Source organism: Pinus tabuliformis, chromosome 3_1 (genome assembly GCF_031772625.1).
Source record: "Pinus tabuliformis cultivar Carrire ecotype Pingquan chromosome 3_1, CPIR1, whole genome shotgun sequence".
Taxonomy (NCBI): domain Eukaryota; kingdom Viridiplantae; phylum Streptophyta; class Pinopsida; order Pinales; family Pinaceae; genus Pinus; species Pinus tabuliformis.
The window spans coordinates 877752549-878329264 of record NC_142301.1 but is presented as its reverse complement, the minus strand read 5'-3'; the positions used below and the strand labels follow the sequence as shown (position 1 = coordinate 878329264).

Below are 576716 nucleotides of genomic sequence, written 5' to 3'. Positions count from 1 at the left end.
TTGATGGCCATGTTAGAAACACAACATCAAAATATGGATGAGAGCAAGCTCATAGATGGAAATATATCTGAGGAATTCCAAGGGGGGGCCTCCAAGGCCACATGCAATGATAATATTGTGGCACAACAATTAAACACACATGGGTCTAAAGTAATTATTTATTAATCACATTCTTTCAATTAGATGGTTGTATTTCCATTATCATTTTTTGAAATTATGTCTCACCAGTGTTATTTGCCTACAGATATAAGGAAGGGAACAAAATGTTGGTCTATGCAATGGGGTTAGGGTTTCTCATGGAGCTTTCATAACTAGGGTTTCCTTTCAGCAAGCTAGATGCTCCCTTCCAAGTTCCAAGAACCTTTCAATAAACTCGAAGGCACATCACTAGAAGATTGATGAATGTGAGTGAAGCATAATGGCAAGAAAATAGGTCGGTTCCAGGACCAAGCATCCACATCATTGTGACATATGGGAAACAAGAATGCTATGGTTTCCAATAACCCTCTACATCTGTCCCTCTCTCTAATTCATCATAATGAAAATATCGCCCACCATTATATCATCGACTATGTTAGGACTAATGTGCGCATGTAACAATCATTTTAGCTTGAGAAAGAAGCGGGTAATCTCAAGAGTCATGGGGGTAGCCGAAAGGGCATGAGGGAAGGCCAAGGGTCACAATAGGTGAACAATCACCTCATCTCTATAAATGTTCCCTCATGCCTCATCATCAAGAGACTTTAGCACTTGAGTTGAAGCTAGGAATAACTAGTTGATTTATGCTTGAGAGCTAGAGCCACTCAACTCTTGATAGCTAGTAAAGTGGATTTGCAGTGGGGCTAGGGTTTTGGAATTGGGTAATGATATGAGAAACCAATGTTCCACTATTGGGTTTTGACCAATTGAAATATATGTACTTGAAGTTGTAGCAACATTAATAAGATGTTCTCTCTATTTAACGTTGATTCCCATGCTTACTCATTGTGGTTGTATTAGTTGTTTGATACTTCACTATAGCTATATGTGCACTTTCATATACACAACATGTTATGGACTGGTACATAGTGGTTGCATGTATGTTTTTCTTTTAAATCTGTGTTTACTTGTTCCTTGCCATCTCAATGACCTACTGTGAACTACTTTGTAATTAACTTCTGGCATGTTCCTGTTTATTGTATGTCTGATTGGGTTTTAGCTCACTAATCCCTCGCATGACACATCTCTTCTTATTTTTTTTTAGGCTTGGTTGTACCTATTTATGCAATTTGTCAATCTTGGGCTGATTTTGTTTCACTTCCTGAGAATTTAATTCTTGTCCCACTCTAACACCTTCTCATTTGACAACCAAGAGCGAAAACTTTCACGGTGGCAGTTAGGCCCACATACTGGATGGGGCTCATATCCCGAATGGTGTGAGGTATAATTGGGACTTCACACTAGGGAGACCCCCTTAGTTGATGGTGGCACATTTCGGCCTGTCAACATGACCCTATCTATTTGTTTGTTTTTTGGATCATCTCCCAAGTTAAAACCTTATTCCTTAGCACTAGTTAGAAGAATATTATTTCCTTCTTTAGAGCCTTGATTTTCCATACTATGGACCACCATCAATAACTCTCTTGAGATTCAAAGGCTTACATAAATTTTGCATTCCATTTTGACTATATACCTTCCCCATGTCTTGTTCTTAGCCCATACCAACTCATAAATGTCCTCTCTTAGCCTAACGTGTGATATTCTTACCTTTACCAAAAATTGGATCCATTCCCCATTCTAGTCAACTACAAGATACAAGTCTTAGACTAACATCCATCATTGATTCTAAATTAATATAGTATTTGCATCAACAAATTAGTGCAAGGTAAAGAAATCCTTATATTGCAATGCATGAATTGATTCTATAGTTAAAAATATTGCATTTTGAAATCTCATTATTTAATTTACTCCTATTCTTACCTTATATCTATTGCCTACCATCCAAACTATGCAATTTCCAATGGTTAGGAAGGTTAGATCTAGTGCTTTCCAATGATTGGACACATTTTTTATGCTTTTCTATCACTTCTTATTAAATCTAGTAGAGAGTTTGGAGTAATATATTTCTCAACAAATATTTGTTTTCCACATACTTTCCTTTACAATTAGATTCTATAGACTTTTAGCTACCAATGGTTTTCCAAATAGATGAATGTGCTTTATCCCCGACCTCTTTTCTCTTTAGGTTTGGAAAATGACTTCTAGCTTGGCCAATGGTCTCCTTTATTACCTTTTTATCCCACCCATAGAAAGTAAAATCATGTTTTCCTTATCTTTTCCAACACCCTTTGGGTGTGTACGCCATGGAGTGACAATAGATGAGGTTGGCTTCCAAGACTAATTTGACTAATGTCAACTTTCCCCCTCTTGAGATCCATCTATTACACCAAAAATTTATTCTATTTTTGTTTTTACTTACATCCAACCCCATTCTTTCTTTCCATACCCATTAGGTTTAGGTATGAAACCCAAATATTTGAAACCATTTTGCAACTAAAATGATATAAAATGGAATTAAGATTTTAGCAATTGAAAAACCTCCTATAATAACTCACTAAAATTAATAATAGATTTCCAGAAATTGATTTCCATGCCTATAGACTTATAATATAAAGATAAAATGTCATGAAACTTCCTTCCTTCAAATTTTAATATAACAAAGAAAAGAATGATGCTATCAACAAAGAGTAAGCGAATTAATTTCCCTAATTTATCTACCTTGAATCCCTGCATATATCCTTCCCTTATATTACGTAATGTTAATCTACTCAACCCCTCAACAACCAACAAAAATAGGTAGGGACATTGTCGACAGCCTTGGTTAGGGGCTTTGGTAGGTTTGAAGAAGGAAGAGACTACTCCTACGGAAGCTTCACCTTGTTAAACAATATCTTATCACATTCATTCATAAAAAGGTGTTTAAATTTGTGAAAATTAAAGCCAACATATTGTAGGTATTACAGTGGGAGTGTGGTAGGGATCATGGGTATCATGGGTTTTATAGGTATTGGGGGGAATAAAAAGGGGTATATAGTGAAAATAGGGGTTCAGTGAGGGGGGTTTCACAAAACTATTTTGGGAGGAACTTATCAATATCCAGTGCAATTATGGGTATTCTTTAATATCCATTGAATGCATGTGGAATGTCATAGGTTCAATGAGTGAATACCCAATGACTATTCCATTGACTAATACTACATAAAATAAATAAATAAATAATTGAATAAATGAATTACATGATCTAATTTACTATAGCTATAATATAACCTACATTAAGGAGAATAAGTTTGATAAATAGTTAATAAGTTCTATCATAGGGTTTTGATAAGTCAATTTTTGTTACCATTACAAACATCTTCCCAGATCTGATAGTATAAAGGCCTTCATAAGCCACCCTAGTGGCTGGATGTATTCACCCTTTTAACCTTACATCCAAGATTTTAACAAAAAATATTTAGACACAATTACTGATCTACAAATTGTCGTGGATATTCCACTGGACTATTCATCACAACAAATCAAGTAAAATATATTAGAAAAAATTGAAATCTATACTATGAGCATTAATTTATCCTTAGGTTTTGGATATATTAATTATTTTTTACTGTGTATGCATGCAAATCATAATTATGCAGAAAATAGAGAACAAATATAAAAATCACTCACAAATCGCAATAACACAAGATATGACCTAGGAAACCCTTTCAGGAGAAAACCCAGCTAGAAGGTGAGGCTGTTTCACTTTCTCTTTCTCTGAATGGATATAGAGGCAAGTACAAAGAGTGAGGCTTCTAGATTTGGGATGACACACTATATAAACCCTCTTTGTTTTATCTCTCTCTATCCACTCTTAGCTACTCTACTCCTCTATGGAACAAAATGCGCTCAAATAGAATGGAACCCATTTTCCTCCTAGTGTTATGGTTATAACATAACTCGATAGCTTACTAGTGGTTAAGTTTGACTCCTTCAACTCTTAACTATAGTTACAATATCAAATATTATAGATAATTCTTCATCATGACCATGTTCTAGCCCATTTTCTATGAATAATGGGGGCCGCCATGACATCCTCTTGAATCATGGTGGTCAAAACAGGAAGGCCAACTTCCAGGTGGCATAACTTTTGCATACAAACTTTGTTTGAGGAAATTCCTGCATCATTGGAAAGGTATCTATGTGTAAAGTAGTGCAAGGGGATGCCACACTTAAGAAACAATGTTTTACCCCAAAAAAAACCATTTGATTCATCAAACTACTTCTGGAAGGTTTCAAACCCCAATTTACCAAACTAGGACCCGTTGGTAGAAATTGTCATGTGATTTGAATCCTCCACCTCATCCGCTATAAAATCATCAATATGCATAAAAAAAAATAATATGATCCAATACATATCATATATCCCCATTTTGGGAGGATTTTGGTCTTCAAAATATTCCACTAAATGAGGTCAAGAAACTTTTCCTCCACCTTATCTTAGGTGTACCATTTTATCCATGTGTGGAATTTTTCCTTTCAACCCAATCTGCTAAAGATCATGCTATCTCATTATTATTTTTTGGACCTATTCTAAAAAAATATATCTTTTTTCAACTATACCTTAGCATCTAGTGCCAAATACTCTAAAAAAAATAAATCTTATTCCTCTTCTTGATTCAATATAGAAGGCTTATAATGCTTCATATTTTATACATTTTCCATTGATTAAATGTGCATGTATGGGGGTAGACTAAGTCTATAGTTGTTATCTCCCGCCTTTTCTAGTATCTAAAGGGAACAATATCTTAGAGCCTTGATTTTCTTACCAGGACCCTATAGCCTCTCTTTGTTCATTTGTAACCATACTTTGTCTCCTGCCTTGAATGACTTCTTTGTGCAGTTTTGAACATACTCGACCTTGTATTTTTACTATGAATTCTACAATGTCTCATGTACCTATAGATGGATTTTCCTAATCTTATCTACAATTTTTTCCGCCTTTAAGGCATCCGCTATAAGATCCTCCCTCACTCCTCCTTGTTTTCCATGCAATATCCATAGGTGAAGGTGGAAAATGTCCAAAACAAGTTTCAAATGGGTACTTACCAATAGAAGAGTGGAATAAATTTTTATAGGAGTGCTTCATATATACCAAATTTTCACTCCAAGTATTTATATGCTTCTTATTATAACCCCTCAAAATATGCACCAAAGTCTTATTGACTACTTATGTCTACCCATCTGTCTGTGGATGAATATTATAGACCTCTTTAACTTTGTGTCCATCTTCTCCCATAATATAGTCCAAAATGCACTGAGAAATATTGTGTCCCTATCTAAAATTATGCTCCTTGGTATCCAAAACATGCCTAGACCTATATAAATAACAAGTTCACTACATTTTTCCCACTTATGCTATTTAATAGGGCGCGCACATCTTGTTGAACCTGTCAACTACCACGAACACATAGTCATGTCCCTTCCTAGTTGTTGGTAAACTGATGAGCCTCATCATTGGGTAACTATATGGACCATAATCCACCTCCTAACTTAGTTAAATAACCTCTTCTCACAATTTATTACATATTTTGATTGTATTTCGTTTAATGAGATGAGTCAAAGTGAGATATTATGCCTAGTGGACTAATGTGCATTAATTGCAGGTTTTTGAGAGAAAATCATGGAAATTTTGGCTAATTAAAGGCTGAAACTTGAATGATACAAGGAGGAGAGATTGGAGGAGGAAAATCCTCCTCATTTACTCCTCACTCATTCGAATATTCCTCCATCAAGCACACTAGCTCGGAGTAGAAGCAACCAAGTCATGGAGTTCAAAAGGCAGTCGAGCAAGTGATAGTTAAAGAGCTAGTTTATCTCGAGTTTGGGAGCCGAGCCTCCCTAGATTTAAGGAATTCGTTGCAGACTTCAGTTTTATAAATAAAGAGGTCTAGAGCCTCATTAGGATTTGATTTTTTGTTGTAAAAACACTAGTCATTTTCGAGTTCAAGATTTGTGGGAGATATTGTTATGTAATTTTCTGATTTGATAATGAGCATTTACTTGATCCAACACTGATTTGACTCAGAGGTCTAAATCTATTGGGTTAGGGCCCAACCCTAGTAGCAAAGGCTCCTTTTCTTGTATTTGTATGTTTCGCTGATTTCATAGTTGAATTGTCTTTAGAATTATTTCATTGCAAGTAGTTGTAGATTTGATTAGTTTGCTTCCATTTGTGCTTTACTTCAAAAGTAGCTTAGAAGAGATAAAGGATCATAAAAAATCTATCATCAAGTAGTTTTGGCCTCACTCCTTCCTTCAAGGATCATGGTTTTATGAAAGAACTCCAATGCAGCCCCAAAGAGGTAGAATTCTACTTTCTCATGGAATTTAGGGTTTTTCTGTACTTAGGTCAGCATTTGATCAGTTTGCAAGAGTAGGATTTAGTTATAATTTCTTCTATCTTCAATATTACATTATATATCATCAATGTTTCATCTCATTCTCCAAGTTTTCCTCATCCATGAAGTAGGCAGCTAGCTCATGAAATTTTGTTTTCCCTAGTTAATTGAAATCCTTCTTGTTTACATGATTTTTGGGTAAATGTCAATGTTTGATGCAGTGAAGATGTTTCAGAAGTACATAGAGATTTCATGATCAGCAACCTCATTCAAACTTCATCCACCCATGATTATTGCTTTCCTTCACTAAAACCCTCACCAATTTCATCATTTCACAAGAATACTTCTCCAAGCTTGTTGAGATAATCCAGTTGTCTCACACTCTGGTTTTGAGTTATGAAGTGGTCCTAGGCACTCCCTTGCCTCATTCCATTCACCAACCACCTTCCCTAAGCCTTCCATCACCTTCAACATCCCTCCTTTTGCACTCATATGTATCCTGTAGAAATACAGGGGATCCTGTAGGTTTTCAGGACATCATGTAGAATGCATTAGGACATCCTGTAGGTTTACCTGTAGTGGCCTATTTTGAGGCCGAATTGAGGGAAAAGCCTCTAGGAAGCTAGAAGATGACCCCTAATGGTATCCCAAGCCTTGTAACCATTCACCATCATCCCTAAGCCACTTGCCACATCACCAAAAGAGATTAGCTTTCACACTTTCACATAAAAAGGGACAAAAAGAAAAACAGATTTATTTTATTCATTTACATGCACAGCAGTAGAATGTTTGATGTTTTAAATTTACATGCTTAGGGCAATAGGATTGTGTACATGTTAACTTAGCATTCTTTTGAAGCATAGCCTCTCAGTAGTTAGTTCGAAAATAGTATGTTTAAGCATTTGATTTCAGTCTTTTTCCTTACTGCAATAGACAAGATTTCTCTTAGTCTAGATTTCTCTTTTCCTCATTAGTAATCAAGCTTCTTCTAAATCCATAGAGTTCTGGTTTGAAAAACCGTAGTGGTCCATCACCAGCTTAGCAGTGACAAAGAGTAGAAAAGCAGATTATGTTGCCTAATTATGATTTTCTAGATGAATTCAAAAATGTTTGTATCAAAATCCCTTTGTTACAAGCCATTAAGGAGATTCCAATCCTAGCTAAAACAATAAAGGAGTTGAGCATAAAGAAACCAGGAAGAAAAGCAAAAGAAACAAAAATAATTCACCTGGTAGGAAAAATAGCAGATATAATGATGGGAAAAATTGCCATACAAAAATATGTAGATCCAGGAAGTCCAATTGTGAAAACACATATCAATGGAGTTGAAATTCCAAATACATTGATTGATTTAGGAGCAGCAATAAACATCATGAGCAAACAAACCATGGAACAGCTCAAGCTTCCTAATCTTCTTTACACACCTACATTACTGCAATTAGCAGACAGATCTGTAATCAAACCAAATGGTGTGTTAGAAGATATTTCAGTATCCTTAGATTCTTGGGAATATCCTGTTGATTTTATGATCTTAACCCCCAAGAACAATCTAGGAGGACATCCACTCATATTAGGAAGACCTTGGCTGGCCACAGCTAATGCTTTCATTAGTTGTAGATCTAGTGACATGTATATTTCTTATGGGAATTCAACAAAGAAATTCACTCTATATCCTCCAGCTAGAACAATCATAGAAATAGATGACAAAGAATGGATTGATGATGAAAATGACATTCAGCCTCTCTTTACTATTTCAGACATTAGTGAAGATAGTCAAATCTTGAATACAATGGAAAATTTTGAATCATCTCTAGAATATGAACATGATCAATTCCAAGAAAAATTCAATGTTTAATATTTGTCATCTTGGCAGATGTCTCTTTATTCTATGGAAGAATTTGGTAGCTCTACAATTGAAATCTTTACAGGGAGAACATTGAACATAAACAATAACTTGGAGAAATTACAACAAGAAAAGCTAATCAAGGCACTGCAACAACATTATGCTGCATATGCATGGGAATATACTGACATGAAAGGATTAGTCCTAAGACTTGTATACATCACATCTACATTGAGGAAAATTGTAGACCTATCAGACAAGCTCAAAGAAGGATGAATCCAAATCTTAGGGCAATTGTGAAAGAAGAGTTGCAAAAACTGTTGAATGTAAACTTGATTTACCCAATTTCAGACAACCAATGGGTTTCCCCTTTAGTGGTTGTGCCTAAAAGGAATGGTAAATGGAGGGTGTGCATTGATTATCGAGAATTGAATAAAGCTACCCTTAAAGATCATTTTCCTTTACCCTTTATAGATCAAGAGTTAGATACATTAGCAGGTAAGAAGTATTTCTCATTTTTGGATGGTTTTAGTGGTTATAATCAGATTCAGGTGGCACCTGAAGATCAAGATAAAACCACATTTACTTTTCCATGAGGAACCTATGCCTACCGAGTATTTCCTTTTGGATTATGTAATGCATCTACAACATTCCAAAGAGAAGTACTAGGAATTTTTTCTGATCTAATACATGATTGTGTAGAGGTATATATGGATGACTTTACAGTCTATGGGAATACATTGGAAAATTTGGAAAAAGTTCTTAAAAGATGTAAGGAAGCAAACCTTTCACTAAGCCATGAAAAATGTTTTATGATGTTTACACAAGGGATTGTTTTAGGACATCACATTTCAAGAGATGGAATTAAAGTTGAAAAATCTAACTTTGAAGCCATCTCTAAATTATCAATTCCAAATTGCTAAAAATATGTTAGAAGTTTTCTAGGATTTACAGGATACTATAGATGATTTATAGAAAATTTCACTAAAATAGCATCCCCAATCTTCAAATTACTCACCAGGGATTGTGAATTCAATTGGAATTCTGATTGCCAGTTAGCATTTGAGACTTTAAAAACAAAAATTTCTGAAGCACCTATCTTGAGAGGTCCAAATTGGAAACTACCTTTTCACATTTCAACAGATGCTTCAGATACAGCTCTGGGAGCTGTATTGGGACAAAAAGATTTGATTCCCTATGCCATCTACTATACAAGTAAGTATTTGACTCCCACTGAGTTAAATTATACTGTAACTGAAAAGGAATTTTTAGTTGTTTCTCGTGCAATCAACAAGTTCAGACATTATATGACAGGCTATGAAACCTTTGTTCATAAAGATCACTTTGCAATTAGATACTTAATGAATAAACCTATTACTAATGGCAGAGTTACAAGATGGCTATTACTCTTGCAAGAATTCAATATTATTGTGCTAGATAGACCTGGAAAACAAAACACAATTGCTGATTTCTTGTCCAGAATTCAAAATATCAAAGATGACACTCCAGTTGAAGATAAGTTTCCTGATGACTATATTTTGGCAGTGACTACTCAGACCCCTTGGTTTGCAGATATTTCCAATTACTTAGTCACAGGGAAATTGCCTTCAGATTTGTTTCCTAGAGAGAAAAGAAAAATCATTCAAATAAGTGCAAGATACTCATGGATCACTAATGAATTGTATAAAATAGGTCCAGATCTCATGATCAGAAGATGTGTGAGGGAAGATGAAATGCCTGAGATTCTTAAGGCATGTCATGATGAACCGGGTGGTGGACACTTTTCTGATAAGAGGACAACCTATAAAATCCTTTCTTTAGGATATTATTGGCCATACATCTTCAAAGATGCCAAAGAATATGTTAGGAGGTGTGACAGCTACCAAAGGATAGGAAAACCTGCTCCTTCAAATGAAATTCCACTACAAATTCAGGTACTCATTGAACCTATTATGTTCCTATACCAATAGGTGTCATAATTTTTGAATGGTTGAGGTCAAATCTATAATATGTACATACCTTTGCTTTCTACAAATGTTTTCCATATTCAAAAAAATTAAAAAAGTAAAGAGGGTATGTCCTAAAAGAAAAATCAAAGGAAAAAAAACAGTAAAAAGGTCAAAAAAGATGAAAAATGAACCCCAAGGAAAAACAAAAAGACCATGAAAGTGTGCAAGTCCAAATGCCACTGCTATTTACTTTTCTGCATAATAATGATTGTGTGCAACTTGTTATTCATGCCACAATCCATGGTAACCAAACAGTTTAATCTTGGTTATTCCATGTTTTGAATTTCATGTTATAAATAGAGAAATAAAATCTAACCAAACTGTTTAATCTTGGCAGATTAGTAGTTAGGTAGAGTAAATAAAATGAGCTCAATAGTTTAATATGAGCCCTTGGATGTAATAAGGATAGACTTAGATAGTTTTCTACTGTAAAAGAAAGAAAAATGTTTTGATAAGGGTTTGCTAGCTTAAGTGCACCCTAATAAAGAGTAGAAAAAATGGTAGGACAAGTAGATGGGTAAGTAGTTGAATGGTTGCAAAATTGTGATGAATCATTAGTTAAGATCATATCATTTACTTTCATCATCAAGTTTCTAAAGCATGGATGATAATTGAATAGTTACATAAAGTCAGGTACTTAATTTCCCCATTCATTTTACCTTCAATTTTACTAATTTCCCATAAGCAAAGTCAAGTACCTAAAACCTTAAAGTAAAGGAGCTCAAAGCATTTCTCTAACTTCTAGAGGGACTGGACCCTCGGCCCAATAACTTATAGGGTCTAAGTACTAAAAGCCCCTTATAAACGTTCACCCCCTCCCTAATTCACTCATTTCCCCTAAAAATCCATTTTCCTAAGGTAAAATCACCATTTACCTAGGGAAAATAATTACCCCCATACAAAACCCCTTTTTTCCACAAAAACCCACAAATACGCATTTAGCCTAAGTTATAATGTTTAAATGTGAAAAGCAAATAAATTCAATATACATTATACTTGGCGCATTTTCTCCGCTTTCATTCATATTGACTTCTAACATTATTTATTAAATCCCGAAGAAAAACCCCTTTCCCGTATGTTTTATTAAAAATCCCATATGTTAATATCCCGCCCCAAGGTTTGAAACATAAGCCTTACTAATAAAATAATTAAAGGGATTAATTAAGTCAATTAGTGACTAATTAATAACCATGACCCACCACCGTATAAAGAAATTAATTAATCAATCAGTGATTAATTAATAATCTTTCCCCGCCAATCAAATCACTCCCAACGTCATTAAGCCTCCCTAATCTGCAATTAATTAATCCTTTTGCTCATTAAAACCCCGTCGGGCCCCTCCATTAAACCTCACATCAAATCATCGCCTTGATCACCGTGCGATCTAACCCCTTCAAATCCAACGGTTGACACTCATATCAAGCGGCCTCCGAAGGCTGACCTTTACCCGCCCGATGTGAGTGGTTTCACTGTTCACCCTGCCGCTACATGGCGCCCGATGAATGGCATCGGGCGGCCTTCCTCCAAAACCACTTTATCCCAAAAAGTGGTGCGATGGATTCCGCTTACCACCTCCGCTACACGCCAAAATGTCACATCCCTCGTTGGCACCAACTGTCCTTTTCCCAATATACCCACCAAAGTCATTGAATTTACGAATAAAACCAAAAAACTTATAGTTTTTTTTGTTTTATCGTGAAAAAAGAACATTCTGACCTCCATGCAAGCACAGAGTACATGCAACTGTCAACCTGCTACCAACCGCCAACTTACTGAACCTGCTGAACTCCAGACCACCTTGCAGACCTGTGCGCTTCCTGCAAACAATGAACAGTTTCCATTACTCGATCCAAAATCCGAAACCAGGTATTTATCCCAATTCACTGAAAAACCTTGTTTTGTTCCGCAACCTGGACTAAAATTGCTTCCAATCCCTAAGTAAGAAATTGCCCGGTGACTCCAAAATACCTTAATTAAGCCAGTTTTTTCCCAAAATTCACTGAAAACCCTTCGCCCCCGTCCTTGAATCCACAAGAACCAAGGATGGATGCCCCAATTTCTTTGAATATCATACCCATTACGACTCCTCACAGGGATTTAGACCATCTCCCATTAGCAGACAAAGATTTCTAGATTAAAGATACCTCTGTCTCAGAATCCCCTTTGAAACTATTCTTCAGGTACAGAGACCAGTACCTGAACCATGCAAACTACATAGGGCTTTGGGAATCAGGTTTACCCAAGTATCAGTTCCCCAGAGTTCACATCTTCCTAGAGATTGTACATTACTGCCACATGAACTATGATCCCATCCAAAGGGCAATAAGGACCCCTGACCAGTCTGTATTATTTACCATCACTACTGAGTCCATTAATGAAATGCTACAATTACAACCAAGCCAAAGCTTGAATCCTATTTCTATTGGAGATATTCTGAACAGATACCCTACACTCACCTCAATCAAACTTACTGGGTTATACCAGGCCTTCACGAGAGAAAAACAATACACCCCAAAGGACTATCCCCCTTACCTGTGGACTATATTCTCTGACCTTGGCTGAGACATCATAGATATGATATCCAGTGTGCTAGGCTATACTACAAGTGAATTTACTGATGAAATCATTATTGCTTTTATGTCCATCTTCTCTCCTGGGCAACCACCAGCCATCATGTTTGACTATGCTAAGTTCATTGCTAATAAAATGCATGATCAATTCATGAGGTTGGATAATGAAAGAGTGTTTAAGTATTCTTCAGTTCTATATCATTTGTTCTTGTATTATCAAGCTGATAGATTTCCAATCACCCTCCAAAAGCTTGATACCAGAGGCAACCCTAGATCAATGATCTTCTGGACTTCATTAATCCATCCATTTGACTCTCAATATTCTTATATTGATTTCATAGATCTCTTTGTGTACCCAGTGACAACTATGCTACTAGGAAGCCCTCCCCCCAGAATCAATGCAGACATCAGGAGGGTCCTTCAGTTGTCCAAACAATATAAAGTGGGGGATTGGTACTTGTACCAAAACCACACTGAAATCAGAATCTATGGATGTGAGTTGGCTCCCTACAAACTGCCCAGATACCTCCCTATGAGATTGTTTGCCCTAGAGTACTACAGGCAAATGATCAATTCAGATGAGGTGCATTTTGTGAAAGCCAAGAAGAAAGCTCAACTTAGGATAAAGGATCAACTTGGCCCATTTATATGTAATAGTAGAGAAGCAGGAAAGGAAGCAGAGGAAATCCTCCAAAGGTTGAGACTGAAACAAAGTTTTATCTGGAATTATGATCCTTTTGACTTCATTTGCAATAGGAGACAGAAGAATAAATTATCTCCTTACATCCACCATAGAATCCCTAAAATTGAACAATATGCAAATTAGCTTGAATGGGTGGAAAACACTTTGATAGACCGGGATAGCATAGAAACTGTTGTCAATAATGTTTTGATTGATTTAGATAGAAGACTTGATGAGGATTCATTTGTACAGGTGCCAAGAGAAACTCAATCTCAAAGGCAATCACAGGGACACAGTGGGCAAACAGCAGAAGAAGGCCCATCAGAGCAACCAGGGCCATCAGAGCAGCCAGAGGAATCAGAACAGCCTGAGATTTCAGAGGAACTTGCTCAACTAGAACAAATCATGAGCAATCCTCCTATTTTGCAGACTCCTCTAAATGAGGAGAGGAACCTCAAGAGAGATAGAGAGGAGGCCACTCCTTCCAGTAGACCTGTTGCCCAAACCTATGCTAAGAGGCAAAGGTTGAACCCATTTTCAGAACAGGAGTATACTGAGGAGACAGTAGGAACTACAGGTGCAGAAAGAACAGAAAGCATGCATACCACTCCTTCAGGAGGTACACAAGAACCTTCCACCTCACAGGCTCAAATGCTAGAAAGACAACAGAGCGTGGAAGTATCCTCCTTCAGGGCTCCTACTAGCCAAAGCCAAGATATCAAAGAGAAATATAAAGAAATCAAGGCAAGAAATGAAATATTAAAGGCCCAAAGTTATGCACACTACCTGAAAATGGCTCCAACAAATCAAACAAGGCTAATGTCAGCCTTTGACATAAAGGAAGGTAGGATGCAGATGAGCTTTTTGAAACCAACTACACAGCAACCCAAATCAATGGTAGATTATTTGAAAACATACTTTGAAGTATTGGCAAAGGATATTCATCCTATTGACCAAATAGAACTACACAAGCAGACTGGTGAAATGGTTTACTCCACCTTGACCAGCAAGGCAATTGCAGCCCACCAACTCTAGAATTCGCTGAATAATATATCAGCACAATTCCAGTTGGAGAAGGCCTCTTCACAAGCCAAGGACACCAGAATAAAGTCCTTAGAGGACTTGGTCATAGAACTGGGACATGATCCCAAGGATGTGAAAGCTGCAGAAAAGCTTATCAAGAAGAAAAACGATGACATAGTTGCACTGAAGAAGCAACTTAAAATTCCTCCTCTACATCATCCTCAGACAGCTGAAGTGTTGGAAACACAGAAGGAGGAAGAGCTTATGGACCTAGTCCTTAAGCTGAATGAACAATTAAAAGAGACAGAAAAGGAGCTGGATAACTTGATATAGTCTAAGCAGAGTGAGTTGGCCACCACTCCTCAGACTATAATTCCTACAGTCTCTACAACAGTACCCTCCACCTTGGTTGTTGCCTTAGCACCCACACTTCCACCAGCTATAGCTTTGCCAGTAATAGGTACATCAACAGGCACAGGGGCATCTACAAGTGCAGGTACTTCCACAGAAAAAACAGCTGAATTAGTAAAGGCCATGGAGGAAATGAGTATCCAGGCCACTGAGCTTAAGAAACTTAGAGAACAAGTGTCAAGTTTAGAAACTAATTGTAAACTTGCACAAATACAGCAAAAAGAAGAAGCTCATAAGAACCAAAGGATGGTAGAAAGAATAAAAGTCCTTGAAAAGGACTTGACATTGCAAGAGCCACTAGGAGACATGAAATAAATTCTTTGGACCAACATTATTGATTCCATCAATGATATTTGGCCTTTTATTCAAGTTATTTTTGAACAGAATGAATTAGTCAAAGTAGCCACAGAAGCAATCCACAAGATAGTGGAAGAATTGGGAGATAAACCTGAAGAAGCAAATCAATTGATCACATTTTTGAATAGCAGAAACAGGTACCAACTTGATGAACTATAAATTGATGATAGAACGACAACCATCATTGAAAAAAAGAAGTTTCTTACCAAGAGGAACCTGATGCTCAATCTAGAGAAAAGATGTCAAAGCATCCAAGCAGACATTGATAATTTTATGACAAAGTATGGCATCTTAAGAGAAGAAGGACTTCCCATTCCTATGGTAATACATGACAAGTTCATGACTCAAGAGGATTATATTGAAAGATTAAACAAGCTGGCCAAAAACCAAGCTAGTACTTCAGGGGTAAAATCTTTGCTCACTAGGGAGGTACTATATGATGGCCTTGAAAATCTATTTTACATAGAGCATGAGGTAAAGCACTTGTTTACCAGCAGACAAAATTTTGCTAAGTATACAGAAGCTAACGAAATATATAGAAAGATGATAAGAATGAAGTTACCTAATAGTGAATGGTGGAAAAAACCTATAGATTTACTATAAAGTTACTGCAGTGAATCTAAATGGTAAAACATGGCTACCAGGTAAAACAGGTAAGACAGAGTCAAAGCAGAACAAGTAAAGAGTATCAGTAGGTAGAAGATAGAAAGTGATTCCAGCACACAACTACAAAGCAACTGAAAGAGCCAAATCCGAATTACAACAGCCAACACAGTCACAATAAAAGGGACAGCAAGAAGACAGTTCTCCATCTGTCTCTATCTTCGTGTTGAAGATATTTTTATTTCCTAGAATAATTCTCATATTGTTATGAGATATTTTGTACCAATTTTTGTATAAATACTTCACAAATTGAAGTAATTAGTGTGGATTAAAATACATTTCTGTAGACATTTTATTTTGAGCTAAGGAGCTATTGTACTCAAGACTGGACTGGTTTTGCTGGATATGAAATAAAGCTGAGGACATTTCACTGGATTCTTGTGCACAGTTGGAACAAATAAGTATTATCTCTTCATGTTTAAATATTGTTTTCTCTTCATGTTATAAATATTCATATGTGTCTCTTACGAAATATTAAAAGCAAACAAGGAATGATATCATCAGAATTAGCTTAAGTGCTCTCTATTTTAATTGTTTGTTTTCTTTATGTTTTCTACTAAACTGTCTTGGTCTGGGAATTCTTAATTGCTCCCTTACTTCCATAGTTTACCCCCCCTTTGGTCCATAGTAAAGGATTCTTCATTGCCCTTTGCTACTGATCATCCTTCCTTTCTTCATCTTGATCCCGGTTAAGGATTCGTCATTGCCCTTTGCCTTGGTTAAGACTACTTCATCCATTTGAGCCTGCACATTTGCTTTTGTTGTGCTAGCTTGCCCTGTGAACTCTTACCTTAGTGATTGATCAGATCCATTTCAGCCACTCTTGATTGACTCCATAGCCCAATGGCCTGAATACTTGCTCTGCCCATCTGTTTCTTTAATTCCACCACCCAATCAAAACAAAACAATCATGAACACTAAGAACTAGCCTGAAATCTTATTCAAAACAAAGTTAAATTATAAAGAGAGAGCCCTTTCTGGACTTAGGTTGGCTAGAACCCGAGTCTAAAAGATTAGGTTTGTGGTTACCTCAAACTATTCCTTCTTTGATAACTTCTAGGGAAGACCTCTGAGTGATAACAGAACCTTTTGAAAAATGGGCCTTGGATTTTGTTGGACCAATTAATCCCCCATCTAAGCAAAAGAAGTATATATTGGTATGCATTGATTATGTCACTAAATGGGTAGAGGCTAAAGCATTACCTTTTGCTAATGAAAAATCTATAGTTAATTTTATTTTTGAGGACATCTTCACTCGTTTTGGTGTTCCAAGAGAAATTGTGACAGATCAAGAATCTCAATTTACATCTAAAATGGTGAAGGGTCTTGTGGAAGATTACAAGATCAAACAAAGGAAATCTACTCCCTATTATCCACAAGCAAATGGTCAAGTTGAATCTACAAATAAGGTGATTGAAGGAATTCTCACTAATATTGTGCATCTACATAGAAGAGATTGGGCAGAAAGGCTTCCTGAAGCCTTATGGGCTTATAGAACTACATGGAGGAGTACAACGGGACATACACCCTATGAACTTGTTTATGGGAAACAAGTCTTATTCCCTATAGAGTTTCAAATCAAAACCTTCAAGATGGTAGTCCAATTGGGACTGGATTTATCAGAGGCACAGAAACATAGATTGGAGCAACTCAATGAGCTTGATGAAATCAAGCAAAATGCAGCTCAAAGAACCAATATAGTCCAACAACAGAGGGTTAAATGGCATGATAAATATATCAAGTATAAGAAGTTTCAAGCGGGAGATTGGGCACTGTTGTTCAATTCAAAGTTCAAAGATTTTCAAGGGAAGTTTCAAACTCATTGGCTTGGGCCATATGAGATTGAAGAAATCTTTAATAATGGAGCAGTAAGGATAAGGACAATAGATGGAAGCAAAATACCTCTTCTTGTGAATGGTCATCGGTTGAAGATATATCAGAAACCAATTTCAAGAGAGGATTTCATTAAGATTTTCCAGAATAACTCTGAAATGAAGCTAGTGAAGAAGAATTCTTCTTCTCCACTAACTTAGTCTTTATTTTTCCTAAAAAAAATTGATAACATATATATAGATATATATATATATATATATATATATATATATATATATATATATATATATATATATTGTATGAGTTTGAAAACCAATCATTGATTGGCATACTTATACAGAAAATACAGGGTGAAAATCAGAGATTTCTGACATCCTATATTTTCCATTTCCTTTCTGTAATAAGTAGTGACAAAAAGCTACATTTATTTGCAGTTTAGAGTCTACAAATTCATAGTCTCATTCCATCTCATTCTGTTTTCATCTTATTTTACATCTCATTTTATCTCACTGTCATAACCCATTTCCATTTCATTTTCACACTCATATTCCATAGCCATACATCACTTTTCCTTCTTTTCACATTCTACAGCTGATTCCATTCTGCAGCTAATCTGATTCTACAGCTACAACTTACTTATCATCTCTGGCACAATTGTACAGCTCACAAATAAATCATGAATGCAGGAAATTGAAGAATCAAGTTTTGGAGGCCAACCATGCTAAACATACCTATGGATCAACACAAAAGAAGTTATCAAGCAAAAGGTTAAGTTCTAAAGGTAAAATGAAAAATTTATTTCAAATAGCAAGTTAAAAACATAAGTCATATATAATATGAATAATCATATGTCTCCTTAACAAGTCATCATTTGATTTGACTGCCACTTCATTATACCACATCTCCGCCACATCTTCCATACTCAGTACCAAACAGTCCATAATAATTTCATCATACCACATCTCCACTACACTCTCCATACTTTGTACCTAAACGGTCCTTAATAACTCCATCTATTAACGGTCAAGACTACGATGTGACCAACGTATACACGCCTCTCCAAACCCTCACCGTCTACTTATTCCACACAAACCCGTAGTTCTTTTTCACCATACCCGCAGTAAGTCCATTTCATAAACTAGGAGAGTAATTCTAAAGGTTAAAGAAAAAATCTGCGAAACAAAAGCCATGGGACTCATTGTCAGGATAGAGCCAGTAGGAGAAAAATATATGGAGGGCTTCCCACAACTCAAGGAGATGTTATGGAAGTTTGGATGGCTCAATTTCATTGAAAATTTTGATGGCTTCCACAAAGATATCACAAAATATTTTTCTAGATCATTTGATGGTACAGAAGTGGAAATTGGAGACATTAAGTTTGCAGTAATAGAATCCTACATCGCAGAGGCTACAGAACTGCCAAGACATGGTGAGAGATGGTTCAAAAACAAGGAATTCCACTGTGAATCATGGAAAGTGATCCTCAGGAATCCAGGTATGGATGTCTCTGTGTTTAGAAAAGGAATTCCTATTTCAACACTTAAAAATAAATGGAGAAGCATGCTTTTGATATTACAAAAATTCATTACCTGTGAGGGGAGATTCGGGTGCATGTATGTCTATCATATACATTTATTGATGAACTTTCTAGAAAATGGAGACATCAACCTCCATTTCTTCCTACTAAACAGTTTAAGAAGAATGGCTTCAAATGTACATAAGAAAATAGAATCCCTAGACACAACCATGTACCATCATGGGTTGGTAAAAATATTGGTTGAGTTTCATTTGAAAAGAATAGGAGATACTTGGGAAAATTTCCTGATAAGAAACTATTTCCAAGAGGAACCAGAATCACCTAAAGAGGGTAATGTCAGAAGGAGTAGGAGGAAGAATACCGGTATAACTAGTCAAAGAAAACCTGAGTCCTCCACACAGAAAAAATAATGAAGAGCTAGTCTCTAAAAAATTGACAAATATCAGGGAGCAGATCAAGCAAAAAGGGAAGATGAAAAAGAAAGCTGGTGGAATTATTGGAAACAAACCTGAATCTTCATTACAACAAGATGATGAACAATTAATCTTTGAAAATTTGATAGAGATTAGGAAACAAATCAAGAAAAAGGAAAAGATAGGGAAGGATAAAAAGGGTACAAAGGAGGAGAACATAAGCCCTCTACAACTTAAAAGGAGCTCTAGACTCTGAGGTATGGTAAAGAAGGTATCATCAAAGGGAACAGAGTTCATAAATCTAGAAGAAGAAACCCCAGTACCATCTCCTAATAATGTTCCATTTACACACAGTCCTCAAAACTCTCCTAAATAGTATTTCGAAGGCAGCCCCAGCAGAGGATCTCCAGGCATAGACCCAGTGCAGCAACAAATTTATGATTATATAGAATCATTGGAGAAGAAAAGTGCCTCAATGGATCCAGAATCCTCAGCTAATCTAGAACTCTCTGTCAATCCACAAGAACCTCTAACTAACTCTCTCAAACAAGAAATCTATGAGTTAGAGATATTGAACAGACACATCAAGAAAGAAAATGAAACCCTGAGGGAACAAAGTAAATTGGATAAAGCTATTCATTATAATACAATACTACACCTGGGACTATGGTACAAGAAGAATAGGAAGTTGAAGAGGAAGAATAGAAGCTTTAACAAAATAGTCATCAACCTTAAATACAAGCTTCTTATGAAGAAACCTAGGATGGTAGTCACTTCAAAGAGGAGCAAAAGAAGAAAACTAGATGTATTAGCAGAAGTGTCTGAACAAATGCAATAGGAAAGAAGAATTCACATTTTTGACAAATTGCATGGGGACATGCAATGATTTTGCAGTGGGGGTATGTTGAACCTCAAAATTATCCTCTCCTTGACAACTTTTCTCACTTCTTTTCCTTGCTTTTCCATAAGATTACAGATCCCCGTCAATGGTAAATGATAGATTTTGTCTTAAGGAGAGCATTAAATGATTGACATGTTATATTTTATGTTTTTTCTATTTGAATAAGTTTTTGCAAATTAGCTACAGAACACAACCTATTCTGCAGCTAACTGTGTATTCCGTAGCTATTTCCATGGTCTGGCAGGTTCCAGGTGTCAAACGAAGAAACCGGCCACATGGGCATCTCTGGAATCGACTCCACATGAATCCTATCCTAGTCACTCAGCCCAGATCGATAAGAAAGCCAGCTCAAGACCATAGTCAAAGGTGGAGTCAAACATATGAAACCCAGAAGCAATAGGACTCTTTGTCTACTCTTTCGTGGTTAATTAATAAATCCAACAGTTCTGTTGCAGCATTAACTCGAATCAGCCACCTGTGTTAACGGTTCTGTGCAACCATCTTGCTTGAATTCAAGTCACATGTAGCTAATCAAACATTTACATAGTCCTGTTGTGATACATGTAGACCACCTGTAGCTAATTTTCCTCAAAGACAGTTATGAATATTTTCTTTTAAATACTAGTTGTACAGAACTGAGAGGGGTTCGAAGTTTTTGATGTATTAAGCTTAGACTTGCAGCTCTGTAATTTTGAACTTTTGTTCCTGTTTATAATATAAAGTTGTGTGTTGACCAATGATCGTTTGAAAGAGTATTTTCAACTAGTTAGCAGCTCAACCCAGTGAGTTGCAAAGGGCCCCTGCACTGAAGGAGGTTTTCTTTTCATTTGTTTTCTGTTCAGTTTTAATTTCATCATTTGCTTATATCAGTGTTTCTAACTTAGGTTGATTTCTTGTAGTTTGATTTCTTTTAGTCTTGATCAATAGCATAATGTTAGAATTCAATTGTGCAGTCTTGTTTCTCCAATCCATTTCATAAAGGAAACAACTTTGTTTCTAAACAGAGTAAGGTTGAAGGTAATGAGAATGCATTGTTGACTAGTTTACTCACTGTTTTTGTTATTTATTTTCTAGTTCAGATTGTCAATGCACTGTGTTAACGAATGTTTTTTATCACCATTTCAAGCTGATACCCATCCTAAACTAAATGGTTAACATTCACTTTACACAATGGTTGAAACCAATCAGTTACCTTCTGCATGTTTTTATTTAGTTCTATAGATCATGAAGTACAGAAAGTTGTTTGTATTCCATCTCAAGAAGGTTATCTTTCAAAATTGAAGGTTAGAATAACTAGAAGTACTTCAGTTAATTTCATTCTCTGTATTTATTTCAGCATGCCTCACAACTTCACCTCTTAATTCTAAAAATTAGATTCATGACTTAGGATTAATGACAAGATAGGACAGATGCTCTGTTTTCCTTCTTTTAACTTAGATTTTGACTAGTTTTAAGCTCTTGGTTCACCTTTAGGAAGTTTAGATCTAGTTTCTCATAATTCAGTTTGTACATCATTAGGAATCAAAGAACAGAAACCCCCAAAACAATATAAAAATACAAAACAACGAAGTAGGAAGGGTTAACTAAGCACATATAGTGCACTACACTTCATCAGCTTACAAACCTCGGTTGATAATTCATGCAAGCAATTTAGGACACTAAATTGACTAAACATTTTGGCACCATTGCCGGGGAAGTGTAATTAGGTAAGCTTATCTCTTACATTGAAAAAAAGAAATGATATGCATAGTGAAAGAGACTCTAGGGGTAGATTTATAGCTAGAGGCAGGAGTTCAATTCCTACAACACCACCTACTCCACTAAGAACAAGAAGAGATACACCTCCATCTCAAGCTCATACTCCTAGCCATAGAACTCCTAAAGTTCTAAGGTCAGAAATCCAATCAAAAGGATCTCCTATTTCATCTATTGAGGCAATCCTAGAGGAGAAAAATCTTGGGTCTCCAATAGAAGGAGTAGCCTTTTTCACCTCCACAAGGGAGCACATTTTAGTTGAAGAATTAGGAATACCTAGTGAGAAAGAAGAAGTAGAACCTCTCTCCCACATACCATTAATAGAGGAACCAGAGGAAGAGAAAGTAACCTTGCAGTATGAACCTTATACTGACTCTGAAGAAACTATAATGGCAGAAGAAGGAGAGGATGGAGAATTCACACTGTTTGGAGGAGGGGGTAGAGGAAGATGTAGAGGAAATAATGGAGGAGGCAGGGGAAATAGGGAAATAGATAATTCTTTTGGATTCCCTATAGTGGATGAAGAATCAAATGCCGCAATGAAAAATATCTCACCTTCTGTGCTGCCAAATTTCCATGGGTTAAAAAGTGAGGATCCTGAAACATTTTTATTTGAGTTTGAATTCTTGTGCAGAACCTATGATTACTTATAAGACTCTCAAAAACTTAAGTTGTTTCCTTCAACATTGAAAGGAGCTACTTTGAAGTGGTTCATGGGGTTAGTCACTCAGTCCATTAGAACATGGAATGACATGAAGAAAGCGTTTTTGGATAGGTATTTGGATTATTTCATGCCTACCAATCACAAGGATGAAGTGTTCAAAATGATACAAAGAGAGGATGAAAATTTGGAGGATTTAATTGAAAGATTCAACTATAACTTGAAAAGAGCAAAGATGGACAATTTAGATGAAGATACCTTAAAAGCTCTTTTACTAAAAGCTATTAGAGATGAGTGGATAGATATCCTTAACATGATGGGGAAGGGAGATATCTCTCAACTCCCATTAAGTGACATAGGAGAATTATGTGTTCATCTCTCAAGAGGGAAATCAAAAACTGGGAAAGGTCCAAGAGATCCTTCTCTTGTTAGAGTGAATAAGTCTGCAACTGGATCAATGAGTAGGGTAGAAATTGGGAATATGCTTGATGAATTCAAAACAGATATTCTAGGGAGCCTTCGTGAGCAAATAGACACCCTTAAGTTGTGAAACAAGCAGAAAACCGAGGCTGATGAAATAGTTATTTTCTATCCCAAATGTAGAAAAAAAACATGCTTTAGGAGTATTTCCTTTGGATGCAAAAATTATGGAGACTTGTATGATTTGTTCAGAAAACCATGAGACCAAGGGGTGTCCTTCAATTCTAAGTCTTAAGGCTCTTTTTGAAGAAGAAACAGTTCCAAATTCAGTAGAATCTCTTTGCTTTGTCTCTAGAAGACCTTGGCAGGGGCCACAAAATCAAGGATTTAACAATCAAATGTATCTTCAACCCCCACCAAATTGGAATTCTTGGCAGCAACCTTGGCCTCAACCTCAATCTCAATCTCAACCTTGGGCTCAAGGAGTACAAAATCCTTATGGGAGATTTTCTCAATATTATCAATATCCTCCATCATATCAAAATTATCCTTCCCCACACATTCCACAACAAAATCAGCAGCCACAACTTCAAAATCATAACCCTCAACTTTCACTACCATTTCCACAACAAAACCAAAATCATCAACTCTTACTCCCATTTTAGCAGAGACCAAATCAGCTACCTGCCCAACCATTACCAAACCCAAAGAATAAAAATCCTCAGAATAATTACATGGTGGAAGGACAACAATTTCAAACTTATATGATCACTCCTCTAGATCTCAATGATGTTCAACTAAGATCTGGTAGGATATTAGAAAATGAAAGGCCTTCTGTAGTTATTCAAGAACAAGACAATTCTAAGGAAGATTCTCTACAGCCCAATAAAAGTTTTGAAGGAACATCTCTCCAAAACCAAAATACTAAAAATGAAAAACAGAAAGAACCAATGAACTCAACTCCTATCATTGAGCAACCAGTATCTACTTCTGCACCTCCTTTTCCTGAAAGGTTACAAGTTGATAAAGGAGTAGAAAAACAGATTATGTTGCCTAATTATGATTTTCTATATGAATTGAAAAATGTCTGTATCAAAATCCCTTTGTTACAAGCCATTAAGGAGATTCCAATCCTAGCTAAAACAATAAAGGAGTTGAGCATAAAGAAACCAAGAAGAAAAGCAAAATAAACAAAAAGAATTCACCTAGTAGGAAAAATAGCAGATATAATGATGAGAAAAATTGCCATACAAAAATATGTAGATCTAGGAAGTCCAATTGTGAAAACACATATCAATGGAGTTGAAATTCCAAATACGTTGATTTATTTAGGAGTAGCAATAAACATCATGAGCAAACAAACCATGGAACGGCTCAAGCTTCCTAATCTTCTTTACACACCTACATTACTGCAATTAGCAGACAGATCTATAATCAAACCAGATGGTGCGTTAGAAGATACTTCAGTATCCTTAGATTCTTAGGAATATCCTGTTGATTTTATGATCTTAACCCCCAAGAACAATCTAGGAGGACATCCACTCATATTAGGAAGACCTTGACTGGCCACAGTTGATGCTTTCATTAGTTGTAGATCTAGTGACATGTATATTTCTGATGGGAATTCAACAAAGAAATTCACTCTATATCCTCCAGCTAGAACAATCATAGAAATAGATGCAAAGAATGGATTGATGATGAAAATGACATTCAACCTCTCTTTACTATTTCAGACATTAGTGAAGATAGTCAAATCTTGAATACAATGCAAAATTTTGAATCATCTCTAGAATATGAACATGATCAATTCCAAGAAAAATCCAATATTCAATATTTGTCATCTAGGAAGATGTCTCTTTATTCTATGGAAGAATTTGGTAGCTCTACAATTGAAATATTTCCAGGGAGAACATTGAACATAAATAATAACTTGGAGAAATTACAATAGGAAAAGCTAATCAAGGCATTAAAACAACATTCTGTTGCATATGCATGGGAATATACTGACATGAAAGGAATTAGTCCTAAGACTTGTATACATCACATCTACATTGAGGAAAATTGTAGACCTATCAGACAAGCTCAAAGAAGGATGAATCCAAATCTTAGGGAAATTGTGAAAGAAGAGCTGCAAAAACTGTTGAATGTAAACTTTATTTACCCAATCTCAGACAGCCAATGGATTTCCCCTTCAGTGATTGTGCCTAAAAAGAATGGTAAATGGAGGGTGTGCATTGATTATCGAGAATTGAATAAAGCTACCCTTAAAGATCATTTTCCTTTACCCTTTATAGATCAAGTGTTAGATACATTAGCAGGTAAGAAGTATTTCTCATTTTTGGATGGTTTTAGTGGTTATAATCAGATTCAGGTGGCACCTGAAGATCAATATAAAACCACATTTACTTTTCCATGGGGAACCTATGCCTATCGAGTACTTCCTTTTGGATTATGTAATGCACCTACAACATTCCAAAGAGCAGTACTAGGAATTTTTTCTGATCTAATACATGATTGTGTAGAGGTATATATGGATGACTTTACAGTCTATGGGAATACATTTGAAGAAGCTTTGGAAAATTTGGAAAAAGTTCTTAAAAGATGTAAGGAAGCAAACCTTTCACTAAGCCATGAAAAATGTTTTATGATGTTTACAGAAGGGATTGTTTTAGGACATCACATTTCAGGAGATGGAATTAAAGTTGATAAATCTAAAGTTGAAGTCATCTCTAAATTATCAATTCCAAATTGCCAAAAGGATGTTAGAAGTTTTCTAGGATTTACAGGATACTATAGACGATTTATAGAAAATTTCACTAAAATAGCATCCCCACTCTTCAAATTACTCACCAAGGATTGTGAATTCAATTGGAATCCTGATTGCGAGTTAGCATTTGAGACTTTAGAAAAAAAATCTGAAGCACCCATCTTGAGAGGTCCAAATTGGAAACTACATTTTCACATTTCAGCAGATGCTTCAGATACAGCTCTGGGAGATGTATTGGGACAAAAAGATTTGATTCCCTATGCCATTTACTATACAAATAAGAATTTGACTCCCACTGAGTTAAATTATACTGTAACTGAAAAGGAATTTTTAGTTGTTGCTCATGCAATCAACAAGTTCAGACATTATATAACAGGCTATGAAACCTTTTTTTATAAATATCACTCTGCAATTAGATACTTAATGAATAAACCTATTACTAATGCCAGAGTTACAAGATGGTTATTACTCTTGCAATAATTCAATATTACTGTGCTAGATAGACCTGGAAAACAAAACACAGTTGCTGATTTCTTGTCCAGAATTCAAAATATCAAAGATGACACTCTGGTTGAAGATAAGTTTCCTTATGAATATATTTTTTCAGTGACTACTCAGACCCCTTGGTTTGCAGATATTGCCAATTACTTAGTCACAGGGAAATTGCCTTCACATTTGTTTCCTAGAGAGAAAAGAAAAATCATTCAAATAAGTGCAAGATACTCATGGATCATTAACGAATTGTATAAAACAGGTCTAGATCTCATGATCAGAAGATGTGTGAGGGAAGATGAAATGCCTGAGATTCTTAAGGCATTTCATGATGAACCGTGTGGGGGACACTTTGCTAACAAGAGGACAACATATAAAATCATTTCTTTAGGATATTATTGGCCATCCATCTTCAAATATGCCAAATAATATGTCAAGAGGTGTGACAGTTGCCAAAGGGTAGGAAACGTTGCTCCTTCAAATGAAATGCCACTACAAATTCAAGTACTCATTGAACCTTTTGAAAAATGGGCCTTGGATTTTGTTGGACCAATTAATCCCCCATCTAAGCAAAAGAAGTATATATTGGTATGATTGATTATGTCACTAAATGGGTAGAGGCTAAAGCACTACCTTTTGCTAATGAAAAATCTATAGTTAATTTTATTTTTTAGGACATCTTCACTCGTTTTGGTGTTCCAAGAGAAATTGTGACAGATCAGGGATCTCAATTTACATCTAAAATGGTGAAGGGTCTTATGGAATATTACAAGATCAAACATAGGAAATCTACTCCCTATCATCCACAAGCAAATGGTCAAGTTGAATATACAAATAAGGTGATTGAAGGAATTCTCACCAAGACTATGCATCTACATAGAAGAGATTGGGCAGAAAAGGCTTCCTGAAGCCTTATGGGCTTATAGAACTAAATGGAGGAACACAACAGGACATACACCCTATGAACTTGTTTATGGGAAACAAGTCTTGTTCCCTATAGAGTTTCAAATCAAAACCTTCAAGATACCAGTCCAATTAGGACTGGATTTATCAGAGGCACATAAACATAGATTAGAGCAACTCAATGAGCTTGATGAAATCAGGAAAGATGCAGTTCAAAGACCCAGTATAGTCCAACAACAGAGGGCTAAATGGCATGATAAATATATCAAAGAGAAGAAGTTTCAAGCAGGAGATTGGGCACTGTTGTTCAATTCAAAGTTCAAAGATTTTCAAGGGAAGTTTCAAACTCATTGGCTTGGGCCATATGATATTGAAGAAATATTTAATAACAGAGCAGTAAGGATAAGGACAATCGATGGAAGCAAAATACCTCTTCTTATGAATGGTCATCGGTTGAAGATATATCAGAAACCAATTTCAAGAGAGGAGTTCATTAAGATTTTCTAGAATAACTCTGAAATGAAGCTAGTGAAGAAGAATTCTTCTTCTCCACTAACTTAGTCTTTATTTTTCCTATAAAAAAAATGATATATATATATATATATATATAATAAATTGTATGAGTTTGAAAACCAATCATTGATTGGCATACTTATACAGAAAATACAGGGTGAAAATCAGAGATTTCTGACATCCTATATTTTCCATTTCCTTTCTATAATAAGTAGTGACAAAAAGCTACATTTATTTACAGTTTAGAGTCTGCAAATTCATAGTCTCATTCCATCTCATTCTGTTTTCATTTTATTTTACATCTCATTCCATTTCATTGTCATAACCCATTTCCATTTCATTTTCACACTCATATTCCATAGCCATACTTCACTTTTCCTTCTTTTCACATTTTGCAGTTGATTCCATTCTGCAGCTAATCTGATTTTGCAGCTACAACTTACTTATCAGCTCTGGCACAATTGTACAACTCACAAATAAATCATGAATGCAGGAAATTGAAGAATCAAGTTTTGGAGACCAACCATGCTAAAAGTACCTACAGATCAACACAAAAGGAGTTATCAAGCAAAAGGTTAATTTCTAAAGGTAAAATGCAAAATTGATTTCAAATAGAAAGTTAAAAACATAGGTCATATATAATATGAATAATCGTATGTCTCCTTAACAAGTCATCATTTGATTTGACTGCCACTTCATTATACCACATCTCTACCACATCTTCCATACTCGGTACCAAACGGTCCATAATAATTTCATCATACCACATCTCCGCTACACTCTCCATACTCTGTACCTAAATGGTCCCTAATAACTCCATCTGTTAACGGTCAAGACTACGATGTGACCAATGTATACACGCCTCTCCAAAACCTCACCGTCTACTTATTCGACACAAACCTGTAGTTCTTTTTCACCATACCCGCAGTCAGTCCATTTCATAAACTAGGAGAGTAATTATGAAGGTTAAAAAAAAAATCTGCGAAACAGAAGCCATGGGACTCATTATCAGGATAGAGCCAGTAGGAGAAAAATATACGAAGGGATTCCCACAACTCAAGGAGATGCTACGGAAGGCTGGATGGCTCATTTTCATTGAAAATTTTGATGGCTTCCACAAAGAGATCACAAAATATTTTGCTAGATCATTCGATGGTACAGAAGTGGAAATTGGAGACATTATATTTGCAGTAACAGAATCCTACATCGCAGAGGCTACAAAACTGCCAAGACATGGTGAGAGATGGTTCAAAAACAAGGAATTCCACTATGAATCATGGAAAGTGATCCTCAGGAATCCAGGTATGGATGTCAATGTGTTTAGAAAAGGAATTCCTATTTCAACAGTTAAAAATAAATGGAGAAGCATGCTTTTGATATTACAAAAATTCATTACCTGTGAGGGGAGATTCGGGTGTATGTATTTCAGGGAGGAGGAAGTCTTTGACATCCTTCTGACCTATCATGATGGGCCTTGTGGAGGTCATTTTGCAACCAAGTGGACAACATTCAAGGTGTTACAAGTTAGTTATTATTGGCCCACTCTTCATCAGGATGTGAGAAGGTATACTCGTCAGTGTGATCAGTGCCAAAGGATGGGAAAGCCTACTCCAAGGGATGAAATGCCTCTGCAACCTCAAGTGAATTTCGAGCCATTTGACAAGTGGGGCATGGATTTCATTGGACTGATTGACCCTCCATCCAAGCAAAAGCAGTACATCATTGTGTGCACTGACTATTTGACCAAGTGGGCTGAAACCAAGGCAATCAAGGCAGAAACATAGGAGAAGGTGGCCAACTTATTAAGGGAAAATGTATTTTACAAGTTTGGGTACCCTAGAGAACTGGTCACTGATCAAGGCAGCTAATTTACATCCAACATGATTGAAGACTTGTTAAGCCAGCACAAGATCAAGCATAGAACATCCACTCCTTATCACCCACAAGCTAATGGGCAAGTGGAGGTGACCAACAGGGTGCTGGAGGGCATTCTGACTATAGTCGTTAGCAGCAATAGAAAAGATTGGGCAGATAGATTAGTTGAGTCCAACTGGGCATACAATACCACCTGGAAGACCACCACTGGATTCACCCCCTATGAGTTGGTTTATGGGAAGAAGGTCTTGTTTTCCATTGAATTTGAGAACAATAAATTGAGGATGGCAGCCCAACTAGATCTAGATCTCAGTAGTGCATAAAAAGAGAGATTTCTCCAGCTAGATGGGTTAGATGAGTTTAGAATGCAGGCCCTCCTGCACATAGAGGTGACTCAAATTCAGAGGAAGATCTGGCATGACAAGAACATCAAGGACAAACAATTTCAAGAAGGTGATTGGGCTTTGTTATATGATTTTAGATATAAATACGTTAAGGGAAAGTCAATGACTAGATGGTTAGGGCCTTATGTCATAGAGATATGTCATGATAATGGTTCAGTGCAAATTTGAACCATAGATGCGGAAGCTATTCCTTTACTTGTTAATGGGCACAGATTGAAGGTTTACAAGAAGCCAGTGTCAAAGCAAGAGTCCATTGATGGTATCAAAAAAACAGTGATGGTGGTGGAGCAAGTATCAGCACCTACCTCATCAAGTCACTAAATACAAAAAAAAAAAAAAAAAGAGCAGGCTCTGTTGAAAACCTCCATGAGGCACCTGATTCCCACTGTCGGGTTGAAAACCTCTTGAGGCAACCCAATGGTGTCAAAAAAAAAAAAGGAAATAAAAAGATTTCTGGGTGAAAACCTCTTTTGAGGTGCCTAGGGCAAGCAGCTAGGATGAAAATCTCTTGGAGGCAGACTAGCTTCTTTCAAAAAGAAAATAAATAAATAAATAAAAAGAGAAAAGAAAACTTTGAAAATATTGTTTGCAGGTCAGCAAGAGGAGAATCAAAGCAACAAGAGAGAATCAAAAGGGACCTATCCAACTCATCTCTTTATTTCTCCATTCATTATCCTTCATCATTCCATCATTCCCTCCATTTTTCCACTCTTTTACCTCAGTTTGAAAGGGTTTTGTGTTTTCTACAGGATTCCCTGTAAACCTACAGGATTCCATGAAAACCTACAAGATGATCTTGTAGGAATTATAGTGGCTTGGGAATCCTAAAGGAAGTAACCCTAGAGCAAGGAAATGACCTTCCCATGTCAAAAAAATAAATTTCTACTTCACCATCTCATCACCATACTTCTCTCCACCATGGTCACCCATGCATTCATCCAAAAAAAGTCAGTTTCAAAAAAATTAAATTACAGTTTTCAGAGAAAAAAATAGAGAAAAGAGGATGAAGATAGAGAACAAGGGGACAACACATGCATGCTATTTTCCTCATTCACAAATTCATAGACCCCTTCTCTACCCATGCCACCCATCCTCATGCTCCAGAAGTGGAAAATGATTAAAAATTTTGAGGGAGAAGCAGCTACAGGGCATCCTATAGGAAATCCTGTAGCAGCCTATCCTACAAAAAAAAAAATCACAGGTTGTAGTCAGCTTCAAGCACGGAGATCCAGAGGTAAAAGAAGCTCCTCCAAAGCCGAGGAGCAGAATCAGGATCATCAGCATCAACATCCAAGTCCCTGCACATCAAAGAAAATCATCAAAGGAAAAAAAAAAAAAAAAAACGGAGAAAAGCACATGCAACAAACACACAACAAAGACTTCATTCTTCAACAAACAGCATCAAGGCATCATTACCACAGATAAGTATCTCACTTCCACTCTCTCATTAGCATAATATGATCAAACATTTAAAAGTTGTGAAAGAGTTTTTTTATAAGCAAAAGGTGGCCAGTTAACTTGGCCACCTTCACTCAGTCAACGAGGAGAAGACAGTTAGTCCTTACACACATGGCAGCAATCAAGTCAAGGAAAAGAAGAGATGAGGTCGAAAGTGGTTAAGCTACGGATGCTCGAAGTGGGAGTTGATTACGAGGTGAGGAGAATGATAATGTGGTAGTGGGACAAACGGTCCAAAAATGGATACCCGTACCTTGGTTGCCATCACACAACCCCACATAAATCACCCATATGAGGAAATAAATGTTGATCCCCATGCATAGAGGCATTCACATTATCGAGGCTACACGCTAGAAAATTTTCTCTTGGCCCTCAAGCAGTCTACAGGAAAGGTAGAATTCGTTTTTTTCTAGCGCAGGACAACCTACAGGATCCTACAGGAAATCCTGCAGGATCCTACAAGAGATCCTACAAGATACAGTCTAGCACCTATAGGATTGGAAGTGAGCAGTTTTAAAAGGGAAAAACAAAGGTTGGATTCATCAAGCAGTGATAAGGAGGTAGGCTCTATATTTCCCCACAATTTCCAAGTGAAAAGAATATAAAAAAGCCTTCTATTGTGTTGAAAAAGATTGCAGTCTAGGGGAATTGTATACGCGGAATTTTCATTTGAAATTCCTCATTTATTAAATTTGGTATCAGAGATATACAACCCTCCATCCATCAAAGAAAATTATAGGGGGCTTTAATAAGAGGCAACCCATTAACACAGTGACGATTCATCAGCACCCTCCTGTGCTAGAGATATTCACAAGGCACAAGTGGATGGGTTTCTTCGAGAATTTGAGGGGGTATGATGATGAAGTGACCAGATATTTTTCTCCCTCCCTCATTCCACTGACTAGGACCCATGCCACTGTTGTGGTGAAAGGCCTCTCTGTAGAACTCACCTCTGAAATCATAGGCATAATTAACACACTTCCCTTAGGTGTGCCTTGGAGAAAGGAGGATAAGGGTAATAGCCAAACCATAAAGAAGAAACTCTTTTTAGAAGGAGAGGAGGCCATGGAAGAGAAAAATGGAGTTAGAAGAGCAATCCTACCATATCCTTGGAATGAAATTAGCTACCACCTTATAAATTATATCTCATGTGAAGGTATGTACAGTGTGGTATATGGATACCACTTTAGGCTTCTCCAAGAGTTAAGGTTTGGAGCAGATACACCTCCTCAAAACAAATTTAGCATTCCCTACTTCCTTCTTCAATCAGTGATAGATATGAGCATTAAGGTGCAGGAAGGAAACCATCAACAGCTAGCCCATCATGGGTTAATTAGAATTATCATAGAAGATTCCCTCCAAAACCTCAGAATCCATATCACATGAGCAAATTTCAGAGACATGTAGACAGAGGAAGATATAAAATCCCTTGAATATGAAAAGAGCCCCACTGCCAGTGAAAGGGATGAAGAAGAAACTGAAAAGGAGGAAGAATAAACAGATAGGATGAAGAGGAAATAGATGAGGAAGAAGAGGAAGAAAAAGAGAAGGAAAGTGGTGAAGAGATAGAAGAATATGCAAAGGAGAAAACGGATGAACATAGTGAGGAACTAGAGGGAGAAGAAGAGGAGAAAGACAAGAGTGAAAAGGAAAATGAAAAAGGGGAGGCAAAACACAAGGAGGAACCACCCAGGGTATCTCCAAAACCATTGAGAAAGAGGCAACAACTGCCCTCACTTCCCTTATTACCCCTATCAAGCAAAAAGGGAAAAGATAGAGACAAACTCCATCGTACTTTAGGACAAGAAAAAGTACAAGAATAAGGTAGGGAAAACCTCAAACTCCCACCAAGGTTCCTATTTTCATTGAAGACTCATCCAAATAGCAGGAGAAGATGGCTCCTCTTATGAAAACCCAACGAGAAGGATCATCAGGACAAGCCTCTCCCAAGTCTCCTATCACTTGTGTTAGGAGGCATGTCACTAGATCTGCCTCATCCAAAGGAAAAGGCCTCCTACATGATACATAGAAGGACCTACAGGAAGCAGAGGCAATCCTACAGGAAATTCTACTAAACCTACAGGAAACTCAGGAATTGGAAAAAGAAGAGAGTGTGTAGAAAGAAACAAAGGAGGATCCAGAGCTAATGGAACCTAGTCCTCAACCTAATCCTGACTCCTACTACAGGTTTATTGAAGGGGGTAGGGTCACTCCACAAAAATTTTCCATCCCATTATTCTTTGAGCTTGAGAAAGAAAGGGCGAGAACACATAGATGGATGTAGATTTCCAAATCCAAAGTAGTGGAGGACATAGGTCACATGGACGAAAAAGTTAAAGAGATGGGCAGAGAACTGAGCAGCCTCAGGGATAGAGAGGCAATGATGAAAACTCAATTGGAAGCAGAAAATGCATGGTTAAGATGACAGCTACAAGAAAGATAGAATCAATTGGCATCCATGGCCAGTCTATCCTTAGAGGCAATCCAGTGTAGGATGCCAGCTAAGTCCTATGCATTATACCTTAAGGAACAGTGACTATAGTTCCAAATCAAGACCCTAGCATAGAGAGGCACTATGCCATTCTAGGATTATAGACAGTTCATTGATCTTTGTGATCAAAGCACATTGGAGGATAGTGCTAAATTGTTTGAGTTCTACCTACATAACTTAACCTTCACAGATCTGAATGTATGGGACGCTAATTCAAAACTAGGGGACTTACAGTTGATGGCTTTGGTATCATGGATGAATCATGAGGAAGCAAGGGCTGCCAAAATGAATAAAATTATGGCAAGGGAAGAAACAAAACCTCTCATTATAAGAGCTGAACAGTCAAATCCAATGGTTGTCATCAGCACACATAACTTGATTGCAAATGACCCTCAACTTGCACCTAGGTACCTTGCTTCCCAATAGCAAGCAATCACACACTTTGAGGACATGTTCAAGATGTTAGGTGATGATAGCGTGCAAGCTTGCCAAAGGAGATGGAATACTTTTCCCTACAGTTTGAAAATCAGAGAGTACCATTCTTCTCAAAGAATGAGAGAAGCACTGAATAGGACACCCATGTACAAGCAAGCTCTCCAAAAACTCAAAGTCAATTGGATTGGCTTGAGACTCAGTCCACCATTGCTCTTAGGAATTTTGGAAGGAAGGAAGGAAGAGGAAGAAAGAAAGAAGTGGGAAGAGATAGAAAGGAAGGCAGGATTCTATGCACAAGAAGAGGAAACTACAGCAGAAGCATGGGATGTCAAGGAGGCCACTAGAGCAATGAAAGACATGGATATTGATTGAGTTGCTCAGAGGATTAGCAACACTTTCAGTGGGGAAGTGATGGTGACCCTCATCATTGGGTAACTATATGGACCTTATTCCACCTCCTAGCTTATTTAAATCAACTCTTCTCACAATTTATTATATATTTTGATTGTATTTTGTTTAATGAGATGAGTCAAAGTGAAATATTATGCCTAGTGGACTAATGTGCATTAATTGCATGTTTATGAGAGAAAATCACGCAAATTTTGGCTAATTAAAGGCTAAAACTCGAATGAGACAATGAGAAGAGATTGTAGGAGGTAAATCCTCCTCATTTACTCCTCACTCATTCAAATATTCCTCCATCAATCACACTAGTTCAGAGTACAAGAAGCCAAGTCATTGAGATCAAAAGGTAGCCGAGCAAGTGACAATTAAAGAGCTAGTTTATCTCGAGTTTGGGAGCCGAGCCTCCCTATATTTAAGGAAGTTGTTGGAGACTTCAGTGGTATAAATAAAGAGGCCTAGAGCCTCATTGGGATTCAATTTTTTGCTATAAAAACACTAGTCATTTTCGAGTTCAAGACTTGTGGAAGACATTGTTATGTAATTTTCTGATTTGATAATGCGAATGAGCATTTCCTTGATCCAACACTAAGTTGACTCAGAGTGTTGAAGCTCTTGGGCAAAGGCTCCTCTTCTTGTATTTGTATGTTTAGTTGATTTCATAGTTGAATTGTCTTTAGAATTATTTCATTGCAAGTAGTTGTAGATTTGATTAGTTTGCTTCCATTTGTGCTTTACTTCAGCAGTAGCTTAGAAGAGATAAAGGATCATAAAAAATCTGTCAGTAGGTGGTTTTGGCCTCACTCCTTCCTTCAAGGATCATGGTTTGAGGAAAGAACTCCTATGCAGCCCCAAAAAGACAGAATTCTACTTTCTCATGGAATTTATGGTTTTTTTTGTACTTAGGCCAGCATTTGATCAGTTTGCAAGAGTAGGATTTAGTTATAATTTCTTCTATCTTCAATATTACATTATATCTCATCAATGTTTCATCTCATTCTACAAGTTTTCCTCATCCACGAAGTAGGCAACTAGCTCATGAAATTATGTTTTCTCTAGTTAATTGAAATCCTTCTTGTTTACATGATTTTTGGGTAAATGTCAATGTTTGATGCAATGCAGGTGTTTCAGAAGTACATAGATATTCATGATCAGCAACCTCATTGGCTTCATCCACCCATGATCATTCCTTTCCTTCACTAAAACCCTCACCAATTTCCTCATTTCACAAGAATACTTCTCCAAGCTTGTTGAGCAAATCCAGCTGTCTCACACTCTGGTTTTGAGTTATGAAGTGGTCCTAGGCACTCCCTTGCCTCATTCCATCCACCAAACACCTTCCCTAAGCCTTCCATCACCTTCAACATCCCTCCTTTTTCTCTCGGTTGTATCCTGTGGAAATACAGGGGATCCTGTAGGTTTACCTGTAGTGGCCTATTTTGAGGCTTAATTGAGGAAAAATCCTATAGGAAGCTAGAAGAGGACCCCTACTAGTATCCCAAGCCTTCTGACCATTCACCATCATCCCTAAGCCACCTGCCACATCACCAAAAGAGTTTAGCTTTCACACTTTCACATAAAAAGGGACAAAAAGAAAAACAAATTTATTTTATTCATTTACATGCACAGCATTAGAATGTTTGATGTTTTGAATTTGCAATGCTTAGGACAATAGGATTGCATACATATTAACTTAGCATTCTTTTGAAGCATAGCCTCTCAGCATTTAGTTATAAAATGGTATGTTTAAGCATTTGATTTCAGTCTTTTTCCTTACTGTAGTAGACAAGATTTCTCTTAGTGTAGATTTCTCTTTTCCTGATTGGTAATCAACCTTCTTTTGAATCCATAGAAGTCTGGTTTGAAAAACCTTAGTGGTCTATTTCCATCTTAGAAGTGACAAAGAGCAAACCCATGAAATTTACTTGTGTGTACAGCACTGTTACCTCCAAGTTTGTACGAACCCCAGGTTGATAATGTAAATTTGGTAGCCCCGAGAGTTGCAACATTCTTGCTGCAATACTAGTGATCATCATAAACCTCCCACAAATTCCATGAAAATTATTTCCCAAGGGCGAGTGGGTACAGGAAAGGGATGATATAGACCCTACTTCAGGTTACTAGGCTTTTTGCTACAACAAAGAATGCATCTTCTTCATGAGGGATTCACTCAAAGAACCTCTGATATATCACATGTGTTCATGGCATACTAAACAATACCCTCATTTTGACTATAGATTGGAAAGTATCTCTAAAAATCACCTTATTTAAACCCCTACCAACATGAACTCAGTACACCTTCCCAATTTAAAAAACCCCTACTTTCACTAGATATTGTAAGTATCCATTTTTTCATTAAAATTTTTTATACCCCTTTATATATTTTCATTAAATTTGAGTTTCATTTTTTATACCTGCCAATATAAAAACCCTTTACGCCCTATTATATGCTCAATATATTATCTCATTTTTTCCTCAATATATATCCCCAAATATGAACACAGGTCATATGGTATTTCTCTCCAAGTGAAGCCCCTATGATCCCTTTATGAACCTAGCTACCTATTCTTTCATCCTATTCCAATGCACATACCTCTGCAAGTTGGCCATTGTCTTCCCTACACCAAAGTTCCCTACAAACTTGGTGGTGTAAACCTCTCTACTCAGTTGCAATCGCTTACCTTTAGAAAAACATAACTTATCCAGCCTATAAAGTAACTTGTCTTGGATATGGTAGTCAAATATGTTGTCACCATCGTGCACATGACCCTAGCTTTATGATTATCCTTTGAATATGCCTCTTTGTATGCATCATGGGTGAATGGCTTCATTTGCATCAGAGTTCCTAAGGCTATGATCTTTGATGTGAGTGGCCTTAAAAGCATGTTGGCTAATTTTTTTGTGTTTCCATTCTTGTACTTGATTACTAAATAAAACTAATGTAGAAACCCCATCTACTTGTAATGATTGGTTTGTTATAGTGTAATCTAGGCCCACAGGTACTATAGTGGTTGGTGATCAGTGTGAATTATTGTCTCCTTTCCCATTAAATATTATTTCCACTTCTTCATAAATTGCACTAGGGCATAGATCTCCTTGCCATAGGTAGGGTAGTTGATAACCGCCCCATGAAATACTTTAAAATGGTAGCATACAACCTTTCTTCCTTGCATCAAGACTACTCCCATAACATACCCACTTGCATATGTCTCCACTTTAAAGGGTTGTTTCCAGTTCAGCAATGATCGAACTATTGCTTGACTAATTTTCTTCTTTAACTCCACAAAGGACCTCTAGTGACCCTTGCCCCACTAGAAATTATTTCCACTCACTTATATGGCATGGAGTGGTGATGTTATTGTTGAAAATGAGAATATGAATTTCCTTATGTATTGTGTTGCCTCGATGAAATTCCCGACCTCGGAAACATTAGTAGGAATTGGCCACTTCATGATGGCATACATCTTGGGAGGATATATATTTAGCTCTCCCCCACCTATCACATACCCAAAATACCTCAGAGACTATTGTTAAAAATCACATTTCATGAGATTTGATCACATTTTGTGCTTCTTTAATGTCTCTAGCACCTGCATCAAATGTGAGATGTGCGCCTCCCAGGTAGCATTGTATACCAATAAATCATACACATAAAAATAACAAATGAATCTATAAAATGGTGCACTATATCATTCATTAACATTATAAATGTAGATGGTGCATTTCAAAGGCCAAATGACATGACTAACCACTCATACAAACCTTTCCTGGTTTTGAAGGAAATCTTCTAGGTATCTTCTTCTATAACCCGAACCTGGTGATATCTTGACTATAAGCCCATCTTGGTGAAGTATTTTTCTTGATGCAATTGATCTAGTAGATCATCTATCCTCAGTAAGGGGTACCTATTCTTGAGCGTAATATTTTTAACACCCTGTAATCAATACAAATCCACCAAGTCCCATCCTTCTTCGACATAATGATGATGGGGACCCACATGGGGAGGTACATGGTTGAATGACACCCTATTCTAGTAGCTAATGTCATTTATTCTTCACCTCACTTGCTTCTATAATTGACTACTTGTATAGCCCAATGTTAGGCAATGGGGATTCTTTCAATAATTGGATCTTATGCTCCACTTCCCTCTTATGTGGTAGCGCTTTAGGCTCCTTGAACACACCCTTGTATGCCTATAACAACACTTCTAATTATTATTTTTGTTTCTTATTACACCCCTTTAGGGATGAATTTACTCTCACTAACTCTCCTACAAATTTATTTTCTCTTAAAAAATAGTAAAACATACTTCTTTCTAGAACTGATCAATTTCTTGACATAGTTGGCACTTACTAGCGAAATTTTAGACTTTCCCCTAGGAACATTGATGGTGAAGGATCTTTTGTCCTTTATGAGGCGGTACTAGTTGGCTCTCTACATGAATATTGCATCCCATATGTACATATAGGGACTTCCAAACACTACCCCACATACATCAAGGGGAACTATATCTAGTTATATTTCATCAATAAAATCAACATGATAGAAAATATAATTGTGCATTATTTTCTTACCTTTATTTTTGCATCCTTATTCACCCATCCCAATGGATATGGGCTTGGATGATCATGATCTTTCAAATATGCCAATTCGTTGACTATGGGCTTGGATGATCATGATCTTTCAAATATTTCAATTCGTTGACTAGTTCTCATACAATGAGATTCTCCTATGATCCTGAGTCGGACAAAGCATCAATTTTTGTCTTCTTGACCTGTATCTTTATATGGAGGATTTTGTCCATTTCATCCTCTTCTTGTTGTTGGAGGCTACTAAAATTCACCCCATTCTACACCGATGTATAGATAATCTTCTCATCCATGTCCAAGCTTCTTTCCACTTGGTTACTCAAATTTGTGGCCATGATATTTTTCTTCTTATCATCTTTCTTTTTTTTCTTTGGGTTGAGCTCTAGATGCAACTTCCAACACTTCTCCTTTGTATTTCCATCAATGTTACATTGGTTGTTGGGATATTGACAATGGCGTGTTGTAGCTACCATCTATTTGTCTTCCCCCTTTCCACTTCTTATTCCCTTCCTTGGAAGCTTCTCGATGCTCTTTCTACTTTGACCCACTTGATTTCCATTTATTCTAGCCTATGTTCTCTAGGTACTATGCCTATACACAATCCTCATCCATCTATATAGTTTTGAACAACATCACTTGCTTTCGCAGAAGGTTGTGTAGACCCCCCAAATATTTAAGGAGTGCATCTAGGTTCCTTGGGGAAATACCCAACATGATGGCCATATTTCTAAATTATGTGGTGTACTCCTATACACTCTACCCCTATCTCTACTTGAGTTAATGCCATCAAATCCACTGGTCCTCTACATACCCAATATGGTAAAATTGTGACTTTATGAGAGTCTCAAAATCATCCCACTTAGTCACTAAAGGATACCCCTCAAACTTCATGGTTTTTGCATGTATTTCCCACCAATTCAAGGCATGACCCTTGAATTTTAGCCAAGAAAATGAAATCTTATGTTCTTCTTGTATATGATGAACACTAAAAAGACTTCTGATTGTTGTAACCAATGATTCAACTTCAAAGCATCAATATCACCTTGATCTAGCTTGATTTCAACATCCACTTCCATTTCGGAAAAGGAATGTGAATGGTTCACAACACTCAAACTAGGATGATCATTTTCATGTCCTTTCTTAAACTCCCTCTTTGGTTCTTCCCGGTCTCCCAATCTCCCCTTTGATCTAAACTATGTGTTTGAAACCCCATCTTATCTGAATATTGCAAGCTTATTGGTCAGAGCCATCATGAGGAGGCTCACATTACATTTTATATCTATGAATTGTGCTTCCATCCGCACAAACCTCTCCTCTACGAGATCTTGATGGTTATTAACATATCGTCAGTCATGGCTTGAGTTTTATGACTGTTTACTTAATTGACCTAGGTCTCCTGCAAATTCCCAGGGAATACCCAAATAAATCATCTCTAATACCAATATGATTTGTAAACTATTGTAGATATTCCACTGGACAATTCATCACAATAAATATACTAAAATATATTAGAAAAATCGAAATCTATACAATGAGGGTTAATTTCTCATAAAAAAATTGGATGTGTTAATTATTGGTTATTTTGTGTGCCTGCAAATTATAATTATGCAGAAAATAGAGAACAAATAGAATAATCACTCACAAATCACAATAACACAAGATATGACCTAGGCAACCCTTTTGGGAAAAAACCTAGCTGGAAGGTGAGGTTGCTTTGTCTCTCTTTCTCTGAATGGAAATAGATGAAAGTAAAAATGAGTGACACATGTGGTTTGTGGGTTGCTACAATGTACAAACCCTCTCTATTTGATATCCCTATCCATTCTTAGCTACATTTCTCCTCTATGTAACAAAATGCACTCAAATAGAATGGAGACCCTTTTCCTCCTAATGGCTCGGTCATAACATAGCTCAATAACCTATTAATGGTTAATTTTTACTCCTTCAACTCTTAAAGTGAGTTACAATATGAATTCTTCTAGAATCTTCTTCATCATGATAACGTAGCTAGACCATTTTCCATGAATAATGGAGGTTGATGTGGCATCCTCTCAAATCATGGTGGTTAAAACAAGAAGGTCAATTTCCAGGTGGCATAAATTTTGCATATGGACTCTGATTGAGGCGATTATTGTGTCATTGGAAAGGTATCTGTGCGTAGAATAGGATACGGGGTCTGGAAGTTAAGTGGAAAATCTTTTCCTCTAGAAAATTCCATTTGATTCCTCAAACTACTTTCGAAAGGTTTCAGACCCCAATTTTCCAAACAAGGACCTGCCAATAAATATGGTCCCATGAGCTTATTCCCTCACTTTTTCCACTATGAAAACATCAATATGGATGAAAATATATATAATTATGCAATCTGGATCAATTAGACATCATTATAGGCCTAAATTCATCAAATTACTCAATATTATCTATTTTATGAATGAATGCTATGAAAATAGAGTTGGAGGATCCTTAAAATTCACTTAAATTATCTTAAAATGTCCTCACCTCTTCAACGACCCTCAAAACATCATTAGCTAGCAAGTTGTAGAAACTAATCAAGAACTCAATTTCCTAGCCATCCAAACTTTGGTTCTTATCTTTTTGAAGGGGAACTAAAATGGTATTCATTTCCTCTTTACAAATCTCTTCAAACATACATTGGTTGTCTTCCTTTGTCACCATTTGAGGAAAGGGCATAGCCACTTTATAATCTTTGCAATATTCACAATGTCGAGATCCTTGTAAATATTACAAAAATGTGTTTAAAGCTTCTAAAACATTATCACCCTTCATTCTTCATTTCCAAGTGGTGTTTATAGTATTTCTATAATTAGTGCACTGATGGAAAAACTTGGTGTTATCATTCCTCTTGTCTATCCAAATGGCCTTATTTGTTAGTCTTCATTCTACCTCCCATTCCTCTAATAGTCTCCTCCTCATGTCATTTTTCTTTAGGCTCTCTTGGAGTAGTCAATCACTAAATGGATTTGAGTAATCAATTGCAAAATAGCCATGTTGATGGCACCTGATGCAACAAAAAATCACATTAATATAATCTAGGGTCTTAGTCAAGATTATATTTCCTACCTTTATCTCCAAAGATTTGGCTAACCTTCCTTAATGTATATCTCAACCAATACCCTAGCAACAATTCTAGTTGCACTAATTTTGTTAGCAAAGTCAATCAAAATACTTCTTCCCAAAGTATTTCCAATATCTTCTAAACATTTTTCAAACTATAATTCAATTGGTGATCCATGCAAATTTTACCCAAATGGGTATCTTGTGACCTATCTCTAACCTTGGATCAAAGCAAGGTTAGAGAAGAAACAATGTTCTTTATATAACAGGTTATATAAAGCCATGGTAAGTCAAATGTGAGAAGAAACAATATTCTTTATATAACAGGTTATATAAATCCATGGTAAAAGAGTTGAAGGGAAGTTGGTTTTAGAAGATGTCACTCGACTATCAACCATCTTGTCACTCTTGGGATCATTGTCGAGGAATGTCGCAATAGTAAAATCGATTTCTTATGTTGTTTTGTGTACTTTAGAAAAGATTTTGACATTATTCCTCGGGATAAGATTTGGAAAAGACTTAAAGAGATAATTTTTCCTCCTAAGTAGATGATTGTTGTGATTCGCCTTTACGAGATTGCTTTTGCTAAGTTTAAGACCAAAGAAGGGTGGTCTAATGATATTAAATGCAATATAGGGGTTAAGAAACAGTGTCCCCTATCCCCTACCCTTCTTGGAATTTACATCGATAAGCTTGAGAAGTATTTGGAAACTGCAGGTTGCAAGGGCACCAAGCTTGCTGGTATAATCATTAATCTTCTACTTTATGTGGATGCTATTGTTCTTCTCACCAGAAGCCATGATGAACTAGACAAGCAACTCAAGACTCTTCATGATTACTGCTCCAAGATGGGTATGACTGTTAATATCGACAAGACTAAAGTCATGATAATTAAATCCAAAAATATCGCCAATGGTAATTTCGTCTATGATAAAAATAACTTAAAACACATTTATTCTTATAATTATTTGGGTATTAACATTCCTCAATAGCTCAACTAGAATTATAGCATTGAGAAAAGGGTTATCGGTGTCTAGAACACTTATTTTTGAGCTAGAAAACAATTGTAAGTCCACTAATATTTGTATTTGGAATAAAAAAGGTTCCTCTTTGAGACTCTTGTCACCCCTGTTATCTTATATGGATGTGAAGGTTGGGTTGCAATATATCCAGAGAGTCGTGGAGAAAGATTGAGATGATTCAAAATAAATTCATAACCTACAACCTCAAGATCAAGGGAATTATTCCATACCCTATCCTCTTGATCAAATTTTCCCTTTCCCCCATTAAGAGCATGGTTTTGTTTAGGTATCTGATGTATAAGAAGAAGCTTTACAACATGGAATCCCAAAGGCTTCCAAAAATTGCTTCTAACTCTAGTCAAAACCCCCACCTCCGCCTCAAGCGTGGGTGGCATAAGGATGCCCAGTCTTGGCTCAACCACTGGGGGATAAAGAGGATATCATCCTAGGAAACAAGGATAGTGTCAAAGATACTATTATCTCCAAATTTAAGGATAAATTGTGGGATGATAAGGAGTTGGGGAAAAAGGAAGCTAAGATATTACAAGGATGTGATCAACCCTACCCTTGATAACCAGAATTATATCTCTATTCTGACCATCACTAAGCAAAAATAAACATCGCTAGGATAAGAACTAATTCTCACGAGCTTCGAAGTGAAATCGAGCAGTGGTCTACTCCCAAAACTCCCCGGGATGATAGAATATGTCAAATTTGCGATACTAAGAAGGTGGAAGATAAAAAATACTTCCTCTTAGATTGTTCGACTCTTACTCACATCCACTTTATTTTCCCTAACATCCGCCACACTTCCATTCTTCTTGACTTGTTAAGTCAGCCCAACTATAGTGACCTTGGAGCACTTCTTTCCCTTCTTTCTTATCATAGAAATAATATTTTGAAGAATCACAGTTTGATTCTTATTTTCTTAAGGTCTATTGCACTGGTCTTAGTGGATGTTAATCATCATCATCATCATTAATTTTGAAATTGTTAATTAATAATATTTATTATAAAATAATTAAGTTACATTTTAATTAATTAATGGTTAATAAGATTTCATAAAAAATGAAAATTGATATATGAAATAGAAAAATTAATTGTCTACTAAGGGGTAAAGACTTGTATAAATTTTGGTGGGTTGTAACCACTAAAAAGTATGCACATTTATATTTTTAAACATACTTATTAAGTCTGCACATTTACATTTTTACTCCTATTTTTTAAAGTGTTGAAGAAAACATAAATAATGGTGTGTATGTTATTTACGTGAGTATAAGCTATTTTCAATGATTTTAATTTTTGGTAAATGTATTTATTTACATCTTGTTCCTATCAATTTTTTATGCAAATACTTGCTTAAATTATGGTGGGTAGTAATTGATGGTAAGTATGTTATTTACATGAGTATACAAAAAATTATGGCGAAAAAATATGAGTGAGATATCCACATGCAATTGTGTTGTGCAAATATTTCAATAACAATCATTACATAATAATAACTGAACAAATCATATTGCACATAAATAATTTTAAATATTATTTAAAAAATAATAAAATTCAATCCATAATGTTAAACCATGGATAAGTTGCAAAACATTTTGGTCAAAACCAAAGTAATATCAGGTTAAAGAAAAAATTGAATGTGTAATACCATGCCTATTGCAAGTATAATAATACAAAATAAGCCCCTTTCCTCATCTTCAAACTATAAACCTTCAAAAAATTATCTCAAAGAACATCCTTCTCCACAATAAAGCTAACTCCAAGTTCTAGCGAGTATTTAACATCTCTTACCAAGCATTTAAGTTATAACCTACATTAGGTGTCACCACATAGAAACCCAAGCTAATAAACCTTCCAAAATTTATCTCAAAGAACATCCTTTTTCACAATAAAACTAACTCCAAGTTCTAGTGAGTATTTAACATCTCTTAACAATCATTTAAGTTATAAGCTACATTAGGTGTCACCACATAGAACCCCAAGCTAATAAAATCTTCCCTGTGTCATCATCTTCCATATTTCTAAAAAAACCTCACACCATTACAACGGATGGAAAATATCTCTAATGAATTTCACATAACCTCCCAACCTACATTGCAAGCATTCTCCAAATTTTTGTATTAAACCTTATCCAAGGTCCTCTCAGCCATATCCTTATTGACATTAGGTCTATGGCCTAGGGATACCATAAAGTGATAGGACACAAAATTTAGCAATTTTGTAATGAATTTTCAGAATCAACTAGATATAGTTCATTTTCTCTATCTAGTAAAAAAATTAAAAAATACTCCACAAACTGTCAATCACTTCATGTCTCTCTCTTGTTCATTTATTCATAAATAGATACATGACATTGTTGACACCTAATCATCAATATTGGGTGAATATAATGTAAATAAATAAATAGGTAATATGAACAGTCATCGAGAGATGAAGTGAAGAGTCTCTCCATCATGTATATAATGAAGACATACTTGAAGAAATAACACATACAAATCAATTTTGCTTGAGGAGTTACTACCTAGACTGACATGGTATCAGAGCCAGCTCCCAAAATAGTTGTAACTCCCTTCTGTCTATTGCTCTCTGTCCACTACCTACTGCTCTTTGTCCACTGCCTACTGCTCTTTGTCTCTTCCACAATTGCTGCCACTCTGTAGTTACTACCATCCGTTAAAGAACCATGCGTGAATCAGGTTCCTTGCAGCTTGAGAATTGCGCGTGCCAAATTTTTTTTGAACTATACGCTATATGTTGTTGTCAAAAAATTTTGAACCATACGTTGTACGCTAGTCCGTTGAAAGGGGGATTCAAAACCCATCAAAACAAGACAAGCCTATGGTCCAAAGGGCCACCATCGCATCAGTCTACTGGTTTTTGAGGATTCTGCAGTTGGCTACTTGGAGGCAGACCGTTTACACAAATATTTCTCGAAAGAAGAAAGAGGTAGAGCTGATTTGGAATGACAAGGAATGTTGCTCCAGTTATTGTGTCAATATATACCTCTGCTATATATTGTTTTGAATGTTGGTGGCCTTTGTTAAATGGAATATATTAAATGGTATGCATTGAATATTCAAATCCGATGAAGCGACGTCCTTGTATATTTCGATTTGAACGCTATTCATGATTGTTCATGACATATATTAGATGGTATGCGTTGAATACTGAAAGCGTTGTCTTTGTATATTCCAAGTCGAGCAGTCACCATCGAAGCCCCAACTTTCTCTATTGTATTATATGCGTTAAAACAATTATGCGTTATCTGTTGGTGTGTTGGGCCAAGTCCATGAGCAGTCTAATGGTTGAATTGAGCACTGAGTCCATGCATTTTGTGCTATATCGTTCAACCTTTGGAGGTTGGTTAATACAGTCTTTGTGCATTGAGTACATGTATTGTATTAAATATTGAGCGTGAGTTTGGATTGATTTCATTTCAATTTAACTTGCGGTGACCATCGTTTAAAGTTTGGAAAGCTCGTGCTTGTTGAATGTTGGTTGTATGGGCTATTTTCTGCATTGGATTGGTGAATACTCATGGTATTGGGTTGATATGCGTGGAAATTGAGAGTTGCATTGTTCATTGCGGTGAATTTAAGTTGGGAGTGTTGTGTGAAGGGCCACTATCACGCTGTTGGAACGCTGTTGGAACTCTGATATATACCTTGTTGTATGCGTTGTAAAGCTTTGTGTCCAGCGCTGTACAGTTTTATATATATATTTATGGTATATTTAGGCTGCCATATATATATATATATATATATATATATACAGTCACTCATATTTCGGCTGTCTCACCCATATATTATATACTTTAACGCTGTTTAGATGAATGCCAATTGACATTTGAATTTGTTGTCCCGTCTTATTTTTTTCCCATTAAGAGTAAAAGTTTTGCAGCAAAAGTTTTTTGTTACAGTATGCATTCAATCATATCCATCGTGGGAATAGTTCTCATTGGCAAAGAAACTATCCTGAGTGGTCCCGGATGATAAAACACACCCTCATTTTCAATGAGTTGTGGAAAGGAGTGTGTGTCGGAGAAGGGGACAATGAACCAAAACAGCCTACCTCAGACAAAGAGCTCGTCATTTGGGAAAACAAGAACAGCAAAGCTTATGCATTAATCACAGCATCTGTAAATGAAGAGGTGAGTCGCCATATTTCGTCATTCTCAACTGCCTTCGAAGCCTTACAAAATCTGAAAGAACTCTATGACTCACATTCTGCACTTGAAGTTGTTCAACTCATGATTAAACTCTTCATTCTTGAACTGCAAAATAATGATCCTCTTGCTCTTGCATCTGAAGTAAAGTCTATAATGCATGATATCAAATCCATTAAGGTTGAATTGGATATTCCTCTTATCGCTTTTCTCAAGGCACTTTATCCTACTTACTCCAATTATCTTAAGTCATTGCAAGCAAATGGAAATCTCAAAGATATCACCTTTGACTCTCCTGTGAAAAAGTTTGCTGAAAGAGAGAAATCTTTTGGAAAGAAGACAACCCTTGAATCTTCTGAAGGGGTTGTGTGCCTTGCTCATAAAGAAAAGCATCCTGCTTAAGATTCTTCAAGAGGAAGAGGTGGTCGAAGAGGAAGAGGAAGATATTTCAGAGGCAGGAGGGGCAGACATTCTCAAGGAGAAAAGGCAGATTTTCACTGCATACGCTGCAAAAGAAATGGATCACATGAGGCCTCTACATGCAAGCTACCATGGGACAAAATTGAGCAGTAAAGAAACCAACAGAAAGGTAAAACTGATGATACAGACAAAGGTAAAGCACCTGAATCTGCTCACTATGTTGTGGCACAATGTAATATTGGAGTAAATGAAGATCTATTTAATGCTTCACTTGCTTCTTGGAAAAATGATTGGTTGCTTGATTCAAGAGAAACCTGCCACATGACTCATAGAAAAGATTTTTTTGAAGAATTTACTGACAATGTTCATGGAGCAATATACTTTGCAGACCAATCAAAAATCAAGCCATCAGGGCTTGGCACAATTAGGCTTAAATTGCCTGGTCTTCCAGACTTTCTTCTGCATCATGTTCTATATCTCCCTCAGCTCAAGAGAAACTTGCTATCCTTGGTTCACATCTGCCAGCAAGGTCACTCCATTCATATGTTTGATGGAAATCTTGAAGTAAGAAAAGCATCTGACCACTCACTTGTCATGAGGGGAATAGAAGAAGAAAGGCTTATCAAGTTGCAAGGTACCTCTGCTCATGCACAACATCTCTCATACAATTCTCATCATGAAGAAGGTACACTTCCATCAAGTTTATTATGGCATGCTAGATTTGGACATTTGAACTATGACAGTGTTCACTTGTTGAAGAAAAATGGTGTTGCTGGTTTGCCTACAATTCCTAGGAAACTTAAGCAATGTGATGCTTGCATTCTAGGAAAGCATAGCAAACAGTCTTTTCATGATTCACATTCAAGAGCACATAGAAAACTTGAACTCATTCATTCAGATTTATGTGGTCCACTGCATGTTCCTTCTGCAAATGGAAATAAATATATCATGACATTTATTGATGACTACACCAGAATGTGTTGGGTTTATTTATTGAAGAACAAATCTGATGCTTTTCAAACATTCAAGAATTTTCATAAATGGATTGAAAATGATGCACAATCTCATATTGGGTCTATTCGCACTGATAATGGAAAAGAATACACATCAAATGAATTTGAAAACTATCTTCACCAACATGGGATCAAACATCAAATAATTGTGCCTTATAATCCCCAACAGAATGGTGTAGCTGAAAGAATGAATAGGACAATCTTAAATATGGTACAATCCATGCCCTTCTTCAAAAATGTAAAGATAATGTTTTGGGTTGATGTTGTTCTATGTGCTGCATATATAAAGAATAAATGTCCATCTAATGCTATTAGAAACAAGACTCCATATGAAATGTGGTATGGACATGTTCCTTCGGTAAGGCATCTCAGGGTCTTTGGTTCCACCTGTTATGCCTTGATACCAAAGGTACATAGAAACAAACTTGGTGCAAGAAGTCATAAGTGTATCTTCCTGGGGTATTCAAACACCTCAAAAGCATGTTGTCTCTATGATGAAGTAAATAAAAAGTTTGTTGTATCTAGAGATGTGATTTTTCTTGAATCATCCAAAACTGACAATGTTGTTGAGCGGCAACTTGATCACTTGGATAGATTCACAAAAGCAAATTCATTTCAAGAATTTGATAATCAGATTCCACATCTTGAAGGGGGGTTCCTATACTAGATCAACATGTGGAATCTTCTTCTGAAGAACACTCTCCCCTGCATGAAAAACTCCAACAATGGATGATGCTTTAAGTGATGTGATTGATAGAATTGGGAGACTCAATCTTGATTCAGTCCCAACTCAATCAACGGAGTAGCCTGGAACATCTGAGAAAGGTCCCCCAAAGTGGCTGACAAAGACACTTGAAAGTGTTCATCCTGATGAGGTTGGAAAGACAGGAACTAGAAATTCAAACTGGTAAAATAGATGTGATGTAGATGACCCTAATTCACCTGTTGATATGGATGTTTCTTATGATTGTGAATTGAACTTGTCTACAGATTTTGAACCAACTTCCTTCAAAGAAGCTACTTCTCATGATGAATGGAAAGAAGCGATGTAAAAGGAGTATGATGCCCTCATAAAGAACGGTGCTTGGAAGCTGGTTGATCCTCCATTAGGAACCAAACCAATTGGCTGTAAGTGGGTCTACAAGAACAAGTATAAAGTTGATGGCTCACTTGACAAGCACAAAGCTAGGCTTGTGGCAAAAGGTTTTGCACAGAAGGAAGGGGTTGATTATGAGGAGACTTTTTCCCCCACAACAAAATGGGCTACCATCCGGACACTCTTTGCCTTAGCAGCTCAGAACAGTTGGAAAGTCCATCAAATGGATGTAAAAACTGCTTTCTTGAATGGAGATCTAAAAGAGAATGTTTTTATGTCCCAGCCTGAAGGATTTGTTGTGAAAGGACATGAACATAAAGTATGCAAACTAGTGAAGTCCTTGTATGGCCTCAAACAAGCATGGCGAGCCTGGTATGAAAAACTAACTAAGCATCTTCTGAAACTCAATTTCAAACATTATGATCTTGATGATGCAACTTTATTTGTCAAGAAAGTTGGAAAAATAGTTGTATATCTTGTCGTATATGTAGATGATCTTTTAACGATAGGGAACAATGAAAGCTACATTGCATCCATAAAGAAGGAATTGGGGAAAAGTTTTGAAATGACTGATTTGGGCTATGTTCATTACTATCTTGGTATTGAAGTAACCCAACATCCGAAGTCCATATTTCTTTCTCAAAAGAAATACATTGGAGATCTATTGAACAGGTTTGGCATGACAGAATGCAATCCTCTTACTACTCCAATGGAACAAAACTTAAAGCTCACATCTATTGAAGGAAAAGAATTTGAGGATGCAACAAAGTATAGACAGCTTGTAGGAAGTTTCAACTACCTAACTACTACTAGACCAGACATTTCATTTGCTGTTGGAATCCTCTCCAGGTTTATGCAAAAGCCTTGTGAGGGACATTGGTCTGCTGCAAAAAGAGTTCTAAGGTACTTGAAGGGAACTCAAGACTTTGGAATCAGGTATACACAGGTGGACGACTTCAGCTTGATTGGATACTCTGATTCAGACTTCAATGGAGAAAAAGAAACTGGGGTATCTACTTCAGGATATGCTATGAGTCTTGGATCAGGAGTTGTCTCCTGAAGATCACACAAAAAATCAATTCCAGCAGATTCCACAATAGAAGCAGAATACGTGGCAGCAGCTGAAGCAACAAAAGAAATTGTGTGGCTCAGGAAAATTCTTGAAGATTTGCAGGTAAAACAAGTACAATCAACTCCACTCATGATTGACAATACCTCCGCAATAAAGTTGGCCAAGAACCCAAAGTTCCATGATCGAACGAAGCACATCAATACTAAATATCATCTGATTCGACATCATGTTGAGGCCAAAACAATCCATCTCCGTCATTATTCCACTAATGAGCAAATTCCAGACATCTTCACCAAACCGCTTGGAAGAGAAAAGCTTGAACGATTCAGAATGATGCTTGGACTCACCAACATCCCTTCAGATTAAGGGGGGAATGTTGGCACCTAATCAACAGGATTGGGTGAATATAATGTAAATAAATAAATAGGTAATATGAACAGTCATCGGGAGATGAAGTGAACAATCTCTCCCTCATGTATATAATGAAGACCTACTTGAAGAAATAACACATACGAATCAATTTTGCTTGAGGAGTTATTCTTTGGTCTAATAGACATAACATATTGTTGTTCCCTTAATTGTCTTGTTAACTATTTAAATAAGAGCCATGTGGTGACAATGTCATTGTCGTTTGTTTTTGGACAATGCCATTATGAATTTAAGGAATTTACCTAAGCATGATTCCCCGTCGTGAAGCAGGGAACAATGAAGGTCATTTTTATATAAATCTTTATATTATGGTCATAAAAGAAATGTTGAAATAGTTTCATTTTTTTATATCATTAAATAAAATTTTAAATATTAACTATCTTGTATTTTTTTAAATAAAACAACGATAAAATTGTCAAATAACAAATAATATCATATAAAAAATAACAAATAATATTATTTAAAATCTTATAACCAAAATATTATTTTCATTAATTTTAAATAGCATAATATAGAAAAAAAAATCAATAGAAGTTTAGTTTAGTTTAATCAATAGAAGTTTTGGTTTTTTTAATATTTTTTTGTGTTCATTTTTAAAGAGTAAATTTGAATGATATAACCTGGAAAATTTAGATGGTCCAAAATACCATTTAAATCTATTTTAGATTTGACAAAAAATTATATTGCCAAATTTAAACTTAAAAATCCAAAACATTTATGAAATAATATTAATTAAAATGTGACCTAAACATTAGGGGAATTTTGAGGTATAAAATGGGTCTCCTAAGGAAATTATAAAATAATAGTGGAAATAATCAAATAAGATTAGATTACATCATCAAATTTTAGAGGGAAAAAAAGAAAAAACTATTTTTTTCAACTCGTATTTTCAACTTATCTCCCTATGGGTTTACTCAAATTTTTAGCAGCAGAACTCGTTGGATGCATAATGTTATGAAACCAGCTCAAGAAAAGATAGAAAAGATAGATCAACGCCTTAGAATTCAGCCTCTTCGAGGGGGCAACCTCCTTTACATTACACAAATGAACAATTCTTGGATGATTCAAATGACAAAACCTCCTTTCTATATATAGGAGTCTATGGAGTCACAATATAATCCAGCCGACCTAACAATAATAATATAAAGCCACAAAAATAACAATAGAGGGATTCTATGGGCACATTAATAACACTATGGGGGTAATGGGGGCACAACAATATAAATAAGGGGTATAAATACAATAGTAATGGGGTAATCACTAGTATTATAGGGACCCAACATGCCCCTCTCCTTCAAAAAAGTGTTGTCCTCAACGCTTGAGTAGTTCAGGATACTTCTGCATAAAATTCTCATCCTCCCATGTGGAATCTTCAGCGGATAAGTTCTTCCACTTGATAAGGTACTCTGAAATTGATCGATTTTGTAGCTGTCGAGTTCTTGTTTCTATAACTGCTTCCGGTTCCAATATAATTTTTCCTTCCTCGTCAAGTTCTGGCAATATTGTTTGAACTGGGAGCTTGTCGCCTATAACCTTTTTTAAGCATGAAACATGGAAAACTGGGTGCAATCGAGAAGCTGCAGGAAGCTCCAATTTGTATGCCATAGTACCAATCTTTTGCAACACCTTGTACGGACCATAATACTTTGGTGATAATTTATTATCCTTCTTAGCTTGCTTGAGGGACATTTGCTTATATGGTTGTAGCCGTAGGAATACCCAATCACCTACATCAAAACTTCTTTCACTGCGATGTTGATCTGCCTGTTGTTTCATTCTATTCTGTGCCAACACGAGGTTATCCTTTAAGAGTTGGAGGACTTGTTGTTGATGTACGATGTGATGTTCCACTGCCTGAACCTTAGAATTTTCTCTTAAATATGATGTGATGGATGGTGGTTGATACCCATAAAGTGCCATAAATGGGGTCATTTTTGTTGTTGTATGAAAGGAAGTGTTATACCACCATTCAGCCAGAGGCAACCATTTGACCCATTGTGTCTGTTTATTAGATACAAAGCAACGAAGATATCCTTCCAAACATTTGTTTACTATCTCAATTTGCCCATCAGATTGAGGATGATAAGATGAGCTATGAGCTAACTGAGTACCAAGACAAGAAAATAATTGTGTCCAAAAATTTCCAGTGAAAATGGGATCTCTGTCACTTACAATAATCTTTGGGTTTCCATGTAGCTTTTGAATTGTTTCCATAAATGCAGTAGAAACTGTACTGGCTTTAAATGGATGTGATAATGCACAAAAGTGTGCATACTTAGTAAGTCTGTCAACTACCACCATTATGACACTCTTTCCCTCAGACTTGGGTAAACCTATGATAAAATCCATTGATACCTCCTCCCAACGTTGGCTTGGAATGGATAAAGGTTGTAATAGACCCGGTGTCTTAATTGTTTCAACTTTATTTTGTTGGCAAACCAAACATTCTGCCACAAACTTTTGAATATCTGATTTAAGGCCATCCCAAAAAAATTCCTTCTTAACCCTGTGGTAAGTTTTTAAAAATCCTGAGTGCCCTCCTAAGGGAGAAGTGTGCAATTCCATAAGAATCTTTTGTTTTAGCTGGGAATTCTTACAGAGGTATAAGCGATCTTTGTACCATAACGAATCATTTTTCCAGCTAAATGTATCAGACGTACTGGAATCTTGTTGTAGCTTTCGAATAAGTGCCCACACTTCTTCGTCATTCTTCCATTCCTCCCTTGCTTCATTTATCCAATCTGGTTGGATGATAGAAATGGCGCACAACAATGCTTCCACATCCTCATCCTTCCTTGAGAGTGCATCTGCCACCACATTTTGCTTCCCTTTTTTGTAGATGATTTCAAAGTCATAACCCAACATCTTTGTGACCCACTTTTGTTGCTCTTCAGAGGATAATATTTGTTCTAAAAAGTATTTAAGGCTATCATGATCCGTTTTTACCTTGAAGTGTCTTCCCATTAGGTAGGGTCGCCATTTCTTAAGTGCATGGAGTATTGCCAACATTTCCTTCTCATAAATAGCTTTGCTTAGAAACTTTCCCTTGATTGGACGACTTTCAAAAGCAATGGGTCTTTCATCTTGCATTAGAACAACACCAATTCCATTTCCTGAAGCATCACATTCCACAATAAAGGTTTTTGTGAAGTCCGGTGTAGCTAAGACTGGTGCTTGGCACATTGCCTCTTTAAGATGTTCAAAGGCCTTTGTTGCTTCCGGAGTCCATGAAAATGCATCTTTCTTCAATAATGTCGTTAGAGGTGCTGCTATTCTCCCATAATTCTTAACAAACTTGCGATAATAACCTGTCAACCCAAGAAATCTGCGCAAATGCTTTATGGATGTGGGGATTTTCCATTCCTTAATGGCTTTAATTTTGGTAGGGTCTACCTTAACTCCTTCATGAGATACAATATGACCCAAATATTCCACCTCCTGGACTCCAAAGAAACATTTGGATCTTTTGGCATATAATTGTTTCTCTTCCAATAGTTGTAGCACCATGTCAACATGTTCAACATGATCCTTCCAAGACTTGCTGTAGATAAGTATATCATCAAAAAATACTAACACAAATTTTCTAAGGAATGGTTTGAAAATTGAATTCATCAAACCTTGAAATGTTGAAGGTGCATTGGTAAGGCCAAAAGGCATGACCAAAAATTCATAATGACCCTCATGAGTTCTAAATGTCGTTTTCGGAATGTCTTCAATCTTCATTCTGATTTGATGATATCCTGAACGAAGATCCAACTTGGTGAAGTAAATTGATCCATGCAATTCATCCAGTAATTCATCAATGACAGGAATGGGGAACTTATCTTTAATAGTGAGCTTGTTGAGCTCCCTATAATCCGGACACATGCGCCATGATCCATCCTTCTTGTGCACCAATACTACTGGAGGAGAGAAAGAACTTTGACTCGGTTGAATTATACCAGCCTCTAGCATTTCTGCAACCATACGTTCAATTTCACTTTTTTGGACATAGGGATATCTGTACGGCCTGATGTTTGGAGGAACACTTCCTGGAATCAGATGAATAGCATGATCATGATCACGCATAGGTGGGAGACCTTTGGGAGTCTCAAATACCTTGGAATGATTGTCCGGGACTTTTTGGAGATCTGGAGAAATAGATGATTCTAATGTGGAAACATCTAGCGAACATAATTGTGCAATTACACCCCTTTGCTCCTTTTTTAGAAGCTTTGTCATACCATTAGAGTTGATTATATTTCCTGGTTTCCCTGCAATACCCCTTAATTCAACTTCCTTTCCTTCCACAGAAAATTTGATGAAAAGTTCTTGAAAATTAAAAGCTATTGTACCCAAGGATTGTAGCCATTGGACTCCTAGTACAACATCAGCACCTCCCATTGGAATGGAAAGCATTGGGCTAGTCAATACATATTCTCCCATGGATAGCTTGATATTATGGCACTTTCCAGAGCAATTTATTGTTCCTCCATTTGCAATCATTACTTGACACTCTGGTGCTGGATATAGGAAGCAATTCAATTATGTTGCTACCCTACAATGAATAAAATTGTGGGTGCTTCCTGAATCAATCAACACTATCACCTTTTTCTTCTTGATTTGTCCTTCTATCTTGATGGTTTGAGGAGTGGTAATTCCCGCCAATGCATTACAAGATATGGTCGGATTTATTTGTTCTTCATCTAGGCTTTTTTCCTGGAGCATATCCTGTTCTTTTGACCTTTCTTGCTCCTTTTCTTCTTCCTCTTCACAATCTATGTAGAATAATTTCTTCTCAGCACACTTATGACCTTTAGTGTATTTGCTATCACAACTATAACAAAGCCCTTTTGCTCTTTTTTCTTCCAATTGTTGTGGTGTCAACCTTATAGGTTGTGGAAGACTAGGGGCAACTTCACTTCCGTCTTTATAGTTGTGAGTGGTATGCTTCCTGGTTGCCATAATTTTGCTTTCCATTTTTCTTGCTAACCTGAATGCCTTCTCTAATGAATCAGGTTCCCAAAGTCGAACATCATGTTGGATATTATCCTTTAAAGACCCTATGAACACATCATCCTATGCTGCTCTGGAATATCTTTTACTCTTATGTTCAATTTTTGGAACTCCTCAATGTGCTCCATTATTGAACCCTTTTGTTTGAGACTTATCAATTGGCTAAAAAAAGTGTTGCTTTTTGTATCCTCATAATGTGCTATCAATTCTTCCGTAAAAATTGCCCAAGTGATAAATTGTTTACGAGAGTAAAGCCATTGATACCATACAAATTGATTTGGTTCCAAATATAAAGTTGTCATACGTACCTTTTGTGTATTTTGCACATTATTGAGATCGAAGAACTGCTCCATCTGTAATATCCATGTGGCGGGATCCTTGCCATCAAACTTCCTCATATCGATTTTTGGAATATGGTGGGTCTTCGATCCAACATTAGAGTCTATGGAATCATGATTAACATTTCTTTTGTTCACATCATGAGTTTCCTTTACAACCTTTTCACCATTAGTAAGTATTTCTTGTAGAAAATTTGTCAAATCTGTCTTCAAATCTGCCATGTCTGTCTTCAAATCTGTCTTCAAATATGCCATGTCTGTCTTCAAATCTGTCCTCAAATATGTCTTTAGATCATCCATCTTAGCTTCCATGCCCTTTATCTTAGATTCCACGCCATTTATCTTAGCATCTGTTAGCTTTTGTGAGCGTGACATTTGTTGCACTTGTTCTTGTAATTTTGATATATCATGTAGCATTTCTTCCTCTTCTTCATGAGTCATGCTAGAGCTTTCAGGTTCCTTACTAGGTGTTTGCATTTTCTTTCCTCGGGGCATCAATTACCGATAATAATGCTTTACTATGCCCTTTGAATTCCTTCAAACCAAGCTTATGCAAAAATAAAAAATAAAAACTACACACCTTTTTTTTACTTTGTATAAGCCTGATATTGAATCTGATGTATCTCTGTAATTTCGAATCATCCAGTCCTGAAATTGTGACCTGTAGTATCCTTCTATTTCCTCTTTCCAATGCCACTAGTCTGAACCAAATTGGATTCTCCAAGAAAGAGTTATGCACAATCTCCCGCAGTGACCTGATTATAGACTAGTTCAGTAGAGCGAACTTGTATGAAGTGCCACGTGTCACTGTTTCAACCTTTGACTCTGAAAAATATATAAAAGAAAACTACAATCCGTCCTCTTTCTGTACCTTCTTACGAAATTTCAATCCGATGCTCAGAAAGAAAGTTATGACGATTTTCCCTAGGTCACCTGTTTTGAGTGTAATTCAGGAGTCTGCAAAAAGACCAACTTCCTGAGATCATATCTCCGAAAATATCGCGCAAAAAGCTCTAAAATTCGGACCCAAGGTTCAGCACGATTTCTTCTCAAATGGGTTTTTCTTGCGACTTCTGAAACGTCACAGAAAAAAGTTATAGCGAAAATGCCACGATGACCTGTTTGGAGCAGCGAAACCCTAGAATCCAAAGCTCCGATACCAAATGTTATGAAACCAGCTCAAGAAAAGATAGAAAAGATAGATCAACGCCTTAGAATTCAGCCTCTTCGAGGGGGAAACCTCCTTTACATTACACAAATGAACAATTCTTGGATGATTCAAATGACAAAACCTCCTTTCTATATATAGGAGTCTATGGAGTCACAATATAATCCAGCCGACCTAACAATAATAATATAAAGCCACAAAAATAACAATAGAGGGATTCTATGGGCACATTAATAACAATATGGGGGTAATGGGGGCACAACAATATAAATAAGGGGTATAAATACAATAGTAATGGGTTAATCACTAGTATTATAGGGACCCAACACATAATTTGATTCCTGATTCAAGGAGTACCAATGTTGCATACTTTCAATGGACCCTGCTATACGAAAAACAAGAAATACATTAAAAATGTGATTACAATCATGTGTTCTCATGTATTTCTCATTTTTCGTGTAGCAGGGTCCATAGAAAGTATGCAACATGGGTACTCCTTGGATGAGGAATTAAATTTTTCATCCAACGAGTACTCTCGCTCAAAATTTGAGTAAAACCTTAGGGAGATAAGTTGAAAATACGAGTTGAAAAAATAGTTTTATTATTTTATTATTTTTTAATATTTTTACTTTTTTACTCCAAAAATGGTGAATCATCCCCCATGGTTGACATCATCATCTTTAATCCTATTGGTTCTTTTAAAGTTTATTTTAGTTGTACATTTTTCTTAGGAGGCCCAGTTTAGACCTCAAAATTTTCCTAATGAAACAAATCAGGAACCACTGCCCTGTGGTTTTTATTAGTTCAAAAATCAAAACCAATTTCTTCGATCTTAGTTCTAGTGTAATTTTTGTTTCATATGATGATAATGTAAAAATTGTGTTATCAAAACTAGTACATCGCTAATCAATCACTCTTCTCCATTAATTAATTAATTTGTGTTTGCAATCCTAAACGATGGTATTCTTTATACCATTATATAATATAAAGCTTTCAAACATTTATTTCTATAGGTTCGATGAGAAGTTCATTTGAAAATAAACCATAAAGGATATTCGTCCTTAGCTCCAGAAGCAATTTAGACATCATCCAAGTTCTGTGTTGATTGAGATTTGAAATGTGAATCAATACAAAATGTGAGCGAAGTGAACGGAACAACACTGCTGACGTATGGCCTCGGCCTTTGTAACCGTGACGGAAGCAACGGTCATGCATCAGCATAAAATAATATTAATACAAATCCCTTTAACTCTAAACTTAACTTTGTAAAGCTTAAAAAAGATCGAGATTTTTGTTGTACAACTAAACTAATTCCCAGGGTGATCACTATATGTCACTAGCAGTGACATTGGCCAATGACATAATAATTGTGTTGAACACCTAATCCTCTAAGGGTTGGTGTGGAAGTTGAACAGCCAAAGGGAGTCCAAGGGACCACTTTGAATATGAAGCCAAGGGTCACTTCTATGTATTATAAATATGTATCGTTGTGAATAAGAAATGAAACTCAATGTTTATCATTCATATTTTGCCTCCGCCATGTATGTGTTTAACATGGTATCAGAGCGGGCGTTCTCCTGCCTTGCTCAAATTTGAGCCATTGTTTTGTGGCCTTTGTAGATCTTAGCACTCCTCCTTATTGGATTTGTGCCTTTCGGAACTTTTCTAAGAGCATAGAAACGTTACCCCTCTCTGCCTAATATTGGTGCAGGTTTGTCACTCAAAGACAACTCTAACATTTCATGTTGTGTGTTTCCTACGTTGCTAGATCTTTGTCATTTTGCCTCTTCTATCAGACATCAGAGCCAACTCCAAAAATCAACATTTTTTCTATAACTCTGAGTCTGCCATCTCATATGTCGCTCAGACTTGTTCTAAATTTGGCTCTCTATGTCCTATAACTCCTTTGTCAATCCTGCTACTCTGCCTGTCTAATAACTATCCCATCTACTCAGTCGATTCTCTATTTCTATAATTTGTTATTACTGCATTACAACCAATACGGAGTCTCTGTTTCCTATGCATTGAATGATCTCACATGTTTTGGTTAATTCATCCCTCTTCCCAACAAATAAACCATTCTGACAAGTCTGTCAATTCTTTTTCTACCTCTCTACACATCTTCTTCGTTTCTGCAATAGTAACTTCGGTAACTTTGTTACGGTTACTCTCAAAGAATTTGTTCGTTATCGGTCTGCATTCTAGCACCAGCCAGTGCATCAAAATTTCACAAAGATGCTTGTTTAAAAAATCCTTGGCATTGATCTCATGCTCCCACTGAAGAAATCCATATAGTGTATAGACAATTAGCCCTGAAATTTCACCCGGAAAAGGCCATCCAGAGCGACATTTCACAGGAGGAGGCAAACGACCAATACCATGAAATCCTTTCCAGGTATGAAGCCTTATCGGATCTAGAGGAATGGTCCAAGTACGATTCTTAGCACTCATTTCAATTGCCACACATTTATGTGTATAGTGTGATAAATCGCAGAAACACAAACAAAAATTCAAGATTTAAAAGCATTCAAATGATATTGAGTCACAAAACTGGAGGGAGAGGAGGGCTTCAAATCAGGTTGAAAGGTGTGAGTCCAATACCTTCGCATGATGGGAGAATGAAACCGCCATGAACATATTTGTGCTCCATCGACAGATACAGAACTGAGTCGAAGCTGGGAACAACTGTAACGTTATAGCCTTTTTGGAGATAGTTTCATTCGAAGAGATAATGGTTTCTTTCGTCTCTGCATAGGAGTCCATGAAATCATAGCTACGTTGAATTTCTCATTCTTGAAAATTGTATGCATTGAAGATATGTTAATTGTCTTGGTCCTCTGTGTTGAATTCTTGATAATGATTGTGTATGGTGCAACGTTGAATTGAAAACCATGAAGGTTGTGTGCTTGAAGAATGGTGCATACTGCATTGAACGATGGAAAGTGTTTGATAGAGTTGGTTTAGGACCCTCTCGGAGCAAGCACCGGGCCCTAAAGAATCTACATAACCATTTGTAACCCTATCCGCAGCTCTAGTCATACCTCGCCTCCTGCGTCGGCGTTCCTTTGCAAAACCAACCTCAACACCCCCATTCTCTGCACTGCTTGCCCACGCGACCATCGAGTTTTTGTGCAATCTGAGGCCATTTTCGTACTCCATATTCTTCTACAAGCTTTGCCACCAACCTATCTTCCTCAGTGATCCATTGGCCCTTGATTACATTGGGCCTCTTCTTCGCCTTGGAAGATCGCTTGACAATGCGCCTACCTTGAACATTTCCTCGGCTTTGGGCCTGGATGCCACTATTAATGTAGGAGGAAATTCTTGATTTAAGCAATTAGCAGATATGTTAATTAAACTACCTAGATTGGAGGATGCATAACGCTGCAAATGCTTTTGATTTTGTTCAAGATGGTAATCGAGGATCTGAGACTTGAGTGCTGGAGTTAAAATGGCATGATGGTCATTGAAACCTAATTCATTTTTTAGTACTATTGTGTCGTGCAATGAATACACTGCCCAAATCACTCTTCATGCCCTTCAATGGATCCTGCATGTTGCTAAATGATTTTGTTGTTGATCAGAGGCCTTGGATTTCTACAAAATTGTTGATGTTTGGCAAGAGCAAGTCATGCTTGGAATAAAATACCACATGTTGCTTTGAAGTTGGGGTCTTGTTATTGCTGGAAAAGAACCTGTGGGCTGCAAACTTGTCTGCTGCAAGCTGGACATTTTGTTAAGGCAGCAATATCGGGCTTGATGTGTGGAAATTGAGGCACAAGACATTGTGAAGTGAGAACATGAACAAACATTAGCCAAATGAATGCACACCAATAATCAAAGGAAAATTGGTTATGCTTGTGACAGCTCAAAAAAAAAAAGAGATTTCGTGTACTTTGGGTAGAATTTGTGAGCAAGAGGACGATGAATTTGAACATGGAAATGAGCAGACTCTATGGATTTGGATTTCAGTCCATTTTGAAGGTGTGGTAGATAAAAATAAAAAAAAAAGTTGCCTTGATTCCTGTTGAAAAGTTGGCAAATTAATTTTCTAAAACCATTATTGTTTCTACAACTACATTTTTGGTCATTTGTTGACTTGATTGTTTAAATAATGGAGAAAATTCATGGATTATTAGAGTTATTAAGCACTCTAATCTTATCTACTGCTAAAAACACAGTTAAAATTAGCAAAGCCTCTCTTTCATACATTCACACTTGTCTGCAAAATGCACAAGACAAAATTGATTTTTTGCAACTTGAATCACAACTACAACAACAGGAATTGCAGAAGTATAGTCATGGTTCTGAACTTGTCTTTCTTCAGGACAATTCTTTGTCTGAGACACACTCTTGATGGGATCATTGATCCCCTCTAAGGAGCAGTTGTACATGCAGATATAGAAATTTAGTTTGCACTTCCCAAGTTGGTCATCAAACCTCGAGAATAGCTTGTCTATAACAAGCACAGAACCAATCTTGGATATGAAAAAGAGGTTCCTTTTCATATTCCAAATTACTCAAAGCCCATCTAGTTTCAGAGTGTTCGATTTATTCATGACAATTCATCTTCAGTTGTTCTAGATTCTACTCCTCTTCCACAGCAACAACAACAAATTGTGAAATGCCAACACTGCAAAAGAGTTGGCCATGTGAAAGATCATTATTTTGATCTTCATCCATGTAAGCACTATCATAAAACCAATCATTCTTCAAATAGATGCTTCAAAAACAAGCCTCCTGCAAGAACAAAGATTCATCTTGGATGGATCGCTTCATGGCAATGGGCATCAACAACCAAGAAGATATTTCAGTCATATGTCAGAACTTGTTCTAGAGTATTGAACAATCTTGCAGTTGAGTTCTCTCCATCATCTCACCTTGTATCTGACAGGGGGGGAAGTGATGGTCATCTACAAGATTCAAAGCCACATCAAGCGAGCCTGAGCCACAACCTGCCATATCATATTCAGAAACAAAGATGACTCTAAGCATGCCTTCAGTTAGTGATGCCTCTTCAAAGAATTGGGGACACTTCCTCTAGCATAAGACTTCATCTTCTTGCCAGTTTTAGAAGAGTTCCAGGAATTGCATTAAGCATTCCAGAGTTGGTGGTAATCCTGAAACCATCACAAGTTAAGACCTCCCTTTTCAGGTTGAGGTTCTCCATTTTTATGTGGGGTGAGACCTCCCTTTCAAGGTTGAAGGTTTCCCTCTTCAAAACATGAGGAGCACTTCCTCTAGCAGAAGACTTTAGCTTCATGCCAGATTTGGAAGAGTTTCGAGAACTGCACTAAGTGTTCCAATGTTGGTGGTCATCCTTAAACCACCCCCTTATACCAACATTTCAGAAGCACATTCAGTCTAGTGCTTCCATGCATTTTTGCACATTTTGTATTACAACTCTCTTCTTAGACTCATACATACGCCTTCAGATTAAGGGGAAGAATGTTGGACACCTAATCCTCTAAAAGTTTGTGTGGAAGTTGAATAGCCAAAAAAAATCCAAAAAACCACTTGAAATATAAAACCAAAAATCACTTCTATATATCATAAATATGCATCATTGTAAATAAAAAATACAACTTAATATTTATCATTCATATTCTACCTCCACCATATATATATAATTTAACCAATTATTTCCATAATAATTAAATGAAACAAAACCAAACAAATATTTATTTCATGCCCAAACGTGAATTTAATTTTAACACTTCCTGCCCACGATGCCCTCGCATCAATGCAACGTCTTGAAAAATGCGAGTTGAGATTTTTAACTTTATATCATAATTTTAAATAAACAAAGAAGTCGATGAGATTAAACTGGCTGTCGGGGTGTGCTGATAATGATACAGATCCGATAGGAGATTCCCAAGAATTCCTTTTAAAGATATATACATAGTATAAGTCTCCACTCGATAAGAATTTGACAGTCCATTGAAGGGATAAGGGACATGTACATGGAAAATTTATTTCCTTAATAAAAGATAAGAAATTATTTTAATTAATTTCCTTATTATAATAAAAGATAAGAGATTATAAAAATAATTGTTTTTTTTAATTGGAATGCAGGGAGACTTTAAAGAAACCTTTTGAAAAGAATAATATATCACAACGAAGTAATCGTCAATAGTTGTTCTTGCTCTTTGGGGCCTTTTCTTATTATATGATAAGCGAAAGATTAAAATATTTTTTTGAAAGGAAGTAGAATCAAGAAAATTATTTATTTGTTAAAAAATATTATATTTTTGTGATCAAATGTGATTTATTATCTAGTTTTGATAATAAATTATATTTGTTGATTCGAAACATATTGACCAAAACAAAATTTATGTGATTTTTATCAAAAAACTTTACTTAAAACTTTATATTGTTGATGACAATGTAAACATTATATCATTCATCAAACTAATGACACACTTTTATTTTAGGGAAAGTGAAGTGATCTCGATGAGATGATCATAGATTTTATGATATGTTAGTTCTTCGTCGTCTTTATTAGAGGAAATGCATGGTTAACAAGTGGGCCCTATTTTAGTGTTTATGAACAAGTAAATCATGAATAATGCAATACATGTTTGGAAATGTGTTAATATTTTTTTACATATTTAAAAATTCAATTGGAGTACATATGTTTCTACAATGATAAGTTTGAAATGTTGCTCATAGTTATTGAAATAAACTTATTCTAAACTTATTCCAATGGAGTAATTTACTTATTCGTTATTTTATTTAGTCTTTATGGAATAACCTAAGAGCTTTTCATAAATGGATAGATTTAACTTTATATGTGATATAACGTAGATTTAGTCTCTAATTTTATTTTTATTTTTATTTTTATTTTTTTTTATTTTTTTTTTTTTCTTTTCTTTTTTTGGTAAGAAAAAAAGTTGTATTATATTCAATAGATATTTGGAATATACATCATATGGCTGATATTCGGAATATACATCATATGGCAGATAGTAGGAGATATCCCAAATAGGTCATGAAGAGAGATCATGAAAAAAAACTAAATGATCCCAAAAACATTCCAAGACATAGGGAAGATATAGATCCATATCAATTCAGAATATGACAGAGACCGTCTCTGGACATATCAAAATAATATAACGATCTACTGAATAATAGCATCTTAAATAGATGAAGATGATAGAAGATGATAGAAACATGATGAAACATAGAGGAAATGCAGAATATAACAGGATCATGTTGCGTACCATATATAAGGAACAAAATTATTGAAGAAGCAGGTTTACACAACATACCAGATATGAGAAGAGAATTACTTATGCTATGTACCGGGGAGGCGGAATTCCTGAATGTTGTGTCGAATTTCTCCAACAGTGATGGAAACCTGCCAAAATTCGTTTGGAGAGGAGAGACCTTCTTTGGACAGCGCATCTGCCTCCTTGTTGAATGACCTTCCAATGTGATGAATAGAATAATCCTTATGAGCCTTCCATATAGATGCGATTCTTTCCAGCCACCCTAAGAGATTGATATTCTAAATGAAATGAGCAGATCTCATGTGATCTATGATCACCTTGGAATCACCAAAAATGTGCAGACCTTGAATGTCTAACTTTGCTAAAGAAAATGAATTTTATTGTTTATTTTTTTTAAATTAAAGTTATTCCTTTATCTTTTTTTTAATTGTTGAAGGTTATTGTTTATTTTTTTTAAATTAAAGTTATTCCCGTGTCTTCTTCTTTTTAATTTTTGAAGGATTTTATAATCCAAAGTAAAAGGAAAAAATTAAGTTTTGAAGATATTTATAAAAGGAAATTTTAACTTTACTATAATGAAGGTTGTTTTTTTTTTGTTTTTAAAAGAAGAATATGTATATTTCAATTAGATTCTTAAAAAATAAGGCTCAAAATTATTGTAAAAGTATATTTATTATGAGTTTAATATAACAGATTGAGGAATTAAATTTAAGTGGAGAGGATAACAATATTTCTCTTAACCACACAAATACATTTAATTTATTGTTGAGAAAGTGTTGTAATTGATGCCAAGCCTAGTCATTGATGTCAAGTGAATACAAGTTCAAGGCGAGTTTGTTGAGAGTTTGGTGAGAGTTTGTAGCCTATATTTCAAGGCATTTTGTCAACATGTAAAATATTCAAAAGTACATGAAAGTTGTTTAGTTGGATAGTCTTGTAAGAGACTTTTCCAATGGTATATGGCACTTAGAAAATATCCCAAGGATCAAGGAAAAGGTCCTTTTGAAGTTATGATATCACTGAGCATTTTTTGGTTTGAAGTCATCTGGGCATATTCGGTCCAACAAGCATATCTAGCACATGTGGCTAGAGTGGACTTATCTAGGAATCTGGATTAGCAAGTTATTTAACAAACATCCAAATTTCCAGATTCATCCGGACTCTTGAGAAAATTTGAGCACATCTGAACTATTGAGAAAATCTAGGTGCATCTAGACTATTGAGAAAATATAGATTCATCTGAAATGTTGAGAATATTCGAGCCCGTCTAGAATGTTGAGAAAATCTAGTTACATCTAGATTGTTGAAAAAATTCAAGAAATTCTGGATTGTTGAGAAAATTTGGGCACATTCGAACTCTTGAGGAAATCCAGGACATTCGTACTTTTAAAAAAATATGGGATAGGTGGAGACATCCAGACATATCTAGGAAGGTCGAGAGCATATGATTCAAGGTTACTGTGTTCATGGTTCCATGAGGAGGAAGAGATATTCGGGTATCTGAGTGTTGCACAGGGAAACAACTTTAAGAATCAACTCGAATCTGGATATGAGCTTGACGTTGATGGTCACAATTCCACTGTTTTCATGGTTCCACATTAACACACTATGATCCAGATCTTTTACTTCAAGGATGCATACAGAAATGCATTTAAAAGAGCATGTAACCAAGTGACATAAACACATAAAAGAAGAAGAATTCAAAAGAAACCATGAGATCAAAGGCACAAAAACAACTTGCTAGCATCGTTCACCTAGTGTGGGCTACATCTTCAGGCCTTGCTCAATGTGGGGAGGCCTCTTTCATTAATTGGCAGCAAAAGTAAATTACAAGCAATTACAAAATGACACCTTATACCTCCACTTTTGAGAATGGCCTGAAAATGTACACCTTTGTTGAAGAAAAAAACTACACGGTTGGATTCCTGGCGAAAAATCGTGAAAAATGACTATAAAGTCGATCATGTTCTAGTTCAGTCAAAATCTAGCCCCCGAGAATCTCAAAGATTCCTTCCCGAGGGTTGACTGAAGTTTGGCTGCCTAGATGACGAAACTAACTACACCACTGCATTCCTTGCGAAAAACTGGGTAAAATGACTATAAACTCGGCCTATTTCTACTCTGGTGAATTTGAGGCTCTAAGGAATCTAAATATTCCCTACAAGATTCCTTAGAATATTCCTATAGAATATTCCTCAAAATATTCTCACCATACGAATCTTGAAACTCGTGTCGAAGATGCACGGTTTCGGTGGTGGCAGGGTTCTGCTCCTCTCTACACTTGGCGAGCTCGCTCCTCCTCCCAGCTCAATGACGAAATGTGGTTCTCATAACATGTGTCCGACATAGTTTTTAATGACCACTTGGTGGTCTATTGGTGGCACATCCCAGATTGGGGTCGGAGTAGGCCATGGGTTCAAACCTAGGGACTTACTACGCGGTGTTTATATTACATATAAAACATGTTATTGTCATTAACCGTTGGATCCACCATTGAATGGTTAATAACCATCATTGATTTTTTTCATTAAAAAACAATAACCATTGTCCGACCACCGACGATAATTCTGGCGCTCGTTGGGGGTCACCGACCTTTTTAATGAGGCGACAAATTTTCCACCACTGGTGGCCATATTCTAGTGACTGTTTCTAGTCCAATTTTTCGCCTACTTGATCGACTGCCAACTAGGCACCACGTGGTGGCTCCTCGTTGGCTCTTCATACGTTGACGTCATCTGCCACTTGTCATAGACGAGTTGGTCCATGTCACCCTACTGACGTCATGCTGCCATGTGTCACTCTATAATTGGTTTGTATTGCCATGTCATCTTGCTAACATCATCATCCATACGGCTGATGTCAAGCATCCGTACTGCTAATGTCAACATGCCAAGTGTCCATGCCTGCAAAAATTTTATTTGTTTCTAAAAACTTCAGCAGGCCATAACTTCTTCATATGATATTGGTTTGATGTGTCATTCATGATGTTGGATTCAGAATGATGAGCTCTTCGATTTGACACTGGTTTCACTACATTTTGAGGAATTTGGAAATTTTTCCCTTTAAGATCCTCCTAGATCATTCCTCCCCACTAATGACCTTTTGGTCCGCCAAAAGATTTATCATTCAATTGGAAAGTGAGGGAATTGCCGTCATTTTCTCCTTTTCAATCCAACGGGCCTTACTTGGATGCATTCCCTTGAGACCAATACGAAGGTACTCCACGTCTCCTTGTCGTGAAGTCCTAGCTCTCATGTCAAGAATGATATCCTCGGGTAGCTTGTCCAAGTATTCTGGTGTAAATTCATCCACTATAGGAACCTCTTCAACCTCTTCGGTGTCCATGATCAAAGGAGGCTCATAAAGCTTCAAGTTTTCAACGTTCACCACTGATTACATCTGCATGTATGTTGGAAAATCGAGACGAAAAGCATTGTCTCCAATCTTCTCTAATATGGTGAAAGGACCATATTGGATTGGTCTCAATTTATTTCCTTCCCCTTTCATTATGTCCTTGCTAATGTGGAGCCACACCCTATCTCCAACCTAGAATTGGTGATCAACTCGGTGCTTGTCATGTCAAGCCTTGTATTGAGCTTGACTTTTCTCCAACTGCTCTTGCACTGCCTGGTGAATCATCTAAATTTGTTGAATGAACCTTCGTGATTTGTCCTTATCATCTTTCTCATTGGAATCTTCATCTCTCCCAAAGACCATTTCTAAGGGATCCTTTGGAAAATATCCAAAGCATGTCTTGAATGGTGAGCTCTCAGTGGATGAATGCACTACCATGTTGTATGCATGTTGTACATAAGGAAGCTGCTAGTTCCACAACTTAGGATGCATGCCACAATAGCCTCAGAGTAAATGTATCACTGTGTGGTTGACAAACTCTATTTTTTCGTCATTCTACGAATGAAATGTTGTGCTCCTCTTCAGCTTGGTGTCCATCATTCTCCACAAACTCGTCCAAAACTCTCCAAGGAAACGAGAGTCTCGATCAGACACAATGGATGTGGGCAACCCAAAGTGGACCCATACAAATTGGAAGAAAAGATGAGAAATCTGCTCTACATTGATCTTCTTTTTACAAGGCATTAAAACACACATTTTGCTAAATTGATCCAAAACGACATATAAATAGTCATGACCTCTCCTAGACAAAGGAAAACCGCCAACAAAATGCATTGGCATATTTTCCCATGGACAACTCAGAACAGGGAGTTGTGTGCAGAGCCCCAATTTTATATTAGTGTGCTTACAAACTGAACACAACACTCATCCCTTTAAATATCGAGTCACAATGTTTTTCATGTGAGGCCAAAACCTCTGCAAATGACACAAATTTTTCCCTGCACCAAAATGACCCGACACAAGAGAGGTATGTGCCTCTTTGATTACATGTATTCTTTCATTGGTGGGGATACAAAGTTTTCCAAGATGGTACAACAATTTTCCTTGTAAACGATAATTGCCTACCTGTGATCCATGAGTCTACTTTGCATAAATCTCCTTAAAATTGTCATCATCAACATACTATTCAATATAACTTTCAAAAGATAAAGAATCATTTTTCAAAACTATATATGAAGAAATAGGAGGGTGAGAAATCATATATGCCACTCTGTTGCTAGTGCCCTTCTTGTATTTTATTACCAAGTGAAACTGCTAAAGGAACCCCATCACCTGAAATTACGTGCATGTTGAAGCTTGGTTTGCAACTAGAGGTACTGCAAGGGCTGGTGATTTGTGTGAATGATGGTCTCCTTGCCAATCAAATAGTGCTTCCACTTCTTCACGCTTTGGATCAAGGCATACAACTCCTTGTCATATGTGGGATAGTTCGCAATAGCTTGGGAGAATGTTTCTGAATGGTAACATATAGGTTTCCTTTGGTGCATCAACACTGCTCCCATGGTGTACCCATTGGCATCTATCTTGATCTCAAAAGGTCGTTGGAGGTAAAGAAAGGCCAAAACTGGTGTGGTATTGATCTTCTCTTTCAGTGTATCAAATGATTTCTATTGCTTTCCTCCCCACTGAAAGGTTTTCTTCACACTTGTCAATGCATGTAAGGGGGATGCAAGGTTTTTGTTGATTCTTCTTCATTAAGGTCACCTAGGAGGTTGAATCCCATTATAGTAGCCTTTCATCGCATATTTATCCTAGTTGGTCGGTTACTTGGGTAGATGTGGGATGAGGGTGTTACAATTGAGTGCTTCTATAACATAATTACCTTGATGGTTAATGATTGGAGCGAAGAGACATAACAAAAAAATGATGCTTAGACAAATTGGTTTTGGATTCATTGACCCATTCTCAAGGCACACCTTAGAGAAGTAAGGCATTCCTGCTAATAGATAGGGTGCACCTCAAATAAGTCAAGTGCCCCTGCTAATATATAGGGTGCATATCAACACATACATAACACCATATATAATCTGGCATTCTAGTGTATGTAATTTCACAATTGAGTCACTAAGTAAATTTGTGGACCTTTTTGCCTGATGTTCTTCTCTCATAAATCTTCAAAATTGCATTATATTTGTTGTGTTTAATAAATTTGCATCGACAAAATTTGTTTTGTGTTGCATAGATTTATTCCTCACATCCAAGTAAGAAACTTTTCTTGCAAAAAAACTAGATCAGTTGAATTTCAATCAAAGTGAAGAAAAAGAATGCAATTGAGATTCTCTACTTCCTCGTGTTGCTTCGAAAATATTTTAACATTTGAAAAATACAAATAAAGTGAGGTCAATTGTTTGATTGATCTACTCCTGTTAATCAAATTTCAATATATTCTCTAATTCTTCAAGAAATCAATATTAGGTCTAACATTCAATGTTCTTAGAGTGTTTTTTAGATATTTATGCTTCAATTAATTCATGGCAAGAAGTTTTTCCCAAATCTTCTATTCCTTTGGTGTATCTTTGCACCTTTAAAAACAATTGCTAATACATACGAGTCTTCCAAAAACATTAAATATAAGAGAATAAAATACTTCATACACATGAAAGAAATAAAAAAAATAAACAGTGACTTTTGTCCTTTTTTTTTAACCATACAATGTGTTTCTCGTTTCTTAAATATTTATCCTACGAAGGGAAGTGTGTTTTTCAATTCTAACTATCATGTGATGTATTGTTTTGGAAGTACGGTAGGGTGTTCTCCGTTCATACATTCAAGTTTTCTAAGGATAAGATGTTAGGGAACTTTAGAATGGCTACCATGTCAAGAATACACTTAAATAAAGCTATGGCTAGTGCGAACATTTATGACTCAATTATGCGTCTATTTTGTTTAGTGATGTTGTGTCATGGATTTTTTTTTAAGAAATTAAACGTAATTTTTATTTTATTAATTTTAAAATATAAATTTTATTGAATATGTGGTGTTAAAATATGATTGTATTGAATATGTGGTATTAATTTACGCAGGGAGGGTGGTATATTAGTTTTACTAAATACGTAATGAATATATAATGTCATTTTGTAGATATTTATTAGATTTTTTTATGTGGTTGTTTTAAAACATGGGGAAGGATGTGGAATGTTGTTTAAGAGGTTGGTATCAAGAGGAGAAAATGTTTGATGAAAAATGGATTTTTTTCGGTATTCATTGAGGTGAGTAATCATATAATGAGATCAAAGGTGATAGGGAAGTTTTAGTGAAATACATAAACCTTGTCAATAAATGGAAATTCAAACTGCTTCTTAAATTGGATATTAATTTTGCATTTAACGGAAATTTATATCACATTGCTCCATTTTTTACACATGGGATGGGATTCTTTTCCATTAACATTGTACTTGTTAATTATTTTAGATAAGTGGAATTGATAGAGTATGTCACACCACTCTATAAATATTGACATTGTTTTTAACTTTGATGCATTAGTTATGAAACATGGAGATACATGTTTTTTATGCAAATTATAACTAAATTAAATAAAATAAAGAAAATGAAGGAAGATTTGTATATAGATAAGGAAGTCCAACAGCGTATGTAAATTTCATGAGGTTTACAAATAGTTCATGCCTAACCACTACAAGTAAGTCTCCCATTGCATGTTTGCATTGTGCAATAAAAATTGGATTATAGTTTATGGAGCAAACATACAATTTATTGGAGATGTATCATATTTTTTGCATGTAGATTTGACATTCATGTGCATGGTGTTAGCTATAGCATTTGGATTGTTCACTCATCCATTGGCATATTTTTTTGCTTTCTTAACCCACCATAGTCTAATCCTAGCTAAGGGATTAAGGTTATAATATAATCCTAGCTAAGGGATTAGGGTTTTAATCTAATCCAAGTTAACATATTAGAGTTTTAGATGATGTGAAATACGTAAATGTTGCATCATGAATGGTTAAGTAAATACACCAAAAATTATGGAGGTGTATCTTAGTTAAGTTGGTTTTCTTGGTTAAGGGTTTCTAGGGTAAATATCTTTCTATGTGTGTGTGTCATTGTTAGAATTTATATTTTTCTTAGGAATGTATATGATATGCCTTAGTTGCAAACATTTAACTTAAATTTGGTATCAAATTGAGGTTATTGGCTTCATGGGGATGCCATTATTGCTAGAGTTTAGCTTATTCTTAATAAACAAGTTTGTTTTGGCATGATAAACCTAGATTTAGTGGGAGATCTATGATATAGACACTTCTGTGAAAGAGAATGGTGAGAAATTATAGAATTGAGATTGAAAATTTTAACAATAATAGATTTAAATTATGTAAGCTCAAGATGGAGTACCTTCTTATACATAAAGAACAAAGAGTTATTGTAGATCTATTACTATACCTACAAGTTTGGTGGTGAGAAATTGGATGGAGTTGGATATGAAGGATGAATAATTTAATATCTATAAATAATGAAACAATTTCAATAGTATAATAATAATGCACACTAGCTCAATCATATTCATCGTCAAGAAATATATTTATATATGAATTTGAGTTATCTTGTGAAAGAATTGGTTCTTACAATCTCTCAACAAACACACAATGATTATATTATCAAAGTATCTCTACAAGATATAAGCATACTATTAACTTTAACAAAATATTCTTAATTAGTTTATATATAACACAAACAAAACATTTCCCATCTAAAAAATGATTTTTTTATCCATCTAGATATCACTCTGATTATCACAAATCATTCTTGTGGGTTGTTCTTGCTACTCCTGTAGATCCTACAATACTCTTCTTAACTAAACTACTTCACATGATATTGTAGTTATTACTTTTTTACTCTGGTTTTATTGCGGAGACAAAAATTATATGTTGCTTTTTAGTACTCCAAAAAACTATTGTTGAACCCATGATGAATGTATAACCTAAAGTACATTTTCTCTCATTGGCATACAACCATCCCACTCTAAATCTATATAATGAACCAACTTGAGATTTTTTGTAGACTTGTATAAAAAACCTTAACCAATTGTACCATGCAAACACCTTAAAATTTCGTTGTTAACCAATGTATTCCAAAGGGATCCAACATAAATCTTAAAACCATGATAACTACAAATTTTATATCTTGTCAAGTTGTAGTTAGGTAGATCAAAATTCCAACTATTGACAACATTAAGTACTATCAACTAGATTTAATTGTCATTTATGTATAATATCAACCTAATTTCAAAGGAGATGGAGATGGCATGCGACTCATCATGTTGAATTTCTTTAAAATATCCAAGTACACTTGTTCGATGACATAAATATGTTATCTTCTTTCTACCATACTTCAATGCCTAAGATATATTGAAATTTACTAAGATTTGTCATCTCAATTTCAACAACCATGCCATGGCTTAAAATTATAAAACAATTTAGATTGTTTCATATGTAAATCAAGTCGTCACTATCCAGGATGACTCTAATGCTAGATAATTTTTTCCTAATTTTTATTTCACTCTATTGAATTTACTATGTAAAGCTTTATTATGTAAACCTAAATATTCATTTCCTAGTTTTGGACACTCAAAACTCAAAGCTCTCTATTTAGGATTGGAAAATTATTATAAGAAGTTTTTCCTTTTGTAACTTGGCTGCTTATTGTAGCCACGGATCTTACTTAATATAAAACTTTTAGTTTCTATCTAAACAAACAAGAAGAAAATTCCTTACCTCTAAGTGTTTGCACAAGCTCCCGATTATTGCATAAACCTCATATTATCGTCTTTCTCCTATAGACAACTCTAGTTATGAGAACCACCTTTCTCCTATAGACAAATCCATTCATGAGAACCACCTTTGTACTACAGAAACATAAGCACCAAGCATTAATTAAATCAAGATAATTTTCATTATATTTTTGGATTTTTCAAGCTCTAATATCATTACATTTTTAGCTTTTTCAAGCATTAATTTCATTGAATTTTTAATTGAAACAATTTGCTAATATAATTCTATTAACATCTCTCACCTTTGAGTTTTCATTCAAGCCTCCAGACTCTGCATAGAGCTCAAATTGTGGTATTTTTCTTTCTCTTATAGGAAAAATGACTAACAATGACTATTTTTGTCCCACATAATACTATATTGATGTCTTGTTTAAATGAAAATTGCAGTAATTAATAGGTCATACTATTAAACAAATGAAAAATAATGAATTTAATGGTGAATCACTCAATATAGATTAAACAATCTTCAATAAATGAGATTAATGAATGTTATTGGTATGTGAAAATAAACTCGTCACTAACTTCCTATCCAAAATTAACATTTACATATATTATAGCACTAAATCCAATCAAAATCTACATGATCAATCTCATGCACTAGGCTAAAATGTTGAAACAAATCCTTCATCTCTCACCCCTCTAATACTAATTTATTTGTCTACGAACTTTTAGCTTAATAACAATTTAGCCCAAAAACACCTAAATCATGTTCACCACATCATATGCACCATTATCATTATAACTATGTACTAATACTTCATAAACCATAAAAGATATGTATATTAAATCAACACTTTCATGTAATAAGACAAATAAATTAATATCTACGATTTTATTTTTTAAACATTTTTTCCCTTTCATAATTTCACATTTAATTATGAATAATTTATCTTTTTATTATTTTCAACCTATTATAAAATAAAATCAATTACTCTCTAAAACTGTAAAAAATATTTTTATTTTTAAAAAAATAAATTTAATACATAAAAATTATTAGACATTTTAAAATATTACAAATATTAATTATTGGTCGATAATTAATGTTTATATTCCTTAATGTTTAATAAAATGAGTTTTAATATATTATGACAAATATGATTTCTATATTCCTACTCAATGCGGTGAGTACTAAGTGTGCAAGGCTCTCATAAATCCAATGGTCATAAATAATGAAATCACATTAATATACTTTCAAATAATATCTTGAACTATATTCACTGGCGTGAGTAATATATTAAACTATATTTATTAATGTGGAGGAATTGTGTAGGATAAGAAGGGTTATTTTCTATATATATATTAAAGTACAAAGGAGAACATAAGAGAGGCTTAGTGACCGCAAAACTACAAGCAATATCCACTCCATTATTGTAGTAAATCATTATTTATATCCACTCAATTATTATAGTAAAGCATTATTTATATTAATAATGAGATAGATGTGGAACAATAAGTCTGTGCTCAAGGGCATGACAAGATGCCAAGACTTGTGTAAATTTGAAATTTCTTTTAGTCTTAGATTAAATAACTAATGCAAATGGATAGATTTGCCATTTCCTTTCGTGCAAATGGATAGATGTGCCATTTCCTTTAGCTTTGGATTAAATGGCTTGTGCAAATGACTAGATGTTCCTTAATGTTTGACTTAGGTTGGTTATGATGACTTGTGCAAATGACTAGATGTTCCTCAATGTTTGATTTAGGTTAGTTATTATGATTTGTGCAAATAACTAGATGTTCCTTAATGTTTGACTAAGGTTAGTTATCATGGGATGTTTTTTAAATGATTTTATAATAAAAAATTTGTTTAAGTTAATTCCAAGATTAGGAGGATGTTGACTTTGTTAATTAGGAGTACAAAAGAGGCTTAAAAAACATTTAAAATTGTTTAATCATAAAAGATTTTGAGACTATAGATTTTGAAATATCTAAAATATTGATATACACAAGTAAAGTTAAATATGAGATTATAGATTTTGAAATATTATAAAATATCGATACACAGAAATAAAGTTAAATAATTGATTTTACTTTTGTATTTAGGAATATTTCATATTTGAAAACATACAAATTAGACAAAGAATTAGACAAAGACGACTGCGTTCGCCTGAGCTTTCTTCTGGAGTGAAAACATAAGATCAAGAAGTGCCTGAGGCATATGTTTTATCAGCGCTTTGTTGTTATTTAGAAGTGGTCAATCACAGTTATCCCTCAGTGACCCCATTCGATAATACCCAAGGTAAATACATTAAAACTCAATTTAGAGAATTGTCCACCAAAGCAGTTTCTAAGACATGCTGAGATACATTGCCAACCAAAAGGTTTCGAGAGGCCTAAATTGTTTCACTCTCTATTTTCTGAGCTCCAAAATGATGACTCTTTTCATTAAAACGAGGACCCTGTACTCTCTCATTTGCAAATGGTGTCCCCTGAAATTTTCATCAAAACGAGGACCGTGTACTCTCTCATTTGCAAATGGTGTCCCCTGAAAACAGAAAATTAAACGTTATCTTATTGTTTAAATAATACATCAAATTAACCATAGCAACTGTCTTACTTTTTTATTTGAGAAATATACAATTTCTATGCCAAGAATATCTTCTTTAAATAGTGATGGTGCAATGCTTTGGGATAAGAATCAATGGACCTCTCAAATTCGATAAGTATCAATGGACCTTACAAATTCCAGCGCATTCGCAATATACATATTGTTCAAACTTCAAACCCAACACAGAAGATAGATGTATGGAACGAGGCAATCTAAAAACGCAGCATGGGCAACATTTATTTGATTCACTAGTTCGCATCTACTTACATGGGCACCAGCATCAACAAAAGGCAAGATCTCTGATGACAACATGGGTTCAGGCTAGCAATAGCCATGATCTGCTACAACATTTTTTTTTATCTCTCGAGGTATTGGACGGTGAACCAGAAGAAATGATGACTTTCTGCTAGAACTATGAATTGTTCGGTTATAACAATGTTGTATATAAGTTATAGTCTCATCCCAAGTCTTAGGATGGCTTTTGTTGAAAGGTCAATAGTAAGGTTGTTTTCCATCGTATTGAAGACACTAGTACAGTTGTACCTTCTTGTTTTAAGTGTCGTTAAAGTCTATTTTAGATCTTAAATTTATGCCGCCACCTCAAAACCAGAGCAAGGTGAAACCCCATAGGGGAATTGAACATGTAGATACTATATTAGAAACATCACATAGCCATTAGCCCACGTCATTATTGTGAAGTTGTATGCCTATGGATTCGGGTATCCAGTGAGGAAAAATAGGCACGGAAATTTTGCTTATTGCAGAAAAATATCGGTATATAGTGGTTTCCCATCCCATGGAACAGTAAGGAGACTCTATTCGTTCTATCTATTTATCCTTCCTTGGGCTTGGCTTGGGCCTCGCCCTCGATAATACCTCCAGAGGGCTATCAGTTCAAGAAAAAATGCAAGTTATTATAATTATAATTTATTTATTTTTATTATAATTTAAATTATTCTAATATCATACTCTTAAACTAGTCTATATTTATTTAATTTTTATAAATAATTATTAATTTAAAATTAATCTAGTTTATAATTGATTTATTTTAATATTTATTTATAAATAAGTGTATGAAACAGCGCTTTGACTTATATTTTAATAAGAATATAACTAGCTATTTATATATTGCTCTAATATTTATGTATTTAATAACTTTTATAACTAAGTGTCTATGTCACTTGGTAAACTAACTATTTATTTAAATGAATTTATGTTATAATTTTATTTTTTAATATATATTTATAATTGTTAGTGTATAAAAAGGGTCCATTTACTTTTACTTTAATAAGAATATAACTAACCGTGGTAACTTATTTAATTAAATTATGGTTATAATCCTGTCCTAACTAACTGGTCAAATCTAGTTGTTGTCAATATTGTCGTTACCTGGTCAAGGAATATAGCCGTTGGAGGTTCTGCTCTATCAATTTAACATGCAAAGCATGATCTGTTCATTCAACTTGTCCTGACGATGAACCACACTAGTTGGTTCGAAACACGTCGACAAATGAAATATCATGTAATTTACGCCGAAAAATCTCTCATAAACTTGATATGGATCACATAAGCCTCAATTCAACAATATATAATCATAAAATATTAATAAGGATATTCATACTTATTAAAGTTTATTTAATTAAAAAAAAATAGATCTAACGAATTATATCACAATGAATTTTGATTTAATGAGTTGTGTGATGACAAACAATTTTGATACAATGATTATGATTTTTGATAAATGGATTGTGATCACAAATAATTTAGGTTTGACCAATTATATCACAAAAAATTAGATATAAAAAGTTAAATCACAACAAATTTTTATCAAGTTATGATCACAAAGAATTTTCATCAGAACAAGGAATTTTCATCACAAATTCACCTTCAAAATCATTGTGATAAAAATTAGATATAGGAAGTCAAATCACAACAAAATTTTATAAGTTATGATCACAGGGAATTTTCATCGCAACTTCACCTTCAAAATCATTGTGATGACTTTGAATTAACAAAAGGTCCATGAAGGTGTAAAGCTACTAAAACAATTATTGTAAAAAACTCTTAGCACAAAAGAGCATTGAAATTGAAGCCAAAAGACCATTAAAGTCATTTGCAAGTAATATTTGTCTCAAATGAAGAAGTATTAGTAGAAGAAGACCAGTTTGACTCTGGTTGAACATGAATGTAATGGTATTTTATATGTTTTTAGTAGGAATTAGAAATTGTGTGCTCTCTTCTATTAAATGAATGAAATATCATTATCGTTATAATATTAGAAATGGTCAAATTTTTAAAACTACTTCTTTTTCTTCTTTTGATCATGTGGAATTTTAGAATATTTTTTAGAATAGCAATTTTTTTATTGTGTCAATTTTTTTATTTATATAATCACAACAAAAATCCTACATGTGTGTAATAGAAAAATGGACATGACTAGTTTACTTTTTCCTATTTTCTCATGAATTTTGGGAAGACTCCCTTATATTCTTTCGAAAAAAAATACATTTTCATGTGTTTTATGATATTTAGGGAAAATTTCCCTAGATTCTCTATCTTTGTCATTTTACTCACAAATTTGTCAATATATTTACAATTGAATGTTATCATTGTATTGTAGCGGCTACAACCACCCTCCAAAATTTTGCCTTAGCTTTGTTTTGGAGCCTCCCTACCAACCTTCACAACAGCATGTCTTGCTTCGTCAAGTACACAAGATCTAGTGATTTTCTTGTAGAGAGACAGTTGTCGATCAAACCTTGATGCATTCCCCTCACAGGTTGTTCATCCGGACTTGGTCTAGTAGCAGGCTGAGCAGCTCCTTCAAGAATGTGCTCAAATCTGGAGGGCAACCAGTCTTCCCTCCAGAAATTGTGCAATCCTGACTAGTAGCCTACTGGGCCCCAGAATTGCGCAATTCTGCTGAGCAAGCTTCACCCATAAAATTGCACGATCCTTCCCAGTTGGGCTGCTCAACCCAGAAGTTGCGCAAATCTGGGCAGCAGTCAGCTGCTCTGCTCAGAAATTGCACAAATATTTTGAGCAGTTGGCCCAACTCCCGGCCAGAAATGCACATTTTCTCCCAGCATTTGAACAACCTCTTGCATGTGCAGCTGAGTTGACCAGTTCCCTTCGAGACCGAGCAAAACAAACTTGCATGCATGGGTTGCTTCTCCCAAGGTAGCATGCAAAGGCATCCCTTGCTTCAAGGATCTATTTTTGGCAGTTGGAGGTTACATGCAAGGATCATTTCAGAAACTTACCACTAAGTGTCGCTTTCCCTAGATCTATGGCATGCGCATCACAACCTCGATTTTATCAAAACTCATCAATCAGACACTGCAGAGCTCATTCCTCACATCAACCTTGCAGCTCTGACATCCCACATCGCATCTAGGAGTTGTCGGCACATTCAACTTAGTTGTTTTGGGGTAAACCCGCTTTCCATGTCTTGTGTTGCATTTCTGGCGCTTTTTGTGTTTCGCTTCATATGAACGTTGTTTGTTTGATTTCAGTGAGCGCTTATTGTCGTTTTGATACATACTAGCTTGTGCTAGCACCGTTTCAGTTTTTATTAACATCTCACTGCTGTCACATGCATGAAATTGTTTTTCACGAACAGTCGTCGATTCGGCAACTCGCCTCATTGACATGCATGTTGTTTCATTTTGTGAATCTGTCATTCACCGTTTGCATGCATGATCATTCACTTATTCTTACACTCAACATCGCCATGCATCCACATTCACTTTCGCTTTCAATTGCCCGTCGGCGAGTCTGGGCAGCCTTGGCCCAGACTCCACCTCACCAAGATAGAATTGCGCAATCCTGAGAGGGAAAGCTTTGTCTTCCTCTCAGGAAATGAGCATTTATGCCCAGTGATTGTCCTCCAACCTTGCATAGTGCAATTCTGAGGGATAGTGACTGTTGGCCCAGAAAATTGTGCAATGAAGTCAATGGGCCTGCAGCCATTGCTAGCTGAGATTGTGCATTGCGCAATTCCAACAATCAGCAACCAGAATGGACTATGCATTACACAATTCCAGCAGTCAATTAGCCTCCCAGCAGCCCAGACTGTGCCTTGCGCAGTCTTGGCAGTTAGTCTCCCGACCTCCCGGTGAAAATTGTGCAACCTTCATAATCAGTCACACAGGTATGTTGCAAGTCAGTTCTCAAGTTCATTTTGGTTTTCGATTGACAGATTGCTTGCCATGAGTGTTGCCATGTCTCCAGGTATCGTAGGTGTTCATCTGCCTCTCAGCAGCACAGGTACAATGGTTTCTAGGAGAGCAGAGTCGAAGACACCGTTCAGAGCACACTTGGGGATGTAGTCGATCAAGTGTCTATGAGCTTGCCTACTCATGAAGAGATCAAGTTGTTCATAGACAAGGACATCGAGATATGACGACAGCAGCATCATGAACAGCAGTTGAAGGCAGCATACCAGATGCAATGAATACAAGAGGAAGGTTGTTGACAACACGGAGGCAGAACAAAGTTGCAAGCTCAAGCAGATCCAATGATGATGAAAGCAACTTTGGAGACTTAGGCTATGAGGTGATAGTGCGATTGTGCGAAGACAGAGAATGGAACAAAGAAGGAGTTGCATGTACTAAAGTAGCAACTCAAGGAAGAACATGAGTTGCACATATAAGCAAATGAGTTGTAGCAGGAACAGGGACAGCAAGGGGCACAACATGCACTCACGGATGAAACTGTGCCCGTGCAAGTTATAGATCCATCCTAACAGTTGGCACGGAGCAGACATGGTGAGTAGTGTTTTTGATCGTATGAAAGGGATTCAGCAGCATGCATGTCATTGTGTGCATGCATGCGATTCAACTCATTCATCACACTCACTAAGGCAAAGACAAGAAGCAAGTCCGAATGGAGTTGAGCATGTAGTTGACAGTTGATGTGCATAAGCACCAGCACACACTGGAAAACCAGCACAGACACTATGCATCAGTGTGTTTCTGGTTCGGTTGCACCAAGAAGACCATGTGCATGCTAGCAGACGAGTTGGATGAAGGAGTCGCAACAATGCACTCAGATGCAACGGAGGCAAGAGTTCGGTTCAACAAGATGTCACCATGGGGTGCATGCACACCATCACAGACGACCAAGCTTGGCATTAGCTCACCACCTTCACCATCACAAGCATGTCAAAGAGTTGGTCTCACCATAACGGACCGAGTGTCAGTGATGTCTTGCATGGCTTGCTCAAGCCATTTTTTCTCACATGAGCACATGTGCATTGTAATGTAATGTCGTGTCAAGTGGAAGTTCAAGTGTCAATAGTTGGATGTAACAGTCATAGAGTAGATGAAGAGTCATGAGGGTAGATGAATTGTCATAAAGGGGAATGTCAAGGGTCACCCCACCCTTTGCTATAAATAGAACCTCATAACTCATTGTAAAGGCTTTTGGTCAGCCAAGCTTCCGATAAGACTATCTTGGAGAGAGCTTGGACAGTATTGTAACGAGCCTTGGCTTCTCCATTGTGTAGAGCTAGTACATCTCTTTGGAGGAGCAGGCGGATGTGGCTGTAACGTTCCACTATTGGAACTAGTGGTTGGACATGGATGTATTGTATGACTGGAACTTACACTTCTTTATATAATAAGAGCCAGCACGTTTCATGCATATGTTGTATTGTATTCTATGTTATCTGGTTTACTCTAAATGATGTATGTATTGTTTGCTTATGCATGTATGTATGGACTATTCTATATAAGTATGTATGAATCTTTCTAAAATGTGTTGTTGGTTTAACCATCACTTTGGATTACTCGCTAACTCGCTTTCCAGCTTGTGATGCATCTCCGCTCATGTGTTCCCTTCCAAGCTGAGTACTATTACAGGTTTCTAAGGGGTGCACTCATCTCAACCCCCGTGTGTTAGAACCTCTCATGCACCTTCCTTGACTCACTGCAGCTGTCACACCCTTGCTACCAACAGAGTTATCTTACTTGTCTTAAGAGAAATACAAGACTAGACATGATAAACACGGGGTTGAGAAGAGAAAACCTCATTCCACCTTAATAGGGTAGGGCTATAGGGACTATATAATAAAATCAAAGTCCTCATATGTGGACCTTTCAAAATATGGAAGAAAGTGGGCAATAGTTATTAAAGACTCTATATTCCACCTTACATACAAAGTTACATTGTACTAAATGTAGAGAACCTAAAACTCTATGAGCTTTGCATACTCAGTGAATATGAAGAGGAGTAAGTCTTATTTTTTTTTTAATATTTGGCACCATATGCATGCGTAAAATTACTAGAGGACACAATTCTGCAAAAGAAGACCAAAATGGCTAGAAGGGGTCAATCAAAAATTTTGTATGTGGTATTGAAGGGTCATTGACTAGCCATGGCTAAATCATAGTCCAGGGAGAAAGCTAAGGAATTGTTTGCTCATCTCCTTCAAAAGTATAACTTTTGGAGGCTAAAATATTCCCTAGATGTGGAGGGGCGAATCCAAAATGGATCTACACAGGTACCATTTGAATCTATGATGCTCCAGACATGGGATTTTAGAATTTGAGACATTTTATCGATAGCATTGATTTTGTTGAAATTTGACTCATTAATTTTTTCCCATTTTTAGGTCCCTAAATAGAAATTTCCATGGCTAAGATTGTTTATCTCATTTATATAATTTAATTGAGCTAGTGTGCACCTAAAATCAAGGCCACATGCAAAAGTTATGGCCTCAACAAGGTAGAAGTCTAAAATTTTCTCACATATCCAAGTGGTAGCCATGTCAAAAATATAGCATAATATTGATAATTAGTAATGTGTGGGAATCTCATAAATATTTATACAATCATCATGGAAGTTATAAAAGGGTTTCAAAACCCTAAATCTAACCCTAATTCTGAATATCAAAAACCTAGCAAAATAGGGGAGAGGGTTCAATTTTCACTAGTTGTCTGTTGTTACATATTATGAGAAGAAATGTAGAGGAGATAATATTGGTGTGGAAGGAAGTAAGAATATTATAGGGGGTTATAGAAATCCATAGTGTCACATATCTTTGCAGTATTTATTTATTTATTTTATTTTTTTGTCATTAGTGGAATCAGTAACTCGGGTGTACTCTTGCGAAACGAGGTTGATTTTGTCCTCTACCAATAACGACTAGGTTCGTCACACATGCTCCTAACGTGAACATAGGTTAATTAGGGGTATTGAACCAAGGACCTCATAATATTATACAAACTTGTTTACATGTTTTTCCAAGTGAGTTACCTCCTTGTGATAGCCCTTTTGGCTACCCCTCTTGTAATTATCACCGTGAATTTGTAACTCATGTAAATATTATGGAAATTAAAACACAATGATGTGTTGAGAGGAGGGGACATGGATTCAAATTTTGGGGAGGAGTTGCTTGGGAATTGGTTAACTCGGGCTATTCATTCAATGTTTGTCATTTTTTCTAACTGGTTTTAATGCTTGCATGGCTGGCAAGGAGGTTGAGTATGGGCCTCCTGAGTGGAGGAAAATCCCATACCACCTTTGTTTCCTTGCAGGTTGTGATGTGTGGTAAACACATAGGGGTAGCGAGGGGGTCAGTGGGAAAAAGAATATTTTATGGGAAAGAATGGGAGGAGGATTCAAATTGGCATTGAGACAATGCATGAAAAATGCGCAAGAGAGAACTGTGCACAGGGAAGGTGTGGTTGATATTGGTAAGGATCACAGAGATGGGATTGTGTGATATGGGTGTTTGTATGTCCGATTAGGCAAATGGGGGTTGTGAGTGAACTCATGGGACATAAGAAGAATGTTTGGAACAAGCGTTGTTGTTGAAGCAGGAGCATGTTGGGGAGCATGTTTTAAGAGAAGAAGCAAGTGGAGACACTATGCATTTTGGAGTCCTTCAAGGTGGAGCAGGTGGAACACAGTGTACTCTAGAGTCCTGCTAAGTAGAGGGGAAAATCTATGTATTCATGACATACCTACATGATAGCAGGTGGAAAGCTATTGTGTACTCTAGATCCCTGTCAAAATAAGTAGAGACACTATGACTATGACTTCCCATAGCATTTCGCAGGTGGAGACACTTTTCATTTTGGAGTCCTGTGAGGTGGAGCATGTGGAACACACTTTCCTTTCGATTGCTATATGAACTGATTGATTTGCATCGGTGTGAATTCCCTTGAGCACTTAATTCCTCAAACTCTGAATCTAGGTTGGGGTGCTTAGTTGTAAGAAAATTTGCAGTGCAATTAGCCTACAGTCGAGTTGAGAGTGGAAGTCCCTCCCTCAGTTTTCATTCATTAAGCTATACGTATAAGTGTATTCACTTGTATTTATATGGAATATTGAATGATTTTGTTACAAACTATAACGATGGTTGTATCATCATTGCCTATGTAGGAATTGTGTTATTTCTAGTTATCTTTAATGAGATGTATATGTGGTTGTTCTCATGGTTTGAGGGTCTTGGAGACCCTTGGGTTTGTTGATACTTTTCTAGTTACATAACTAAATTATAATGTGTGGATATCATTGTTGGCATAGACAAGGTTATTCGCTGGTCTAGATCCATTGAATTATTTTAGGATGCATTGTATGTTTTATCATCGGCTTTGATGGTTTTGTGTTGCACCCATTTTGAGGTGTGTTATGTTTTTGTTGTGCTTAATATGCAGAGTAGTGTTATCCAGTGTTTGGCTTGTCTAGTGCCTAGTAAATGGCATGTTTATAAGCTTTATTGGACAGGATTATGTCTGTGGTAATGTGTGAATGTCGGTATGGGAATGGAGGACTCATTTTTGCAAGGAGCGGTGTTATGAGCAATATTGGGCTCCAAAGAAGCTTGGGAAGGCCTTTGGAACCCTTAATTTCTAGCCTTGTGTGTCGCATGGCAATAGGCTTGTGATTGGGTTGAATGAGCCCGATAAAACGATAAGGGAAATCGAGAAATTTTCAAGGGAACAGACTTAATGGGAGTGCAGGATAGGAAAGTCCTTGTTACCTATCATGGATTATTCATGCCATTCTGCACCAAGATCTCGGTGTGGTATACTGGGAGGATGGTGTTATTGATGGGAGGTGCAAGGCACACCGAGAAATATTTCCCATAAGTAAGTGGGAACATATGCATCCCAGGAAACGGTCATGCGTACATCTCGGGGGACAGGAAAAAGTACATCCTAGGGGATGGGAAAAAATATGCCTTGGGGAATAGGAAAAAATATGATTGGGGGAACGGATGGGGACGTCTAGATTAATGTGGAAAGGTCATCAATTGACAATAAACCTTATAATGTGAATTTGTTGATTTATAGGAAGGGTCGGGACTCAATGGGACACTTGATTTAAGGTGAGGTGGTAGATGCCACATGGGACTTGGATGACGTGTACCCATGACATGGTAGAGTTTCTAACATGGCACATTGATGGTGTGACATGTGGTAAGCAGGAATGGCCTTTTTGGATTGCCAAGTGGTTGATTTATAAGTGACATGTGGCATTGTAAAATGATGCCACATGGTAGGATGATGTCATTATGATGTCATCGGGTTGATAAAAGTGGATGACATGAAATCCTATGCTAATGTGGCACCTAGGTGACATGTGGAGGTGGTTAGTGGTGCCACCTGGCATGGGGTTACTACATGGCGTTGACAAGGAGATGGAGTGGCCTGGAGCCATGTCACCATGAAGTCAGGGTCCTCGGAGAGGATTTGAAATGCATTTCATAAGTAGGGTGTGGTTGGCATATGCCACAAAGAAGATGGAAGTCATGGGATGGAGAATCAATCCCATCACTTAATGTTGAAGTGTTTGTCATGTCGTAGAATTCTGGGAGAAAAATGCTCCTAATAGTTGGATGTGGCATGATGGTGTGGTGGAATTGTGGTTCTATGATGTGGCAGGTGCCATGTTGGACCTCATGAGAGGTGGTAGTGTCATATGGGTACCACGTGGTAGGTGACTTGTTGTTGTGGCAAGGGGTTTGAGAGGGTCAACTTCAAATGACCATAATTTTTGACCTGGGAGTCAGGTTAGGGTAAAATTTATATTCTTGGAAATCTCTTGATGATCTATATGTGGTGGTGTTATCTGAAGTTGATTCCGTCAACTTTGGGAAGAAAATAAATTTTTGTAACCCTGTTCCCATGATGAAACTATGGAGGTTGGGTTAGTTGAAAATAACACCTCCCACTATACTTGGGAAGTCCAAGGGGGTGGGAGGGAGTATTACACCCCTAGTGGATAGCTTTGTAATAATATTGTGCATCATTGAAATTCATATTATCTCCATAGTATAATGAGATAGAAGACAGAATCCTTCAATGGAAGTTGGTTTCTTATACTAGTTTCAAGGGTAAATATTTTTGTTGAGTAAAAGCATGTTAATGTGTCTCATTATATGGCAAAAGCAAAAAAGAATTCAAATGAAAAAAGATTAAAAAAAAATGAATATAAAAATATCAATTAAATGAGTTGAGTTTCATACTTGTTAATTATAAAAAATAAATGCTAAATTTGTAACAAAGCTAACTAAAAATAAATTTTGGTAAAAGCTATAGTGAACCTATTTAATGGGTTCAGAAAATATAAATAATGTTATAAAAAGCAAATACTAAATTTGTAAATAAGTCAACTCATAGTAAATATTGGTAAAAGCTATGTTTAATCATTCACAAAATATAAATAACTTTTTTAAATATGCAGGTTTAAATATGTAAAGTTAAATGAAATGCTAAAACTCTTTAAAAATATATATAAAAATAGAATTAGAATTTCTAGACAAATAATTTTATATATTATTATTTTGAATAATATAAAATATGTTATTATAAAAAATTTAAAATATATTTTAAAAATTTTCAAAAAATAATATTAACATTTTGTTATATGTTATTTTCAAATTTCTATTAAAAAAAATTGATTTTATAAACTTGAAAGGATAGTTTCTTGGGTCGCGGTTTTGTATATACAAAACAATTATCATTTTTACTAGTATTTTAATAATAATTAAAAAATAAGCTTACTTTTTATTTTTAAATTTGTTTAGCAATCTTTAGAATGTTTACAACACATCTCTTAAAGAAATTGGAATTAAAAAGCATAAATCAATAGAGAAATGGGGGTCGCAGTTTTGTCACTACCTAAAAATTTATGTAAAATATTAATGAATATCTTTTAAAGAAAATGAATAAAGTAGATAAAAAATATATATTAAATTTTAGAAAAAATATGACATGAAATTGAATTTAAATTGACATGTTTTGTCTTCTTTTACCACCACCTAATTCTTAATGATTTTGTAAATTTAAGAGTAAACATTCCAACTCCATTAACATTGCCATAAAAAGGGAAAAAGTGATACACGTTAACATGCTTTTACCCTGTTCCATTATATGACTCTTCTATTATACTATATTTCATCTGTTATAATACTTAAAGAATCCAAATGTTATGTTTTTATTTTTGTTAAAGATTTAAAATACAAAATGATAGTGGCACAATTGAGCATAGGCTCAATGTCATAATTTTAAGTTTGTATCTATTTTGGGAAGTTGCTCATTAGATTATCCAAGATGGGGTGCAGATAAGAAAAGGTGCCATTTTTTCTAGAGAGCTTAACTTCATTAACCTCATTGTTCACACTCAAGCCCAACTTCATGTTAGGGTTAGGGTTCTTTCATCTTGAGGTTATTGCTTCTTATGATTTTTGACATGGTTACAAGTTATAGTTTCAACTTCTTGTTATGGATATTTTGTGAATGAGTGTAGTTGTCACAAATCCTCTTATAGATAATAAACCACCTTTATAGATGATGTGTGTAATTATATATATTGAAATAATTTACTATTTATCATTAATTCAATTCAATTTTCACTATAATATTATGCTTCCAATATTGCATATTAAGTTTTTTTCTACAATATTATGTGTTCATTTATTTTGTTCTCAATCTAGTTATAATCAGACATATCTTTCTTGATCAATGGAATTCGACTTACAATGGGATTACAAATAATTTATTCAAATCTAATACCTTTTGTTTCCAATTCAAGTTACAATTAACTTTAATTTGAAAATTCTTTACAATTATCCATTCCCTCATTTTTGGATCTTTCTATATTTTTCTAACAATATCAATTATTTGGAATTACCAAGAAAATGTCATGGGTTAAACGATACCTAACATATGGATAAGAAACTTGGGATATATTCAAAGGTGGAATTTAAGCTTGTCATCCATCCCCATGAGGGATAGGGTAAATTTCAATTTTGTCTTTCCTAGTGTTTCTCTCTATACATCAATGAGTAAGGTACTACCTTACAAATTGTTTGCAAGCAAAAAAATATAAACATAATACATTTTAAAATGCCGAATTAACTTGTTGTGAACCAAATGCTTAAAATACCATTATAAACTAGAGTACATACTATCTACATCAAAACTAAGCATGAATTACAACTCCAAGATAGATAGGATAGATGAATTACACGATAACTCCTTAAGGAATAGGAAAACCTCCTCCAAATACCCCACTACATTCATGCATCCCATATCACATTTTTTCTCAATAACGACTACATGATACCTATATATGTGTGTGTGTGTGTGTAAACACGCACACACACACACACACATATATACACAAGTATTCAAAAACTATTCATGTGGCCTCTTTATTAGGCTGACCACTATTACATATGCATTTTCTCCAGTATAGACACATTTAACCTCGTATATGCTCCCTTTGGGGTCATATTGTATATATTTAACTGCATATACACCTCCCTTGGGGTTATATAATACACATCTAACCCTACATATGCCCCTCTTGAGGTCATATCATAGTACCCTCCAACAACAACAAAAATCCCCAAAGCTTTGCATTTAAAGGCCCTATATATGACGAAACCAAGTAATATTATTTTCTTGTGTTCCTACTTTATTTTTTCTATTCATGAGGATTCGTCCATCCAAACTCAATTATTTTCAATATTAATCCTTGATGGTTGGTTGACACATAATTTTATTTCCTTTCATTCCATGTATTTTTGTTGCAACTTCTCTATTTTTAGTAGTTGTTGCTCTATAATAATATCCTATTGAATAATGGATTTGTGATGCCTAGTTCCATAAAGATTAATGAGTATTACATCTTATTCCTTTATAATGTTAATATAAATATTCTTATCTTTCTTGAAATCTTTCTCAATAATGAAGGTGTTGATATGGTTTTACATTTGATGGTTTTCCTTTACTTTGCACACCCATTTTGTCTCTCTTCTTTTCATAGACAATGGCATGTTCTATCCTCTTTGCTTGGTATTTGATTATTCTAGACTTAGAGATAATACCATCATATTTGACATGAACATACTCTCTATGGGGTTCAACTTTTAAAGTATCTTCTTGTGAGCATGAATATTGACTTCTTTGTCCTTTTGAAGCTACAATGTGACCCCAACTATCAAATTCTTATATCCTTTTTTGATTCTATATTGCACTTATTATTGTATTTCATATGTATTTAAGGATTCCTCAACCTTCTTGCAAAATTTACTCTTCACGTTTTTTTATAGTATCCTCTTCAATGTAATATATTCATCCTTATTATTTAATTTAGACTCTTATAAACTCATTTTCACCTCCTAATATCATTAGAAGTTCCTTGTTATACTTTCAAAACTATTTTTCTTCTTCATATTTCTTTTTCAATTCTTCCCTTGACTCGTCCTTTTCCAAATTTCCTTTTCTACCCATTTTTTCTTAACCTCCTTAATGAGTTATTCATTAAGGGATTGTATCTTGGCACATTTATCAGCTTTCTTTATAATATATTCTCTTAGATATTCATTATCCTTTTGTAATTTGGAAGCCTTTTCATTTGATTCCTTTAATTCAACTTGAATTTTATACATCTCCTCCATTTTTATCCTTGATCCATTTATTTGAGAAGAGTTTTTCAAATACTTCCAAAGTGATATTTTGTCTATGATCAATACTCATCGAGTAATTCCAAGCTTCATCCCAAGAATAATTACTTTCTTCTTAAGGAGTTTTTCCATTTTCCTTTATCATTCTCATTAATTCCATAGAATTGATTTCATCCTTATCTTCATTACCATGAAAGTTGGGTATTTCAATTGATTCTTAATTGAGGTCTAACCAAAACCCTCAACTCCCTAACCTAATTATACTATAAATAATGATCCAATATAGTTATTGTCTGTTGGACACCTGATCTGTTAGGGTTATAGTCTGGAAGGTGAACCATCACCAGGAGTCTAAGAGACATTGGAAAATTAATACATTGGTCATGAACATTGAATTTATATTCCCATTATCTTAATGAAAAGGAAATACACACTTATCTTTAATTTTTGTTGCTCATTCCAATAGTGGTATCAGAGCAGGTCAGGCCTAGGTGTTTTCCAGAGCCTGTCAACTCTGCATCCTTCCTAAAGCCCGTCAAAAATATATTTATCCTTTCCCTACTCAGTATTTTTTTATTCTTCCTTTGTCATCTTGATCTCATCATAGCTATGTTTAAATGCAGGTCAGTGTAACTCCTTTCTTTTCCATTCCCTCAGCTTTATCGTCCAAACTCTATCAACCGAGTTGTGGCCTGAAAAAAATGTTCCCTGCAATCCCATGCAAATCATCATTGGTTATGAAGACATGTAATCTAATGCTTCATTTTGCAATGCAAGGAAGTGGGGATGGAAATAAATACATGGGTGTGTTGGATATAAAATTTGTGTGTTTCAGAGGGATTGATGTTATGGAGGCAAAAGAAGTTCTGCATACAACGTTAAAATCAAATTTACCTATTTTCTCCTTACGAAGTTAAAATTCCATCATCTGAGAAAAAACCATCTCTTATCATCAAGACGTAAGGATTCTATCAATGGAAACCTCCTCTTCTTTGGTAAATAAACATGGATGGCCATGTGGTTCATCATCATCCACATTCTCAACTAGTGAATTGAGGGTGTTCGCTAAATCTATTTCATGCCTTCAACCTCTTCCCAGTCACCTCCATAGCATGAGGTGCACATTGACCAATCGTTTTGATTCTTTTAATGGAAAAGCATTCACCCATGTTGGAGAATCTAATTCCAACCACCTTCTAGGTATTAAATTGTCCATCTAGATGTCCTAGTTCAATTTCAGTTATTCCAGTTTAGATCAGTCTCACTCAGTCATTTATTGTTGGTTTGTAATATTGAGAATAGAAATACTTTGCTCCATGGTTTTCAATTTTTTTCATGGCATTTCTTTTTTAAAGGAAGCTATGAACAAAGCCTTTAAAAAAAAACAATAGACATTCAAATTGGTTGTAAAAAGGTTTTTGAAGAGAGGTTTGTGAAAGCATTGCATTTATAAAGAATTTTTAGAACCATCTATTTTGTGGGAAGCTAAGCAGCATAGAAGCCACTACAAAGGCACAACAACAGGAAAATGCTATGTCTTCAAATTCATTTTCTTGTTGAGACACAACAAATGGGAAAAACTAAGAGGCTGAGAAGGTCAAAGCAACAACAGGAAATGTTCGAGATATTTTTAGATTTGGAAGTGAAGAGACAAAAGGATGCCTTCACATTAAAATGCATAAAAGAATCTGTAGATGGAAACATTCTTCCCCTAATTTCAAATGCCAAGACAGCCAAGGAGGCTTGGGACACCCTTGAGAGGTGTTTTGGTGCAAGGGGGAGCATTGAAAATTTTGTTGAATCCCACTGTGCTCAGCCACAAGTGGATGATGTCTATGAAAAATTTGCAAAATAAGCAGAGAATGAGAAAATAGATGCTCGTGAATCCCACTATGCACAGCTACAAGTGGATGACAATTTGATGAATCTAGCAACACAACTTACTAATGACAATTTGATGAATCCAACAACAGAGCTTATTGATGAAGATTTGGTGAATCCAGAAACAGAGTTTGCTGATGACAATGAAGTTGCCATTGGAGTAGTCATTATTATGGTAAATCCAAAAATTAATATTGTTTATGTAAACTTTGATGAATATTTATTGACCAAAGATGAGTGGTTGCAGATGATGCAACAAAAACATCATATTGAGATTATGTTATTTGGTAAGATAATCCCACTTGAATATGAAAACCAAGTTGAAGACAACCTGTCTATAGCAGCATAGGTTAGTATAGAAGTGGAAAAGATAGAGTCAGAAATAGAGACAAAGATAGAGGCAGAGGCAAAGAAGGAAGCCCACAAAGAGAAAACATAGATAGAGGTAGAAGCAGAGCTGGAAATACTACAAGAGAAAGCTCTCATTACAGAGCAAAAGGAACAGAACCAATGTGGTTCTGCAAATATTTTTAATTCTAACATTGATTTCCAGTGTGAAGGTACACAGAATGATTATGAAGAAGAGTTAAATTACCTCTAAGCATGGATTGCGACACCATGCCTTGATGAAGTCTGCATAGAAGTTTCAGAAACGAATGTTGAAGACAACATCGATGATGAACAAATCATTGAAATTTTCAGGTTTGGAGTCCTGAAGAGATATTTTTTATTATAATCTTATGTTGCAGTAGATTGATGGTGAAAAGACCACAACAAAATATGACATTTGGCAGCAGTCCACATACAAGCTAAGTTTTGAAGATGTCCAAGACATGCTTAGAAAACCTGGAACAATGGAATACTTGCACCAGCAAATGAAGAAACTAAGACTTGAAGAATACAACAAGAAGAAAAAGTTGAAACAATTTATAGGCTATAGGATCTGGAAGAAGAGAAGAAGAAAAGTAAATGTAGTTGAGGTCAATTTTTTAAATTGTAAGCCTAGCTGAGACATAGACTAGTAGGCATATTAGTTTAAATTTTTATGTGGTTGTAATTAAGGGGAGTGTTGGAGAATCTAATACGAACCACATGCTAGGTGTCAAAACTATCCATCCAGGTGTCCTAGTTTAGTTTCAGTCAATCCAATTTAGTTCAGTCTCACGACAGTCATTTATTGTTGATTTGTAATATTGAGAAGATAAATCCTATGCTCCACAGTTTTCAATTTTTGTCAATTCGTGTACTTAAAAATCAGGATTTGACTGGCTCACTTGGTTCTAGTTATCCACAATACATGGTTCAAAGAGACTTGTGGCATGATACAAGACTAGAAATTTTCTTAAGCTCAGCAAATCCTTCTCTTTCATAGGAAATTGCATGTTACTTGGGCCAAGATCTTAGTAAAATTATAATAAAAATGTTTGATGATGAAGAAATATGTGTTCAACTCCAAGAAAGGGTGAGAGGTTGTGATGTGTTCCTGGTGCAACAAACCACCACCTACAAATTAGAATTTGATGGAACTTCTTATAATTATTAATGTTTTCCATAGAGCACCTACCAAAAACATTAAAGTTGTTATTCCATACTTGGGATATGCTAGAGAAGACTAAAAGACAAATGGACATGAATATGTTGTAGCAAAACTTGTTGCAAACTTAATAACAAAAGCAGGTGCAAACTGAGTTCTTGCATGAGATCTTCACTCTAGATAGTACATGGGGTATGTTGATATTCCTAAGGATCATGTCTATGGTCTACCTATAATTCTAGATTACTTGGTTATTGCATTGAATGATTTTTTAGTTGTATGACCTAATGTTGGTGGTGTTGCTCGTTCACTATAGTATCAAGTTGATGCATAAATACAACCCAGAATATATCCACTGGTTTGTAACAGATATTTTGTGGAGAAAAAAACCTCAAGTTTCAGACGACATGGAAAGGATAGAATATGAACATCCCAAAGGTAATTGTTGCATTGCGAGAGTTTGGACCCAAGTCTTCTAACTTGATTTTGATTTCAACAAGAGAAATGAATGGATTGGTAGACATTATTTTAATGTGTATATGAACAAGCTATTTCAATAATTGTACATACTTTGTCTCCTTCAATGTTGGACAATCTAATACCATGTTATGAGTTTGGTGATGCTACTACACATGATGTTGATGTCTTCAATTTTTATGGAAACAAACGACCCTACAAATCCCTATAAGGAGATTGTTCCACAACTAATATTAGTTGGTATGCAGAGTTCAAATGGATGTTGTTGTAGACTTGTGCTTATGGATTTATAAGGCAACAATTGGCTTGGGAAAAAATAACATAATAATGGTAACTTGCAAATGGTGTTTTTTGTAAGTTTTATGGTGAAATTGTGTTATAAAAGGGTGCATTTTCGGTTGAAACCAACACCATTCTTGAGTTTCTTGCATGGAGGATCATGGTTTTTTATTTTAATCCATTTGAACACTCTAGAAACATATTCATCCTCTCACTTTTGTATGGGATAAGAGGGTAATGACAATGAGGCTTCTATTTTTGAAGCCCTATCAATCAAGCATGTACAAGCGAGCCTAAGCAATAGTAGTATCATCTTCCCACCTTGTATTTGATAGGGGTAAATGATTATCATCTACCAGTTTTAAAGAGCCTGAGAAACGGCCAAAACCAAAGCCTCAAGCTTGAACCAAAATCAAAGTTGCATCTAGAGTCAAAATCATGAGCATGATTCTGTTTGCGGTCATCTTCAAACTGATATAAGGGAGGAGTTTCACTCACAGAAGACTTCATATTCTTGCCAAATTTGGAATTGTTCCAAGAACTAAATCAATCATTCTAGAGTTGGTGCTCAGCATTAAACCACCATCGTTTGAGCCCTCAACGGTATCCCACATTTTCAAAGCATCAGAGCACATCCACTAGTAAAAGACTTCAGCTTCTAGCCAGTGTCAAAAATTTTCCAAGAACTACATCAAGCATTATAGAGTTGGTGGTCATCCTTAAACCACAATGATTGAGACCTCAATGGTCTCCCACCTTGTGAAAGCATCAGGGAGCACTTCCACTAGCAGAAGGCTTCATCTTCTAACCAGTTTCAAAATTGTTCTAGGAACTCCATCAAGTGTTGTAGAGTTGGTGGTCAGCCTTAAACCACCATTGATTGAGACATCGAGTTCTCTCACCTTGTACCATAATTTTAGAGAGTACATTCAGTCATTAGTGGCCATGCATCTTTGCAATTTTATATTTCAACTCTCTTCTTGGACTCATATACACCCCTTTGGATTAAGGGGGGGAATGTTAGACACTTAATACATCAAGTTTATGGTGTGGAAGGTGAACCATCATGGGGAATCCAAGAGACCTTGAAAGAAGAATCTAATGGTCATGAACATTTTATTTATATTCCAATTATCTTGATGAAAAGGTAGTCATGATTATCTTTAATTATGGTTGCTTATTCCAACATTTTCCTTTTTCCAATATAATATATCATGTTTTCTCTTTCAAATGCATTTTGAATCACCTCAACTGGACATCCCACTAGAAATTTATGATAATTTTAAGCTAATATACATTTTAGAACCTAAATTGGAGATTGTCTTACTGGTCGACCTTTCTCTTGATGTAGCTCTGAAAAATTTAGCCCTTTCAATTCTAAAATTTTAGCATTTATTATTCTAATAGTTTTCTTTGGAATGACATAAGTTTTACCTAAATTTGATGTGCCAAGTGAAATTTGTGTTAACTTTCCAAAACTTGTTGATATTTAGCCCTTTCAAGAGAGTAAACTTGTAAGACGTGTCTTGTATCAAATTTTTATGATATACTTTTTCAAGTTTGACCTAAAACACTATGGTCTATCCTATTTTTGATTAAACTAGTTGCATTCAAATTTCGAGAATCAAATAAGACTATATTGTTCATAACACTTATTTGCAACTAGTTGTAGGACTAGTCAAAAGCCTTGTTAGACACTTAGCCCCCTCAAGGCATTTTAAGTGAACAAGGTATCTAGACCCAATCTCCTAAGTCACCTTAAGGAAGTGGGTTTGTCATATTTCTACTTCCTTTAGCCATACTAAACATTTTTTCTTGGACCAATATCATCTTATGCTCATCAAGAGATTTCAACTGATATTAATTTCATCCAATTTTGAACTTTGAACACAACTTATGCCCATTTGAAAATATGCCCTCCAAGTGCCACATTAGCATCTATATCATTTCTGTGTGGAAGACACATGGTATTCCTTAAATCCACATTTCACCACCACATAGGGCCATGTCTACATTCTAAACAAATTATGTTGCACTACTCACATATAGATCTAGTGTTTTCAAAACTTCCATATTAAATAACAAGATTGGTTCTAATAGTTACTCAACATTATTAGGTTTTATTCATATCAGGAAGAAAACCTAATAGCTATTGTCTCAGCCTCTAAATATATGGAATTTTATGCCATCCACATTGCCTTCACATCGCTTTCTACCTAGCTTCCACCTTAGTGCTAATGTTCACTTTAGTCCATGTCACCCCATTCCATGACATCTCACCACATCGACATGTCACATTGGCAACACATCAGCATGCCACATCACCCAATACTTTCCTTCATGTCAGCATGCCACATCGTCCTACAATATCGAATTCCATCATTATTGGGAAGAAAACCCAATAAATAGCATCCCAACCTCCCGACACCAAATCACTCGATAACCAGATACCTAATGTCCCAACACTCGATATCCCGAAATTTGGTAATGAGAGGTCCCAATAGCCAATATCTTGATCACCCAATAGGTCGATAAACTATAGTTACTTGAAGGGAAATTCTTCATTACTTAACTTACCTTTTCGTTAAATACATCACCGGGCCAGTAGGGATAGACTAAAAGAGTCTGATACCACTCTTTCCCAATGCAATAACAAATAATCAACTTCCACAACTTCACTTTTCCATCAACAATAATTCTATCCACTGGGATACCATCCCATCAAAATCAATAATAACTCCACCCATGACTCTCACTTGTTTTGATAATGAACATCAATCATTGGGAAATTCCTCAGTAACTGTGTTCATTAGCTAACAAATGTTCAAGATCTGTCAATATTGGGGGTTTGCATTTGAAGGTTGTTTTTTGTGTTACTGGCACCTGATAGCTCGATACCCTAATAGGCCAACATCCCATCCTTTAGGACTTAAGCACCTTCTAGTTAAGCTCTTGGTCACGACCCCCGATTGGATCATATGACCAAGGGATGGGGCCAAAGCCTCAAATCCCCAAATTTGTTAAATTCGAGCTTCCTCTAGGCCATCGAAAGCCAGTTTTTTAGGGATAAATTTGAGTATGACAAGGAAAATATTGTGCCCAAAATATTTTAAGGCCTCAAAATCTTCATTCCACGGCCATTTAACAAGGTTTTCTTCCAAGAAGTCAATAGAGGCCATTGTTCATAGTTTTCCTCATATAAAGCCTTTAAAACTTCTCATCCCATATGGAAACCTTACAATTGATCAACAACTCAATAAGGCATACATCATGGCAATGCAATTCGTCAACTAGCTTAGTAAAGGCCAAACACATTCACTTAAATGCCACATAAGCCACCTTCGTCCCTTCAATAGACTTCCAACTAGCTTCAAAGTTCTTTGGTGAAATATCTAACACTTGACATTAAATGTTTTGACGAGACATCTTCCATTTTATACCTCACCTTATAGTCCAAGATGTTGCTCCGATTTCTAGGTCCATATTAACACTAATAGGACTTTTGATCATGAACAACAAGATTCCAATCTTCTCCAGACTATCTAAAGCAAGCCAAGCTCCCTGATTTGAGAATCACTATGAGCCTTTCACAACCAACCAACCATCATGACCATCCAAGAGGTTAAGGGGCGGACAATATCCCCTGTCTTCTCAACCATAACATCTTACTTGATAAAATCCCATAACAACCATAAAAATTAACAATAACCAGGACTAAAAATCCATTAGTCCCGTGCTTTGATTATGAATAACACATCATAAAGGGCACATTAATATCCACAATAGGTGTATGAAAATTTCATGGTCATCATAATCAAGTTTGCCACTTCATATTATATATAAGCATGTCATTGACCATAATGTTCATTCAATTTGCTAGCACATAAAAATGCTCAGTTTATCAATCACCATTTATATTTCAATGATTATGACTTACATCATATATTTAATCCTATAGGGGCACTTATTTTATTAAGACTAAATGTTTCTTGTAATTGATGAAGGCCCTGAACCATGTTCCACTCAACCATAAGCTCAATTTTTTGTTTTATCCTTTGTAGTTGGCCACCCCCAAGCTAGACCAAGAAGCCATGAGGGAATTTCTCACTCAACAAATCAAGGTGGAGTTAAGAAGGTCATTCTACTTCATCAAATCAAGCTCATTGGTTCTCTCATAAAGTTATATTCTTTGTTTCTCTTGCACTTCCACCACTAGTGTCCATCTCTTTTCTCTCTACCTGTCTTCACGAATTTCTTCCTTCATGGTTTTCAATTAGATCTACCCATCGTGGTCAGATCAAAAGCTTCTAGTTGGACTCTATAAGTATTTGAGTGTTACTCTACTCATACCTTGAATAAGATAGTAAGGGTACAACCCAACTACTTTCATAACTATGAAAGTTACTACCAAATCCTTTCCATTTGACATTTGGAATAGTTGACAGTCTAGATCTTATGAATATTTGAGTCAGCCAAATAATTTATTGGCAAGGATTAATTCCCTAAATACATTTTGTTGGCTTCCCTTTACGTTTAAAATATATTTGGGGGATTAAATACTAGGGTTGTTACAATCCCCTCCCCCTTAAAATAACATCATCCTTGGAATTCACACAAATTTAGGTGTCATCTGTAGCAACATTAGACCATTTTAGGTGCCCTTTTAGGAACACACCATTCTAGGTGTCTTTTGTTCATTTTAATAATTTGTGGATTGCTTCTTTTCAGCTATACCAACATTACTACTATTGCAATATCAACATCATCTTTCATTTCCTTTATCTTTCCCATTGCTTTAGTAGTGGAATTTGTCTTCACCATTTGGCCACTTCCAAACTGATCGTATTCCATCTAGTACCTACATCAGTTTAAACTTTCATTTCTTTAAATGCATGTTGCTTTGTGGAAATTAACATCTCCTATGGAAAATTTATTGGTTGTATATGAAAATGGTCATAACATAAATTTGTTCACTTCCAAACTTATTGAATTCCATCTAGTACCTACATTGGAAAACCAATAGAACATTTATGTTATGAACATTTTCATATACAACCACTAAATTTTCCATAGGAGATGTTAATTTCCACAAATAAACATGCATTTCAAGAAATGGAATTTCAAATCAATGCTTATATGTATGGTTATCCTTCATTTCATCAAGCTTCCACATGTAACAAGTTCAGCTCAATGTTTGGATTAGACACACCCATTCACACTCATGATCTTAGTGAACATATGAGACAAGATTTTCAAAACTAGTTTATTCAAGTCTCCTCTTCTTTGCAGTCACTCGCCCTTTTTAGGTCCATTCAATCCCCTTCTTTACTCCTTGATCCTTCAAGCAATCTACCCGATCGAGGCTTTCTTGCATAGGAAGACCTAAGAGACTGTCAGAGTCTTATAGCCAAAGCATCACTCTGGCTTGCTTTATAATAGTTGGCATGTCATGACTCATGGCGATTAGGGTATGTCATAGGGTCCCAATGTCATAACAATGGCCTCGATCATGGGCTTTAGCCATCATCCATCCTTCAAGGACAAACACATCATCTCACTATGAGACTCTTCTCATAACTTTTATCTCTTTGCAGGGTATTAACTCTTCTCATAACTTCTGGCTCTTTGTAGGTCATAATACCCAACCTTCTTATGGCCTTATATTCTAGGTCATATTCCAAGGTCATTCTATCTACAATATGCACTTTCACTCGACCAAACAATCATTAGTTTCTCATACATATAATCCTTTCAATATATCCTTTACAGCAACCACTAAAATTGACTTCAAGTCATCTCAAATTCAACCATTCAATCAATTAATTAAACAATACCTTCATTAAAAGGAAACCATCATTACATTACATATTTAATTATTTCTTTCACATTAATTCTTGATCATTTATAATGCTTCCAAACTTCTATTCCAACAAACCAAAAATATCTTAAGGCTAATATTTAACTATTCACACTCTCTACTAATATACCCATCTCAAAACTTTTGTGCCATTAGTTTTCATTTCACTTTTGTACAGTTAAATATTCACACCCTCCACTCCGACATACATTCATTGCTTAAAAGTATTCATAATCATTTCCTTTCATGACATTCAATCATGTCAAAGCTTACCTCACACAGACATGCATTCATTTAGTGCACCAAGCATGTGTGTGTGTGTGTGTGCCAATAGAATCTTGAGTTTGTCATACCCCAGCGGGTATTTAATGACATTCAATCATTCACATCAATAATATACATGCACATTCATGTCAACTAAGGACATTCACAATTTATGATCACCTCTTTTACCAACACTCTTAACATCATCCATCTCCTTAACTATTTACATCAACCAAGAACAATTCAAGCATTCACACCTATGATGCCATTTATAACATTAATTACTATGTGATGAAAATCATTTACTTTATTACGAGAAGCTCTTGGTCCATTTCCCATGGCCTCATGCATACAAATGCAATTATGGCATTATTTGCATACATCATACGGTTCCATGAATTCCTAATGCATCATTAATCATAATTCATACCATCAAAGATGCGACTTAATCCTGAAGAAATTCTTACCCATTCCTTAAAATTACCCACTGTTATGGCATGGCCAATCCATACCTACATAGTTTCATTAATTATTCTTTATGTTACATGAACTAGTTTCTTCTCCTTGGAAGCTTACATGTTCCCATTTTGTCATATTTTCGATACACATCCTTTTCCCTTGTATTATGTATGAGGAAAATGTATCATCATATTCAGTCATTCCTAATCACATAGCAAAGTCACATTTACATCAACTCATCAAGACAATAAAAAGCACATGCCTCATCACATTTTCATCCACTCTCCTAATCATTCTCTTAATGTGGTTATGAATGTAGTTCTCATATTCAATTACTTTTCCTTCAAATTTTCATTAATATCCTCATGCTTATATCATTTATACTTTACAATTATTCCATCCCTAACAAAACATTATCAAGGAAAGGAGTCAAGGGTTTTTCCCCTATAATTTATTTGTGCAGCCTATAATTTGAAGGAACTTTACACCATTTCCTTTGAGTATATACTTTCAACTGAGCTTGTCATTTCCTCCTAGATTTATCTCATCATTATAACAACACAGGCACTTCATGAGACCATATTAGTATACAACGTACCATTCTTATGCACCCATATTTTTAGCAAGTAGATCAAATATAATCTAATAGTATTACAATAATTAGCTATTATCTTCATCATTCATCATCTACTTCCTTAGTTAGATATTTCTTGTAGTCCCTTCATATGTGACTTCATAAACATGCAACTCTCCCTTGTTGCAATATTCAGCAACACCCGAGATGATCTCAGTTTCATGATTTAGTACCAACTCTATCATTTCAGTTGCTTACCTTTCCATTTCAAGTGAATATTCATAAACATGCATTCAAAAAATTCCTTAATCATGCACACTAACATGATTTTTCACTACCTACATTTATTTTTCTCATCATATAGGTTGATATATTAAATGAAATATTATCCTTACTTACGAGAAATTGTATTCATTCGAATTGTTAGAAATTAAATAATAGAGCAATGGAAAAAAATATTGGAAACACATAAAAGCATAAAACAAGAGAGACATGGATATATGTGGTTCACCCAATTTGGGCTACGTCCATGGAGAAAAATTTGGTCCTTCCTTTTATATTATCCAACAAACTGAAGGGATACAACCTACAACAAATATGTTGTAACTTCCTTTTCGCTCTCATATAGTCTCCTTTCTTTTTCTCACACAGAATGATACACCGACACTATACAATTCCCTCATATCAATTGAGGTTTTACTTCTAGGGAAAATACCCTAAATTAACATAACTTCTATCGTCATATATTCTCCCTAGTGAATGACCCAGATTGACTACGAAATTACAATATTTTACAAGGAATTTTTTCTAAAAATTTTGCTTTCAGGGGCGCTACCCCCAAACCCCTGCCGGGGGGGGCTAAAAGGGTGTTGTCACCCCCCCCCCCCCCAGCAGCACTAGTGGGTGGAAAATCCCCCCAAACCACCCCATCAAGGACTAGGATCCAAACGAGCTGAAACAAGACCTTTGAATCAGGAAGATAATTAGGCTCCACACCCAACAATCTCCCACTTGGAGACTGATTATATCAACTCCATCATTGTTCCACTTGTTGGACAATGATTCCACTTGGACCTAGTTGTTTCTCATATTTAGCATCATACTTGAAGACCAATTGAAACTAAGCAAAAACTCAGTTTCTCCCTAGTTAATACCTTTGTTAATATATTTGCAGGAATATGGCTAGTGTGTATCTTTTCTAGCTTCAATTTTCCATCTTCCAAAAATGACTGTATGAAATGGTACTTGAGTTGTATATGTTTAGTCTTAGAATGAAATGTTGAGTTCTTTGCAAGATGAATGGCACTATGGTTTTCACTGTATAACCTTCCAATCTCTTGCTTCTTTCCCAATTTATCCATAAACCTTTGTAACCACATCATTTCTTTACTAGCTCGACAATAAAACATCCTTGCTTGGTCGAAGTGGGGACAACACTATCTTCAGTTAGGCTAGCCAAGAGAAAGTCTATAGTAGCAACATAATCCACTTCCATTGTTGAAAGTGCATCAATGCTTTTCATTTTAGAAACCCAAATGACAATTTTTCTAGCTACAATAAACACATACCCTGTGGTGCTCCTCATGTTACCTCTATCACATGCCATATCTAAATCGACATATCCCTGTAGAATAGTGTTTGAACCTCAAAAACATAATGCTTTATTATTGGTACCTCTCAAATACCTGAGAATCCACTTTACTGCCATCTAATGCTCTTTTCCTAGATTGTTCACATACCTGCTCACAAATCCCACTACATGTGCAATATCAAGCCTGGTGCATACCATTGCATACATTAACCTTCCAACTACTGATGCATATGGAATTTTAGACATAGAATTTATGTCTTATTAAGTGACATTGGGACACATCTCCTTAGTTAGTTTGAAATGGCTAGCCAAAGGTGTACTAATTGGTTTTTCATTCTTCATATTAAATCTTTCCAACACCTTTTCTATGTACTCACCCTGAGACAATGTTGATTTGAAATTTTTTATGTCTCTAATTACTCTCATACTAAGGATTTGCTTTGCAACACCCAAATCCTTCATTGCAAATGAATTATCCAATTTTCCTTTGAGCACATTTCTTTCATGCATGTTAGACCCTGGAACAACCATGTCATCTACATACAATAGCAATATAATATAGTTGCCATCATTTTTTTCTTAAGATAAACACAGTGGTTAGAATGACAACTAGTATAACCTTGTTAAGACATAAACTTGTCAAATTTTAGATACCACTGCCTTGGATCTTTTTTTAAGCCATACAAGCTCTTGTTTAAGTTGCACACTAATGTATTGTTCTCTTTGACCTCATACCCTTGTGGTTGTTTCATATATATCTCGACCTCCAAATCCCGATGGAGAAAGGTTGTCTTTACATCTAACTGTTCAAGATGCAAATATTTTTTTACCACTAGATTTAAAATATTTCTGATTGAAGTCATTTTAACAACAGGAGAAAATATTTCATCAAAGTCTATACCTTCCTTTCGTGCAAACCCCTTCACAACAAGTCTATCCGTGTACCTCTTTTTACTTCCATATTCTTCCTTCAACCCGTAAACCCATTTATTCTGCAATGTTGTTTTACCTGTAGGGAACTTGACTAAGTCCCAAGTTTGTTTATGTAAAAACGAGTCCATCTCTTCTTTCATGGCTTTCTCCCACTTATTTCTGGTTTCCACCCGCATTTCTTCTTCATATCCTTTTGGTTCACCATAATCAGTCAACAATATATAATATAATGAAGGAGAATATCATTCAGGGGCTCTACTTAACCTGGTAGATCTTCTAATAACAATAGCAAGAGTTTTAGGTGCTTGTTGTCGTTGTTGTTGTTGATCATTATGGTTTTCTAGACACCTTTGAATTTTATTTTATGTGATCTCATCAAACACTGTCTATTCAATGTTTTCTTTTTTATGTTTCTTTCTCTACAATTGATCTTTGTACAAGGCCCTTTCATTGAATACCACATCTCTACTCCTCGTGATTTTATGGTTTTCATAATCATATAAGAAATAACCAAAATCATTAACGCCATATCCGATAAAGGTACACTTCTTTGATTTTGCCTCAAACTTTCTTCTGTTTTCTTTATTAAAGTGGACAAATGCTTCACAACCAAAAGTATTTAGAAATGAGTAGTTTACATTCTTTTTTTTTAATAAGTTTAATCTATTAGTATACAAAAAGATTACATGGAGGCATGGGCCTCAGAAGTTCTGGCCCGTGGTATGGGCATTCTAAAACAGCAGACATAATCAACATGTATCAGGTGATTCAACAAGAGAGTGTCGCCCTCATAAGGGAAACTGGCCATGAAGCTCCAATAGTTTATCAACCCACAATAACTAAGAGAAGTTATGCATACAAAATTGTTCCCAGTCAAAAAACACAGCCGCCCACAAAGGGGAAACCGGCGACTTGACAAGCTGTAAATCTAAAGGTAACCAAGTTGTGGCAGCGAGCGAGGAACAGTGACTAACCTGTACTGTCGTCCATCCAAAAACATGCAAAAATGGAGATTAGCCATTTAAGTACCTTGAGAGGAAGGGGGAGATTCGACAACGTGACATGCATAGGCGTAAGGGTCGTCCTCATCCTACATATCATCTTTAGCACTGGAACAGCCTCGCTTGGTGTCGTCCTCATCCTACTTATCATCTATAGCACTGGAGCAGCCTCGCTTGGTGTCGCCCGAACCGGCTTCAACTCTGAGATCCTGCGAGGTGCTGCACTCGACCGCTTTCCTTTTCTGACCACCTCTGGAGGGAGAGCTAGGCCTTTCAGCCTCCTTTTGCACCAGATTAGTTCTCGGAAGCTCAGTACTCATTTCAGTGGGCTCCTCTTTAAAATCAATGGTAACAGTGGCTGTTATAGTCGGCATGTTGAGAAAACATGGGAAAAGGAACTGGGCAGTATGCTGCTGACCGGGGATGAGACTGGAGATGCCTCTTGCAGGCTGAGAAATCCCGTGACCAGCTCGGAAGCCATGACCACTTCTTGTCTCAGGGTAACGACCCAACGGGGAGTCTGAGGGAGGAGACGAGGAGCTCGAAGAGGTGGAGGGAGCGTGGCGGGGAGGACAGCCACGGCTCAAGTCGCGACGACACCGCATCCTCTGGCACAGATGAGGAATTGGATACAATTGAGAATGACTGAGCAAGACAAAGCAAGAAGCAGAGGGCGGGGAATGAACAGGTGGACCAATGAAAAGCTCAGAAAGCAGAGAAAGGGTGCATGGATCAGGGAAAGAGTCAGAGTGAAACCAGAATCCCCGAGAGCAATGGGAGCTATGCGTAACATGAAAGCCCGGAATGAGGTCAATGCAAAAGAAAATTGAACATCTGCACCCAATGTTGGTTCTGGAGCTGTGCTCTAAGACAGCCAAGGAGCAGCAAGAGCGTAGAGGCCACAAAGCAGGCGTGAAGCTTCCGATAGAAGCCATATTGCTGAAGAACAGACGCGAGCATGGGCAACTATGCTACATAAATGCATTGGGGCGGTTGGCAGGCTCGTCGTTAATGCAGTTAACGAGGACGAGGACAAGAGGAAGGGTGGCGGTGGTAGAATCCCACGCACATGCCCAAATACTCTACCACATATCATTCCTTTTGATCACCCACATCCGGGGCTTGAAGATCATGGTGCACCAAGGAAATGCAATCTTGGATGAGTTGTGCATCATTAGAGTTGAGGAGAGGGCCCTCGTAGAAAGGAATAATCTGAGTGGCACCTTGATTAGCCAATCGATCAGCAACGTTTTTAGCCGTGCATCTAATATGCTTAAAGGTGATGGCTCTGGGCACCTTGAGCCATTTTTCAATTTGTTCCAGTCTGCTCAGTAACCGCCAACTCGAGGCCACTTTAGTTGCTGTAGAGCCAGAGTGGAGACGAATTGCAACCTCAATTAGGATCTGAGAGTCCCCTTCAACTTCCAAAGGGAAGAAGTTCTCTTTATCAGATATGCATAACCCATGCCATAGGCCTTCGAGTTCAGCTGCATTGTTAGAGTCGCGACCAAGAGAGCCGAAGAAGATGTAGGAGATAGTGCCCTCATGATTCCTGAAGATGCCTCCATAGCCTGCTAAGCCTGGATTTCCTTTTGCCGCACCATCAAAGTTCATTTTGAAAGCCTGAGTCATGGGAGGAGACCAGGAGATAGGCGACTCAAAATGCTTCGAGGAATTCTGAACGTTCCCCCCAGGGTGTTTGAGATCGAGGTTCCATCTTTTCAAAATGAGACATTCAGCCGGCGAAGAAGGCATATCCGAATCTTGCCAGTGAACAAGAGCTAAAGTTTCTTGTAGGTTGCGCTTGAGATTGGACCAAAGGATTTCAACTGGTGTGGATGTGTCCTTGAATGTCCTGTAATTGCGTTCTTTCCAAGCGGACCAATATATGAAGCCAGGGAACAAGTTCCAGATGGCATTGAGCAATTGAATTTGGAATGGCTGCGAAGGCCACCATCTGATGGTATTATTGATATCACCAACCTGTCTACCAGTTCTTCTAAAGCAGAAGGTGAATTGGTCCCAAAGATGAGTAACTAAAGTGCAAGAAACAAGGAGGTGTTGTATGGTTTCCGCTTGAGAATTATAGTTGGGGCACCTTGAAGGGCCGATAAAACCTTGTTTTAGAAGATTGTCCCATGTGAGTATTTTTCCTTTGCTGAGGAGCCAGAGGAAAGAGGAGATTTTAGGCCAGGTTCTGGGAAGCCAGACTTGAACCCATATGCGATCCTGTTGATTCTGCTGGGGGAAATAAAGTAACCTGTAAGCTTCTTGGGTAGAAAAGTTACCCCGTGGAGTGTATCCCCGCCTCATCCTATCTGCGAGGGCCGAGACTTTGATCCTTCTTAAGCTGAGCTCCTGTTCAATGTCGCCATAAGTCTCCCCTGCCAGTCCTCTTGCCAGGTGAGAGCTGGTTTCCACAACTAATGACCATGAGAGGTAGGGGTGATTTTAGGGGCGAATGTTCACCCTTTGGCGAAATTAAGGGGTTTTAAATTTTTAGTGGGCGAATATTTTGTATCATAGTACATTTTTACAAATCACCTCAAATAGCCCACCTTATTTTAAGGAGAGGGTAAAAAAGATAAATTTAGCCCCTGAAATTAGGAGTTACAACCTTCCATTCGCCCATTTTCAAGAATAGGTTTTATTTAAGTGAATCGTATGGGCCAAAGGCCCAAATACCATATTTATAAAAGAGGTATGGTAAATTAATAAAAATATAAATAAATGAGAGGTATGGTAAATAAATAAAAATATAAATAAACTAGACGCATGGTAAATAAATAAAACCTCTTTTTATATTTAGTCCATAACCCTCATTCTATTTATGAAGGCTCAAAAAAGAGGTTTTATTTAAGTGAATCCTATGGGCCAAATACCATATTTGTAAAAGAGGTACGGTAAATTAATAAAAATATAAATAAACGAGAGGTATGGTAAACAAATAAAACATTTTTTATATTTACTCCATAAGTCACCTTATATTTACAAACACTCAAAAAATGGGTTATATTTAGGTGAAACCTATGGGCAAAATACTATGGGACAAATACCATGGACTAGATTGTTATTAATACCATGCAAAAAACATTATTAACCCTAATATTAGCATTAATAAAAATAAAAATAGCACATGGTATTGACCCGTGCTATTCACCAAAATGGCACATGGTATTGACCCATGGTATTCACCTGGAATGTAGCCTATTTAAATGGGGGAATTAAACCAGCATAGATCCATCTTTACTCTGGATCTACTAACCCCTGAGAGGTATCAAATATCGTGATATGAAAACTAGCATAGAGTGAAAAAATATTTGATCCGATCAAGAGTAAAACTGGATGTTGTAATTTAATGTATGTTAAACATTTTAGCTTGGTTAAAATAAAAATCAACTATTAATTTTATTAATTTTTATAAATTACTAATAATAATTTTTAAGCTCCAGGTTTATGATAACCCATGGTATTGACCCATGGTAATACCATGGTATTCATGTGAGCATAGACTATTTAAAGGGGAAATTCGATCATCTTAGATCCATCTTAATTTTGGGTCTACCAAGTGCTCCCCTAAGAGTGGTAGATGTGGAGTTAAGATGGATATAGGTTGGTTTTTATGATAATGAAGATATTAAATAGAATTAGGAAATTATATTGTAAAAACATCTTAAGGTGAATGGTTAAACCATAGACATTGGACAAGTATATTTGTATACTTCTGTTTTAAACTGAAACAAATCCAGGGCTAAAAGGAATGGATTGATTGCACTAATCATCCTTCTATAACTTTCCAACATATGCTGGAGTAAACAGATTGTAATTTGGATAATTTTTCTAATTGCAAACAAGAACATACTTGTGCATTGGCAGGGTGGTTACGAGGTCCCTAGAAGTGATGAATTTGAATTTTTCTTGGTTTTATATATAGTATTAGGTTTTTTCTCATGCTTTCTATGAATGGCACGGGTGAATTTTATCCTACACCTACTAGGTTATCGATATGTAATTTCGGTAATTTTGATTACAAAAGATATTTTAAAGAAATGCAATGATTTCATTTGTGTATTCAATAAACACAAGATTTTATAATTGAGTAAAATATTTGCCATGCCTGGTGAGGGATTCGCCAAAAAATTATATATACATATCATATTATTGATAAAATCGCCTTCCATTTTTCCTATATACCATGGAGATTCGCCCAGTTATTATACATGTAACTTTAGGGGGGGGGCTCTTAAAATTTTCCCTGATGAGAGGAGAGGGGTTTCCAGAACTGATTGACTTGATTGGGGATGGTGTTCTGAAGAAAGCTTTGCCACAATGGTTTATGGAAAAGTGAGGATAGTTTTGGCATTTGTTGCCAAGAGTCTTCCTAGAATCTAGCTTTGTCTCCTGACTGGATCTCCCAAAAATTGTGAGCTTGGATGAAAGCACTATGTTGTTTTGTTGCATTCCAAATCATCAAACCAGGGGCATCTGTGATGATGTGGATGAGATCCTCCTGGGGTCTACCTAGAGCATATTTGACCTGCCAAAGACGAGCCCAAGGGATGTTTGGTTTAGAGATCCAATTCCACCAGATACAGGCTCCCATGGTATGGTTGCTATGAAGTGGATCTCTCAAACCCAGCCCCCCAGCATTTTTTGGTGTGCAAACCTCTGTCCATTTGACAAGGTACCATTTTCTGTTGAGGCCCAAAGATCCCCAGATAAAATTCCTCTGTAAGTTGCGAATTTGCTTCAGAACCCATTTTGGAGCAGCCATGATGGAAAAGAGATAAAGAGGCATAGCTTGGAGTACCGATTTGATTAAGATGATTCTGTTGGCCATATTAAGAGAGCGGTACGTCCAAGAGGAGAGTTTGGCTTCCAGCTTATTAAGGAGGGCTCTCCAAGAGGCATGCTTGATGACCGAGTCTACTGGGGGAGCCCAAAGATACTTGGAAGGAAGAACATGAATGGAGAAGCCCAAGATTCTAGCGATATTGCGTTGAGAGATGGAGGGGGTATTGAAAAAGAAAATTTGGGATTTGTCTGAATTAATGGTAGTTCCAGAAGCATCCGAGAAGGTGTTAAGCAGGGATTTGAAGGCTCGGGCTTCTTGAACAGATGGATGGCCAAAAAGCAAGTTGTCATCAATGAATTGTTGATGAGTGATAGGGGAGTTGTCATGCAGAGAGATCCCTTTAATAGAGTCGGAGGAGGCAGCATGATGAATGAGGCGACTAAGGCCTTCTGCCATGAGAACGAAAAGGAAGGGGGACAGGGATCCCCCTGACGGATGCCTCTAGAAGACCGAAACGGAAGTGAGGGAGAGCCATTAACAAGGATTGAGAAGCTGGGGGACGACAGAAGGCTCATGACCCACCGAGTCCAAGGGGCATTGAAACCAAAATCCAAGAGCATTTGTTTGATATAATTCCAACTTAATTTGTCGAATGCTTTAGATAAGTCTAGTTTGAGAAGCATACCTGGTTTCTTAAGGAGCTTGAGTGAATGAATCACTTTATGCGAGAGGATTATGCCATCCAGGATTTTTCGCCCTTCCACATATCCGGTTTGCTCTTGCGAGATAAGGAGAGGTAGGAGGGGCTTAAGCCTGTTCGCAATGACTTTAGAAATCAGCTTGTATATGACATTACAGAGCGCAATGGGCCTGTATTTGTCCGGAGTGCTTGAATTCTCCTCCTTGGGGACGAGATCAAGGAAGGTTGAGTTTAGTGAAGGAATAATCTAGTGCATGGAGCGGGATTCCTCCACTAAAGCCCAAACCTCCATCTTGATATGCTCCCAAAATGAGTGGAAGAAGTTGGCCGTGAAGCCATCCGGGCCTGGCGCTTTACCATCTTTGAGTTGAGCTATGGCTTGCTCTACTTCATGAAGAGTGACTGGCTGGAGCAGCATCGCATTTTGATCCCCAATAATGATTTTAGGAATAAGTTGTGTGACGGATCGAATAGCGTGATCTCGATTGCCTTCAAGTTCCTGCAGCATATCTTGGAAGTACTCTCTGAGCTCTTTTTCAATGTCCTCGTGCGCCTCTAAACGAACTCCATGATTGTTATTGAGAAAAGCACTATTATTATGCATCCTTCTTTGAATAGTGGACCTATGGAAAAACTTTGTGTTTTTCTTCCCTTCTTGAAGCCATCTGACCCTAGATTTCTGTTGCCAAAAAGTCTCCTCCTGTTGCCTACTCTTGTCAATTTTTGGAGGAGATCAGTTTCCTTACTGTCATAGTCCTCTGTTCTGCCTTCAGTGATGATTTTCTATTGTAGAAGGCTCATTTGAAGCTCTAGCTCTTTCTGGTTGTCGAAGATGTTACCGAACTGAGATTTATTCCAGTGTTTGAGCGTGTGCTTGAGATTCATAAGCTTTTGTTGGAATTGAAACATTTTTGAGCCCTCAGGTGGTACATAGGAATGACAAGTTCTTTAAAACCGTTGTGGGTGAACCAGAACAATTCGAATCGAAAAGGTCGGTTGCAGCACGAACCCGGACAAGCCCATTGAAGGAGGATGGGCCAATGATCCAATCTAGCAAGAGGCAATATGGATGAATGGAAGTCACCCCCAAGATGAAGAGCATTGTTTGACATGAGAAATCGATCAAGGTGGGAGGCAATGTGCTGCGGCCCTCTGCGTTTGTTGGTCCAGGTGTACGTATCATTGGATGTCTGTAGATCCCGAGCTGGTTGCTTAGAATGAAGTCTTTGAAACCTAAGCAGTCCCCATCTAGCCTGTGCCTTCCACCAGATTTTTTCTCCAAGGAGTTAGTCATGTTAAAATCCCCCCCACAGATCTAGAGAGGGAAATGCCTCAAGGAGTTCAGATCTGTTAAAGTAAGGAGCAAATATAATTTCTTTTGGATTTCTTGCGGGAAATAGACATTGGTTAGGTGACCGTGTATGTTGGTACCTACCAGATGGAAGGTCGTTTGAATGAAATAGTGCGATACATGGAAGTCATAGAGAGAAAGAACTTGAGGATCCCAAATGATTTCCAGCCCTCTTGAGGCACCCGAAGCATCCACCGTCACTGAGCGGCAGTTTGCCCAAACTTTGGCCATAATGTGTTCAAGTGCTTTGCTATTACAGTTCGTCTCATGAAGATAAAGAATCGAAGGTTTGTATTGTTGTATCATATTTTTAAGCATTTTGTGTTTTGAGGGGCTATTAAGCCCTCTCATGAGGAAGAGCCTTGTAGAACTTTGTCAACTTGGGAAATCTACCTGATTCCATAAGTATTTTGCCTATAATAATAGTTCTCTGTAAGTCTGTCTTCCTTCCTCTTTTTTTGTTTCTTTCATAATTTTCCTTCCATCCCATAGGCTTCCTGCTTGAATTCCCAGTGAGTTTCTCTGTTGTGCGCGGGAAAGGATCACTTCCAAATTGTCTATCTGTCGAGGGTGAATGTTGTTATATTCTTTCTGATGGCATGCTTCTTCCAGAGCAAGAATGTCTAGCTCCCCCATATCAATGCTTTTAGGTTCTTCATCCATGAGGGTGGGGGCATTCTGATCCGTGACATCCAGACCAAGAGGGAGGACCATAGCTTGGGAGCAGTCCACTTCCATGAGCGTAGTGGTGGGAATAGCGGGCTTGGTTTGGACCTCAGCAGAAGTGGAGGCAGGAGAGACAGTTGAAGTTGTGTCAGCATTTTGGGGTTTGAGAGTAGAGGCGAAAGAGTCGGGATGAGGGTTAGAGGCAAAGGGTTGGGCTAGGTGAACCCCCGGAGGGTCTTGAGAGGCAAGAACTTCAAAGCTGTTGCTAGTGTCAGGATGTTTGGGGTTGGTAGAGATGATGGGGGATTTCTTGGAATGCTTCTTCCTAGAGGAAACCTTGGTGAAGCCTTCCGCATCTTTTCCAACTTCAGGGGGGAGGTATTAGGCTTCTGGGTCAGAGGGAAATCTCTAAATAGGTGGCCATGCTCATGACATTTTCTGCAGCGGAATGGAACATGCTCATAGTCAATAGTCTGAATCCATTCAAAGTCATCATGAAATAAGCTTACCGAGTCCGTAAGAGGCTTAGCAAGGTGCATGTGGACACAGATTCTGGTGTAGGAAGTGTAGCGTCTGAGTTTTGTTTCCTCAACAAACTTTATGAACTCTCCCAAACCATTGTTAATGTCCTGCAATGTCTCTTCATCCCAGTATTCCAGAGGCAGGGAATACATGTGAATCCAAACTGGAGCCCAACAGAAGTCTTCCTTGTCTGGATGAAATCTTTCAATCTAGTCACGCAGATACAGACTCGCTGAGTTGAATAAGTAAGGGCCTCCTTCAAAGATGCGGGTCTTGTCCTCTAGGCAGTGGAAGATAGCAGTGAAAAATCCTTTGGGACCAAGCTGCAGAGTCACTTGTCCCTTAGGCTTCCATTTGGTCATTATCCATCCTTGCAAAGCCTTCTTAGTTGGCCAGAGTCCAATGAACTTTCCAATGAGGGCATGATCTTTCATATACTGAATGTGACCATTGATACGGTGACTAGGGAGGTTGATTTTGACCTGATCTGTCGCTTTAGGGATGCATGTGGCAGATGAAACTTTTGGCTGAGCCTCAGAAGCTATCTGTTTGATGCTCTCATTCCTAGGGACATCAGAGCTTGTATTTACATCACTTATATTGTTTGTAGTGGGGGTCCGGTCAGAATCTGCCTGCAACCTTGGCGCAGAGCTTCCTGGCAAGTCTGGCGTCGCCGCAGGGCTAGAATTTGGTGGAGGGGGGGTATTACCCGCCCCTCCAAAGGGGGAAGACATATAGAACCGTCAGTAGAAGAGCCCGTAGAATCTGCAACCTCACGAGAAGAGGATCAAACACGCAGGCATGAAAGGATCCACAGGGAAGGGTTCACGGAAACCCTAGAACTAGAAAGCCGCTCAGATCTCGCCAATCCTTAATTCTTACTAGTAGTTTACCTTCTTACTTGTCCATTCCTCCTCTATATTACCACCATCCAAGGAACTTGAGGGACCTCTTCTTAATAGGTTAACAATAATATCTATAGTACTTGCCCAAAATTGTAAGGGTAATCCTACATGTAATCTCATACACCTTGCACGCTCCATTATAGTCTTATTCATCCTATTTGACACACCATTTTCTTATGGTGCTCCTGGAACTGTATTCTCTCTACATATTCCATGGTTTGAACAGTAATTATCAAACTCATTGTTGTAGTATTTGCCTCCATTATCTAATATGATACGCTTCAAATTCGTTCTTGTCTCATTCTCAACCAAAGATTTACATTTCTTAAAAGTATCAACAACATCAGATCTATTTTGAATACAATAAATCAAAGTTTTCATAGTTGCATCATCAATAAAAGTAACATAATAATGTGAGCCACCGAGAGATAATACATGAGTCAGTCCCCATACATCTATATGCACAAGATTTAATTTTGCACTCTTATTTTCTTTCCCAACTTTGAGAAATATGAATCTCATATGTTTTCCATAAACATATTATCACATAAATCCAAATCAACATGCTTCAAACTTGGCAACAAATTTATTGAGTGAATAATTTGCATCCCCTTCTCACTCATGTGCCCAAGCATATGATGTCACTGTGTTGTATCTTCTTCTGTGGAGGTTAAAGCATTAGCAGAATAAGAAATTTTGTTGCAAAAATACATTGTACCAACCTTCTCTTCTTTTGTTATTACCAAGGCTCCTTTAGTGACCTTCCAGGCTTTTTTAGTAAATGTAGTCACAAAACCTTCACTTCCCAACTTCCTTATTGAAATTAGATTTTTCTTTAGATCTAGAACATTACTGACCTCATTTAACATCCATTGGTTTCCATTTTGTTTTTTTATAAGTATCTTACTCATTCCAATCATTTTACATGGTTTATCACCACCCACACGAAGCTGTCCAAATTATCCATGAAAATAGTCATGAAAATGTTCCCTATGGGTTGTGGCATGGAATGAAGCCCCTAAATCTACCACCCAGGCATCAATAATATTTTCTAATGAAAGAATCAAAGCATATTGCAACACATCACTTGTTACATTCACTTCCTAATTGTTCTCTTGTTATTCATCTCCTTCTTTTCCTTTTTGAGATTTACAGTATTTCTTTAATTGTCCTTTCTTCCCACATTTCCAACACACTATCCCTAATCTATATTTGGATCTACCTTTCCTTGACTTATTACGATATCCTAGGCTCTTTCCTATCTTTATTTTTCTTCCCCCTAGTCTCTGTAGTCAAAGCGTTACCTGATGTCTCACCTAATATTTTTTGTCACATTTCCTCGCTAAGGATAGCACCAACAATGTCATCAAACTTTGAAGTACTAGAAAAAAGGACATAATTACTAATAGCCATTTTAACAGTGAGTATAGAAACAACAAAGCCCTAACTTCATTGTCAAAATTTACCCCTACATAACTTAACTGATTGGTAATTGTGTTAAATTCATTTAAATGGTTAGCAACAGATCCAGCTTCTGAAATCTTCATATTAAATAAATGCTTAATAATAAATACTCTATTTGAGGCTGAGGGATTTTCATATATTTTGGCCAATGCCTTCATTAGATCTTCCATTGTCATTTCCTTTGAAATTTTGAAGGCCACCGACACTGCCAAGCACAACTGTATTGTTCCTAGTGCCTTTATGTCAATAATATTCCATTATTCATCTATCATACTCGTAACTTCTTTGATTTTCTACTCAATGGTATATACAAATAATCCTCCATGTGCATTGTCCATAGCTCGTAATTTTGGTCATTGGATTTCTCAACCCTAAACCTATCATCTTTTTCCATTGCTCCTACTCGAACTAGGAACCCTTCTTTCCTGTGAGTTTATCAACGAAATAGACCTTCAGGTTTGATACTAGTTGTTAGAAATTAAATAACAGAGCAATGGAACAAAAATATTGGAAACACAGAAAAGCATAAAACAAGAGAGACACATATATACATGGTTCACCCAAAGTAGGCTACGTCCACGGAGAAACAACTAGTCCTTCCTTTTATATTATCCAACAAACTGAAAGGATATAACCTACAACAAATACAATGTAACTTCCTCTTCGCTCTCTCACAGTCTCTTCTCTTTTTTCACATAGAATGATACACAGTTGCAATACAATTCCCTCATATAAACCAAGGGTTTCCTTGTAGGTAAAAAAACCCTAAATTAACATAACTTCTACCGTCATATAGTGGACATCACCTAGACCATATTAAGTACTAGCCCCCATTTTATTTTCCATTCATGCATTCGTATCATTGCTAATATCACAATTTTCATGAAGGGGATTGTTAGCTAATTCCCCCTCAATATTATGAGCATACCAAAACCATACCTACTTGGTTCTTAACAATCATTGGGTACTATATGATCATTTGGTATCTTAGGTATGGTTCTTTCATTCCCCTTTACCAACCTCTCGATCAACACTTTATTGTCCATAGCCATAATCCACATTTCTCCAACCATACCATCAACTTGTACCTGGTTATATGTTCATCATTAATCCTAGTTAACCATCATAATCGTCTTATAACAATAGACTACTATGAGTATTCATTTATCTTATACATATGCTCACTGAATATTGTATGCACTTAACATCTATATATTCACTTACTTATCATTGAACTAATGCCTATCAGTGCATATGTGTTTTTTGTTATTCAATATATTGCAATTATATCATGCCTATGTTCCTTATTTATTATCATATAACAACCCTATAAAAAATGAGGGAAACATTCAAAACGACAAGGCATAAGTTGAGAGATTCCTCCTCATAATTATGATTGCATCACTTGGCCATGTGCTTCTACAACTATCATTTTATTGACCTATTTAGGGGAAATCTAGTCAGCATCTTAGTTATATACTTCATAACTTTGGAAATCAACATTCCACTGAATTTCTTCATTTGTTGCGTCTTCAATTTCCTTGTCTCAATATATTTAAATATCTATTACACATGTCACAAACCTTGTGACACTCTTTTTCCAAAAATATTGGGTATATACAATCATTATGTTGTATTTAGAAATCTTGGTTCCCATGCCATGTAGCCTCACTATATTACTCTTCTCGATGGAAACTTTGATTTGGGATTTACCTATGATCCATGTTAGCTCAATTCATGATCCATGTCCCTGTCAATTATGGCTCTGTGGTCTATCTATGACCCCTCCAAGTTTATTTTTTTAACCATATCCTTAATAATCTACCTTCTTGTTCTATATGTGGGTTGTCCAATTCTAGCATTTGAACTTTGATCTCATACCACTCTATAACACACCCAACTTGCTCAAGGCTTTTTAAGGGAATGGGCATCCAAACCTAAACTCCTATGTCACCTTAAGGAAGTGGGTTGTCAAATTTTTTCTTCCTTTAATCATATTAAACCTCTTTTCTAATACCACCATCTTATTCTGCTCATCAAAATCTTTCTAATGATATAAATTTCATCAAATTTCAAGTTTTAGACACAAATTTATGCCCATTTGAAAATTTTCACTCCAAGTGACACATCAACATGTGTATCATTAACACGTGGTAGTCCTTTTGTCCACATGTCACCATCACATAAGGCCATGCCTGCAACTAAGCCAAATTGTGTTGCACTGCTCACATCCAAACGCAGGATTTCAAATATTTCATGTTAAATAATGAGATTTCCTCTAACAGTTGCAAGAATGTTATTAAATTTTGTCTGTATCAAGTGGAAAACTTGATAGCCAGTGTCCCAACCTCCCAATATCTAGAAATCTAATATCCCAACCTTCTAATATTTAGAATTTTATTCCATCCACGTTGCCTCCACATCATATGCCACATACCTTCCATCTCAACATTGTTGCACACTTTAATCCATGTCTCCATGTTGGCATTACATGTCAGCATGCCATGTCACCTAAGACTTGCCTTCATGCCACATCAACATGCCACATTGATCTAACATGCCAACATGCCAATTTTACCTACCATGCCAGCATGCCACACCAAATTAGTATTTGGTTCCATTAGTATCGAGAGGAAAACTCAATAGCTTATGTCCTAAATTCCCAACACCTAATCACCCAGTAACACAATAGATGATGTCCCGACACCCGACATCCTAAAGTTCGATAATGAAAGGTCTTAATTGTTGAAATCCCAATCACCTAATACCTGAACATTTGTTAGGCCAATAAATTATATTTACTTGATGGGAAATTATCCATTAGTCAATATAAATTCCCATTAACCAGGTCATTAGGCCATCGATAATAGATTAAAAGTGTTTAATACCAATCTCACACAATATAATAATGAATTGTCAATTGCCACAACTCCACTTTTTTGTCAATTGGCATTCTTTCCATTGGCTTATTGGACCATTGAACAAAAGTGAGAACTTCACCCATGACTCTTACTCTATTTGATAATAGATGTCAACTAATGGTAACTTCTCCACTAATTATCTCCATTAGTCAAAAAAAAAATTGGGATCTATTATTATAAGGGGTTTGCATGTGAAGTTTATTCTTTGTGTTACCAACACCTGATAGCCCAATACTCCTACATCATAACATCCTATCCTCCAAGGCTTAAGCACCTTCCAACTAAGTTCTTGGTCATGGGCCCCTGTCGGACCATATGAATAGGGGCTAAGGCCAAAGCCTTCAATGCCCAAATTTTTGAAAGTTAGGCTTATGATAGGCCATTTCAATCTAGTTTATGAGGGATGGAATTGGCTCCAATAGGGAAAATGTTGAGCCCAAACTATTCTAAGGCACCCAAACCTTCATTCCCATCCATTTAACAATATTTTCTTACAAGGATTCAAAAGAGGCCATTATTCACAGTCAGCCCCATCTAACTATTTAATACCTTCCCATCCCAAACAAGGAAACCTTACAATTGATCAATAGTCCAAGCAAGTATACATCATGGCAGTTCAATTCCTTAGCTGGCCTAGTAAAGGCTAAATACATTCACTTAAAGGCCACACAAACCCACCTCTAGCCTTTAGTACTTCCAACTAACTACACAGTTCTTTAGTGAACTTTATAACACTTGAAATTAGATGTTCTGTGAATACATATTTCATTTGAGTCCTCACCTTGTACTCTAGGTTGTTTCTCTTGTTTCTAGGTCAATAACACTGACAAGGCCTTCTGATCATGAACAATAGGATTGGGAGTTTCTTTAGTCTATTTAAAGAAAAAAAACTTCCTAAATTGAGACTCACTAAGGACCTTTCACAACCAACCAACCATCATGGTCGTATAATTGGTTGAGGAGCAAACATCCCTGTATTTTCAGCCATAACATCTTACTTGATAAAGGCCTATAGAAACCATAAACATTAACAATAAACAATCTTAAAACTTATCAGTCTCATTCTTTGATTATGAATAACAGATCATAAGAGCACATTAAGATCCATAACAAGCGCATGAACATTTCATGGCTATCATAGTCAAATTTACAATTTCATATCATAGATAGGCATCACATACACCATAATGTCCATTCAATGGGAAAGCACATAAATACTCCCATTTTATCAATCATCATTTATATGTTAATGATTATGACTTACATCATAGATTTAAAGTCAACAAGGGCACTTATCTTATCAATATCAAATGCTACCTATAAATAATGAAGGGTGAGCCATGTTCCACCCCACCATAGGCTCAATTGTCTATTCTATGATTTGTAGTCGGTGACCCTTGAGCTAGACCAAGAATCCATGAGGAAGGTTCTCACTTAGCATTACAGGATGGGTTCATGAAGTTTATTCTCCTCCATCGAATCAATATCATTAATTCTCTTACACACTTCTCTTCTCTATCTCTCTTCCACTTTCGCCACCAATTCTTTTATCTCTTCTCTCTATCTTCCTTCATGGATTTATTCCTTGATGGGTTTCTTATTAGATCTACCCATCATATTTGGATCATAAGTTTTTTAATAGACTCAATAAGCCTTTTAGTGGTATTGTTCCCATATCTTGGATAATACAGTTGGTGTACAAACCAACTACTTCCATAAATATGGAAGTTACTACCACATCATTCCCATTATATATTTTCTTGGAACCGTTCCATTAACTAGGGCTACAATTGTTTCACTTTTTGACATGAGCCCTAACAAGATTTGGTACTCTATAGAAAGTTTAGGATTGTGTCAATTATAGGAGACTAACTCATGCCTAATTTCAAAACATGATCTACAATAGTGTCAATCCATGTTAACCTCAATTATATCAAGCCAACAGAGATCCATGTTAACCTTAGATCTATCAAGCACCAAAAGGGATCAAGTATTTGAGGTGTTTGTATTTATTATTTAGGATGGATTTAGCATGATTATAGTCTCACTCAATGAATTGAAACTCAAAATTTTAAAATTACACAATTTTGATATTTATATTTCCATTGTTACAATATTTCTATGTAAATTTCATATCTATAATATTTCTATTTATGTTTAAACATGGTATCTCTCTCTCTCTCTCTCTCCTTCCTTTATATGGGAGATATCTATATTTAGCTAACATATAGTAGTATTATTTTTATTTTTTTATGTATTATATTTTTTGGAAGTCAATATATATGACATAAGAATCATCCATGTGATAACATCTCTATCATGTTGAGTTATATAAATAGCACCTTTCAATACAATCAAAAATTGGTTTTCTCATAGTATATTTTTTTCTTCCACATGTAATTTGTAGTTTCCAGTCAAACCTCTTTTGGTAGTCTCATTTCCAAATTTTTACATAGTCAAATTGTTTATTGCAAGCATATTATAACTTTGACCTAAGTAATTTCCACTTCCCATAGACTTTTTCACCACTTTTCACCATTTTACCTGGATGATTGTGTATCAGATAACATCTTAACCTTTTCTCTAGGTAAAATATCCAATTACACCTACATTTCACTTCACTCTATCTTCTTGATGACCCATGATACCTTTTGTCTATAATTCCATATATCCTAAACCATATTAAACCTCAAATCTCATATTTCCACTTTTTCTAGTGCTAACACACACCTAAATGGCTCAAGACATTTTTATTAAAATTTAAAATTGAACCTTAGGTTGAGTGCGTAATATTGGGATATTAATACTTTATTGTTCTAATTTTTTATCGAGGGCTTACCTAACTTAGTTTTTCTTGCTAATTTGTCGCTATGGGTTATAACTTAATTCCATGTGGTACATATGAGACTGGGAACTACCCCTTTGGCACACATGAAAGGGAAAAAAAGAACATGACAAAAACCCAGTTCATCCTCACCTTATCCTATGCCTTGTTCACACATTCCAAGTCACTCATGCTTTTCTCTTATCCTTTGGCACAATATTTTAGGAGTTAGTTAAGCCTTAATTTGACTAGGGAAACTAACTATTGATGCACCTTAGGGTTTTTACCCTCCACCTCATCCCTCCAACTCATCCACCCTATCCACCCATACACACATACCTAGGTGTCGTGCTTCACTAAGTGGACAAATTCACCTCACTTGTGAAGAAACTAATGAAAGGTTGACTTGGTCAAACTAGACACAATTACACATTATTCAAGGGTGCATGTATGGATATTGAAAATCTATAAGGTTTCAAAGTGGACAAAATCATTCTTACCTAAGGTGCTCTTACCTGAGTGGTTTTTCACAGTGTATGAGGGTGCCCCTTGTATTTGCACATGATTTTGATGGGAACACTAGTTGGAGCTTTTTTCCACCGATGTTTTTGAGGACACCCATTAGTTCTACCCATGGTTTTGTGAGGATCTTCATCTACATAAAAAGATATCCTTTTCATTTGTACTTGGGAATTGATTGAATGGAAGAAGCTTGTGTCACAATTCACCTAAGAATTGGAACAAGGTAATTGCGTTGTAAGTTATGGATTTTTTATTTTTATATAATCTCTTATTTATGTCATATGTTTTAGGTTCATATCTAGTAGTTTTTTATTACAAGTTAAAGTGTAAAGGATAAGGCTAGGAAAAATGGTGCAACTAGACTTGACTTTTGTCCACCTTAATTGAACCTCCCTTCTCTTTGTGGACTACATCCTCAAATTTCCATCACTTGTCATTATTCTTTATTATCTTATAATTTGTTTCTTCTTTTTTTGTTAATTGGTCACTAAGTCACCAACAATCTTCACTCTTGCTTTCTTTTTCTCTTTTGTCCAATATAGTCGACAAGAATTGATTAATGGGAATTTGTATGTAAACTATTGTTCTATTAATCATGCACTAAACCACAAGGTCGTCATGTGAATGAATATTTGTACCGTTTCACCTAAACTATTGTAATTGAAAAAAAGTTAACTAATGGACCACAAATCTGTTTATTATCATATGGTAATCAAGCACTGAGCCAACGATCCATTGGGGCAGTGAAAAACAGAAAGGTTATAAGACTTATTCTAATCTGGTTGATGGAAATTTATAATGGAAACTTTAAAAACCCAGTCAATTGAAGTTTTTGTTAACTAGGGTTTGAATCCATCGGGATGCAATGCCACCAATATTTTTAGAAATCCTTATTTTAGGATAAGGTTGGTTCGATTGAATGAAAACTTGCTAAAAATATAAATTCCCCTAACTTTAGTGTGTAAAGGGTTCTATTAAGAATTAACTTCTTTAGATTACCATGATTCAATCCTTCTACCAAATCATTTCTATCATACAAACATTCAATTTTGCTATAAACCATAATGAACAAAATAATCTAAATATGCAAAGGAAGGATATAAGAGTATTTGGAGAATCGAGTTGGGAGACAATATCATTCATTCAATGGATAAACCAGGTTTAACAGTACAATAGTTCTTATTTTTCATTCAGTTTTTTCTCTATATTCTCACTCCTTCCACTACTACATTTTCACTCCTTGGGAATTTATTAATACATAGAAAATTTCAAACCAAATAGATATACACTTGTCTCCTCTAAACTTAGGAAGATTTCAAACAAACTTCCAACTACCTTAAATTGTCTAACTCCTCCAAATTCCTACCTAAATACATGACAAATATTATCTTCTTGTAAGCAAACTTAGAAACCTTCTAGGACTATAACAAAGTTAAGGAAATAATTAAAAATTAAAATCTTTCATGACAATGATGAAACCAACTTTTTGTCATAAATTTTTAAGACCTTCTAGAGGTTAGTTACATATTTGAATTTTGATAGATGCTCTTATATTAGACTCCCAGGGAATAAAAATTGGTTCATGGGCTCTATTCCATGAGTTATTCTATATTTTTGCCATACTTATATATTTTTGTTGTTTTTATCCATGTATCTTCCTCAAGTTGTAGATTCTTATACATGATCAAATTTTACAAATATTTGTTATCTCTAATATTTCTCACTACCCATTTATCCAGAATTTCTTCAATATCTTTCTATGTTACCTTAGGTGGTTGATTTTCCTATTCAATGATATGAACTTCATAAATTTTAGGTGCATGAGTTGAAATTATATCCCCTCCTTTGTAGGGGTACAAATATGAAACATTGAAAATTGGTGAGATTCCAATGTTGTGTGGAAGCTTAAGTTCAGAAGCATTTGAGCAAATTTCTTCAAAATTTTACATGGTCCAATTTTCTTTAGTTTTAATATGTTGTATTATCCTTTGGGGAATCTTTTCTTTCATAGATGTGCCATGACCAAATTGCGAACTTCACAATTCACTTCACTTTTCATTAAGTTTGTTTTTTGCGTACTTGGTGTTGTTGTCCTATACTCATTGCTTAACTCTGTCATGTAATTCTTGCATAGTCATTGAAAAATCCCCACCATATTCACTCTTCATTTCTTATTTTCCCATATTTCTTAATTCATACATCCCTCTTGGATGCGTGTTATACATATTATCTAAAAAGTAATAATTCATGTGCTTCTAATAAGTAATTAATTATATGCAAACTCTAGCTAAGCAAATGCATTATCTTGTTTCCTAGTATGTTTACTTACCAAACTCCTTGAGATGTTTACCAAACTCTCGTTCACCACCTATGTACATCCATGAATCTATGGGTGGTAAGTTGAGGTGAAACTAAGATTGGCCCCTAATTTCCTCCATAAAATTCTCCAAAATGGCCTAAAAATTTTGTATCTTTGTCAAAGACAATACCTTTTAACAATCCATGCAACTTAACAATCTACTTGAAAATTGAATTAGCAATAGAGTTGCATCAATTATCTTTCTACGGACTATGAAATGTCTCATTTCTTAAAATATATCAACAACAATATAAATGGAATTATTGCCTCTACGAGTTTTGGCAATCCTAATACAACATCCATACTTACAGAGTCCCAAAAGTATACATGGAATTAGAAATTGTTGATATAGTCCTATATTTTGGATCTCCCCTTTTTCATGTTGACATATTCTAGCACTTTTCCACAAATCATTTTACATTGATTCTCATACTTGGCTAAAAATAAAATGAATTCAATGGAGAAAAAACTTAGTCTTGTCGAAAGTGTCTTGTAATCCACCACTATGCTTTTCTTTCAATAAATACTCTCTCATTGAGCACATTGGAATACACAATTACTTCCTTTTGAATAAAAATTCTCCCTGTATCATGTAATCTAACCATGGACTTCTGACTTTGATTACTAGATCTTGACACGTTTCATAAGCCTCTTTAAAACATGAAACTTCAACATCCATTTCTTTTAAAGTTTCAAATCCATTCACTTTAATTTCATACAAAATTAAACTTACCTTGCTCAATGCATCTACCACTTTGTTGGACTTCTCACTTGTATACTTATTAACAAAGTAAAGCTTTGCAAAAACTCTACCCCTTCGACATGTCTTTGCTTCAATTTTTCTTTATTGTTAATGAACTGCAAAGTATGGTTATTAATATAAAAAAACATAATTCGTTGACATTAAATAATGTCTCTACTTCCTTAAGGCTTGAACTATACCATAAAATTCCTTATCACATGAAGAACATTTTCATTTTGCCTCATATAATTTTTCACTAAAGGAAGCGACATTTTTTTCTTCTTAACTTAGAACTACGCTTATAGCTATCCCAATCACATCACATTCAACCTAAAAATTTTAATTAAATTTTGGCAGCGTTAAAATCAATTATTCTATAATCTTATACTATCATTTCAAACCATTGTGATGGTTGTGTTCTTACTTTAATTGTCTCCACTATTGGAGCACAAATTCCACTAAATTTCCTTATGAAATTGCTATAAAAACTAACCAAACCATGAAAACTTCTTACCTCAAAAAGACTCTTCGATGTAGGCCACTCTATGATAGTCTTGATCTTTTCTTGATCCATCTTCAAACTATCTATGGATATCATAAATCCTAGATGTGCTAAATATTCTTTCATAGAACTACACTTTGTCAAATTTATTGGCAATTTCTCTTTCTATAGTTTGTCCAATATTATTTTAAGATGTCTAAATCGTTCTTCTTTGATTGGTTATAATTTAGGATATCATCTAGGTAAACCATCAAAAATTTACCTGTAAAATTTTTAAGTATGTTTGCAAGAAATTTCCCTAGGGCTAAGGTTGGAAGCCCCAGAAAAGAAGAACATAGAATTCAACAAACAAACTCAAACACGCATGCATACAACTTGAATTGAAAAAGTAGGTCTGATGTACATACCTGTAGGTCCTATGGTTGATGATGTTCTTGTAGGGTTCAAACTATAGCTTCTCCTCCTGAAGTTGCAATCCCAAACCAATGAGGAAAATACTCATAACTAGGTTCTTTGTTCAAGGGCGACACAACTGACTCTATTGCCAATTTAACAAAATAAACTCTTCTAGTCCCCTTTTTTTTAATATTTGATTTTTTTTGTCTTTTTCATATTATAAAAATCCTGAAAAGGAATAAAATAATTCTTATAGTACAATGGAGGGAACAAGTGTTGCAGACAAGTAGACTACTTCCAGTGCTTGGAACATTCATATGCTTAATACAAGGTAAAATGTATAGGGTATGGATGCTCAGGGGATGTTCCCTCTAGGTATAAGGGTGTAAAGTCACAAAGTAAATAAATGCAGGGCTTATACGAGAGTGAGTTGGAGTCAGCATGAGGCCAAAAGCTTAATCGGACAATGTGTAACGCAATAGTAAAAATCATCATGTGGGAGCCTCTAAGGCATAAATTCATAAATAGGAGCAAGGAAGAATAATGTCACTTCAACGCACAATCGGGATAGGACTAAAGAGGATTCTTAAGCCTATAGAAAATTTGCAGCATGGCAACAAACTGCTAGTGAGTTGCTAGCTAAGAAGCCCATGTGAAGAAGGATTTACCACTATGTGACGACATGTAAACAACAAGTTATAGGTTAATGGTCACAACAAAGTGGGATTGACCCTATGTCTAGGTACCGCAAAGTTCAAAATGCAATATGCAATGGAAAATTTCTAACCTATATGCCAATTTCGAAAACAATACCTTCCACGATGGGTCAACAATCGTTGTAATGTAGCAGCAGAAATAACACTAAGTGAAAAAAGTTTGTCATTAACCTCGTAAAAAAAAAAATTGTCAAGGCACTAAAAGATAAGTTAAACATCAAAATATTACTTAAAAATGAATGAGCTATAGAAAAGTGGGTAAAAAAAGTATATAAATATGTCAAAATGAATGTTTTAACTCACCATTTGTGCTTTTTACCAATCATAGTGACTCGGAGCTTATTTTACCCCCAAACTTCAGCAATCGATTCTCAGAGTTCTAGCTAACCAAATCGAATTCCACAACTTACAGTTAATTCTACACTTGATGTTGTCTAATTTGATTCAATTTTTTAATGAATTTGATTAGGATTCGACATTCCTAAATTTAATTTAGAAACAAGGTTGTGCATACACAACTTTTGTTCTACATATATTAAGTATATAAAGGAGGAGTCATCAAAATAACCCAAGAGGAGATCATTAGGTTCAAGCCCAACCAATACCTAGAGAAGGAATCAGAAAGAAAACTCATATCTAAGGTGAGTATACCCATGCTCAGAGGAAGGAAAGCATGGTCACTGATCAAGTACATTGTGGATATAAGATGAAGTTTATATAAGTATGATAATGATCATGAGAATACACAATGGATTAACAGATCATAGTCATGAACGAAAAATAGTGGAGCTATGTCTCAGTAACATATAGGAGGATATTTTTACAAAGTATGATGTAGAACTGATCCCCCATTGAAGTACCAGAGTCATATATAAAGTAGTGGTATTGTACAAAACTCAAGTGCCAACATATAAGATGTTGTTGAAATTGAGGGCAACATATAAGAGTGGATGTCACTGGAAAAAATCTAGAGGAATTGTCAATTGATCATGAATTCTGAGACAACCCAAGGTCTTTAAGCCAACTATCGATAGTACATTTTTACACTATGGGAATAATTGAGCTGAAGTCGACCATCTGTAAAATCATTTGATTACCTATTATTGATGTATATTGTTAATAAATGGGATACAACTCAATAATAATGATAATGGGTGTGAAGGTTCCCAGTACAATCTCACAGGTGTCAATAAATGAGTTGAAGTCGAACACTTGAAAGAATCTATTGAGAAGGGGATATTAATGTATTCCCACTGTGAATAGTGTGTGAATCTGCCACTAATGACTACAAACTCCAAGGTACTGAAAAAGGACTCTTGACCTTATTCCCAGATTAATGAATTAAAGTCGATGGGAAAATATCCATTAGAAGGAAGGCATTAGGCATCCCACATCAACTAGCATGAGTGTAACCCATGGACCAATAATTTGGAAGAACTCAAAATAATAAGACTGAAGAAACCACCACAATGTACATATCTCCCATAGACCAGATGGAATAGCGCATGGAAGAGACCCTCTAAACCAACCAATAATGAAAGTTAATAGAAAAGGTGAGCATTCCACCAATAGGGTCAAATGGAAACCAAGGTACTACACAAATCCCAATGTTTGATAATGTAAGATGACGTCGAACACAAGGTAAACTGCCTAGTCAAAGTCCAATGATAAAAATCAATGTTAGGCATAATTTTACCTACCAATGATGGAAATAGGGCCAAGGTGAAACTCTAGGTCTACTCTCAGAGCCATTTGTAGGAGTTGATAAGAGCATACTCGACAGCAAGAAGTCAATGGGAACCTTCTATACTAGCACAAGTATATGATTGAGATGATGATTTGATAACGAGAGTAACTTGAAGAACTAGGATGACCAACAAAATGAGTTAAGAGACAATGCAGAATGGTTGACATAGAGTTTTACTTGCCTTGAACAAAAGCACAACACATTTTGTGACTTAGGCAACATGGACCAAGATGAAATTTGTATAAGTATGATATGTAGGAGGAATCAAGAGACTCTCCATATGATTGGAAGAGTAACCAACCATAGGAGTATTAACTCTATAACAATTTTTAGCTTCTTAAGGCCATACTAAATCCCAACCCAATGAGGAAAAGACTCATAACTAGGTGCTTTGTTCAAGGGTGACACAATTGACTCTGCTGCCAAGTTAACGAAAGAAACTCTTCTCGTCCCCTCTTTTTTTTAATATTTGATTTTTTTGTTTTTTTTCATATTATAAAAGGCCTAGAAAAAAAAAAGAATAAAAGAATGCTTATAGTACAATAGAGGCAACAATTGTTGCAGGCAAGCAGACTAATTCCGGTGCTTGGAACATTCTTATGCTCAATTCAAGGTAAAGCGTGTAGGATATGGACACTGAAGGGATGTTCCCTCCATGGATAAGGGTGTAAAGTCACAAAGGAAATAAATGCAAGTATTACACTTTCATAAATGGCATAGATAAAAGTGGCTTATACGAGAGCAAGTTGGAGCCAGAATAAGGCCAAAAGTGCAAGCAGTCAATGTGTTATGCAATAGTACAATTCAACATGTGGGAGACTCTGAGGCATAAAATCATAAATAGGATCGAGGAAGAAGAATGTCACTTCAATGCATAGTCATGACAGTACTAAAGAGGATTCCCAAGCCTATATAAAATTCGCAGCATGGGCAACAAATTGCTAGTGAGGTGCTAACTAAGAAGCCCACGTGAAGAATGATCTACCACTATGTTACGACATATAAACAACGAGTGAGAGGTTAACCATCACAACAAAGTGGGATTGACCCTATGGCTAGGTACCACACATATAAACAACGAGTGAGAGGTTAACCATCACAACAAAGTGGGATTGACCCTATGGCTAGGTACCACAAAAGGAGGTCAAAACGAAATATGCAATGAAAAAATTCTAACCTATATGTCAGTTTAAAAAAACAATACACGCCACAATGGGTTAGCAATCGTCGCAACTTAGTGGAAGAAATAACACTAAGTGACAGAAGTTTGTCATTAACATGAAAAAGTATTGTCAAGGCACTAAAAGATAGATTAAAAATCAAAATATTACTTGTAAAATTGATGAACTATAGCAAAGTGGGTAAAAAAATTATATAAATATGTTAAAAAAAATTAACTCACCATTTGTGTATTTTACCAACCATGGTGACTTAGAGCTTCTTTTACCCCCAAACTTCAGCAACTGATTCTGAAAGTTCTAGCTAACCAAATCAAATTCCACAAGTTACAGGTAATTATACACTCGATGTTGTCTAATTTGATTCATTTTTTAAAGAATTTGATTAGGATTTTCCATTGCTAAATTCAATTTAGAAACAAGGTTGTGCATACACAACTTTTGTTCTATCAGGTTATGTATGGAAAGCCCTACATGCACTTTGCTAAAGAAAAATTCCTATATACGCGACTACCTAGATACATGTGAATTTAGATTTTGCAACTTTAATTTAGATTCAATTTGATAAATTTTTGCAAGATGCTCATTGTTTGAAGAGAATGAGAACACGTGGAAGTTGATAACTTGGTTCTAACCAACCAAGAAGAAATGGATGGATACTTCACAATTAGCTCAATGTGTTTGTAAAATTAAGTGGAAGATATGTATTTCATAATAGGTTTGTCCCAAAGAGGGGAGGCAATGAATCTAAAAGGAAAAGCAAGCGAAGGACTCAACATTAATGACTACATATCCATTTATTGCACTCCTGAGACACAAAAAGTGGGTTCATAGATACCCATATGCAGCATTACCAACTTGGCAATCAAAATTTTTCTTTTTACAATTGCTAAAGTCTTTGGATCTATGTCCTTGCATCAGGATTCCAGAACACAGATGTTCTTGTTGGTGGAATTCCTAAGACCAGAAGTGTATGACTAGTGCATTGCATTGTTATCCAACATGAACGCTCAATTGACAACATGCAAATAGGGATGAATGAAGAATTTTGTCTATGGGAGTATTTTATGCTCGTTCTTTTTTGAAAGAATTATTATTTTATGACCATGTGTAGTACCTTTCATCAGACATACAAGAGTGCCCCAAATGGTGAGATGGGTATACTCAGAAGAGGCCGAGTTACCCAAGCGAATTTTGACGATGACTTCTTCCACTAGTGGGAGAAACAAGTCATAGCTATCGAGGATTAACCCCATGTAGTACTAGAATTTTGGTTAGATCTGAATTTAGTTCTTCCTAAGGACACTACATGGGGTGACATAGGTAAAATTTTAAGATTTTGTAGAGATGTTTAATTTATTTTTTTAATGATTAGAAATTCCCAACAAGTTAAAATCATTTTTTTATGAAACAAAAGTACTAAAAAAATATGATGATATTACAAATGTTGTACCAATGAGACTTGAGGGTCTATTGAGGCACAAGCATCAAGGAAAAGATGCCTAAGGGGTAACAACGGAATCCAAGAGAGTTCTCTGAGTAGTTCAAAGGAACCTAGAGAGTTTGACTCATCAGGTTCCTATGGAACCAGTAAAGGACCTTCTAGAGGCTATACAGAGACACATGGTAGGAGTTCAAAGTGAGTGGGTCCGACTATTTCGATGAGTGGCAAATGCTATCATCCACTGCCATGACACACATCCAAGGAAGGGCCCTTAGACTTAGATGTTTTGTATGGCAGAATAATCATATTATGAGATCATCGGGCATAAGCCCTAATTTTGTTAGACATTTTTCCACATTTTGTAATATTTTGAACACTCTTATATACATACATACATACATACATACATACATGCATATATATATATATATACATACATATATATATATATAGATATATATATATATATATATATATATATATATATATATATATATATATAATGACTCCATGATTATTTGGCCATATGTTTATTTGACTAATGTCATTTTGATTATTTTTTTAATGTGATGAATCATTAATATGCCAATATAATACATAATTTGCAATAGAATAGGCAACATAATTCATTGATCGTGGAATGTGAACATAAGTGATGAAATTAAATGATCATTCAATCAATCTCATTGTCCAAAAATTGTCGAAATAATGTAGGATCCATCACATGATAAACATTATTAAGCTGAGACACCACCAGCTGAGAATCCAAATAAACTACTAGCAATCAAATACCATAAGATGTTTTCTTTGTAAGTATTTCATAACAACAATGTATCCGGCTGTATTATTATAAGAAATACCTAAACATGTGCCACTGGAAACAAACAACTCCGAGATGGATAATAAATTACCCAAGTTGCGGAAGCTAAGTTTCGAGTGTGCTAACTAGCTCTATCTGTGAATCCTACGTACAACAAATCACCCATTGCCACCTGTCAAAGCATATCAAAGACATAATCAGACACATCACCATTGAATATAAACATAGTAAAGAAAATTACCATATACACTAATTAAAAAACAAAGCAAATGCTCGAGCACAGGCTCAAGCATAAAATTTCTTGAGATAGAGCCCATTCCTAGGCTTAGGTAATATGTTTCCTTCAAAATTGATTGATTCATATGCACCCTTCTTCAAGACACGTTTAAAAATATAAGGATTGTACCACATAGGTTTGAACTCGCCTTCCCGTAGGGTTTCCTTGTCTTGGTCATAGACCAACACTAGGTCCCCTTTAGAGAAAACCCTAGGGTGTACGAACTTATGATATTGAGCCTTTACACATTTTTTATGGGCCTCATTCGTTGTAGCGGCATCTTGACGCTGCTCATCAAGATGTTCTAAGTGAATAAAATTTTATTTTGAGCTAGTTATTTCTGGAAGAAGTTAGACTGCAAACTTAAGGGATGGAATCTGACACTCGATAAGGAGAATCAATTCCATGCCATGAACCAATTGAAAAGGACTAAAACCAGTAGTAGTATTGACTGACGTACGATATGCCCATAGAGTTGGATATAGCATGATATGCTAATTGGACTTAGGCTCATTAATAGTTGATTTCAAAATAGTCTTTCAATATTTATTAATAGCTTCGACTTGGGAAGAAGGCTCTTGTTTAAGCCCCAACTTAGAAAGAAATTCAGACATCATCTTCTTCTGAAATTGACTACCATGGTCAATGACATTCTCTTTAGGGATACCAAAACATGAACTGATATGATTAAAATGGAATAGCACAACAGTCTCACCATCATTACTATAGGTTGGCATGGCTTCGTCTGACTTAGTAAAGTAGTCGACTACCATAATAATATACTTGTGCCCCTAGGTGAACTCAGGAGACAAGTCATAAACTCCACTCCCCACTTAGTAAATGAACCAACAATAAGAATGGGGAAAAGTGTAGCTATATGAGCACACATTTTTCTAGTATATACATGACATAGATGTCATCTCTCTATTGCCTTGATAAAACCTTTCAAAATCGCGGGCCAGAAATATCCTACATGCAAGATCTTTTTTGTTGTTTCCAGCCCAGAAAAAATGGTCGTCACAAGATCCACTTTGACAATCATTTAGATTTCTCATCCTCTTATATGGATAAACATCATAATATAATTGATTCAACCCCAAGTTGGTAACATATCATCGATAATAGTGTAATTCTTAGCTAGTTGACTTAACCGTCGGCGATCGTCCCATAAAAGGACTAAGGAAACCTCAAAATATAGAGATATGCTAAGACGTATCCATACTAAGGATCTTGTGAAGAGATCAAGAAAAGGTGTTTTCCTAGAAAATATTCGTCATAATTAAGATCAACTTCACAAGGAAACTCTCAGATTAATTTGGAGAAAAAAGAAAAAAAAAAATTAGACTTTGCAGACATGAACTTAAGGTTAAATTATTGCAAGATCACAATCCATTTATTGAATTTTCCCCCAATCACTCACCTATTGAGGATGTATTAAAACAGATTGATTTCAAGAACTACAATCGCTTTCCAAAGCAAGATGTAATGATGGGGTCTTTATACAATATGCATCGTTGCTAATGCCAAATTCTCAACATGAGAAAATTGAAGTTCAGGACATCACAAGCGATGACTAAGGCAATAGATAACATGTTCTTTGAGAACATCATCTTCCTAAACCAAAATCATAAGTATATTTTTCCATTGTGAGATATAAAAAGAAGTCTCTATTATAATTAGGTGGACTAAGCAAAGTAGCAAAGGTTAATTCTTTTTTCAAAGCATCAAATGAGTTTTGAGAATATTCATACCAAATGAATGGAACACCTTTCTTTAACAAAAACATAAATCTTTTAGTGATCTCGGTGTAATTTAGGATAAATCTTCGTAAAAATTTGGCTTTTCCTTACAGACTCTGAAGTTGGTAGATGTTGGATGGGGGAGGAAACTGAAGTATTACCTCAACCTTGAAAGGGTCAATGTTGATCCCTTAATTGGACACAATGAATCCCAGCAATCGATGTGATGTCACTGGAAATGCACACTTATGAGGATTCATATAATAAAGACATCGTTCAAAAATTTGGTGAAGATGACATGGATGATCCACTCTCTTTCGAAAGAAAACAACTAAGTAATCCAAATAATCTTATAATATATCCTTGATGTCATGGAAAGAGTAATATATAGCCTGCTGGAAGGTAGCCCCAACATTTTTTAGGTTGACAGGCATTTTCTAGTATGCAAAAGTACCTCAAAGACAAATAGAAGTTGTCTTACGTTGATCTTTGGGATGGAATTGTATTTGATTATATCCAAAGAATCCATCGATGAAGGAGAAAATTTAATTTCCCGCACACTCATTAATAATCTGATCAATAAAAGTTCTGTGAAAAATTTCTTTCAAATAGGCCTTATTAAAGTCCCTAAATTCAGTGCACACACGAATCGTTCCTTGCTCCTTTTATCTACAAGAATGGGTTTCGAAAGCCATTGGATTAGAGGAACGAGGTAAATAAAGCCTGACTTAAGTAGTTTTTCTACTTCATCCTTAATAGTTGTCGCCTTCCTAGGGTTAACTGGTCAGAGCTTCTGGCACACAAGTTTCACTTTTTCGTAGGTCTTAATCTCATATTGCACTATGTTTGGATCAATTCCAGACAATTCTTCATAAGACCGTGTGAATACATTGTGAAACTCCTTAAACAGATCAATGTATATATTTACCTCTTCATGAGTACAATTTGCTCCTATAAACACATTTTTTATGACATTATGGTTCTTAGAAATGTTCACTAGAAAATTTTGTGAGATATTTGTTAGTTTTTGTAGCATCAGATGGTGTTCTAGTCTTGATAGTTGTCAAAGTGGCTAAGAAACACTAGGACTCCATAACCCAAAAAAAGGTTTCAGGAAATTCAACCTATAGTTGTCTTAATTAAGTTAATTAATCATAAATTGATTTTTTTCCTAAGTATAACTTAAGAAAAATGATTAATTAACAAGAATTAATTGAGGAAGGTAAGATTTCTCTAGAAAATCACACGAATCAACTAGGAAATAATCTCAACCATTGATTAAGTTTTAATATTGGTTTTTGGGGTCCCAAAGTGAGATTATAAGAACAATTTGATGGGTATATGGACGAACACACTTGAGATCAATTTCCTTGGATAGTTCGATTTTCCAGAGAGCAGTAGTAGTTTGCAGGAAGATTTCAAACCAGAGAAGGGAAGCAAAGACAAAGAGGGCAGAGACAGTGAGTCCGGAGGAATTCTTCCAAATGCAGAGAGTCAGTAGCAGAAGGTTCGTATTTCCTAGAGAAGTTTCATAGAGGTAGTGCATATAGCTTCAGAGGGAGATCGATTTTGCTGAAGGGAAGGGAAATTTAGTTGAAATTGGTCCAAAAATTATCTAGAAGGCCAAGTGAATTCCTTCTAGAGGCAGAGTTATCCAAGGCGTCTTTTTTCCAACAGTTCCAAGGTTTAGCAAGTTGATATCTGCGCAAGCACTACGCAGAGGTTGTACGACTGGCTAGTTTTGCTAGTTGTCAAAGCAGGATTAGGCGTGGTGTTGAGGTATTCCCCTCATGTATATTTTGGTAATTTTACTTTTCTGATTGGATTTCCATTTGGGAATCCATAGATTGTACTCAAAATTTCTCACTATTTCTTAGTAATAAAAACCCTTAGTTGTTGCACCGATTTTTCCAAGTTGGGTTTTTCAGAGGACTTTAGTCCAAAATAATGGTGCCATAATTTTTTTTTGTGCCAATATTTTCTCAGTTTCCAGTTAATCTTTCACAATATTTTTATTTGTGAATATTGCATTGTCATAAATTCATTGTTGTTGTAGGAACAAACTACGTAATTCATTTATATTTAGAAGAATTAATTCCAATTTCTACAATAGAATTTAAGTAGTGAAATTTTCACATGGTATCAGAGTGATTTTGATTAGACGAGGACTCTCAAAAGCGAAAGAAGAAATTCGTTGTTCAGAGGGCGTAGCAGGACGAATTTTTGGGGGTTGTGCAATGCCTAGCTAGGCAGTGCGAATTGTTGGGTAGTTCATTTTTTCAATGCAGGTTGGCAGAAAAAAAATTGGATTTCCTGAGTGATTCCAACAAGTAGAGGGGGCAACAACTCAGTAATTTTTGCTAGGCAAATTCCTTGTTTGGGCGCAGAATGTTTTGCAGCAGTTTCTAGAGCAGAATTAGCATCAGGTGGATGAGGAAGTGCACACATTGAGGGAAATTTTTCTCAGAGGGTTTCTATCCTAGAAAACCAAATTTCTAGTTGCAATCAACAGTAGCTACAAGCAGATTGTCTCACTCTAGAAGGAAGTTCGAATAGCAGATTCAGTAACCAAGCAGGTGAAAGAGGGAAGTTTTCGTTCCACTCTCAGAGATGGCCACAACTAGGTTTAGAGATCATGATAGGTTGGAGGGAGCCTCCAACTATGTCATCTGGAAGACTAGGATGTCCTTCCTGCTAGATGAATTTGGCCTGAAGACCTATGCATATAATGTTGTGGCAGTATTGAACGATGCAAATTAGCTAAATGAATATAGGAAAGAGATGGAAAAGATGAAGCGAATAATCTTAGATGGAGTCTGGGACCATATAATATTGCATATATTGGCCAAGAATATGACCAAGGAGTTTTGGGATGCTCTCACTCAGTTATATCAGAATCCTTATGAGCAATGGAAGATGTTCCTGCAAGAGAAGCTGAGAAACATCAAGATACAGAAGGGTGAAGGCATAGATCCTTTCCTCACCAAAATTCAATAAATATGGGATCAAATTTCAACGATTGGAGAGGCACCTCAACCTACAGAGGTTATGAGTTTGGCACTAAATAGTGTCTCATAGGAATGGCAATTCTTTGTCCAAATCATCTTGTGATGAGACGCATTATCAAGGTGGGACAGGATGTGGTCAAATCTATAGAAGGAGGAGATGAGGTGAGCTCTAGTAAAGAGCTCCATTAGTGAAGTAGCAGTGAGAGTTCGAAGGGTGAGAAGGAAGAGGAGAATGTAGACCTTGCATCAAAGGGTCCCAATCAAGGACAATGGGAGAAGAAGAAGAAGAAGGACCTATGTAATGTCAAGTGCTTCAAGTGTGGTGAGTTTGTCCATTGCAATACTCAATGTCCTCTCAAGAAGAAGGACAAGCAGGAGAAGCAGGACAAGATGGCACCATCCCCAAAGATAGACAAATTGTCCTACAGGTTGGAGGAAGACTTCGTCATGTTTGCAGTTGTACCTCCACGAGTGAGATGGGGCAATATGGAGTTATAGTCAGAGAGTTGCACAGAGGATTGGGCAGGGTTAATTGAGGAATCCTTCTCATGGATAATTATCTTGGTATGGGGGCTCACAGTATTTAGTAGCAAGATGGATCAGTGTCAATTGATGCAATCAGATTCCCGAGTGATAATTGCAGACTAGTCGCATTAAGGTGATGAGGATCGCAGATGCAATGTTGACAACATAGCAGGTGTATCAGTACATATTTAGAAATAGCGTATATTCTTTAGTGGATAGTGTAGAGGCTAATAGTAGTCAGATGTTCATGAGACAGATGTAGCATAGAGACACGGTTGATTCAATATTACGGATGCTTCTCAATTGCAGCAGTCATAGTAGAAATAACAAACAAATGAGAGGGAGTTGCAGTGCAGATGTAACACGCCTCCTCTCATACCTACCCACTTTCACCATATGTACCAGGGTAAACATGAGCTAAGGGACTACTATGACATGAATCAACCTCCTATATAACCTTAAGAAAATAGAACTTACATAACAAGACCTTACTGACTTCCCTCAGGTGCTACAGGACCCCCAGGAACTAACTAACCATTCCAGGTGTCCAACTCCTGAGATTAAAAAAAAAAAAAAAAACCAATTAGCTAGACCCATATTCACTCCCATGACAAGGCCTCCAAGCGACTGTAACCATATAGTCGCTCCCACAGGTTTGCTTCCCAGCAACTGAAGTCTCTTTCAGGCAGTTCTGTGCCAATGACTGCAAGATTTAAGCCACTTTTTCAGGGCTGGGATCCAGACCTTTCCCCAGAACTTGATGGAACTTCCAAAAATGATAAATAACATGGAGAAAAATCCTCTAACACAAAACTTACTCGAGGACTTGAATTAACTCGATCTAACCATGACAGTCATTCTGTCAAACACATGATAAACATGCAACCTATAGGTCATGAATGCATATCTGAACATAAAGATCTGAAACTTATTTGAGGTTTACCAAGAAGGACTAATGCCCTCTCACAATAGCTTCCATAAGATCTATTAGGTCATGTATTCAGTAACCATTCATTCATCAACCAAACATGATAAGATCCACAACTTGGATCTGTCATAAAACCATGCTTATAACCAGCATATAACCAGATAAATAATAATGGTAGAAAAACCATTAAAGCCACATAATAACAAGTATATTTACTCATAAAATACAAGAGGAACTTATCTCTTATTAACCATAGGCAAAGCCAACTAAGTTAGGGACTTCCACGTACCACTAGACCATAGATTGGGCTGAACCAACAGTCAATCACCCCTGTGCCATATTCTAAGCATGAATGTGGGATCTCATGGGATAAACCAATCCATAAACAACCAAGGGAATCCAAAGGTTAAACCACCTCCACCCTCACAATACCGTGATCTCTCCTAAACCATTCTTGAGATCACAAAACCAAATCAAGCTTGGATGCCTAAAAATTCCTTCACCATCCCTTGAGGAACTTCCTTGTCTCCACCCACCTGTTGAGGGCTTCTCGGAGAAAACCTTCTCCACCCCCAACCCTTGGGATTTTCCTAAGACCACCTCACCCGGATCCAAAACCTTCTGGCAATCCAAAGCTCAACCAATAATGAATCCCATCACACCATGGCTATCCGGAAACGGCAAGGCAAGGCTAAAACTATTTTGTCAAAACCTGGAAAAATCCATGCCATCGACAACAAATAACCAAATATACACATGCATATGCCATGCATGCAAAAACCAGCTAGGAAATCATACTTTCAACCTGTTACCTACAAGTATTCATGTTGAAGCTACTTGATCCAACCTTTCCTCACTTGATCCTTACTTTCATTTCCTTTACTTTCCTTGTTTTCCTTGTCCTTCCTTCACTTTCCTTGTCCTTCCTTTGCTTGCTTGATTTCCTTCTCTTCTTGGTGCTCTTCTCCTCTCTTCGACATGCAACATGTGACCTTTCACCTCCCTTTTCTCTTATTTTCCTTTATTTTCATCAACAAAATACTAATAATACCTTATTGCCTTTTCAAATCCTTTTCCACCACCTTTGTCAATTTTCCCTTAACCGTGATAAACAACAAGTGATGCCTGCTAGGATACTTTTCCCAACATTCATCTTGGAATACGTGTCTCGTGACCTTGGTCTTATTTTTCCTTTATCAACTTTATTACATGAAACTTTAACCTGTGGTTAATATAGACCCCCCCCCTTAGGGGAACACGATATTTGGTGTTCAATGACACCTACAACCAGAAAAACCGCTGAAAAGAAAAACATACTACCCATGGAGCTTTATAACCCAGATCGTTGCAGTATTTACAATGAATAACCTTCTCAAAAGCAAAACCATCATGACACACATGACAACATGACAACCATATCGCTTATTGGAGCTTTATAACATAGCTCATTACAGTATTTACAACGATAACCATACATAAATATGTACATACAAAAACTCATTTTCGTTCACCAGAAAAATAATGAAGTATACATAGCCTACATCTGGTCATCCATCTCCCATGTAGCTTCTTCATGCCCAAATTCCTTCCACTTCACTTTAACTTGCTCGATTACTTGATTCCAAAGCATGAGCATCTTTCACTGCAATTTTCATTGAGGTTCCGACTGGAATTCTCCTTTTGGCTCCACCTACAATACAAACCAATCAATAACATGATCAACATCCTTTACATATCTTTTTAGCAATGAAACATGGAAAACATCATGGACTTTCACTCTCGGAGGCAGTGCAAGTCTGTAGGCCATTGGTCCAATCCTCTCAAGGATCTCAAAATGCCCGCAATACCTAGGTGCCAACTTGGCTCATGACCCAATCCTCAAGGAGATCTTCATGGGTTTGATGTGCAAGTACACATGCTCCCCAACCTGAAACTCCTTAAATTTCCTATGTTGGTTTGCATAAATTTTCTGTCTGTCATGTGTTTCCTTTAGATTATTCTTGATAACCTACATTTCTTGTTCCATCTCTACCAACATATCCAATCCTATAAGTACATTGTTCATTGGATCACCCCAACTGATGGGAGTATTACAACTCCGCCCATAGAGTGCCTCAAACGGACTCATCCTCAGTGGCTCCTGATAACCATTGTTGTAAGCAAACTCAACTAGTGGAAGATACTCCTCCCACTTCCATTGCTGATGCATAACACACATCCTCGGCATATCCTCCAGTGTCCTATTGACCCTCTCTATCTATCCATTTGTCTGTGGATGATAAGTTGTGCTGAAGACCAACTATGTACCCAAACGTGCAAATAACTCCTTTAAAAACCTAGAAGTGAACTTAGCATCTTTTTCTGAAAAATTCTTCTTTGGAACAATGTGCAATCTTAGTATCTCTCTAATGAATCCTTGTTCTACATCACTAGATGAATAAGTAGTCTTCACTAGAATGAAGTGAGCTACCTTGCTCAACCTGTCAACCACGACCATGATGAAATCATGGTTCTTTGATGCCCTCAAAAAACCTGTAATAAAGTCCATAGAAATAACCTCCCATTTCCACTCTGGAATCGGAATAGGCTATAACAAACTAGCTGGGTGCTTACACTCAACTTTCACCTGCTGGAAATCCAAAAATCTAGTAACAAACTCTGCCACTTCTTTCTTTAGACTCATCCAGTAGTATAACTCCTTCATTGTTGTCAATGTCTTCTGATATCCTAGGTGACCTGAATATGTCTTGACATGAAACTCCCTCATGATAAGCTTCTTGAACTTACTGCCATCCGGCACATAGATCCTATCGCTAAATCTCACCAAGCCATTTGTTGTGAGACAATAGTCCACATCCTGATCACCTATACCCTGTTGTAACGTGTTCCTAAGTTGTTGGTCTATCATCTTGTTGTCCTGCCTATAAGATTTGATCCTATAAATTTGTCCCATAAGAGCTCATAGTTTCTATGTGATTTACCTGTACTCTCCTTCTAAGAGCATATGCAACCATGTTCTCCTTTCCCTTAATGTATCAGATCTCAAAATCAAACTCACTAAGGGTGGCCAACCATCTAGCTTGCCTGGCATTCAAATTCGGTTGGTCAAATAGATACCTCGGCCCACTGTGATCACTCATCAATACAAACCTCTTGTAAGAAGATATTGTCTCCACATCTTCAATGCATGAATGAGCACTACCAACTCAAGGTCACAATTCACATATTTCTGCTCATGCTCATTCAATTTTCATGACTCATAGCACACCAATTGTCCCTCCTACATCAAGACTCCACCAACTCCTCTCTTGAAAGCATCTGCGGACACCACGAACCCTTTATCTGGATCTGCAATATTTAACTATGGAGCATTTGTAAGCAACTGCTTCAACTACTCAAAACTTGTTTCACATTCCTCCATCCATTCAAATTTATTTCCTTTCATCTACAATGATGTAATAGGATAGGAAATATGTGATAAGTTCTTGATGAACCTCCTATAGTAACCTAATAGCCCCATGAATGATATGACCTCATCCACATTCCTAGGATCTTTCCATTCCATGATAGCTCTTATCTTTTCCAGGTCCACTATTATGCCTTCCTTGGAAACAGCACGTCCCGAGTAATGTACCTTTGTCTGAATGAAGCTGCATTTTCTAAGTTTGGCATACAATTGATACTCTCTTAGCAACCTCAATATTGTTAATAAGTGTTTGAAATGCTCTTCCTCATTCTTAGAATATATCAAGATGCCATCAATGATTACAATAAAAAAATTGTCCAGATAAGGACACAACGCACTATTCATCAAGCACATAAAAGTAGTTGGAGCATTAGTTAGACCAAAAGGAACTACAACAAACTCATAATGCCCATACCTAGTCTGAAAAGCAGTCTTGTAGATGACCTCTTCTTTAATGTGTACATGTTCTTTATGGTCACCTTGTTCAGTTGCCTGTAATCAATGCACAATCTAAGAGTACAATCATTTTTCTTCACAAACAACATTGGTGCACCCCAAGGTGATACACTTGGCCTAATGTATCCCTTTTCAAGGATTTCCTTCAACTGTAAAGTCAATTCTACCAACTCTGGAGTGCTCATCATGTAAGTTGCCTTCGATGTTGGTGCTTCCCCTGGTACTGACTCAATAGAAAATTCCACTTCCCTGTGAGGAGGCAAATCTGAAACGTCTGTTGGAAACACATCTTGAAATTGCTGCAATACAAGGTACCTTTTGAATATTTATGCATCCTCAACATCCTTACCCTTATCACTGGAAATATTAACTACAAATAGTACACACCCCTTCCTATGACTATGCTTAGCTTGCACATTTGTAACCATCCTCACTAATGTAGGCTTCTTCTTTCCTTGCAAGATTCTCTTTTCTCCATTATCATCTAGGCACTCAATGGCCTTTTCATAGCAATCTACTTTTGTTCTATAGAGGTACAACCAATCCATATATAGAAGCATACTATATGATCCCAACGGAAGCATAATTATATGTGTTGATGTAGGCATACAATTTAGCTCAAATGCACAAGCTCTTACCCAATGATGAACTCTCTTCTTAGTACCTGTAGCCAACTGCACCAACCAAGCCTCTGCATGCACTTATTTTCTCAAACCACACTTATTGTTTTCCACAACTGCATAAATTCGAGGAATGTTATGACCAACATCTCCAACTGTCTGTGCCTCTTGATCATTTTAGATATGAGGCCTTCCACCTTGTCACAATGTACAATCCTTCTTGCGATGATCTTTGTCACATATCCAACACTGCAATGGTCCCCTAACATCACCTTTATTCTGTTGCTCTCTAGGCTGCAACCCATGTGCCTTCTCAACTGCGTTGAACTTCTTGTAAGGAGTAACATTTTATTTCTCACCTACATCTTGAGGTCTTCCCCGCTTCATTGGCCACTTCCCTTTAACTTTCTCACTTCCCTTCAAATCACGCTTAGGTTTAGCTTTATGCTTTGATTTGTCATAACAATGCTTCAGTTTCCTGAGGGCTTCCTCTAGTGACTATGGCTCATCAAACTCAATATGGTCTGTATATGTTCTTGGCAACCCATTGATGAATCTTTGAATCTTTGGTTTCTCATCCTTGAGGTAAGGCAAATACCTCAATAGCTCAAGTAACCTGCTAGTATATTCATCAATTGTCATAAAACTCATCTACAGCTCAGAAAACTCCTTAGCTCTGTCATCATAATATCTCTCAGATAGGCACTTCTTCATGAAGAGTCTCTCGAACTCATCCCAAATCAACGCTTCTTCTCAAATTCCCTTTACATTATTCATATATTCCCACTAGATATATGTTTTCCCTTTAAGACTAAAGGTGGCTATCTTTGCTTTCATGTTCTCTAAATAGTTATGAAATCTAAAAAAAATCTTCATCCCAAGCAACCATGCCTCTGCATCTTCTAAATTCTTCATCTCTCCATCAAATGTAGGCAGCTTGACTTTCTTTAAATCCTCAGGCAAGTACTCACTTCTCCTATAAGGATGATGGTGGTGATGATGATGTTGTCTCTTGGATGAGGAACTAGAATAAAACCCATACATACTAGTCCTCTTGTTAAGTGTATCCAATGATCTACCACCTCTTACTATATCCCCTCTATCCAACCTATATTCTGACAGAGACCTGCTATCATATGCTCCATTAGTCTTCTCTTCCTACTCTTGACTAATCCTCAATTTTCCTTGTCTCTACAAGTCTGAAAAACTCTGAAGGATGATTGCATTGACCTCTACCTATTTTTCCTAAGCCCTTGCAAGTCTTTCTTGTGCCTCAACCAACCTGTTATTATTTGCCTTGCAACTTCTGATATTTTCCCTCAAACTCCTCAATTTGTCTGCTATATCATGATAATACTCATCTCCTTTCTACCCAGCTGATCTGTAGGGAGAGTCACATCTACCATTTTTCTCATCATCTTTTATTCTCTTATTTCTGCATGTGTACCATGTGAGATCAACCAAATAGATACCATAACTAAAATCATACCTCAATGATGTTTAGGGGAGGCTTATCTCATCTTCAAAATCAAAATCCACATTATCACGATACATGTATAATCATAATCATATCAATATTTGAACATCATGCATGACAATACTAAAAACATATCATGACAACCATAACCATGAAAATGCATGCATAACCACATGCATCTAGCCCATTAGGTCCAAGTGTTTGAACCATGCTCTGGTACCACTTTGTAACATGCCTTCTCCCATATCTACCCACTTTCACCAGCTTGCCCGAGGTAAACATGATTTGAGGGGATATTATGACATGAATCAACCTCCTAGATAACCTTAAGGAAATGGAGCCTGTTATCACTCAGGTTGTTCCCCAAAGTTGTAAGAAACGGAATACGGCCGAGGTAACCATAGACCAATCTTTTAGATACAGATTCTAGCCAATCTACATCCAAAGAGGGCTCTCTCTTTATAATTTAGATTTGTTTTGAGGTATATTAGGCTAGCTATGAAGTACAAGGGTTTTGTTTTGAGTTTGGTTGGAGAAATGGAGATTCAATAGAATAGTGAGGTAAAACTTGAAGAGTTTTAGTCCATTGGGCATGATGGAGTCAAAGGAGGATAGCTTTCTGGATTAGGTTTCTGAACAGAGAAAAGTGTCACAGAGCAAGGTACTCAAACATGGAACAATTTGTAGGCTGAAATCAGATGGAATGGAGCCAATAGGTGAAGGGCAATTAAGAATCCTTCATCATGTTGACAGAGGGAAAATGGTTGAGTACTGTTAAGGAGCAGTTAAGAATTCCTTAGCAAATATTCAAGATGAAAGAATCAAGAGAAACAGAAGCAATTAAGAATCACCGTTTATTCTAATTCTGAAGAAAATATTGATAATAACAAATACTGAACACAGAGTGCAATCAAGCAAGTTCTGAGTTATTCTTTCTCTCTATTATTTAGATCATGAAACATAGATGATAAAACATAGAAACTATAAAACACAAGTTAGAAGGGACTTATTGATCCATAATATGATTCAAGAATTCTGTAAAATGGTCCTCAGCATCAATTCCTCATTCAGTAAGCCAGACAAAAATGGTTCCAACAGCAAAGTCTGAGAATGCTTCCCATCAACCAACCCCAAATACTTCGTCTGGGGGGGTATTTACACAAAAACATCAAATATCTTACAAAATATCTGAAGAAGATAATATCTGATGATGATTAATGCGTTTTATAAAGACAGAGATAGACATTCTCGAAAACAGGGGAACAATAAATTGATGCAATAAATTGATGTTGTGTTGGCTGTTCCGTCTTTATGAGATGTACTAGAGGTAGGTGCTGCAAGTCGGTTCATGACGGTCTTCTACTGATACTTTGTGTTGGTTCTTCTGCCTTGGCTGGACTTTCTTTAACTCTGATGTGATGCGCTTTGACTCGCATGACTGTGATTCATTTATGTTCTCCACATTATAGTAGATGGTCCAAAATTTTGAATTGACCAAAGATAAGTTTATAGGATCTCTAACATACTTTGCCACCACTCTGGTCCTGGTAATTAATGTCTTTGAAGCTTCCTTAAAGTTTCTTCAATCTCTGTGTATCTGAAGAAATTAGGTGGGATGGTGAACAAATGCTTCACCTCGTGCTCTATGTAGAACAAATTTTCGAGGTTGTCGTAGAGGGCTTGGCCAGAGGGAAGTGCCTTCTCTCTCGAAGTGCTTGATGATGTGTTAACTTGATTAACAGTATATGTATTCAATTTATGTACATAGTCTTTGTGTTTCATCAGACGATCATTACTTCCCAAAGGACTTGGCAAACCTTTTTGATGCAAGACTGTAAAAATTTTGTGAAAGAATTAATCTCTACCTACATGTCCTGGCATCTTCTGTCCAAATTTTGCATTAGAGTTCTCATGGTTAGAACTCTCTTGATGTCTACAATGGTGCCTGTTTCGTCTCTAATTTCCAATGCTTCCAGTTCTTCACTGGTCTTGGTGTTCAAAAAATGTATTATCTGATTAGCTTGCTCTGGCATCTGTCCCAATAAGGCTCTTGTTTTTTCAATCTCCACTTGGGCCACTCTTATCAAGTCAATCTGCTCATAAATGGTTTGGATAGACCTCCACACATCACTAAGGGATTGAGTGATGTTGGTCCACAAAATTCCCCTAATTTCTGCTATAGGTTTATGCAGAGAGAGGTCCTTCTCTAATGCTCTCACCTTGTTCTCCAATGTTTTGATCTCCCTTGTTTTCTCTGCCGCATTCATCTTGGATTTATCATAACTCTGTTCAACTTTTGCCAAAAAAAATTTTACTTGCTTTAGCTCAGACACTTGGAGTTTCAATTCCTCCATGGCTTTCATTAATTGCTCTGTGCTCATAGCTGTACTGCTGCCTGGTGCTGTTGCTATTGATGTTGCTCCTGTGATGACCTCTGTTGTTGATGCTGGGACAGTGGGAGGCAATGTTGTTATAAGTGTGGAAGGGGTAGTAGTGACTGTTGGAGCTACTTCAGGTGGCTGGGAGGTCGACTCTCCCTGTTTTTCTTGTAAAGCTTTCTCCAATGCCTACTCTGTCTCACTCAATCTTTCATTCAGTCTCATGAGCAGGTCCATCATGTCCTCTTCAGATTTTTGCTGCACAACATCTGCAGTCTGTGGATGCATAGAAGGAGGCATTTTAAGCTGTTTTCTGAGGGCAGCAATGTCCTCTTCTTTCTTCTTCATTAGTGCCTTTATGCCTTTGGCATCTTTGGGATCATGTCCCAGTTCAATGATGATGTCCTCCAAAGATTTTATCCTGTTGTCCTTTGCTAGAGAAGAAGCTTTCTCTAAATCCAACTGAGCAGAGGTATTATTCAAGGAGTTTTGCAATTTATGAGCTAACATAGCTTTGTCAGCTAGCGTGGAGTATACCATCTCTCCAGTCTGTTTATGCAGCTCAATCTGGTCGATTGGATGAATATCCTTGGCCAAGACCTCCAGATTTGTCCTGATGTAATCAGCTGCTGATTGTGGTTGCTGCACCTTGGGCTTGAAATAACTCATGATCATTTTGCCCTCTTTAATGTCATATGCTGACATTAATCTTTGCTGCTTTGTGGGGGGCATCTTAAGATATTGATTGTAAATCTACAACCTTAGTCGTTTCTAGCCTTTATCTTTGTGAATGTTCTTTTGATGTCAGAGGTATGCTTACTTGGTGGCCTAGTGGATGAAACTTCCACACTATGTTGCCTTTCTAGCTCCTGCCTGTGTGAGCTAGTTGATGTGTCTATCACTAGGGAGGTTTGTTGGCTGGTTACCCTCTCACCTCTTAGACTTTATATTGTTTCTTCAATGATTTCCTCTTCAGATAGAGGATTGAGTCTTTGCCTTTTTTCCCCTGGTTGTTCTGCAGGTCCACTAATAGGTGTGGCCTCTTCTCTGTCTCTTTTCTTGCCTTTTTCCTCATTTAGAGGAGTTTGTAATGCAGGAATCTCTGCTACTTTGGTATGGACCGGAGGAATTTTCCCCTGCTGATCAGCCATTGCTTGCTGCTCCGTGCCTGCCACTTCCTTGCCCTTAGAAGACCCTGTAACTGGTGTACTGGTTTCTTGTACAGGCTGCTGCGAAGTTCCTGCAGAGGATGTATCCACTCCGGTTTGATGAGGTAGCTTGAAAGACACTTGTCCAAAAGAGTCTAGGTCAAGGGTCTTTTCAAGATCTTTCATAGCTCTTTCCATTTTTTCTTGTTCAGTAATTTCTTCTACTAATGTACCCTCTACCCAGTCATCCTGATTAGCAAATTGTTCAATTTTAGGGATTCTATGATGTATATAAGTTGATAGTCTGTTTCTTACTTTTTTGTCACTTATAAAGCTATTTGGGTCATATGGCACCCACCAAAAACTTTTCTTCAACTTAAGGTCTTCCCCTAATATCTTATCAGCATCTTCCCATGCCTCTCTCTTATGGATGATAAAAGGGCCTAGCTGGGTTTTTATTCTCAGTTGAGCCTTTTTCTTTACATTGCAAAAGTGGGCTAAATCTGCATTGATAAGCTGCCTGAAATACTCCAATGCAAATAGCCTCATAGGCACATACCTAGGCAACTTGTAAGGGCACTAATCACAGCCATATATTCTGATTTCAGTGTGATTCTGGTAGAGGTACCAGTCACCTATCCTATATTGTTTGGATAGCTGTAAAATTTTCCTCATATCACTAGAAATTCTAGGAGGCGGAGCTCCTATCAACAGGGTGGAGGTGGGATGTACAAACAAATCAATGAATTCATAGTAGGTATAAGGGGATTCACAAACATTGTGGAAGACAGAGGTCCAAAAGATCACAGATCTCCTCTCTCTTTGGAATCCAATTTCTTGATGGGAAATGAAAAGTTGTCTGTCTGATAATATAGCAGAAGGTGGTATATGAATGAGGTGTACTTGAAGACTCCTTCTCTTTCCAGATTTATGAATTGCTCATTGATTTTATTGGCAATGAAAGAGGCATAATCATATTTGACAGCAAGGGGCTGTCCTGGAGTAAACATTGACAACATAACTAAGATGGTCTCCTCAACAAATTCACTGGTTTTGAATCCCAAGATAAAGGATATCATGTCAAAAATTAGATTTCCTGTTTCAGTAAACCAGGAATGCACATAGGGAGGTGGGCCTTGGCGCTGGCAATCCGGTTTCATAAATAATTTAGCAATCCGGGTTATTTCTGAAGTGGGCAATTGAGAGCCTTGCTCAAGCAAAAATCCCATGGAAAAAGGAGCAAGGGGATGAGTGGGATGGAATTGTAACATTTCATTGATAGATTCAGCAGTTATGTAAAAGAGAACAGTTTGGGATAGGGTCATAACTACTTTACTGATAGGGTCATAGTTGGCACAACATTGGTGAATAACATCTGGGAACACATTGACTGAGGGAAGGTAATACCTGGGGAGATTGGATTCCCATATTCCATAGATATCAGAGTTGCTCAGATGATTATTCCTAATTCGGAAAAATGCTTGGAGATGGTTCATGTCGCCAGATAACTCTTTTATTTGAAAATCTATGTCAGCCAAGGGTAACTAATCCAGGGACAGGCGCATTGAGGGGCGCAACATTAAGGGCCACGGGAGCTTTCATTTTTGGTTTTTGTATCTTTAAACTGGAGGTCGGGCTTCAGTAGGGAAAGGGGCAAAACAACAGTGGTTCTGGTGTCCTCGTATGGCAACTGTGGATTGTTTTCAGCTTGAATTTGGCTCTTTTAGGTAAAATTCACAGAGGAAAACCGAAATTGCAGGTTCGGGAAGTGAAAACGGGGTAAATACATGTATTTTAGAGGCAAACAGGGCAATTGCAGATTGACCGACGAGCTGCAGAGCAGGATGCTGGACTTTGTTTGGCCGGGTGGCAAAGTGTAAGCTCGACCAATGGACTAGATGTAATTTGCATGGAAGTAGTTCGCAAAGAGAAATGGGTGAAAATGACATTTTCTCGACTTTTTAACAAAATTTGGCTTTCGCGGGGCTTTTTGGCGCTTTTTGTCGGATGACATCATCGGGATGTGACGTCTTGTCATGACGTGGGGGTACGGGATGGTGACTCGGCAGTGACGTGGCGGTGATGTCAGTATGAGGGCCAGCGGGGGAGGCGGTAAGCGGTTTTTCCTGCACCGCTTATGAGCCGAAATGGTTTTGGGCGGGGAGGCAGCGAGCATGCCGGGAGTGCGCCACGCGTCCATGGTACGGGCACAATACCGCCGACTCCCCAGGCGGTAAACTTCGGCGGCGGAGGGGCTTGCGATACGATCATGGGTCGTTGGATGAGCGGGCCCAGATCTGATGGTCGACGGCATTGGGATATGGCAGATGGTTAATGAGCGGGGGACCATCAAATTAACGTTAGGTTAATGATATCGAGCGCAGCTTGATTGGGTGCGGGGTGATTAGATTGTTAATTAACCGGATGTTAATTAACTTTTAAAACTGCGCGCGGGGAGGGTTATTTAATAAGTTCCAGGTGAACTTATAAATTCCAAATTTTAAACAGTGATATGGTTTATATTTAAACTGGGGCGAGGAATATTAATACATAGGGTTTGTATTTTATATACATAGTACGGGAGGGGTATTAAGGATAGGGATTTATATAATAAAATTAATAGTCAATATGAGAAATGATATGAACACAAGCGCTAATTTAATAAAGTTTAATGACTTAGGCTTAGGAAAGAAAGAGTTTATATGTGATTTTGTACAATGTCCTAAGCAAAAGGGTTTTACTTAGGGTTTTATGAAATGAGATGGAGTGATTTGGGGATATTGAGCAGAGCTCAATATCTCTGGGGGGACTTAGCAAATGATTTGGAGAAAGGATGGAGGGGAGTTAGTCATGCTTCTGCCATAGTACTTGTGATAGAAGTAAGATTTAATCATTCTGAGAGACAAAATTTATCACAAGTTTCTTTCTGCAACATAAAAACTAGCTACCCAGCCTATTATACCTAACATTTTTTTCTTCCTTTTTCTTTGGGTGCATTTGAACTTGCAAACCCTCAACAATCATCTTTTCTCTGCCTATCTAAATCAACACTTGTAACTTCCAAGGGCTTAGATTTAACTGTTGATCTCCTTTGCTTCCCTACCTATCTACTTATCTGCCAAGTTTAAACAGTTTGGACAGATTTTTATTCTCTATCACTAAAACAGGAAATTCAAACATGAACTAGCCAAGATTAAGCTTTTTGGCCAGTCATTAACTGCGGAAAAAGGTTTCAACAAGCTGTATATGATGCTTTATTGACAGCATGAAACTAGTAGTGGCATTTGGACTTGCAAACTTTCCTGGTCCTTTCATTTGGGTTCATTTCTTTCATTTTTCTTTTGACCATTTATCTTTTCACCCTTTGATTTTTCTTTTAGGGTATACCCTCTTTACATTTTTTTATTTTTTTGATCTTTCACAATATGGAAACCTGTACAGCAGGGAAAGGATGAACATATTTGCAGAGCTGATCAAGTCAATCATGAAATATGGCACCTATTGGTATAGGAGCATAACACTAACTCCACTTGGGGATGGCTTTTCTTGGTGAAAAGTCAAGAACAATAGGTCAGACGGCCTTATGTACAATTCTTGCTGCATTCTAAAACCTTCTTTTGCTATGAGTAAACAAAACTGTACAAAAGGATTATGTAAAATATACACATCGCTCATGAGCTAATTCAAACAATTGCACCTCTGTTTTGGATAGTTTTTCTGAATGTTTATTCTTTTGTTTTCAGCTCCCAAGTCTTCTTCTATAACTTCTGATAAACTAAAAATGAGGCAAAACATAAAAGTGGTAAAATTCCCTGAATGTCCCTCAAAATTTTCTGCACATTCCTTCCTATTCTTATTGTTGTAATAAATTGCAGAAACTGAACTTCACTATGTACAAGTCAGAGTCCTGATATATCAACAAACTGGATCAAAATAGTGTTTCAGCATCCGACGATTAACTGGTCCTTCTTCTGCTTCTATACCATCCAGGGTTTTCAAAAAGTAGGTATTGTTTCCCTGTGAGGCCTCAATAATAAAAGGTCCCTTCCATAGGAAGTCAAACTTCCCATGTTTTCCTTTATCTTCTCTTCTGGAATCCCATTTCAAAACTCTGTTTCCTATGTAAAAATCTTTTGCCTTAGTCCTCTTATCAAATATCTTCTTGAGTTTTTCTTGTAGCACTTGAGATCTTTGATATACTTCTTCTCTAGTCTGCTGTAAATGTATAGTCTGATTTATCCTTCTTTGAATGTCATTGGACTGTACCTGAGCTTCTTGCAGTAATTTCATCATAGGTACCCCTAGAGATGAAGGAAATACAACCTCTATACCATAGACTAGCTCATAGGGACTAGTTCCAATGGATCTCTTGGTAGTTAACCTGTCTGCCCATAATGCATTGATAAGTTTCTTATGCCATTTTTTCTTGTTTTCCTACAACACTTTCTTGATGACATTGATCAAGATTTTATTGGAGGACTCAACTAGACCATTACCTTGAGGGTAATAGGCTATGGAATGGCCTAAGGTGATGTGGTACTTATGACAGAAACTTATCATCCTCTTAGATTTAAAAGCAGTAGCATTATCAGTGATAATATTTTCAGGACAGCCAAATCTGGACAAGATGTTGGTTTCTAAGAATTGTATGATCACTGAATCATTGGCTTGTCTACAAGGGATGGCTTCTATCCACTTGGTGAAATAGTCTATAGCAGTCATGATCCATTTATGCTGTCTGGAAGAGGGAGGATGAATTTCCCCAATGAAGTCTAAACCCCATTGTTGGAATGGTCTTTCAGTGGAAATTGGTTTAAGGGGTAGAGGTAAAAGTTTCCTCTTGCCTTCAAAAATTTGACATTTATGGCAAGCAGTGACAAACTTTTTGACATCAGCAAACAAGGTGGGCCAGTAAAATCCAGCCCTTAGGATTTTATCAGTAGTTGATTTCCAGTAAAGATGTCCACTATAGTCCCCTACATGAAATTCTTTGAGTACCTTGTCAGCTTCATCTTTTATCAGACAATTTAATAGAACACCTTCATGATTTTTCCAAAAAAGAGCACCATCTAAAATACAAAACTTTGAAGCTTTCATTTTTATAAACCTTTTCTTTGTTTTGGATAACCCTGGAAGAGTTTGCAGGTTTAATAATACATAACATATATCAGCATACCAAGGTGATTCTAGGAAGGCCTGGCTGATTTGTGAAGTCGCCATCTCCTGTTCATTATCCAATTCATTGATATCCAGGGCTTGGCAATTGGTTTTAGTCATGAGTTTAGTCAATCCCTGTCCTTTTATAAGTTTTGTAGGTTTTATTTCAACATCATACTCTAATATAGTAGCAATCCATTTACCTCTCTTTCCTTCAATCCCCTCTTGGGTCAGGATATCTTTGACAACAGTGCTTGGAACATAAGCTATTATATGAGAGTATAATATGTAGACTCTGAAACCTTTGATGGCTTTCACAAGTGCATAAACCTGTTTTTCCATGATTGGGTATTTTAGAGGTGCATCTCTGAGTGCTTTGCTGAAAAAGGCTATAGGTTTTTCACATCCTTGATCATCTTTCTGTAGTAAAACAGCAGCAATAGTATGTTCTGATGCAAATGAAAAGATTATGAAGTCTCTGTCAAACTTTGGGCTTGTAAGGACTGGTGTTTTGGTCAAGGCCATTTGATTTCTTCAAATGCTTGTTTAGCCTCTACTGTCCATTTAACCTTGGAATCCTTCTTCAGCATATTATTCAGCAATCTAAGTAGCTCAGCCAAATTGGATATGAATCTTCTTAAAAAGTTAATTTTCCCTAGGAAAGCTTGAAGTTCTTTGATATTTCTGGGGTGGGGTATTCGTAAAATGTCTTCTATTCTGTCAGGATCAATTTTAATGCCATCTTTGGAGATTATGTGACCTAACAGTTTGCCTTCCTCCAGACCGAATAAGGATTTCTTGGGCTTCAAGGAAATACCATACTTTCTGCATGTTACAAACACTTGTCTGAGATGATCTAAATGCTACTGATCTGATTTGGAAAATACAGTGAGATCATCTAAGTATATGACTAGAAAATCATGAATTTCTTTAGCAAAAGCTATGTCCATTGCATGTTGGAAGGTTGCCCCGGCATTCTTGAGTCCAAATGGCATTTTTACATATTTGAAAGTTCCCCATGGTGTTGTAAAAGTAGTTTTTTCCTGATCATCAGGGTGAATTAAAATCTAATTGAAGCCTGAGAAACCATCCAACAGTGAAATTCTAGAGGCACCTACTACCCTTTGTAAAATGTGGTCCATCTTAGGTAAGGGGTAGTGGTCTTTCAAGGAAACCTTATTTACATTCCTTAAATCAACACAGAATCTGATTTCTCCTATTTTCTTCCTAGTAGGCACTAGATTAGACACCCATTCCAAAAACCTGATAGGTGCAATTATCCTAGCTTCATACATTCTTTTGACTTCTTTTTCAATTAGAGGGAGTAGTACAGGGTTGACCCTTCTGAGTTTTTGCTTGAAAGGTTTCTGATTTTCTTTGAGGGGTATTGTATGTTGAATCACAGAAGTATCATAGGATTTGAGATCTTCATAGCTCCAGGCAAAAACATCCTGGAATTCCTTGAACAGTTCAACATATTTAAGCTTTTGGCCAGGAGGCAAAGTTTTAGATAGTTTTATCATCTTAGGATTTTCTTCAGTTCCTATGTTACAGTCCTCAATGTCTGCGTTTAAAGGCTGCATTTTGGGTTTCTTTGGGATGTCATTAGAATCTAAAAAGTCTTCCAAAGGAGTTAATCCTGTGGGCAAATAATTATCTTTTAAACCAATAACTTCAAATTCTCCTCCAATAGTCTCATTAATGTCTATTTCTTTAAGCTCTTGCATCTCTTTCTTGGTAAATTTTGTTGGGTGAAGTATTTGAGTTGCACTTTCTGCTGAAATGTCTATTTCAATTTTATCTATTCGATCAACTTCACAAACAGTGTCTGTGTCTATATTAATGCTGGAGAATTCTTCTTTTAGGGTCAGGAAATTGTTAATCTACGTGTCACTGTCAAACACTTGCCAATTTTTCACATTGTCTGGTATGGTTGGCCTATGTTTAATCTCAACCGTAAACTGATGATTGGGTTCAAATGGCAATTTACAAGTGCTGGCAAATGTTGCCAAACAGTGAACATGCAAATTGTGTTTTCTTGGAATTTTGGCAAGCTGTGTTTCAAGGAATGTATTAAGTATTTCAATTGCTGCTCCTCGGTAAGATATTAATCTGAGATCATTTCTGAGGAAGTTCCCTTTCATTTGTTGAATCACTAAATCAAAATTTCCCAAAATTGATACCCTGGTGGCCCCTAAGCTTTTGACCAATTTAAGTCCTAGCAATAGGACTTCATATTCAGCCGTATTATTAGTGCATCTAAAATTCAACCTGTAAGCATGTCCTTTAGCATGATCGTTTTCCAGATTATGTACCCAAATTCCTGCTCCCGCCGCTAATTTATTAACTGATCCATCAAATTCTAAGTACCAAAGGATCTCATGTTCATAGTTAGTGTCAGGAGTTTTGGAAATTTGTTTACTAGGGGAATCTAGATTTTTAGTTTCATCCAGTTCCTCTTGAGTGTCTGTTGTATCAATTATTTCAGAGATTTCTTGGGTTTGAGCCCTAGATTTTCCATTTATGCTCTTTTCTTGTTCTAATGTTAAAACCTTGACATCAATTGGGGGATAAATTTTAGCATTGTATAGGATGAAGGAGTCCATGTCAGAATGCATGGAGTAGATGGGTAAATTCTGAGGTTTCTCCTGGCTACTCACCACATATTTCATTAGAGTTTCTTGGTACAATCTCATTGGCTAGCTAGATACTGAAATGGTAGCATAGGACATATCCAACTGTAAAATCCCTGGAGCTTTGCACCCTAAGATCTAGACAACAACATGCCATATTTTGGTGGAATATCAGCTACCACTACATCCATTAAAATTGTCTTGGCAGGGTATTGAACTAATGATACACATAAATATTTGATCAATCCCAGACATCTGACCTAGCTTGAATCAAAAGAGAACAAGTCTTTGTATGGCCTGGTAATATCTAGGTCCAACTTCTCCATCACAGATTTAGGCATTAAATTATGAGAAGCACCAGAATCAAACATTGCATTATGGAGTATATTATCATGAACGTTTAGGCTTACATAGAAAGGAGGGACCCCTCCATCTACTGATTTATCATTTGCCTCAGGGCCAAAAATTAATTCTGGCTAGTCATCGAGGACATTTACTGCATCTTTGTTTTCTGCAATCTGAAGTGATCTGCTGATTTGATCTTTGTAGACATCATGCTTGGCCAATTCTGATAATGGAATTACTATCTTTAACTTGCCTATTTCAGTCTCAAGGTTGAAAGGTTTTTCTGTTTGTATTTTTGCATTTCGGGCAGTGAGATTTTCCTTTTCTACTGTATTTTCTGTGCTTTTTTCTTTTTCAGGAGTGTTGTTATGGGCTGAAGTTGCTTCTATGTCAATTTCTGGAGGTTCTTCCACATTTCCCTTGGGAGGAAAAGAAGTGGAAGGTTGTCTATCGGGTTTTTGACTGTCTGATATATATTCAATTGTTGGATTGTTTGGGTTGAGACCTGTTCTATGAGAGGTTTGTACAAGAGGATTCTTGATTTTAGCTTTGCTAGATTACTTAGTATCCTTCTGTTTATTGGTTTCAGGAACATCTATCCTTCTGCTTCTCATATTATATTGCTTGTGGACTTCATAGATGGCTGTATCATATCCCTCCCTAAAATCAAATGATTCACCTGACTGGATTTGGAATTGATTAAGAGTATGAGCCTCTTGGTCTTCTTGGGTCAAGAAAATTTGTTGTTCACTATTGAGACCCATTAAGTTAATTTGAGTATCTTCTGTTGGTTCACTGGAAGTTGAAGCTTCAACATAGTTTTCTTGGAATGGAGGTCTAATGTTTTGGTCAGGGCCAGCCTTTCCAGTATTAGAGTTCTGGTTTTTTCTGAAATTTGGATTTCTCCCAGTATTGCTTGGTTGGCCATCCCAAGGGGATTTCCTCTCAATTTTTTCTACTCTATCCCCAAGTCTATCCATTCCTTTGATTATAGCATTTAATTTCTGTTCAAATGCAAAAGGTTCTTCTTTGAACGTTGTCCTTCTTTCAGCTCTAGCTCGATCTCGTTTAGAAATTAGGTTGGCCTCAACACTGACAGCTATACTTTGCATGTCTTCTAAGCTTCGAGGAACTCTTTCTCTAAGCTGATATGCCATGTCAGAATCAAATGCATCGGGGAATTTGATCAGGGCTAGATCTGGAGGAGGCCTGAGATTTTGAGGAATAGCATTGTATACATTATTAAATCTAGTACAGTAATCTTGGACAGTTTCTTATGGGCCTCTTTACAAGTTTTCATATTCTGATAAAATGTGTAGGGGATCCTTCTTCTTTTCCCATCTGTTCAAGAAGGTCTGATAAAGAGCTTTTGGGTCAGCGATGGTATTTGCAGGGAGTGCTCTAAACCAGGTTCTAACATCTCCAGTTAAGCTTTGAACAAAAACTTTCATTCTCACATCATCATCAATCTCATAGTTTTAAAAATAGTCTGTCATCTTCTTAGTATGTTGTTGAGCTGTATAAGTGCCAGTACCATCAAAATAGGTGATTTTGCTTTGATAATCTTGAGGCATGGCCCCTGGATTTACAGGTAATTACAAGGGAGCATAACGGTTTGCCATGTTTGCAGAGATAAGTGTGATAGCTGGAAGAGCAGGGATAACAGTAGAAATATGTGTTGTAGATGGGGGAGTGGAAAGGAGGGTTTGAAGTGCTGATGGAGTACTTGAAGAAGCTACAGTAATGGTAGAAAGAATTGGTGCTTTTCCAGGAGTAGGCTCAGATTGGATAGTGTTCTGCTGATGTGTGTCAAGGTGTAAACTAACATAATGTTCTTGGCTCTCTTGGTTTCTAAGAATCCTGGGAATCTGATTGGGATTTTCAAACACAGGTAGGGGATTAGGATCAGGATTTGATCTAGTGTAACGGATCTTTTTCCTTGGAGCCAGCTTCTGAGTATGTTTTGGTTTTTCTTGAAATAGTTTAGGAATTTTTAGATGAGTAGATTATAAATTTTTCTAAAGATCTAGTGAAACAAGGGACTGATTAAGTATTTGGGACAACTTTTCAATACATAAACTAGACTAGAGATAGACTGGAGTAGCATTCATTTATTTCTGCAATTGCAAAACAAAAGCAGTTTCAAAAGCTACCTGGCCAACCTCAGGCTCCATCTGTAGCTTATGAAATAAACAGTAGTAACAAACAATTATTCAGGTCCCCACCGGAGTCGCCAATGATGTTATCACTCAGGTTGTTCCCCAAAGCTGTAAGAAAGGGAATACGGCCTAGGTAGAACAGATGCTTCACCTCGTGCTCTATGTAGAACAAATTTTTGAGGCTGTCGTAGAGGGCTTGGCCAGAGGAAAGTGCCTTCTCTCCTGAAGTACTTGATGATGTGTTAACTTGATTAACAGCATATGTATTCAATTTATGTACAAAGTCTTTGTGTTTCATCAGACAATCATTACTTCCCAAAGGACTTGGCAAAACCTTTTTGATGCAGGACTATAAACTTTTCTGTGAAAGAATTAATCTCTACCTACATGTCCTGGCATCTTCTATCCAAATTTTGCATTAGAGTTCTCATGGTTAGAACTCTTTTGATGTCTAGAATGGTGCCTGTTCTGTCTCTAATTTCCAGTGCTTCCAGTTCTTCACTGGTCTTGGTGTTCACAAAATGTATTAGTCGGTTAGCTTGCTCCGGCATCTGTCCCAATAAGGCTCTTGTTTTTTCAATCTCCACTTGGGCCACTCCTATCAAGTCAATCTGCTCATAAATGGTTTCGATAGACCTCCACACATCACTAAGGGATTGAGTGATGTTGGTCCACAAAATTCCCCTGATTTCTGCTAGAGGTTTATGCAGAGAGAGGTCATTTTCTAATGCTCTCACCTTGTTCTCCAATGTTTTGATCTCCCTTGTTTTCTCTGCCACATTCATCTTGGATTTATCATAACTTTGTTCAACTTTTGCCAATTTTTCTTTGACTTGCTTCAGCTCAGACACTTGGAGTTTCAATTCCTCCATGGCTTTTATTAATTTCTCTGTGCTCATAGTTGTACTGCTGCCTGGTGCTGTTTCTGTTGATGTTGCTCCTGTGATGACCTCTGTTGTTGATGTCGGGACAATGGGAGGCAATGCTGTTATAAGTGTGGAAGGGGCAGTAGTGACTGTTGGAGCTACTTCAGGTGGCTGGGAGGTCGACTCTCCCTATTTTTCTTGTAGAGCTTTCTCCAATTCCTACTTTGTCTCACTCAATCTTTCATTTAGTCTCATGAGCAGGTCCATCATGTCCTCTTCAGATTTCTGCTACACAACATCTGCAGTCTGTGGATGCATAAAAGGAGGCATTTTAAGTTTTTTTCTGAGGGCAGCAATGTCCTCTTCTTTCTTCTTCATTAGTGCCTTTATGCCTTTGGCATCTTTGGGATCATGTCCCAGTTCAATGATGATGTCCTCCAAAGATTTTATCCTGTTGTCCTTTGCTAGAGAAGAAGCTTTCTCTAAATCCAACTGAGCAGAGGTATTATTCTAGGAGTTTTGCAATTTATGAGCTAACATAGCTTTGTCAGCTAGCGTGGAGTATACCATCTCTCCAGTCTGTTTATGCAGCTCAATCTGGTCGATTGGATGAATATCCTTGGCCAAGACCTCCAAATTTGTCCTGATTTAATCAGCTGCTAATTGTGGTTGCTACACCTTGGGCTTGAAATAACTCATGATCATTTTGCCCTCGTTAATATCATATGCTGACATTAAACTTTGCTGCTTTGTGGGGGCCATCTTAAGATATTGATTGTAAATCTGCAGCCTTAGTGGGTCGTTTCTAGCCTTTACCTCTGTGAATGTTCTTTTGATGTCAGAGGTCTGCTTACTTGGTGGCCTAGTGGATGAAACTTCCACACTATGTTGCATTTCTAGCTCCTGCCTGTGTGAGCTAGTTGATGTGTCTATCATTGGGGAGATCTGTTGGCTGGTTACCCTCTCACCTCCTAGACTTTCTATTGTTTCTTCAATGATTTCCTCTTCAGACAGAGGATTGAGTCTTTGCCTTTTTTCCCCTGGTTGATCTGTAGGTCCACTGATAGGTGTGGCCTCTTCTCTGTCTCTTTTCTTGCCTTTTTCCTCATTTAGAGGAGTTTGTAATGCAGGAATCTCTGCTGCTTTGGTATGGACCGGAGGAATTTGCCCCTGCTGATCAGTCATTGCTTGTTGCTCCATGCCTTCCACTTCCTTGCCCTTAGAAGACCCTGTAACTGGTGTACTGGTTTCTTGTACAGGCTGCTGTGAAGTTCCAGCAGAGGATGTACCCACTTCAGTTTGCTAAGGCAGCTTGAAAGACACCTGTCCAAAAGAGTCTAGGTCAAGGGTCTTTTCAAGATCTTTCATAGCTCTTTCCATTTTTTCTTGTTCAGTCATTTCTTCTACTAATGTACCCTCTACCCAGTCATCCTGATTAGCAAATTGTTCAATTCATGGATTCTATGATGTATATAAGTCGATAACCTGTTTCTTATTTTTCTGTCACTTATAAAGCTATTTGGGTCATATGGCACCCACCAGAAACTTTTCTTCAATTTAAGGTCTTCCCCTAATATCTTATCAGCATCTTCCCATGCCTCTCTTTTATGGATGATAAAAGGGCCTAGATGGGTTTTTATTCTCAGTTGAGCCTTTTTCTTTACATTGCAAAAGTGGGTTAAATCTGCATTGATAAGCTGCCTGAAATACTCCAATGCAAATAGCCTCATAGGCACATACCTAGGCAACTTGTAAGGGCACAGTTCACAGCCATATATTCTGATTTCAGTGTGATTCTGGTAGAGGTACCAGTCACCTATCCTATATTGTTTGGACAGCTGTAAAATTTTCCTCATATCACCAGAAATTCTAGGAGGCGGAGCTCCTATCAACAGGGTGGAGGTGGGATGTACAAACAAATCAATGAATTCATAGTAGGTATAAGGGGATTCACAAACATTGTGGAAGACAGAGGTCCAAAAGATCACAAACCTCCTCTCTCCTTTAGAATCCAATTTCCTGATGGGAAATGAAAAGTTGTCTGTCTGATAATATAGCAGAAGGTGGTATATGAATGAGGTGTACTTGAAGACTCCTTCTCTTTCCAGATTTATGAATTTCTCATTGATTTTATTGGCAATGAAAGAGGCATAATCATATTTGACAGCAGGGGGCTGTCCTGGAGTAAACATTGACAACATAACTAAATGGTCTCGTCAACAAATTCATTGGTTTTGAATCCCAAGATAAAGGATATAATGTCAAGAATAAGCTTGCATGTTTCAGTAAACTAGGAATGCACATAGGGACGTGGGCCCTTGGGGCTGGAAATCCGGTTTCATAAATAATTTAGCAATCCGGGTTATTTCTAAAGTGGGAAATTGAGAGCCTTGCTCAAGCAAAAATCCCATGGAAAGAGGAGCAAGGGGCTGAGTGAGATGGAAGTGTAACATTTCATTGATAGATTCAACAGTTATGTAAAATAGAACAGTTTGGGATAGGGTCATAACTGCTTTACTGATAGGGTCATAGTTGGCACAGCATTGGTGAATAACATCTGGGAACACATTGACTGAGGGAAGGTAATACCTGGGGAGATTGGATTACCATATTCCATAGATATCAGAGTTGCTCAGATGACTATTCCTAATTTGGCAAAATGCTTGGAGATGGTTCATGTCACCAGATAACTCTTTTATTTGAAAATCTCTCTCAGCCAAGGGTAACCAATCCAGGTCTTTATGAGGCGCATTGAGGGGCGCGACATTAAGGGCCACGGGAGCTTCCATTTTTTGGTTTTTGTATCTTTAAACTAGAGGTCGGGCTTCAGTAGGGAAAGGGGCAAAACAGCAGTGGTTCTAGTGTCCTCGTATGGCAACTGTGGACTGTTTTTAGCTTGAATTTGGCTCTTTTAGGTAAAATTTACAGAGGAAAACCAAAATTACAGGTTCGGGAAGTGAAAACGGGGTAAATACCTGTATTTTAGAGGCGAACAGGGCAATTGCAGATTGACCGACAAGCTGCGGAGCAGGATGCTGGACTTTGTTTGGTCGGGTGGCGAAATATATGCTCGAGCAATGGACTGGACGTAATTTGCATGGAAGTAATTCGTAGAGAGAAATGGGCGAAAATGACATTTTCTCGACTTTTTAACAAAATTTGGCTTTCACGGGGCTTTTTGGCGCTTTTTGGTCGGATGACATCATCGGGATGTGACGTCTTTTCGTGACGTGGGGGTACGGGATGGTGACTCGGCAGTGACGTGGCGGTGATGTCAGCATGAGGGCCAGCGGGGGAGGCGGTAAGTGATTTTGGCCCGCACCGCTTATGAGCCGAAATGGTTTTGGGCAGGGAGGCAGCGAGCATGGCGGGAGTACGCCACGCGTCCATGGTACGGGCGCGATACCGCTGACTCCCCTGGCGGTAAACTGCAGCGGCGGAGGGGCTTGCAATACGATCATGGATCGTTGGATGAGCGGGCCCAGATTTGACGGTCGACTGCATTGGGATATGGCAGATGGTTAATGAGCGGGGACCCATCAAATTAATGTTAGGTTAATGATATCGGGCGCAGCTTGATTGGGTGCGGGGTGATTAGATTGTTAATTAACCGGATGTTAATTAACTTTTAAAATTGCGCGCGGGGAGGGTTATTTAATAAGTTCCAGGTGAACTTATAAATTCCAAATTTTAAACAGTGATATGGTTTATATTTAAACGGGGCGGGGAATATTAATACATGGGGTTTTTATTTTATATACATAGTACGGGAGGGGTATTAAGGTTAGGGATTTATATAATAAAATTAATAGTCAATATGAGAAACGATATGAACACAAGCGCTAAGTTAATAAAGTTTAATGACTTAGGCTTAGGAAAGAAAGAGTTTATATGTGATTTTGTATAATGTCCTAAGCAAAAGGGTTTTACTTAGGGTTTTATGAAATGAGATGGAGTGATTTGGGGATATTGAGCAGATCTCAATATCTCTGGGGGGAATTAGCAAATGATTTGGAGAAAGGACGGAGGGGAGTTAGTCATGCTTCTGCCATAGTACTTGTGATAGAAGTAAGGTTTAATCATTCTGAGAGACAAAACTTATTACAAGTTTCTTTCTGCAACATCAAAACTAACTACCCAGCCTATTATACCTAACATTTTTTTCTTCCTTTTTCTTTGGGTGCATTTGAACTGGCAAACCCTCAACAATCTTCTTTTCTCTGCCTATCTAAATCAACACTTGTAACTTCCAAGGGCTCAGATTTAACTATTGAGCTCCTTTTCTTCCCTACCTATCTACTTATCTGCCAAGTTTAAACAGTTTGGACAGATTTTTATTCTCTATCACTAAAACAGGAAATTCAAACATGAACTAGCCAAGATTAAGCTTTCTGGCCAGTCATTAACTGCGGAAAAAGGTTTCAAAAGCTTTATATGATGCTTTATTGACAGCATGAAAATAGTAGTGGCATTTGGACTTGCACACTTTCCTGGTCCTTTCATTTGGGGTTCATTTCTTTCATTTTTCTTTTGACCATTTATCTTTTCACCCTTTGATTTTTCTTTTAGGTTATACCCTCTTTATATTTTTTAATTTTTTTGATCTTTCACAATATGGAAACCTGTAGAGCAGGGAAAGGATGAACATATTTGCAGAGCTAATCAAGTCAATCATGAAATATGACACCTATTGGTATAGGAGCATAACAGCGCTGACATGACAATACCTTACTGACTTCCCTCAGGTGCTACAGGACCCCCAGGAAGTAACCAACCATTCCAAGTGTCCAACCCCTGAGATAACTTTCTTTTTCAGTGAGATAGACCCCTATTATCTCCCATGAAAATGCCTCTAAGCGATTGTAACCCTCCAGTTGAGCCCACATGCTTATTCCCCAACGACTGTAGTCTCTTTCAAACAATTTGTGCCAACAACTACGAGATTTAAGCCATTTTTTCCAGGCTAGGATCCAGACCTCTACCCATAACTTGATGGAATTTCTAGAAATGATAAATAACATAGAGACAAAGCCTCTAACACAAAACTTAGTCAAGGACTTGACCTAACCTGGTCTATCCATAACAGTCATTTCGTCAAACACATGATGAACATGCAACCTACAGGTCATGAATGCATATTTGAACATAAATATCTGAAACTTATTTGATGTTTACCAAGAATGACTAATATCCTCTCAGAATAGCTTATGTAACATATATTAGGTCATTCATTCAATAACCATTCATTCATCAACCAAACATGATAAGGTCCATAACTTGGATTTGTCATAAATCCATCCTTATAACCAACATATAACCAGATAAATAACAATGTTAGAACAGTCGTTAAAGCCACATAATAACAAGTATATTTACTCATAAAAGACAAGAGGAACTTAGCTCTTATTAATCATATGCAAAGCCAACCAAGTCAGGGACTTCCACATACCACTGGACCATAGATTAGGCTGAACCAAATCTTTCTTTCAGCCAATCACCCCTGTTCCATATTCCAAGCATGAATGTGGGATCTGATGGGATAAACCAATCCATAAACAACCAAGGGAATTCATAGGTTAGACCACATCCACCCTCACAATACCATTATCTCACGTAAACCTGTTACGAGATCACAAAACCAAATCGAGCTTGGATGGCTTAGAATTCCTTCACCATCCCTTGAGGAATTTTCCTGTCTCCACCCACCTATTGAGAGATTCCCATAGAAAACCATCTGCACCCCTAACCCTTAGCATTTTCCTGACACCACCTCACATAGATTCAAAACCTTCTGGCAATCCAAAGCTCAACCAAGAATGAATCCCATCACACCATGGTTATTCCAAAATAGCAAGGCAAGGCTAAAATCATTGTCAAAACCCAGCAAAAGCCACGCCATCGACAACAATAACAAAATATACACATGCATATACCATGCATGTCAAAACTAGCTAGGAAATTATACATGCAACCTGTTACTTGCAAGTATTCCTACTAAAGCTGCTTGATCCAACCTTTCCTTGCTTGATCCTTGCTTTATTTATATTTTCTTGATTTCCTTGTCCTTCCTTTGCTTGCTTGCTTTCCTTCTACTCTCTCAGACTAATTCCAAAAATGAACTTACAAAAGGCCCCAAATTGATGCTCTGATGTCTTCTTATTATTGGTGCCTCTAATTTCTTCATTTTTACTCTATCTTCCTTCAATTTCCTCCTCACATGCAATTTGTGACCTTTCACCTCCCTTTTCTCTTGATTTCCTTTATTTTCATAAATAAAATACCAATAATACCTTATTTCCTTTTCAAATCCTTTGTCATTACCTTTTCCAATTTCCCCTTAGCCATAATAAACAACAAATGATGCCCAATAGGATACTTTGCCCAACTTTCGGCTTGGAATACATGTTCCATGACCTTGGTCTTATTTTTCCTTGATTAACTTTATTACATGAACTTTTAACCTGGGGATTTTACAGCAGATGTAGAGTTAGCAACAGTATAGCAATATCAACGGCAACACAAATGCAGCATCAGATTTGTGTAGTGGTTTGTGGATAGTGGTACGCAGTCACAGTGGTCAGAAATCCACAACGCATATAGAGGGTGATGCAGAGACAAGGTGTTGGAGCTATTTAGCACTAGAACACCTTCCTCACTAAGAAACACTACGACTCAATAAACCATAAAAGGTTTCAAGAAAATCCACCTAGAGATGCCTTAATTAAGTTAATTAATCAGTAATTAAATTTTTTTCGTAAGTCTAACTTAGGAAAAATGATAATTAACAATAATTAATTGAGGAAGGTGAGAATTCTCTAGAAACTCACATGGATCAACTAGGAAATAATCTCATTCATCGATTAAGTTTTAATCTTGGTCATTGGATTCCCACGGTGAGATTATAAGAAGAAGTTGATGGGTAGATGGAGGAACACACTTGAGATCGATTTCCTTAAACATTTCGATTTTCCAGAGAGCAAGAGCAGTTTGCCAGAAAATTTCAAGCCAAAGAAGGCAAGTAGAGACAGAGAGGGGCAAAGATAGTGAGTCTAGAGTAAATCTTCTTGATCAGAAGAGTCAGTAGCAGAAGGGTCGTATTTCCCATTGAAGTTGTTTAGAGGCAGCACAAATAGCTTCTGAGGGGGATCAAAATTTGCTAAAGGGAAGGGAAATTCAATTGCAGTTGGTCCAGAAATTATCTAGGAGGCCAAGAAAATTCCTTCCAAAGGCACAGTCATCCAAGATGTCATTTTTCCAGCAGTTTTGGGGCTTAGAAAGTTTGGGTCTACGAAAGCACTGTTGTTATGCTCTTAACCTGCAAAATGATACCCAAATACAGAATATGCGAAGAAAAGATACCCAGAACACGGAATAGCGATGATTTTATTATTCAGAGAGTAATGTTCACTTGCCTCTTCGAGGGGCCAATTAGGGCTGCAACGACATTTCATCAGATTGACCAGGCTGACCCATCCTTTGGTAGTTATCATAAGCCTAGGAATATTTCTTAGCATCTTTAAAAATAGTGGGCCAATAATAGCCCATCTGTAGTACCTTATGCCCTATTCTACGATCTACGAAGTGCCCTCCGCAAGGCTTGTCATGGCAAGCCTTCAGGATGTCATAAATTTCATCCTCACGAATGCATCTGCGTATACACATATCAGACCCTGTATGAAAAAGGTATCCGCCAATCCAAGAAAACTGGGCACTGTGCTAGACAATATGTTTCCTTTCCCTTGCTGTCAAGTGCTTGGGCAGCTTTCCCACTGCCAGATAGTTTGCTACATCTGCATACCATGTCGTTTTGACTGCTACAACAAACAAATGCTTATCTGGAAATTGGTCATCCACTACCAATGGATCATTTATCTTTGGAACTTGAGACAGAAAATCAGCAACTGGGTTTTCCTTCCCCGGATGATCTTTGATGGTGATATCAAACTCCTACAAAAGCAACAACCAACGAGTCACTCGACCATTTGTAATAGGTTTGTTAGCTAAGTACCTAATGGCAGAATGATCAATATACATAAAAACTTGATAGCCAGTTATATAATGTCTAAATTTGTTTATGGCATAAATGACAACTAAGAATTCCTTTTTTGTTACTGTATAATTAATTTCATAAGCAGTAAGATTTTTGATGATATAATATATAGCATAAGGTTTTATGCCCTCCTCTTGGCCGAGGACAATGCCTATTGCTGCATCTGATGCGTCCGTGGAGATGTGAAATTGCAGCTCCTAGTTAGGTCCACGTAACACTGGTGTCATCAAAACTAGTTTCTTTAAATATGTAAAAGTTGTGTTAGATTTGTCAGACCATTTAAAGTCGTAATTTCTAGTTAAAGCATATAAAGGCGCAGCAATTTGTGATTTTTTTTTATAAACCTACAATAATAGCCTGCATATCCAAGGAAGCTACGTACCTCCATTTGAGTACAGGGTGTAGGTAGTAAAAGAATTACCTGTATATTTGTTGGATCTACCTGTATCCCTGCTATAGAAATGTAATGTCCCAGGATTACGCCTTCTGTCATCATCATGTGACACTTGACATTGCTTAAACACAACTTGGTAGTGATGCATCGTTCCAAAACCTTTTATAATGTTTGTAGTGCTTGATCAAAGTCATCCCCATACGGGGTAAATTCATCCATGTAAACTTCAAGTCCTTCATTTATCAGATCAGCAAAAAAGTTGAGTATAGCTCTTTGAAACGTAGTCAGGGCATTGCATAAGCCAAATGGTAACACTCTGTAAGCGAATGTACCCCACGAACAGGTGAAGGTTGTTTTGTCTTGGTCTTTAGGGGAAATTTGAATCTAATTGTAGCCACTGAAGCCGTCTAAAAAGGAAAAGAATTGCTTCCCTTCCAGAGTATCAAGGACTTGATCAATAAATGGAAGAGGGAAGTGATCTTTTTGTGTTGCCTTGTTCAATTCTCGATAATCTACACAGATACGCCACTTCCCGTTTTTCTTGGGAACAACTACCAATGGAGAGACCTAGTTGCTATCCGAAATGGGATAAATGAAATTCACATGCAGCAGCTTCTATAGCTCTTCTTTTACAATGTCCTTGAGATGCAGATTCAATCTCCGCCGAGGCTGCCAGATAGGACGAGAAACCTTTTCGGTGTAGATATGATGCGCACATAACTATGGGTTTATGCCCTTCATGTCAGGATAGTCCCAGGCAAAAGCCCCTTTGTATTTTTGTAGGACTTGAATGAGTTTTTGTTGTTGGTCACTATCCAGGCTATCATTAATGTTTAAAACCTTGCTTGGTTCAATTTCAAGAGGCTTGCTGTTATGAACAACAATTGTCTGGATATGCTGATCATCAGTATCATTTAAAGGGTCTTCCAAGGCTTCATTGTCAAGAATTGGTTTTAACATTTGACATTATTCACATTAGCTGGCTGATTGATAAAGTTGTTAATAACGTCATCTTTAGTTTGATTCTTGAATTCAAGTTCCTCTACTACTGTAAGTGGTGAACGAATGCTTTCTTCCAAGTATGCAAGTGGTTGTTTACGTATTTTTACAATGGGCAGACTTGGTTTGGCAGGAGGATATAAAACAAGATTTTTTACAACATCCCCTTTAGCAATGGTCATACTACCCTCTCGGCAGCCTATATAAGCATAAGTTGTTGCCAGCCAAGGTCGACCCAAAATTAGAGGGTCTCCATCTAATCGACTCTTTGGGTTTATGACAAGAAAATCTACTTGATACTCCCATGAATCAACAGAAACCATAATATCCTGTAAGGTTCCCTCTGGTCTTACCACTGAACAATCAGTAAGTTCTAGCAGGGTGGTGGTTGGTTCCAAAGCTGTAATACCAAGTGTGTGACAGGTTTTTGCTGTTAAGGTATTAATGGCTACACCCAGATCAACTAGCGTATTTGGAAAGGAGTGACCATATATTTGAACTGTAACTATGAGATTACTAGGATATTCATACTTTACCAGAGTTTCCCCTCCCAAGAGCAAATTAGATAAGGTCCCTACAACGTGAATGGTGGGTGAAGCCTTTTCTTTCCTCACAAGCTTCTTTACACATAGCTCTTTAATCGTTTTAGCATAAATAGGAATATCTTAGATGGCCTGGAGGAGAGGAATTTTAATACAAAGATTTTTTAGCTCCCCAACAAGATCAAAGTCTGGATAAACAATTGGTTTAGGCATTGTTAACCTTTCGGGGAACGGGGGAGAAGTAACTATGAGTTTTTCAGGGTCTTTATGCTCATCTGCATCTTCTCCTTGTTTTATTTCTGTGTCAGCCACAGTTGATGGTGAATTGATGGTCGGTCTCTATTTTCCCCAAGGGTAATGATGCATCCTGACCTCAATCTAAGTTCATTACATTCTTCTTGTTTAATCTCATAGTCTGAGCTTTCGACAATTTGCACCAGCTGAACCAGTTTGTTATTGGGATTCGGATTCGGTTGAGTTGGCAATTGAGGACGCAGAAGGCGCTGAGGATTTTGTTGTAATGCATATGAGGCTGATAATGTAGGTTGAGGTTGAGGACCCATCCCCATAGGTGTATTGGATATCCCTAAAGGTCATTGCCAATTTGGAGACTAGTTCAGATTTTGAGAAGTAGAGGTAGACCACTGGGATGGATATGGATTACCTTGCCAAACAGGAGTAAAAGGAGAATTCGACCAACCATTACTCGGAAAGGACTGAGTTGGCCAAGGTGTCATAGGGAATGGCTGGGATTGCCAATTTGAGTAAGGTGATTGGCCTTTCCATGCTACCCCGAGGTTCTGTTGTTGATTAAATGATGAAGAAGGAAAGAACTGGGATGTGTCTTGTGACATACCTGTGGGTTTGGCCTGCCACTGTCGACGCTGGTTCATTAAGTATACTAGCTCTGTCTCTTCTTCTGCTTCTTTGAAAACTGCTTTCAGCCCTGGAAGTGATGGACATTGTTCAGTGGTGTGATCCTTGGTGCAGATGGTGCATGTCTGGACCATGTCCAATGGACACTCTCGTTGGCTGTGCTTCTTCCGGCAGCGTGGGCAGAAAATGGCCAAGTTCTGTTCTACTAAGGCTTGTTTCTGTTTAGACTATAGGATGTCTAGTTGCGTTGTAAGAGTGCCCAAGATGTCTGTCTTGAAGTCTTCCAGGAGATTATCGATTTCCATTCTGGTTACGCCTCCACTGTGTGGTTTTCTTCCTTTGGTCATAGGATCTCAGCTTCCTGACCCAGTGCGTGTGCTACCTCACGAACACCTGATACACAAGCGAACGATTTCATCATAATCTTCTTGAGAAATATCTCATTTCCCCATCAAATTTAGAGTTTCTATCCATTCTTCTTTCATTCCCTTAATTAAGATAGCTCTCATGACTTCTTTTGGTAAAGTGGTCTGGGGGGGTCTTTGCATATTATAGTGAAACCATTCGACATATTCTTCTAGAGTTTCATTATCCTTTGGAGCCATCTTAAAGATTTCATATTTTAATTCCCTAGTCTTGCAGAAGTCTTGGTACCTTGTGAGGAAATAAGTTTTCATGTCATCCTAAGAGTTAATAGTGCCTCCACCTAAACCCATGAACCACCTCAAAGTTTCTCCTTTTAGAGTAGAAGGTGTTAGTGTCGGTCTTGAAAGCCCTCCATCAGTGATCAAAGCTCTTTGCATTTGCATTGGTAGGTGTCTCATCAGTGTCAAAGTTTGCATCCCGTTAGGCATGCCATAACCCTGATGGAGGAGCTGGTCTATTCATACCCCTCTTGGCTTTGCTGGATCAGGTCATATCAGGTCATTGAGTTTGTCAAGCTGCTCTTATTTGGTCTTAATGTCAAAATTCCAGGTCTAGGGTTTTGGTCAGTTGTCTTAGCAAGGTCATGTTTCTGAGAGTCCTTGAGTGACCAGCAAGCCAGAGGAAGGATGGTAAACATGTTCCTTTGAAATTTTCATCATGTATAGTTCATTTTTAACCTTGGGTTTAAAAACCCTGTTTTTGAAGCCAAGGTCATGATAATTTTTGTAAAGAGAATAAATTTCCAAATTTTCTTCAGAAAGGCAGCAACAACCCTGGTCCCCTTGCCACAGTCCTTCAGATGATCTCCCTGCAAAAAGAATCAGGTCAAAGCACTCAACAGGTCAACTTCAGGATAAAAGAAACCAAGAAAATCAGTGTTTTTTAAAAGTGACAAAATAGACTTTATAAAGTGGGTTTTTGAATGAAATTTTTTCAAAGTGAGATTATAAAAGGTAATTCTCCCTCCTTTCACTCTCATTGTGCATTTCGAGCTTCCAAGAGAGATTGTGAGAGAGTGAAAGGCGAAGGAGGCGAAAATACAAGCGTTTCGGGCAGTTTGCAGGTGCGCGACCCGTCCAGGCTCGTGCGCGACCTGTTGGGCGGTGCGCGACCCGTCCAGCAGTCTCCGGCAGTGCAAAAACATAACGGGCGCGACCCGTTGGGCTGTGCGCGACCCGTCCAGGGCTGTGCGCGACCCGTTCATCTGCCTGCTATCAAAACTTCAAAACAATTCCTTCATTCCTCTTCAAACTTGCTTGATCGGTCGAGGTAGGCTCCTAATCCATGGTTGATGGTATGGGTGATGAAAATAATGATGTATGCTATGGTTTTATCTTTTAAATTTGCAAATGAATGGATTAATGTGGCTGTTGCTAATGTTTGTAAAATGCTAGGGTTTTGTGACTGTTTCAAGTGTTTTTTGTCCCATTGATCCCTTCCTTTTTCCCTCTTTCATTCATAGTCATGCTTGCATCTTTGTCCCATTTCATTTGCACATAAAATGTTGCCTTTTTCCCCCATCCCTAAGTTATAAACCCTACCCCTCTCACAAGCACTCAAAACCCTAATTCCCTCTACCATACACATGCAAAAATAAAATAAAAAGAAAAGATACATTTGAAAATAAAGAAAAGAGTCATGTGAATTAAATGTTGCTGTATACCTAAAAGCATGTACATAACCCCTATATACCCTTGACATCCCCTTGTACATGAACACTTTCCCTTTATGTGAAAATAATGTGTATGTACTCCTTAATGTGCATGTACTCCTTAAAAAACAAAAAGAGAAAAATTTGCCTTATGACACACATGAACTCATACAAGCAAATTTGGTGTATGGTGTCCCTATGCCCCTATTGATATATGTATCCCCTTACATGTTCATTATCATACATGTTTTGTCCCATATGAGATGTTCTTTGCAAATGATTTCCCAATGTTAAAATTGCTCCTATATGCATGACAATTTGTAAAGTTTCCCTTGAAAATTCCCTGTTATTTTCATATATTCCCATTCCTTGTTAAGAAGTTCCCTCCCCTAACATTCCCCTCATGTTTTCCCCCTTGAAACAGCATAGAGTTCAGTACTTTTTCAGGCAGAGGCAGCAGTTCAATTTGTCCTTCAGTTTGCCCACCTTGCTCCAAAACCATGTCAGATACCGAGACTTATGAGCAAGGTGATGACCATTCATCATCTACAGAGATTGAGGAACAGAGGAGGCCTCGTAGAGGGGGTAAGGGAGGTCACCATAAGAGGGAGGAGCCTACTTCATTGGCAGAGTTACAGGCTTGTCCTTTGGCACTGAGTTGTTTCCAGTACATGTCATGCTATCAGTTTTGTGAGAGGCTCTCTCAGATTCAGCATCATAGAGAGTTGGCCCGCTTGTTTGTCTTACACCTCCATGATGGACATGTCACTCTTGCAGGGGTGAATTTCATATTGACACCCGAGGTGATCTCAGAGGCTACAGGTATACCGAATGTGGGTGAGGTGTGGTCTAAGCGCAGACTACTTGATTTTGTTCACTTTGAGCCCTATGTCCGACCATCATTTGTGAAACTGTTGACAGGTGTTTTCCCATTCAGATTTCTTCGGAGTGAGTATGCCCCCCTCATGAGACTCATCATGCATTACTTCACATGTGAGGGCAGATTTTCACAGGTGTATTCATATCACATTCGCCTGTTGATGCATTTCACCCGGGTGAGGATGATGAACCTCCCAGTCTTCCTGTTTCAGAACATTCAGAGGATGGTACCCATGTTGCAGAGGAAGACCCCGGCCCAGCAGTACAGGAGTCTTTGTCACTATGGTTTGATTCAGCTCATTGTTTTGCATCAGTTGACACAGCAGGGCATCTCATGGGAGGAGTTCATCTCCCGTGAGTTTTTCACAGTGCCACCTCAGCCACATCAGGAGGCTATTCATGAGGAGGGAGGACCATCTCAGCAGCCTGATGCTCCCATCACCCGACATGTCAGCTCCACTCCTATGGTCACCTATCAGAAAGGCCCAAGGGCCTTATTTGCAGCAGCTAGGCAAGTACTATCTCCACAGCAGGTGGAAGGGGTCTCGCCTTCATCTTCAGAGCACCGAGTGTTATCTCCACAGCAGGTGGAAGGGGCCTTGCTTTCTTCACCAGCAGAGGTATTGCAGAGGGGCAAAGAGCCCATGGTTCATGAGGATCCAGTGATCGATCTTGAGGTCAGTTCTCCTAGCCAAGAGGCAAAGGAGATCATTCAGCAGCTCCGGGCCGAGAATGATGTTTTGCAGCGGAGACTTGAGGGTGCCCAATGGACCATCACATATCTAGAGCAGCGGAACACACAGCTGGAGGAGGAGAAGGCACTTGATGAGATTTGGAGGATTCGTAGTGACCGAGTCCTAAACCGTAGGAGGCCCGGTGACCCATTGCCTGTTGACCGGGAGTCATTACTTATTCAGGAGAATGCCCACTTGGAGAGGCTGTTGGCTAAGGCCAACCAAGACAAAAGGCTGCTAAGGAACATGAAAAACCACTATTGGGCTAGGATGCACGTTTGTAAAGCAAAGATGAAAGTGTTCCAAAGAAGGTTGACCGAGGCACTTAAGAGGAAAAAGAAGGCCAACCCACTCCGCATCTTGGTCGAGGCTTCTCTCACTCATCATGACACTCACTAGCCTCTTCACAGCACCAAGTACAAAAAAAATTTGGAAGTTTTGGCTCATTTTGGCATTTTTGGGCAATTTACAGGTTTTGGCTTCTCAACGGGTCTCACCCCCGGTGAGACCCTTTGTCATCGTAGCTTCGTTTTGCGAAAACTCAGCATTGATGGATTTTTCATGCAAAGTTACATATGCCCATCCATTACCTTGAGTTTTCATGGAGTTTTGGGCCTCCAAAAGGTCAAAATACAGTCAAATTTTGACTTTCTGCCCCTTTTTTGAGCTGCAGAAGTAGTCTTGGGCGAATTGACTTTTGACTGGGAAAATGACCTCCAAATCCAAAAATTCCGGTTGGGTTGGAAAGTAGACTCAGATACCTTTCCAACGCGCTATCCTGCACCTGATTCTGACACCGGGAAGGCCTCCAAACAGGGCTCCAAAGTGCGTGACCCGTTGAGCTGGATGTGCGCGACCCGTTGAGGGAACTTTGCCAGATTTGACCAGTTCAGCCCAGAATTTGCAGTTTAGCTCCAGTTTGACTTGTTGAGCTCGATGGTGGTCCTTTTGACTGTACTTGTGGCACATTTTGGGTACTTTTACTCTTGTTTTACTCTTCTAGAAGTTTCTCTCATGTAAAAGGGTAAATTTGACTGTATGAACTGGTTTCCAAGTTTTTAGAGGCAAGTTGTTTTGACTGCCTATTTTGTAGTGCTTAGTTTAGGAGTTGTTCAAACAGCTCCTAGGATAGTGAGCTCGACCCCTAGAGGTGGGGAAGAGGTTAGATCATCTATATTATGTACTTTCATGCTCATTTTCATGGTTGTACTCTTGAGGGAGGAACTATCATTGTATATTTTGCTTGTATCTCTGCAATTTTTGGCTAAGGAAGACCAGGGTTTTGCAGTCATCATTGGGATTCTTGTGGACTCATTGTGTTGATGGTGTGTCTCTTCATGTTATTGTAAGCTTTGTTATGTGATTCATTTCCTTTCTATACTGCTGCATATTAAACAAATGAAGTGATAAAGTTAGAATTCATGTTTGCATGCTCTGCTTTCAAATTTGTTTAATTTCTATGTTTTCTACTGTCTAAAGAGAATTCAAATCCATTGTTTGCTCTCTTTAGCCTTCTTTTCTTTCTTCCTAATCATCCACTTCAGCTAAAGACATCAATACAGGTTCCTACCTTGCCCCAAACACCCCCCTGCAGAAACTGTGTCCAATCCCCGCACCCTAAATTGCAGTTCCTCAATTTGCCACCAAAAAACCCCAAAAACCCCCCAAATCAATCTTTCAAATCAGTTTACTAGCCTAATATCAGTGTTACCTTGATTGGTCATCTCTTCCCATTGAAAATTTACCGAGATTGACTGGAGAGAGCCTTCTCCTGCCCCGTAGGGCTAGCTACGAGGCTGAATGGTTTGATGTAGCTTTGAGATTTGCCTTTTCAGCCTGAGGTGAAATTTCAAACGCTAACAGAAGGGAACAATTTTAATTTTTGAGGGTCGATGGTAGAGTCATACCCTCTGCAGAGGGCATCAAACTCGAATAAGAAGGCATCCAGATCCTCTGAGATCACCCCACGAAAAGTTGGGATGCTTTGCAAGGGAATAGCTTTCATCGGGCCATTGGCCACTTGGTCAACTATGGGGTATTCCAATGTCGAGGTCTGACCTTGAGGTGGTATATTTGCCATTTGGTAAAAAATGTGCCAATATCCTTCAGGGATTCCAGGGGGTGCTATTTAAGTAAGTGGAGGATTCCCAATCCGAGTTGGTTTTGCAGCACTGCCTAGATCTGGGATCACAAGAGATCCTTGTTCAGACAACTGTGGTCCTGCCTTAGTAGTTCCATTAGTTTCTCCCTCTCATTCTCTTAAGTTGCACGATTTTCCCTCTTGTAGAGGATCAGGATGTAATTTTTTTGTAACCTGAAAACTCTGTTCAGATCCTCCAATTTGGCTATGAATCTCAGCGTAAGTTGCAGATGGTGAGCCTGTTGCCTGAGGGATTACAGTAGGGCTTTTCCCAGATACAGTCCGAAATTCTACTGACACTTGAGACTCTGCTTTTCTTATGATTTCGTCTATAAAAGTTGTTCTCCCAAGGCTCACCGATCCCTTGGGTTTTGTAGATTTAGGTGGGGGGTTCTGATCTGTTTCTATCTTTTTATACCTAGTCATTCATAAAAATCTATTTCTATTTAGACTTTATGCAATTGCTAAAAAGCGGGCTAAGGAGCAAGCACTTTACTTGCCGGTTACGCAGGTTATTACCTCTCGTTTTTAAAGCCTGGTTCTTTTACAGCAAGCTAAAAGAAATCACTTTGAAAAACTCTCCCCGGCAATGACGCCAAAATGTTGGTGCACTATGATGTCTTATTACAAGCAATCTTAATACCTACATTAATCATCAAACCAGGGCAAGTCTTTTTATTTCAAGGGTGTCAGCACTGTATATGTAGTGAGTTCAGAGGTCATTTCATAATGAAAGAAGTTGGAATCATTGCAATTGCTAATGTATATCTCTCTAAATTCAATTCAAACAATTCTGAAATAAATTCATAACACACTTTCAAAGCTACTTAATCTATTCTGCAAGCAACTGAATCAGAATGCAAATAGAAAGAACCACTCTCAGCAATCTCACTGGTGTTGAAATCAAATCATTTATCATGAAGAAATCTATAACAATTGAACAAGAAAAAACCATACAAACGTTTCATGGAAAGCAATCAACTCTAGCTTTGAAATCTATGATAGCGTTACTTTAGAATGAACAACGATCTAATACTGAAATTAACATATCCAATTCAATAAAGAGCATCACGCATATATAACACACAGCTAAATCTAGAATCTTGACTGAAAAACTAACGTAAATCAGAATCATTAATCCTCACAGTAATCAGAAAGATGCTAACTTTACAACCTAATGATAATAAACAATTATGGGAATAAACAGAAATAATTATAACACAATTGAAGCAGAAGATCTCCTATTGACTGGGCCCAAAGTCTCCAGAAGTCTCCATTGTTAGATATTAGAATACGATTATGGATGAAACGAAGTCTTCTTCATTAAAATTAATAACATAGTTACAGCATCACTGTGATGAAAGTATTATACGTCCAAAAAAAATGGTTACAATCTACGAATTCCTAACTAGTTGTTCAGTTCACTGTTTGGTCAATTTAGTGTGTTCTAAATTGTTATTTAAAATGTCAATCCGGGATTCGTAAACTGACGAAGTGAAGTGTACTATATGTACAAGATAACCATTTCCTTAGTCTTTTGTCGTTTTTGAGTTTTTTTTGTTTGTTTTTGGATTTATCTTTCCCTAATGTGTGATGGCGAAAATGAAAGTTAAGTATGGATGGTAATGGTGATTTCTACAGTGATTTTCCCAAACTTAAAAATGTTCAAAAAGAAAGCTTTAAAACAACTGTAATGAAATCAATTCTTAAGAGGAAGCAAATGTATCAAACAGTGAACTAATGGCAATGGCCTAGTATCCTTGCTGTTGTATGAAAAAAGAAAGTAAAAACTGAACTTAAAGCAACTCAAAAACTAAAAGCAAAGCAACTAATTCACACTACTTCAACTCTTCTGATCCTTTACCCTTCAGCTCAATCTACCTTGTGGGAAGCAATCATGAACAAGTTAAGCAATATGATATCTAAATGGCAAGAAATTAAATTGCATAAAGGAAACTAATCACACTACTTCAACTCTTCTGATCCTTTACCCTTCAGCTCAATCTACCTTATGGGAAGCAATCATGAACAAGTCAAGCAATATGATATCTAAATTGCAAGAAATGAAATTGCATAAAGGAAACTAATCACACTACTTCAACTCTTCTGATCCTTTACCCTTCAGTTCAATCTACCTTATGGGAAGCAATCATGAATAAGTTAAGCAATATGATAACTAAATCACACTACAATAAGTAATATTCTGATTCCTTACTAATAGAGTCACTTGACTATAGAAAGAAACCATAAACAGATGAGTAGTATGATGTCTAAGTAGTAGAAAAATAAATAAGAAAAACACAATTTGAAAAAGGACAGTGCTGGAATTAAACTTCAGAAAATGAAAATTAGCAGGAAGGACAAGATGATCTCATATGTCAATAGTTATCAAAAAGATGAAAATTTGCCCGGGCTGCCTAAGAAAACCTGTAGAAAAGCATTGATCAACTGACAGCTATAAGAAAACAGAAATGAAAATGTAAACAGCAGTGAATTAAAAACCTCAAAACAGCATGTTATACACAAGCTAATGATTATGAAAACAGAAACATAATAAAATCAAATGAAAACTATACAGGGCTTTAGTGCGCAGGGGCCCTTTGCCACCTCAGCCAGTCAACGAACAGTCACAAAAACGAGCTCAGGAAAGTAGTCTTCTCATGTATTAAAGCAGCAGCAAAATATGTAAAACAGAGTGCAGTGGGGTGATAATAACAACAGTTCAAAAATTACATCTCCAAAAGCTTCTACACAACGTTTATCAACGCGTTATTTATAATGAAAAAGTGCTGTAACTAACTAACTAAATCCTATGCTGTCAACTGCGTTGCCAGAGACACGTAGATCTCCTCAGCCCAAGATCTAGCGTAACGGTCATCATGTCCATTAAATCTTCGGAGTGGTAGCTGTTGGATTCAGGTTACGGGGTTGATCTCCAGGTGTGCCGATGTCTTCGTGAGCTGAGGACTGTGCCACGTAAACTTTCACGTGCTCAAAACAGAGACGTGCCACCGCTAAATTCCTTAGTTGGCTTTGCCTTTGACCCTTGTTGACCGTGACCTTTTATAGATGATTTGGCTAATCTGAAAGGACACGTTCCATGTACCCGTCACCTGTAGCTTTCCCATGTGGCTCGTTTCTTCATAGGACACCTGTAGCATAGCCTTTAACAAAATGACTGCGGATACCTGTGCTGGCTGCAGAAACCTGTGCTGGCTGCGGAAACTGACAAGTTTCCGCAGCTGCCTGAACAAAAATCTAAACCAAACAACAGTCATAAGCATAGTTAGAAAACCATGTTAGAAGCTCTTTTTAGACTATAATGCAGTGATTTAACAGCTTGATGGATGAAGTAAGTGGGAAAAGAAGGCTGAGAGGGTGTATAGGAAGGTGCAGGTTTGAGGCTCAACATACCCCCACTGTGAAGGTGTTGCATGTCCTCATGCAACCAAAATTTAATCATTTCCCTCTAATCCATATGTTCTGAGGCTTCTGCTAGGACATCTAGCCCTCTTTTCTTCTTCTTTGGTGCTAACATCATCCTGGGTTTCCTGACTAGACATTTGAACTTGAGATTAATCAATGCTCTGCTTAACTTTTTGCACTTTTTCTTCAGTTTCCTGTTTTTCTTTTTCCACAGTCCTAAATGGAGCATAGTGTTATCATGGATAATCTTATCTACCTTGCTCTGCTCTTTGAGTGCTTCATTTTCTTGCTTGATATGCCTATTTAGGACTTCTAATTCAAATACCTCCTGTTTCAAGGACTGAACTTGTGCATCTAGTGGCAGAGTGGTACTCGGTCCTGCAGCTGATTGTTCTAAGGATTACAGGTAGTTATATACCTCTTGCTGATTAGGATCTACCTCAGGTGTCTTTCTCGGACTAGGCTCAAAATCTGGTGGAGGAGGACTGCTCTCTCTTTCCGGCTGAAAAGGGCTTTCATCATGTGGAGGACTTGGTTCAATGCTTGGCTGAGCTTGAGATTTCTCAAGTGTCTCTTCACCTAAATCGATAAAGTGAGGCTGTTTTTCTTGGGTTTTACTCACCTTTCCTCTTATCCTAGTGCTCCTCCTTAAGTATGGATTAGTACTCTTTTCTTGTGTACTCTGTTTTCCTTTTTGCTTTTTCTTTGCTATAGCAGCAGCCTGAAGATGTACTAATCTTTCTGACAGTGGTTGATAATCCTATTCTATGGATTGCTCAGGGGATGGATAGACTTCTTGGATGGTTCTTTTGCCTTTTTCTTTTTTTTGTTTCTTATTTTTAGCTCTATCTTCTTCTTCTTTTTGGACAGTTTCTTGAGTTTCTATAGTAGGGGAGTCTTGGACTGTAGTGTTCTTTTCTCTCCTCCTACTTTTCCTTGGAATCTTTGGTGGACTACTTCCAGAGGCCTCAGATGGCTCTTGGAAGTAGTTTCTTGTCAAGAATTGCTCCCAAGTATCTTTAGTTTTCTTCAGCTGATCCTCAATAAGAATTTTTATGAACCCATGATGGTAGAGATGAGATTCAATGTTGCCTATGTGTTTTTGAACTGTAAAACTCATCTTTTTCAAACTCAATAGTAGAAAATGAGGCAAATTAAGAGTGTGACCCTCTAGGAAATTCATCACCAGTCTAGCATGATACATATACATAGAACCAAAACGACCTTCACACGTGATAAATTTTTGGATAACTAACAGTAGACTAGACCATTCCTCTTTTAGTGCATGAACATGGATGCCTCTTGTAAATACGGTGGTATCCATACCTTGGTTTTGTAGCATGATTCTCCATATCTGATCGTCCACACTTCTATTTTTAAACCACCTTTCACCTTCTTGAGGTAGGCCTGTGGCAGCTGCTACTGTGGCCTCAGTCACTGTGAACTTCAAGTCTCCAATCTCCACTATTTGTCCATCAAAAGACCATGCAAAAGCTTTGGTCACCTCCTTGTTATGGACTTTAAACTTTTGGTTAAATCGTAACCATCTGGCTTTCTTCAGCAATTCCTTAGTTTGAGGATAACCTTCCAAGTATTTCGGTCCTTCTGGCTCTTCTCTCAGTAATTTTCCCATCCTCTGTTTTAAATTCCAACTGAGAGTTCTTCTGCGTGTGAGGGTTCAGAAAAAAATGGCTCGGTTACAGGGTTTAGGATAGACTGTAGTGGCTGCAATCGGGGTTTAGAACAAACTGTAGTGGCTGTAGTCGGGGTTTAGGATAACTGTAGTGACTGCAATCGGGGTTTAGAACAAACTGTAGTGGCTGCAGTTGAAAATGGAGAACAGGGAATGGAAGTACCTAAATTACCAGAGGAACAGAGGGTGAGCAGCAGTAAACAAGTTCAAAATAAAATGCGGATGCATGCGAGGAGTATGGTATTAGTGGAGTGGTAAACGAATGGAGTAACGTCGGGATTCTTTTGAATCGGATGACTGTCTATGAAAATTTTACACGTCTCAATAGACGGTTGCAAAAATTACGGCTAAGAAGAATCGTAACACAATAGGTCACGTCTCAAGAGTACGAGTAATAAATGGAAGTGCAGTCAGTCTTGAGTTTAAACTCGGAATAATCATGAGACCGTTGGAGAAATGAATGCAAGGTGTGTGGAGTGATATCATGGAATAGGAGTGGTAATGGAGCTATCGTATCAAATCATTGCACATAGTAGAACTTGTTATGGTTTGATAACTATGCGTAATTATGACTTGAATTGTTATTTGATAAAAAAAATTGATCATACCTTTGGAAACTTTGTCATTTCTTGCTCAAGGCTTCTAACCAGTTGCTCTTCCTTGATGTCTTGGAGATGCCCCATGTCTTTAGCTCAATTACACCTGAATTTCATGATTATTGCACTAACAGTTGACTGTAAATTTGAAAACAGAGTAATGTTCGCTGCGGAAATCGTTTCTGGCTGCGGAAACTGCTCCTGGCTGCGGAAACGGCTTCCAGCTGCGGAAACTGAGACAGCACCCCCTTAACTGAACAAAGATAGTTAGAGAAGAACTAACTGAATGAAAATAGCCCCGAAAGGGACTTTTATTGAAGAAATGAAAATGAAGTGGAGTGAAGTGAAATGGAAATGAGAATGAGATGGAGGTGAAGTGAAATGGCAAATGAGATGGAGTGAAGATGGAAAGAGAAGGAGAGGAGATTTTTTTTTTTTTTTTTTTTGGAAAATATAGAGTGTCAGGTGTCCTTGATTTTAACTCTACATTTTCTGTATAAGACCGCCAATCTATGATTGGTTTTTAGGCTTATACGAATTTTTTTTTTCTTTCTTTTTTTCACTGAAAGAAACAAAGGCTAGGCTGATGGGGGAGAAGGATTCTTCTCCACCAGCCTTATTGCAGAATTCTCTTGGAACATTTTGACAAATTCCTCTTTTGAGAGTGGCTTATGATAAATTTTCAATCGGTGGCCATTCACAATGAGAGGAGTTTGAAATTCATCAATGGTCTTGATTCTTACCGCTCCATTGTTAAAGACTTTGTCAATCTCATATGGCCCAAGCCAATGAGTCTGAAATTTTCCTTTGAAGTCTTTAAACTTGGAATCAAACAGTAACGCCCAATCTCCCTCTTGAAACTTTCTCTCTTTGATGTATCTGTCATGCCACTTAGCTCTTTGATGTTGAACTAGATCAGTCCTTAAAATTGCATCTTGTCTGATCTCATCTAGCTCATTCAGCTGCTCCATTCTGTGCTTTTGGGCTTCTGATAGATTCATCCCCAACTGGACTGCCATCTTGAAAGTCTTGACTTGAAACTCAATGGGGAGCAGGACCTCTTTCCCATAAACAAGTTCATAGGGAGAATGTCATGTTGTATTCCTCCATGTAGTTCTGTAGGCCCATAAGGCTTCAGGAAGCCTTTCTGCCCAATCTCTTCAGTGTAGCTGAACAGTTTTGGTGATGATGTTCTCAAGAACTTTGTTTGTAGATTCCACTTGGCCATTTGCTTGCGGATGGTAAGGAGTAGATTTTCTGTGCTTGATTTTGTATTCTTCCATCAGCTTCTCCATCAAATTAGATGTAAATTGACTTCCCTGATCTGTCACAATTTCTCTTGGGACACCAAAACAAGTAAAAATATCCTCAAAAAGAAATTGAACAACTGAATTTTTAGTGGCGGAAGGCAATGCTTTGGCTTCTACCCATTTAGTGACATAATCAGTGCATACCAATATATACTTCTTTTGTTTAGATGGTGGATTAATGGGTCCAATGAAATCTAAAACCCATTTTTCAAAGGGTTCAATGAGTACCTGTGGTTGTAATGGCATTTCATTTGAAAGAGTCGGTCTCCCAACTCTTTGGCAGCTGTCACACCTTCTGACATATTGTTTTGCATCTTTGAAAAGCGAAGGCCAATAATATCCTAAAGAAAGGATTTTATAGGCCGTCCTTTTGTCAGCAAAGTGTCCACCGCATGGTTCATCATGACATGCCTTGAGGATGTCAGGCATTTCATCTTCCCGAACACATCTTCTGATCACACAATCTAGCCCTGTTTTAAACAATTCATTAGAAATCCATGAATAACTTGAACTCTCCTGAATAATTTTTCTTTTTTCACCAGGAAATAGGTGTGGAGGTAGCTTCCCTGTAACCAAATAGTTAGCAATATCTGCATACCAAGGAGTCTTAGTAGTTACTGCAAACAAATATTCATCTGGAAACTTATCCTCTACAGGAGAATCTTCGTTAGTATTTTGGATTCTAGACAAGAAATCAGCTACTGTATTTTGTTTCCCTGGTCTATCCAACACAGTAATATTGAATTCTTGTAAAAGTAAGAGCCATCTTGTAACTCTGCCATTAGTAACAGGTTTATTCATGAGATATCTAATTGCAGAATGATCAGTATGGACAAAAGTTTCATAGCCAGTTATATAGTGTCTAAACTTATTGATTGCATGAACAACAGCTAAGAACTCTTTCTCAGTCACAGTATAGTTTAACTCAGTGGGAGTCAAATTTTTATTGGTGTAGTAAATGGCATAAGGAACTAAATCCTTTTGTCCCAACATAGCTCCTAGAGTTGTATCTGAAGCATCTGTGGAAATATGGAAAGGAAGTTTCCAATTCGGACCTCTCAAAATGGGTGCTTCAGATATTCTTGTTTTCAAAGTTTCAAATGCAGATTGAAAATCAGGATCCCATTTGAATTCACAGTCTTTTGTAAGTAATTTGAAGAGTGGAGATGCTATTTTGGTGAAGTTTTCAATAAATCTTCTATAGTATCCAGTAAATCCAAGAAAACTTCTAACATCTTTTTGACAATTTGGAATAGGCAACTTGGAGATGACTTCAACTTTTGATCTATCAACTTTAATCCCATCTCCTGAAATATGATGTCCTAAAACAATCCCTTCAGTAAACATCATAAAGCATTTTTCATGACTTAATGATAGGTTTGTTTCTTTACATCTTATAAGGACTTTTTCCAAATTCTTTAATGCCTCTTCAAACGAATTACCATAAACTGTAAAATCATCCATATAAACCTCTACACAATCATGGATTAGATCGGAAAAGATTCCTAGTACTGCCCTTTGAAATGTTGCGGGTGCATTACATAATCCAAAAGGAAGTACTCGATAAGCAAAAGTTCCCCATGGACAGGTAAATGTGGTCTTGTCCTGATCTTCAGGTGCTACCTGAATCTGATTGTAACCACTAAAACCATCCAAAAATGAAAAATACTTTTTGCCTGCTAAAGTATCTAATACCTGATCGATAAAGGGTAAAGGAAAGTGATCCTTCAAAGTTGCTTTGTTCAATTCCCTGTAATCAATGCATACCCTCCATTTACCATTCTTTTTAGGTACTATAACCAAAGGAGAAACCCATCGGCTATCTGAAATTGGATAAATGAAGTTTACATTAAGTAACTTTTGGAGCTCTTCTTTCACTATCTCCCTAAGGCTTGGATTCATCCTTCTCTGAGGTTGTCTGATTGGTCTACTGTTTTCCTCAATGTAGATGTGACGAATGCAAGTCTTAGGGTCAATACCTTTCATATCAGTATATTCCCATGCAAATGCAGTAGAATGTTTTTGCAAGATTTTGGTTAGTTCTTCATGTTGTGATATTTCCAAATTTTTGTTGATATTCAATGTTTTTCCTGGAAAGATCTCAATGGCGGAACTACCAAATTCTTCCATAGAGAAAAGAGACATTTGTCTAGATGATAAATACTCAATGTCAGAATCTAACTGAAATTGTGTGTGGTCATATTCTGAAGATGTTTCAAAATTTTCTAACGTGTTCAGAATTTGACTATCTTCACTAACTTCAGAAATGGTAAAGACATGTTGTATAGTATCTTCATCATCAATCCATTCATTATCTCCTATTTCTGTAATTGCTTTTGCTGGAGGATACAGATTGAATTTCTTTGTCGAATTACCATCAGAAATATACATATCCCCAGACCTACAAATGATCAAAGCATCGGCTGTGGCTAGCCAAGGTCTTCCTAAGATGAGAGGATGTCCTCCTAAATTACTCTTGGGAGTTAAAATCATGAAATCCATTGGATATTCCCAAGAGTCTAAGGAGACTGAAATGTCTTCTAATACACCATCTGGTTTAATAATTGATCGATCTGCCAGTTGCAGTAAAGTAGGTGTAAAGAGAAGGTAAGGAAGTTTCAGTTGTTCCATAGTCTGTCTACTCATAATGTTGATAGCAGCCCCTAAATCAATCAAATTATTTGGAATTTCTACCCCATTGATATGTGTTTTGACAATTGGATTACCGGGATCTACATACTTCTGCATAGTAATTTTTCCCATCATGATGTCTGCAATTTTCCCTACCAGATGGATTCTTCTTGTGTCTCTAGGTTTCCTTCCTGGTCTTTTAAGACTCAACTCCTTTATTGTTTTTGCTAGAATAGGAATCTCTTTAATGGCTTGTAACAAGGGAATCTTGATACAGACATTCTTCAATTCATCTAGAAAATCATAGTCAGACAACAAGATTTGTTTTTCCACCCCTTTGTCAATTTGTAATCTTTCAGGAAAAGGAGGTGTGGATGAAGATGCAGGTTGCTCAACTATAGGAGTTGTGGGGGTTAGCTCTTTTTCTTTTTCTTTCTAAGTGTTTGGATTTTGAAGAGATGCTTCAGAACCCTTATTGGCTTCAAGAGATTCTTCCTCAGAAATGCTTTGATTTTGGGCATCTATAGAAGGTTTATCTAGAACTCTACTAGATCTGAGTTGTACATCATTGAGAGGAACAATCATATAGGCAGGAAATTGTTGACCTTCTATCATGTAAGAATTTTGAGGGTTTTTATTATTGGGGTTTGGCAATGGCTGAGAAGGAAGTTGATTTGACTTCTGTTGGAATGGAAGCAAGAGGTGAGAATTTGGGTTTTGTTGAGAGGGTTGTTGTTGTTGAAATGGCAATGATAGTTGTGGGTTTTGATTTGGAAGTTGTGGAGCCTGTTGGTTTTGAAAAGATGGAGGATATTGATAAAATTGAGCAAATCTCCCATAAGGATTTTGCATACTTGTACCCATGATTGAAAAGGATTTTGAGGTTGGGACCAAGGTTGTTGCCAAGGATTCCAATTTGGTGGGGGTTAAAAGTTCATAGAGTTGTTAAACCCTTGATTTTGTTGCCCCTGCCAAGGTCTCCTTGCAACAAAACAGAGAGACTCAATTGTATTTGGATCTTCTTAAAAGACAGCTTTGAGCCCAGGAATTGAAGGACAATCCTTGGTCTCATGATTCTCTGAACAGATCGCACATGTTTCTACAACTTTTGCATCCAAGGGACATTCCCTGAGAGCATGTTTTTTTCTACATTTTGGGCAAAAGATGGCTAAAGCTTCAGCTTCTGCTTTCTGCTTATTGTGGATCTTAAGAGTGTCTAGTTGCTCACTAAGACTCCCTAAGATATCAGTTTTGAATTCATCAAGCATATTTCCAATCTCAGCCCTACTTACTGATCCAGTTGCAGATTTGTTTGCTCTGATGAGAGAAGGATCTAGGCCCTTTTCCAGTTTTAGATTTTCCTCTTGAGAGATGGACACACAGTTCTGCTATGTCATGAAGTGGAAGTTGAGATATGTCTCATTTTCCCATCATGTTCAAAATATCTACCCATTCATCTCTAATGGCTTTTAATAGAAGGGCTTTCAAGGTCTCCTCATCTAAGTTACTCATTTTTGCTCTTTTCAGATTGTATTGGAATCTTTCAAGTAAATCCTCCAAGTTTTCATCTTCTCTTTGTACCATTTTAAATACTCCATCCTTGTGGTTGGTAGGCATACAATAATCCATGTATCTATCCAAAAATGTTTGTTTCATATCATTCCAAGTCCTAATGGATTGAGTGAGTAATCCCATGAACCATTTCAAAGCAGCTCCTTTCAATGTTGAAGGAAACAGTTTGAGTTTTTGAGAGTCTTCCAGATAATCATAGGTTCGACACACGACCTCAAACTCAAATAGAAATGTTTCAGGATCTTGATTTCTTAACCCATGAAAGTTTGGGAGGACAGATGGTGAAATATTTTTCATTGTTGCTCGAGAATCCTCATCGACTATAGGAAATCAAAATGAGTTATCTCCATCCCTATTTCCCCCATTGTTACCTCTACCTCCTCCATTATTTCCTCCTCCCCCTCCTCTACCTCTACCTCTACCAAATCCGTTAACTCCCTCTTCTGTCATGGTAGTTTTCTCAGAGATTTCAGAGTCCTCTGGTTCCTCTACTAATAGCGAACGAGGAGGAATTTCTCCCTCTTCTTCCTCAGATGATTCTACTTCTTCAATTACAATGTGTCTCCCTGTAGAAGAAAAGAAAGGATCTTTTCCTAATTCAGATTCGATGGATGGTGAGGAAGAGTCTCCTAACTCAACTACTGTCTCTTGAATTCCAGGAATCCTAGGGCTAGGAGTGTAGGTTGGAGATGATGGAGGTGTCTCTTGTCTATCCCTTGAGGTAGAAGGAGTTGTAAAAATCGAACTCTTGGCTCTAGCTAAAAACCTTCCCCTAGAATCTCTTGCTCTAAGCATGTCATTTTTTATTTTTCTTCAAGTCGGGCTAATAATTCTCTTTCTGATCTTCCAGGTCACTCTAGGTGCAAGAAGAGAGCATACTCAAGAAACTATTAAACCAATAACTTTTTCTTATCTGATCCTCCAGATCACACTAAGTGCAAGAGGAGAGCATACTTTGAGAGGTTATCAATTTTCCTTCCTTGAAATTTTCTTGTTTTTTTTTTTTTTAAGAAATTGGCTACCTAATTTCACTTCCCCGGCAATGACGCCAAAATGTTTGGTCAATTTAGTGTGTTCTAAATTGCTATTTAAAATGTCAATCCGGGATTCGTAAACTGACGAAGTGAAGTGTACTATATGTACAAGATAACCATTTCCTTAGTCTTTTGTCGTTTTTGAGTTTTTTTAGTTTGTTTTTGGATTTATCTTTCCCTAATGTGTGATGGCGAAAATGAAAGTTAAGTATGGATGGTAATGGTGATTTCTACAGTGATTTTCCCAAACTTAAAAATGTTCAAAAAGAAAGCTTTAAAACAACTGTAATGAAATCAATTCTTAAGAGGAAGCAAATGTATCAAACAGTGAACTAATGGCAATGGCCCAGTATCCTTGCTGCTGTATAAAAAAAGAAAGTAAAAATTGAACTTAAAGCAACTCAAAAACTAAAAGCAAAGCAACTAATTCACACTACTTCAACTCTTCTGATCCTTTACCCTTCAGCTCAATCTACCTTGTGGGAAGCAATCATGAACAAGTTAAGCAATATGATATCTAAATGGCAAGAAATTAAATTGCATAAATGAAACTAATCACACTACTTCAACTCTTCTGATCCTTTACCCTTCAGCTCAATCTACCTTATGGGAAGCAATCATGAACAAGTCAAGCAATATGATATCTAAATTGCAAGAAATGAAATTGCGTAAAGGAAACTAATCACACTACTTCAACTCTTCTGATCCTTTACCCTTCAGCTCAATCTACCTTATGGGAAGCAATCATGAATAAGTTAAGCAATATGATAACTAAATCACACTACAATAAGTAATATTATGATTCCTTACTAATAGAGTCACTTGACTATAGAAAGAAACCATAAACAGATGAGTAGTATGATGTCTAAGTAGCAGAAAAATAAATAAGCAAAACACAATTTGAAAAAGGACAGTGCTGGAATTAAACTTCAGAAAATGAAAATTAGAAGGAAGGAAAAAATGATCTCATATGTCAACAGTTATCAAAAAGATGAAAATTTGCCCGGGCTGCCTAAGAAAACCTGTAGAAAAGCATTGATCAGCTGAGAGCTATAAGAAAACAGAAATGAGGATGTAAACAGCAGTGAATTAAAAACATCAAAACAGCATGTTATATACAAGCTAATGATTATGAAAACAGAAACATAATAAAATCAAATGAAAACTATACAGGGCTTTAGTGCGCAAGGACCCTCTGCCACCTCAGCCAGTCAACGAACAGTCACAAAAACGAGCTCAGGAAAGTAGTCTTCTCATGTATTAAAGCAGCAGCAAAATATGTAAAACAGAGTGCAGTGGGGTGATAATAACAACAGTTCAAAAATTACATCTCCAAAAGCTTCTACACAGCGTTTATCAACGCGTTATTTATAATGAAAAAGTGTTGTAACTAACTAACTAAATCCTATGCTGTCAACTGCGTTGCCAGAGACACGTAGATCTCCTCAGCCCGAGATCTAGCATAACAGTCATCATGTTCATTAAATCTTTGGAGTGGTAGCTGTTGGATTCAGGTTACGGGGTTGATCTCCAGGTTTGCCGATGTCTTCGTGAGCTGAGGACTATGCCACGTAAACTTTCACGTGCTCAAAACAGAGATGTGCCACCGCTAAATTCCTTGGTTGGCTTTGCCTTTGACCCTTGTTGACCGTGACCTTTTATGGATGATTTGGCTGATCTGAAGGGACACGTTCCATGTACCCATCACCTGTAGCTTGCCCATGTGGCTCGTTTCTTCATAGGACACCTGTAGCATAGCCTTTAACAAAATGGCTGCGGAACCCTGTGCAAAATCTAATCCAAACAACAGTCATAAGCATAGTTAGAAAACCATGTCAGAAGCTCTTTTTAGACTATAATGCAGTGATTTAACAGCTTGATGGATGAAGTAAGTGGGAAAAGAAGGCTGAGAGGGTGTATAGGAAGGTGCAGGTTTGAGGCTCAACATTCACCTCACGACTTTATATAACATTTGGAAAAGTAAATGGATAGAAGTGAATCCTCAGGATCAGGGGATCCTGAGGATTTCGTAACACTCGATCTAATTTCATCATAGAATAGCATGGGTACTCCTGGTCTTATGTTGTCCTCCATCCTCAAGATGATGTCTTTTTCCTTTACTGGCTGCTGTTGTTCTATCAATTCAACAACAATCGTCCAATCCACGTCCTTGCATATAAAGATAGTGAAAGTCAGTTTTTCGTGCCCATATTTATCTAATTTGTTACTAATCGATTTCACCCAACTTCAGCTGTTGTTTCCTCTATTTTTATTCATAAAACAAAGATAAACATGTGATGATAAATTCTTAATTAAGCTATTTACGAGGAGAAAACATACCTTTTTCTCGGCCCAACAGGTGCCACAGAAGTTCCAGAGGGGTGACAAAGTTTCGCTACATTTGCAGAAGAAGCGCCTCACTAGGCCCCACCGCAAGCTTAGTCCGCTCTAATATGGGCCTTACACCATCACTAAGGTTGTAGGGGATAATGCTTTCGAGCTCAGCATTCCACCATTCCTTGGCCTTCACCCAGTGTTCAATGTGGACCGCCTTCGACCATACTTTCCACCATTACTGGACACATCAAACATTACAGAACATCTCACACCAATAAAGTTAAACCCAGACTACATGGAACAAGCCATAAATAATTGGATCATGGACACGCAGATCAAGAACACTCACCAATAGAAGATCCAACTATATCGGGTTGTCAAAGCTGGCCAACTCTTGCACCAAGGCGAGTGGCTTACTAGGGACCAAGTTCAACAGAAGTTTCCCCATCTAGTGGAGGCACTCAACGCAATGGGGACCATTGCTTCCTAAGGGCAGAGGACTAATCCAGGTGGATATTGGTGACCAACCACCTATTCTACTTGGACTCCCAATGTTCTTTCTTTTCAGTTTCCTTAATTATAGCACAACATACTATTTTTGGCAGTTTTTCGGGTCCTAAATTGCGAGAGTCATTTTGAGGGACTAAAAGACGTTTTCTTAGGGAAAACGGAGAGACTAAAAAAGTCCCAAATCAGTTTTTCTATTTTTTTTAGCCTCCTCTTTGATATCTTCGAAATGAGGTATTATGATAGCCAAATGGAGATCGTATGCCAAAGATAAGACCCTAGGAAGTTGATGTACCAATTTACCCAAACGGGGCCCACAATTTTGGTACTTCATCTCCTAGGGTTAAGCTTTTGGATGTTTATGGTTTTCCATTGTTTCTCAATAATAAATAGGCCTTTGAGCATCAGTGTAACACAGTTCATATGCATGTAGCCACCACATCTCATCTCAGATATAAGCTACCATCGCCTGAGCTAGTTTATTTTTATTTCTATATGTAAGCATATTTCACTTCTTTGATATTGGTGAAATGGAGTTTTATTTATGTTGCATCTCTCTACATATGGGTATTTCTATATTTTGTTGCATACTTGCATAATTCTAGATCGCTATTATTGAAGGAAGTCTCATCTCTATCAGGTTCTCTATGGATTTTTGTCTTTATTTTATTAAGTAGAAAGTAGAGTAGCATGCATTATTACTCTAGAAGAGTCTTGGTTTTGTAAAAATCATGGCATCATAGATAGAAGCACATGATAGTAGAAAGATTAGAATCTACTTGTTTAATTTGCTTTGGGAAATATCATCTAGTTTAAAGAGAATGAGAAGTTTGGAACCATATTGCATATTATAGTTCATCCAAGCATTTTCTAACATCATGTTAGAGGTAGTCATTTTGCAAAGAAGGATCCTCAAGATCCTATAAGAATCATCATTATGGAATATTCTTGGAAGCAACATTATGACTGGTATATATTCCATCTAGTTTGGAAACAATATTTCTAAAGGATGAAGGAATGTTATTGCTCAAGTTATAGCATGAAAGACATAATGAAAGTCTTTATTTTCTTGGAAAAGGAAACTTATAATAAGAAAGCCCATTCAAAGGATGGCTAGATGATTATATGAAATCAAAGTTATGCATATTTTAAGTTATTCTTCCCTAGAACATGGTTATATCCACAAGACTCATGAAGGAAGAGTTAGTTATGAATGTTCTTTGTAAATCTTCCATATGGTTGCATGATGCTCGAAACAAGAAATTTGACATACTTTGGAATGAGTGGAGATCAAGATTCTCTCACAAAAATGCATGGAATATGACAATGTTGATCAACATCAAGTATAATCTCCATAAGAAAGAAAGGGAGTTAAATAACAACTCTAAGGAAGATATTGTAGCTTGGTAATTAAGCTTTGATCCATGGGCACTCTCATTAAAAACAAATTTAAGAAAGGATTCTTATATAATGTGGAGATGGATTATATGAAAGGATGTTGATCTCAAAGGACTCAATCATGCAAATATTTTGATGAAAGGGGCCATCATGATAAAATAAGTTTGATATTTATATTTTGATATTAGCTATCTGGTTAACATAATTGTTTTGCTACTTGGAAGGATACTGCAAGAATACACGATGACAATTAAGGTAAGTTCAACTAGTGGTGATTAGCTCAACTCAAAGGACATATGAATTGAGTAAATGGTTTTGACAATCCTTGGAATTTCATGTATTCAAGGTGTTTACATCATCACCATGAGATTGAAAGATAGCAGTGTAAGAAAATAACCTGATGCTCATGTTCCTACATCAACAAAGATCACTTTAATAAGGGAGCTATGACTAGCTTGAAATTTGACAAGGATTGACATAATGCCTTCATTGATGATGATTGGAGGAAAGTGATATGCAAAGTTGATGGCCCAAACCTTGTCACAAGATTAAAGGAAGAAAATGGCTCCATAATGTTTAGGAAGGAAGGAGCTCGATATGATGAGATACAAATGGGAAAGAGGGATCCTTGCAACTATTTGCATGAAGAACTGATAGTTGATACATTTATGAAGACAAGATAAAGAGCTTGTGACTATGACTTACCAATTGAAAGGAAGTCAATAATATCCTTTATATTTTAGAGGAAGTAAAGGATTATCCTTGAAAAGGAGCAAGGATCTATTCCCTAATATAGAGGGAATGGGGATCTACTCTCTGATTGAAAGGGAGTGATGACAAATATCACGATTGTATTATCTTCTTCATGTGTCATGCACTTGACCAGGACTAACAACTGTAAGTCTAAGTGAAGGCCATGGAAAGAGAATGATGGATGGAGGATTGGATAAGCATCTGTGATTTCCTTGAGGATAGAAAAATCCAAGATAGGAAATGGACCGACACTCTTTGAGGATTGGATAGGTATCCAAGACAAGAGTGGTTGAAGAGGACCAATATTCTTTGAGGATTGGAAATCCAAGATAAGAATAGTCCTAAAAGGACATACCTAGTGAACATCTGGATGGGGTATGTGCCTTGTAGAGGTAGTGTGGTATCTCGCGTAAAACCTCATAGCATTATGCTCTTATATATGAAAGAGCTTGTCAAAGTTAAGGCCTTACTATGTTGAAAATGTTGGTCATGATGTTGATGCTTAAATATGACTTACCAATCCAACTCTTCTTATGAGAACTCTTCAATTTGAGAATAACAGTGTACCAGGGTGTACAATTATGAATACCTCAGTTAAGAGGGAGTGTTGAAAATGTATCTAGTTTACGTCTTCATAATTTTCATTATACTCATGTCAATATGTATATCTTATGTAATAAGCAAAACAAGAAAGAAATTTTTTGATTTTAAAGCATGGGTTTCATGCTTCTTTTGATTGGTCTTCTAAGTAAAGCATGTTCTTCATGCTTCTAGGGTTTTCATGTAATAAGATTTATTATCATGAGTCAAGAGAGTCAATGTCATGTATATAATACCCATTTGGGCAAGTTGTACCATGAAAAAAAAAATTGAGTCAAGACAGTTAACATAAGCCTCCTAGCACAAGTCAGCCCTGCTAGAGACAAGTTGGCCCAAAGAGGGTTATTCGACCTCCACATATGAGTATAAATAGAAGTTGTTAAACCTCATTTGGCAAGAATTTCGATTAAAGAAGCTTGATATGAAGTGTGAATCTCAAGACGAATATCAAGAAAGGCAACGAAGGAGGAATCATAAGCTAGAAGAAAGAAAAATCGAAGTTTTTCCTAGTTCTCTCTCACATGAAAATTATATGTGTTGTTACAGGTGCAGAAGTTGCAAAACTACTACAAGTTTGAGATCTTGAAGCTAAGGGGTAAAATTCTGAGTTTGGTGTTGATTTGAAAGGATTTGTCTCTTGTTGACTTGGTTTGACTTTGACTTAATTGGAAGGTCTTCTTGGAGGGATGACTTGGTGTTGGAGAAGGCTTTGGTATTGAGGTGTGGGTCATGGTTTTCTCATTTGAAGCAAATTCTATACGAAGAGAAGATATTTTTTGGTTTTTCCCCTTGGAGGGGTTTTTCCCTGGCTTGGAGCCTAATTTATGTGTTCATTGTCTTTATTTTTTTTCGACATGATAATTGTTTGATGAAGAATATCTGATAAAGAAACACAAGAATATAAATAAATTTCACAAGCAATTATTAAGATTAAGGATAACCTGAATTAATAGTTTCCATATTACATTCTCCAACACCCCTGAGGGAAAGGGTTGTTAGCTTAGCCTAAGAACTAGAAGGACCCTGTTGTGCTAGCAAGTGTCGCTCATCTTAAATTTTCAGGCAAATATGATTAAGATGATATACCTTACATAAGTTGCAAGGGAACTTTAATTTCTTCTTCTACTCTTTCTTTCCCTCACCAGTATCAACATTGGGTATAGTCACACTCTCCTTATCTTCCTTATTCTTCTTCATACCACGCCCTTTATTTTTTCCCTACAGATTGTTGGTTTCCTTTGGGAGTCGAAGACTAAAATGCATAAACCACAGAATTTTGTGGAGGAGAGACATATGGCATAGATTGCCTGGAAAAAGCAGATTGCAAAGTCATCTAATGCAATTGGTTCACTAACAAACTAGTTGTATTTGAATCAAGCGATCCTACCACCCCATCAACATGGGGCCCTAATTTCAGTTTAGCAAATTTCGTCTGAGGTCTTGATGTATCATGAATTTTTTCATAAATGACACCAAACTAAGAATAAATGAGGTCCAATTGTTAGACCCTAAAGATAGTTCGTTCTTTTGTGAACACCCCAGAAAGGGAAACATCCTTCGAGATGGTTGGATATAATGAATTCAAAATCCACTCAAGAAAAAATACATTAGGTATTTCTACTTTAATCATTCTCTTTCTTCTCTGCCATTCTTGGATGTAGTTAGAGATATGAGTGGCTTCGTCTTGCTTAAAATTGGTTAGGAGTTCAATCCTAGTGTCATATCAGACATGAAATTGAAAGTGGTTAAGAAACACCATATCCAAATCATTAACATTTGTAAATGATCCCCCTTCAGTTCAATATACCACTTCGTAACATTCCTAGTCAGGGTGCATTGAAAAAGCCTCAACCTAATCAAATCATTGTTGGAAAAATTGTCATTGATGTCAAAGGGTGAATGTGCCAGCAATTGTTTGATGTTTTGCATGCACAAATGAAGAAAATTTTGGAACAAGAACCCTCTAAATTTATAGCCCTTATCAAACCATTTCATTTGATAGGTAGCACATCTTGTGTGTCCTCTTGGTTGGAGAGATATTAATTTTTTAATTCTAATGCCCCAAAGATTGGTTTCGCACTAGCACATTTGTCCCCAAGGTTTTTGGCCTTAACATTCATTTCTACCCTAAAAGGAAGGTCAAATTGTATAAATTAAGCAGCCTAAAATTCATCGGTTGACATTTGAATTGAGAAGAGATCATAAGAAAGTAAAAAATGATTCTGAAGTTTCCTAAATCCTCCTTGTATGGGTCGTCTTGATAAGAGTTTAGGTCGACTCTAAGAGCAATCATGTCCATTCATAAGTTGGCTCAGTTTGTGTGACTAACCAAGTATAAATATACGATCTCTCTCCCCCATTTGAACTCCAACTTATCCAAGAAAGCAACAAAGATAATTTCAGTGGTCTGAAGAAGAAGATTAAACATTTCATATCTCATGAATCTTTGTGGCATAGTAAAGAAGAAAGAACATGGTATTTGGGTATGGTTTCTTTGGCTTTTGCGAAAGGTTATTTGGTGGGATACTGATCGTATTCTTGGATATCTTTGAAGCAATTATATGTTGTTATTCGAACTCATTTTGTATCATAATATCAACCCTTTCTGAAGGATAAATATTTCCTAGACTTGGGCTGAGTTTGCTACAGAATTTAGCCTCCTTATACCTCAGACTCGGCCCTGCAATTCGCATCTGAAATTTTTGGCCCTTTTATCTTAGACTCAACCCTACAATTTGCATTTGAACTTATTTTTGGCCCTATACCTCAGCCTTAACCTTGCAGCTAGGCCTATTCACTCCTAAGATTCTTGGCCCTATACCTCAGTTTATTGCAGATATGCTTGGAGCTATATTGAAGTTGTTTTCATCAATCTTGAAGAGCATTTTTGAAGCTAAGTTTGGGAGTTATTCGAGAATATTGTTGAAGACATTTTGAAACAGAATTGGAGTTGGTTTTTGATATGTTTTAAATTATTTTTTAGGAGTAGCCTTGAAGTCTTCTTGACCAAACCTTGAAGCATCCTTGAATAAGTTTCTAAAGTGTCCTTGGAGTGACTCTATAGCAATCTTTTTGGAGTACTCTTGAAGACACTTAGGAGAAACTTTTGGTGACTCTCTAGAACTAGACATTGAAGTGAATTTAGAGTAGGTTTTTTTGACCCTTTTTGGAGCAACTCTTGAAGCCTTATTTATAGTAGATTTTGGATCAACACTTGAATAAGTCTATGAAGTATTAAGAGAATACATCTTTGAGAAGACTTGTCAAGAGGAGAAAGTTGTTGAAGACAAGTAAGGGTATTGGTAATCTAAGGTATGAAGTTTCCTTTATAATTTGGGTGTTTTTGTAATTGGGTCATTGACCCTAGTACGAGAGCTCAAGAGTTATATTTTATCTTTTATTCTATTGGGTGGCAGAGTGGTGCTAGGGAAGGAAGTTGTAGCTTCCTTCAGGAGGTTGTTGTGCCCCTTCCAATGGGAGCTGGTAAATCTTGGGGTTGCAGCTGGTAAACTAGAAATTGTAGCTTCTGTTGTAATATAAAAATATTGTACACATACACACACACACACACACACACACACACGTCTTTATTTCATTTGATGTGATGTTATTGGTTAATAATTTTTATACTTACACCATAGGTGAAAGGTTGGTATATGATTTGGTGGATCCTCACCCGAATTTCCTTCGAACTTAGGGATGTCTAAGGGAAGTTTAAGACGGATTGGGGACCAACTCATATCATACTAAAGTAAGTCATTAGTTAACTTTGAAATCTCTGGAAAATTAAACATTTCGAAGAACAATAACTGTGATTGATCTATGGGATTCCACCCTCCAGAAAGAAAACTTCCAGAAGGACCATAGTTTATAAAATAATACACTAAATTTTGACTAGCACCAAGTTGCCAAGGATTACTCATAGGAACTCTTGGATTATAGTAAACCCCTTGTTGTCTAGGAATGTACATAGGATACCCTTCACTCATAGAAAAACTATGAGTTGAAGAGGAATTTCTTCTTGTCATTATGTTATATGAAGGAGAAACCCCTTTGTAAGAGTTCCAAGCCCCTTTGTAATGGTTCCAAACATTATTAAAGGGTGAAAATCCCACCAGCATACTACTAGTAGGAAAGGTACCACTCCCCTATTGATCAAACATTTGATAAGGGGCATCTAACATTAGCGTGATCACAGATGAATATAACATAGATTCCCCCCTTGTCCTGGTAAAGGATTAACATACTAAGAAAAACTAGGAAACTAAACAGACCTACCTCCTAGGGAGGGACTAGAAGGAGGAGCATGCCCACTTACAAAAGCAAAGCCTTGTAAATGGGTTGAACTGCTTGCCATAGAAGGCATGGTAGAAAGAATGATAGACAACAAAGAAGAAAGGATTAAGAAAATCCCAACTGATAGCATCCCAAATGAAAAAACACCAATGAAAGAAGCAACATGTTGTGTTCTCCCACTCAGGCTAGGAGCAGAGGTAGAGCCAAAAACCTTTGTGTTGGGTGCAGAATCAGATGCAGTAGGGAAAGAAAAAATTCCTCCACCAACTACAAAATAATGTGTATGTACACTAGTAATATGAGTAGTTGTACTAATGCCACTAACATTGGCCATACCGAAAGAAGGAGAGTTCAAAGGAATGCTTTGAATTGAGGTATCCACATAAAATAAAATGTAAGGAAAACTCCCTAGAAGAGGATCTAAATAATTCCCATAAGAATATGGGATATCTTATATCTCAACCTGATTAGGGAAAATTTTAGGGGCAAAATTTTTCCAATTGGCTATTTTTTGGACATTTTCCAAAAAAAATTCTCCCATATGGTTAAAAAATCACATATTTTTTACATATGTATGATTAAATGGATGATATTCACTAAAAATTTACTAATTTTGATAGTAAATTCCATGTTTTTTTTAATTGAATATTCACCTATATTCTATAAGTATGACTTTTCAAACCATAATAGTCACCTATAATACTATACTTAAGAATAATATTTGAATCCTTAAAAAATACCCTGAACCTGATCTTCCAAAGAACCTAACCGAAAAAGTACTCTAGTAGGGAACATAATTGTTTTGTCTAGATCATGAACAAAACCCTACTCTTCAAGCTCTTCCTCTGGAGAAGATCCTCTTGGGGGAGGATTTATCTTCATTGTGTTAGATTGAACTGATTCAAAAGAACCAACAAAGTCTTGCCTACACCTATGAGGTGAAGGATCAACACTCATAGGTGAAATCCCATGAAACCTCCTAAATCGACGAACAAGCTAATGAACCACCTTTTACAAATAAAATATATATAAATGACAAAATATCTTAAGTAAGGCTAGGAACACAATGCACTCACTATAAAATTCCTAAATATACAAACAAGAAAACAACCTTAAGATATTTCCGCTTTGGTTAATTAGGACCAGACACAAGAATACAAGAAAGTAGATAAAGGGCCTTACGAAGGTAAGCTTGGATGATGAGAGCCTAATTCCTACCAGTGAAGGTAACATAAATAGTTACATTGACCCCATGACAATAGCCTTAACCAATGCAATTATCCTCACTTTGTGGAGCACCCTTCAGAAGCACTATGACAATGATGCAATGTTTGTCTTAGGTACCACAAGTATTCCCCCCTGTAGTCACCTAGGAAGTATGATGCAGGAGCATCCAACACCCCTCATTAAAGGAAGAATCCAAAGCGGAAAAAGGAGGAAGACGTGGACCAGGGAGAAAAACAGGGACTTTTCTGTTTTAAAACAAAGAAAAAGATGGATAAAAGTCTCGAGGAGACTTATCTACCATGCATGCATTATGGAGCAGTTTGATCGGATCCTTCATAGTGATCCGATCAATGTATCTTAGAGATTGATGAACCTGCGTGTTCTATAAATATATGTAATAAGACAGATAGAGGGACATAGAGAAATAGATAGAGATTGTGTAATCAATGCATAGAATGATGTAGTCGGGAGGAAGACCCGAGCTAAGGCTGAAATGACTTAGAATTATACTTGTGCTATGTATAATAAATATGTGGTTGCGGTTTCCCTGCGTGTCTGTGTATTAAGTCTTTTCGGTTCTGATGTATTTATGCTGAATAAAAGCAATGTTGCATGTATGATTATATAACCGGCCCGTGGAGGCCCTGAAGTCTTGTTTTTCTCTGTATGTGGAGGATTTAGGTGTTGGCTCTGTGTTTCCATAATTAACAGTAGAGATCCCGCAGCTAAGGAAAATTTGGTGTAGTTTGGGGCCGCAAGCGGAAAACCCAATTACACAAAGAAACTGCACGAAAACACAGTCAATTCTGAGGATCCGAACTTGAAAGTTTATTAAGAGTGGCTTTTACCCTTATCGGGTCTAGAAGGCATATCGGATCAGCGTTTAAAGTGGAAGGGGTCCAACCGTCGAGCGGTGTGACTACGATAATCTGATGGATCCTAGACCATCGAATCAAGAGTCCCGATCGACGATCCAGATGCGATCGGCGATCACATATTGGAGAGTTAAGGGACAAGCGATAGCGGATAATGGTATTGCGATTGCGATGGGCCGATACTCCGACGGGAGATTAAGCGATATGGCGATACGCCGATTGGCGATCAGATCCAATCACTGATCGGAGATTGGAGGTTTCAAAGATTGGAGTGCTGTTAGAGGTATTGAAGGATCGAACCGCCGATATTTATAGAGGCAGGGCTATAAACTTTGAGGTCTGGCTAAGCGCAGCGGAGCGGGGTTTTCCTTCGTAAACCCTTCGTTCCCGTATATCTCTGTTAGTTAAATGGCCGGGGTTTTAAAGACTTAAAAGCATATCTAAATGCTCCCGATAGTGGAAAAAGGTTCCAATATGTTATGTGGTCCAATTTTAAAGGGCTAAGGCCTAAAGAAGGCTTCCGATAGACTTGTGGGCTCATAACCCACAGGTTCAGGATTGATATTTTTAAAGGAAAAGGGATTTTGGTTTAACCCCCCAAATCTCATTTCCATCATTTGGTATTAGAGCAGAAGAAGATTCTTCGTGCAAGAGAAGGGAAAGGATTTCCAGAGAAAAAAAAAAGGAGCAGGAGGTACAATGGTTTAAGTATGGAGAGTTATGGTCTTACTGTTGCACAGAGAACGACAACAGAAGGTGAGAAGATTGCAGCAAACATAGAGCATGGAGTGCTCATATGGTTCCAGAGGAGAGAACCAGAAGGATGCCAAAAGACCGAGTGAGGAGGGCTTGGTGAGGTATCATATAACGGAGGAAGACTGTTACTGCAGAGGTTTAGTTGCAGCTCAGAAAGATCATAAAAGCAGTTCCACTGAAGAAGTGAAGTATCAGTGGGTAGAATTGCTAAAGACAAGGAAAAGCATATGACAAGAAGGTCATAAATTTCTGTGCCTCGGGAGTTTGATGCAGGAGCACCCAGCACCCCTCATTAAAGGAGGAATCCGAAGCGGAAAAAGGAGGAAGACGTGGACCAGGGAGCAAAACAACGACTTTTCTGTTTTAAAACAAAGAAAGAGATGGATAAAAGTCTTGAGGAGACTTATCTGCCATGCATGCATTATGGAGCAGTTTGATTGGATCCTTCATAGTGATCCGATCCAATGTATCTTAGAGATTGATGAACTTGCGTGTTCTATAAATATATGTAATAAGACAAATAGAGGGACACAGAGAAATAGATAGAGATTGTGTAATCAATGCATAGAATGATGTAGTCGGGAGGAAGACCCGAGCTAAGGCTGAAATGCCTTAGAATTATACCTGTGCTATGTATAATAAATATGTGGTTGTGGTTTCCCTGTGTGTCTGTGTATTAAGTCTTTTCGGTTCTGATGTATTTGTGCTGAATAAAACCAGAGTTGCATGTATGATTATATAATCGGCCCGTGGAGGCCCTAAAGGCTTGCTTTTCTCTGTATGTGGAGGATTTAGGCGTTGGCTCTGTGTTTCCATAATTAACAATAGAGATCCCACAACTAAGGCAAATCTGGTGTAGTTTGGGTCTGCAAGCGGAAAACCCAATTACACAAAGAAACTGCACGAAAACACAGTGGGACTCGAGGATCCAGACTTTAAAGTTTATTAAGAGTGGCTTTTACCCTTATCGGGTCTAGAAGGCATATCAGATTGGTGTTTAAAGTGGAAGGGGTCCAACCATTGAGTAGTGCGACTACGATAATTCGATGGATCCTGGACCATTGGATCAAGAGTCCCGATCGACGGTCCAGATGCGATCGACAATCGCATATCGAAGATTCAAGGGACAAGCGATAGCGGATAATGGTATTACGATTGCGTTGGGCCGATACTCCAACGGGCGATTAAGCGATATGGCGATACACCGATCGACGATCAGAGCCAATCGTTGATCGGAGATTGGAGGTTACAAAGATCGAAGCGTTGTTAGACGTATTGAAGGACCGAATCGCCAATATTTGTAGAGTCAGGCCTATAAACCTTGAGGTCCGGCTAAGCGCAGCGGAGCGGGGTTTTCCTTTGTAAACCCTTTGTTCCCGTATATCTCTGATAGTTAAATGGTTGGGGTTTTAAAGACTTAAAAACATATCTAAATGCTCCTGATAGTGGAAAAAGGCTCCATTATGTTATGTGGCCCAATTTTAAAGGGATAAGGCCTAAAAAAGGCTTCCAATAGACTTGTGGGCTCATAACCCACAGGTTCAGGATCGATATTTTTAAAGGAAAAGGGATTTTGGTTTAACCCCCCAAATCTCATTTCCATCAAAGTACCTAGGAAAGGAAACTAAGGTTACCATTTCATAATCAGAAGCCCAAGGGGACAGTCGTGGGTGGTTGCTCTAATAAGTAGCAGAGGGGGTATCACTCTTTCATTCTCGTTGCATGGCATAGTGCTTAACTCCTGTGTGAGAGAAGCTTCCTCAACAACTTATACGACACTAGATTTCCACTCTTTATTCAACTTCTACGTTTTATCTTAGTGGCCTTAGAGAGTTTACTCTCCACACACCTATTCCAAGGCCCTAAAATACCTAAACTTCTTGGTGTTCTATGACAGAAATAAAAAGTCTAGTGTATTTTATTAAATGTTAATTTTTTTGTCTATTGATTAGGTCAAAAAAATAAAAGTAAAATTGATGATATTCTGAAACAAAGAATTCAAATAAGAAAACCTAGCTACATGGGATGCAACTCTTTTTATTCAATGAGGGGGTTATTAACGAGATTCTACTAAACACAACTTTTTATTTTCCTTTTATAAATAAGCACTCACAATTTCAAACTCAATAAAACAATCATTGTATGATCTAGTGCAACTAACCCTAATTTAACTAGTATGCAATGCAGGATGCTACAATATATTAATAAGTCTTAAGTTAAACAACAACAAACATGACAAGTGAATAAGTGCAATAATGAACTAATGAAAATCACAACCTTTGAAGCAACAAGAATACTTCAAAACCCCAACAATGTACCAAAGTTACAAGCACCAAAAGACTCTTGTTCAGATCATCAAGCGAATGCAATGGGAAAGAACAACATAAAAAGGAAAAACATAAGAATTTTTTCTTTTTATTTTAAATATGAAATTGAAAACTTCAAATATGATGAAAACTAAGAACCTCAAAGAAAAAGGAAATCTAAGAAATTCAAAACCTTTAAGCCAAATAAAACCAAGAACTTAAACAAAGAGAAATTCAAGACCTTCAAACAAGTAAGATTAAATGATTCCAAAATAATTTGAAACAAAGAGATTCAAGAGTTTAAAAAATATGACATTCAAGAACTTCAAATAAATGATATTCCAAAATCTCAAATGAAATAAACTCAAACTCTTTAGACCATTGAAAGGAACCAAGAAAAGAACAACCTTCAGGAAAACAAGAAGCAAAAGCAGAGAGAAGGGGTATAATTCAATCAAAAAGACTAAAAGAAAGGTTTCTTCAAAGACCTAAAATAGTTCAAGGCCTTGGTCTGAGGACTAAGAACCCAACTCAACACCCAAACCTCTTGGAAACCAAGAAACCCTCGATTGATACAAAAACACTCTCAAATAAATATTGAAGTACAAAAGAAAAAAGATCTCAAAATCAAGATTTTTAACTGTAAATAGGCATAAGGCAACAACAAACGAGTAACTCAGCTAAGTGAAAAAACTTTCACTTTCAGAAATACGCATGATTGCACAAAAGACACTTTGCATATGTACGCAAATTTTATAAAATTAAAGTGAGCATACGCAAGTTATATGAGAGCGATTTGCATATATACGTGACTATTAAATAAATAAATAAAATAAAAAATCCCTAAATCCAAAATATCAGGCTAGACGATTTGGTCCACCTAGATACCAGAGGACTTAAAAAAATGACCAGACATTGCCAAACCACCTAGATCAAGCCAGACAACCCTTAAGGAAAATACTTCAAAGTATTTTCCCTAATGGAGTCGCCAATTCTGTTTGTGGGAAAGTTTTCTAGGGATAGGGTTGGAAGCCCCAACGGAGCAAAATATAGAATTCAATAAACATTCTCAAACAGGGATGCATATAACTTGAATTAACAAAGTAGGTATGATGTACACACCCATAGGTCCTACGGTTGATGATGTTCCCCCAGGGTCCAAACCCTAACTTCTTCTCTTGAAGTTGCAAACCTGCAGGATGAACAAGAAACTAGACACATATCACAACATTCAAATTATATATGCATATAAACAAGTTAATCCATAAAGATATCCATTATACATTCACATTCATAAGAAATAGACAATGCAAATGGGAATTAAATATGAGTCTTTTTATTGAAATAACAATGGAAAAGAGGGATTCATGATACAACCTGATCCAATTTGTCGGTCCCAATGGAACCTTCCTTCGTATCCTTCCTATGCTTGCCAACAAAGACCTTTCTCAAATAGAAGCAATGAGTTGCGAAATAAGGGGGCTCAACCTCAATGCAAGGAAACTAGGGATTCTTGGAGATACGGAAGTGTAAAGAGCACAAGATAACACAAACCTGATCTAGGGGGAATTTGGAAGAGTAGAATTCTAATCATTAAGATGCATTTGACGCCAACCCATAGGGTGTATCTATATCACCAAAAACCAGTTGAGTTAGTCATGCCACAGGCTCGTGTAGGTGGTTTTTTGTTCTAACCCATAAACTCGGCCCATAAATAGTTAAATTATATATTTTTTCAAAATTTAAAAGTTGTACGTGGGAAGTTTTCAGAGGAACCACACGCATATGAATTTTTATAGTGGGAAAACTGCGTAAAGATTTTTTTAAATGCTTTATTAAGATAAGGACGAAGCTCCAAGGGAAAAGGAATTTTCCCAAGCCAATCATTAGCATATGATGAAAAAGAGTGGAAAAATATGTTATAACAATTCACTTCATTCACCAATCTCATGAAAGTGCATGGAGTATTTGTTAAACCAAATGGAATCACCAACCATTCATACAATCCATTATTTGTTTTAAATGCAATCTTCCACTCATATCCTCCTCTTATCCTTATCTGATGACATCCACTCTTTAAATGTATCTTATAAAAGTATTTGGCTCCACTTAAACAATACATTAATTGATCCATATGAGGTAAAGGAAATATGTACCTGATGGTGATTTCATTTATATCTCTAGAATTAATACACATTATCCATGCTCCATCCTTATTTGGACATGGTATTGTAGGAACAACGCACAGGCTCAAGATTTCTTTTTTAAGTCCTTTATTCAACAAACCTCGAACCTAACTTTTAATCTCTTCATTTTTTATTGGATTCATTCTATATGTTGATTTATTAGGTAAGTTAGATCCTGGAATCAAATATATATGATGGCTAATACTTCTTACAGGAGGTAACTCATTAGGAAATCATCTACATTAATATTAGCAAATTCCTCTAATAATTTATGAAATACCTCAAGCAAATTAGCCAAATTTGTATGAGTAATAATTACCTTTGTTTTACTAATTAGAGAAAAAATTACCTCTTCCTTATTTATTTGTTGTATAAATTATTTTCCAATCACCACTAGTGCTTTTGGATTGATTTCCTTTTCTACACCTTCATATTCTAATGGTATTAGTGTATGCTTTATTGTCACATTTCTAAGGTCTTTCTGACAAAATATGATAGAATTCCATGGGCTCTCTATCACATAATAACCTGATCTTTATAGTTGTTAATATAGAATTCCAAATTACACTACTCGCTAACCAAAATATAATGTCCCTTTTGCAACCAAGATACTTTGTATGGAGTAAGATGTACCACTTTCTTCAACCCAAAATTCCCCATTTCTATAGATGCGAAATTATCAATACTAGCACTATTAATAACTTATTCACAACACTTACGCTTTGATTTACGTATAGTCTTTGAATAAATTATTTCTCTAGGTAGGTTCTTTAATCTCCATAGCCAACTTGAGTAGAAATTTATCGATAATGATTATCCAGTCTATGGTGTATCTTCATGTGGAGGAGAATTTACACTTTCTTCGTCACCTTGTACTATGTGTGCACTTCTTTCAATTGCAGGATTTTATAGACATTCAAATCATACATGTCCAAGTTTGTTGTATTTGTAACTATTGGGTTGATAATATCTGCTTCTTACTCTACTAGAATAATTTCTTCTTCCTCTAGAATTACCTCCTTTGAATGATTAATTATGTTTTGAACTACTTCCTTCTTATTTTCAGGGTCTCATTTTTGTACTATGATGTCCTATACTTTTACTGAACTTCTTCCTCTTCCTCTTTGACTATGATACCTTGCTAATTATTCTTTTGCCTTGAGGGCAATTTGGTGTTCCTCTTAAACTATTTTTGGGGATAAAATGCTAATCTCATCTTTGATTTCATATCTTAATCCATTTATATATCTATCTACTTATTCTATGTCTTCCTATACATGTTTATCCCTAATATTTATCTTGTAAAACTCTTAAGTATATTCTTTGACTAACATTAATTTCTTCTTAAGATTCTACATTTGTTTGAAAAATTTTAACAGATAGCCTTTGGGCATGAATTCACCTTTAATTTAGTGACCATTCTATCCCAACTTATAGTCCTTTTTTTCTCTTTGTTCTTCCAATCCGCTTGCATACCATCCCACCATAATGATGCATGGCCCTTCAATATAGTCACAACATATTTGACTTTCCTCTCTTCAACTATACTTTCATAGTCAGATTTCTTATCCATTGCATTGATCTAGTTGATCAATTATTCAAGATTTAGGTTGTCATCATACATTGGCACCTCCATTTTTGGTTTGGCACTAACTCTTGTAATCATCCTTAGCACTTTTTCCTTTGTGGTTTCTTCTTCTTCTTCTTTCTCGTTGACATATCCTATGTCAACACCCCTTCTTTGGGTGGTCTCCATGAATTCTAGCCTAGTTCAGATAAACCTCATCTCTTATAGCAAAACTGGATTTACTACAAGTCTTTCTTCTCTTATTCATACTCCCCTTGCTCGATGTGCCATCTTCATTTATTTTTAAGTAGTACTCCTAATTTGATACCAAAAATGGTATAACTAGACTCAACTTTAGTCCACCTTACTCAAATTTCCCTTCTCTATCTTGATGGGCCATGTCCTAAAATTTCCATCACTTATCATTGTTCTTTACTATCTTAGAATTCTTGTCTTCTTTTCCCACCAGTTGGTCACCAAGCCATCAATGATCTTCTCCCTTGATTTCTTTTTCTTCTTAAACTAGTTATATTGAAAAAAATAGGTTAACAATAAATTTTCTATTAATTGTTGTTGTTTAGGTGATCATGATTCAATCCTTCTGCTAAATTCTTTCTATCATACAAACCCTTAATTTCATTATGAACTGGAAGGAACACAATGATCTAAATATGTAAATGTATGATGTAACAATATTCAAAGAATCGATTTGAGAGACAATAACATTCATTCAATGTATAAACTAGGTTTAACAATACAATGGTTCTTCTTTTTCAAACTAATCTCTCTATTCTCGCCATTGTCAGTGCTATGTTTTCACTCTCAAGGGATTTATTTATACATAGAGATTTCAAACTAGATAAATACACTTGTATCCTCTAACCTTGGGAAGATTTTAAACAAACTTCCAAGTCCATTAAATTTTCTAACTCCTCCAAATTCCTTCATAAATATATAGTAAATATTCTCTTATCATAAACAAACATAGAACCCTTCTAGAACTATAACAAAATTAATGAAATAATTAAAAAATATAAGTTTTCTTGATGATGAGGAAACCAACTTCCTCTCATACAATTTTAATACCTTCTAGAGATCACCCACTCGGTTGAATTTTGACAAATGTTCATACATCAAAAAACCTTGTTTCTTAGAAAGGAGGTAAAGTATTGAAACTCTGGTTGTGAGTGCATGTTTTTGCCCTCCCAAGAGAAAAGGGGTTTAAATCTCTAGACCTCTTGTTGTGAGTGAAGTATTAACCAATTCCCAAGCTAGTTTGTTTTGGAGCTCCTACTATGAGTTTCTTCCCTTCATACCTGTAGACTCATGTTTACTAAACTTTAGTAGAATGCCCTCTTAGATTACATCCATATCCCAATGAGAAATTTCCTAGTTCTTTTTTCATCCATCATCTCCAACATTCATATCTTTTCCATCCTATATGTTATGTTTGCTAAGCTCTCTCATGTTACCCTTTATACCACAAAAATTGACCCTAGCAAGCCAACAAGGAATCCCTCCTTGACTCAGGTCCACCTTTGAAGTGAGGAGGAGGGATGGTGAGGTGATGATGGCCATCCTCCTAATTGATCTTGTCTCCAAATGGATGTTAGGACTTTTCACTTTTGTGTGAGAGATCATGTGTAAATAGGTAGTAATATGCCTTTTTGTTAGTTTATAAGCAACATAATAAAACTTACCATGTTGTTCTTGATTTCTTTAGAGAAGCTAGTGATCATAATTGAAGGGGTATATTGGGAATATTGCACATGCATATCCATTCAATTCACTCATGCTCAATCATATTGTACAATAAGGTGATTATTCCAAATATTTTCATGGAAAGTCCACTCTATTATCACAACAAATACATTATGGAAGTATTCAAGATGCTTTACTTTTTATTATAAAACATTATTTTTTGTATATCCAACTAGTCATCACAAAAATTGAAAATTGTATTCTTACATAAGCCACATTCATCATACAAGTTTCCATAACTTATTTAATTTTCATGGTAAATTTGATTTTTAAAGTAACTTCTAAAAGAAAATTATCAACATACATTTTGTATAAATTCAAAAGAAGCTTACATCTATAACAATAAACTTGTTGACCATTATATTGGTAAAATAGTTAAAATGATTTGATATTTTTGAGACAGATTTCTAAATACGTAAATGAGAGTTATTTTTAAGTGTTCCTATTGCAAGTTATTTTGAACAAAAAAATCAATAACTTTATTGAAAACGACATTTTCTCTAACCAAATTATATGATTTTATATCTAAAAATATATATATTTTTAAACAAAACGGAGTATTATTAGAAGCAATTTTGTGTTGGTCGCAACAAATACATGGGGAGTACATCATCTTAGTTTTAGAGTTGCCTCGGTGTTGAAAATGTAACTAGTATCGGTCTTCATAATTGTTGTTTAGCTCATGACATGATGTAATTCTTATGTATTTGTCAAAAGAAAAGAAAAAGAAAATTATTGTAAAAAAAATCAAAGAGAAATTATTTTATAAGCATGGGTTTCATGCTCATTTAATTATGTTTCTAGGGCTAAGCACCCATTGTGTGCTTCTAGGGTTGAGTCATGAGTCATTGTCACGGTTAGCATGTCCTAGACCCTTATTGGGCTTTTTGTATCAAAGAAGAAAAAATATTTTTTATGAAAATTGGTCATGTAAACATCCTCCACCAAGTTGACCTCAAAGAGTCATCAATTCAGCCTCATAAGTGAGCTTCAACCATTATATATAAGTTGTGACTTTGACCTGTTGTGGCATAAATCAAGTGAGGTGTGATCTGCAATCACAAGGAAGTGTGAAAGGAAATAAAAGGAGGTGAAAAAACTTGACGAAAGAAGATAAACCCTAGAAAAGGAAGGTTGAACCCAAGTGAAGAAGAAGATCTTTTTTTTTTTTTTTTCTTTTGTTTTTCATACACATGTGTGAATTGATGGGGTAGATAGGGTTATTGCAGGTCTGAATTGTTTTCGGCAAGAAGATAAAGTCTAAAAGGCTTAAAGAAGGAAGAATAACCCTAGTGAAGGAAATAAGACTATTTTATCTTATTTCTAGTCCACACACGTGAGAATTCTAAGTTGTAGGAGGGTCGAAAGTTGCAGGTCTGCAGTGGAGGCTGAAATTTTGTTGTAGGAAGCCAAGATCTGAATTTTGATTGAATTTGAAGAAGGTTGACTGGGGTTGAATTTTGGAGATCTTGACTAGAGTTTGACTAGCTCTCTTGGGAGGCTGACTTGGTGGATTGGAGGAGGTCTTATTGCTGGTCTAAGGGTCTTGGTTGTCTCATTTGATTTGGTTATTGAAGACGAGAAAATATTTTTTGGGTTTTCCCCTAGAAGAGGGGTTTTACCCTAGCTAAGAGCCTACATACTATGTCACTTGTTGTATTGATATTCATGTTTTTGGTTTTTTTATAGTTGCTTGATGATAAGAAGATAAAAGAAGACATAAAAGAAGCTAATAATAATTCAAACACATCTAAAGTAATTATCAAGATGAGAAAATATTTTTTCCTTTCTGATTTTCTATCATGGTATTAGAGCTAAGGTGAAGAAAGGAAAAAGGCATCTTGAAGATCATTTGATTTCTTGGGGTTCAAGAAGAAAGAAATTACTCTTAAGAGTTTTGGGACCTCCCTTGAAAAAGGTATTGGAATAATAAATAGCCTTTTGGAAGATCAATAAAATACCTCATCAAAAGTAACATTATCAAATATATCTATGGCATCATTAATGAAATCTGAGAATAAGCTTCAAGGAGCTTCTAATTTTAGAGCATGGAAGACAAGGATGGACCTCATCCTTCCAAGAAATAAAGTATTGGACTTAGTACAAGGAAAAATCAAAGAACCAATTAATGATGTTGGAAAGGAGAAGTACAAGGAAAATGATATTAGAGCCATCAACGTAATTTTCGATGGAGTTAAAGACAACTTGATCCCCTACATATCCACACTAGATACTTCAAAGAAAATGTATGATGCTCTCTCCAAGTTATTTACAATCAAGAATATTGGACAAGTGGCAAGTCTAAAGAATGAAATTCAAACTGTCCAAACGACCAAAGATGATGCAATATCTTCTTACTTTGTAAGGATTTCCCGTATAAGAGATGAACTATAAGCATCGAATGAAATAATCCCAGATAAGGAACTTGTGATTGCTGCTCTATAAGGATTACCAAATTATTAGAATGCCTTTGCAACATGAATAAGTAGTTGGTAAAATTCTCCCTCTTTTGAGGAAATGTGGTCTTCTTGTGCTCAAGAAGAAGCTCGTCTTATCTTGATAGGATTTAAGCAAGAAGATGAAGAGAATACCACCTCAAATTCCTATTCTACCCATTTCAAGAATATTAGGAGGAAATAAGAAATTTAAAGGATCAAAGAAAAATCATGGGAATATTGACCTTTCTAAAATAGAATGTTATCATTATCACAAAATGGGATGCTATAAGAACCAATGTCCTGATAATCCTAAGAACAAGAAGAGAGAAAGAGACTAAGCTACAATTTCCACTGATGATAATCCTCCAAAGAAGACCAAAATAGAGGATTCTAAAGTCAAATAAGTCTTAAGGGATGTTATCCCTTGTATATCATTTATTTATAGTATTGATCATTGTTTTTACATTTTTCTCTTTCTTTTGATTCCTAAGTTTTGTATATATAACATGCTTTGATAGGAAATTCTCGAGTTTTTGAGATAAATTGAAGAAATCCCTCACAATTTCTGGGTCGATGCAAAATCATGAGGGAGCTTCTACTTTTCTCAAAAGATAAGTATTCTTCATTTCTTTCATTACTGTGTTAATTCCCTTGATATATTTAGCTTTGTTTTTATTGCTTGATTATAATTCTTTCCTTGTGTTTTCTTTGAAAGAAGGTTTACAAGAATATTCTAAAGAAAGGATTGTGGTCAAATTTAGAGGAAACCCCCAAAAGGAAAACTTGAGTCTTGTAAGAAGCCTCACTGCAGAGGGAGCCTTTCAAGGTTTGTAGAAGAAGCAACTCAAGGTATGTTTAAGATTATAATATTTGTAGAAAGTCTTCATCATAAAATAAGATACAATCATTTGTGTGTAAATTTATTCATGTTAATGACTCTCTCATATATAGGGTTTTTTAAGATTCATATGTTATTTGGGAGTTTGATCTCTAGATTAAGTCAACCCTTGAAGTATTATCTTTGGCTATTTGTTCACTATGGTAAAACCCTAACTTTTTAGGGTTTGATGATAATATCTAGGGTTTATGGAACAACCCTAATAAAGGTTGATATAAGATCCTAGGGCATGAAAGTAAAACCCTAGGTGTAAATATGGTTGAAACCCTAACATGGTTTAGTTGTTGGATATATAAGGTTTAATATTAAAAGTTTCGATAACCCTAGATGCTCTCATTGTGATGGCATAATAACCTTAGATTGATAAAGTTAACTCCAAACTCTTGTTCATATATATTTGTGCTTGGTTGTACTTGATGAGATTTGCAGGTACATAGTTTTCAAGAGGTTGTAAAGTTGTATGCCTACCTCATACTTGATGATGAATTTATGATGAGGTTGAGCATGATGGAAGAGGGAGCTGTAGGAACCCTAATGACACTGAAGTTTACACTGATGATTAATGACCTTGTTTCCATATGAAGAAAAATAATGATGTTCCTGAAGGTCGAAGTTCTCCGATGATATGATGATGCAAAAGAAATAACCTCTGTAGTTGGAAGAATAAAGTTATTTATGGGCTTATCTCCCTAATTGAGAGGGAGCTTGGATGCATTTATTTTATGAAGGAAAGTGTATATCCTCCATAGTTGAGAGGGAGGACATGATTATCTGCTTCATGTGACATGAAGTCATACGTCTAGTGAGGGACTTGAGGAAAGAATGATATTGGAGAATGGCTAAAGAACTACTGATGGTTATTCATGTTTGATGAGTCATGAACAAGACTCGATTGTTTTGAGAAGTGTTGAGGTTGAATTTGGTGTTGCTTGAGAAGTTGGAAAATGAAGCTTCCATCAAGGTTTGGTTGGATATTGTGATGACATAAGTAGTATAAGAATGGTTGAAGACCCCAGATTTTATGCTGGAATATTGATAGTAAGAACCAATATAATGGAAGTTTGATACTAGTTGGGGTCGTGGAGCTACAATATGTTTTGATGGATGAACAAGTAGTTGATGTGTTGGTCTCTCCTTGAGAAGTTTGAACATTTGATAAGCATGCTTGGATTGATGGATATCTCTGATTTGGTTGAGATGGAGAGATGAGTACCTTAGTCCGTGTTTCCGTATGATGGTACTTTGGAGGACATCTTGGCTTGGTTGGTATTAAGATCTCAGTTATAGTTTGGCCTTGATGATGTCTAGATCCCTGTGTGGGAGGTTATCTTAGTCTTGATGATATGGAGCTTCGTTTTAGTGTTGATAGCTTGACCTTGACGATACCTAGATCCCTGTGAGGGTAGGTGTCTTGGCATGGAAGCCTAGATGGTATCTATATCTAGTTATATTGATACCAGGGTTGTAGCCTAATGGTACCTATAATGGAAAGTTTCCTTGATGACACCTTGGTCCCTATTAAGTTGGTGTCTTGGCAGGTAGCCTTGATGACACCATGATTGATACCTTGGAAGTTTTTGACCTCCACCAAGTCGGCCTCAAAGAGCCATCAAGTCGGCCTCATAAGGAAGCTTCAACCAATATATATAAGTTGTGACTTTGACCTATTGTGGCATCAATCAAGTTAAGCTTGAGCTGCAATCACAAGGAAGTGCAAAAGGCAAGAAAAGGAGGTTAAAAGACTTGAAGAAAGAAGATAAACACTAGCAAAGGAAGGAGGAGCCCAAGCGAAGAATAAGAAGTTGTTTTTCTCTAATTTTTGGCACACACGTATGAGGTTTTGGGGTAGCTAGGGTTACCACAGGTCCGAATTGTTGCAAGAAAGAAAAGAAAGTGTAAAGGGCTTAAAGAAGGAAGGATAACCCTAGTGAAAGAATGAGAAACTGTAGCGAAGGAAAGACGACCATTTTCTCTTGTTTCTAGTCCACACGTGTGAGAATTCGAAGTTGCAAGAGGGTCGAAAGTTGCAAGTTTGAAGTAGAGGCTGAAATTTTGTTGAAGGAGGCCGAGATTTGAAGTTCGACTGAATTTAAAGAAGGTTGACTTGGGTTGTCTTTTGGAGATCTTGGCTAGAGTTTGACTAGCTTTCCTGGGAGGTTGACTTGGTGGATTGGAGGAGGTCTTATTGCTGGTCTAAGGGTCTTGGTTATCTAATTTGATTTGGTTCTTGAAGAAGAGAAGATTTTTTTTGGGTTTCCCCCTAGAAGAGGGGTTTTGCCTTGGCTGAGAGCCTACATACTGTGTCACTTGTTGTCTTGATCTTGTTGCTGTTAGTTTTTGATAGTTGCTTGATGATAAAAAGATAAAAGAAGACATAAAAGAAGCTAATAAGAATTCCAATACATCACAAGTAATTATCAAGATAAGAAAATATATCTTCCTTTCTGATTTTCTAACACTCATAACTAATAGGCTACCAACCCATTACATAAGACTGCATGACAACCTATTGACATATTAAAAATACATTGATCGATTAACATAGAGTTCATTACCGTGTTTGCTACTGAAAGTGACAAACCCAAAATTTACAAAATTTGAGATCTCTGCAAAAGCAATGCTTACTGAAATTACAACTCAAGAACCCACAAAAAGTGTAACCCAACAAACGACCTCGTGAATATCATTATAATTCTAAAGTTGGTTGATTGAGGTCTATATCTGGATTAGCTAGAACCTCTGAAGGCTAGTCTTGAAGAGTTGGAGAAGGTATGTTGAGCTTAAGATGTGTGAGGATCCCTCTAAGAGCATTGACCTTGTCTCCCAACCTGGCAATTTATTGCTTTAGAGCCAGAACGTGTTCTTTTTGTTCAATCTACGCATGGAACAACTTCTAAAACTTCACCTAAAGATCAATTCTACCCTCTGCAAAGTTTCTATTTCATAAATTCAATTAGAACACGGATGAACATCAAAGAAGACATCAAAATTGGTGCTAGAATCCATTGAAATAGAGTGCTTGTTGTGCCAGAGCGAGCTTGCCCAACCCAAGTTGATAAAGAAGAGAGATATCGTGTTGTGAGCTAATGGGGTGAAATTTGGGATTCTAAAGGTAGGGTCATGATAACTCGAGCTTGAAACCCAACAATTTCCCAAAAACCCAACCCAATCACCATGCCACGGTTGAATTACTAAATTCCCCTATGTCCAAGGCTCCCACAGGGCAACAAAGAGGATTTGAAACAAAGTATTTTCCTAGACAAATACAATGAAGTCGAGTCTTGAGGGATTCTCTTTCCTATATTGAAACTGGGAAATTTCCAAAACAAACAGAGGGGGCACAAATTTACCTTTGAACTAATTAAAATGTGTAGGGTTATTGTTCCATGGAGCAATGCATCTAGGATCAACAGAAGAACACTGCAAGCTAGAGAGACTGTTGTGCCAAATGACCCACAAACAAAAGTGATGATCCTCGGACTTCCCTGCTGCAAGATGAAGTGTCAGGGTCTTTTCTGGAGGGTCTTCATAGAGAAAACCAGAGGAAGCCTAATTGGATACCACAACTAGATACAAAGACCAAACCTTTGTCTAATTCCTCAACCACGAGCAAGAACATAGAGTTGTTGCATTTATGGGTGGAGGCTGGGCCAAAATTAGATCCATTTTATATTCAGATCACCTGTCTTGTCACATGATTGACATCATTACTTCATTAATTTCGCTCGGATGCCCATAATCAAAATTCTTTAGAAATCTAGCCATAGGGTGATTCCAATAATGTAACCATAGAAATTCGAAAGTGCAAGCATGCAGAGAGGGTAGATCAACCTCTGCATGGCGGTGGATATCACATGAAGCCACGTCAAGGATATAATAGGGAAAGGACATCTTAACTAACACAATAATGGTGAAAGGACAAATAAGACACTTGAGGGACCTCAAAATGGAAAGGGATGAAACAGAGTGGGAGAAAGGGAAGAGAAGGGAGGGGATAAGGGGGATAGGAGCAGGGTGGGGAAATGAGATGATGGAGAAGGAGTTAGGAGATAGGAGGAAGAAGAGGGGACATAAAAGGGGAAAGTAAAGGGACGTAAATCCTGGAAGGAGAGAGAGAAGAAATAAAGAAATACCTTTATTTCAAACTTAAATTTTAAAATTAAGAGAAAGTCGAACAAGATGCTAGAAATTGAATTCTTTAGACCTTAGGGAATGATAATGAGACTGAAATTACCATTGATTTCAAGCATGGCTTCTCCTAATGCACAAGCTTTGTTTGCTTCCAAATTTGATTTGACATTGTTACCTTTAAGGATATGATAAAATTATTTAGAGTGAAATAAATTTGCCAAGCTTTTGATGCAAAATAAAATCTGGGAGAGGGAATTGTCCTTTGGGCTTCCAGGTTTAGTAAGATATAGGATTGTGATAAGTGAGTCACCCAAAATGGTGATGTCTCAATATATTTATCTTTTGTAATATTAAGGCCTTGACAAAGTCTATACAATTCAACTTGATTGTTAGTCTTCCTACCCAATCCCCATGCATATCTTATTTCAGCTATTCTAGCAAGATTAGATAAAATTCCTCCCCCTCCTGCCACCCCTAGGTTTTTCTTAGAAGCCCCATCAAAGTGAAAAATCCATTTTTGTTGGTGGCATTTCCATTTTTTTAGTGCCTCAGGAGACATATGAAGTTTCCATCTTGAATGAGGGGCCATTGGGGAAATGATAGAAGGGGGTTGGAGAGAGAGATAACCCACCCACTGACCTACCAAATTGTCAAGACTCGGGTTCGATTGGAGAGGGTTCAACTCACAACAAAAGGATAGAGCCTTGAGGGAAAAAGTCTTGGTTAAAAAGTGGACAGAGTTGAAAATGACTGAGTTTCGGGAGAGCCAAATCTTCCAACAAATGTATTTGGGAAGGGAAAACCAAGGGATTTGAAATGGGATTTGGATTGATGGGATCTTGAATAATGCTTATGCCATGAAGAAAACTAGCATTGGATTGTGTCAGGCCAATGAAGTCTAGGGAAAACAGGACCAAGGGAAATTGACCAAACCGTCTTAATATAAGAACATTCCAAAAAAATGTGTTGGATAGATTCTTTTTGTTTATCAATTAGAGGGCATTTCAACGGTCTAAAAATGACCTTCTTCTTAACATTTTATGAAGTCAAAATCTTTTATGAAGAAGTAGCCAACAAAACATATTAACTTTGGGGAGAGCATTTGAAGTCTAGACTTTGTTCCAAATGGAAGATTTGGGGGGGATTTGAGAGCGAAATAACATAACTGAGTAGCCCTGATTGACCGAGTAAGAAGAGTCTTTCCAACCCAACTTATCCTGTTGATTTTGATTGGTAGGAGCCTTCCTAGCCAAATTTATTAACAAACCTTCACCCAAATGTTTTAGATGGTCCGGGAGGTTTCCCAGATTCTAGCCCTTCCATAGACCGTCCGCGTACCATGTAGAGATGTGCGCTAGAGTATTAATGCCCTGAACACTCAGATAATATTTTAAAGGATGAAGATCCTCTTCTTGATCTAACGAAGGGAGGTGAAGGATTGAATCTTCCCATAATCGGATGCTTTCACTGTTCCTAGGAATCCAACATATGTGAGAATTGATTAAAAAGGAGGCAACTGAGATAAGCTTCCATATGGGAGAGCATCGATGAGAGTGATGGTTGGCATTAGGTTTTTGGAGGTATTTTTCCTTTAAGATTTGAACCCACCAAGCATTTGGTTGTGTCTTCATTTTCCATTATAATTTTGCTCAATAGCCATGTTCATTGGCTCAAGATCTCTGATATCAAGCCCACCATGGAGCTTTGGAGCTCTAATCGTGGCCCATTTTATAAGGTGGAACTTTTTGGAGGAAGATTTCCCTCCTTCCGAAAGGAACTTTCTCAGATGAGTTCCCAACTTGTTTAAAATGCTTTTTGGAGCCAAAAGAGCATAAAATTGGAACAAAGGGATGAAAAACAATATCACTTTGGTTATGACAGTTCTACCAACGAAGTTCAACCATCTAGCACCCCAATTCTCCATTATGATCTTGATCTTATCTAAAACTCCTTTCCAAGACTTCGCAGAAGGCTTCTTCAAGCAAATAAGCATTCCCAGATATTTGAAATCTGCCCATTCCCTTACTACTTTAAATCCAAGAGCTTCCTCATTTTTATTTAGACGAGCAGAGCTCATGTTCCATGTATAAATTTGAGATTTGGCCTCATTGATTGACCCCCTTGAGGTCGTAAGAAAATTATCCAAAAATTTCTTATATCTTTTATCTATTGTCAATGAGGCACTACCCAGAAGGATCGTATCATCCACAAACTACCCATGATTGATGCTTTTAACACCCTCAAAAAAGTGGATTCTTGAAAGACAACCCAAACTTGTTTCAAACTCTAATCTCTTGCTCAGAGAATCTGCCAATAAAATATAAAAAATGGAGATAGGGGGTAGCCCTGCCTAAGACCATTGGATGCTTTAAAGAATTGAGTACCTCTTCCATTGATCAAAGGGGTGATCCACGATAAGCCAATACATAGAGCTATACATTGTATGAAACTTTCATGGAATCCCATTTTCTTCATAACTCAGAAGAGAAATTTATGCCTAGCCTTGTCAAACGCGTTTTCCATGTCAAGCTTTATGATCATGCCTTTATCTTCTCCCTGCAAACTAGAGTCTAATGCTTCTTGAATCATGATCACATTACCAAAAAAATTCTTTCCTAGAACAAATCCTCCTTGATTTTCACTTATGATATTAGGAAGAAACTTCTTAAGTCTGAGGGCCAAAATTTTTGCGATGATTTTGTATAAGACATTGCAAAGGGATATTAACTTGAATCTAGCAAAGGAAGATGAGTTATTTTCTTTAGGGATAAGAGCAAGAAAAGAGTATTGATTCCTCCCCCCATGAAAAGATTATTGAGCAAATATTCGATCATTCTTACCAAATATTTGTGGATAGTGTCCCAAAAATGTTGAAAAAAGAGCCTCGGGAAACCATCAGGCCCGGGGGCCTTGTCCGAGTGGAAGGAAAAGACTGCCTGCTTGATTTATTCACTAGAAAGAGGCATAATGAAGGTCACATTCATTTATTCAGTTACAGATCCAGAAACATGCTCCAACATATACTAATTGTCCTCATATGGCTGGTGATTCGGGGCTTGGTATACGTTGCTAAAGTGGGAAATTTTTGCTTCTTGAATGAGTTTGAAATCTTTGATTTTTTGTCTTTGATAGTGAATTTCGGCTATATTATTCTTTTGCTCCCCATTCTTAGCTTGATTGTGGAAGAACTTTGTATTTCTATCTCTCGATTTTAACCATATACTCTAATATTTTAGTCTCCAATGTTATTATTCTTGATGGAGGAGAGTATGATATGAATGGAAGGTATTGGATTCGTGGTACACGAGTTCCTCTATTACAAAGCCAATTTCCAATTGGGATTGAATCTGCCCCACTTGATTTTCCAAATATATAAGTGAGGATTGGCTTGTTGCTTCCCTATTCTTCAACCATTGTTTAATATCCTACTTGAGCCTTTTAACTTTTGTCTCCCATATACCAATTGGGCTACCATCTACCCATAGATTCCAAGAGGTAACAACTACCTCAGGGAAATCTAGATATTGGAGCCAAAGAGTAGAAAATATGAATGGTATAGGCTCGTAGTTTTGAGTCATGCTCATTCTAAGCATGATGGGTATGTGATCCAACCCACTCCAAGGAAGAATAGAGGATTGGAGCTTGAGATTCAGAGGAAGGAGGTTGTCTGAAACCAAGATTTTGTCCAATCGAGTTGTTATGTATTTGTGTCCCGTCCTTTTATTGTTCCATGTGTATATCAACTTTGAGGGCTTAATATTAATTAGATTGAGAGCACTAATCAAATCCTCCATAGCCTTTTGATGAGGGTTTCTGACTAGTGACCCACTCCATTTTTCATTTTGACGAAGGGTTGTATTGAAGTCCCCCCCAATGATATAATTTTTACCAAAAGCAGAGTCTTTGAGATCCATTCATGATTTCCAATAATCTTGCTTTTCATGAAAGAGAATAGGCATATACAAATTTATTATGATGCATACCTGGTTAAAGGCCAAAATGTTGAAAGAAGTTGCAATCCAATGCTGGTTTTTCTTGTTGTCTATGAGTTTCAGCTGGTTTGGATACCATAGAGTACCGAGGCCCCCTGATGCACCCCGAGAACTGACCTCAAGGTGGTTGCTTTTATTCCATATTTTGTTGTGCTTTGAAACGAAATCATTTTCATCTTTAGTCTCTTGGAAAAGGGCTACTGTAGACTTTTCTTTCAAAAACAAGGATTTTGCTTCCATAATACTTTTATTTGATCCCAAGCCCATGCAATTCCAGGATAGAATATTCATTATTTACTTTTTAATTGAGATGCTCCCTTCATGGGGCCTACTGTTACTCCTTTTTTCCCTTATTTTCTACCGAGATCAAGCAGTTGGCGAGGTACAATATTTTGAAATCCAAACTCCTTATCTTTCTATGTTTAGGTTGCGCAAATTTCCTTATTGGTTTTCATTTCTGTTCGTCGAGTTCTTCTTTCCATATCTTTGGCTTTCTCAGCTTCTATTTTTTCATCTGTTGAACTAGCTACTCTAGATGGGCTAGTGGCTTCCTTTGGTGATAGGTAATTCTCCTCTTCGTCTTGTGACAGGTCTATAGAAGCATTATGAGATGAGTCAAAGTTTCACTTTTCTTCTTCCATGGCTTTCTCTGGCTCGGGGGGAGGGGTTGTTTGGGGGATTTGGCTTTGAATATGTTTGGGACGTTCCTTCTTCCTCATTCAGATCTGCCAGTGCTTGATATTTATTTTGATTTCCGGAGCCTCCACCCAAATGACTTGTGCCTTCCTTAATATTATTGGGCATGTTAGGCTTTGCAACATCTTTGGGTTGTTGGGCATTCCTCCCTTGTTGATGAGGTTGTTTCCTATTAGGGCATCTTCTTCTTTTGATTTGTTGCCATTTCTCCCCCCGCTCTCCCTGATTCTCTTGGTTGGATGCAATTTTGGAACAATTCTTGGCGAAGTGGCCATATTTATGGCATGGTCGACACTTGAATGACAATTGGTCATAATCAACTTCCAGTATGTGTGTCCAGTCATCCATACACAACTTTATTGTGCTTGGAAGACCTTTTTCTAGATCCACTTCAACACATATTATTGCACAGGCGAATAGCCCTTCCTTGGGCTCGACACAATCAATATATTTTCCAAGAGAGTTCTCGATGAGCCTGAATATAGCATTGTTCCAACAATGCAAAAGTAAGTAGGGAAGTTTAACCCATACTGTAATTGTCGTGGGAATATTACAAACTGGGTTGAAATTAGGGTTCCATCGGTCCAAATACAACCCCTGAGGCCTCATGAAATATGACCCACTTTTGAAAATAAGATCCCCATCTTCTTTGTGTTCAAAGAAGAAGCTGAAGAAGCCTTTTCTGATAAAGGAAGAGACTACTTCCCCTTTCATTTTTGGTTTCCAGTTGTTCTCGATCCATGATCTGATTGATCTTGCAGAGGGCCACCAACTAGTAAACTAACCTATCAGCCCCTGATCCGCCAGCTAAAGGGCCCTTGACCTTGCTTGAGGAGCATAAATAATGACTTTAGGGATACCATATACTTTCTTAACAAACTTGGAGGAGGAGGATTTTTGGGATTTGGGGCCATTGGCAACCAAGATATTGAAGGCCAAAACCTCCTACACTAATTGGGAGTACTGGGTCACACTAGCCATGATGTGTCGCTCGACCAAGATTGAAAACCCAAGTGACCAAAACACAACAAATCTTACCTCAGGATGCGAAAGAAGAAGAACCCGATCATGCTGGTTACAAAGTCATCTCAATGATAAGTCCAAGTCGCTCAACCACAATCTAGATCTTCACGCCATATTTAAAAAAATAATTGTACTATCAATCCATTTTCGCATTGCAAGAATTCAAAATAATAACACACACACACACATATTGTTACTTATATTTTTAAAAGTAGCGTCGCTATAACACCAAGAATATATCCAACAGCTTGCCACTATAACATCAACAATATATCTAATAACCCGTAAACATATACCATAAATTTATGATTTAGCAAAATTCAAAAGTCCACGAGGGTGGGGGAGCTACTCCTTAGCCTTATCACAATGGACCAAAGATATCCCCTATAAAATTTGAAACCAAGTAAAAAAAAATAACATCTTCATTATGCTAACCACCTGATTGTGCCACGAATTTTTTCTACAACCATAACAACGAAACTCTGCGCACATTTCTCTCCACCAATTTTTCATAGGTTTTGGGTGCCTCGTATATGTACCTCATTGTATATATATATATATATATATATATTTTAACAAGAAAGACCCAATGGCTAAACAAGCGCTGAAATGTCCCATATTAACGACAGACAGAGTGAAAACTCTCTAGAGCCACCTACTCCTTGAGCCTAATCACCCAATGACTATGCAAGCGCTGAAATGTCCCGTATTAACCACAGATGGAGAGAAAACTCCCTAGAGCCGCCTACTCCTTGAGCCTAATCAATACAGGCTAAAACATGCCTTCAAAAACTTGAACCTAGATGATCAAGGTGGCAAGCCACAATTCCAACCACTCAAGTTAAGAATCATTTGCGTCCCTTAGTATATATAACTATATAGTTAAATTCTTATTAAGGACGCACTTAATTAGACATTTGCAATACATACGGTTCTTGAGGCCATTCTTCAAATCGAGTAGAAATTGAGAAAAATCTTTTAGACGGGTGGTCATGGAGGGAGAGGACGTGGAAAAGATTTTGCAATACTTTTATGATTGTAGGGATCATCCTTCAACTCGAGCGGAGGTTGCGAAAAATCTTTCGACCGGTGGTCATGGATGAAGGGTGTGTGGACAATGATATTGAAACTCATGGATATGGATATATATTTAAATTTTGTTGATGTGAAATTGAATCGGATGCCATATCCAACATTTGGCAGCATTTATTAATTCACTTTGACAACATTTAGCAGCATTTATTAATTCACTTTGACAGTATATTCATATTCATCTATAATATAAACACTCATCTATAATATTTTCAGTGCCGAGAAACTGTGTAAGTTATCCTCAAGGTCCTGAATATTTATGGTGTTCATACTTGGCATAACGAAAAATTCTTAGAGCAGATGGATATAGTTCTACGGTCCACTCCTCGACACATACACTCAACTCCTTTACACAGACACAAATCGAGGTAAGCCCCGGCTAAAATTATCTAGAAAATTAGACCAAAAGAGCAAGGGAACATCGAATTGTTTGTGAAATTACGGGTTTAAATGACATGGGGGCATATCTGAGAAATTATTAGATGCTTCATTCAAATTATTTGTGGGAAGTTCAAGTTATAGGAGATTAGCAGCGAAACAATTAAGGGTAGTTGAAATTATTAGTGGGAATTGGGTATAATTATTTCCATGGATTGAAGACGTTTCTGATTATTTTCCTTTCAGTGGGAAGAGCTCACTTGCTCTATATAAACGATTGCATTCATCGGTGGTTGCCAAGAGGAAAACATGGTTTCCAAGAGTGGGTTTTGCGTTGAATATCATGAAAGAAGATAATGAGCCCTTCAAAAACTCCAGCTCAGAAGATGATATTATTATACCAATTGGAGTTCATGCTGATAAAAAGGGGAATTCTGCAGGATTTCACACAGTTTCGGCAGAAATAACACCTGTTACTGATGAGTTTTTTGTCAGTGACACCGAGGGGGACCCAGATTGCCCCTCCGAAGGTTTTTCTTCTATTGAGCAAGCACTTAATGCAATTCGTCAAGGCAAGGTTAGTTTACTGTCCATGTTTGTTTAACGATTTCAATGGAAAGCACGATTCTGAGTGTTTTACACAATTTACGAGCACAAATAGGAGGTAGTCCTCGAAATTTTGCAAAGCACTGATCATAAAAAGCACAAAAACCTTTATAAACTTGTGCGGCTTTGAAACATTCCAGAATATATTTGGATGCACAATTGGAAATCGGACACCTAAAATACACTGATGAATAGCTTCCCCACACTTAAAATGCAGGAAGACAAGAACTTGGTTTTACAGAGTCAGTGTGAAGACATACCTATTACCTACTGAAGTGATAAGGATATATGATGATCAAGTCGAATATTGTCTAGGCAATTTGTGGTCATTCCTTGAGGGAGACACTATATGGGATAAACCTCAAATAGAGACCCGCTTCCAGTCGTTAGTGCGACATGGTCGTAGTAAATCACTCGACAATGACCATAGGAATGCCTTGCACGTGACTCCACCAACTCCTCCCTTCCTAGCTGGATTTCCCATTACCTTGACATGTATTTGGCACAGGTAATGAAACATAAGTTGATCCTAGGAAGTAGACAAAGATTCACAAGTCTAGCCAGCTAGGTGTCATGTGACTAGCATGGTCATCAGTGGGACCAAAGCTGTTAAATGCATGGAGACAGCAACGAGAAAACACTCACACAAGAAGGAAAATTCAAGGGAAGAATTGCAGCAACTCTAGTCTCTCTCTCTCCCTGGAGTACGAAAATTGGTGGGTTCAAATTTCAGAGTATTTATGGTGAGTTAGACGAGGCATTTAAAATTGGTAGGAGAGATGGTGGGGTGATAGGTGAGATGTACAAGTGCCCCTAAAGTCGGACACACACACACATACTAGAGCCCCAAGGGTTAGCTCAAGCAGTTGAAATACTCGACATAGGTCATAGTGCTCACTGTCAAAGAGGTTGTAGGATCTATGGATCCTTTGGGGTTATGGTTGGTTATCCAGTTGGCAGTTAATCTGTTTGCCATCCATAAATTCCAGGGAAACACGATGGATTTTTGTGAAGTATTCTTTGGAAAAAGTCAATGTTCCACCAAGTTTTTGGGGCAAGACAGTGGGGATGAAGCACCCCTCAAATTCTATGGAACATCATACATGGGGGACCTCCCAAAATACTGAAAAAGTAAAATTAAATTATTTGAAAATTGAAACATAATTCATTGAAATCTTATACATAACAATGAGCCAATAATATACATCATGGCATATAGCACAACGAATCATAATGATGCATGCAAGGATATAACCTAGCATATAATCACGATTCATAGATTATCTATTGTTGAGAAATCTAGGGGCAGCTAGATTATGTGATTTCTCTTACTTTGATAACTGCGTGTGATGCATTTTTACTTAACCTTATTAGCTTCTTCTTTCACTTGATTATTATTAGTATTCTCTTCATCAAACAGCTACCAAACCATAAAGAACAATCAAACAAGGACACAAGATATAGGCATTCAGCTAGGGTCAAAACCTCCCCAACTGAGAGGAAAACCCGCAAGAAATTTTCTCTTCTTATAGACTTTTCAATTGACGAATTCCAAGACCTATGACCCTTGACCAAGACCCTCCAAGACCAAGTCAAACCTTTCTTCCTTGACGAGCTTTCCTTCCAGCCACTTCTGCAATTTCGACCTCCCAACAGAGTCTTCTGCAACTTCAACAAACCCAACAAATTCTTCTGCAACTTCGACCTGTCCAGCAGATGCACAATTTTGACCTTTCACAACTTCGACCTAGCTGCAGCTTTACAACATCGATGTAGCTTCACAGCGTCGATGCAGCTTCACAACTTTGATGTAGCTTCACAGTTTTGATGCAACTTTAGAATTTGTTCTTGCCCAATAACTGTAGAAACCCTAACAAGAGAGAGAGAGAGAGGCCCAAAACTTCGATCTAGTTCTTCTTCTTCTTCTTCGTCCTTTTCTAGCTTCTATCTTGAGGAAATCGAACTTGCTTGAGTGTGTGTCCAAATGAGGTCGAGTTCCTTCTTATTTATAGGGTTTTGAGGGGTACGAATTACTATCTTTAGGCCAACTTGTCCCTTCATCTAGGCTGATTTGATCTTTGCACCATGACGAGGCCTTGGAGGGTCTTTTGACTTTCTTTTGATTCAAATAAATTTTCTTTACAATACGTAACATGCCCGAAAGGGTCTTTCATACCATACAATGACTCAATTGACTTATAGACTCAATGACAAGCCCTAGAAGCACTCAATGGGTGCTTGACCTAAAAATAAATTTCCCTTGAGCATGAAACCCATGCCTCAAGAATAACAATAATAAATTTATTTTTTTCTTTTCATTAAATACATAAAATCATGATTACATATGTCATTATGAAGATCGAACCTAGTTACATATTTCAACACTCTTAACTAGGGAGGTATTCATAATCCATACAAGGTACTTGGATATTCTCAATATGTAGAATTCATAAGAAGAGTTAGATTGGTAATCCATCTGTTTAACATCATATCATCCAACATTGTCACATAGCAAGGCCTTGACTAACAACTCTATCTGTCCACAAGATCAGAGCACAACGCTGGCAAGACCAATGACTTGTAGACACTGTTACCGCTCAAACTAGTAGGGGACCTAAAGGGTATCCTAAAGGCAAATGCTAGACTAAGGGCAACAGATGGAGGCTTAGCCCATTGTCACCTCAACCAAGGCTCCCTTCCATTTATAGACTTTCACCAATGGGAGGAGACCCAGTATATTATGGAGTCACCGATGAATCATAAATCAATGAAAGGATGTGGAGTGACCCAAATAAACCCCTTCCCAGAAGAGTTAGAAAGATAGAGCTTGCTTGCTTTCTAAGCAAGGTACAATGTTTTCTAGGGAAAGGAAGGGAGGATTTGAGGGTTAGGTTTATGGGATATTACTAATGAAGGAGTTTCCCAATCCCTAAAATCCTTATTGAAATTGGTATCTCGGATGGTTGTTGAAGAATTATCTTTCAAAAGAACAGGACCACACGGGACCAAGTAGACCCAGTCTAGGGTAGGAGGAAAGAGTATGGCAACCAATGATATTCTTACCCTAGACAAGGTGGGGGAAAGGATCAAATAAATTTTTTTCACTTAAAGGTGTTGAATTGATCCTATGAGGCAGTAGCCTTGGGGATGCTAGGGCAAAGTTTGATCTCAAAGCTAGGGCTTGGATTTTCTCACAACTCCACCGTTGGAATGGCCTCAAATTTGGAGGAGGTTTTGAGGAGACACTAGCGTAGGAGAGGCTAGGAGATCAAACTTTTTGGAGGGATAGTTTGCGGGGAAAATGATGCCCCAGGTGACCCAAAAAGGCTAGATCTAAGAGAAGGTGAAAAAGGTATGATTTTAGGTGATCACCTCTTGGTAGATCAATGCCTTAGTCTTGGGAGAATGGAGTTTATGATGAGTATGGGTGAGGACGTTGTGAAAATTTCTGAATCTACACATCAGAAATCCTACTGCAATCACTGGTTTATCATCTCCTACTTGTTTTTACATTCAACAAGTTATTTAATTATTTAAATAGCGATGAAAACACTGTTGCAGACTACAAATACATATAGATCATGAACTGAAATAGAACGAGACAAATACACAAGGGACATCGTTATTTTTGGACAATCGTCCCCAGAAAAACCCAATGCAGGAAAATCGGTGCAGCATATAGAGGGTTTGTATTATACAAGTAGATTTCTGAATACAACTAGGGTGCCAAATCTGGCTCACCCAACAGAGAATAAACCTAGCAAAAGTACCTTGAACAAACCCCACAGGTGACTGCGCTGTTCCTAGTGCTGGGTAGCAATGGCTGCTCCAAGCGCTGCGCTGGAACTACGTCACCTCCTCTAGGAGCTGCATCACTGTGTCACTACGACACTGCGTCAGAGCTCTCCCTTTGCGATGTTTGCGGCACTACGACATTGCATTAGAGCTCTCCCTCTGCATCACTACGTCAGAGCTCTCCCTCTGCGACACAGCGTCATTGCGCCAGAGCTCTCCCTCTGCGTCACTGCGTTAGAGCTCTTCTGGTGCTTCTCTGCCTCTCTGCTATGTATTCTCGGCCTTGGACTGAAGTCCCTCTGCCGAATTGCTCCTCTCACTGCAACAAATCACTTATTCGATTTTCTTAGCAAACCTCGCCCCAAAAAAATTGAACTGACTGATCTCTCAAGTGTATCTCCAATTGACCCTCAAGCCTCCTCTTATACTTTTCCTGTTGATGAATCAACGACCAAGATTAAGTCCCTAATCAACGGCTAAGATTAAAATAGATTTGATCCTCGTCACTTAGAAGTTTCACCCTCTTATTAATACCCATATTAACCTTATTAATACCTATTGCAGTGCCTTAACAGCGCACCCATTCACCGTCAATCCAATTTTTATTTTCCTAAGTTTAGACTTAGGAACCCATTAAAAATATTAATTATTTTAATAACTCCTCATCCAGGTGGAATTTCTCCAAACGATTTCTGGGTTCTGGAGATCTTATGTATTCTAGCCCTTCCAAAAAATTTCGGAGCTAGAGCACATCCGATGCTACCCAAAATCAACACTCCCTCTTAGCGAGGAATGTGCTCTAGTAACACTTCTCAACAGAAGTACTACACTGATCCACTGCATCGGTCCTCTGTGCTGCTGATGCTTGGCCTGATGCCCTTCACCCACTGCACTGCTGCTTCCTATATTGCTGCCCATGACTTTGCCACTTCCACTGCTACATCTATACTACAACCCCCTCTCAATATGTTGTATCATGCTGCCCATAGCACTGCCACTGCTAACTGCTGCACTGCAACTCAGTTGCTGAGAAGTAAGCAATTGAAACTTCACCCAAAAACTGACATGCTGGTCAGTATGGATGCCTTGTGATGTTGAAGCTACCTCTGTTGCTAATCTTTGCTCACCCTTTGCTGCTACTGCACTGCTCTGTGCCTTTCGCAATGCTACAACATCCACTTCGCTGCCTCAGACTTTGGCACTTTAGCTTTGCCATTGTCGCTCCATCACACCTCGCTCCAACCGACACCCGTCATTTTGCTACTGTTGTTAAGGGCTCCTGTAGCCGTATGTGATCCAAGAGTTTGGGCACCTCAAGGATCCTGTCCCTACTATGCAGTCCTATCGACTACAACTCCATGTCGCCCCACCTCTTCTCCAGAGGTGCATGAGCACTCATGGCATAATCGTCATCCTCGCCTTCCCTATCAGTTTTCGCTGGAGCAGCCTTTGATTCAGAAGCTTCCTCCTTGCCCTTCTTTCGGGGGCACTAAGTGGCATAATGTCCAAGTTCCCCACACTTGAAGCATCTGACCTTGGAAATATCCTTCTTCTTCCGCTTCTGCTGCCCTTGTTGTCCCGATGATGCTAGAGCTGCATCCTCCTCCTCCTCCTTCTTGACCTGGGCTCCTTTGTGCTACCCCCTGCCTTGGTCAACCTCCTGATCTCTTCTTGTCGAAGCGCTGCCCACATCTCCTCCCAACTGGGGAGAGTCGCTCTACCCAAGATACTTTGGAAAAATGTCTCCCAATCCTCGGTGACTGCATTTAGGGTAGTCCTGACCATGAACTCAGGATCTGGTGTAGACCCCACGGAAGTCAACTGGTCGCGAATCCCTTGTAACCTGAAGAGGAAGGGATCAATCTCCTCTCCCTTTTGCATCTGGTACTGCTTCAACTGATTTTCTAATAGCATCTTCCATTGGATGGAAGTGCCCTCATACAAGGTGGTCCGCGTCTCCCACATCTCCCTTGCTGTGTCTTTCTCAGCAATGTGTGGTACTACATGATCTTTGACCCCATCTCAGATCACGCACTTCACCTTTGCCTGGGCCTCCTCATACTTCTTTAACGGATTAACGTCAACTGAAACAACAACTACGTTCAAGGTATAGTCCTTGATGCGATATTTCTCTAGGATTGCTAGGATCCTAGCCTTCCAGATGACAAAATTGGATGCTCCATCCAATCTGTCATGATCCCTCAATCCATTGACCGCCATCTCTGCTCAAAACAATATAGGACAAGTTTTCTTCTCCCTCTCCTGCTGCTAATCCAGCAAGACTTGGATCTGGATTTCTTTGGCGCAATAAACTCTCTAAGGAACAAGCTCCTCTAAACTCCCCCTGAGTTCCGATTTCCTTCACGGAAATCCTCCGACCAAATGTCGAATCACTCCTCTCCAATCCTCCTTTGCTGCTGCAACTCAGATCTAGATTTATTTGGCTAGAAATCTGTCAAGGTAGTGATTCCCTCTACCTCGGTTCTGTCTCCACAAAAACTGTTCTGCACCAACAACAACAGCGCCCCACCATGTAATATTCCTAATTAGTCATGGCTAATTGGAATATTCGATTTTGCTTATTTTTGACTTCTATAGTTATTTATGAATAAAAAGGTGAGGGAAAGGGGACATGACTCACTTTTAGAATAAAAGTCACTTCCTAGTAGCACAACGTTATGACTTAAAGGGGAGCCAAGGGGGCCAAAGGGGGACGCAAAAATGGAGCCCATGCTGACACTTGGAGGGACTGCGCAGAAGGGAAGAAACACGTGGCAAGAGAGGAATTACGTTGGAGAAGGTGGGCCTTGGGATTGAGAGAGGCAAAGGCTATAAAGGAGAGAGGAGCTTCCTCATTTTGGCATTCGATCATGTGCGTTTGAGCTAGTCACTTCGACTTAGAACACGTTGGCTGTTTAGCTAGTCTGCAGCACTGTTTAGTGCATTGAGTGTCTCCGTTCGGAGATCTCACCCTTAGGCTCGGGGGACTTCGAGTGCCTGCTCGGGCAAGGTATTTCTATCAGTATTTTTGGCAGGAGGATTGAGCATCTTGGAGGACTGCGCAACACTGAGAGGGATGACGCAGTTCTTTCTGGCAGGAGTTCTGGATTGAGGGTTTGCAATAGGATTTGTGCTGGGAGATTGAGCAGGGGATCAACCCTTGCATATTGGAGGGTTTTGGCAGAGGTTTCAGGCAGATTACTGGAGAGTTTCATTCAGTGGTAGCGCAGAGCATTGAGGGACTGCGCAGAACCCCAAGGGGGTGATTTTCGGGGGTCGACCATTTCAGAAAAGCTTCCTAGGTTTTTCTGAGTTTCTTGAGGAGAGTCCGATTCCAGAGTTTCAACCTTTTCTGAGGAGGGGAACAGCTCCAAATCCTCATTTGATTTCCAGCAGCAGCAACAGCACGACAATTCTCCAGCAGCTGGGACGCAGATCAGAGAGAGGCAATTCCTTTGCTATTCTGAGTGTATTTCTTCACTTGCCTTGTGAAAGTCGAGGTGCCATCTTTCTGATCACCTCCTGTACTCATTCTATTGCTCAGTATAATAAAATGGCTTAGCATTTCTCTCTACATTTATTGAGTATCTGCTTACATTTCACGTTTATATTATTATGTATGGCACCACTGTTATTTTTATCATTTTGAGCTTCCCGGTTATTATATCATTTGTACGTATTTGGTTGGAGTTACTAGGGTTTTGGAGAATATCTCTGAAACGGGATATTACAGTGGTATCAGAGCATAGATCTGGCTCAGCCTGTGGAGCTAGCAATCTATGACACCGGGGGAAAAACCCTATATCTGTTACAGAGGTAGGAGATATAGAGACACTGGGTGTAGGTTGGAGAACACCTACGGAGAGGGAGATTGTGTTCCGGTGGTGGACGCAGAATAGGAGGAGCCTGTGGTGGACGCAGAACAGAAGGAGCCTGTGGTGGATGCAGAACAAAAGGATCAGATGGCAGACGAGGATGGGAAGAGATTTGCAGATATGCTCCTCAAATCAGTGCAGGAACTGTCAAGGCAGATTGAGGTGAAGGGGCAGAGATTCACAGCAGTAGAGGCTAGACAGTGTGAGAGCCCACGGGTTTTCCAGGTTGGTGAGGGATCAGGTGCATCCCACCATTTGCCAGAGCAGCGTGATACTATGTAGCAGGTGGCCTCGCATGCCCCTACACGCTCTACCATGCCCACTTTCTTAGGAGCAGACACGGGGGCCGGAGCCCAGCAGGAGGCAGAGCCTGGTCATATGGGAGATTATTTTGCAGAGTACCAGGCCTATGGGCAGGAGTTTAGGGAAGCCCTCTCATTCAGAGACTTTGTCCAGCTCTAGCAGGATAGTAGACCCCGCGACCATCACAGAGGATACCGACATTATCATGATGGTGACACCCACCGTGCAGCTAGTAGATTTCACTTGGCTACGTTTGATGGTTCGTCAAACAGTTCGGCAAAGTCTTGGGTGGAGAAGCTGGACGTTTATTTCCAGCTTAACTAGACGTCGGAGACAGAGGCCATCAAGGTGGCAACATTGCATTTGGATGGTGAGGCTCAGGATTGGTGGTTTCATGGGATGGTTACACTCGGACACTCCACAGTGACGACATATGCCGAGTTCACTAGGAGATTGATGGAGTGATTTGATTGGAGGGATCCAGAGCAGCGTTTTGTCGAGCTGACGAGGTTGAAACAGACAGGGAGCCCAGAGACCTACATTGCAGATTTCTTGAGGGTCTCAGTGATGGTGTCAGATCTATCCACGGCATGGAGGATCTATATGTATGTTGAGGGGTTAGCAGAGCCACTTCGGGGTTTAGTCCGATCCACTAGACCAGCCACACTCCAGGACGCTATTAGCAGGACCCGGGACTTACAGGATGTCTTACCCAGGACTCGGACACCCTACCCCAGAGACAGACTTTCCAGTCTAAGGGGAAGGATGTGACGATTTCACCTCCAAATGGGAATCCAAGACGAGCACAGATTGACAATGATGCCAGGAGGGAGCAGAAGAAGAAGCGGTTGTGCTTCAACTGTCAGGAGCCGTGGGCACCAGGACATAGATGTGCTGCTAGCAAAGCACATTTTATTGAGGTCTTCTCCGAGAGCAGTGGGGAAGAGGATGATGAGGATGATGTGGAGGCAGGAGATAGTCATGCCGTGCAGGGACCTTTGCCACCTCCACCGCCAGCAGCAGGTGGTGCATCTTTTGCACCTATCGGAGGGGCCCTTGTAGCATTGTGAGGAGTTCCCAAGTATTTGACGCTACGCGTACGGGGGACAGTACGTGGCCAGCGAGTATCAGTTTTGGTTGACAGTGGGGCAACCCACAACTTCATCGATGCACAGATGGTTGAGTGGAGAGGTATACAGACAGAGAGCTTCGATGGGTTTTTAGTTTTGGTCCCAGGAGATCAGACCATGATGTGTGCTCGTTATGTTCCAGAGCTATCAGTGACGATGGGCACTTACACATTGACTGACCACTTTTTCGTGGTTGATATTCCGGACACCAATGTGATACTGGGTGTTTAGTGGCTTATCACTCTAGGGAAGGTCACAATAGATTGGAAGACCCTATAGATGGAGTGGGATGATGAGAGGACAGGGAGGCATGAGAAGATACGGGGACAACACACATATCTGCCTCAGACTGTTTCGGCTCATTAGATGGAGGCGGTCTTCCGGAAGGGAGACAGAGTGGGCAGTGGAGCTGCGTGCATCAGAGGCAGGGACTACAGGGAAGACGGTACATCCAGAGATACAGTCCATCCTTGACCGGTATGCCATAGTGTTTGGGGAGATTCCGCCAGGACAGCCACCGGACCGGGGATTTGAGCACACCATTGAGCTTGAGCAGGGTATATAGGCAGTGATTACTACCCCCTACAGGCATCCTAAGGCCTATCGGGATGAGATTGAGCGGGCCATTCAGGAGTTGCTGGCTCTTAGGCACATTCGGTCGAGCACGAGTCCTTTTGCTTCTTCCGTGGTGTTGGTGAAGAAGAAGGACGACACATTGAGGATGTGCATTGACTACAGGGCCTTGAACAAGAAGACACTGAAGAACAGGTACCCCATACCCAAGATCGACGAGTTGATGGATGAGTTGAGAGGAGCACGGTTCTTCTCAAAGATTGATTTGAGATTTGGGTACCATCAGATTTGCGTGAGGGAGCAGGACATTCCCAAGACCGCCTTCAGGTGTCACTATGGGCACTTTGAGTTCTTGGTGATGCCCTTTGGGCTAACCAACACCCCCGCCACATTTCAGTGCTGCATGAATCACATCTTCTGCAATCACTTGAGGAAGTTTGTGTTGGTATTCTTTGATGACATTCTCATTTACAGCAGGACTTGGGAGGAGCATCTCCAACACATTGAGACAGTGTTGCGTATCTTGCAGGAGCAGTAGTTCTATGCCAAACTCTCCAAGTGTGAGTTTGGGTTGACGGAGATGTTGTATTTGGGACACATCATAGGGGTGGACGGAGTGAGAGTCCACGAGGAGAAGATCAGGGCCATTAGAGAGTGGCCGGAGTCGAGGAACGTGACAGAACTTCGGGGATTCATTGGCATTTGTACTTACTACTGGAAGTTCGTCAAGTGTTTCTCATAGCTTGCTGCACCCCTGACAGATTTGACGAGGAAGGGGGCTTTCAGTTGGTCAGATACAGCGCAAAAGGAGGTTATGAGTAGCTGCCCAGTGCTTGCATTGCCAGATTTCACACAGCCATTTGTTTTGGAGTGTGACGCGTCGGGAGAGGGGATTGGCGCAGTATTGATGCAGGGAGGTCACCCTATAGCCTATGAGAGCCGGAAGCTCCTTCCGCACAAGAGGTTGTATTCTATATACGACAAGGAGATGCTGGCCATCATGCATGCATTGGCCAAGTTCCGGCAGTATTTAGTGGGTAACAGGTTTAGGGTGAGGACTGATCACAACAGCCTCAGATTCTTTTTGGAGCAGAAGCAGCTACAGGAGAGGCAACAGAAGTGGATCAGCAAGATCCAAGCATATGACTTTGACATTGAGTATGTCAAGGGTAAGAACAACATGGTAGCAGATTCTCTTTCACGTAGACCAGCCACGTTGTCTCTTATGAGCTTGGACACAGACTGGAGGGCTCGACTCTTAGTAGAGTACTCCAAGGACAGGTTTGCATGTGAGGTTTTGGATGGGCAGGTGGCGAATGACAGGTATAGGGTGGTCGATGAGATCATCTACTACAGGGATCAGATCTTCTTGACTGAGGGATCTCAGCTCAAGAAGAAGATACCCCAGGCATCACATGATTCACCATTGGCCGACCATCAGGGGTTTACCAAAACCTATAGGGCCATCAGAGAGAGGTTCTCATGGAAGGGCCTCAAGGAGGACGTACTCCGACATATTCGGTAGTGCGAAGTTTGCCAGAGGAACAAGGGGGAGATGAGCCATCCTGCGGGTTTATTGCAACCTCTTCCCATTTGGAAGGGGAAATGGGAGAGTATTTCGATGGACTTCATCACAAGGTTGCCCATGGTACAGGGCAAGGATTATATCTTTGTTGTTGTTGACCGACTGACGAAGTACGCACATTTCTTTGCCATATCCGCACACTACACAACAGCATAGGTGGCCGAGCTGTTCTTCAGAGTCTTCAGGCTACATGGTCTTCCTAAGACCATCGTCAGTGACAGGGACAGCCGTTTCATGGGCGGGTTTTGGCAGGAGCTTTTTCGGCTAGTGGAGACGGAGTTGACACGAGCACCAGTTATCACCCACAGATAGACAGATAGATAGAGATAGTTAACAAGTGGCTGGAGGGCTACTTGCGTAACTATGTCAGTGGGCAGCAGAGAGCATGGCAGAAGTGGCTGCATCTAGGGGAGTATTGCTACAACACTACACATCACATGTCCATTGGTATGTCACCATTCTATGCTTTGTATGGGTATCATCCTTTATCTTTTGTTGACATGATGTTTGGTGATAGCAAGGCTCCGAGAGCCAAGATTTCGATCCAAGAGAGTCAGAATATCCTCCGAGCTCTCAAGGATAACATGGCTACAGCGCAGAACTAGCAGAAGCTGTATGCTGACAGGGGTCGGGTGGAGAGACAGTTTGAGGTAGGAGACATGGTCTACCTACGATTACAGCCATACTGACAGTCGTCACTGAAGCAGAAGGGGGCTGAGAAGCTCAAGCCCTGCTTTTATGGGCCATATAGGGTGATACATAGGACTGGACAGGTTGCATATGAGTTGGAGCTGCCCCAAGGCAACAAGATTCATAACATTTTTCATGTATTATGCCTGAAGAAGGCATTGGGGCAGCAGGTGACAGTGACAGATGAGCTACCACCCATGGATGATGAGGGGCATTTGGTGTTGCAGCCAGAGGCTATTATTGATACCAGGGAGAGGCAACTGCGGAGCAGGACGGTCCGGGAATTCTTGGTGAGGTGGAAGAATTTGCTGGATGAGGATGCCACTTGGGAGAGTGAGAAAATCTTGCAGCATCCATCACTTTAGTTGCTTGAGGACAAGCAACATTTTGCCGGGGGAGACTGTAATATTCCTAATTAGCCATGGCTAATTGGAATATTCGATTTTGCTTATTTTTGCCTTCTATAGTTATTTATGAATAAAAAGGTGAGGGAAAGGGGACATGACTCACTTTTAGAATAAAAGTCACTTCCTAGTAGCACAATGTTGTGACTTAAAGGGGAGTTAAGGGGGCCAAAGGGGACGCAGAGATGGAGCCCAAGCTGACACTTGAAGGGACTGCGCAAAAGGGAAGAAACACTTGGCAAGAGAGGAATTATGCTGGAGAAGGTGGGCCTTGGGATTGAGAGAGGCAAAGGCTATAAAGGAGAGAGGAGCTTCCTCATTTTGGCATTCGATCATGTGCATTTGAGCTAGTCACTTCGACTTAGAGCACGCTGGCTGTTTAGCTAGTCTGTAGCACTGTTTAGTGCATTGAGTGTTTCCGTTCGGAGATCTCACCCTTAGCCCCGGGGGACTTCGAGTGCTTGCTCGGGCAAGGTATTTCTATCATCATTTTTGGCAGTATTTTCATTAGCATTTTTGGCAAGAGGATTGAGCATCTTGGAGGACTGCGTAGCACTGAGAGGGATGACGCAGTTCTTTCTGGCAGGAGTTCTGGATTGAGGGTTTGCAGTAGGATTTGTGCTGGGAGATTGAATAGGGGATCAACCCTTGCATATTGGAGGGTTTTGGCGGAGGTTTCAGGCAAATTACTGGAGAGTTTCATTCAGTGGCAGCGCAGAGCATTGAGGGACTGCACAGAACCCCAAGGGGGTGATTTTCGGGGGTCGGCCATTTCAGAAAAGCTTTCTGGGTTTTTCTGGGTTTCTTGAGTAGAGTCCGATTCCAGAGTTTCAGCCTTTTCTGAGGAGGGGAACAGCCCCAAATCCTCATTTGATTTCCAGTAGCAGCAGCAACACGGCAGTTCTCCAGCAGCTGGGACGCAGATCAGAGAGAGGCCATTCCTTTGCTATTCTGAGTGTATTTCTTCACTTGCCTTGTGCAAGTCGAGGTGCCATCTTTCTGATCACCTCCTGTACTCATTCTATTGCTCAGTATAATAAAATGGCTTAGCATTTCTCTCTGCATTTCTTGAGTATTTGCTTATATTTCACGTTTATATTATTATATATGGCGCCACTGTTATTTTTATCATTTTGAGCTTCCTGGTTATTATATCATTTGTACGTATTTGGTTGGAGTTATTGGGGTTTTGGAGAATATCTCTGAAACGAGATATTACACCAACTCCTCAAATCGAATCTGCTTTGCTCCCCCAACCCCGACAACTGAAGAATATGAGCTCCTTTGGCTCTGCGCAATCACTGCGTGAGCTAGATCAGCTCCTCCTGGCCACTGTGTCACTCCTTCCTAGTCCAGAAAGATGACGTGGCTCTGTGTGAGCCTGATTTGCCCCTCTCTGCTTCTGCGCTGGCCTAGACAGCTGATGCAGTTACTGTGTGGGCTCCTTCGAGCTACTGCGTCACCCTCACCTGGCTTAGAATGCGACACAGGCACTGTGTGAGCCTTTGCGTCACCTCTTTTTCACTGCATCACTCTCCCTCTGCGTCTCTGGCTCTGGAACAATGCTGTCACTCGGGACAGCTGCCTTTCTGTAGCAAATTCTCTGGATCTCCCAGCTGGTGTCTTCAGTCTCCTATGATTTGCAATGCTCTGATACCATGTGAAAATTTCTGAATCTACACATCAAAAATCCTACTGCAATCACTGGTTTATCATCTCCTACTTGTTTTTACATTCAACAAGCTATTTAATTATTTAAATAGCGATGAAAACACTATTGTAGACTACACATACATACAGATCATGAACTGAAACAGAGGGAGACAAATACACAAGGGACACTGTTATTTTTGGACAATCTTCCTCGGAAAAACCCAATGCAGGAAAACCGGTGCAGCATATAGAGGGTTTGTATTATTAAGCAAATTTATAAATACAACTACGGTGCCAAATCTGGCTCATCCAACAGAGAATAAACCTGGCAGAAGTACCTTGAACAAACCCCACAGGTGACTGCGTTGTTCCTAGTGCTGGGCAACGATGGCTGCTCCAAGCTCTGTGCTGGAGTTGCGTCACCTCCTTTAGGAGTTGCGTCACTGCGTCACTGTGACACTGAGTCACTGCTCTCCCTCTGCGTTAGAGCTCTCCCTTTGCGACACTGCGACATTGCGTCACTGCGTCAGAGCTCTCCCTCTGCATCACTGCGACAAAGCTCTCCTGGTGCTTCTCTGCCTCTCTGCTATGTATTCTTGGCCTTGGACTGAAGTCCCTCTGCCGAACTGCCCCTCTCACTGCAACAGATCACTTATTCGATTTTCTCAGCAAACCTCACCCTAGAAAAATCGAACTGATTGATCTCTCAAGTGTATCTCCAATTGACTCTCAAGCCCCCTCTTATACTTTTCCTGTTGATGAATCAATGACTGAGATTAAGTCCCTAATCAACGACTAAGATTAAAACAGACTTGATCCTCGTCACTTAGAAGTTTCTCACCCATATTCTTAATAATATCCATTAATATTTTTATTTTCTTAAGTTTAGACTTAGGAACCCATTAAAAATATTAATTATTTTAATAACTCCTCATCCGGGTGAAATTTCTCCAAACGATTTCTGGGTTCTGGAGATCTCATGTATTCTGGCCCCTCCACAAAATTTTGGAGCTAGAGCACATCCGATGCTACCCAAAATCAACAGACCTTTGGTTCTTGGTCAAGAGGCCTCAAGACTACTTCGCTAGACTTCTAGGTCAAAGGAAAGCAATCTTGCAGCTTTTATACTTCGATGTGCAAAGGAGATATGCACCTATTTATCATGAGAAAATAAAATATGCAGATATGCACCTATTTATCATGAGAAATATCATATGATGTTATTTCTAATGTGGAAATCAGCATGCAATGCATCCTACTCTACCATGTTGATTTGTGTAGCTTGGGAGGTACTCCAAGCTCTAGGTTTCAAGGTTTGGGTTTGGAGGGAAAGCACCACAAGGGTCACTTGTGGGCTTGGAACCCAAGTATTGGGTTTTGCACCCAATTGTGTTTGAGGTAATTTCGGAAGCACATTTCTACATGTGATGGCATGAGACGATAGAGAGCGGAAAGGAGAATCCAACGCTTCGAGAATCGTCGAATTCCGAGTTGTAGAATTGGAGAAATGAATAATTGAAATTGACAATTAATTATTGGTTTTCAAGTCATGTAGGCTTGATGTAAATTAGTCCAATAGATGTGTCTCTTCATCTATTCGTTGGAGCCCCTCTTTAGGCTATAAAAAGAGGGTGATGGCATGTTGTTTTAATCATTCAAGTGTGCAATAATCCTCCTAGACAGTACTCGGTGGAGAGAGGAAGCCTAGCCGCAGCAAAGGGTCTTGAACAACGTGGGAGAGGTCTGCTATAGGAGGCCGAGGAGCTGAGAGTACGGATCTGTTTGGGTGACTATCTTAGGGCTAAGCCAAGATTTGAGGAGCTGTTCAAGGGCTGAGAGTGCAGGGAAGATAGCTCGAGGAGTAAAGGGACATTATGCTACTATCTAGGTGACTGTTTGGGCACATTTGTGGAGACCGTTTACTACAACAAGCTATTGTGCTAGGCCGTAGGCCATAACACACAGCTGGAGGCTGCGTTAAGGGCTGCCAAGGGTGGACAACACCTTTTGGAGGCATCGTAGGTGTAGAGGAGCGTCTCCAAGGTGGACCGCAACCCTTGAAGGGCTTGTTTGCTGACTGTAGGATGAAACTAGGGCTGCAGTACATGCCCTAACCAGGAGTGCAGCAAACAATAGTGCAAACAGTGTTGCAACAGTGTTTTGTGGAGGATTGTTGGGTCAAAGGAGTTGACTAGGTCGGATCAGTTTGATAGTGCAGCCTGTGGAAGCCAATTTGGAGGCGAGATTGGGTGATCACGCGTCTTCATCGGTGTAGATTTTGCATTGGTTGGCTTGGGTGCCATTGATTTGATTGGAGGGCAGTGTGTTGGCTACTCAAAATAGCACTGGAGCAACATACAAGAAGGATGTTGTTTGGTGCGTGATTGGGTGAAGTTTGCAGCCTAATGAGTAGCTCTTTGATGGACGAAAGAGGCTACTAGAACACAGATTAGAGCTCAGGAATTAGGCCTACCCAGAGAGCAGATTTATGAGCCCGTGTACATGCAACAGAAGTGACATGCAACATTTTTAGGTGGCAACCCTCCTGGAGTCTCGATGTGTAGTGGCCTTGATGGACTAAGGCACTACTAGTGAGGAATACGAAAGTGAAGAACTGACATGACAAGATACGACATAGAAGCTGCAACGAAGTTTGTCATTGTATCTTGTATACCATAGACTATTGTATTATTAAGATTGGTTTAATATAGCGAAGATTGGTGATTGTACAATTTTGTTAAAAGATGTATATATTTGTGCATATTTGATTTATTGCTTTATATTTCCATTGTGCAAAGTAGTTTATGGTTGAGATTCTTGGTTTGGTAGCGTCAGTGATTTTAAGACTCTAACCTAGACTCAAGGTCGTGGAAATTCAACATGGTATCAGAGTGTGTCTGAGCTACTTTGGAAGTAAGTAAATCAGAGTTGTGTGCAGTGAATAGTGTTTTAAGATTCAGCCGGCTCGGAACCGATTCGGCCGAGTTGGTCCGAGTGAAGGCCTCACCAGGTCGACTCGGCCAGTGAATCGGTTCGGCCGGCCGGGTTATTACCAAGCTGACCGAGTTGTTTAACAACTCGGTCGACTTGGTAATAACCCGGCCGGCTTGGCCGAGTCCGAGCCTACTCAGTCGGGTTGGATGACAGCGGCCCGTGAATTAAAAAACATCGATTCTTTTTAATTTTTTTACTTTTGGGGGACTCCAAGGTTTTCACAATGATACTTAAATGTTTTTTTGTCCCTAAATAAGTTTATCTCGCTTGATCTTGAGAGGTTTGTTTAGGTGGTATCACATATGTAGTAGAGATTCCTTAAGGGATAGCTTTCATTCTTCTTCAAAACCTTCCAATAGGTTCTTTGCCCTTTTCTTAAAGCAAATCTAACTTTGTGGCCCCAACCTTGGCCCTCCAAAGATGAGCATCGAGCCTTGAGTTGATTCCACGTGATGCTACACCCCTTGATGAGCCTCCAAATGCTAAAACACTATACTTAAAAGCTTGGACGTTGAACTATTTGATGATATGCCCAAATGGACTGAAGATGCCCCCTGGCTGGCCTTGACCCTATTTTGGTGGATGGTGCCTTCTTCCAGAGCACAGATGAGGATGGTTATCATTGAGATGACTTAGGAGGGCTAGCACATCCCTCTTTGATGCCAATGCATACCCTTAGGGGTGCCATGTCACTCACATGCTTGAAAAGGGCGGCATAGGGTCTCTCCTAGATGACATCATGGTGGAGGACACACCTTTTGAAGATGTACATATGCACTCTGGGACTTTCTTGGAGTGAGGAACACTCTTGGACCCTTGTATTAGTTCCTTGATGACTTACAATCTATTTTGGAGGATAACGCCATTTCTAGCCTCCTTGGTTATGTGTTTTTGTTTTGATCTCTATATCATCATCATGTATGTATTGGACAGTGCACTGGGTGCCATTTTGATATAATGGATATATTCATGAGCCTACTTTGATCATATGTTGTCTTCTATCTATTTTCTAACGCTGTGTTTGGAAACCTGAATGAAAATCTTTAAAATTATGTTTTTTATTTATTTATTTATTTATAAAAAAATAATATTTAATGTATTTTTTACAACGACCGAGTCATTGAAATCGAGCCGACCGAGTCGATACCGAGTCGGAGTCGACCGTCGGCCGAGTTGGAGTCGGAGTCAGAGTTTTAAAACACTGGCTGTGAAGTACAACGTTAGAGGGAGTTGGTCACATTGTAAGTGAAGGGCTCACTACAATGTTGATGTTGCAGGTAGGTCTTCGGTATGAGGACAGGTTGGGGGGGTTGTCCAACTATAGTCCTTGGAAGTAAAGGATCAAGTTGGTCTTACAGGTCAACAGGCTCTGGGAGTTCGCTGAGAAAGAGATCAAGAAGTCAACCGACACTAGGGAGCTGGAAATATATGAAGATTTGGATGCGAGGGCGAGATTGATCATCTTAGATGGTGTGAAGGATGCCTTAATACCTCATTTGTCTGGGAAGAACAATGCACATGAGATGTGGATGGCTCTTCAGAATAAGAACGAGAACCAGGTACTAGTATTGGAGGATAAGTTGAAGTCCACCAAGATGATAAAGGGTGAAAGCGTGACCTTGTATCTGACGAGATTGTCTCAGGTCAAAGATGAGCTTGTTGCCATCGGTGTGTCTACCTCAGATTGAGATATGGGAAGCATTGCCTTGAATGGGTTCACCGAGGATTGGAAGCCCTTCATCAAAGGGATCGTTGCCAGGGAGAAGCTGCCAGATTGGGATTAGCTGTGGGATGACTTCATTCAGGAAGAATTGCGAGACGAGGATCTTCATTTGAAGAGGGCTTCAGATGATGACATGGCAATTGCAGCACGAATGAAGGATAAGAAAAAGAAGGAATTGAGTAAAGTCAAGAGTTTCAGTTGTGGCGAGATGGGTCATTATTCATCGAGATGTTCGATGAAGAAGAAGGGAGATGATGAGAAGAGGAAAGGAAAGCAGGCCATCGGTGTTGCCACTTCAGCTGAGATAGATGTTCTGTCCAGGAGATTGGAAGAGGAGGACTTTGCTATGATTTCTCATTCCTCGCAGGGTACTGTCAATGAGGATTGATGGTACGTGGACAGTGGTGCGGTGAAGCATATGACAGGGTCACAGGGGGTTTTTGAGACTCTAACTGAATGGGACTCAAAGTTGCACATGGTGTTGGGCGACAAGAGTCAGTTGGAGATCTGAGGATCGGGAGTTGTGCCATTCAAGATGGAGATAGGACGTGTGATGTGGGTCCAGGATGTACTGTTTGTACTAGGACTCAGATATAGCGTGATTTCTGTCTTGATGATCGAGAGGAAGGGGTTTAAGGTCTTGTTCCAGGATGGGAAGGCAAGACTCAGACCCAGAGGCTCTAAGTCTAATGGGATTGTACTCGAAGTTAGAGAGCATGGTCTCTACAGGTTGACGGGCAAGCCTGTGGATCATGGAAAGGAGTAGGTGCGGGTTCCAGAGAAGCAGGAGCAGGTGCAGGTGCAGGTACAGGTTCCCGAGAAGAAGGTACACCTTCCCAAGAAGGTCTAGGTTCCAGAGACTCAGAGGGAGTCAAATTTGAGAGGGAGCTTGCAGATTCAAAGGTTGACTCTGCAGTCTAAGAAGAGCGCGTGGTCAGTGGGGAGAAAGGGTTTTCCTACAACTACCAAGAAGGAATCATGGAGAGAGTGGAGGACGTTATAGGATAAGAAGAAGAAGCAGGGTGCTTCTAGCAGTGACATCTACACTTTCGAGAAGGGCGTAGTTCACTGCATAGGGATTGCTGCGATTGTGAGCACCAAGAGTTGGGCAAGTGTTGCGAGCAGTGATGATGATGACGAAGAACTTCCTAGTCTTCGAAGTACCTCCCTCGCTAAGAGGGAGTGTTGATTTATGTAGCTTGGGAGGTACTCCAAGCCCTAGGGTTCATGGTTTGGAGGGCAAAGCACCAAAAGAGTCACTTGTGGGCTTGGAACCCAAGTATGGGGTTTTGCACCCAATTGTGTTTGGGGCAATTCTGGAAGCAAATTTCTATGTGTGATGGCATGAGACAATAGAGGGCGGAAAGGAGAATCCAACACTTCGAGAATCGTCGAATTCCGAGTTGTAGAAGTGGAGAAATGAATTTTTGAAGTTGACAATTAATTATTGGTTTTCAAGTCATGTAGGCTTGATGTAAATTAGTCCAATAGATGTGTCTCTTCATCTATTCGTTGGAGCCCCTCTTTAGGTTATAAAAAGAGGGTGATGACATGTTGTTTTAATCATCCAAGTGTGCAACAATCCTCCTAGACAAAACTTGGTGGAGAGAGGAAGCCTAGCCGCAACAAAGGGTCTTGAACAATGTGGGAGAGGTCTGCTACAGGAGGCCGAGGAGTTGAGGAGTACGGATCTGTTTGGGTGACTGTCTTAGGGTTAAGACAAGATCCGAGGAGCTGTTCAAGGGCCGAGAGTGCAGGGTAGATAGGCTGAGGAGTAAAGGAACATTACACTGCTGTCTAGGTCACTGTTTGGGCACATTTGTGGAGGCCATTTACTACAGCAAGCTGTTGTGCTAGGTCGCATGCCATAGCACACAACTGGAGGCTGCGTTAAGGGTGGAGAATACCTTTAGGAGGCAGCGTGGATACAGAGGAGGGTCTCCAAGGTGGACTGCAACCCTTGAAGGGCTTGTTTGCTAACTATATGATGAAACTAGGGTTGCAGTACGTGCCCTAACCGGGAGTGCAGCGAACAATAGTTCAAACAGTGTTGCAATAGTGTTTTGTGGAGGATTGTTGGGTCAAAGGAGTTGACTAGGTTGGATCAGTTTTATAGTGCAGCCTGTGGGAGCCCATTTGGAGGCGAGATTAGGTGATTGCGTGTCTTCATCGTTGCAGATTCCGTAGTGGTTGGCTTGGGTGCCATTGATCTGATTGGAGGGTAGTGTGTTGGCTACCCGAAGTAGCCCTAGAGTAGCATACAAGAAGGACGTTGTTTGGTGCGTGATTGGGTGAAGTTTGCAGCCTCTTGAGTAGCTCTTTGATGGATGAAAGAGGCTACTAGAAGGCATATTAGAGCTCGGGAATTAGGCCTACCTAGAAAGCAGATTTATGAGCTCGTGTACATGCAACAGAAGTGACATGCAACATTATTAGTTGGCAGCCCTCCTAGAGTTTCAATGTGTAGTGGCCTTGATGGACTAAGGCACTAGTAGTGAGTAGTACGGAAGCAAAGGATTGATAGGACAAGATACGACATAGAAGCTGTAGCAAAATTTGTCATTGTATCTTGTATACCATATTACCATAGACTATTGTATTATTAAGTTTGGTTTAATATAACGAAGATTGGTGATTTTACAATATTGTACAATTTTGTTAAAAGATGTGTATATTTGTGCATATGTGATTTACTGCTTTATACTTCCACTGTGCAAAGTAGTTTATGGTTGAGATTCTTGGTTTGGTAGCGTCAATGACTTTAAGACTCTAACCTAGACCCAAGGTCGTGGAAATTCTACATACCATGCATATGATACAATGTCAAGTCTCAAGGAAGGAGGTGATACGACTTAATTTGACCGGTTTAGGCCAAAGTTCGTCGTTAAGTTTGGCAATGTAGTAATAGTCATCTCCAACCCTTCCATGAATCCTGACAGGTATGGGATCTTTATCAACCAAGACTAAATCCCCAACTTTATATTCTTTCTTAGGCTTCCACTTTTTGCTTGTTTGAGAGATTGGCTGCTTGAGGATTCAGACTTCCTGAGTAGGGAGAATAGGGGAAGGTTTCTCGATCTCGCATGTCTCATAGTATGGTCTAAGCTTGATCACATGAGGTAAGTAAGTAGGTTCCCTATAAAGGATAAAAGGGGTGCCATCAGATTGCAGGATGGTTGCATATGATAGGTCCATTTGAACATGCCCCCCAACGGTAGCTCCCCATTTCCTAGATAATAACATCCCCCACACGTCAGGAATATCAATAACAATAACATCCATGAGGAGGGATATATTGGGATTCCTAGCTAAAGAAACCTTAAGGTCTTTGATGATACTTTCCACTTCCACAGGTTTGGAATTAAAACCACACACCTTTTACGGTCGAGTGATGCTGAGACCCAATTGCTTCATAAAAATCAAAGGCATGATATTTGCAGAAGCCCTCGAGTCTAACATACAATTGTGTAAGAAGAGGTCATTGATAGCCAAAGTAAGCAAAAAAGGTTCGTGCTTAGGGTTTCGATCAGGAATATGAATGTTTTGCAATTCTTCAGGTAGTTCTTCTTCTTGAATCCCCAGGGACTTCTTAAGTTGTTGTTGTTGCTCAGGAAGCTTAGCAATCTCCTTTAGAGGAACATGTATAGTCATCTTTCCTATGGCAACCCCTATGTCGATGTCAAGTTTAATTTCTTTCCCCTTTTCCTTCTTCTTGATGTATTCTTTCCTTGGAGGATCCTTTTTTGGATTGGCTTTTGTTGGGGGATCCTTCTTGGGAGGAATTTTGGGGATGGATTCTATGAGAGGAGCTTGCTTAGGTGATGGATCTTCCTTAGGTGTTTCTTTAGGAGGTGAAGAGTCTTTGCCCTTTTCCTTTCGGGAATATTGGACCCCTTTGGATCTTCCCTGGCTATCAGAGTTAGGAATGGATTTTTCATTTTCTTCTTTAAGGGTGACCTCACTAATGGGCAGATGTGTGTATGACCCCCCCAACAAAATGTTGAATATGTCAGATTCCATAAGATTGGCTTGCTCATCAATTTGTTCATCCTCACTTTCCTCCCCTTCACTTTCTTCATCCTCAGATGAAGAGTCTGGCTCAACGACATTAGTTGGAGGCAAAGTGTTTGGGATTTGAGAAGAGTTTGGCCTATCTTCTTCACTTTTCTTTTGGGAAAAGGCTTTCCTTTAGGGATATAACTTGATTTTTGGGCCCTTTCTAAGGCGGTGATTTTGTTCATGATAACCCTGTCACGTGCATTGGCTTCTTTAGTGAACTTTTCCATCCTTTTGAGAATGGCAAGGAGAGTTTCCTCATGTTGATCTTTGGACTTCTCCTTCTTGATTTCAACTTTAGCTCTAGGGTGGTCATTGATATCAACCTTTGAGATTCATATGTTTTCTTCAACTTCCATTGCCATTTCTTTAGCCTCGGCCAAAGTGGAAGGTTTCTTATCCCTCAACACATAGGTGAGGTGGCCACCCACTGCCTTTATGAATTTATCAAGGATGTTGGCTTCAAATGATCAAGTATATCTTTGACTACCCTATCAAACTTTTGAATGAACTCTCGCACATCTTCCCTTCCCTTGGTTATTTGGTAGAATTTTTCAATGTTGAAGGTCCCTTGGGCATTGCATGACCACCTTTTCATGAATAGGTCTTCAAATTCATTAAAGTCTTTTATGCATGCAGGGGGAAGGCTAAGGTACCAATCTCTTGCTTGTCCCTCAAGTGATAAGGCAAAAAGCATCATGAGCCTATCTTCATCAAATATCATTCTAGGGGACATTTGCCAGTAAAATTCTTCAATAAAACCATGGGCAGTCCAAGTAGCATCCCCCTTGAATTTGGGTAACCATCGGTTATATTTTTCAGGTAGTGGCTTGGGATCATTACTCAACTTCAAAGGGGCAAAGACACTAACCAAGTGTCTTTCACTCTTGGTCATCTTGGGTTGATCCTTTTCGGAGTCAGTGCTTGAACTAGATGGCATCTTTGGTGATGGATCATTGACCTTGTCAAATTCAGGGATAACAGTTCCAACAAGCGATGGAGTTCTCTCTCCCCTTTTTGCAGCAGCCTTAGTTAAAGGAGGAATGTTGTCGCCTTCAAGTAAACTAGGGGATTGGATAATGAGTGGAGTTGCCAGAGGAATATTTTCTTATTTTCGTTAATGAATCAATTCCTCAATGATTCACTAGGGAGGTAGACCTACTTCCTCCTCGACAACGACGTCAAAATGTTACCGCTCAAACTAGCAGGGGACCTAAAGGGGATCTCTAAAGGCAAAAGCTAGACCAAGGGCAATAGATGGAGACTTAGCCCACTGTCACCTCAGCTAAGGCTCCCTTCTATTTATGGAATTTCACCAATGGGAGGAGACTCGGTATATTATGGAGTCACCGATGAAGGATAAATCAATGAAAGGATGTGGAGTGACCCAAATAATCCCCTTCCCAGAAGAGTTAGAAAGATAGAGCTTGCTTGCTTTCTAAGCAAGGTACAATGTCTTCTAGGGAGAGGAAGGGAGGATTTGAGGGTTAGGTTTATGGGATATGACTTGTGAAGGAGTTTCCCAATCCCTAAAATCCTTATTGAAATTGGTATCTCGGATGGTTGTTGAAGAATTGTCTTTCAAAGGAATAGGACCACGGGACCAAGTGGACCTAGTCTAGGGTAGGAGGAAAGAGTATGGAAACCAATGATGTTCTTACCCTAGACAAGGTGGGGGAAAGGATCAAAGAAAGAATTTTCACTTAAAGGTGTTGAATTGATCCTATGAGGCACTAGCCTTGGGGATGCTAGGGCAAAGTTTGATCTCAAAGCTAGGCTTGGCTTTTCTCACAACTACACCGTCGGAATGGCCTCAAATTTAGAGGAGGTCTTGATTAAACACCAGAGTAGGAGAGGCTAGGAGATCAAACTTTTTGGAGGGATAGTTTGCCGGGAAAATGATGCCCTAGGTGACCCAATTTGGCTAGACCTAGGAGAAGGTGAAAAATGTATGATTTTAGGTGACCACCTCTTGGTAGATCAGTGCCTTAGTCTTGGGAGAATGGAGTCTATGATGAATATGAGTGAGGACCTTTGGTTCTTGGTCAAGGAGGCCTCAAGACTACTTCACTAGCCTTCTAGGTCAAAGGGAAGCAATCTTGCAGCTTTTATACTTCGATGTGCAAAGGAGATGGCTTATCAAGGTCAATTCGTTAATGGAATTACCCCTAGGAGATTTCATTCACATTACATGGCCCATACATTGAGAGATGCTATAATAGAGACAAAATTCCACAATTTAAAGCAGTAAATGCATGCAACAATTAGCCCTAAAAATAGCGAAAATCCCAGTCCAATGTATATGACAAAGTAAAACAAGAATAACATTAAAAGAATGTACTTACATGTAACATAATATATCCAACCATCCACAATTGACAAGAGAGAAGCTCCAAGATAAGATAGACCAATATCCACACATCAAAATTCATCCATAAAGCTCCAATTCATCCTCTAGAAAAAGTGCGAAATTCTCAAGAGAGAGAAAAGATCCAATCCAAAGTGATGATGAACAAATGAACTCATCTCACTTGTATTTATACACTAATGAGGAGTTCGAATTAGCCTCGTTGGCCTACATAAGCCCCCAAAATAAAATAATGTTCTAATAATCCAACTTTTGGTGACAAGCCCACCAAACTAGCTCATAAATGAAAGAATAAGCCTCTCAAGAGGTCAAATAATAATTTATGCATGTCGTAGGGCCCTCTAAGAGGCCTAATGAGGTCCATGGGTGCCATAATGAAGAGTGTGATCCTCAAAATTAGTGGACAAGGGGTTGGCCCCTTGTAATAACTTGTGGTGCTCCAAATGACATGTGGGGGCACACAAGTGTCCTCATGGGTCTCCAAACAAATCAAAGATGCCTGTAGATCGCTTGCAAGGGCTAAGATGATGGTGTAGGTGATGCCACATTATCATGCAAGTCCTGGATCATCTGCCAAGTGTATGGTGCAAATCTGGGGCCAGCTGGGCATGATGGATCAGGTGCATCTTCCTCGTCCAATAAGTGAACCACAAGCAATCTCTGAATGGATGTGGGGATCCATGGAGTGCTATCTGTTGCTGTGGAGGTCCATGGCTCTCAAAGCACACCCTACATGTACCAATGTAGCCCTCTAGAGGATTATGACCCCGTATAGGGAGTCCAAACCCAAGATGGAGACCATCTGCAATCCTGCATAAGATCCAATCTGTCCCCTAGCCTTCCAGTACAACAAGTCATTAGAGAAATCGAGTAAATGAGTTTAACAATCATGGACTACAGGTAGGGACTTCATAATGGCCTGCCCTTCCATAGTGGGTTTCAGGATGTGCCAATGTCTCCTAAACTCCAACTGGGGTTAACCAAGAATCCTATTAGGTGGTTTCTACTTCTAAAGGGGATAATATATTCAAGGTACATCCTTCAAAAGGTGGTGTCATGTGACAGATAGGTGAATGAAGTAGGGGACGAGAAGGGGCAACCCTGGGTCACATGCTAGGGTACAAGGGTAGCTAATAAGAGGGAAGCCCACACTTGGGTTTATAATGTATAGGAGGGAGCAATAGTGGTAAATGAGGTGCCCCGAACTTGATTTTTCCACCCTTCTTTATATGGATTTTGCCTTTTTTTGATTAACTGCTCGGGGCTCAAGGGGTAAGAGCATAATGTATAAGATATAATAGTGAATACCCCCTTTTAAGGTAGGGCAGTTCATTGCCCCCCAGGGGTTGGGACAATCATGGGTTCCTATATGATGAAGGAGGTTCATAGAACCTGTAGGAACCAAGGTGATGTCCATGATGATGGGGTAGAGCTCATGTATTGGCTTTTGCCCACGTGCTAAATGTGTTTGTCCCGACCATCTTTTGCATTTTGTGGTACATTTTCCTGTTTAATGTGGCCAAATATGCTTTCATATTTCTTTTTAGCTGCATCAACCTCCGGACATCATTCTAGACCATGACCCAAGGTGCGGGCAAAGGGAAGGGGCAAGCTAACCCTATGTGGAACTAGTGGAGGAATGTGGACCCAGGTGGGAGAAATGATGAATGGGGTAATAATGAGTGGAAAGAGGGTAATATAAGCGGATAAGGGAGCGAGACCATACAACCAAAATCGGGGTTTCCCATGAAATACCATCCCTAGATCCAAATGGTCAGTAAAAGGGATCCATTGGGACTAGAATGCAAGGTTAATATCCAAAAGGGGTCTAGGGGAGAAGAGCACAAATCTAACCCATTCTTTCCGCCGAATCCCCCCATTAATCCATGCCCAGAAGTGTCCATGATAAGCAAACTACAACACTCAATTACCAGATGACTAGTCATGCCTTTAGGTTTGGGAGGCCCACCTTCAAACATATGATCATGGCAGGTGGGCGAGGGAGCACATGGTTGGCTTAGGTGGCGGAGAAATGGCACAATGAGCAAGCTGGTGGCTGCCAGCGGAGGACCATCTTGGAGAAATTTTTTTTTCTCCTAGGGATATTAACCACAAAATGGTGGGTAACAGATACCATCATCATTGTTTCTCAAGGTACATACCCCACCTGGCTGTTCACAGAGTATGTCCTTTCCAATGTTTTAAAAACCGGAACTGGTGACCGGACCGGTCCACCTAATGAACTGGGTTTCGAACCGGAACCGGGACTAGTCAGGTCCAAACGAATTGGTTTTAAAAAAATACATTAAATAATTAATTTTTAATGAAAAAAACTATTTTTAAGATTTAAAACCATGATTCCAAGGCAATAGAGACAAAATATGCAAAGATTGCTCATTTATATACCATGTAAAGGTGAATATATCAAAATGGCACCCAGTGCAATACATATCATCGACAAAATACATAAGCAATGAGGCTCTAAATGGCTTCTAGAGTGCAAAAACAAAGCCTACAAACTATGGGGCTAGTGGCCTACTACAAGAATAAAGTCTACATATATGATAATAGTGATCAACATTATTACTTGAAACTTCTCATTAGTCATCATGATCAAACTCAGTTGGTTGAGTCTCGACTCCCAAACTTTGCAGTCACAAACTTCTCTATTGGTTCAGTGACTTTAGTCTCAAACTTCTGAAGGTATTCTGCCCTAATATGCCTTATTACTTTATTTGGTGCTCCACATGGCTTTACATGGCTTCCTATCCCAACCAAGTGTTGCTTGAAACTGTTAACACCCCCTCCTTCAATGGATTTTTGGCAATATTTGCAAATCATTTTGCCATCAATCATATCACAATGAGCCCATGCAACATCTTTGGCTTTTGGAGGCATGATGATTACTACTTAGCTTAAACTCTCTGCGGTTCCACTACTTCAGCAAAAATTCAACACTCTCCAAGCTCCCAATCAAACTCACAAATACTCCAAATGAGATGTGTGAGACAAATGAGAGGGAGAAGGGCCTTTTAAAGGCTTGGAGAGGGTGTTTTTGGAGGGAAAGAACCCTTACTTTCCCTCCAAAACACCCTAAAAATTTGGAAAACAGTGTTGTGTGGGTCCTCCGCGGCTGTGGCAGCTAACCGGCCGGTTTAGGAGGGAACAGGCTGGTTAGGGCAAAAAAAAAGGTGAAATGAGGAGGTAAACCAGGTTTTTACGCCGGTTTGACCCGGTGGGCTTGCTAACCGGCCAGTTTGACCGGTTACCGGTTCAGACCGGCCAGTTTTTAAAACACTGGTCCTTCCAGGACTATTCTTAACTTGGATTCCCATTTCTCAAAGAATATCAGTCCTCTTCGACTACTCTTATCTTGGATGCCCTACCTCATCCTCAAAGAGCATCGGATGCCAGATGCTTACCCAATCTTCCATTCTTTCTTCCTAAAGTGAAGACAAGAATGATGTGTCTATCTCTCTCTTTCAACCAGGGAGGCTTTTTTCCCAAAAGAAAAATCATAATTTTATTCATATTGAGCAAAATTACATGTTGTAGATGCTACATTAGCATATGCTGTATAAACTTGTCCTGATGCACAGGATCTAAAAAAAACAATAAATTATGAACTATCTATGCTTTCCTACCTTTCTTTTTTCCACTTTCCGCCAACCTCCAGTGTTGGGAGTGGATGTTACAATGGACATTTCTGCCTCTTTGGTAGTAGTTGGGGTTTCTTTGTCAGAATATGAACTTTCTGTTGAGTGTATTCGCTTGTTGCCACCGATTTCCTTCCCTGGGATGAGTTGCTCATTTTTCTGCCATGGGTTGTTGGAGCTAAAGCGGTGCAGTTATGGTTCTCATCATTTTGTGAGTTAAGTTGGGTGCCTTGTTCATTGAACGCTGAGATATTTCCTAGGTGTTCTGCTTCTCAGTGTTCTACTTCTTGGAATGTGGTGTTGGTGGTATTTTCTGCATTTTCTTCCTCTTCTATATCATCTACCGGAGAGGCTGAAAACTACCATCCTTTAGGCTTTGGTGGTTGTCTTCTTTTCCTATCTTTTTTTTATTTTGTGGGCAAGCACTTTGTAGATGACCAGTTTGATGACAAATGCGACATCTAAAGGCAGTGTTTTCATAATCAAGAGACTGGGACCATTGCTTTTCGTTGTGGAATAAGAGGATGCGGTCTGGTAATCCTTGATTGAGATCAACCTCCACACAGATTCTAGCGAATGTGTAGATATCCTTGGTACGCTCACTGTCTACTTTTAAAAATTTCCCAAGAGCATTGCCAATTCCTGCTAATACTTTGATGTGCCAAAAATGCAGAGGTAGGTTATATAGTTTTACCCACATAGGCATTTTGGAGACCACCATGGTGTTTGGATCAAATTCTGGAAACCATGATGTCAAGAAAAGGCCAGCATTACCCCAGAACCATGGTCCCTCATTCAATGCATATTCCTTGTCATTGACTGTGTAGAATTTGACAATGAAGAAACCTTTTGAGCATAGGTGTATATCACAGTTTTCTGTCCATATGGAGTAAATCCATTGACTTAGGGCTTCTGGTTTGGGCCAAAACCCGTTAAATCTGCATATCACTGCTTTTGATAAATAATCATCATGTATTTCATTTACCTCAGGTATAGCAATCGATAGAGCAGGATTCTGAGTTGTTTGCTCGACGATGTAGGCACCAGGAGTCGTGGCTTGCTGTTCTGATTGCATTTGAGGCCCCATTTTCCCTTTTACTGCATCTTTGAAAGAAACAGGTCCTTTGGAGCTTGTACCAGAGCAGCCACCACGGAGTCTTGTATTGAGGTAGATAGTTGAGTCTCTGCCTATGTTGTATTGTTTTAGCTTGTATTCCTCCTGCAATACTTTTCCTGCATGGGTCAAGAGTTGTTTGCAAGGTGGAATGCCCATCCTTTCTTGTATCCTCTGTTTGAGGGTTTTGATCTTCTCCCAGCTCCCTATTTTTAAGCATACTATGTTTCCTTCTATGGATCTGATGAAAAGGGTAATTTGTTTACCTTCGAGCGGCTCTGCTACCGAAGCTTCAAGATCCAGTGGAGAGCTGATCGTCGCTTCCTGTGGTTCATGTTCAATCGCCAATGCTTGTTGTGGATCTGGACCGATTTGTTTGCAGGCTCGCGGTACCCACCAGTATTCGCCATATGCATGCCAGAGGTAAGCCATATCCCGTGGCTTTATATGCCTTTCTGCCCTCAAACAATATTTTCGGCAGGCTTGCAGTTCGTGATCAGAGGCAGCTCCCTCTTCCAGCCTGTTGTGGCTGCTACGAGATTCCTCCCTTCTGCCTTTATTGTGTGCCAGATCTCTGGGGAGAATAAAAGCTCCGTCGCAAGCACTAAGTACAGAAACCCTCGTCATCCCTTCGGTGAAGATGGTAATGCAGGAGTTCGCCTCTAATGATGTCGCCAAATTTTTGGGGCTTCTGTTACCCATATACGGATCTGAAGAGCTTGGCTCCATGGTGTTAAAATTGGCAACTAGGGCCAAACTCCATGTGGGTCAGCTTATTTATGGCAGCTGATATTTTTATTGGATCCCTCTCGTCGAGAAGTGTAGGATTGATCTAAAGATCATCCGATTCTGATAAGTATTTATGGAGATATGAATTTATTTTGATTATGGAATTATTATCAAGCCGACCAGCAACTTGTGTAGGCTCAAAAGCCCAATAGTCATGCCTATTCATCATCTACGTTTTAGTATAAATTGGCAAGGACTTGAATTCATTTAAGACACATTCTTGAGGTGATCTCCTCCTCTCCACGTCTTGGGTTTTTGGAGTAGGAGAGAGACACCATGAGAATATGCGCTGGCCTATGATGCCCTAGTTCTAAATTACAGCTATGGAGCAGCCCTAGAAACTGTCATGGAGAAGACTAATACATAGCTAGAAGAAGGCTCATACAATCAAAGAAAAAGATCTCATAACGTAGTCCAAGAAGAAACCTACGTTGCTAAGTTGCACGAAAGGGGGAAACGGGTACGAGTTTCCGAAACGGGCACGGGTACGAAACGTGACCTCCCCAAATTTTGGAAACGGGGAAACACAATAATATATATATATATATATATTAGGACATTTAAGAAATGTGTAATCATAAAGCATATATGATACATTCTAATTTATTACATTATGATTAAATTGTCAATTGTCAATGCATAAACTATAAGTCTCTAAATTTACATCACATTTACTCATGAATGATCACATAATGAAAATAGCAATATCAAAAATCAGCCACGAGAAATTTCTAATTTCTTGTCTCGTGCTTGATTGGGAATCTCCTCCTACATAGTCGAACAACCTTAGTGCTCTTGATTAAATACAAGTTCCATACCCTAGTACCCTATGTGCTCTTGATTATTGGGAGTCTCCCCTGCATAGAGGGCTTGGTTCTTTTGATTAAATACAAGTTCCATACCCTAGTACATGACAAAATCCAATGGAAACATTGTAATCCCCCTAATCCTGAAATCCTGAAAAACATGTAAGTCTGCTGGATTTTGAGTGAGATCTGAAATTCTACTTTGTCCATATGAAATCCAATGAGGGCGAAACCACTCTCAAACATCCTGAGTCATTTCATGGTAATGTTAAAAATTTAAGTAAAAGGATGAAAATGAATGTCACTTTTACTTTAAGAATTTAACATTACCATGAAATGCATATCAACACTAGGGCCATAGGTTTGAACTTTAGGCTGCCCCACTCAGAAAATCATTTTTTTTATAACTTGAGAGGCATCTAGAAGCATCCAAAAGATATTTTAGTCGCCCAATAAAAAATTAGAAGCGAAAACATAAAAAAAAATACAAGAAAAAGTCAAGTTAGAAGAGGAAACTCCATTGTACGGCCTGGAAACGCATTTCCGGCCGTACTGGCCGCATTTCCTTCTCGAGAAACGGGCCAATACGGCCGGAAACGCATTTCCAGGCCGTACGGTATGAGTTTCCTCGTTTCTGTTTCGTTTCCGGCCGAAAACGGACCCTTCTCCAACGTTTCCTGCAACTTAGCTACGTTGGTATGGTAAAGTTCTTATGCGGTCATGGAAGACAAGTTCTACGCTATCCTAAGTATGACCTTGCCTAAATGATGCCCTAACATAGCTCTAATTTGCTGATCAAGGGAGCCTCTTCAACGCTGTCATGGAACAAGGGTCTGAATATTGTCACGCCCTTGACACAGAGAAACATAAGCTTTGGAATCATAATTGCAGCCTTACGTTGACCTACGAAGATGATTAACGCAGTCTCATAGCCGCAGTCTCCGCAGTAGGATATTGACTGCACCGTGGTGTAGTCATGGCCTCATGAAAGGATGCAACAATCGTAGTGTAGATCCGGCAATGTTCAAGTTGTGGGTGATCTGAAAGAGTGGATCTGGCAGCGTAGAGAAACAGGAAGCGTGTGATCTGGGCACTCAGGCATAAGGACATAACAATCATAGCGTAGATTAGGCAACGTTCAAGCTGTGGGTGATCTGAAAGAGTGGATTTGGCAGCGTAGAGCAACAGGCAGCGTGTGATCTAGGCACTCAGGACGCAGTCACCATTCTACGATGGCAGAAATCCTCAACAAACTTATGAGTAGAGACATACAATCTCATTGGGTAACACTGCACTCAGATTGAATATGATGTAGCCTTGACGTGCTACAAAGAACAGTAATCACAACAGCTATAGATTTTGATCTATAAATCAGCAATCTCAGTCTCGGCTTAAAGATCCCTGTAAGAGCATCGACATAATGAACTATATTGGTTAAGGTTGCTAGAATTGGCTCTACATACTATCTCTGCAGAACCATGTTGATGGAATGAGTTTCCATAATGACAGTGTATTCGGATCTGTGATCTCAATCTGAATATCAGTGCTATACACTTGCTCAGTATATTAATATGCAGTCACCATGATAGGATTATAAGCAGTAATGTTTCTGATGGTTACAGTCTCAACATAGTGAGAATGATAAAGATGGACAGCCTCAGATCTCATTGATGAAAGATGCAACATAATGGGCAACATGATGATGAAAGCAAATGAGAGCAGCTCAGTCATCAAGGTCTAGCACTGTGATGGTACAGCATGGTGCTACACGGTAAGGTGCAGCAAATGGACGATAGGTGAAGCCGTCACCTTGGAGAATCAGTTGAAGCAGAATGTATTCAACTGATCTCATGTATCATCGTTATAGGAGATGATCTATGCTCAGATCTAGATAAGTCAAAGTGTTGACTTCTATTGAAATGTATTATCTCTCTCTCTCTCTTTCTCTGCTGAACTTTGAAGAACATAAAAGAAGAATTGATCAAGGGTTTCCCCACATTGTGGGGTTTGTCCTTGGCTAGCGCCACATCTTGTGTCCTCGTCTTGGCTTGTCTTCTGCGATTTATATTTATGTTCTATCTGCAGTTTATTATAATGCTGATGTGATTGCTAACTGTGAAAATTTAAATAAATTGCTCTAGCATAGAACATACCTGAAATTAACATGGTATCAGAGCTGAGGTGAAGACAATGCCCAAGCAAGAGTGAAAGAAGCAATCACCGAAGACAGTTGGGACAGGGGGATCAATGGCTTCCTCATCCCTCTTCAAATTCACCTTGGGTGAAGTCGAAGCAAAGAATATTATCAGAATGGCGCAGCGGAAGGTTCTGATAGCCTACCTAATGATCACTTCATTGGGAAGTTTAGATCCAAGGGTGGAAGGAAAGACAAATGCCTTGGTTACAAAAAGTTCGGTCACTATGCGAAGGAGTGTCTGAATGGTAGAGACACTTCTCTTGATGAAGATAAACAAATCATTCCAGGGTCAAGGGAATGACAGGTAATACAGTTCATCAAGGAGAAATGGTCGACTCTTCAAAGAAAGCAAGGAACCCCAGGCACTTCATCGGATAGATGGGTGCACTCTCTAATTTGATAGAGATGGAAACAATCGTGGAATTATACTTGGAACCATTGCCACCTATCCTGGAAAGGGTGTAGGGAATGTTACCTCTCAAGTGAATGAGGGTATTCGATTCATTTACAGAATCTCTTTTATGTACCTAATCGCTAGAAGAACCTGATGTCCATTTCAGCAATGGAAGTCAAAGGTTACAAGGTGGCACTCATTGATGGAAAGGTACGTATTTGAAAATAGAACTTTCAAGATTTTTTTGAGTTCAGGGTTGTATTAAGTTACAAGAAGTCCACTGGGGACCATGTCCATGGACACATAGCACTGGAGGTCTGTGAGTCATATGGTGACAGGGAATGAGATGTACCAAAGGAAAATATTACAAGGGGACCATTCCCCTCATGTAGCAGGTCCACAAGTATGAAACAACCCGAGGGGTTTGAGTTTCATGATCGGGAATCTCATGTATGCATGTGGTAGAAAGCCCTCTATGGCTTGAAGCAAAACACCCCTGGCACAGTATGAGAGGATCGACAGCTATCTGATGAAGCTGAGATTCACTAGGAGTGAAATCGATCCAAACCATCTGAAGGTTGTGGATGACAGACCTCTCATACCGGCACCTATGTCTGATAGGTGCAGACCCTCTCATTTGTAGAAGATAGAGGGAGTTGGATTCCGAATGTGGAAAGATAAACTACAAGCCTGTGACTACCTCGAGGATCTTAACTTTCAGAAGTTATATGGTAGTGATGTCGGACCAGATTTGGGAAATGCCTCTGAGTTTCATAAACTCATTCGCGTTGATGTTCTTGGTGAACCTTTGTCCGGACATATGTTTTGCAGTTAGTATGGTAAGCTCATATTTGGTTGAGCTTCACTGGAGGTGCCTAGAATCTTCTGAGATATCTTTAGGGCACAATCTCTCATGGATTGAGATACACTGCCGAAATATTTCAAATGCTGAGTGGGCAGGCAGTGTGGAGGATCACTAGAGCACTTCTCAGTGCTGGTTCTCCTTGGGATCTGCTTTGATATCCTGGTTGAGCAGGAAGCAGAAGTCGGTGGCTTTGAGCACCGCTGAGGCAAAGTATATTGCTGCTAGCATGGCTACCTGAGAGGCAGTCTGGTTGTGGAAGCTCTTCAGTGAGTTGTTTGTACACATGATGAATACCATTGTGATTCTCTGTGACAACCAGAGGTGGGATTCGATTATAGAGGAATCCCGTATTCGATGATTGCTCCAGCAGATAAACATCAGATGCCGCCTTATCTGGGATATGGTAAGTCGATGAGCAAGGAGGCTCCATCGCATTGAGATTGATGTACAGGTTGCTGACATTTTGACAAAGCCCCGGGGAAAGATCAAATTTGTGATTTTCCTGTACAACTTAGAGTCGTCGAGAGACCCTTATAAAAGGGTCCTGCATGTTGCATACATTGAGCGCTGGGAGCTTCGGGGGCTTGCGATTCTTAGTGGAACAACATACGGCCACAGGGTGACTCACCCTCCCCTGGTGGTGCGCACTGCAACAAGATGATTCGCTCTCTTATGGGACAAGATGATTCACTCTCTTGTGGGACAGGATGATTCACTCTCTTGTGTAGCAGCATGATTAGTTCTCCTGTGAGGTTTGGATGATGTGTTCTCCATGACAACATTGTAGCAGGATGATTAGTTCTCCTGTGAGGACGGGATTGATTAAGTTCTCCTGTCGTGGCATCCTAACCATGCAGTCAGGGACTCATGGGAAGTACCTCTCATCTGATCAATGAGCAGGGAAATGAAGATAGGGACCATAGTAGTACCGGATGGATGCATCGCTGTATCTACCGTACTCCCTACGCTAAGATGACCTTCATTGATCTGGGATCAACGATACTGGTCTGGGACCAGTGGTAGGAGTGGTACCTACTATGACGCTGACTTCGGGTCGGTTGAGACTGGTCTGGGACCAGTGGTACATACTCTGAGACTGACCTCCAGTCAGTGTAGGACTGGTCTGGGACCAGTGAGAGTGGTACATACTATGACGCTGACTTCGGGTCGGTTGAGACTGGTCTAGGACCAGTGGTACACTCTCTGAGACTGTGATACTGGTCTGGGACTAGTGGTAGGAGTGGTACCCACTATGACATTGACTTTGGGTCGATTGAGATTGGTCTGGGACCAGTGGTACATACTCTGAGACTGACTTTGGGTCAGTGGAGAATGGTATGAGACATTCTCAATCAATTCTTCTTCTTCATAGTTCAGCAGAGCTGAGCAGAGCCAACAGAGCCAACAGAGCTGAGCAGAGCCAATAGAGCTCAGCAGAGCAGAGCAGAGTAGAGCAAAGCCAGCAAAGCTAGCAGAGTTGAGCAGAGCCAACAGAGCTGGGCAGAGCAGTGCAGGGCACTGATGGCAGAGATAGTATAGCCAGTCATATGGATCATCGGATGGAGTTCTCCCTAGTTGAGAGGGAGTGTTAAAATTGGCAACTAGGGCAAAACTCCATGTGGGTCAGCTTATTTATGGAAGCTGATATTTTTATTGGATCCCTCTTGTCGAGAGGTGTAGGATTGATCTAAAGATCATCCGATTCCGATAAGTATTTATGGAGATATGAATTTTTTTTGATTATGAAATTATTATCAAGCTGACTAGCAACTTGTGTAGGCTCAGAAGCCCAATAGTCATGCCTATTCATCATCTACGGTTTAGTATAAATTGGCAAGGACTTGAAGTCATTTAAGACACATTTTTGAGGTGATCTCCTCCTCTCCACGTCTTGGATTTTTGGAGTAGGAGAGAGACACCATGAGAATATACGCTGGCCTATGATGCCCTAGATCTAAATTACAGCTATGGAGCAGCCCTAGAAACTGTCGTGGAGAAGACTAATACACAGCGAGAAGAAGGCTCATACAATCAAAGAAAAAGATCTCATAATGCAGTCCAAGAAGAAACCTACGTTGGTATGGTAAAGTTCTTATGCGGTCATGGAAGACAAGTTCTACGCTATCCGAAGTATGACCTTGCCTAAATGATACCCTAACATAGCTCTTATTTGCTGATCAAGGGAGCCTCTTCAATGCTGTCATGGAACAAGGGTCTAAATATTGTCGCGCCCTTGACACAGAGAAACATAAGCTCTGGAAGCCTTACGTTGACCTACAAAGATGATTAACGCAGTCTCATAGCCGCAGTTAAGGGAGCCGTAGTCTCCGCAGTAGGATATTGACTGCACCATGGTGCAGTCATGGCCTCATGAAAGGATGCAACAATCGTAGCGTAGATCAGGCAACGTTCAAGCTGTGGGTGATCTGAAAGAGTGGATCTGGCAGCGTAGAGAAACAGGCAGCGTGTGATCTGGGCACTCAGGCATAAGGACACATCAATCGTAGCGTAGATCAGGCAACGTTCAAGCTGTGGGTGATCTAAAAGAGTGGATCTGGCAGCGTAGAGAAACAGGCAGTCTGTGATCTGGGCATTCAAGCATAAGGACACATCAATCGTAGCGTAGATCAGGCAACGTTCAAGCTGTGGGTGATCTGAAAGAGTGGATCTGGCAGCGTAGAGAAACAGGCAGCGTGTGATTTGGGCACTCAAGACGCAGTCACCATTTTACAATGGCAGAAATCCCAGCAAACTTATGCGTAGAGACGTACAATCTCATTGGGTAACACCGCACTCAGATTGAATATGATGTAGCCTTGACGTGCTACAAAGAACAGTAATCACAATAGCTATACACATTGACCTATAAATCAGCAATCTCAGTCTCGGCTTAAAGATCCTTGTAACAGCCTCGACATAATGAACTATATTGGTTAAGGTTGCTAGAATTGGCTCTACATACTATCTCTGCAGAACCATGTTGATGGAATGAGTTTCCATAATGACAGTGTATTCGGATCTGTGATCTCAATTTGAATATCAGTATTGTACACTTGCTTAGTATATTAATATGCAGTCACCATGACAGGATCATAAGTAGTAACGTTTCTGATGGTTACAGTCTCAACATAATGAGAATGATAAAGATGGATAGTCTTAGATCTTAATGATGGAAGATGTAGCATAATGGGCAACATGATGATGAAAGCAGATGAGAGCAGCTCAGTCATCAAGGTCTAGCACTATGATGGTACAGCATGGTGCTACACGGTAAGGTGCAACAAATGGACGATAGGTGAAGCCGTCACCTTGGAGAATCAGTTGAAGCAGAATGTCTTCAACTGATCTCATGTATCATCGTTATAGGAGATGATCTATGCTCAGATCTAGATAAGTCAAAGTGTTGACTTCTATTGTGAATGTACTATCTCTCTCTCTCTCTTTCTCTGTTGAACTTTGAAGAACATAAAAGAAGAATTGATCAAGGGTTTCCCTACATTGTGGGGTTTGTCCCTGGCTAGCGCCACATCTTGTGTCCTCTTGTCTTGGCATGTCTTCTGTGATTTATATTTATGTTCTATTTGCAGTTTACTATAATGCTGATGTGATTGCTAACTGTGAAAATTTAAATAAATTGCCCTAGCATAGAACATACCTAAAATTAACACATGGGAACCATTATACAACTTCGAGTACCAGATCCCATTTCAGATAGGTGCATTTCAAGTGTGTAGAACCAAGAGTGTATTATTCTGTCTGTTCCCTCGCCATCCAAGTATGAGTCGGATCCGTGGATAGATCTGACCGCGATATGCATCTGCGGGGAAGGATATCGAAATATGGGAAAAGAAACCTGTAGATCTCTGTCTCGGCATCTTGGATCCGTTGATAGATCAGTTTTAGGGCCCAAAAATACTTCAGCCGGAGGGTGAGAGCTGCAGATCTTCTCAACCCTAACATCCAAAGCGTAGCCAAAATTGTCATCAGTCAGAGGTTTGATACATCGAGTACCAGATTCGCGAAGAATGGTAGAGTCGTAAACCCTCGCCTCTCTGCATATGCTAGTTCTTGCCATCGCCCGTCTCCTCCCTGCCTAAGATAATTTCTTCAACCAGGGAGGATATACCCTCCCATTCCTATAAAAAGAGTGTACCCAAGCTCCCTCTTATCCAGGGACTTGTCCAAGCTCCCTCTTAACTAGGGACTTGTCCAAGCTCCCTCTTAACTAGGGACTTGCTTCCAACAACTTTCTGCTCTAGATGGAGATCATGGGACCATCAACTGCTTATGGGGTTCCTTCTTTCTATGTCCCGAAGTTCATCCTTTTCATTATGGAGCTTTCATTAGTCATAGGGCATCGACCATCCATCACTTTCCTTCACGAACCATATCAATCATGTCATCCTTTTATTCATTGGAAAGTGATCTTCTAGTCCACATCTGGCTTTTCTTCACACTGCTACCTCTTCCAAGTCATGTTAGATGGAGATCATGGGACCATCTGCTTATGGGGTTCCTTCTTTCTATGTCCCGAAGTTCATCCTTTTCATTATGGAGCTTTCATTAGACATAGGGCATCGACCATCCATCACTTTCCTTCACGAACCATATCAATCATGTCATCCTTTTATTCATTGGAAAGTGATCTTCTAGTCCACATCTGGCTTTCTTCACACTGCTACCTCTTCCAAGTCATGTTTCCTTTAGGATCTTCCATCCAACCACATGAGTGCTAGTTGTAGGTGACACTACAACCCTCTTTTAGTAGCCCTATATCAACCCATCCAAATGTTGTTCAAAAATAAAAAATGAACATTAAATCACAGTTACCTTTTGTGATGGCCTTTCAACATGACATCTTGCTCGCTTGCAACATCCTGCACATTCATAAACACATCTCCTAGACTTCATATGTCAGGGGTCTCCTTTCTTTATAGACCTCATCATGGTCTTTCCTTTTTGCAACTTCTTCTGCAACTTCGACCTGTCCAACAAATGCACAGTTTCGACCTTTTACAACTTCGACCTAGCTGCAACTTTACAGTGTCGATGCAGCATCACAGCGTCGATGCAACTTCACAATGTCGATGCAGTTTCACAACTTCGATGCAGCTTTAGAGCTTCGATGCAGCTTCAGAGCTTTGATGCAACTTCACAGCTTCGATGCAGCTTCACAGCTTCGATTCAACTTCAAAATTTTGTCTTGCCCAGTAACTATAGAAACCCTAACAAAAGAGAGAGAGAGAGGCCCAAAACTTCGATCTGGTTCTTCTTCTTCTTCTTTGACCTTTTCCAGCATCTATCTTGAGGAAATCGAACTTGCTTGAGTGTGCGTCCAAATGAAGTCGAGTTCCTTCTTATTTATAGGCTTTTGAGGGGTACGGATTGCTATCTTTAGGCCGACTTGATCTTTGCACCATGACGAGGTCTTGGAGGGTCTTTTGATGCAACTAAATTTTCTTTACACTGTAACATGCCCAAAAGGGTCTTTCATACTTGACAATGACTCAATTGACTTGTAAACTCAATGACAAGCCCTAGAAGCACTCAATGGGTGCTTGATCTAAAAATAAATTTCCTTTGAGCATGACACCCATGCCTTAAGAATAAGAATAATAAATTTATTTTTCTCTTTTCATTAAATACATAAAATCGTGATTACATATGCCATTATGAAGACTGAACCTAGTTACATATTTCAACATTTATCACCATTGTAATTCTCATTATATTTAGAACATTCAAAGGATATATATCTAAGTCTTAAAATAACTGATCTAAGACCAAATCAAATGACAATGAACATCATTGCTCAAGATAGTGTCCCACTAGTCTCTACATCTAGCTATTGCATGAGGGAATAAGGACCAACCATGGAAATGTTGCTATCTAAAGGATAATCATTTGGATTCTCCAAAATACTGAATGGCATGCCAACCAACTCGAGTATTGCCTCATCATGGCCATCCTCATCTACATGTGCGTTTTCATTTGTTTCTTTTTAGCTTGCATTTTTGTCTTTTCTTGCCCTCAAAATGACAATCATTGGTCAAAAGGGAGCATGGAGTGTCTTTTTTTTTTGAGGGGATGTTCCCTACTACATCTTGTGTCCCCCTCAAAAGGGGATGTAGGGAAATGTTCCTTTTGGAGTATCCCAATCTTGGGAATGTGGGGAGGGTGACCCTTACCCTCGAGAATGTATCCTTTTGTAACATTGAAAACAAAATATATGTACAAATACAAATATAATACATTATTTACTTTTTAGTGTTTCACGTATATTAAGTCTCACCATTTCTTTGAGAAGTTGTCCCCTATTTCTGCCTTGGATGAGTTTATCTCTTACACTTGATGTTTCTCTAGCACACTAATGACCATCTCTCGCATTGCATCTTCAGGGTTATCTTAGCTATTATTGTAGGTTTCTCTCTCTAGTGCACTTGTCCTTAGACATTTTTCTCTCTAAGGAGTGCACTTCCCTAGTATTGTTGTTTTCTTCTTTATTGCAGCTTTTTGGGTTGGCTATTTGGTTCCATTCGATTGTCATTCTTTTGCGTGAATCTCAATAGATAGTTGCCCTTAGGAAAAACAATTTATTAAGAATGAATGAATCACATGATGACAAACTACAAATGAAATCTGTGTATTTATACATAACTTAAGAGTAGGATGTTTCTCCAAAAGGTTTATAATAATATCCCCAAATAGAGATGCTGGAAAAATAACAATATTTCCAAAATGACGGCATGGAAGAATCTGAAATTTTGTTTGCGTATAAAAATCAGAAATTAGAAATATGAAGATTACTTGCTGAAATAAACACAAATATGAAACTCTCCTTTGAATTTTATCTCCAAATCGACCTCCAACCCTGATGAATGGTTGCAGCCTAGAAAAGATGATGTGCTAGGGTCTCACAAAAATCGAAGTTCTTCCACCAAAACACACCCTTCTGACTAGGGGGAGCCCATATGTCTTTCCGAAACCAGAGATATTGGCCATGACCCTAATGGTAGATGGAATAAAGGATAACCTCATCCCATATGTATCCAACATAGATTCCACTCAAGAGATGTATGAAGCCTTATTCAAATTGTTCACAACCAAGAATCTTGGTCAAATTGCAAGTCTTAAGAATGAACTAAGAACTATGAAGATGACAAAGGAGGACACTGTGGCATCCTTCTTTGTAAGAATAGCTAGAATCAAAGATGAACTCCAGGCAATAGATGAGATAGTACCTGAAAAGGAACTTGTAATCACTGCACTTCTAGGATTACCAATACCTTGGAGTGCCTTTTCATCAAGTATCAATAGTTGGAAGGAAACTCCTACATTCTAACAATTATGGAATGCATGTAGTCAACAAGAAGTCAGAATTTCATTAGTAAGCAACAAAGAGAATGAAGAGAAGAAGCAACAAAGAGAATGAAGAGAAGAAAATTTCAAATGTTTATTCCGCTCACCACAAGAGCAAAGGAACCTTCAAGAAGTCTAAAAGGTCTAGAAAGAAGGTAGATCTATCCAAGATAGAATGCTATAATTGTCACAAGATGGGTTACTATAGAAGCGATTGTCCTGAGAATCCGAGAAATAAGAAAAGAGAAATAGGGATCAAGCTAATGTTGCCGAAGAAGGATCTACAAAGAAGAACAAGACCGAAGAATTGGAAATAAAGGACTTATACTACTAAGTCCCTCTACTCTAAGTTTTTGAATTGTTTTTCTTTGTACTTTGATTTTTAGTACTTATAGGTTTAACATGCTTTGGAAAAACATTTTTGAATTGTTTTGTTAAAGTTATAGGTATCCCTCGAGATTGGATTAAGAGGGAGCCCTCACCATTTTTCCAAAGATAAGTATCTTACTCCTTGTATTATCTTTTATATTTGGTTTTCCTTTTCCTATCTAAATGTGTTTGTATTAGATGCTAATAACATTTCTTTTCATATTTTCCTTGTTTAGGAAAAGCTTGCTGATATACTCAAGGGCTATGGAGAAGATCTTACAAGACAAAGCATGATAGAAGTTCTATTGGAATTGATGTCCTGTAAGGTTTGTCTAGAAAACAACTCAAAGGTATGTTCTAGATCATAAGTTTTGTTCTCTTCTTGATAAAGGTATATTCATTCATTCTAATAATTTTGCTTTACATTACTAACAAGTGTTATGCCTAGGACATTTGAATCATAGAGATTCTTATCTGGGTGATTAATCGTTAGATAGAATCTACCCTCATTAAAATCATCATGTTTGTGGAACCCTAAAAGGTTCTATGTAAAACCTAAACCTAAGCATATGTCAATGCTAATGTGAAAAACCTTAGTCTATTTAGGGTTACTGATGAAATCTAGAAAATTCTATTCTTTTGATGTTTGAGGTTTTGATGGTAATATCATGTTTGGAGTCTTAGTATTGTTATGGAAACCCTAGTCCTTTAGGTTTGTGTATTCCTAGATCTTGAGGTTTTGGTAATTTAGGGTTTATGAGCAAAACCCCCATAATATCTAGAGTAAGCTCTTAGGAATGAAACCCTAGGTGTATGTTTGTCTTTCTGATCAAAACCCTAGCCTAATCAAGATTGTTATATGTCTGAATTTAAATTATTGATATTTGTGTCTTGGGCTTACCTTATGGATAGTAATATGCTTGTGAATGAAATCCTAGATATGCATATATGCTAACCTAATTGCTGATGCTTATAGTGTATAAATTCTAGGGTTTGTAACTAAGCCCTAGTAGAAGTTTGATATTCTAGAATATGGTGATATTGTTTCCATTATGATGATAAAATCTAGGGTTTACAACAAACCTTAGTAGAAATTGATCATATTAGATTGGGCTGTGATTGGTTTTATTTGTTGACATCTAAGGCTTGGTGTCTCTAAGATGGAATCTAGGGTTTGCATTAAATCCTAGTAGAAGTATAAGTTATGAATTCTGAAAATTGTTAGATGCATTATAGAATTGTGCTTGTTTGAATTGCTTCTAGGGTTTGTAATATATTATAGTAGAGTATGTCATATCTTTGAAAGAAATATTGAGACCCGAGATATAATGAAACTAATGTGATCTAGGGTTTGTAACAAAACCCAAGCAAGAAGTTGAAGTTTAAAAGTATGTGTCTCTTGCTGATTATGGGCTTAACTAAGTTTAAGCATTTGATGTATAAAGTCTAATACTTCCATGATTCTGATATAGTTAAGTTCATGCTTCTATATATGTATTTGGTTGTACTTGCTATCTAAGTTGTGCAGGTACATAGTCTTCAAAATGTTGAATATATTCGTAAGTAAAGTTGGTTTGATTGATAAGCATGATGAAGGAAGTTATATGAATAATGATGATCAAGACGACTTTGGTAAGAATGATTGAAGCCATGAAAGATTCTCTGATATCATAGAAATTATTTGATCTCCCTAAGTTAAGAGGGAGCCTAGTTAACAGAAAGAGTATATCTCCCAAGTTGAGAGGGAGGGAATATTATAGTCATGATGGATACCTTGAAGAAGAAATTGGAGAATGAATAATGAGGTGCCGCTGAAAGAAGGAAAGCAGGATCCGGTCATAGAATATGTTGCTGCATGTGCAGTAGGAAAGGAAGCTATATGATTGAGGAATCTTCTGTCAAGATTTGTTTGGAAAGACTCTAAGTCCTACTATGATAAATTGTGAAGCAACATCAAGATGATTGAAAACCCCGAAGGTCTGTGTTAACTTATGTATATTTGAAAGTTTAATACTGATTGGGGTTGTGATTGTTTAGGTAAATCTCTCGAAGTTTTGGAAGCATGCTTGATGTTACCGATCTGTTTGATTGGGAGAGATTTCTTATGTTGAGGCATTGTGTATACCCGGGAGGACATTTGGCTGACCTGTGTGTTGATGTCTAGTTCCCGAAGTAGGGAGGGTGGCATTGGTCATAGAGATTTGACCTTGCATTACACACCTAGTTCCTTGGGTTGATGGTTAACAAGTAAGCTTGATGGTACCTACAGAGTTTGGAAGCTTTAGTCCATCTTAGTCCCACCCAGATAGATTCCATGGTTAGGAATCTAGTCTATGGCACCGTGAGTGCCTAAACTCTTCATGGTTCATGTGTTTTGAGATCTTTCATGTACTTGTATATATATGAATACCTCCCTAGTTAAGAGGGAGTGATGAAGAATGTAACTAGGTTTGGTCTTCATAATTGTATTTGAGTCATAATGAAATGTATTTATCAAAAGAAAGAATTTATTATTATTATTATTATGACTTATTAAAGCATGGGTTTCATGCTTGGGTCATCATGTTTTAGGTCAAAGTCCCCATTAAAGACTTCTAGGTTTTATATTAAGTCATTAGAGTCATTGTCCATTTAATGAGACCCTTCTTGGGCTTTTGAATCATGTAAAAAGAATTATTATTGAGTAAAATAAGTCATTTGTCACCTCCACACCAAGTCGGCCCTTACCTGATCAAGTCGGCCTACATGAGGGTAATTTGAACTCCAAAAAAGGCTATATATAGAAGTGCAGTTCGATTCATTTTGAGTATCACACACATGTTCAATATACAAGCAAAAGAATCATAAGTGTACGAAATTGCAGGAGAAGGAGAAGGATTGCTAGATCGAAGTTTTCCTGGGTCATCTCTCTCACATGTGTGAATTTACTGGGCTATTGCTGGAAGGTCGAAATACTACATCAGGGTCGAAGTTCTGCTGTTGGAAGGTTGAAATACTACATCAGGGTTGAAGTTTTGTTGTTGCAAGATTGAAGTGCTAGGTCGAAGTTGTCGCTGGAAGGTTACCATCTATAGAAGAAAGGAAGGGCTGACTTGGTGATTGGAGGAAGTCTGTGTCTAGGTCAAGGAGTCTTGGATCATCTCATGAATCTATTAAAGGAAGAGTTGTTGACTGGGTTTTCCCCTAGATAGGGGTTTTTCTCCACCTACATCTAGTGTCTTTGATCTTTGCGTTATGGTTATTGGTAATTGTTTGATGTAATTGTTTGGTAATTGTTTTGCCTTTTTGATTTTCCAACACATTAGTGAGACTCAAGTTAATGTGTAGATGTGCCTTGTCGACTTGAGGACGACCCAAAGTAGAGTGTTTAAGCACCGAAGTTAAGAGAAGGTTTCAAGGAGATGCACATTGTTAACTAACTAGTCTTCTTGGAGTTCTCTTCCATGCATTTCGGTTAACTAATGGGGAACTAGGATGAGATGGCCATGCACAGGGCTAAGGGAGTACACTTGAGTTCCACTAAAGTAGAAGTGGAGAGAAGGAGCATGCACTTAGTATAGTGGAGATACTTTGGATCTAATTCATGTCAAACTGTTGTGAAGTGGGAGAGAAAAAGTCATGCGCCTAGTTAACTGGACTACACTCTTAGTTATCTCCCGATGCATGCATGTGTTGTAGTTAACTCCAAGAAAAGTGCCAACTCATTCCTAAATCAGTGCATGTGTGCTAGTGTTCTTTTGTTCACTCATACAGGCGCTCAAAATAACTCCCAATCACACTCAATCTTATCTATGTGCATTGTGTACTAATCCACATGCATGTGCCCAAACCTAATGTGGCTCTACGCCCTTTTCCTCTTGGGTAAGACAAGGGCATGCTAATTGATTTGCTATTAGTTTTCATTGTTTGAGTTGGGGATATTACAATCCCCCCAACCCAAAGAATGCTTGTCCTCAAGAATTTGTAGATCGGGATGATTAAGAATCTCCCTCCCTTCCCATGTTGCATCCTCCAAGGGCAAGTTTTTCCATTTGATGAGATATTCAAAGATTACTTTATTCCTCAATTATTTCTACCTTACTTGCAGAATTGTTTCTATAATAATTATCGATTTACCTTTTTCATCCATGGGAGGTCATTCTGTTGAAGGAGTCACATGCTGCCCAAGAGCTTTTTTGAGACATGATATATGAAATATATTGTGAATCTTGCTTGTAGAAGGTAGCTTGAACTCATATGCTACACCACCAATTCTCCTAATCACCTCGAAAGGCCCATAAAACTGGGGTTTAAGCTTTTCCGCTCCACTGATCTTCAATGAAGATTGTCTATAAAGTTGAATATGTAAAAATACCATGTCTCCCACCTCAAAAGACCTCTGGATTCGATGACAATCAACATATTTCTTCTGTTGTTCCTGTGTGATCTGAATATTCTTCTTGAGTGTCCTAAGGATATCTTAGTTCTCTTTAGCACACTCAAGAGATTTTGGAGCTCTAGTGTCAGAAAAAACCAAATCCACAAATGTAGAAGCTTCATAACCATACAAGGCTTTGAAAGGAGTCATGTCGATGCTCATTTGACATGTAGTGTTGTAACAAAATTATTCCAAATTTAGCCATCTTACCCATGATTTTTGCTGTCTCGACACATAGTTCCTCAAGTAGCCCTCGAGCCATTTATTAACAATTTTAGTTTGACCATCAGTTTGAGGATGATATCTAGTGCCATGATCCAATTCTATTCTTGTCAACTTCATCAATTCTTGCCAGAAAGTGCTTATGAATATGTGGTCCCCATCACTTACAATCCTCTTAGGCACACTATGAAGTCTGAATACATGTTCAAAAAATAGACCAACAACTTGTGGAGGTTTAGATTCAAAAGGCATTGGCATGAAATGAGCATATTTAGTAAGTCTGTCCACTACAACAAAAATACAATCCTTACCATTTACCTTAGGTAGCCCCGTGATAAAATCCATTGATATTTGTTCCCACTTTTGGTTGGGAATAGGAAGTGGTTGTAGCAGCCCTGTAGGGAAGGAAACTTTCACCTTGTTTCTTTGGCATTCTATGCATTCCCTCACATGATTGAGAACATCATCCTTCATACCCTTCCATGAGAACCTTTCATGAACAAACCTGTATGTCTTCAAATAACCAGGGTGACCAACAAGCTGATTATTATGAACAACAATTAGAATTTTGTACTTAAACTTACTTTTGGGCATCGGGTGTTGAAATTGACAGCTATGGGATGAATTTCCTTGAATAGAATTTCATTTCTAACTAAAGTGACTTTCCAAAAATAGAAAGCCATGTCTATCTTTGCAACCATGACTTAAAAATAGAAAGCCATGTCTATCTTTGCAACCATGACTTTCCAAAAATATTAAATCACCTTCCATCAATTCGTAATCATATATACATGATGGAAATTCACTTAACTTGTCCTTAATCAATCTCAATTGTTTAATTTTTAACTTAATCATCAATATTATTATTATTATTACTATTATCCTCTTTATGATATTATTATATTATTATTAAAAAGAAATTCAAGTCTCTCAATCATGAGACTCAATCATGTCATATGTAACTCCCCTTAATTAATGCATATGCCACTCTCTCTCTCTTAATGGATTCATTCCTCTCTCTCTTTAATGCTCTTCCACACCTCTTATACTCTCTTACACACTTTAATGACTTGTCATAAAAAGATTCCTCTTACACCTCTTTAATGCATAAGTTACACTTCTCTCCTAAATGCATAAGTTACACTCCTATCCTTTATGGCATAAGTTACACTCCTATTTTGGCATATGTAACTCCTCCTAAAGGCATAGGAGTTACTCCCTCATGAATTCAACCTCCTTGCTCTTCCTATATACATTTGTCTCTTATCCTCCCTTGACACACTTACTTGTGCTTATGAGAGGAGAATTCGAACTTGAGAAAGAGAGAGTTGGAGAGTCTAGAGGAAGATTGAGGGAGAGAGAAAGAGATTCTTGAAGAGAAAGAGTAGCTCTTGGAGAGCCAAAGTGATTCAGTGTTTGCATCAACTATTGCTATCAAAGACCTTCCTCAGATTTGGGTGAACTTCTTCATTCTCTCATTGTACTTTGTCTCTCTGTTGAACAATTGATTTCTAATAGAAAAAGAATTTGGTTGGGTTTTCCCCTCGTGGGTTTAGCCCTTGTCATTGACCTAAATTCTCTGTGTCTCATTGAGTTCTTGGCTGTCTTCCATTGTGCATATGGTTTATGTTCTATCTACAATTACTTAACTTATTTTGCAACATAAAGAAGTTCTGGATTTAAGTGATTGTAACAACATAGGAATCAAAATTTCAACACTGGGTAGATTCTATTCTTGTAATAGATGATGTCATTCATCACTTTATATCTTCCATCATCAATTTTACCATCTAAAATATCACAAGCATGCTAATTTTTTGCATATTCTGCTAGTATGTGATCCTTCCAAGAGGCTAAAATTTTTGAAAGTGAGAAAAATGAAGGATTTCTAGATAATGCATCAACAACAACATTATTCTTCCCCTTGACGAATTCAATGTCAAAGTCATACCCTTGTAGCTTACTTACCCAACGTTGTTGTCTCTCATTTAATCCTTTTTGCTCCATGAAATACTTGAGGTTGTTATGATCAATCCTCACAGTAAACTTGCTGCCCACAAGATATTGATGAAACTTTTCAAGTGCGTGCATGATGGCCAACATCTCCTTATCATATGTGGAGAATCTCCTTTCAACTTCATTCAATTTTCGACTTTCATAAGCAATGGGATGCTTGTCTTGCATCAAAACAACCCCAATACCAATACCTGATGCATCACACTCAAGCACAAAAGGTTTAGAGAAATCTAGTAAAGCCAAAACAGGACAAGTACTCATTACCTTCTTAAGATGATCCATAATTCCTTGAGTCTCATCCATCTTGACAAAATCATCCTTCTCGGACAAATCTGTCAGAGTAGCGGTTTGAAGAAAATCCCTTCACAAACCGTCTATAGTATGTGCACAAACCAATGAAAGCCTGCAATTGTGACACGTTTTTTGGCGGCGACCAGTTAGATATAGCTTGAATCTTCTCCTGATGTGCCTTCACACCACCTCATCCAAAGACATATCCAAATATAATAGCTCAGTCATGTCGAACTCACACTTAGAGCTTTCGCAAAAAGGGAATTAGCTACTAATATACTTTAACACTTCATCAAGGTGTCGAAGATGCTCTTCCCACGACTTGCTATATACTAAAATATCATCAAATAAAGCCAACACAAATTTCTGCAACTGCTTGTTGAACACATGGTTCATGCAAGACTGAAAAGTAGCTAGAGCATTTGATAACCCAAAGGGCATCACCAAATACTGAAAATGTCCAAAGTGGCACTTGAAAGTTGTTTTGTGCACATCCTGTTCTTGACTTGAATTTGATGGTATCCTAAATGAAGATCTATTTTGGAGAAATAGACTGCTCCATGTAGCTCATCAATACATGGAATAGGATACTTGTTCTTGATGGTCTTCTTATTTAGTGCATGACAATCAATGCACATCCTCATAGTGCCATCCTTCTTCACTAGGACAACAAGGAAAGTAAGGGACTAGAGCTAGGCCATATATGTCTTGCATCCAACAAATCCCAAATAGTCCTCTTAATCTCGTCGTTGAATTGTTTAGGATGACTGTAGGGATTTGTAACAATTGGCTTGCTATCCATAAGCTCAATAACATGTTCAAATCCATGATTTGGAGGTTGGCCATGCAATAGATCTGAAAATACCACACTATGCTTATCCAACAAGCCTTGTATGTCCACATGATATCCATGTTGTCCTATATTGGTAAACCTTTTTGAAATGAAACATTGCACTACCCACTTGACCTCTGAATGTCGAAAAACTCTCTCCATCCTCTTAGCTGAAATGACTTTAGAAGCATATGGAGATAAGCCCCATAATACTATCCTCCTACCATTTGCTCTGAAACCCAATTGCATAGCCTTAAAGTTCGTAAGAAATGGACTTATAAAATGCAACCATTGAACACCCAACACAACATTGGTATCCTCAATGTCGACCACATAAAAGTCATCAGTAAGGATGTAATTACCCAAAGTTATACTCAAATGTGGAACATGATGAACACAACGCAACATTGGGCCACTTGCTATCCTCACCCGAAAACTATCGTGCTCCTCAACTTGCAAACCATGCTTCTTCACATAGGACGAGTCAATGAAATTATGGGTAGTCCCACTATTAGTCAACACAACAACTCTTTGTCCCTGTATAACACATTTTACTGTAAAGGCGTTATAACGAGGAATGGTAGTGATGGTTGCAAATGCACCATCTATGTGTTCCAAATCATTTGAGTGCTCATTTGTACTACTCTCTCCATCCATCTACTCATGTTGCTCATCAGGAACCTATGTCTCTTCTGACTCATCATCACTAAGCTCCTCAAAAACCTCAATCCAGTGGGCCTTGCCTTTGCTTCTACACTTATGTCTAGGTGTCCAAGGCTCATGATAGTCAAAGCAAAGCCTTTTTTGTCTCAACTCATCGCTTGAATCATGAGTTACACCACTAAATGGCCTAGACATCTCACTCGTAGGTCTATTATACCATATCTTCTTGTTCAACTCCTTCCTTTGCCACCAACTTTGTGACAAGGGTCTATGCGGAAATTTGAAAGGAAATATAGCTTATGGTGTGCATAACTCCATATTCCTTTCACGCTTAATATCATCTCGCAAGGTTGGTGGATCAAAAGCTTTGACCCAACCCCTTGAAGGTTCTAACAAGCTCTTTATGAACGAATAAATCAACCTCTTCTCAGTCACATCAAAAACTGTGACTGAAAACCATTGAAGGTCTGAAATATATGCATCAAGTGTCCCAACTTGTCTCAATTGATTCAACTCTTTGGAGTGTGCCTCTAAATCCTTGCGGTCAAACAACTTTATCAATGTAATGAAAAATTGATCATAAGAGACTATTGCACCATGTCCTTGTGTCACTTCCTAAGAAATCACTACATGTAGATATTTAGGGTTTGATTCCTCTTTTCTTGATAATTACTTGTGATTTATATTAGCTTCTCTTTCTTCTTTATTATGTTATCTTTCATCAAGCAATTACCAAATTAATATGTATGAAGGTCACAAGAACAAGGAACACAAGATATAAGCACTCAGCCAGGGCAAAACCCCTATCCAGGGGAAAACAAAATCAAAATCTTCCACTAGTAGATTCAAATCAAGATGAGACAATCCAAGACCCTCTTGACCTAGACAAATACCTCCTCCAATCACTAAGTCAACCCTTCCTTCAAGTAGATGTATTCTGCCAAAGTTTCCAAGTGTCAGCTCCCCAGATGCAGCTTCAATCTAGAATTTCGGCCCACCAACTACAAAATTTCAGACTTGCAGCTACTTCAGAATTTTGACCCCTAGTTACTTGTCCAGAAACCCTAGAAGACTTCGCACATGTGAGAGAGAGATGCCCAAAAAAATGATTTTTGTCGTTCTAGCTTCATTCTTCCTTATCCTTGCTCTTCATTCTTCTTTTCTTGCTCTTTGCTCTTCTTTTCTTCCTCTTGAGTTGCAGATCGAACTTGTGAGATGGATGACGCCAAATAGGTCGAGTTGCACATCTATTTATACTTCTTTTGTTGGATCAAATAGCCCTAATCCAGGCCGACTTCATCAGGACAGGGCTGACTTGGTGTGGAGGTGACAAATGACATTTTTGACTAAAAAATTAACTCTTTTTACATGATACAAAATCCCAAGAAGGGTCTAATAAATATGACAATGACTCTCTTGACTATTGACAAAAACTAAAAGCCTTCAATGGAGGCTATGATCTAGAAAATAAATAAAAAAGCATGAAACCCATGCTTCAAAAATATTTTTCTTTTATAATAAATTTCTTTTTCTTTTCTTTTGACAAATACAATTATGAAGATTGACACTAGTTACATTCTTCAACACTCCCTCTTAACTAGAAGGTATTCTTAATTACATATATATACATAGGTATATGGATGAACTCAAAATGACATAATTTATGAAGAGCTATAGCGCACACAATGCTACAAATTAGATACTTGACCATGGTATCTAACTAGGTGCGACTAAGATGTGTTCCAAGCTTCAACCTCTATAGGTACTGTTGACCACTACGTGTCAACGACACATAGCAGTACACCCCCCTTTTTCGCAAAAGGGATAGCGCCTGATCGATGTGTTCATGTTGTACAACTATCATCATTAGTTTCACTTTCAAGATGTTATGTAAACCCTTTTTGCATATGTATGATGTAAATAATCTCAGCAAATCCGTGTCATGTATGTAATTGCTTAGGTAAACTTACTTTTCTGGTGACGATCTACATTCCGGGAGGTTTTTGTCTCACCGATCCATTTTCGGATGGTCGGGAGAGTTTTCCTTCAGTCTTACCCCAAAGCCGGAATGTCTTTTGTCACTGGGATCTTAGGCGAGTCCTAGTGTTCTAAATCGAGTCTATGTAAAAGTGATTTGGGAATAATCTTAACTATTTGGTTAGGTTATTTTATTACAAATTGCTTGGTCTGTTGGATTATATTTGTGTTGCCAAAATGGGTAGTCTGTGAGGGTCTTTTACAGGTGGGTTTTCCCCCTTATGATGTAAAAAATATGAAAATTATAATGTAAAGTGTCTTGAGGGTTGGAAAAATAATTTATCCTCTCATAGGTTAATTAACTAAATTTTTTGGCCAAAAATTAATTCAAATCCTAAACTAGAAATTTAATTAATTCTAGGTCCTAGGTATATTTAAATTTCCCGAAGGAAAAATTTGTCGGTCCTTAAAAATTAAATTTTAATGGGTCCAGGGACTAAGATAAATTAATTATTTTGATAAATTTTAAGCCTTTGATCCCTCGGGTTAAGTCAAAGTCAAAATTTTGAGGAAATTAATTCAAAAAATTAATTTTTGAATTAATTAAAATGCATTTAATTGAAAAATTCGAATTTCCTCAAAAATTTAATATTTTGACAGATGAGATTAAAAGAAATTTTAATTCTCATCAACTATTGAAATTGCTTTGACGAGGATCACTCGAACTATCCGTTTGAGGATTTATCTTTAAATAGGAAGTCATTCGTTAGTTAATTCATCCGACCTTTGAGTCGTGTGCTAAGCGAAAAGCTCTCGTGTAATTTTGATTTGGATAATAAAGAAAGACTTTGGGGTTACTTTTCGCCAGTGTTACTCTTCATGGAAATACTGTAAGATGTATCGTTTTCATGCGTAATTTTTTTTAGCCATTAATGATAGCTTCTGAAGAGTGATTTGAGTACAGGTTTCTTGCTCAGTCGTTGGGGTTTAAGTGATAATTTAAATTTTGAATGTAATAGCAAGTATCTCTATTTATCTGAAATTTTATTATCATTTTCTCACTCTATTTTGATGGTTGAATTGAGTTTTGCAGGAAAGTCTTAATTTTTAGATCATTGAGCATTTGGGGAAGTTTTCAGTTGGACCAGCCAACTCCTGATCTGTGTTTTTTGAAGAGCTTAGCCTAATTTGATCTCGAGCTTGTCATAAGATTTTTTGTTGGTGATGCATGAAGGGTTTTGAGCTCAGCACCTCCTTTATTTATTTATTTATTTTTTTAATATTCGAAATTGAAAAATCTGGTTGTTGAGAGCCTTAGATTATCAGATCTGGGATGAGAGTTGGAATCACACTCCTCAAATCTAATAGATCTGCCATTCTTGTACATAGATTTGTAAATTATTTTTGGTTTTCTGACTTGGGATTTTCTGGGTTTTTGTATATATCGTTTGGGTGTTTTATTGTTGTCGTGTAGCTACAGATCTGAAGAAGAAAACTGTGTAGAGTCCTGATCTAGGCCCCGAAGGGTAAGATCTGGATCTCTGGGGTTTTATTTGCATAATTTTGCAGGGAGATTATTCAAAAGATTTTGCAGTCCAGGGTTTCAATTTTTTTTGAATTTGGAGAATCTTTTTAAGGGTTTCATTAATAGATTTGAAGCAAGTGAATTCAACATTCTAATCGAGATTTCCAGAAAGTTTTCAAAGAGTTTCTGGGCTACCATTTTGCTGATTGGTTTACTGCCTGGGTTTTTGGGTTCATTATGCAAATTCAATTTTTTTAAGAAGAAACCCTCTCTTTTCTTCCCTCCGTTGTATGTGTTTTCCATCTGCAAACCCCACCCTTGCTGTTTCCAAATCCGCAGATCCATTCGACTGCTGTCTCGTTTTCCAAATCTGCTACCATTAAACCACAACCATCTGTGTTTTTTGCAGCTCCAAGGTTGCCTTCAAAACTCGCGGATTCCTCCAGCCCTCAAACCTTGCCTTCACTGCATCTTCAAACCCTCATCCGCTGCCTACACATCCTTCATATTTTGCTTTCATTGCAGCTTCATCTTTTCCTTTGCTCATCTGCTCGACCTCCTTGCTGTGTCTCCTCTTGCTACCATATTTCTGGTTTTTGACCTGCCCTCCTTGTCCATTGCAGCTTCATTGCTCCATTTTTCTGCATATCCTTTCTCCTACACGTTGCCCACACCCTTGCTGCTCACGATCTGCACATCTCCATCCTAGCCCGCAGCTACCACTCCATTCCTTCACGTGGCCTCCTCTGCTCCTTCAACGAAATCCACATCGCTTTCCTTCACTCTGCGGCATTCTCCCATCCGCCATCGCTGCATCACCTGCATCGTAACTCCATCGCTCCTCATTACTGTCCGCTCCGTTGTGCTGCTAAACCACCGCCATCCAACCTGCAAGACAACAAAACACATTCGTTTTTTTTTTTTTAATTCTTAAGTTTCATTTGTTTATATTTATGTTTTAGTTGGTTAGGGTTAGCACTTTTCTATTTTCGCTTTTATTTTTATTGTTATGAATTAGTCTAGAATTAGTTTTGATTTTTGATTTTTTACTTTGATTAGATTCATTTTTGGAATCCGATACTGTATTTAGTTTGATTTGTTTTTTTTTTAGTTTTGTTTTTATTTATGATTTTTTTGATTTTTATTTCCCTTTTATTTTTGATTTGTTTTTGTTTGTTTTTTTTTTATTCATTAAAAAATCTAAAAAATCCTAAAAATCAAAACATTTAAAAATGTTAATAATCTAGAATATTTAAAAAATCTAAAAGAATCTATATTTTTTCAAAAATTTTAAAAAATCTTAAGCATTTGAAAAACCTAATTTTTTTTAAATTTTTGTGACTTTGGGATTGAGAATAAAAAAAAAAAATTACAAAAGGGATTTACGGTTTCACATTTAAAATTTTAATGTGGCCTATGGCCCATTAAAATTTTAATTTTTTGATTCATTTTAATTCCGTCACATTAAAAATATTTTGATTTCTTCATTCAACTAATTGCCTAAGGAATAATTAAAATTCTAATTTAAAGTTCCTTGGTGTTATTTGATGATTAAATGCAATTTTCATGATTTTTCTATGGTCAAAGTGCGATTAATGTTTTAAAAATTATATTGACTGTTGGAGGAAGTTAATTAATTCTAGACCCGGGTCATTAACGAAAATCATTTTAAATCTGGAATCTCTTGCATGATACATTTTGGGCGTTTACATTGATCATTCTGATTGTCACTATTCGTCACATATCGGAAAATATTTCTGGATAACTTGTCATTTATTTAGTCTTTGGTTAATTCAAATTAAAGGCACTGTTTTGTAGTCATTTTTATCTTGTGATCGTGTCTATCTATCTCAATTCACTGAGGCTTATTCTAAATTTATCAAGTTGTTCATCCTTGAAATCTCCTAGAGCCCGTGTTCCACAGGTTACTCTCATTCATTCACCTTAGGGACTACCCCCCTTGACTTGTCTAGGAGAGAGTCTAAACGGGGCGAGTAAGGATTAGAGTGACAACCCTTACTCTGAGCATTGTCGCGCTACCTAGACACTTTGTGCGACAACATTTTTTGATGCCGTTGCCGGGTACCAATTTATTGGGCCTTGGCTATACGACATTCATCTTTCATCTTTCTATCATTCATTTTAGCCGGCAATGACAACATTTTTTGGTGCTGTTGCCGGGGATAGAGTTTTTCTGTCCTTGGTTTCCTCGACATCATTTTAATCATCTCATCTTTTCCGCCATTCATTAGTCCGTCAAGCGGCACAACATTTTTTGGCGCTGTTCATTCATCTTTCATCATTTCTTATCCCATCAGCACAATCATTTCCTGGCGTCATTTGATCTTTTCATCACCTTATCTTTCGTCATCTCATTAATCGTTTCATTTGCACTTTTAGCACCTGGACATTTTGGTTCGTTTCTTGTTTGGGCAGCGACTCCACTTATTCATCTATTATTTCTCAGACAAGAAGCTCTCCCTTATATCCAGTTGTTTTTGCCTTTTGGATCCTAGCACTAGATTCATGTTCAAGTGGCGACTCCACTTCTTTCATTTCTTACAAGAATTTCTACTAGAAGTTCGTTTCTTGTGCATCTCTTGATTTTCTTGAGCAGGGGTCTCTCTCTAGCATCCATTTGGTCCCTCCTTATCCCTTCATCATGGTTGACTTGTTTACCCCGTGTCATTTTACTAACTTTCTCCATGATATGCCGGAAGAGGCCATCCATAAATTACCTTTGTTCTCTGGTGGTGATTCAGCCGCCGCTAGAAAGCATCTATCCAGGGTTACTCATACAATAATCAGATATTGTAGTTCTTCCCAATATAAACATGAAGATGTCAAGATGTGTCTATTTGCCTTTTCTTTAGAGGGTGATGCTTTGAATTGGTTTCATAATTGTCTTGAATATTCTTTCGCTTCACAAGACATCATCAATGCTTTTAAAGATAGATATGGAGATCAAGGTGGCTTGCCTTGTGCCCTTAGTACTATGCAACAGGATGAAAATAATCTTGTAAATGATCCAACTGTCAATGAAATATCTCAAGACAATTCTCCATGTCAAAATGTGTCATCCACTTGTACCGTTGCAAAACGAATCCATGATAGTGGAAAAAAAGGAACAAGTTGTCAAATCAGTGTCGACAATGAAAGGGAAAATGATAAGCATCTTATAGAAGAACTAAAGTAGTTGGTTAAAGACATGCAGTTTAGTCAAACGCAACTAGTAAAAAATATGGAGCTTAATCAGGAAAAATTTATAGTTGATTACGTTAAGGATATGAGAACTTTGTACACCTAGCTGGAAAAACGTGATAAGGAGATGGAAATCATGAAAGCTAATCATGACAGAGAAATGAGCTCTATGCAAAATTGCTTGATGACCATAAAAGCAGATGATGACAAAATAATAAAAGATATGGAAGCTGGTCAGATATGTTTTCAGAATAAGTTATTGACCATGGAGGAAAACCATGCCAAGGAAGTCAGTACTATGAAGGTCAAACACTCTAACCAGATGGATGCCATAACAATACAGGTACAAAATTTTCAGCATCGGTCAGAGGATGAAAGAAACAAGGAAACGTCAACAGATCAGAAGCCTCTTTGTCTGCTACGGCAAGCTCCATCTCATTATGAGGAGGTCATTTGTTCCATTGAAAAGTGGCTAATTCAAGGTGACCCAGATAAAATGGAAATTAATAAAGATCAAGTTATAGCTCATGAAACCTGTGAGACTGATCCATCATTCTTGACAAAGCAGATGCATAATGAAGAAAAACATGTCATGCATATCTTACATACTTCATCTGAGAGTTTTGAAGCAGAATGTTCCACATCATCAGTGATACAGCCTGCCACAAAGAAAAGACGCAAGAGAAAGAGAATGAGAAAGCGGTTTGATGCATCTGATGGCCGCGAGCAGCTTGATTTTCGGATAGGAAAAAGTCCTACAGTGTGTAGAATTGGATATGGCACATCCGAGAAAGAACCAATAGATTTGCCTGAAAGCAGGCAAATGCTCAATATGCACTATATTGAACACATCTGATGCCATGGGGCATCTTTGTATTGTATTTATAACCTTATACCCTGTTATTTCAGTGTTTCATTTTGTAGTTAGATTTGTGTTTTTCATGTTATTAGGATAGTTAATAAATGAAGAGCTTATATCTTTCCTGTGCTTAACGTTATATGATGATTTTTGGATGGACGCTACTTATGTTATATTGTGTGTTGCATGGATGCAGATTCTGGATTCTCACATTCCTTCGGTGCGGCAACGTGTCCCCAAGTAGAGACAGATGTTGACCACTACGTGTCAACGACCCATAACAGTACACTCCCTTTTTTCGCAAAAAGGATAGCGCCTGATTGATGTGTTCATGTCGTACAACTATCATCATCAGTTTTGCTTCCAAGATGTTATATAAACCCTTTCTGCATATGTATAATGTAAATAATCTCAGCAAATTCGTGTCGTGTATGTAAATGCCTAGTTAAACCTACTTTTCTAGTGATGATCTACATTTCGGGAGGTTTTTTGTCTCACCGATCCATTCTCAGATGGTCGGCGGAGTTTTCCTTCAGTCTTACTCCAAAGCTGGAATGTCTTTTATCACTGGGATCTTAGGCGAGTCCTAGTGTTCTAGATCGAGTCTATGTAAAAGTGATATGGGAATAATCTTAACTATTTGGTTAGGTTATTTTACTACAATTTGCTTGGTCTGTTGGATTATATTTGTGTTGCAAAAATGGGTAGTCTGTGAGGGTCTTTTACAGAAGGGTTTTCCCCCTTATGATGTAAAAAATATGAAAATTATGATGTAAAGTGTCTTGAGAGTTGGAAAAATAATTTATCCCCTCAGAGGCTAATTAATTAATTTTTTTGGCCAAAAATTAATTAAAATCCTAAGCCATAAATTTAATTAATTCTAGGTCCTAGGTAAATTTAAATTCTTTGAAGGCAAAATTCGTCGGTCCTTGAAAATTAAATTTTAAGGGGTCCAAGGACTACGATAAATTAATTATTTTGATAAATTTTAAGCCTTTGATCCCTCGGGTTAAGTCAAAGTCAAAGGTTTGAGGAAATTAATTCAAAAAATAAATTTTGAATTAATTAAAATGCATTTAATTGAAAAATTCGAATTTCCTCAAAATTTTAATATTTCGACGGATGAGATTAAAATAAATTTTAATCCTCATCAACGGTCGAGATTGCTTTGACGAGGATCACTCGAACTAGCCGTTGGAGGATTTATCTTTAAATAGGAAGTCATTCATCAGTCAATTCATCCGACCTTTGAGTCGTGTGCTAAGCGAAAAACTCGTGTAATTTTGATTCGGATAATAATGAAAGACTTTGGGGTTAATTTTCGTCGGTGTTACTCTTCATGGAAATACTGTAAGATGTATCGTTTTCATGCGTAATTTTTTTTAGCCATTAATGATAGCTTCTGAAGAGTGATTTGAGTACAGGTATCTTGCTCAGTCGCTGGGGTTTAAGTGATAATTTAAATTTTGAATGTAATAGCAGGTATCTCTATTTATTTGAAATTTTATTATCATCTTCTCGCTCTATTTTGATGTTTGAATTGAGTTTTGCAGGAAAGTCTTGATTTTTAGATCATCGAGCATTTGGGGAAGTTTTCAGTTGGACCAACCAACTCCCGATCTGTGTTTTCTGAAGAGCCCAACTTAATTTGATCCTAGGCTTATCATAAGATTTTTTGTTGATGATGCATGAAGGGTTTTGAGCTCAGGACCTCCTTTAATTTTTTTTTTTTCGTTGGTTGTTTATATGCGAAATTGATAAATCTGGCTGTTGAGGGCCTTAGATTATCAGATTTGGAGCAGAGTTGGACTCACACTCCTCAGATCTGATAGATCTACCATTCTTGTACATAGATCTGTAAATTATTTTTGGTTTTCTGACTTGGGATTTTCTGGGTTTTTGTATATATCGTTTGGGTGTTTTATTGTTGTCGTGTAGCTACAGATCTGAAGAAGAAAATTGTGTAGAGTCCTGATCTAGGCCCCGAAGGGGAAGATCTGGATCTCTGGGGTTTTATTTGCATAATTTTGCAGAGAGATTATTCAAAAGATTTTGCAGTCCAGGGTTTCAATTTTTTTTGAATTTGGAGAATCTTTTTAAAGGTTTCATTAATAGATCTGAAGCAAGTGAATTCAACATTCTAATCGAGGTTTCCAGAAAGTTTTCAAAGAGTTTCTGGGCTACCATTTTGCTGATTGGTTTGCTGCCTGGGTTTTTGGGTTCATTGTGAAAATTCAATTTTTTTAAGAAGAAACCCTCTCTTTTCTTCCCTCTGTTGTATGCGTTTTCCATCTGCAAACCCACCCTTGCTGTTTCCAAATCCGCAGATCCATTCGAATGCTGTCTCGTTTTCCAAATCTGCTACATTAAACCACAATCATCTGTGTTTTTTGCAGCTCCAAGGTTGCCTTCAAAACTCACGGATTCCTCCAGCCCTCAAACCTTGCCTTCGCTGCATCTTCAAACCCTCATCCGCTTCCCACACACCTTGCATTCTTTTCCTTCATCGCAGCTTCATCTTTTCCTTCGCTAATCTGCCCGACCTCCTTGCTGCGTCTCCTCTTGTTGTCGGATCTTTGGTTTTCGACCTGCCCTCCTCCCTGTTCACTGTAGCTTCATTGCTCCATTTTTTAGCGTATCATTTCTCCTACATGTTGCCCATACCCTCACTGCTCACAATCTACGCATCTCCATCCCTAGCCCGCAGCTACAGCTCCATTCCTTCACGCGGCCTCCTCTTCTCCTTCAATGAATTCTGTGGCCCTTTCCTTCACTCTCCGACATTCTCCGATTTGCCGTCGCTGCATCACTTGCATCGTAACTCCATCCCTTCTCATTAATGTCTGCTCCATCGTGCTGCTAAACCACCGTCGTCCAACCTGCAAGACAACAAAACACATTCGTTTTTTTTTTAATTTCTTAAGTTTCATTTGTTTGTATTTATGTTTTAGTTGGTTAGGGTTAGCACTTTTGATTTTCCCTTTTATTTTTATTGTTATGAATTAGTCTAGAATTAGTTTTGATTTTTTACTTTGATTAGATTCATTTTTGGAATTCGATATTGTATTTAGTTTGATTTGTTTTATTTTTTATTTTATTTCATTTAGTTTTGTTTTTATTTATGATTTTTTTTTTGATTTTATTTATTTTCATTAAAAAATCTAAAAAATCCTAAAATCAAAACATTTAAAAATGTTAAAAATCTAAAATATTTAAAAAATCTAAAAACTTTAAATTTTTTTAAACATTTGAAAAACCTAATTTTTTTTAAATTTTTGTGACATTGGGATTGAGAATAAAAAAATAAAAATAAAAAAAGGGATTTACGCTTTCACATTTAATATTTTAATGTGGTCTATGGCCCATTAAAATTTTAATTTTTTGATTCATTTTAATTTTGTCACACTAAAAATATTTTGATTTCTTCATTCCACTAATTGCTTAAGGAATAATTAAAATTCTTATTTAAAGTTGCTTGGTGTTATTTAGTGATTAAATGCATTTTTCATGATTTTTCTATGGTCAAGGTGCGATTAATGTTTTAAAAATTATATTGATTGTTGGAGGAAGTTAATTAATTCTAGACCTGGGTCATTAACGAAAATAATTTTAAATTTGGAATCTCTTGCATGATACATTTTGGGCGTTTATATTGATCATTCATGATTGTCACTATTCGTCACATATTGGAAAATATTTCTAGATAACTTGTCATTTATTTAGTCTTTGGTTAATTCAAATTAAAGGCACTGGTCTGCAGTCATTTTTATCTTGTGATTGTGTCTATCTATCTCAATTGACCGAGACTTATTCTAAATTCATCAAGTTGTTCATCCTTGAAATCTTCTAGAGCCAGTGTTCCACAGGCTACTTTCATCCATTCACCTTAGGGACTACCCCCCTTGACTTGTCTAGGAGAAAGTCTAAACGGAGTGAGTAAGGATTAGAGTGACAACCCTTACTCTGAGCGTTGTCGCGCTGCCTAGACACTTTGTGCAACAACAAGTACCATCATGCTTTTGCTCTAACACCAACCCAGGGATCTACGTGCGTATCCATGGTCAGAGCTCCAAGACGAACGCCACTCTCCCTACTTCGGGATCTAGACATTATCATAGGTCTGTTAGATGTCCTCCCAAGCGTCTTGTCGTTCCAAGATGCTTCGTCTCTCCCTATCTACTAAATTTGTAATATCAACCAATCCAAGCATGCTTTTGAAATATTCGAACTTCTTATTTGGAAGAGACTCTATCAACACGTTAGCTACCTGCTCATCTGTCAAAATATATTGTAGCTTCACGTCCCCATCTTGCACTAAACTTCTAATGTAGTGGTACTTGTTGTTAATATGCTTTGTTCTGGCATGAAACACAGGGTCTTCAGACATCTTGATGCTGCTTTGATTATCACAATTTATCACTGTAGGATCCAGTGGCCCTCTAAACAAATCTGATAAGAGTTTTCTTAACCAAACTGCTTCTTTTCCTACTTCACATGCAACAACATATTCAGCTTCAGCACTACTTAAAGCAATAAGATCTTGTTTTCTACTCATCCATGAAATCATTGTGATCCCAAACTAAAACAACCACCGGTAGTACTTCTTCCATCTGTCCACTGCCACCCTAGTCAAATCAGTAAAACTTGTCAATCTAACTTCCTTCCCATCATACTTCAGGCAACGGTGAATAGTTCCACATAAGTATCTTAAAATGTTCTTGTCGGTTATCCAATGGTCATGACAAGGCTCAAGCTGAAATTGCCTAAGAACGTTTACAACAAAGCATATATCAAGTCTAGTATTCACTAAGTACATCAAAGTGTTGAGAAATCTAGGAGCAACTAGATTAGGTGATTTCTCTTATTTTGATAACTGCTTGTGATGTATTTTACTTAACTTGATTAGCTTCTTCTTCAAGTTGATTATTATTGTGTTTTCTATCATTAAACAACTACCAAACAATAAAGATCAATGAGATAAGAGGATACAAGATATAGGCTATCAGCCAGGGCCAAAACCTCTCATTTGAGAGGAAAATCCATAAGAACTCTTCTCTTCTTATAGAACTTCAAATGACGAAGTCCAAGACCTAAGACTCTTATCAAAGACCCCTACAAGACCAAGTCAACCTCCTCCTTGAAGAACTTCCTTATCTCAAAGTCTGTTGATTTGGGGTAGCATCGAATGTGCTCTAGCCACGAAATTTGGTGGAGAGGTTGGGGCACATGAGATCTCCAATACCCAGAAAGGGTTTGGGCAGATTCTAAATAGTTCAGGAGATATTAAAGTAATTAATATTTTTAATGGAGTCCCTAAGTCTAAACTTAGGGAAAATAAAATATTAATGTGTATTAATATGAAACTGTGTTATACTTGAGAGAAAAAATTGAGCTCGCGGCTCTGCAATACTTCGGCTCCCGCACTGCATTCTGCGAGGTCCGCATTCCATGCGACCTGTAGCCTGCGAGCGCACCCGCCTACTGCGAATCCTGATCTCTGCGGGTGTGCCCGCCGAGGGCTTCGCCCCAAGCTACGGTCGATTTGGCGCAGCTTTGGTAGTGTCAGGTCTGATCTAGGGCTCGCGTCAATGGAGGTGCTGGGCACTCCCCGGGCGCCTCCCCCTCCTCCTCTGATGCCCTCGTTTCTTGAGGCCTTCAATTGTCTCTTGGCAGGGCTTCCAAAGAAGAAGATATCAGAAGCTTCGAAATTCGTCAAAAAATTGGATGATATACCTGTGATCTCCCTCCCCCCAGAAACCCCGATCCAGGTTGCATTATCTTTGGCTGAGCGAGCTCTCATCAGCCAGTTCACTGGGCTATGGCCATCTCCCAAAACCACTGAGAGCTGGGTCAACAGAAACTACGCGCTGTTGATCAAAGAAAGTGTTACTTCTTACTTTCTGGGGAGAGGATTCTTCCTCTTCGAATTCACTTCAAAGGATGACAAGGATCTGATCTTCCAAAACGGCCCCTACTTCATGGGCCCTCAGGGTTTGTATCTAAATAAGTGGACTCCAGATTTTGATCCAGCAGTGGATGTGCCTAAAGCAGTTCCGGTGTGGGTAAGGCTCCCAAATCTCCCAGTCCATTGCTGGAATTGGGACTCCTTGATGCACATAGGAAATGCCCTTGGGAAATTCATAGATCGAGCAAACAATAAGGATCAATATGACTGCGCCAAAATATGTGTTGAAGTAGATCTGGAGGTGGGGCTACCAGAGGCCATCAAAATCAATGTTGGAAGTTGGACGCATGTGCAGAAACTGGACTATGAGCAGCTGCCCTTCAAATGCCGGAAATGCCATGTCTATGGCCACTTCGCCAGAGGCTGTCTGTCCAACAATGAGGCTGTGCAAGGGAAGGAGGACGACTGGAACCAAGTCAAGTGCTCCAAAACTTCTCACAAGACACAAAAGTCGGGAGGCCCTAATGGTAAAGGTCCTCACCATACCTCTGCTCAGCAGATCCCGCCCAAGCCTATTCCAGAAAATAAGTTCGACCCTCTTAGCTCGCAGCCAGAGGACATCCAGGAGGACGTGGACCAAAAGGCAGCATCTTCAGAAAAAGGCACCCCACCAATCTTCTCCAAAGATGCAAGTGTCGCAGAAAGCTCAAAAGGAATTCTTGTTGAAGTTGAGGAAGAGGACCAAGAGTCGAAAGACTCGGAAGAGGAAGGAGAAATAGGTGACTCCCAAGCCTCTGTAAGGAGATCCACAAGAGGCTGCAAAACAGATCGGGAGAAAAGAGAGCAGGAAACGTACAAAGATAAGTTACAGGGCAGCCAACCAACTCTGGAGAAGTTGTTAGCAAAAAAGCCGAAGATGGCGAGAAACCAGTCTCAAGGCTCCAAGGGAGCCCTTTAGAGCAAGGGTAAATAATGAAAATAGTCTCCTGGAATTGTAGGGGTATGGGGAGCAAAATCAAGGAAGAGGCCATAAGAAACTTAATAAGAATTGAAGCCCCGGACATATTCCTTATCCAGGAGACAAAAATGGAGGACACAGACTTCCTCCAAACAAGCAAAAAACTCTGGAGCAAAAGTAAAGCAAAAGCTGTCTCAGCCCGAGGAGCCTCTGGAGGGCTGGGCACTCTTTGGAATGATAGTAAGTTTTCGTTAGTATCTGTGACATCAAACACTCACTGGCTGCTGCTAAAAATGCAGCATCTCGTTACAAAAGAATTTTTTTGTCTCTTCAACGTTTATGTGCCGGTCAATGCTGGAGAAAAAAAGGCATGTTGGGACTCAATAAGAAGCCAAGCAGATCTAGGGAACCTAGAAAACATCATTATTGCAGGAGATCTGAATCTCACGTTGCACACCTTAGAAAAGCGAGGAGGCTGCATTGTGCGAGATCCGGCAAGGGAATGGGCAGAGGACCTACTTCAAGACTGGGACCTGTTGGACATCAAGCCCTCCTCTGGTAAGTATACTTGGTCAAATAAAAGAATAGGCCCTGGACACATTGCAGCAAGGCTAGATAGATTTTTTGTCCAAAGTTCCTTTCTTTTGCTTGGATTAGACGCTAGTATGCAAATTCTTTCTAGCAGCATATCTGACCACAATCCTATCAAGCTTGATCTTCGGGCCCATCCCGATCTTGGCCCCATCCCCTTCAGATTTAGCCCCCTCTGGGTCAAGGAAGAAATTTTTTTGCAGATAGTCAAGGAAAGTTGGTCTCAGCCAGTCAAAGGATCGCCTTTCTATGTGTGGGAAGAAAAGCTCAGAAGAACAAAATCTGCTCTAAAGTGCTGGGCCAAAACCCTCCCCAATCCAGCAGCTGAAAGAAAAAATCTCCAAAATCAGCTGGATGTTCATCATTTGATGTTGGAAGAGGCATATGTAACCAGAGAAATCCTTGATAAGGAGGTCCAACTACAATAGCACTTTCACAAAGCCTGCCTAGCTGAAGAAGAATTTTGGAGGATTAAATCTCGCAGCCTTTGGCTCAAAGCGGGAGACAGGAACTCTTCTTTCTTCCATAAGCAAGCTCAAGCCAGAAAAAGCTTCAACTCCATTACTGAAATCAAGGAAGATGCTACCAATCACAAGGACTTTGCAAGTATCAAACGAGCAGCTTTTCTCCATTTCAAAAATTTGTACAGCGAAGATGCGAATCCGACTCAGAACTCTTGTCTTCTGGACTGGGTTCCCTCTTCAATCACTGCTGAGATGAACATCCAGCTAGAAGCTAAAGTTACCAAGGCTGAGGTCAAGAATGCTCTCTTTTCCATGAACCCAGATAAAGCCCCTGGTCTGGATGGATTCTCCGCCAAATTTCTTCAAGCATGCTGGCACATTGTGGAAAAAGATCTCTATAAAATGGTTCAAAGATCCCAAGTCTGTCATAAAATTGGAGGTAGCACAAACTCTGCGTTCCTTGCACTCATCCCAAAGGAGAAAGGCGCCAAATCCTTCAGCAGATTTCGTCCCATCTCTCTATGCAACACTGGCTACAAATTGATCACCAAGGTTATAGCAAACAGGCTGAAATATCTTCTCCCCAAAATCATTCCAGAGAATCAAGGGGGCTTTATTCATGGCAGACAGCTAGTGGACAACTTCATATTAGTTCAAGAGGCAATCCTCTCAAGCCAGCAGCGCAAGGAAAAAGGTATGGCTATCAAACTGGACTTAGCAAATGCTTTTGATCGTGTTAGGCATAATTTTCTTTTGAATGTATTGAAAAAAAATGGATTTGGGGAGAGCTTCATAAACTGGATTCGAGCCTGCATCTCGGAACCATGGATCGCGCCCCTAGTTAATGGCAGAGCTGCTGATTTTTTCAAAGCCTCAAGAGGACTAAGGCAGGGCTGCCCTCTGTCTCCTCTTCTGTTTGTACTCCAAGCTTCCGTTCTCAGCTTTCATCTAAACAAAAAAATGCAAGAACAGGAGATCTCAGGGGTCTGCATTGCAAGAGGAGTCAAAAGCATCAATCATGCCCTTTTTGCAGACGATACACTGCTGCTGGGTGCTGCATCGATCCATTCGGCCAACAGATTTAAAGAAGCGCTTGAGGAGTTTTGTATGGCGTCGGGAAGCAGTCTCAATAAGGGGAAGTGCCACATTTACTGTTGGAATATTACACCCATCTTGCTTAGTTCCATTGCCAGATGCCTGGGATTCGCAGCCTCTTCAGCTTGGACCTCGTTTAAATATCTTGGGCTCCCTATATTCCTCAAGCGGGCCTATAGCAGGGATTGGCTCCCTCAAGTGGAAAAATTCAAGAGCAAACTCCAGGCTTGGGGATTCAATTGGCTTAACATTGCGGGAAAATCAGTCCTCATAAAAGCTGTGCTCTGCAGTCTCCCATTATTTCAGTTCTCTGTTCTACTTGCTCCAATTGGCATTCTTCAGAAAATGGACCAGCACATTCGCAACTTCTTTTGGAAGGGAGGCAAACAGAATGAGAGGAAAATCCCTCTTGTTAATTGGGAAACTGTCTCCAAGCCTCAAATGGAGGGAGGATTAAACTTCAAGAGCCTTCCCCTACAGAACATTGCCATGGGAGCCAAGCTTCTCTGGAAAATTATTGCGCCCAAGCCTGGCTGGGCCCAATTAGCGCTATGGAAGAAGTATTTCAAAGGTGAGAGAGTTAGATGCCTGGATGGGCCTCTCCCCCAAGGCGCCTCTCCTTTTGCAAGGCTCTGCTCCAAAGCCGCCCCCCTGATACGCTCCAATGCATACTGGATACCTGGTAATGGGAAGAAAATCAACATTTGGGCTGATCGCATAATGGATCGAGAACCGATTTGGGATTGCCCCTCCGTGAAGGCGCTCCGTGGCTGGTTGACCGCCTCAGGAAAATCCACGCTGTGGGATATCTCCACGTGGAATGGGACGCGTTGGGCAGGCTGGAGCTTTATTGATTTGCCTCCGGATCTGCGCCAAGAATGCAGCTATCTGTGCGCTATGCTGAATGGAATTGCCCCCTCTCATATTCGCAGAAGAGACTCGCGTGGCTGGGGTTCACTGTCTGCAGGGTACACAGTAGCTCAAGGCTACGCTAAGCTCGCTCTGAGACCGAATGTCCCTCCTGACCCTGCTCCATGGAAGGCGATCTGGAGCATTTCCTCTCTGCCCAAAATCGACATGTTCTGCTGGCTCCTATGCCACAGGAAAATCCTCACAGATGACAAATTGCAGAGACGTGGATTCCATGGCCCGTCCAGGTGTCCCCTGTGCAGAGAGAATGTGGAATGTGCCACGCATATCATGTTAAATTGTAATTTCGCTGTGCAGGTTTGGAGTGAGCTGATGGATTACTGGAACCCCAATTTTGTTCTTCCCACCTCCATAATTGATCTTTTTGCTAATTGGCAGGACAGCTATCCCGGTCCTCCTCTAAAAAACAAAGTGATTAAAGCAGCTTGGTCTTCCCTTCCTAAAGATCTGGCTAGAGCGAAAGTTGAAACAACAGAATCTTCAAAAACTCTCGGCATGATGTCAAGGTGGTAGCGGCTAAGGCAAAGTTTCAGTTAAAAGAATGCTTGGGAGATCAAAAAGACGCTTCAAATCTAACTCAGTTAGATACAGTTTGGGGGGCCTCCTTAAATCTGCAATTTCATCAAGACATCAGAAACATCCCCTCTCCTAAAGAATGGCAAATAAGGGGAAAAAACAATGAAGACTTTCAAGACTGGATCTCCAATCAAAAGGTGCACTCCCTCTTCTTTGATGGGGCAACAAAGGGAAATCCTGGCAAGGCTGGCGCAGGAGGAATTGTAAAAAACATTAAAGGCTTATCGACTCACAGCTTTGCTTGGGGTCTGGGGATCAACTCCAGCATCCAAGCTGAAGCATTGGCCCTCTTCCAAGGTATTAAATTGCTCTTGAATTTGGAAATCAAGGAGGCAAACATTTTTGGAGATTCTCAAGTGATAATAAAAATCATGGTGACCAACTCAGCCCCTCGGGACTTAAGATTAGCTAGACTGATATCTAGAATCAGAAGTTTGGGGAAACTGTTCCAAAACCTGAATTACTTCCACGTTTTGAGAGACAACAACAAAGAAGCAGATCTTGAAGCCAATAAAGCTGCTCTTCTCTCTGCTGGGGCAATGATAAGAGACGGGGATGAAACATGGGATCCAATTCCATAATCAATCAACAGATATGTTTTATTGCTTGCTATTGAATCAGTTTTCTTGTATTTATAAGCTTGGGCAAATCACAGAAATTGACTCAATAGCTGTAACCAAAAAGAGCTGGAAGCTGAACACAAGCTCTACAGTTCAGGTTGTTGAAACTATTTGGGCTCTGCGCCCTCTCATTGTAATCGAAAATCTGGCATTTAGACCACTCAACTAATATAATCCATAACCGTTTCTGTGAAAAAAATATGAAACTGTGTTAGAATGGTCCAAAAGACTTGGATCAAGCCAGATCTAATCTTAGCCGTTGATTAGGGATTTAATCTCCGCCGTTGATATGTCAACAGGAAAAGTATAAGAGGAGCCTTGAGGGTCACTCGGAGAACACACCAGAGTGATCAGTCATTCTATTCTCTAGAGCGGGGTTTGCTAAGAGAGATAAAATTAGTGATCGGGAGATGTAGCTGAGGGGCATTTGAGTATAGAGAGACAGAGAGGCAGAGATAGTGCTGGGAGAGCAGCGCAGTAGCCGGGAAGAGTGATGCAAAGCCAGCTAGGGCTCAAGCAAAGGCAGCCGGGAGCTGTGCAGAGCCTCAGAGAGGCTAGCGTTGCTGACGCAGAGGGCTAGAGGGCTGACGCAGGGCCTCCTAAGGCTGACGCAGACCCATCCGGGGTGACGCAGGGCCAGCGCTGGGCAGAGAGGGGCTGACGCAGACCCATCCGGGGTGACGCAGGGCCAACGCTGGGCAGAGAGGGGCTGACGCAGTCCAGAGAGAGGCTGACGCTGGGGTTTCTGGGGCAGATTTGTGTTGAGTAGCTGTCGGAAGGATTATCCGGGGTTTCAGCCAGGAGATTTGTTAGAAACTGAGAGGTATTACTGCCAAGGAAATTCTCTGTTGGGTAGGCCAGTTTCGGCACCCAGATTGTACTCTGATATTGCTTAATAAGAAAACCTTCAGATAGCTGCACCAGTTTTCCCACATTGGGTTTTTCCGGAGACATTGGTCTAAAAATAATGGTGTCATATGGTGTGATTATTTCTGTTTTCTTTAGTTGCTGATTTGTAATATGTTGAGCATGCACTAGTGTTTATTTTCAGTATTTACATTGTAAATAACTTGTTAAGTAAAATAACAAGTAGGTAGGAATAAATCAGATAAAGTGCATGGAGGGTTTCTAACTAAGTAAACTTAGAAACTTCAGCAAAGTCAACCCAAGTCAAAATTGCCTTGAAGCAACTGCATCTTTTCCTTTGACCAAGATTTCAGACCTGCAACTTATGTCTGCAATTTCGGCCTGCAATTTTTGGCTTCCAGTACTTACTGCAACTTTGCACGTGTGGAAGTTTAGGGCAGAATCATAATACCTCTTCTCTTCGCTTGGATTGGATCTTCCTCCTTGGGAACTTGACTTGCAAAGTGAGTCTTCTTGACACCAAAAAGTCGCTTCTTAATGGTTCTGCAATTCGGTCTTCCTGCAACAGATGGATGCCCTAATTCACCTCGCACGTGTGAGAGATTTCAGCCCAAAACAGGTCTCAAAAACTTCAATTTATTTCTTCCTTTAGTTCTTCTTATCTTCGCTCCTTCTAGGTCTCCTTCTTACTCTTGATCGAACTTCTTGATGTATGATTGATCTCCCCAATATGAGGTCACTGCCTGCCTTATATATAGCCTTCTCTCCATGGTTGAATAGCCCAACATGAGGTCAACTTGAGATTGCTTGTAGGCCAACTTGATAAAGGTAGGTTGACTTGTCTTGGAGGGTCTATATACCACAAAATAAGTTTCCCTTGGCATGTTACATGATGCCCAAGAGGGTCTTTACATATTTCAATGGCTTCTTTGACCTCTTTGACTTAATAACAAAACCTAAAGGCACTTAATGGGTGCTTGACCTAAATAAAATAACCTTGATCATGAAACCCATGCATCAAGAATGACAATAACAAATTTCTTATTCTTCTTTACATCAAATACATAAAATCATGATTACATATGTCATTATGAAGGCCGAACCTAGTTACATATGTCAACACAAAGAGCCCACCAACTTACGATTACTGTAGGATCAACGGGACTAGAGTCAGAGCTTCTCAATTTCTTTAGATTTGTGATCATGGGAGTAGTCATAGGCTTGGAATCCATCATACTGAACTTTTGTAACATCTTGATTATATACTTTCCTTGACCAAGATATATCTCACCAGGTTTCTGCCAAACTTCCAAGCCCAAATAGTAGTGCATGAGTCCCAAATCTTTCATTTCAAATTCAGCTGCCAACAACTTCTTACATTCTAGAATTTTGCGCTCCACACCTTAATAAATAAATCATCCACGTACAAAAGTTTAATAACTGGTTCATTCTTCACTATCTTCATGTAGAGGTTTGCATCAACAAAACTTTTGACAAAGCCAATCCTTAAAAGATAGGCATCCATTCTTGCATACCAAGCCCTAGGAGCTTGCTTCAAGCCATATAGAGCTTTCTTTAGTCTGCAAACATGAGTTTCCCTGCTATTTATCTCAAAGCCTTCCGGTTGTTCAATGTATGCTTCTTCATCAATAGTTCCATTTATAAAGGCTGTTTTGACATCCATTTGATGGATATTCCATCCCGTAGTTGCAACTAGAAAAACCAAAGATCTAATAGTAGTGTATTTGGCAGTGGGAGCAAAGGTTTCTTCATAGTCTATTCCTTCCTTTTGAGAGAAACCCCTTGCAACAAATCTTGCTTTGTATTTGTCTATGCTTCCATCAATGACATATTTGATCTTGCAAATCCATTTGGAAGTGACAACCGATTTGTCATTATGTTTAGGAACGATTTCCCAAACCCCATTCTTCATGATGGATTGATATTCTTCCTGCATTGCTTTCTTCCATTCTTCTTGATGAGCAGCTTCTTCAAAGGTAGTTGGTTCTGCTTTGATTAACTTTGTCATGTATGCTGCATATCTTGAGTATCTTTTTGGTCTTTTGCTTTCTCTGAAAGTTCCTTTTGTTGCTCCATGTCCTTCAACATCTTCAAGTGTAGCTTTTAACCAATTTGGCCTCTTCTTTGTTTTGGGAATGATTGTAGGTTGAATAGGTTCACTTGGTCCTTCTTCCTCTAGGTTTGTAGGTGACTTGTCATGTTGCTCTTCTTCTTCAAATAGTGGTACATCTTCTTCATCGGGCTTGATCGGTATATCCTTGGATTTTTTGTAGGCATGATTTTCATCAAATATAACATCTCTGCTAAATTGAATTTGTTTATCTTCTTTGATGTAGATTCCATAAGCCTTTGATGAAAGGCTATAACCAATAAAGATACCTTTTATACTTGTAGAGTCTACCTTCTTTCGCTTTTCTTTTGGAATATTCATGTATGCGGGACATCCAAAGATTTAGAGATGGTCTACACATGGCTTCTTCCCTGAGAACGCTTCTTCTGGTGTCATATTGTCAAGGATTCTATGAGGACTTCTATTTTGTATGTATATTGTTGTCATGGTTGCTTCTCCCCATAGAAATTTTGGTAGGTCTTGATCAAATATCATAGTCCTTATGCATTCTTCAATGGTTCTATTCTTCCTTTCTGCTACTCCATTTTTTTCGGGATTGTAGGGAACAATGAGCTCCCTCTTAATCCCTGCTTCTTTGCAATATGCTATAAGTTCTTTTGAAGTGCATTCACCTCCAATGTCGGATCTTAGAGTTTTTATCTTTCTTTCAGTTAGGGTCTCAGTTGTGAAAATTCCTTAAACCAGAATCCCTACTGCAGCAACTGATTATATTTTTCCTACTTGTTAGATTTACATGAACAAGTTATTTGCAGTTTCCTACGACAAACATTGAAATACATACACTGCAGCCTACACCATTAAATAATATGCCAAAACAAGAAACTGAACAATAGAGAAAGATACAACACAAATGACAGTGGTTTTTGGACAAACATCCCTGGAAAAACCCAATGCAGGAAAACTGATGCCGCAGATGTGAGGGTTTTTATTATTACGCTGAAGTATTTATGAATACAACTTCTGGATGCCTTCTCGGCAGTCTAGTTACAACGAATATTACTCCACAGAAGAAATTAGTGAGATTACCTCACTCTACACTACAAGTCTTAGCTGATCCGACAGCTGAACCAATGAGTCCTTGACTACTTCTGCGCTGCCCCTGCGTGGGCCTGCGTCAGCCTTTGAGGCACTGTGTCACCTCTGTTGGGAATCAAATTTCCCTCTGGAGTTGATTCCAAGCCTCCTGGCTCAGAATGTTCAACCCTTTAGCAAATTTTGGACTTTTGCATAGGAGGCTCTGCGCTACTCTGCGTGGGGCCTGCATGAGCCCTTCCTGGCTCTACGTCACCCTCTTTGGCCTCTGCGCTGCCTCGTCTGTGTGTCTCTCTGCCTCTTTGCTGAGTATTCTTGGCTCCAGAGAAGATCCTCCAACCAAAACTCACTCTACCCCTCTTTGCGTCATTACAAATCACTGCGTTGCCTCTAGCTTCAGCGATTCGATCTCACTGATCATCTCTTTGTCTGTCTACCAAATGACCCTCAAACCTCCTTAAATAATCTCCTCGTTGACATTCAACGGCTCAGATTAGAAGCTAATCAATGGCTAAGCTCATTTCTGCTTGATCCTCGTCTTCTTCTAAAAGTTACACCCACAGTTAGATTAATACCCATTAATTATTTTAATTTCCTAAGTTTAGACTTAGGGTTCCATTAAAAATAATTAATTATTTTAATAAAACTGTCTCCGGGTGGAATTTCCCAAAACGCTTTCTGGGTTCTTTGGAATACATGTGCCGAAGCCTTCCTGCAAAATTTGAGACTTATAGCACATCCGATGCTACTAGAAATCAACATTCCCTCTTAGCGAGGAATGTGCTCTAGCAATGCCTCCCACTGAAGCATCACCCTAACTTCACAACATCGTCCTCTGCGTTGCTAATGTTTGACATGCTGTCCAACTATGCTGCTGCTGCAACTGTACTACTGCCGACACTGCCACTGTCAACACTGCATCTGTACTATAACTTTCTCTGAATTTCTGCATCTGTTATGCTGCTGGCACTGGCACTGCCAACTGCCCTTGCACTGCGAATCGCTGTTGCTACTGCATCAGCAACGGAAAAACATCCCAAATTATTGAATTGGTGTCAGTATGGATGCATCTCGATGTTGAAGATCTGACTGCTGCTAGTCCCACACCATCCGTCTGAAGCCACTGCCTTGTCGCTGCTACTGCACTGTGCCTCCCTGCACTGCTGCAACTCTACACTACGCTGCTCAGATTTGGCGTTCTAGCCACTGCATCTGTTGCTCCAACGCTCCTCTGCACCAACTGACACTGGTCCATCCCGCTTCTACTGATCTAGGCTCCTGTAGCAAGGAATTAATCGAGAGGTGGGCTCCTCAAGGATCATGCCCATCTGTAGCTCTTTCGAACTAAAGTTCCAAATCAGCGCACCTCCCTCCTGGAGGTATCTCGGCTGCATGGCGAACTCCTCCTCCTCGATCATTGCGAGTGCAGCCTTCGGATCGTGCTTCTCATCTTTGTCCTTCTTCCTGAGAGGACACTGTGTTGCGTAGTGACCCATTTCACCACACTTGCAGCACGATCTTCAAGACTTCCTTCTTCCGCCTCCGCTGCTCCTGCTGCCCCTTGGATGCAAGGGCTGCATTCTCATCCTCCTCCTTGAGATTCGATCCACTGCTACTGCTTCCATCAAGCTTACACTTGACTAGATCTCTCCTCAGCTCCTTTGGCTTAAGAGCTGCCCACATCTCATCCCAATTTGGCAAAGTCGCCCAACCCAGGATACTCTGGATAAAGACTTGTCTCTCATCTGAGACTGAATTGAGGGCCAGTCTAACCAACTCGGACCCTTGAGGTGTAGATCCCACAGTTGCTAATTCGTCCTGGGTATTCTGAAGGTTCGTGAGGAACGGATCTATGTGCTCCGCCTTCTGCATTTGTGCAGATCTCAGTTTATGCTCTAAGTACATCTTCCGCTGCTCGGAAGATCCTTGATATAGTGTTGCTAAGGCATTCCACATCTCCTTAGTAATCCCTCTACTAGCGATGTGACAAACCACGTGATCCTTTACTCCATCCAGGATCATCTTCTTGGCCTTTGCCATTTTTGCTCTGTACTTATTCAAAGTATCTGCGTCTACAGGCACAACCACCACACTGTTGACATAGGTCTTGAGAGAATGCTCATCTAGAAGGAATGACATCCTTGCCTTCCAGATGACATAGTTGGATGCTCCATCCAACCTATCCTGATCTCTCAGCCCATTGGTTGTCATTTCTGACACAAAAATGTCAAATTTCTCCTCTCTACTTCTTACTGCTGCAGCTCAGCCAATAAGAAAACAAACTTCTTGGCGGGAAGTGTACTGAGGAAAAATTCTTTCACTATGCTACTCCTCTCTTCTGATGTCTTTCTGCCCAACAAAACGACCTACTGAAAACACTGTGTCCCACCAGCTCTTCCTCATGCTGAGGCTCAGCGCTGCTTACTCGGCCACGACAAGATTTCGATCTGGAATCCCTTCTCTGTTGACTCACTCAGAGAGAGGCTGCCTTGAAATTCAGCGCTCCGGCTTGGACTGTGCAAACCCTTTTGGCGATTCGAATTGCTGCCTTCTGCAACTCTTTCGATCTCCTTTTTTGCTCAGTGTTGGGTTCTCTAGCACTGTTCTTCTTGCTTCACCTGCACTGCTCTGATACCATGTGAAAATTCCTTAAACCAGAATCCCTACTGTAGCAATTGATGATATTTCTCCTACTTGTTAGATTTACATGAACAAGTTATTTGTAGTTTCCTACGACAAACATAGAAATACATACACTGCAGCCTACACCATTAAATAATATGTTGAAACAAGAAACTAAACAATGGAGAAAGATACAACACAAATGACATAGTTGTTTTTGGACAAACGTCCTCGGAAAAACCCAATGCGGGAAAAATCATGCAACAGATCTGAGGGTTTTTATTATTAAGCTGAAGTATTTCTGAATACAACTTCTAGTTGCCTTCTCGACAATCCGATTACTGAGAATATCACTCGACAAAAGAAATTAGTGAGTTTACCTCACTCTACACTGCAAGTCCCGCTGATCCGGCTGCTGAACCAATGAGTCCCCGACTACTTTTGCGCTGCCCCTGCATGGGCTTGCATCACCTCTGCTGGGAATCGATTTGCCATCTAGAGTTGATTCTAGCCCTTCCGGCTCAAAATGTTCAGCCCTCCAACAAATTTCGGACTTTTGCGTAGGAGGCTCTGCGCTGCTCTGTGTGGGGCCTGAGTGAGCCCTTCCTAGCTCTGCTTCACGCTCTCTGGCCTCTGTGCTGCCTCCTCTGTGTGTCTCTCTGCTTTTCTGCTGAGTATTCTTGGCTTCAGAGAAGATCCTCTAGCCAAAACTCACTCTGCCCCTTTGTGTGATCACTACAAATCATTGCGCTGCCTCTAGCTTCAACAATTCGATCTCACTGATCAACTCTCTTTCTGTTTTCCAAATTATCCTCAAGCCTCCTTCAATAATCTCCTTGTTGACATTCAACGACACATATTAGAAGCTAATCAACGGCTAGGATCATCTATGCTTGATCCTCGTCTTCTTCTAGAAGTTACACCCACAGTTAGATTAATACCCATTAATTATTTTAATTTCCTAAGTCTAGACTTACGGATCCAATAAAAATAATTAATTATTTTAATAAAACTGTCTCTGGGTGGAATTTCGCAAAACGCTTTCTAGATTCTTTGGAATACATGTGCCCAAGCCTCCCTGCAAAATTTGAGACTTAGAGCACATCTGATGCTACCAGAAATCAACATCAGCTTCAGATCTAAACACCTTGAACTTTTCAAATGCTTCATCCTTTTCGTGAGAAGATAGGGCCATGTCTTTCTAGAGTGATCATCAATGAAGGTCACATAATATTAGTGGCCTCCAAGAGATTTATTAGACACGGGTTTTGTTACCCACCACTTTGTGGGTGATATCCCTAGGAGAAAATTTTCTCCATGATGGTCCCCAACCGGCAACCAACAACCCCTTGTAGCCACTAACTAGCTCGTTGTGCTATCTCTCTGCCATCGAGCTAGCCATGTGCTCCCTCACCCATCCGTCATGAGCATATGTTTGAAGGTGGGCCTCCCAAGCCTAAAGGTATGCCTTGTCATTTAGTAATTGAGTATTTTAGTTTACTTATTATGGAAACTCTTGGGCATGGAATAATAGAGGGATTTAGCGGAAAGAGTGGACTAGGTCTGTGCTCTTGTCCCCTAGGTCTCTTTCGGACATTAACCTTGAACCCTAGTCCTGTGGGGTCTCTTTTACTGGCCTTTGGGTTTCTAGGATGGTATTACATGGGAAACCTTGATTTTGGATGTGTGGTCCCGCTCCCCAATTCACATATATCACCCCCCTTTCGCTCATTATAATCCTTTTCATCACTTCTCCCACCTGTGTCGACATTCCTCTCTTGGGTCCACCTAGGGTCAACCACCCCCTCCCCTTGCCCACATATTGGGTCGGGCTTGGAACGATGCCCCAAGAGGTTGATGCAATTGAAAAGAAAAGAAAAGAAAGAAGGCATAATTGGCCACATTCAATAGGAAATTGTACCACAAAATGCAAAAGATGGCCAAGACAAATATTTTTAGCACATGGGCAAAAGCCATTATATGAGCTCTACCCCTTCCATGGCCATCACCCTGGTTCCTAGAGGCCCTAGATGAGTCTCCTTTATCATTCAGGAACCCATGATTGTCCAAACCTTTGGTGGGCGATGAACTGCCCCACCTTAAAAGGGGGTATCCACTGCGATTCCTCATACATCATGCTCTCATTCCTTTGAGTCCCGAGTAGTTAACCAAAGAAAATCATAAAAGGAAAAAGGCACACAACAAAGGGTGGAAAAATCAAGGCCAGGTATCTCATGTACCACGATCACTCCCTCCTACACATCATTTACCCAAGTGTGGGTTTCCCTTATATTGGCTACCCTTGTACCATGGCATATGACCCAGGTTGTTCCCCTTCATTCCCTACTTCGTTCCATCATTGTATCACATGCCACCACCATTTGAAGAATGTATCATGGATGTATCACCCCCTTTGGAACCATAAACCACCTGATAGGATGATTGGTTAACCCCCTTTGGAGCTTGGAGACATTAGCACATGCCAAAGCCCATTATGGAAGGGCAAGCCATTGCAAAGTGCCTACTTGTTTTCCATGTTTTGTAAATTCTTTAACTTGATTGCTTTAATGACTTGATACGCTGGAAGGTACGAGGACACATTGGATCTTATGCAGGATTGCAGATGGTCTCCATTTTGGGTTTGGTCTCCTTAGACGGGGTCCTAACCCTCCAAAGGGCTACATTGGCATATGTATGGTGTGTGTAGAGAGCCATGGGCCTTCACAGCTGTAGACAACATTCCATGGATCCCCATAGATATTCAAAGATTGCTTGAGATTCACCTATTGGACGAGGAAGATGCACTTGGGTCATCATGCCCAGCCTACCCCATAGTTATACCATGCACTTTGCAGATGACTTAGGACCTGTATGATGATGTGGCATCACTTGCACCATCATCTGAGCCCTTGCAGATGGTTTATAGACATCTTCAACTATTTGGAGACCCATGAGGACACTTGTGTGCCCCCCACACCATGGAGAGACCCACAGGTTTACTATTTGGAGAACAAGGGGCCAACTCCTTGTCCACTACTTTTGGGAGTCCTATTTCACATTTTGGCAACTATGGACTTCATCAGGCCTCTCCTGGGGCCCATCGACATGTATTATTGATCATTCAATCTCTTTTGATTATGAGCTAGTTTGGTAGGTTTGTCACCAAAAGTTAGTTATTTTGCACATTATTTTATTTTAAGGGTTGTATTAGGCCTCATTAGGCAAATCGAATTCATTTGGACATGTATAAATACAAGTGATGTGATTTCATTTTAGCATCATCACTTGGATTTGGGACTTGTATCTCTTTAGAGATTTTCACTATCTTTCTTGGAGGATGAATTTTTGGAGCATGGAATGAATTTTGATGTTTGGATTATTTTCTCATGTCTCAGAGCTTCTTGAATGGCAAATTTTGGATGGTTGGATATATTCTTATACATGTAAGTGTAATTTAATGCTATTCTTTCTTTCTATTTTTGTCACATACATTATTGTTGGGATTTCACTATACTAGGGCTGATTTGCTACATCTATTTATGCAATTTTGTTTCTAGATAGTGACGCTTCATATATGGGCCATGTATAATGAATGAATGTTCCTAGAGATTTTTCATGACTTAAATTCATCTTGATAAGTCATCTATTTTGCAAAAAAAAGTATAAAGTCTTTGAAGCTGCTTTTGCTGCTGCCCTAATGCTAAGCAAAGTTGTCTTTGAGGCCTCCTTGACCTAGAAAATCCAAAGTCCATAGTCATAATTCTACCTGACTCCAATCTCCCCAAAGGATTAGGCACTGGTCCACCATAAGGTGATCACCTTAAACCTTATTTCTTCTCCTCCCTCTTCTTTTCTAGGCCTAGCCCATTAGGTCTCCTAGGGCATCATTTATCTCACAAACCATCCACTCAAAAAATTCAATCTCTTGGCATCCTCTGCGCTGGTGTGTCTCCTAGGTGCCCTCCAATTTTGAAGAAATTCCGACGGTGGGATTTTGAGATATCTCAAGCCCTAGCCTCGAGATTGAATCTTGCCTTGGGTTTCCTTAGGCTAGAAACCTCATTGGGATCCTCACATTGTCTTGCATTGAAAATTCTTTCTCTAGTCCCTTTCTCCCTCCAGAATAGGTCAAGCATAACATCGGTTGCTAAACCCTACCTCCTTGACCTAATCCTGGGACCACTTGGTCCCATGTGGTCCCATACACTATTAAGGTTAATTCTTCAAGGATCACTTGGAATCCAAGCTTTCACAAGAATTTTAAAGCTTAGGAACCTCCATTGTAAGATACATACCCTAAACCTAGACCTTGAAATTCTCGTTAAGGCCCTTCCTTGAGAGCTTTCAACATTGCCTTCCAAAGTAAGCAAGCCACATATTTGAGCCTCTCTTATGAATAGGCTCCCAGGATGAACCCTCACACTATCCTTGGTTCATCCATTTCATGATCCTTATCATAACAGGTCTCCTCCCATCGGCGAAAGTCCGTAAAGAGTAGGGAGCCTTAGCTAAGGTGACAGTGGGCTATCACAACATTGTTGCCCTTAGCCTAGTAATAGCCCTTCAAGGATCCCCTTTTAGGACCTCTGCTAGTTTGAGCGGTAACAGGACCGCATACATCAAAATGAATGAGATCTAATATGTTCTTAGACCTTGTGTCACTGCTTGTAAAGGGTTTCTTAGTATTTTTTCCCAAGGCACATCCCTTGCATACTCCATCTTCCTCCTTGATGTTGGGGATGCCCTTCACCATTTGAATTAGAGAGGGTATTATCTTGTAGTGAATATGCCAATATCTTCTATGCCAAAGTTCGATGGGACTAATTTCCATATGAATAAGGGCTTGAGGACATGGAGTTATAACTCTACATAATCTTCCTTCAGGAATCCCAATAACCCTTGCCTTTTCAAAACTAGAATCCTTGCTTCAAACCAAATCTTTACCATCTACAAAAGCAACTCTATCTCCTTTATCATCTAAACAGTAAAGGGAAAGTAAATTCTTTTTCAAACCTGGGACATAGAGGATGTTGTTGAGGTGTAACTTTGCTCCACTTTCTAGCTTTAATGATGTAGATCCAAGGTCCTTGATTGTGTTATCGCTCAAACTAGCAATGGTTCCTATAGAGCAACTACTAGGTCAAGTGACAACAATGGAACAATAGCCCACTATCACCTTAGTTAAAGCTCCCTGCTCTTTACAGACTTTCACCGATGGGAGGAGTCCCGGTATTAGGGAAATCACAAGAATGATGAGGTCAATAATGATGCACAATGTGATTTCCAATTCCCGTTCAAAAGAGAGGCTCATATAATAGGTTGCTTGTTTTAGAAGAAAAAGAAGGGCTCTCCAAGAAGGGCTTGAGGGAAGGATGACCTTGAGTTTAAGAATATTGAAAAATGATGAATGTCTAAGATCAAAATTCCAAAATCCCTCACTTGTGATTGATGGGTTTATACTAAGGTTCAAAGTGAGGCAAGGATGGCTCATTCAGTGGAATAATTTAATTAATGTGTGAGCTTTGGGAGAAACTAGGGTGACTTTCCACGAAAAACCCCTTGAGAGAAATACTATAAGAGATTAAGGGTTGAGAGATATACCGTGGTAAAGGCTCATCCAATGATCACCTATAATTAAGAGAAAAGGTTTTGAATGATGAATTACAAAGTTCATACCTTCAAGAAATCCTCAAGTCAAAGGAGCTTCAAGGTTTCCCTCTTGGTGTGATAACTAGGGCATCAATTTATTTGAAATTCCATCGTTGGAATTCCTTCAAAACTGGAGGATGCCTAGAGGAGACATAAATGAAGAAACTTGTCAGACGAAATCCTAAAATTCCTCCTCCCTAAAATTTCTCACCAAGCCCTAGAAAATCTCCTTATCCTTAGGGGACAAAGAAAAGAGGAAGAAAAGAGGTGAAAGAATGATATTTCGTCAAGTTAATGTGATCACCAAGGATTTCGGACTAGTGCCTGGTCTATTGGGAGAATGGAGTTAAGAATGAGATTGATTTAGGGTTTTGTTTTATCAAGGAGCCTAATTGTAGCTTCGCATGCCCTAATGAAGCAACGACCCAACTACAACAAGGATTTATACTTCCACTTGTCAAATAATGGAGTTTTAGGGTTAGTTTTCAAAGACAACCCCTAGGAACTTTCACTTTTTCTTGCCCAATGGATAACACATGCAATAGATCAAGAACACTGTTGTCGCTCAGATTGTACAAGAACCATGATGACGACTCAGGGCAGGGGCTATCACTTTGATCCTGGCCCACTCCGTTCTAGCTGTCTCCCAACAACAGGCTATGGGGGTTAGTCCCTATGGAAGAAGGAAATGAGAGACTAGTTGAAAACCAACTAGTCCGGGAGACATGATTGAGTGGCCTAGCTACTTGGTTAATTTTAGCAAGACTTAACAATTAGATTAGATTTGAATGTGAGACCAATGCCTTATGGAGTCAACTTCTTGCTTATTTTGAATTAGATACCAAGTAACCAGATGAATTGCTGCTTGAATTCTTAACTATCCTATATGCTATGCAAATCCTAAGATCTTGGTGTGATGCAAAATATTGGTTAATTTTAAGTTATATGTCTATTCTAGGTGTGACCTTCCTCTTAACTGTTTTGGAACTAGTCTCTAGAGTAGGTTGTGGAATGGAAGCCAACAGGAAGCAAGCAAAGACTTGATTAACGATACCTCCCCTTGTGTTCCAACCACTCGATGCTGCTAGCGTTGCAGAGACTTGTTGATTTCTAGTAGCATCAGATGTGCTCTAAGTTTCAAATTTTGCAGGGAGGCTTAGACACATGCATTCTCCAATATCCAGAAATCGTTTTGGGAAATTCCACCCGGAGACGGTTTTATTAAAATAATTAATTATTTTTAATGAGACCCTAAGTCTAAACTTAGGAGATTAAAATAATTAATGGGTATTAATCTAAATTGTGGGTGAAACTTTTAGAAGAAGGCGGAGATCAAGTCAATATGATCCTAGCTATTGATTAGGATCTAATCTGGGCCATTGATTGATCAACGAGAGGATTTTAAGAGAATGCTTGATGGGCACTTGGAGAACACAACAGAGGTAGATACTTAGTTACCCGAGTAAGATCGATTTTCTCACTGATTGAAGTAAGGCAAGAGAAAATCGAATTAGAGGGAGAGTTGCAGGTGAGAAAGGAAGAGAGGGCATCAACATCTTTCGAGAGTGCAAGGCAAGAAGACGCAGAGAAGGGAGAGACAATGCAGAAGCAGGCTGACTCAGAAAGAGGCAACGCAGAGGCAGGTTGACGCTGTGACTGTTTGGGCAATTTGACATTGGGCCAGCGTGGGAAAATTGACACAGAGGGACGCAAAAGGACTCAGAGGGAGAGGAGTACTTCTATTGGATCAGAGATTTGTCGAGAAGTGACTGTAAATATTCTCACTTCTGTTTTGCTGGTTGTAACTTGTACATGAGATTTTGCTGAAGAATAATAAAGAAACCCTCATCTGCTGCATCGATTTTCTCACATTGGGTTTTTCGGGAGACGATTGTCCAAAAATAACTGTGTCATTGCGATTGTATTTTTGCTAGTATTTTTCTTTGCATTTACTTTCTGCAATAGAATATATTTCGATATTTGCTGTAAGAACACTGTGAATAACTTATTTATGAGATAATAAGTAGAAAAAATAATATTAATCACTGCAGTTGGATTTCTATTTAGAAATTTTCACATGGTATCAGAGCTGAGGTAAAGCAGAAGAAAAGAGCCGGAAGATCCAACATTGAAGGAAGAAAGGAATTTGAAATTCATGTAGGGGTAGTAATTCGAATCTCCAAGGGGTTTGCACAGTTCAAGTCAGGAGGATTAGATTTTTGTGGTAAAACTCTCTCTGAGTAAGTCGACAGAGAGGTAAGTTTCCCTGATCGAAATCTGTCATGGGCAGAGGGAACAATGCAACAAAATATTTATCGAAGAGGAGTTTTCTTAGGTGGGACGCAGTTTTTCCTGCAGCAGTTGCTAGGGCAAGATAGCATCAGAAATCGGCACAAGATGGGTACTCAAAGTGTCTCAGAATTGTCTACCAGATTCGAAGAAGAATTTGCATGCCTAGAGTGCGAGAACATTTCTCGAGCTATCAAGAAGAAAAAATGGACTTCCAGATTACTATGGGAAACAAAATGAAATGTACTCTAGTAGGGAGAGGCACCATAGCATTTCAGAGGGAAGCAGGGACCAGCATCCCAACCACCAATGTTATGCATGTGCTAGGATTAGGAATGAACTTGATTTCAGTGTCCCAGTTACAGGACAAGGGATACGATGTATACTTCATAGGAAAGAAAGTATACGTCAAGCATCCAAGCTGGAAGAAGAAAAGACAAATTGGGATTCGAAGCAACAAATTGTATAGGTTGCAGCTTGAGTCACCAATGGCACTGATAGGCAACAACTATAATGGTGAAAAGGAACGAAATGAATTATGGCACAGGCGAATGGGACACTTACACCATGGAGCACTGAGGATGCTCAGAGAGACTGTTACAGGAGTACCAACCCTTAGTAGTGAGCATGATGACTTATGTCGAGGATGCGTGCTAGGGAAGTACGCTAAAGCAACTTTCTCCAGAAGTAACAATAGAGAAGAATGTGTATTGGGATTGATACACTCAGATATCTATGGTCCAATGTCCATAAGAGCTCTTAGTGGTGGCGAATACTTCGTCACTTTTATTGATGATCACTCTAGAAAAACCTGGATCTATTTCTTAAAGACCAAGGATGAGGTCTTTGATCGATTTAGAGAGTTTAAGGCTCTCGTTGAAAATATGACAAGGAAAAAGATAAAGGTATTGCGTTCAGATAATGGTGGAGAATATACGGATAGAGACTTCACAGATTAAAATGCAAAGGAGGGCATCAAAAGAGAGTGGACAACTCCATATAATCCGAAGCATAATGGAGTAGTAGAATGGAAAAATAGAACTATTATTGGGGCAGCCAAAGCTATGTTGTATGATCAGGATCTACCTAAGTATTTATGGGCAGAAGCTTGCAACACAGCGGTGTATATCCAGAATAGAACTCCTCATATAGCATCAGGGAAGAAAACGCCCGAAGGGGTCTTCAAAGGGAAGAATCTGGAAGTCAGTCATATCAGGATATTCAGAAGCATGACATATTGTCACATTTCAGACGAGAAGCGTAGTAAACTGGATTAGACTGTAGAAAAGGGGTATCTCGTAGGATGCATTGAGACCTCAAAGGCATACATAATCTACATTCCTGGCAGCAGGGAGATTGTAGTGAGACGAGATGCAAAGTTCATGGAGGATAGAGCTTTCAGGAAATCTCGTGAGATGCATGCAGAAGATCAGTTAGGAGATGTTTCACTAGTCCAGGAGCAACAAGGTTAGCAAGGAGGAAAGGCAGGAGGACAAACACCTGGATCGAGTACACTGACCAGTACCAGTATTTCCTCAAAAGTAGGAAATCGAGATAGTTCTCAGCAGATGGAACAACAGGATCAGGACGAGGAGTTGATTGAGCTTCCCACCACTAGTGGTAGAACTAACAGAGAAGTACGACAAACACTGAGGGACACAAAGGAGTTTGTTGGAGCTCATAGAATCGAGAAAAGGCAGTGTAGACAACCTAACAGATACCAGGCATTGGTAGCTTAGGTTGAAGAACCCTCTAGCTTTCAGGAAGTCGTTCAACACCAAGTGTGGGTGGATGCCATGGTAGAAGAGTACAACTCTATCATGACGAATGATGTCTGGGAAGTAGTACCTAGACTAGAGGATAGATCAGTTGTAGGGTCACGATGGATCTATAAGATCAAGTATGCTGTAGATGGCAGTATATAGAAGTACAAGGCTAGGTTCGTGGCAAAGGGGTATGCTCAGAAAGAAGGAATAGACTATGAAGAGACCTTCACCCTAGTTGCTCAATACACCTCTATCAGATTCGTTATATCCCTAGCAGCTCAAATGGGATGGGAGATTCACCAGATGGATGTCAAGACAACATTCTTGAATGGGGTGATAGAAGAGGAGGTGTATATAGAACAACCCGAAGGCTTCGAAACTCATGAAAAGAGAACTCATGTTTGTAGACTAAAGAAAGCCCTGTATGGGCTCAAGCAAGTACCCAGAGCATGGTATTGTTGGATTGATATTTACTTGAAATAGTTGGGATTTGTCAAAAGTGATGTTGATCCCAATCTCTACTACTAATGATAGAGAATGAGCCACTTATTCTGGTATTATATGTGGATGACTTGTTTTTAACAGGGTCATCTAGGCTCATACAGGATTGCAAGAAGAATCTTGAAGCTGAATTCGACATGAAGGACATGGGGTTGATGCATTATTTTCTAGGGTTGGAAGTTTGGCAGAAGAATGGGGAGATCTTCCTTAGGCATGGAAGATATGCTATAGAGATTCAGAAGAGATTCAGAATGCAGGATTGTTGACCCATGGCTACTCCCATGATCATCAACTGGAAGAAAATAGATGAATCAGGAGATAAGGAAGTGGACCCCACCTTGTACAGACAACTCATTGGGTCGCTCATGTATTTGGTCAACACTAGGCCAGACATTTGCTTTGCTATCAACACTCTTAGTCAGTTCATGGTGGAACCAAAAAGGGTGCATTCGGCGGTAGCTAGACACATTCTTAGGTATGTGCGTGGAACAGTCAGATATGGGTTGAAATACTCCTGAGAGGAGGATGTTAGATTGAATGCATTCACAGATGCAGATTGGGCAGGTAGTTCAGTAGACCGAAAAATTACCTCGGGGTACTGCTTCAGTGTTGGATCAGGGATGATATCTTGGTGCAGTAGGAAGCAGAAGTTGGTAGCTCTGAGCTCAGCAGAAGCAAAATATATGGCAGCCAGTGCAACTATGTGCAAAGCTATATGGCTTAGAAAACTGCTTGTGAGCTTGTTCAGAAGAAGGATGGAAGTGACCAGGGTTTATTGTGATAATCATAGTTGTATCAAAGTCTCCGAGAATCCAGTATTTCATGATCGTTAAAACACATTGATATCAGATGTCACTTTATTAGAGACTGTGTTCAGCGTGGGGCAGTACAGCTACAGTATGTCCCCACAGGAGATCAGGTAGCAGACATACTCACAAAGGCTCTAGGAAGAGCTAAGTTCATTCAGTTCAGAGAGCAGATGGGTATGGTAGAGAATCCGTTTCAGTAGCAGAAACAGGTGATTTCTCAGTTACAGTGGCAGAGGGAGTTGCAGTATGGATGCAGTGTTGATAGTGGCAGGGTCAGCAACAATACAGATGCAACATTTGCGCAGTGGTTGGTGGACAACATGTCAGACATCAACAACGCAGAGGGAGATGTTACAGAACAGAGTGATGCTTCAACATGTTGCATTGCTAGAGCACATTCTTTGCTAAGAGGAAGTGTTGATTTTTGGTAGCATCGGATGTGCTCTAAGTCTCAAATTTTGCAGAGAGGCTTAAACACATGCATTCTCCAATACCCAGAAATCGTCTTAGGAAATTCCACCTGGAGATAGTTTTATTAAAATAATTAATTATTTTTAATGGGACCCTAAGTCTAAACTTAGGAAATTAAAATAATTAATGGGTATTAATCTAAACTATGGGTGAAACTTCTAGAAGAAGGTAGAGATCAAGTCAATATGATCCTAGCCATTGATTAGGATCTAATCTGGGCCGTTGATTGATCAACGAGAGGATTATAAGAGAAGGTTTGATGGGCACTTGGAGAACACACTAGAGGCAGATACTTAGTTACCCGAGTAAGATCGATTTTCTCACTGGTTGAAGTTCGGCAAGAGAAAATCGAATCAGAGGGAGATTTGCAGGTGAGAAAGGAAGAGAGGGCATTAGCATCTTTCGAGAGTGCAAGGCAAGAAGACGCAGAGCAGGGAGAGACAACACAGAAGCAGGTTGACGCAGAAAGAGGCAACGTAGAGGCAGGTTGGCGCTGTGACTACTGGGTAGTTTGACGCTGGGCCAACATGGGAAAATCGACACAGAGGGACACAAAAGGACTCAGAGGGAAGAGGAGTACTTCTCTTGGATCAGAGATTTGTCGAGAAGTGTCTGTAAATTTTCTCACTTCTGTTTCGTTGGTTGTAACTTGTACATGAGATTTCGTTGAAGAATAATAAAGAAACCCTCATCTGTTGCACCGGTTTTCCCACATTGGGTTTTTTCGGGGACGATTGTCCAAAAATAACTGTCATTGTGATTGTATTTGTGCCAGTGTTTTTCTTTACATTTAATTTATGCAATATTTTAATTGTGAACATTGTAGTAGAATATATTTCGATATTTGCTGTAAGAACATTGTGAATAACTTATTTATGAGATAATAAGTAGTAGATAATATATAGGCTTGAGGTGAGGTTGAATTGCCCTGTTTGAGGTCAACTTGATCTCCTTGAGGCCGACTTGCTGTGGAGGTGTCAAATACCTAATTTGACTCAGTGATAAATCTTTTTACATGATTCAAAAGCCCAAGAAGGGTCTCATAAAATGCACAATGACTCTAATGACTCAATATAAATCCTAGGGGTCCTCAATGTCAACTTTGACTAATAAAAGATGACCCAAGCATGAAACCCATGCTTTAATAAGTCATTGTATTATTAATAAAATTTTTCTTTCTCATTCTTTTGACAAGTACGTTACATAATGACTCAAATACATTTATGAAGACCGAACCTAGTTACATTTTTCAACACCTAGCAGCAGAATCTTTGACCCAACACTTTCAGAATTTCGACCCACCCAGCAACGGAACTTTGATCCAGCAAATAGCCCAGTAACTTCGCATAAAAGAGAGAGAGAGATAGCCCAAAAACTTCGACTTGTACTTCTTCCTTCTTCCTCTTGAACTTCGCACTTTTTCTGCACTTCCTTGATGTGTATTGAACTTGTTGAGTTTGTGTGCAAATAGATCAAACTGCTCTTGTATTTATAGCCTCTTTTGTGGGTCGAATTGTCCTCTTGTAGGCCTTTTTCATCAGGTTAGGGCTGACTTGGTGTGGAGGTGACAAAATACATTTTTGACTCAATAATAATTCTTTTTACATGATACAAAAGCCCAAGAAGTGGCTCATTAAATGGAAAATTACTAATGATTCAGTATAAAACCTAGAAGTCAACAATGGGGACTTTGACCTATAAAATGATGCCCCAAGCATGAAACCCATGCTTTAATAAGTCGTTGTAATAATAATAAAAATTTCTTTTTCATTCTTTGACTCAAATATAAATATGAATACCAAACCTAGTTACTTTCTTCAACAAATTTAGGGTTAGGTTACGACAAAATCTATGTCTAATAGCATAAATTACCTTGGACCTTATAGTCCTAGGGTTAGGCTTTGCATGTAATAAATTGGAAAAACATAAATGTCATTTTTCATGCATTTCCAGCCATTAATTATGGCTAATGTCTAGGGTTTTTATTGTTGTTTTATGTGTTTTCAGCCATTGAAATTACCATATTCTATTCCTTCATTCATTAATTAAACAATTTTTGTTTCCACTTGTCTATTATCAATTTTAGGCTATTTTTGTTATTGTTCTTATAATATTTGCATGTTGGAATTGCTTCTAGAAACCTTAGTTTATAAGAGCAATTTGTAATTTAAAGGTGTGTATTTGGAAACCTATTTGAGCCTCTCCAGGACTTACTAAGCCCTCTAGATTTAGCCATAGGTTCCATTGTGTTGAGAAATTAATGCATGTGGGTATTAGGGTTTGATTCCTCTTTTCTTGATAATTACTTGTGATTTATGTTGGCTTCTTTTACTTCTTTATCATGTTGTCTTTCATCAAGCAATTACGAAATTAAATGTATATGAAGATCACAAGAACAAGAGACACAAGATGTAGGCACTCAGCGAGGGCAAAACCCCTATTTAGGGGAAAACCCAATCCAACTCTTCCACTAGTAGATTCAAATCAAGATGAGACAATCCAAGACCCTTTAGACCTAGACAAAGACCTCCTCCAATCACCAACTCAGCCCTTCCTTCAAGTAGATGATGTCTGCCAAACTTTCCAAGTGTTAGCTCTTCAAATGCAACTTTAATCCAGAATTTCGGCCCCCAGCTTTAGAATTTCGCCCCCCTAGCTTTAGTCTAGAAACCCTAATAGACTTTGCGCATGTGAGAGAGATGCCCAAAAACTTCGAGTTTTCTTCTTTCTTGGATTAAGTCTTCTTCTCCCACACTTCGTTCCCCTTTTTGTCCTCTTTCTCTATGTAAATTGAACTTGTGTGAGTGTGCTTCCAAGTGAATCGATCTCCCTCTATTTATATTGCTCCCATGAGGTCAAATTGCCTCCAAAAGGGCCAACTTCTCCAGGATAGGGCCGATTTGGTGAGGAGGGACAAAATGACTACTTTGACTCAAAAATAAATTTCTTTACATGATACAAAAGCCCAAGAAGGGTCTAATAAATGTGACAATGACTCTTTTGACTCTTGACAAAACCTAGAAGCCTTCAATGGAGGCTATGACCTAGAAAATAAATGAAAGAGCATGAAACCCATGCTTCAATAATATTTTTCTTTTACAATAAATTTTCTTTTGACAAATACAATTATGAAGACCGACACTAGTTACATTCTTCAACACTCCCTCTTAACTAGGGAGGTATTCATAATTACATATATACAGAGGTACATGGAAGATCTCAAAATGATATACTCTATGAAGAATCATAGCAAACACAGTGCTACAGATTAAATACCTAACTAGGTTATCTAACCGGGTGGGACTAAGGTGTGTTCCAAGCTTTAGCCTCTCTAGGGACCATTAGGCTTTAGATCTAACACCAACCTAGTGATTTATGTGCGTAGCCAAGCTCAGAGCTCCATGACCAATGCCACCCTCCCTACTTTGGGATCTAGACATCATCACAGGTCGACCATATGTCCTCCCAAGCATCTTGTCTCTCCGTGATGCTTCATTTCTCCTTGTCAACTAAACTAGATATATCCACCAATCCAAGCATGCTTCAAATGTTCAACCTTCTCATGGAGAGATCCCGCGTAATCACAACCCCAATCAATAATAAACATTCATATATATATATATATATATATATATATACACATTTATGTTTATCATAAACCTTCAGGGCCTTTAGTTATTCTGATGCTGTTTAAATCATCATCATATTATCCAAATACATATCGTCGGAAGCTTCCTTCTTGAATTTTGTAGCAGGAACAAACTCAACCTGGACACTTTTCAACATAACCAAGTTTTTTTTTGCAACGTCAGTAATCATGAACAACCTGTCTGTAGTGCTTTAGCTATTCTCTGATCTCAATCATTCTTATGATCTTTATATCAAGTTATTAATTCGAAGATATTAACTTTTCAACCAAGCTCCCTCTCAACTCGTGAATAAGTTCATCAACAATTTTTATTCTTTCAGCCACACTGACTCTTTCTTCGATCTTTCAAAGCTTCATTCCTTTAGGAACATCATCCTTTCTATGGCAACAAGATCATCTATTCATTTTAATGTCATCATTTTTCTTACAACTCCCTTTTTCCATCATGCTTATTCATCTTTAATTATGAACATGTTCAACATCTTGAAGATTATGGACCCGCAAATGTTTAACATCAAGTACAACCAAGTACAAATATACAGAAACATGAAGTCAACTATATCAAAATCATGTCATTTACAATGGAAGCATCAAAATAATCAAGCTTTAGACATCAAATACCTAAACCTAGTTAGGTTCATAGTCAGCAAGGGTTACATCTTTTATATTCTGGACTTCAACGACTTGCTAGGGTTTTTGTTACAAACCCTAGACTCCATCATCAAGACTTAGAGCCTTAGATATTAGCAACTAAATCATGATAATAATCCATTCACAACATTTTTCCATCTTGGGTTTTAATGTCAAGCTTTACTAGGGTTTTGTTACAAACCCTAGATTTCATCAATAAAACTAAATCATGTATATCAACAATCAAGTTAACATTTCATATCAATCTTATAACAATCTCTTACTAGGGTTTCCCTAGATACACATATCTAACTTCAAAGATTAGATATACAATAATTTGATTAGACTAGGATTTCAATCACGTAGAAGCTCATACACCCAGGTTTTCATTTCAAGGGTTTTGTTATAAACCCAAATTCACCAAAACCTAAAATCTAGGGTTTTATCATTTAACTTAGATATCATTGACAAACCCTAAAAGGCTAGGGTTTTATAACATTGAAAACCATAAACATCAAGAGTAGAATTTTATTTCTAGACTTTATCAACAAACCCTAAGCAGAGTAAGCATTTCATTGTCAACATGCCCTAAGCATCAAGAGGCTAGAGATTTATAGGGAACCCTAAAAGTTAGGGTTTCACCAAAAATGATCAAACAAGAGATAGTATGATAAGGGTAGATTTAATCTAATGATTAATCACCCTAACAAGAATCCTTATGATTCAAAACCCTAAACATAAGAAAGTAATACAAGACAAATTTCAAAATGATCATATCTTTTAATGAAGTTTTGCTACAAAATCTTATTGTTTTTAGGCCTACCTTGAGTTTCTCCTTTTACAAACCTTATAGGCTTTCCTTGAAGTGCTCCCAATGAATCTAGCCATAATCTTTATACCTGCAATACTTATTGACAAATACAACCAAGCAAAATATACGATACCAAAAGCATGATGTCAATTTGACAATCTAGGGTTTCCATGAAACAAAGGAGGATGGAGTCCTAGGGTTTCCAAGTACAAACCCTAGATCTAGTAAAAATCAAATTATCATCCTCATCAATCATCTCTAGGGTTTACTATAGACCCTAGATCACCTACAAACCCTAAAAATCAAGGGTTAGGGTTTCTATGAGGGAACAAGCAAGTTAGGATTAAGGTTTCCATATGGTTTGGGTTTCTCTTATACCATTTTACAAACCTAGATATTAAAGCAATGGAAACTACACACCCTAGAACCAATTCAATCCTAAAAATATGTTAGATTCTTAACAAAAGAATATACTATACATACCTCACAATTACGTACCTCCATCCTTCATGATCATAGAGGCTGCTGCAAGGCTTGTTCTAGGATGTCATAATCTTCAAAAGCAAAGACTTTCCATGATGTCAAAGTCATGAGATGCTTGCACAGGTACTGCTGCCTTTGAACCAAGATGTTGTATGCTTATTCTAGATGAGTATTTGTTAAAATTGGCAACTAGGGCCAAACTCCATGTGGGTCACCTTATTTATGGCAGCTGATATTTTTCTTGGATTCCTCTCTCCGAGAAGTGTAGGATTGATATAAAGATCATCCGGTTCTGACATGTATTTATGGAGATATGAATTTATTTGTAATTTGTCAAGGTCGGCCAGCAAGCAAATTACCCCCAGATCGGGCTTCTTAGATCTGTGTATAATAGAGGAGACCTCAAATCATTTGAGGCACACAACATCTCATGATCTCTCTCCACTTGTTTGGGTTTGTCTTCTCTTAAGGAGGACGTAGTGGAAAGAGTCATCTAAGAGAGCCCTAGCCGCAGTCATGAAGGAGATCTAGCCGCAGTCTAAGAGAGCCCTAAGCCGCAGTCATGAAGGAGATCTAGCCGTAGATCTAAGAAGCCCTAGCCGCAGATCTAAGGAACCCTAATACGCAGTTAAAGGAGACACCCTAAGCTGCCGCAAAAGGAGCACTAGCCACAGCAAGAGGAGGAGCCCTAGACATAGCTAAAGGAGACCCTAGCCGCAACAAAGGGAGCCCTAACGCAGTAAGAAGAAGCTTGTTGACAACGTGAAAGAAGCATGAGAATTTCGGGTTGCTGTAGGTGACAGCGTAGTGATAGAGGCTGCTCCTAGGCATGCCTTAAGGACTGTTTGCAAGGTTGGTAAGCCACAGTCATAAAGTAAAGTAATGCGTTGAAGAGATCTACCCTATAGATCAACCTATGTATACAGTTGGGTGCTAGAAAGTGCTAACAGCAAAGTCAAGTTCTTATAGGATAAAATATTGCTACGTTGATGGTGTTTGGACACTGGTTGATGAAGGACCGTAGGCCTAACTTGCTGGTGGAGCAAAGGTTGTTCTAAGGGTTGCCAAACCAGACTTGGACAACGTGGCAGTGGTGGAGTCTCTCCTTGGTACATCGCAGCCTTAGAAGGCCTGCTTTATTGACTGTGTGGAGAATGAGGATTGAAGGTTGATGCCCAATCTCATGAAGTAGTGTCAGCTAGTGCAGCAAGAAGACATCAGAGTTTTGGGAGATGTATTGGGTCAAGGTTTGACCATGTTTGGCTTAGTTTAATGAACATCCTGTTGGTGCCATATGAATGATCTTTAGAGGAAGATTCTATCATGTTTGACCAGCATTGACTTCTCTGGTCAAGACTTTACTACTGCTGTCATAAAATATCAGTTTTGTATATTTGTACTATCTCTCTCTCTGCTGAACTATTGAAGAATATAAGAAGAATTGATCAAGGGTTTCCCCACATTGGGGTTTGTCACTGGCTGGTGCCACATCTTGTGTCCTCTTGTCTTGGCTTGTCTTCTACTGTTTATGTTCTATCTGCATTTTACTATCATGCTGATGTGATTGCTAATCTGGATATTGATATTGGGCTAATAAGAAAATTGAAGTAAATTGCTCGAGTATAGAACATACCAAAAATTAACATCGTATCAGAGCTGAGGTGAAGACAAAGCCTAGGCAAGAGTGAAAGAGCAATCACCGAAGATAGTTGGAAAGGACAAAAGGCTCAATGGGTTTCTCATCCCACTTCCCGGCTGAAGAAAAGCTCCGTGAAAAGTCTGACTATCATGGATGGAAGATGTCTCTTGATTTGACATTGGAAGAACAATAAGGGTTGGATTATGTGAAGGGTAAAATCCCTAAGCCTCCATCAAATGCACCGGCTGCTACAAAGAACAAGTACAACAAAGTTGAAGTCAAAGCGAAGAAGATTATCATAGATTCCATTGACAAGCGTTTGGTGGCTTACATCTTCGATCTAAACACCTCCAAGGAGATCTACGACAAATTGGTAAGCATGTTCAAGGTTAGTGGCGCAAATCAAATTTTATTTCTCAAAAATAAGCTGAAGGATATTAAGAAGGGCAAGGACGAGGATATTCAATCCTACTTCTTAAGGATCACTGAGATCAAGAATGATCTTCTATCGATTGGAGAAGTCATTCTTGACAGGGAACTTACTATCACTACCCTTGGAGGGCTCCCACCTGAGTGGTATATATTTAGAACCACTATTCTCAATAATGATCGAATTCCGGGATTTGAAGAATTGATGTCAAGATGCATTCAGGAAGAAACAAGAATGGTGGAGCAAGAAATGCCTTCTAATAGAGGCAACCCCACTGCTTTCTCCGCTCATGCCAAAAGGAGAAATAATGCAGGGTCTAAAGGTCACTTCAATGGAAAGCCCGGATCTAAGGGTGGAAGGAAGGGCAGGTGCTTTGTTTGCAATAAGTTTGGCCACTATGCGAGGGAGTGTCCAAATAGAAGGGACACATCACATGATGATGATCACAATCATTCCAGGGGCAACTTCAACAACAATGATTGAAGGAATGACAGGTACAATGGCAAAGGAAAAAGGAATGTAGGACATCAAGGAAATGGTCGACCCTCCAAGAAAGCAAGGAACTCCAGGTATGAAGAATCAAATGTTGTTAACAATAAGCAAAAGGAGTATTATCTTATATCGGCCCTCTCCACTACCTCTCCTCCAGACACTTTGGGGAATTGTCTTATTGATAGTGGTGCTTCAAGGCACTTCACTAGATACAAGGAAGCTCTCTCTAATCTGATAGAGAAGGAAACAAACTTGGAGATTATTCTTGGAGACAATGCCACCTATCCTGTAAAGGGTGTAGGGAATGTTACCCTTCAATTGAATCAGGGTAACACGATTCATTTATAAGAAGTTCTATATGTACTTAATCTCAAGAAGAACCTGGCGTCCATTTCGGCAATGGAAGATGAAGGTTACAAGGTGGCATTCATCGATGGAAAGGTACATGTTTGGAAAATAAATTTTAAAGATGCTTTTACTCTTGGGTTTAGGGTTGGCACTTTGTATCAAGTTGCAGGAAGTCCATTGGGGCCATGTCTTGCGACACATCTCTACAATCTGAACTATGGCGCCGGAGGTTTGCCCATCTTCATTGTAAGGCCCTACCTAATGTGAGACAGATGGTGACAGGGATGTCTGAGTTCAAAGTAGAGCATGAAGGTGTATGTGCCGAAGGAAAACTTACAAGGGGACCATTCCCCTCAAGTAATAGCAAGACCACAAATATATTGCAGTTGGTCTACTCTGACATATCTGGTATGATGCCCTTAAGCTCTCGGAAGGATGAAGTATACACCTGGTTCTGTCACTTCAAAGACTATGGAACAACCCGAGGGGTTTGAGGTTCATGACCGGGAATCTCATGTATCAGGTTGAAAAAAGCTCTCTATGGGTTGAAGCAAGCACCCTAGGCTTGGTATGAGAGGATCGATAACTATTTGATGAAGTTGGGATTCACTAGAAGTGAAGCCGTTCCAAACCTTTACTTTAAGGTTGAAGATGATAGATCACTCATACTGGTACTTTATGTAGACGACCTCTTTCTGACAGGTATAAACCCTCTCATTTACAAACATAAGAGGGAGTTGGATTCCGAATTTGAAATGAAGGACCTAGGATTGATGCACTACTTCCTAGGGTTGGAGGTCTGGCTAAAGTCAGGAGAAATTTTTTTATCTCAAGGAAAATATGTTGTGAAGATATTGAAAAGATTTGAGACGGTGGACTGCAAGCCTGTGACTACCCCGATGGAGCTTAACTTCAAGAAGTTATGCGATAGTGCTGTCAGACTCGAATTGGGAAATGCTTCTGAGTCTTATCAACTCATAGGAGCAGTGATGTTCTTGGTGAACTCTCGTCCGGATATTATGTTTTTCAGTTAACACGTTGAGCCAATATATGGTTGAGCCTCATCACTCACATTGGATTGGTGCCAAGAATCTTCTGAGATATCTTCGGGGCACAATCACTCATGGACTGAGATACACTGCCGGAGATGTGAGGTTGCATGGTTATTCTGATGCTGATTGTGTAGGCAGTGTGGTGGATCGCAAGAGCACTTCTAGGTGTTGTTCTCTTTGGGTTCTGCTTCGATATCCTGGATGAGTAGGAAGTAGAAGTCGTTTGCTTTGAGCACCGTTGAGGCTGAATACATAGTTGTGAGTATGACCTCTTGTGAAGCTGTCTGGTTGAGGAAGCTCTTCAGTGAGCTGTTTGGACATGTGCTAGATACCACCGTGATCCTCTGCGACAACTAGAGTGGGATTCGATTATCAGAGAATCCCGTGTTTCATGATCGCTCCAAGCATATAGACATTAGGTACCGTTTAATTTGGGATATGGTACAAGGAGGAGCAATAAGGCTCCATCACATTGGGACTGATGTGCAGGTCACCGATATTCCGACGAAGCCCCTGGGAAAGGTCAAATTCTTGACTTTCCGAGAATGACTAGGAATCGTGGAGAGACCCTCTCCTAAGGGTCCTGTATGAGATGGACTTTGAGCTCTGGGAGCTCCGAGGGGCTTGGGGTACTTCTTGGACCGATGAGCAACCATAGGGTGAGTGGTTGAGCCTTCCCCTAGTGGTTTGCTATGTAGGCAGGATGAGTGATTCATCCTTCTCCTGTTGAGACACAATCAAAGGGTGAGTGGTCCAGCGTTCCCTTAGTGATTTGTTGTGTACAAGGTGAGTGGTTCAGCCTTCCCTTGGGATACCCCATGGCGACATGTAGGCAGGATGAGTGGTTCATCCTTCTCCTGCTGAGACATCCTATCCATGTAGTCTGGGACTCATGGGAAGTACCTCTCATCTGGCCAATGAGTATAAAAATGAGGATAGGGACCATAGTAGTACCGATGGACGCATCGTGTACTACTGTACTCCCTATGCTAGGATGACTATATTGATCTGGAATCAATTGGAACTGACTTCAGATCAGTAAGAGTGGTATGAGACACTCTCTTTATATGGGATTGACTTCAGGTCAGTAGAGAATGGTATGATACATTCTTGATCACTTCTTCTTCTTCATAGTTCAATAGAGCAGAGCAGTGCATTGATGGCAAAGATAATAGCGACTGACAGATGAATTAGCAGATGGAGTTCTCCCTAGTTGAGAGGGAGTGTTAAAATTGGCAACTAGGGCCAAACTCCATGTGGGTCACCTTATTTATGGCAGCTGTCTCGGATTCCTCTCTCCAAGAGGTGTAGGACTGATCTAAAGATCATCCGATTCCGACATGTATTTATGGAGATATGAATTTATTCGTCATTTGTCAAGGTCGGCTAGCAAGCAAATTACCTCCAACTCAACCTCAACGTTGCATTTAAATAGAGGAGACCTCAAGTCATTTGAGGCACACAACATCTCATGATCTCTCTCCACTTGTTTGGGTTTTTCTTCTCTCAAGGAGGACGTAGTGGAAAGAGTCATCTAAGAGAGCCCTAGCCGCAGTCATGAAGGAGATCTAGCCACAGATCTAAGAGAGCCCTAACCTGCAAATGTAAGAGAGCCCTAAGTCGCAGTCATGAAGGTGATCTAGCCGCAGATCTAAGAAGGCTTAGCCGTAGATCTAAGAAGGCCTAGCCGCAGATCTAAGGATTCCTAATACGCAGTTAAAGGAGAGACCCTAAGCCGCAATAAAAGGAGCATTAGCTGCAGCAAGAGGAGGAGTCCTAGCCGCAGCTAAAGGAGACCCTAGCTGCAACAAAGGGAGCCCTAACGCAGTAAGAAGAACCCTGTTGACAACGTGAAAGAAGAATGAGAATTTCGGGTTGCTGTAGGTGACAACGCATTGATAGAGGTTGTTCTTAGGCATGCTAAGGACTATTTGCGAGGTTGGTAAGCCACAATCATAAAGTAAAGTAATGCGTTGAAGAGATCTGCCCTATAGATCAGCGTATGTATACAATTGGGTGCTAGAAAGTGCTAACAACAAAGTCAAGTTCTTATAGGATAAAATATTACTGCGTTGATGGTGTTTGGACACTAGTTGATGAAGGACCGTAGGCCTAACTCGCTGCTGGGCTAGACCGCAGGCCATAGCCAGCAGCAAAGGTTGTTCTAAGGGTTGCCAAACTAGACTTTGACAGTGTGGCAGTGGTGGAGTCTCTCCTTGGTACACCGCAACCGTAGAAGGCCTGCTTTATTGACTGTGTGGAGAATGAGGATTGAAGGTTGATGCCCTATCTCATGAAGCAGTGTCAGCTAGTGCAGCAAGAAGACATCAGAGTTCTGGGAGATGTATTGGGTCAAGGTTTGACCATGTTTGGCTCAGTTTAATGAACATATTGTTGGTGCCATATGAATGATCTCTAGAGGAAGATTCTGTCCTGTTTGACCAACATTGACTTCTCTGGTCAAGACTTTACTACTGCTGTCATAAAATATCAGTTTTGTATATTTGTACTATCTCTCTCTCTGCTGAACTATTGAAGAATATAAGAAGAATTGATCAAGGGTTTCCCCACATTGGGATTTGTCCCTGGCAAGTGCCACATCTTGTGTCCTCTTGTCTTGGTTTGTCTTCTACTGTTTATGTTTGTGTTCTATCTGCATTTTACTATCATGCTGATGTGATTGCTAATCTGGATATTGATATTGGGCTAATAAGAAAATTGAAGTAAATTGCTCTTAAGCATAGAACATACCAAAAATTATCAGTATTGCTACTCCACTGCTAGATGCTTGTAGCTTCTCCTTTGTCACATTGTCCATAATTTGAATACTACATAGACATGGTCAAAATGATGTAAAAGAATTGTAGACAACCTTCAAAAGTCGGCCTTCTAGGTCACTGTTCGATTTATAAGTCTCAAGATAGTCTCTTCTTTGCCACAACTTCTCGTCCTCTACACTAATGTACATGACTAGACTTCGACTTTACTGTTTACCTTTTAAACTTGGATTATTTGAATATGTTACCACGGGATTGTGGCTTTTACTTCAGATATCTCAACCTTTATGTCATTGTATAGTATAGGTATAGGATTTGCGAATTTGATCCAAGGATGGTGACTACTCTCGTTTCCTTTTGTAGATAGATGACAAGTCTTCCAGAATAAGCTTAAACAATTCAGTCTATGGTCCTTTCTATGCGTAGGACTGTAAGAGGAATCTCGGCTCCTTTTCAAGATACTCGTGGTTATACTTTAAATGCGCTTATGCTCAAAACTTTTGGTTCCTCTTGCAGGGTGTCTGCAACCTTATGACAATCCTTCCAACATGGCCTATAATACCTTCAACAAGTTTGGACTTCTTCAAGTGGAGATAACATAATTTCGGACCCTTCTGGAGTGATTTCAGATTACAAGAATGATGCTTATGACTTCGATCTCTAGCTCAAGGAGGTCGACCTTGAGAGAGTTGTCTTCTCACCTATTTGGTCCTTTGAAACAATGCTTCTAACCTCTTGAAACTTCTTTGCATTCCTTGCAGCCTAATAACTGTGTATAGGACTTGTTAATATGTCCATAATTTTCTTTTGTTTCCTCTTCTTGTCTTGAAGCCTTAGTGACCTTCTTCCTACCCTCATGCAAACGAACCTCGCTCTAATACCATGTTGAGAAATCAATGCATGTAGGCATTAGGGTTTGTTTCCTCTTTTCTTGAGAATTACTTGTGATTTATGTTGGCTTCTTTTACTTCTTTATTATATTGTCTTTCATCAAGAAATTACCAAATTAAATGTATATGAAGATCACAAGAACAAGAGACACAAGATGTAGGCACTCAGCCAGGGCAAAACCCTTATCTAGGGGAAAACCTAGTCCAACTCTTCCACTAGTAGATTCAAATCAAGATGAGATAATCCAAGACCCTTTAGACCTAGACAAAGACCTCCTCCAATCACCAAGTCAACCCTTCCTTCAAGTAGATGACCTCTGCCAAAGTTTCCAAGTGTCAGCTCTTCAAATGCAGCTTCAATCCATAATTTCGGCCCCTAGCTTCAAAAGTTTGGCTCTCAGCTTCAAAATTTCGGACCTGCAACTAATTCAAATTTTCGGCCCCCTAGCTTTAGTCCAAAAACCTTAGCAAACTTCGCATGTGTGAGAGAGATGCCCAGAAACTTCGATTTTTCTTCTTTCTTGGATTAGGTCTTCTTCTCCTGCACTTCGCTCTCTTTTTTGTCCTCTTTCTCTATGTAGATCGAACTTGTGTGAGTGTGCTTCCAAGTGAATCGAGCTCCCTCTATTTATACTACTTCCATGAGGTCAAATTGCCTCCAATAGGGCCGACTTCTCCAGGACAGGGCCGACTTGGTGAGGAGGGACAAAATGACTACTTTGACTCAAAAATAAATTTCTTTACATGATACAAAAGCCCAAGAAGGGTCTAATAAATATGACAATGACTCTTTTGACTCTTGACAAAACCTAGAAGCCTTCAATTGAGGCTATGACCTAGAAAATAAATGAAACCATGAAACTCATGCTTCAATAATATTTTTCTTTTACAATAAATTTTCTTTTGACAAAAGCAATTATGAAGACTGACACTAGTTACATTCTTCAACACTTTGAACTCGTTATTTTAGAATTACATCTCATCTCAACTAGAATCCTAATTATTGAACATTATCCTTGGGTGTTTCTATTAGCAGAACCCACACTTGGGTTATCTAATCCCTAAGATCTGCTAGGGAAGCCTACTTTCTGAGGATAACATGCGACCATAGAATAGCAGGGGAACAATTGCTAAGGTGACGATGGTGACTAATCCTGTTTTTTCTCTTGATCTAGAGTTCTTAGTGAGGCTTTGCACTAATGTGCTAGATTTTGCAGTAACAAGTTTTTAACCAAATGTCAAGACAACAAGTGGATGTTCAGATTGGTGTTACAAAACTTGGCATTGGCAGGGGTCATCAATGCAGGAAATCAGAAAAATCAGAAAAAAATGGTAAACGGAAATTCAGACCTGAAAATCTTTGGAAAATTCAGCAGCCTAAGAAACTAGGACAAATCAGAAAATGGGGGGAAGTCAGGGATTTTTGCAGCACTGGTTGAGCTTTCCATGGCTCCATCTAAGATGAGGATATAGTGACAATGATACAGGAAAGTGCACTCCAAAGAAAAAGTTATTAAACTTTTAAAAATGCCTTCTACATTTTCAACATTTCACTATTGGGTTCGGGAAGAGCCTTGCATAGGATATGGAGTTGGACTGAAAACTTTACAAAATGTTTAGTTTGGTTTTATTTTTCTGCAGCTACTTTTGTTTTCACTAATTCAGAATATTTACTTTTTTAATATGTTGTACTTTTCAGTCCTTTTGAGCTATTTTCATCACTAGTGGACATTAATATAATTTCATTTTATTGCTTTGTGGGCAATCAGTCTGGATCTGAATAAGGCAGGCCAGTTATTCACTTTCACTATCCTAACCAACTCTAGCTTTTTTATTTTGACACATGCCAGTTTTGTCAAAAGCATGTTTATGTTTCAATCATATATGTGGTCTTCAAACAATTCTATGAGAAAAAAAAAATCTTTTGGCAAGGAGCTTGAGGAGTTCCTATTCTTGTATGGTTGTTCCAGTGATGCTTTACCTTAAACAATGTCAACATTCTAATTTTGGATGGTAACTTGTTTCTTGCTTTATACAATCCAAACTGTTTTCTACAAAGTTAGATATCAATGAGATCAGAATTGGATATTACTTATAGTATAACCAGAAATGGCTGTAGGTTACTATAAATGCTGAGTGACAACTATTTAGAGGCCTTCGATAGGTTGGACTCGGGGGATATCTAGATTTCATTTCAGTTCTGAATTAAGCGGTAGTTGAGAAGTCCTTTATTAGTACTGTGGTTTGGTGAAGGTCAAAGTCAGTTTTTTCTCAGAGCATATTTCTGTTAAAATGTCATAGAATTTAACATGCTAGATTTGATCATTTCCTTATCACAAATTAATGATGGTTCTCTTTTATAGCAAAAATAATGACTTACACATCTACAGATTTGCTTAACGTGTCCTCTATTATTGTTATGTGTTTCTGTAGTTTGTGATTGCTGTGGATGATGAAGACAGGGAAAACATGGGAGACATTATCATGGCAGCATCTTCTGTAACTGCTCAAGCAATGGCATTTATGGTTAAACACGGCACGGGGATAGTGTGTGTTGGCATGATGGAAGAAGACTTAGAGAGATTGAGACTTCCACTAATGGTGCCCAAGAAGGAAAATGAGGAGAGATCTATCACAGCTTTCACTGTATCTGTTGTATGATCTCATTTTTCTCTTAGCTGCATTCATGACCATTTTCATTTTCCTGCTTTTTATGTTAAAAGAAATATGCACATGAAGTTGGTGTAAATAAAACTTTATATGGTGCTTATCAGGATGCCAAAGTTGGCACCTCTACAGGTGTTTCAGCAACAGACAGAGCAAATACAATTCTAGCTCTTGCATCTCCAAAATCTCAGGCGGAGGACTTCAGGCGGCCTGGTCATATTTTTCCTTTGAAATATAGACAGGGTGGTGTCTTAAAGAGAACTGGTCATACAGAAGCTGCAGTGGATTTGGTAAAATTGGCAGGACTGAGGCCTGTCAGTGTGCTTTCTGTGATTATTGATGATGATGGTTCAGTTGCATGCTTACCACAGTTACAGAAATTTGCTGCAGAATACAATGTACCAATCATTTCCATTGCAGATCTCGTAAGGTAAAATTTCTAATTTATGACATTTTCTAAAGAAATTCCAGCAACTATGATTAACAGAAATTTAAGTAAAATAAGTGATATGCTTCACTTTTATGTTCTTATAGGTTCTTGGGTTCTGGGGCTCTTAGTAGATGCATGTTGTCCTGTCCTTAATGTGCCATTAAGCAATCCTTTTTTTCTGAATAAACAGCTTCCTTTAAACTTTCATTAAGATGGAACAATATGTACATTCATTTCATACATAAAAAATTGTAGGCTGCACATGCAGCAGCCATAAGTGAAAGCTAGAAGCTAGAGGTGCCCCAGGGGCCATAAAAAAATGTAAGAGTTTGCACCTTAAAGGCACAAAGAGTTCAAAATTATATGGCTAAAGGGGACAGAAACCAATGAACTAAAAACAAGTACAATGGTCAGATGGCCACAATAGGGACAACAATAAACATCAAACAGTACTGGATCCCAAATTTGGAGAAAGGTCAAGATCATTGGTGTTTGGGTCTCACTTAGTGAATGGTGGATCATCGACAGTATGGGCAGTGTCCCATCCATCTTGTTGTTGAAAATTGGTAGCTACGGTTGGTATTTTCATTGGCAAATCAAAGAAGAAATTATGAATTTGCATGTTGACCAAGTCGGTCTCACTTGCACTAGTCAGCCCCCACTCAATGAAAGGCTTTGACCCCAAGATCAAAAACCCACCTCCTAGCACATGTATAAATTGGATTTCGTTGACCTCATTTGGAACACAGATCTCACACATCCATTTGATCTGAAATAGAAAAGGAACAGTCCACACTTGCGAAGGAGAAGAAGGAGAATTTTCTGCGTTGACCAACTCTGTTGTTTCTGTCTTTGACCAGCGCTAACTTGGGATTTCTTTCTGCCTTTTTGACTGATATTTTGACCAGACTTGGAGGCTGAATATTCCTTGGTTTGTTGACTGTTCACTGATTGGTTGATTGACTGAAGTTTGAGTCTGTTTCTGGGCTGTTGACCGCAGGTCAAACTCAGAGCTTTGACCAAAATTCTGAGGTGATTACAGTAATGAATTTTGGCCCCTTCTGTTCAGCTACGTCAGGCCAAAATTCGGCCCCTCTGTTGCAGACTTTGACTTGGACCAGCATTGACTATTTTCTCTCTTCTTTGACTGGTTTGACTTGGAAAATATTGAGGTCAGAAATTGGAATCTTGTTTGGAATATTTTGATGTACATTTTGATGAACTGAATTCTCTCTCATAAGGAAAGATTTGTTGGGTTTTCCCCTTTTGGGTTTTGCCCTGGCCACTGGCCTAAATTTTGGTGTCTCTTGTCTTATTGTCTATTGTGATCTCTATTGCTGCTCTATTGTTAATGGTTGAAATTTTTCATGTATAATCTAAGTTACCAGGAGGATTCGGATCCGGATCCGCTAGTTTTTTGAAAAGCCAAGATCCGTAACCGGCAAGGAAACGTCAAGTACAAGCAAGTATAAAATATTTATAATTTTTAAAATTAAAATTTATATAAATATAAAAATAAAAACTAAATTTATATAAATATAAAAATAAAAACATATGTTAATTTTTAAATATATAATTTTTACATGCAATAAATAATTCCAGACTTAATGTATCATTTATTAATATTAATTAAACATTAATTAAATTTATATAAAAATTAAAAACATATGTGAATTTTTAAATATATAAATTCAATGTAATACTTTAAAAATAATTATCAATTTAATTATAATAGAATTAATGCACTATTTATAAATATTTAAATATCAATTATTAGTTATAATATTTATATTAAGCAAATTATTAAACTTATTTTGAAGCCTGAAAAGAAATTTGAAACTTTAAAATTGATTAAAATAAAAACTTACTTTTTAAACTTTAAAATATCTCAATAAAAATGGGTGGATTATAATTTTCACGTCACATCCATTAAAGTTTATAAAGTCTTGTATTAAAGCTTATAATATGGTCATGTTCCAAACTTATAGCATTGGATGCTCGGATTGGATCGGATGGATGACGCGAGGGACAAAGCCATTGATCAATTGGGGTACTGCAGGGTGGGGGCAAGTCAATTGGACAAAATGGATGGGATGGACGGATGGAATAACCTTAAATGCTGCGCATTAATTGACTTGCCTAAAGACAAATGCAAATTCGAGACCGGCGTGGCGGTGGATGGATTATGCCTCCAACCCACGACAAACAGGGATTTGATAGAGACAAAACAACATCCGATAAGATTTTCAGATCCCTTTTAATTGAAGATGAAGGTGCCCAGGCCCAAGGCCCAAGGAATTAGGAAGTGAGTCAGTGGATTTACCTATTAGAAAATACAAATTCTTGACCCAACTAACATAAAATAATAAATTGTCACCAACCAACTCCCTAGATTATTTTGGCGGACGCTGATTCATTAATTCATTGACGCTGATTCATTATTTTCGCAGAGGCTGATTCGTTCATTGACTTGCGACTTGATGGTTGAATTTTTCGTTTTGGAATTTTGCGCTGGTGTTTGCTGCATTTTTTAGCGTTTAACGGTTTTTTACCCACGGGAGAAGTTGGGCGGATCTCTACGGATCCAGATCTGTATCCATCTCCGATCCGGGGATCCGCGGATCCAGCCATTAGGCCGGACGGATCCGTTAACATAGTGTATAACTGCTTGATGATTGGAATGCTCTAAACAAGTAATATTGTGTCATTGGAAGTAGTTATCAGTTTGAAAAAAATTGTACTAGTCTTGATTGCACTAGAAAATCAACATGGTATCAGAGCTTTGGTGAAGGGAAAGAGCATTGAGATCACCTTGAGAGTGTTAGAGAATCTAGGGCATAGTGTTGTGATGATTCTCCGAGACTTGATAACAATTTGTGAACACTTTTTACTTTTTTTGTTAGCTTATTCTTCTTCTTCTTATTATTATTAGTGCATATGTGTGTGCTTCATCAAACTGCTATCAAAAACAAAATAACAAGAACACAGAATTTGGTTCTTTGCCAGGGACAAACCCTCTCCACTTTTGAGAGGAAAACCCTTTGTAAGATTTCTCTTATTGAAGCTTTTTATTTAAACAACTGCCAAACCCTAAACCCTTGACTAGGATATCCTCCAAGCATCAGTCAAATCCTTCCTCTTTCTGCACTGTCACTTCCGGCACATCTTCTGGCACTTCTTCCGACACTTTGTCTTCCAACACTTTGTCTTCTAGGTTAGGAAACCCTAGAATATTAGGGCTTCTTTACTTCGTTATAGATAGAGGCTCCTTTGTTTTCCTTTGGATACCTTGTAGGCCTAGGTATACATCTGAATGAAGATATTCATGCTGCTGCCTTAAACTGCTGCCAAACCCTTCCTGCACCTTGCACGTGTGATTGTTTCTAACCCTAGAAACAATCCTATCTTCTTCGATCTTGATCTTTCTTCCTTCGTATATGAGGGCTTCTCCTTCGCTTGTAGGGAGAGGCCTAATAGACCTTGTTTGCACCCAAAACAGTAAGATATATTGACCTGTCCTTTTCTGCTACTATGGTCACAGTCAAACCTTCCTTGACCTCGCACGTGTGGCTGTAATAGCTTCAGAAATGACCTCCTTCCCTTCGTTGTTTTGTCTCCTTGACTTCGCTGTCCTTGTTACCCTTTTTCTGCCTTGTCTTCGTCCCTTTTAGCCCTTCTATTATCTGCGGATTTTAGAGAGAGATTGATGTGTTGTATGAGGAGTGGACAACCTCTATAAATAGAGGTTTGTCCCTCCTCTTCCAGCCGACATGACTGTCCTTAAAGCCGACTTGACAGTTTGCTTCATAAATCATTTTTATTCACTGTTTTGCTGCTTGTAGACTTCGTTGGTGCTAGGAGAGGATTTGACCATGCTTGGAGGTGTTCCCATGACCTTGTATGATGACTTACATGATGTAACATGCCCTCAAAGGGTCTTATCATAATTACATTTTGACTTTGACTCTCTAGAAGCACTTCAAAATGTGCTTGACCTATTTTCAATGAGCAAGAAACTCATTGACAAATAATACAAAAATAATTTCTCTTTTCTTGAATAAGTACAAATATCAAAATTACATTTATGAAGACCTAGCCTAGTTACATTTCCTTCAACACTCCCTCTTAACTAGGGAGGTATTCATACAACATTACAAGGTGTTTGGCAATTTTCAATCTTGAAGAATTCACATAAGAGAAACCGGATTTGTAATCCATCTGTTATAGCATCATATTCATCAGCATTGTCATAGTGCAAGGCCTTGACTAATAGCTCCATCTCTTTACGATACCATGAGCTACAATGCTAGCAGACCAATGATTTATAGACACCTTCATCATTGTCTCTCAAGGTACATACCCACCCGGGTGTTCACTGAGTATGACCTTCTAGGACTATTCTTATCTTGGGTTCCCAGCCCTCAAAGAATATCGGTCCTCTTGCCTACTCTTGTCTTGGATGCCCTACACATCCTCAAAGAGTACCGAATGCCAGATGATTACCTAATCCTCCCATTCTTTCTTCCTAAAGTGAAGACAAGAATGTTGTGTCTATCTTATGTCTACATTTCCATTCATGCCCTTCATCTAGACTTACGGTTGTTAGTCCTGGTCTAGCGCATGACCCATGAAATGGAAAACACAATTGTCACTCCTTTGTAATCAGGAGTGATTCAAAAACTCCCTCTTGATCAGGAACTTGTTAGAGCTCCCTCTTAACTGGGGACTCTTTCCTTCATCAACAACTTCTTCTTAGTGGATCCTTCAACTACTTGATCTCCTTCCTTTCTTGATGTCATGAAGTCTTTGTTCGAACTTCTTCTATGTAGGGCACCATCCATCGATCAGTTTCCTTCCTGGATTGTAATATCTTACTTCCTTTGTGGAAAGTGGCTTTCTTTTATAAGATTTTCTTGTCATCTTAGCTACTCTTTTGTCATCTTGTCAATGCTTCGGAATATTCTTCTCATGGATGTTTCGATGTACTTGCTAGGTTACATGATTTGACCTAGTAGCCCATCATGACTTCATCCTGATATTGCTTCAACATTGCTTTTTCTTTTGTTGGATGGCTTCTTCATCACGACATCTCTGTATAGTAGAATCAATTATCTGCACCTTTTGTATCTCCAAGGCCTTCAAAGGTGTCAAGGGTCCTTTCTTCTTTTATCAGAGTTGTCCTGCCTTCTTTCGGGAGATGTTTTAGATAGTGATCCTTGGTGATCATGGTGTTCTTCACATGCTTGAGATCTCTTTCTTCATTTGCTTCTCCTCAGATAGATAGGTCAACCATCTAATGCTTCTTGTGAGAGCATTCCTTCATTGCTTGTTGTCTGGACTTGTCAGCGTTTCTTCTTGCTTCTTAGTCAACAATCTTATGCTCCTTATGTGAGCATATTCTTTTGTTGACCTTCATCGCATTGTGGTACATGCCTTCGAGCATGTTCTTGGTGAAAGAGATTCTTTCATGCTTGATCATGTTATAAAACTATACCCATGACTTTAATAATATACAAGCTATGAAACCGGATTTGTTCAAAACAAGCCATGTGTCCGAATCCCACGAATTCGACACGATTCGATGGGAATTCGAATCCAAAAGTGGGACACTATGTGTCCTAACCGGACACTACTTCCTAACGGGACACCATCGAATCTTGATTGTGTCCCGTTAGGACACATCGTGTCCCGATTTTGGGATTCGAATCCCAAAAAAGTGAGGGTTTATGAGGTTTATGAGGGTTTATGAGGGAGGGTTTATGAGGTTTGTGAGGGTTTATGAGGGTTTATGAGGTTTGGGAGGGTTTATGCAGATATTTGAATTTTGTATGTACTATGCATGCTATAATGTTACTAACTTACTTTGTAAACACTAAAACTAACATCTAGATGAAGATCTATGTTTGAAATCAATGAATTTGTATCATTAATGAGAATTTGTGTAAGAAATATCTAATTTTTAATATATATATATTTTAATAAAATAATATATAACGAATCCTATGTGTCCTGTTCCGGGGGGTCAACGTGTCCAAATCCGACACTCGAATCCCCGTATCCTACGAATCTCGAATCCCCGTGTCAGGTGACTTAGTATACAAGTGATAGCATGACTTTAAACTTTGATGCATACATACCTCATCTTGATTCTCCTTTGATCATCCTTTGGTGTGGCCCTTCTTGCTTCATCTTAGTTTGCCTGCATATCATTCTTTTCTTGAAACCCATGAATGGGATTCCCAATGAGACATCTGCTTTGGTCCATGAACCTTCTTTTGAAGATTCCATCATAGGATCTTAAAGATCCCGGTCTTGCAAATGTTTCCTTTCTTTTGATGATGTAGGTCTTCTAAGATTCTTATCATGATCAATTTTTCTTTCATCATGAATGAGGTCCTATACTAGGTATGCTTCTTCTATATGAATACCTTGAGCTATATTTTCTATGCTCCTATATTCTAGAAGATATTTCTGTTTATGCTTTTTTGTTCTTATCATAAATGCTACATCCACATGAGTGTCTAAAACTCTATGTGCATCATGTTGTTAGATTCTAGAGGGTGATTCTAGCCATGCAATTTAATTTATTCCCGCATGCTCCTATTCTACTCAAAACTTTGAAAGAAGTCTAGAAGTAAAGAGTTTTGACCTAGTCATAGTAGAGATCTGGAGGATCTTCCTTCTTTTGCTTCTTTCCTTCTTCTTTCACCTCTTGAGTCAAGTGAGCTTCTTCCCTCTTCCTTTTGTTGTTGTTGTCCTTCTTAAGCTTAGGGCAATTCCTTTTGTAGTGTCCATATTCTTGGCATCCAAAACATTGGATCTTGGACATGTCTTTGTTGTTTGTTCTTTGTGGACCAAACTTGCCAAATTTACCCTTTCTTTTGGCCATGGTAGCAAATGCTTGCTCCTTTAATCCCACATCTTCTTTTGCCTTAAGTCTGGTTTCCTCTATTCTGCATAGAAACCACATTTCACTGAGAGTGGTTGCTTCCTTCTTAGCATATATGCTAGATGTGAAGTTTCCCCACTCCTCAGGTAGAGCATTGAGTACTACAATTGTCATCTCTCTGTCAGATATGACCTCCCCAAGCTCTTGAAGTTGAGCTCTCATTTCAGAGATTTTCATGAAGTAGGGAGCTATTCCTTCCTTTGTTATCTTCATCTTGTATAATTCATTCCTCAAGGATATTACTTCTCTGGTTGTGGATACCGAGAATAACTCTACTAACTTATAATAAATTTCTTTGGATGTCTCAAACTTGGAGACATAAGGAATGAGAGAGTCTTTGATTGATTCTATCAGAATCCTTTGAGCTCTTGTGTCATACTTATTGCACTTGGCTAAGGCTTGAGTCTGTTCTTTAGTAGGGATAGTGAAATTCCCTTTGACATGCTCTAGGAGTTCATTCTCCTTGAGTAGTAGATCAATCCTCTTCTTCCATGCAAGAAGGTTATTGGTCCCTACCAATTTATTGCTTTCCTTGCAAAGAGACATTGATGTATATTCAGAAGGGGACATGTACTTACTTGATAGATTTTGAGATGTAATGGAATTGCTTCCTCCTTGAAGGCTTGGTGGCTTGTCTTCCTTGGATCTTGATACTCTTCAAGTTGCCTTCTTGTTTGATGATGAGATTTGCTTGATGACTTGTAGCTTGCTCCAATTTGCTCTTCTTTGTAGGTGCCTTTATGTAAGGCTCTCCTTCTAGGTTTGTAGACTTCCTTGGTGAATGATGGATTGTAGACCCTTCTTTACCTTGAAGTGATTGAGACTTCTAGGCTTGATGCTTCAACTTTGTAAATGCTTCCCCTTGATGAGTGTTCTTGAGTTTCCCTTTCCTTGATGTGTCACCTTAGCTCTGATACCATGTTAGAGAATCTAGGGCAAAGTAGTGTTGTGATGATTCTCTGAGACTTGATAACAATTTGTGAAGTCTTTTTACTTTTCATGTTAGCTTATTCTTCTTCTTCTTCTTATTAGTGCATATGTGTGTGCTTCATCAAAATGCTATCAAAAACAAAATAACAAGGACAAAAAATTTGGTTCTCTGCCAGGGACAAACCCTCTCCACTATTGAGAGGAAAACCCTTTGTAAGATCTCTCTTATTGAAGCTTCTTATTTGAACAACTGCCAAACCCTAAACCGTTGACTAGGATATCCTCCAAGCATCAGTCAAATCCTTCCTCTTTTTGCACTGTCACTTCCGGAAAATCTTCCGACACTTATTCCGACACTTTGTCTTCCAGCACTTTGTCTTCTAGGTTAGGAAACCCTAGGATATTAGGGCTTCTTTACTTCGTTATAGATAGAGGTTCCTTTGTTTTCCTTTGGATACCTTGTAGGCCTAAGTATACTTTTGAATGAAGATATTCATGTTGCTGTCTTAAATTGCTACCAAACCCTTCCTGCACCTTGCATGTGTGACTGTTTCTAACCCTAGAAACAATTCTATCTTCTTTGATCTTGATCTTTCTTCCTTCGTATATGAGGGCTTCTCCTTCACTTGTAGGGAGAGGCCTAATAGTTCTTGTTTGCACCCAAAACAATAAGATATATTGACCTGTCCTTTTTTGTTGCTATGGCCGTAGTCAAACCTTCCTTGACCTTGCACTTGTGCTATAACAACTTCAAAAATGACCTCCTTCTCTTCGCTGTTTTGTCTCCTTGACTTTGCTGTCCTTGTTACCCTTTTTGCCTTGTCTTCGTCCCTTTTAGGCCTTCTATTATCTGCGATTTCAGAGAGAGATTGATGCGTTGTATGAGGAGTGGACAACCTCTATAAATAGAGGTCCGTCCCTCCTCTTCCAGCTGACATGACTATCCTTAAAGCCGACTTGACAATTTGCTTCATAAATCATTTTTATTCACTATTTTGCTGCTTGTAGACTTCGTTGGTGCTAGGAGAGGATTTGACTATGCTTGGAGTTGTTCCCATGACCTTGTATGATGGCTTACATGATGTAACATGCCCTCAAAGGGTCTTATCATAATTACATTTTGACTTTGACTCTTTAGAAGCACTTCAAAATGTGCTTGACCTATTTTCAATGAGCAAGAAACTCATTGACAAATAATACAAAAATATTTTTTCTTTTCTTGAATAAGTACAAATATCAAAATTACATTTATGAAGACCTAGCCTAGTTACATTTCCGTCAACAAAGAGCACCTTGAAGAACATTGAAGAGCTTTGGGATTCTGCATCTTTTGTTTTGATTGGTCATCTTCATCATGATTTCCTTCATGAAGACAGAGAACAAGCTTGAAGGAGCTACAAATTTTAGGGCATGGAAGACTAGAATTTACCTAGTGCTTGCACGACATAAGGTCTTGGGTATTGTATTGGGAAAAGTCACTGAACCAACTGACCAAGCAAGAAAGACAAGTTTAAGGAAGATGACATCTTGGCTAGGAGCATCATTGTGGAATCTGTTAGGGATCATTTAATTCCCTATATCGCTGATCACAAATATTCCAATGAGATGTATGATGTCTGCTACCGCTCAAACTAGCAGGGGACTTAAGGGGGATCCATAAAGGGCAAATGCTAGGCCAAGGGAAACAAATGGAGACTTAGCCCACTGTCACCTCAACTAAGGCTCCCTTCTATTTACGGACTTTCACCGATGGGAAGAGACCCGATATGTATGGAGTCACTAATGAATGATAAGTCAATGGATATGAGTGACCCAAACAAACCCTTTCCTAGAAAGGTTTGAAGAATGGAGGTTGCCTACTTTCTAAGCAAGGTACTATGCATTCTAGGGAAAGGAAGAGAGGATTTGAGGGTTAGGTTTATGGGATAAGACTTGTGAAGGAGTTTCCCAATCCCTGAAATCCTTTTTAGAATTGGTATCCCAAATGGTTCTTGAAGAATAATCTTTTAAAGGAGCGGGACCACACGGGGCCAAGTGGACCCGGTCTAGGGTATGAGGAAAATATGAAGCAACTAATGATATTCATACCCTAGACAAGGTGGGGGAAAGGATCAAGGAAAGAATTTCACTTGAAGATGTTGTCTTGACCCTATGAGGTACTAGCCTTGGGGATGGCACGACAAGTTGTGGTCTCGGAGCTAGGGCTTGACTTTTCTCCCAACTCCATCGTCGGAATGGCTTCAAAATTGGAGGAGATCTAGAGGAAAGGCCAATGCAGGAGACCCTAGGAGTTCGATTTTTTTTATGGCTAGCTTGTCGGGAAATTGATGCCCTACGTACCCGAATGTAGCTAGTCCCGTAAGGATGTGAGAAAATGTGGATTTTAGTGCTCACCCTTGGTAGATTAGTGCCTTAATCTTTGGGAGAATGGAGTCTGTGTTGAGTAAGAGTAGGATTTCTTGGTTCTCAGTCAAGGAGGCCTCAAGACCACTTTGTTTTGCTTTCTAGGTCAAGAAGAAGCAACGTTGAAGCTTTTATACTTCGATGTGCAAGAGGAATGGCTTGTCAAGGTCAAATTTTACCCCTAGGAGATTTCGCTCACATTACATGGCCCATACATTGAAGGAATGCTATAATAGAGACAAATTCCACAATATTAAGCAGTAAATGCATGCAACAATTAGCCCTAGAACAACGAAAATCCCAGTCCAACATATATGACAAAAGTAAACAAGAATAACATCAAAAGTACGTACTTACATGTAATAGAGTATATCCAGCCATTCACAATTGACAATAAAGAAGCTCCAAGAGAAGATAGACCAATATCCACACATCAAAACTCATCCATAAAGCTCCAATTCATCCTTAGAAAAAGTGTGAAAATCTCAAGAGAGATAAGAGATCCAAACCAAAGTGATGATGAGAAATGAACTCATCTCACTTGTATTTATGCACAACTAAAGAGTTCGAACGAGCCTCCTTGGCCTACATAGGCCCCAAAAATAAAATAATGTTCTAATAATATAACTTCTGGTGACAAGCCCACCAAACTAGCTCATAAATGAAAAAGTAAGCCTCTCAAGAGGTCAAATAATAATTTATGCATGTTGTAGGGCCCTCTAAGAGGCCTAATAAGGTCCATGGGTGCCACAATGAAGAATAGGACCCTCAAAAGCAATGGACAAGGGTTGTCCCCTTGTAATAACCTGTGGTGCTCCAAATGATATGTGGGGGCACACAAGTATCCTCATGGGTCTCCAAACAAGTCAGAGATGCCTGTAGATCGCCTGCAAGGGCTAGGATGATGGTGTAGGTGATGCCACATCATTGTGAAAGTCTTGGATCATCTGCCAAGTGTATGGTGTAGATCTGGGGCCAGTTGGGCATGATGGATCAGGTGCATCCTCCTCATCTAATAAGTGAACCACGAGCAATCCCTGAATGGCTGTGGGGATCCATGGAGTGCAATCTACTGTTGTGGAGGCCCATGGCTCTCAGCGCTCACCCTACGTGTGCCAATGTAGCCCTCTGGAGGATTAGAACCTCGTATAGGGAGACCAAACCCAAATGAAAACCATCTGCGATCCTGCATAAGATCCAATGCGTCCCCTATCCTTCCAGTACAAAAAGTCATGAGAGAAATCGAGTAAATGAGCTTACCTTATCATGGACCACAGGTGGGGACTTCATAATGGCCTACCCTTCCATTATGGGCTTCGGGATGTGCCAATGTCTCCTAAACTCCAAATGGGGTTAACGAAGTGCACTATTAGGTGGTTTCTACTTTTAAAGGGGATATATTCAAGGTACATCCTTTAAAAGGTGGTGGCATGTGACAAATATGGTGAATAAAGTAGGGGTTGAGAAGGGGCAACCTTGGGTCACAAGCTGGGGTGCAAGGGTAGCTAATAAGAGGGAGGCCCATACTTGGGTTTATAATGTATAGGAGGGAGCAATTGTGGTACATGAGGTGCCCTGACTTTGATTTTTCCACTCTTCTTATATGCCTTTTGCCTTTTTATGATTTTCTTTGATTAATTGCTCGGGGCTCATGGGGTCAGAGCATGATCTATAAGATACAATGTTTTAAAACTCCGACTCGGGTTCGGAACCGGCCAAGGGTCAGCACCGACTCGGTACCGAGTCGACCGATTTGATTTCAATGACTTGGTTGCTGTAAAAAATACATTAAATATTTTTTTTATGAAAAAACATAATTTTAAAGATTGATCATTCATGTTTCCAAACTCAAAGCATTAGAATATAGAGAGAAGATAACATATGATTAAGGTAGGCTCATGAATATATCCATTATATCAAAATGACACCAGTGCATTGTCCAATACATACATAATATAGAGATCAAACCAAAAACACATAACCAAGGAGGCTCTAAATGGCCTCTACAACAAAAGTAAACAGTAAAACATCACTAGTCACCAGTACTACTGGCTACCGCTAGAGAAGCCAACATCATCTGGCTCAGACTCTAAATTAGAGCTAGACAGGGAAACCCATGACTCCTCCTCCTCCTCATCACCATCTCCAACTACAACTGTAGAAGTAGTAGCACTAGCAGGGGCAGCAACTGCACATTGAGATAGACGAGATATGCGATTTCGTCGTGGCTGAGTAGAGGAAGTGCCTGCAACTGGAGGACTTGGGGCTGGGCCTGGTACAAGTGGATCTACATTCAACTGAACATTATGTTCAACTAATGCCTTCGTCTGTAAATTCAAATCAATACCAATATCCTCGTCAGAATCAAACTCTGCTGGATGACTCTCCACTACACAATCTAATGTTGGATCAAATCTTCCAAGGCAATGGGATCTGTATCAACTCTTTTGTTCAGAAAATGGTTGTGTCTTAGCTGGAGGTTGTATTGGACATAGACTAGATCGTTTAACCATTTTTGTTCCAAAGGGTTTCTCTTCTTCATGTGAATCCTCTCAAAGACAGACCAATTGTGCTCACACCCAGTAGCACTACAAGTTTGACTCAAAATACAGATTGCAAACTTCTGCAATTGAGGACAATGGCTACCAAATGCCTCCCACCATTGTGCTGCAAAAAACATAGTTGTGTAATGAGTTAACTCAAAAAATTATATCCAACTTTCAAATTATAAACAATTTAATAAAATAAGAATTTGAAATTGAAATTGTTTGTTTACTTGGCTCATCTGCTTCCCTTGCAATCCTTGCTAGGTTCTTGCCAAAGGTACCTGTGGCTCTACTGAAACAAGTGATTTGTCGGTGTATCTCCAACTGATCACTTTCCTTAGGGACCATGCGGTCAATGCAGTCAATCAATCCATATCTAACCTCCCCAGTCAAAGCTTCTACCTCCAGAGCTTTATAATGATACCTTGGGTTCAGAAAAAACCCAGTTGCATGTATGGGGCGATGGAGTTGATTGTTCCATCTTTGATCAATAATTTCCCAAATGGGTCCATACTTAGCCAATCTATCCTTGTATACTGCCTTTATTTTCTCCTTTGCTTGATCCATAACCTCATAAATGAAGCCCATAGCCAATCTTTCCCCATCCACTAACCACAACACGTTAACCAGTTAGCAGTGGCTCAACAACCTTCACAATCTCTGCTGCCCTTTTCCAAAATATTTCTTCATTAACTTTCTTTTTCACATATTTGCCATCCTGTTTGCGAGACCATTGACATTCATTCCATTCATCACTGGAAAACACCCTTTGCAAGTTTCTATGTTGGGAAAGCATAGATTGCAATGTCAAAAAATGAGTTGCAAATCTAGTGATGGCAGGCCTAATAATATCCTTGCCCCCTGTGTTTCCTCATCAGGTTCAAAATCCATGAGTGATTGTAGATATATTTTTTTATGCTTTTGGCATGCTCTACAGTGTTCTGGACCCAATCTATTTTGTCAATATACTCAAGCATGAGGTCTATGCAATGTGCAACACATGGGGTCCAAAAGATGGTTTTGTGTTTTTCCTCTAACATTTTACCAACAAGAACATAGTTAGAGGCATTATCTGTGATGATTTGAACAACATTAGCCACCCCCACCTCTTCAACAACCTCATCCAAAAGTTGAAACAACAAGTGTGCATCTTTCACCCTATCAAATGCATCAACTGATTTTAGAAACATGGTTCCTTGTGGGCAAAAGATAAGAAAGTTTATGATGGTACGGTTCCTTTGATCAATCCATCCATCTGACATGATGGTACATCCTGTTTTTGCCCATGAGCTTTTGAAATCTTTCAAATATTCATCAATGGAGGAAACTTCTTTTTGCAAAAGAGATCCCCTTAACTCATGCATAGTAGGGCCTTTGAAGCCCTTTCCAACAACAAATATGGCATCAAACATAGGTTCATAATATGGTGAACAAGAAGCATTGAAGGGGATATCAACATCATACCACCATCTAGCTATGTAATCATAGACAATCTCTCTCAATTCTTTCTTCCAATGGTCATCTAAAGTGGGCTGCATTTGACCTCTATTAGCTTGAGGACCATGTGCACTATCAGAGGGAGAGGAGAGTGCGAAATAAATTTTGATAACACCCTCCTTTTTCATTTTACCCTTACCCTCTTCTTGAATAGACTCCAAAGTGGGAGGAACATAGCGAAAGGGGTTGGATGCATCAGTGCCAGGGATAGATGAAGAGCCCTCATAGTCAAAATTGGGGTTGGCAGCCATCATTTGTTTTATACTCCTCTTCCCCCCAATTGCAACCTCTATTTCTTTTTGCCTAGCTTTTTCTTGCTCAAACTTCTCAAAGTTATCTAGCAACTCCTTCCTAATCTCCCCAATTTGTGTTGATGGTGCTTCACATGGAGTAATTTGGCCTCTAACACCAGCCAAGTGTTGTTTCAGCCTATGACAAAATTTGCAATGCATTTGATTATCAATCATTTCAGCATATGCCCAAGCAACATCTTTCATTCTAAGAGCTATTTTCTGATATTTGGACTTGGAAATGAGAGGAAAAAAATCTGAAAACGAAAAAAAACAATGCTTCAATGTTCATTTATTTTACAAAAATTACTCTTTTCAATTTCCCGATTCGCACAAACAAGCAAAAAAATATTTTAGAAGTGAAAAAAAAATACCTCTAGGCACAAACCGCCTCCTCAATGCTGCTCCATCAAACCAACTCCTCAATGTTGCTCCAATGGCTGCCCAAGAAGCTCCTCACTGCTGCTCCAATGATTGCTCAAGATTCCTCACTACCGCTCCAAAAATAAACTCCACAACTCTTCACAAACTCCTCACAAATTCTCACACAAATGCAATGAGATAGCTGTGAGGAAATGTGAGGGGGTTGGGTAGCTTTTATAGGCTTGGGAGAGGTAAATGGCCTTAAAGATAACCTAAAACCAAATTAGAATTAAGTTTGGGGTCCGTTTTTCCCTCCAAAAGATATCACTGGGCATCTTTGGGTGTCGCTGGCCAGTTTAAATCGGGCTCGGTCGAGCTGGCCGGTTTGTTACCGAACCGGCCGAGTCGGTGATCGGCTTGGCCGATTTGGTAACAAAACGGCTACCGAACCAATTTATCTAACGAGACGGACCGGCCAGGGGTATGGCTCGGTCAGCTCGGCCGAATCCGAGTCGGCTCGTTTTTAAAACACTGATAAGATATAGCATTGAATTTCCCGCTTTAATGTTGGGCGGTTTATCGCCCACCAGGGGTTGGAACTTGGGACAATCATGGGTTCCTATATGATGAAGAAGGCTCATAGAACCTTCAGGAACCAGGGTGATGGCCATGATGATGGGGGTAGAGCTTCTGTATTGGCTTTTGCCCATGTGCTAAATGTTTTTGTCCCGACCATCTTTTGCATCTTGTGGTACATTTTTCTGTTGAATGTGGCCATATATGCTTTTAAATTTCTTTTCAGCTGCATCAACCTCCGGGCTCCATTCCAAGCCATGACCCAAGGTGTGGGCAAGGGGAAGGGGCAAGCTAACCCTATGTGGACCTAATGGAGGAATGTGGACCTAGGTGGGAAAAATGATGAATGGGGTGATAATGCATGGAAAAAGGGTAATATAAGCGGATAAGGGAGCGGGACTACGCAACCAAAATCAGGGTTTCCTATGAGATACCATCCCTGGAACGAAATGGTCAGCAAAAGAGATCCCACGGGATTATAGTCCAAGGTTAATTCCCAAAAGGGGTCTAGGGGACAAAAAAACAGACCTAGCCCATTCTTTCCACCGAATCCCCCCATTAATCCATGCCCAGAAGTGTCCATGATAAGCAAAACTACAATCTCAATTTCCAAATGACAAGCCTACAAGGTATACCTTTAGATTCGGGAGGCCCACCTTCAAACATACGATCATGGTAGATGGGCGAGGGACCACATGGTTGGCTCAGGTGGCAGAGAAAATGACATAATGAGCTAGTTGGTGGTTGCAAGGGGCTGCCGGTTGAGGACCATCTTGGAGAAAAATTTATCTTAGGGATATTACCCACAAAATGGTGGGTAACATCTGGCTCCAACTGGGACATGATCTCTCGAAGAAGTGGGTGAAGCCACTCGAATGAGAGGTCGCGATAACTCCAACAATCTCTTGGTTACCGTAGACCTGTCACCTGCACATACAATAGATGGAAAAAGATGGGGCAAGATGCTTTCATGGCGTCTCATGATCACACATGCTAATATGTTAGGCCATAAAATCAACAAAAAATAAAATATGCAAATATGCATCTGTCTACCATGAGAAATCATATGATGTTAATTCTAATGCAGAAATCAGCATGCAATGCATCCTATTCTACCATGCATATGATACAATGTCAAGCCTCAGGATAATACTCCTTTAGGAGTTGCCCATTCATGGGGAGGGGAATGGCTTCTCCGTTCGAAGTTTCTAAATGATATGAGTTCACTCCTGCCACATCACTTATCTTGAATGGACATATCCAAAGGCTATCCCACTTCTTGTCCATACCCAGTTTTTCTCTTCTTTTATCCCACAAGAGCAGAAGGTCACTAGGATTGAATGCTTTGTGTCGGCTATATTTGAAGGCGACTTTCATTTTATCATGACTACGACCAATCTGGTCAAAAGCTTTCCTTCTATTTTTGTCGCTTTCAATTAGTTGATCAATCTAGGATTGTATGGCGCTTTGTTGATCAGGGAAAACCTTTAGGCATTCGAGGATGGGCCACTTCATTTGAATAGGTAACTTAGCCTCGAAACCATAAACCAATTGGAATGGACTAAAACCAATGGAAGCCTTCACGGTTGTTTGGTTAGCCCATAAGGCGTACTTGATCTTGCTATCCCACCCCCTTTTATTATCTCCAATGGTTCTTTATATAATTTTTATGAGGTTCTTATTGCTAGACTTAGCCTGCCCATTTCCTTGAGGGTGGTAGTTGGAGGAATGCGATAAGATTATGTCGTACTTGTAACATAGGGATGTCAGAGCCATGGAATCAAAAGCTTTGGTGTTATTAGTGACAATCTTGGCGGGAACACCAAATTTGGTAATAATCTTATCCTCAAGGAAATCCATAACCACTTGGTTAGTTGCCTTCTTTGTTAGTATCGCTTCAACCCACTTGGTAAAGTAGTTAGTTGTTGTGCGGATCCATGTATGCCCATTGCTAGAATTGTCCTTGAATTCACCGATAAAATCTAAGCGCCATTGTTGGAAAGGTGCATCAATAGCAACATTTTTCAATGGCATAGCGGCAAGACGCTGCTTCCCAACAAATAGTTGATAAGGTTGGCATCGTTTTACAAAGTTAATGGTGTCAGCAAAGATGGTGGCCCAGTAATAACCTGCTCCCAATATCTTATGAGTGGTGGTTCGGGCGGCATAGTGTTCACCGTGGAAACCAACATGGAATTTGTTCATCAATTTTTTCAAATTCTTCTTTGCTAACACATCGGAGGATTACCCCATCGGGACTCATCCATCCGAAGCCATCTTGGGTCAAGCAGAACTTAGATGATTTTAGCCTCAAGGCCCGCCTCTTGTGATCAACAAGGTGGGGAGGGGCGGACAGATTGCGCAAATAATAAACGATGTCGGTGTACCAGTCATCATTTTCGAGCTCAGTGGATGTAGCGCATAATTTCTCCTCTTCTCCTTCTTTAATGGCTTGACTATTACTCTCAGTAAGCATCTCAGCCAATCCTTGTCCCTTGATGACCTTTTTAGGGCGGATATCAAGGTCATATTCTTGGATTTTGGATACCCATTTGCCCCTAGATCCGAGACAATCAGATTGTGACAACACATCCTTTACAACAGGGTAAGGGACATATGCATATATTTTGTTGTACCCTACATAGGCTCTAAAGAACTTAAGGGATTTGACAAGAGCATAAGCTTTCTTTTCAGTAATGGTATATCTTGTCTTAGCATCTTTGAGGGGTTTTCTCATGAATGCCACCGGTCTTTCCCCTCCTTCCTCATCCTTTTGCATGAGGATACCAGCTATAGTGTCCTTGGATGCGAAGGAATATATTATAAAGTCCTTGGTGTAGTCAGGGCTGATTAAGACAGGGGTAGAGGCAATTCTTTCTTTAATATCTTCAAAGGCCTCATTTGTAGTTTGGTTCCACGAGTAGGGTGTATTTTTCTTTAGGAGGTCATTCATCGGCTTGACAATTTTAGCAAAATTTGGCACAAATCTCCTCACGAAGTTTATTTTGCCGAAAAAAGACCGTAAGGTACTTTGATCTTTGGGAGGGGGAATTCTTTTGATGGCTTGAATTCTTTCGGGGTCAATACTAATCCCATCCTTAGAGACCACGTGCCCTAACAATTTACCCTTGTCAACACCGAATATCGATTTCTTAGGGTTCAGGAGATGTTGTATTACCTACATTTCTCCAATACCTTTCTCAAGTGTTTGCAATGATCATGTCTTTGCTTAGAAGCGACAATCAGATTGTCTTGGTAGATCTCCATGATCTTTCTAGTAAGGTCTCTAAAGGCAAAATCCATGGCCCTTTGGAAAGTGGATCCAACATTGAGGATACCAAATGGCATCCTAAGGTACATGTATGTTCCCCATGGTGTAGTGAAGGCAGTTTTCAAGCAATCCTCTTCCTTTACAATAACTGGGTTATACCCAGAAAAACCGTCAAGGAATGACATTATTTGGAAACTTGTTATTCTTCGCAGGAGATTTTCCATATTGGGCAAGGGGTAATTGTCTTTTAGACACACACGATTGAGATCCCTGAAATCAATGCACATCCTAATATTTCCAATCTTTTTACGGGTGATCATAGGGTTGGAGATCCAGGACGAATGTCGTATAGGGGCTATTATCCTTGCATGCCCATCCTTTGGAGCTCTTCCTTGACCAAAGGTGCAAGCTTGGGGTTTATTCTTCTCAACTTTTGTTTGACAAGCTTGGCACCTTTCTTAAAAGGAATAGTATGCTGGATAACCTCAGGGCTATAGGCTTTTAAGTCATCATAAGACCAAGCGAATACATCCTTGAATTCCCTCAACAATTTCTCGAGTTCCTCCCTTTCTTCTTTAGACAAGTTCTTCCCGATTTTGACCATTTGAGGAGAGGTTTCAGATCCAAGGTTGAGATCCAATGTGTTAGGTGATTGTTGATCATCCTTTTTAGCAGTGGTAACATCATCCCTATCAAAGTGTTGTTCATTTATTAAGTCCTTACCCCTTCTATTGGGATCTTCATGGTCCTAAAGGAAGTTGGCTATATCTTGATCATATTCTATTGATCAGTGCTTGTCATTGATGTCAACCCAAGTAGCACCAGGGGCTATCCCGACCTTGCATGGGCTTTTTGACTTGACAACTTACTCCATAGTCAAGGATCTTCTAGATGGATTCTGTTCGTAGAGATGTTTCCGTTGATATATGGCACGCCACGTAATTCTTCACGGTTTGAGAGATATTCGTGTTTGAAGTTAGTAACCCCAGTTGGTGGGTTAAAACCCTATGGGGTTGTGGCATGGCACTCATAATTGGTTGTGGTCATTGAATGGTCAATAATTAATAATGTTTTTTTCTTTTTTTGCTCCTAAAATCCCTCCAACATTCACTTGTTGAGGACCCTCTCAACTCAAGACATTCATATAAATGGTGACCCTCATATCCTTCTCTAGTAGGGATTTTGTGGCTTCAAACAAGTCATCGTGGCATTCTCACTATAACTTGTTTTTTTTTTTTTTGTTACTGCAAAGCTTCAGAAGCTGAAATTAAAACCCAGTTGGGCCGAAATCTTGATGAATCTCGTGACCAAATTTCAAATCTTGGTTCCCTATATTTTCGGAGATATGATCTGGGGAATTTAGGGTTTTTGCAAGCTCCCGAATTCCATGTCAAATAGGTGACGTTGGGAAAATCGTCATAACTTTCTCTCTGAGTATTAGATTCAAATTTCGTAAATAGTGACAAAAAGAGGACGAATTGTAGTTTGTTGGGTATCATTTTCAGGGCCGAAGGTCGCAACAGTGACACATGGCACTTCGTACAAGTGCGCTCTACTGAATCAGTCTATAATCAGGTCATTGTGGGAGATTAGGCATAACTCTCTCTTGAAGAATCCAATCTTGATCAAACCTGTGGGGTTGGAAAGAGGACTCAGAGGGCTACCACATGATGGAAATTCAGACCCTGGAGATCCGAAATTACATAGATACAACAGATTCAATATCGAGCTCCTAGAAGAAAAGAAAAACCATGCATTCAAGGATCACTGTAGTAAGGACCACACATCAACAGTCAAGGGTAAGTCTCCTACAACAAGGTATGTATGATTAATGTTTACATTTGAATTTTGAGTATCATCTTTGACATGTTTTTGCAGGACAACGTAAGTATATACAGGGTCTCGGTTATATCTCTATGTCTCTATTTGTCATAGTTAGTTTTGATACCACATTTCGGATGTCCTATTCTTGATACTACACATTTGATGCTACATATTCCTGATGCTACACCAAGTTTGCTAAATCTATATGATGTTATAAGTTCATGTTACTTGTCTTGTCCTAGTTGATAGAATGATCTCTGTTGTTGTACTTAGAACTTGGTCCATCACAAGTCTAGGGTCTGTCATCAGTTTTTATTGTATATATCTTTAGGTCAGTTTTGGATATAGTCTTGCATAGAGTCCAGGCCTATATCAAGAGTGGGAGTCTTTGTCTACTGTTGCAACAAGTCAACAACAAAAGTGACAAGCACATTTCAGGTACGCATTGTAATTTTAATTTGTATTTATTCATTATTATGCACTTACATGTGTTTTGCAGACAAAGGTAAGTTGAAGGGTATTTTGTTTTGTTTTGGGATTGGTTTCGCCGGGCAAATTTTGCATGCAGGTAGAAGAAGATTCAAGTACAACATCAAGCAAGAATTCAAGAGCAGAAGTATCAAATCAAAGGAAGCATTGCAGTGGGACATCCTTGAAGACATGACAACCATCCAGATATCATGAAGTATTATTAAGGCCAAGAGTCATCATTGTAAAGTTTTAAAAGATTCATTTATAAAAAGAGTCATCATTGTAAAAGAGTCATCATTGTAAAGATTGTAAAAGAGTCATTTGTGAAAGAGTCATTCTGCCTAGAGTTGAAGAGGTAGTGTTGGGAGGCATAGGAGTCACTATTGGGATGATGTTATGGTTGGGTTGCAGGTCATAGAGTGATTGGGTATTTGGTGAAGTACATGAAAATCATTGTACATCTTATTGTATTGTGGATTGTTGTCCTTGGTTTGGGAATCCACAGTCTTTCCTTATTTCAGTCATTATAGGGTGGCAGGGAGGTGCTAGGCAGGTGTATGAAGTCACCTACAGGTTGGGGCCTGTGAACACTTCAGGGTGGTAGGGTGGTGCTAGGGCGAGTTGTGGCTCGCTAGGGTGTTGGGGCATCCATTTAGTTGATTACTGAAGAAACCAGGGCGTTGGGGCGTCCTTCTAGTGGGAGCTGGAGAAGAATGCTTTTCTAGAATTTTAGGAAGTTGTTGCTTTCATTTCAGTTGGGGCTGAAGATTAAAGAATTTATTAGAAAAGCGTTCGGTGGTTTTTGACTCGGAGGGGGTTTTCCACCTAAAATTATTGTGCCTACTGTGTTCTTTTATTTACTGTTATTACTGCATAAACATTAATAATAATTGAAGATTAACTAATGCTATGAAAAGATTTAAAAGTGCTAATTGCTAAGGAATACCGATTCACCCCCCTTTAATATTTCCAACAATTGGTATCAGAGCTTGGTTCCTTCAATAGCAGTCTAACAACTGGAAGGAGATCATGGAGTATACTAAGAATATAGTTCCTTTGTTCAATGGAAATAACTATGCACTTTGGAGTGGAATAATGCAGGTTCATTTGCTGGTGCAAGGATACGAAGTATGGGAAATCATTGACAAAGGTTTCACACCGACCTAGGATGAACAAGGTAAGAAAAATATGGTATATGATGCAAAGGCTAAAGATCTTATTATTAGTGGGCTTATCGAATCTGTTTATCTTAAGGTATTGAGTTGCAAAACTGCTAAAGAGGTATGGGGCAAGCTTGAAAATATATATGCAGGTGACTCAAAGGTGAAAGAAGCAAAACTTCAAATTTTCAGGGCAAAATTTGAGCAACTCAAAATGAGGGAAGATGAAGATATTGCTGCATACTTTCAGCGTGTTGATGAAACAACAAATACATTGGAAGGTTTGGGAGAACCTGTTGAAACAAAAATTGTTGTTTGAAAGATCCTCAGAACCTTGCCAACAATATTTAACCCTAAGGTATCTGTCTTGGAAGATAGATCGAATCTGACATATCTCAGCATAGATGAAGCATGGAATTCTTACGGCATATGAAATGAGGATTGAAGAAGAGGATGACACATCTCACTTAGAAACAACATTTGCCGCATCCAAGAAGAATAGTAAGGACAAACAAACTCCGAAAGAAAAAACTTGCAATTGTAAGGATGAGGAAAAGGAAGAAGATGAAGAAGAATTCTCAGATAAAGAATTTGCCTACTTCACGCGGAAAATGAGAACAGGTACAGGAAAATTCAAAGGTAACCTTCCATTGATATGTTTTGATTGTGGTGAGGTTGGGCATTTTGCAGCCAAATGTCCTCACAAAAATGAGGGTGTTACGAAAGGGAAGAAAAGTCCTAAGAAGTTCAACAAGCAAGGCAAGAAGAAATGGTTTAAGAAAAGTTTCTTCTCCAAAGAAGATAGTTCCTCATCCGAAGAAGACAGTGATAACGAAGAAGAATTCAACAGAAGAGTATTATTTATGGCCAAGCACAATAAACAAGAGGCACCTGACGAAGAAGGAGATGAAGAAGAAGAAATGACTGAAGTCGAATTTCAAAACGAAGTAATCAAGGTTATCAAAGAGCTCAAGGCCAAAAAGAAGCATGTTAACACTCTTGAAGACAAATTGAAGACAAAAAGGGAACAGTTCCTCAATCTTAAAATCAAGGTTGAAAAATACAAACGAATTGAAGAATCACTCAGGAAAGAAGTAAAGGAAAGCAACAAGGAGAGAGAAGCATTGGAAGTTGAAATAGTTTCTTTGCGAAAGGAAGTAAAAAGTGGAAAAACTCTTCAAGACTACGCCAACAGTTCAAAGGCTTTGGACGAACTCATCAGCGACCAACGATCATACAGTGACAAGACTGGTCTTGGTTACAAAGAAAAATCCGAAAAGGAGTCAAGTCCTTCTATGACAACTAAAGAAGATGGATATGCAAAAAGGGTAGATCCCCCAGCTAGATCAAGAGATCAAGACTCGTAGGAAGAACCTTGGAAGACAGTTCCTCGAAGAAGATTTCCTCCCAAGTATCAACCTATATTTTATGGTCACTGTTATTCATGTGGAAGGTTTGGACATAGAGCTGTAGAATGTCGCATGTATGAAAATTATTCCAGGAGATCTTTTAGAAATGGATATTCCAGAACTCAGCAAGATATCAACAGATTTGATTATCTGAGAGATGATGTCGAATGTTACAAATGTAACAATTTTGGACACCTGGCTAAAGATTGCAGACTTGGAAGCTCTCCAAAGGAGTTCACGCAAAATCGAAATGAACAAATATGGAAAAAGAAGATTGAAAGGTGTGCTCTCACTCTCAAGGCTCAAAGCAACAGAAACGTGTGGTATGTTGACAGCGGTTGCTCAACGCATATGATTGGAGATAAAAATAAATTCATATCCTTGAAAGAAAAGAAGGATGGAACAATGTCTTTTGGAAATGATAGGGCTTCAAACGTCATAGGAACAGGTACGGTCACTCTTGGAAGCAAGGATGCATTAGCAAAGGATGTGTTGCTGGTTGAAAATATGAATCACAATTTGCTCAGTGTTGGACAGATGTGCGATCAAGGGCACACGATGCTATTCAACTCGAAGAAATGTGAAATCAAGAAAGGCAAGTTTGGTAAAATTGTGGCTACAGCAAGCAGAGCTCCAAATGACATATACATTTTGGATGAGACACCTAAAGGGTGTTTCTTGGCAAAAGAAGATGAGAGCTGGTTATGGCACAAACGAATGGGACATATAAATTTCGACAATTTGGTCAAGATCAACAAAAAGGAAGCAGTTAGAGAAATGCCGAAAATTTCGAAACCTTCCAATACGACATGTGAATCTTGTCGGCACGACAAACAGACAAAAGTTGAATTCAAGACAAAGGAACACTTTGCGTCACATCCATTGGAATTAATACATACTGATCTATGTGGTCCTATGAGAACAAAAGGCTTAGACAACAAATTATACTTTATGCTAATGATAGATGATTACACCAGAATGACAGCCGTCGGTTTCCTGAAGAAAAAGTTTGAGGCATTTGAGTGTTTCAAAATCTACAAGGAATTGGTCGAAAATGAAACTGATTTGAAGATCAAATGTTTGAGATTAGATAATGGTGGAGAATTCACATCCAAAGCATTTCAACAATACTGTGACGAAAATGGAATAAAAAGGCAATTCTCAACAGCCAGAACACCACAGCAGAATGGAGTTGCTGAAAGGAAAAACAAAACCGTATAGGAAATGGCTAGAACAATGTTAAAGGACTCAAACTTAGACGATAAATTCTGGGTTCAAGCAATTGATACTGTCGTATTCATCTTAAACAGAGGCCTGCTCAGGAACAACTGTAACATGACTCCATACGAACTATGGAAAGGAAGACCGACTAACGTCAAATACTTCAAAATATTTGGAAGTAAATGTTACATCAAAAGAGAAGACCAAAAATTGGGCAAATTTGATTCCCGTGTTGATGAAGGTATTTTCGTTGGTTATTCGCGCAAAAGAAAGGCTTATAGATGCTACAATCTGAGGTGAAAACAAATAGTTGAAAGCATAAATGTTACTTTCAACGAAAATGGTGTTCTAAAGGATAACAATGAGATCATCTCTCCAAGCAAATATGAGGGGCTTGAGGTAGAATCTGTGAAGGATGAAGAAGAAGCTCTAGAACAAGACCAATCAAATAAGGAAACAACAATAAACCAAGAGGAAATAAGAAATGATCAGCAGGATGTACAAGAAACTTCTCCAAAAGTTTTAAAAGAATGGTGTCAAAAGAATCATCCGTCAAATCAAATCATCGGAAACATAAATGAAGGAATTAGAACCAGAAGAAGTTGACAACTTTGTTCATCACAGCAAGCCCATCTTGCTCTATTAGCGACTTTTGAGCCTAGCAATTTTGAGGAAGCTAGTCAAAATGAACACTGGGTAGCAGCTATGAATGAAGAACTGGATCAAATTGAGAAGAACGACACTTGGGAATTGGTTCCACGACCAAAGGATAAAAATGTTATTGGAACTAAATGGGTCTTCAGAAACAAATTGAATGAGGACGGACATGTTACCAGGAACAAGGCAAGATTAGTTTGCAAAGGATATGCACAGGTTGAAGGAATCAATTTTGAAGAAACATTTGCTCCTGTTGCCAGAATGGAAGCTATCAGGATGTTTCTCACTTATGCTTGCTCGAGAAAAATCAAGGTCTACCAAATGGATGTTAAGTCATCTTTTCTAAATGGTGAATTGGAGGAAGAAGTTTACATTGAACAACCTGAAGGTTTTATGCTCTCTGACAAAGAAGACTACGTCTGCAGATTAAAGAAGGCTCTATATGGTCTCAAGAAAGCTCCTAGGGCTTGGTATGCTCATCTTGACGGATATCTACATCAACAGGGATTCAAGAAAGGAAGTGTTGACAACAATCTTTATGTGAAAGTGGATCGAGATAACCTAACAATTATCGAAGTATATGTGGGTGATATAATCTTTAGAAGTAGTGATGACAGATTAAGTAAAGACTTTGCCACAAAAATGCAAACTGAGTTTGAAATGTCTATGCTTGGAAAACTGACATACTTTTTAGGGCTTCAGATTTATCAGCAGCATAAAGGAATATTCATATATCAAACCAAGTACATCAAAGAAATGTTGAAGAAATTCCAGATGGAAGATTGCAAGCTAGTCCTTAACCGCATGGTAACAGGTTGCAAGTTAAGCTTAGAAGACTTATTAAAGGATGTGGACCAAAGGTTGTATAGATCCATGATTGGTAGTCTCCTATATGTGACAGTCTCTCGGCCAGATGTGATGCAGGCAGTTGGACAAGTAGACGATTCCAAGAAGCAACAAAAGAATCTCATATCATTGATGTCAAAAGAATTCTTCGATATCTTAAGGGCACATCGGAATATGGTCTCTAGTATCCCAAAGGAAATGATCTGGTCATCCAAGCTTATGCAGATGCAGATTGGGCAGGAAATGTTGATGATCGTAAGAGTACCAGTGGAGTGACGTTCTACCTAGGTGGTTGCCTTGTCTCATGGTTAAGTAAAAAGCAGTCTTCAATCTCGTTATCCACAACAAAAGCATAATACATCACGACAACAACTTGTTGTACTCAAGTCCTCTAGATGAAGCAAACCTTGCAAGATCTTCAAGTTAAGTTTGATGAGCATATTCCCATCTTTTGCGATAACACCATTGCCATCAATATCTCCAAAAATCCTGTGATCCATTCTAAAACAAAGCACGTTCCAATCAAATATCATTTCGTTAGAGAGTAGGTTGCTGAAAAGAATATCAAGCTTGAATATGTTGGCACAAAGGAACAAATTGCTGACATCTTTACCAAACCATTACCCTGTGAAGCATTTGAGTATCTTCGCCAAAAGCTTGGGATTCTCCCAAGTTCTTATTAGAATCTCTCTTATCTAACTAAGTAGAAAGGGGGAGTGGAGGTGTGTACAGGTCCACAGGATGACGGTTTGTCAGGGGGAGTTACCCTTTGCCATTGATGACAAAGGGCGAGAGAAGGCAGTAGGAAGAGGTGTCATGATTGCAGGGGGAGCACTTGTGTTGCCATCAATGCCAAAGGGAGAGATTGTTGATCAGTGGTTGTCATTGATGTCAACCCAAGCAACACCAGGGGCTATCTTGATCTTGCATGGGATTTTGACTCGACAAATTACTCCATTCTGAGTCAAGGATCTTCTAGATGGATTCTACTCGTCGAGATGTTTCCGTTGATATATGGCATGCCATGTAATTCTTCACGGTTTGAGAGATATTCGTGTTTGAAGTTAGTAACCCCAGTTAGTGGGCTAAAACCTTATGTGGTTGTGGCATGGCACTCATAATTGGTTGTGGTCATTGAATAGTCAATCAGTAATAATGTTTTATTTTTTATTTTTTTTGCTCCTAAAATCCCTCCAACGTTCTCCTGTTGAGAACCCTCTCAACTCAAGACATTCATATAAATAGTGACCCTCATATCCTCCTCTAGTAGGGATTTTGTGGCTTCAAACAGGTCATCGTGGAATTTTCGCTATAACATTTGTTTTGCAAAGCTTCAGAAGCTGAAATTAAAACCCATTTGAGCCGAAATCTTGATGCACCTCCTGACAAATTTTAGATCTTGGCTCGCTCGAGTTACCCTCATTCAATTGTGGCGTAACATTCCCTACACCCTTTCCGGGATAGGTGGCATGCTCCAAGTATAATCCCACAATTGTTTCCATCTCGACCAAATTAGAGAGAGTACCCTTCTATCTAATGAAGTGCCTTGAAGCACTATAATCGATAAGCCAGATTCCCAAAGAATCTGAAGGAGAGGGCCAATACAAGATAGCGCTTCATCTTATCAGAAACAACATTTGATTCTTCATACCTGGGGTTCCTTGCTTTCTCTGAAGAGTCGACCGTTTCCTTGATGACCTGTATTACATGTCATTCCTCTGACCATTGAAGATGTCCCTGGAATGATTGTTATCATCATCAAGTGATGTGTCCTAGCCATTCGGACACTACTTTGCATAATGGCCGAACTTATTGCACTCCTCTCCCGAACCTTTTGTCCCCCTCTCATCACAACCTTGTGGCATCTACAAAGCATGATATTATAGACAATGATTGTGATAAGGAGTTCTTGAAAGTGATCATTTATTCCACTATTGTGTACCTAGAAGGAAAGCCCGAGACCTCTAGATTGACCTATTTTCCTTCTCCTAGGACTTTCCTTTACCTCAGATGGAGATCATATTTTCCCACCTCTCACTCGCTTCATCCGCCATGTGACTATGTCCACATTCAATTTGGGAGTTTCTACATGAATAATCATACTGACAGGCACACATATATTGATGTGATGATATGTTGGTTGCACAAGCTTTATTATTACACTTAGTATTAGCCTTACTATATGCATGTTAGGATATGATGCATTGCATGCTCATTTTCTCATTAGAACTAACATCATATGATATTTCTCATGGTAGATTAAGTTCATCTCAAATTAAAGTTTGCATATTTTTTTTTTTTTTTGATTTATGACCTAACATTAAGCATGTGCGATCATGAGACACCGTGAAAGCATGCTACCACGTGTTTTTCCATCTATTATATGTGCAGGTGACACGTCTGTGATAACCAAGAGATCGCTAGAGTTCTTATGACCTCCCGTTTGAGTAGCTTCACCCATTTCTTTGAGAGATCACGTCCCAGTTTGTTAATTTTAGGTATGTTCTATGCTTAGAGCAATTTATTTCAATTTTCACATATCTTCCCAGATTAGCAATCACATCAACATTAGAGTAAACCGCAGATAGAACATAAACATAAATCGTAGAAGACAAGCCAAGACAAGAGGACACAAGATGTGGTGCTAGCCAGGGACAAACCCCAATGTGGGGAAACCCTTGATCAATTCTTCTTATATGTTCTTCAATAGTTCAACAGAGAGAGAGAGAGAGAGAGAGATAGTACATTTACAACAGAAGTCAACACTTTGACTTATCTAAATAAGAGCATAGATCATCTTCTTATCTCTAAGAAGATGATACATGAGATCAGTTGAAGACAAGTTGCTTCAACTGATTCTCCATCGTGCTGCATCTCGTCATCATGCTGCACCCATTCACTGAGCTGCTCTTGTCACGGAAATGCAACCAGTCATGGTTGTACCCATACATGCTGCTGTACACACTGCCTCCACTATGCAACAGTTGTACCTATACATGCTGCTGTACATACTGTCATCACTATGCTGCAATCATTACATGTTGTTGTGCATACTGTCCACTAACTGTCATGCTGCATATAACTGCTGCATCTAGATGTGTAGCTCCTCAGTCTTCATTCTTCAACTGGTTCTCCAAGATGATTACACCACCACTCTGCTCCTTGCTTAGCTGACTGATCCTCAATGCAATACTTCTAACCTTTGACAATGGCACTGTCCATCTCTTATTACAGCAACATTATACAACCCTTAGAACAGGTCTGAGGCAGCCTTTCTGGAGGACTGTTCCATCCTTTATGAGCTCTCAAATAGCTCCCTCTATCCTCAACTTTCTAGCAAGATACATAGCCTCCTCTTCAGCCCTTCAGTCTTCCTTTATCACACAGACACCTACAGCAAACACACTGTCCATTCCTGTACCTTTAAGACACTTTCTTGCTGCGTTCTAAGGCTACCTGTGCTGCGTCTTAGGGTCTTTACATGGCTGAGTATTAGGGCTCCATTGATAGTGGCTTTAGGCTTCTTTGATTGCGAATATAGAGCTTCTTAGGACAACGGATTTAGGGCCTCTTGGGACAGCGAATTAGGGCTACCTGTTTGCTGCGTATTGGAGCTTTCTTGACAGCAAGTAGGACCACCCTTGACAACGTTCTAGTCTCCTTTATGACTGCGGATTAGGGACTCCCTTTAGCTGTGTTTAGGAGCTCTCTTTACAGCGGATTAGGGCCTAAGATTAAGGCACCTTTGACCTGCAGCTAGGGCACTTTTAGGACAGCACATTAGGGCTTCTCCTTCAGCTGTGCATAGGCCTCCTTTACTGTGGCTAGATCTCCCTGTTTGGACAGTGGCTAGGCTTCCTCCTTGAGCTGTGAATATGTCTCCCTCTTGACAACGTATAGGGGTTTCTTTGAGCTGCGTATAGGTCTCTTCTAACCTGCGAATGGATCTCCTCATAACACTGTGGCTAGGGCTCTTTAGTTGACTGCGTCTAGGGCTCTCTAAGAAGACCCTTTCCACTACGTCCTCTTTGAGAGAGGACAACCCAAACAAGTGGAGAGGAGAGATCAAGAGAGATGAGAGTGTGTTCTCAAATGATTCAAGGCACCTTTATTTATACTAAAACGTTGATCATAAGTGGGGTATATTTGGTTGCTGGCCGACCTTGACGAATTGTCCCATAACACTAATAAATTCATACTTATCGGAATTGGATGATGTTTAGATCAATCCTATGCCTCTCGATGAGAGGGATCCAAAAAAAGTATCCACTGCCATAAATAAGATGACCCACATGGAGTTTGGCCCTAGTTGCCAATTTTAACACAGTTGGAGCCAAATGTTACCCACCATTTTGTGGGTGATATACCTAGGGGAATTTTTTTCTCCATTATGATGCTCAGCTGGCAGCTAGCAGCTCCTCGCAGCCACCAACTAGCTCATTATGCCATTTCTCCGCCACTTGAGCCAGCCATGTGGTCCCTCACCCATTTTCCATGATTGTATGTTTGAAGGTGGGCCTCTCGAACCTAAAGGTATGCCTTGTGATCTAGAAATTGAGTATTGTAATTTTCTTATCATGGACACTTTTGGGCATGGATTAATGGGGGGATTCGGCGAAAAGAATGGGCTAGGTTTGTGCTCTTGTCTCCTAGACCCCTTTTAGGTATTAACCTTGGATTCTAGTCCCGTGGGATCTCTTTTACTGACCATTTGCCTCTAGGGATGGTATTTCACAGGAAACCCCAATTTTGGTTGCGTGGTCCCGCTCCCTTATCCGCTTATATTACCCTCTTTCCATTCATTACTACCCCATTCATCATTTCTCCCGCCTAGGTCCACATTCCTCGACTGGGTCCACATAGGGTTAGCACCCCCCTTCCCCTTGCCCACACCTTGGGTCATGGCCTGGAATGAAGCCTGAAGGTTGATGCAACGAAAAAGAAAGATAAAAGCATATATAGCCACATTTAACAGGAACATGTATCACAAAATGTAAAATATGGCCAGGAGAAACACATTTAGCACATGGGCAAAAGCCAATACATGAGCTCTACTCCATCATCATGGCCATTACCCTGGTTCCTACAAGTTCTATGAGCCTCCTTCATCATATAGGAACCCATGATTGTCCCAACCCTTGGTGGGCAATGAACCACCCCACCTTAAAACGGGGTATTCACTGTTATATCCTATACATCATGCTCTTCTCCCTTGAGCCCTCAGCAGTTAATCAAAGAAAATCATAAAAAAGCAAAAGGCATATCAAGAAGGGTGGAAAAGTCAAGGCCGGGGCACCTCATGTACCACGATTGCGCCCTCCTATACATTATAAACCCAAGTGTGGACTTCCCTCTTATTAGTTAACCTTGTACCCCAGCATGTGACCTAGGACTGCCCCTCTGTTAGTTTGTGTAACATCGGATGTGTTCTAGCCATGAAATTTTGTGGAAAGGTTAGAATGCATGAGATCTCCAAAAGCCAGAAATCGTTTCTGGAAATTCTGCCTAGAAATGAATTAATTATATTATTAGTCAGTTTTTAAATATTTCCGAAGTCGAAACTTAGGGAATATGACTTATTAATTAGAATTAATTTAGTTATGGTGTGAATGCTTTAGAAACTCACACAGATCAACTTCAAGTTAATCCTAGCCATCGATTAAGATCTAATCTTGGTCGTTGAAGTCTCAACAAAGCATTGTAAGAAGAAGTCGATGGGGCTTGGAGAAATCACTTTAGCAATTCGATTTCATGAGCAGATTGATTTCCCAAGTAGCAATATTCAGTTGTCGAAGAGAGAGCCAGAGAAATCCAAGCTGTGAGAGAGGGGTAGGGACAGTGAAGCCGGGTGAAGGATTCTAGTTCTAGTGAGTGCATTTGCAGAGAGGCAGAGAAGCCACAGTGAGGGATGATGCAAAGCAGCGCAATAGCCTCTGTTGAAGTTTCTAAGTTTACATAGTAAGAAACCCTCCATGCACTTTATCTGATTTATTCCTACCTACTTGTTATTTTCCTTAACAAGTTATTTACAATGTAAATACTGAAAATAAACACTAGTGCATGCTCAACATATTACAGATCAATAACTAAAAAGAAATAGAAACAAACACACCATATGACACCATTGTTTTTGGACCAATGTCCCCGGAAGAACCCAATGTGGGAAAACCGGTGCAACTATCTGAGGGTTTTCTTATTAAGCAATATCAAAGTACAATCTGGGTGTCGAAACTGGCCTACCCAACATAGAATTTCCTTGGCAGTAATACCTCTTGATTTTTGACAAATCTCCTTGCTGAAACCCCAGATAATTCTTCCGGCAGCTCCTCAGCACAAAACTGCTCAGAAACCCCAGCGTCTACCCAATCTGGACTGCGTTAGCATCTCCTTGCCCAACGTTGGCCTTGCGTCAGCCTATCTTGGCTTGTGTCAGCCCCAGGAGGCCCTGCGCCAGTTCTCTGAGCCTCTGCGTCAGCTACGCTGGCCTCTCTAATGCTCTGCACAACACTTAGCTACCTCTGCGTGGCCCTGCGTGAGCACTGGCTACTCCTGCATCACTCTCTCGCTGCTTTGCTGCTCTCCTGGCACTATCTCTGCCTCTTTGTCTCTCTGTACTCAATGCCCCTCAGTTGCTCTTCGATCATTGATTCTATCTCTCTTAGCTAATCTCGCTCTAAAGAATAGAATGACTGATCACTCTGGTGTATTTTCCAAGTGACCCTCAAGCCTCCTCTTATACTTTTCCTGTTGACATATCAACGGTCGAGATTAAGTCCCTAATCAATGGCTAAGATTAGATCTGGCTTGATCCATGTCTTTTGGACCACTCTAACACAGATTCATATTAATACACATTAATATTTTATTTTTCCTAAGTTTAGACTTAGGGACTCCATTAAAAATATTAATTATTTTAATATCTCCTTATCTGTTTAGAATTTGCCCAAACCCTTTCTGGGTATTGGAGATCTCATGTGCCCCAACCTCTCCACCAAATTTCGTGGCTAGAGCACATCTGATGCTACCCCAAATCAACACTCCCTCTTAGCGAGGACTGTGCTCTAGCAATACTCCTCACTAAGTATTACTCTGATCATCTGACATCGGTACCTGTGTTGATGCTAGGCTTTCCTGCCCAACATCCTCTGCATTGTTGCATCCTGTACTGCTGCCCATGGTTCTGCCACTGCCACTGCTGCATCTATACGACAACTCCCTTTGCATCTGTGCTGCTGATGGTCCTTTCTCCTAGCACTGCATCCGCATTGCACATCCTCTCATCATGTTGCATTGTGCTGCCTACTGCTGCACTGCAACTCAGTTACTGAGAAGTAAGTAACTGATCTCCAATCTGACCTCCCTGTTGGGCTAGAGACACCCACTAATGTTGAAGCTCCCTCTGCCGCTGACAAGTGCTCCCTCTCTGACTTCTGCGTTGCTGCAACAATTCCCTACATCTCGCACCATTGCACACCTCTCTGTGCCGTCCTGCACTGGTGCAACATTCCTGTGCCTCTCGCACTGCTGCAGCCTGCTGGCCTCGCGCTGTCTCGGGACTCCTGCACTGGAGCTCTCTCTGCCGCTCCATCCGCATCTATCTCTACCCCTTTAGCTAGTCCTGCTACAACTCGTTGGGGCTCCCGTAGCAAGGTCTAATCTAAGAGGCTGGGTAACTCGAGGATCCCGCCCCTCATCGCCTGAAGTGTGCACTCATTGCACCATTATCATCTCTGTCAAAACTTCCTTCTCTGTCCGTGTTGGCGCTGCCTTAGTCTTAGAAGACTCTCCCTTACTCTTCTTCCTTGGACACCGGGTCGCATAATGACCCAGTGCCCCACAGTGGAAGCACTTGATCTTGGAGAGATCTTTCTTCTTCCACTTTTCCTGCTTTCCCTTAGATGATAGGGCCACATCTTCCTCCTCTTGCTTGAATTTGATCCCCTTGCTGCTACTACCTGTCTTCGACTGCCATCTGATCTCTTCCTGGCGAAGAGCTGCCCACATCTCGTCCCAAGGTGGAAGTATCCCTTTGCCAAGTATACTCTGAAAAAATACTTCCCAGTCTTTTGAGACAACATTCAGGGTTGTCCTCACCATTAGCTCTTGATTCGATGTCGCCTCTATAGCATTCAACTGATCTCGGATCTCATTTAGTCCTCCGAGGAAGGTGTTAATCGATTGTCCCTTCTTCATCTGATACGACTTCATTTGATTCTCAAGCAACATTCTTCTATGCACAGAAGTTTGTTGGTATAGCTTCTTGAGAGCCTCCCACATCTCAAATGCCGTTTCTTTCTCGGCTATGTGTGGTACTACATGATCCTTGACTTCGTTAAGGATAATGCTCTTGGCCCTCGCCATTGCCTCATACCTGTCATTATCACTCGGGTCGACTAGGACAGCTATTACCTTCAAGGCGAAGTTCTTGATGCGATTCCTGTCAAGTATAGATAAGATTCTGGCCTTCCATACTACGAAGTTCGATGCTCTGTCCAGTCTATCCTGGTCTCTTACTCCGTGTAGTGCCACGATGCTCCTCTACTTCCCTCCTGAAAGTTCTTTCTTAGACTTCTCTGAGTCTCTACTTCCATCTGGAAGTTCTCTTCTGGACTCCCTTTGAGTCCTGATTTCCCTTCTAGAAATCCTTCTGCCGCTTGTTGAGATGCCCCCTACTCTGATCGTCTTGTGCAACCTCACCACTGATCCGGGTTCCTCGGCTGGAAACCCTCGGTAGCAACTCCTCTAGCCCTGCTCTGTCAGTGACTATTCTAACTACAGTAGCTCACCAGCTCCACTCTGCAATATTCCTGCAGCCTTATAAACCCCAACAACTGCCTATCTGTGGATTGCGTCAGCCCCTCTTTGCCTCACGCTGGCCCTGCGTCACCCCGGATGGGTGTGCGTCAGCCCTGGGAGGCCCTGCGTCAACTCTATGGTCCTCAACGTTGACAATGTTGGCCTCTATGAGGCTTTGCGCAACTCCCGGTTGCCTTCGTGTGTCCCTTCGTGAGCCCTGATTGGCTCTGTGTCACACTCCTTGGCTTCTGTGCTGCTAGAAACAGCTTTTGTCACCTCGGGACAACTGTTTTCTGCTGCTATTGCTCTGCTCGGCTGATGTCTTTTAGTCCTCCTGTGATCTGCAATCACGCTCTGATACCATGTTGAAGTTTCTAAGTTTACTTAGTTAGAAACCCTCCATGCACTTTATCTGATTTATTCCTACCTACTTGTTATTTTCCTTAACAAGTTATTTGCAATGTAAATACTGAAAATAAACACTAGTGCATGCTCAACATATTACAGATCAACAACTAAAAAGAAACAGAAACAAACACACCACATGACACCATTGTTTTTGGACCAATGTCCCTGGAAACACCAGTGTGGGAAAACCGGTGTAGCTATCTGAGGGTTTATTAAGCAATATCAAAGTACAATCTGGGTGCCGAAACTGGCCTACCCAATAGAGAATTTCCTTGGCAGTAATACCTCTTGGTTTCTGACAAATCTCCTGGCTGAAACCCCGGATAATCCTCCCGACAGCTCCTCAGCACAAAACTGCTGAGAAACCCCAGCGTCTGCCTAATCTGGACTGCGTCAGCCTCTCTTAGCCTAGCGCTGGCCCTGTTTCAGCCTATCTTGGCTTGCGTTAGCCCCAGGAGGCCTTGCATCAGCTCTTTGAGCCTCTGTGTCAACTATTCTAACCTCTCTGGTGCTCTACGCAGCACTTAGCTGCCTCTACATGGCCTTGCGTGAGCACCGGCTGCTCCTGCATCACTCTCTCTGGCTGCTCTGCTGCTCTCCCGGAACTATCTCTGCCTCTCTGTCTCTCTGTACTCAATGCCCCTCAGTTGCTCTTCGATCACTAATTCTATCTCTCTTAGCAAACCCCGCTCTAGAGAATAGAATGACTGATCACTCTGGTGTATTCTCTGAGTGACCCTCAAACCTCCTCTTATACTTTTCCTATTGACATATCAACGGTTGAGATTAAATCCCTAATCAACAACTAAGATTAGATCTGGCTTGGTCCATGTCTTTTGGACCACTCTAACACAGATTCATATTAATACACATTAATATTTTATCTTCCCTAAGTTTAGATTTAGGGACTCCATTAAAAATATTAATTATTCTAATATCTCCTGATTTGTTTAGAATTTTCCCAAACCCTTTCTGGGTATTGGAGATCTCATGTGCCCCAACCTCTCCACCAAATTTCGTGGCTAAAGCACATCCGATGCTACCCCAAATCAACTGCCTCTAGAGGCAATGTCGAATCGTTGGGGAGAAGCAGAATTTCAGTGCTAGAAGCTGGGCAAAGGTTCTAGAGGCGAGGAGAGACGTTTTCCTAGATAGTAGCTGATCAAACGGCTTGAGGAGAAGCTGTTCCGAGCTGAGTGTAGTAGAAACTGTGCTACGGTGACATAGTGACTGTGCATAGGCAGTTTGGACAACTCAATTTGAGTTGAGGTTATTGCCCAGATTTTCCTATGGAGTGAGGAATTTCTCCTCAATAGATTTTCTTGCCAGTATTTTTCTGTAGGATTGCCAGTTTCATCATCTAGTTGTACTAAGATTATTTCACTGTTGCATAATAATAAAACCCTCAACTGCTGCACTAATTTTCCAAAGTTGGGTTTTTCCGGGGACATTGGTCCAAAAATAATTGTCATTTTATGTGTGTGTGCTAGCATTTCTTCCAGTGTTTATTTGTGTAGGTTGCAGTGTGATTGATTCAGTATTTGCTATAGCAAACAGTAAATAAATTGTTAAGAATTAATTTAACAATTAGGAGAATTATTTCCAGTTGCTGCATTAGGATTCAGGTTTTTGAATTTTCACACCCTTCTCATTCCCTACTTCATTCACCTATCTGCTACATGCCACCGCCTTTTGAAGGATGTAACTTGACTATATTATCCCCCAGTGTTACTTAGGAGCGAGAGCGACATTTTCAGAAGCTCCTGGTTTGGGAGCGAATCCCAGAACGTTTTATATATATATATATTTTATATTTTTTATATTTTGATACATATATGTCAACAAAAACATGTAGAATAATGAATTAGATATAAAAAACATAAAAAAACATAGATTGAACCATATAACAACAATCATCTAGAAGTTATAATCTTCATCAACCACGTCCACAAGTTAGTAACATAGTAACATACAACATATTGAGTCTCATGATTCATCAATCTTAAAGTTTCAATCTTTCAAAATTCAATATATAACATTTATCATCATTGATCACCAAAGTTGTACTTGTAAGCTAAGTGTAACCATTACGACAAATAATATCTAACATGAAATGAAATGTTATAAAATGAAATGAAATGAAATAACTTTCAACTTTCATGAAGCATCATATTCATAATTCATTACTAATGAATTATAATTGCCAACTTCAAACTTAAATTGTCATATATTGTTTAAAAAAATATCATAATAAATATGAAAGAGTCAATAGTTATAAAAGCTACTAGAAACTAGAAAAGAGAAGTAAATCTATTATCTATTTCTTATGCTTGGACCTCTTGCCACCACGAGAAATGTCTAATTTTTTAGTCTTGCTGGAAAATCAGGATCTTTGTCATTAAATTCACCCTCTAAGCATTAATATCTAGAGGTATCTTTGTCATTACCTCTGTATCTGTATAGGGATCTTTGTCATTACTATCACCCTCTAAGCATTAACATAAAATAGAAAAAGCATAGCATGTCAAGTTAAGATTTTGTTTGAGTGATGCATACATTTTTAGGAGGGTCATGATAGAGGAGTTCGACAACCAATGTCAGTAACATCAAGGTACATAGAGGGATTGGTGCTCTTGATTAAATACGAGTTCCATACCCTAATACATGACAAAATTCAATGGAAACATTGCAATCCCCCAATCCTGAAATCCTAAAAAATTGATAAGTCTGCTAGATTTTGAATGAAATCTAAAATTCTACTTTCTCCATATGAAATCCAATGAGGCCGAAACCACTCTCAAACATCCTGAGTCATTTCATGGTAATGTTAAAAATTTAAGTAAAAGGATGAAAACAAAGATTAAGGAGAATGTCACTTTTACTTTAAGAATTTAACATTACCATGAATAGCATATCAAATCTAGGGCCTAGACTTGATCATTAAGCTGCCCCACTCAAAAATTATTTTTTTCTTTAAAAAAAAATTGCATTTCGAACATTACTACAAAAAAAATTTTGCAAAAAAGGCAAAACGCTCTTGAAAAAGTAGGGAGCGAAATTTTTTTTAGGGAGCATGCTCCCGACCCGCTCTCGAGTCGCTCCCGCCTGGAGCGCGTATTGAGAGCGAGATTGAGGGGGGGGCGCTCCCCCGCAACACTGTTATCCCCTTTAGAAGTAGAAACCACCTAATATGATTATTGGTTAACCCCATTTGGAGTTTAGGAGACATTCGCACATCCCAAAGCCCATTATGGAAGGGCAGGCCATTATGAAGTCCCCACCTGTGGTCCATGATTTGGTAAGCTCATTTACTCTATTTCTCTAATTATTTCTTGTACTGAAACGCTAGGGGACACATTGGATCTTATGCAGGATTGCATATAGTCTCCATTTTGGGTTTGGTCTCCCTATATGGGGTCCTAATGCTCCTGAGGGCTACATTGGCACCTGTAGGGTGTGCGTTGAGAGCCATGAGCCTCCATAGCAGTAGACAACACCCCATGGATCCCCACAGCCATTCAGGGATTGCTCGTGGTTCACTTAGTGGATGAGGAAGATGAACCTGATCCATCATGCCCAACTTGTCCTAGATCTACACCATACACTTGGAAGATGATCCTAGACTTGCACGATGATGTGGTATCACCTACAGCATCATCCTAGCCCTTGCAAGGGATCTACAGACATCTTTGATTTGTTTGGAGACCCATGAGGACATTTGTGTGCCCCAGCATGTCATTTGGAGCACCACAGGTTATTACAAGGGGCCAACCCCTTGTCCACTTGCTTTTGAGGGTCCTATTCTTCATTGTGGCACCCGTGGACCTCATTACGCCTCTTAGAGGGCCCTACACCATGCATCGATTATTATTGACCTCTTGAGAGGCTTACTTTTTCATTTATGAGCTAGTTTGGTGGGTTTGTCACCAAAAGTTGAATTATTAGAACATTATTTTATTTTGGGGCTTATGTAGGCCAATGAGGCTAATTCGAACTCCTCATTAGTGTATAAATACAAGTGAGATGAGTTCATTATCTCATCATCACTTTGGATTGGATCTTTTCTCTCTCTTGAGATTTTCTCACTTTTTCTAGAGGATGAATTGGAACTTTATGGATAAATTTTGATGTGTGGATATTGGTCTATCTTCTCTTGGAGCTTATCTCTTGTCAACTGTGAATGGTTGGATATATTTTATTACATGTAAGTACATGCTTTTAATGTTATTCTTGCTTTACTTTGTCATATGCATTGGACTGGGATTTTCGCTGTTCTAAGGCTAATTCCTGCATGCATTTACTGCTTAAAATTGTGGATTTTTGTCTCTATTATAGCATCTCTCAATGTATGGGCCATGTAATATGAACGAAATCTCCCAGGGGTAATTCTATCAAAGAATTTGACCTTGATAAGACATTCCCTTTATGCATCGAAGTATAAAAGCTGCAAGATTGCTTCTCCTTGACCTAGAAGGCTAGTGAAGTGGTCTTGAGGCCTCCTTGACTAGGAACCAACAAATCCTACTCATATTCATCATAGAATCCATTTTCCCAAAGACTAAGACACTGATCTACCCAAAGGTGGTCACCAAAAATCACATTCCTTCACCTTCTTCTAGGTCTAGCCAAGTTGGGGCACCTAGGGCATCAATTTCTTGACATGCTAGCCCTCCAAAAAGTTCGATGTCCTAGGGTCTCCTGTGCTAGTGTTTTCTCAAAGTATCATCCAATTTTGAAGCCATTTCGATGGTGGAGTTGGGAGAAAAGCTAAGCCCTAGCTCCGGGATCAAACTTTGCCCTAGCATCCCCAAGGATAGTACTTCATAGGATCAAATCAACACCTTCAAGTGAAAATTCCTTTTTTGGTTCTTTCCCCACCTTGTCTAGGGTAAGAACATCATTGGTTTCTATACTCATTCCCCTTATCCTAGATTCGGTCCACTTGGTCCCGTGTGGTCCCATTCTTTTGAAAAGACAATTCTTCAAGAACCATTTGGGATACCAATTACAATAAGGATTTTAGGGATTGGGAAGTTCCTTCATAAGTCATATCCCATAAACCTAACCCTTCAATCCTCCTTTCCTTTCCCTAGAAGACATTATACCTTGCTTAGGAAGCAAATAAGCCTTTTCCTTCTAACTCTTCCTGGAGAGTGATTGTTTGGGTCACTTCACAACTTCTCGTTGACTTATCCTTCACCGGTGACTCCATAATATACCGGGTCTCCTCCCATCAGTGAAAGTATGTAAATAGAAGGGAGCCTTTGCTTAGGTGACAGTGGGCTAAGTCTCCATTTGTTGCCCTTGGCCTAACATTTTCCCTTTAGGGATCCCCATTAGGCCCCCTGCTAGTTTGAGCGGTAACAAGTCACAAAGAGATTAGAAAACGATGAACAGGTTGTGCCACAGGAGCATCCGCCTCATTTCGAGTCAAAGTTTGTTAAGCCAGTCTGTCATTTTTCTTCATTCCACCGCCCATCCGCTCCTCCGAGCAAAAAGAGAAACAAATTTCAGTTTGACAGAGATATGCAACACAATGATGAGCAACTACACCAACTGAAGAGGGTAAAATTTCAGCAAGGGACGTTTGAAAAACAACCCATTGATCTACCAGTCAGCGGATAGATGCCCGAGATTGTGCCTCATTGATGACATATGATGCCATAGGGCATCGTTTTGTATAGTATCTCTAAACCTATCCCTTTTATTTCATGTCATTAGCTAGTTTTATTTCACGCATTTATATTATGTCTTTTATGTTTCAGTTTGTTAGAGTAGAATTTTCTATTACAGTGACATTTATTATGTATACATGATGATTTCGATTTTGAATGGATATCTATTTGATGGACTTCTGTTTTCTTGGATGTAGGATTTTGGGATTCTCACGTTACTTCTTGGAAGCAACGTGTCCTCATATGGAGCCAAATGTTGCACAATTTTTGTCAAAGTTCCAAGGAAGCGGAAGTATTGAATTTTTTCAATAGGATTGGATCATCTACCAGCAGTTCATATGTCATTGTAAACCCATTCTACAAGTTATGTAATGTAAATGATATTAGTAAGACCGTGAATGTATGTAACAACCTAGGTAAGCCTATTATTTTAGTGAGAGTTTCATCCTAGGAGGCTTTTCGTCTCATTGATTCATTTGTGCTTCTAAATACGGATGGTCAGCATAGTTTTTCCCTCCAACCTGACCCTAAAGCTAGGGTGAAATTCTTCGTCAAAGTCTTAGGTGAGTCCTAGTGTTTTAGTCGAGTCTTATTAAAAGTGATTTTGGAGTAATTTAAGCTAATTGGCTAAATTATTTTATTACAAATCACTTGATCTACTAGATCATATTGTGTCATAGATTAGGTATGGTTTTTGAGGGTCTAAGCCAAATGGGTATCCCTCTTGGAGGGTTGAAATTGTAAATCTTATGTAAAAAATATTTTAGCTCATGGTCCCTCATACTTAGCATCATGGTTAAAATATTAAAGGGTGAAAAAAATAATTAATCCCCTCAAGTATCAATTAATTAAATTTTTTTGGCAAAATTAAATCAAAATCCTAAGCCAAAAATTTAATTAATTAATTTTTTTTTTGCAAAATTAAATCAAAATCCTAAGCCAAGAATTTAATTAAATTAGAGTCAAATTAAAATGTCTTAGGAAAATTAAATTCTCCAAGTGAAAAAATCGTTGGTCTTAAAACAATTAATTTTTAGAGGTCCTCCACCAAGGGAATATTGAATATTTCAAGAAAAATTGGACCCTTGGGACTTGGTAGTTAAGTCAAAGTCACATTTTTGAGAAAATTAGCCCAAAATAATTAATTTTGAGTTAATTAAAATGGAATTAAATGATAAATTCGAAAATTCCTCGGTTGATTGTTTTCCTGAGAGAGCCGACGATGAACCCTAGCCGATCCTCCGTCGCCTCCCCTGCTTCGGCCGCCGCCAGGCCCCTGCTAAGCCCTGTCGCAGCCGATGAGGCGAGTTCAATGCAGGGATCGCAGCTCACGAAGTTGAACCCTACAGCAGAAGCCGTATCAGAGCCCTCAGTCTCCGTTTTGCATCGGCTCTCTGCCGTTGAAGAGAAAAAAACTGCTCAGACGGGACTCGAACTGGGGCTTCGATCTCCACTCGTGGCCGCGCGGGTTATTACAGTTAGCTTGCACGCAGAGCTGCCCAGCGTTCAGAACAGCCACAGCAAGTACAGCCCGAGGCCCTCTTGCCGTCACGAAAGATCTGCACTTGACATTAGGATCTTGGCTGGGCAGATATCTGTGTGATGTTGCCACGAACCAGAGCAGTTGACCGCATCACTTGCATGGTCTCCATATGGATCTGGGGCGAACAACGGCTCTCCGAAAGGCATTCGAAGCCTCAGATCTGACATCGATTGGACAGATTTGGTCATCCAGCAAGCAGAACAGGCCCTGCTATGGCCAGATCCAGAGATCTGCACTCATCTTGGCATGGGATCAAGGCCTGTATCTGACTCCTTTCAGATTCTAATTTCTCAGCCTTCAGGCAGAACTATCATGCAATGGGTTAGCCCTTCAGATCTGGTGCAGGAACTCAAACTGAAGCTAGAGTGCAGATTGGGGATCCATCCAGCACTCTGAGACTCCTCTCTCAAGGTAAACAACTTGAAGACCCTCTTCCTCTCTCTGCTTACAGTATTTCCAGGAACAGCTTGGTGGTGGCGACCCTTCGTTTAAGAGGAGGAGTAGTGGGGCAATCTTCTTCTACCCGACCTTTCTCATACAAAGATGCAGTCCACTCTGAGAACCCCAAACCCCCGGAAGCCCCCAAATCTAAGGTCTTCTTGGTTGACAAGATCGAAGAAGTTCCCTTTGTTGAACTCATTCATGAAGAACTGGCTTCCCATCTTCAAGATTTTGCTGAAAGAGCCATCATCTGTAGATTTAATGGATTGTGGCCGCGTTCTCAGGATCTCTACGCATGGATCCATGCAAACTGGACTCATCACTGTAAGATCTTTTTCTGTTCGAAAGGCTATTTCATTGTTCTATTTGATAACAGTAAGCACTATGAAAAGGCCTTAGAAGAGGGCCCTTGGTTCATGGGAAATGCAGGGCTATTCTTAACCCCTTGGTTCCCAGATTTCGATCCAGCTACTGCGGTCATTACCAAGACCCCGGTATGGATACGGCTTCCAAACTTCCCTGCCCACCTATGGAGTACTTGTGTCTTCAGAGTTATAGGAGACACCTTGGGTAGCTTCCTCTGTGGAGATTTATGGCGGGAAGCTAAAGGTCTCTACTCATATGCAAGACTATGTGCAGAGTTAGACCTGAGCAAAGGTCTTCCAGAACAAATCAACCTTAAGATAAACGATTTTGTCTAGACCCAGACACTGGACTACGAGAATACTGCTTTTTGGTGCCGCCATTGCCACCAACCGGGGCATTTGCAGAACACTTGCCCATCTCGCCCGGCAAAAAAGAACAAGGCCAATACCTCCAAGCCCAAGTCCAAACGTTGGACTCCCTGCTCTCCACCTCCTGTGGCGGATCCTGGTTCCTCTAGCTCTGAAGATGAAGACAGTGATGAAGAATTGGAACAGGCCCCTCATTCTATGGCTCCCTCCACCGATGGTCTGGCGCCTACCTCTGATTCAGCCATTGCTCAGAAACGTGTCCATTTGTCCTCCTCCTCGGATTCAGAAAAGGAGGGCTTCCCCAAGGAGGGATCCCTGGTGGAGGATCCAAATCTTCAAGTTGTAATCGCTCATCCACCTCAAAATGGTTGGGTTGTAGTCAAAAATCGAAAAGGGAAAAAGCCTCGTGTTGAAGCCTCTACCCTCTTAGGGTAGTTTTCTATGTTTCTTTCAGCTTCTAGTGACTGGTTGTAGCTCCTTGCTTGCTTAACTCCTTCTCTGGAACCGAGGTTGATAAGTCTACCATTTCCGGTTGCCGGTTTCTTGCATCTTTGGGATGTATCCTCTTGTACATTATTTTTTACTTAATAGATTTAGTCTTAATCGAGAAAAAAAATTCGAAAATTCCTCAAAAAATAAAAATTCAATGGCTAAGATTAAAAGATGATCAAGTATTTTTCAACGGCCAAGATTATTTTGACAAGGATCAAGGAAACTAGTCGTTATTTTCCACTTGAAGGATTTATCTATAAATTAGAGTCATCTGATTTGTAGGAATTTACAGGGTAAGTTCCTCAGACAGAACACCAAAGGACACCGCTCACAAACAGAGCACAGATCAATACACCAGTATTTTTGACGTGGTTAAAACCCTCAAAGAGGGAAACAGTCCATGACCTGAGCCAACGCGGCCACTTCAGGCAATTTATTAATAAAAGAATAAAAATTTACATAAGCTTCTCTCATGAACGGTTACACTACAAATGACTCTCCATGCTCTTTAAATAGAGATCATGGACCAATCGGGTGTTAAGCCACGGATCAAGTGTCGATAATACTGAGGAGAGAATGAACCGTCGGATCACTAAATATCATGACCGTTGGATTGTAAGTTACAAAAAGTACATAGTAAAGAAACACACTTTACCTAACTCTATATTAGACCAAGTTATACTTAACTTCTTCCTATGTGTCGGAATATCCTAACATCCCCCCTTAAGAACAACTTGGGATAGGATTGAAGGATGTACAAATATGACACAATAAGAGAAGGAAGGAGGTACTAGAGCATATCCCCCCTTAGTGACAACTTCCTGAACTCCAACCATAAATCGAAGTTTAGTAAACTTCGCCTCTGTGAGAGCCTTTGTAAAGATGTCTGCAACTTGATCATCTGTTGAACAATATTGCACTTCAAGAACATGGTCATGAATGAGCTTTCTGATGAAGTGCATGTGCAGTTCAATGTGTTTGTTGCACTGATGTTGGACTGGATCTTTGCATAGTTGAATGGTACTTTGATTATCACACCAAAGTGTAGTCGGATGTTGCTGCTGAAAGCAAAACTCTGACAGGATCTGACGAAGCCACAAGCTTCCTTACTAACTTCTACGGCACCACGATACTCTACTTCTGCTGAAGAAAGAGAAATGGCACCTTTCTTGCAAGCCCATGTAATAGGTCCTGAACCAAGAGTGAACACATAACCTGCAGTAGACTTCCGATCATCAGGGTCACCAGCCCAATCGGAATCAGTGAAACCAACCAATAGAGGAGCTGCTTCGGCACTGTAATGAATCCCAAACTGAACTGTACCTCGAACATAATGAAGTATTCTTTTAGCTGCTTTCCAATGACTTTCATGTAGGTTTTGCATAAACCGAGCAACAAGGCCAACAACAAAGGAAAGGTCAGGACGAGTATGGGTTAGATACAAAAGTTTTCCTACAAGTTGACGGTATAAGGTAGCATCAACTTCAGGAGAAGTACAAGTGACTGAAAGTTTGACTCCAGACTGAAAGGGAGAAGGGGCTGGTTTACAGTCTTCCATGTGAAAACGGCATAGAATATCACAGGCATACTTGGACTGGGAAAGGGAAATACCTTCCTTGGATTGCAAGACTTGAAGACCAAGAAAATAATGTAAGTGTCCTAAGTTTGTCATTTCAAACTTCCTTTTAAGGCTAGACTTCACATGGTTTATAAGGTTGGGATCACTACCAGTCAGGATAAGATCATCAACATAAAGAACAAGAATGATAAGAGACTTGCCCACTTTCTTGGTGTAGACAGTATTGTTAGAATGACACCTAGAAAAGCCATTTTCTAAAAGAAAGTTATCCATTTTGGCATACCAAGCTCGAGGAGCTTGCTTGAGACCATAAAGGGATTTCTTAAGCTGACATACAAGGCTGGAGTCTGTTTGTATAAAGCCAATAGGTTGTTCAATATAGATTTCTTCATGCAAGTCCCCATGCAAGAAGGCAGATTTAACATCCATCTGATGGACTTCCCATTTGAAAGAGGCAGCAAGGGAAAGAACAAGGCGGATAGAGTTCATTTTGGCAACAGGGGAGAAGGTTTCAGTGTAGTAAATACCTTCAACTTGTGAAAAACCCTTAGCAACAAGACGAGCTTTATGTTTATCAAATTTCCCATCTGGTCCATACTTGGTTCTGTAAACCCATTTGCATCTAACAAGTTTTCGTCCCTTTGGTAGAAGAACAAGATCCCATGTATCATTTGCCAATAATGAATGATATTCTTCATTCATAGCTACTTCCCAATCTGGATGGCCTGAAGCTTCTGCAAAGGTGTTAGGATCATAATTCATTGAAGCTTGAGCCAGTAAAGAAGAGGCTCTATCAAACTGAGAACGTGTATGTCGCTGATTTGTAGGATCATCAACAAGATCACCTGCTGCATCCCGAGTAGCACGGACCCATTTTGGAAGCTGAGGAGCTGAAGGAGGATCTTGAGAAGGTGGGGGAGGATTGTCATCCTTGCTTTCATCATCTAAAGAGGAAATATTTTCAAAAGTAGAAGAGATAGGGAGAGGTGGCACATCCGCCGAACTAGGCTCGTAGGCCGATATATTTTCAGCAAACTTTACATCATTTCTAATGATAACATTCTTGGACTTAAGTGGAATAAGTCTATATCCTTTGACATCTTCAGAATATCCAACAAAAATACATTTTACACTCTTAGGTTCTAAAGCTTTATGTTTCTCATCTGGAATATGGGCCCATGCTTCACTTCCAAAAACACGAAAGTGACTTACATCTGGTTTAATTGAGCTCCATGCTTCTTCTGGAGTAATATTCTTTAAAACCTTAGTAGGAGTGCGATTTATTATGTAATTTGCACAGTTAATTGCTTCTGCCCAAAAATTAAGACCAAGTCCTTTAGATTGAAGCATACAATTAGCCATTTCCTTTAAGGTGCGATTCTTCCTTTCAGCTACGCCATTTTGTTGTGGAGAATATGGAACAGTATGTTGCATTTGAATTCCATTCTTAGTGCAAAAGTTGATGAATTTGTTGTTAACATATTCTCCGCCATTATCAGATCTTAGCTTAAGAATTTGATGTCCAGATTGTTTTTCAACAAAGGCCTTAAAGGCCAAGAACATGTTAAATACTTCACTCTTGAGTTTTAAGAAGTATAACCAAGTGCGTCTGGAGAAATCATCAATGAAAGTTAAGAAATACTTGTAGCCAGAGAATGAAACAACTGGAAGTGGACCACATAAATCACTATGCACAAGCTGTAAAGGGGCTGAGGCGTGCCAAGAGGCACGTTTTTCAAAACTATCCCGATGATGTTTTCCGAGTACACATCCGGAACAAACACCATCTCTGCAAGATACCATTGGAAGACCTGTCACCATATTTTCTTTACATAGATTCTGAAGAGAGCGATAGTTTAAGTGACCAAATCGCTCATGCCAAAGTTTGCTCACTTCATCGTTGTGAGCAACAAATACTGAGGGAAGATTTGATGACCCAAAGTTGTGAAACTTATACAACCTTGTAGAATCATCAGCAATGCCAGTAGCTAAAATCTGTCTAGGATCTCTTAAGTCCTTAATGACAACATCGTGAGGTGAAAATTCAACGATTTTACCTTCACCTGAATGAGTTATCTAATATACAGATAGAAGGTTGCAGGATAAGGTTGGAACACATAATACATCATTAAATTGACCATTGTCTATATGAACAGTTCCAGTCCCTACAACACTAAGAGATCTATCATCACCAACATATATATTTTTGGTGTTACAATCATTTAAAGAAGAAAACATGGCTTTGTTTTTGGCCATGTGATAAGAAGCTCCAAAATCAATGAGCCACTCATGAGAATGAGAAGAAGATACATTTAGTGCATAGCCAGACCGAGATGCTTGACAACCACATGCAGAAAGTGCTATTCCTGAAGATGAAGTTGAAGTTGAAGAGTGCTCCAAATGGATGTTATGCTTCTTCATTGCTGCTTCCAAGGTTTCCATCTTCTTAAAGCATTTGGATTCTAAGTGGCCATCTTGATTACAAAAGTTGCAATGTCTATCAGTCTTCTTCTCTTTGTTTTTATTTGTCTTATCGTTTTGTTGAAATGATTTTTTATTTTGAGGCTGAAATTGCTTAGGACCCTTGTTTGGTTTAGGACCATTCCTTTTAGGATACAATTTCTTAGGATTCTTTGAATTTGGTTCCTGTTGGGTGGCTAACGCTTTCTTAGAAGAATTTCCAAGATTAAGAAGACCAAGGTGTAAGAGTTTTTCTTGTTCTCTTATTAAAGAATCACAAAAGGAATCCAAGGAAGGGGACTTGTAGGCTTGTCCTTGAGAAATGAAGGCTTCTCTTGTAGAATGGACAGTGGAAACAAACACAGAATAGGCTGGTCCCAACTTAGTAAGAATGGAATAGATAAGGCTACTATCTTCTTTCTTAACCTTAACACCTTTCAAGAGAAGTCTAAGGGTCTTGAACTTGGACAAAAAATCTTCAATGCAAGAAAAATTATTGGGGTCCAATGTAAGGAACTCATTTTCAAGTTGATGGGCTTTAAGTTCATTTTTAATTCCAAAAACTTTAGTGATCTGTTTCATTGCTTCTTCAGGAGTATCAAGTTCTGCAATATGGAATCTAAGATCTGGAGAAATAGACATACCTATCAACCCACGTGCTTGATCTTGCCTATTTTCCCATTTAGCTGCCTTATCTTCATCTTTCGGTTTGGTTTCTTGGCCTGAGGCTATTCTGTAGAGACCTTTACTTCTAAGTAAATCCACAATGTAGGACCACCATTGGAAGTAGTTGGTGCTGTCAAGAATAACTTGGCATGGAATTTCCATTTTAACAGAAACTGAAGCTATAGATGCTGAAACTAAGTGTTCCAATGGAAAGATCTCGAAAAATTAGGCTGGTTAAAAAAAACGGCTTTGAAAACGGCTTCTGGATGAAGAAGTTATGGCTTTTTGAAGAAAATTTGATGAAGATGCCGACGAAGTGCGGGAATGTGTGGAAATGAATGATAATGTTATATTTTAAAAAAAATCCACCCCCTTTCCAAACTTAATCTAATTAGCTCAACAAAAAGAAGACTTGAACTCAAGACCTCTACTCTCATAAAGTAGCTTTGGACCAAGTGAGCTAAACTAAAAGTTTAGTAATTTTTGGAAAAGAGGAAGGGTTTTTTTTTTTTTTTAGTCGTTGAAGCTTTGCGCTGCGTGCTTACTTGAGAAAACTCTTTTTCCCTACAAAACAGAAAACAGAAAACCCAACACGGACATACAAAAAAAGACAAACCTCACAGCTTGAAGTTAGCTTTACCCGGAAACTAAATATTTTCCTCAATGTTTCTGATTTTCCGAGATCACACTAAGGTGCGGCGGAAAAGAGCATACGCATGAGAAAAATCCTTCCTCTCTGTTTCTGATTTGCCCAGATCGCACAGAGTCGTAGGGCAAAGAGCATACGCAGAAATGAAAGGTATAGATCCGGTAATAAAAAAGGAGCTAAATAAATTGAAATAATAAACAGAGAGAAAATAACTAGAAACTGCAAAAAAAATACTGTATACCTCCAGATCTTAAAAATGACGTAGCTAGGGCTACCAGAAACCTTTTCGCGTGAAACGAAAGGGGTTCCTCACTGGAATAGATGCTCCTAACACAACAGAGCAGTCCTCTCGGCCCGAAAGCAGTCAGAAACAATAGATCTAGGAAACGGTAGTTGGATGCAGTTCTACTGGCTTCAGATTTGGATCACCAACGGACGCGGCCCTCAAATAGCTCTGATACCATGTAGGAATTTACAGGGTAAGCTCCTCAGACAGAACACCAAAGGACACTGCTCACAAACAGATCACAGATCAATACACCGGTATTTTTGACGTGGTTAAAACCCTCAAAGAGGGAAACAGTCCATGGCGTGAGCCAACGCGGCCACTTCAGGCAATTTATTAATAAAAGAATGAAAATTCACATAAGCTTCTCTCATGAACGGTTACACTACAAATGACCCTCCATGCTCTTTAAATAGAGATCATGGACCAATCGGGTGTTAAGCCACGGATCAAGTGTCGATAATACCGAGGAGAGAATGAACCGTCGGATCACTAAATATCGTGACCGTCAGATTGTAAGTTACAAAAAGTACATAGTAAAGAAACACACTTTACCTAACTCTATATTAGACCAAGTTATACTTAACTACTTCCTATGTGTCGGAATATCCTAACATGATTTCTGGCTAAGAAATTGTTGCTAAAGCATTTCTGTAAACTATTGTCCTGCTGGGAACTATTTCTTCTATCATAATAAAGACTTTGGGGTGCAACTCGAGATGTCCATGTTCATTGATTTGTGGTATGTACTGACCATTGGCTTTCCTATGTTGTGTTGATAAATGGTAAGATCTGTTTTTCATTAGATGGAGATAAAATCATTCTATTGATAGTTTTGGGTTAATCTTAGGTGATTTGATTCACCATATGATTAACATATTGTCTTGAGAAAATACATAGTGTTTGCAGGTACTTCAGTCCTTGGTCTCCAAGTTCACAAACTGTGGGCAGGGATCAACTTTGCTTGGATCCTGAATATTTATGTGGTGGATTAAATCTTTGCTAAGGCTATAGTGTGCATGGGGTTTCTAAAGTTTTTTAGCCATTTATCAAAGAAAATAATCATAAAAAAATTGTTTCTTAAAAACTTTAATTTTCAAAACCCTTGTGTATTTCTAAATTTTGTAAATTATTTTTGCTAACTTGGGTTTTTGGGTTTTACGATTTTGTATATATTTGGGGTTTGGGTGTTTTATTTTCATTTTTGCAGGGTGAAATCAAGAAAAGAGGCTGAAGTAGAGCTAGATCCAGGCCCTTGAGGGTAAAATCTAGTCTCTAGAATTTTTTGCAGGGCTAGCCATTGAGATATTTGCAGCAAAATTCAGATCTGGAAGGGGATTTTTTTTTCTGAAGCAAGGGTTCATTTTTTAGGCCTCCCGGGCCCAGACCCAACTGTCCTAAGGCCAGCGTTTCCCTTCCTTGGCCCGCGTCAACCTCTTTCAGCCTCTGTGTCATCCTTGAGGGCCTCCAGAGGGCTAGCGTCAACCTTTTAGGGCATTCTCCCTAGCTGTCCAACGTTATAGGGTTCCTCTCTCCTGCGTCAGCCTGCCTTAGCCTCCTAGCCTCCTTAGCCCTCAACGCTAGCCCTATTAGGCCTAGTGTTGGCCCTCCTTGGCCCTAAATCCATCTCTTATTTTTTTTGGACTCAATACTTGATGGTTTTGCAATTTTTGGGCCTCAAAAGATCTATTTTTCAGGTGACAACTTGTTCCCAAAGTTTTAGCAAATTTTGACCAAGGAACTTTCAAGGCCTTGGGCTTAGGGTTTGCTCTCTAAACCCTAATTTTCTCACTATTTTAATTCTATTGTAAGTTTTATCTTATAACAGTGATATAAGTGTTCAAAAATACATTTAAATTGGTCAAGATAACTCAAAATTGCAAAATCTAAATTTTTTAGAAATTTGGCCACTTGGGCATTCATCATCTAGCCTAGATCTGAATTTTTGCTTGCTGGAATTTATTGCATAACTGAACATATCAGATCTGCAATTTTTTGAATCATACACTCTAAAAAAACCTAAAACTTGATTTTTTCAATTTTGGTAAACTTTTCCTAATTTTAGGCATATTGGGCACTTGTTGTAGCATCATTAGCTTGCTGATCTGCTGATTTGTTTATTGTTGTAACGAATCACTTTATATCTGATTTATCACTGAATACTTCTTAAAGTGGGCTAAAATCATAAATTTACATGTGCTAATTATTGGAAAAAATTTTGTTTCACATGCTTGGTGAATTTCATGATCTAAAGTGATTCTTTTACTACTGTCATAAGATTAATAAGCGTTGAAATTTCTGAAGTATTTTTGTTGATCTGAGTTGTTGGAAATCTAAAATTTTCTTATCTCATCTTGGTCATAATAATTGTCTACGTTTGCACTTGAAAACACTAAAAATCTAAGTCTAATCCTATTGATGAATAAAGTTAACTTGAGCATCTAAGATCTAATTGACATTGTGATACTGGCATAAGAATATTCTTTAGTAACTTTGATTTGCATCCCGTTGTTGTCGTACAAAGCATCTAAGCAGCGCGACAACGCTCAGAGTAAGGGCTGCCACTCTTAAATCCTTACTCACTCCATTTAGACTCTCTCCTAGACAAGTCAAGGGGGGTAGTCTCTAGGTAAATGGATGAGGATAGCCTGTGAAAAACAGACTCTAGGAGATTTTAATGATGGACAACTTGATGAATGAATCTTGATTAACTTAGGTTGATAGATTAAACGCCAACGTAAGCAAGTCACGACCACAAGATAGAAACAATTATAGACCAGCGCCTTCGATATTTAAATTAACCAGTTATCCAGAACGATTTTCAATATGTGACGAAAAGTGACAATCATAAATAATCCATATAAACAAAATTCTAGATTTAAAATTATTTTCACTAACTACCAAAATCTAGATTTAATAAATTTCCTTCAATAGCCAAATATGATTAAAAATGCTTATCACACCTTGACCATAGGAAAATCATAAAAATTGCATTTAATGACCACATGACACTAAGGAACTTTAGGTTAAAACTTTTTTTAATTATTCCTTAGGAATCTAAATTAATCAAAGGGTTAAAAAATTAAAATTTTTAATGGGCCACAGGCCACATTAAAAATTCTAAAGTTTAATTGAATAAACCCCTTAATTTTATTTTATTCTCAGTCACAAAATCTTTTTTAGATTCTTTTAATCTTTTAGAAACTTTTAATGCTTTAAAAATGTTTTTTGGATTTTTTTTAAATTTAAATTTTTTATGTTTAGAAATTTTTAATGGTTTTTTTTTTTAACTTTTGAAACTTTTAAATTTTTAGGATTTTTTTAGAATTTTTTTTTTAAATGTTTAGGATTTTAAATATTTTTAGATTTTTTAATTTTAGAATTAAAAAAAAAAAATCATATAAAAAAAAAGAAAGAAAAAGAAATGAAACTAAATAAATCCTAACTTAAGTTTGGATTTTAATTAAACTAAAACACATATACATATTGAATAAAAGAACTGACCTAAACTAATGCATAGTATGCATGAAAAAAAAAAAAAATTCAAATGCCTTTTTTCGTTGTGGTTTGTAGGTGCAAGTCGACGACAGCGGAGGAAGGAGCAGGTTGAGGGTAGGTTGAAACTGCGTGGAGGACGCGGAATGAGGGTAGCATGCAGGAAGGGTATGAGGATTGCTTTGCAGGATGCGTGGAGTTGGGAGTGCGATGAATGGAGCGGAAGACTGCGGATTTGAACAGCAGTGAAGAGGAGCAGAGGGCTGTAGCAGCGGATAGAGGGTATACCGAGGGCATGAATGGATGCCAGAGGACGCAGGTCAAAGGAAAATGAGGTAGCATGGAGGGCTGGGGCTATGGAAAGGGAAGACGATAGTGGTAGCAGTGTTGACGATAGAAGGGTGTAGCTGTGGGAGTCGCAGGTGATCCAAGGTAGCATGCATGTATATCAGAGAGGCAGTAAGAGGATGTGGGTTGGTAAGCTGGGTAGCGAAGAAAGGGATTTGAGGAGGCTTTCTGTTCTCCTTTTGCAGGTTTGGAATGGCGGCCAGCAGCGCGGATTTAAAGAGAAAGCAGGTAGTCAGGTTGGGGCATTGAAAAAAAATTCGAAATGCACAGTGAAACCCAAAAAACCAGGCAACAAATCCCAGAAACCAATCAGCAAACTGGTGGCCGAAAAACCCCTTAAAATTTATCAGAACTCCTTTAAGAATTTTCCAGAAATCTTAATCTGAAGCTGAAAGTTGTGCAAAGACCAAATCTAGGCCCTGGAGGGTAAGATCTAGATCTCTGGAGGTCCATCAACATCATTTTTTGCAAGGATTTAAATTTAAAATCAGATCTGGAAATTTCGTGAGGGTTTCAGGATCAAATTAAGATTTCTAGAAAATTCTTAAAGGAGTTCTGGTAAATTTTAAGGGGCTTTTCGGCCACCAGTTTGCTGATTGGTTTCTGGGATTTGTTGCCTGGTTTTTTGGGTTTCACTGTGCATTTCAAAAAAAAAATTCAACGCCCCAGCCCGGCTACTTGCTTTCTCTTTAAATCCGCACTGCTGGCCGCCATTCCAAACTTGCAAAAGGAGAACAGAAAACCTCCTCAAATCCCTTTCTTCGCTGCCCAGCTTACCAAACCTGCATCCTCTTATTGCCTCTCTGATATACCTGCATGCTACCTTGTATCACTTGCGGCTCCCACAGCTACACCCTTTTGTTGTCAACGCTGCTACCACCGCCGTCTTCCCTTTCCGTAGCCCCAACCCTCCACGCTGCCTCATTTTCCTTTGACCTGCGTCCTCTAGCATCCATTCATGCCCTCGGTATAACCTTCTATCCACTGCTACAGCCCTTTGCTCCTCTTCGCTGCTATTGAAATCCGCAGTCTTCCGCTCCATTCATCGCACTCCCAGCTCCACGCATCCTGCAAAGCAATCCTCATACCCTTCCTCTGTGCTACCCTCATTCCGCGTCCTCCATGCAGTTTCAACCTACCCTCGACCTACTCCTTCCTCTACTGCCATCGACTTGCACCTGCAAACCACAACGAAAAAAGGCATTCGATTTTTTTTTTTTTTCATGCATACTGTGCGTTAGTTTAGGTCAGTTCTTTTATTCAATATGTATATGTGTTTTAGTTTAATTAAAATCCAAACTTAAGTTAGGATTTATTTAGTTTCATTTTTATTTTTATTTTTATGATTTTTATTTTAAAAATTCTAAAATTAAAAAATCTAAAAATATTTAAAATCCTAAACATTCTAAAAAAATTTCTAAAAAAATCCTAAAAATTTAAAATTTTCAAAAGTTAAAAAAAAAACATCAAAAAATTTCTAAATGTAAAAAATTAAAATTTAAAAAAAATCCAAAAAGCATTTTTAAAACATTAAAAGTTTCTAAAAGATTAAGAAAATCTAAAAAATATTGTGACTGAGAATAAATAAAATTAAGGGGTTTATTCGCTTAAACTTTAGAATTTTTAATGTGGCCTGTGGCCCATTAAAAATTTTAATTTTTTAACCCTTTGATTAATTTAGATTCCTAAGGAATAATTAAAAAAAGGTTTAACCTAAAGTTCCTTAGTGTCATTTGGTCATTAAATGCAATTTTTATGATTTTCCTATGGCCAAGGTGCGATAAGCATTTTTAATCATATTTGGCTATTGAAGGAAATTTATTAAATCTAGATTTGGGTAGTCAACGAAAATAATTTTAAATCTAGAATTTTGTTTATATGGATTATTTATGATTGTCACTTTTCGTCACATATTGAAAATCGTTCTGGATAACTTGTTAATTCAAATATCGAAGGCACTGGTCTATAATTGTTTCTATCTTGTGGTCGTGACTTGATTACGTTGGCGTTTAATCTATCAACCTGAGTTAATCAAGATTCATTCATCAAGTTGTCCATCATTAAAATCTCCTCGAGTCTGTTTTTCACAGGCTATCCTCATCCGTTTACCTAGGGACTAACCCCCTTGACTTGTCTAGGAGAGAGTCTAAATAGAGTGAGTAAGGATTTAAGAGTGACAGCCCTTACTCTGAGCGTTGTTGCGCTGCCTAGACGCTTTGTGCGACAACACCCGTGTTGATAATCATTGGTGGATAAGTGCTATGGTTTCTTTAAATTGGTTAAGCATCTTGTGGATTGATCTATAGTTGAAAGTTGAATCTTGCACTTGTATCTTTAAATACTTATCTTGTTTAAGATTGTTGTCTAATCATTGTTAAGTACACTTGCTACAAAATAATTCACATTAAGTATTTAAATAACATAAACTAATCTTAATTCAAGTTAATTTCACTTATAATCATTGCATAAGCATCCTAGGACTTAGTTTGCATTAATAACTTACCTCCAAGCATAAGCTTGGTTGATAGACTCCTAGGGCAACTCTTTTCCAATTAGCTTGATGGATTCAACCCTTTTTAGTGGTTAACACAATGACCTTACTGTCGTCAAAGCCACAGTCTCTATAGTGCCGGAGGCACTAGGTGGTTGGAACATAGGGGAGGTATCATTAATCAGGCCACTTCCTGCTTCTCGTTGGCCCTTAAATTCCTACTCTGAACACTGTTTCTCAAAACAGTTAAGGGAGAGGTTCAACTTAAACTAGGTATTTAATCTAAAATTAACAAACACCCTTGCATCACACCTAGTTCTTAGGGCATGCATCTCATATAGGTTAGTATATCATATTAAGTGGCAGGTGTCCATCTGGTTACTTGGCATTAATTTATATTAAGCAAGAATTGTGACTCCACAAGACATTGGTCTCATACTTAAAATCTAATCTAATCATTAATCTTGTTAAATTCTACCGAGTAGCTAGGCCACTCATCGGTGTCTCCAAAACACATTGGTTCCCGACTTGTTTTCTTTCTCCTCATTTCCATAGGGACTACTCCCCATAGCTTGCTGTTGGGGGACAACTAGAACGGAATGGGTGGGGATTAGAGTGACAACCCCAACGTTGAGCGGTTGTCACGGTGCCTGTACAATTCGAGCAACAACTGGTCCAACGAATTGCACAAATTTGACTTGATCCTAGAAGAAAACGAGTAGTTGAAGGTTTGATATACGTCCAATTAATCTTGTCCCTTGATTGCCAATGCTGATCTTGAAGATGGAGTTTGATTTCCTTGAAAATGAAGCTGGATTGACCCAAAAATTTGATCCCAGTCCAAAATATATTTTTCCCAAGTTTTCTCCTCGAAAATTTCACATTCAACTCAACCAACTCGGATCATCTCAATAAAAAAATGAATTCTGGGAAATTAATTCCTTTTCCAGACCAACGAATTTCTTGTGGGACTTTTCCTTGCATGATTCATGGAGGTTCATTTCTTGGGAAAGTCCACATCCTTTTTTAAATATTTTTCACTTGGAGAGAATTTTATTTTCTCTCATTTTTATTTTTTGACCAATTTCCGGCTTATTATTTTGCCATTTTTTGCCGGAAAATATAAAAATATGACTCTGGAGGGGTATAAACATTTTTTTTTCCACCCTCAAAGTGTGTCTAGATAGAGAGTTGAGGTGTTGAGGTGTAGTTTTAAGTATTCATACCCCCTACAACTTCTATAGACATCACTTTTTACATCTTTTCATCAAATACTACATAAAAATCTCATTCAGAAGGGGGACTTTGACAATTAAAAATTGGCCCTAGACAACCAAATTCTGCGAAACTGTAAACATGATCTAGTATGACAATTTACATTGACTGTATACACTACACTAAGACTCAAAATTTCACCATCAAGCTTTGGGGTATATTTGGGATAAAAACTTAACCTATTGTAAGTGTTAAAAGACACAAATAATGAGCTAAGGGAAAAAAACTCGCTAGAGTGAAAACTCTTTCGCAAAAATCTTAAGCTACCTAGATGTGTTACATGGCTTTAAGTTTTAACATACCAGAATAAGTTTTGCATCATGACCCACATGGCTGCAGAATTTAGATTACAACATGATGACTAGAAGCTGCATGATGTGATGAAGTCTACAAATTCTGACTAATCTGGACATGATGGAAAATTCTGAAATGTACTATCCTCATGGGATAGTTGACACTTGAGTGGTCAACATGACCAATGGGACCTTTTTGCATTAGGAATCATGAACTACCTTGGGAAATATGAATTATTGTCAAAAGACACTATTATGCTCTGTGAGTTGTCATAGGGAATATTGCACCAACATATGGATTTGATAGACTCTAATCATGTCGAATGACATAGGTGCACCTCGATGTGGGCTAGACTGACCCATACACCGGTGATCACCTTTACAAACACAGGCTCCCATAAAACCATGAGTCCACTAGAGAGTTCACTTAGAGCCCTCCAATCTGGTTAGAGATAGTGACCTTAAGTGGAACATCAAGGAATAGGGCATGGTCCGACCAGACAACTGAATATAGACTCAATGACAAAGACACAAGTCTAGGATACCTAATACAGGTCTTCACATGGTTTTTTTCATGGCTTTTGACTTGTGATGTTGGGATTACAATGGTGGCAAATGCTGCACTGAAAAGTGTATGTACCCCTGCTGACAGCTGGGTAATAGACCCTAATGGCTGTATGATATGAATGGAGGTAGCCCTGAAGCATTTTAGGCATTTTGTGCTTGTGTTCTTGTGGTGGGATGCAAGTGATATTGAGCTACATTGAAGTAAATAAGTCGTGGTGATTACCCATGAAGTTAGGCTATCTACATTGAGGTTTGGGAGTTTGCTGAGGCTGACCATTATGCAGATAATGCGTCGACTAGAGTACGATACTTGATTTTTTCGTACTTTCTGATTTTGGACCTGCAAATGAAAGTCGTGTTTTTGCATCCAACTTTCTGCTTTATTTAGCTGTTAATGTATTTTACAAATCAAGTCTATATAATTTGTTATTGGCATGGTCTGCCGACTCTGCACCAATATTTTATGCAAACATTACAAATTTTTTCTAATAACCATGCCAATATTTGTTACAAGGCAATGCTTTTGTTGCCGTGTGTGTTTTCATGAGATATTTTAATCTGGACTCCCTAGTTCTATCTAGGAGCTTTTTCTTCATATGATAACCTTTTCTCGTTTCAATTTAAAATATCAGCAATATCAGATTACAATAATTTTGTTAGTGCAGACTACTTCTTTTTCCAGAATACCACTGATGCCTCCATAGCATCTCGATGTTTGTTGTGGGTACCATTTGTTAACTTCAATTATGTAAAAGATTTGCAAATAAAAGTCAAACTCTTCAGAAATGTAGAATGAATGAGTGGCATATTCATTCGTCATTCTATGGTGTCTTTTCATGAATCGTTAATATTTCTTATATGCTATCTGATTTTATTTATTTTGGCTTTTTGTCTATAATTAGTTCATGTTGATCTCACTGGCCAGTTTTCTCTCTGAGGCAGGTACAGGAGAAAACGAGAAAAGTTGGTGGAAAAAACTGCTGTTTCATGTTTGCCAACAAAGTGGGGCCTCTTTCAAGTTTATTGTTATCGTTCACAGCTCGATGGCATTGAACATATTGCAATGGTAAAGGTAAGACTACAAATATTTGACTTTTCTGAACTTGTCTGTTGAATTAGTTAGAAGATTGGTTTTGTCAATATCTTGATATTGTAGCAATGGAATCTGGTAGAAGGGTAGTTTCTTTTAACATGCAAACTGGATGCCATGGAAGGGAAGGGAATGTCATGGTTAGAATACAAGGTTTTCTTATTCCTTTAAAATTTTTTGGTGCAATTGAAGATGGTAAATCTTAAAGTAACTTGCATCTTGACATCTTGACATGCATATGACATTGATTGGCATGGGAATCCCAGACAAAAGGAGTTTCTCTGGTTGTGACTGAGTTTGTTAGTCGATAGTGTACAGTTGGGAGGTTGACCTGAGTTTTATTTCTCTCACATGCCTACTCTTTCCAAGACCCATTATGGACTGTATCTAAAGATGGTACAGTGGGCTCTTAATTAAAGAGCTAGTCTCTCCTTGTTATCTCTTCCAAGGACCCTTCAGTTTTAGTTATTGTATTCTTTAGAAATTGTTTTCCCCTTTTACTCCTTTTTGAGGGCACTTTACCTTTAGTTAATCTCTATTGAATGGTTTATTTAGCATTTTTTTCATCTATAAAACACTTCATCTGATTTAGGGTTTTCTCATTGTAGATATAGTTTCTGAAATTTGTTATAACTGTCCTTAGAACTGGTGAACTGCAGGGAAATATTGGAGATGGGCAAGATGTTATAGTGAGAGTGCATTCAGAATGTCTAACTGGTGATATCTTTGGATCTGCTCGATGTGATTGTGGAAATCAACTTGCATTAGCAATGCAAGAAATCAACCGAGTTGGTAGAGGAGTATTGGTGTACTTAAGAGGTCATGAAGGCAGGGGAATTGGGTTGGGTCATAAACTCCACGCATACAATCTCCAAGATAAAGGTCATGATACTGTAGAAGCCAATTTGGAACTTGGGTTATCAATTGATTCTCGTGAATATGGTATTGGTGCTCAGGTAAAGAACTTAATGACATATACTATACAATGCATGCAGTAACAGGGCTTGCATCTCTGTGATCAGTTTGCTCAACTTGATTGCAATAGGAATCCTTGGTGAACTGACCAAGTCATGAAGCATTTTCTTGACATCATGGAGTTGGAAACCCTAGTTTTAATTGGTCTTCTCAGTGTTGCAAACATCCTTGATTTCTCCCAATATTTATAATTTTTTCCTAACTTTCCAGGTTACTAATATTTTTGGGTTTTTTATGTCCAAGTTTATGCTTGCCTATATTTTCTCTTATATTTTCAGTAAATTTCTTTCTAGACCCTCAGTGATATATTCTCAGAAATAATATTTGCAACATTGGGTCTTCTTCACTGGCTACTATTCTTGACTGTAGAACCGAGAGATGGATATGACATCTTTGATTTAATAAGAAATATAGTGGAATTAATTCTTGAAAATGGAAGACGAACTATAATAGAGCTTAAGTAGCTGAAACAAATATTGAGGTAGGAAAACTGCTTAGTGTGTGATGAGAAGCAATTCTTCTAATATGATAACAGTAAGTTCAAACTATAAAGTATACTTATGATTAATGATAACATTGTGCAAAAATGGTCCCTTTTGATTTTCTTATGACGAAAAATGTTAATTTGAAGTGAAACCTGTCACAATAATGTCAAAGGGAAGAAACTTCTGCAAAAAGTGAGGTAGTTGTAACTTGCACTTTATCTAATTGAATTTTTGTTTTTCAATCTTGATAATGCTACTACCTGAAATGAAATAATAACTTACGAATGTGCTCCCATTCTCAGGGACTATTCATTCAAGTTGGGATTAAACATAGAACAATTCATAAGACATGATAGTTTTAATAGGTACAAATTTAGATCTGATGAGAGAATTTTGTGGATTTTATCTGTACACCACTGTCACAAGTAATTTTGATCAGTGTTGAAAACAGCAGCATCGGCAAAAAAATGGTGAGGGTCCATAAAACATCTTTTCGGAAACATGTTAGTTTTTGTAGCATTAGATGTGTTCTAGCCACGAAATTTTGTGGAGAGGCTAGAATACATGAGATCTCCAAAACCCAGAAATCGTTTCTAGAAATTCCACCTAGATATGACTTAATCAGATTATTAGAGCGTCTACTCATTGTTTCTTTTGGGATGAGTGTCATTAACATATCATCTCTTGGATAATTGCTGAAAGTAGATAAGTGCTCTATTTTCTCCTTTTTGCCTTTGGGTTAAAGCACATTGTGGATCTTGGCTAATCATAAATCAACATTTGGCATCAAAGGTTTATCTTGGAGATTAGTGAACACAATTGTTGAAGAATATTGGTTAAGAATATTTGCTATAATCTCATTGGCTAAATATCTAAGTATGTAATTGCTCTAATTGTTCATGGTTTTATGATTCTTGTTTAAAATTGAATAAGCAAACCATTGGGAGAGCATTAGATTTATTTCTATCAATTGTCTTGTTTCATTGGCTAATATCCCTTATATTGATGATCTTTCTATGAGATTAATTGAGTAAACTCCATCTTCATTGTATTTTGTGGATATCTCTTGTTGGCACTTTGGCATTTATTCTTATGGTTGATATTGTCTCTTGAATATCGTTAATAAGTACTTGTCGATATAACTCAAGAATAACCATAATTAAAGTACTTAAAACATTAACAATCTCACCTTAAGAATCATTCACTCATTTCACCTTGCATATCATCCTAAGCTAGTCTTGCATCTAAAATTTTACCTCCAAGCATAAGCTTGGTTGATAGATATCTAGGGCATCCCTTCTCATTTAGCTTGAGGGGTTTTTGGCAACTCTTCGATGCTTAACACGGTGACCTTGCATTCGTCAGAGCCACAGTCTCTGCAGCGCTGGAGGCATCAGGTGATAGGAGCCAAACATAAGGTATCATTAATCAAACCCTTGCTTGCTTCTTGTTGGCCTCCTTCCCACAACCTACCTTGGAGCCCAACTTCAAAATAGTTACGGGAAAGTTACGCATAGATTAGGTATCTAATTAAAATTAAGTTATTAACCAAGATCTTTGCATCACATCTAGGATTTAGGATTTGCATTTCATTTAGGTTAGTGAAACATTAAAGCAATAGTTGTCCATCCGGTACTTGGTCTGAGTTTTATAAAGCAAGAGTATTGATTCCATAAGTCACTGGCCTCAAATATATAAATTCAATCCAATCCTTAAAATCTTGCTAGATTTAACCAAGTGCTAGGGCACTCGACTGTGTCTCCTGGACTAGTTGGTTTGTAACTTGTCCTTCATCGTTTCATTTCCATAGGGTCTACCCCCCATAGCATGTTGTTGGGAGACAACTAAAATGAAGAGGTTGGGGATTATGGTGACAGCCCCGGACCTGAGTCGTTGTCATGGATAGTGCCTATACATTTTGAGCCAAAACAACAAGGGTTCCCTTGAAATGATTTATTGGCACCAATCAGATGGAGACACAAATCCTCTGAAATGATTTATTGGCACCAACCAGAAGGAGACTCCAGTCCTTTGACATGATTTACTAGCACCAACTAGAAGGAGACTCCAATCCCCTAAAATGACACAATCACGTGTTTTGCACTACACGATTTTGCACAAGGTACTAACTCTGATTTGTTTCACACTGCAACCAACATCACACTTACAAATTTTACAACATTTATTGACACTTGGCTTGAACAACTTCCTTGTCCAGGTCACAAGTCTTCCATAGACTTCATTCTCATACTTCTTCCACATTATGTCCCACATAACTCAAATTTCTCGATTCTCCTTTTCTGAACTTTATTACCACACTCAATCACATTTCACCTACGCTTCAAACCTTTTTGGCTTAAGTTATTTACACAACATTAGGCCAACAAAGACCTGGTTAGGGTCGATATGCCATGGGAGACCAATCCAGATAACCTAGATTTCTACTTCTATTTTCATGGATGGAGATCTGGTTCAGATGACTTGAATGGCTCTTATTTTCATGGTTCCTTGGCACATCAGGGGCTTAACCTTTGAACTCCCAAGAACATACATTGTGATGGTGTTTAAGATTTTTTCAACAAATCTAAGATTTGGGTCCACTTGTGTAAAATTGATAACTTGACATCCAGATATCTTATTTGCCCGAATTACTTTTTTGTGTAATAGCGAGCTTACTTTAACCCTCCTTATCTCTCCATAGCCACATCCATTAACCATGCAAAACCAGGCGTTATGACCCAGAGAAAACCCAACCGACGCTTATTATTATTTTTATAATGCGTGATCTGGTATTTGGGAATCTTCCTTTGCCTTATGGCGCACATTTGACTGAACCTCGGATGGACTAGAGATTAGATACCTCTTTAATTCCTCTTCATGGAGCCTCGACCTTTGGAACCTTAACCATCTCCTTTGCTTCACTTGAATCTGGAGTCTGAGCTATTTGCTAATGACAACACTTGGTTCATGTCCAAATTACTGGATGCTTGGATGAATTTCCTTTAGCTTTCAATGTGGAACCTTTAACAATTGGAATTGTGCTTTAACTATCTTCACCGAATCTGAAGTCCGGGTCAAACAACCAAACACCTTACCTCAGTGCACTCCCAGAGGGTTGGATAGCTAGATTACTTCAAAACCCTTTAGCTCTAAAATAGGACCCACAATTTTCATGTCACTTTCTAGATCAATTGCCACTTGATTTTCCAAGTGTTAAATTTAGGTATGTTCTATGCTTAGAGAAATTTACTTCAATTTTTCATATTAGCCCAATGTCAATATTCAGATTAGCAACCGCATCAGCATGATAGTAAAGTGCAGATAGAAAATAAACATAAACAATAGAAGACAAGCCAAGACAAGAGGACACAAGGTGTGGCACCAGGCTCCAGCCAGGGAAAAACCCCAATGTGGGGAAACCCTTGATCAATTCTTCTTATATTCTTCAATAGTTCAATAGAGAGAAAGAGATAGAGTACAATGATTTGAAGTCAATACTTGACTTGCCAAATAGGAGATCAAAGATCTTCTCCGAGACGATGACACACTGAGGTTTCCATTTTGATACCAAGGACTGAAGATATGCAACAGATGAACAACTCAACCAATTACCCAAAATACTGATGCTTTCCTTCAATAAGACTCTCCTTCCTTTGTTGCTTCACTGATCATGACAAGGCTGCTAATCTGGCACCTTTCATATGTTGCAAGGACTGGTGCATTTCATGGCAGACCTGGTCACTGGTTAGGGCACAAGCTTTGAGTGCCATAGCACCTTAAACACCACCCACAATCTACCTATTGTATGCGGCTAGCCTTCATACAGTCCCTCCAACCACACACTGCCTTATTACGTTCTGAACACAGCTTCTAAAAGGCCTTCAATTGTTGGCTATGGCTTGCGGCCTAGCCCAGCAGTGGACTGTAGCTAAGGTCCCTTCAATTAGTGTTCCAATCAGACCTTAAACAATGATCCTTTTCTCCTCCTTAAAGCGGCTTCTATTGCCCTGCAAATCGAGCTTAAGACCAACCTTATCATGCCCAAACAACCTTGCATTATACCACGTTGTCACCTACAACAATGTGACTTTAACACTGATCCTTCACGCTGTTGAGATACTCCTTTTTGCTGCGGCTAGGTCCACTCTTCTTGCTGCATCTTAGGGTCCCTTTCAAGCTAAGATTAGGGCTTTTCTAACTGCGGTTTGAGGCCTTCTTATGCTACTGATTAGGGCCTCACAAACTGCGGCTAGGTGAGCTGTGAATAAGGCCTTTTCATGACAGCGAATAGGAGCCTTTCTAGACTGCGTATGTGGCTCTCTTGACAGTGGATTAGGGATGCTGATTAGGCCTCTTGTTGCTATGGAATAAGGCCTGCGTTTAGGACATTAGGGCACCTCCAAGACAACAGCTATACATCCTTGTGATTGCGGCTAGGGCATGGCTAGATCTCCTTTTAGAACAATGACTAGACTTCCTCCATCAACTGCGTATAGAACCCTTCCTCCACTGTGTCTAGGGATTTCTCCCTCTTGATCTCTCTAGCCACCAAACCCAAACGAGTGGAGAGAGATCTTGGGAGAAGCGTGTGTACCAAATGACTTGAAGACCTCTTCTATTTATAATGAAACGTTGAGGATAAGTTGGGGTAATTTGGTTGCTGGCCGACCTTGACAAACTGTCAAATAACATAAATAAATTCATATGTCCATGAATACATGTCGGAATCAGATGATCTTTAGATCAATCCTACACCTCTTGATGAGAGGAATCCAGGAAAAATATCGACTTCCATAAATATGAAGACCCACATGGAGTTTGCCCCTAGTTGCCAATTTTAACACTCCCATTCAACTAGGGAGAACTCCATCTGCTAATCCATCTGTTAGTCAGTACTATCTCTGCCATCAGTGCATTGCTCTGCTCTGCTAAACTATGAAGAAGAAGAAGTGATCAAGAATGTATCATACTATTCTCTACTTACCTGAAGTCAGTCCCATATAAAGAGAGTGTCTCATACCACTCTTACTGATTCGAAATCAGTTCCAAATAAAGAGAGTGTCTCATACCACTCTTACTGATCTGAAATCAATTCCAAATAACGAGAGTGTCTCATACTACTCTTACTGATCCGAAATCAGTTCCAAATAAAGAGAGTGTCTCATACCACTCTTAATGACTCGAAGTCAGTTCCAATTGATCCCAGATCAATATCATCCTAGCATAGGGAGTACGGTAGTATATGAATTTGTCCATCGATAGTACTATGGTCCCTATCCTCATTTCCCTGCTCATTGGCTAGATGAGAGGTACTTACCATGAGTCCCAGACTACATGGGTAGGATGTCTCAACAGGAGAAGGATGAACCATTCATCATGCCTACATGTTGCCATGGGGTATCCCAGGGTAAGGCTGAACCACTCACCCTGTACACAACAAATCACTAGGGGAAGGCTGAACCACTCACCCTATGATTGTGTCTCAGCAGGAGAAGGATGAACCACTCATCCTGCCTACATAGAAAACCACTAGGGGAAGGCTGAACCACTCACCCTATGGTTGCTCATTGCTCCAAGAAGTACCCCATGCCCCTAGAGCTCCTAGAGCTCAACATCCATATCATACAGGACCCTCATGAGAGGGTCTCTCCACGACTCCTAGTCGTTCTCGGAAAGTCAAGAATTTGACCTTTCCCAAGGGCTTTGTCAGAATATCGGTGACCTGCACATCAGTCCCAATGTGATGGAGCCTTATTGCTCCTCGATGTATCATATCCTTGATAAAGTGGTACATGATGTCTATGTGCTGGGAGCGATCATGAAATGCGGGATTCTACGATAATCGGATCCCACTCTAGTTGTCACAGAGGATCATAGTGGTATCTCGCACATGTCAGACAGCTCATTGAAGAGCTTATCCAACCAAACAGCTTCACACGAGACCATACTTGCAACTATGTATCCGACCTCAGCGGTGCTCAAAGCAATCGACTTTTGCGTCCTGTTCATCTAGGATATCGAAGCAAAATTCAAAGAGAAGCTGCACCCAGAAGTGCTCTTGCGATCCACACTGCCTGCCCAAACAACATCAGAATAACAATGCAGCCTTACATTTCCGGCAGTGTATCTCAATCCATGAGTAATTGTGCCTCGAAGATATCTCAGAAGATTCTTGGCACCAATCCAATGTGAGTGATGAGGCTCAGCCATATGTTGGCTCAACATGCTAATTGCATAACATATATCCGGGAGGGAGTTCACCAAGAACATTGATGCTACTATGAGTTGACGAAACTTAGAGACATTTCCCAATTCAGGTCCGGCAGCACTAGCTCATAACTTCTTCAAGTTAAGCTCCATTGAGTTAGTCACAGGCTTGCAGTGCACCATTCCAAATTCGAAATCAAACTCCCTCTTACGTTTGTGAATGAGAGGGTCTGTAACTGTCTCATAAGATACCAGTATGAGAGGTCTATCATCCACAACCTTAAAGCGATGGTTTGGATCGGCTTCACTCCTGGTGAATTTCAACTTCATCAGATAGCTATCAATCCTCTCATGCCAAGCCCAGGGTGCTTGCTTTAAATCATAGAGAGCTTTCTTCAACCTGCAGACATGAGATTCCTGATCATGAATCTCAAACCCCTCGGGTTGTTCCACATCTGTGGTCTTGCTATTACATGAGGGGAAAGATCCCCTTGTAAGTTTTCCCTCGGTACATCCCGGACATATACCTTCATGCTCTTCTTTGAACTCGGGCATCCCTGTCACCATCTATCTCACATCGGGTAGCGCCTCACAATGAAGATGGGCAGACCTTCAGTGCCATTGAAGAGATGAGTCACACGACATGATCCCCAATGGACTTCTTGCAACTTGATACAAAGTGCCAACCCTGAACCCAAGAGTAAAAGCATCTTTAAAATTCCTTTTCCAAACATGTACCTTTCCATCGATGAATGCCACCTTGTAACCTTTGTCTTCCATTGCTGAAATGGACACCAGGTTCTTCTTGAGATCAGGTACATATAGAACTTCTTGTAAATGAATCGTGTTACCCTGATTCAATTGAAGGGTAACATTCCCTACACCCTTTATGGGATAGGTGGCATCGTCTCCAAGAATAATCTCCAAGTTTGTCTCCTTCTCTATCAAATTAGAGAGAGCTTCCTTGTATCCAGTGAAGTGCCTTGAAGCACCACTATCAATAAGCCAATTTCCCAAAGTGTCCGGAGGAGAGGTAGTGGAGAGGGCTGATATAAGATAATACTCCTTTTGCTTATCAAAAACAACATTTGATTCTTCATACCTGGAGTTCCTTACTTTCTTGGAGGGTCGACCATTTCCTTCATGTCCCGCATTCCTTTTTCCTTTGCCATTGTACATGTCATTCCTTTGATCATTGTTATTGAAGTTGCGCCTGGAATTATTGTGGTCATCATCATGTGATGTGTCCCTTCTATTTGGACACTCCCTCGCATAGTGGCCAAACTTATTGCAAGCAAATCATCTGCCTTTCCTTCCACCCTTAGATCCGGGCTTTCCATTGAAATGACCTTTAGACCCTGCATTATTTCTCCTTTTGGCATGAGCGGAGAAAGCAGTAGGGTTGCCTCTATTAGAAGGCATTTCTTGTTCCACCATCCTGGTTTCTTCTTGAATGCATCTCGACATCAATTCTTCAAATCTTGAAATTCGATCATTATTGAGAATAGTGGTTCTAAATATATACCACTTGGGTGGGAGTCCTCCAAGGGTAGTGATAGTAAGTTCCCAGTCATATATGATTTCTCCAATCAATAGAAGATCATTCTTGATCTCGGTGATCCTTAAGAAGTAGGATTGAATATCCTCGTCCTTGCCCTTCTTAATATCCTTCAACTTATTTTTGAGGAACAAAATTTGATTTGTATCACTAACCTCGAACATGCTTACCAATCTGTCGTAGATCTCCTTGGAGGTGTTTAGATCGGAGATGTAGGCCACCAGACGCTTATCAATGGAATCTATGATAATCTTCTTCGCTTTGACTTCACCCTTGGTGTACTTGTTCTTTGTAGCAGTCGGTGCATTTGATGGAGGCTCAGGGATTTTACCCTCACATAATCCAACACTTCCTATTCTTCCAATGTCAGATCAAGAGACATCTTCCATCTGTGACAGTCAGACTTTTCACGGAGCTTATCTTCAGCTGGGAAGTGGGATGAGGAACCCATTGAGCCTTTTGTCCTTGTCCAACTGTCTTTAGTGATTGCTCTTTCACTCTTTCATGTGATTTGTCTTCACCTCACCTCTGATACCATGTTAACTTTAGGTATGTTCTATGCTTAGGGAAATTTACTTCAATTTTTTATATTAGCCCAATGTCAATATTCAGATTAGCAATCACATCAAAATGATAGTAAAGTGCAGATAGAACATAAACATAAACAGTAGAAGACAAGCCAAGACAAGAGGACACAAGATGTGGCACTAGCTAGGGACAAACCCCAATGTGGGGAAACCCTTGATCAATTCTTCTTATATTCTTCAATAGTTCAACAGAGAGAAAGAGATAGAGTACAATGATTTGAAGTCAATACTTGACTTGCCAAATAGGAGATCAAAGATCTTCTCCGAGACGATGACACACTGAGGTTTCCATTATGATACCAAGGACTGAAGATATGCAATAGATGAACAACTCAACCAATTACCCAGAATATTGAGGCTTTCCTTCAATAAGACTCTGTTGTTGAAATTTCTAAGTCTATCCGTTAGAAATTTAATCTGTATTCTTCTGGTTTATTTCTTCTACTTGTTAAATTCCGAAAAAGTTATTTTAAACATATAAATAACGAAATAAACACAATACAGTCTCGACATCTACAGATCATCAGCTGAAAGAAAACAAACACACAAGTGACACCGTTATTTTTTGACAAATGTCCCCAAAAAACCCAATGCGGGAAAACCGGTGCAGCTATTCTGAGGGTTTATTATTATGCAGTATTTCCTTGAGTACAGCTGGGTGCCAAATTGGCTCACCCGACAGAGAAAAATAACTGGCGACAATACCTCTCTATTTAGAAACAAGTATTCAGAAAACCTGTCCCACGAAACCCTCTCTAGCTTCTCTGAAGCACTGTGCTGGCCCTTCTGGCCTCTGCATCAACCCCAAACCCCTCTGCATCAGCCCTCTGAGGCACTGCGTAGCCTCTAGGACCCTTTGCGTCACTCCAGCTACTCTATGCATGGATGACGCAGTCCCTCTGGGCTCTATGTTGTCTCTATTGGGTTCTGTGTGGCTTGCTTTGGCTGCTGCTTCTCACTCTCTGCCTCTGCGCTGGTCTCTCGGCACTGTCTCTGCCTCTTTGTCCAGTACTCACTGCCTCTCATTGTTGATCACTGATTCGACTTTGCTTAGCAACCTCGCTTTAGCAAAATGAATGACTGATCACTCTAGTGTGTTCTCCAATTGACCCTCAAGCCTCCTCTTATACTTTTCCTGTTGGTCCTTCAACGACTGAGATTAAATCTCTAATCAATGACTAAGATTAGATTTGGCTTGATCCATGACTTTTGGAACCTTCTAACCCAACTTTATATTAATACCCATTAATATTTTGTTTTTCCTAAGTTTAGATTAGGAACTCCATTAAAAATATTAATTATTTTAATATCTCCTAAATCGGTTAGAATCTGCCCAAACCATTTTTGGATCTTGGAGATCTCATGTGCTTTAGCTTCTCCACCAATTTTCATGGCTAGAGCACATCCGATGCTACCCCAAATCAACACTCCCTCTTAGCGAGGACTGTGCTTTAGTAATACTCCTCATTGAGCATCACTCTGGTTATACGACACCGGTACCTGTGCTGATACTAGGCCTCCCCACCCAACATCCTCTGCACTGTTGCATCCTGTACTACTGCCCATGGCTTTGCCACTTCCACTGTTGCATCCATACGACAGCTCCCTCTGCATCCGTGCTGCTGTTGGTCCATCCTCCCAACACTGCATCCCCTCTCATCATGCGACATCATGCTACTACATACTTCTACTACACTGCAACTCAGTTACTGAGAAGTAAGTAACTGATCCACCCAACTTCTAACATCCCTGTCAGGCTAGAAACACTCCCGATTCTGAAGCTCCCTCTGCCGCTAACAAGTGCTCCCTCTACTGACCTCTGTGCTGCTGCAACAACTGCTTGCATCTTGCATCGTTGCAAACCTCTTTGTGCAATCCTGCTCCGTTGCAACACTCCCGTGCCTCTCGCACTGTTGCAGCTTGCTAGCCTCGCGCTGCCCGGGGACTCTTGCATTGTAGCACTCTTTGTCGCTTCATCCGCATCTGTATCTACCGACATCTGCCAGTCCTGCTACTCTCTCTTCAGGGCTCCCGTAGCAAGGTATAATCCAAGAGGTTGGTTACCTCAAGGATCCTGCCTCTCATCACTTGTAGTCCTCCTGACTACAACTCGATGTCTCCCCACCTCTTCTCTAGAGGTACATGAACACTCATGGCACAATCATCATCCTCCTCGACTTCTTTCTCCGCCTTCGTTGGCGCTGCCTTCGAGTTAGAAGCCTTTTCCTTGTTCTTCTTCCTCAGACACTGGTTCGCATAGTGACCCAGTGCCCCACAGTGGAAGCACTTGACCTTGGAGAGGTCCTTCTTCTTCCCCTTCTCCTGCTTTCTCGCAGATGCCATAGCTGCATCCTCTTCCTTCTTGATCCAGAATTCTTTGCTGCTACTTCCCGTCTTGGTGAGTCATCTAATCTCTTCTTGACGAAGAGCCGCCCACAATTCTTCCCAATCTAGAAGACTCACCTTGCCAAGTATGCTCTGGACAATTGTTTCCCACTCCTCGCAGACTGCGTTTAGTGCGGTCCTCACCATCAACTCTTGATCCGGCATGGCCCTTGTGGAAGTCAGTTGGTCCCGGATCTCCTTCAACTGACTGAGGAAGAGATCTATTTGCTCTCCCTTCTGCATCTGGTATGACCTTAGTTGATTCTCAAGTAACATCTTCCTCTGCACGGAAGTATGCTGGTACAACGTCTTCAAGGTGTCCCACATCTCCTTTGTCGTCTCCTTTTTTGAATATGTTGGACCACATGATCCTTGACCCCATCAAGGATGATGCATTTTGCCTTGGCTATTGCCTCCTTGTACTTCTCATTAGCTATCGGGTCAACTGGGAAAGCCATTGTTCTCAAGGCGAAGCCTTTGATCTGATGTCTATCTAGAATGGATAAGATCCTGGACTTCTAGACCACAAAGTTGGACGCCCCGTCTAGCCTGTCTTGATCCCTCAGCCCATTCACGACCATGTCCCTGCTCTTTTGTCGACTCCTCTGAGTCTCTCTACTTCCCTCTGGAAGTTCTCCTTTCGACTCTTGCTGAGTCTCTCTACTTCCCGCCTGGAAGTTCTTTGCTGGACTCTCTCTAAGTCCTGATTTCCCTCCTGGAAATCCTTTTGCCAATCGTCAAGTAGCCCCTCTCCGATCATCTGTGCACCCGCAACACTGATTCAGATTCCTTGGCTAGAAATCTGCCTCGATAGCAACTCCCTCTACCTTGGTATTGCCCTGTTAGATACTGTTCTGACCATAGTACCCCACCAGCTTCGCTCCCGCAAACTGCCCACAACTTCCTATGCCCCAACAACTGAAGGACTGAGCCTCTAGGCTCTGCGCAATCCCGACACTAGCAAAACAACTCCCTCAGCTAACTGCGTCAACTCTCCTGGTCTCTGCGTGAGCCTTCTCTGCCCTCAACTTTTGCGTTGGCCTCTCTTTGGCCCGGACTGATGACGCAGTCCCTTTGCGTCAACCCTTCTTCTGACGCTTTTGCAAGGATCAACTTTTGTCACTCAGGATAGCTGATTCTGCTGCAAATGCTTTGCTTAGTTGATGCCTTCAGCTCTCCTGTGATCTGCAACCGCGCTCTGATACCATGTTGAAATTTCTAAGTCTATCCATTAGAAATTTAATCTGTATTTGTCTGGTTTATTTCTTCTACTTGTTAAATTCGAACAAGTTATTTAAAACATATAAATAACAAAATAAACACAATACATTCCCGACATCTACAGATCATCAGCTAAAAGAAAACAAACACACAAGTGACACCATTATTTTTGGACAAATGTCTCCGAAAAAACCCAATGCGAGAAAACCGGTGCAGCTATTTTGAGGGTTTATTATTATGTAGTATTTCCTTGAGTACAATTGGTGCCAAACTGGCTCACCTGATAGAGAAAAATAACTGGCGCAATACCTCTCTATTCGGAAACAGGTATTCAGAAAACCTGTCCCACGAAACCCTCTCCAGCCTCTCGAAGCACTGCGTTGGCCCTTCTGGCCTCTGCGTCAGCCCCAAACCCTTCTGCGGCCCTCTGAGGCACTGCGCAGCCTTTGGACCCTCTGCGTCACTCCAGCTGCTCTCTGCGTGGATGACACAGCCCCTTGGGCTCTGCGCTGTCTCTGCTGGGCAGCTCTGCATGACCTGCTTTGGCTGCTGCTTCTCGCTCTCTGCCTCTGCGCTGGTCTCTTGGCATTGTCTCTGCCTCTCTGTCCAGTACTCACTGCCCCTCGCTGCTGATCACTGATTCGACTTTGCTTAGCAACCCCGCTCTAGCTAAACGAATGACTGATCACTCTGGGGTGTTCTACAACTAACCCTCAAGCCTCCTCTTATACTTTTCTTATTGGTCCTTCAATGGCCAAGATTAAATCTCTAATCAACGACTAAGATTATATTTGGCTTGATCCATGACTTTTGGAACCTTCTAACCCAACTTTATATTAATACCCATTAATATTTTATTTTTCCCAAGTTTAGACTTAGGAACTCCATAAAAATATTAATTATTTTAATATCTCCTAAACCTGTTAGAATCTGCCCAAACCATTTCTGGGTCTTGGAGATCTCATGTGCTTTAGCCTCTCCACCAATTTTCATGGCTAGAGCACATCCGATGCTACCCCAAATCAACAACTCCTTCTTTTGTTGCTTCACTGATCATGACAAGGCTGCTAATCTGGCACCTTTCATATGTTGCAAGGATTGGTGCATTTCATGGCAGACCTGGTCACTGGTTAGCGCACAAGCTTTGAGTGCCACAACACCTTAAACACACCCCACAGTCCACCTATTGATTGCAGCTAGCCTTCATACGGTCCCTCCAACCACACGTTTCCGTATTACCTTCTGAACGCAGCTCCTAAAAGGCCTTCAACTGCTGGTTATGGCCTGCATCCTAGCCTAGTAGTGTACTGTAGCTAAGGTTCCTTCAATTAGTGTTCCAATCAACCCTTAAACAATGATCCCTTTCTCTTCCTTTAAGTGGCTTCTACTGCCTTGCAAATCGAGCTTAAGACCAACTTTATCATGCCCAAACAGCTTTGCATTATACCACGTTGTCACCTACAACAATGTGACTTTAACACTGATCCTTCATGCTATTGAGATACTCCTTTTTGCTACGGCTAGGTCCACTCTTCTTGTTGCGTCTTAGGGTCCTTTTCAAGCTAAGATTAGGGCTCTTCTAACTGCGGTTTGAGGCCTTCTTGTGCTGCTAATTAGGGCCTCACAGACTGCGGCTAGGTGAGCTGTGAATAAGGCCTTTTCATGACAGCGAATAGGAGCCTTTCTAGACTGTGTATGTGGCTCTCTTGACAGCGGATTAGGGCTACTGATTAGGCCTCTTGTTGCTACGGAATAAGGCCTGCGTTTAGGACATTAGGGCACCTCCATGACAGTGCCTATACATCCTTAGTGACTGCGGATAGAGCATGGCTAGATCTCCTTTTAGAACAGCAGCTAGACTTCCTCCATCAACTGTGTATAGAACCCTTCCTCCACTGCGTCTAGGGCTTTCTCCCTCTTGATCTCTTTAGCCACGAAACCCAATGAGTGGAGAGAAATCTTAGGAGAAGTGTGTGTACCAAATGACTTGAAGACCTCTTCTATTTATAACGAAACGTTGAGGATAAGTTGGAGTAATTTTGTCGCTGGCCAACCTTGACAAATTGTCAAATAACATAAATAAATTCATATCTCCCTGAATACATGTCAGAATCGGATGATCTTTAGATCAATCCTACACCTCTCGATGAGAGGAATCCAAGAAAGATATCAGCTGCCATAAATAAGAAGACCCACATGGAGTTTGGCCCTAGTTGCCAATTTTAACACCAAGTCACCTTCTGCAATCAACCGTTGCCAGCAATGTCACTTTCTAGATCACTTGATCTGCCAAGTTACCTTCTACAATCAACCCGAGCTAGCCACATGTCTTTGTGTTCCATGTGTCATTTGCAGAGAAAAATTCTCAGCACATATTGCTTCTGTGAAAATTCGGAAATCCGAATCCTATTGCAGCAACTGGAAATAATTCTCCTAATTGTTAAATTAATTCTTAACAATTTATTTACTATTTGCTACAACAAATATTGAATCAATCACACTACAACCTACACAAATGAATTGCGAAAGAAATAAATATTGGAAGAAATGCTAGCACACACATAAAATGACAGTTATTTTTGGACCAATGTCCCCGGAAAAACCCAACTTGGGAAAACCGATGCAACAGTTGAGGGTTTTATTATTAGGCAATAGTGAAATAATTTGAGTACAACTAGATGCCGAAACTGGCAATCCTACAGAGAAATACTGGCAAGAAAATCAAGTGAGGAGAAATTCCTCACTCCACGGGCAAATTTGGGCATTGACCTTAGTTGAAATTGAGCCGTCCAAACTGCCTCTGCGCAGTGACTGCGTCACCCTAGCGCAGTTGCTACTGCACTCAGCTTGGAACAGCTTCTCCTCAAGCCCTTTGATCAACTGTTGTTTGGGAAAACATCTCTCCTGGCCTCTGGAACCTCTGCCCATCTTCTAGCATTGAAATTCTGCTTATCCCGAGTAATTCGACTTTGCCTCTAGAGGCTAGTGCGCTGCTCTGTGTTAGCCTCACTATGGCTTCTCTGCGTCTTTGCAAATGCACTCACCAGAACTAGAATCCTTCCTTCATCTTCACTGTCCCTGCTCCTTTCTCACTGCTTCGATCTCACTGGCTCTCTCTCGGCAACTGATTGTTGCTACTCTGGAAATCGATCTGCACATGAAATCGAACTTCTCAAGTGATTTCTCCAAGCCCCATCAAATTCCTCTTATAATCCTCTGTTGATACTTCAACGACCAAAATTAGATCTTAATTGATGGCTAGGATTAACTTGAAGTCGATCCGTGTGAGTTGCTAGAATAACTTAATTAATTCTGATTAATTAGTCATATTCCCTAAGTTTAGACTTAGGAAATATTTAAAAACTAACTAATAATCTAATTAAGTCACTTCTAGGCAGAATTTGCAGAAACGATTCCTGGGTTTTGGAGATCTCATGCATTCTAGCCTCTCCACAAAATTTCAAGGCTAGAACACATCTGATGCTACAAAAACTAAAAACTTCCACACATTAAACAATTCTCCTTCTGCATTCGGTCATCCACGTCATACTGCCACCCGTCCATTGTCTGGGGCCCACCTATTGGCCAGACCAAAGATTCAGAATTCGTGTACTTTGTTAAGTGGTTACCTTGGTGCATTGTTGTTTGCATCCCATATATACTAAAGAGTTGGATATCATATTTCATTTGTATGCTTGCCCCGATCCAGATTCATCTAGATTCTTTTGCATCCGTATTTCTACCTTAATCTGGATCTCTTTTCTATTCCTCAAGAATAAACATTTTTTCTTTGTGTGAATAAACTTTAGTAGGAAGAGGCACCCCTTGAAACAATAATTTCCTTATCATGTCAACACTTCAAATATTAATGACTACACCTTTGACATCAATGACAACACGTGCAATAATCTCTCCTTTTGTCATTGATGGCAACACAACCAAACATCATTTAGTCATTGATGAATTTGAGCTGAGAACTCGCCTTATATGTTTGTTGATTGTTTTTCTCCTAATGTTTGCTTATTCTCCCCCTTTGACATCAATGGCAAAGGGGATATACTCTCCCTGTGTTAGGGTCCAACCCTAACCCCTTTATTTATGTAATAGGGTCGAGTCATAGTTATAGTTAGTTAAAGAGTCAATAAAGCATGTATTAATAATTGTAAGTGGTTAACTTGCATTTAAGAAAGGGACCGCAATTAGTTGCAAACGGGCCATAGTATTAGATAGATGGTATTGAGAGAACCATGGTAATGACCCATGGTATTATATGTATGAATCCTATATAAAGGATAGAGACTCCCCATTGAGAAATATCGAGTCTTATTTTGTAATCGAGCTCTGCTCTGCTAGAGGTTGCCCCCTCGAAGAGGCAAGTGAACATTGCTTTCATCTCTGAATAATAAAATACTTGTTGTTTTTCTCATTTTATTTTGTGTTCTGGGTTATATTTCTTTGCATATTTGGTATTTTGGAATTTCTCGCAGGTCAAAAGCATAACAAGTGGTATCAGAGCACTTTCTAGGGCCGGTGGTACCTCCATTTTGGCAGAATTTTTTTTAGGCTAGAGACGTGTTTCGGCGTCTTTAAACCACGAGATCTGTCGTTGACCGCATAAACTTGCGGATTTGGGGAGGCGTGCACGCAGGAAATACAAGAGGCGGTCACGCTTGTTGGACTCTCTTGTAACCCTTGTGGGTACCCCTTCGAGTAGTAGCGCATTAGACAAAACCGCGCATGGACTGCCTTCCACGTACCCTCTGGGTATATCAGAAGCCCGCTAGGGTCACCTAAAACCTCGCCTTTGATAAACCGTCGGTCGTCTTGCTGCTACAATACACTGAGAACAACACTCGAGGAGATTACTCACGCGTATGATAGGGTAGTTGGGTAGTACGAAGTTAGTGCCTTGAAAGATTGGGCCGAGTACTATTGTTGGACCCTTATGTATATTGTGATCTGTAGCACTTGACACTCCTTTGAGACCATAGTTCCCTCGACTCTCTTAAGATAGGCCATTATCATATTTGCCAGATCAAATCTAGTATTTTGGGTTTTGTTGTCGTCGCAACAATCAGATCCACCAGTTGAGGTTCTACTGCCACAGTACCATTCAGATCTAGCAGTTGGGGTTCTGTCGTCGCCACAGTCCAACTCACATTCAGCCGTTGGGGTTTTGCAGGCAGATCTGACCATCTACGCAGTGAGGCTTGTGGCTCCTATAGTCTAGGCTGATTTTCGCAGGACATTGGGCAAGATCAAGTTTTCTGGAATTTGGCCACTGCAGTATTGATCAGCGGGGAGAAAAACTCGTTTGGAGTAAAAAAAATAAAACATCCGAGGCCTTCCCGGGATGCTTACAAGAGACTTAGCCCATAAGATTCAGGATGACAAGCTGATTGCAGTGGTAGCATTCACTTGTCAGCTTCAATTTTCGGGCGGTCCCAAATTTTTTCCAAGTGACGACAAGTGACTAAGATCTGTGTATGGTAGAAACCAGAGCTCAAGTCATGGCCGACGAGAAGATTGCGAGCCTTGAACAAAAGTTGGAGGCTTTCGAGAGCCTAGCAGACCAGATGCGGGAATTCATGGCACAATTCAAACTGAACATGTCGGGGTTGCATTCGGAGGCACATGGTATTAATGAAGATCTTGAAGGATAGTCTAGCCATAATATTCACTTCCATGGAAATCACCCACATTCCCACCCTCGGCCACCCAAGCTGGACATGTATAAATTTGATGGCTCTAATCCAACAGTATGGGTAGCACAAATGGAACAATATTTCATTCTAAATGATATCCGAGATGATCAAACTAAACTACGTGTGGGAGCCCTTTACTTAGACCAAGAGAGATGGCAATGGTGGCAGTGGCATTGGAAATGCTATCACGGGAACATAACTTGGCTAGTGTTCTCAAAATCTCTTTGTGACCGCTTTGACAAAGAGTCTAATTTTTTGGGTCGCCTTACTAAGCTTCGACAGACAGGCACAGTAAAAGACTACATTGCAGCCTTTGAGACATTGGCTATTCGTGGGAGATGAATTCTACTTGGAATTTTTTGACTGCTTTGACAAAGAGTCTAATTTTTTGGGTCGCCTTACTAAGCTCCGGCAAACAGGCACAGTAAAAGACTATATTGCAGCCTTTGAGACATTGGCCATCCGTGGGAGATGAATTCTACTTGGAATTTTTTGTAAGTGGTCTCAGAGAAGCCATCCAAGCCCATGTCCGGATGCAACACCCACCTACATGGATGGACGCTTGCACAAAGGCTATCAAAGTGGAACGTGCGTTAGCTGCCTAGTGGCCTCGTCCAAATGTCATCGCCAAGGGACGCCCCACCCAGGCTCAGGGCCCTACCCAAACACTTAATGTTCAAAAGGTGTCTCCAGCAGAAATGGCTGAAAGAAGAAAACAAGGATTGTGCTACTACTGTGATGACAAATACTCCCCGGGGCATAAATGCAAGGAACCCAAATTCTTTCAAATTGATGCTACTGATCCCAACTCATCTGAGGAAGCCCCACCCCTTGAGGGACCAGAGGACGAAGTTGAGGACACCCAACAGAACAATGAGCTCCCAACTACGCCAGAGGACCAGTTATCTCGCTACATGCTTTGGCAGACATTTCTGCGCGCCAAACTCTCAAAATCAGAGGCTTTATTAAACATCGCCCGGTAGTAGTATTGATTGATAGCGACAACACTCATAACTTTATCCATCAGCGAGTCGTAGAAGTTGTTCATTGTTTTGTTAGGCCAGTCTCTAATTTCTAGGTCTAGATGGCTGATGGGGGGACAATGAAATGTGAAGGCCGCTGCAAAAATATCAAACTTCATATGGGAGACTACCACCTAAAGACCCACATGTTTGCGATTAACATGGGTGGTTGTGACATTGTCTTGGGTGTTGAATGGCTTTGCACACCAGACCCAATCATAATGGATTTCCAGGAGTTATATATGAGTTTTAAGCAGAATGACCACATGCATACCCTCTGTGGACTCTAGGAAAGTGCTCCTTCTATCATCAGCTCGCATCAAATGGAAAAGTTGTTAGAAAAGGGCCATCATGGAGTTATCGCCTAGTTTAATGCCATCCAGGCCATCGATCCCACTACTCTTCATATTCATCCTAAGATGCAATAGGTCTTAAACTGCCCCCAGCAGGTATTTTACAAACCTAAAGAGCTTCCACCCTCTAGAGGGGAACATGATCATGGCATCACTTTGGTCCCAGGGGCACAACCGCCGAATGTGCGCCCATATCGATATCCTTTTGCCCAAAAGAATGAAATTGAAAAAATCATCAAGGAACTCCTTGAAGCCGGTGTTATTCGTCCTAGCATCAATCCTTATTCATCGCCAGTGGTCATGGTGCTCAAGAAAGATGGGGAATGGCGCATGTGTCCAGACTTTAGGGCCCTCAACAAGCTCACTGTCAAAGACAAATTCCCTATCCCGGTTGTTGATGATCTGCTTGATGAACTACATGGTGCTCAATTCTTTACGAAGCTAGATCTTCGCTCTGGCTATCACCAAATACGCATGAAAGAAGTAGACATTCCCAAGACTGCTTTCCGAACTCATGAAGTCCATTATGAATTCTTGGTCATGCCATTTGGTCTTTGTAATGCCCCATCCACTTTTCAAAGCCTCATGAATCACCTGCTGAAACCATATCTCCGAAAATTTATCCTCGTTTTCTTTGATGACATTCTCATCTACAGCCTAACCTAGGAAAAACATCTTCAGCATGTAGACTTGCTCTTGCAACTGCCCCAGAATTACAAATTATTTGTCAAATTGTCTAAGTGCTCTTTTGGCAGGGAAGAAGTCAAGTATTTGGGCCACATTGTGGGTCATGAAGGTGTCTAGGTGGATCCCAAAAAGATATTGGCAATCCAAGACTGGCCCCAACCAAAAACCTTGAAGAGTTTGATGGGATTCTTGGGTCTCACCGGCTACTATCGCAAATTTGTCCACAATTATGGTCGCATTGCTAGACCCCTCACTAACCTTCTCAAGAAAAAATCATTCCTCTGGACTGATGCAGCACAACAGGCGTTTATGGCTCTCAAACAGGCCATGTGTTCCACTCCCGTATTGGCACTACTCGACTTCACCAAATCTTTTGTGATTGAATGTGATGCTTTAGGTACTGGTATTGGTGCTGTCTTAATGCAAGAAGGTCGACCCTTGGCTTTCACCAGCCAACAACTGAGTGGGAAACATCTGGGACAATCTAGCTATGAGAAGGAGATGATGGCCATCTTATATGCAGTCGATACTTGGCGACCATACTTATTGGGGCGGCGTTTCCAAATCTGCACAAGCCATGAAAGCCTCAAATATTTTTTGGAGCAACGTCTATCCTCGCCCCAGCAAAATAAATGGTTGGCCAAAATGTTGGGATATGATTATGAGATAATTTACAAGAAAGGGCGTGACAATGTAGTAGCAGATGCTTTATCACGCCAATTTGATGATGAAAGCACCTTGCTATCAATCTCTCTTCCCATACCAAATTGGATTGAAGAAGCTCTCAAGGAATGGTTTTCACAACCCTTTCTCTCCCAACTCATTAATAAATTGAGAGCAGATCCTAATTCCTTAGTTGGCTACTCTTGGAAGGATGAGATTCTTCGCTACAAGGATAGAGTAGTTATATCGTCGACATCCACCCTCAAAACACACATTTTGGTAGAGTTGCATTCATCTCCCATTCATGTAGGCTTTCAGAAGACTTATGCTCGCACTCGTCATTCTTTCTTTTGGATAGGCATGAAAACTGACATTCTTACTTTTGTAGCTGAATGTGATGTGTGTCAATGCCACAAAGGAGAAACAGTCAAGTCACCAGGCACCTTACAACCATTGCCATCCCTACCTCAGTGTGGACGGATGTTTCTATGGATTTCATTACTGGTCTTCCGAAGTCAGGCAACAAATCAGTCATCATGGTGGTTGTGGACAAACTTTCTAAATATGCTCATTTTTGCGCTCTACCCCACCCATTTACCCCCACTTTGGTGGCTCAAGCTTTCATGGACCAGATCTTCAAACTGCATGGCATGCCCACTTCCATTGTGTTTGATCATGACCTGACTTTCACCAGTAACTTTTGGCAAGAACTTTTCAAGCTACAAGGCACCCAACTCCAACTAAGTACTTCCTATCATCCCCAAACTGATGGTCAAACTGAAGCAGTCAACAAACCACGGTTAGTTGCAAACGGGCCATGGTATTAGATAGATGGTATTGAGTTCTGGTAATGACCCATGGTATTGTATGTATGAATCCTATATAAAGGATAGAAACTCTCCATTGACAAATATCGAGTCTTATTTTGTAATTGAGCTCTGCTCCGTTGGAGGTTGCCCCCTCGAAGAGGCAAGCGAACATTTCTTTCATCTCTGAATAATAAAATACTTAGATATCATTTTCGGGATTCAACTGCGTTAAGTAAGTCATTCACGTATGACCATTTCCATGAGAGGAAGTCGTAAGTGACTAATTTCTCATGATTTGAATAGTTCACTTAGCACTCATTGCATCGGGTGATGCTCACACTGGTGAAGAAGTGGGATTGAAACTGGTAAAATAAATCACATAGTGTCAATCATCACTTCCGGGGCTTGCACCCAGTAACCAGGACTTCTCGGGAGGTCACCCATCCCAGATCTCCTCTGGCTCAAGCGCGCTTAACTGTGGAGTTTTCCCCACAAGCAAGCCCACTTAGCTTGCTACCCCATTTGCAAAACCTTAGCAAGTATTGTGCCTCATGAACCATTCAAGTAGAGATCCCTTCACTCTTTTTGAATTTAAGTATAGGGGGTTTACGCAGTGCGTAAATCCCCTATACTAAAAAATAAACCCCCTATACTAAAAAATAAAATACTTGCTATTTTTCTCATTTTATTCTGTGTTTTGGGTTGTATTTCTTCGCATATTTGGTATTCTAGAATTTCTCGCAGGTCAAGAGCATAACACCTTGTGTTGATGCATACTCTTTCCTTGAACTCCCCCTGTCACCAACTTATTTCTTAATTGATCACTTCCCCTTGTGAAGAAGAGATTACACCCATATTTTGTCTAAGATATTCAACACTTACTCTAGGAAGGGGTTTGGTAAATATATCTGCAATTTTCTCTTTCGTTGGAATGTATTCTATTCTGAGAGTCTGAACAGCTTGTTTTTTGAGAATTTTATTTGATAGGAATGTGCTTTGTTTTAGAGTGCATAATAGGATTTTTAAAGATATTGATAGAATTGGTATTGTCACACATGATGGACATAGGGTGATCAACATTTTCTTGAAGATCTTTGAGATTTTGCTTTATCGATAGGACTTGAGTGCAACATGATGCTGCTGCAATATATTATGCCTCAACTGTGGATAGAGATTGAATTTTGTTTCTTAATGAGGCAAGTGACAAAACATCTGCCCCAAAAGAAGGCTCCCCCACTGATGCTTTTGTTATCATCAACACTACTAGCCCAATCTGCATCTATATAAGCTTTTAAAGTAAGATCTGTGCCCCATGGATACCTCAAGCCAAAATTTATGGTCCTTTGCAGGTATCTAAATTTTCTTTTTACTGCATTCACATGAGCTTCTCTTGGACTTGACTGAAATCTGCCCACTAGTCCCACTACTTGCATGATATCCGGTCTTGAAGCTGTTGAGTAAAGAAGGCTTCCAATCATGGACCTGTACATTGTCTACTTTACCTCTAGAGAGCATCGTCCTTGCTGAGTATTTCCTGTTGTCATGGGAGTGCTCACGGGTGCACAGTTTTCCATACCAAACTTCTTCAATATTTCTTTAAGATATTTGGTTTGAGAAATAAAGATGCCTCTTTCGGATTGATGAATCTGCAAACTAAGAAAAAAGAACAATCCCCCCAGCATAGACATTTCAAACTCCTGCATATCAGCTACAAAAATTCTACTCATAAAATCAACATCACATCCAAAAATTATGTCATCTACATAGACAACAATGACCAAAAAATTATCATTCTCAACTTTGATATAAAGGTTATTGCCTGTTGCCCCTTACTTGAAACTTTGCTGCTAAAGTTATTTGTCTAGCCTTGAGTGCTAGGCCCTATGTGTTTTCTTTAAGCGATACAAAGCTTTCTTTAATTTGCACACATGATCTTTGCCTTTTGATCGCTGAAATCCTTCTAGCTGCTCAATATACACTTCTTCTTGTAGTTCTCCATTTAGAAATGTTGATTTTACATCCATCTAATAAACTTTAAACCCTTTAAATCTTGCAAAATCCAAGAACATTCTTATTGCCTCAAGTCTGGCTACTAGAGAAAATGTTTCTTCAAAGTCAATTCCTTCTACTTGTGCATACCCTTTACATACAAGTCTGACTTTGTTCCTGACTACTTGTCCATCTTCATTCAAATTATTCTTGTAAACCCACTTAGTTCTAATCACATTCTTGTCCTTTGGTCTTGGTACATACTCCCATGTCTCATTCTTCTCAATTTGGTCTAGTTCTTCATTCATAGCCCTAGCACAATGTTTATCTTGATTGGCTTGAGAAATTTTTTGGATTCCATCAAGGATAGTAGAGCTAAGTTTGCATGGCTTGATGTACTAATAAGCTTCCTTCTAGTTTGAACTCTTGATTCTTTGTCTCCAAGAATTTGGCTGTCTGGATGATGCTTTTGAACATACTTGGATGGAGTTTTTGAATGTAATGGCTCAACTTTGTTAGTTTTTGTAGCATCAGATGTGTCCTAGTCACAAAAGTTTGTGGAGAGGTTAAAATACATGAGATCTCCATAACCCAAAAATTGTTTATGGAAATTCCACCTAGAGATGGCTTAGTTAGATTATTAACCTATTTTTTAATGTTTCCAAGGTTTAAACTTAAGAAAATTGGTTAATTAATCAGAATAAATTATGTCAAGGTGAGAATTCTCTAGAAACTCACACGGATCAACAAGGAATTAATCTGGGCCCTTGATTAAGTTTTAATCTTGGTTGTTGGTGCTCCAACAGAGGATTATAAGAAGTCGATGGGTAGATGGAGAACACACTAGTGCAGATACTCAGTGATCTAGACAGTTCAATTTTCTAGTGCAGGTGATTCAGTAGGAGAAATTGAGTCAGAGGTCAAGTTGCAGGTGGCAGAGGGGCAGAGTAGCAGATTTTCGGAGGAGTCTCCAGTTCCGGAAGAGTCAGAAGAGAAGGCCGAAAATATTCCTCAGGAGGCAGCGCTGGGACTGCGCAGTGCCTCAAGATAGGCAGTTCAATTCAGCCAAAAGGAGGGTCGATTCAACTTCAAGAGGCCAGGAAAATTTCCAGGAGGCCGGAAGAATCACTTCTAGGGGCAACAACAGGTTAGATGTCACATCAGAGGCAGTTTCTGGGCAGTTCGTATAGGGCCTGCGTAGAAGCAGCACATAAGGCTGACGTAGAGGGTTCCAGAGCTAGTTCTGAGGCTCAGTTTGTTGTGGGATTGTTTGAGGAGGGGGGTAAATTCCCTCAGGTATTTTTGCCAGTATTTTTCTCAAATAGAAACGCCAGTTTGGCATCATTTTATTGTACTCAAAATTTCTATTGCTACATAAATAATAAAACCCTCAACTACTGCACCGGTTTTCCCACATTGGGTTTTTCCGGGGACAATTGTCCAAAAATAACGGTGTCACAATTCTTGTGTGTGTGCTAGAATTTCTCAGTTTCCAGTATTTTATTTTCCACAATATTTTTATGGTGAAAATTTGCAGTTGTGATTTTATTCATTGTTTCTCGTAGCAAATAGACTTTATAATTAAATTTACAGTTAGGAGAATAATTTCCAGTTATTCCAATAGATGAAATTTTTACATGGTATCAGAGTGTAAGTGATTAGCCAGGAAGCTCAGAAGTAGAGGAGAGTATTTCGATGTTCAGAGGGAGCAGCAGGCTGAATTTCTCAGATGTTGCGCAATGCTCAGACAGGCAGATCAAATTGCTGCGCAGGAGTTCGATTTTCCAGTGTAGGTTGACAGAAATATTCGACTTGCTAGATTCAGTGATTCCAGCAGTTAGAGGGAGCAACAGCAACAACTCAGATTTTCACTAAGCAGATTTTTGGTTTGGATGCAGAAGGTTTTGCAGTAGCAAAATCAGTGTCGAGTGGAAGAGGAATAACACACATATTGTCTTTTCTATAACCATGGACAAATTTGACATTCAAGAGGCTTCAAATTTGTCTTCTAGGTTGGAGGACGAATTTGCTTGCTTGTCAGGATCAACGTCATAGGGTATCTGGTATATAAACAATGGAGCATCAGCGCATATGACAGGGGTTATAGAATATTTCTCTAGCTACAAGGAGGAGAAGATAGACTTCCAGATTATGATAGGAAACAAAACTAAGTGTACTCTAGTAGGGAGAGGTACCATCGATTTTTAGAGAGAGTTAGGAGCAAGCACCAACACTACAGATGTATTGCATGTGCTAGGATTGGGTATGAACCTGATTTCAGTATCCCAGTTACAGGATAAGGGATATGATATCCACTTCATAGGGAAGAAAGTGTTTGTCAAACACTCAAGCTAGAAGAGGGTAAGACAGATTGGAGTTTGAAGCAACAAATTGTACAGGTTGCAACTCGACTCTCCAATGGCACTAATAGGCAATGACAGTAGCAGTGGGAAGGAACTGAATGAGTTATGGCATAGGAGAATGGGACATCTACACCATGGAGCACTCAAGATGCTCAGGGAAACAATAACAGGGGTTCTAGAACTTGGCACGAAACACGATGATGTGTGCAGAGGATGCGTACTTGGGAAGTATGCTAAGGCAACATTCCCAAGAAGTGACAACAAAGTAGATGGTGTGTTAGGACTTATACATTCAGATATTTGTGGCCCAATGTCCATTAGAGCTCTCAGTGGTGCCGAATACTTCGTCACCTTTATTGATGACCATTCCAGGAAAACCTGGATCTACTTCTTGAAGACAAAAGATGAGATCTTTATCATTTTAGAGAGTTTAAGGCCCTCGTGGAGAATGTAGAAGATCAAGGTGCTTTGCTCAGATAATGGTGGAGAATATATTGATAAAGACTTCACAGATTTTTGTGCGAAGGAAGGCATCATAAGAGAATGGACAACTCTGTATAATCCACAACAGAATGGGGTAGCGGAGTGGAAAAACAGAACCATAGTTGGGGCTGCAAAAGTAATGTTGTATGACTAGGATTTGCCCAGGTTTCTATGGGCAGCGGCATGTAACACGGTAGTGCATATTCAAAACAAGACTCCTTATAGAGCAGTGGGGAAGAAAACGCCAGAAGTTAGTCACTTCAGGATCTTTGGCAGTGTTGCTTATTTCCATGTGCCAGATGAGAAGCGCACCAAATTGGATCAGACTACAGAGAAGGGGTTTCTCGTTGGGTATAGCGAGACCTCCAAGGCATATAGGATCTACATTCCTAGCAATAGGAAGATTGTAGTGAGACGAGACGTAAAGTTCATGGAAGATCGAGCTTTTAAGAGATCTCGTGAGATGCCTGCAGGTGATCAGAATCAATCAGTTGAAGCTCCATTGGTCCAGCAACAAGGGCAACTAGTGGGACCACAAGTGGGACAGTCAAAGGGATCGTATGTTGCACAAAACTTCAAAGAACCCGACATTTCGGGCCGTACCTGTACTCGAAACTCCGAAACTTGGCCGAAACTCGACCATCATGTAACCATCTATTAGAGTTAATATAGACTTGCTTTTCCTTTTAAATTGTCATCTATGGGTCTTATTCCCTTTTTTCTTGCAAGATAATGTGTTATTCACTTATTTATTTACATATATTTATATATATATATATATATATATACACATATATGACGTTTCGACCGACGTTTCCATTTTTGGGAGTTGACATTTCTAAACTTACCCGTTTCGGAAACTCCGAAATGTTTTGGTGTTTCGTGCAACTTAGCAGGGATCCAATACAGTTATCAGTATTAGCATTTCCTTAGGAGCAGGGAATCCAGTGAGATCTCAGGAAACGGAGTAGCAAGGGCAAGATGAGGAGCTGGTAGAACCTCCCACTACTAGTGGTCGAGCCAGTAGAGAGGTTCGTCAAACATTGAGAGATGCAGAGGAGTTTGTTGGAGCTCCTAGGATGAAAAAGAGAAAGCGCAAGCAGCTTGATAGATATCAAGCATTGGTAGCTCAGGTTGCAAAACCTTCCAGCTTTTAGGAAGCCACACAACATCAGGTGTGGGTAGATGCAATGGTAGAAGAATACAACTCTATCACGACGAATGATGTTTGGGAGTTGATGCTAAGGCCTGAGGATAGGGTTCTTGATGGATCTACAAGATCAAGTATGCCGCGGAAGGCAGCGTGGAGAAGCACAAGGCTAGGTTCGTGGTAAAGGGGTATGCATAGAAAGAAATTTTGATTTGGGGTAGCATCAAATGTGCTCTATCCATGAAAATTGGTGGAGAGGCTAAATCACATGAGATTTCCAAGGCCCAGAAATGGTTTGGGGAAATTCTACCCAGTGAAAGAGATATTAAAATAATTAATATTTTTAATGGGTTCCTAAGTCTAAACTTAGGAAAATTGTTTGGGAGGTGATGCTAAGGCCTGAGGATAGGGTTCTCGATGGATCTACAAGATCAAGTATGCCGCAGATGGCAGCGTGGAGAAGTACAAGGCTAGGTTCGTGGTAAAGGGGTATGCACAAAAAGAAATTTTGATTTGGGGTAGCATCAGATGTGCTCTAGCCATGAAAATTCGTGGAGAGACTAAATCACATGAGATCTCCAAGACCCAGAAATGGTTTGGGGAAATTCTACTCGATGAAAGAGATATTAAAATAATTAATATTTTTAATGGGTTCCTAAGTCTAAACTTAGAAAAATAAAAATATTAATGGGTATGAATATAAAACAGGGTTAGAAGATTCAAAATTACATGAATCAAGCCAAATCTAATCTTAACCATTGATTAAAAATGTAATCTCGGTCGTTGAAGACTCGACAGAAAAAGTATAAGAGGAGGCTTGAGGGTCAGTTGGAGGCACACCAGAGTGATTAGTCATTCGATTTTCTAGAGCGGCGTTTGCTAAGAGAAATCGAATCAGCGATCAGAGTTGTAGCAAGGGGTAGTGAGTACAAGGCAAAGAGGCAGGGATAGTGTTGGAAGACCAGCGTAGAGGTAGAGAGGCAAACACAGAGCCAGAGGGAGCCACACAAAGGCTAACATTAACTGCGCAGAGGCCAGAAGGGCCTGCGTCATCCACACAGAGGCTGTAGGAGTGATGCAGAGAGCCAGAGAGGCTGCGCAGAGCCTCAGAGGGCTAACGTAGAGGCCAGGAGGGCTTATACAGTGCTTCAGATAGTGCTAGAGAGGGTTTCGTGGGGCAGATTTTTAGAATTTCTGCTTCCGAAGAGAGGTATTACTGCCAGATTTTTTATCTCTGTCGGGTGAGACAGTTTGGCACCGAGTTGTACTCAGAAAAGTTGCATAATCATAAAACCCTCAGAATTGCTGCACTGGTTTTCCCAAGTTGGGTTTTTCCAGGGAGGATTGCCCAAAAATAACAGTGTCCCTTGTGTGTTTATCTATTTCTTTCAGTTGTTGATCTGTAGATGGTTGAGACTGTATTGTGTTTATTTTAGTGTTGATATGGTTAAATAACATGTTAGTAATTAAACAAGTAGGTGAAATAAACCAAAGAATACAAATAAAATTTCTAACGGGTAATACTTAGAAATTTCAACATGGTATCAGAGCGTTGCAGATCACAGGAGAGCTGAAGGCGCTAGTTGAATCAGAGAATTTGCAGTGGAAATAGCTGTCCCGAGTGACAGACGCAGAGGGATTACGTCATCAGTTCGAGCCAGAGAGAGGCCAGCGCAGAGGCGGAAGAGACTCACGAAAAGCCATGTAGAGACTAGGAGGGTTGACGTAGTTGGCCAAGGGAGCAAATCAGCCTTCCCAGGATTACATAGAGCCTAGAGGCTCAGTCCTTCAGTTGTTGGGGCATAGGAAGCTGCGGGTAGATTGCGCAGAGTAAATCTGTTGGGGTGTTGTTGCAGCCGAGACAGAACAGTACCTAACGGGGCAAAACCAAGGTAGAGGGAGTTGCTACCTAGGTGGATTTCTAGCGAAGAAATACAGATCAATGTTGCAGGAGCATAGGAGATCGTAGAGGTGCGATTCGATGGTTGGCATGAGGATTTCCAGGAGGGAAATCGAGACTCAAAGGGAGTCTAGCAGAGAACTTCTAGGAGGGAAGTAGAGACTCAGAGGGAGTCAAAGAGAGAACTTCCAAGAGGGAAGTAGAGACTCAGAGGGAGTTGAAGAGAGAACTTCCAGGATGGAAGTAGAGACTCAGAGGAGTAAAAAACGAAGAGTAGAGAGATGGCCATGAATGGACTGAGGGATCAGGATAGGCTGGACGGAGCATCCAACTTTGTCATCTGAAACACCAGGATTCTGTCCGTTCTAGATAGACATCACAACAAGGCCTTCGCCTTGAGAATCGTGGCTATCCCAGTCGACCCAGATGACAATGAAAGGTATGATGATGCGATGGCCAAGGCGAAATGCATAATCCTTGATGGGGTCAAGGATCATGTGGTTCAACATATTGCCGAGAAGGAGACGACAAAGGAAATGTGGGATACCTTGAAGACATTGTATCAAGACACTTCCGTGCAGAGGAAGATGCTACTGGAGAATCAACTGTGGTCGTACCAGATGCAGAAGGGGGAGCAGATAGATCACTTCCTCGGTAGGTTGCAGGAGATCTGGGACCAACTGACTTCCATAGGGGCCACGCCAGATCAAGAGTTAATGGTGAGGACCACCCTCTCTAAGGAGTGGGAGACGTTCGTCCAAAGCATTTTGGGCAGAGTGAATCTTCCAGGATGGGAAGAATTGTGGGCAACTCTTCACCAAGAAGAGATCAGACGACTGACCAAGACGGGAAGTAGAAGCAAAGGAGCCCGGGTCAAGAAAGAGGAGGAAGAGGATGCAGCTCTGGCATTAGCGGGGAAGCAGTAGAAGCGGAAGAAAAAGGACCTCTCTAAGATAAAGTGCTTCAACTGTGGGAACTGAGTCATTATGCGAATTAGTGCCCAAGGAAGAAGAATAAGGGAGAGGCGTCTGACTCCAAGGCAGCGCTAGCGAAGGCGGAAAAGGAGGTGGAGGATGATGATGATTGTGCCATGAGTGCTCATGTACCTCTAGAGAAGAGGTGGGGAGACATCGAACTGTAGTCAGGAGGACTACAGGCAATGAGGGGCAGGATCCTTGAGGTACTCAAACTCTTGGATCATACCTGGCTATGGGAGCCTGGAAGTGAGAGTAGCATGATGGCGAATGTCGATAGAAATGAATGTGGATGAAGCGGCAGAGAGTGCTAGAGTGCAGTAGTCCCAGGCAGCGTAGAGAGGGTTGCAACAGTGCGAGAGGCACAGAGGAGGTTGTAGCAGTGCAGGATGGCACAGAGAGGTTTGCAGCGGTGCGAGAGGCACAGAGTTGTTGCAGCAGTGCAGAGGCAGCAGAGAGAGCATAGGATAGTGACAGAGAGAGCTTCAGCATCGAGAGGGTTTCTAGCCTGACAAGGAAGTCAGTAATTGAGTTGCAGTACAGTAGCAGTAGCAGTAGCACGATGCAGCATGATGAGAGAGAACTGCAGTGTTGGGAGAAAGGACCAGCAACAGCACAAATGCAGAGGGAGCTATCATATAGATGTAGTAGTGGCAGTGGCAGAGCCATGGGTGGCAGTACAGGATGCAACAATGTAAAGGATGGGTGGGGAGGCCTAGCATCAGCGTAGGTATCGGTGCCGTATAATCAGGGTGATGCTCAGTGTGGAGTATTACTAGAGCACAATCCTCGCTAAGAGGAAGTGTTGATTTGGGGTAGCATCAGATGTGCTCTAGCCATGAAAATTGGTGGAGAGACTAAAGCACATGAGATCTCCAAGACCCAGAAATGGTTTGCGGAAATTCTACCCGGTGAAAGAGATATTAAAATAATTAATATTTTTAATGGGTTCCTAAGTCTAAACTTCGGAAAATAAAAATATTAATGGGTATTAATATAAAACTAGGTTAGAAGGTTCTAAATGACATTGATCAAGCCAAATCTAATCTTATCCGTTGATTAGAGATGTAATCTCGGCTGTTGAAAACTCAACAGAAAAAGAATAGAGGAGGCTTGAGGGTCAGTTGGAGACAGACTAGAGTGATTGGTCATTTGATTTTCTAGAGCGGGGTTTGCTAAGAGAAATTGAATCAGTGATCAGAGTTGCAGCAAGGGGCAGTGAGTACGAGGCAAAGTAGAGGCAGAGAGGCAGACACAGAGCCAGAGGGAGCCAAGCAAAGGCCAACAGTGACTGCACAGAGGCCAGAAGGGCCTGCGTCATCTATGCAGAGGCTGCAGGAGTGACGCAAAGAGCTAGAGAGGCTGTGCAGAGCCTCAAAGGGTTTTAGGTTGACACAGTACTTTATATTGTGTTGGAGAGGGTTTCGTGGGTCAAATTTTCAAAATATTTGCTTCCGAAGAGAGGTATTATTGCCATATTTTTTATCTCTGTCGAATGAGCTAGTTTGGCACCCAGTTGTACTAAAAAAAGCTACATAATAATAAAACCCTTAGAACTGCTGCACTGGTTTTCCCAAGTTGCGTTTTTCCGGGGACGATTGTCCAAAAATAACAGTGTCCCTTGTGTGTTTGTCTATATCTTTCAGCTGTTGATCTGTAGATGGTTGATATTGTATTGTGTTTATTTCAGTGTATATATGGTTAAATAACTTGTTAGTAATTAAACAAGTAGGTGAAATAAACCAAGAATACAGATAAAATTTCTAACGAGTAATACTTAGAAATTTCAACATGGTATCAGAGCGTTGCAGATCACAAGAGAGCTGAAAGCTAGCTGAATCAGAGAATTTGTAGCAGAAACAACTGTCCTAAGTGACAAAAGTTGTTCCTAGGTAGAAAGCAACAGAGAAGGGTTGATGCAGAGGGACTACGTCATTAGTTCGAGCCGGAGAGAGGCCAACGCAGAAGCAGAAGGAGGTAGAAGAGGCTCACGAAGAGCCATGTAGAGACTAGGAGGGTTGACGTGTTGATTTGGGGTAGCATCAGATGTGCTCCAACTAGGAAATTTGATGAAGAGGTTGGGGCACATGAGATCTCCAATACCCGGCAAGGGTTTGGGCAGATTCTAAACAGATCAGGAGATATTAAAATAATTATTATTTTTAATGGAGTCCCTAAGTCTAAACTTAGGGAAAATAAAATATTAATGTGTATTAATATGAATCTATGTTAGAATGGTCCAAAAGACATGGATCAATCCAGATCTAATCTTAGCCGTTGATCAGGAACTTAATCTCGGCCGTTGAGATGTCAACAGGAAAAGTATAAGAGGAGGCTTGAGGGTCACTTGGAGAATACACGAGAGTGATCAGTCATTCTATTCTCTAGAGCGGGGTTTGTTAAGAGAGAGAGAGAATCAGTGATCGGGAGAGTAGCTGAGGGGCATTGAGTACAGAGAAACAACGAAGGCAAAGATTGTGCCGGGAGAGCAGCTTAGCAGCCAAGGAGAGTGACGTACAACCAGCAAGGGCTCATGCAAGGCCACGCAGAGGCAGTGAAGTGCTACGCAGAGCACCAGAGAGGCCAACGTGTTTGACGCAGAGGCCCAAAAAGCTGATGCAGAGCTAGCGTGAGAAAGAGAAGGGCTGACGCAATCCATATTGGGCAGATGCTAGGGTTGCAGAGCAATTTTGTGCTGAGGAGCTACTGGAAGGATTTTCCGAGGTTTCAACCAGGAGATTTCTCTCAAACTGTGAGGTATAGTTGCTAAGGAAATTCTATTATGGGTAGGCTAGTTTCGGCACCCAGATTGTACTATGATATTGCTTAATAAGAAAACCCTTAGATAGTTGCATCGGTTTTCCCGCATTGGGTTTTTCCGGGGACATTGGTCCAAAAATAATGGTGTCATGTGGTGTGTTTGTTCTTGTTTCTTTTAGTTGCTGATCTGTAATATGTTGAGCATGCACTGGTGTTTATTTTCAGTATTTACTTTGTAAATAATTTGTTAAAGAAAAATAACAAGTAGGTAGGAATAAATCAGAAAAAGTGCATGAAGGGTTTCTAAACTAAGCAAACTTAGAAACTTCAACATGGTATCAGAGCGTGATTGCAGATCATAGGAGGACTAAAAGACATTAGCCGAGCGGAGCAATAGCAGCAAAAAACATTGGTCCTGTTGACCTCTACTGGTCAACTACCCATGCAGTGCACCCCGTTTTTCTTGACAGAAAGAAGCAGCACCTGATCAGCATGTCCGTGCCATCCTGCCATCATCAGCAGCTTGATCATTTCAGTTGTAAACCCAATCTGCATGTATGAATTGTAAATAATCTAAGCAGATCAGAGTCATGTATGTAAAATTGCCTAGGTGGACCTAACTTTCTGATGGTAATCTACGTCCCGGAAGGTTTTTTGTCTCACCGATCCATGGATCGGCAGAGTTTTCCTTCAAACCTGACCCCAAAGCCGGGATGGATTTTGTCATTAGAACTTTAGGAGAATCCTAGTGTGTTAATCTGCTAGATTATCGTTGTGTCGCAGAGCTGGGTGTTTTGTGAGGGTCTGTATTAAGTGGGTTTGTCCCCTTGAGATGTAAATTGTAAAAGTCATGATGTAATGTGTCCTGAGGGTCGAAAAATGTTTTAAATCCCCTCATGAGTCCTAAGTCCTAGGTCCTAGGTGATGTTTTCCGAAGGCTTAGTTCGATGATCCATTTTAAAATAAATTAAAAAATTAAAAAATGAAATAAATAATAAAATAATAAAAAATTAAAAAAATAAAGCCAAAACCCTAACTAATAAAGTAATAATATTTTAAGTGAATAAATCGACGGATGAGATCAAGAGATGTCTTGATCCTCATCAACGGTCGAGATCATTTCTACATGGATCACTCGAACTAGCCGTTGGAGGCATTTCCTTTAAGTAGGGTGCTAGGGGTCATTTCAGGTTTATCTGATCTGTGAGTCTGTACTGAAAAAGCTCTCTTGTAATCTGATTTTCTGGTTAATAAAGAAGACTTTGGGGTCCAAATCTGGCCGGTGTTACTCTCTGGAATTGCTGTGAGATGTTTATTTTTCTGCATATTTCAGTTTTCAGCCATTAATAATAGCTTGTTTTCAGAGTATTGTGAGTACAGGTATCTTGCTCACTTGCTAGGGTTTGAATGTTGTAGGGTTTCTGGAATAATGGCAGGTATCTCCATTATTTCCTGAGATCTAGCAGCATTCTCTCTCTCTTTGCTGATGGTTGCTTGAGATGTGCAGGAAAACCTTTCTGAAGGAAATTGTGGGCGTTTGGGGAAGTTCTAGGCTGAACCAGCCGACTCCCACAGGCTTTTCTTTGCAGAGCCCAGCTGATTTTGCCCTGGGTCAATCATTTAAAGTTTATTTCGTATTTTGCATGAGAGATTTTCTTGCTGTTCACAGCAGAATTCAAGTTTTTCTGATATTTCGAAAATATTACTGTTGTTATTGCTAAATCTGGCATTTCAGGGGCCACAAATCTGTAAATTTATTAGCTGTCTTAGGGTTTCAAAATTTTCTGATCTAGGGTTTCAAATTTTTTTACAGTTTTCATTAGGGTTCTGTTGTTCTGTTGCAGGTATAGGGTTTTGTCTTTTTTTGCAATTGCAGGACTGCCGTCAATTTTCTCACTCACAATCCGGGCCCAGCAGCAAAACATTTAATCAGTACTCAGCATTCCATCAACGTCAGTCAGAGTGTAGCTGCAAATCAGTTTCCAAAAAGGGCTGCATGCGTGGGTAATACAATCTGTTGCTGTCGACAAAAAATTGCTGCAACCAATCATTGATTTCTCTGCATACAAACATAAATGAACAAGTGACTTATATGTGGTATGGTGAGTAGCCGTCGGAGTTTCCATTTGTCGCAGAGAATCAGATCAATCTCAAGAACGCCGACAATGTGAGCAGAGCATTTCGTTTTATGAACCAAGTATCTCTGGGCGTGAAATATAGTCTCGCTGCTCCCTCTATTCCATCACCGGCAAAATCGATCTTCAAATCATTTAATTGGAAAAATCATTCCGCTCCAGATTTCTCTGTCGGTTAGGCATTCTTGATAACACAAATAACAAATCGGACCAGAGGAAGCGTGCTTTCAAAGTTTCATTCTACGTGGCTGAGACTTTCATTTATCCGCTGTTAGAATTCTGGTTTCCGCATTCAGTCTTTGTTTCAGAACGAGGTCTCGATTTATTAAGGGCGTGACTGTGTATACGGGCAAGATATTTGCAAGCAAATCCATCCATAAAAAAGACGCATGTAACCTCATTGCCCAGCGTACTTCTGTCTCCACGCGCTCATTCTCATGCTGCTGTGAACCTGCGTTTGGCGTTTTCCAAAACGCTGCATCCACATCTCCCGCAGAGGTACGATGTTGTCGTCCACGGGCCAGGTATTGCCTTCCACCATTCGATTTTCTTTTATTTACGTGCTCTAGGGTTGCGTATTTCGGACTGGCAGCTCGACCCTTTTGATTTACGTTGTATCAGTTTTCAAACAAACAAAAAATTTAAAAATTCGACCCTTTATTTTAACGTAGGTTATTTAAATCAAATTTTGGTACGTAGCATTTAGTCATACGTTTTGTACAGTTTCATTTTATAGATTTTATAGTTAGGTTTTAGATTTTAATTTAGGTTAATTTAAATCTAGAATTTGTATAGTTTTCATTTGTTTAGTTTTAAGTTTCATATTTCATTAGATTTTAATAGTTTATTTTATTTTTATGTAAAGTCTTGAAAAGAATATAAAAAAAAAAAAAAATTAATAATAAAAATAATAAAAAGGATTTATTTAGTCTTAGTTTTTAATTTGATTTGTATAGTTTTTTTTTTTTTTGTATTTTTATGTTTTAGATTTAAATTAGCGTAGATTTTAAATTTATATTTAGTTTAGGTTTTGTTGTATTTAGTTTTTAAGTTAGTCTTTTAATTTTGGTTTTTTTTTTAAAAAAAAAAAAAAAAAAAAAAAAAAATTGAAAAATATTAAAATTTTGTGGAAATTTATGTTGCCAGTTTCAGTTGCTTTCGCGATATATCTTTCATGCTGAAATTTTCAAGTCGAAACACGAAATATGATATCCGGTTAATAATTCATGATTCTCGTGGTGGTTTAAGGCTTTCATCTTTTCAAAAATTTTCTGTTGCTGGATATCGTTTTGGTCATTTCAGGAGCATTGTGATTTAGCTGATGACAAATGATTGTTGTTCACAATTCATGTTTCTATATCATCTAACAAGTAATCATCTTAACCATAAGCTCTTAAGGCACTGGTCTGCTATATTAATCAAATCATTTTAGTGTTTGTTTCAATCGTGTCTCGTGTCTCCCAACCAACTGGTCGACAGTTGGTTTCCATCATCTCACAGGGTCTACCCCCCTTAGCCGCGGGAGGCAGGCTTAAACGGAGGGATCGGGGATCAGAGTGACAGCCCCCGGTCTGAGCGTTGTCGTGCCAATCCGCGCGACAACAGGTCCCGAGGTGACAAAATCTGTTTCTAGTAGCGAGAAGCCAAGAAGTCTGACGCAGAGCCAGCCAGAGCCACGCAGAAGAAGTCAGGAGTTGCGCAGAGCCTCAGAGAGGCCAGTGATGCTGACACAGAGCCAGCGTGAGGCAGAGAGGAGCTGATGAAGTTCACAAAGAGGCAATTGTTGGAGTCTAGAAGGCTGCAGAAATATTACAGAGTGGAGCTGGTGAGGTACTGTAGTTAGAATAGTACTTGACAGAGCAGGGCCAGAGGAGTTGTTACTGAGGGTTTCTAGCTGAGGAACTTGGATCAGCAGTGCAGTTGCACAAGATGATCAGAGTAGGGGGCATCTCGATAAGCGACAGAAGGATTTCCAGGAGGGAAATCAGGACTCAGAGGGAGTCTAGAAGAGAACTTTCAGATGGGAAGTAGAGACTCAGAGGAGTCAAACAGAGAACTTCCAGGAGGGAAGTAGAGGAGTGTCATGGCACTACACGGGGTAAGAGACCAGGATAGACTGGACGGAGCATTGAACTTCGCAGTCTAGAAGGCCAGAATCTTATCAGTGCTTGACAGGAATCGTGTCAAGAACTTCGCCTTGAAGGTTATAGCTATCCCAGTCGACCCCAATGATAACGACAAGTACGAAGAGGCGATGGCGAGGGCCAAGTGCATTATCCTTGACGGGGTCAAGGATCATGTGGTACCACATATAGCTGAGAAGGAAACAACAGTTGAGATGTGGGAGGCTCTCAAGAACCTATACCAGCACACTTCTGTGTAGAGAAGAATGCTGCTCGAGAACCAGATGAGGTCGTATCAGATGAAGAAGGGTCAATCGATTGACACCTTCCTCGGAGGATTGAATGAGATCCGAGACCAGTTGACTACTATAGGAGCGACACCGGATCAGGGGCTTATGGTGAGGACAGCCCTGAATGTTGTCTCAGAATATTGGGAAGTGTTTGTCCAAAGTATCCTGGGCAGAGGGACTCTCCCACCTTGGGACGAGATGTGGGTAGCTCTTCGCCAGGAAGAGATCATACAACAGTCGAAGACAGGTAGCAACAGCAAAGGGATCAAGGTCAAGCAAGAGGAGGAGGATGTGGTCCTAGCATATGAGGGAAAGCAGGAGAAGCGGAAGAAGAAAGATCTTTCCAAGATCAAGTGCTTCCACTGTGGGGAGATGGGTCATTATGCGACCCAGTGCCCAAGGAAGAAGAGTAAGGCAGTCTTCTGAGACTAAGGCAGCGCCAGCACAGGCAAAGAAGGAAGTTTTGACAGATGATGATTGTGCTGTGAGTGCACACGCACCACTTGAGCAGAAGTGGGGAGACATCGATCTGTAGTCAGGCGGACTACAGGCGATGAGGAGCAGGATCTTTGAGGTACCCAGCCTCTTGGATTAGACCTTGCTAGGGGACCCCCGACGAGGAGTAGCAGGACTGGCTGAGTGGGTAGAGATGGATGCGGATGGAGTGGTAGAGAGAGCTACAGTGCAGGAGTCCCAAGACAGCGCAGAGCTAGCAGGCTGCAACAATGCGAGAGGCACAGGAGTGTTGCACCAGTGCAGGAAGGCACAAATAGGTGTGCAACGGTGCGAGATGCAAGGAGTTGTTGCAGCACCGTAGAGGTCAGAGATAGGGAGCACTTGTCAGCGGCAGAGGGAGCTTCAGCATTAGTGGGTGTCTCTAGCCCAACAGGGAGTTCAGTTACTTACTTCTCAGTAACTGAGTTGCAGTGCAGCAGTAGGCAGCACGATGCAGATTAATGAGAGGAGGTGCGATGCTGGGAGAAAGGACCAGCAGCAGCACGGATGCAGAGGGAGTTGTCGTACAGATGCAGCGGTGGCAGTGGCAGAACCATGGGCAGCGGTACAGGAGGCAGCAGTGCAGAGGATGTTGGGCAAGAAGGCCTAGCATCAGCACAGGTACCGATGACGGATGATCAAAGTAATACTTAGTGAGAAGTATTGCTAGAGCACAGTCCTCGCTAAGAGGGAGTGTTAATTTGGGGTAGCATCAGATATGCTCCAGCCACGAAATTTGGTGGAGAGGTTGGGGCACATGAGATTTCCAATACCTAGAAAGGGTTTGGGCAGATTCTAAACAGATCAAGAGATATTAAAATAATTAATATTTTCAATGGAGTCCCTAAGTCTAAACTTAGGGGAAATAAAATATTAATGTGTATTAATATGAATCTGTGTTAGAATGGTCCAAAAGACATGGATCAAGCCAGATCTAATCTTAGCCGTTGATTAGGGACTTAATCTCGGTTGTTGATATGTCAACAGAAAAAGTATAAGAGGAGGCTTGAGGGTCACTTGGAGAATACACGAGAGATCAATTATTCTATTCTCTAGAGCGGGGTTTGCTAAGAGATAGAATCAGTGATCAGGAGAGCAACTGAGGGGCATTGAGTACAGAGAAACAGAGAAGGTAGAGATTGTGTAGGGAGAGTAGCGCAACAGCCAAGGAGAGTGACGCAAAGCCAGCAAGGGCTCAAGCAGGGCCACGCAGAGGCAGTCAAGTGCTACGCAAAGCACCGGAGAGGCCAGCGTGTCTGACGCAGAGGCCCAGAAAGCTGACGCAGGGCTAGCGTGAGACAGAGAATGGCTGACGCAGTCCAGATTGGGCAGACGCTGGGGTTGCAGAGAAGTTTTGTGCTGAGGAGCTGCCGGAAGGATTTTCCGGGGTTTCAAACAGGAGATTTCTCTCAAACTGTGAGATATAGATGCTAAGGAAATTCTTTGTTGGGTAGGCCAGTTTTGGCACCCAGATTGTACTCTAATATTCCTTAATAAGAAAACCCTAAATAGCTGCACCAGTGTTCTCGCATTGGGTTTTTCTGGGGACATTGATCCAAAAATAATGGTGTCATGTGGTGTGTTTGTTATTGTTTCTTTTAGTTGCTGATTTGTAATATGTTGAGCATGCACTGGTGTTTATTTTCAGTATTTACTTTGTAAATAACTTGTTAAAGAAAAATAACAAGTAGGTAGGAATAAATTAGAAAAAGTGCATGAAGGATTTCTAAACTAAGTAAACTTAGAAACTTCAACATGACGCAGTTGGCCAAGGGAGCAAATCAACCTTCCCAGGATTGCGTAGAGCCTAGAGGCTCAGTCCTTCAGTTGTTGGGGCATAGGAAGCTGTGGGCAGATTGCGGGGAGTGAAGCTGGTGGGGTGTTGTTGCTGCCGAGACAAAACAATACCTAACGAGGCAAAACCAAGTTAGAGGGAGTCGCTACCTAGGCGGATTTCTAGCCAAGAAATCCAAATCAGTGTTGCAGGAGCATAGGAGATCGGAGAGGTGTGATTCGACGATTGGTAGGAGGGGATTTCCAGGAGGGAAATCGAGACTCAGAGGGAGTCTAGTAGAGAAATTCTAGGACGGAAGTAGAGACTCAGAGGGAGTCGAAGAGAGAACTTCCAAGAGGAAAGTAGAAACTCAAAGGAGTCGAAAAAGAAGAGTAGAGAGATGGCCATGAATGGACTGAGGGATTAGGACAGGCTGGACGGGGCGTCCAACTTTGTCATCTGGAAGGCCAGGATCCTGTCCATTCTAGATAGACATCGCATCAAGGCCTTCGCCTTGAGAACCGTGGCTATCCCAGTCGACCTAGCTGACAATGAAAGGTATGAGGATGCGATGGCCAAGGCGAAATGCATAATCCTTGATGGGGTCAAGGATCATGTGGTCCAGCATATTGCCGAGAAGGAGACGACAAAGGAAATGTGGGATACCTTGAAGACATTGTATCAAGGCACTTCCGTGTAGAGGAAGATGCTACTGGAGAATCAACTGCGGTCGTACCAGATGCAGAAGGGGGAGCAAATAGATCACTTCCTTGGCAGGTTGCAGGAGATCTGGGACTAACTGACTTCCATAGGGGCAACGCCGGATCAAGAGTTAATGGTGAGGACCGCCCTAAACGCAGTCTCTGAGGAGTGGGAGACATTTGTCCAAAGCATTTTGGGCAGAGTGAATCTTCCAAGATAGGAAGAATTGTGGGCAGCTCTTCACCAAGAAAAGATCAAACGGCTGACCAAGACGGGAAGTAGCAGCAAAGGAGCCCGGGTCAAGAAAGAGGAGGAAAAGGATGCAGCTCTGGCATCAGCGAGGAAGCAGGAGAAGCGGAAGAAAAAGGACCTCTCCAAGATAAAGTGCTTCAGCTGTGGGGAACTGGGTCATTACACGAACCAGTGTCCAAGGAAGAAGAATAAGGGAGAGGCGTCTGACTCCAAGGCAGCGCTAGTGAAGGCGGAAAAGGAGTTGGAGGATGATGACGATTGTGTAATGAGTGCTCATGTACCTCTAGAGAAGAGGTGGGGAGACATCGAGCTGTAGTCAGGAGGACTACAAGCGATGAGGAGCAGGATCCTTGAGGTACCCAAACTCTTGGATCATACCTAGCTACGGGATCCTCGAAGTGAGAGTAGCAGGATGGCGAATGTCAGTAGAAACGGATGCAGATGAAGCGACAGGGAGTGCTAGAGTGCAGTGGTCCCAGGCAACGCAAAGAGGTTTGTAGCAGTGCGAGAGGCACAGAGGAGGTTGCAGCAGTGCAGGGTGGCACAAAGAGGTTTGCAGCGGTGCGAGAGGCACCGAGTTGTTGTAGCAGCGCAGAGGCAGCAAAGAGAGCACAGGATAGTGGCAGAGAGAGCTTCAACATCGGGAGGGTTTCTAGTCTGACAAGGAAGTCAATAGTTGGGTGGATCAGTTACTTACTTCTCAGTAATTAAGTTGCAGTGCAGTGGCAGTAGCAGTAGCATGATGCAACATGATGAGAGAGAGTTATAGTGCAAATGCAGTGTTGGGAGAAAGGACTAGCAACAACACGGATGCAGAGGGAGCTGTCGTACAGATGTAGCAGTGGCAGTGGCAGTCGCAGAGCCATGGGCAGTAACACAGGATGCAGCAGTGCAGAGGATGTTGGGCAGGGAGGCCTAGCATCAGCACAAGTACTGGTGCCGTATAATCAGGGTGATGCTCAGTGTAGAGTATTACTAGAGCACAGTCCTCGCTAAGAGGGAGTGTTGGTTTGGGGTAGCATCGGATGTGCTCTAGCCATGAAAATTGGTGGAGGGGCTAAAGCACATGAGATCTCCAAGACCCAGAAATGGTTTGGGGAAATTCTACCCAGTGAAGGTGATATTAAAATAATTAAATTTTTTAATGGGTTCCTAAGTCTAAACTTAGGAAAATAAAAATATTAATGGGTATTAATATAAAAATGGGTTAGAAGGTTCTAAATGACATGGATCAAGCCAAATCTCATCTTAGCCATTGATTAGAGATGTAATCTCAACCGTTGAAGACTCAACAAAAAAAGTATAAGAGGAGGCTTGAGGGCCAGTTGGAGACACACCAGAGTGATTAGTCGTTCGATTTTCTAGAGCAAGGTTTGCTAAGAGAAATCGAATTAGTGATCAGAGTTGCAACAAGGGGCAGCGAGTACGAGGCAGAGAGGCAGAGATAGTGTTGAAAGACCAGCGCAAAGGCAGAGAGACAGAGATAGTGTCGAAATACCAGTGCAGAGGCAGAGAGGCAGACACAGAGCCAGAGGGAGCCACGTAGAGACCAACAGTGACTGTGCAGAGGCCAGGAGGGCCCGCATCATCCACGCAGAGGTTGAAGGAGTGACGCAGAGAGCCAGAGAGGTTGCGCAGTGCCTCAAAAGGTTTCACGCTGATGCAAAGGCCAGGAGGGTTGACACAGTGCTTCAGATTGTGCTGAAGAGGATTTCGTGGGGCAAACTTTCAGAATATCTGCTTTCGAAGAGAGGTATTACTGCCAGTTTTTTTTATCTCTGTCGGGTGAGCCAGTTTGGCACCCAATTGTACTCAGAAAAGCTGCATAATAATAAAACTCTCAGAACTGCTGCACCGGTTTTCCCAAGTTGGGTTTTTCTGGGGATGATTGTCCAAAAATAACAGTGTCCCTTGTGTGTTTGTGTATTTCTTTCAGCTGATGATTTGTAGATGGTTGAGACTGTATTCTGTTTATTTCAGTGTTTATATGGTTAAATAACTTGTTAATAATTAAACAAGTAGACGAAATAAACCAGAGAATACAGATAAAATTTCTAATGGGTAATACTTAGAAATTTCAACAAGAAGGGATAGATTATGATGAGACCTTCGCCCTAGTTGCCAGATACACCTGTATTCGTCCAGGTACATCCCTAACAGCTTAGATGGGATGGTAGATTCACCATATGGACATCAAGGCAACATTCTTGAATGGGGTGATAGAGGAAGAGCTGTACATTGAACAACGAGAGGGCTTCGAGATTCATGAGAGGCACACTCGTGTGCAGATTGAAGAAATCTCTATATGGGCTCAAGCAGGCTTCCAAGGCATGGTATGGTCGGATTCACAACTACTTGCAGCAGATGGGATTCATGAAGAGTGACGCAGATCCCAAGCCACTCATCCTAGTATTGTATATGGATGATTTCTTCTTGACAGGATCATCGGGGCTCATAGAGGACTGCAAGAGGAACCTTGCAACAGAGTTAGATATTAAGGATTTGGGGTTGATGCACTATTCCCTAGGATTGGAAGTGTGGCAGAAGGACGGGGAGATCTTCCTTGGGCAGGGAAGATATGCTACAAATATTCTAAAGAGGTTCAAAATGCAGGATTGTAGACCCATGTCTACGCCCATGATCACCAACTGGAAGAAGATAGATGCATCAGATGACAAGGATGTTGACCCCACCTTGTATAGACAACTTATTAGTTCTCTCATGTCTAGGCCAGATATTTGCTTCATAGTCAATACCCTTAGTCAGTTTATGGTAGAACCGAAGAGGGTACATTAGGTAGCAACGAGGCATATTTTGAGGTATGTGCACGATGCAGTCTGTTGAAGAAAGTGTAACTAGGTTCGGTCTTCATAAATGTGATTTTGATCTTTGTACATGTAAAAGAAAAGAAATATTATTTTTGTAAATTATAAAATGAGTTTCTTGCTCATTGCATAGGTCTAGCATGTGTTGAAGTGCTATAGGAAAGTCAAAGAGTCAAAGAAAATGTTGAAAAAACCTTCTTGGGCATGTATCAAATGTCTTTGAGTCAACCTAGTGTCTAGAAAAAGCCCTCCAAAAGGACAAGCACAATCCTCTTAATGTTGGCCTGCAAAAATGAATTAAATAAGCTAAAGAAGTCATGTCAACTTGCAAATAGAGACACATCGGTTCACTCTGACATGTCGGCTAAATATGGAGGGCAAACCACTATATATACCCAACTAGGGTCTGCGCAAAAGAGGAGGGCTGCAACTCAGATCCTCTGAAATCTCGGATGGGTACAGTAACTCAGAAATTTCGGATGAGTACAGGAGTTCAAGTCTTCGGATGGAGAAAGATCTCTGTGTTTTTTGAATGATAGAAGTGATGTCTCAGCCTTAATGATTACAGTCTTCATCTCCTCAGTGTTCACAGTCTCCGCCTCTTCACAGGTTATAGTCTCAGCATAGGTGTGATGATAAAGACTCCGATGCAGGAAGAAAACGCAGTCACAGTCTCAGTTGTGATGATGTTGATCTTGGTGATTGAACAGTGACACGTTCAGTCTCAACATACATTCAAGATGAAGTTATGATCTCAGCATAGATATTGATAGAGACATTAATTACAACGTTATGATCTCAGTGAAGGTGCAACTATGGTGAAACAATCATGATCTCAATGGATCTGGGTGCAACTCTCATTCATATATATACATATCTCAATATGAAGATCTCGTTGAAGACCTCGGTAAAGGTGCAGTAGAGGTGCTACAACAGTAATGAAGATCTCGGTGGTGTAGTGAAGGCCTCCACGGTGCAGCAAAGATGACGATCTTAGCAGTGACAAATAAGAGGATTGGTGTCTTGGTCTTGGAGTGGCATAATAGGTCAAGGGTCATGGTCTTGGTATTCGTCAATTGGAATCTCTATGAGAAGAATTTTGTGCGGGTTTTCCTCTCAAAGAGTGAGAGGTTTTGGCCCTAGCAGAAAGCCAATATCTTGTGTTCTTGTCTTTTTTGATTTGGTAGCTATTTGATGAACTAAGAAGACACACTCTAATAATAACAAGTGAAGATTGTGCTAAGAAGAAAAATTTAAAACACCTCACAAATAGTTATCATGCTAAGAAGAATCTCATTAACTATATTTTCCCTAGATTCTTGAACGTATCAGAGCTAAGGTGCTGAAATCAAAGGAAGGGCAGCAAAAAGAGACATTCAAGGATCAGTTTTGAAGAAAGGCATCAAAGCAAGTTGAAGACCTACATCAAGATTGAAGGATCAGTCTACAACAATAGTATACAACAACAAGAGGCTTTTGTCTATATAATCAAGGAAACAGTCTACAAACAGCAAGACAATTTAGTCCTATAGTAAGACTCATTTGGTTCTTAGATAATTTCACAAATCTCATACTATCCACAGTCTCGGTGCCACAATATGAGGATCTCAACCTTGGATTGAATCCTTTCTAAAAGGAACAGTCTTGGATTCTCAGAACTTGATGATACATATTCGATGGTATATAGAAGTTTGTATGGACAGTACTCAATATAGAATGAAGGTGTCCTATGATACAACCATAGTAACACTAACTGATGGGTCTCTGTACTATAAGATGATCATCATGGAAAGCATACCCTATGGTTCTACATGATACTGCATACTACAAGGTTCCATAGTCCACTTATGTGATAGCAATACAATGCCATCCCAAGTATATCAACAGTTTGTTAATCATAAAGATCAGATGTATAAGACAAAGTAACTTGAAGGCAAGAAGGCAAGCTTCCTATCAATACAACAAGGACTTCATCAGAAGGAAGCATTAATGCATCTGGTTCAACCACTTTCAACATGATCAAGGTGAAGATTTTATCTTCACATGTCAAGTAAGTATTTTTCATTAATCAATTTGGTAAAATGACTTCATAATTGCAACGAGGTCTATAGCTTGGATGGGTCATCAAAGGTCCTTGCCTGAAATAAGGAGGATTGTGATTGTCATAATCCTCATAGATAGGAGAAGTCAGTGAACATATCAAGGTCTCCTTTGAATTCATGGGAAGGAACTCTTAAGGTCCTCTCATCCCTATGTAGCAAGAAAGGAGACATAAAATAGATATATGAAATGCTAGAAGATATACTCTCTGAAATAAAGTGAAGAAGGTCATATCATTTAGACCTGATTGAAGGTATTAAAGAAAGAAAGAATATCTTCATGAGATCTCAATTGGGAGATCTAGGAGAGATGATATGAAGATAATCATCATTGTTCTATCTGATAAGCAAGAAAGGAAATGAAAGTTTGGTCCTCAAACAAATAGTATAGCTAAGATCCAATGCTATGGAAAGATTACGGAAAGAAAGCTCATATCATTGGAAAGATGGAAGAAGATGAAGAAAAAGGCCAAGGAAAGAGGGAGTAACAGATCTCTACTATGACCGAGATGGTATCCCTCACAAAAGGGTCCTATCATAAGCTCCTAAATCTTTTATTACAGATATGACCATGATAATAAAATGCATCATGGCATCATGGAAGAATTAGAAACAAGAGCTTGTGACATTAACATGGGAATCATGGAGGACAAAATCTATGACAGTCAAACATGAAGGATATAGCTCTTGGGAACGTCATTGGACATTGAAGGAAAGGATGAATTCATATAGGACAAGGCTCATCATACATCAACTCAAAATGGAAATATTTGCCAGATGGGGTATGCAAGATCCTCAAGGTTCTTTGATGAAATCCTCATCAAAGGGTTCACTAATCTAGAGAGGAAGCAAGTGTTTCATTAGGAACTTCAACTTATGGAATTCATGGGATGATGGTGTGATGACATGAAGCAGATCAAGGGATTGAAGATCTTTTCAATCAAGGAAGCTGCTGGAAGAAGCCTAGATGACCTAAAGGTAAAATGAGGTATGTATGCTTGTGTTTAATATTATAATGTCATGTCATATGGTTGCAGGTAACATGGATCATTACTTCTATCTTAAGAAGCATGATCAAGAGAAAAAGGATCTTGTCAGGCCAGGGTAACTCCAGAATGAGCAGAAGAAATTGATTGATTATTTCATTAGACAGCTATTGTTTATATACATAAAATGGACGGATCAGTTCATCTTCTTGATGACTGTTCACGTTCCAGGTTACCCAACCGTTGAAGATTAGGTGTGAACATTCCCCCCCTTAATCTGAAGGGATGTTGGTGAGTCCAAGCATCGTTCTGAATCTTTCAAGCTTTTCTCTTCCAAGCGCTTTGGTGAAGATGTCTGCAATTTGCTCATTTGTGGAACAATGACGGAGATGGATTGTTTTGGCCTCAACATGATGTCGGATCAGATGATATTTAGTATTAATGTGCTTAGTACGATCATGGAACTTTGGGTTCTTGGCCAACTTTATTGCAGAGGTGTTATCAATCATGAGTGGAGTTGATTGTACTTGTTTTACCTGCAAATCTTCAAGAATTTTCCTGAGCCACACAATTTCTTTCGTTGCTTCAGCTGCTGCCACGTATTCTGCTTCTGTTGTGGAATCTGCTTGAACTGATTGTTTGCGTGATCTCCAGGAGACAGCTCCTGATCCAAGACTCATAGCATATCCTGAAGTAGATACCCCAGTTTCTTTGTCTCCATCGAAGTCTGAATCAGAGTATCCAATCAAGCTGAAGTCGTCCACCTGTGTATACTTGATTCCAAGGTCTTGAGTTCCCTTCAAGTACCTTAGAACTCTTTTTGCAGCAGACCAGTGTCCCTCACAAGGCTTTTGCATAAACCTGGAGAGGATTCCAACAGCAAATGAAATGTCTGGTCTGGTAGTAGTGAGGTAGATGAGACTTCCTACAAGCTGTCTATACTTTGTTGCATCCTCAAATTCCTTTCCTTCAATAGATGTGAGCTTCAAGTTTTGTTCCATTGGAGTAGAAAGAGGATTGCACTCTGTCATGCCAAATCTGTTTAACAAATCTCCAATGTATTTCTTTTGAGAAAGAAATATGGATTTTGGATGTTGGGTTACTTCAATGCCAAGATAGTAATGAACATAGCCCAAATCAGTCATTTCAAAACTTTTTCCTAATTCTTTCTTTATGGATGCAATATAGCTTTTATTGTTCCCTGTCATTAAAAGATCATCTACATATACCACAAGATATACAACTGTTTTGCCAACTTTCTTGACAAATAAAGTTGCATCATCAAGATCAAAATGTTTGAAGTTGAGTTTCAGAAGATGCTCAGTTAGTTTTTCATACCAGGCTCGTGGTGCTTGTTTGAGGCCATACAAGGACTTCACAAGTTTGCATACTTTGTGTTCATGTCCTTTCACAGCAAATCCTTCAGGCTGGGACATAAAAACATTCTCTTTTAGATCTCCATTCAAGAATGCAGTTTTTACATCCATTTGATGGACTTTCCAACCGTTCTGAGCAGCTAGTTCAAAGAGTGTCCGGATGGTGGCCCATTTTGCTGTGGGGGCAAAAGTTTCCTCATAATCGACCCCTTCCTTCTGTGCAAAACCTTTTGCCACAAGCCTAGCTTTGTGCTTGTCAAGTGAGCCATCAGCTTTGTACTTGTTCTTGTAGACCCACTTGCAGCCAATTGGTTTGGTTCCAAATGGAGGATCAACCAGCTTCCAAGTGCCATTCTTTATGAGGGCATCATACTCCTTCTGCATCGCTTCTTTCCATTCATAATGAGAAGCAGCTTCTTTGAAGGAAGTTGGTTCAAAATCTGTAGACAAGTTCAATTCACAATCATAAGTAACATCCATATCAACAGGTGAATTAGAGTTATCTACATCACCTCCATCTTGTCGGTTTGTATTTCTGGTTCCTGTTTTTCCAATTTCATCAGGATGAACACTTTCAAGTGTCTTTGTCAGCCACTTTGGGGGACCTTTCTGAGATGTTCCAGGCTGCTCTGTTGATTGAGTTGGGACTGAATCAAGATTGAGTCTCCCAATTCTATCAATTACATCACTTAAAGGATCATCCGGTGTTGGAGTTTCATGCACGGGAGATTGTTCTTCAGAAGAAGATTCCACATGTTGATCTAGTATAGGAATCCCCCCTTCAAGATGTGGAATCTGATTATCAAACTCTTGAAATGATTTCGTTTTTGTGAATCTATCCAAGCAATCAAGTTGCCGCTCAACAACACTGTCAGATTTGGATGATTCAAGAAAAATGACATCTCTAGATACAACAAACTTTTTATTTACTTCATCATAGAGACGGTATGTTTTAGAGGTGTTTGAATACCCCAGGAAGATACACTTACGACTTCTAGCACCAAGTTTGTTTCTATGTACCTTTGGTATTAAAGCATAACAGGTGGAACCAAAAATCCTGAGATGTTTTACCGAAGGAACATGTCCATACCACAATTCATAAGGAGTCTTGTTTCTTATAGCACTAGATGGACATCTATTCTTTATATATGCAGCACATAGAACAGCATCAGCCCAAAACATTATCTTTACATTTTTGAAGAAAAGCATGGATCGTACCATATTCAAAATTGTTCTATTCATTCTTTCTGCTACACCATTCTGTTGGGGATTATAAGGTACAGTTGTTTGATGTTTGATCCCATGTTGGTGAAGATAGTTTTCAAATTCATTTGATGTATATTCTTTTCCATTATCAGTGCGAATAGACCCAATATGAGATTGTGCATCATTTTCAATCCACTTATGAAAATTCTTGAATGTTTGAAAAGCATCAGATTTGTTCTTCAATAAATAAACCCAACACATTCTGGTGTAATCATCAATAAATGTCATGATATATTTATTTCCATTTGCAGAAGGAACAGGCATTGGACCACATAAATCTGAATGAATGAGTTCAAGCTTCCTATGTGCTCTTGAATGTGAATCATGAAAAGACTGTTTGCTATGCTTTCCTAGAATGCAAGCATCACATTGCTTATGTTTTCTAGGAATTGTAGGCAAACCAGCAACACCATTTTTCTTCAACAAGCGGAGACTATCATAGTTTAAATGTCCAAATCTAGCATGCCATAATAAACTTGATGGAAGTGTACCTTCTTCATGATGAGAAATATATGAGAAATGTTGTGCATGAGCAGAGGTTCCTTGCAGTTTAAGAAGTCTTTCTTCTTCTATACCCCTCATGACAAGTGAGTGGTCAGATGCCTTTCTTACCTCAAGCTTTCCATCAAACATATGAATGGAGTGACCTTGCTGGCGGATGTGGACCAGGGACAACAAGTTTCTCTTGAGCTGTGGGAGATATAGAACATGATCTAGAAGAAAGTCTGGAAGACCAGGCAGTTTAAGCCTGATTGTGCCAAGCCCTGATGGCTTGATTTTTGACTGATCTGCAAAGTATACTGCTCCATCAACATTGTCAGTGAAATCTTCAAAGAAATCTTTCCTATGAGTCATATGACAGGTTGCTCCTGAATCAAGCAACCAATCATTTTTCGAAGAAGCAAGTGAAGCATTAAACAAATCTTCATTTACTCCAATGTTACATTGTGCCTCAATATAGTGAGCGGATTCAGGTGCTTTACCTTTGTCTGTGTCATCAGTTTTACCTTTCTGCTGGTTTCTTCTCTGCTCAATTTTGTCCCATGGTAGCTTGCATGTAGAAGCATCATGTGATCCATTTCGTTTGTAGCGAATGCAATGTAGATCTGCCTTTTCTCCTTGAGAATGTCTGCCCCCCCTGCCTCTAAAGTATCTTCCTCTTCCTCTTCGTCCACCTCTTCCTCTTGTAGAATCTTGAGCAGGATGCTTTTCTTTATGAGCAAGGCAAACAGTCTCTTCAGAAGATTCAGGGACTGTCTTCTTTCCAAAGGCTTTCTCTCTTTCAACAAATTCTTCATTTACAGATGCTGCGATCAATGCATAGACTTTGCTGTTCTTGTTTTCCCAAATGACAAGTTCTTTATCTGATGTAGGCTGCACAGGGTCTTTGTCTTCTTCTCCGACACACACTCCCTTCCACAACTCATTGTAGATGAGGGTGTGTTTTACCATCCGGGACCATTCAGGATAGTTCTCCTTGCCAGTGAGAACTATTCCTACCATAGAAATGATTGAATGCATTCTGTAAAAGAATGTCTCTGCTAAAAAAAAAACTTCTGTTGATAAAAAAAAACTTCTGCTGAAAAAATCCTTATGCCACAGCCTTATGCACTTTATTTTCTTCTAACGTTTGATAGAAGCATCAGCAATTCTTATAGCACTGCAATATTACTATGTTTTGAAAAATGCGCAATGGATCACTTCAATATATCACTTCATTCTATTAATATATCACTTCAATATATCAATATATTATGCAATTGAAAAAAATGCGCAAGGGATATATCACTTCAATATATATATCAATGCAAAACGCATAAGAGATATATTACTTCAATATATATCAATGCAAAACTATTATGAAAGCAGCGCAATATGTAAAACTTTTGAATGATACTGCGCGTTTTAATCTTCATAGTCTTCACTGTTACAGCACATTGAGTCTCTTGAGAATCTGGCTGGGGATCGCATCAAATCAGGCAACTACCACCACTGAAGCTTATAAAAAAAACCATAGATTCGTTACATTAGGCACTTAAAACAATACCAAACAATGACTCAAAAACTGCTCCAACGTGCTCTCTTAATACCGCTGCCTCTCTTAATACCAGTGTTCGAATCCCTTCCCTTCCCGGAGCTTATAGAATTCGGTCATATACTGAAGAGGCGGGTATGGCTCTGACGGACAGAATTAAGCATGAAAATAAGACCTTTTCGATGAGAATGGCAGTGGCAGGACTCAAGCAGGTCTCCTGCAATTGGGTTTCTTACGATCGAAAAAACTCACTTAATTCAAAGCAAAAAGGTTATCAGTCGAAATACATGCAGAACCAGTGCAGCACTTCAGGAATATAGGACTCATTCCAATTCAAATGAGCAGTCCGCAACTTTACCTCAAGTCCCAACGCATCTGGTTACAGTCCATGACAGACAGAGAGGAACTGTCCACAAGTTCTGGGTTATATTGCACACTGTAGAGGATCAAGACATAACACTCCTCGCAGAAGACAAATGCAACGCACCACAGTCTCACATCTCAGTCGTATGCGGAGTCTCCAGCATTCAAACAACGAATTTCCTCGCCGGTCGCTTCCCACCTTCGATCACCAGCAAGACCCGGTCAATTCGTGACGCTGTCAAGAGCAAACCCCGCTGCCTTCAATGGGAACAGAGGCCTTCAATGGTCTTACAGAGATTTTTAGAATGGGAGCAACACTCGATTCTTCGCCCAAACCGTCTACCTCCTCGGACGAAACAGCAGCTAGCGAACCGTCTACCGCCTCAATGAGCGTTGGGTCCAACGCATCTCTGGGCAGCGACAGAGGTGGTGCAGTGCACCATCATTTCTGGGCAGGCAAACGTTCAGGCAGAGGCGCCAGGCAAACGTTCAGGCAGAGGCATTATTAGAGGAGTTACAAGGAATCTGGGACCTGCGCTCTGATACCATGTCAGGCCAGGGTAACTCCAGAATGAGCAGAAGAAATTGATTGATTATTTCATTAGACAGCTATTGTTTATATACATAAAATGGACGGATCAGTTCATCTTCTTGATGACTGTTCATGTTCCAGGTTACCCAACCGTTGAAGATTAGGTGTGAACAGATCTCCTCCTTTGAAAGGATGCAGGAAGGCATAAAGTCACACTAGATGAAATCAACATAATATGTCCTCATATGAAGTATGAGGAGGTTGACTACAATTAAGAAACTTTGATTGAAAGCTCCTGGGAATGGAATGTGTGAGGAAGGAAGAGATCATGAGATATGCAACCATGATGAAGGCGATCAACATCCAAAAGACCAAGAAGATTTGACTAGGAAATCTCCCGGAAGGATATGAAGACTCTGATAAAAGTTTGAAAAGATGAAGACCCTTGACAATGGATATCTTTGGGAGATGTGTCAACATGTATGCAAGATGTTGATACCTACAGGAAGATGTCATGATGAAGAGCCATCTCAAAAGGTACAATTTGATTTAATGTTATGTTTTGATTTCTTGAGTAATATTTGGATGAGTTCATGCAGGGCTACTGGAACAAGAATTGTAAGTACAAGTACAACTAGCATTCATGTGGTGGATGGAAATTCCTGAAAGAAACATGATGAGGAAGAAGTAGCCATATGACAAGGGTTCCAGATATGTATCAAGAAGGCCACTTTCCATGAAGAAAGGAATGACATGATGAACCAAGAAGGAAAGTGATGGATGGCTAATTCCCTACAAGGAAGAAACTCAATTGAATTTCATGACATCAAGGAAAGAAGTTGATCAAGAAGATGAAGGACCCATGAAGAAGTTGTTGATGAAAAAAGGAAGTCCCTAGTTAAGAGGGAGCTCTGACAAGTCCCTAATTGAGAGGGAGCTTGGACAAGTTCCTAGTCATAGGGAACTTGGGTACATTCCTTTACAGGAATGGGCATGTCTTCCCTAGTTGAGAGGGAGAGATAGACACAACATTCTTGTCTTCACTTGGGAAGAAAGAATGGAGGATTGGGTAATCATCTGCCATTCGATGCTCTTTGAGGATGTGTAAGACATCCAAGATAAGAGTAGGCAAGAGGATCGATATTCTTTGAGCGTTGGGAACCCAAGATAAGAATAGTCCTAGAAGCCTATGTAGGAATTTACAGGGTAAGTTCCTCAAACAGAACACCAAAGGACACCTCTCACAAACAGATCACAGATCAATACACTAGTACTTTTGACGTGGTTAAAACCCTCAAAGAGGGAAACAGTCCACGGCCTGAGCCAACGCGGCCACTTCAGGCAATTTATTAATAAAAGAATGAAAATTTACATAAGCTTCTCTCATGGACGGTTAACCTACAAATGACCCTCCATGCTCTTTAAATAGAGATCATGGACCAATCGGGTGTTAAGCCACGGATCAAGTGTCGGTAATACCGAGGAGAGAATGAACCGTCGGATCACTACATATCGTGACCATCAGATTGTAAGTTGCAAAATGTACATAGTAAAGAAACACACTTTACCTAACTCTATACTAGACCAAGTAATACTTAACTATTTCCTATGTGTCGGAATATCCTAACATCCCCCCTTAAGAACAACTTGGGATAGGATTGAAGGATTTACAAATATGACACAATAGGAGAAGGAAGGAGGCACTAGAGCCTATCCCCCCCTAGTGACAACTTCCTGAATTCCAACCATAAATCGAAGTTTAGTGAACTTCGCCTCTGTGAGAGCCTTTGTAAAGATGTTTGCAACTTGATCATCTGTTGAACAATATTGACCTGTCACCATATTTTCTTTACATAGATTCTGAAGAGAGCGATAGTTTAAGTGACCAAATCGCTCATGCCAAAGTTTGCTCACTTCATCATTATGAGCAACAAATACCGAGGGAAGATTTGATGACCCAAAGTTGTGAAACTTATACAACCTTGTAGAATCATCAGCAATGTCAGTGGCTAAAATCTGTCTAGGATCTCTTAGGTCCTTAATTACAACCAATGTTGCACGAAGCGGGAGCGAAGCGGAAGCGTTTTTTGGAAGCGGGGACGCCGAAGCGTCATTTTCCAAAAATCTAGGAAGCGAAGCGTCCGCGGAAGCGTCTGCTATATATATATATATTTTTTATTTTTTATTTTTTTGCATTTATACTCAAAACAAACATCCCAAATACCAAATTAATTGTAGAAGACATGAAAACATGCATATTTTTGCATAAATCAAGATAGATATAACATCCATTGTACATTAATGATCTAGAATCTAGATTCTTCTCCTCTTGTCTAGCCTTTGCCTCTACCTCGATTGTCTAGGGATATTAGTCAACATTGCCCGATTTTGATCAAACTACCTAATTCAAGACTTAAAATATGGTAGAAAAAGCTTAACATGTTTGATCGATGATTTTGACTTGATTGAAAGGTAATTTTTTGCTAAGGGCGTGCCGCGTGACAAAGGAGTTCAACAATTAACACCACCAACACCAGGGTACATATAGGGCTTGGTGCTCTTGGTTAAATGCTAATCGCATACCTTCATACTTGATATAATCTAATGAAATGCCACAATCCCATTGATCCTGAATACCTGAAAACTGTTAAGTCTGCTGAATTTTGAATAGGATATGAAATTCTATTTTTTCCATATGAAGTCCAATGAGGCTGGAACCACTCTCAAACATTCTGAGTCATTTCATGGTAATGTTAAAAATTTAAGTAAAAGGATGAAAATGAAAAATAAAGGAGAATGTCACTTTTACTTTAAGAATTTAACATTACGATGAGGGAGCATCTGCTATATTTATATTTTTTTTGCTTTCATTTGTCACCCTAACCCAAGGTGGACCCACCCCCAACAAGCAAACTCACCTAAAATTTAAAAAAAAATTGAAAAAAAAACGATTTTCTAAATGCTTTTCCGGAAGCTTTTCTGGAAGCGTACGGAAGCGTCTGGGAAGCGCCTGGGAAGCATCTGGGAAGCGTCTGGGAAGCGCCGTACGAAGCGCGCTTCGGCGCTTCGGAAGCGCTAGCGCTTCCAAATTTCCAGGAAGCGGCTAAAAAATCCGGAAGCCGCGCTTCCGGCCAAGCTTCCTAGGCGCTTCCGTACGGGACGCGCTTCGGGGCTTGGAACCGGGGGGGGGGCGCTTCGTGCAACACTGATTACAACATTGTGAGGTGAAAATTCAACGATTTTACCTTCACCTGAATGAGTTATCTGATATACAGATAGAAGGTTGCAGGATAAGGTTGGAACACATAATACATCATTAAATTGACCATTGTCTATATGAACAGTTCCAGTCGCTACAACACTAAGAGATCTATCATCACCAACATATATATTTTTGGTGTTACAATCATTTAAAGAAGAAAACATGGCTTTGTTGTTGGCCATGTGATAAGAAGCTCCAGAATCAATGAGCCACTCATGAGAATGAGAAGAAGAAGATACATTTTGTGCATAGCCAGACCGAGATGCTTGACAACCACATGCAGAAAGTGCCATTCCTGAAGATGAAGTTGAAGTTGAAGAGTGCTCCAAATGGATGTTATGCTTCTTCATTGCTGCTTCCAAGGATTCCATCTTCTTAAAGCATTTGGATTCTAAGTGGCCATCTCGATTACAAAAGTTGCAATGTCTATCAGTCTTCTTCCCTTTGTTTTTATTTGTCTTATCATTTTGTTGAAATGATTTTTCATTTTGAAGCTGAAATTGCTTAGGACCCTTGTTTGGTTTAGGACCATTCCTTTTAGGATACAACTTCTTAGGATTCTTTGGATTTGGTTGCTGCTGGGTGGCTAACGCTTTCTTAGAAGAGTTTCCAAGATTAAGAAGACCAAGGTGTAAGAGTTTTTCTTGTTCACTTATTAAAGAATCACAAAAAGAATCAAAGGAAGGGGACTTGTAGTCTTGTCCTTGAGAAATGAAGGCTTCTCTTGTAGAATCGAAGGTGGAAACAAACATAGAGTAGGCTGGTCCCAACTTAGTAAGAATGGAATAGATAAGGTTACTATCTTCTTTCTTAACCTTAACACCTTCCAAGAGAAGTCTAAGGGTCTTGAACTTGGACAAAAAATCTTCAATTCAAGAAAAATTATTGGGGTCCAATGTAAGCAACTCATTTTCAAGTTGATGGTCTCTAAGTTCATTTTTTATTCCAAAAACTTTAGTAATCTGTTTCAATGCTTCATCAGGAGTATCAAGTTCTGCAATATGGAATCTAAGATCTGGAGAAATAGACATTCCTATCAACCCACGTGCTTGATCTTGCCTATTTTCCCATTTAGCTGCCTTATCTTCATCTTTCGGTTTGGTTTCTTGGCCTGAGGCTATTCTGTAGAGACCTTTACTTTTAAGTAAATCCACAATGTAGGACCACCATTGAAGTAGTTGGTGCTGTCAAGAATAACTTGGCATGGACTTTCCATTTTAACAGAAACTGAAGCTATAGATGTTGAAACTAAGTGTTCCAATGGAAAGATCTCGAAAAATTAGGCTATTTCAAAAAAAATGGTTCTAAAAACGGCTTCCGGATGAAGAAGTTATGGCTTTTTGAAGAAAATTTGATGAAGATGCCGACGAAGTGCGGAAATATGCGGAAATGAAAAATCGGCCCCCACAAAAAGGAGACTTGAACTCAAGACCTCTACTCTCATAAATTAGCTTTGGACCAAGTGAGCTATACAAAAAGTTTGAGAGAGAGAGAGAGAGGGGTTGAAGCTTTGGGTTGCGTGCTTGCTTTGAGAAAGCTCTTTTTCCCTACAAAACAAAAAACACAAAACCCAACACGGACATACAAAAAAAACGAACCTTGCCGCTCCAAGTTAACTTTAGCCGGAAACTAAATATTTTCCTCAATGTTTCTGATTTTCTGAGATCACACTAAGGCGCAGCGAAAAAGAGCATACACATGAGAAAAATCCTTCCTTTCTGTTTCTGATTTGCCCAGATCGCACAGAGTTGCGGGGAAAAGAGCATACGCAGAAATGAAAGGTATAGATCCGGTAATAAAAAGGGTAAATAAACCGAAACCGAAATAAACAGAGAGAAAATAACTGTAAACTGCAAATAAACATTGTATACCTCCAGATCTTAAAAATGACGTAGCTAGGGCTACCGGAAACCTTTTCGTGTGAAACGAAAGGGGTTCCTCACTGTAACAGATGCTCCCAACACAATAGAGCAGTCCTCTCGTCTCGAAAGTAGTCAGAGACAGTAGATCTAGGAAACAACAGTCAGATGCAGTTCTACCGGCTTCAGATTTGGATCACCAACGGACGCGGCCCTCAAATAGCTCTGATACCATGTAGGAATTTACAGGGTAAGTTCCTCAGACAGAACACCAAAGGACACCGCTCACACACAGATCACAGATCAATACACCAGTATTTTGACGTGGTTAAAACCCTCAAAGAGGGAAACAGTCCACGGCCTGAGCCAACACGGCCACTTCAGGCAATTTATTAATAAAAGAATGAAAATTTACATAAGCTTCTCTCATGGATGGTTAACCTACAAATGACCCTCCATGCTCTTTAAATAGAGATCATGGACCAATCGGGTGTTAAGCCACGGATCAAGTGTCGGTAATACGGAGGAGAGAATGAACCGTCGGATCACTACATATCGTGACTGTGGGATTGTAAGTTACAAAATGTACATAGTAAAGAAACACACTTTACCTAACTCTATACTAGACCAAGTTATACTTAACTATTTCCTATGTGTTGGAATATCCTAACAGCCTAGAAGGTCATAGTCAGTGAACACCCCGGTGGGTATGTACCTTGAGAGACAATGATGAAGGTTTCTATAGTCATTGGTCTCACCAACATTGTGCTCTGATCTAATGAGAGATAGAGCTATTAGTCAAGGCCTTGTTGTGGAAATAATGTTGGTTACTATGATGCTATACAGATGGGTTACCAATTTGATTCTTCTTATGAGAAATTATTCAGATTGAGAATGACCAAGTACCATTATGAAGACCTCCCTAGTTAAGAGGGAGTGTTGAAGTAAGTGTAACTAGGTTCGGTCTTCATAAATGTAATTTTGATCTTTGTACTTGTAAAAGAAAAGAAATATTATTTTTGTAAATTATAAAATGAGTTTCTTGCTCATTGCATAGGTCTAGCACGTGTTGAAGTGCTATAAGAAAGTCAAAGAGTCAAAGAAAATGTTGAAAAACCCTTCTTGGGCATATATCAATGTATTTGAGTCAACCTAGTGTCTAGAAAAAGCCCTCCAAAAAGACAAGCACAATCCTCTTAATGTCGGCCTGCAAAAATGAATTAAATAAGCTAAAGAAGTCATGTCGACTTGCAAATAGAGACACATCGGTTCACTCTGACATGTCAGCTAAATATGGAGGGAAAACCACTATATATACCCAGTTAGTATCTGCACAAAAGAGGAGGACTACAACTCGGATCCTCTGAAATCTCAGATGGGTATAGTAACTCAAAAATTTCAGATGAGTACAAGAATTCAGGTTTTCAGATGGAGAAAGATCTCTATGTTTTCCGGATGGTAGAGGTGATGTCTCATCTTTAATGATTACAATCTTCATCTCCTCGGTGTTCATAGGATCGGCCTCTTCACAGGTTACAATCTCAGCATAGGTGTGATGATAAAGACCCCGGTGCAAGAAGAAAACGCAGTCACAATCTCAGTTGTGATGATGTTGATCTCGGTGATCCAACAATGACACATTCAGTGTCAACATACATTCAAGATGAAGTTATGATCTCAGCATAGACATTGATGGAGACATTAGTTACAAGGTTATGATCTTAGTGAAGGTGCAACTATGGTGAAACAGTCATGATCTCAGTGGATCTGGGTGCATCTCTCATTCATATATATACATATCTCAATATGAAGATCTTGTTGAAGACCTCGGTAAAGGTGCAGTAAAGGTGATCTCAGTGGTGTAGTGAAGGCCTCCATGGTGCAGCAAAGATGATGATCTTAGCAGTGACAAAGAAGAGGATTGGTGTCTTGGTCTTGGAGTGGCATAATAGGTCAAGGGTCATGGTCTTGCTATTCGTCAATTGGAATCTCTATAAGAAGAATTTTGTGCGGGTTTTCCTCTCAAAGAGTCAGAGGTTTTGGCCCTGACAGAAAACCAATATCTTGTGTTCTTGTCTCTTTTGATTTGGTAGCTATTTGATGAACTAAGAAGACACACTCTAATAATAACAAGTGAAGATTGTGCTAAGAAGAAAAAGTTAAAACACCTCACAAATAGTTATCATGCTAAGAAGAATCTCATTAACTATATTTGCCCTAGATTCTTCAACACAGTCGAGTATGGGATGAGATATCCCTGGGGGGATGACATCAGACTATGTGGGTTCACAAATGCAGATTGTGCAGGCAGTTCAGGGGACAGGAAAAGTACCTCTGGGTACTGATTCAACATTGGATCAGGGATTGTTTCTTGGTGTAGCAGGAAGCTACATCAATAGCACTAAGCTCTGTAGAAGCAGAGTATATGGCAGCAAGCACAACTACATGCAAAGTTATATGGCTTCGGAAGCTGCTACTAAGCTTGTGCAGGGAGAGAATGGAGGCGACAAATGTCTAATGTGATAATCAAAGTTGCATTAAGCTCTTTAAGAATCCAATGTTTCATGATAGGTCGAAACACATAGATATTCGGTGTCATTTCATCAGAGTGTGTACAGTGTGGAGCGGTCCAGCTACAGTATGTTCCCACAGAAGAGCAAGTTGCATAGATACTCACGAAAGCTCTAAGGAGAGCTAAGTTTGTATGTTTTAGAGAATAGATGGGTATGGTGGAGAGCCTGTTTCAGTAGCAGGGACAAATTATTTTGGATGCTTCTCAGTTGTAGTTGCAGCAGTAACAGATGAGAGGGAGTTGCAGTGCAAATGCAGGGTTGGAAGGAGTATGGTAATGTCTACAACAACACAGATGCAACATCAAAGTTACGTAGTGGTTGGTGGGAAGTATGGCCCGACATCAACAGCGTGACAGAGGGTGGTACAAAGATAGGGTGTTTTGGCAGGGTGTGCAGCATTAGAACACAGTCCTTGCTAAGAAGGAGTTTTATTTTTGTAGCATTGGATGTGTTCTAGTAACGAAACTTTGTGGAGAGGCTAGAATACACGAGATCTCCATAACTCATAAATTGTTTCTGGAAATTCCACCTAGAGATGGCTTAATTAAATTATTAACCTTTTTTTTAATGTTTCCTAAGTCAACTTAGGAACTGGTTAATTAATCAGAATTAATTAATTCAAGATGAGGATTCTCTAGAAACTCACACGGATTGATATGGAACTAATTTGGGCCCTTGATTAAGTTCTAATATTGGCCATTGGTGCTCCAACAGAGGATTATAAGAAGAAGTTGATGGGTAAATGGAGAACACACCACTGTAGATACTCAGTGATCTAGACAGTTGGATTTTCCCTTGCAGGTGATTCAACGGGAGAAATTAAGTCAGAGGTCAAGTTGCAAGTGGCAGAGGGGCAGAGTAGCAGATTTCTGAAGGAGTCTCCAGTTCCGAAAGAGTCAGAAGAGAAGGCCAAAAATATTCCTTAGGAGGCAGCGCTGGGAATACACAGTGCCTCAAGATAGGTAGTTCGATTAAGCTAGAAGGAGGATCGTTTTAGCTTCCATAGGCCAGAAAAATTTCCAAGAGGCCGAAAGAATCACTTCCAGTGGCAGCAACAGGCTAGATGTCACATTAGAGGCAGTTTTTGGGCAGTACGTGTAGGGCTTGCGGAGAAGCAACGCAGAAGGCTGATGCAAAGGGTTCCAGAGCCAGTTTTGAAGCTCAGTTTGTTGCACGATTGTTTGAAGAGGGTAAATTCCTCAGATGTTTTTGCCACTATTTTTCTCAGATAGAAACTCCAGTTTGGAATCATATTATTGTACTCAGAATTTTTGCTACTGCATAAATAATAAAATCCTCAATTGCTGCACTGATTTTCCCACATTGGGTTTTTCTGGGGACAATTGTCCAAAAATAATGGTGTCACAATTATTGTGCGTGGGCTAAAATTTCTCAATTTCTAGTATTTTATTTTCCGCAGTATTTTTATGGTGAAAAATGTAGTTGTGATTTTATTCATTGTTTGCCGTAGCAAATAAACTGCATAATTAAATTTATAGTTAGGAGAATAATTTCCAGCTAGTGCAATAGATGAAATTTTCACAAACTTCTTCCCCTTGTTCCTCTTCTTGCTCTTCATGATCCTTTTGATTTCCCTCCTCTCATTCTTCTTGATCTTCATTTGGTTGTGGTTGGGTTTGAGGAAATATTTCATCTATATTTACATCAATACTTTCAACTACCTTGCATGTTATTTTTTTGTAACATATGTAGCCCTTTCTTCTATTTGCACACATCCAAGGAAAATTCCTTCATCATTCTAGAGTCAGACTTCCCTAAATTGCCTTCATTTATCTTTATTTAGCATTTGCTTTCAAATAGTTTGAAATGTTTGATTGTGGTCAGTCTGCCTTTCCACAGTTCATAACGTGTTTTAGTGTTGTTTTCCCTGATTTGTGCTCCATTCAAGATATCGACAACTGCGTAAACTGCTTCTCCCCAAAATTTGTTTGGAAGTTGGGCTTCCTTAAGCATTGTTATTGCCATTTCTTGCACTATTCTATTCTTTCTTTCAGCAACTTCATTTTGTTGTGATGTTCTAGCAATAGAAAGTTGTCTTTTAATTCCATGATTCTCACAAAAACTGTTAAATTCATTAGAAGTAAACTTACCTCCTCTATTAGATCTTAGGCATTTGATTTTTAGATCAGTGTTATTTCTAACTAAAGCCTTAAATGCTTTGAATATCTCAAAAGCCTCAGATTTTTCTTTGAAGAAAGTAACCCATGTCATTAATCATCAATGAACAACATAAAATATCTTTCGCCTTTCATGTTTGTGTCCTGGCTGGTCCACAGAGATCTGTATGGATGAGTTTAGTGGATTTGTTGTAGAATATTCTTTTGTTTTGAAGAAAACCCGGGTTTACTTCCCATGTTATTTTTTCTAAGTAAGATTAATTCTATTAACAAAGTAAAGAAGTACAATTACATCGAGACCGAAGTCAAGACTCTGCTCTGAAGAGAGGCAGAACTGTCAAGAAAAACAGGTGAGAAGATTGACTGTAGGCAGTCAGTTCATAGTTATGACGGATTTCATGATCCACGCAGGGGACTGGGTAGATATTCTCTTGATACTGCATAGTTAACAAAAATGTCAAGAAACACAGGAAAACCACAAAACTGTGTGCATTACAAACTTGCCTAGTGGTGAACGTCGCATAACATACTGACGAAGCTGGGGAAAGCGCGCTAGTCATCTGGAGGTTCTTCCTCGATATGACACCAACCATATTCTGGCAAATCCCTTGCTTGAGCCACGTTCTGATCCGAGGGACCAGGGTCAACCGGCACCATCACCGCATCCTGAGTGCTGCAAACCTGTACATTCAAATCCTGCCGAGGCGCATTTCCAATTCCCAACTGGAGGGAAGAAGAAGGAGTAGAGACTGCCCCCGAACCTCCCGGATGAGATCCAGAGTCCTCTGTCTGATCAGTCTCATGGAAGACCACCGTGATATGAGCCGTTATCCTAGGCCGATTCAGAGAGCTATTAAAAGAGAAAATTGCAGAGCCAGACGAGGAAGGAAGCCCAGGGTGGTATCTGGAGGAATGGAGCCGCCCTCTCCCACTGCGGGTGCTGGGGTAGCAGCCTGCAAATAGCTCACTGGAGAGGGAAGGCGAATCAGAGGACGAGCTGGTAGGCGCACGCCGGGGCTGGCCTCTTCGGCACCCCATTCTTTGGCGAAGACGAGGCATCTGAGAGGGAGCAGCAGTGGGATGCCGGTAAGGCAAAGCAACGGCCAGGTAGACAGAGCAACAGAGACACTGAGACCAGGAAGGGAGCCCGCGGATCCCCTTCGCCGAAAAAACAGAACTGAGCACTGAATTATCCTTTCCAAGCAAAGTTCGAGAGGCCTTAGGAATGACAGGGCCGACCACCCACCACCCGAAACCAGAGACAAGGCCTGAGACCGGATAATGAATCGTCGGGACAAAGGCTATGAAACAACAGCTCGAAACCCACAACCCGAAACCAGAGACAAGGCCTGAGACCGGATAATGAAACGTCGAGACAAAGACAACAAAACAATAGCTCGAAACCCAGGAGAGGAACGAGAGGGACAGCAGGAGCCGCTCCAGGAGGGCCAAGCCAAGCACCAGAGAAACTTTCCCCCGCAAGTGCCGAGAGACCTCAGGAATAACAGAGCTTACCTCAAACAGCCTAAAATCAGAAATGAGGCCAGAGGCGAGGGAATGAACCAAGTGAAACAGCATAAATGACTTCATCGCATACCCGAGACATAGCCTGGCCTTAACCTTTTCTAGCATGCCTCGAGATGCTCCATCCATTACTATAGCATTGAAGAACGCCGCCTTCTGATGCAGGCCAGAGCGTGCGGAGGGAAGAACCATCACGGTAGACATGAAGTATGAACCAGAGCCGCTGGAATGAGAGCCGTTTAACCTTGCACTGCGCGCATTCCAGGAGCTCACCACCTTACCTATATTTAACTCTCTGTACTGGGTGGGCAGGTGTCGATCTGCCTCGCCCCACCCCTGTCTCTTCACAGTTAATGCCACCTCAAACACCCGCATTCAGGATGGTTTACTTCCCATGTTGGCACGACTTACTAAGAGAATTATCTGGTTTTGATATCTTTGGGATGTCTTTCACTACTTGTGTTTTGTTGATTCTTATCATATTGTCAAAGCTGATGTTACCCATCCTCCTATGCGATAACTGGCTCTCATCTATTTTTCCCATACAACATTTTTCTCCTTTTGCTCCATCAAGAATCTATACATTGCTTGAAATCCTATTTACCTTTGCTACTAGTTTTCCTGTATCTGCATTTCTAATTTCATATTCCTTGGAACAAAATGTTAGATCATATCCTTGATCACACATTTGATTGACACTCGGGAGATTATGTTCCAATCCTTCCACATATGAACATTTTGAGCATTAGTTCTTCCATTGTCTATGCTAACTATTCATTTTCCAACTATTCTTGCAAATGCATTGTTACCAAGTATTACTTTGCTTCCATCTTCTATTTTTAATTTATTGAATTTGCTTTGATCTCTTGTCATGTGTCTTGAACATCCAATATCAATATACCATATGTTTCTTGGTTTTGGGCATATAACATAAAACCACATTATTCCTGCTTCTCTTGTTTCTTTTTTTATATGGTTGGGTGTTGATCTCTAAAGGTGCGTTCTTCGTTGCCTTGATTTTGAGGCCTGCTTAAACTGCTTCCACAATCCCGTGCTTTGTGCCCATAGTTGTTGCATTTGTAGCGTTCAATGTAATCCAACAAAGGAGCAAAAGAATTATTTTTTCCAATACCACTTTCGTACATACTTCTAGGTTTGTTGCCTACATAGTTGTTCAGTGGAGATTTAGGGAATTATCTCCTTCCATACTATTTTCTTGCATAAGCTCTACAATCAATTGCTTTATGACCAAAATTGTTACATGAATAGTAATATCCACAAAAGAAATTTTGGAACTAGGGAGTATATTGTCTGCTAAAAGGAATTGCTCTATTGAATGATGAATCTGCTTTGCCTGCCTTCAACGAAGTCATAACCTTGTTGATCCTTAGCTGTATTGGTGTCTTTCCTATTACTGATTGATCCATTTTTTGATTCCTTTGATTCTCTCTTGATATTTTCTTGATTTTCTGACTAATCCAACCCTGTTTTGATGGATTAGGATTCAAAATTTTGTTGCTGTTTCTTGAGCACATCAGCAAAGCTTGTGATTTCTTTGCATTCCTTTTCTGATGTTGATGATGTTGGATCCCTCTTGAGATTCTTTGGATTCTCTTCATAACCAAGACCTATCTTGATTAATGGAGACCCTTGATAGCTGAGGATGTGATCTAACGTTTTAGTACCTTTTATCAGCCTCAAGTTTTGATTGAGTTGAATTGTTACTTTTTCTAGTTCATTTCTCAAGGAGACAATTTTTGCTTCCAACTTCTCGCAGTGTCTGTTTTGTTTTAATTGATTTGTCAAAATCTCCTTTATTCTTTTAATTTCTTCAAGTTCAATTTTCAAGAGAATGATCGAGTTATCACCACATCCTTCATTCTTAAATTCTTGCAATTGATGTTTTAATTGATTGATCTTTTTCTGTAGTTGCCTTATTTCTTCCAGAGCACTAACAAGTTCTCCCTCAAGATCAACTTCCCCTTCAACATTTTGATTGTTCATGGCTATGAATAGGATTTCTCCTCTCTCTTCACGAGACATGTATTCGTCAATTTCATAATCACTAATTTCTTTGGTATACAAACTTTTCTTTTTTATATATCCTTTTCTTTTATGATCATAAGGTTTGAATCTTTCTTTATCATCACTATTATTGAATTTTTCAAATGGATGCTTAGATGCATAGTGACATATTCCACCACACTCAAAGCACTTGAATAGAAGCTTACCTTTGAATTTCCCAGTTACCCTTCTTATCTTTCTCACAAATTGAGCTTCTTATTCATCTAATTCAAGGCTTGAATCTTCATGAGCCTTGTGTTTGTTTGTTTCTTTTGTTGCTTTAAATGTTTCCTCCCTTGATCTAGATTTCTCCTTCCCTGTTCTCATTTCATATGCTGTGGTAATTCCATGAAGAGTATCGATCTTCAGATTTTGAAGATCTAAAATTTCTCCAATTGCTGACACTTTTGGATTAATCTCGAGGGAAGGGATCTCAATATTTTGTGAATAATGACAAATTCCTTAACTGTCTCACCAAGACCCCTGATATTATTGACTATCTCATCTACACGAAGAAATAATGCTGCAACATTTTTCGTCTTCACCCATTCTTAGACTATTAAATTTCCCTTTATGAGTTTGTAGCTTAGCCCTTTTCACTTTGTCATCTCTTTCATAGCTACTTTGAAGGTTGTCCCAAATCTCTTCGGTAGATTTGCAGTGCATCACTTTGACTAACTTTGTATCTGACAGCCCACAGAATATGGCATTTTTAACTTTTGCATTATTTGATTCGAGCACATTTCCATCTGGATCAATTGGAGTTGTTGGAACCTGATAAACATTTAAACAACCAGATATCAATATCTAGAGACATGATATATACACTCATTCTTACCTTCCAAAAAACATAATTTGATCCATCAAACAATAGATCTTTTGCTTGAGGAAAATCCCTTGTGACTGGCCATGATCCCTTGTGATCTACCTTCTAGTGGTTAGATTGCTTCTTGAAGGAACCAACTCTAAAACCAATTGTTGGAATTATTAATATACTAAGAGGAAGGGTGAATTAGTATAATGGCCAATTTTAACCAGTCAAAACATTTCAATGCATATACAATGTCAATCACATCAGAAACATAAGAATACGCTAGATATGTATGAAACTTCTTTTATTATAAATGATCTTGTAGGCACCAACCTACTAGTACATTGATTTATTGGCACCAACCAAAAGGAGACACCAATCCCCTGAAATGATTTACAGTGACCAACTAGAAGGAGACACCAATCCCTGAAATGATTCACTGGCACCAACTAGAAGGAGACACCAATCCCCTGAAATGATTTGTTGGCACCAACTAGGAGACACCAGTCCCCTGAAATGATTTGTTGGCACCAACTAGAAGGAGACACCAATCCCCTGAAATGACACAATTATGTGTTCTGCATTGCACAATCTTGCACAAGTTGCTAACTCTGATCTCTTGCACGCTCCAACCAACATCACACTTACAGATTTTACAATGTTTATTCGGACTCTCAGCTTGAACAACTTCCCTGTCCATGTACACGTCTTCCTTAAACTTCATTTTTAGACTTCTTCCGCATTCAGTCCCATATAACTCATTTCTCAATTGTTTTTTTTTATAACTTTATTACCACACTCAATCGCATTCCACCCACACTTCAAACCTCTCCAGCTTAAGTTATCTATATCGCATTATGCCAACACATACCTGGTTAGGGCTGATATGCCATGGGAGACCAGTCTGGAAAACTTGGATTTCTTCTTATATTTTCATGGATGTAGATTTGATTTGGATGACTCAAACGACTCTTATTTTCATGGTTCATTGGCCCTACAGGGGCTTAACCTTTGAACTCCTGAGACCATACATCGTGACTGTGTTTAAGAGTATTTCAACAAAGACATAGTCTAATTTATAGACAAAATGACATTTTTTTAGCATTTTTTTGGTTAATTTTAATCAAAATATCGAAGGGATTTTAAAAAACTTGAGTCTAAGTTGTTTAAGAATTCTAGTGCCCCAGGGTTTTTACAGGTGCTGAATCCATTTATGGATTCAAAATTGTATTTTAAACAACAAAAAATCACAATCATGCTTGAGATTGTATCCTTGGATTCTGGTGAAAAAGCCATTTCATTTATAAGTTAGACTACGCCTTTCAACAAATATTGGACTCGGGTCCACTTGTGTAAAACTGATAACCTAATATCTGGATATCTTTTTTGCCGAGATCACTTTTGTGTGTGATAGCGAGCTTACTTCAACCCTCCTTATCTTTCAGAAGCCACATCCATTAACCATGTTGAACCTGGCACTATGACTGAGAGAAAACCCAAACGATGCTTATTATTATTTTTATAATGTGTAATACGGATATCTGATACCGGACTGGAGACCGGATACATCTTTATTTCCTCTACGTAGAACCTCGACCGCTGGAACGTTGACCATCTCCATTGCTTCACTTGAATCTAGAGTCTGGGTTATTTTGCTAATGACAACACTTGGTTCATATCTGGATTACTGGATGCCCATATGACTTTTTATTTACCTTTTAGTGCAGAACCTTGAACAACTGGAACTGTGCTTTAAATATCTTCACCAATTCCAGAGTTTGGGTCAAACAACCAAACACCTTACCTCAGTGCACTTCATGATGGCCAAATAGCTGGATTACTTCAAAACCTTTTAGCTCTAAAACGAGACTCACAATTTTCATGTCACTTTCCAGATCACTGCCACTTCATCTGCCAAGTCACCTTCTGCAATCAACCTCAGCCTACCACATGTCTTCGTGCTCATCCGCACCTGCCATGTGTCACCTACGAAGAAAAATTCTTCACACATTCTCCTTCCACACATTCAACAATTCTCCATCTGCACATTCTCCTTCTGCACATAGCGCTTCTCTTTGCACATGCTCTCCACACATTCTCCTTCTGCAAACTGTCATCCACATTATATGACCACCTGTCCACTGTTTGGGGCCCACTTGCTGACCAGACCAAAGATTCGAAATATGAATACTTTGTTAAGTGGTTACTTTGGTGAATTGTTGTTCACAACCCATATATGCTAAGGAGTTGGATATCATCTTTCATATAGATGTTCGCCCCAATACAGATTCATCCAGATTCTTTTGCATCCAAATTTCTACCTCAATCTGGATTTATTTTGCATTCTTTAAGCATAAACATTTTTTCTTTGTTTGAATAGACTTTAATAGGCAAAGGCTCCCCCTAAAGCAATCATCTCATCATGTCAACACTTTGGACATTAATGACTACACCTTTTACATCAATGACAACACATGTGCAATAGGGGATGCTCCATTGACCCATTCATGTGGCAAACTTTCCCTCAACCCCGCATTTTCCAACAAATGCAACTTTGATTTTGATGGCGAGGTGATGGAAGGGCTCCATGCTTGTTTTCATAGGATGGTACATGATGCCAAGATTCGTGACATAATCAATTGCAAGATAGAGAGGTATCAGGATGGTGTTGGACTATTTGGCTTTGATGATGCTATTCATGAAAGGACCACCTTGATGCCATGTAAGTGACAAGTCATTAGAATTTAGAACTTTAGATTTTTTAAATTCAATTATGTTTTATTTGAAAGTTTAATTATGTTTTGTTTATTTTGTATTTTCCATTGTAATGAAATGTAATTTAGTTCTCTTTCTTTCTTATTTGTTAAGATATTTGGTGGAAAAACTATGGTGCAAGGGCACCAAATTTACAGAAATTGGCCATCAGAATCCTCAGTCAAACCTGTAGCGCTTCAAGATTTGATTACAATTGGAGTGCATTTGAAAAAATACACTCAAAGAAATGTAACAAGTTAGAACTTTGAACTTCAACAGAGCAATTACATTTATTGTAATTTATGACCCTCAAGAGTCATTAAATTTTTTATGACCCTCTTACAAGTTGGAATTCTTATGTCTCAATGACTTGGTGTATGTCCATTACAATCTCCGACTATGGATGAAGAAAATGGAGAGAACACTGGATGTGGATGCCATTTCCTTAGACAATATTGATATATTGTCTAAGTGGAGGGTGGAGTCTGTTGATTTTTCACAATTTCCTAATCTGATAATTACTTTCCAATAATTTTTTGACCACTTCATCTCATGTCACATTCATCATTAAGCAATTATACATAGAAAATCTCAATAGTATAACAAAAATGATAGTAGGACCATGAAGAGACAGCCAAACACGAGACACAAATTTTTACCTTGAAAAAACCCAACAATGTCTTCTTAGGAGAAATTCTTCAATTCAACAAAATGTACAATCTGAGTTTCATAAGACAACTTTGGAACTCCTATGGCTAGACCATCCCTTCTCCCATAAATAGACTCCTAGGGCTAGACCAACCCTTCTTCCATAAACAAACTCCAAGGGCTAGACCAACCCTTCTTCCACGAATAGAGTCCAAGGACTAGACCAACCCTTCTTCCAAGAACAGAATCCTTAAATTATCTTCATGAAGTCCCTTTTCTATTTCCCTGGCCTCTCTACAGGCCTAAGATGACTCATTCTCCTTTTGTCAATGTCTGAATCTATTCGACCCTCTCTAGACCTAAGGCCTGACCTCAAAACAGGTTGTGGCCTTCCTTCTTCTTATCTCGGCTGCCTAGAATCAAGTTCAGGTCCCTTCTTCTCAAGAAACTAAGGTTTTCGGCCTCCTTGAGGGCTTTGGCCCCCCACAGATACAAGAATATGTAAACACAAGAATCTCGACCATCTTGAAGTAAACCCAACAGTCTTCCTTTTCGCATATGTGACCAGAAACATTAGATTATCTTCATCCGAATTGGCCTTCAAGTGAGGAAGTCTATTGGAAATATATAAAGTGGTTTGGTGAGCCCAATTGGTGTGTCTCTTGGTCGGGTTGACTTCAGTTTGGAGGCAACTTCAAAATTTAAAATTCAATTTTTTTCCCTCATTTATTTGGATCTGACTTTGAAACCAAATTTGAATTTTTCATTTTCTTTTATTTTGTGGGCTAATATAAATTATGAATATTGATCGCAACTACCAAAATTCAAACCTCCCTCTTAGCTAGGGAGGTCTTTGATTTCTTCAAATGTACATTTGTTGAAACAATTTATCCATCCCAAGAAAAGATTGAAAGAGATAGCTATGTTGATGTATCCATCCAATACATGTGGAAAGCATCCCACATCAACATCATGCAAATGGATCTAGTTACCCACTAGTCATATCTCCTTTGCAAAGTATCTAGTCACCCGTAAGCCAATTGCCCATTGGTTGGCCAGGTAGCCCCTGACACAAGACTAGTCCTTGGGTCACCAACCCACCAAGTAGTCACTTGGAACCATGTCAGATACCCCCTGACAAATGGTGAACCCATGGGCCCATTTACCATTTCCACTTGTCGTCGCATGCTATTGAATTGTAAAAAAACTTGCCTGATGCTATAAGGCACTCACTCAACCCACTAGCCAAGTAACCCTTGGAAATACTGTCTGATACCCCTAACCGGGGGAGCATTCCGGGCCTTGATGCTATCTGGGTCAATCTCCCTAGCCACATTACATGGATCCTAGTCAATACCCTTGGCCTAGGGAGAATCACTGCCCCTTGATGCTACAACATCAACACTCCCTTTAACCAAGGGAAGCATTCTCAACCACTCCAAGCTTGTCCTTGAAGTATACAAACCTCAATTTGGGATAGAGGCTTTGTGAGAATGTCAGCAACCTACTCGCTTGTAGAAATGCATAGGAGCCTCACTGCTCTCTTTTGTACCATGTGCTTCGACCTGTCATCACCGTCGTCTCCTGCATTTGTTCAAGCAATCCTGCGAGTAGCTTCCGAAGCCACACGACTTCACAACTTGCCAAACAACTGCAATATACTCTGCCTCTGCAATGAACTAAATCATCATCCTGATGTGCTCTTCCTGTCTTCAACATTCTTTGTCCAATCTGAATCTATATATTCTTGCAGTGGTATTTCATCATTTTATACATATCTCAATCCATATCCAACTGTACCATGTCGGTACCTCAACATGTTGAAGTTTCTAAGTCTACTAGTTAGAAACCCTCCATGCACTTTATTTGATTTATTCCTACCTACTTGTTTTGTTACTTAACAAGTTATTTACAATGTAAATACTAAAAATAAACACTAGTGCATGCTCAACATATTATAGATCAGCAACTGAAAGAAACAGAAACAATCACACCAAATGATATCGTTATTTTTGGACCAATGTCCCCGGAAAAACCCAATGTGGGAAAACCGGTGCAACTATCTGAGGGTTTTCTTATTAAGCAATATCAGAGTACAATCTGGGTGCCAAAACTGGCCTACCCAACAGAGAATTTCCTTGGCAGTAATACCTCTCAGTGTGAGACAAATTTCCCGATTGAAACCCCGGATAATCCTTCCAGCAACTCCTCAGCTCCAATCTGCTCCAGCAACCCCAGCATCTGCCCTTTCTGGGCTGCGTTAGCCCTTCTCTACTAAGGGTTGGCCCTGTGCCACCCTGAATGGGTCTGCGTCAACCTTAGGAGGCCCTGCATCAGCCTTCTAGCCCTCTGCATCAACAACGTTGGCCTCTCTGAGGCTCTGCGCAGCTCCCGGCTGCCTCTGCGTGGCCCTGCATGAGCTCTGGCTGCTACTGCTTCATTCTCTCTGTCTACTTGCTGCTCTTCCGACACTATCTCTGCCTCTTTGTCTCTTTGTACTCAATGCCCCTCAGCTGCAACTCCGATCACTGATTCTATCTCTCTTAGCAAACCCCGCTCTAGAGAATAGAATGACTGATCACTCTGGTGTGCTCTCCAAGTGACCCTCAATGCTCCTCTTATACTTTTCCCGTTGACATATCAACGGCCAAGTTTAAGTCCCTAATCAACGGCTAAGATTAGATCTGGCTTGATCCATGTCTTTTGGACCATTCTAACACAGTTTCATATTAATACACATTAATATTTTATTTTCCCTAAGTTTAGACTTAGAGACTCCATTAAAAATATTAATTATTTTAATATCTCCTGAACTGTTTAGAATCTACCCAAACCCTCTCTGGGTATTGGAGATCTCATGTACCCCAACCTCTCCACCAAATTTCATGGCTAGAGCACATCCGATGCTACCCCAAATCAATACTCCCTCTTAACGAGGACTGTGCTCTATCAATTCTCCTCACTGAGTATCACCCTGATCATTTGGCATCGGTCCCTTTGTTGATGCTAGGCCTGTTGCCCACCATTCTCTGCACTGCTGTATCCTGTATTGTTGCCCATGGATTTTCCACTGCCACTGCTACATCTGTACGACAACTCCCTCTGCATCCGTGCTGCTACTGGTCCTTTTCTCCCAGCACTGCATCCGCACTGCACCTCCTCTCATCATGCTGCATCATGCTGTCCACTGCTACACTGAAACTCAGTTACTAAGAAGTAAGTAACTGATCTCCCAACTCCGACCTCTCTGTTGGGCTAGAGACCCTCCTAATGCTGAAGCTCCCTTTGCCGCTGACAAGTTCTCCCTCTCTGACCTCTGCGCTGCTGCAACAACTCCCTACATCTTGCACCGTTGCACACCTCTTTGTGCCATCCTGCACTGGTGCAACACTCCTCTGCCTCTCGCACTGCTGCAATCTGCTAGCTTCGCGTTGTCTCGGGAATCTTGTACTATGGCTCCCTCTACCGCTCCATCCACATCCATCTCTACCTGACTCAGCCAATGCTGCTACTCCTCTTCGGGGCTCCCATAGCAAGGTCTAATCCAAGACGCTGGGTACCTCGAGGATCTTGCCCCTCGTCGCTTGTAGTTCGCTTGACTACTGCTCTATGTCTCCCCACTTCCGCTCAAGTGGTGTGTGTGCACTCATCGCACAATCAACGTCTGTCAAAACTTCCTTCTCTGCCCTTGCTGGCACTGCCTTAGTCTCGGAAGACTCTCCCTTACTCTTCTTCCTTGGACATTGGGTCACATAATGACCCAGCTCCCCAAAGTGGAAGCACTTGATCTTGGAGAGATCCTTCTTCTTCCGCTTTTCCTGCTTTCTCTCATATGCTAGGGCAACATCTTCCTCCTCCTGCTTGACTTTGATCCCCTTGCTGCTACCCATCTTCAAATGTCGTCTGATCTCTTCTTTGCGAAGAGCAGCCCACATCTCATCCCAAGGTGGAAGTGTCCCTCTGCGTAGTATACTCTGGACAAATACCTCGCAATCTACATTCAGGGTCGTCCTCACCATCAATTCCTGATCTAGCGTGGCTTCTATAGCAGTCAACTGATCTGAGATCTCATTCAGTCCTCCGAGGAAGGTGTCAATCGGTTCTCCCTTCTTCATCTGATACGACCTCAACTGATTCTCTAGTAACATTCTTCTTTGCACAGAAGTATGCTAGTACAACTTCTTGAGGGCCTCCCACATCTCATATGTCGTTTCCTTCTCGGCAAATTGTGGTACTACATGGTCCTTGACCTCGTCAAGGATGATGCTCTTGGCCCTCGCCATTGCATCCTCGTACTTGTCATTATCATTGGGGTCCACTGGGATAGCTATAACCTTCAAGGCAAAGTTCTTGACACAATTTCTGTCAGGTACGGATAAGATTCTGGCCTTCCAAACTACGAAGTTTAACGCTCCGTCCAGCCTATCTTGGTCTCTTACTCCGTGTAGTGCCATGATGCTCTTCTACTTCCCTCCTGGAAGTTCTCTGTTCGACTCCTCCGAGTCTCTACTTCCCGTCTGGAAGTTCTCTCCTGGACTCCCTCTGAGTCCCAATTTCCCTCCTAGAAATCCTTCTGCCGATGTCGAGATGCCCCCTACTCTGATCATCTGTGCAACCGCACCACTGATCCGGGTTTCTCGGCTAGAAACCCTCGATAGCAACTCCCTCCTCTTGGCCTTTCCCTGTCAGGTACTGTCCTGACTACAGTACCTCACCAGCTCCACTCTACAATATTCCCCAAGCCTTCTAAACCCCAGCAACCTGAAGGTGAGAGCTCATAGGCTCTGTGCAATCCCGGCAACAACAACTTGGCCTCCTCAGCCAACTGCGTCAGCGTCCCAGCTTCTGCGTGGCTCTGCGTGAGGCTCCCTTTGCCTTAGCCTCTACGTTGCCTCTTCCTGGCTCACCCTTGATGACGCAGGCACTGCGTCACCCTTCTCTTGTTGATGCTCTGCTAGAAACAGCTTCTGTCACCTCGGGATAGCTGTTTTCTGCTGCTATTGTTCCACTCAGCTGGTGTCCTCAGTCCTCCTGTGATCTGCAATCACGCTTTGGAACCATGTTGAAGTTTCTAAGTCTACCGGTTAGAAACCCTCCATGCACTTTATCTGATTTATTCCTACCTAATTGTTCCGTTACTTAACAAGTTATTTACAATGTAAATACTAAAAATAAACACTAGTGCATGCTCAACGTATTACAGATCAGCAACTGAAAGAAACAGAAACAATCACACCAAATGACACTGTTATTTTTGGACCAATGTCCTTGGAAAAACCTAATGTGGGAAAACCAGTGCAGCTATCTAAGGGTTTTCTTATTAAGCAATATCAGAGTACAATCGGGGTGCCAAAACTGGCCTACCCAACAAAGAATTTCCTTGGTAGTAATACCTCTCAGTTTGAGACAAATTTCCCAGTTGAAACCTCGGATAATCCTTCCGGCAGCTCCTTAGCTCCAATCTGCCCCAACCCCAGCGTCTGCCCTTTCTGGGCTATGTCAGCCCCTCTCTGCCCAGCGCTGGCCCTGTGTCACCCTGAATGGGTCTGCATCAGCCTTAGGAGGGCCCTGTATCAACCTTATAGCCCTCTGCGTCAGCAACACTAGCCTCTCTAAGGCTCTGCGCAACTCCCGACTCCCTCTGCGTGGCCCTGCGTGAGCTCTGGCTACTACTTTGTCACTCTCTCTGGCTACTTGCTGCTCTTCTGACACTATCTTTGCCTCTCTGTCTCTCTGTACTCAATGCCCCTCAGTTGCAACTCCGATCACTGATTCTATCTCTCTTAGCAAACCCCGCTCTAGAGAACAAAGTGACTGATCACTCTGGTGTGCTCTCCAAGTGACCCTCAAGCCTCCTCTTATACTTTTCTCGTTGACATATCAACAGCCGAGATTAAGTCCCTAATCAACGGCTAAGATTAGATCTGGCTTGATCCATGTCTTTTGGACCATTCTAACACAGTTTCATATTAATACACATTAATATTTTATTTTCCCTAAGTTTAGACTTAGGGACTCCATTAAAAATATTAATTATTTTAATATCTCCTGAACTGTTTAGAATCTGCCCAAACCCTTTCTGGGTATTGAATATCTCATGTGCCCCAACCTCTCCACCAAATTTCGTGGCTAGAGCACATCCGATGCTACCCCAAATCAACACAACACATGTTGTGCCACAACTACTTTTCGGTCACCCTGACTGGGTGCTCTCTTTGACATTGAAAGAGATCATGTTGTCGCAATCCTACTTTCTACCTCTTCCATTTAGCTTCTTCAGATTAGTTATCATGGGAGTGGCCATGCACTAGCTGTTCATCATCCCAAATATCAGAAGGATCATAATAATATGCTTCCTTTGACCAAGGAAGATCTCACCCAGCGTCGCAATACTTCTAGTCCCTAGAAGTAATGTATCCAACCAGGATCCTTCATCTTGAACTTAGAGGTCAACTCCCTCTGACATTGAAGCGAGGCTTTACTGCTCCTATCACATAAGCAAATCCTCCTGCCACTGTTGCTCTCTCCGACATGTGAGTCCTTTTGCTCCCGTCAGAAACAAGTCATATGATAACAAGATCAACCAAGACTCATCAGATATCCATTAATCCAAGAATACCATGCTTGAGGTCTGTACAAAACTTTCATCATTCTGTAAATATGAGATTCCCTCTCATGTACCTTAAAGCCCTGAGGTAGCTCTATGTACACTTCTTCCTCAATCACTCCATTGACGAAAGCGATCTATACATCCATTAGATGTAGCCTTCAGCAGAAGCAATAGAAATAATAGTTTTAACAAAAGTGTCCTTGACAATTGAAGTAGGTGTCTCCTCATTGTCCTCTCCCTCTTTCTTAGAGAATCCTCACAAATCTTGCTTTGTACTTCTCTATGTTTCCATCTGCATACTTGATCTTGTAGATCCACTTGGAAGTCACCACTAACGTCTCTTCAACACAATTTTCTCCATCATAGCATCCTTTAAACTTGTTGGCTTGCCTGCTCCTTTTGAACTAGGAGCTCATCGGGTCATCAGGCACGATTATAGATGTCAATGCAATTTCTCCCTCTTGAACACAGATCATTGATCCTAGGATAATTCCCTTTCCACAAACTTTGTTTCTTTTTTCCAATGATTTCATCTGCTGCCAGAACCTTGGAAGCCTTCACAATGTACCTGTAACCCTCACTAGGAGGTCATGGAAGAAGCAATTATAACCCAACAAAAGAAACAAAGATAAGAGGCTAACTTAATAATAAAGCAATAAAGCAATAACCAAGGAAGAAGGATATAAAGAGTACTTATCTTTTGTTCCGAGGATTGGGAGGATTTGACAACTCCCTCTTAATCCTTTCCTTCTTGGAGAAATCATTGAAATCCATTTGCAAACTCATCATCCCTGTCCTCATCATCAACATGTTGCTTTCCTTTCCTTCCTTGCATGAGCTAGGGTTTCTTCTTTTAGCAAAAACATTGATCTAGGTCTAGCTCTAAGGTTTTATCCACAAACCCTAGGGCTTTCTCATCCAAGACTTCTAGTCTTCTAGGGTTTACAAACCCTAGATTTCCAATTTTCATCTACACCTTTTGTAAGTCCAACAGACTTTGTCATATGCAAATTTTCTTTCCATATCCAAATGTCCAAAACCATAGAGTCCCCATGCCTCTGCATATGTGATGAAATCCATCATGTCATCAATCAATCAAGGATGTTCCATCTTGGTGTCAGTCCAAGCAAATGTATCAAGATTAATGGTCCATTATAGCTTTTGTAGGGCTTGTATTCTGCCTCTTTCTAGCATTGTAAAGAAACAACACCCTTCAACTATCATCAACAAGGACAAAATATAGCAGGTCGAGTCATAGTTACAAATGAAGGTAAGAAGTCTTCAAAGAAGGAAATAGGACTATGGCATTTCAATGTCCTCTATAGAATCTTACAAGAGAACTTACTCCATCAACCAAACCTTAATAAATGAACAATCTTCAAGTGGCATGAGCAAGGTCCAAACTTCCTTTAGAGTCATTAGCAAATTCTGTCCACAGGATTTGTTCACAGAGATGATTGCTCTTGACCCTTTCAAACAAAGTAGCTCAGCCTCTTCAAAACAATTGTAGCAATAGCAACAATTTTTCTTTTACAAGGACAATCTTCAATTTTGAAAATGTCTCGGCTTTCACAAGAGAATTCCGGTCTCCAAAAACTAATGAGGAACTCGACCTCTTCTTCACTGTAAACTTATGAATTCCCTTTCAACTACCATGTCAACAAAACTAAACTCAACCCCTATGCATGATCAACATAGCACAATGATAAACATCAAAACATGAATTCTTTTGCTTCCAAATTCAAATCATGAAGCTAGTGGAGAGGGCATGTATTCAATTAGTTCATAAAACTTGAAACAAGTGTATCCAATATCCATACTGCCTCAACAATTGACCTCAAAGAGTTGCTTCAAATTTCTATAGGACTGATATTATAGTTAGCTTCAAACTTCTATAAAGATGATGTCAAAACAACTTTAAGATCTGCATCAAATTATCTCTAAGCAGACGAGCTCGATATAACTCATAGAGTGATCTCCAGATGACCTTTGAAAGTGGCTTCAGGTCTGCCTTAACCAAGGCCGAATTTGTCCTCGATCAAATTTGTATAGAGCAAAATTATCAATGAGGCAACTTCACAACAATGCCTATATCCAATGCTCCAAGCTTCTCCCTCTTCAAACAATGGTAAGAGAAGTTGAATAACCTTTTCAAACAAGAAAAAAAATCATTTGCAACTTCAATCCATGATTTTTGAGGCATCACTATCCTGAATTGTCAAGGGTTTGAGGCCTCTTGGTCTACGACCTAGTTTGCCCAACTCTTGAGGCCTTTTGGCCCTCCTTTAAACCTAATACAGACTTCGTTCTAGATAGAAATACTAGGGAGACAAAGATACAACCTTGGGAGGTTCTATTTAGCCTTTCTTCAAACAAGTAGCTTGCCTTTCTGCAAGTCTCTTTAATGGCTTCTCTTTAACCCACGCTCTGATACCATGTTGATTTTTCATAATTTCCTAATTTGATAATTACTTTCCAATGAATCTTTAACCAATTCATCTCATGTCACATTCATCATTAAGCAATTATAAATAGAAAATCTCAACAGTAAAACAATAATGACAGTGGGATCATGAAGGGATAGCCAAACACAAGAAACAGATTTTTACCCTAGGAAAACCTTATCTAGGGAAAACCCCAACAATCTTTTCTTAGGAGAAATTCTTCAATTCAACAAAATGTAGAATCTGAGTTTCATAAGACAACTTGGGAACTCTTAGGGCTAAACCATCCCTTCTCCCATAAACAGAGTCCTAGGGCTAGACCAACCCTTCTTCCATGAGCAAACTCTATTGATTTGGGGTAGCATCGAATGTGATCTAGGCCTCAAAATTTGCAGGAAGGATTAGACACATGCATTCTCCAATACCCATAAATTGTTTTGGGAAATTCCACCCGGAAACAGTGTTATTAAAATAATTAATTACTTTTGATGGGATCGTAAGTCTAAACTTAGGAAATTAAAATAATTAATGGGTATTAATCTAAATTGTGGGTGGAACTTCTAGAAGAAGGCAGAGATCAAGTCAAATGATCATAACCATTGATAAGAATCTAATCTGGGTCGTTGATTGATAAATGAGAGAATTATAAAAGGAGACTTAATGGGCACTTGGAGAACATACCAGAGGCAGATACTCAGTTACCCGAGTAAGATCGATTTTCTCACTGGTCGAAGTTCAGCAAGAGAAAATCGAATCAGAGGGAGAGTTGCAGGTGAGAAAGAGAGAGGGCATCAACATATTCAAAGAGTGCAAGACAACAAGACACAGAGAAGGAACAGGGTGACGCAGAAAGAGGCAGCGTAGAGGCAGTTTGACGTAGAGCCTGTGTGGGCAGCTTGACACTGAGCCAGGGAGAGCAGTTTGACGCAGAGAGGATCAGAAGGATTCCGGGGAAGAAGAAGTGCTTCACCTAGGGTAGAACTTGGTCAAGAAGTGTCTGTAAAATTTCTCATTCCTATTTTGCTGGCTGTAATTTGTACATGAGAATTTGCTGAAGAATAATAAAACCCATCTGTTGCACCGGTTTTCCCACATTGGGTTTTTCCGAGGACGATTGTCCAAAAATAACTGTCATTGTGATTATATTTGTGCTAGTATTTTTCCTTACATTTACTTTCTGCAATGTTTTAATTGTGAAGACTGCAGTAGAATATATTTCGATATTTGCCGTAAGAATATTGTGGATAACTTATTTATGAGTTAATAAGTAGAAGAAATAATATTAATCATTGCAGTAGGATTTCAATTTAGAAATTTTCACATGATATCAGAGCAAAAGGGAAGCAAAAGAAAGAAGCCAGAGGACCCAACGTTGAAAGGAGAAGGGAATTTGAAATTCTTGCAGGGGAAAAAATTTGAATCTCCCAGAGGATTGCAAAATTCCAACCAAGGAGATTGGATTTCGTGGGAAAACTCTCTTTGAGTGAGTCGGCAGAGAGGTAAGTCTTTCCAATCGAAATTTGTTAGTGGTAGAAGGAACAGCACAGCGAAAGATTCAGCAAGGAGGGTTGTCTCAGGTGGGATGTAGTTTTTCCTGCAGCAATTGCTTGGACAGGTTAGCGTCAGAAATTGGCACAATATGGATACTCAAAGTGTCTCAGATTTATCTTCTAGATTAGATGAAGAATTCACATGCCTAGCAAATTCAGCGTCACTGGATATTTGGTACATTGATAGCGGGGCTTCAGCTCATATGACTGGAGTACGAGAACATTTCTCGAGCTATCAAGAAGAACAAATGGACTTCCAAATAACTACGAGAAATAGAACGAAATGTACTCCAGTAAGGAGATGCACCATAACATTTCAGACAGAAGTAGGGACCAACATCCAAGTCACCAATGTTCTCCATGTGCTAGGATTAGGAATGAACTTGATTTCAGTGTCCTAGTTACAGGACAAGGAATATGATGTATACTTCATGGGAAAGAAAGTATACGTCAAGCATCCAAGCTGGAAGAAGAAAAAGCAAATTGGGGTTTGAAGCAACAAGTTGTATAGGTTGCAGCTCGAATCACCAATGGCACTGATAGGCAGCAACTGTAATGGTGAGAAGGAGCGAAATGAATTATGGCACAAGCGAATGGGGCACTTACACCATGGAGCACTGAGGATGCTTAGAGACACTGTTACAGGGGTACCAGTCCTTAGTAGTGAACATGATGACTTATGCAGAGGATGTGTGCTAGGGAAGTACGCTAAAGCAGCTTTTTCTAGAAGTAACAATAGAGCAGAATGTGTATTAGGATTAATACACTCAGATATTTGCAGTCCTATGTCCACAAGGGCTCTTAGTGGTGGTGAATACTTCGTCACCTTTATCGATGATCACTCTAGAAAAAACTGGATCTATTTCTTAAAGACCAAGGATGAGGTCTTTGATCGTTTCCGAGAGTTTAAAGCTCTTGTTGAAAATATGACAGGGAAAAAGATAAAGGTATTGCATTCAGATAATGGTGGAGAATATACAGACAAAGACTTCACAAATTTCTGCACAAAGGAGGGCATCAAAAGAGAGTGGACAACTCCATATAATTCGGAGCAGAATGGAGTAGCAGAACGGAAAAATAGAACTATTGTTGGGGCAGCCAAAGCTATGTTGTATGATCAGGATCTACCTAGGTATCTATGGGCAAAAGCTTGCAACACAACAGTATATATCCAGAATAGAACTCCAAATAGAGCATGGGGGAAGAGAACGCCCAAAGGAGTTTTAACAGGGAAGATGTCGGAAGTCTATGATCTCAAGATATTCGAAACCGTGGCTTATTGTCACATTCCAGACAAGAAGCGCAGTAAACTAGATCAGACTGCAGAAAAGGGGTATCTTTAGAAAGAAGGAATAGATTATGAAGAGACCTTCGCCCTAGTTGCTCGATACACCTCTATCAGATCTGTTATATCCCTAGCAGCTCAAATGGGTTGGGAGATTCACCAGATGGATGTCAAGACAACATTCTTGAAGGAAGTGATAGAAGAGGAGGTGTATATATAACATCCCAAAGTCTTCGAAACTCATGAGAAGAAAACTCATTTATGCAGGTTAAAGAAAGCCCTGCACAGGCTCAAGCAGGCACCCAAAGCATGGTATGGTAGGATTGATAGTTACTTGCAACAGTTAGGATTTGTCAAGAGTGATGTTGATCCCAATCTCTACTATTTGTTGGTAGAGAATGAGCCACTTATTCTTGTATTGTATGTAGATGACCTATTCCTAACCAGGTCATCCAGGCTCATCCATGATTGCAAGAAGAATCTTGAAGTCGAATTTGACATGAAGGACTTGGGATGGATGCATTATTTTTTGGGGTTGGAAGTTTGGTAGAAGAATGGGGAGATCTTCCTTGGACAAGGAAGGTACGCTACATAAATTCTGAAGAGATTTAGAATGCAGGATTGCCGACCCATGGCTACTCCCATGATCACCAACTAGAAGAAAATAGATGCATCAGAAGACAAGGAAGTAGATCCCACCTTGTACAGGCAGCTCATTGGGTTGCTTATGTATCTGGTCAACACTAGGCCAGACATTTGTTTTGTTGTCAACACTCTCAGTCAGTTCATGGTGGAACCAAAAAGTGTGCATTGGGCAACAACAAGACACATTTTTGGGTATGTACGTGGAACAGTTGGATATGGGTTGAAGTACTCCCGAGGGGAGGACGTCAATTTGAATGGGTTCACTGATGCAGATTGGGTAGGTAATTCATTAGACCGGAAAAGTACCTCAGGGTACTGCTTCAGTGTTGGATCAGGGATGATATCTTGGTGCAACAGGAAGCATAAATTGGTAGCACTGAGCTCAGCAGAAGCAGAATATATGGCAGCCAGCACAACTACGTGCGAAGCCATATGGCTCGTAAAATTTCTTGTGAGCTTATTCAGAAAAAGGATGGAAGCAACCAAGGTTTACTGCGATAATCAAAGTTGTATCAAACTCTCTGAGAATCCATAATTTCATGATCGGTCGAAACATATAGATATCCATTGTCACTTTATCAGAGACTGTGTTCATCATGGGGCAGTACAACTACAGTATGTCCCCACATGAGAGCAGGTGGCCAATATACTCACAAAGGCTCTCGGAAGAGCTTAGTTCACTTAGTTCAGAGAGCAGATGGGTACGGTTGAAAATTCATTTCAATAGAAGCAACAGTTTGTAGTGCAGGGACAGTTGGCAATGGCAGTGCCAACAACATAGATGCAAACATTCAAAGGGAGCTGTAGTACAGATGTAGCATTGGCAGTGGCAGTGTCAAAGGCAATAGTACAGTTGTAGCAACAACGCAGTAGTTGGTGGACAGCATGTTAGACATCAGCAACGCAGAGGACGATGCTTCAGAGTCAGAGCAGTATGTAGTAGCAATATATTGCTAGAGCACATTCCTCGCTAAGAGGGAGTGTTGATTTGGGGTAGCATCAAATGTGATCTAGGCCTCAAAATTTGTAGGAAGGCTTAGACACATGCATTCTCCAATACCCAAAAATCGTTTTGGGAAATTCCACCCGGAAACAGTTTTATTAAAATAATTAATTATTTTTAATGGGACCCTAAGTCTAAACTTAGGAAATTAAAATAATTAATGGGTATTAATCTAAACTATGGGTGGAACTTCTAGAAGAAGGCAGAGATCAAGTCAAATGATCCTAACCATTGATTAGAATCTAATTTGGGCCATTGATTGATCAACGAGAGGATTATAAAAGGAGACTTGATGGGCACTTGGAGAACACACCAGAGGCAGATACTCAGTTACCCGAGTAAGATCAATTTTCTCACTGGTTGAAGTTCGGCAAGAGAAAATCGAATTAAAGGGAGAGTTGCAGGTGAGAAAGAGAGAGAGGGCATCAGCATATTCAGAGAGTACAAGGTAGCAAGACACAGAGAAGGAATAGGGTGACATAGAAAGAGGCAGCTCAGAGGCAGTTTGACGCAGAGCCTACGTGGGAAGCTTGACGCTGAGCTAGGGAGAGCAGTTTGACGCAGAGAGGACCAGAAGGATTCCGAGGAAGAAGTGCTTCACCTAGGGTAGAACTTGGTCAAGAAGTGTGTAAAATTTCTTATTCCTATTTTGCTGGCTGTAATTTGTACATGAGAATTTGCTGAAGAATAATAAAACCCTCATATGCTGCATCAGTTTTCCCACATTGGGTTTTTTTGGGGTCAATTGTCCAAAAATAACTGTGTCATTGTGATTATAGTTGTGCCAATATTTTTCCTTACATTTACTTTCTGCAATGTTTTATTTGTGATGGCTGCAGTAGAATATATTTCGATATTTGTTGTAAGAATTCTGTGGATAACTTATTTATGAGTTAATAAGTAGAAGAAATAATATTAATCACTGCAGTAGGATTTCTATTTAGAATTTTTCACAAACTCCAAGGGTTGACCAACCCTTCTTCCATGAAAAGACTCCTTAAATTATCTTCTTGAAGTCCCTTTTCTATTTCAGTAGCCTCTCCACATCCCTAACACAACTCAGTCTCCTTTTGTCAATGTCTAAAGCTACTCCGCCCTCTCTAGACCTGAGGCCTGACCTCAGAACAGGCTGCGGCCTTCCTTCTTCTTATCTTGGCTGCTGAGAATCAAGTTCAGGTCCCTTCTGCTCAAGGAATTGAGCCTCTCGACCTCCTTGAGGGCTTCAACCCTCCACAACTACAAGAATCTCGACCATCTTGAACTAAACCCAACAATCTTCCTTTACACATATGTGAACAAAAAAATTAGATTGTGATCATTCGAATTGGGCTTCGAGGGAGGAAGTTGATTGGCAATATATAGTGGTTTGATGAGCCCAAATTGGTGTGTCTCTTGGTTGGGTCAGCTTAAGTTTGGAGGAAACTTCAAAATTTATAATTCAAAAATTTCCCCTCTTTTATTGGATCCGACTTGAAACCAAATTTGAATTTTTCATTTTCTTTTATTTTGTGGGCTAATATAAATTATGAATACCAACCGCGGCTAACAAAATTCAACAAAGTCTAAGGTTCCTATCGTGGAGAAGTCACTTGCATGGTTAGAAAAGGAACATGTACAACAATAGGAGGAGCAAGAGGAGGAGGAGAATGTGTAACATAAACACCACCTTCTACAAAGATTGATGAGCATAGTTCTATACCCAACAATCATTGTCTAACATTTGGTGCAGGGATAGTGTCTTTTGCTATTAGGGGCAAGCCCAACAAACAACCCATCATCTTTTCCCATAAAAGGGGGAGAGGGCATTGATCTCAGATAGCTAGCTGCTAGTTTTGTTTCTTTTGCCATTGTACATATAACTCATGATGATGAGATACATTTATATATGTGATGCTATTTGTATTGGTTCTCTGCTTTTGAGTCCTTGATTGGACAGTTATCAGGATTCAAGATTCGGCATTGACTTGGATGTATCATTTTTTATTTGGCATCCACTACATCATTTATGTCAATGCTTTCTCCATATTTATGTGCCCATGTGTTTATCTGGTGTTGTTGCTTTCTATGTGTAAAATTTTGAAAAAATGAATATATTTTGTATTTTTTAATGTTTGTTGTCGTTTTCTGATTTTTTTCGCCGATGTTTCCGAAAACATGTTTTTTGGACCTTTGCCAATTTATTGCCGATGTCGATGTTATCAACACTGATTCAAAATTCAACAGTTTTCAGGATTTTAGAATTGGCAAGATAGTGTTTCCATTAGATTCTATCATGTATGAAAGTATGGGATTTTTATTAGTCAAGCTTTCCATGCTATGAGATTTTGCATCATGTAATATATATTAAAAAAATATATGAGGTTCGACATTAAGTTCGACTATACATATTTTTCAACATATATATATATATATGACATAAAATAATAAAAAGTCAAAATCAATCGATAAAGCTATATGAGTAGCAGTGAACACCCACGAGCCACAAATCACAACCACTATTCACTTCATGCTCCAGGGGACGGGGACAAGCAACATCTAGAAATTGAATTCAGGAAATTGCAAACAATACAACATGAAACAACAGCGTTGAGCACAATAGAGCAAGTACACTCACACTGAAGTTGGCTTGTGAAAATTTATTGACAACCATGGTAAATAAAGCCAAACCAGTGGCTACCATGGGAAACTAAGTGGCGGTAAGCGAAACAAGACAAAACCATGTGCTGCCCATGGTTTTTCTCATAAACCTTAAAACAACTGACAAAAACAACTCGAACTCAACCTCGAACGATAATTTTTTTTTTTTTCTTAAATTCGGCTTCAGGTTCGTCTTTAGGTTCGCTGAACCTGAACGAATTTGAATTTATTTTTTTGGGTTCGCCCAATTTCGAACCTTGAGGTTCGAAATTCGGCGAACCCTATGACATCATATATATATATATAATTTTGGTATTTTTTTATATATTGTGTTTCTCCACAGACCCATTTTCAGGGGTTTATGTTTTCCCATTTCAGAAACTTGTACACATTTCATGTTTCATGCAACTTGGTCCAGAAGCCAAAGATCTATTGAGACACAAAAAGACAAAACGCTAACAACGATCAACATAAATGCTCCAAGTGGTGCAAAAAATTAGTTCTCTCCAATCAAATCATGTACTATGATAGTGGGGGTACTCCACTGTATTCCATCCTCGTGTTTTCTCCTACAGAGCTGAATCTAACTCAATCCAACAACAAAGGCTATAATCATAACTATCAAGTAAAGATAGCATAATTCTATCTTAATGATGAAGAGAAATGTTCGAGTGGGACACTATGTCAGGGATCCACAAGAATGATACTAAACAATCTCCATCAACGTACTTTGAAAAAATCTTAGTGAAAGTAAAAAGAAGTCATCAAGCACAGTTAAGGAAACTTGATCAAATGCTCTCATCACCACAATTAATGGAATCAAAAAGAAATCTGTATGTCAAAGATATGGCAAAAAGAGTGTGAAGACTTCATAAAGAACATTGGAAAAAAAACACGTCCAATGGAATAATCGTCTGCCCTCGAGGAAGAAAATGATCTCAAAATGTGAACAATGTAGTTGTGCAGCAAGCCACTGGTAAACAATCTTAATACTCTTCTCTATGCAATTGAGGGAATTAAAAAAAAAAAAGATTGCAATTGTTAAATATGCAGCTAAATTGCTATGGATACCTATTGAATCAAATTGAATTGAATTTATTTATTTATTTTATGTGTTAGATGCCAAAAGCAATTAAACGTTTGGTTTTGACTCTATGAAAGTGCCACCATATAATAAAGGAACTTAGATTGCTGTCAAAGTTCGCCCATACCCAACCCAAACAACAGGGTATATTGTGGTCAATAATAAGAACAAGTGGGAATGGATATCAGCGATGCTGAGTGAATGCCTTGCTATTGGTGTTGTTATTATGTGATTTGTAGAAGAGAATCATCTATCTACTTCCTGTCATTCAAATCCTTACTTGGGATGCACATATGATATGAACAGTTAGTTATGGGTCATGAGTTGGTGGCCATCATCATATGCATAATTAATTAAATAACTATGCAATGCAATGCAGCTCCCATCTCCTCTGTGTGTTGGGAATCACGATTTCCGTTAGACCAAAACCCGCAGGTGTTAGTCAACGATCACATCACCAGAGATAAGGATCTACGAGAGGCGGTTAGTCCATGTCGCGAAACACACGAGGAGCGTTAATTTATCCAATGTCCAACAATCTTCCCCCCAACGCGAGCCAGGTGTGTATGGAACTCATGACCTACGTTCTGATACCACTTGTTGGGAATCACGATTGTCGTTAGACCAAAACCGGCAGGTGTTAGTCAACGATCACATCACCAGAGATAACGATCCGCGATAGGCAGTTAGTCCATGTCATGAAACACACAGGGAGCATTGATTTATACAATGTACAACAATGTGCGGGAGGGAGGCATGAAAGAAGCATTACAAGTGAGAAATTTATCTTTCATCTTCACTTTGTCGACAATCAATCAATGCATATGAAGGAATGTTCCTTGTAGAGAAAAGAACATTAGAAAATAGAAGTGAAGTGAACGTCAACCAAAGGGCCACTGGAAAAATTTTACTCCTCTCAGACACGTGAGATCTGATACCATGTCAGGATTTAAACCGGATCCTTTTGAGGAATAATAGTGACAAGACTCAAATCAAATAACTTGTGAATAATGAATATGAAATACAGAGATTTGAGAAGTGTCCGTAGGCATGTTAAACCTTTTTATAAAGATGATCATTCAACTTGATGTATACAATGAATGATGTAGTGTATAACTACACTACATATAGATGCAATGGATCATTAGTAGTGAGCTGAGTACCTAAAAATGAAACAAAATTACACTATTATTAAAATAATAGCTCACTAAAGGGAAGTGAATGTTATGTACATTAACTTCTATTTGTTTTGGTATTTCACTTTAATTCATTAAGGAAAGCGATACATGAAGGAAATTGTGTGTTTTGTAACTTGTTAAACATAAATACTAAAACCTCTGGCATCAAGGTGAAGACGTTCTATGAGTGAGTATCCAACAATAAAAATAAAGAGATTTCTGATAAACACAATTCAACAATTGTTATGAAAAGCACAATGATATCGGAGGAAAGTTTCTAATGCAATGTGAGAATACAAAGGTGATCTAAAATATGAAAGGACTCTGCTGCTCATAAAGAGGCGCAAATCACCTGAAACAAATAAAACAGATCCAGAATATCAAATCATGGCCACAAACTCTGAAGTTTCATAATTGAAATGAAATTATATTAATATTGACTGATGACCAAAATAGATCAATTGAACTAGAAAGTACTGCATACCAAATTTGCAATAAGGGACGTGCAAAAGTCATCTCCAAAGCTTATAATACACCAGCTATTCTATGGATGTGAAAAATTATTGCAAACTGCTCCAGTTGTGTTTTCTATCTGCCTATATCCCGCTTGGTGATTAGCATTTAATTTTTATCCTCTCTTGAGTTTGTACTGATATGAAGCATCTGCTCCTATCCCAGGTAGATTTTGAATTGACAACCTCTGGGGTGCATAAAACAACAGATCTAATTAAAGGGGTCACAAAACAGGCACATGGCTTAACAGTTAGGTTGGCTAAAAATGCTATTTTATATGATTAGGTCATTGGTAGATTTAAATGAAAAGCACTATGCATCTCAAAAACTTACCTGCAAGTTAGGAGAGCTTATGAAGTGGGCTTGTGACTATATACAGTAAAAACAATAGTAAGTTAAATACAGAAGCTTATGAAACTAGTTTTTGGAGACCTCTTTGGTTGCTGATTGAATCATTTTCAAGAAATGTATTAATATGGAAACTTGAACAAAAATGGTATTACGGTAACATTGGGTTTTGCCTTCCATGTATCCCATAATATATGTAACATTTATTTTTTGAATTAAAATAGAGAAACTTCAGCTGGAGTTTATAATCCCATCAAAAAAGAGAAGATAGGAATTTTCTGTGTGTTCAAATAATGTGAACAGAATTGGCAGTTCATATTCTTGGCTGCAGTTGCTCACAATGAGAATTCACAATGTACTGCCTCTTTCTTAACTAAAGCTACATGTCAGTCAAAGTTCTCAAAGTTTCTTTTCTTGTCATAGAGAATGTTCTGTTACTTCAACTGTGTAGGGCTGGTTTCCTAGATAGTAAATTCAGAAACGGAACTGTTTCAGAGAATGTTGTTGAATAGATTGTTGTCGACTAATATGCTGTAGTTCATTGACCATTTCAACAGCAATCCACATCTTTTATGATTATTTGGAGGACAAAGGTTTGCCATGTATATTTTCCCTGAGGGTTCATAGAACACGCACTCTTATAAACATATCCCACAAATCAACCAAGGCTACAAACCAAAAATGAAGACATTGATTGGAATATTCCATTATAATAAACAATTGTGTGCTTCTGTGTTAAAATTTCGTATGCTCTGAAATTACTAATTCCTGGTTTCCCGGCTTTCCTTTTTATTTATGGAATGTATATAGTCTACTTTTCCCAATTTGTTAAGGTAAACTTCATGTCAAGATTAGGATCGTCAAGAATTTTGCATAACTTGGATATGCAAATGTTATCTGTTTGAATTATAATTTCTGAAAAAATATCAGTCTTAAACAGTTTGTGACACAGTTGTTGTTTTGACAGATTTTAAGGGACATAGGTGTCCAAACCATGAGGCTCATGACAAACAATCCTGCAAAATTCATTGGATTGAAGGGTTACGGTTTGGCTGTAGTTGGTCGGGTTCCTGTTGTCTCTCCAATAACAAAAGAAAATGAGAGATATCTAGAGACTAAGCGTTCAAAGATGGGCCACATTTTTGGGTCCGATTTACCTGGGTCTGGTATCTCACATCAAAACTTCAGAAAGAGTGATGCTACGGAGTCTTCATCACCTGAGTGAAAACATGGTTTTATCAGATAACAGAAATGTTGCCATACTTAACATTGAACAAGTTGCAGTAGCCCTTCTATGCCATTTACATAGTGGGAAAATGTTTCTGTTCACTATCAAATTCTTTTACTGATTTATATTTGTATCCTGGTAAACCCTACTTGCTGGAAGAAATGGTAATTGGGTTATAGTCTGGTAACGGGGGACTGGCTGGGGACAAGTTGTATATCTGGAACTATTTAGAGCATGCAAATATGCTTTTGATCACATGGTACTATTCATAATGTATTTCTGATACATGCTTCAAGTGTAATAGTGTTTTGAAAGGTCCTCACTAATCGTTATAGTCTAGTTGTTGGGTAATTGATTCGTTTATTGGCCAACCTATAGTTGAAAGATTACAACCTATACCGACTTGTAGTGTGCAGAGTTGTTAGCAAATAAGGCCATGCCAGGCAATACACAGTAAATATTCAACAAGTTCAATGGATCATCGAGGGAGATGGGAATGTCAGCAAGACCTTCTATTAGAATTTATTCAAGAAAAATGGAAACTACACTGGTCAACTCGAGTTTGCAGTGCCATTCATTCTCTGGAAAAGTATTTTCAGAGGGCAATCATCTATGATCAATTATAGTAGTCTCCTTTATACAAACCCACCGATGTTTTAGTTGCAATAGAGATGCAAATACAAGGAGGCATACAATCTTGACACTAATTAATAACGGGTTATTAACTCACTAGCATAGATTCATTAAACACTGAGAAGGATTGAAAAATTGAATACAATCCTTAATCTTTTGTCTTCCTCGTATACTATTTAACTAGTATTGAAGTTTCCACCTTGCTTTTTCTCAATCCTCGTACTATCAAATAGATTGAAGGTTATATGGATCCATTCTAGTTTATGGTTTAAAATGGTAAATATAATAAATGATGCGTTGGTTTTTATATATTATGATAATTAAGAAAAAGAGTTCATTTTATTTATTTTTTTAAATGTTTTACACATGTACACGGGCACACACAAGGATCTTCTACACCCTTGCCCATAGAGCACAAGGGAATACACAAAGATATCCTACACCTTTGCCCATAGATCACATCCTCTCGGTGCAATGAGTTTCTTTACTTTGTATGTATTATCATAGTCTTGAGGAAGAACATACACACATATTTAAGCAACCATGAGGGAGCTACAACTTAAGGGACAATTAATGGGCTCAGGAAGACCATGTGGACTTATTTATCACATAAAAATGAAGGGTTTGCACATGGGATGCTTTCTACAACCTAAGTAGATGTGTCACCTATGTAATAATTATACATGTCGACTTTAAAAGAACTATAAAGTATTATAATAAAATAAATAGCATTTTCAAGTTGACTTGAACATCATAAAATTAAATGTTTTATCCAATGTATTATACATGTCGACTTTAAAAGAACTATAAAGTATTATAATAAAATATGAAAGCATTTTCAAGTTGACTTGAACAGCATAAAATTAAATGTTTTATCCAATGTTGTGATAATCGTAATCGGGATTAAATTGGCAAGGGTTCAGAAAAAAAAAAAAAAAAAAAAATAAATTAAAAGTTAGGATAAATTTGGTAAAATAAAAATAAAAAATCATTTTTTCAAAAATGAAGTTTTTTAAAAAATTCTGCGCATTTTTTGGAAAGAATTGCCGATAACATTGGCCAACTAAATCACCACACAAAAGAAACACATGTTTTTCGCAACATTGGTTTTATTTGAGTTTAGAAACATCTTAACCCCATATTTATCAGGCAAACTAATCAAATTTTTGGAAGTGTAAACTTCACTTTAGATATTTGAATTGTAAAAAAAGTTTGCACTTCCAAGCATTTGATCCCTCTTGGTAATTGACAAATTTGGGGTTAGGATGAATTGATGTATAAAATTACTTCTAGGGTAATTTGCAAGCACAATATGGTGTATAAAAGATTTTAAAAAAGAATTGTGCATCAATGAACATTTAAAAACAAGTGATATATGTTATATGCATGTACACACGCACACGCAATTGTATGTACAAAGATGTACATCTACAACTACTACAGATGTAGATATATAGATATTTCTTTATGGAGAATTACTCTAACCATCATTCTTGTTATTGTGATTGGGGCTTTCTAACATATCTCTTGTATTTACAAGAAACCCTCAATATTGTTGAAACCATTGTTTCCACATCTTTCACGCTAGCCTATGTTGCTTGGCCATGGCATTGATGTCTAGCCGAGGTTATCTTCCTCTTAATTCAAATTTTGAAGCAGTACCATTTTGTTCCCTCATCTTCTTAGTGGTAAAAATGGTTTAGAAGTCACATCCTTCTCAATTTATTAAAAATATAAATTAATTGTTTGTATCTTTCGAAGAGCACTGTATGACATTTACCTTGCTAACGTTTTGGGTGGACACTCAACCCATCATCAAGGACTGGAAAGAAAACATATGGTAAGCAAGAGAGTTGATTAGACCTATAAATAATAATATCTTGGAAACTAGAATAATGGTAACAAGGATGGAAATTATTAAATTAAATTATCAATGATAAAAAGAGATGAAGGAGATTAAATTAAATTATCAATGGTCAAATCAAATGAGGGAGATAAATTAATGGTTAATTTTTTTTAATTAAATGCTAACTTAAATGTTCAAATAACTAATAAATTAAGTTAAAGATAAAAGAGAAATTAATTAAAGAATAAATTAGCAAAATTTTAAAAAAAGGGAAGAGAAGGGCTATTTATTTATTTATTTAAAAGAGAACCATATTATATATGTGTGTGTGTGTGTGTGGTGTTTTTTTTTAATTTTATATAAACATACACTGATTTAAATATTTATGAAAAGTTTTTCGATGTAAATCACATGATAATACATTTGTCGACACGTTTCGAACCAAGTGTGGTTCATCGTCAGGACAAGCTAAAGAATCAGATCATGGCTACATATTAAATAGGGAGAGCAGACCTTCCAACAACTAGGTTTGACTGAAAAACAGATATATTAGACTAGACTGGGAAACAGCGATAATTGACCCAGAAACGACTATGTTTGACTATTTAATTAAAATAATATTATTATGTTAAAAAGAATCTTATTTTTATTTTTATTTTAAGTAAAAAGTTAACCACTTATGAGTCAAAAATCTAGGGAATATGATAAACTTGTTAACTTATATTATTAGTAATTGGACAATATTAATATTATATTATAGAATTATTCTTATTATTAATGGCTAGGGTAACTATTTAATATAAATTAATTAGTAAAACACTAATAGATTAGGGTGTAAGGATTTAATATTAACTAGAATAATATTGATTATTAATATAATAATTATTAATATATTATTAGTTATATTATTATTTCAATATTAATTCATCTAGGGATATTAGTAAATGTAAGAATTAATATAATATTGTAATAATGTTATAATAATAGTATTATTATTAAGGGTTTGGTTAACTAATTAATAAAAAATCTTATACTAGATAATTTAATTCCTTTAGACAGTTAGGATTTAATGTTAATATTGATTATTAATACAATTATTATTATTATATTATTAGTTATATTATTATTCCAATATTAATAGATCTAGGGATATTAGTAAATGTAAGGATTTAGAATAAAGTAATATTAATTAATAAAATAGTGTTATTATATTATAATAATGTTATAATACTAGTATTATTATTAATGGTTTGGTTAACTAATTAATAAAATATCTTAAACTAGATAATTTAAATCCTTTAGACAGTCGGAAAAGGACCATATCTTGAATATAAGGACCAGAAATTGAGGGAGATTAAAAACAAAGAATTAAGGAAAAATAAAGCAGGTTAAAGGATCATAAGGGGAAAATTATAGAATTCTAGAACAGGTCATTAATAGAGGGAGGGGAAGAAACTACTAGGAAGAGAGGGCAAGGATCCAGCAACTGCTGATCTTCCAACCGTCATCTCTATTGAGATTGCTTGGCCTTTTTTCGATCTCAAGGGCTTCCCTAAATTTACGGTGATGGAACTGCGTAATCTTAGCAATAACCTAGGCCTCCTCAATACAAACATGATGTTTGGTCTTCTCCGCATGCTCCGCTAGTGCGGAAGACTTGGTTCTCCCATGTTTTAGGTTAGCTGCGTGCTCATTAATTCTTTGATTAATAGAGCGTCCAGTCTCACCAATGTAGGGAGTCCCACAGGAACAAGGAATAATATAGACACCTTTCATGTCCTTAGGGTCGACAAGATCCTTCACAGATGGGAAGGATTTACGAATGGTGTTAAGGGGTCTAAAGGTCGAGGGAACATTATGTTTCAAGTTAATTATTTAGAATTGTTATATAATATTGTGATATTTATTTATGCAATGAATTAATCTTATCTATGTGTGTCTATATACATATTAGAAATAAGAGGTCTAAAAAGTGTCTATTGGGGAAATTAATAAGAGGGTAGGGGGTTTAGATATAGAAACATTTTTAAGATGTTAATTATATATATATATATATATATATATATATATCATTTAAGTAATATATAATGAAAGTTTATAGAAAGAGTGGGGAGAAAAATTGAAAAGGGGGGGCAAGGGAGAAGTTAAGATGTAAGGAGATGGATGATAGACTTCCAGGGGTGGTTGAGTTTATAGCCATCTTCCCTATTGAAATCTTTGGGGTGCTTTTCAATTTCTAAAACTTCTTAGATGAACCTAGAATTATGAAAATGAATGCTAGCTAGTATTTGAGCCTGGTTAAAGAAAATAAGGTGCTTGGTGTTATAGGAGTGCTTAGCAATGACAGGCTTAGCCACTCTGTGATGGATGTTATCTAAGATGTGCTCCTTAAGGCGAGCTATAACAGGTGTAGAAATTATGTATATATTTGCAACTGCTTATGAAGTTTTAATCAAAATCACAAGATACAAACCTACTCTACTTCTCTGTGGACATTAATTCACAATTTAGAACAAAAATCTCAGACATGCAATAAGAAATCACACATGCAAATAGTATTTTTTTTGGGAAAGCAAACTACTAAATCCCTAATGCTTGCTTGCATTGATCTGATGAATAGAGATGTATTACAATTTTTTTGCTCAACTAAGCACAACCGACAAGTGAATAACCTATCTCTCTACTCAATGAGAAGCTTTGACCCAGACTAGTCAATTTTCGCCTCTTCTTGAGTCCATATTTTCTTGTGCAATTCCTTGAGAAATTAGGCCCCTATTATTTAGGAATTTCTCCAAAATACATGCGAATTCCTTAGGGTTGATCACCTTACTAATATAATGAACTATACACTCAATCTAGTATACAATTAATTGTACACTGCCTTGGGATCTCCACCACAGCTAGGGAACTCGAATTCTTTGCATGCATTAACTATTTTGGGTTGATTGATTAGTTAGCTAGATGATCACTAAGTTTGATTGAAGTACCACTGCACAACTGACCTTCCACTAGTTCCTCCAACAATTAGAACTAGTTTAATTGAAAACAACTTGAAATAACTGACCTTCATTGCTACAATTAGTAATCACACATGCTTAATTAACTCTAACTCCTCCAACTCGAATTTATTTAGTAAACTAAGTGACTCGAGCCATGGCATACAAGTTAACTGCATCCAAGTTGTTTGTTGATGTTGAAATTCCAATTTTCTCAATTTGACCAAGGTGAAATCAAATTGAGACTTTACTGTTGCATTTTTCAACAATAGGACGACCCATTTGGCCAATGTAAGACTTACCGCATGAACAAGGAATTTGATAAACTCTTGATCCTTGCATGGGGCTAGACTTATCTTTCGCTGACCAGAATAACTGCATGAGTATCATACGTCTGCCAAATTACTTATTCATGTGGTAAGTCTTACATTGGCCAAACGGGTCACCCTGTCATAGCCTACCTTAAGGAGCACATCACATATAACAACCATCACAAAGTGGCTAAGTGTGTCATGATGAGCACTCCTATAACACCAAGCACCTTATTTTCTTTGACCAGACTCAAATCCTAGTTGGAATTCCTTTTCATAATTCCCAAGTCATCAGGGAAGCTTTAGAAATTGGAAAGCACCCCAAAAATTTCAATAGGGAAGATTATTATAAACTCAACAACTCCTGGAATCCTATCATCCATCTCCTTACATCTTAACTCCCCCCCTTTTTAATTTTTCTCCCCCCTCTTTCTATAAATCTTTCTTTTTTCCAAATGAAAAATCGTAATTATATTAGTGAAAACAAAATTACTTAATGCAAATGCTTGATAGCATTCCATCATCTAGTCAAAGCTTGATGATCATGTGTTCAATACAATATAATCAATCATGAAGAGAAAAGGTTAAACTTTTCTCCATTTCTTCTTTTCCACCTTTCTCCATTCTGCTTGAGATGGCGAGGCAAATACAAGGGCAAGTTGTTGGCTTTCTTATGTTCTTGAAGTTTCCTTATATGAATCTGAATTTTCTGATGCGTGTGGTCGTTTGTAACTGCTAGTATCCTTTGCTTCAAGTATCCTTTCTAATTGTGTTGAAGTGGCCTACATTTTTGTTTGTTCTTGTATTGTTTCAAACTTTTCTACTTTCTCTTAAGTGTTCTGACTGGGATTGGTAATCTTCTCCTCGTCCTCTTCCTTGTCTAACTCATTTGGGGGAAATTGCCACCCTTTGGGTTGCTTACCCGTCTTCTTCTTTCTTCGTGTTTCCTTCTTGGCTTCAGGGCACGTATTTTGTAGATGTCATGTTTAACGGCATGTTCTGCATCTAAATGTTGTGTTCTCGAAATCTAGGAATTTAGTCTAATTATGTTGATCGTGTATCAATTGTATGCGGTCTAGGAGGCCTTTATTGAGGTCTACTTCTACGCATATTCGAGTAAAAGTGTAGATTCATTCCTCCAGTCTTTGTGTGTTTGTCTTTATATAGCGTCCTAAAATGTTTCTGATAGCTTGAAGCACTTGATCATGCCAGAAATGTAGAGGAAGATTGTGAAGCTTGACCTGTACTGACATTTTTGATACAATCATGGTATTTGTATCAAAATCTAGGAATCATGGAGTAATGAATAGTCATGTTGATCCCCAGAACCAAGGGCCTTCCTATAGTACAAATTCTCTATCTTCTGATGTTGAAAACTTTACAATGAAGAATCCTTTAGAGCATAGATGGAGTTCATAGTTTGTTGTCCAATTATGGAATATCCACTGGACAAGATCTGTTGGTTTTGGCCAAAAGCTGTTGAATATGCAGATAAGGGCATGGGCTGCAACAACAATGCATAGGTAGTTTGTTTTAGGAGTTTTGAAATTTTTGGGGTGCTTTTCAATTTCTAAAACTTCTTAGATGACCCGAGAATTATTAAAAGGAATGCTAGCTAGTATTCGAGCCTAGTTAAAGCAAATAAGGTGCTTGGTGTTATAGGAGTGTTTAGAAATGGCAGACTCAGCCACTCTATGATGGATGTTATCTATGATGTGCTCCTTAAGGCGGGCTATGACAGGTGTAGAAATTATGTGTAGATTTGCAACTGCTTATGAAGTTTTAATCAAAATCACAAGACACAAACCTACTCTACTTCTCTGCAGACATTAATTCACAATTTAGAAGAAAAATCTCAGACATGCAATAAGAAATTACACAAATGCAAATAGTATTTTTCCCGGGGAAAGCAAACTGCTAAAAACCCCAATGCCTGCTTGCATTGATCTGATGAATAGAGATGTATTACATTTTTTTTTCTCAACTAAGCACAATCGGCAAGTGAAGAACCTATCTCTCTACTCACTGAGAAGCTCTGACCTAGACTTAGTCAATTTTCGTCTCTGCTTGAGCCCCTATTTTCTTGCACAATTCCTTGAGAAATTAGGCCCCTATTATTTAGGAATTTCTCCAAAATACTTGCGCAATTCCTTAGGGTTGATTACCTGACCAATACAATGAACTATACACTCAATATAATTAAGTTATATGATCACATTCACCTCTCAAATGTTCTATGCTTTTATATGATCACATTCACTCCATATGGGTTCTCTACTTTTTGCATAAGAGACAGGTACTAAGCAACAATGATGCATATTACACTTGTTTATCTACACACTTGTTTCTCAGAATTCGACCTATGACTTCTCAATAGCAAAGGTTCTTTAACAATGAGAATTCAACCAATTGAGCTAACCCTAGATTATAATATTTTATAATTGTTATTTATAAATTTGTAAATTTATTTGTGTAATTATTTATTTGCTTTGTTGAATTAAATTACAAATTAAATTACTTTAAAAATTAGTGTATTCATATAATTTAAATAGTTAATAAACATTAATATACCAAAATATTCATGATAAATTTTACATTGTTAAAAAAAATCATGATTTTTGTTGTTTAAAATGTATTTTTGACTATATACATAGATTTAATATCTTGAAAAACACTTTGATTGTAAAAAGTTCACAACTCAAATTTGTAATTTGAAAAAATCCCTTCTCAATTCTAAGCAAATTGCATTAAAAAATATGTCTAAATTAACCTCAAACATCTGGGGCATTATAATTTAAAAAAAAAAAATATTTTCCAATCTTAATTATATCGAAAACGAAAAGGGCAAACAAAGCATCAACTAAATTGGAAAAATGAAAAGTGCAAACAAAGCATCAACTGAATTGGAAAAATGAAAAGTGCAAGCAAAGCATCAACTGAATTGGAAAAACTATAATAATGACTTTTTGATAATTTTATAATAATAACTTCGATATTGACTTTACAATATAATTTTAATAATATTATATTTACTTAATAATATAATTTTATTAACTAATAAAACATAGTGTATTTTTATAATTTAATATAGTTGTTAATTTTTCTAACTTTATAATATAATTTTAAAAATTATTATTATATTATAATTTATTAATGATAATTAAAATTATATATAATTTTGACATACTTCTCACAACAAGGGTGCCTAAGATCAAGTGTTCCTTATTTTGATATGATGTTAACTCACGTGAAAAGGAATTGCAACTCTCACTATACTTAGACGCATTCCATGTGCTCTCACATTTGATCGATCATGGCATGAAGTTGGCACAAGGCTAAATGTCATTTGAATATTGCAAACAATATAGGGAGGTACAAGAAGACTCAAAACGATAATTCTATCAATTTGGCAGAGATGGAGGAAAGAATTGACAATATAGCCTACAAGTTAGTCATTCTAGCTAGGAGATCAGCCAACATATCCTTCTCCTTAGATGAGGATAGTGGCCAACCAGTGCAAATGCCTGGAGATTCTACCCAATAGTTATTATTGTTGATTTTTGTAGCATCGGATGTGTTCTAGCCACAAAATATTATGGAGATGCTAGAATACATGTATTCTCCAAAACCCAAAATTAGTTTCTGGAAATTCCACCTAGAGAGGACTTAATTAAAATAATTAACTTTTTTTAAATGGTTCCCTAAGTCTAAACTTAGGAAATCTAGTTAATTAAAGGATATTGATTAAGTCATGGTGAGAATCTTCTAGAAGAAGACATGGATCGATTTCCAGTTAATCTTAGCCATCGATGATGTTTTAATATTGCTCGTTGGTGCTCCAACATAATATTGTAAGAAGAAGTCGATGGGTAGATGGAGAACACACTAGAGCAGATACTTGGTTGCTCAAGCAGATTGATTTTCTCAGTGGTTAAAGTTTGGAAAAAGAAAATCGAATCAGAGAGTGAGTTGCAAGTGGGAGAGAGAGGGCATCAACATAGTTTGAGAGCATAGAAGAACTCTAGAAGAGGCAGCACAGAGGAGGGACGCAGATCATCAGTGCAAAAAGAGTGACACAAGCCACACGTAGTCACTACGCAGAGGGTGATGCAGGAAGGCCAACGAAAAAGAAGGAGGCTCTCTTTAGGGTCAGAAAACGTTGTGGAGTATGAGAAATTCATCAGTAAAATTATCTCAGTGATTCTTCCTTTATTTTGTCTATCCATATATTGTACATAAATTATTGTTGAAGATTAATAAAAGAAACCCTCGTCTGTTGCACCGGTTTTCCAACATTGAGTTTTTTTGGGGGTAATTATCCAAAAATAACTGTGTCATTTTGGTTATATGTGTGTTAGTATTTTCCTTGTATTTACATTTTGCATAATTTTATTTGTGAAGACTACAGTGTATGTATTTCAATATTTTCCGCAGAAAACTGCAAATAATTTTGTTCAAGTAATTTAACAAATAGAAGAAATATTATTAGTTTCTATAGTAGAATTCTGAATCACCTAATTTTCACAATTATGACTCACTAGTTTTTCACTTGTAGCACTAGTAGTATTTTTTGTCTTCTTATGTCGATGTATGTGAAGGTCTAGCACAACTATCTTGTTTTTCTAAGTTTTTATCTACAAGATGTTATATTTAAATGAGGTCTTAGCAACCTCAAGTCTCTAAATTTATGTTACTAGTATGGTTTCCCTTTGGGCAGACTAATAGCTAGAAAAATTTTAGTCTATGTAATCCCCATTTGACGTAATGAAAAGTGCCTAACTTAAAAAAGAAAAAGAAAAAAAAAACGAAAAACAAATGTGAAACCCTAATTGCTTGCACTCATGTATGCAATGTAAATATTTTTATAAAAGAAATGTGGGTTGAGTTATGGGACACTGATTCCAGAGATTGAGGAGGGTATTTGCTTGGGATTTTAATTGTTGTGATAGCCAAGGAAGCTGGTAGGTGTGCATTCTAAATGAGATGGAGCATGTCATTAGGAAGAATTTAGACAAGGGCCATGCTTTCTTGGAGGAAAAATGCAAGTAAAAGAGGACACAAAAAAAGGGATGACAGTATTGTTGAGTAGTTATGCCTAGAACACACAAGTGAGGAGTGGGTTGTTGAAGTTAAATTAATAGACAAGAAAGGGGGAGACATGGAATGGCCCCATAGGCTAGGAAGGTCTTGCATAGAATGTTAGACATTATGGGAAGAACCATTGTGGATGAGAGGGGAGGATACATTTTTTGAATGATAAGGAATGGTGCAGCAATAAGAGACGAAGAAGGAACAAACACAGTCGAACATAGAAATTATGAATCTCAAAGAGCACCAAAATTATAGGCTCAAGTAACTTATTAGAGGAGAACGTAGAGAAAAGACAGAGGAGCAAGAGTAACTTTTGGTTGAAAAGAGAATCTAGGAAGAAATCACTTCCGAGCAAGGAAGAAATTGCCTCTTGAGTCCCTAGTGGCCAAAGGGTGGAGATGCTGATTCTTAGCATATCTCGAAGGGCTGGGGTGAAGGAATTATTCCTAGGAAAATTACTGGAGGATTTCTGGATGGATTCCTTGTTGTATGTTTAACTTTGTTGTGCTTCTAGAGTCCCCAAGTTGGTTGGAACCACGTTGAGTGTTGAAGTGTGGATACAGTGAGTCTCTTGATTCGGTTGGAGGGTGGAGGTGGAAAGATCTATGGATTCCTTGGAGCAATTGAAGGTTGTGTTTCATCCCTTGAGCGGAGGACCCTCTTAGACTCTGGAACCTAGATCAAGGGTTATAACTGCAAGTGAGCATCGGATGCAACTATCTATGGTTGGGTGGAGAGTCATAGTCCCAAACTCAGTTGCCCAAAAGTTCTCAAATTAAGAAATACTTATGTATTTGCAATGATGGTAGTTATATGTTTTCATTTCTAGATTGAAATGGTGTATATAAATGTACTTGACACGGTTCATGTTCTTAATGTTGAGATGAATGACTAACATACTACTGCCACTGATCTAAAGGAACTGGAATAATGTGTATTAGCATGAGTCATCATTCCAACAACAATTAGTAGGAGAGTCTTTTTTGTTACAGTGTTGTGACTATGTTGACTTCAAGCTCTTATAATATTGCTTGTGTGTGACGATGCGGAAGTATTGAGGAATTCTCATCTTTAGTCTTCATTTATTTTATACGGTGGAATTCTCCAAGTCTTAGTGATGAATACCCTGGTTCTAGGTTTTTACTTCTATAATATTATTAAATCTTAGGTCTACATAAAATTATATTTATGTGTTGTGGATGGCTCAGTCTCATGAGCTTGAATAACTCAGTTTATGGCCTTTGTGCTTCACATAATGTTGTAGTTTTTTATGCACATGGAGATGTCCAAATTTTTAATATTGGTTGTCATATTCCATATGTTTTTTTGGTGATGGAACAATGTAGTAGAAAACTTCTTGAATGATTGATTATAGCCATAGTGCTTAGCTTGAACACTATTGCTTTGCAGACATTAATTCACAATTTAGAACAAAAATTTTAGACATGAAAGAAGGAATAAAACACATACAACAAGTATTTTTATCTGGGGAAAGAAATCTGATAAAAACCCAATGTCTCTTGCATTAATCAAATGAAATAGAGATGTATTACAATTGCTTTGCTCAACTGAGCTCACCTTGCAAGTGCACAACCTATCTCTCTTCTCACTAAAAGCCTCTGACCCAGACTTAGTCAAATTTTGCCTCGACTTGAGCTCATATTTCTTTGCATTGTTCCTTAAGGAATAGGCTCCTATTATTTAGGAAATTCTCTCAATTGAATTGTGCAGTTCCTTTAGGGTGATATTTTGATTTCATGCAACACGTGTACACTTAGGACTTGTCTACAACTGATGTTACATTGCCTTGGAATCTCCACCTCAACTAGGTAACTCGAATTATTTGCATGCACTAGTTATTTTGGGTTGATGATTCGATAACTAGATGATCATTAAGTTTGACTGAAGTCCCATTGCTTAACTGAAAATAACTTGAGATAATTGACCTTGATTGCTACAAATTGGAAATCACACATGCAGAACGAAACTCTTACTCCTCCAACTTGAATTTACTGAGTAAACTGGGTAAGACAAGCCATGTCACATAAGTTAACAACATCCAAGTTGTCTCCTGGTGTGGAAATTCTAATTTTCTCAATTTGATCAAGGCAAAATCAAATTAAGAATTTCTTGCTGCAATTTTCAACTCTCCCTCTCACTAAGAAAAAAATTATCAACCACCCCTATCTTTCACCTGTGGAACTCGAACTTCCCTCTTGACAAGGCCTCTATCAAAATATCAACATCTTGTTCCTCTGTCGGAATGTACTACAACAACATTATCCGCCTTTGCACACAGTCCCATAAATGGTGATACCATATATCTATATGCTTGGATCAATCATGGAAAATAGGATTTTCAGAGATCTTAATGCAACTCTGATTATCATAGTAGATCATAGCTGGATCCATCATTTGACCAAATAGTCCAACAAGTATCTGTCTCATTCATATCACCTCACATGCTACTTGACTGGCAACCATGTGTTCTTCTTTTGCCAAGTTGAGTGCAACAGATCTTTGCATCCTGTTGTACCAAGAAACCATTGCGGACCCAACACTGAAAATTCCACCTAATATACTCTTTCGGTATGATGGACTCACCGCCCAATCCCAATTTGCATCTGTGAAGCCACAAAACTTCGCTCCCTATGTCTGTGTGTACCATAGTACAAATTGGGTGGTTCCTATGAGGTACCATAAAACATGATTAACTTCCCTCCAAAATAATTTGGTTGGCCTAACCATAGCTTGACTTAGTTGGTTGACTGCATAGCACATATTTGGTCGTGTGTTCAAAATATACATTAGTGAACCCACCAACTGTCGGTAAACAATAGCATCCACCTCACCTGAAGTGGAATCCTCTTTCCTCCAATTAGTCACTAGAGGTGTCTCCATGGGTTTGCAATTGTCCATGAATCTATGAATTATCTCATTGGAATACTTTCCCTGAGAGACAAACAGTTCCCCATCACCTTGCCATACTTCCAATCCAAGGAAGTAGTGAATGAGACCCATTTCCTTCATTTCAAACCCTCTTGCAAGGTCCTCCTTGCAATATTTGATTAGTTTTTCATCACCGTTTAAAATCAAGTCATCAACATATAAGACAATAGTTAATAATTTACCTTCTACCAAGATATGATAGAGGTTTGCATATGCTTCACTTTTCGTGAAGCCCAAACCGATGAGATAGCTATGGATCCCAGTGTACCTAGCATGGGGCACTTGCTTGACACTATACAATGCTTGCTTAAGTCTGCACACATACAACTCCCAATCAAAAGTCTTGAAGCCTTTTGGTTGCTCGGTATACACCTCCTCCTCAATAACTCCATTGAGGAATGTTGTTTTCACATCCATCTGGTGGATCTTCCACTACATCTATGCAGCAAAAACATGAATTGGTCTAATGGATGAGTACCTTGCTATAAGAGAAAAAGTTTCCTCATAGTAAATCCCCTCAACTTGAGAGTACCCCTTAGACACAAATATGGCCTTGTATTTTTATATGCTTCCTTTTGTTCCATGCTTCACCTTGAAGATCCATCTCAAACCCATAATTGATTTATCTACTAGTTTTGGGACCACTTCCCAAACACTGTTCTTTGCAATGGATTCATAGTCCTCCACCATTCCATCAACCCATATTGGTTACTCTAATTCTTCCTTGAAAGAGGATGGCTTAGTCTCTACAAGCTCAGTCATTAGAATCATGTATCCAGTGTACCGATCTAGTGACCTTCTCTGCATGCGCTGATTTGAAGGAGCACCCACATTCTCCCTCACATCCTACACAAGTCTCTCATCTTCCCTGGTCCTTTTCCTGCCTTCTCTGGATGGTTCTGCTTGAGTGGTTGTCTCCACTCTTTGATCCTCAATTTGTGGTTTCTCCACAACTTCTTGAGGTTCCTCCTTTGGAGCTAAAAGCTCCTCTTCTAGTGGGATCTGAAGCTCCCTCTCAAGAGAGCACCACATGGATTTTTCCTCATCAAAGTTTACATCCCTTTGCACAAATGTAATTCTAAGGGACGGAAAGTACACATGGTAGTTGTGGGGAGTTTCTGTGTAACCCAAAAATACCTCCAATTCTGTTGTCGACTCTAGCTTTTTCCTTGATTCTTTGGAGACATGGCAGTAAACAGAGGCTCCAAATCATGAAGTGTGACACATCCAGCTTTCTCCCTGATAAATCCTCCTCTGGTGTAATCATGCCAAGAATTTGATGAGGACTTTGATTCTGCAAATAGACTGTTGTATTGCATGTCTCAACCCAGAAATGCATAGGTAGGCCTTGATCATCCAACATCACCCTCACTACTTCCATAATTCTATGGTTCTTTCTCTTAGCCACCCCATTCTGTTGTTGGTTGTGTGGTGGTGTCAAATCTTGTTGAATGCCTTCTTTTACATAAAAATTTTAAATTCATTCGACACGTACTCACCTCCATTATTGCTCCTGAGAGCCTTCACCTTCTTGGTAGTTTTGTTCTCAACCAATTCCTTGAATTCTATGAACTTGGAGAATGTCTCCTCTTTCTTCCACATGAAGACTCGATCCAACACTTCCGTGAGAAGTCATCAATAAAAATGACAAAATATTTGTGCCTAGTAGTGGAGGTTGTTGAGAAAGGTCCACAAACATCAGAGTGGATCCTTTCAAGGACTACATGTTCTTTTCTTTCCCAATCATGGAATGTGGATTTTGTGTACTTTCCCAAAGTAAATCATTTTCATACATCCTGCTGCTCAAGTGCTCCTTTGGCAAGGTCTGTGGTTATTTGTTGCATGATCTTCAAAGCGTCATGATGCAAATGGCCAAGTCTTCTATGCCAAAGTTCACCAACATCACGACTTTGCATCTTCTCTGCCTTTGTACTCAATGTAGTGCAATCCTCCACATCTAGCTTGTATAGGTTCTTCACACGAACCTCAATCTGCTTCACCTGTCCCATGGCTATGTGTCTCAGGAATGCCTTTCCTTTGTTGAAGATCAAATCTTAACCACGTCCTCCAAAACTGCACCAAATATGAGATTTTTCTTTAGGCCCAGAATGAACAAGACATCCTTGAGCCTAAGGGGGGAGCCTGAATCCCTCTGCAAGGTGACTCTATCAATCCCAGTCGCGTTATACCTTCCATTGTCCCCCATATCAATGTGCATCTACAAATATTCTTCCTCTAGTTCACTGAAAAATCTCTATTTCCCATCATATGGAACGATGCACCTGAGTCCAAGTACCACACACTCCCCATTATTGTGTTGGCCATGAAAACAATTAGAGTAAATTCAAGCTCTAACTGTGAAGTCAAAGCTTCACCTGTTTCTCCTCCTGAGGTATTCTTGTTTTGCTTCTTATGTGGACACTTCATGGCATAATGCCTGAATTCACAACAATGGAAGCATTTAATTTTTGACAAATCTTTCTTTTTGCCCCCTTGACTGGATTCTGGTTTGGATTGGAATTTTTTCCCTTTTCCCTTCTTTGGCTTTCTAACCAATACAAATTTTTCTTCATCCTCGCCCTCGGATGAAGTACCATATTTGGTATTCCATATTTTTTCCTCCTATAGCAAATCAGACCATAAGCACTCCCAACTCAGTAGTTTCTCCCTCTCATTCAATGAATCTTAATAGCTATGCTAACTCTTGGGAAGGCCCAGAAGGGATAATGTTACCAAGTATTCTTTAAGAAAATTAACACTGACCACGCAAGGTTCATCACGACACTGTGTAAAATTGCTCAAATATTGCGTAATTATGTCATTCTTCTGTATCTTGATACTTCGAATTTTATCCTTGAGCACCAGCTTCCTGTGGTCACTACTATTCTTGAACAATTTTTTCGGTCCTTTCCACATTTCGAATGAAGTTTCTTTTCCATGGATATTCGAGACAATATGATCCTGTACTCCCTCCAAGATTATTTTGCTCGCCTTAGCTACATCTTTCTTCCATTGAGAAAGGTATTGGGAATCATATGTTTGTGGTTTTGCAACATCTATCTTGATGTATTATAGTAATCCATTTTCATCCAATACTTCCTCCATGTGGTCCTTCCATTTAACAAAATTAGAGGCGCCTTCCGAGGCATACTCTAGCCTTAGTGCATTCAAGACCATCTTCTCAACTCAGAAGAAATCCTACTACACTAATCTTCAAATTCAAACATCTGAGATACAACTTCGAATTTCCTGCTCTAATGTGAATACAACTTTGATGCCATGTAGAAATTAGGCTATAGATTTGCAATTTCTCATGAAGTTTTAATCAAAATCACAAGATGCAGATCTACACTATTGCTCCGCAGGCATTAATTCACAATTTAGAACAAAATTTTCAAACATGCAAGAAGGAATAACACACATGAAACAAGTATTTTTATCGGGGGAAGTAATTTGCTAAAAACCCCAATGAGTCTTGCATTAATCAAATGAAATAGAGATGTATTACAATTGCTTTTCTCAACTAAGCTCACCCTGTAAGTGCACAACCTATCTCTCTGCTCACTGAAGGTCTCTATCCCAGACTTAGTCAAATTTTGCCTCGGCTTGAGCTCCAATTTCATTGTGTTGTTCCTTGAGAAATTAGCCCCTATTATTTAGGAAATTCCCTCTATTAAATTGTGTAATTCCTTTAGGTCGATCATTTGACTACATGCAACACCTGTATATTGAGGACTAGTCTACAACTGATGTTACACTACCTTGGAATCTCCACCTCAACTGGGTAACTCGAATTCTCTGCATGCACTAGTTATTTTGGGTTGATTGATGAGTTAACTAGATGATCATTGAGTTTCACTGAATTCCCACTCCTTAACTCACCTTCCACTAGTTCCTCCAAAAATTGGAACTAGTTTAACTGAAAACAACTTGATATAACTAACCTTAATTACTACAAATTGGCAATCACACATGCAAAAATGAACTCTAACTCCTCTAACTTGAATTTACTCAATAAACTGGGTAACACAAGCCATGTTACAGAAGTTAACATCATCCAAGTTGTCTGTTGATGTGGAAATTCGAATTTTCTCAATTTTATCAAGGCAAAATCAAATTGAGAATTTCTTGTTGCATTTTTCAATAATATATTGGTTATTTATTGAATAAACTGCCTAGAAATACCCTCATAAACAGTTGTATCATTGTCCTCTATGTAGAAAACCATTATATGTGTGTGTGTGTGTGTGGGTGGTTGTAGTGCACATTGGGTAGCATGATGGTGTATGGTGTGAGCATTGGAAGCTTTTCAGGAGTCACCAAGCCTATGGCAGAGGGTATCTAACAACCATCTGTGCATTCCATGCCTGGAATCCCCTTCTTGTAGACTCGTAATATTATCTATCATGTGCCTAAATATAAGGTTTAAGCTTGTAATCAAACTAAAAAGGAGGATGTCCTAACTCTTATATGCTTGTTGACCTTGTTTGTTATTCAAGAGAGGTTTATGGACCTTTAGGCTAAGATCATTTGGCTCCTCAATAGACATGAAGGACCTAAGGGACTATATATTTATGAAGGGATGAATTAATAAGTCGCTATCCTAGATGGAAAAGTCCCTGAACCACGCTTTGTATTTTTTTCAAGAAGAACCCTAAGGTTGTACTTTGTGGTAAGATTAGGAGGGATAGTGCCAAAGAGTGCTTTATAAAACCTTAATGGCCATGATTTGACTCCGGCGCAAGTCTAGACATTTGTAGAATCGCCACAACCAATCCATGGTTAATTCTTGTCGTGCATAGCGCATAATGTAGAAATGCATAAATCCCTTATGAAAACCACTAGATTTAGGAGCAAGTGTATGGATCATGTCCAAAGTCTCGGGAAGAACCACCTTCGTCGAGCCATAAATGAAGTCCTTTCCCTAATAGCTTTCCTGCAAAACATAGGCATAAATATCAATCATATAGTCTTGATCGTTTAGATCTTATCTAGATGGCCTCGCAAATCCTTGACGTGGAATTTGTTGAGTGGGTGTTCCAATTACACCTTATCACAAAAATATTGATGGACATTTGATGTGTCACATAGGAGATAATAATTTTTCGTAGATGGCTTAAGGGAAAACTAGGAAAAATCCTTATCTCCTTCCTTATCCTTTAATCTCATTCGTGGTCGTGGTGTGGATTATTAAGATGAGTAAGAGTTCGCTTCAGTACCTAAATGCTATCCATATGACCGCACATGATCCAAAGAGATATAACTTGTGCAATCAATGATCGGAACGAGTGTGAGAGATCAACGACCAGGGAAAGACTCAGGATGACATAATCCTGAAGGTTAAAATCACGAAAGCTTACAAGGGTTGTGCAGAAGTAATTCTTAGGCTGATGAAGAGTGCACTAGTGTGGTGGGGACGACGAGGTGGAGAAGTTCGAGGTGAGCTAGAGTCTTCGTATTGGTCAATAGAAGGGCCCAATACTCAAGTAGAAGGCTTACCATGATGTTAAGAAAAGGCAAGCGAGACCTATTTTGACAGGAATCTTTGTGGCAGTTGACAAAGCAATTTATGTTCTGGAGCCCATCTCCCAGAGGTAATAGGGTGTAACACCTTCAGAAGGGTCAGGCTAAATCAACATGGGAAAACATGGAAGAGTAAGGGTGGTTGACCCCTGTGAGCAAAGATCACGTGAAGGATGCAGACCCACACAACACATAATCCCAGGGGTTATCCCCTGGAAGAATAATGCAAAGATCACATTGAACGGGGCGGGATGATGTAAACCTAGATTGTGATGGTAGACATGTGAACCCAACTGTCTATCCATTGGTGTACTAGAAGACCTATGCAACAGGTCAACACGAGAGGTTTTCCCCTAAGAAAGCATAGAATGGGCAAGGGTGACGGGTCAGGTAACAGAGCTTAGGAAATGAGAAAGCTAATGGAAATTATTGGCCCCTCGAGTTGGAGAAAACAACCATAAATGTGTGTGTGTGTGTGTGTCTATGTGTATCAGGCTAATGCATAACACAAGAATTGTGAGACCCATTCCATGAACGGGTCGATAGCTTATACGCCCACACCAAGTGGTAATAGGAGGCTAACTGGGTTGCCACATGGTTTCCATGTGGAAGAAGGATCATGAGGTAGTGAAAATTTTGAAGACCTATAAATTTGATTGGGTTGTCACGTTGTTGCCACGTGGCAAAAGGATGATGAGGCAATGGAAAATTTTGATGACCTATAACTCTCAATCCAAAAGTCGAATCAAGATGAAATTTTATATCACTGGAAACGTCTCGCCAAGACAAATACAATGGTGATGTTTATTATAGGTTTTGAAGATAAAATAAAAAAATATCCCATCTTTCTAACTTTGCAAGGGAGATTGGATTAGAAAGTGAATACTTTCACCGAGGTTAAGGTCGGGTGTTTACAACAAACATTAACATTGGCATACTTGCTTTAATAATATAACTTCATAACTTTAATATTAATAAAAGTGCATTTTTTATTTTTTAATAATAACTTAATAATTTACTTTATAAATTTAATAGTATAAATGAACACAAGAAAATTAATAAATAAAAGGAAAAAGATGACCACAAGGAATAATAGATTAAAATAAATAAATAATAAAAAAAAAAAAAAAAAAAAAAAAAAAAAAAAAAAAAAGATGAAAACAAACCATAATTATAATATAACTAACCATAATAAAAAAATAAAATTACGTTTTGTTAACTTTGACCTCTTAAATGACCACAAGCCTCATTTTTAACCTTAACTATTAAATTTTTTGTGAAAAACAAGCACACACATGGTAATTGTGAAAGTCAAACTCTTAAAATTTATAAATATGGATTTACACCTCTTAACCTATAAGGAGAATACATCTCTACATGGCTTTTCCCTTTGCATTTTCTTACTATATGAATGAAAGGAAATCTATTTCTAAAGACATCAGTAATTCACTATGAATGATTTTGAGGAGCCCATACTTAAAATCTTATGCTTTTGGTAAATATTTATATAATTTGATCTCCTCGTGTGATGACCGAGTGGTTGGCACAATGGGATGCTATCCCCTCCACTCAATTTCAAATCCCACGAGGGAACACACTCGGCTCATTTTGATAAGGCTCAAGGAGTAGGATCCCCCAACCTTGTGGAGTCTCCACTCTTGTTAAGTCATATGTTATTGGTATATCTAGATTACAAGATGTTGGATATACTCTTGGTGTTATAGTGGTAGTCGTGAGGTTTGATCTTGGACCTCACCCAGATTACACCAATGAGTTTATATATATATATATATATATATTGTTGAGATTTGTAGCTTGGGAGGTACTCCATACCCTAGACTTGAGGGTTATGGAGGAGTTGGCACACAAAAGTCTTTTGTGGACTTGAAACCCACGCTTGGGGTTTTTCACCCATCGAAGTTGGGGGCAAAACCATGAAGATAATTTGGCATGTGAGTGAAAGAGATGATAGAGCACTGCAAGAGCAACCGAAGGGAATGAAAATCATCAAAATTCGACATGTAGAAATGGAGGCATAAATTCTTATGTGTAGTTGTTGGGTTTTCTCATGAAAAGTCAGGTTGGCTTATGTTAAAGTAAGCCCACAAGGGAAGATTCATTGAGCCTTTGAGATGCATATAAATAAAGGTGATTGTGGAGGCTTATTGACACATCCTAAGTGCATCTTTCTCATATGTAATACATATGAGGTAGCTGAGCTCAAGAAGAAGAGGAGGGATGGGGTTGGGACTATTTGGTTGGGCTTATTTATCACTAACAGGTTCGAGTTAGGAGCAGGAAGGATGCCACATTACTTGAGGAATATCTGTGTGGTGTTTTGGCATAATTATGGTGGGTTATCTCTCCTAAGAGCAAGTCACATACCTTGGAGGTTGTTACAGGTAGGTCACAAGCATATATCCACTTCTGCAAGGGGGAAAAATGCTGATAGGAGGGCGCAAGAATTAGATCTCTTGCACAAGAGGATGGGTCTTGTGTAGGTGGGTTGGTAACAAGCCTAGAACAGTCAGCGAATAGGAGCATAGATAGTTGGAGTGAGGCCACAATGTTGGAGAAGGTCTGAAGGTGGAGAAAAGGGTGTTGTAGCAAGTTGCTAACAAGCCCTAACTAGTGACCAATATTGCAGCTAGAAGACACCTACCCTTGAAGGATGCATAGGTATGTTGTTGATGTATTTGTGTTAATATTAGATGCTAGAGGATGGTAGTCCAGGTTGGACAGTTTGCGTACATCCTATGAGTAGGCACATCAGCAGTTGTATGTATGTCAAGAGGAGTAGTGGAAGATTGCACAACAAAGGTATGTTTGTCCTCTTGAGTTGATGTGATTCACAAGTGGATGTGGTGTCCTAGGAAAGGATAATTTGTGAAGTTTTTTTGGCGCCAAGAGGAAGATTTTCCTAGGTGGTTGGATACCCTAACTAGAGTGCATATGCTACAACAAGGATTGATCACTCGTGGTATGTTGGAGGGCAGTGTAAGAGTGGACCAAGAGTGGACAGTGGATTGGGAATTTATGGTCTATTGGAGGGTAGCGTGATAGTGTCCAAATTGGATCTCAAGGTGCACCATATTCATGGACTTAGGTGGTTTCTATAGTGACAGAAGAAGATCTCAAGGGTTTGATCAACTAGGAGTAGGTTGAGTAGCTCTAAACTTGTTTTGTGGAGGAGGACATCTACAACAGCAGATGGGAAGTCCTCCTATCTCATGTTCATTGTGAGAGATTGACATATTGAAGTGATATGTGGAAGCCCTCCTACCCTATGTTAGTCTTCATTGGAGCAACACAGGAAGACTGTAGTGAGTTGAAGTCCCTGAGTAACTGAGGAGCGACAGTGGGCAGTCATGGGTTGTTCACAAATGGATTTGTGAACAACTCAACATGAGTCTCAATTTTTTTATGAATGAATGGTCAATGAGAGAGCAGATGGTTGAGCCAATATTCAGTGGCCAAGTGGACTTGGATCATTGACAGAGGTAGATGTCATAGATGGGGAGCCAAAGGACCAAACATATGTGTACAGGGTATGACCAAAGAAATTGTGAGGAGTTCTACATTAGCTAGATGGTCAGAGCATCTTCTATTGGGTAGATTGGTTGTTAATGGATTGACACCAAACCCCAATTTCAAATTCGAATTTCAACTCAAGAGGTGGACCATATTCCAAGGAGAAAGGTCATGGAGATCTTGATGCGTCATAGGATTTGTATCTAGTATTTAGGGATGAGTTGAGACAAGTATGGATCTAGTAGATATTTAAGGGATCTACATTTATTGAGTAGATATCCCTAATTCATGTATAAATAAGAGGAGCATCCTTCAAAGGAAGCCAACAATTGTCAGTTATTCACTAGCATCAGATTTATGATTGTTCATTCAACATGAATAATATTATTTTCTTGCAATTATGAGTTATGAATGTTGCTTGATTCTTAAGGAGTGATAGTTATTCATGTGTGTTCATTGAGGAATGGACGGATCCCCATCAACCACAATTCACATACATCTGTAACATAGTTTAATTTCTATTATTTCCTTTCATGCAGGTGTGATTTACTTTCTGCAAGTGTGTTTTGTTATGTGAAGATTGATTTCCTTTCAGTAGCTAGTTTTTATGTGAGAAGGACAACCAGGACTCTTGAATAAGAGACTCTTCTCCATGCACTAGACTGAACTGAAACAAGATTTACTTTCTTATTGGTTATGTAACTTTGCAATTTTGTCAACCCTTGCATGCTAACATCACAAAGACAAACCTCTTCCTGAAAAGATATTTCATGTAAAGTTTCTTTCTCCTTGAAGGACGATTCTTTCACAACCTGAAATAATTCATCACTCTGATGAACTAAACCAACCAAATCAAAATTGAAATTTGCATTACATGCAACAACATTTTCATAAACAATATCATCATTTGGCTTGAACATGAGAAGTACTAAACTTTTACTTGAATTCACTAGTGTTCTTGCCTCCCCTACATTAACCAAGGAAATGTTTAGCTTTTTGCGATGGGCTCTCACAATGTACTCCACACCATCCTTGAACAAGTGATACTTGTTTTCATGGTGGTAAAATACTACATTCGAGTCATACAAATATGGACTACCCAACACCACACCTGAAATATCAAGTGGTACCACATCTAACTCTACTTCGTTAACAATTTTTTTGCGGTGATTGCAAACTTAAACAAACATTTTCTTGTAACCTACAAACTTGTGTCTCTTGTTATCCATCCCAAAGTGTATGGTTTATGGTGAGGTACATTTTCAAGATTCAATCTATTGACTAATTCTTCAGAGATTAGATTCGCTTGTGACCCACTATCGAAGAGTGTGTCAATCTTGGTGTGTTTAGATATGACCCTAACATGAAATAACTCAATTCATCTCTTTTCATCTGGAGTAGTAGTAGTGTTACAATTTTGTGAACTAGTGCTTGCAATATCTTGTTTTCCTTTGATTTCCATGACAGTGGTTTTGTTTTCATCACCTAATTCAGAACCTAAATCTTCTTGAGTGATAACAGTGGTTTTTTGTTTCCCTTTATTATTGAACTTATTTGGTCTCATTTCTGGATGCAATTTCCAGTAGTGGGCTTCATCATGCCCCTCTTTGGAACAATGTTTGCATGTGATTTTCTCCCCTTCTTTCTTCACACTTGCATACTTCTTTCCCTTCCATTTTCCTCCTTTCTCTTTCTTCTTACCCTTAGGTGTATTTTTATCACTACTCTCTTCATAAGTGTTCTTTCCTCTAGATTTAAGATGTGTGGCTTGCACACATACTTCATCCAAATTAGTTGGATTGAACATAAGAGTAGTGTGTTTAAGATAGGAATGTAAACCCCCAATATATTTCAGCAGTGTATCTCAGGAATTCAAATTCACTTCTAATAACAAAGTCCTTTTTCTAAACTCCTGTGTATAATCTTGGACTGTTTGGCCTTTAAGCTGCCTAAAATTCTGCCAACTAATGGATTTTTTCATATAGGCTAAAGGATAAAACTGTCTTTTAATAGAGAAAAAACAAATTCAACCCAAGTGATGGATATCTTACCATGGATTCTCATTTCTTCTTGAGTCTTTGCTTCCCACCAAACTAGTGCAGCTCCTTCTAGCCTCAGTGAAGCCAACTGGATCTTCATGTCGTCTTCTTGAAGGTTTTGAATTTTGAAGTATACCTCCAACTATCGAATTCAATTTTCCAACCTTTCTGCACTCACCTCTTCATTGTACATGGTAAGTTCGAATTTTATGTCCAATTTCAGTAATGGAGTTTTTCCTTTTGGAATTTTGGAATGAGTATGGGTAGTTTCAGTGGTGGTAGTGGAAGATATTGTTGTGTGATATGGTGAAGATGATAAGGATGGTGGAGATGGAGGTGGCTTTCCACCATTCCCTGTGGAATCCTTCTTCTCATTTTTTTTGTCCTCTGAGCTTCCTTCTCCATGTGGATGTTTAGAACTCTCTCCAACCATTCTAGTGTTCCTCTCTTCATAGAGGACTGTAACCATCTCAGTCAAAGTATAGAAAGATTTCCTGAATTCTTCCTCTTCTGAAGAGGGACCTTCAGGCTCTCTTTCTCCAGACATAATGGCTATGGATTCTGCCTCTGAAATTTGTACTGATTGTACCTCTTCAATCTCAGTTGAAGGCAAAACTTGAGGAGTTTTAAGTGCATCTGGAATTGGAACTTTGGGTGGTGGATATTGTGGCCTTGTGGCTCTCCTTCTTCTGGACATTACCTCAGGAGTTGCAACCAATAGCTTCCCTTATCCTCTTTGCAACTTTAACCTTGTAATCATCACAATTTTACAACCTTTAAAATCCTAATTGCACAAACTCAAGCAATCAAGCAACTCAACCTTCGGCTCTGATACCAACTTGATCTATTTTTGTATGATTAGTTTTTCTTTACTAATAACAATTACAGATTTATAAACATGTGCTTGCTTCTGGCTTTTTGTGTTGAGGTTTCCTTAGTTGTTGGTGCTTACAAACAGGTAAATTTCCCTAAGTTAAACAAGACATTCATGAGAAAAATAGCTTCAAAAATGAATAATGAATAGAAAACATGTACAATGCAACAAACCATCAAAGGGACACATTAACACAATGTTTTGATGAAGGAGTTCACCCCTCCTGGGCTACATCTCCTTTGTCCAACTTCCATGGCTTGGGCCTTTGTATTAGCTCAATGTGGAAAAAAAATATTTACAAAGCTCTATGGCTCCTGATACATGTACCAATGTGTTCAGAAGATCCAAATTAGCCAAGAACACTTCTTTATGATCTCAATTTGGTCGAAAATTGAGTAAGCTATGGCTCAAACAGTTTTTCCTATAAAACCTTTGTTAAATCTAGAGAGGCTCCAGTTAAGTCTGCCAAGTTTGGCGGCGGTTCCATATTTGGTGGCTCCACCATAAATTTCTCCAAATTAATAAATAATTTAATTAAATGTTAATCATGATTAGGCTCTAATCATGCTTAGTGCTAGTGTTGTCCCTTGGACGTGTGCTTGAGGTCGCATGGGGTGGAGGCTGGCCCGCAAGGCTAGCTCCCACCTCCCCGCCGTCGAACTTTGAATGTGCATTTAAATATATGGTCATGGACACCTTTTAGCATTTGGTTTATTGGTAAGGCATTGTATTGGGAGGGGGAGGTCACGGGTTCAAACCTGCCTCCGCCCATCCCATATCCTTTTACCATGTAATACATATGCCATATGCATTTCAGACTTTTACCATGCTATACGGTTGTTTAACATACGTCGTGGGATATATGTATTATGTGAATTTGTAATTATAGTTAGAAACTATGGTTTGATATTTAATACGCCATATGCATTTCAAACTTTTACCATGCTATACGACTGTTTAACATACGTTGTGGGATATATGTATTATGCGAATTTGGAATTTTAGTTAGAAACTATGGTTTGATATTTAATAGTATATATATATATATATATATATATATATATATATATATATATATATATATATATATATATATATATATATATATAGATATATATCTATATATATATATATATATATATATATATATATATATATATATATATATATGTATGTATAGATATATATATACATATATATATGTAGATATATATACATGTATATATATATATATATATATATATATATATATATATATATATATATACATGTATATATATATATATATACATGTATATATATATATATATATATATATATATATATATATATATATATATATATATATATATATATATATATATATATATTAAAAAAACCATATAATAGATATTTAAATAAAAACAAATTAAATTCCAACTTATGATAATTAGGCAATTTCACCTTCCCTGAGATAAACTAGCGAATCCGGAGGTGACACTTGTCACAGCCCCATTGGGACAAAACTAAAGAAGATTCCCCTTGCTGACTGGACTGCTGACTCAACTGCCATGTCATCATTCTATCCCATTCTGCAATTTTTTTCTCTGTTTAAGAAAACGAACATCAGCCATTTTCTCCTTCATCTGAACTCCATTTTCAACGAAATAAATTATGTTGTGATCATCTTGATGAGGCGGACGCAACCATATAGTTTTCAAGCCAATCTGAGAACTTTGAATTTTGAGCTAAATACTAAGCACTTGATCAATCTTGTTAGAAGAACAACACAATAATAAGATATTGTTTTAAATAATAATAAAAACATTAAATTCAAGACAAGATCTAGATGACTCTAGGAATACGTAAAAAAATGTGTCACATTTGAATAAGTAAATTTCATTTCGTGTTTGAGATTTTTTCTAATGATTTTCTTTGTTTCATAAAGGGTTGTTTGAACACTAAAATAAAAAAATAAAAAATGATTAAAAAAACAAACAAACAAAAAAACAAAAACGTTTTGCAAATGGACATTTCATAACTCTTGAAAACAATTTATGCTAACTTGTTTCTTGGAGTCATTTCAAATGAACTTGCACGCAAAGGCAACATATAAGAAAGATGCATTTCATTTTATTTGGTTGCTAGAATTTCTTCATTTATGTTTTTCATAAGCTCTCATAGTTTTCATGCAGGATTTGTATTGAGCTTTTATAGGTGCACAGATGATCCAAGTCCATGTAGATGTGATCTCCAAAAATCACATTCATCATTGAAAGCTTGGAGGAGCTAATTCTTCATTACAAATACCGTGACATTTGCCGCTACACAGAAACCTTTTGCATCATGATATGTTTACCCACATTTCTCCTTTAAATCCCATTAGTCATCCATGTTAAAGTCCACTAATTCATTTTCTTATCCATCTCGACTTCACACATAGCCACTTTTGTAAGTCACATACATTTTTGCCTTCTTTTCAGTTCATCTTTTTTCGTCACGAATAAACCATCCATCTCTCTACATTGCCTTTTTTTTCCTTACCATAAAAATTGTTTGACCGTGACATCTTTTATCTATAGTACTACCAATCATTTTGTGTGAACTTGTGTTCACTGATGTGGGATTCCTTAAGGACCACCTTTCAACAAGTCTTGACCCATCGACCTTAGCACCTTATCTAGGATAAAGACTAGAGTCATTATTAGTACCTTGAGGCTTGTATGCATTAATGACAAGTTCTTTTGCTGAAAAGCATGGGAATACATCAATGTCCCTTGATCGTTGGACCTTGCAAGTGGCTTGACATCAGCTCATCCATTCGCACTTCGCAAGATGTACTTAGGTACCTTAGCACTCATTGACATTAATGGTGATTTTTACTCGCATTGGTTAATGGCATTCATCAATGGTTGGTAATCCAATGACTTCTCTTCATGCTCGACATCAAAACATTTATTCGCATGACTAGAATTGTACCATCGGGTTTTGTAACGATTGAAGACTACATCATTTCAGCAGTTTGCAGCAGGAATCAATTTGTAACAACAACAATAAATATCACAATCTTGTCATCAACACAAAGACAATAAAGAAGCAGATAAAATTCCTTTGTTTATATACTCCATGATCCAACATCAGCAGCCACACTCTTCAATAAACACAACTCATCCACATTGAAGGTAAGAGAAGGTATGTTGTTTTCTAATTTTTAGTCATGCAATTCCTTAAAATGCTAAAATAATAATTTTGGAAAATTCCTCACTCCCTTTCTCATATTGTCATAAACTGAAAAACACCTTTAGTTGGGGGAAAGGGACATCAATTCATTTTATACACCATCACACATTTTCATTTCATTCCAACTCGCATATTCTTCCCAATCAACTATTGTTGCAGTATGATTCCAAAAAGATTATATGATTTGCAAGTTAGCGGTTCATTGATAGTTATTATAGGACTTGAAAAGAAAATTCTCAATGTTTTCATGAACTTTGATGCAACAAAAAAATATAAATCATTGTTACACAAGAACCAATGCTCAAAAAATTTCAGTTGTCACACAAGAACCAACCATCAAAAATATATGTTGCAATCAAATATATTACAATCTTCAAAAGAGAATATTATGACGCAAAGATTGAAGAGAATCAATACAAGTCAAAAGCCCATAAAGAAGCAAAGAATTTCAAGAAGATAAACTTATGGACAAATGAATCAATGCAATAGTTTCATGAGGACAAGCAACAACTTCAATTGGGGGTATGTTGAGTTTCAAAAGTGTCTTCCATCTTCATCCATATTTCCATAATTTCATAACCATTTAGCCCTCATTTCATAACTATCTAGCCTAAAACCCTACATCAAGTAACCATCTTCATAATTATATGGGTTAGGATCCTTGTTTTCCAAAGTTATTTATTTTATGTATATAAAGTGAATTTATGATTAAAAACTAGGAAATTAACATGGTTTCATATATCTATATATGTGTTATGATTTTTGTGACATGTGTAGGCTTATTTGGAGGTTCTAGAAGGGTCTTACTTGGCCTCCCAAGATCAAATTCGAATTTCAACTCAAGAGGTGGACCATATTCAAAGGAGAAGGATCCTGGAGATCTTGATGTGTCATAGGATTTGTATCTAGTATTTAGGGATGAGTTGAGACAAGTATGGATCTAGTAGATATTTAAGGGATCTACATTTATTGAGTAAATATCCCTAACTCATGTATAAATAAGAGGAGAATCCTTCAAATGAAGCCAACAGTTGTTAGTTATTCATTAGCATCAGATTTATGATTGTTCATTCAACATGAATAACATTATTTTCATGCAATTATGAGTTATGAATGTTGCTTGATTCTTAAGGAGTGATTGTTGTTCATGTGTGTTCATTGAGGAATGCACGGATCCCCATCAACCACAATTCACATACATCTATAACATAGTTTAATTTCTGTTATTTCCTATCATGTAGGTGTGATTTACTTTTCGCAAGTGTGTTTTGTTATGTGAAGATTGATTTCCTTTTAGTAGTTAGTTTTTATGTGAGAAGGACAACCAGGACCCTTGAACAAGATACTCTTCTCCATGCACTAGACTTAACTGAAACAAGATTTACTTTCTTATATGCTTTCCTAGATTAAATTAATGTGAAGATTTAATTGTTTCTTGAATTTGAGTTTATAATTTGATGCAATGGTAATGTTGTTGGAGTAGAACTATGAGGAAGGACAACTAGGACCTCCTAAGTTAGGAGCCTCTTCTCTTGCTATCTACACATCAAAAGCCATTGCTCTTTAGTTTCTCTTCGTGGAGAAAATACTGTGAGGAAGGACAACCAGGACCTCCTAAGTTAGGAGCCCCTTCTCTTGCTTGCTACATCTTGAATCATAAACTTTTTAGTTTATTTAAAATTAGAAGGTATTTGTAATATGCATTTCCTTTCTTTCTTTCCATCCTAAAAAAACTTTCTACAATAGTTTTATATGAGGTCCCATATATTTTGGTTTTCTTCTAAGTTTAAAAAAACCCCCGAGTTGACATATTCAAATAACAAGGGATTTAACATACCATTAAACCACCCTACATTTTTGGTGTCGTTGTCGGGGAAGCAAACTTAGATGTAAGCTATTTAGGAGGATTGTTTAGGAAGCATATTTTATTTATGGTCACTTTCATTTAGGGTTAACTACAGTTAGGCATTTTCATTTAAGTTTAATTTGCATCTGCATATAGAAAACATAGAAATAAAACAAAACATCCACAAATCAGAAACCCCCATTTACCCAAAAAACACACACACAATAAAAATACAATTGCAACAACCCTTAAGTTTTTCAAATTTTAAGTTTTGGGTACTGTAAGAACTCCTTTCCAACTAATCCATATGTATATCTATAAGAACGATGAGTATAAGTTTGGAACAACTCACTTAGATCCTAGCAAGAGTCAGGATCTCCTCTTCTTGCGAAGAAGAGATCTTGACAGCAACCAAAATCTTAACTACTCCTCCGGAAGAAAACAATGAATCAACATTCAAAGAATCATGCACATTTGATGAGGAACAATTATTGGAACAGAAGATTGAGGAGGACAAAGAGAAGTTGTAGCATGATCTGAATCAGACTGGAAATCATGCCTATCAAAGCCTTATTTAAAGATGGTTTCGATGGTTTCAAGCAAATACCAGGTTAGATCAATTTTTTTTTTTTTTTATTTCACTAAATCACAGTCACAACAATTAAATTCAACCATTCTTGCATATTTTCATTTTAAATTCGCAAAATTGGAAATGAATATATTTTTATTACTATTGTGTGAATGGTTACATTGAAAATTTAATTACATGTAATGGTTTGTAATTTCCAATTAGCATAAAGAAGGTAGGATGTTATTTTCAGTTTCAAATAAGTATGCTCTTCTCCTGTGTTTTCGAACGATATCGAGGATCAGAAAGTAGGATGTCTATAAACGTTTTCAGAGTTTGCAATATTCTTGTCTCCATTTGCTAAAAAAATTCATCCTAAAAAAAAAACTAGTTTGTTTTAGGGATATGATACAATTTAATTTCTTTTTAGATTTTAGTTTTTAAAAAATCATTTTTTTTTAGAAGCAGCCGACAGCTCCTGGCCCTCATTCTTCGGGTGAGTGGCTACACTCCCATTTCCCTTTCATACATACTCAAAGATCTAGTTATGTTCTCCAGCATGGCATAACGTCGCATTAGAATTCATTCTACGCTGTCATTGTGTGTTTCTTTTCTAACCCAACATGGAGCAACATGAGAAGGATCTACTCTACAAGGCTAACCATGCTCAATACCATTTGAGAGACACCGTGTTTGTGGACCTACCAGAAGTCGGAGTATCGATTTCAAAAGGTAGCAGTTTTAAGTGTAACAACAACTAAGTGATATGTTGCACAAGAACCAACCATCAAAAATATATGTTGCAATCAAATATATTACACTTTGCAAAAGAGAATATTATAACACAAAGATTGAAGAGAATCAATACAAGTCAAAAGCTCATAAAGAAGCAAAGCATTTCAAGAAGATAAACTTATGGACAAATGAATCAATGCAATAGTTGCATGAGGACATGCAACAACTTCAGTTGGGGGGTATGTTGAGTCTCAAAATTGTCTTCCATCTTCATCCATATTTCCATCATTTCATAACCATTTAGCCCTCATTTCATAACTATCTAGCCTAAAACCCTACATCAAGTAACCATCTTCACAATTATATCGGTTAGGATCCTTGTTTTCCAAAGTTATTTATTTTATGTATATAAAGTGAATTTATGATTAAAAACTAGGAAATTAACATGGTTTCATATATTTATATATGTGTTATGAGTTTTGTGACATGTGTAGGCTTATTTGGAGGTTCTATAAGGGTCTTACTTGGGCTCCCAAGATCAAATTTGAATTTCGACTCAAGAGGTGGACCATATTCTAAGGAGATCATGGAGATCTTGATGCGTCATAGGATTAGTATCTAGTATTTATTGATGAGTTGAGACAAGTATGGATCTAGTAGATATTTAAGGGATCTACATTTATTGAGTATATATCCCTAAATGTATAAATTAGAGGAGAATCCTTCAAAGGAAGCCAACAGTTGTCAGTTATTCACTAGCATCAGATTTATGATTGTTCATTCAACATGTATAATATTATTTTCTTGAAATTATGAGTTATGAATGTTGCTTGATTCTTAAGGAGTGATAATTGTTCATGTGTGTTCATTGAGGAATGGATGGATCCCCATCAACCACAATTTGCATACATCTATAACATAGTTTAATTTATGTTATTTCCTTTCATGCAGGTGTAATTTACTTGCCACAAGTGTGTTTTGTTATGTGAAGATTGATTTACTTTCAATAGCAAGTTTTTATGTGAGAAGGACAACCAGGACTCTTGAACAAGAGACTCTTCTCCATGCGCTAGACTGAACTGAAACAAGATTACTTTCTTATATGCTTTCCTAGATTAAATTTATGTGAAGATTTAAGTGTTTCTTGAATTCCAGTTTATGATCTGATGTAATGTTAATGTTGTTGGAGTAGAACTGTGAGGAAGGACAACCAGTACCTCCTAAGTTAGGAGCCTCGTCTCTTGTTATCTACACATCACAAACCGCTTCTCTTTAGTTTCTCTTCTTGGGGATAGTACTGTGAGGAAGGACAACCACGACCTTCTAAGTTAGGAGCCTCTTCTCTTGCTTGCTGCATCTTGAATTAGAAACTTTTTAGTTTCTTTAAACTTAGGATTTATTTGTAATATGCATTTTCTTTCTTTCTTTCCATCCTAAGCAATCTTTCTACAATAGTTTCATCTGATGTCCCATATATTTTGATTTGCTTCTAAGTTTATAAAAACCCCCGATTTGACATATTAAAATAATAAGGGATTTAACATACCATTAAACCTCCCTACAATGGTATTCCTTTGACTTGCCATGGATGATTGGGACAACTCAAGAGTTTTTTTGGCTTGGACGAGATCAACATGATCGAGAGTGCTTCATGTGATGGACTACAGATTGGAAAGCTAGAGTCTTCATCGGTTCGTGATGTTGCATATCTGAGATTGGAGGGATTTGTATGATTAGTTTTTGATCAAGAAGGATGATTGCTTGCAGGACTGAGCCGGTGGAGATCATGTAGGTTCAGATGGAGTCTGGATTTAGAGGGAGTAACCCTATGGAGGTTTGGGATATTCAGGTTCAGATATGATGAGCCAGAGGCACTACCAATATTGCAAGGTTCATTCTACAGGGTGTGTTGCAGTAATGGATGCCAGATGGTCTAGTGTCGTCGGTGATATTGATGAAGACTTCCTAGTGTTGGAAGTACCTCCCTCACTAAGACGAAATGTTGATATTTATAGCTTGGGAGGTACTCCAAACCATAGACTTGATGTAAGTGGAGGAGTTGGCACACAAAAGTATTTTGTGGGCTTGAAACCCAAGCTTGTGGTTTTGCACCCATTGATGTTGGGGTCAAAACCATGAAGATAATTTGGCATGTGAGTGATTGAGATGATAGAGAAATCTGAGAGTAACCAAAGGCAACAAAAACCATCAAAATCTAACATGTAGAAAGGGAGATATTAATTTTTATGTGTAGATATTGGGTTTGCTCATGAAAATCCAGGTTCGCTTGTGTTAAAGTAAGTCCACAAGGGAAGATTTGTTTAGCCCTTGAGATGCATATAAATGAAGGTGAGTGCAGAGGCTTATTGACACATCCTAAGTGCATCTTTCTTATATGTACTACATTTGAGGTAGCTGAGCTCAAGAAGAATAGGATGGATGAGGTTGGGACTATTTGGTTGGGCTTATTTGTCACTATCAAGTCTGAGTTAGGAGAAGGAAGGATTATGAATTTCTTGAGGGTAGATCTGTCTGGTGTTTTGGCATAATTATGGTGGGTTATCTCTCCTAAGAGCAAGTTTCATACCTTGGAGGTTGCCTAGATCCACTTATACAGGGGGTCAAAGGGCTCGCAGGAGATCACAGTCCTTAGATATCTTGAACAAGAGGTTGGTTCTTGTGTTTTTCGGATAGTAACAAGCTTAGAAAAAGCAGCAAAAATTTGCAGAGACAGTTGGAGGGAGGCCGTAATCTTTGAGAAGGTTTGAAGGTGGAGAAAAGGGTGTTGTAGCAAGCTGCTAACAAGCCCTAACTAGTGACTAGTATTGTAGCTAGAAGACACTAGCCCTTGAATAATGTAGAGGTATGTTGTTGATGTATTTGTGTTAAGATTTTATGCTAAAGGATGGTAGTCTAGGTTGGACAGTTTGTGGACATCCTATGAGAAGGCACAACAAAATTTGTATGTATGACAAGAGGAGAAATAGAAGGTTTCAATACAAAGGTGTGTTTTTCCTCTTGAGTTGATGTGATTAATAGGTGGATGTGGTGTCCTAGGAAAGAAAAATTTGTGAAGTTTTTTGGCAGCCAAGAGGAAGGGTTTCCTATGTGGTTGGATTCCCTAACTAGAGTGCAGATGCTAAAACAAGGATTAGTCACTCATGGTTTGTTGGAGGGCAGCGTGAGAGTGGACCAAGGGTGGACAATGGATTGGGAATTTACGGTCTATTGGAAGGCAACGTGATAATGCCCAATTTGGAGCCTGGTGTGCACCATCTTCATGGACTTAGGTGGTTTCTAGAGTGGAAGAAGAAGATCTCAAGGGTCAGATCATCCAAGAGTAGGTTGAGTGGTCCTAGACTTGTCATGTGGAGAAGGACATCTACAACAGAACATGGGTAGTCCTCCTAGCACGTTTTCATTGTGGAAGATGGACATCTTGCAGTCGTAGGTGGAAACCCTCCTGTCCTATGTTATTCTTCATTGGAGCAACACAGGAAGACTATAGTTGGCTGAGGTCCCTAAGTAGTTGAGGAGGAGTGGTGGGTAGTCGTGAGTTGTTCACAAAAATAGTTGTGAACAACTCAACAAGAGTCTCAATGTGTTGATGAATTGATGGGCGAATGTTCAACAAGAGAGCAAATGGTTGAGCCGAGATTCAGTGGCCATATGGACTTGGAGAATTGATAGAGGTAGATGATACAAATGGGGAACCGAAGGACTGGGCAAATGTGTACATGGTATGACCAAGGTAGTTGTGAGGAGCTCTACATTAGCTAGACGGTCAGAGTATCTTATATTGGGTAGATTTGTTGTCGATGGACTAACACTAAGCCCCATTTTTTTATATATGTATCAATGGATGTATGGGGGCCATTATCCCTGGTATCAAAGCCCTAAACTATTGTATTATTCAATTGAATTAATATAAAAAAGTTGGGTTGAAAATTTGTAAAAAGTTGTGTATATTTGTGCATGTGTGATTTACTTTTGTTTATATTCCATTGTAATATGTTGTGATACTTGGTTTGGTAGCGTCAGTAATTTAAGATTCTATCTTAGACACTAGTATCATGGAAAAACAACATAAATATATATATATATATATATATATATATAGATATATATATATATATATATATATATATATATATATATATATATATATATATATATATATATATATATATATATATATATATATATATATATATATATATATATATATATACATACATATATATATATATATATAGAGAGAGAGAGAGAGAGAGAGAGAGAGAGAGAGAGAGAGAGCCTCGAAGCTTAGCTCAATTGGTCGAGTTCTTGTCGTTAAAGCACCTTTGTTATTGAGAGGTCATGGGTTCAATTCTCTCGACACTCTTGGGGTTAGGCTCCATGGTTGAACTAGTAGGAAGTGATCCCTTTGGGTGGATATACTTGGTACAAATATTTCGTGGATGTAGCAGTCACTGATCTTTGGGGATTGTGAGCCACATAGAATATATCTATATATCTATATATAATGTGAACCTCTTTTTTGATATAAACGACATATATCTTCAATAGCTACGACTTAGCATAGAATATAGATTATAACTTGCACTGCAAAGATAATAATAGTATTAAAGAAAATTTAGAGTACGGAATTGTAAAAATTCACACACATCTATTAGAAATTGTCAAAATAATGCATATTCCACACTGTCACAAATAAATAAAGCTATTCATTTATTGTTTAAATGAAAAAAAAAATCACTTCAATTGATCAAGTTCCATTCCATCATGTGTTGTTACATCCCACATTAACCAAACATTTGGCTAAATTATTTAGAATTACATTCAATATTATTATCCCAAACTAAAGTTATGAATAATAATCATGGATAGAAACAAAGAATACTTATTCTACATAAAAAATGATCAAGTGAAGAAAATATACAATAAACAGTATCCAGTGAATATATTGGTGGCCTCCACTTTGTTTGGTAGAGGAAGAGAGGAATTGTGGAAAATAATACGAAAGAGGATCAATCATCTAATTTAATAATAAAGAGATTTTCAACTATTAGTGTGCCTCCAAATGAATGAAATCAATCCTATTATCATCATTTTTTAAAATTCCATGCTTAATTTCCTCCTAGTATAACAAACAGCTACATCCCATCCCTACTTATAATGGGTAGGTTGGAGATGATAATGCATGCATGTAAGCTTAAATAAGAAAGGATACCCCTCCAAGCAAGGCAACCGCAAAGATAGTGATCTTCTTCAAACTAAGAGTGTCGATGTTATTGCCTAGGCTTCCATAAATGTGCATTTATAGAAGCATTTCCATATATGTAAATTATGGATGTTAGTATCTATAGATGTTCATTTATGGATGTTCATTTCTTAAAATGCCAACATATGGAAGTGCTTTTATAAATGTGCATATATAGAAACCCTTCTGTAAATTCACATTTAAGGAAGTTTGGGATTATGTAAAAGTATATTTGTAGAATTTGTCTTCCTATATGCACATTTGCAAAAGTGCTTCTAAAAATGTGAATCTAAAAAATATATTTCATAAATATTCATATATAAAATCATTTTCAAAAATTCATATTCATGAAATCCTAGGATTATATAAATGTTCATTTTTGTAGAATCCACCTTCCATATATGTGCATATATGGAACCCCTTCCACAAATGCGGATATACAAAATTTGGCTTCTATAAATGCACATTTATGGAAGTTTTCTTCTACATATGTGCAAGTAAGGAAGTGGGTTTTGACATATGTCTACCTTTGCATATGCACATATATGGAAGAGAGCTTCTTCATGTGCATATACAGAAGTAGCTTTCCATTTACGCACCTATACATAAGCAAGATTCCATAAATACGCATATATGGAAGTTGGATTTTATATATAATGTGCATATACAAAAGTTCATTTCCATATCTGTGCATTCACATAAGCAGGAAGGGGGATTAAATATATGTACATTTATAGAAGGGGAATTAGGTATATGCACATTTACAGAAAGGGGTTTCCATAAATGCACATATATGGAAGCATGCTTTTGTATATGGACTAATTTTGTATATAATGCGCATAGATGGAACTCAACTTCTATAAATGCGGATCTACGCAAGCAAGAATGTAAATGTGCATATACAAAATCCCCCTTCCTACTTTTATAAATGTGCATATACATAAGTCAACTTTTGTATAGGCACATTTACAGAACTGGGTAAGGGGCTTCAGTATATGTGCTTTTATTCCCTCCTCCCCACCATAGTAGTAGTGGACATGGTCCTGAACTGTCTCCCCTACTCTCCATCCTCAAATATTAAAGTCTCCATTATGTAATATTTGAGGATGAAGATAAGGGAGGTAGTTCAAGACCTTATCTGTTGGTACTATGGCGGGGAGCAAGCAAGTCACATGTGCATACACTGAACCCCCCTTGCCACTTTTTTAATGCACATATATGAAAGTTGACTTATCTATATGCACATATATCGAAGCCCCTACCTACTTATGTGAATCCGCATTTATAGAAACCCAATTTTGTAGATGCATATTATTTATAGAAGTTAGTTTCCGTATATGTTTATTTATAGAATCCTACTTCTATATAGGTGCATATATGGAAATCTACTTTTGTATATGCACAAATACGAAAGCTTGCTTCCTTATATATGCATATGCGGAAGTAGATTTTTGTATATGTGCATATGGAAAAGCTTGCTTTTGTAAATGTGCATATGTCAAAGCCCACTTCCTTACATGCACATATGTAAAAGTGGGCTTCCATAAATGCGCATTTATAGAGGTTAGCTTTTGTTTATACACATTTATGGAAGGGCTCCCGTATATGCACATAAATGGAAGTCAGATTCTAAAAATTAACATTTATAGAATCCAACACTTTCTTGAATGTGTATTTATGGAAATTATTTCATATATGAACATTTATGAAAGAGCTTTTGTAAATGCACATTTGCGAAATAGAATTTGTAAATATGCATGTAAGAAGAAAATTTTAATAAATTTACTTAGACAGAAGCCTAGGCTTCTTCCTTAAATGTGCATTTATGGAGGCACACATTTATGGAAGTTTGGGCTTCCACAAATGGGCATTTACAAAAGTGTTTACATATATGCACATTTATAAAAGAACTTCCATATATGTGCATTTATCGAAGTGAACATCCATAAATGTGCATATATAGATATTAACTTCCACGAAGCAACTATAGATGTACATTTATGGAAGTTCACTTCTATAAATGGACATATATGAAAATGGTTATGTAAATGCATATTTATGGAAGCCTAGGCTTCTGTAAATGTGCATTTAAGGAATGATGGGATTCTATATATGTACATTTATAGAAGTTGGTTTACTATATGCACATTTGTGCAAGGGATTCTACATATAATGTGCACAAATGGAGTTTGACTTTTTTAAACGTGTATATATGGAATTCAACTACTATAAATATGCATTTACAAATGGGGTATTTAATAAATGTGCATATATAAAATTCTACTTCAATATATGTACATTTACAAAAGGGATTTTGAATAAGCACCTACTTCTCTATATAATGTGCATATATAGAAGCTGACTTTCATAAATGCATTTATAAAAGTGGGAACGTAAATACCCATATATAAAATCTCCCTTCCTTCTGTAAATGCACATATACAAAAGTTAGGGTTTGTATATGTGCATTTACAAAAGCAAGAAGGGGGATTTTGTATATGCACATTTATGAAAGGGGGACTCTATAAGTATGTGTCATATTGTTGATGGCCAAAATGAACTACATCAACATTTGGGAATCCACCAGGGCAAGCCCCAAATTAGATTCTTTTCCATTTGAAATGGAGATTCTGACTGGTATTTTGAGTCCTGTTACTCGTAAAAATGATTTTGTATGGAGATGAAAAGAGTTGTAGTGGTCATTGATAAAACTAATATAAATTAAAAATAATCTAATTTACTTACTTTACCTGGGAATCTCAAAGCATATGTGATAAAAATATAATGTTATTTAATGAAAATAAAGATCCTCATAAGTTAATGTTCATAATATCAATTAAATAATTAATTTGATTAAATAGTTAATCAAATTAATATTAAGCCTAACACATATGAAATAGTGCTTTCCTTGTTCACTATGTTTTATAATGAATTGATCCCACACATCAATAGTGATTGTGCTTCAATCAGTAAAACATATACATGAACAATGTTTAAACAATTAAAACAATTCTCATTAAAAATATAAAGCAAACATAACTGATAGAAGTACCTCGTTGGTAAATGATTTGTTGATACTAGAATTGGAATGGTTTAGATACATTATTAATCAAAACTTATGTACTTAAGTTCAACAAAAGTTAGGCTCCTTCTCTCAAAAAACCAGAGCCCTTTACATGAGTTCGAAAGGTAGATTTATAATCTTATTTACAATAGGAGAGTAAAACAATTCTCCTACAAGCGCTCAACTATGATAACAAATTAAGTAGATACAACTGCCTCAATTAGTTAAACTTGAAAGTGTGTGCATACTTATACGTGCTTTTTGTTCAGTGAACCCGCTTGTATATGCTACTTGGACTAGGTGAACCTACGTATACAACTTAAACTAACTTAAAAGATTTTTTTTCTTCAACTTATTGATTCCAATCTATAGTCATTTTTTCCAATATCCTGTTCTTTTGTACCATTTCCCTATTACCTCTAAATTTACCTGTTACAATGTGAGTTTCCCTTTATCAAATCTGAACTGACCTGTGAGTGGGTTGCCATCAAGGACAACACATGTACCATAATGCCAACAGGACCATGAAAAGATTTATGCTACGAATGATTTGGAATTTGAATCCATAACAAATGCCTTAAAAATGTGGAGACATTATCTGATTGGGAGGAAAATTCAGTTAAGAACAGACATGTTAGCCTCAAATATATTTTTGACCAGCCAAACCTAAATGCTTGCCAAGTTAGATGGTTAGCATTTCTTAGCAAGTACGATTTTGAAATTGTACGTATTAAAGGCAAAGAAAATAAAATTGTTAATGCATTGAGTAGAAAATTACATCAAATATGTACACTTGCAACAACAAATTTGCAGACATATTTGGTTAGAAAGATAAAAACAACAGCATAATTTGATGAAGAATATTTGTAAATTAGAAATAAAAAGCAAGAAATTGAGTTTTTGAATGGAGAAGAAGTTGATTTTTCAGTAAATGATGAAAATTTGATGTTTTTTAGAGGCAGGATTTACTTTTCTAAAGATTCAAAAAACATTTGTGTTAGATAAGTTACATAAGAAACCAACAATTGGTCATCTTGGGTACCAAAGGTTAATAATTGTGTTAAGAAAGGATTACAATTGGCCCAATATGAAATCTAAGACAAAAGAATATGTGGCTAGGTTTCTAGAGTGCCAACAAGTGAAGGTTTCCCATCAACACCCAGTAGGGTTGTTACAACCTTTTCCAAATCCATAATGGAAATGGGAAACTATATCCATTGATTTTATTACTGGACTACCAAGGACTAAAAGGCATCATGATTCAATAATTGTAGTGGTAGATACACTTAACAAAGTTTCACACTTTATTCTTGTTAAATCTACTTTTAAATCTATCAACATAGCAGAAATTTTCATGAAGGAGATATTTAGGCTTCACGGTATTCCCAAAATCATAATTTCAGACCATGATGCCAAATTCACTTCAAAATTTTGGAAGGGATTATTTTATGGAATGGGAATAAAGATAAACTTTAGTACATACTATCACCCACAAATTGATGAGAAAATAGAAAGAACTAATTAGATCTTAGAAGATATGTTAAGGATGTATGTTATGGATAAACCAACTAAGTGGGAAGACTACCTTCACCTAGTTGAGTTTTCCTATAACAATGGGTACCAAAATTCTTTGAAGATGAGTCCCTTTGAAGTAATTTATGGTAGAAAATTAAAAATACTTCTAAGTTAGTATCATCCTGAAGATAGATTAGTATTGGGGCCAGATATGTTAAAAGAATGGAAGAAGTGGTTAAACAGGTCAAGTAAAATTTAAAGACAACACAAGATCGGCAAAAGAGTTATGCCGATATGAAAAGGCTTCAAAAGGAATTCAATGTTGGAGATCATGTATATTTGAAATTAAAACCAAAGAAAAGCACACTTAGACTTGGAAATTGTGCTAAGTTATCACCTAGATACTGTGGACCTTTTGAAGTTTTAGTTAGAATTAGACTAGTTACTTACCAACTTTCCCTTCCAACAAATATAAATTTTCATAATGTCTTTCATGTGTCTTTATTAAAGAAGTATGTGCAAGAACAAACTCATATAATTGATTGGAATGTTGTATAGGTGGAACCAGAGGGAAAGTTCCTAGTAGAACCACTACGTATTTTAGACTGGAGAGTAGTCACACTCCAGAATAGAGATATAGCGGAGTTGAAGATTCAATGGAAACATTTTAGTCCAGAAGAGGAAACTTGGGAGTTGGAGGATACTTGTAAAAAAGTGTATCCTTATTATTTTTTTAACAAGTTGGGAAGTGCTTAAAAAAAATGTGATCAAACATCAGGACGGTGTCAAATTCAAGAGGGGTAGAATGTGATATCCCCCGACTTGATGTTTTATGTAGTTAACTGTGTACATGTGTGTTTCCTTTTTGAATATTTAAGTCTGAAAAACATGTGAAGGATTTAATTATCAGTAATTATTACTTATAATGACTGATTATAAATATGTAATTATGATGTTTCGTTTTTAGGAAAAAAAAAATGGAAAATTAATTTGAAGTACATTTGGCTGAAATAGATGAGGCTGCAAAATTATTGGTGGATATTAATTACCCATCAGTAAGTCCTAGGCATCTAATATAGATGATTAGGTTTATTGAGAAATATTGGAATTGGCCAATTAATTGTTTCCCTAAAACACAAAAGCCTATCTTTGGGAGTGGGAAACAAAAGCTCATTAAAGAGCTAGTAACTACCTGCCACCTATTGGTGAGGTGGAGGTAGTTAACAACCACCAAAAAAGTGGTAGATGGGTAATGGATACAGGAAGAAAAAGAATTTTTTTCTCTGCTTGCTGGAGAAAAAAAAAAAAAAATACTCAAGTTGTCTATCAAAGAACTTGTGAGAACAACAAGTGAAGAGGATAAACAAAGATAATTTGCAGACCTGTTATGCTCAGGGGGGTACTAGTTGGATTCAGTATCATGGTTGAGAGGAGCCAAGTACTTAATTACTAATTTTCCATATACATTTTTCAAGTCTGTATTATTTCCTTATAATCGGTTTAGAAGAATAGAATATTTAATACTGTTATGTTTTCTATTTTGAGTGGCTCATATACTAATAGGAAAAATGAGATAAAAATGAAGAATTAGACTAATGTTTTCTTTGTTTTCTTATCGTTATAAGAATTAAAAATGAAACTAAAGAAAAAGATAAACTAAAAATTATGTTAATTTTTCCAACGCTATTTGTTTTTGTACTAAGAATAATTGCAAGTCTTTGCAGTGGTTATAAAATAAATACAAATTACATGTTGTTTATTAATAATTAGGATATGTTTGTACAAAGGCCAGTAATCAAAGTTGGACATAAAATTAAGTGTATATATATCTATATGTGTGTGTGTGTGGAATGAAGGAATATAAACATATAGGTATATAGAGGTATAAATAAGAAGTTAGTTTAATAACTAATAATTGTTTGCGGAAACCTTTATGGAAAAGCATAAAGGTATATTTAAATAGAAGTACACATACTATTTATATATCTATTTTCATTTCAAAGGAAAGGATACCAAGAATTGTATAGAAAAAGAAATAACAAAGAATAGTATTATCTTGAAAAAAAAAAAAATTAAGTTCTGAATAAAAATATGCATGCAAAGCAACTATGCATATACATACTTATTTCCCAATATAGTTAGAAAGAAATTAAAACCATTTCATATAACTAGTTACACCTAGATATAAATGATATTAAAAACGTAAATGAAGAATAAAATTAGTATCATATTTATAAAAACATTCTTTCTCAAATTAAAACAGAGATCAAAGCCTAGAAGATATTACTGATATCTTCACTACCCAGTGTATTGAAAAACTCAGGGCAAGGCACAAATAGCCTCAAAGAAAGTATTATATAATTAACTGGAAGAAAAATGTACAGTTGTTGAGTATTCTACTCAAGAAGGATGAATAATTATAAATACAAGAGTGGCTAATAGCCAAGAGAAATCACTTTCGTTCACGAAGAAAAATTTGTATCATAAAGAGAGAATTTGTCTTCAAATATTGCAATCTTGTTAGGTGAAACAAGAGACCAAGGCTTTTGGAACCGCTGACCTAGTAAAGAACGTGGTTGAACAATCAGTAAACTATATAAATGGTTGTGATTTGGAAACATCAAAGGAAAAAGGAGAATTTTTTTAGAGTATCGAAGGGTTACTTGTAGTAAGAGAAAAATATAAATTAGTATATAATATACAAAATCTCTTTAAATGACAAAGAAAAGAACAGGAGAAGACATTTTACTGCATAAAAAGCAAATATATGGTTAATATCAGTGTAGGAAATCTGGTTATAGTTTAGTAGAAACAAAGAATATATACAATATAGTATTTGTATAAGAGAATCAATTTACCGTGAATTAATGGTACATATCATAAATTAAAATTTATTTCAAATACACAAAGAAATTGCAAAGAACAAAGAGAGAGGATGTAGCATATGTAGCATATGTTAGTATAAACCAAGTAAGGATAAAATAAACATCTTACAGAAAGAAAAAGAATATAGAAATAACTCATCTATTTATAAATAATGGAATAGAAATTCGACTAAACCATAAAGGTATATGTTGAAGATGGGGTCTAAATAAATATTTCACAGTAAAAGAATAGAACCCAAAAACAATTGAATATAGAAGTGTTATAGAAATAAATACATATTCTTTCCAAAACCTGGCAGGGTATATAAGAAATATATAGTTGTACCTTTAGAAATAAAATAGAATATATTTAACGAATGAAATATGTTTCCAATGCGTAATTGAAGGACTCGTGCATCAACACCAGACAAGGTTTAATAAAAAAATATGAACTTAGTATGTACATATGTATCAACAGAATTTACATCATATCGGTTTGAAAAAAGATGAGATCTGTATGAGGCCATAAATATAAAATTTGACAAATAATACCTAAATATGATTTTCCTTGAAACCCCTCGTGAACATTTCTCGTAGAGCAGAGTGTTTATCGCCAAGAGGTATCCCAATAGGGAACATATATTTAACACTATACAAAAGAATTTGGATCTGTATCCTTTTTGACCTGTTGAAAAGAAGTTCTCAGGCAAAAGGGTTTCAATAGTTACCCATGCATGGTGGCTCAAACCCATTGAATTTTCTTCCTTGGCTAGTGTGTAATTAGCATATAATTAATTGAAAAGTCCAAGCGAATTCCTTCAAACCTTAATGGCATATCTGATGGATTTCTCTGCAAAAACCCCTGATGCCATAAATAAACTTAGTCACATACTCATGTTGCGAAATAATTCGATTAATTTAACAAGAACAATGAATAAAATAAACACACCATTTTAAACTATGAATAATTGTAACAGGAGAGAAAGATTTACGAAAGATAATCTCTGAACGTTTGAAATAGCATGCCAATGTAACGAAGAAACCAATGCAATCGAAAAATACCATACGGAAACAGTCTAAGGGTAGCGTTCACACACTATAGAATGATAAAAACAGTGAAAAAGTTATGAAATGGAGCTAAGTTGCAGAGCCACGGAACCTTATCAGCAACAAAACAAAAATGAGAAAACAATCAACAAAAAGGACAGGTGGGATAGTAGTCATCTATAAGCACAAAAACGCTAACTACATATGAACCGTTGATTAGGTTTAATCAAATCCCTACTGTTGGTGCTAGGCTGCGCATATCCCCAAATATCCATATTAGTGAACACATGGATTAAGGAGAAGTCACCAATTTTAAGAAACTTCTTGAAGGGTTATGGAAATACATATACCACATTGATGTCGAAAATCATAGTTCGAAAGTTAATAAACCCCATGATATCACATAAATGAATAACATGAACCAATAGCATAAAGATATATGTGATGATATATGGTTTAACACCTAAGATCGTATATGTGGAACATTTTCAAAGGTTTAGTATGATTTTAATTATATGATGGTGTTACATATATTATGTTAGGAAGGATCGACCTTGGATCAAATAGTTGTACATGTATTTAAAAAGGTTGAAACAAACAAATTATCAATATAAATATTGAAGATCAAAATTTTGATTAGGAAAATTGAATGAAAAATTTTTTGATTAGGAAAATTGAATTGAATGAAAAATTATGGCAAATTATGAATTAGGAAAATTGAATGAAAAATTATGGCAAATTATGAATATAAATATTGAAGGGGTTGAATCAAAATTTTTAATTAGGAAAATTGAATGAAAAATTATCGAAAAGGTTGAAACAAACAAATTATGAATATAAATATTGAAGGGGTTGAATCAAAATTTTTGATTAGGAAAATTGAATGAATCAAAATTTTTTATTAGGAAAATTGAATGAAAAATTATGGAATTTGTGTTAGAAAAAATAAGTATAGTTGCATAATTAGGATATGGTGGTGAATAATATCTTGGGGAGACAAGATGCGGGAGACGCGTAGGGCTATCACGCGATCAGGGTTAGGCTAGGGTTTCTGTAACCCTGCAGTCGCTGGTAACTCGCCGCTCCGTTTTACCCTTCACCGCGCTACATTCTCCGTCAGCTACTCTACTATTCTATCGCCGTCCGGGTACACGACTCTCGGGGGTTATACTTTACCTGAAGCTGCGTTACGCTCTCTACTGTGGCGGTTTCTCAACGAACTTTCAACCGCTACATGTCGTTTTCGCCGGGATTCACTGCTCCGCAAAGTGCTCACCGTTCCGAGGCGCAGATGACTATGGAGGACCTGGAGACCGTCGATTACTCTGCTGACCCTTTGGAGGGGGTCTCCATCTGGCGAACCCCCAATGCCAGCTCAGAAGGTATGTATTACGATGACTTCTCTGGGATTTACTCACAGTATTCGCATGGTGAATCTTCCAGATCTTTGCCGGTGGTCCTCCCGAATGAACCCCCCACCTGGCCGGCACTCTCGACGCCTCCCCACTCTCCGGCGACCCTAGGTTTTGTTGTTGGTAGCCTAAACCCTAACCCAGGGTTAGCCCCACAGACTGCCGGTTCATCTCACCGCCTTCCTCACAACCCTAACCTGGTACTATCCTCTTCCGGCCCCTTGGGTTACCTTGGCCCCTCATCAGGCTGTTTTACTTCCGTACCCCCGCTCTCGAGCCCCCTTTCTGGGTTTACTCACGATTTCCCTGCTGGTATCCCTGCAACCCACCTACCCTCGGCTCCATCACATTTCTCTCCTCCGGTATCCGGACATCCACAGAACCCACCCCCTCCCGGCGGCCCTAAAAGGAAATCAAAGTGTTTCAAATCAAGAGAAGTTGATTATTTCCTCAGACTGGAAGAGGACATACAGTGGGGCGAAGCGATGGATTTTGCAGATCGGGTCTTGGTCGGACGCATCAGGGGTCGCAGCTATACGGCGGCACGATTGAAGGCTTGGGCTACCGAGATTTGGGGACATCACTTGGTAGATATCCCTTTTGTGCAGACATTCGTGAGGGGATGGTTTGCACTAAGATTCGCGCGTGCCGATCATACAAAATGGGTTCTATCCTCACATTGGCACTTTGACCATACGCCTGTGCTCCTTAAGCGATGGACACCCTTGTTTGATCCTGAGACAGAGCAGATTGGGGTCGGCCCTATTTGGATTCGGCTACCCGGACTACCTCTTCATTATTGGTCTGAAGAAATTTTCAAGCGCATTGGCAATGCACTCGGCACTTATATGGGCTATGACAAGTCCTATCTTCAGACGGGCATGATGGCTTATGCCAGGATTCTCATATACATGGATACTAGGGGAGGACTATATGAGTACATCACTATTCAGTGGAAAGATACGGCGCGACGGCAGATTATCGACTATGAGGGTATCCCATATCGCTGTCGCAGATGCCACAAAGTGGGGCATCTCTACAGGGATTGCCCGCTCCTTCGGAAATCGCAAAGGAACGAGAAGGAAGAGGTCACTGATATCACCCGGTCGACCCCTCTGGAACAACATCCGGTTCAGCCTCCTGAGACTCATCAGAGCTTTCAAGGGGATGATACTCCTCAGGAATTATCGGGGCCTGCAAATTTAGATCCTGTCGCACCTACCTCAGCACCGCCAACGTCCTCAGAGGCTCAGGAGCATACACTGACCCCTCCGGTGGACTCAGCGGTTACGGGTATGTCATTTCCTTCTATCTCTTTGTCATCTTATGCATCCTGCACTACATCAGTCTCAGCACAATCTAATCCTCCTGTATCTACACATGCATCACTCACTCACTCTCAATATACACTCTCTTGCTCGATCCCGCCCCCTCCTCCTCTGGCTCCCCCCTCTTTGATCACATCGACCTCGGTACTCTCCAGGCCATCTCCCCGATATTCCCTTTGTCCTCGGGTCAAAGTCAGAGGCCCAGATATGGTAGGTCTCGACCTTATTAGTCCCCCCACCTCCCACAAGACCTCACGAGGTCGTCCATCTCGTATTACTAAAGCAAGACATATTGCGGATGAGGAGGTCGCCCTCGGGCGACAGCAAACCATTTTTGGGGCCCTTAGAGCGAAGGATGGCCCTCCCCCTCCCCCCTCATGAAGTTCCTCTCATACAACTGTAGAGGGTTTGCTAGTTCAGCCAAAAAACTAGCGCTTAGGAGGTTGCTAACCTCGGATCGACTGGATATTATCTTTCTTCAGGAGACCCTCTGCCAAGCGGACCATCTCATTCACTCTCTTACCTCTTGGCTCCCGAACTGGACATTCCATGCACTTGATGCATCAGGGAGATCCGAAGGCCTGGCCATAGGAGTATGTAACAAGACAGTGGACATCTACAATTTTTGGGGAGGCAAAGGGTTCATAGGCCTTGACATATATGATCATACACTTGAGAGGGATCTCCGCATCATAAATGTCTATGGACCCTGTTCTGATCGAGCTACATTCTGGAGATCCCTACTTGAAAGGGGGCTCTTTCAAGCGGATAACATTATATTGGGGGGGGACTTAAACTTCTCCCTGGGCTATTGTGAATCCTGGGGGCATATGGCACAAGTGGATACTCTCTCTGATACCATCTCCTCCCTTTTAGAGGACCATCACTGGGTGGACATCCCCACTGCCAGACTTCAGTATACCTGGACAAATAATAGGAGTGGAGATCAGAGTTTGGCCAGGAGACTCGACCGCTTCCTCATTAAAGAACAGTTATACAATGAACTACCCAGAGCTCGTCAATGGGTAGGATCCGGGGGCTTATCAGATCACAGACCAATCTTCCTGGAGGTAGATGGCCTCACTCACAAAATCAAAAGCCCCTTCAAATTCAATGCCTCCTGGCTACAAGATCCTTCATACATTCAGCTGGTCCATGAATACTGGCAGAACAACCCTATCCGGGAAGAAGAGGAACTTTCTGTTGGATTTGTCAAGAAGCTAACAGAACTCAAGCAGATAACTAAAAACTGGGCACATCAGAAGCGGATCCAGGATAACCATACCCTCAATGAGGCAGAAAGGATTATCACTGAGTATGAAAATTCTACAACAGGAACTTTCAACACTCCGGAGAGTAAGGAACAGTATAACCTACTGCTTGCCAAACGCTCTCAAATATTGAAGGAAAGAGAAGAAAGCATGAGATTGAGAAGCAGGGCTATTTGGCTCACCGAGGGAGACAACAACACAAAATTCTATCACAAATTTGCCAATGGTCGGAAAGCCATCAACACTATATGGGAATTAAAGGATGATCATGGCCTCACCATCTCTAACCAGCAGAATTTGGCCAGGCTTGCCACTGAGCACTTTAGAGGTATCTACAAGGCGCCAGGGAATGTAAACATACTGGAGATCATGAGAGTGGCTGAACTCTTCCCCAGATATGTGGACCAGGAAAATTCGGAAGAGATTCTGAAGGAGGTGACCATGGATGAATTGGAAGCCACACTGAAATGGTTTAAAAAGGATAAAAGCCCTGGCCCTGATGGATGGACCATTGAATTTTACATCTCTTTTTTTGACATTTTGGGTCATGACTTATTGAGTATAGTGGAGGACAGCAGGAGAAGAGGCCGGATATCATCAGCTATCAAATCCACCTTCATCGCCCTCATACCGAAGACTGATGATCCGATCTCTTTTGATGATTTTCGCCCCATATCACTCTGTAACTGTCTTTACAAGATCATTGCAAACCGCCTCAAGCCCATCCTCTCACAGCACATATCTTCTGAACAGTTTGCCTTCTTGCATCACAGACAGATCCATGAAGCCATAGCTACAGCACAGGAACTCATGCATACTCTTCAGATCAAGAAGCAGAAAGGTATGATACTCAAAGTGGACCTCTCTAAGGCATTTGACCGAACAAATTGGCTGTACCTAAGGTTGCTGCTTACTCATCTTGGTTTCCCATATGATTTTATCAAATGGATGATGAGCTGCATCACTGATGTATCATACAGTGTCCTACTAAATGGAGAAGCAACTACCTTTTTCACTGCTGAGAGAGGGCTCAGGCAGGGATGCCCTCTCTCTCCGCTGCTCTTTCTCCTAATTATGGAAGGACTGAGTAGGATAATCTTATCCACCAGAGATCGACACCAAATTACTGGAATCAAAATAGTGGATAACTTCTTCCTTACTCACCTTTTATTCGTTGATGATATTCTCATCTTCCTGAATGGCAGTATCGGTGACTCCTCCTCATTACATAACTCCTTCCTTCTTTTCCAGCAGGCCACGGGGATGCAGATCAACAATAATAAATCCATTATTACATCAGTTGGCTGCTCGGTTCATGAAATCACCTATGCCACACAGCGCTTCCCTTTTGTCACCTTGGAATTATCGGATGGAATAAAGTATCTTGGTTTTCGATTGAAACCATCTGGCTACAAAATTGCAGACTAGTTATGGCTTATCTCCAAAGTAGAGAAGAGGCTACAAGTTTGGTACCACAAATACCTCTCGCGAGCGGGCAGACTAGTACTCATCAAAGCGGTCATAGAAGCCACACCTGTATACTGGATGGCCCTCGCTTGGATTCCAAGGGGCATCCTGAACAGGCTGCAAAGCATTTGCTGTAGATTCCTTTGGAAAGGACACCAGCCGGGGCGTTTATTTGCATGGGTAAAATGGGAGACCATAACTAAGCCTAAGAGTTGGGGAGGATGGGGCATAAAGAGGTTGGCTATTTTCTCCAAAGCATTGGCGGCCAAACTCGGATGGAGTTTACTCACAGCAGACAGTCTCTGGACCCGGGTGGCTTACTCCAAATACATCAAGCCTCTATCCATATTAGATTGGATTTGTACTAGACATGGACACAATAATCATTTCTCCAACATATGGAAAGCTGTCATTGACTCAATTCCCCTGCTTAGAGATGGCATCACTTGGAGGATAAAAGAAGGGAATGCGGTACGTATTGGTGTGGACCCTTGGGTTGGATGCGGGAATACCCACAGACTGCCAGCTGATCTCATCCACCATCTCCATGACAGAGGCATCACGCACATCAAACACATTGGTGACCAAGCAAACTCCTCTTTCCTCCAGCAGGCTTGGTTATCCGCCAGAGCTCTAGACCTGCCTCACCAATGGACAGATGAATGGAAGGAATATACTTCTGCTCTCACTCAAGCACAAATCAGACTTACGGAGGGACCAGATGAGATTATCTGGGCACATGCAAAACATGGAGTATACTCACCTAAGCTGGGATACCTCAGACTTATGGAGCCATATAAACCACCTGACATTCATCCCACCTGGAAGTCGATATGGAAATTCAAGGCCGCACCCAGGACGAGACTTCTGATGTGGAATATTATCTTTGATAAAATACCCACGGGTTCTAATCTCATGAAGCGATCCTTCTATGGACCCTTTCGCTGTCATCTATGTCTTAATGCTGAGGAAAGCACTGAGCACCTGTTCCTATCCTGCAGCTCGACCATTACCTTCTGGCAGTCAATATCATCACATATCCCGCATTTGAAGGAATGGCATGGGAACACCCTACAAGAGGCTTGGTCTAACTGGTGCTTAGAGCATACAGGCAAGGCCAAGGACCTACCTCTGCTAATTTGTTGGGCTATATGGATCGCCCGTAACCAATCTATCTTCCAACTTAAATTGCCACACTAGCCATCGATCATTCTTCACACAGTTGCTGATTATAATTTGTTACCTGATGAGGACCACTCCAACCCACCGAGAACTCTCAGACCTATCCCCATTGATAATACAAAGCCTTGGGCCTTTTTTGATGGCTCTGCCCAAGATGATGGTTGCGGGGGGGGGAGCCATACTTCACATTAATGACAGACACTGCTACAAGATACAAATTAACTTAGGAAGAGGCACAAACAACTTCGCAGAACTCAGCTCAGCCAAGCACATCATTCATTTTGCTATCCTTAAACAATGCAGACATTTACAGATTTTTGGTGATTCCAAAGTTGTTTGCAATTGGCTCAATAATGCATCACATTGTCATGCTTTTGCTTTGAGACATATTCTTGACGAAGCAAAGAGATTGATCACTTCCTTTGAATCTTTTGTCTGTCATCATATCTACAGGGAACAAAACACCACTGCAGACCAGCTCTCCAAAGAGGCAGCGCACAGAATAGGGGAGGAATGGTGGATCCAAGAGGAAGTCGATGGCACTTTTTATCAGTATTATCATCGTCCTTTTGATGAACAACTGGAATGATGGGCTATAAGCCTATATTCACATGCAGTTTTTTGCTCATTACAGTATGTAGATACAGCTACATCTTTTTGTTTTATTACAGCAGTATATATTGCTCTCTGCGAAGAGCCAGTTTAAATTTTGAACATAGTTCTGACTTATTTTTGAATGCTCCCTGCGTGGAGACTTTTTGTATATAGCAGTTATAAAATGAACTCGACAGGCTTAAGCCTGCATATGAATATGCTTCGGCATCTGCAAAATGTAATTTTCTTAACCTTAATGAAAATTACGACTTTTTCCTAGGGGAAAAAAAAATAGGATATGGTGGTATATATATATATATATATATATATATATATATATATATATATATATATATATATATATATATATATATATATATATATATATGAGATAAAATTATGAAAAATTATGGAATTTGTGTTAGAATTCCTAAGAAAAATTATGGAATTTGTGTTAGAAAAAATAAGTATAGTTGCATAATTAGGATATGGTGGTATATATATATATATATATATATATATATATATATATATATGAGATAAAATTCAAAGCAGAAACAAGAGATATACAAGATGAATCTATTGAGAGAAGAATTATCATGAAATGGATAAGGTCGACTATAGTAAAAATTTAGGAAAATTGAAAGAAAACTATGGAATTTGTGTTAGAAAAAATAAGTATAGTTTCATAATTAGGATATGGTGGCAATATATATATATATATATATATATATGAGATAAAATTCAAAGACAAGAGATATACAAGATGAATCTATTAAGAGAAAAATTATCATGAAATGGATAAGGTTGACTATAGTAAAAATAAATGTGTTGAAAATGAGTAACATTACACCGAGGAACCAAAGAACTAGCCCCATCTCCTCCTAATCTCAAGTAGATGGAAATTCAATGGTATAAGGAGAAAAAGGGAAAAGATAATAAAACTTTAAGGGAGTTGGAAGAGGTATTGTGATCCAAGTGGATATTAGTGGCCACCCACCAATTCCACTTGGACCCACACCATTATTTCTTTCAGCTTTTCAGCGTCCTTACTTGTAGCACAGTTTACTATTTTTAGCAGTTTTTCAGGTCCTGAACTTCCGGAGCCGTTTGAGGCCCTAAACGACGTTTTTGGGAAAACTAGGAGCAACATGGGCCCATGGACCGAGGTTTCTCTTCCCAATGTTATAGTCCTCAGATAGATCTTTCTAATGAGCTATTGTGCGTCAAATGGAGATCGTATACCAAAGTTACAACCCCGGGAAGTTGATGTACCAATTTACCCAAACGGGGCCCACAGTTTGGTGTTTCATCTCCTAGGGTTAGGTTTTTGGATGTTTAGGGTTTTCCATTGTTTCTCAACAATAAATAGACCTTCGAGCCTCATTGTAACATAGTTCAGAGGCATGTAGTTGCCACATCTCTTCTCAGAGATAAGTTACCATCGCCCTAGCTAGTTTATTTCCATTTCTGTTTGTAAGCATATTTCAGTATTTTACAGTAATGAAATGAAGTATTATTTCTGCTGCATCTCTGTATGTATGGTTATATCTGTAATTTGTTGTGTTCCTGTTTAAATCTGGATCAGTGGTATCAGAGCAGTCTTCTCTTTCTCTGTCTTTCTTTGCATGTCCCCAACGAGGTCAGGATATAAGGAGTTAGGGCTTGAACTGGTCGAACCTTTGCAAGACCAGCCTTGCAAATCCCGACGGCCTCCCATGGCGGATGAAAAGAAAGACGAGGGGGTAGGAGATCCTATCAAAATATTACTCGAAGAGGCCCTCGAGCGACAAAGGAACGCGATGATGGACAACTTTTCCCAGATCCTTTAGCGGCTACCCAGGGGCGACACATCTACTTCCAGCAGCTACTCTGGAAGCGCCACACCCTTTAAGGTACAAGTTAACTTTGACATTCCCATATTTGAGGGTCAGATAGATGTAGACATTGTAGATAAATGGTTAAATCTGCTAGAAGGGTATTTTTCTGTTCATGATTTTTCTAGCCAGGAAAAGATTACTTTCGCTCTTCTCAAAGCCGCCCCCCATGTCAAGGACTAGTGGAAAACCTACTATAAGCAGAAGGATGAAAGTACGGCCTCACTGTTTTCAGCCACACCCACTTGGAATTCATTCCGGGTTGCCATCAAGGAGCAGTACTGCCCTGTTGGAAGCTATGAGGATCAATACATAAAGTGGACCACGCTGCGGCAGGGAAGGGACCAAGACATGCCGAAGTTTACCAATATTTTCCATACCCTTCGCACAAATTTGGGTATCAAGGATTCGGAGCAACGTTTGGTACTCAAATATCGCGGCTGCATGCACAGGTACATCCAGGACGAAGTAGAATTCCTGAACATATCCTCGCTCGGCACGGCCTAGCCATATGTCGTCAAGGTCAAGCAAAAGTTTAAACAGAAGAAGTGAGACTTTGGATATGCGAATCTGAAGCAAGGGAAAGGTTCCCCCAAACCACAAAATAAAGGACAAAGCCAAGGCGGGGTGACCCAAGACAACCCGCCAAAGCTGCAAGCAAAGAACAGCGCCGCGAAGCCGAAAAAGGACACTAGAAAGTGGTGTGAGTTCCATAAGAGCTCCACTCACAACACAAGTGAGTGTCGGGCCAAGCAGTCACTGGTGGTCAAGCTAAAGGTTTCAGAATCAGATGCATGTTCCGACTCTGAGTCAAAACCCGACAAGGGGAATGACAAAGGGAAGTAGATTATCGATGCGAAGCCCAATGCCATTGTTGCCACCACAAAGATCCAGAACGAGGAACCCGAAGATCCAGAGGAGGAGGAGCGCCTCTTCCACTCCCAGATGTGGGTAAATAGCTCCCCGCTATAATTCATTGTCGACAGCGAGAGCCAAAAGAACCTCATTTCGGCAGAGGTCGTGAAGCGGTTGGGCCTACCGACCACAGCACATCCATAACCATACACCATCGGGTGGCTTCACCAAGGACGGGATCTTCGCGTGAGCCAGCAGTGTCGCCTTCCATACAATATCAAGCCCTTCACGGATGAGGTATTATGTGATGTTGCTCCCCTTGATGTTTGTGATGTATTATTAGGCCAGCCATACTTGTGGAAGTGACATGCTATGTATGAATCTAGGCCTCGTGTTGTTACTATTACTTTGGGAAATAAGTTGTACAGGATACCGGAGGTAGCATTGCCCACCACCATCTCTTTGGTTACTGCAAAACAATGCAGTAAGCTCATTTCCAAAACCCGGAAATTTATTTCCTAATGATACGCCCTCAAGGAAAGAAGAAGATGGCGGCCACAACCTCCAGACAGGGCCCCTCCACACGACAACTATAGATGGACAAGGTCGTGGAGGAGTACAAGGACATCTTTACCTCCCCTGCAAGGGTTCCTCTTCACTGTCAGGTCAAGCACTCCATCGATCTTACCCCAGGTGCCTCGCTGCCCAATGGACCAATCTATCGACACTCTGTTCTAGAGAATGATGAAATCAAGAGGCGGATTCATGAGCTGCTGTAGAAAGGTCACATTCGTCCGAGTTCATCGCCCTGTGGGAGCCCGATCATGTTGGTATAGAAGAAGGATGGGACTTGGAGACTCTATATTGACTATTGGGTGCTGAACAAGATCACTGTCCGTGATTGGTACTTGATCCCACAGATTGATGACCTCCTGGACCAACTGAAGGGGGGGAAATATTTCAGCAAGATTGATTTGAAGTTAAGATATCACCAGGTACCAATCGAACCCTCTGATGTGTGGAAGACTGCCTTTAAAGCCAAGGAGGGCCTTTTCGAATGGTTGGTTATGCCTTTCGGGTTGACGAATGCTCCTGCAACCTTCATGAGGCTTATGGATGACATCTTGAGACCATTCACCAACTCATTTGTAGTGGTATACTTGGATGACATCCTGATCTTCAACAAGAGTTGGGAAGAGCACCTCCACCACATCCGACAAGTTCTCCAAACATTGCGGCAACACAAGTTATGTGCCAATTTGGAGAAATGCACTTTTGGCATGACCCAGGTTCATTATCTGGGATACATTATTAATGAACAGGGGGTGCATGTAGATCCAACCAAGATCCAAGTCATTAAGGATTGGCCATCTCCAACCACTTTGATAAAGCTCCGTAGCTTTCAGGGTCTTGCCAACTTCTACCGCAGGTTCGTGTTGGGATTTTCTCATATCACTTGGCCCTTGAGTCAAGTCACCAAGGGAGGAGCGAAAGAAAAATTCTAGTCAAGTCACCAAGGGAGGAGTGAAAGAAAAATTCTTTTGGTCTGAATCTCAACAGAAGGCATTCACATAGTTGAAACATCACCTCTGCTCGGCACCAGTGCTCGCATTACCAGACTTGCAACAACCATTTAAGGTCGAGACAAATGCGTCTGACTATGCTATTAGGTCAGTCCTTACTCAACACGGGCATCTAGTGGCATATCACAGTGAGACACTTTCAGACACAGTCTAGAAGTATCCCACTTATGACAAAGATATTTATTCCATTGTGTAGACCTACCGACAATGGAAGCATTACATTTTGGGGAAGGAAATGGTCATCCACATAGACCACCGGCCCCTACAATTCATACAGACCCAAGGGAAATTGCAGAATGATCGCCATCAGAAGTGGTCCACATACCTGCAATAATTCCATTTGAATATCAAGTATAAGAAGGGCAGCACCAATAATGTTGCACATTGCCTCAGTTGACCACCGATCATGGCTTTAACCATCGTGCTCAACTCTTGTGGGCACGAGACTTCTAATTGGCCACTTCTCTACAAAAGCGACTCATAATTTAGCCACACATACCAAACACTCTTGGAGGGTCAGCATGTTCCAGATTTTCACCTCCAGGATGCCCTGTTATGCCACTTGGGTCACCTTTGTGTTCCTTCAAGCGAGCGTGCCAAGATGATTTTGGAAGCACACTACAGTCGAGTTGCTGGGCATTTTGGGGTCGAGAAAATGGTGGCAGTACTACAGAAGTATTTCTATTGGCCAAATCTTCGACAGGATGTCAGGAAGTACATCTGATCATGCACTTCCTGTGCCATTGCCAAACCGACCATCAAGAAGCAATGCCTCTATACACCGCTGCCTACCCACAGTCGACCTTGGGAATCCATCTCCATGGATTACATGTTGGGCCTTCCTTCTACTAAGCATGGAAACGACTGTTTTTTTGTGGTCGTCGACAGGTTCTCGAAGATAGCCATTATGGCGGCCTGTAAGAAGAATATCACAGTAGAATCCACTGCTAAACTCTCCTTTGAATGAGTGTGGGTCCACTTTGGGATCCCATAGTCTATCATCTCAAATCGGGACAGCAGGTTCCTCAGTACATTTTGGTCCAGTCTCTGGTCGATTCTAGACACCAAACTCACTAAGTCCACAGCCTTCCATCCCCAAACTGATGGCCAGACAGAGGTTGTCAATAGGATGATTGTACACATTTTGCGCATGTACAACTCAAAGCATCCACGCACATGGGATGAGAGCCTCCCCTATGTTTAGCACAACTATAACCGAGCTCTCCACAACTCGACTGGCCACAGCCCTTTTCAAGTGGGCTTGGGATTCCAGCCATTATGTCCCATTGATGTGGCCATGTCATTTGCAGCTACTCAGGCAGATTCATCTCATGTCCAGTCCGAAATAGATAAGGCAAAAAACTTCGTTGAGCACATCCAACATATTCGCCAGTAGGTCCACGACATTCTGGAGAAATCAACTACCAAGTACAGGCATCGACATGATCAACACCGGGTGCCACACAAGTTTTAGGTGGGCGACAAAGTCTGGTTGCATTTGCAAAAGGAACGCCTTACTGGAGCCTATCGGAAACTCAGACCACTCCGATATGGTCCTTACACCATTACCAAGGTTGTGGGAGACAATGCATTTAAGCTCAGCATTCCCCCATTCCTTGGCCTACACCCAGTGTTCAATGTGGACCGCCTTTGGCCATACTTTCCACCATTACTAAACACATCCGACATTGCAAAACAACTCACACCCACAGAGTTAAATCCAGATTGCATGGAACAAGTTGCAACTGATCGGATCATGGACACACAGATCAAGCACACTCGCCAACAGAAGATCCAACTGTATCAAGTTGTCAAAGCAGGGCAACTCCTTCACCAGGGCAAGTGGTTCACCAGGGACCAAGTTCAGCAGAAGTTTCCTCATTTCATGGAGGAACTCAACGCAATGGGGACCATTGCTTCCTAAGGGGGGAGGAATGATCCAGGTGGATATTGGTGGCCACCCGCCAATTCCACTTGGACCCCACCATTATTTCTTTCATTTGTTTAGCTTCCTTAATTGTAGCACATCTTACTATTTTTAGTATTTTTTCAGGTCCTAAACTTCCGGAGCCGTTTTGAGGCCCTAAACAACGTTTTTTGGGAACACTGGGAGCAGCATGGGATTTTCAACCGATGTTTCTCTTCCCAAAGTTATAGTCCTTGGATAGATCTTTCTAATGAGCTATTGTGCGTGTCAAACGAAGATCATATGCCAAAGTTACAACACTGGGAAGTTGATGTACCAATTTACCCAAACAGTGCCAACAGTTTGGCGTTTCATCTCCTTGGGTTAGGTTTTTGGATGTTTAGGGTTTTCCATTGTTTCCCAACAATAAATAGGCCTTCGAGACTCATTGTAACATAGTTCAGAGGCATGTAGCCGCCACATCTCTTCTCAAAGATAAGCTACCATCGCCCTAGCTAGTTTATTTCCATTTCTATTTGTAAGCATATTTCAGTGTTTTACAATAATGAAATGAAGTATTATTCTGTCACATATCTGTATGTATGGTTATATCTATAATTTGTTGCGTTCCTGTTTAAATCCGGATCATACTAGCCTCTAGTCTTGCCAAGAAGTGTTTTGGGTTTCTAATAAAATTCAACAATAGGTGTTAAGTGAACTTGAAAACAATAGAAGAAAAATATTGTTGTATAGAGAGAGAATGGTACTTGAAAAGTAGGGAAATATGGCTTAAGAAGAATATAATAACAGAACATTCGTCCTCAATTTTTCCAAATGTAGTGAAAACATAAAATATGTATAGAAGATTACAAAAAGGGATATTTTTTGGGCCATGACTTCCCCTAGTATTCTACAGAAGGAGTTTAAAGCATTGTCAGACTTTATTAAAAGATGATTCCCAAGTTTCCATAGTTTCTATTATCAATTTATCTAGCTTCTTTCCTAGATTTGTTAAACTCAAGGATAATCAAGGCCTCATGAAGATGGGGAAAGAAGAGCTTATTAGAACTCTTCAAAGCTTCCAAAAGGACAAAATCCTTGGGCCAAATGGCCTCCCTATTGATTTCTTTCTCAACTATTATGATTTTATTACATATGATCTTAAAAGACAAGTGGAGTCCTCGAGATCCTCAAGAATAACCAAAGCAACCTTTAATTCCACCTTTATAAATCTCATTCCTAAGGCCAATAACCTATGTTGCTATGAAAAATATTAACCTATCCCATTGTGCAATACAATCTACAAGAGAGTTCAAAGATCATCTCAAGAAAACTGAAAGAAATTATTTCATGAAAAATCTCCCTTGACCAATTTGGTTTCCTAGAAGAGAAACAAATCCATGAGGTAGTAGGGATTTTCCAGGAAGGCCTCCACTGGATAAAACCTAGGAATTTAAGGGCGATGATCGTCAAAGTGGACCTAAATTCTGCGACAAATTAAGTTGGTTCTTTTCACATCTAATCCTCCTACATCTATGATCAGTTATTATTTTTGTAATGTGGATTATGGTTTGCATTAGCACAATCTCATTTTTTGTTCTTCTCAGTGGAGTAGCATTACCTTTTTCAAACCTAAAAGATGAATCAGACAAGGATGTCCATTATCCCCACTTCTTTTTATGTTAGTAGCAGAAGTGCTTAGTGGATATCTCAAGGAAACCTCAGTAAGTGAAACCTTCAAAGGTATCCTAACAGGAAACTCTTTTGTCATGTTTCTTATTTATTCTGTGTTGACTATATCCTTACTTTCTATAATGGATCCAAAAGAATGGTATACAAAATAAAAGTGATAATTATGGATATCTTCTAAGAAGCTATAAACATGAATACTAACTCAACCAAATTGTTGGTATCTTATTGGTGCCTCTTAAATTACATATATCCAAGCCCTTCTCTTTTCCTGTAATTGACTTTGATAATGGTTTCAAATATTTAGTTTTTCATTCAAAAGCTAATATATATCTTAAAGATCACTGGTAATTGTTTAATGTCGAGATTGAAAAAAGATCAATACATGGTGCAACTTATGGCTTTCCCATGGTGAGAGGTTAGTCTTAGTTAAATATGCCCTCAAGGTTATCCCAGTTTACTAGATGTTCCTCACTTGATCTCAAAAGGTGGTCTATAGTGAATCAGGCATAATCCTATAGATTCATTTGGTATTGGACAAGAGAGAAAAAGAGAATGGATATGGTCTCTTAGAGGAAACTTGCAATTCCAAAATGTTGAGGGTGGAGGGTTAAAAATATGTTCATGTTCTCAAAATCTCTTGTTGCAAAAAACATCTAGAGGCTTTTGCAAGGGCAAAGGACTATGGGTTAAAGTCACAAGGAAAAAGACATGGGCCCAAAATTCGTTGAGGATTGGGTAAGGACTCCCTTCATAAATTCTAGAATGCATCGATCATTTGGAAAGCAACTACTTAGCTTCCCACTTGATCAGGAAACAATTAATTTAGAGTAGGAAAGGGGTTCAAAGTTCAAATAGGAGTTCACTTGTGGATTGGGTGCAAGGACTCTTATAGACTAGAAATCCCCTTCATCCAAGAAGTCAAATTCAAAGAAAATCATACTCGAAGGCATATATTAAGGGTGCCCTTAGCAAATAATTGACAACAACAATAGCTCTCGTGGGGGGAGATAGACCTTAGAGAGGAATTTGCAGATGTTTGGATAGTTTACACTAATAGCCTTAGGAAATTGCTTATTAATATGAATGATAAGGAAAATAAACGTATCTAGTCTTTGAATCCTGCTAGAGGTTACGATCTAATCAATGGATACGAGGCCCTAGCATCAGAAGGAATTGAGAATCCACCAATCTAGTGTTCAAGACCCATCTAGAAGTTTAATTGTCCTACCAGAACAAAATGTTTATGTGTGAGTGTGTGTGGCTCCTCCTCAACAACAAGGTCCTTACCCCTCACCTAGGATATTCTACAAAAAGGAAGCTTTGAAAGACCCAATAAATGTTGTCTTTGAGAAGTAGAATTAGAAATCAACTGCCATCTCATTATCTCCTACCCTTAATTGAAATAAATTTGGAAAGAAATAGAAGGATTTACAAGACCGCATAGCACTTGGAAATAGGACACCATTTAAGAAGCTCTCAAAATTTGGTGTCAAAACAATGACAGAAAGAAGTACAAATATATTTCCCTCACTAATGTTCGGGGAATCTAACAAGCCAAAATTTCCAAATTATTCAAGAATATAGACACCTTGCCACCAAAATGTGTCACTCAAAATCTAAGCATCCTAGATGCTTATCCCCATTTTCCTCTCCCATCACAATATACTTTCAACACCCTCACAATATACTTTCAACAAATCACATAAATGAAGAAATTCATTTCTTCAAAGCTAAAATTAGAGAAAATGAGAGTAATTTTAGCGAACTTATGACTATTCAACAAATTCTCATATGTTAATTTTTGGAAAAATAATATTTTAAAATAGCTATAAAAGAGAGAGAAATATTCTTAATTTATATAGGATTATTTATTATTTTTAACCGTGAAATAAGATAGACTTATGGTCATATTTTTTTTTTTTGGGGGGGGGGGGGATAAGATGGCATGTCGTTTATTTTTTCCTTTAATAAAATTGCTTTGCTTTGACTTTTTGTGAAATAATTATTTATCCATTATTATTTTTCGGTAACATCATCATCGATATTATAAACCGAAAAAAGAAATTAGTGAAGAGAAAATAGTGGAAACTTAGCTCCAATGCATGGTGATCTAAATTTAACACTTAGCTCAGAAGAACGTTGGGGAAATTGAAGGAAGAGAGATCTGCTTGCAGAGCGCATAAAGAGTGAACTAATGCTCAGGAATCTTGTAGACATAGTCCCATCAAAAATGATGCCCACTTGGGACAATGGGAGAGCGGAGAAGGCATATATTGCTAAAAGAATTGACAGGTTCATAGTTCATGTTAGCATTATTGATAAAATGGGCATGCCATTCTCCTCAATTGGGAATGTCTTTATCTCGAACCATAGGCCGATTTATCTCTCCTGGAGGGAAAAAAGCTTCAGAAATGGTACCCTTTCAAATTCAACCGAATATGTTTGGGGGACCCGGGCTTCAATGAAATCGTAATTAAAACATGGAAAGAATTCTCTGCAAAGAACACAACTCCTCCGTTTATGACGTTCCGAGATAAGCTGTCTACCATGAAAAAGGTTGTAAAAGAGTGGCAAAAAAAAAAGACAGAGGGATAAAAATGCTCTACAAAAAACTCAGAGAGAAATGGACAACATTGTCGAGTCTATGGATGCAAACTCCCTTCCTTTTAGCATGAGATGTCGTTTAAGGGAGCTCGAAAGGAAAAAACAAAGTCTTTTGAAGCAGGAAGAGGTCTCCTGGAGGCTCAAAAGCCTGGCATTATGGCTCAACGAAGGTGACCGGAACACCAAGTTTTTCCACAAGTATGCAAACTCAAGGTGTGAGAGAAATTCTATTTGGAAAATAAAGGATGGTCAGGGGGGATTTTTATTCTCTCAACAAGATATTTCAGAGGAAGCAGTCAGAAATTTTGAAAGCCATTATAAAAGAGGAGATGGATGCGGGTTCCAAGACATTCTACGGGGTATAGACTTGGCTCCTCAAATGTTTGATGAGGAAAAAAATGAGAGTTTGTTTAAACCCATTACAGAGGAAGAGCTGCTAGGAGTAATGAAATCCTTTAAAAAAGACAAATGTCCAGGCCCAGACGGGTGGACAATAGACTTCTTTCTTCATTTTTTCGATATTATCAAACAAGATCTGCTAAGGATGGTGGAAGCTTCAAGGATCTCCGGCAGCATTCATTAGATCACAACATCCACTCAAATAGCTCTTATCCCAAAAAAAGTGGAAGCGGATTCATTTCAAGATTTCAGGCCAATTTCCTTGTGCAATATATCCTTCAAGATCATAACAAAAATTATTGCAGAGAGGATAAAAGCGACCTTAGCAAAGTTCATTGCAAAGGATCAGCATGCCTTCTTAAAGGGAAGGAATATTTTGGATGCAGTCGCAAATACACAAGAATGCATGTTCTTTATGATCCAAAAAAAGTCAGACGCTGCCATTCTCAAAATTGATTTACAAAAAGCCTATGACTCCTTAGATTGGGGGTTCTTAAGATGTTTATTAGCAAAAATTGGCCTGCAACCAAACTCCATCAGATGGATCATGGCATGCATCGAAAATGTGAATTATGTTGTTATTATTAATGGGATGCCGACTCCTTTTTTCCATGCAGAAAGAGGGCTACGCCAAGGATGCCCCCTTTCACCCCTTTTGTTTATCTTGGCTATGAACACTCTCAGTCTTCATTTAAACAAGGCGGTATCTGAAAATAAGTGCAAGCCTGTTAAAATTTGCAGGAACATCTTCTTATCGCACAACTTATTTGTTGACGATGTGCTTATCTTTGCAATGCTCTGCAGGATCTCATGGATATGCCTTAGTGACATTACTGAACGGTTCCAAAATGCTACAGGGTTACATATAAACAGGGCAAAATCAATCCTATTCCACAACGACACCAATATGGACATGGTGAATTGAATCTCAGAGCAGTTTGGTATAGAGGCGAGATCGATCAAGGATGGTTTAAAATACTTGGGCTTTCAACTAAAAGCCAAGGGGTACTTTAAATCAGACTGGCAGTGGCTTATTGATAGGTATTACCAAAAGGTATCGGCCTGGGAATATAGGTGCCTATCCTTGGCGGCAAGAATAGTTCTAACTGAGCAGTTTTAACGCAATTGGCTATTTATTGGGTTCACATTTTTTCCTCCCTGCTAGTATCATTCACAAAATGAACAGGGTTACTGCAAATTTCTTATGGGGTGGTAAATCAACTCAGAGCAAATATCACCTTTCAAAGTTGGAAAAGATAGCCCTGCCCAAGAGTTCAGGAGGCTGGGGTTTACTGGACCTGAGGTCTTTTGGTAACGCTCTCCTGTGAAAATCGTTGTGGAGAGGCATTTTCGAGGATGGGCCATGGAGCATTACCATCAAAAATAAGTATATGAAAGGAAAAGCCCTTGAGCACTGGTTCAGAAATGGCAGGATTGGAATATCTTATGGGTCAGCCATATGGCTCAGCTTCTGTAAAGTCGAACAATACATTTTAAAGAATTTGAAATGGTCCCTTCAGTCTGGCAGCGGAATCCTTATCGGCGTAGATTCCTTATGGAGTGGTCGGGAAAGTATTGCCATCCCCGAAAACCTTCTTTTTTTCTTCCACAGGATTGGCATTTTCACTTGGGATAAGCTTATTGCTGCCTGGTGTGGCCCTTGCCCTCTTTGGAAAGAGGCCAGTGATATTGGCATGCCTGAGCCTCTGGCTATGCTCTGGAATCATGTCAAGGTAGCATTGAAGGGCTGCGGCTTTCACAGGTCCATGCAAGACGACCATCTGTTATGGTGGCTGCCTAAAGCTAGTCTGTCGGTTCGTCTTAAAGATATTTATTCAAACTTGATAGAGCAAAAGTTCAGTCAAGCTAGATCAAAGTTTCCTTCGATTTTCTGGAAGTCAGGCTGCTCTCCAAAATCAATATTCTTCTCATGGATGGTTTACCACAATAGGAATCTGATGTGGGAAAATTTGAGAAAAAGAATGTGGCATGGTCCGAGTAGATGTTCGATGTGTGAAGCAGATGAAGAATCCAATTTTCACAGTTTCTTTCAATGCAAATCTTTCTCGCAAATCTGGCATGAATTGGCACTGCTATAGGGTTTCCCTCATTTTGTTTTTGATTCAACTCAGTCTGCTTTTGAATGGTGGTGTGGACAAAGAGATTCATGGAGGCCGATCCTTATCATCGTGCTGTGGTGTGCATGGAGGTGGAGAAATAATAAAATTTTCAAAGAGTCAAAAATCCCCCTCAAATCTATCCTGCAACATATCATCTCCACTTATGACTCTGTGCCTAAAAAGCAGCCCAGTATGAAAAGAAGCAACAGAGAAGCGAAAGATGTAAGTCTCACAGGTTTCCCGAGAGCGTTTTTTGATGGTGCTGAGCAGCAAAATAATTGTGGATGTGGCTTTCACATTTTGATGGACGAGGAGCTTCAATATTTTATCTCATGGCATGGTGGAAAGGGCACAAACAATTTCGCTGAAGCAAGGGCTCTAGCGGGCCTCCTTGCTTTCTGCATCTTTTGTGATATTCAATCTATTTCAATCTTTGGCGACTCCAAAACAATGATTGATCATGTCAAAGGATCCTGCAATATAAAGGCCCCTCACCTCACAGGTTGGATGGACAAGATTATGTTCTTTTGGGGTCTCTTGAGGGATTGCTCCATTCATCACATTTTCCGTGCACAGAATCAGCAAGCCGACAGCCTGTCAAAGGAGGGTCTGCTACTTGAACCTGGTGCTTGGTCCATGAAGGTTATAAATGGAGATTTCTCATGCTTTATCCAGGACTTCTCTATCCCCGGTTTATGATTTTCCTTCTTTTCTTCTCTTGTTCCCCCTTTTGTTTTAATACTTGTATATGTCAGGTTATATGGATGTCCACCATCCATGAATCCAGATCTTATTTCTCTCAATGTTTCACACATATGATGCATGTGATGCACATATGTTCGGTATATGTTTTCTTTTCTTGTTCTCCTGGTTTTTCTCGAACAGCTCAGGTGGCTTTCACATAGTAACTGCCTTCAGTTTTTTGTTATCATGATCATGATCCTCTTGCTTCTAAGAGCGGATTTCTGTAACTATCTAGATCTATTATATATCCTCAATATAATACAATCTTGCTTTTTCTCACTGAAAAAAAAAAATTTATTTTTGTTAACCAATATTTGAAAATCATCAGCGTGACATTGATAAAAGTATTATCTAATTGCGACAGATACTCATAGTACAGTTCATTCACAAATTATGTCCTTTCGGGGCTGTATACCTCTGCTGGTGGTTCTTCGAAATTTTTAATATTATACACAGGCATGTGCTCGGCCTTCTAAATTTTGTTCTCTAGGTTGCAAATTCTACAACAAATCTAATCTGTACCGTGATAAGTTGTGCTCGTGTTAGATTTTAGTTTATCAAATTGTGCGGCTTCGTTCACGAAGAATAGCATTCTCATACTTCAATTTATTACACGCCCCGCTTCATTAATTTATTACACGCCCGGAATCACACTATGCACATATAGATCTACATTGCATTTTAATATATTCCACGTTAACTAACCAGAATGCCAACAAAGATTCAGTACTATGTACAATAACTAACAGCCTCTATTGGACACGAGATCTGTGGGGATTATGAATGGCAGATCGAATTAATTGAGATAGGCAGTGCGCCACAGATGCAACAATGGCTGCTTTCACTTGCCCTCGCTGCGGCAGCGGCCTCGTTCCATCCACTGATATCCACTGCTTTGACTGACTTTCATGAAAATAATTCGCTACTCCCCGCGTGGCCATTGATTTTGAGGCTTCGGCTTCAACTCCAGCGCCCTTCTATACCCGAGTTTACAGAAATGTAGCTGAGACAACCCTCTAATAAGTTATAAACTGTAAAATGCTGCACCCCTCGCTAGACAAGGCTAGCTTATTTATACATATAAATCTGGTTTCCGAGGAGCACTGAATCCCAAAAGCTAGCTGTATTATCTCCATTATTAAATCAGAGTGGGGTATACTGGTTGGTGAATCAGATGGGACAGGATTTACCAGAATCATGTTTGGACACTTGGTCTCCTCTCAAACCCCATTTTGTGAGGAGATAATAGGACAAAATGTATTTTATTTGTTTGGGTTTTTCTGTAAATATGCTTAACGGGTGCTGTCTATGGGATCAAATAAAGCACCTCATTTTCTATTTTCTTTGACAATTATAATTAGGTTAAAAAATCATAAACTATACTTACGTTTCAGTTGTCAATTTCCAGTTTCTTTGACAATTATAATTAGTTAAAAAATCATAAACTATACTTACGTTTCAGTTGTCAATTTCCAGTTTCTTTGACAATTATAATTAGGTTAAAAAATCATAAACTATACTTACGTTTCAGTTGTCAATTTTTGTGTTGATGCAATTACAATTTTGCAAATATTTTCATTTCAAGCCAAAATCATGACAACATTTAGTTAATTATTAACCCACACTTGCTTAAGATTACTAAGCCACTACCTGCGAATCCAGGAAGGCAAATCCTTAATATCAAAATAATTTTGTTATTGTACACAGGAACAAGGTACAAATTTCATGCAGGGGTGATTGATTTGCTTTTTATATCTTTAAAGAAGATATGAAAATCTTTTACATGTTGCATAATTTTCGAGATGTTTTTTTCTTCGTCCTTAGATGAGAGAATGATTGTCTCCTCGTATCTTCTTTAAAAACATGTGCTATTTTTAAATCTTATTTGCAATATGTAAAAGCAAAGAGAATATCTAAAACACTAAAAGGCAATTGTGTGTCTTTTTCAGCTTGTGCAAAGACACGTGCACACACATACACACAAAGTTGTTTTCCTATTATCTTAGGCTTTTCATGCAACTTTGATTTAGCTCAGGGAAGTTGTTTGCACTCTCCGGGTATGGGCACTTCTAGTTGGGTTGTAAACCTCTCTATATTTTTGAACTTGTGTTTTTTATCCCTTTTTAAAGATTAATTATTATTAAATTTCAAATGGAATTTGTAAAAGGATAAAATGACAACAAACACCAAATTAAAACAAAATGGCCTCGCAATAAAAGGGAAAACCTACTCCACCAAACCTCAACACATTAAAATAAAACTCATTACTACAACAACACCAACTTCATAACCATTAAAAGGGCTAGACATATATGATTCTAATTAGAACTTCTCCCCAAGTGTGGCCATTGAAAAAAAGCAAAAGCTAATGAATGCAATGCTACATGCATAAATCAGTGGAGATTGTGGGTCTCTTAAAAGGGTTAATACGAAAAAAATAGGTAACAACAAAAACTTATTAAATCACACCACCTACAATTGTTGCTTATGGAGAGGTAAAGAATGAAGCTATATAATAAAAATATCAAAATTTTTAGGTAATAAATTTCTAGGTAGGAATGTTCACTTCTCTTTTATATATATATATATATATATAACTCACCACTGACCTCCAATCTTCCGCAAATATTATAATTTATGTTTTATTAATGAGTCTGAGGGTCCTGTTTTGAGAAACAGATATTCAAATTCAATTAATGAAGTTGAAGGGGAAAACTTACATGATCAGGTGCTCGTAAGCATCGAGTAATGTTGTATATGCAAATTGATAGTTTGCTAACAAACAATAAATTGATGGCCGGAGGGAGGCGAATCAGTCTTGACTCTCTGAGTCTCTGCTATCTGGAGGGCCCTAAAACCCCATATCCATTGTAGATTTGCAACCTGCAAGTGGAGTCCAAAGCCCAATCATCCTCTTTGTAGTTCTATATGTGCGCCTTCAACTCAACTACTCCAGCCTCCACGCTTCATTTCAGATTATTTGTTTTTTATTTTTTATTGTGTACGTGACAATGTATAATGCATATATAAGATTTTGAACCTACATGTTGTAACCTATTGTCCTTGCATGGTGTGTCTTTCAATGATGATAAGTATGCCATAATGCCATTAAAGGAACATCTTCCACACATTTAAAGGCACTACAGTCTCATTATCTAAAATTTAAAGCGAGTGAATATATACTTCATATCAACTCTGCTCTCGGCAAGTCGCGCTGAGTTGGACTGTGAAGAGCTTCATTGGGTAATGGTCAATGGTAGGTAGAAAATAAAGTGGAAAGAAATAAGAATTAATAACGTTTTCAAATAATTCTTGCCCAAAAAATGTTTTCCACAATTTCAAGCACATATGGGAAAACGGGCATAAAAAAAAATGTAGGTGTCAAATACGTGAAAAATGCCCCATGATGGACATTTTTCCCATCAAATTCCATCCCTGTTTTCAATTTACAATTCACATTATTTATTTTAAAGCCACTAGCGCGAAGAATGAGTCAAAATAATCAAGAGCATGTTTCAACTGAAAAGCTAATCAGACCCATTTGTTTACTATTTTATGGACTTTTATATGAATTTGAGAAGGTGACAAGACACAAGCCATATGAATATGGTTATTTTTCTGCTAACCAAGGGATGTGATTCCATGCCATGTAAAATATGGTGGCAATTAATACTGTCCTTAATACTGTCCTCATGAGCCAACTGGACCATGTGTCGCCGCCTGCAACGTCAAGCGCATCGCTCTCAGATTTAGTTTCAATTTTTAATTACAAGAATAATTTCCTCTACTGATCCAACCATGAACATTTTTTCCACTTTCATTTAGTAGTCCAAGATTTTTGGAATTGGGTTTTCAAAATTGGTTCTTCAATCTCTTTAGAAAATCTTTCCAACTAGAGTCTTTCCCCTTGGACTTGATTAGTAATTGACATTTTTCCCCATTCTACAATCTTATACTCAATAGAGATTGAAGTCTTGCACCTAGCTTTGTAATCTATATTCTCTAGAAAGAACACAATCTATGTATCTTCCACAACTCTCAAGACTCCAGCATCTCTCTTTGGAAAACCTTTCTTCATAACAAAGAAACCATCCTTATCTCCAATTGGTCGGCCTCAAATCAAAATGTCCATGACCTTCAGACGCCAATTCTTGTTCATCTTAATCTGCCTTCTTCCCCTGCCCAACTGTAGTCCCCCCCTCCCACATCGACTCCCTCCTCCCCATCACATTGGTCTCCCCCTCCTCTCAACTTTATCAAACTAAACTTCATTGGTGCCTCTAAAGGTAACCCTGGTCCTACAATATATGGAGGATTCTTTCGCTCATACACAAGAGACATTATTCATATGTATTTTGGTTACATTGGCCACAATAGCAATAACGCAGCGAAAATCAAAACTCTTGAAATGGGGCTAAGAATTTCCTCTGCCCTCAATTTCTCTCACCTAATCCTCAAAGGTGACTCTCAACTTGTTATTTTCCTTATCACTAAGCTCCTTATGGATCATCCTCTCTCAAAATCACCAAAAGTTGGAGACTAGAAAGCACCTTGAATCTCATTAAACAACTCCTTCCTCGAATCTTTTCTACCAATTCCTCACATATCTACAAATTGGCTAATTGACTCATAGATCGATTAGCCAACAAAGCCTGTGTCGCACTCTCTATGTTCAGTCATTTGTCTCGATATTCCTCCCCCCTTCCTCATTAAAAAGGGAATTTTAGGATATATTTTCTCAGGATATCAACACCCCAATCAGGGTGGAAATAATTGATGTTAATGGGGTTACGAATCATGCCCTCTTTCTGCCACTCTATGCACATGGATCTCCCTCGAGGCGCATTTAAGGACCCTTGTCTCCTAAGGAAAGTAGTCGAGGCCCCTTGGAAATATTATACCATATGTGTATGTCACATATGTTCACTCCACAACATGCACTTGGCTTCAGGGTCTCCTCAATCTACTCTTCTCCAATTCTTACTTCTACACACCATACACCTAAACTCTCCCCTGGTTTCCTGGGTGGGTAGTCCCATGTCTTTATCAATGAGTTTCCCCTCATTGTTATCATCCTTTTCGGAAGGGGGAGTCATGGTCCCTCGTTCCATGCTAATGCAACATTACTAAAAATTTGTAATGGGTTCCCTCTTCCATGGTTGCCTCATGCAGCTGCCTTCTCACCTTGTTCTAAGTCTGTGTGATGTTAAAATGCCTCCAGTGGCCATACTGAATCAAATAGCTTGTTGTAGACATGATAGTGGAGGTCATGGAGTTCAAGTTGTTTCAAATAACGTCTTTGAGTAGAATCCTCAACGCGTAGCTTTCATGCCAACACACTACCTGACATACAAGAGGAAATTGATTGTTGGAAGAAGAAATCTACTATGAATGGAAAATCACTCTTTATTCTGATGTCATGGCAATTATTTCTCCTTAGGCTCCAGATACAAGTAATTCAAGTGGTCATCAGAACCAATACTTACAAATTGTCGATTTATATTTGCGTGTTAATTTGCTTCTTGGAAAAATGGTGGTGGATAAAAGGCAATTCCAGACCAACCTTTTGCACAGGTTAGATAAAATTTTCAACATTATGCTTGATGTGGAATGTTAGCTAGATCAATTAGAAATGGGTTCTCCAACTAGCTCTCGAGTTCATCCACCATGCAAAGGTTGAGGAACTGTCCAATCAACTGGATAATTCTATATCCTCGTGATGTTACTCTTCCATGTAGTGTTCTCTCAGCTTTGGTTTCTCCAGTCGAGGCTATAGTTATGTTTTCATTTATGTTTATGCTCTGTTTAATTTGCTTGTTAGCACAGATGTGACAGCTCTTAGCTAATACCCCCTTATTGTAAATATTGTAATTGGCCTACTATGATGAACCTGCTTGAGTGATTAAGACACGGATTCCATAGTTTGGGGAAGGATATTTGCTTAATGAGGCTTGGTTGATACTAATTTTAGTATGGTGAACCGACTTGCTACTTTAAATGAATTGGTTGCACATTAAATATGACTGAGAAAGGAATGGATGTGAACCATACTACTATTTGGAAAAATAAATATGCAAGAGAGAGAACAAAACTTAAATGAAAAGTATGGTTGCACTGGCATACTGGTAGAGCAGGTTGAGAAGTAATGAAGGGTGTGTTACCGCAGCAACATTCCCATGATGACACGAAAACAAAACCACCATGACCGAATTGGAAAGGGCGATGACGAAGAGTGTATGTCGGGCAGCCTAGAAGCGGTGGAAACGACATTAGTGGGAGGAGTACATGAGGTCGGCATGGCTAGAGGGAGAGGGAGAAGAGGATGTAGAGAGACCCATCTTGTGAAAAAAGGAAGAGTCACTGCTAATAAAAGGGGAAGACTAGAGTCGAAGATGGGGGACAGAAGAAGGAGAAGGATGCCAAGCACAGGAGAATAATAAGAGGTAGCACTACATTGCTATAAGGAAAGGAAGAGCAGTATAATCTATCAGTTGAACACTCCTCCTCAAGCTAAGGAATCTGGCTCAAGGGTGACTATTGCAAGAAAGGATTGGTTGTAGTGTGTCTAAGGTTGGGTGGAGGGTTAGAGTCCCAATCTCTTTTGTTAGGATTTTATGTTATCATATAAGTATTCCTGAAACTATGTGTGCTTGTAGAAATTATACGATTGTTTATTGAATTGTTTACATGCCATCGTGAGTGGGTCTTATGCCTTGTATGCCATATATTGTTAAATGGATGCTCGTGTATTGTATAATTGTTGATAGAGTTGTCTGAAATGTTTATTCCTGTAAGAGTAGGAATGAGGACTCCTATGTAAATATGTAATGCTAAGTCCTGTGCATCATTGAGGACTGGCTAATTCCTGTGAGTTAGATATATTAAACTGGTTCACGTTTCTCTATATTGGATCTTTCATTCTAACCATAAGAGTTATTAAATTGTTTCTATTACCTTTAAGACAAGAGGTTACTTGATAAAATGGTGATTCTATTTCCCTGAATATGTTTCAGGGAATTGGACTTATTAGCATTTCCTTCTTGAGTATGAATTATGGCTTCAATCACCCGAATAAATATTCTTGGATGATTTGTTTGATCTCCAGCAATACCATTGAAGACTTTATGCTAGTTTAGTATGTTTATTGACCAGGGGTGTACCAGTGTGGGAAATGGTTCACTCCTATGTTTAATGTTGAGTATGAAATAGGTTGGTTATCCTTGAATATTGTAGGGATATCCTATGTGTTAATTACAACCTGAAGCTAATATATTCACCTAAGTATGGAGAAATGGGAAGATCTATGTTGGTTAAATGAGTGTTTGAATTGTGTATGAATTTATTATTTGGCCCTAGTTTTAGGACCTACGATATCAGGAGATATACGGGAAATACACACACATATATGTATATTAGGCAATAGTAAGGGCAACGCATGATTAAGCTCAAGAGGGGTTGAGCCCTGTACGTAAATAGTGCACAAGGAATGGAGCCTGAGGAATACATGCATAAATGTGTATGTGATTAAAGGCCTTGAGTCTTATTAAACCCATATAAACAAGCATCGTGACTGAATGTGGGGCAGAAGGAGGCTTTCGCATTTGACGGAGAGCAGAGTCGGTAAGCGACGGGCTTATCCCCATTCTGGGGACTACTTCCCTAAGATTTTTAAGAGGATGCATACAAATTTGCACTAGTGGGGAAGCTCATAACATGGTCTCGTAAGCGATCCATGGAGAGGCTAGACCCCACACAACAATATAACCCCGGTTGTCAATAATTGACAGAGGTAGAGGTACAGTGATATGGGGTTTAACGGTAAGTTTCGTTGGGTGAAACCCACGAGACGGAGGTTCAAATCTCGTTGAGTACATGGCCTGTTGTGTCTTGGCTAGAAGAGTAGGCGACCCCAGAGTGGACGTCTCGGCTCTTGTTGAGGCATAAGTTCTTGCTATGTGTGGCTTGCAGGTTGCTGCACCTAGCCTAGGTTTATAGTGGCAGCCAGTTGGATTTGATCCTGGGCCTGTCCAGGATAACTCTCACCAGTTACCGATTGTCCTAGTGTTAAAAAAAAAAAAAAATTGACAGAGGTAGAGGTGTGACGTGGCAGGGTGATGGTACCCCGGGCTGACATCACCCTCGAGAATTTCAAAGGAGCATTGTAAAAGGAATCATCATGGTATTAATATTCGGGATGATGTGGCATAAGAGGGGTCCACACCTTGGCAATAATAATGTTTCTATATATGTAAGTGCCCAGAGGTTTCTGAAGGGATAGTAAAATAAATCCCTGGGGTGATGTGGCGGTATATGGCCCACCTATATATATATATGGATGGGGAGAATAATATTACATGTATATTTATTTATAATGCATAAAGGTAAGTGCTTGTATAATGTGACACGGTATGAACATGCCGGTTGCTTCCCATAGGATGATGATATGGGTGGCCACGAGGCACCATGGGGCACCACATGGGGACCAATTGGGGACCACGTGGCAAGTCAGGACAGCATGCCAGCGTTCAATATGCCAATCCTTAAATGGCCAGTTCTTTTTATCCATAAGTTGGATTGAGGAAAAAATTAAATCATCGGAAAGGTCTCGACGAGATGAGCATAATGGCAATATTTATTTTGGATTTTAAAAAGTTTGAAAATTGAAAAAAAAATTGGGACCCCATTTTCATGACAAGACTGAGGTTGGGTCAGAAATGTAACCATTTGCTTACATCCATGGTGTGGTTTAGGGGTGATAAGACGGTGTGTTACAATAGAATATGTAGTTAAAAAAGGTTGTCATTTTTTTCTCTTGTTGCTGGTTTCCCCTTCTATGGGGTAGTAATTGGTTTTGGTCTTTGTTTATCATGGACTCTCTTCTAAATTTTCAAGTGCTTGACTCTTTTTTTTATGTGCTCTTGTCTGGTTTCCAAGGTGGTAGGTTAGAGAAAGTAAGGTTTCCAAATTGATGTAAATCTTTTCCATTGCAATACAAAGACAACTTGCAAAAAAAAAAAGAATAAGCATAAATGCATCTTAACTCTAAATCTATCAAGCCTTCAAAGGGATCAATCTCTCTAGGTGCAAACCTTTCCTCAAGTTTTGCATTCAAAAATATGTTTGCATCCTTAAATATTTGATCCATCTCGATAGTTAGTATATATGGAGTTAAGATGGATTGGTTTTTAATAAAATTATTTTATTAATTTATTTTTATAAATTCCTTAGTTCAAAATTGATTTCACAAGATATTATTATTGTTATCACGTCAAAAGTGACCACGTAGATATAATTTACTAGGTAGATCGAAATACATCATGTAGTTTGGGTTTTACACATTAAAACCCACTTTCACATTAGGAAATAGTCTAAAAAACCACTTTTCTTAAACTATTTTTGTTAATTAATTTTTCCACATGAAATTAACCCATAAATTCATTGATTTTATGTTATTCTCATATTTGAACCCATTAAAGTGAAAATAATTAAAAATATGTTTCACTCACATTTTCCATTTCCATGGGAATAATTAAATATAAGTCATTTATTTATTGATTATTCCTTAATCCTCTAAACATTTTTATAGGAATAATTTATTAAATCATTATTTTTTTATCTAATTATCTAAATAAAGGTTATTGACCATTTATTTGACGTTTTTTCTCACAAATAATAATAACATACCAAAAGTGGTTAGATCTTTGATTTGGTCAAACAAATATTTTATTATTTGACCATATAAAATCTAGCCTAACATTTTATTATAAATAGAGAAGTTTTCTCTCCTCATTTTACCGTAGTCATTATCATCATTGAACTTATGCTTCTCTAATGTGCAAGTGCTCTCCATTAGAGACTCACCATTTACCTCTTGCGGCATTATCTAACCAGTTTTTGAAGAGGAGTCATTGCAACCACAGAATGGAGATATGAAAGAACCCTCCCAATAAGGAGGATATTGTGAGCCATTTTCGTATAACTTCTCCACATATGAATTATAATTCTAATAAAAAGTTTATTTTCATTGAGCATGGAAGATTTCTTATTGTGTTATGTTTCAGATTTTGTATTTGTTGCAGATCCTCTATTGTGTGAATTTTATTTACGCGGATTTTTTTATTTAATGTATTCATAATCACAACTTTTAAGGTTTAACCCTCATATTATTGTTAGCCTACTTATTGATGGTGTTGGAAATCCATCAACCAATGGGGTCTCCCTGATGTGAAGTCCCAATTAGACCTCACAACTTTTAGAGTATGAGCCCCATCTAGAGTATTGGCCCGGATACCATAACTCTAAGGTTTTCCTTAGTTTTCCTCAACTGCAATGAATAACATAAGAGAGCATGCACATAACCTTTGAAATCAACAAGAAATTTGACATTGTGAAACACCAATTGCAATGTGTAAAAGAAGGATTTCATGAGAGCGAAGTAAGAGTGAGTCTCTAGAAGGAAAGTAATAGTATTATCCTAAGAGAGGCACACGAGATCAAGGAAATATTTGTTAGTTATCTAGTGAAATAGTTCACATAGACACAACGAACATTAAAGAAAATACAACACACATTCAACAAGATAAGTACCAAATTCAATGAAGTAGTTCAATTTCCTTAATACATATGAACAAAACATATACCGCAAACATCTAAGGAATAGTCTTACAATATTCACAATACATGCATGCAAATGTGTTGTCCCATCGAGCTTTTGATTATTAGGTGAAAAATCTAAGTACACATTTACAATGGTGAGCCAATAGCTACAATAGTGGAACATTAAGTCACTTCTTGCTTCTCCAAAGAATTATTTTCTCTCATATGCTAAGCTAGATAAGTCAATATTAGTTATCCAAAGGCTAAGCCTCCAAAATATATTTTCTTGAGTTATGAGGTTTATTTTATAACCACGGGAATGACCTTTCATATCCTGTATGACTCTTGGTTTACCCTCACAACTCTTGGATTTCTAATGTGACCTTTCAAATTCTCTATGACTTTTGGACTTTTCCTAAAGACTCCTTTGTCTATATATGACTATGTGACTCTTCATATTCCACATATGACTCTTGGATTTACACACATAACATTTTGTCCTTTCCTTTTTATAATTACATCATCACATCCACAAATGATGTGGCAAGACACATGAACACACATGACATTGTGATGGCACTAGTACAAGTCACAACTTGACAATGATGATATGGGCTTCATGATGAAGTGGCAATGCCAAGTTGTTTCTCTTGTTGCTTTGTCTTCAATATTTTTGAGAAGTCTGTATAGTGCTTCATCTTCATGAAATATTTACTTTGTTCTTCTTCTTCACCCTCCAAGGGGTTGAAAATAGGGATTCTTCCTTACGATCTTGATCTTCCAACTTCTGTCACAATCTAGTGTCCCTTCATCTTCTTATTCAATGATCAACTTGCCTTTACTGCTTCATAAGTGTCTTTCAGTATTGTCTCCTCCTCCTTCTCTTTGTTCATCATCCTGTCATGTCAAGATATAGTACATGCAAAAAAAATCACTCATGACAAGACAACATCAATCTAGAAAACTCCTAGTCTAACTTGCTTCATGAAAATCATTGATTGAGCTAGAATTGGGTAGTGGGCAAAGAAGAAGGCTCAGGGATTGCGCAATGCATGGTTCCAAAGGCCAGGAGTGAGGTATTGATGCTTGTGACTAGAAGACTGGGAGAAAATACTGCGCAATTGAGGGTCATAGTGAAGAAGGCTTTCCCACTGTAACAACACAATGCGCAGTTCAAGAGAGAGAGAGAGGGCTAGAGGATTGCACACTTGTGTAGTTCAAGAAGGCAGGGAAATAGACTATTGCTTTTAACTACGTAATACGCAAAAGTAGATTGGATGGGGGGAAGGATTACACAGTTCAGAAGGTTAAGAGGTTGGGATTGACCATTATGACTATGCAATGTGCATTCCTTGGAGGCAGTGAATGTGCATTTCTTAGTTCTAGGAGCCATGGATGCATGCTTGAGGCTTGCAATTGCGTAATGCATAGTTCAGAGGGGCATAATGAATCCAGGTTTGTAGGGCTTGAGACTTTCCAGAATTTGACTAAGTGCGGGTTCAGTGAGGCAGAGATGAAACCAAGGTTGGACTTGAAAATGATCACACTTAGAACAATCAATGACACGACACTCAACACTCAGTCACTGAGAATCAACATGATCCCATTAATGTGATGGAAAAACAACATTCTCCTCCAAGTACAACACTTAAGATATATTTTGCGACAACAATGGCGACACTAGTACGACAATGCATAAAACTTTAGGAATGAATCTAATACATGTCTACATGATAGATAGGACCCATTGGTACCAAATTTGCCTCTTGAAATGAACCATAACTCTACTTTCACAATGTGTGACACTTCCCATACCAAAAGATGACCCTCACAAAAGTGAGCGAAAAGTACGAATGACACTTCTAAAGGTTTAAAGAAATTGAAGGTGGCACATGCTAGAGTGAAGATAACATGAAAATGACACTTATTAAAGTGAATTCAAACAAAAATGAGATTTTTGAATGTGAAAGTGACACTAGTGAAAACAAAGGTGTGCCAAAGCGACAGTTGAGAAAAATCACCAAAATAGACATACAATCATAATCGAAGTGAGGAAGACTGCCAATGGAAAGTGCACACTGAATTTTGACACATGTTGTGCAGTATGATTTTTCTTATGGATTGCACAGTCACTATCACTAGGGATTGCACAAGCCTTATCTTCAAGGGTTGTGCAATGCCTATCTAAGCTTGCATAGAAAGATGTGTGTTTGTAAATACATCGAAATAGAACATGTGCGAGCAAGTGAATTTGATACTTAGAATAAGACTTAATACTTTGCAAAACATTAGGTGACCATGAAGTGACCATGGAACGACAGATCGCAATATCCTTAGTAGGTTCCAAAATTCAAGTGTTATCAAAATTTTGGAGGGTGTTTGTCACAATGATAACACTTGGCGACACACTAGTAGTGATCCATATTCATGCAGGAATGAAATGAAATACAGATTTAAATAGAAACACAGAGCTACACCGAAAAATGAACTTCAACTCATTAATGACAAAATACTAAAAATTATTTACATGCAAAATGGAAATAAACTAGCTCGGGCAATGGTAGCATACCTCTGAGAAGGGATGTGGCGGATACATGCCTCTAAATTGTGTTACAATTAGTGTCATAGGAATTTTTATTATTAAGAAACAAGGGAAAACCTTGAACATCCAAAAACCTAACCCTAGGAGAGAAGCGCCAAAAGTTGTTGGGATCTGTTAAGGTTAGTTGGTACACCAACTTCTCGGGGTCGTAACTTTGGCATATTTTATTTTTTTATGAATACGATACCTCGTTAGAAATATCTATCTGAGGACTACAAATTTCAACTATAATCCTTGGTGTAGGCTACGAGTTTGCCTTTTTTCTAAAAAAAACGCCATTTAGGGCCATAAAAATGCTCTAGAAGTTCAGGACCCGAAAAACTGCGAAAAATAGTAAATTATGCTATAATTAAGGAAACTTAAAGAAATGGTGATGGGGATACAAGTGGAATACGTGGTTGGACACCAATATCCACCTATATCATTCTTCCCCCCCTTAGAAGCAATGGTCCCTGTTGTGTTGATTGTCTCCATGAGATGGGGAAATTTCTGCACAACTCAGTCCTTAGTGAGCCACTTGCCTTGGTTCAAGAGTTGGCCAACTTTGACAAATATATACAATTGGATCTTTTGTTTGTGATTTTTCTTGATTTGTGTGTCCATTATCCACTCAATTATAGTTGTTTCAATGCAGTATGGGTTGAGGTATGTTGGTGTTAATTTCTTAGCAAAATTTTGAAGTGTCCAACAATGGTGGAAAGTATTGATGAATGCGGAACACATCGAATACAGGGTGCAAGCCAAGGAATGGAGGGATATTGAGCTCAAAATCATCATCTCCCACATCCTTGGTGATGGTGTACGACTTGTATTGAAGTGGTCAAATCTTACGATGGTCTCCAGCGATGCGCTCTTTCTACAGATGTAACCAAACTTTGTCACCCACTTGAAACTTATGGGGCACCCAATGTTGATCATGTCGTTGTTTGTATTTTTCATTGGCTTTCTCGAAGATGTCATGAACATACTAGAAGATTTGTTGAATTCACTCAATAAACCTGGTGGCTTTATCAGCTTCGGAGTGAACATGGGCATATTCTTCCTGTGTAGTTGGAAAATGCAGTGCAACATCAAGGGGACTTAATGGTCGAAATCACAGATGCACTTGAAAGGGGTTTTGGCCAATCGAGCTATGGAGAGCTTATTATAGTTATTTTTCACATAATGAAGACTATCATCCCATGTACACAGATTCTTAGAGTTTTATATGTGTAGTATGTGCACAATCATCATGTTGACGATCTTTGTCTGGCCATCAGTGTTAAGGTAGAATGCAGTCAACTTGGTGATCTTGGTGTCCAAAAATGACCAAAGGCTCAACCAAAACATGCTTAAGAACCTACTATTATGATCTGATATAATGGTCTATGGGATCCCAAAATGTACCCACACTCATTCAAAGAAGATTCTGGCAGTGGCATCTACTATGATACTCTTCTTACAGGTAGCCAATATGCCCGTCTTATAAAATTTGTTGACGACCACAAATACACAGTCATTTCCATGCTTGGTAGAAGGAAGGTCAGACATATAATACATGGAGATGGATTCCCAGGACCAGCTAGGAGTAGGCATAAGAGTATACAAGTCTTTCTTCTTAGCTTCGCAATGACACAAGCAGTGCAGGATCTAATGTATTTTCCAATATCCTGCTGGAGATTTGGCCAAGAAAAATACTTATGTAGTATGGCCACTGTTTTCTCCACACCAACGTGTCGTGAGAGCCAACTATAATGTACCTCCAAAATCAGCTTGGCACGCTCGCTTGAAGGCACACAATGGTGGCCCAGGTAACATAATAATGCATCATGGAAGTGGAAGTCTGGAACTTGCTTGCCATCCACTAGCATCTGGTATGTGGTAGCGAACTCTAGATCATTTTTGTATAGTTGTGGCCATCCATAGGTCGTGTGGCCAAATGAGTTGAGAATAATGGTCATTGTTGCAACTAGTCGTCGACTGAGGAAATGTGCAACATGATTGGTATTGCCCTTCTTGTATTTAATATTCAAATGGAATTGTTGCAAATATGTAGACCATTTTTTATGGTGATCATTCTAAAACTTCCCTTGGGTTTGTAAAAATTGTAGGGTTTGGTGATCTGTGTGGCTAACCGTCTCCTTCCCCAGAATGTAACATTTCCATTATTGGCAAGCCTACACGATGGAGTATATCTCCTTACCGTAGGTCCGGTATTTCTGAATTCTATCGGAAAGTGTCTCAATGTGATAGGCCACCAGATTCCCTTATTGGGTGAGAACTACAGGAATAGCACAATGAGAGGTGTTTATCTCAATTTCAAATGGTTCTTGCAAGTCTAGAAATTTGAGTATTGATGCAGAGAAGGGGTTGTTCTCCAGCTCAACAAACACCTTATGTTGGGACTCAGACTAGGAAAACTTTGCTTTCACTCCTCCCTTGGTAACTTCACTCAAATGCCAAGTGATATGAGAGAATCCCAACATGAACCTCTGAAAAAAATCAGCAAGGCCCAAAAAGGTGTGAAGTTCTGTTAGAGTGGTTGGGGCTGTCCAATCCAAAATGTATTTGATTTTAGCTGGATCCACATGCACGCCTTGCTCATCAATGATGTAACCCATATATTGGACTTGTCTCATACCAAAGGTGCATTTCTCCAAGTTGGCACATAGTTTGTGTTGTTGCGGGGTTTGAAGGACCTACCGAATGTATTGCAAGTGCTCTTCCCAACTCTTGTTGAAGATGAGGATGTTCTCTAGATATACAACCACGAACAAGTTGCTAAAGGGGTGCAAGCTGTCATACACCAACCTCATAAAAGTTGTAGGGGCATTTGTCAACCCAAAAGGCATGACCAACCACTCAAAAAGGCCCTCCTTGGATTTGAAGGTGGTCTTCCATACATCTGTGGGTTCTATTGGAACTTGGTGATAACTAGATTTTAAAGTGATCTTGCTGAAATAAGTAGCCCCTTTGAGTTGGTCAATAAGTTCATCAATCTATGGGATTGGATACATGTTCCTAACAATGATTTTATTTAGTGCCCAATTATCAATGTAGAGTCTTCAAGTCCCATCCTTCTTCTGTAAAAGTACAATCGAGCTCCCTCAAGGTGAGCAACTTGATCAGATGTGCTATTTTTGCAAAAACTCCTAGATCTATCACTTGATTTATTCATTTTCCATAATATAGTGGTGGTATGTTGGCCCATTGTGTAGAGGTGTCGCAAAATTCAGATCAATCAAATGATTGACCTGACAGTGTGAAGGTACCCCTATGGGTGAGGAGAAGATGTCCTTGTATTCTTCCACGACCTTATCCACCGTATTTTGTTGTGCAGTGGAGCCCTTCGTGGGGGCCATGGATGTGACCATGATCTTCCCCTCACTTTGAGAACGAATAAAAAAGAAAACAAATATCTCGGTTTGGGAGTGATCTTATTGCATTGCTTGGCAGAGATCAAATAGATGGTGGTAGGCGAGGCTACCTCCATTATCTTGTATAACTTACTGCCAAAAGTAATAATAACAGTACAAGTCATGGACTCATACACAGCATGACACTTCCATAAGTATGGGTAGCTTAATAATACATCTCAAACTTCAAGAGGATAAACTTCACACATTACCTCATCCGTGAAGGTTTTGATGTTGTAGGGAAGATGGTGTTGTCAGCTGATGCGGAGATCTCTCCCTTAGTGAAGCCACCCGATGGTGTATGGTTGTGGGTGTGGTTTGGTCGATATGCCCAAACACTTAATTACCTATGCTGATATGAGGTTCTTTTGGCTACCACTGTTGACAATGAACCGCAACAGAAGCCCCTTCACCAACATTGGTGAGTGGAAGAGACTCTCCCCTTCCTCTTGACCTTTGGGCTCCACCTTTTGGATCTTGGTGGTAGCAATGATGGCACTTGGATCTGCATCAATAATCTACTTTTGATATTCCCCTTGTCAAGTTATGACTTAAAGTCTGAACATGCATCTAACTTTGAAGCCTTCAGGTCGGCCACCAATGACTACTTGGCTTAACACTCACTTATGTTGTGAGTGGGGACCTTATCGAACTCACACCACTTCCTTATGTATTTATTGGTCTTAGCGGTGTTTTTCTTTTCTCACGGCTTCAATGGGTTGTCTTGGGTCACCCCTCCTTGTCTTTTTCCTTTGTTTTTCGGTTTGGGGGCGCCTTTCCCTTACCTTGGATTCACAAATCCAAAGTATCGCTTCTTTTGTTTAAATTTCTACTTGATCTTAACAACATATCAGCAAATAGTGCCAAGCGAGGAGATGTCTAGGAACTCCATCTCATCCTGGATGTATTTATGTAGACACCCGCAATACTTGAGTACCATATGTTGCTCAAATTCCTTGATAACCAACTTCGTGCAAAGGGTATGAAAAATATTTGTGAACTCTAGCATGTCTTGGTCCCTTCCCTGTCGTAGTGTGGTCCATTTTTTGTACTTATCTTCATAGCTCCCGGCAGGGTAATAATGTCCCTTGATGGAATTTTGGAAAGAATTCCAAGTGGGTCATGTTGAATCTAGTGAGGGTTGCCTCTCATCCCTTTTCTCACAATAGGTTTCCCACTAGTCCTAGACGTGGGGGGCAGCTTTGAGGAGTGAAAAAATAATGTTTTCCCTATTTGAAAAATCATGAACTAAAAAAAAAATCCTTCCAACAGATTTAACCATTTATGTATGACATTTGCATCTATTTTGCCTTCAAATATGGGAATTTCAAAGTTTACTTGTACCTTAAAGGGAGTGGTGCTTCCAAGGTGGTTGCTAGATGAAGATGTGTCAACTGTGGGCATTCGCCAAAGGATCTATGCAAAGTTGTCTGTCATCTCATTCCTTTGTCACTCGAGGGCTTCTTCGAGCAATACTTTGAAAGGATCTCCTACTCCCTCATCTTTATTTTCTTCCTCCATGGGAAAATTTAGGAAAGAAGAGCTTATTGGAACTCTTCAAAGCTTACAAAAGGACAAAGGCTTTTGACTAAATGGCCTCCCTATTAAATCCTTTCAACTATTATGACTTTATTGAAGATGATCTAAAAAATGTAGTGTAGGCCTCAAGATCATCAAGAACCCTAGAAACTTTACATTCCACCTTTATAAATCTCATTCCTAAGGTCGATAACTCATCTTGCTATTAAAAAATTTGACCTATTACTATGCAATAGTACTACAAGATAATTTCAAAGATCATCTCAAGAAGACTGAAAGAAACTATTTCTTCATAGATACCCCTTGAGCACTTTGGTTCCTAAGTGGGTGACAAATCCATGAGGTAGTAGGGGTTTCCTAGGAAGTCCTCCACTAGATAAAGACTTGGAATTTAATGGTGATGATTATCAAAGTTGACCTAGCCAAATCCTTCAATAGAGTAATTTATCTCTTTTTACATCTAATCCTCATCCATCTAAGATTTAATAATCAATTTGTAATGTGGATAATAGGTTGCATAAGATCAATCTCCTTTTTTATTCTTATCAATGGAGCAACCTCAGCCTTTTTCAAACCTAATATATGTATTAGGTAGGGATTTCCATTATCCCTACTTCTTTTTATTTTAGTAGCAGAAGCCTCAGTGGATATCTCAAGGCAACTTTAGCAAGTTGCACCTTTAAAGGTATCCTAGTAGGAAACTCTTGTTATGTTTCTTGAATTTATTCTTTATTGACAATATCCTTACTTTCTATGATGGATCCAAAAGAATGGTAGACAAACTCAAAGTAATTATGGATCTCTGATGCAAGTTGCAACTGCCTGCAAATTCTAATCCACAAATTTAAAAACCCACACAAGAATTACACTCAAAACTCAGATATAATTCATTTAAGATCAAAATATTTACAATATAATATTGGTCTCATTATCATTGGCCATTTACTCATACTCCACACCTCTCCCACACTCACACACGAATTTTACAGAGCATCAAAATGGTTGCTTGGAATATGCATCAAATCAACAAGTACGATGCATGTACATTCATTTGCAATACTCCACCCAAAAACCCAAGTAATACGACATCTTGAAAAAATATATTACAACAAGATAGATTTTTTCCTTCTCTAGTTCTCCACATACTTACTAATTTATAAAAATCATTCTAAATCTAAGATAGGATCTATATCCATAAGAAGCAGATAAGACCCATTATTTTAGAAATTAATTTTGAAAAAAAAACAAAACTAAGACTACTTTTCTTTTCTTTTTCCTTTTTATCCTTTTTTATTTTTTCTCTAGCCTAATCCATAATATTCAATGATAATGTTTCTAGAGTCCAACTAATTATTACAAAATTAAAATCATTACATGAGGAATCCAACTTCCTCAAAAAAATAATAATATCTAATAAAGTTTATAAAAGTTTGTTGATGCTCCTGCATCAGACTCCCGAAGAACAAAATATTCTTGGACTCCTGTCTAGGAGATCTTTAACCCTTTGTTGTAACTTGTCTTTGGCTGAAATTTTTCATGATGACTTAAATTTCCTCCAGCATCCCAAGATTCTCCATTAAACAAATAAATTATATTTTGGTATGCTCTTGGAAACTTAACTCTCTCAATTCTTCTGGCTAATTCCTTCAGGGACTTCTTTGGAAACGCGAACCTGTACAATTGAAACCATCTTTCCTGCGCATGAAACAAACATGTCATAATTAATTTGAAATTTTTTCTTTATGGTTCCCAAGGTACTTGCTTTATTGACCACTTCCATTTCTTGTCCAAAAGATTTTGCATTATGGTTGTCTTCATCTGGAATTTGGAGATTTTCACACATTAACTTCTCACTAGTTTCCAAAGCAACCTTTTCCTTGACATTCTTTTGTTGTTCATTTATTAAAATCTCATCATTCATAATGGTTTATACCATGGATATTCTCGGTTGATCTCTATTTTCTACCATAAACATTTCATTGATTATAATATTCTCATATTCATTGAACATATCTTGCTTTTCTAAAAACAAGTGATTTACCTTTATTACTAGTTCACATTCCTTGCATGCTACTTCATCCTTCAAAAATTCTTTGTTATCTAGCATTGACACCCGATTATTGCTTGCCTCCTTTAATGGTAGAAGTGTATGTAATTTCCCATCTTTCTCAAAACTGTAAGTTTTTTGGTTTCCATTATGTGTTATGTCACTGTCATATTGTGATATCCCCAATTTTGGTTTTCAGCATTAGAGATGAGTTTGGGGATAGGATGCAATTTCGGCACTGGGACTTAGGAGGAAAAGAAAATATTGCGTCTCTAGTGGAAAGTGGGGAACACAAGAAAGAGAAATTCGAACCAAGGAGGGAAATCGAACTCTTGGAAAAGAGAGGAAAGAGAAGGGAGTATGAATTAGGAAGAGAGAGATAGAGTGAGGACCACAAGGAGAGAAGGAGCCACGAATTATAAATAGAGCAAGAAGCACTCATTTTCGGCATTCATTCATCTATTCAAAAATTGTGTCTTTGACATAGCACGCTTGAGTGGAAGCCAAGTCTACAAGTGTTTTTTAGCACACAAGTGTCTCCGAGCAAATACCTCAACCCTTGCTTCGGTGGACTTCGAGTGCCAGCCCAAGGAGGGAGTTCAACTTAGTCCTAAATCGTACCAGCAGCAGGGAGGCCGAGTTACAACAACAGAAAGAGTAGCAGCAGAGAGGCCAAGTTACAGCAGTAGAGAGAGTAGTAGTAGGGAGGTCGAGCTATAGCAGCAGGGAAACCGAGTTACAGTAGTAGAGAGAGTAGTAGCAGGGAGGTTGAGTTATAGCAGCAGGGAAACCGAGTTATAGTAGCAGGGAAGGTAGCAATAGGGAGGTCGAGTTACAATAGTAGAGAAAGTTGTAGAAGCGCACGGACTACGTAGTGCTTGGAGGAGGCCCACTTGGGAGTTGAGGAGTGAAGGGAGTTTGGGCCTAAAATTTGAGGTGGAGTCTGAGGAAGTGTTGTTGGGGCTTTCCCAGCATTTTGGCAAAGCAGAAAATGCAACATCTGCTACATGCTACATATTTTGCTTGTGGAGGAGGGCAAACCATTTGGGGTCAATTTTAGAGCTTCAAAACTAGGAAAAATCCTTTCTAGGTTTTGACAAGGACCTCAGAAATAATTTGGCAGAATTTTCTAGGCAGATTTGAGGGGTCAAACAGGGGTCTCAATTCAACCAGCAACTAGAGGAACCACGGGAAATAGAGCTGAATTTTTGAAGTCTATCACTAGCCAATTCCTTTGTGGGTTATTATGGGTATATGGTGGAGAGGCCGGGATTAATTTTCTAGAATTTTTTGAGCACCATGGAGGGCCATAACAGCAGATCCATTCGGCCAACAACGTATTTCTAGGCAATTCAACACAGAGCCAAGAGATAGAGCAACAACATATCTGAGGGGGACTTCTTATTATTCCTTTGGGTTTAGCTAGCTTGCCTTGAGCAAGCCCAAGTGTACTCTTTCCATCACCTCATTGTACCCTCTTCATATTATAATAAAATGACTCAACAGCATAGTTTTTGGCTTTAAAATGGTGTTCTGGTACTTGTGTATTTTTCTATGTTTTTGGTTATGTTTGCTTTGTTTATCATTGTATATTTCCATTAGGAATATTACCATGGTATCAGAGCCATAATCTTGGCTCGGCCTATGGGAAAGATTAGAATCAAATAACATGACGGTAACCTTGAATGAGGTGATTAGGATGCAACAAATGATGATTAATGTAGGGGAGAAGTTGATTCATTCCACAGTTGGGAATCAGGACATGATTGCAACTGATGTGGAGTTATTGGGAGCAAATTGGAGGGCATACCAATCACTAGGTCATGCCATTCAAGCATCCCTCTCTTTTTGGGAATTTTGTGAACTAAGGGGCATGCACAAACCAATGGAGATTCAATGGGATTTTGCATGGATGATGAGGAGTATTAAGGAAGAAGATGAAAGAGTAGTTAAAGGGGCCAAAATTGGCAAGGAGACAGTTGAGTATACACCCATTGATGAGGCTCGTCCATTGTTGAGGTATCCAATGATGAGGTATCTGGGGTTGTGACCGAGTTATCAGGTGATAGCCACGCACCATAGGTTGATAAGGTGTCAAAAGACAGCTCCACCGTTGTGGAGGAGCGATAGGTATAAAGACCTCCAGGTCCATGATAGAGTTTTCGGACAACAATCACTTGCAGCTCACTAGTGAGCATGTCTTGCGTCTTAGGTTGTCTATGGAGGAGCAATTGGAGGCTCATGTTGAGTCCAAGATGGAGGAGGATGTGCAGCCATCCTTTGGGCTAGCCATTGATGAGGGGCAACAGAGAGGCCACGTGTTGGGTTTTCAGCACAGTTCGCTTCAGAGGCACACTGATGGGATCTACAACGTTATTATCCCACCCTTACACATTGGGTTGAGGGAGGCAGAGTTGTCTAGACAGACCCAAGGGGATGGCCAGGTTAGCAGGACTGAGCGACATGAGCTGAGTATGACACCACATCATCTTGGAGGGCTTGTTCCTTCCACAGGGGATTGTACATTCGATCCCTCCTTTGGGATTGGATGGCAAGAGGTATTGAGCTGGTACCTGATGGACCAGGCTAGGCGATTGGATACATCCATGGCCACAGTTCAACAGAGGCCAAGGATTACCAGAGGGACTCGAGGGTCAAACTATTTTTGGGATCCATGTAGGATGTCCCATCACATCATAGAGCTGGTGGGTGATGATAGTAGCTACATGATGGATTTGACGCTTGGGTGCACACACATTTTCAGATCTCCATCAGAACCCCAGTCGGCACTAGTGACAGGATGGTTTGATAGGTGAGTAGACATATTTCATGAGTTGCCTTAGCGTACTGACTGTGAGTGGAGTCATCGGGTGATTAGCTTACTCTGGTAGGAGCTAGTAGGAGGAGGTGGCATCAGCAGGCTATTAGACAGGGCATTGTATGGAGACAGTGCTCTCTTATTAGCATATGGGAGGTAAAGACTACTGATGCTAGGCACGGTAGTATCATTCTCATTAGCATGTGAGGAGGTACATTGATTAGATCTATCTGGGCAAATGAGGAGGTATAACTCACATTGTGGAGGGCTTGCCAGCAGAGTGGTAGTAGAGATTGTGATCCTGACAAGATGTGAGATGTTGCCTATGGACTCATCCTTAGACCTTGATATCTAGGGTTGTATAGGGGTATGCATTGGTTGACAGCAATATGCGGAGGAGCATAGAGGTGTGTAGTGGTTCTTAGTGGTGTGTAGGGTTGCATTGTGGTTTAGGAGGAGCAGTTCACATCTTAGTGCATTACCTCATATAGTGATGGACGCATCAATACAAGAGGGATACCAGTTGATCTGAGATGATGCAGTAACATGTAGTAGGGTTAGGCGGTGCATGGAGATGTGAGAGTGGGTGTAGTTATATGCCAGGAGACACGAGGATACATGGTTATATGCAGTAGTGTGTGGGGTTGCACTAGAAATTAAGGGAGTGCTACTAGTAGGGAGATTCCTTGACGAGGATGTCAGACATGTCATTAGGGTGGACATACCCAGGTTGGGAGAGCGGATCGCTCACAAGACGAGCTAGAAGCATCCACACAGGTTCTTGATCATACCCATCGGAACCCACACATCTTTTATTCGTGGGCACCACATGCAGTTGAGGGGAGCCTTGTGTTTGATCCAAGCCCATAGTGTGGATAACACAACTTGACAGATTTTCTTGAGACAATGCTATGATATTCAGTGCCTCAGGGGCACGATATATATTCTCCAGTGGAGGAGCAAGGTTGGTGTGTGAGTTGACAACCGCAAGCTGGGAGATGAGGTGATCTTCTACAGGGGTGGCATATTGTTCATCACTGAGCCTATAACTACGGATTTCGTCATGGGGGAGACATATGCCACTCTTTCCACAGGGCATGACGAGGTCCTACATGAGCAGAGGCTACCGTGTGTGATTGAGGCAGTTTTCCAGTGGGTGTCTAGGCTCCAGGCATTGTATTCGCACATTACCAAGAGGGTGGATGGCAGAATTAGTGGTGATGGTGGGCAGGAGAAGTATGGATCCACATACATTGAGTCAATTACGAGTATTGAAAACCCATCTATTGGCTGCATTCAAGGGGTATCTATTTGGCACATGCGGTTTCTAGTGGTCATCAGTACTACGCAGTGGCAGGCATAGGTCAGTTTAGCATGCATCATATTTGTTCATGATATATGGAGCATATATATTGATTGCATGCATGGACCAAAGATGAGTTATGGATGGATTCCAATGATTGTCAGAGCTATGTCACAACAGGTCTGGATATGGGATCTAAGGATCCAATTGGTTGATAGATCACTTAGTCTCATGATGAGCAGAGCCACGACAGAGAGTGACCTAGTTCACTCTTGGGTTGATACATGGGGGTTCATAGAGGCCTTCATCGTATGGCGAGGTAGGATTTCTCTGTTGCTTCAGAGGTTCAGAGTTAGATTTAGATGGGTAGAATTTGGCATCATGGAGATGTCTAGGCAGGATGTGTCTCACCTCTATCAGTATTCCACCATTAGGTTCCAAGAGATGAGGATACATTGTACGCATGATGGGCAGACTGTTAGAGCCATAGTGGTGTAGTGACAACATGGCGGCACCCTTCTATGGCTAGCATGGGACCTAGACATCACAGTACTAGATAGGTCAGCGACCATTAGGGGTGAGCTGGCTGCTACAAGGGAAGATCACTCAGATCTTCCTTTGGGCTTTAGCGAGTCACCAATGGTGTGGGGGACTTCTAGTATTTATACCAGACAGGATAGTGAGTGGAGCGAGGGGATCTTTAGGTGGGACAGGATGGATTTGGATCCTGGTATTGAGGGATTCTTTCATGTCATGACAGTGCAGGGACCTAGGATGACTCAATGACACGTTTGGGACCCTAGTATTACTAATGATGATAGGGATGATCAACAAACGGAGGAGGCATTGGTTCAAGCATTTCTTGAGGAAAAACAATTTTTGGTAGGGAGGATTATAATATCCCCATTTTTATTTTTAGCATTAGAGATGATTTTGGGGATAGGATGCAATTCCAGCACCGGGACTTAGGAGGAAAGGAGAAAATTGTGGCTCTAGTGGAAAGTGAGGACCACAAGAAAGAGAAATTTGACCCAAGGAGGGAACTCGAACTCATAGAAGAGAGAGGAAAGAGAAGGGAGTGAAAACTAGGAAGAGAAAGAGAGAGTGGGGACCACAAGGAGAGAAGGAGCCATGAATTATAACTAGAGCAAGAGGCACTCATTTTGGGCATTCATTCATCTATTCAGAAATTGTGCCTTTGACATAGCATGCTTGAGTAGAAGCTAAGTCTGCAAGTGATGTTTAGCACATGAGTGTATCCAAGTGGAGATCTCAACCCTTGCTTTGGTGGACTTTGAGTGCCAGCACAAGGAGGGAGTTCTACTTAGTCCCAAATCGTACCAATAGCAGGGAGGCCAAGTTACAACAACAGAAAGAGTAGCAGCAAGGAGGCCGAGTTACAGCAGTAGAGAGAGTAGCAACAGGGAGGTCGAGTTATAGCAGCAGAGAGAGTAGAAGTAGGGAGACCGAGTTACAGCACTAGGGAAGGTAGCAACAAGGAGGTCGAGTTACAGTAGCAAGGAAAGTAGCAGGAAGGAGGTCGAGTTACAACAACAGGGAAAGTTGTAGCAGCGCTAGGACTGTGCAGTGCTTGGAGGAGACCCACTTGGGAGTTGAGGAGTGAAGGGAGTTTGGGCCTAAAACTTGAGGTGGAGTCTAGGGAAGTGTTGTGCGGGCTTTCCCAGCATTTTGGTGGAGCAGAAGACGTAGCATCTACTACAAACTACATATTTTTCTTGTGGAGGAGGGCCAAGCATTTGGGGTATAAATGGAGCGTCAAAACTAGGAAAAACCCTTTCTGGGTTTTTTTGGGTTTTTGACAAGGAACTCAAAAATAATTTGGAAGGATTTTCTAGGTAGATTTTAGGGGTCAAACAGGGGTCTCAATTTAGCTAGCAACTAGAGGAGCCAAGGGAAATAGGGTCGAATTTCTGAAGTCTAGCATTGGCCAATTCCTTCGTGGGTTATTTTTGGTATATGGTGGAGAGGCCAAATTTAATTTCCCAGAATTTTCAAAGCACTAGAGAGGGCCCTAGCAGCATATCCATTCAGTCAGCAGCATATTTCTAGGCAGTTTAGCACAGAGCCAGGAGATAGAGCAGCAACATATTTGAGGGGGACTTCTTATTATTCATTTGGTCTTAGCTAGCTTGCCTTGAGAAATCCCAGGTGCACTCTTTCCAACACCTCATTGTACCTCTTCATATTATAATAAAATGGCTCAGCAACGCAACTTTTGGCTTTAAAATGGTGTTCTTATGCTTGAGTATTTTTCTGTGTGTTTTTGGTTATGTTTTCTTTGTTTATCATTGTATATTTCCATTAGGAATATTACATATATTTCTAAGGCCTTCCTAGCAGAATATTTCTGATGTCCATTAGCAAGACATCACACACAATTTCATCTTTATAACATCCAATTTGAAATTCTACCTTACATTGGTCAGTAACCAAAACTTGATGATCCTTTTGTAACCAAGAGACCTTATAAGGTGTAGGATGTGGTGTCTTATTTAAGTTTAACTTTTCTACCATTTCAATAGAGACTAGATTATCTGTGTTACCACTATCAATCACAAGTTTGCAACACTTACCTTTAGACTTACACATAGTTTTGAACAAACTCCTCCTTTGAGTTGGTTCTTTGGTCTCTTTTTCTGCTTGGATCAACACGTTTCTTAATAGAAAATATTCACCTTCTTCGGGAGCATTTACAATTTCAACTTGATCTCTATCCTCCTCCTTTACCTTTTTCACATGAGCACCATGTTGACTTGTTGATCTATGCTCAAGACATTCCCAAGACATGTGTCCTAATTGTCCACAATTGAAACATCTGGGTTGATAATCTCTTCCTCGACCTCTGCCTCTGGAAAATGATCTCCTTCCTCTGAAATCACTTTCTCTTGGTGTTTGACTACTAGAACTTCCTTCTTCTTCCTTTGGAGATTGAACTCCTTGTCTGTTGGTTTGTCCTTTATCCTTTACAGGACTTCTTCCTCTACTCCTCAGTTTTTGTTTCTAGGAAATCTTCTCTTTTGTTGTCAAAGCTGCCTGATATGCATCTTCCACAATTTTCAAAGACAACAAGCTAATTTCATCTTGAATCTCAAACCTTAAACCAGTAATGTACCTTAAAACTTTTTCATCATTCTCTTCTACATGTCCAGCCCTAATGTTTAATTTGTAAAATTCCTCAGTGTATTCTTTAACAATCATATTCCTTTGTTTAAGGTTCTACAATTGCTTAAAAATATTAATACAATAATCTCTAGGTAAAAATTTACCTTTAAGTTTCGCCACCATCCTGTCCCAATCTTTAATTTTGGCTTTTCCTTTCCTCCTTCGTTCAGCTTGTACCTCGTCCCACCATAGGGATGCATGTCCTTTAATTCTAGTCACTGCATACTTAACTTGCTTGTCCTTGTCAACATCCTCATAATCAAAGTATTTATCTAATGCATGTATCCAATCCATTAACTCATCAGCATTCAAGTTACCTTCATATAATGGTACTTCCATTTTTGGCCTGGCAGACATCTTGGAGAACATCTTCAACATTTTCTCCTTTGGTGTTTCCTCTACTTCTTCATCACTAGAAACCTCATCTTCAACATCACTAACATCTCCCATGTCAGTTCCTCTTTTTTGTGCAGCTTCCATGGTTACCATCCTTTCATGAAGTCTTTGTAATTCTAACTGCAAAGCCACATTTGTTGCAGGTCTACCCGCTCATTCTCCCCAGGCTGCCACTCTTTCTCCTCCTCTTCTATCTTCCATAACTATTAATGCTACTATAATACCAAAAATGATGCAAGATGCAACTTCCTACAAATTCTAATCCACAAATTTAAAAACCCACACAAGAATTACACTCAAAACTCAGATATAATTCATTTAAGATCAAAATATTTACAATATAATATTGGCCTCATTATCATTGGTTATTTACTCATACTCCACACCTATCCCACACTCACACACGAATTTTACAGAGCATCAAAATGGTTGCTTGGAATATGCATCAAATCAACAAGTACGTTGCTTGTACATTCATTTGCAATACTCCACCCAAAAACCCAAGTAATATGATATCTTGAAAAAATATATTACAACAAGATAGTTTTTTTTTCCTTCTCTAGTTCTCCACATACTTACTAATTTATAAAAATAATTCTAAATCTAAAATAGGATAAATATCCATAAGAAGCGGATAAGACCCATTATTTTAGTAACTAATTTGGAAAAAAACAAAACTAAGGCTACTTTTCTTTTCTTTTTCCTTTTTTTTCCTTTTCTTTTCTCTAGCCTAATCCATGATATTCAATGATAATGTTTCTAGATTCCAACTAATTATTACAAAATTAAAATCATTACATGAGGAACCCAACTTCCTCAAAACAAAAAAATTATAAAAGTTTTTTGATGCTCCTACATCAATCTCTTTTATCCTTGATGGGTAGCCTAGTTGGTTTAAGCCCCCCTTCCCAAGTTATTGGCCCTATATCATGAGGCGTGTGTTCAATTCTCCTTGGGTTCATTAGCGTCAGGCTCCCTATGCTATATTTGACTTGGCAGGAGTCCGACCTGTCTAGGGGTGTTACGAGGAAAAACAAATTATGGATCTCTTTTATGAAGCCACCAACATAAATATCAACTGAACCAAATTGATAGTATCTTATTTGTTCCTCTGAGAGGAAGAAAAATTATATATATTCAAACCCTTCTCTTTATTTATAATTAACTTTAATATTGGTTTCAAATACTTAGGTTTTGATTTTAAAGTTATCATAAGTCTTAAATATGATTGGCAATGGATTATTACCAAGATTGAAAAAAAATCAATGTTGTTCAAAAGTGGTTGTCATTGATGT

General features: G+C 38.8%; 1 protein-coding gene across 3 annotated transcripts; it reads left to right on the top strand.

The window, feature by feature from the left end:
- Window positions 1-223916: 223916 nt before the first annotated feature.
- Window positions 223917-480920, top strand: LOC149190389 (monofunctional riboflavin biosynthesis protein RIBA 3, chloroplastic-like). 3 transcript variants are annotated; one of them, XM_089412141.1, is made up of 8 exons: window positions 223922-224294; window positions 224551-224881; window positions 304819-304866; window positions 328543-328764; window positions 328884-329206; window positions 388760-388889; window positions 389567-389863; window positions 480334-480920. In XM_089412141.1, the coding sequence occupies exons 1-8, from the start codon at window positions 224227-224229 to the stop codon at window positions 480589-480591; spliced, it is 1677 nt and encodes a 558-aa protein (XP_089268267.1). In that variant the 5' UTR covers window positions 223922-224226; the 3' UTR covers window positions 480592-480920. The 3 variants fall into 3 exon arrangements, with proteins under 3 accessions (XP_089268269.1, XP_089268267.1, XP_089268268.1); XM_089412143.1 differs by lacking the exon at window positions 389567-389863 and having other exon boundaries at window positions 223917-224294; XM_089412142.1 differs by lacking the exon at window positions 304819-304866 and having other exon boundaries at window positions 223931-224294.
- The last annotated feature ends 95796 nt before the right edge of the window (window positions 480921-576716 follow it).

Excerpts from the sequence above, each read along its gene's own strand:
- LOC149190389 (XM_089412141.1), top strand. The coding sequence starts at position 224,227 with ATGGATATAGTTCTACGGTCCACTCCTCGACACATACACTCAACTCCT. Across the intron at positions 304,867-328,542 it reads TTGGATATATTCTTATACAT|TTTGTGATTGCTGTGGATGA; the intron begins GTAAGTGTAATT and ends GTGTTTCTGTAG. Across the intron at positions 389,864-480,333 it reads AATATGGTATTGGTGCTCAG|ATTTTAAGGGACATAGGTGT; the intron begins GTAAAGAACTTA and ends TTGTTTTGACAG.